This window comes from Ursus americanus, chromosome 3 (genome assembly GCF_024610735.1).
Source record: "Ursus americanus isolate L20-20 chromosome 3, mUrsAme1.1.p, whole genome shotgun sequence".
Taxonomy (NCBI): domain Eukaryota; kingdom Metazoa; phylum Chordata; class Mammalia; order Carnivora; family Ursidae; genus Ursus; species Ursus americanus.
In genome coordinates, this window is record NC_142129.1 from 55717518 (window position 1) to 56294233 (window position 576716).

Below are 576716 nucleotides of genomic sequence, written 5' to 3' on the forward strand. Positions count from 1 at the left end.
GTGACATATGTCACTTTCAGATGGAAGCTTTGAGAGCTCTTGCATCTGCCACCATTGCTTTTCTCTTTTGTTATGAGAGCAGCACTCGATTCCCGGGTTAAGGGCTGTCCTGGAATGAAGGAGATGGGGAGCTCAACTGAAATGTATCTGCAGCCGACATTAACGTGAGCAAGAACTGAACCTCTGTGGTTGTGGACCACAAAGACTGGGGTCATTTTTTGCTTTGTTTTTAACCAAGCATAACTCAGCTGATTATACACAGGGTCTCGGAAATACCGTCTGTTTTATAAAGTTTTGGTTTCAAGTTTGATCTGTCACATTTCATGGGAATATTCCTTAACCTCTAAGAAATTCAGTTTTCTCATCAGCAAGAGAGGAATAAAAAATATATATACTTTTTACTGTTGCAATGAGAATATTATAATTGAAAATACATTGTAAACTCAAAAAATGTAAAAATGTAAAGAGCAGCTTCTCTAGACGGGAAACAGTTTTTAGCGTGAGGCAGATCTCAGACCCACAGTCCACCTCTGCTCCTGACTCACTTTGATCTTGCACTATGTTGCTTCAATCCTCTGAGCCAGTTTCCGAACATGTAAAAAGTGGGCGTGAAAACTAACTATGCAAGTTTGTTGGGTAGTTACTGTTAGAAAAGTGTCAATCTCAGTGCTTAGCATATGGCAGGAACTCAGTTTACAGCAGCTGCTCTCATTGTAAGAACGTGGGTTGTTCTACTCTGTTGTATATTCATAGTGTAAAATCAACAACCGTGTTCAACATTTTCAGCGTTTACACATTTCAAGTGTGTGGCAGCTGTTGCTTACCTGGCTGTTTTTCTCTCCTCACTTCTGATCTCCTTTAGGAAAGGACCAATTCATCCTCCCATACTTGGCCCTAGCACCTAAAACGTGTTAAATAACCATTAGTTGGATTTTAAAAGATTCGAAGTTTAATAGTGGCTGTTCTAAAACAATAAAGGCTAAGAATTTGGGGCCTTATTTTTTTATGTTGTATTTCTCAAGGTATGGTCTGAGACCCTCGTGTCAAAAGTTTGAGGGATGGAGTGAGGTGGGGGTGGGTGGGGCAAACTGCTTGTGACAATGCAGGTTCCACATTGTGGAATCAGAACGCTGGGGGGCTTGATGCTTCGGGAATCTGGATTTTTAATAGGAACTCCAGTTGACTTCTGTAAATATTGGATGTTTGACAGTTGCTGTTCCAAATGATAGAAAGCTCATAGGACAATGACCCACCCCAGGTGTGAAAACCAGCTGGAGAGCTTGCCCAAATGCAGATTCAGTGATCTCCAATTGGACTTGAAGATTCACTGGGTCTGTGGTGGAGGCCAAGAATCTGAATTTTTAAGAAACATCCTTCCCTGTGGCCCTCCTTCCCCTACCCCAGGTAAACTGATGCAAGTGTCTAAACATCAAGCTTCAAGAAAGGAAACTTCTCTTTTAGAACGGTTGTGTTTTCCCTTTATAGTTTGGCTCACTTCTCCTTTCTTGTTGATTCTATATCTTTGCATTTAACTAGCAAGTGTTTGGGAAACATTTAGAATGCTCTGTGGCTGAACTTGACCTCAACTGGGTTGTGATAGTTGGGGAAACATAAATACCACAAGTTCTCCCGTGGTTTGTGGTTTTGGGGGAAGGGTCTTCCAAGCGCTTGAAGTTGACTCCACAACTGCCCTGCCTTGCTCCTAACAAGGCTCAGATGTAGTTAAGCTTTTATTTCTCTTGCCTCCGGAGAGATATCTAGAAAGAAGCTGCTACAGCCAATGTCAAAGAAATTACTGCCTGTGTTCTTTTCTAGGATTTTTATGGTGTTAGGTCTCACCTTTAGGTCTTTCATCCATCTTGAGTTTATTTTTGTGTCTGGTGAAAGAAAGTGGTCTAGTTTCATTCCTCTGCATTTCGCTGTGCAGTCCCAACTCCATTTGTTGCAGAGACTGCCTTTTTCACATTACATAATCTTGCCTCCTTTGTTGCAGATTAATGGACCATGAATTGTGGGTTTATTTCTGGGTTTCCTATTCTGTTTTCTTGATCTACAGGTCTATTTTTATGCTACTACCATACTGTTTTGATTACTATGGCTTTGTAATATAACTCGGAAGTCTGGAATTGTGATACTTCAGTTTTGTTTTTTGTTTTCAAGATTGCTTTGGCTATTTGGGGTCTTTTGTGGTTCCATACAAATTTTAGGATTGTCTGTTCTAGTTCTGTGAAAAATGCATTTGGTATTTTGATAAGGATTGCATTAAATGTGTAGGTTGCTTTGGGTAATGTAGACATTTTAACTATTTGTTCTTCCAATCCATGAGCATTCCATTTCTTGACATTGTCTTGATTTTCTTTCATCCATGTTTCATAGTTTTCAGACACGGGTCTCTCATGTCTTTGGTTAGGTTGATTCCTAGGTATCCTACAATTTTTGGTGCAAATGTAAATAGAATTTTTTCTTATTTCTCTTCCTGCTGCTTCATTATTACTGTATAGGAATGCAACAGGTTTCTGTATGTTCATTTTGTATCCTGCAACTTTACTGAATTTATCACTTCTAGCAGTTTTTGATGGAGTCTTTAGGGTATACTATGTATAGTATGCCATTTGCAAACAGTGAAAATTTTACTTCTTACCAATTTGGATGTTGTTTATTTCTTTTTGTTGTCTAATTGCTGTGGCTAGGATTCCAGTACTATGTTGAGTAGAAGTGGTGAGAATGGACATCCTTGTCCTGTTCCTGACCCTAGGGGAAAAGCTCTCAGTTTTTCATTATTGAGTATTATGTTAGCTATGGGTTTTTCATATAAGGCCTTTATTATGTTGAGGTATGTTCCCTCTAGACCTACTTTGTTGAGAGTTTTTATCATGAATGGATGTTGTACTTTGTCAGATGCTTTTTCTGCATCTATTGAAATGATCATATGGTTCTTATCTTTTCTTATTGATGTGATATATCATGTTGATTGATTTGTGAATATTGAACTACCTCTGTATCCCAGGAATAAATCCCACTTGATTGTGCTGAATTTTATTTATATATATATATGTATATACGTGTATATATATGTATATACATATATATATATATAATTTTTTTTTTTTGGCATATTGTTGGATTTGGTTTGGTTTGCTAGTATTTTGTTGAGGATTTTTGCATGTGTGTTCGTAAAAGATATTGGCCTGTGGGTTTTTTTTTTTTTTTTTTTGTGGTGACTTATCTGGTTTTGGTATCAGGGTGACACTGACCTCCTAGAACACATTTGGAATTTTTCGTTCCTCTTCTATTTTTTGAAATAGTTTGAGAAGAATTGGTATTAACTCTTCATTAAGTGTTTGGTAGAATTCACCTGTGAAGCTGTCTGGTCCTGGACTTTTGTTTATTGGGAGTTTTTGATTACTAATTCAATTTCATTGCTAGTAACTGTTTTTTTCAAATTTTCTATTTCTTCCTGCTCCAGTTTTGGTAGTTTATGTTTTTAGGAATTTTTTCATTTCTTAAGATAAGTTGTCCAATTTGTTGGCATACAATTTTTCATAATATTCTCTTAAAATTGTTTGTATTTCTGTGATGTTAGTTGTTATTTCTCCTCTTTTATTTGTGATTTTGTTTATTTGAGTTCTCTCTCTCTCCCTCTCTCCTTGGTGTGTCTGGCTAGAGGCTTACCAATTTTGTTGCCTTTTTACAAAGAACCAGTCCCTGGTTTCATTGGTCTGTTTTATTGCGTGGGTTTTTTTTGTTTTGCTTTGTTTTTGTTTTGTTTCGTTTTTTGGTTCTATATCATTTATTTCTGCTCTAATCTTCATAATTTCCTTTCTTCTGCTGGTTTGGGGTTTTGTTTTTTCTTTTTCTAGGTCTTTTAGGTGTAAGATTAGGTTGTTTGAGATTATTCTCGCTTCTTGAGGTAGGCCTGTATTGCTATAAACTTCCCTTTTAGAACTGCTTTTGCTGCATCCCAAAGGTTTTGGAATGTTGTTTTCATTTTTGTTTGTTTCCATGTAATTTTTGATTTCTTTGATTTCTGGTTGACTCATTCATTGTTTAGTAGCATGTTATTTAATCTCCATGTATCTGTGGTCTTTCCAGATTTTTTGTCGTGGTTGATTTCTTTTCTTTCTTTCTTTTTTTTTTTTTTTTAAAGATTTTATTTATTTATTTGACACTGAGACAGCCAGTGAGAGAAACAGCCAGTGAGAGAGAGACAAGCAGGGGGAGTGGGACAGGAAGACGCAGGCTCCCAGCAGAGGAGCCTGATGTGGGGCTCGGTCCCAGAACTCCGGGATCACACCCTGAGCCGAAGGCAGACGCTTAACGACTGAGCCACCCAGGCGCCCCTCGTGGTTGATTTCTAATTTCATAGCGTAGTGGTCAGAAAAGATGCATGGTATGATTTCAGTCTTTTTGACTTTATTGAGACTTGTTTTGTGGGCTAATATGTGATCTGTTCTGGAGAATATTGCACGCACTCAAAAAGAATGTGTATTCTCCTGTTTTAGGATAGAATGTTCTGAATATATTTGTTAAATCCGTCTGGTCCAGTGGTCATGCAAAGCCACTGTTTCCTTGTTGATCTTCTGTGTGGATGCTGTCCGTTGATACAATGGAGCATTAAAGTCCCCTACTATTATTGTATTACTATTGATTATTTCCTTTATATTAATTACTATTTTATGTATTTGGATGCTCTCATTTTGGGTGCATAAATATTTACAATTGCTATATCTTCTTGCTGGATTTTCCTCTTTATGATTATGTAGTGTCCTTCTTTGTCTCTGGTTATAGTATTTGTTTTAAAGCCTAGTTTGTCCAGTATGAGTATTGCTACCCCAGCTTTGTTTTGACATCCATTTGCATGATAAATGTTTCTCCACTCCCTCACTTTCAGTCTGCAGGTGGCTAGATCTAAATTGAGTCTCTTGTAGGCAGCATATAGATGGGTCTTGTTTTTTGTTTTTTTAAATCCACTGTATCACCCTCTGTCTTTTGATTGGAGCATTTAGTCCACTTACATTTCAAAGTAATTATTGATAGAAATGTATTTGTTGACATTTTGTTACTTGTTTTGTGGTTGTTTTTAGAGATTCTCAGGTTTTTCTTTATTTTTTATTTTTATTTTTTTTTATTTTTAATGATTTTTTATTATATTATGTTAGTCACCATATAGTACATCCCCGGTTTCCGATGTAAGGCTCGATGATTCATTAGTTGTGTATAACACCCAGTGCACCATGCAATACGTGCCCTCCTTACTACCCATCACCAGTCTATCCCATTCCCCCACCACCCTCCCCTCTGAGGCCCTCAGTTTGTTTCTCATAGTCCATAGTCTCTCATGTTTCATTCCCCCTTCTGATTACCCCCCCTTTTTTTTATCCCTTTCTTCCCCTACTGATCATCCTAGTTCTTATGTTCCATAGATGAGAGAAATCATATGATAGTTGTCTTTCTCTGCTTGACTTATTTCACTTAGCATTATCTCCTCCAGTGCCGTCCATGTTGCAGCAAATGTTGAGAACTCGTTCTTTCTGATAGCTGAGTAATATTCCATTGTATATATGGACCACAACTTCTTAATCCAGTCATCTGCTGAAGGGCATCTCGGCTCCTTCCACGATTTAGCTATTGTGGACATTGCTGCTATGAACATTGGGGTGCATATGGCCCTTCTCTTTACTACGTCTGTATCTTTGGGGTAAACACCCAGTAGTGCAATGGCTGGATCATAGGGTAGCTCAATTTTGAACTTTTTAAGGGACCTCCACACGGTTTTCCAGAGTGGCTGTACCAACTTGCATTCCCACCAACAATGTAGGAGGGATCCCCTTTCTCCACAACCTCTCCAACAATTGTTGTTTCTTACCTTGTCTATTTTTGCCATTCTAACTGGCGTAAGGTGGTATCTCAGTGTGGTTTTGATTTGAATTTCCTTGATGGCTAATGATTTTGAACATTTTTTCATGTGTCTGTTAGCCATTTGTATGTCTTCATTGGAAAAGTGTCTGTTCATATCTTCTGCCCATTTTTTGATTTGTTTATTTGTTTCTCGTGTATTAGTTTGAGAAGTTCTTTGTAGATCTTGGATACCAGTCTTTTATCTGTAGTGTCATTTGCAAATATATTCTCCCATTCCGTGGGCTGCCTCTTAGTTTTTCTGACTGTTTCCTTGGCTGTGCAGAAACTTTTAATCTTGATGAAGTCCCATAAATTCATTTTATCTTTTGTTTCTCTTGCCTTTGGGGATGTATCATGAAAAAGGTTGCTTTGGCCGATGTCGTAGAGATTGTTGCCTATGTTCTCCTCTAGAATTTTGATGGATTCCTGTCTCACATCGAGGTCTTTCATCCATTTGGAGTTTATTTTTGTGTATGGTGTGAGATAGTGGTCAAGTTTCATTCTTTTGCATGTAGCTGTCCAATTTTCCCAGCACCATTTATTGAAGAGACTGTCTTTTTCCCACTGGATGTTTTTTCCTGCTTTATCAAATATTAGTTGCCCAAAGAGCCGAGGGTCCATTTCCGGGTTCTCTATTCTGTTCCATTGGTCTATGTGTCTGTTTTTGTGCCAGTACCATGCTGTCTTTGTGATCACAGCTTTGTAGTACAGCTCGAAATCCGGCATTGTGATGCCCCCAGCTTTGTTTTTCCTTTTCAACAGTTCCTTGGAGATTCGGGGCCTTTTCTGTTTCCATACAAATTTAAGGACTATTTGTTGCAGTTCTTTGAAAAATGTCCTCGGTATTTTGATCGGGATAGCATTGAAAGTGTAGATTGCTCTGGGTAGCATGGACATTTTAACTATGTTAATTCTTCCGATCCATGAGCATGGAATATCTTTCCATCTTTTTATGTCTTCCTCAATGTCTTTCAAGAGTGATTTATAGTTTCTAGAATATAGGTCCTTTACGTCTCTGGTTAAGTTAATTCCAAGGTAACGTATGGTTTTTGGTGCTATTGTAAATGGGATGGATTCCCTAATTTCTCTTTCTTCGGTCTCGTTATTCGTGTATAGAAATGCAACTGATTTCTGAGCATTGATTTTGTATCCCGCCACGTTACTGAATTGCTCTATAACTTCTAATAGTTTGGGAGTGGCTTCTTTTGGGTTTTCCATATAGAGTATCATGTCATCTGCGAAGAGAGACATTTTGACTTCTTCTTTGCCGATTTGAATACCTTTGATCCCTTTTTGTCGTCTGATTGCTGTAGCAAGGACTTCTAGTACTATGTTGAATAATAGTGGCGAGAGTGGGCATCCTTGTCAAGTTCCTGATCTTAAGGGAAAGGCTTCCAGCTTTTCCCCTGAGAATAATATTTGCAGTAGGCTTTTCATAGATGGCTTTTATGAGATTGAGAAATGTACCCTCTATTCCTACACTCTGAAGGGTTTTAATCAGGAAAGGATACTGTATTTTATCAAATGCTTTTTCGGCATCAATTGAGAGGATCATATGGTTCCTGAGTCTTTTCTTGTTGATATGATGTATCACGCTGATTGATTTGTGAATATTGAACCACGCTTGCATCCCAGGTATGAATCCCACTTGATCATGATGGATAATCCTTTTAATGTACTGTTGGATTCTATTAGCAAGTATCTTGTTGAGGATTTTGGCGTCCATATTCATTAGGGAAATCGGTCTGTAATTCTCCTTTTTGAGGGGGTCTTTGTCTGGTTTGGGGATCAAGGTAATATTGGCCTCATAGAATGAGTTTGGTAGCTTTCCTTCTGTTTCTATTTTTTGAAATAGCTTTAGGAGAATAGGTATTATTTCTTCTTTGAATGTTTGGTAGAATTCCCCAGGAAAACCGTCCAGGCCTGGAATTTTGTTATTTGGAAGGTTGTTTATCACTGACTCAATTTCTTCATAATTAATTGGCCTGTTTAAGAAATCAATTTCTTCCTGTTTCAATCTTGGTAGTTTATAGGTTTCCAGGAAGGATTCCATCTCTTCCAGATTGCTTAGTTTATTGGCATATAGCTGTTGATAAAAATTTCTAATAATCCTTCCAATTTCAATGGTGTTTGTCGTGACCTCTCCTTTTTCATTCATTATTTTAATAATCTGGGTCCTTTCTCTTTTCTTTTGGATAAGTGTTGCCAGTGGTCTGTCAATTTTATTGATTCTCTCAAAGAACCAGCTTCTAGTCCTGTTGATCTGCTCCACTGTACTTCTGGTTTCTGCTTGATTGATTTCAGCTCTAATTTTGGTCAACTGCTTCCTCGTGCGTGGATTAGGGCTGTCCCTCTGTTGCTGTTCCAGCTTCTTGAGGTGAGAATATAAAAACTGCATTTTAGATTTTTCTGTTCTTTTGAGTGAGGCTTGGATGGCTATGTATTTCCCCCTTAGGACTGCCTTTGCAGTATCCCATAGGTTTTGGACTGTTGTATTTTCATTCTCATTGGTCTCCATAAATTGTTTAATTTGATTTTTGATTTCCTGGTTTATCGAGTCATTCCTGAGCAGGATGGTTCTTAGTCTCCAAGTGTCTGAGTTTCTTCCAAATTTTTCCTTGTGGTTGAGTTCCAATTTCAGAGCGTTGTGGTCTGAGAATATGCAGGGGATAATTTCAATCTTTTGGTATCGGTTGAGACCTGTTTTGTGTCCCAGAACATGGTCTATTCTTGAGAATGTTCCATGGGCATTAGAATAGAATGAGTATTCTTTGGTTCTGGGGTGTAGTGTTCTATATATATCCATGAGGTCTAACTCGTCGAGTATGGCATTCAAAGCCTTTGATTCTTTGCTTAGTTTTTGCCAGGGTGTTCTGTCTATTTCTGATAGTGGAGTGTTGAGGTCCCCTACTATTAATGTATTTTTATCTATATGTCTCTTTATTCTGGTTAAGAGTTGGCTTGTGTATCTTGCTGCTCCCCTGTTGGGGGAATATATATTTATAATTGTCATATCCACTTGTTGAATACTTCCCTTAAGAATAATATAGTGCCCTTCTGCGTCTCTAACTATAGTCTCTAGTTTAAAATCCAATTTATCTGATATGAGAATTGCTACCCCAGCTTTCTTTTGAGGTCCATTTGCGTGAAAGATGGTACTCCATCCCCTTACTCTCAGTCTGAATGCATCTTTGGGTTCGAAATGAGTCTCTTGTAGACAGCAAATGGATGGGTCATTTCTTTTTATCCAATCTGCAACCCTGTGGCGATTTATGAGAGTGTTCAAACCATTCACATTGGCACTAAGAACTGAGAGATATGATTTTAATGATGCCATGTTGCCAGTAAAGTCTTTGTATTGGTTGTGACTTTCTGTTCTGTATCACTCTTGGGACCTTTTTACCTTTATAGAACCCCCCTTAATATCTCCTGTAGGGCTGGTTTCATGGTTACGAAATTGGTTAATGACTGGCAATTCTGAAATGTCTTTATTTCTCCATCCATTCTGAATGACAGCCTTGCTGGATAAAGGATCCTTGGCTGCATGTTTTTCTCTGAAAGAGCTTTAAAAATGCTCCCCCAACCCTTTCTCTCATTCCAGGTCTGTGTAGACAGGTCTGACGTAATTCTGATGCCTTTGCCTTGGTACGTGAGAAATTTCTTTGCCCTGGCCGCTTTCAATACTGTATCCTTGGATCTAATATTTGCAAAATGCACTATGACGTGACGTGGCGTAGGTTTGTCGTGGTTGAGCTTGGGAGGGGTCCTCTCTGCCTCTTGGATACGAATGTTTGTTTCCCTTGCTAGATTAGGGAAGTTTTGAGCTACAATTTGTTCAAATATCTCTTCTAGACCTCTGTTTTTCTCCACCCCCTCGGGGATGCCGATGATTCTAACATTGGATCGTTTCATTGAGTCAGTAATCTCCCGTAACCTACATTCGTGGGCGTGGATTTTTTTAAGACCAGCTTCTATTTTCGTTTTTTCCTCTATTAACCCATCTTCCAATTCACTAACCTGTTCCTCTGCTTTGGTGACCCTGGCCGTCAGAGCCTCTAGTTTTGCCTGCATTTGGCTCATAGAATTTTTAATTTCTGTCAGATTCGCTCTCATTTCTGTCCTTAGGGATTCTATATTCTCAGTAACCTTTTCGTTAATACTTTTTTCAATTCTACTCATTTTGACCATCGTTACTCTGAATTCCATTTCTGATAATTTGGTTACATCCATATCCATTATTTCTGTGGCAGAGGCCACAGACTCACTGTCTTTTCTTTGCTGGGGGGGGGGAGGCTTCTCCTTCTTGTCATTCTGATGAGAGGTTGCGGGGTTGTCCAGAGCCCAAATTATTGACTGGGTCCCAGGCCATGCCCCTTGTTTTATAGGGATCTTAGGGATGTGGGCTTCTTCTTTAAAGATTTTATTTATTTATTTATCTGAGAGAGAGACAGACAGTCAGCAAGAACGGGAACAGAAGCAGGGGAGTGGGAGAGGAAGAAGCAGGCTCCCAGCGGAGGAGCCCGATGAGGGACTCCTTTCCGGAACTCCGGGATCACGCCCTAAGCCGGAGACAGGCGCTCAATGACTGCGCCACCCAGGCGCCCTGGGTTGTGGGCTTCTTGATTTTTCAGCCTGCCTTCTGTGTTCTGGGGGAGGGGCCTGCTGCGCAGATACTCAGGCAACCCTTTTTGGGTAGAGTCTCCGTGTCCCCTGCGAGGGGGGATGGGGATGGGCACTCCCTGAGCCGGTATTTCCAGGCTTTTGTTCTCTGGCGGCTTTCCCTGGCGGTTTGCTGTGCCTCTCCTGAGAGTCAGAGCAGCAGTGGCCGAATTTCAGCCTCTGTCACAGAACAGAGGGATTGTGGCCCATTCTCCACTGATGTTCTGGCCACTTTAACTCTGTTACTGTTGGTGCTGCTCAACCCTGCAGCGTCCCGGGATGTGCGCCCCACACCCGGCGTCCCTGCCCTCACTTCCAGGGCCGGCACATCTCTGTCCTTTGTGTTTCTAATGCCGCCAGCCGCCCCGCGCGCTCCCGGATCTCCCGGTCTCAGTCTATGCCCGGTGAGCACACCGAGATTCCGGAGTTTTGGGAGAAGCCTGGTGGCGCTCGCACCCGGTTCAGGGTCTCAGTCTGCTGTTTCGCGGGTGCCGACCGCGAGTCTGCCCGCTCCCCCGTGCAGGTGGCCTGCCAGCCGACAGCCGCCCCGCGCGCTCCGGGAGCTCCCGGTCTCAGTCTGGATCCCGTGAGCACACCGGGATTCCGGTGTTCTGCGAGATGCCTCGTGGCTCGTGCTCCCAGCTCACCGGTCTCAGTCCGCTCTGCCGCGGGTGCCGTCAGTGAGTCCGCCCGCTCCCCCGTGCAGGTGGCTGCCGCTTCCCGGTGCCCAAACGTGGCGGCTCCCTCCCCCTTCCGTTTATCTTCCTCTATATGTGCGCAGTTTCACGGCTCCCTGCTTCGTACCTCAATACTCAGCGCTGGAGATGTTCATTTGTAGAGATCCAGATGTATCTTCCTGTGTCTCAGGCTGATTCCATGGTTGTTTAGGCTGGTCTGGTACCTATCCAGCTCGACTCAGGGGACCGGCTGAAAAAGGGATTCCCTACTCCTCCGCCATCTTAACTCCCACCAAGATTCTCAGTTTTTAACAGGTGTTGTAGAGTTCTCTTATTCTTGCATGGATAAAGGAAAATAACCTATTGAACTAAAATAATATTGCAAATCAATATGTTTTGTTCTTTTGCTCTTTAAGTTTTTGTTCTTTGGGTTTTTATTTTTGGTTTTTGATGAACGGTGATTACAAAGTGCTCTTAAAGGTCTAAGTAACTCTTCCCTCTCTGTGGAATTTTTTTTTTTTTTTGAGGACTCCCTGTAGAGTTAAATCTCATATGCCCCCAGGGTTAACATGGTTTAACTCATCAGTTTCTACTAAGGGAGACCACATTCACATTTGATGTGGATATATAACATTTTCCACATGTGACCGCAAAACAACCCAAATCCTCCATCGCAGGAGACATGATTATGAGTTTAAATAAACCCTGAGCAAACAGCAGGTGCTGAGGGTAAATAAAACTATGACTGGTAGGTTCTCCTTACCCTTGAGGCTTCCACTGAATAATTAATATAATTTTGGAAACTACTTAAAGATACTCTCTGGGGATTATATTGATAGAGCAATGAGATGTAGTATGCATCTTGGTTTTCCTTGTCAAAGTGAATCCACTTTGTGTGCTGTTTCTTGCAAAGTCAGAGTAACATACTATCTTGTGTCTTTTCAAGGGTGTGTGGCTATGTGTGTATATGGTGTTCACTGATCCTAGTGTTTTCAGACTTTTATCGTGAGTACAGTCAAAAGAATTGTGGCTGACTCTATGTTCTGTGTACTGCTTTTTAGACTGGAGTGATTGAAATTGCTAGGATACCAAGTAGATTTACAGTTGGAGTTGCTGAATGGCACAAAAATAATCATCTTCAAAGGGAAAATAAAAAAGAGAAATACTCTCAACTCTCAGAAGCCTCTAGGATTTAGCAGAGATGTCTTCCAAGGGGGTTATTTTCTTCTGTATGAAAAAAGAAGCTGGAGTGGGGGTCTGGGGTGTTAGGGAGGAGAAAGTGCTTTGTGTTAATGTTTCCCTTTTATTCTCAGTGTATGTGTGTGCTTTCTTATCCATATTACTTGCTGTTATCGAACCCACTTTATATTTACTTGATTATTTGTCTATTGTCTGTCATTCCCAATAAAACATAAAATTCGTGTGCTTTGTTCTCTTCTGTACACCTAGCACCTAGCACTATTATTGTCATAATAGTTAACAATAGCTAACATTTATTGACTGGGCCTGACAATGTTCTAAAGCATTTGAAGCATTATATTACTTCTCACAATAGCCCTTGGAAATAAGTAATATTTCAATCCTCATTTTATAAATGAGGAAACTGAAGTTTAGAAAAATTAAGCAAATTTCCCAAAACTCACACTGTTAGTAAGTGGGAGGCCATTATTCAGACCGAGCTGACTGGCTTCAGCATTTGCACCTACCACCTACCAAGGAAGGTTGACTACCTTCTTTCCTGCTATGCTCCCTGCCCCCAACACATAGTAGGCTCTCAATAAATGTTTTTTGAATAGATGAATGTTCAGTCTAAAGTGTGAAGTTCCTGTCCCCTTTAGGGGTGGCAGCCATCAAAGAATGAGAAAAGGCTGAGGCAAATTACTGGGAGTGATTTCTTCTCAAGCAATTAGGTATGATTTGTTGTTCTTAAAGATAACATGGAGGCTCTTCCCATCCCTCATGCCTGTGCTTCCCCTTTCATCTTGTGTTTACTCTTCCCTCAGTGATGCATGGGGTTGCTGGGGCTGCTCCGGATTCACAGAGATCTGCTCTGGGAGAAGCCTCTCAGGGCAGATCTGCCCACACATCCAGGTAACTCATTCCTCTGATGTTCCTCTGAGTTGGCGGCATTGACAGTGCTAGTTTGTCACCAGATCATTGTCCTGGATCTCATCACAGGGCTGCACAAGTTGTTTAGCCCAAGAAATGTTTGGACTCCATTGACTCATGCTGTATTCATTTGATGTCCTTCATAAATAACTCTCTCTGGGGACAAGCCTTCAACTTTTGTCAAACAACATACTTTGAGATGTGTGAGTGTGTGTGTGTGTGTGTGTGTGTGTGTTTAATTACTGTGGCTGGACCCAGAAAGCATTTGCATCAGCCCTAAAAACAGTCCAGTATACAACATTAATTTCCTTTGTTCTCTGTTACTACCACACAGCTGTTAAATTGTAAGAGAGCTGAGTGTCAGTAAAGAACATTACTTCAAGGTGTGTGTGTGTATGCATGTGTGTATGTGTGCAGGCTTGTGCACCTAAGAGGGGAAAAAAGGTGGGTGGAGGTATAGCTACATGGCATCCAGGTTTCAAGTGTCAACACACAAAGTTGTTGCTTCAGTTGGGACTGTTAAGCTTTGCAGCCTATTAACACACATAATGGGGGATCGTTGTACTTTGCATACTTGCGGGTAGCATACAGAACTCCTACTTGGACACAGAGGTTGCCTTCTGTTACCAGGGATACTGGTTTTAGTATCAAGGTGTGATATATGCTCATAAGAGCTGAACAAAGAAATTTAATTTGTGTTTATTAATCAAGTTTCTGATAAATATAAAGGATGCTTCAGGTCTTTTCTATACTTTCACACACGAGAAGTATGTAATAATATAAAACTCATTTGGCAGCCAAATACTCTTATTTCTTATCACATATTCTCATATATGCGTTTGTGAGCTTTTATTTTGCTTAATACATCTAATAAGGAAATGCCATTCACACTTTTAGTTTATATCAGTGTTTTTGTTTTTTAAGCCATCTTTATCCTTTTAATCTGAAGTTCTGGTGCAGTGATAAAAGCCCCTTGGTGAGGTAGTTATAGCAGGCGTGCTTTATCTCACCATAGACTCTATAGATTTTGGCACTATAAAATCTTGAAATATCCTGAAAACTGTTATATGAAGGGTAATTATAAAGAGTAATGTATCTGATTTGAATCCATATTAACTATTTTTACATGCTTAAAGAGGGTTATAATGACCATTGTCATAAACTCCTTCTAGATTATTACTGAGAGCAATGTAGTTCATTACTCATTTGCTGCAAAACAAAAAAAGTATCTCTTCCCTCTTGGACTCTGCATTTTTTTGAAGGAAATAGCCAATAGACAATAGACATAATAAATAAGTAAAATATGCCCTAAATTAGGTGATGAGTGCTATGGATAGAACCAGGTAGTAAGAGGAAAAAGAAATTAGGAATGGGGGTGAAAGATATATGGCAATTTATAGTATGATGGTCAGGGTAGGCTTCCGCTAAGAAGGTGACATTTGATCAAACGTTTGAAGGAGGCAAAGGAATTAGTTGTGTGGATATCTGGGGGAAGAGCATTTCAGGGAAAGGCAATAGCCAATGCAAAGGCCAGTGTGTGAGTACACGGGGCATGTGTGAGGAACAGCTAACAAGCCTATGGGGCTGGGGTGCAAGTGAGTGAGTAATAGGACTTTAGGTCAGAACAGAAGGGAGTTGTAGAATCTTTTAGGTTATGTAAGGGATTTGACTTTGACTCTAAAAGAAAATGGAGCCATTGCAGGATTTCAAGCTGGGGAATAACTCGATAAGCCTCGTTTAAAGGATAAGTCTGAGTGTACTCTGGACAGTCAAGAGTAGAAGTAACGACACCAATTATGAGGCTATTATAGTGATTTAGGTGTCTTAGTTATACTGTGTAACAAGTTACCCCCAACCTGGGTAGCTTAAAACAACAAACATTTTTTTTTTTTAAAAGCTTTTATTTATTTATTCGACAGAGATAGAGACAGCCAGTGAGAGAGGGAACACAAGCAGGGGAAGTGGGAGAGGAAGAAGCAGGCTCATAGCAGAGGAGCCTGATGTGGGGCTCGATCCCATAACACCGGGATCACTCCCTGAGCCGAAGGCAGACGCTTAACCACTGTGCCACCCAGGCGCCCCAACAACAAACATTTTTTATCTCACATTTTCTGTTTGTCAGAATTTGGCTAAGTTGGGTCTTCTGGCTTAGGGTCTCTCATAAGAATGCAATCAGGGTATCAGTTCAAGGCTTGATTAGGAGAGGATTCATTTCCAAGTTCACTCACAGGGAGATCAGTTTCTTGTGGGTTGTTGGAATCTTTGATTCCTTACTAGATATTGGTCAGAGAACACCCTCTGTTTCTTGGCTATATGATCCTTTCCCAGAGAGGAAACAAGTTAGAAGAATGAGAGAGAGAGAGAGAGAGAGAGAAAGAAATTGAAGTCACAGTGTTTTAAGGCCTAGTTTCTAAAGTGATACCCCTTAGTTTTATAACATTTGTTAGAAATAAGTCATTAAGTCCAGCACACAGGAAGAGATTGTACAAAGGTGTGAATATCAGGAGGTGGAGATTATAACCAGACATTTCAAAAGCTACCTAACAAATTAGGCAAGAGATGATGCTAGAATAGTAGCAATGGAGGTGGTGAGAAGTGATGGCAAAATACATAGAAAATCTTGGAGTTCTAATCCATGATCTATTCTGTGACTTTAGGCACCTTGTATAATACCTCTAGGTTTCATTTTTCTACTTTTAATCAAAAGTCTGCTCACTTACCACTATACCAGTAGCTAAAACTTAAAGAGTTTAAGTAACTAGCTGAAGTCTACATAGCTAATATATGATAGATCCTGTATTTAAGCCCTGGCAATCTGTCTCTATAGCCTTAATCTGAAAAGGACTCCAGAAAGGACAAACTATCTGAAACTATTCAAAAAATACAACATGCTATAAAGACATAAACCATTGGTCACCAATGTGGGCACAATAATAGAAATAGCTTAGTTTTAAGGAATGTTCATTGCAAAAGTTAATGCTGATGTCAGTTTTCCTAGGCAGAGAATTTGAGCAGTCCTGGGCAAAGGATGGAGCCCTTCTGTCTTTCCATGTGTCTTGCATGTGTTTCTGTGGGGTCGGAAGCAGAAACTAATTCCTGCTGTAGCCTGTTTCTACACAGTATGACAACACTTAGATGCAACCCGGGGTAAAGCCACATGGATTTTGAGCTAGAGCTCGGTAACTGGGGTTAGTGGAGAAGAGTGCTTGGGAACAGATGAAGGGTTTGACCCAATGTGGGATTGCTTCTGCTTTTAACCAAGAAGGCATGTGACCCTGGCAAGGCAGAATGGCCTTACAGGACTCTGCAATGGCATGTTTTTTGATTCAAAGTGAAATCTACTAGGGGATAAGAAACTCAGCTTAGAAGTTTAGGGACTGGGCTAGGCTGACTAGTTGTAGTGTGAATAGAGGCAGGTGAGTATGCAAGATTACACTAATAAAACAGAATGAGGCCAAAACCTTGATGATACTTGGCTAATGAAGCCAGTGACAGACATTCTAATATTAATATAGAAATTCCAGTTTTCTCATATGTAGTTCTGCATTGTAGCTTTATTTCCCTCCTCTTATTTTACACCATCGTATCTTTACATTTTAAAGGAATTTCTTAGTATCATATAGTTGAGTATTGCTTTTTTATCTAGCCTGACAGTCTCTGACTTTTAGTGTTTAGATCATTTAATGTAAATGGCAATATGACTGGTTTTAAACTTACCATTTTGTTATTTGCTTTTTTAAAAATTTTTTATCTGTAACATCAGTTCTTTTCCCTTTTTCTGCCTTCTTTCGGATTAATTGAGCATGTTTTAGAATTTAACTTTTTCTGTACTATTATCTTGTTACATATACCACTTTTATATTTTTAAAAATTATTCTGGGCCTTGTAATACACATTTTTGACTTAGCACAGTTGAATTTCAAATAATATTATATCTCCTCACATATAATGTATGACTCTTTTAATAGTATACTATTACTTCCCTTTCCCATCCTCGATGCTACTGTTGTGATAAACTATTTCTACATGTGTTAAAGACTCTAAAATACATTGTTTATTGTTTTTGCTTTAAATAGTCAATTATCTTTTAAAGAAGTTGACAAATGAGAAACGAGAGCTTTTTATTTATCCATATATTTACTATTTCTGCCACTCTTTGTTCCTTTGTGTGGATCCCAGTTTCTGTCTGGTGTCATTTTCCTTCTGCCCAAAAAACATTCTTTTAATGTTTTTTACACTGTAGGTTAGGTGTTGATTCTCTCAGCTTTTGTTTTTCAAGAAAAGCCTTTATATTGCCTTAATTTTTAAAGGAGATTTCACGGGGTATAGAATTCTAGGTTAACATTTGTTTACTCTTTTAAAAAATTTTTGGTAAAAATATGTGTTATAAAATTTACTGTCCTAGCTGTTTTTAAGCTTATAGTTCAATAATACTAACTATATGTACATTTTGCAAAACAGATCTCCAAAACTTTCTCATCTTGCGAATCTTAAACTCTATACCCACTTTCCCACTTTCCTCCTCCCCAAGACCCAAGCCCATTTTGCTTTCCATTTGTACGATTTTGGCTACTTTATATATCTTATATAAGTTGGATCATAAAGTATTTGTCCTTTTGTGGCTGGCTTATTTCACTTAGCATGAAGTCTTCAAGGTTTGTCCATGTTGTACCATATTGCAGAATTTGCTTCCTTCTTAAGGCAGCATAGTATCCTCCTGTATGTGGATACCACCTTTGGTTTATTCATTTGTTTTTCCATGGACATTTGAGTTACTTCCATCTCGTGGTTATTATAAATAATGTTGCTGTGAACATAGTTGTGCAAATGAAAATTGCTCTTTGAGACCCTGATTTCAGTTCTTTTGGATATATACCCAGAAATAGGATTGCTGGATCATATGGTAGTTCTTTTTATTTTTTGAAGGACTGTCATATTGTATTTCATAGTGATTGTATCATTTTAGAATCTTTTCAACAGTGCACAAGGGGTCCAACTTTCCCACATACCACCAACACTTGTTATTTTCTTTTTTGTTTTTAATCGCAGCTATCCTAATGGGTTTGAGGTAATATCTCATTGTGATTTGGGTTTGCATTTCTCTGACAAGTGGTGATTTTGAGCCTCTTCTCATATGCTTGTTGGCTATTTATAGTCATCTTTGAAGAAATGTCTATTCAAGACTTTTCTTATTTTTTAATTGAGTTATTTGATTTTTATTGTTGTTAAGCTGCACTTCTTTATGTATTATGGATATTAACCCCTTATCAGATATGCAATTTGCATTTATTTTCTTCCATTTTGTAGGTTACCTCTTCACTCTGTTGGTTCTGTCCTTTGAGGAGCAAAAGTTTTTAAGTTTGATGTAGTCCTGTTTGTCTATCTTTGCTTTTGTTTCTTGTGGACATTTGCTTATTCTTTTAATACTCTAAGATGCTCCTTTATTATCTTCTAGCTTGATAGTTTCTGATGAAAAGTCTGTGGTATTCTTATATTTGTTCTTTGTATTTAATGTGTCTTTTCCCCTCAGGCTATTTTAAAAGATTTTTCTCTTTATTTTATTTATTTTTATTTTTTAAAGATTTTATTTATTTATTTGACAGCCAGCGAGAGAGGGAACACAAGCAGGGGGAGTGGGAGAGAAAGAAGCAGGCTCCCAGTGGAGCAGGGAGCCTGATGCAGGGCTCGATCCCAGGACCCTGGGATCACGCCCTGAGCCAAAGGCAGATGCTTAATGACTGAGCCACCCAGACGCCCCAGATTTTTTTCTTTATTAATGGTTTTAAGAAATTTGATTATGATAGGGTGCCCGGGTGGCTCAGTTGGGTAAACATCCAACTCTTGGTTTTGGCTCTGATCATGCTCTCACGGTTGTGAAGCCCACTTCGGGCTCTGTGCTCAGTGAAGAGTCTGCTTCAGATTCTTTATCCTTCTCCCACTGCCCCTCCTCGCTTACACACATTCTCTCTCTTCATAAAATGAGTAAATAAAATCTTAAAAAAAAAGTAATTTGATCATGTTGTCCTTTAGTGTGATTTTCTTTATATTTTTCCTTCATGGGGTTTGTCAAACCTCTTAAATTTGTGAGTTTATAGCCTTTTATCAATTTTGGTATATTTTCAACCATTATTTCTTCAAATATTCTTTGCATTCACCTTCCTTTTTCTTCAGGAATCCCAATTACCTTTATATTAAAGCTCTTGATATTGTCCCGTAGATCACTGAGAAATTCATTTTTTTTCCAGAATTTTTCTCCATGCTTTTTTTAAATTTATACTGCTATTTTCAAATCACTGATCTTTTCTTAAGCAGTGTTTAAACTATTGTTTATTCCATCTAATAAAATTTTTATTTCAGATATTTTTCATCTGTTTCTACTAATTTTTTTCATGGCTATTGTTCATATTTTCCTGCTTTTTCATGTCTAGAAATTTTTGTTTGGATCACATTGTAGACCAGGCTTATCTTTTTGAGTCTTTTTAAAAAAGTTTTTTTTAAAAAAGATTTTATTTATTTATTTGACAGAGACATTGGTTGTGAGCACAAGCAGGCAGAGCTGCAAGCAGATGGAGAGGAAGAACCAGACTCCCCACTGAGCAGGGAGCTTGATGTGGGGCTCGATCCCAGGACCCCAGCATTATGACCAGAGCCAAACGCAGATGCTTAACTGACTGAGCCACCCAGGCGCCCCTTTTAAAAGTTTTTAAAAGCAGATCTGGAGTATTCTTTTATTATTTATTTGTTTGTTTTTTTGACAGAGAGAGAGAAAGGGATGACAAGCAGGCAGAGCAGCAGGCAGAGGGAGAGGAAGAAGAGAGCCCAATGCGGGGTTCTATCTCAGGACCCTGGGATCATGACCTGAGTTAAGGCAGATGCTTAACTTACTGAGCCACCTAGGTGCCCCTAGAGTAGTCTTTTTACCAGAACTAATTTAAATGCACTTCTGAGGTGTGGCCTGTCAGTGGTCTCTATTTCATGTACCCACGTAGTCCATGAGATCTCTTATTCTCTTCTGGTGGGAAGTTAAACTGTTCCTGGACCCATGTGAACTTCAGAAAGTGTTTAACTTATAACTTCTCAGTACATTTTCTTTCCTTAGATGTTATTTTTTGTCCTGCCTTATGGTATGTAAGTACATATTGTTACTCCATCATAGATTCTATTCAGATTTCTAGAACTGTTTCCTCTGTAGCTCCCCTTTTTGTAGGCATTCCATGTGTATTATAGCCGTCATGGCCTCTTGAACTCTGATCTCTGTCACCTCCACTCGGTGAAATTGAGTTTGTGTTTTTCCTCCCTGCTCAGTACTTTACAAATTTCCTTTAGGCAATTGTCTGGACAAACATAGGACTCACTTCGTTTATTTTTTTTCTCTCTGAAATCACAGTTCTCTGTTGCTTGTTGTTCAGTGTCTGAAAATAGTTATCCCTTGTATTTTGTTCTGCTCTCTAGTTGTTTACAGCAGAAGGATAATTCCAGACCCTATTACTTCCTTATAATCAGAAGCAGTTTTCCCCCCAACTCTATTAAAAACTCTCCTCTTATAGACCTTGTGAACTTCAATTATAGGGACCTGGCAATGGAAGCTACTTAATAAAGGATATATAAAAGGGTTGAATCAATCAGTGAAGCCAAGAATTAGATTGAGCCACATAAAATTGATAATATTTGGACCATTTTTAACCTATATGACTTATGTGGTTTAACTTTATACATTTCTAATTGGATTAGCCAAGGAGAGCAGACTCAAGACTCAAGCAGAGGCAATTACATTTTCACTGTGAGATCTCAGCCAAGAATGAAATCTTTATGTTTTAAATGATGTTTGGGACTGTGCATCTGGAAATCTTAGGACACTTGTATTGACTTCACTCTTCAAACAGAGCATTGTAGGTCTATCTCTTTGAGCTTTGGGTTTTTAGGATCAGCTGTGTTTTTTTGTTTTGCTTGTTTTGTTTTAAAGGGAAGACTCTTTCTCTGATTGGTTCTATAGTTTATTCAAGGAGTATATCCTTCTTCCTCATAGGTTCAATTGAGTTCTGTCCCAAGACAAGGTGTTTATTAGAAGAGACTTCAGTCTTATTCTCTGCAGCAGAATCAAGCACAATGACCCAGTCTTTTTGGGGGTGAGGCTTTTTTAGTAGGAATGTAGTTGAACTCTTTGTGAGGAAAATGTCCTCACTGAGGACATGTGAATGCTGTTAGTTGTTGAATTTGTGGTTGTGACTGCCAGACTGGATAGAGGATTTGGGGAACTATGAGAGGGGTGACAAGACTATATTGTTGTTTCACTGTTAAATGCTCAAAATGGTGAGTTAGGCTTGGTAATTACCTCCGCAGAAGAAGACTAAAGAAAACCAAAGGTATTTTATTTATAGATAATTACCTGTTGTGGTTTTAGTTTTACTTTTTCATAATTTTGTATAATAGAGAACACTTCACATGTATTTATAGAAAAGGTGTTTTATGGGTGACTAGATTGCAGTGAATTTTATTTAGCATTACAGGATGCTTATGAGGATGATTTTGTGAGTTTTCTTCAAAAGGTATGATTGAGATGACACATGGCCAGTGGGTTTGTCTTCTTTATTTCTCACAGTGCCAATCACCCCTAAATGTTGACATTAGTGTTTACCATGTAAGGTTGGATAGAGGATTATTATGGGTTGGATTTTGGCCCTCAAATTTATATTGGATTTCTAACCCCCAGAACTGCAACATGTGTTCTTATTTGGAGATAACTTCTTTCCAGAGGGAATCGAGTTAAAGCGAAGTCATTAAGGTGGGCCCTAGTCCAATATGACTGGTGTCCTGATCAAAAGGGGAAATTTGGACAAAGAGATATACATAGAGGGGAGATAATATGAAGAGACATAAGGAGAAGAGGGCCATTTACAGAGCAAGGAAACGCCCTGGAAGAGATCCTTCTGTCATAGTGCTCAGAAAGAACCAACCCTGCCAATGCCTTGATCTCAGATTTCTAGCCTTCAGAACTGTGAGGCAATAAATTTCTGCTGTTTAAGCCACCCTATGTTTGGTGCTTTCTTATGGCAGCCCTAGAAACTAATTTAAGAGTCTGTGCAGAACTCTGTACATATTATAAACTGTGGGTAGGAGGAAGAAGCATGCAATGAGCAGTGGGCCACCATGAAACTTTTTGGACACTGGTAGATGGTTAGATTGGGTGGATTATCAGTTCTTGTTATTGTCCAGTTTCTGGATGGATACAAAAGCCACCTAGACTGAGCAAATAGGGCAAGGCAGCTGGCCTCACCACAGGTTTACTAAGATCTTATTATTTTGTGTTCATCTGATTGTGAGGGATTTAGAAGAAGAAGTAACTAAGACTTGAATTTTCTGTGTGAATTGTGAGGGGTTTTGATGGCTTCAAAAGAGATTATTTGGAGTGCATAGATGGTTTGAAAGAAGAACACATAAATACTCTGAATTTTGCCATTGGCATTTAAGAAACTTAATATCATACTGCGGCAGCATGATTTTATATTCCACTGCTTTGAGGCATTATGAAATGTATGGAACATGTGTAAATCTTATTTTAGTTAAATATTTATGACTTCTAATACTTTACCCTATTTCTCTCTCTGCCTCTTTGTCTCTCTCTGAATTATGTGGGTGACAGTGTGGGCTTTTTGGTGCCTGACTCATCCTTTTACCTCCTTGCTCTTTTTTTAAATAATGAAAAATTTCGCTGCAGTTCAAGTGGTAACTGTCCCAAAGTACAAAACAAAGAAGGAGATCCAAATATTACCTCCCAAACACTGAGATTTTTTTTTTTAAGAGTGGAAGGAAAAAGTCCCAAGACACTCAAGTGAGCAAGTGAGTGAGGCAGCTTGGAGGGGCCCCAGGCTTGTCAGCAAGTTGTTACAATTGATGCCCTTCCCCTTATTCTGACCGTGGTATAATTTAAAACTCAGTTGGTTAGCACTTCTTGACTTGATTACAGCAGTTCCCAGGCTGTGAGGAGTTAAGCCAACATGGTTTCATTAATTTGCCTTCTTCCTGAAGATTTTAGGCTTGCTGTTTCAAAGAAAGCTAGATACCACAGCGGGCCAACTATTTGGTGAGAAGTTTCTCCTCTGGGAGAAAGCCATTTGCTCAGATTCCAGCCTTTCAAATGTCAAATGTTACTCATCCCCTCTTGGGCTCTTGCAAGCATGTGTAGTCCTTCTTTTTATTTTAATTTGAGAATGTTTGCTTCTACTAGTAGCTCAGGGAACTTTAACTTGCTGTTTGAAATCTAACCCTGGTACACAAAAAGTATGACTAATTCTACTTACTGGAATTTCAATGTTTTCATCAAGGCCACAATTTCCATTTCCAATTTTATATAATAAGGGCAAAATACCAACTGGCAAACACACTCTTTCTTTTTTTCGTTGATGTACATCAAAATATCTACTGTGTTACAATAAAAAGGGAAATTGCATAATGGTGATTTTTGCAATTGAAAAAAAACTGTCAAAGTGTATTTAAAGAGAGGATGGCTCATGATTTCAGTATTCAGTTAAGATATTTACTCGATGAAGCACTTAAAGTTAACCTTTCAGCTCTCTGTGTGTGTGTGTGTGTGTGTGTATGTGTATGTATTTTGGTCTTCTGTACAGCAAAAGTGTAAGGTTATCTCTCAGCGAGAGGAATGGTATATATCCCAGAGTCATGGCCAATGGAAAGATTTTAGAACAACATACAAATACTCATGCCATACCAATGACTTAGTTAAGCAATCGTTATAATGGCCAATGTAAAGATGAAAGAATATCAGCTAACCAAAACCAAATTTTTGTCTTTTTCCACAGCAGTCTTTTATCACTTCCTTATGTTGTTAATGCTCCAAATATGGATTTTTGGAATGCTGTTGGGAAGAGCTCATATCCGGAAGCTCTAGTGGAATGGGGATGAGACTTACTCACCAGATAGCTCTTTTAAGGCAAGATCTGACTAGCTTAAAGGAAATACAGATAATAATTTGGAATGGCCTAAGAGTTTACCAAAATCTTTTGCTCAAAAGAATCACCTGGAAATTTAAGAAAATATACATTCCCAGAGTTCCTTGTTCAGTGGGTTGATATGTACCTACATTTTTTTTTTAAATAGGTTCCACACTTAAAGGAAATACAGATAATAATTTGGAATGGCCTAAGAGTTTACCAAAATCTTTTGCTCAAAAGAATCACCTGGAAATTTAAGAAAATATACATTCCCAGAGTTCCTTGTTCAGTGGGTTGATATGTACCTACATTTTTTTTAAAATAGGTTCCACACCCAGCATGTGGGGCTTGAACTCACAAACCTGAGATCAAGACATGAGCTGAGGTCAGGAGCCACCCAGGTGCCCCAATATGTATCTACATTTGTTTCCGGATTATTCTAGGCACAGTCATGATAGGGAACCTCTGGCCCCAATTGCCAGTTTGTGTACATTTGGCAGCCCAGAAATTATGCTGAATTATTGGATCACCTATGTAAGGTTTGCTGGATTTGGCTTGTAAAGGCGAAGCTTTTTGTTTTTGTTTTTTTTTTTTGTTTAATCTATAGATCAACCCTGAATCTCCTGTTGTTTTTATGGCTTCTTTGATTCCTTGTGGAGGAGATCAGCTGGGATCTCCTTTGGAAAAGCAATGTCCTGAATGTGGATGGCTATCAGAAACACCTGTGGAGCTACTTGAAACCATGTTTTCTCCAGACCTTCTGAATCTTGATCTTAGGTAGAGGTCCAGACCTCCATTTTTATGTAGGTCATATAGTCAATTTTTAAAAGCAGTTAATTTTGAGAATCTGAGTTATACTAACAGGGAGAAGTGCTGATTGCCTGGTTTTGGGTACTAATTGAAGCTGAATTGCCTAAACAGAAATAATATTAATCAAATTAATATCAAATTAAATATTAAAAAGACTATTTCCCTATTTTATGATTAGCTTCTGCATGATGAGTAGATACTTGTAATGGTCCTATGTGCTAGTGAGAAGGGCAGGAGAGATCTTTAACATCTAAAGTATAGAAAAGCTTTCAGATACAGCTTGGGGAGAATCTTGAAGTATGGGTAGATTTTGAATAGGTAGTAGAGTAGGGTGCAGAGAATTCTGGGTAAGCTGAATGAATGAAGTGACTAGGATAGGGAATGGAATTCCATACTCGAGGGCAGTGTTAATCAAACAAAGCCTGTATGATGAAAAATAGGGGAATATAAAATCACACAGAATGGATTGGGATCTGGGAAGTAGCTTGAAGTTGCAAAAACTTAGAAACCACTGCAACATTTTTGTGTGTGCATAGGAGTAAGGTGCTAACATTTTATTTTGTTCAGAAGTTGGGAAGGTAGGGCTGTGGCATAATACAAAGTGAGAAGATGGAGCTTGATGTAGGGTGGTGGCTAGGGAATAGGAGGACTGATTTGTTAAACATGTATAGAGGTAGCCAAAAGAAAGGTATTTTAGTTATTTTTTTTGCAGATTATTTGGACATTTTCTGTTTAAAGAAAGGCCATATCATGCGGAAGAAGGCATAAAATAACTATTTCCACAATTGCAAGATAACTTTGATCAAATTGTCTCGTCGTTTAACTAGTCAGTAAAAACATCCAGATGTAGCATTAATGAGATTTTTGATTATGTCCGTGGGCAAAACTTTTTCAACTTAGTGTTACAGTCACACTAGTTTATTGTTTGTATAGCAAGCAGACAACAATTCAGATATTTGAGTATTGTGAATGAGCAGGTAAGAAAAACAAGAGTAATTGACTATAAAGCTCTTTAAAAAAAATTTGAGAGAGAGAGAGAGAGAATGTGAATGGGGGAGGGGCTGAGGGAGAGGGAGAGAGAGAATCTCAATCAGATTCCCTGCTGAGCATGGAGTTTGATGTAGGGCTCATTCTCATGACTCTGAGATCATGATCTGAGCAGAAATAAGAGTCAGACGTTCAACTGACTGATCCACCCACGTGCCCCAACTGTAAATCTCTTTGACTAGTCTTTTTTCCCCATTATGCATAATGTTTGCAAATTTTTAATGATTCTATACATACAGAGTAGTATTTGACACAGATTCAAAAGGCAAAGATCCTGGCTTCCTCCCACCATGCTCCTACTTACCTTTAAAGAGCCATTTCAAAAATTACCTCATGGGTAAATCTTTCTTTCCTTAGATGCTCCTCCATTTGCCTTCCCTCCAATTCAGTGGCTTCAGTTGCTCCTCACCCCTGTTCTCTCACTCCCAGAGTCCTGATGCTGAAGGACTCAGTCAGCATAGGCCTTTGGCTCAAGGCAGCAGATGGCCTATGTAAAAATCAGAGGACTCTGTCTGCTACTAGAGTGAGGTAAGGGAGACTCAGACGAGCTGGGTTGGAACCCTGGAATCTGGAGATCTTGGAGCAGAATGGAGAAGCAACTAGAGTCAGTAAAGTCTTGGAAAAATTTGCTTTCAGATGCAGACTTATCAGGTCCCAAGTTTACACAGTGACTGAAAAGTATGAAAGTAGCTACTTCACATGAATAGTCTTCCTGTGCATTTCCAGAAACATTTGTGAGCAGGCATTGGAAATATAGCACAATATGGACACAAAATCTTTGCTCGTATGGAGACTTGCCTCAAAACAAGCTCAATTTATGAAAAAAGGAATTTAGAATATATACTAATCCATTACATTTTTGACCCTATGCCAATATGTGGGAATAACTTGAATCTTGCTAGAAGCAAAACCTTCAGACTTTATTAGATTCAATACTGTTTCTTCATGTTCTTAAATATGAAAATGAAATTGAAAGGTAGACATATCTGAACATCACAGATACAAAGTGCCAGCTTTTAAAGTTTGAATAAAGGACTATGGGATGGGATTTTCTTATGGCTCAGGGGCTTTTTCTCAGAATAATTGTCCAATTTCACTTGTAATTTTTAAAATTCTCTTTGGAAATCCCAAGAGTACAATGTTATTAAGTTCAGAAATTTCTTATTTTAAATCTCTCTCCAGTCAGTTTAAATCTCACTGCAATCATTTTAATCAAAATGTCAAAGAATGGCCTCAATTATTACTATGAACAAAACAGGGAGAAATAATTTCAAACATAATTTCAAATACAGTAAGACCAATTTGAATTTTCTTTAATGAACAGTGAAAGCTTCTATCTGGTAAGACTCTTTTGACTGAGTGGCAGCTGGAGATTGGACTTTACACTAAAACTAAGGTTGATTGAATCTAATATTATTAATATGTCTTAGTGGTGGCAGTTAAGTAGAATTATAATTTGTCCATGTAATAATGCCTTTCATCTTCCTGAGTCAGCTATGAACTCCTACAATTCCCCTTCATTCAGGTATCTACTCCTCTGTGGGGAAGATATGGTAGGAGACTCCATCATAACAGCGTGCTCTTTAAAGCTTAGGTTACTTGGTCCGGGAAACATTCATTTCCTCTTGACTTATGCATCATCGTCTTGCCTTGAAAATAAATCCACTGAACACGTCAGTGGTTTGCTGGAAGATTCATTAGCACGGTGGTCCTTCTCCTCTATACCTTGGCCACACCCGAAACTGGAATTCAAGGTTAGGAGAAAGATGCTCTTCACTCGCCTTTGAGGATGTCTGACGTGAACTTATAGCAGCTTTCCCTTAAATATAAAGAATAATCAAGCTAAATTAATATTTTGATATTTTTGAAAGAAAATGAAGTTTCAGTTTTGAGAAGTTGAAAATTTTGCTCTGAGAAACTTCCCGAAGCATAAGCGCATCTAGGAGGAATGTCATACGTTTCATCCTTCTCTTTCTAGAAGGATGTTTTAAAGCTGGATAACACTGAATTAGAATGTTAACTCACAGTTCAGGTTTAGTTTCATAGTGCAACATCTGGTATTTATTATGGGTTCACCTGAGGTTTATTTTATTATTTTTCACAGTACAGTTCCCAGTTTGAAAGATCATTTAAGACATTGACTTTTGACACTGTTAAAGTTCCTTTCTCCCTGGGCAGTGCTGCTGATATCAGATATTTGGCCCTTTTTTTCCCTTCCAGTGCCAAAAACTCCCAGCAGATGTCATTGTAAGTCAGATTTGTTTAGCAAGACTTTTAAAAAAGAGCAAGTAGAATTGTTGCATGTAGCAGTGATGTGTGTACTGGATTCAGTTCATTCTAGTCTCACCGGGGTGGGGTTCTTATTAAAATGTAGAGACTCTTGGGATCCTTGTGTGCCTTCCCATAATGCGGGAGAATTGTTTTCCTTTGGTGTACTTTAGAGAGCAAAGAACCACAGCCTTGCACCCAAGCCTTTCCTGGGCTACCCAGCTTAGCACAAGGCTTGGCTGTGCTCTCTCTGGTACGGTAGTAGGGCATCGGGGCAGGAGAGGGTGGCTGAGGCACATAGATAGTAAGTAATCAAGGGGGTTGGGATTTAAAACAAAGCAGCCTCACTGATCCTAGACCCCCACTGGGAAAATACAAATGGTTAGTATAAAAGAAAGAACGCGCCGATTCTTATTGAGAAAAAAAAAGGCCAGAGTCAGGTGAACTGACTGACTTATTTAATGAATATCAAATGCAGGTGGAAAAGTTTTCACACGGGAGGCCCAGCCATGGTGACTTATCTGTTATAAATGTAAATGAATGTCAGTCTAAATTCTCATTAGTTTCCACCTCAGACATGTAGTAATAATCTTTTTCCAGCTTTCTTGAGGTATAATTGGCAAAATGGTATGTATTTAAAGTGTACAACATAATGATTTAATAGGCACATACATTGTGGAATGATTATCATAATTCAGTTAACATATCTATGACTTTACATAGTTACTTTTTTGTTGTTATTTATAGTGAGAATGCTTATTTACTCTCAGCAAATTGTGAGTAAACAATACAGTATTATTAACTATAGTCCCCGTGCTATACATTAAACCGCAGAACTTACTCATCCTTTTTTTTTTTTTTTCTTAAAGATTTTATTTATCTGACAGAGTGAGAGAGCACAAGTAGGGGGAACAGTAGAGAGAGAGGGAGAAGCAGGCTCCCTACCGAGTGGGGAACCCAATGCAGGGCTCAATCCCAGGACCCTGGGATCATGACCTGCGCCGAAGGCAGATGCTTAACCATCTGAGCCACCCAGGTGCCCCCAGAACTTACTCATCTTATAACTGAAAGTTTGTACCCATTGGTCAACATCTCTATTCTTCCTACCCCCAGCTCCTGGCATACTATTCTACTCTTTGTTTCTGTGAGTTCAGTGTTTTTAGATGTAAGTGACATACATATATACATGTAAGTGCTACCATACAGAATCTGTCTTTCCCTCTCTGGCTTCTGGCTTATGTCACTTACCTTAATGCCTCGGAAGTTCACCCATGTTGCTGCAAATAGCAGGATTTCCATCTTTTTTATGGCTAAATAATATTCTACTATGTGTGTATATATATGTACACTACACTACATTTTATCATTTATCCATCTACAGACAGGTTGTTTCCATGTCTTGACTATTATAAATAATGCTGCAATGAATGTAGGAATGCAGATCTCTCTTCAAGAGTGTACAAGGGTTCCACTCTCTCCACATCCTCACCAGCATCTATTATCTCTTGTGGTTTTGATAATAGCCATCCTAACAAGTATGAGGTGATATCTTATTAATATAAGGTTTGATTTGCATTTCCCTAATAATTAATGATGTCGAGCTTCTTTTCATGTACTTGCCATTTGTATGTCCTTGGGAAGATGTGTATTCAGATCCTTTGCCTTTTACTTTGGTTGTTTTTTGCTTTTGAGTTGTATAGGTTCCTGATATATTTTGATATTAATCCCTATCAGTAGATGATTTACAAATATATTTTTCCATTCCATAGATTTTCTTTTCTAGGAGTTTTTACATTTGCTTTAGGTTGTCTAGTTTATTGGCCTATAATTGTTCATAGGACTCTCTTAATGATGTTTTGTGTTTTCATGTTATCATTTGTAATGTCTCTTCTTTCATTTCTTATTTTTTATTTGAGTCTTTTCTCCTTTTTCTTTAGCCTAGTGAAGTGTTTGTTAATTTTGGGTTTTTTTCCCCCCAAAAAAGCAGCTCTTAGATTTGTTGATTTTTTTTCTGTTGTTTTTCTGGTCTTTTTTTTTTTTTTTTTTTTAATTAAGATTTATTTATTTATTTTAGAGAGAGGGAGAGAGAGAGAGTGGGTGGAGGGGCAGAGGGAGAGGGAGAATCTCCATCAGACTCCCCACTGAGCATGGAGCCTGATGCAGGGCTCAATCTCACCACCCTAAGATCATGACCTGCGCTGAAGTCAAGAGTTGGAGGCTTAACCGACTGAGCCACCCAGGTGCCTCTCTGGTCTTTAACTTATTTCCGTTCTGATCTTTGTTTTTCCTTCTTTCTGCAAATATTGAACTTAGTTTTTTCTTCTTTTTCTAGTTCATTGAAGTTTAAGGATAAGTTGTTTATCTGAGATCTTTCTTTTTTCTTAATGTAAATGTTTATTACTACAGACTTTTTTCAGAAATGCTTTTGCTACATTCTACAAGTTTTGGTATGTTACGTTTTTATTTTCATTGGTTTCAAGACTTTTTTTATGTTTCTTTTGATTTCTCCTTTGACTCATTGGTTGTTCCGGTGTGTGTTGATTCATTTCAACGTATTTGTGAATTTTCCAGCTTTCCTTCTATTATTGATATTTAGTTTCATACCATTGTGGTAAGAAAAGGTACTTGATGTGATTTCAACCTTCAATTTGTTAAGACTTGTTTTGTGATCTAATATAGAACTATCCTAGAGAATGTTCCGTGTACACTTAAGAAGAACATATATTCTGGGGCTGTTGGATGGAATGTTTTATATATGTCTGGTCTTCTGATTTAAAATACAATATGCTATTTATGGAATTTTCTGGACTTGGGGAGGGACAGTCCAATTTTTTAAGCTGTATTACAGAATTTAATTTAGCTTCCCAAATTGTTGAAAATACTAAAAATAGGTACATGCATATTTCTAACCTTACATATTAGTAAAATTATGAAAATTAGTGATGATAGTGATGACAAAAGAATCTTTTCTTGATTTGCTTCCATCACATTTAATTCTAGAGTTGTTCATGTTTAAAACAGTTGTAAGGTGGGAAGGAACTTTCAAAGGATAATATTGCTTTTGAGGTTTTGAGGTGACAGTGGTGGAGATGGCAATGGATACAAAGAAAAGAAGATGGAAGGAGGAAGAGAAAGGGGAGGAAAGCAGTTAGCTTGCTTAGAAGTTGAAATAGCATTTCTTAGAATGTAGTTCATTGCACTTAGGGTTCTTTCGGACTCTCCTGGGAGTGTCATTTGCTCATTTGAATTACTAGTTAAATAGAATAATAATAAGTACAGATGATTGAAAGTTTAGATCTGTGCAAACCCTTCCTAGTCATTTTTTAAAATAAATTTTTGAAAAGATTTATTTATTTTTTAGAGAAAGAGAGTGAGAGCCTGTGCTTGTCGGGGGAAGAGCAGAGGGAGAGAATCTTCAAGCTGGACTCCTCATCGAGCACAGAGCCCAGCTTGGCACAGTGGTGGTGGTGGGGGGTCCATCCTAAAACTGTGAGATCGTGACCTGAGCCAAAATGAAGAGTCAGATACACAACTCACTGAGTCATGCAGGTCCCCCTCCTTTGTAGCCATTTTTAATTAAAACTCTCCCCCCTCCCAAGCATTTGGTCTTATAAAGGAAAATGGTGTAGTCAGCTTAAGAATGATAATTTGAAGGGATACTCATCAGAGTAAGTATATCTTGTGATAAACAGAGCAAGTGGAAAACCAAATTCCAATTGCATTCATTGTCCATCAGAGAAATTTAATTATAGTGGGTATATGTAATTCATATTTCAAAGAAGGCAACATTTTCTAAGAGGATAAGAATAATTACTTCCATGTAACTTAAAGACTTTTTCCATTGCTGAGTTTAAGCATCTGGGGAGAATTCCCTGAGCAACTTTAGGCACATTTGAAAATGGGATTGATCTTTGAGCTTTATGGCCACATGCCAAGATTCTGACTGCTGCCTTTCTCTGTCAGTGGGATACTGCTTTGGGGTGAGATCTTACATAATCTTGGTGGAGAGCCCCTCATTTTCTGCTTCTGGGTGAGTTGCTGGAGCTGGATTGTTGGTGTTCCTGGACTTTGTTCTAACCTCAAACATAATGACCCTAGACAGTCTGGGGTGGGGGAAAACGAGTGCTAGCTTCTAAAAACTCTTTTGTAAGTCAGTCAGCTCGACGTACTGGAAAGGGTGCTGAGCTGGGTGTTAGGGGAATTTGGTTCTCGACCTAGTTCTGCCTCATTGGATGATCTTGGCTCCCACACTTCAATTTAAGGCCTCTTTCTTCTAGGCTTAGGAATGTGGACAGAATTTTTAAAAATTCTGTGGAGAAAAATTAAACCTTAGTTGTATTGTCTTCCTCAGGAATTCCTTCCAGGATTTTTGAAGCTTGTTTTTGGAGAAAAAAAAGTCAAACTGAGTGACATCTAAAATCTAGTTTATGTGTTATATTTTAGATACTCTGATTCTAATAGGTACACTGGTAATCCACTTTGTTGATGAAGAAAATGGGGCAAAGCTGGACTTAATTTCTAGACCATGGTCAGAACTTGAGGTGATAACAAAGCCCCAAGTAGTCTAAGTTTTGGTTCTGTTTTTTTTAAATCTCTTCCTAAAGGATTCCCCATTTAGATTGGATGGATTTTTTGCCATGTGATTTTAACGTGTCTGAAAAAATGGGACTCTGATAAATGAAGTGTGGCTCCAGATACAAAGCTGTGGTTGTCCAGGCTACTCTGCTTCTCCAAGAAGCCTCACAGAGATTTTCTTTTTAACTTAAAATACTGTTGTTCCAAGAAAGGAAGAGTAAATTCTCAGGGCAAAATGTAATGAGGGTCAAGATGAATCTACCTATGTTTCTTTTTTTTTTTACCTGAAGGATTACAGGCACTTTGGTACCACCTTCCACCAATACAACTCCTTTTACCTCCAGTTAAAAAAGGGGGTAAACAGAAGGGGGAATGAACCACGAGAGACTATGGACTCTGGGAAATAAACTGAGGGCTTCAGGGCGGGGGGAATGGGATAGACTGGTGATGGGTAGTAAGGAGGGCACGTATTGCATGGTGCACTGGGTGTTATACGCAAGTAATGAATCATCGAACTTTACGTCAGAAACCAGGGATGTACTGTATGGTGACTAACATAATATAATAAAAAATATTATTAAAAAAAAAGGGGAAAAATCTGACTTCTGCAGCAGCAGACACAATAATAGCCATGATAGCCTCTAATGCACCTAGACCGCCATAGGTACCAACTCACCAAGCTCACAAAGCTCAGCAGCCCGCATACCTTGTCTTTAGCTCTCACAGGCTCCCCATGAGGAGGTCTTATTATCCATGCTTTACAGATGGGGAAACTGAAGCTTGAGAGATTAACTACCTTGTTCAAAATCTTCTAGGGTTACCAATCGTTTTATGTTTTGAAGTTTTTTTTTAAGATTTATTTATTTACTTAGGGAGAGAGAGAGGGCATGAGCTGGAGGGATAGAGAGAGAGAGAAAGAGAATCCCAAGCAGATTCTACATCGAGCAGGGAACCCAACACGGGGCTTGATCTCATGACCCCGAGATCATGGGATCATGATCCAAGCTGAAGCCAAGAGTAAGATGCTCAACCAACTGTGCCACCCAGGTGCCCCTGTTTTTGAAGTTTTAAGTGTACACTTTACCAAACATTCTTTTTATTATTTTTTTTTCATCGTGATAAGTGTATTCTTTAATCCTCATCGCCGGTTTTACCCATTTCTCCCACCAACCTCCCCTCTGGTAACCATCAGTTTGTTCCCTATAGTCAATAGTCTTATTTCTTGGTTTGCCTCTCACTCTCTTTCCTTTGCTTGTTTTATTAAATTCCACATGAGTGAGATCATACAGTATTTGTTTTTCTCTGATTGTCTTATTTCCCTTAACATAATACTCTGTGGATGTATCTGTGTTGTTGCAAATGGCAAGATTTCATTCTTTTTATGGCTGAATAATGTTCCATTGTATCTATATATGTATATATATGTATATATACACACACATACCACATCTTCTCTATCTTTTCCACCTATAGATGGATACTTGGGCTGCTTCCGTGATTTGGTTATTGTAAATAATGCTGCAGTAAACATGGGGGTACATGTATCTCTTTGAATTAGTGTTTTTTGTATTCTTTGGGTAAATATCCAGTACTGTGATTGCTGGATCATAGAGTAGTTCTATTTTTAACTTTTTGAGGACCCTCCATTCCGTTTTCCACAGGGGCTGCACCAGTTTGCATTCCCACCAACAATGCAGGAGAGTTCCTTTTTCGTTACATCCTCATCAAGACTTGTTGTTTCTTGTGTTTTTTTTTTTTTTAAGATTTTATTTATTTATTTGACAGAGATAGAGACAGCCAGCGAGAGAGGGAACACAAGCAGGGGGAGTGGGAGAGGAAGAAGCAGGCTCACAGTGGAGGAGCCTGATGTGGGGCTTGATCCCATAACACCGGGATCACGCCCTGAGCCAAAGGAAGACGCTTAACCACTGTGCCACCCAGGCGCCCCTGTTTCTTGTGTTTTTGATATTAGCCAGGGGTGAGGTAGTATCTTGTTGTGGTTATGATTTGCATTTCCCTGATGATGAGCGATATAGAGCATCTTTTCATGTGTTTGTTGGCCTTCTGTATGTCATCTTTAGAAAAATGTCTGTTCATTTCTTCTGTCCTTTTTTAAATCGAACTATTTGGTTTTTGGGCCATTCTATTAAATTCTATTCCTCTTGCCTATAAATTCCCTTTCCCTTATTTCAGTTGAGTATTTGCCGTTGAATGGCTCTAGCTAGGAAGTAAGATCGGGTACTTTCACTTCCTGGTTTTCATGGAACTTACACAGATGAAGACATTTGAGAAATAGTATATCAAATAATTCCTCAAAATATACAATTTAATGTGATCCAGTACATGGTTTTAAGTATCAGAAGGGTCATTTTGTCATATGAACTAGATTTTAAAAGTTTACCCAACTCTAAGAAAATCCTATATGGGAGACTCTATATTTACTCAAAAAATGATGAAGTGGTTATTAATTATTTCACTTTACAAAAACATCTGCTTAAAAAAGATTAATAATGGGGCCTTTTAAATGTGATGCTCCTCTAACACATTCATTGCTATTGGGTTTAGAATGGAGTTAGAATCTTAGAATTATGGGGGAGAATGGAATGAATGCCTGACTTTCATGTTTAAAAAAACAGGGTTGGCAGATGTTGATAGTGGGAACTAGGAGTAGATGGGAACTCCTTGTATTTTCCACTCAATATTGCTGTGAACCTGAAACTTCTCATATACAGTTTATTAATTTTAAAAAAATGAGGGGTTTGTTAGGATTTCAGCTCTGTGACTTAATATTTGTGTGATCTTGAGTTAGTTAGTGTATCTCTCTGAGTCTTTGGTGTTTATTCTGTAAAATGAAGATAATAACAGATTCCATACCAATATTGAGAAGATTAACTGAACATATTTATATCTATATACCTGTATCTATATCTAATTTCCTGACTCATTTTGAGTACTCAGAAAGATTACTGGTTCCTTAACCTTAAATTCCCTTGTATCACATGTGAGATACATGGCGAATTTAAGGCAGAACAAGACTGAATCCAAATATTCTACCACCTGTTTAGTGCATTTTCACAGTCTCACACACTTACCAGAAACCCAGCTTTGCGTGCAGTAGGAGATGCCTGTCTGTGCGTGTGAGAACTTGTGTGACCTACGTCATGGGGGATGCTCACCGAGGTGGTTGACAGAAAAACCTATTCGGCGGGTTTTATTTATTAAGATCAACCATGGTAAATTGTACTAGGCACATTTTTCAGGCCCTGTTCAGTTTTCCTGTAATCATTTTCAACAGCCTTAAGCTGTAAGGAGGCCTTGTAAGCAGTGCGATAAGGAACAATAGAGTCTTCTCCATCAGAGAGCCTAACCGTGCTCTGCAGTCTGGGAGCAGACTTGAAGCCTAGTGTTTCTGACAGGTGAAAAGCTGTGCCCTTTAGTCATGGATGAGCCACTTCCAGAAAACGATAATTCACTCTATCTTTTGGATGCTTTAATTGCTTAACTGCCAGATGGTTTCTTCTAGTCCCTTCTAACTTTATTATTTTGATTCTCTAAATCGCAAGCACATCTATTCTACAAAGCAGAGGTTTTAGCCTCTTGGCATCAAGAACTGCTTTAAGAATCTGATAAAAACCACGGACCTGTTCTTCAGAAGATACACACACACATATATACATAACCACCTTTGCAAAATGTTTGAACTGAATGTCAGGGAGCTAACCTCTGCTGTAAAAATCCTCAGACATCAAAAATACTTACACACATGAAGGAAGCAAAACTAATATTGGAAAATAAAATAAATATCAAGCAGTTGCTTCTCTTTCTTTAAAAACTGAATCCCTAAAATGAGCCACCTTCAAGAAAAATATTGAAACCAAAGGGTGATTTCTTACTGCAACTGAACAGGATTAGGTTTGGCTGCCCATAGATATGGTCAAGAGTGATGAAGGGTCCGTTAGAATTGTTTCAGCAAAAATGAATAAACAAACCACCCAAAAAACAAAAAACACCTCACCTAATTCTAATGGAACAAAGGCTGCCAATATTTAAAATATTTATTTAAATAATAATTCTTAAGAAAGTATAATTTTCCCTTTCCTTACATCACAAGAGGCTTATTGAGGCATTATTGAGGCTTTAAGAAACATATCTAGAAAAAACTGTACACACTGTAGCAAAAAGATAGAGTGCTTCAGGATGAAAATTTCCAGGTGGGAAACATGGGATCAGGTAGACTATTTGATGCATTTGACCACCTGAAAGATACTTTTGAGGGGACGTTTGAGAGTGAGGGAAGAATTAGATATAGTTACATAGAAAACGAAGCAAAACAAATTTTTCGTGTTTCTTTCTGGAAAAATAAAAGTGGAACGTGAAGGAAATAATTACAGCTCACCACTTGGGTTAGCAGTGAACAGTTTAAACCATCATGGTAATTTAAACAGAAACAAGGGGGCAGGTAAGGACACTAATTGTTATCTTTCATAATGAGAATTGAATAGATTATACTTAAAATTGATGAATCAAGAAATACCAGCAGACATGCAATTTTTAGAAATGTGAAGACAAATACATGGAAAAATACAAGGCATTAAAAGTGCTTAGTTTTTGCATTGAGGTTAGAGAGTCAGAAGTGTAAGGCAGTGGGTAGCCATTTTTAAATATGACTTTTTAAAAGTCATATAATGGATCTTTAAAAATTAAGTTGTATAATGGACCTTTTAAAAAATAAAGTTTTACACAAAAACCCATGTTTCTGGATCTTCGTGAGTGATTTCAAGATCTGGAAATACTGGACTCCAATTCAATCCTGTTCAGGACCTGAGAATTGGCTGCCCCTTGAGGATGGACTTGTGTTCTCGATTTCCCTTCCTCCGCCATTCCCCTTCCCTCCAGTGGCCTTCCGTGTACTTTTGTGTTTCTCAGTCCTCTCTTTGATGAATGTTTTAGTGTTACTGTCTGTTAAGAACACTTACTTAAGGGGCACCTGGGTGGCTCAGTAGGTTAAGTGTCTGACTCTTGGTTTCATGTGATGATCTCAGGGTTGTGAGATGGAACCCTGTTGTGGGCTCTACACCCAGCAGGGAGTCTGCTGAAGATTCTCTCCCTCTCCCTTGCCCTTCTCCCCATGCACTCACTCTCTCTCTCAAATAAGTAAATAAATCTTTTAAAAAAATACAAAAACAAAACAAACAAAAAGAACACTTACCAGAGATTCAATAGTTTCATTAGCTTTTACTTCAATTTCTATTTCTCTTAATTCCATTATAATTTTTAAAATTATATATTTTTAAATCATACCTATAGTGTGATCCTAATCAGATAGCATTGTTTCTATCTCTAAAGCTGCCCAGAGGTGACTGGAATTGTGTTCCCTGAAGATTAACATGGGCTAATCTGGGAAGAGGATAGAGGATAGACTTATTGCTTTCTTTCTCTGTGATTTTCTATGTTGCTTGACTTTTACTTTAAGGAAAAAGTCCGATATTTTTATACAAAACAAAGTCATTACTTAGAAATAATCTCATACATTCACCAACTCATTTTGAAGTTCTATTTGTAAGAAAAATTGTATATCTTTTTCCTCTTTACCACACCACACAATTTGTTGCTAGGACTAGTTCCTTACCAAGCTAAACTTTTATGTTTTATCTAACTATATTTGCAAGTATGTAAGCTTTCTGAGGTCAGATATTTTGTGTGTGTGGGTCTGTGTTTGTTCATAGCTATATCCCCAGTGCCTAAAGCAGTGCCAGGTACATGATAGGCCCTTAGGAAACATCTTTTGAAAGACTAAATGGATGAAGAACTGGGAGAACATTTTATAAGAAGTCATTTGGCAAAAAGTGTTTATAAGAAGTACACAAATGATACTAGGTATTCATCATGCCCTTTTGAAGGAGCTCAAAATATCTGATAATTATATTTTCTCTAAGAACAGTTTCAGAAGGCAGATGTCAGGGAGTAGAGATATTGGTTACATAATTCTCCTTGATTGTTGCTCGCGTCCAGTGCTGCTGACCAGTGTGAAATGGGCGTGGCGCACATTGCCTTTTCAAAGGAGCAGTATGGGGAAACAATGACTCGTATTGTAGTGACAAATGGAAATGACAACCCAGACAAAAAATGTCTAAGCTTTTAGTGACCCTGAGAGCTACAAAGGGTGTCAGGGGAGTCACCATGGGCCCACTGTATCTTGTATCTGAGCTGCTTGGGCTGATTGATAAGAGTAGTTCCCAAAACCGTGACTCTGACTTTGGCAGGATCCCTGCTTCTTTTTTCTTCCTCCCCTTCTTCTTCTCCTCCTCCTCATCGTTGTCTTCCTCCTTCAACTGAATTATAGTTGATATACAGTATTATTTTCAGGTGTACAATATAGTGATTTGACAATTATATACATTATGAAATGCTCACTGTGGTAAGTCACCACACAAAGTTATTACAGTATTATTGACTACATTCCCTTTGCTGTACTTTTCATCCCAGTAATTTATTTATTTTATAGCTAGAAGTTCCCTGCTTCCTTTTATTTCTTAGGCTCTATGGACTCAGTCAACTTCCCTTTTCTCTGTAAGCCATGCCTGGCTATGGAGTAAGATTAACCCTGCTTCCTCCCTGACCCATGGCATTTTCCTTGTCTCTTTGCTCTTATGGAATTTTGGATGCCAGCCAATGTGCTAGTTGAGTGTGCATTCCAGATTAGGCAGATGTGGATTTGAACCCTTTGCCAATTTATAGGTTTGGACAAGGCACTCAGTGTCTCTAGAGCCTCTGTTTCTTCTTCTCTAATAGTATCTACCTACAGTATTATCATGAGTGACCAAGTAAAAATATCCATGCAAAGCACTTAGCAGTGTCTAGCAAACAGGAAGCACACAAGGGTTAGCCAGTGCGGTTGATACTGTCACAAGTATTTGCTTATATATTTGTCTCCTTTAGTAATGAACTTTCCCAGGACAGAGACTGTGTCTTGGTCATCTATGGAATTCCATTTGCCTAGAAACATAACTTGAGTGTAGGAGTTGCCCAATAACCCTTTGACTAATAAATAACCATGTACAGATTTGTGTAGATAATATATTCATATGTATTTGCATATATGAATATATATAACACATATAGATAATATAGAATGAGATAAAATGGTCTTTTGAAGCTCTGATTTGCTTATGAACATGGATAGCATTATTAGAATACTTATGTATAGCACTCTTAAAATCCTGATTTTAATTATATTGGAGAATATCCCCCTCACCATAGATGGCACTTTTCTAAGTTTAATTACTCTTCGTCTCAAGATATTTGGATCTTCAGGACAAGACCCAGTCCCCAAGAAAAGAGATTGCATTTCCATGCACCAGAAATGTCACTTTTCTGGGCCAGTTTTGAATTAAGCTGAAAAGAGAGGATGTGGGACAACTGGCGGCAGGGATATGCTGCTGGTCACTCCTTATTGGAGTCTCTCTTCTATGATGTACAACTCTTCCCTAGGGTCAGATTTTTTTTTTTTTATAGTAGGAAACTTGATGGGTGATAACACTGACACAAAATGGAAACTCAAGAAGGTAGGGTAGAGGAACCAATTTGGGGGGGAACAAAATTAGCTATTGAAATTGTGAGTCTTAGCTGATACTGTATTCAAGTGGATGTGTCCAGAAGAGAGGGGAGACAATAATGTTATAGAGGTAAAGAGGTAGCCGACACCACCAAATGCCATGAGAGATCACAGAGGCTGAGGACGGAGAAAAGGCTGTTTGCAGTAATTTAGAGTTGTTTGGAGCCATCTCTTTCTGGATATCTCTTCATCTCTGGTGTGCATGTCATGCTGTATAGTTGGCAAAGAACATCACACAGTCTAGTTAAGATAGAGCTGGTTTTGGTTCCACAAATAAAACTGGGGAGTTAAGAATATTTTATCGGGGAGATCCGATCTCTGTCTCTGTATCCAGTACAATGTCCACTGAACCTCATTCCAGTGGCTCACCACCCTCTTTTCACAACTAACTCTTGCCACAGAAGTCAGCTCCCAGGTATGTAACTGATGGCCTCGTTTTCACTCATGTGCAGAAATCATAGTCAGTTATTTGAGTGTTAAGAACTGGGACCATTGGAGCAGACCACATGTCAAAGAGAAAAGGAATAGGAAAAAGCGGTGTAAAATTTCAGCTAGAAAATCAAGAGCGGATTTTGTGAAAATGGCAAGCTGGCCTGGAGAGAAGGCAGCAGTGGAGGAAGAGAGATGGAAGGTGCTGGAGGAAGCAACAGGAAATAAAATGCAAGAAGAAAAATGGAAGGAATGATATGGAGAGATTGGGGGCTTAGTGTGGAATTCGATATCCTCTTCCTCTGAGCCTTGAGGGAAGGATGAAATGGCACAAGTAGAGTCAAAGCCATTTTGTATGATCGGGACATGAGAGATGATGATGTGATTGCTATATAATTCCATATCAATAAGATTACCATTTATTAAGTTATTACTGTGTGCCTCACATTATGTTCACTTTAATACTCGTCACAATCTTTTTTTTTTTTTTTTAAAGATTTATTTATTTGACACGAGAGAGAGAGAGAGCGTGCACAAGCAGGGGGAGGGGCAGAGGGAGAGGAAGAAGCAGGCTCCTCACTGAGCAAGGAGACCGATGCAGGGCTTGATCCTAGAACCCTGGGATCGTGATCTAAGTCGGAGGCAGATGCTTAACTGACAGAGCCACCCAGGGCCCCTCTCTTGACAATCTTTGTGGTAGGTATTATCACCATTTAACAGGGAAGAAAACTGAGGCTTAGACAATGTAAGTAACTTGCTCAAGGTAAGTGGACAGCCCGAGCCCATGTCTCTGTCTGACGTCCCAACATGCCTTTTTGCCAGTTATGAAAATCTTTGAAGATCTGATGAGAGCATAAAGTTCTTTCCTCTGATAAAAAAAAAAAAAAAAGCACAAAGGCACACATGCATCACATTTTAATGCAATTGCAGGAATTTCATGACCCGCTGAAACCCATCTATGGACCCCTGTGGATGTGTTGACACCACAGTATGATCAGTGAGCCAATTTTCAACAAAATAACCTTTAAATATGTGTTAGCTTTCCAAGTCATCGCAATGTGTTGCTATTCGAATGACATTTCTGTGGCTCCAAACATTTCTGGAGCTACAGCTTCACAGTGTCCTCAGAACCCATTTCCTGGCCACAAAAGAAAATCAGTCTCAGTTACTTTTGTTTTCTTCAAACAGTATTTTTGGTCTTGCCTTGTTCATTATCTTTGGTTTCAAATGACTTTTGGCTATTTTCAAAATTGCAAGCCATTCTCAAAGGATTCCATTCCCTTAAGGAAATCCAAAAAATATGCAACAGGCTCAGAAAGGAACCCTAAAGGGGCATTTTAGAAGGGATTCTATCTGAGGTCAAACCTTGAGATAAACTGTTCTCAAATGCAACCATATGATACCAACACATGCTGTCTGTGGTTATCACTTTAATGACAGTGTTCATAGTTCAGTATATAAGGTAAGATATGCCTTTTAAAAATATCACTTTGAAAATATACTAAATTTGATTATTATAAGTTAGCTAGTAAAATTTATTGCTTCATTTTTTTTATCATTGAAAATAGAATTTTCTCACTTGCATAGGTACAATTTAGTGTCACTTTGCAAATTGAATCCTTTAATGAATCTGTTAGAAATAGTGCATGTCTTCACTTGGCTTATTTGTTTCTATAATCTGGTTAATATTCAATGCTTCTGAGACGTTACTAAATAACTATAAAGTAATGGTTTTTAAAAATGTCATTTCTTGTGGCAGTTTTGTGACATCCTCTTTTCTTTCAAAACCTGTCTGAAATGTATCTATTTTAAAAATTAATTTTGTTTTGGGAATATGATGTTACTGCTTGGATCATTGGAGATAGTTCTAGAACTGTTTGTTTAAACTCACTTTGGATGTTTTAAGTTATCAATTGGATTAACTAGAAAATTGCTTCTTTCTGACCACATATCCGTGTGGTGCTTAAAAAGCGAGAGACGCTTATATTGCACATCAATATATAGGAGGGTTTGATTAAAATGTCTACAGTCTTGTCTTGTGGTCCATCCCACTTACATGGTGGCTGGCTTTGCTGATGTGTGTTTATACCAACCTGATGAGCTCCCCTTCTGGAATGGCCCTGAGGGCTGCAGAGATGAGTAGATTTCTCATGTTGTTGGAGGCAAGCACTTTAAAGCATTTTTTTTTTTTTACTGCCCCCACACACCCATTAACAAGTTCTTGTGGGCAACACAGGTCCATCAGTAACTAATTGTTGGGTTATTGATAATATTGACTGTGGTTCACATGGGTGGTTTCAAGTCCAGGTGCTTGTTCTAGTGCTATCACTTTCCTTTTCATGGAGAGAGTCATACTAGTATACTGTGGTACTGTGGTTGACAACCATTGACTTAAGAGATAGACAGATGATGTCTTTCATATTTCCTCAGTATATTTAGTGTTGATTCTTATCACTCAGGGTATGATCCAGGAACCAGCAACATCTGTGTGACCTAGAAGTTTGTTGGAGATGCGCAATGTCAGACCCCATCTCAGACATACTGAATCAGTATTTGCATTTTACTCAGATCACTAGGTGATTTGTTTTTATGCCAGAGTTTGAATAGCACTGATTTAGATGGTTCTATATAAAGTCTTATACATAAAAGTTGCAGAAAATGTTGAAGTGCTGTATTTTGGGTGATGGATATTGGCAAAAAAAAAAAAAAACACAACACAAGCAGACTGAATAAACACAACATTTCCCTCTTTGGCAAGCATTGGGTATAAATATGTAAAATGGCTAAAGTCTGATATTGGGCTCATTCATTTTAGGCTTTGGAATTGGTTATTTTCTCATTTCCATTACCTTTTATGTTGAGTTTGGGCTCACTTCTGGCTCACGTGGTGAAACTGACTAAGGCTCATTATCCAAATCAACATTTTTAATTTGCTTCTCCTAGGAACAAGATTTGGTGGTTTCATCTTATATGAAACCACAGTCTTATGAAGTAATCTAATTTTCACCCCAAATCAGTAGCAGATTAAGGATGTGACCAACTGACAAAAAATATATGGTAAACTCAAGATGCAACTGTAGGTCTGTTAAAACCAAAATGCTGTGCCCAAGTAACATCCCGTAAGAGACTGCAGAACCCTGTAGTTGTTGCTGGAGTTGTAGATAGCACTCTGTTATGTCCTGAGCCATTATTTGGTAGAATGTTGAAGTGAAACCCCCTTCTCTTTTACTCTGCTGGTAGGAGTATAAATTTCTACAAGTCTTTTAGAAGACACTTTTGGTAAACATGCATCAAAAAGCCTTCAAAAATGCATATTCTGTGATCTGGCAATTCCTGTACTAGAATTTACTTAAAAATAATCTTATGTATGGATTAGGGGCGCCTGGGTAGCGCAGTCGTTAAAGCGTCTGCCTTCGGCTCAGGGCGTGATCCCGGCGTTCTTGGATCGAGCCCCACATCAGGCTCCTCTGCTATGAGCCTGCTTCTTCCTCTCCCACTCCCCCTGCTTGTGTTCCCTCTCTCGCTGGCTGTCTCTCTCTCTGTATCAAATAAATAAATAAAATCTTAAAAAAAAAAAATCTTATGTATGGATTAGTAAGTGCCGTGGTATGTTGATTCTATGAAAACCTGGCTACAGTATCTATAGGAAGCAAAAAAACCCTTCTGCTTGCTCTGCCATTGGCAGAGCTCCTTCTGCTCTCTGTAACCCCGACTCCCAAGGCTTCCTCAAAGTAATTGAAGGTCTTTTAGTAAGTCATTTCATCCTACTTGGGGCTCAGTTTCCTCATTTGGACAAGAAGTTTGGGGTAAAGGCAGTGTTTCTCGGGACGCCTGGGTGGTGCAGTTGGTTAAGCATCTGCCTTCGGCTCAGGTCATGATCTCAGGGTCCTGGGATCGAGTGTCGCCGCTTCGGGCTCCTTGCTCAGCAGGGAGCCTGCTTCTTCATCTGCCTGCCGCTCCCCCTTGCTTGTGTGCTCTCTCTCTGATAAATATATAAATAAAATATTTTTTTAAAAAGGCAGTGTTTCTTGGAAAAGTATCTATATAGAAAATCTGAGCATCATTTTGCCTGTTTGAATGAAATACAGGTTCCTGGGCCTTAATCATCATAACACCCCATGAAGGAAGGGTTATTTTATTTTTAGTGAGGAGGAAACTGAGGCTCAGACTTTCATTTTACACTTGGAAAGAGGTTCAGCTGGGATTTGAGTCCACTTCTGATTTAATTCATTGCTTGTTCTACCACCCTAGGGGCTAAGGAAACAAGCAAATGGGTAGGTGCTGACTCTGCCTTTGTGAGCTCACATCCTAACAGGGAAGATTTTGAACACTATTGTCATGAACCCCACATTGTTCCTTAAAATGGCTTTTTTTTTGGTAAAAATACTTTTATAAATCTCTAATTTACTACCGTGGGAATAGATCTAGTTTTAGCTTTTTTTTTTTTTTTACTTCCTTTTTTTGAGTTTTAGAAAAAGAGATTCTACTCTCTAAATACTTAATGTTCAATAGCCAATTAAAATGATACATCTCACTTTTAAGTTACAGACCTCTCTCTACTAGGAGTGTGTATTTCTCTGCTTAGAAAGATGGTGCTGCTATGAACTAGAACAAGCCTGACTCTCATTCTGTGGGTCATGTCTGCTCTTATCAGATGTGCAAGTCTTGGCTTTATTCCAGGAGAGCTGTGGTTTCATGTCTACTAGTTTCATGTCTCGTGGTTGCCTTCAACTGTGCTATTTCTACCTCCATTATACTTCCTGAATATCTTTTTGACTGTTAGGAAAGAATACATCTCCTTTAAAGCATTTATTAAAAAATACATCTATTGAGCACCTTTTATGTGTCTCCCTGGCACTGGGCAAAGCCGTGGGGCCACGCAGTGAACAAAGCACCCAAGGACTGGTGTCCTCATGGATTCAGATCACTTTTTCAGCAGTCTGCTTTAAAACTCTTTCCTCCTCATTTTGTTAAGCTTTACTCTAAAGTTTAGTTGTTTAAGAAAAGGATCAATTCAAGTGAAGTTTTGTAATATAATCTAACTCATTGGAAGTGTAATAGTGTGCAACATTCTTCACAATTTAAAGCATTACTTCCAAAGAGGTTCACAATTTAAAACATTACTTCCAAAGAGGAAGACATACAATATATCAACTCCCTATGCTAAAACTGTGAATTAACTTTTTTTTTTTGTAATTAGAGTCAAAGAATCTAGTTGCTTTGAAAATTCTGCCATGCTATTTAATGCTCTTTCATTATATTTGATCTTCAGTTTTATGGGCTGCTTTGGTTAGTGATGGTAGTAGCAGAGAATTATTGTAGTTTTCAAGAGGATGAAAGGAAATACGGAAATGATTAAATGAAAGTTAGCTTTTCCATGCACAGGAGGTAGGAATAGTGAAGAAGCAGCAATACATTCTTAAAGTGATTAAGTAATTTACTAGGGCATTTTGAAGCCTCATTAAAAATTAACAAATTGATCTTAATGCATTGCATCTCATGTTTTTGGCAGGTTGCCCAGTGCCTTGAGGCTTTGGTTAGTGGGCCCAGAGGATAATCTCTACCAAATGGCAATAACCTAACATTTGAAAAAACGTCTCTCCTTTCTGTTGATTATACCAAGGCAAAGACAGAAAAAGGTGGGCTCATAGAGTGATTTTCACAAAATTTTAATTTTAATTTTTTGAATGCACAAAGAAATCGGCCAAGTATTGTTACTGTGTCTAGGATTTATTGGCTCACACTGAGACTGTAAATGCTTTTGCTGAACACCAGTAATATATACATACATTTAAGTAAATTAGAATAGAATCAAAGGTCTAGATCTCTTTGAACTGCTTAAATTCACCATAATGGCATGGAAGTAGCAAGACAGGTAAGGTGGCCTGACCATGTTGTGGCCCAATAACAGGTTTAGGTCAGGGCTCTGGCTTTGTCCCATTCATTCCTGCTCAGGAGCTCAGCATCCTTTGGGTATTGGTTGTACTCATATCAGCAAATCAAGGAGCTTGTTGTGAATATCCGTCCCCTGATGAGTAGTTTCATCTGCGTAGGATACCAAGCTTCTCTTTTTTTGCATGCGTCATTACTTTATCTGAAAATCTATGATACCAAGAGTCATTGAGTTAGAAAAGTCCCTAAAATATTCTAATTCCAATCCATACATTTTAAATTTGTTTTTTTATCCCCATTTTAGGCTATGTGGCTTGCCTAAAGACCTTGAACTAGAGCATGGGAGAGAGTTACACCATGTCCACTCCATTTGCTCAGTAGTCCATCTCTCCTAAACCTCTATCAAATTCTATAACCTTATTCACTTATTCAACACGTATATGCATACACACACACACACACACACTCTCTCTCTCTCTCTCTCACTCTCTCTCTCTCAATGCATCCTCTATTTCTAGTTATTCATTTATAAGTGGAGGGATAATTTAGTGATACTTATTTTATCTTATTTTTTTTTATCATGATAGGTATACTCTTTAATCTCCATCACCTATTTAATCTGCCCCCCTCCCACGGCTCCCCTCTGGTTACCATCAGTTTGTTCTCTAGAGTTAAGGTCTGTGCCTTGGTTTGCCTCTCTCTCTTTTTTCTCTTTGCTCATTTGTTTTGTTTCTTAAATTCCACATATGAATGAGATCATTGTCTTTCTCTGAGTGATTTATTTTGCTTAGCATTATACTCTCTAGCTCCATCCATCTTGTTGCAAGTGGCAAGAGTTTGTTCTTTTTTTATGGTTGAATAATATTCCATTGTTTATATATATATATACCACATCTTCTTTATGCATTCATCCATTGATGGGCCCCTGGGCTGCTTCCATAGTCTGGCTATTGTAAATAATACTGCAATAAACATAAGAGTATATGTATCCCTTTGGATTAGTATTTTTTTAATTTTTATTTATTTTTATTTTTTTAACTTTTTTTGTAATAATTTTTTATTATGTTAGTCACCATACAGTGTATCCATAGTTTTTGATGTAATGTTCCATGATTCATTATTTGCGTATAACACCTAGTGCACCATGGAATACTTGCCCTCAATACCCCTCACCGGCCTATCCCAATCCCTCACCCCTCTCCCCTCTGAAGCCCTCAGTTTGTTTCCCAGAGTCCACAATCTCTCATGGTTCATTCCCCCTTCTGTTTACCCCCCCTTCATTCTTCCCTTCCTTCTCCTACCGATCTTCCTGTTTCTTATGTTCCATAAATGAGTGAAACCATATGATAATTGTGTTTCTCTGCTTGACTTATTTCACTTAGCATAATCTCCTCCAGTTATTAAAACATATTTTATTTTATTATTTTTTAAAGATTTTATTTGTTTGAGAGAGAGAAAGAGCATGAGCAAGAGGAAGGGCAGAGGGAGAGGGACAAGCAAACTCCCTGCTCAGCAGGGAGCCCAATGCAGGGCTCAATCCTAGAACCCTGAGATCATGACCTGAGCAGAATTAGATGCTTAATTGACTAAGCCACTCAGGCACTCCAGTTGTTGTTGTTGTCATTGTTTGTATTTTTTTTTGAGTAAATATCCAGTAGTGCAATTACTGGGTCATAGAGTAGTTCTATTTTTAATTTTTTGAGGAACCTCCATACTGTTTCCACAGTGGCTACATCAGTTTGCATTTCTACAACAGTGTAAGGGGGTTCCCTTTTCTCCACAGCCTCACCAATACTTGTTGTTTCTAGTGTTGTTGGTTTTAGCCATTCTGACAGGTGTGAAGTGATATCTCATTGTGGTTTTGATTCGCATTTCCATAGTGATGTTCAGCATCTTTTCATGTTTTTGTTGGCCGTCTGAATGTCTTCTTTGGAAAAATGCCTGTTCATGTCTTCTGCCCATTTTTTAATTGGAGTATTTGTTTTTTGGGTATTGAGTTGTATCAGTTCTTTGTATATTTTGGATACTAACCTTTTGTCAGATTTGTCATTTGCAATAACTTCTCCCACTCAAAAGTTGCCTTTTAATTTTGTTGATTTTTTCCTTTGCTGTGCAGAAACATCTGATTTTGATGTAGTCCCAATAGTTTATTTTTGCTTTATTTCCCTTGCCTCAGGAGACATCTAGAAAAAAGTTGCTATGGCCGATATCAAAGAAGTTACTGCCTATCTTCTCTTCTAGGATTTTTATGGTTTCAGGTCTCACACTTAGGTCTTTCATCCATTTTTAGTTTATTTTTGTGTCTGGTGAAAGAAAGTGGTCCATTTTCATTCTTTAGCATGTAGCTGTCCAGTTTTCCCAACACCGTTTGTTGAAGAGACTGTCTTTTTCCCATTGGATATTTCTTTTTTTTTTTTTTTAAAGATTTTATTTATTTATTTGAGAGAGAGAGAGCCAGCCAGCGAGAGAGGGAACACAAGCAGGGGGAGTGGGAGAGGAAGAAGCACGCTCCCAGCAGAGGAGCCTGACGTGGGGCTCGATCCCAGAGCGCCAGGATCATGCCCTGAGCCGAAGGCAGACGCTTAACAACTGCGCCATCCAGGCACCCCCCCATTGGATATTTCTATTATTCATTTTTATGTGGATGGATAATTTGGCGATACTTTTAAAGCAACCTTCTGGATATGTCTTTGAAGCATTAAAAAAAAAAATTCTCCAGAATTCCTAGTCAACGCATCCATACCTCATATATTAGCAGTACTTTTTGTAGTGGCTTGCACTTTTGAGTATTTTGAAAGCTACCATTTTAGTTTTCATAGCAGTGTTACACAACTGTCTTTTTCCTTTCATATTTCATGGATTTACATAAAATCTAATTGATTGTACTTAATTAAAATAACAAGTGTGATTAGAATTTGCAGTTTTGAGAACATAAGCAAGTGACAACACAATAGTTAGGGGGAGAAGTGTGCCTGGGTAGCAGAGGTGAGGGTAGTAGCAGTTAAGTGCTCAGTTATCCACGGCATCAGCACGTGTCAGTTAATCTGGTGATATGATTTAGAAGAGATTCAGAAAGAGAGTTGTAATAGCTGACATTTATGGAGGGTTTGTTCTAGGCCAAGCCCTGAGTCAATTGCTTAACATACAGTCTCTCATGTCATCTTTACAGCAACTATGAAGGTTAGGTATTATTATCCCCATTAATACAAAGGGGAAAAATACGTCTTCTAAGTACCTTGTCCAAAGTCACAATGCTAACAAGTAGCAGAGCAAGAAAAAACCTAGCCCTGTCTCCAAAAACCTTCTTTTTAACTATCATTCTGTATTATAGTAATGCATTTTGACTAACAACTCAAGGAAATCCATGCCTACAGAAGGAATGAATGCCGATAGCACAAATGAAGTCTGTACTGCAGTGAAGAACTGTCGTTTTCCCTAGTTGGTATCAGTTTGTTACTATTCTGTTTATAGGAATTCAGGAGTGGAATGTTGTTGAGGGAGCCTGGAAGAACACAGGCAAGGCCTCGGGGGTTCTGCATAAATGAGGGCAAATAAACAAAATCTCTCCTCCTGTTCCAAGTTATTTATTAGAAAGTTTACAATTTCAGTAGTGAGTGATGTCAGATTTAATATATCTTCGGGACTTACATGAATTCTGTCAGCTTGCCAGTTTCTAAGCTGGAACATGGAGACTTCATAGCAGGCATTTGTTTTCTTGTGGTTCTTTGTCCTGTTGCTCCACCCTGTTCCGTTTAAGGCTTTCAGTTTTGATGAAAGCTTTGATCTTTGATTAGAGAGAATAATTAGGATAATTAGGGAATGTGTGTGGTTTTTATTGGTGATTTAGACGATGATATGTATACGGCTAAACTGTTGGATTAACCTGATTTCCTAGTACATATTTTTTTCACTTTTCCTACCTTCCGGAATTAAAGGGTACTTTAAAATTAAGTTTAAGATGGAAAATTGACCTTGACTTTATGACGTAAGTCTCAGAGTAAGCCAACCGTTTGTTTTGGGAGGCTTCTAGAGCTGGCTCGCTTGATCCTCATTCTGTTTAATGAAGTCAAGAGAATCCTGGCTTAACAGATTTTTGGAATCTCCTTTACCAAAATGGGATGCTCCTGCCTTAAAATATTTTGGCACTCCATTCTATTGAGCACCTGTATCATCAGCATACTTATTTTACACTTTTTGCATATTTTCATGCACGAAGGAATCACTTCTCTCCTTCTTGCCCTGAGTGGTCACACAGATCACCTAGTTTATCCAGAACAGCCTCTCCCTCCCATAGTGCTGTGCTGGTAAAGGCTTAACAACAGGCTCTCAGTGGGAAAAACAACACAACACAACACAAAACAAACAAAAGAACCAATGCCCTGACACTGATTAGTAGCATTTGGTGATTTCCGTGGTGTAAATATTCTCCTCATGGCCTATGAGAAGGTACCACCCTGACACCACAGAATGTGGGGTTGGAAAGATGTGTAGAGTCAACTCTTAATGGCTGATCTGAGCCAGCTTCGCCCCTTCTGTCCTTGAATGAAAGAGTACAGTGGTGTGGGCTCCCTTCTGACAGTCTTGGCCAGTGCGAGGGCAATGAAAAGCTCCCTCTTGTAGTACTTCCGTGCTGAGTTTTCCAGTTATTGCTTTATCAACTCTTTTACTTACTGGGTCAAATGCACTTGTAAGTGAATTTCGTTTTAAGGCTAGTTTGTGCATGAATGTGTGTGCTTATATACGTACATAAGCCTATGACATAATATTTGTATTTATAGATGTAAATTGATATTTTTTTCTCTTTTCTCAGTCTCTCATTTTTGGTGCTGGCCTTCCTTGTTTTCCTAGTGTTTTCAAGGGTCTCTAGCCTTGTCTGTCCAACTTGTTCTCTTCAGCCTCCTGAGTAATGTACTCAGTCATAGAATCAGCTGAAGCATGAGTTAATCAGTTTCACCTCTCTTTCCCACTCTGTCCTCACAGATTTCCCTAGTGCATACTGTTCCTGTGGTCAGCACATGCTGCAGGGTCTGTGATCTTTTGCAAAACGGGCAAAACTATGCTAATGTGATAACCAGCCCACAGTTTTATGCAAGGCCTTCCAACTATTTGAACACGATTCCAAGTGCAATAAGGTGATTCAAATAGTCTTTTAATGACATAATGAAATGCAATCGACTGTCTGATGCAATATCTTCTGCTTTTCCTGTCATGTTCTGAAGCTCCCTATATTAAGTTGTGTACCATCAGCAGGATGAAATATAGAAGAATACTACCACCCGCTGGTCTTTCCTTCTCAGGACAAGATTTCCAAGCTTAAGGTAGGTTTGCTCCTCTGGATAAGCCTTTAGTCCTTTTACATTTGGTATAGAGAAATGACCACACCAGTCAAAACCATGCGGGCGGCTCACACTGTGATAATCCCTTCTGCCTCAAACATAAAACCTAGTAAGAGAGGAGACTAAAAAACAAACGAGAAAAGACATAACTGGCTCAAAAACAAAATAAATATTTTGGGGGCCTCAAAATGTTCCAGAAATGCCTGAGGGTGAGCAAAGCTGATGCTGCTGTCTTTGAAGTCCTTCTTAAATGTCCCCTTCTCAAAAGGCCTTTTCTGGACACTGAGCTAAAGCAATTTCTCTTTGCTCCCACCGGGCAAGCACCATTCTTCTCCCCTGCTTCTTTTTCATCCTTGGCACTTGCCTTCTAACCTACTAGATATTTTACTAACTTATCATATTGTCAGCTTCAGGAGGGCAGGGATCTTGTCTCTCATATTTGTGAGTAGATGAACGATAACACATGCAATGCATTTAGCAAAGTACTAGCCTGTAGTAAATGTTCCATAAATATTATCGTTGTTATCATTATTATTACCATTATTATTAACAGACAAGTCTTGGTGCTGGCATGGTCTGTTGTTTCCTACCTCACTTCTGTCTCTCTCTCCCACCCCTCTGCTGCCTTTGCCTATATATTTACTAGTCTTTTTCCCTCTAATGTTCTTTCTTTTTTCCCCTCTGTCCACTGTTGGATCCAGTGCCTTGTGCCTGTGGAGAACAGCAGAGGCCACTGCAGACCCCCCAGTTTCTCAGTATGGGCTGCATGCAGGTATCGGGTGGCCAGTAGGAGAAGGGGGTGGTGGGGGAACGAGGGAGCTCATGGCATGGATAGAGGAGTAAGGCCCCTTCTTATCCCTCCCCCATCTCAACTTCACTGCCATGCCCGCCGGGTTTGATGTAGTGAAAATTGTTGAGGACTTTCATTAAGCAGGAACTCTTTCAGCAATATGCACCCCTGTGTTAAAGGGTATTGGCTGCCCCCCAGTTGTGGGGAACCATTGCATGATAGAGCTGGCTGAGCCTTGGAATGTGCTCTGGTCTGTTTGCATCGCTGCAGCCTTGTGGGACTAAAGCAGGCTCTGGGGCTGGACAGGCTACTCTATTTAACCAGCTCTGTGACTTTCTGAAAGTCACTTCAACTTACTGAGCCTCAAGTTCTTCAATTAGAAAATAGGAATTATGCTTGCTTTGCAGGGTTGTTACGACATTGGGAATTTGGTCACTTAAAACAAGTTTTTATTAAGCCTCTACTATGTGCCAGACCTGTGTTGGATGATGGAAATCCAAAAGTGAGCAAAAGAAATACTCTCTTTGCCCTCATGGAACTTCTAAACCAGCTGGGAAAGCAGATATTAAATAGTGGCTGGCACAGAGTAGGGCCTCAGAAAATGGTAGCTACCTTATGACTCATTTAAAAATGAGGGCATTGCAGTACTGAGAGGTTAAGTGACATGTTCCAAATAGAACAGTTACTAGCAGAGTCAGAACTTTATGTTAAAGCTTATCATGTAAAGTCAAGTATCTGTTACAGAGGCTGGTGGTGGTGCTCAGGACCTTTGTGATGCGATTGGACCTTTTAATTCATTCAGAGGTAGCATTTCCTGACTAAGGTAGATGGGTCCTTCCAATGTTGCCACATATTCCTGGGTCAGACTTACTTAGGTCAACTGGCAGAATTTAAAAGCCAAACATAGCTCATTTTTGTGAAATTTGTTACGCTTTTATGGGTTCTTGGAAAATCTGCACAAAGATGAGTAACATAAATCAAAGGCTTATGTTTAAATGGGCATCGATCTGCATTGACCACAGAACTGGTACTGAGGAGAAGGTCCATTATGTAACTCAGTGACTCTCATTAAAGGACCCAGAGGAGAAATTCGAGAATTAGAGCCAACAGCAGTTTTGCTTCCTCTTTTCTTATAATGAGAACCATGTCAATCATCATGTTTGTCTTTTTGCACAGCCTGCCAAAAGTCTTAGACTCAAATTCATGTCCAGTCACAGGGAATACATAAACCCTTGAAGTTGGCAAATATCTTCCTTCTCATCTCCTTGGTTCTGATACATCTTTCATTTCTATTCTCTTTGTTTTTTGTCTCTAATTCCTTTAACCTGACCTAATATACCAAAATAATGTGTTTAAAAACTACTTTCATTTGTAGGACAGAGATTGCCAGTAAGGGAAAAAATAGAAGCATTATGGGAGATAGGGGGGAAAAACATGAATGAGGGTGATTTTTGGACAACTGTTTTGTCATAAACCCTTCTACCAGGTATTGATAGACTTTCTCTTTGCTGCTGATGGAGTGAAGTTCAAGGACCTGTGATCTTTTGGTTGACCTTGATCTGATCTCAAAATGAATGCCTTCCAATCCTTTGCTTTTGTCTTTGTGTACATTTGCCAGCCTATCAGATAATGCACAGCAGTTAAAAACTTTTCAGTCCCAATTTACCGTTTATGGAGCTTTGCAATGTCAGTTTAGTCTTGGCTTCCAGTATGCTTGCTGGAGTTAGGATTTTGTTCTCAGTGACCAGAGATACCTTTCCCTCTATTTTCTTTACCTTTGTGTCCTAAGTTCATGCCAGTTTTCTGCAGCACAGCTTATTTTCTGCAGAATTGGCTCTTCCCTGCTGTTCTTGTTGCTATTGAGAGGGGAACAAATAAAATATTTGGACTGAACTCTCAAATAAGAATAGGTTTCTATCAAGTAGAGCTATAAAAACAGCCTAAAACTACCCAGATGCCCCCACCTCTCCAGCTTGGGGACAAAGTGAGGTCACAATGAGAGTCACACAGCAGCCAATTTCTGGCCCAGCCCAATTTGGGATGTTGCTGTAAGCCAGGGCTCTTCTAGTTGCAGGGGTTGCTGGCTTCCCCACGATCTGTTCACCAAAACCCACAGATGATCTGCCCTCTCTTTTTGCCTCGGGGGTCCTACTGTTCTCACTGCTGCTTCCTTTTCTGTATTTCTCCAGTGATTCTCTCCTGACTGTAATGCTTGGGAGCTCTTTTGAGGACAGTTTTCCTGGTGCTCTGTCCATCTGGTCACAGGACTGGTGCTGTGATTGTAGTCACTCCTCTGCTCCTGTCCCATGGTCTCCAGGCGCCCCCTGACCAGTGTTACACCCTGTGGCCAGGCATGAAGCAGTTACTTTTATCGTCAATTGACTGCAGGCCCTCTAGCATGACTGTCCTTTCACTTGACCTTCTCATAGATTAATGAGGCGAGTGTGGTGACTGTTACATGCCCAAATCTGTTCTACCGCTCTTCCATATAATATGGCCGCTTAGTTAGAGACTACTTACTCCTTATCTGCAGCTAGGTAGCTAAGGCCATGGAACTAAGCTCTCACTCATGGAATGTAAGAGTTCAAATATTTGGTTACTTACTTAAAAGGAAAGCATTTGCCTTGAATATTAGCCTTCCTCCTTTCCTCTAGGGAATGTCATCCACACTGATGAGGACAGAACTCCAGTGCAATACTACTCAAAGTATGTTCTACAGACACCTGGAGATTCCTGAGGCCCTTTCGGGGGGTCTGGGAAGTAAAAACTGTTTTCATAATATTAGGGTGTTATCTGCCTCTCTTACTGTTTTGCATTTGTGTTGATGCTGGAAATGTACTGGTGTGTGAAACTACTGGTACCCTAGCATGAATCAAGGTACTGATGCCCAGATGTACCAAGAATCATCACATTTTTCACAGACTTGCAGTTGCAACAAAACAAAAAATGGCAGTTTCAGTTAAGAATGTCCTTGAGGAAGCATTACAAATAAACACTTTAATCGTCCCTGTCGAGTATGTCTTTTTAATATTCTGTGTAATGAAATAGGAAGTATGCATAAATACTTATGCATATAAGAATATGTGATTGAGTTTCAGGTTGAACTGAACACCATTTTTACTTAAAGAATGATTGACAAGCTTTGTCTATCTAGACATTTGGCATCCATTTCCTTGAAAATCATCTTGTCACTTCAAGGAAAAAAAACGAACAGTATTTATTACCAATTACAGAGTCTGAGTTTTCAAGCAAAGATTTGAATTTGGGAACATAGGTATCTGCTACCATGAACTTAACAAAGTCTCAATTTTTAAAACCTTTTTTGATGAGATCAATGGTGATGTCAGTGAACATGATTTTCTTTTTTTTTTAAAGATTTTATTTATTTATTCGACAGAGATAGAGACAGCCAGCGAGAGAGGGAACACAAGCAGGGGGAGCGGGAGAGGAAGAAGCAGGCTCATAGCGGAAGAGCCTGATGTGGGGCTCGATCCCAGATCGCCGGGATCACGCCCTGAGCTGAAGGCCGACGCTTAACCGCTGTGCCACCCAGGCGCCCCAGTGAACATGATTTTCTAATATTGCATAATAAAATGTCAACATTTGGAAGTTCTGCATAACTCATGAACCAATAATTTCTAAAGGCCCAATGCATGATGTTACAAAATCATGCATGGGTAAAACCCCCACTGGATATGTTAAACAAGAAATCTTGCTTGTTTGTTTGCTAAATTTGGTAAATGTATTCAGTTATATAATCACCACAACACCAGTGGATTTTGATGTAACAGAGAATGAAAAGTTTATGGATGTTTCAGATGTTGTGTTGCAACTTTTAAGAAACTACTATTTGAGTTTTGGTTTAGTATCAAAGAACAATATTCACAATGGTCTGAAAAGGCTATTAAAATACTCCTCCCTTTCTTGGCTGTATAGTTGTGTGAGGCTAAACTCTCTTCACATACTGGAACTAAAACAACCTCCTGAACTAGACTGAATGTAGAGCATCATCTCATCATCATCTATCTTTTCTTATTAAGCTGGTCATTGAAAAGACTTTCAAGCATATCAAACAATGCTGCTCTTTTTACTATTTTTTGAAGATATTTTATTTTTTTATACCGTAAGTCAGTTATATTAGCATATAGTTTATCATGGCTTTTTAAAAGAAATTAATAAGGGATGCCTGGGTGGCTCAGTTGTTAAGCGTCTGCCTTTGCCTCAGGGCGTGATCCCGGCGATCTGGGATCCAGCCCCACATCAGGCTCCCCCGCTGGGAGCCTACTTCTTCCTCTCCCACTCCCCCTGCTTGTGTTCCCTCTCTCACTGGCTGTCTCTCTCTCTGTCAAATAAATAAATAAAATCTTTAAAAAAAAAAGGAATTAATAAACACATATTTTAATAATTTTTAGTTCTAATTTAAAATACAGTAGTTATTATTAGATATTACTCATATAAACAAATTTCTTTGGCGTCTTCAGTAATTTTCAGTGTAAAAGGATTCTGAAACTAAAACATTTGAGAACCCCTGAGCTACATGATGTACTGAACCTGAAACATTGAGTGAGCTTTTAGGACATGGCTATCTCCTTCCCGACTGGTATAAGAAAGAATAACCTATCTCTGTTCTGTTTAAGCCACCTGATATTGGGGACGCTTTGCTATGGCACCTTGGCTTATATCTTAAAGATGTATTGACCTGGATAGTGATCTAATGGATACAATTAGAATCATATTTCCCTTTCAGTTGCCAATGAGTGTCCCCAAATTGAGCTTGCGTATCTTGCCTCTTTCCCAGAAATACCCTGTATAGTTGAGCAATGACTTTCTTCCTTAACTTTTTACACAGAATTAGTCTTGGAACAATTGTTGGTTTGAACATATCAAGCCAATTGTCATTCTTTTGAAGGGACCTCAGGATTCTGAAATGGTGGGATTTTTTTAACAAGTAAATGGCCTATGACCATATTCTGGGATCTCTTTTACATAAGGTTTTAATCTGGATTTGTCTTTGTTCTGTTAATGTCAGTGTGTTTGGTCTAGTTGTTATGGTAATCATATTTTTCTGAGACAACAATGAAGGCATGTGGTTTAACAAGTACAGGGTATCATTCAGGACAATGGAAGAATACTTGAATTTGAAATTTTCTGGGAAAATTCATCATTGCTGGTCATCATGTTTATAAGAAAAGTCCCTAGAACATGGGAATCATATTTCACTATTTTTTCTTTACTAAACTGTGCACAGTGGATAAAATGGGTTTGCTAAGATGCTCTTTAATGATAGCATTGCTGTCCTATTGCATAAACCCAGGTGTAAATAAATTGCCACAAATCCCGAAATCTCAAGAGAGAAGAGATCATTTCCTAGTTTCCCTTTTTGATGAATCATATTAGTTTTTTTTAATGTTATCATTTCTTTGTTCAAAATATCATGAACGACTACTCATTTTCTCCAAGATAAATCTACATTCCAATCTGGGCTTTAAGACTTTTCATAATTTGGCCTCATTCTATCCAGCTACTGGAACTCTTAGCAGGCCAAACCCTCATAGGAAGAAAGAAGGGGGATATGTAGATTCCTTGGCCTGGTATTATCACCACTCTCTTGAAAATACCCTTTACTCTCTGTCCCCAGTCATACACATATGCAACATAAAAAGCCTGATTAAACTCAACTCTGGCTACTCTGAACCTGATCTAATACCTGAGCATTGTTGGATAAAATCAAGCAACTATGATGACGTTCTTCCTTTCAAATTGTAACCATTGATCTCAAATGGGCACCCAGCACAGGCTGTCAGTCCTACCTACTTCTCTCACACCTCCACTCTCCCACTGATTGAGGTGACATTGTTTCTCTTCTAACTTCCTCAGCTGATGACCTTGCTTCACGATTGATTTTAAAAAGAAGAGATAAAACTGACGTATATCTACTCACACATATTTTACCGTCCCCCCTTTTAAAAATGATGGGAGAATTGTCCTCAATTTCTGTTTAAGGACAGTATTCCCCACTCCTAGTCCCATTGTTTGTACTTGTATACCATCCCTGTGAAATAGGAGAGCACATGTCTGTGCTCTCCAGGAGACAATATTTATCACACACACTCCTGTTCACTGTGCCACAGACATATTGACTTTTTTTTTTTTCTGTCTTTTGACATTTCTGTCTCTGGTTTCTTATACATTTTTTTTTTTCTATTAGGGACAGTGTTCTTTTAGATTTCAGCCCTGATATTATTGGTCATCTCAGACAAGCCCTTCTTGACCATAGTACCTGAAATAGGCTTCTGTATTAGTTTGCTAGGACTGCCATAATGAAGAGCCACAGAGTGAGTAGCTTAAACAACAGAAATTTATTTTCTCACAGTCCTGGCAGCTAGAAGTCTGAGATCAAGGTGTTGGCAGGGTTGGTTTCTCCTGAGGCCTCCCTCTTTGGCTCATAGATGGTTGTCTTCTCCCTTTGGCTTCACATGGTCTTCTCTCTGTTTTCCTCTTCATATAAAGATATCAGTCATATTGGGTTAGGGCACACCCTAGTGACCTCATTTTAACTACCTCTTTAAATATCCTATCTCCAAATACGATCACATTCTGTCGTAATAGGGGCTAAGACTTCGATATATAAATTCTTGGGGGACGCAATTCAACTCATAACAGCTTCCTCTGATAACTCTCTATCCCATTGTGCCATTTTTTTCATAGCATTTATTACTATCTGAATTTATATCATTCTTCCATTTGTTTATCTATCTTACCACTAGAATATAAGCTCTCTGAATGGAGAGCCTTCATCCATCAATCTCCTCATGCCTAGAGCAGTGTCTAGCACAAAATAGAAACTCAGTGAGTGTTCATGGAATAACAAAACAAGAAGAGAAGGAAGAACTATAGATGCTTTGTTTCAACCTAGTGAGGTTTTTGTGCTCACTTTTGCACTATTGTGTTTAGTTCTCCAATTGTAATGCTTCTATTTACACATCCTTCCATGCTTATACCAGGTCATCCCTCTTTTTGGAAATCTTTCCCAATTCTATAGGATAAACCTATTTCTCCAGTGTCTGGATCTTGTACAGCAGTAATTGCCTTAATTAATTATTTTGGCACATCACATCATTGAAAATTATGTTTAGTTGTTCTTTAACTAACCAACATTTTCCTTGGTGTTTCCCGTGTTCATTTGTGTGCTCCCTCTCTCCAAAGAGGTAGTGATGTGCCCAAGGATGTCAGCCATCTTTTTTGATCTGCTTCTGGGTATACTCCTGAGTCCCAAGTTAATAATGAGGCTGAATTAAATAGGTTTAGATGCAATTTCCATTCCTTATTTAGGAACAGAACAGCTACCTTCAGGCAAAAGACCAGGCATGGCATCAGCAATTCTATGTGGTGTGCTTTCTGAGCCTTTAAGAAAAATCCTCTGCCGTGTGTACACATTCCTATCTCATTCTCCCTTCTGCATTTGCTCACAGATGTCTAAAGGCAGCTATCTGAGAAAGTGTTAGGCTGAAAAATAAAGCAAGGTATTTTTTAAATTGCTTTATTGAGGTATGATTGACATACAAAAAGCTGTAGATATTTAACACGACTTGTTATGTTTGGAGATAGGTACTGTACACCCTGTGAAACCGTCCTCATTGTCAAAAAGAAAGTGTTTTAAAGGCAAACTTCTTTGAGGGGAGGTAGGTAGTGACTTTTATTTCCTGATTGATTTTTTCCTAGAAAACAGTCTTAATGGAGGGTAGGAAGGAAATGGATGCTTGGGGTGGGAAAAAGGTAGTGAAAAAGGAAGTTGAGAACCTGATTTTTTTTTTTTAAAGATTTTATTTATTTATTTGACGAAGAGAGAGACAGTGAGAGAGGGAACACAAGCAGGGGGAGTGGGAGAGGAAGAAGCAGGCTTCCAGCAGAGCAGGGAGCCCGATGTGGGGCTTGATCCCAGGACTCTGGGATCACGCCCTGAGCCAAAGGCAGACACTTAACAACTGAGCCACCCAGGCGCCCCTAGGACCTGATTTACACCTAAGCCAGAGTCAGCCCTGGTATGGACTAGCAGACTGAAGAGTAGAAGATATTTCCATGATTTAGAATCAGGTGTGGTTAAGCCTCTGCTCTAGGGAAACATGGCTCAAATATTCACTCTGTTAATATGAATTATATGACCTTGGAAAACATGACTTAACTTCTCTGGGTTCCAGAATCCCCATCTGGTAAATGGGATACTTCTAGGCTTATTGTGAAGATAAAAGTATTGTTTGATAAATTTTAATTGCCATTGTAGGCAATTCTTAGTTTAAACCATCCTCACTGTAAGTAAGAATAAACCTGTTTTCTTAGTAGTAGCATAGGAGGTGAAGGATAGGGCTGATTTATACGTAAAGGATTGATAATCCTTCCCTCTAGGTTTTGTTGTTAATGGCAGTGATCCTTTAACTTTTGGAACGGAGGAGTTATATTTTATTTTCCAGAAGGTTTGAAGTTACCAGGATGTAAATGTGAGGTGAGGCACGGATAATGAAAAATCTCTGAGCAAGTTGGAGTGAGCATGGGGGTGATAGTTCTGATGCTGTCTCTGAGAGTGATATTGCCCCTAAAGAGATACTAGAAAGAACTGGTTTCTTCACCACTGGGAATTCCGTTAAACTATGGAGAAGAGGCTAACCCTAAGAGAAAATAGGTCTAGGATTATTCCTATTTTAGAATAAACTAAAACCCAGTAAACTGACTTGAATGAATGTCCCTCAGATGAACTCCAAGCTAAGTGCTCTTTTGATGACTTTATGCTGCCTTTCCCACACACATCAGAAATTAATTGAATGGCAAAAGTGCTGAAACCCAAAGAATATTCTAGAAACCCATGTGGAATCTCTCAGAGGTAGATTTGACCTCTAATGTAGGGTGGGGGTGACCTTGTAAATAGTTTAGAAACACAATGTTTATATTACATCAAGATTTTCATAGGCCCCACCTACTTTGAGGCCAGTTTTATGCTCTGAAGACAACACTACTTCCTGCCAGCTACCCAAACAGCCTTGAAGTGATGGGCATAGTGACTCATGGTCATGTAACATTCCTTTTAGACACATCTTGGCATATTTATTATTACATTACTGCGTGAACACCCACAGAACCTCGGGGGGTGAAACAGGATTAATGTTTAAGAATTTAGTCCTACCCATTTCTGTTTTATTCAAATCAAACTTTTGAAATGATCACTGTTGGGAATTCGTTTTCACTTCAAATAGGGATAAGGTAAAGATGCGTGAACATGCTAGTCCTAGTCTGTGGAGTCAAGCCGTATTCCGGAAATGTTTTACTTGGAAACCATGCCTAAGTCACAGTAAGGAAATCATCTGGCATGAATCACACGACCCAGCTTGCAAGTGTGAAACTGGAAGGAGTTGGCATTACACAGTAGGACACAAAATAGGTAACCAGGAGGTATCCTATAACATGCTCATTAGCTATTCAAGGTGGAAAAATGACTTGCTTACAGCTGAAGCTGGTAATTTGGGTCAATAAAGCGGTTAGATTCACATATCTTGGCCATAAATCTCATGCCATAAATCATGGCCAGTGATCAGACTCTTCTGCATGATTTCCTTAACTGGACTATAAATAGTATAGTGTTTGTCTCCCCCAATAAACATGTAATCCTCAAGTACTTATAATATCTACAGTGTACATTGGATTAAGGGATACATATTTTGTATTTTATGTCAACCACAGGACTTAAAAGTAGTAGTCCACAGTGAGAGTTCATTACATATGCATTGATTAATTTCATGGAGTTTGCTAATATGCTGAAAATGTTTTCGTGGCCCCCAAAATATTGATTTTCTTAGTTTGCAGAGTAATAGAGTCATTTACTTGTTCATTCATTTGATAAATATTTAGAGTACCTAAACCAAGCACTGCTCTAACCCTTACTTAGCTGAGTGATCTTTGGCAGTTACCTAATCTTTTTGCCTCAGTTCCCTCATATGTAAAATTGAGAAAATAATAGCACTTACCTCTTTAGTTCTAAGTGCTTAGAACACTGTCTCAAACATTATAAACACTAATATTTACTATTTTTGGTTGAGGAGACACAGTGATTATATTGCTGCATACCAAAATATCCTAAAATTTAGAGGCTTAAAACAACACATGTTTATTATCTCACCGTTTCCATGGGGCAGGAATCTGAGCATGGCTTAGATGGGTATTCTACTTCACAGGTTGCAATCGAGGCATTTCCTGGGGTGCAGTCATCTCAAGACTCAACTGTGAAAAAATTCACTTCCAAGCCATGTTGGTAGGACTTTTTTCCTCAACAGTTGTTTGTCAGTGGTTGCCCCCAGTTCCTTGCCATTTGGGTCTTTCCAACATGGCAGCTTGCTTCATCAAAGCATGTAAATTGAGAAGCCAGTATGTTAGAATTGACTAAGAAGACACAAGTCATAATCTTTACAACCTAATTATGGAAGTGATATTCCATCACTTTGTCCGTATTTATTGATTAAAAGCGAGTCATTAGTCCAGCCCACACTTAAGGGGATAGTATTACACAAAAGTGTGAGTACCAGGGGTTACGGATCATCAGAGGCCATGTTAGAAGCTGCCTGCCATGATGGTGAATAATAAAAGCCTGAAGATTACATGTTTATTGGGGGAGACAAACACTAAAATAATTCTTGAATAAAATAGCATTTAAAAATTGTGACTATGAATTGGAAATACAATGTTTGATGACAAATTACAATATTGGTACCTGATTTGAGTTGGCATATTTCATATGAAGACATCTCAGGAAATAATTTTTAGTTTTAGACTTGAAAGATGAGTGGAGTTAGCCAGTGGTGGAGCAGGGAGATAGATGAGCCCTCCCAGAGGAGCAAACAGATGAAGTGTAGGTTCTGGAGTAGGTGAGCACCTGCAGGTGACCTCTCCATGTGGCTTGGCATTCTCATAGCATGGTGACTAGTTTCTGAGATAGAGTGCTCCAAGAGAAAAAAGAAGCAGCAGAAGAGGCCAGGTGAAGGTGTCAGGCATCTGTTCCACTGTGTTAAATTGATAGAAGCAGATTATAGGCCCAGATCAGAGTCAAGTGGAAGAGTAATAAACTCTCCCTTCTGAGTGTGGAGGAGCAGCATGCTCGCATTAGAACCGACAGATTGGGGCCATCCTTGGAAAAGAACAATCACAATTGGTGATTTTTAGCCAGAGTAATTTGAGTTAAAAATTGGATCAGTAAAAAGAGAGTGTGTAGATACCTCTTTACGAAACTTGGGTAGGGCAGGGAGATGAGACTTAGATGGGTAACTGGAAGAAGATGGGGTGTAGAGAGGACTTTAAAGTGATGTTTGCATGTTTTTGGGCCTGACCCTATAGAGAAGAGTTGAAGATCATGATAGAGATGGACTTGTGGATGAAAAAGATTTCTGAGAGCTGGGAGGGGAAGGAATTCAGAACACAGATTTGGGGAATTAGGCCTTGGCAGGAGAACTTTTTTCCGTTGTAACAGAAAGAAAAGAGGAGCCGGTATGATTGGATGCAACTAGTTGTTGAAGGCTGACTTTTCCATTAGTGTTGGAGATCTCATGTATTGGAGACTCAGCAACACACAGAATGCAGAGAAGTGTGTGGGCAAAGTGGGAGAACCCTGGGCACTGCAACAGGGTCAGGAAGCAAGGAAGAGGAGAATAATCCCAGATGCATATGCAGCTGAGCCCCACTCAAGAAAGGATATTCAGTTTAATTTGTATGTTGCTACCTCAACAGATTGTTGTATCACAGGGTTTATTCTCATCTTATCTCCTGAACAGGAAATAGCACAAGGGAAGCTTTCTTCAGTTGCATGATCTATGTTCTATTGGGCTTCCTTCTGAAGGAAGGCTGGTAAGACAGGAAAAATCCCTTTAAGAACCCCTTTAAGAAACACCTGGGTGGTTCAGTTGGTTAAGTGTTTGCCTTTGGCTCAGGTCATGATCCCGGGGTCCTGGGATCGAGTCCTGCATTGGGTCCCTGCTTAATGGGGAACCTACTTCTCCCTCTGCCTGCCACTCCCCCTGCTTGTGTGCTCACTCTCTGTCTCTCTCTGGTGAATAAATAAGTAAAACCTCTTTTTAAAAAAATAAGCAGAAGGATGCTTGTGCTTGTTTCTTCATTATTTATGCCTTTTGCCGTTGTGGAATATCTTAATTGGCTTCCAGATCAACACTGTGTCCTCAGCCTTGATGGAAGGCTTATACAAGAAATGCATCTATGAAGAAATGCTGTATAGCGTTTACTGACCATTATGATGCCCATGAGTTCTTATAGAAGGCACTGCATAATTTACTTGTTCTGAATTTTGCTGTTGAAAGTTTTCATCTTTTGAAGAAAATGACTTAACTTAATTTGTTGGATAATTAAAATGCTAAAGCAAACACTTTTTTTTTTTTTTTGCATTGGATGTCAGGATCTCAGTACAAAATTTTGTACTACATCACAGTATATATAGATGGTCATGGCATAGAGTTTAAGGCATAAATTCTGAAGTTATACTTCTCTAAGTCATAGTTTTCTCATCTCTAAAATGAGGGATGGGAGCCTAACTTACAGGATTATTTTGAGGATTAAATGAATTAATACATGTGGAATACACTAATGCTTGTCAAATGATTATTAGCTCTTTTGGTGTTAATTGTGTCCTTTAGTTTACAGTGGCCTATTTGCAAATGTAAAACTTCCTAGTTTTCTGGGCTCACATTTATATAGTAAGCCAACACTTGTCTAACATAGCCACCTTTTCTTTCCATTTCTTTCTTCCAAAACATTTTCCACAATATCTTTTTTTTCAGATCTCCCTATCTGCTTCTACAGAAACTAGAGTAGATGGTTTCTAAGGAATCTTCCAGTTCTTCAGTCATATACAGTTTATGATTCTTCTCATGGAGGTGGGGATAAAGGGGAATAATATATATTCAAAGCAATATACAATCAATATGAATGGTTCCAACTTAATGTAGATGGATTATTTACTTTTGAATTGGAAAGTGGATATTAATTTACTACTTGTGATATTCTTCTTACTGTAAAGTTTCTCCCTACTTGGTATGAATGGATGGGCTGAGCAAACAAAGGGTTTACCAGCTCATATCAACTCATAAAAGGCAGGGTAAGAAAGCTTCAAAATTCTTGGCATGTAGGGATATAGAATCTACAAATATAAACAAAGATATTATTATTTACCATTAGCATGAGAACAAAAATCCAAGGGGATACATATCATTTGAGGCACCCAATAAATCATTGTCACTTAAAACACTGTATTGTGAGAAAATCATTTGATTGTTCAAGCAAAGCTTATGACCATTTTTTTTTAGAATGTTGTAGAGAAAACTGACACATTAAGTAGAGGATTGGAATAGAGAAACTTGAATGTCCTTCCAACTCTTACTATTCATGCTTTTATGATCTTGTCTTCAGAACACCGAGTCTGGAATCACTCACAGTACGGTGTCCTCATTTGAGATTAGGTGAATCATTTCATCGTGGGACTGGGTGTCAGGCCCAGCCCCAAACATGGGCAGTCAGACATCTCCCTCTGTATCCTATCCGAAGTTAATCCCTCTGAGTCCAACTGTAACTGTTACTTTAAAATTTGGCTCTAAATATGCATTCTTTCAGATCATAGTATGATTCTTTTCTTCTATATATGTAGCTTTATCAGAAAAAGGGTTATCAAATCCTGGCTAAAGGTTGAGTAGGTTAGGTGTACTTCTGCATGAAATCAGGGATTTTTTTTTTTTTTTCCATTTTGTATCTAGCTTGGCACAAAAGAGAGTTATAGCAGAGGGATTTTTTTTTATCTCAAGTATCAGGAATTAACTGGCTGCCACCCAAGGCTTTGAATCAGGCTGGGGTCTCCTTACCAGATTTGATGCTTCATTTGTACTGTTATGATTATGTGGGTATATGCTCAAAGTTAAAGGCATGAGTATGAATGGGGTAGGGTTACCTAGAGTCTAAGGAATGGGTGTTAGGAGCAGCTCTTTATACCCTGAATCTGCCAGAATAAAACTCAGTTATTTGGAAAGGGCTAGGATACTGTAAATTACCAACACTCCACTCCCATTCTGATCCTGTATTGAAATGGCCAGACACACAGAGATCCTGATCCCATTGCACAGGAATAAGACACCCAATGTAGGTGTGCCCAATATCCTGGGAGACATTACCCGAATACTAGAATAGTAGATAATCATTGCCAAGGATTGCTTTTGGTGTATAGCATTGGTAACCAAAATGTGTCAGGGGCTTTCTCTTTTAGTCTTTGACAATATCAAACTTACTGGGAAAAATGGGCAAAAGTGTATGAATTTGGGGTTTCTTCTAATACTCCTTTTACTGGGCCATCATTTTGTTTCTGTAAGTGTAAACAGTGTATTGTCCTGTAATTGTTTAAACTGTAGACTGGAAGCATTTCAAGGGCAAGGATGAGGGTTCCTTAAGTCCTTTTGTGTCTTAGTGCCCTTCTCCAACACTAGGTGCAAAGTAACCTCTTGAGACGCATTATTTGATTGATTAAGTATAGGATTTGGTCCCAACCATTAATAAATGATTAAGGACAATAATCTAGGTGATATGAATAAACTTTATCTAACACTTCATGAAGAGTGAACAGTCTCTATTCAGAGAACTACAAAATGGGGTGGAAGGCAAGACGCTTTTAAAGGATAAAGAGTAAAGAACAAAGAAGAGAAAAACAGAAAATATCTGGTTGTCTGGGGCCATGTAGTCAACCTTGTTTGGGTTGAGAAGGAACCGAAAAATCAGTGTAGAGCCCAGAGTTGGTTTGGCGTTTGGGGATTGGTTGACTGGATATTCTGCATTTCTGGTCAAGCAGAGCATTTAGAGAGACACAAAAGTTATCTAAGTTTTGCTTTGCTGATGTGGCCTCCCAGGCAAGAGTGGCTTATTTTGGGTCCAGAAAGGCATTTTAACCCAATTGATGCATTAAAAATTGGAATTTTGGGTTCTATTTCTTTATATTATTCTAGGTGCTTTAAAAATTGAAAAGTGTGGAATTGGGCTGCACACTTTTCCCCCAGTAAAGGGTTAGTGTGTCAAAATGAGGAGGAGGATGGGAGAGGGCAAGGATAAGAGAAGGGGCCCAGGATTGAAGTGGGGACTTTCTTTCCAGGGCCTAGCACATTGCCTGCCTGCTATATTGTGGCCTCTTGGTAGGGGTTTGTAGATGAATGAATGAATGTATAAAAGCTGAATTAATCTGGACAGACAAGTTGGGTTAGCTCCAAACCTTTCCTCTCTTTCTTGGGAAAGCTGAATTAAATCCAGCTGTTCTTTAGATTGCCAGGCCACTTTTGAGCAAGTTCCTTTCTATTTCTTCCATTTCTATTTATTTTCCCCTTGGGTGCTAAAGAAATAAATGCTTCACCAATTTATTTATTCTTTATAAGGGTTGGCTCTTTGTACTTGACATTTTTTTAATTGTTCACATTCTGCACATTTCCTTGTTTTTCCTATTGCTGTTCCATTCCCAGTAACATCTTCTGATGAGACTCTAGTGATGAAAGTGCAAAGGGATTTCCTATCTGAGCCTTATTTGTCATTTCCACGTGTCTCTGCTACACATTTTCCCTAATAGCAATTTCCTTATCGAAGGCTGACCACACTGCTGACTCTATAGATGTGACTTTGAAGTTTCAAATGACTCGAGGTGTAGTATCTCCTGAAGAACAAAATTTTTCAGAAACGCAGATGTGCAATTTAGCTCTTTCTCAGAAATACTATGAGGCTTTTAGAAAATGTTCATATCAGCCAGATTCACTGATCTAATGTGACACCTGACCAGCTGGGTGAGAACATATTTCAAATTTATACAACACAAGCAGCAACAACGTGAGCAGCCTCCTGGCACCACGAGGTCCTGCAGGACATGATTATAGGAACTAATACGGAGGAACTCAGAGTGGGAGCAGCCCCAGGCAATACAACCTTTGGTCAGCGTAACTTAAAAAGAAAATCCATGAGCATGAGTCAATTTGAAGAAAAAGACAAAAAAACACCCCATTGTAGTTTACTCTACAATGCTATTTTATCATATCTTCTAGGTCTTGTTCACATACTACTATTTTAAAAATACTAATGATTATAAGATGCATGCAACTTTATATTCCATTCTTTGTTTTTCCCCCAAGTTTATTTAAATTCCAGTTAATTAACGCAGTGTAATATTAGTTTCAGGAGTAGAATTTAGTGATTGATCACTTACATACAACACCCAGTGTCATCACAAGTGCACTGCTTAATCCCCATCACCTATTTAACCCATCTCCCACCCACCGCCCCTCCAGTAACCCTCAGTTTGTTCCCTACAGATAAGAGTCTGTTTCTTGGTTTGCCTCTTTTTTCCCCCTATGTTCATTTGTTTCTTAAATTCCACATATGAGTGAAATTATATGGTATTTGTCTTTCTCTGACTGACTTATTTTGCTTAGCATAATACTCTCTAGTTCTATGCACATCATTGCAAATGGCAGGATTTCATTCTTTTTTTATGGCCGAGTGATGTTCCATTATATATATATGTATATATATACACACATATATGTGTATATATACACACCACATCTTCTCTGTCTATTCATCAGTCAGTGGACATTTGGGTGCAGTCCATAGTTTGGCTATTGTTGATAATGCTTGCTTTAAACATTGAGGTGCGTGTACTCCTCCAAATCTGTATTTTTGTATCCTTTAGGTAAATACCTAATACTGTAATTGCTGTATTGTAGGGTATTCTTTTCTTGACCTTTATACCATTACATTTTCTTTGTTGTTATGTCATAGTTTACCTTGTTTTTGTCCTCATTTATCATATCTTCACTTTTCTTCTTAAAAATACCAGCTAATATCATTATTACTACTGCCTAACTTCTGAATCACTGTGCAATACAATGGACAAAACCCATCAAAGCACAGCCATGGTCAGACTTCTGCTATTGGTCCTTCTCTTCCTTGTCCTTTTCCTGCTCTTCCCTTTCCTCCCCCCTCCCCCAAAAAACTTGCATTTTACTCTCTCCCTCTTTCTTTACAGAATTGGATTGATTTAATAAGCCACACTCCTCATTTTATAAGAAAATATCATAGTTCATCTAGGCATGGCCCTATTTTATGACCTTTCCTTACCTTGTCCTGACACTTGGGTCCCTTTCACAAGATATCCTTACATTCAGGGAGTTATTTTGGGTATTCCTTGACCAGTGAGATATTTCAATGTTCTTCAGGCGGGTCTTTTCTCCTTTTTTTTTTTTTTTTTTGGAAAGAGAAAATTTCCTCATATTTTCCGCTTCCATTGGATTGTGCTGGTTTTCGTGATTAATACAGTAGAACAGTGGTTCTGAAATTGTAGTGTGCTTGCTGTCATCTGAAGGGCTTGTTAAAACAGATTGCTGGGCAACACCCTCAGAATCTCTCATTTGGTAGGTCTTGGGTGGGCCCCAACCACCAGCATTTCTAGGTCATATTGGTAGTGATGATCGACTCCTCTTTGAGAACTGCTTCATTAGAGAATTTCTAACTTTTTATCAAGGCATAGGTGAAAGAGAATTGGAGATAATTTAAGGAAAAGTGATTTGTCTAGGGTAAAAAACCACAAGGATTTGCTCAGTATATATACTGTTCTTTTTTTTAAGATTTTATTTATTTATTTGACAGAGATAGAGACAGCCAGCGAGAGAGGGAACACAAGCAGGGGGAGTGGGAGAGGAAGAAGCAGGCTCATAGCGGAGGAGCCTGATGTGGGGCTCGATCCCACAGCGCCGGGATCACGCCCTGAGCCGAAGGCAGCTGCTTAACCGCTGTGCCACCCAGGTGCCCCTGCTCAGTATATATACTGTTCTAAAGCTGGAAGTCACCACCTTTATCAGAAACCATTCAGCCATATTCCATCAATCCAGGGAGAAGGTATGTGGTTTCATTGTTTATTAGCCATGAAGTCAGGTTTTTCCTTTCATTTGAGTTATAAGTAAAACTGTACCATAATCCTATAAGAGAGTCCAAAAACTAAATTGCATAATGTCTAGAATTTTACTATTTCCGTGTTAATGAAAGTGATGTGGAGAGCCAAATGGTAGGAAAAGACTGTACAGCCAATGGCCTCATAGCTAGATGTGTGTTAATTGCAGGTCAGTTATCTGTGGGCTCCACTGTAGCATTTAGTTTAATCCTGGGGCCCTTCAAACTGGGGCAATCAAAAAATAAAACTTTTTAGATGTGGCATGCAAAAAGTCAGCTGATTTGGGCTGCCAGTGAAAAACAGAGGGAGGAGCAGTATCACTGTAAGATGCAGTTTGGGGAAAGTTAAAGAGATCTTCACTTACCTCTCTTCTACTTTTTGTAGTTCTTTCTTGCTACAGATATTTATTGCAAAGATGAAAAAGTGCACCTAAAGTTAGCCCAGGGCCAGGTACATAGCAGATGTTCAATAAGTATTTGCTACATAAGTGAAAAAACGAACAAAAAAGAGGTAGATGTGAAGCTCTGTGGGACTGGAGAGTGGGGTGATGACATAGCTGCTGAGTGTCTTTGTCAACGCCCAAGGGGTCCTCGGGCAGTGACATCCTGCCTCGGATATCACTGCAGGCATGGTATCGCCCAACCCAGGCACGGGCAGTGATAGATCTGAGTGTACAGTGCAAATCTGCCTGAGAGCATGACATGGTAAGCCGTTAACAATCATTAACAACTCGGTGGGAATTTGAGTTCCCCACCAAATGTGATAGGGTCAGAGCATTTTATGGAAAAAGGGAGATTTGGGTCCTGATGCACTTCCTGGGCAGGCTGTTACCCATAGACCCCTAGCGTTCAGGATCCTGGAGGAAAGATGGGATGCTCAGAGACGGTGTCCTGGATGGGGCAGGAGCAATAAAATTTGCCCACTTCTTGGGGATCAGCCCTGCTGTTAGGATTCTTCATGCAGGAGTCCTCAAATCACCTAGAGGGCTTTTGTTAAAACACAGAGCACCGGCCTCCATCCTCAGGGATTTTGATTCAGTACATGTGGATCGAATCCCTGAATTTGTTTTTCTAACAAGTTCCTAGGTGATGTTGATGCTTCCAGTCTGGGGACCACAGTTTGAGACCCATGACTTTTAGTCATTTCTGAGCGAAATGCAAACTTTTCAGTTAACATTTTATCTTGAGTGATGAGGGTAAAAAGATAAGTTGCTGCAATATTATATTTTAAAGAATGGTTTTAATTGATTCAGATTTACTAAAAATGTCCTAAAGACCTCCTGTTCCTTCTTGCAAGGCATATAATTAAATTTTAAAAATTATAATCGGTCCAAATAACAAATTAAAAACTCAAGTTTTTGATTAAGAAAGAAGATTAACATTTGTTATATAGTTGGGGGAGCGGAGAATCTGTGGCTGTATATTTTGGAGCTTTATCATCTTTTGGGTTTAGTACATAATGATTTTCTCACTCCATTGAATTTCATTAGAAAAGGAAAACGAGTCTCCCTAATTATAGCTAAAAATATAATGTGGTCAGTCCCTTTGTGTGTGTGCGTGTGCATGTGCGTGTGTGCATGTATGCACACAGAATCACAGAGGCAAAGGAGACCTGTTGTAATATTTGAATAGCGCAGATGCTTTAGATAAGTGTGAGTCAAAGTAAATATTTAAAATTTCCATCTTAGCTTGGGAAATCCAGCACACAATAACCAGAAGTTTTCTGTAATAGTAAGCATCTTATCGTTCACATCCCTTTTATGTTTTAGCAACAGTTGCTTTCATGTACGTCGACCCTGATTTTAATCTAAGTAGAATTAGTCTTATATTTATTTTCCTTTTGATAAACAGCTATGAGGAGAGGATGCTTTATGTGAGTTTTATGACAGTGACAATAACAGTAGTCATAATTTATGTTATCTATATTCAGGATATAGTTTCATACAAAACGATTGTTTTTTCTGAGTACTATAAATAAATCAAATGCTGCTATCAGCTCACTGATGTTATAAAGTCACTTTGAAGTACTCACAGAGCAAATATTATTATTTCTATGTTACATATCAGATCGAGGGATCCTGGACAACAAAACTCGTTCCCTATATTCACACAGGCTGGGTTAATATAAGAGCAATAATTAAATCCAAGAAAAGGTGATCCAATAATTTCAGCCAGTTTCACGACCAAAACATGTTGACTACATGGGCGATTAATATGTAGAAGTAGGTAAGAAACAGACTAAGAAGCCAAATCAAGTGAACAATATTGTAAGCAAAAAGATCAGTTCAAGCCAAATTAATTGAGCTTTGTTGTAGAGAAAGAAAAAATCAACTTAGGGTACTATAAAGTCATCCTGAGTCTCTTTCTCGTGTACTCTTCACTACATAAATATTTAGATATGTTAAGGGCTATGGGATTTTTAGGATCATATTTACTTTTATAAAAGGGAATTGTGGAATAACTTAATTGGGGAAATTTCCCTAATGGCATATGTTTTAATACAGAATACAGCCACTCAGTCAGCTGCTTCTGTTGTGGAAAGAACATAAGAGAGTTGAACTTACTGTAGATTTTTAAAGACTAAATAACACCATTATCATGGTAAAAATAAACGTCCAGGTTTTTAAATTTGTATGTTTTATGTATTTTATTTTTATTTTCAGAAATGAAGCAAAATCTAAGGTAGAAAACCAACTCAATGCTAACTTATTTGAAACAGACTAGGAATTTTAGAGAAGTTTAATGAAGAGGAAAGAAAGCATGAAGGTCGTGGGTGGGGGGCGTGGAGTGAGCTATCCACCTGGCTTTAGAAGAAGGTACTTTTTGGATCAGTGCTGAGGAGGGAAAAACATTTCTGCATTTGTCCCCCAGAATAGGCACACACCTAAAAACCTGCACAGTCTCTTGTGCCTGTGGATGATTGTAAAATTGGTGAGGTCACTGTTATTATTGTCATTGTTGCCGTTCCTGTGGTTGTTACTGTTCTTTATCTGCCTAGCAAGCTCTCTCGCTGTCTTGTCTCTAGCTACCAGAGTTTGTGAGCCAGCTGTGGTCACTTAAACTACCCCAGCCCCGGGCTTAACACCAGTCTCAGTGGAACGGGTGATACAAGGGAAGCCCAAGAGCATCCTGCCCTGTTGCTCATGGGCATGTGAAGCTAGGGCTGCTACCAGCCACACCTTCTGCCAACACAGAACGCCATTTTCCAGAAAAAGAGAGTGAAGCCAGCATACGAGGAGAAGTAGTAATGAGCAGATAGGAGAGATGAATGGAGAGAGAATCCAGGAGACAGAGTTGTTGGCGTGTTGTTTTCCTTCAGTCTTGAGCCTAACCCAGTAAACATCAACAACTTCCTTTTTTGCTTAAGTTAGTTTGAGTTGGGTCTCTGTCACTTAAATGAAAACAGGTCCTAACTCAGGTGTCCTTCCTAACTCCTACCTCTAACCTGTCATTATAGCTGCCAAAGTGGTACTGGAAAATATGTTTTAAATGTTAGTTTCTGAATATTTTTTCTTTTCACAAAAATTTCTATGGCGCTCTTTCTTCCCATATTGAGTCTATATTTCTTTGGCTTAATTTTGAAGTCAAAAAGAATATTATTGGTGAGCTTCCAGACTTTCCAAACACTGAATGATCTAAGGCATAACCTAGGAATAACTAAACATTGAATGCCCTAATCCATTTTGAAGGCTGTAATGAGTTAATCTTTGAAAGTGACAGAATTCTTAATGTTGTCTAGTAGGAAGTGATTACCATCATTCATGACATCTGGGCTGAATCTAAATTTAAATTTTGGACTCAGATGAGCTCAACTTACAGGACTCTTGGCGGGGGGGGATGGGGACTTTCAGAAAAACTGAAAGTTTTTCTACTTTAAGCTGTTGCAGACCAGAAAATGGATTAATTTCATAAATGACAGAGTTTACTGTCTTTACATTTCCCAGGTGGTTCAGGTAGCTCTTTTGGAGAATTTTGCTATCCCCTGGACTTTTTTAGAGCAATAATGCAGACCGGAATACAGTTTCCAAATCTTCATCTGGTTTTCAGGGGCTTGGTTGGTGAGCACTCATGGAAATGCCTTCTTTAAAGAATAGAGATAGACCAGTCCAGAATGTGTTGGACTATCATGATTTATTGCTTAAGTATCTGGGAGTTGGTAGAGTGCTTTCTGCTAAGCAGATTTTTCTTCTTTTTTTTCTTTTTGAACCAATGAGTTTTATTTGAATATATTCAAATTCATATGTTTTTCATTAATTTGCAATTAACTCATATCAAGATGTTATTTATCAGACCCTCTGAATATTTTTTTTTTAATATGCTCAAAAGATCCTTTCTGACCTTAAAAGACATTAGGCATATTATCAAAGGCAGGGATGCACAGGTGAAGACATGGATTTGGCTCAAAATGAGAGTGGAAGATCACAGTTGGCACTGAATGAAGAGCCACTAAAGTTTAACTGAAGAAGTAGTTAACTAGAAATCAAAGCCTGGGATCCAATTTAGTTATTTGCGAGATGATGAGCTTTCCTTGCCTTGATTTTCTTTTCTATATAATGGGAATCACAAGGAGTTGTTCGGAATATAAGAGAATATAAAATTATAAAAACCTCTTGAAAGATGGGACACAGTTCAGTAACAGTAAACACTATGATTCTTGTAGTCCACCAAAACTTTCTTCTTCAGTGGTGACAGGAGCCTTACCCGAGGTTGAGATGATTGCTGCCTCTGCCATATACTCCCCAAATTACAAGCTAACATGGGTCATGTTTCCCACTTCCAAGTGCCTTTATTTTATATTGCCATTGATGCACATTTTGTGGTTCAATTGGATAAGCACAAGATTTTGAGTCAGAATTGCATATGGCGCCTGGGTGGCTGGATGGCTCAGTCATTAAGCGTCTGCCTTCGGCTCAGGTCATGATCCCAGGGTTCTGGGATCGAGCCCCACATTGGGCTCCCTGCTTTGCGGGAAGCCTGCTTCTCCCTCTCCCACTCCCCCTGCCTGTGTTCCCTCTCTTGCTGTTTCTCTCTCTGTCAAATAAATAAATAAAATCTTAAAAAAAAAAAGAAAGAATTGCATATGTTTGAGACCTACAGTTGAAGGCAGGCAAGTCAGTTACCCTGTTCATCCAGTGCTTGTATCCCTCCTTGGAGGAACATGGGGGCAGATAGGGGGTGATATGAACATGTGGGGAATTTGCTAATGAAGCATAATTATTACCTGTTGGAATCAGAAAAATGGGAATCAGAAAAATTCTTTCAGAGCCATATGTTCATAATAAAATCTAACAAATGCATTGAGATAATTTTATTATTAGAGTAGTAATCATTTATCCTAATTCGGTTTTAGCCGTATCACTCTGTTGACAAAAAGCATCCTTTTTCTTATTAAACTAGGAAGAATCTCATGATGTCTTTTTACCCAGAAGAATCTTGAGAGTGGAGGAAGAAGGTGTGTGTGGCTGCAGGGGAGGCTATGCCTGGGTTACACCCCACTGTTTTCACTTGGGGTCCTACATGAGCCTCTAATTTTCCTGGCCTTCCTCTCCTTGTTCCCAATGAGCCTATAGGCTGCCTCCAGAATTTTCCTTCTAAATTACAAGTTTGATTATTTAATTCTACAGAGCGTAAATTTTCATGACTCTACCTTGACTATTCAATTAAATAGAAATTATCAAATTGACATTCTGAATTCTCAAAAATATATTTAAACTTTTTTAGACATTTGATAAGATGCTTCAGTTTTTTTATGCTCTGTCAAATTAGATTACTTGTTCTTCCCCACATATTGTCAGCTTCCTTTCTTTTGAAAGCCATTTTACTCAAATTCTTCCTGTTGAATATCTTTATATTATGTAAGTCTTATCTCAAAAAGCCACTGCCTTCATGCAGTCTTCCATGTTCTCCTGACAGCTCTCAGTGTAAATGAGGAAGACATGGGCTCTGGTGTGATGTAGTATGAGCCTTTCAAAGACATGTCTGGGACCCATCATCTTTGTTACTGATAACCTCAGCATCGATCATTTAGTAGGCCTACAATGAATATTTCTTGAACTGAAAATTGAGCTTGAATGCTCTCTTCAACTTTTCTTTACTCACATCATTATTGCTATTCCCTAGGATCGACCTCAGTCCTCCACAAATTCTTCATTAAGCTCAGCCAAGAGCTTTCTTCCTGGAAGTTGAAGTTTGACTTCAGACTCTTATGTTCTGCCTTTTGTTCCTCTTGCCTATTTTCTCATATGTTCATTCTGCTCCTCAGACTGCATTTTAAATTTCCTAAAAACACTTAGGTTGAATTTGAAGCACTGGAGAGTACCCTCTTACAACAGGTGCTCAATTACTGGTTATTGATTGACTCATCCCAATGGTAGGAAAAATGTCCTAAAAGGAAGAGACCAATTTTGTCATCTGCTGTGGCTGGATCTCCCAGAAAGTATAGATGCTGTAGACCATTGGTAAAGAAGTGCTAATGACCTGAAGACCAGAATCTAGGCTTGATTAATTTATAACAAATCATTATTGAGCAAATTCTGTTTCTCGTTTTTGGAAAGATTCAGGATTCATTTAGACTACTTAATTTAAACCAGTTAAAATTGTCTGGACTAATTTGCCAGAGATTAGTAAGTGAAACAATGGAAAGTTCTCAGCTTTATCAAGAGGCAAGGGTTGTCCTGTTGGATTAATTTTTCCTTGGTGGATGGTGCCTACAATTGTAGCTGCCACCAGTTGAATGGTGATGGCTGGTAGTTAGAATGGGAGGTGCATATCAGTATCCCTGGGGACTTAACATGTTATAATACACATTCCTGAGCCCTACCCACCCTTGAAGTTTCTAATTCATATGGTTTCAATTGGGAAACAAACATGAGTTTGTGTGGAAAAGTTCCCTGCTGATTTTGATGTACATCTTCAGTTAAAAGTCATTGATTTGGAGTGTTGGTGCACAAGAATAGGTTTTCTTCAGGTAAGGATAACTGGAACCAAAAACAGAAAGCAAGAAGCACTTGACTTTGCTATTTCTACATATTTATTTATGAAGAAATGGAGTATATTGATGAGCTTCTTTTGCTTTCTGGTAATACCTAACTTAGAGTCAGAGAAATGCACATTCCTAAGTATAGAACATAGGATATACTTTAAAAGTAATAACTGATAAAAATTCTGAGTATTTAACTTTTTCTTTTATCCTAAATGAAGTTCTTTAGTATTTATTGTTATTGGAGACTTTTATGGCTTCAAGATGCCTTTCCAGCTATTCCTAACTTATATTCAAAGGAGAGGTGTGATTTTTCTTCTGGAAGGCTCCCTGTTGCTCTGCAACCCTTAATTATTCTTGCTGTGGCCTGCTGCATAGTTCTTAAGCCCTTGGATTCATTCTCTTTCTCTCCCCACACCTCCAGCTCTGAATTGCCTTCTAAAAAGAAAAGTGGTAGTTTTGGACCTAGTCTTGTTACTAATTCCCTCATTCAGGACCCCATTCAGTTTATTTTACTGTCTTCTTTAAATGGGCTACACATTTCTAAATCTGAACGCTTAAGAATCATCAAACAAAGCTGTTTTTAAACAAGATTATATAGATGATATATGGCTGTTATTAGTATGAACTGTGCTTAAAAATTTCTCAGGAAACCACAAGCATTCATCTGGAGGGAGGTACAGCACTGAGTATTCTCCACATCTGTGCCATATGGATGCTTCTCTGTGAAATAGTCTTTCACTCAAGTCCTTTTGATATTTATGCTCACTTAAATGGGGGGCTTTTGAGTAGAGTTTTATTCTACGAGTGTTTTTATCAAGACTGACGTTCCATGAACATTGAGTAGGTTATGTGTCAGCCGTGGTGGATGGATGTCATTCAGATATTTTACGTGAGAAAATTGAGGATGGGCACCTCTATACGTTGCAGGAGATCAGAGATCAGCATCACTGCTGGGTGAGCATTTCCTCTCTCGCTCAGCTAAGTCAGCATCCCTTTGGCTCACTAGTCCATGGCCCTGTGGCTTATACCACATTGTAAAGGAGCCAGATTCAGGGCATCTGTCCATAGTTCCTTCATTCGCTGTGAAGAGTGCTTCGGTGGCACATCAGTGCTGTTGCAACAGCTACTAAATAACACCAACTGCTGTGTCATTTGGTGAACATGCCCAGTTACTTGCACAGAAATGCACTGCCTCTGGAAACATGGGCACGGGCTTGCAAATCCAACAGGTGTAGTTGGGACTCAAAACTCAGTTGAGAAGTTCATATGACTTTTTTTTTTTTTTTTTTTTTTTTCCGATTCTGCCTTCAGCTTTGTTGATTGGAAGACTTTTGACTTCAACATCTTGGGTGGATTCTATACATTTCTGGTCAATTCTGATTACTGTAACTCAGCCCACTTTTCAGTTTTCACATCTAATCCAAACTACACACTTTTTTTTCTTTTGTTTCATCTCTCAGGCCAGAGGACCCCCAGTGTCCTAGAATAGGAGGAGGGAGGGGGGAAGGGACCCTATTTTAGATTTCTCCTACTTGGTTGATGATGTTTCTGTACTGGCCTGTGGTGCCTCTGTGGAGCAGCATCTCATGGGCAGCCTTCTGTGGGGCACAAGCGTGTGGTCTCCCCACTACCTTACTCTCTGATGTTGGAATCCCATCCTTTCCAGCCCCCAACCCCCCCACACCACCAGCAGTCTAGCCCCAGTCTCCTGCTGCCACAATTCAGCCTTAAGCCAGCACTTGGTAAACAGCTTTCTTGGAAGCTCCACGAGAGACAGCTGGAGCACAGCTAATATCTGCATGGTCCGTTTGGCGCTGAGGAAATCAAGTATCTTTTTTACTTCAACAGTGTCCTCCTTCCACCATAATGCCATTCTCATTTTTTTTTTCCTTGCTCAAATAGGTGGAGGCTAAGCTTACCTACAAACAGCCATCCCTTTTTGTAGGACAGTCCTCTTGAAGTTGTTCCTAACACCTTCTTAATCTTCAGAGAAGAAAAGCACCCACCACTTGGAAGAGGGGCATTCCTTCTCACTATGTATTCAAGGCCAATGTCTCCACCTCCTCCTTTGTTTCTTTCTTTCTTTTTTTTTTTAAGATTTTATTTATTCATTTGACAGAGACAGGCAGCGAGAGAGGGAACACCAGCAGGGGGAGTGGGAGAGGAAGAAGCAGGCTCCCAGCAGAGCAGGGAGCCCGACTTGGGGCCCGATCCCAGGACCCTGGGATCATGACCTGAGCCGAGGGCAGACGCTTCATGACTGAACCACCCAGGCGCCCCCGTCCTTTGTTTCTTGTGTAACGGTCATTCCAACCTTGCCTGCAATTAGAACCATATGGGAAACTTTAAAAAAGCCAATTGCCTAGGGTGGTGCCTCAGCCCAATAAATAATTCTCTCTATGGGAGGCATCCAGGCATCAGATTTGGAAGCTTCCAGGTGATTCTATTGTGTAGTCAAGGTTGAGAACCACAGTGCACAGACTAGAAGTCGGGGTGAGCAGGAGTGTGCTCAGCCTGGTTTTGCCACCTCTTCATAAGACCTGGCAAGAGTTGCAGGTATTGCAGGGGTCTGGAGGTGTTGATGTTCTTTTTAGAATGTGGATACTTCTCTCCTGTTTCCAGTTGTGGAGCCTAGCAAACCACTCTGGAAAAAATGCCCTTCAGCTTCTTATTGAGCGGGATGAAATGGCATCCTTGAGTATGGAAGGTGAAATGGAAAAGGGCCTTGCTCCTTTCGTCAGCTGTGGCCCCTATAAGGGAGGGGACTGTTAACATGAAAGACATCAAGCATTTGTGCTGTGAGTTATATGGACGGGTGCAGGCAGCTTGCTTTCTACTCCTTCATTTCCAGGACAAATAAAATCAGACATTGCATGTGGCTATTTTTGCTCTCCGTCTCTTTTTGCTTGTTTAAGGCATGCACAAGGCTGAAGCTTTTTTGTTGTGGCTTAACTAGGCATGGTTTGCTTGTACTGAGAGGCAGAGTGAGTGTGGCTGAGGAGAGGGAAAATTCCATCTGTGAAAATGAGGAACATGATCAACTCTAAAATTTGTGGTGCAAATGAGGCATTTTGATACAGAGATAGCAAAAACCTCAATGACTGGGACTGGAAAAACCTGGCTTGGCTGTGTAGGAACAGAAATTTTAAAGTGGGAGTAAAATGGGATCGAGAGTCAGGAATCGTGTGGTCTGGCCTTGACCCTACCACTGTGGTTAGTAACCTAACATGTAGAGTCTACCTGAGCCAGCCTGGAAACTGATTTTGGCTTTGCCACCGAAAAGGAGAAGTCTCTGAACTTCTTTGTGCCTCAGTTTCCTCATCTGTAAAATGGGGATCACAATGGCACCTACATCAAGATTGTTATGAGGATTAAATGAATGGATATTCTGAAATATTCTATGTAAGCAGTTGTTAAGTAAAAAATAATAATTACATTTGAGCAACTCATTGGATCTTTCCATTTCCTTATCTCTAAAATGCAAAGCTGACTGTCTCGGAGTTCTTCCACTACAATCCAATGATCCCACACAGGTTTGGTGCTTTTAAAAATGCAATTGCAGTGGATTAAATGTTTGCGTCCCCTCAAAAATTCATGTGTTGAAATTCTACACCCCAGTGATGGTATCAGGAGGCGGGGCCTTTGGGAGGTAATTAGGTCATGAAGGTAGAACCTCATGAATGCAGTTAGTGCCCGCTGGGAATGAGACCCCAGAGATCTCTTTGGTCCTCTTGCTGCCATGTGAGGACAGAGTGAGAAGTCAGCCCTCCACAGCCTGGAAGAGGACAGCACCAGAGGATCCTGGCCCAATCTCAAACTCCATCCTCCAGAACTGTGAGAAATAAATTTCTGAGTAAGACAATAATTATCACTCAAAATGGCTTTGAAACTAAATAGGGCAAAAGCCTCACCAATTGGATTAATAATAATTTACCAGAACTTCAATTTATTTAAAAAGTATTATGATAATTATTACATAACAATGATTTGCTATTCAGGGAGATTGGTTTTTGAGACAGAAACAGTTTATTATAATGGGTATACCATGAAATGATAGAATTGGGGTGCTGATGAGGACAAGTTCCCAGGGTGTCCTCCACAGTCTGACCATCAACCCAGGACATCTGGCCTCATGTGTTTGTTCCCACTGTTCTTCCTGCCTGGAATGCCCTTTGTCTCCAACAGCACTGAAGAGAGACGGCTGTCCTTCTCTGATGAGCTCCCATGCCTGCTTTGCCACAGTTTCCCTGATTTCTTTAGTTGGAAATGACAGCTACCCTTGCTGAATTCCTAGTGTAACACGTATTGACCTCTCTTGTGGAGATTTGCAGATTGTGGAGCTGCATGGTACGTGTGTGGTTACTACGTCATAACAGATGGACTCTAAGTGAAAGAATTTGGGAAGAACAATTTGTATTCTTTCAACTTACTTTTTACCTTAAACGTTAAGTAACAGTGACTTTTTTCTTGGTAATGAAGATTCTCCTTTTCTACTGATTGTGGTGTTCCTGCTTTATAAATAGGTACTGCAGACTATTCAAAATTATTTGATTACAGGTTCTGTAGTAAACAGGTTTTACAAATAGTTCAACTACTTTCAAGTACCTTGTATAATATACCTAGCAACATATAATACTCATGTAGTATATGTATATTATGTTTTAATGATATCAGGTAGAGTATGATTTTTATGTAACTTTTCCCCTCTCATTTTCCTTACAAATTAGAAAACATATTTGCACTTGGGGCAGGAAGTTGTAGCAAATTTCTTATGTTTACAAAAAAACATTCTGTCTTAAAAAAAAAAATTTGACCACTTTGGTTTTGTTATTTGATCCAATTTTTCTAGTATGCCAAAGTAATGTCAGTTGAATCATGCACAAAGTAATTTTTGTCTTATTAGTCATAGACACCAAGATGAAACTCTTTTTTTAATCAATAGAGTTCTGTAGCAAGGGAGAGTGAATGTAGACAGCAAAAAAATTTTGGAGATTCTGAAGAAAGCACAGACCTTTTTTTCTGCTGCTGAGTTACTTAGAAATCTATGGGAAAGCATGGGGAAAATTCTATAACATTGATTCTCCAAATAGTTCCACTCTTAGGTGTGAAGATTCAGTTTTTGGCTGTGAAGAATCATTTATCTGTCCAGGAACAATAAATAGTTTTTTTTTTTTTCTCTGTAATTCATTGTTGCAAAGATGACTTTAGGACCTTGAGCTCAATAGCTTGGCAAGCCCTTTGGATTCTGTTACATTTTCCAGAATGCCTATGTGTAGAGAGCAAGAGGGAGCATAAGAGTGAGTGGGGTAGGGTGGGGGGGAACAGGGACAGAGAGAGTCCTAAGCAGATTCCTTCCTGAGCTTGGAGCCCTATCTGGGGCTCAATCTCATGACCCTGAGCTCATGACCTGAGCCGAAACCATGAGTCTGATGTTTAACCAACGGTGCCACCCAGGTGTCCCTTAACTTGCCTTGCTAAAAGAAAAATTTATCTACACATATGGCAAATATTTAAACACTAAAAAATAGGATACACAATAAAATGTAAGTCTGTTTTCCTCGTAGGTTGTCCTTTACCCCTATTCTCTTAGTCCCTGTTTGTACCTTCTCCCATCCCAGCAGACAACTGCTGTTACTGAAGCCTCAGGACTCAATGTAAATCAGAGGTTTTCCGACTACCTGACTTAAAGTGCTCCCCCAAGTCACTGTCTTTAGAACGCATTATTTTATTTTTATTATAATAGTTTTCACTACCTGACATTTTCTTGAGTATTTGTTTATAATCTGCTTGTCTCCCACTCCTCCTCTAAAATGTGAATTCCATGAGAGAAAGGACTTTCTCTGCTTAGTGCTGCATGTTTTTCTCTTAGAAGTTCACAGGGATCATGGATGCCAGGGAAACTTCTCTTTCTTAAAGAGAGACCATTCCCATGATTTCTGCAGGTCAGAGAAAAATCATAAGCCTGGAGAAAATTGCAGAGGGCTATTTGGGACCTTGTTCCTGACAAGACAATAAGATAAATACAGGATACTACCCCCTCAGTGATTTCCTCATAGTAGACACTCAGTAAATATCCACATGCTTCCTTAATAAAGGAATAAAAAATTACTAATGGCACACACACACACACACACAAGAAATGTGCCTAAAAAAAAAAAGTGTGCCTTTTCAGTGTTTGCTGAACATTAAAATCCTTTCTGTAAACTTTATTAAGGTGTAATTGATGTACAATTATAATCAGCAGCACAAGGGTATGATTTGATGAGTTTTGACCAAAGTATATAGTTACTTAACTACCACCATGATGGTGATACACATTTCCATCACACTGAAAACTCTCCATGCCCCTTGGCTGTCGGACCTCATGGTGACCACTCCTCTGCTTTTCCTCACTACAGTACCTTGTGTGAATTCACCTTAGGTGGAATTACATAGTATGTATTCTGTTCTGTCTGTTTTCCTGTCGCTTAGCATATATGCTCTTAAAATTCCTCCACGTTGGTACATGTATCAGTTCGCTCTATTTTATTGTTGACTAAGATAACATTTCATGGATATACCACATTTTGGTAGCTATTTGGGTTGTTTCTAAGGTCAAGAATCGTGAATGGTTACCCCTACCCACCAAGCTAACCAGTTGCTGCCACAGTTTCCTGGATCCTTTATTTACAATAAAGACATGAATTTCCTGGGCCACCAAGTGAGGATAATGTATTTCTCATGGCAACAGCACAGTCAGAATCTTAACATTTGTGCCTGTTTCCTGGCCACTATTTGCAGAGGTTGCCATGTAGAGGACTAGGTGATGGTTGCTTTATAGAAGAGAAATTCTGAGCTTAGGGAACTCAAGTCTTTTTTTTTTTTTTTTTTTTTTTTTTATGGGCAGTAAGCCTGTCTTTTGATCCAGAGGCAGACGTTATCTTTTTTTTTTTTTAAAGATTTACTTATTTTATTTATTTATTTGATAGAGAGCCAGCACAAAGAGGGGGAGCAGCAGGCAGAGGGAGAGGGAGAAGCAGACTCCCTGCTGAGTAGGGAGCCGGACTTGGGGCTCGATCCCAGGACCCCAGGATCACGACCTGAACAGAAGGCAGATGCTTAACCAACTGAGCCACCCAGGCTCCCCAAGACATTATCTTTTTTTTATTGTATAGCAAAATATACCCATCCTTTACTTAGAGGGGGAAACTCTATCTTCCAAGGCTGTTTGTTCTATATGAGTCTATATGTGTTCTCTATGTTTGTTCAGCACAGAGATCGTTGGAAACAAAAGCAGTCACTGCCTCTATTTGCAAGAACACAGGAGGTTCGAGGGGGAATTTAGTGCTCATCATCCTGGTTTTGTCTACGATGAATAAAGCTGCCGTGGACTTTAGCATACACATTTTGTGTGGACATATGTTTGTATTTATCTTGGTGAGATAGCTGGGAGTGGAATTGAGTCGAGTGGTCAGGATGTGTTTGACTTTATAAGAAAATGCCAGGTTATTTTCCAAAGTATCATTTTGCATTGCTAACAGCAGTGTTTGTGATTTCCATTTGCCCCACATCCTCACCAGCGCTTGCTATTTAAAACTTTTAGCTCTTCTAGCTCTTTAACCTCTTTTAGCTCTGGGTTGCGGTTTTACACTGTGAATTTTAACATATATTTTTCCAGTGACTAATGTTGTTGAATATTTTTCACATGCTTTTTTCCCCCATCTATATGTCTTTTGGGTGAAGTGTCTATTCAATTATTTTGTTAAAATTGTGAATTGTTGGTCTTATTATTGACTTTTGAGAACTCTTTATATGGTCTGGACATACTTTCTTCATTGAATATTATTGGGAGATAATTCTCTTTAGAATTCTCATGTTTCTGCAGATTTTATGAGCAGAGACACTGACGCCTATTATTCCAGACTCTGTTTTTAAAGGTTGTTGTAAAGCAAAAAAACCTTGGACAGTTGAGATAGTGTCTTCCTTTGGGGAAGGGAAAATTTGTTTGCTAAGGTAACAAAGAGTATCTCCCAGGTTTGCTTGCTGCTGTTGAAAAAAAAAAAAGGGCTTTTCTAAGCTTGGAATGACTGAGGTGTGATGCAGACCCTCTCCAGGTGCAGCATGCCCTGGGACCCAGCTGCATGTCACTCCTGTAAGTTTTGCTGTGCAGGAGTCTTAGGTCTTCTGCTAGAGTCCGTGAAACCATGGCAGGCTAATGTGTCGGTTTGCTAGTATAAAATCTCAGACCCTTCATAGCTCTTGACAGATACAGGTTTTCCCAAACATTTTTCTCTCCATCTATGGCTTGCACTTACATTTTCTTAACAGTGGCTTTTAAATATTTAAATTTTGATGAAATAGAATTTCTTCTTCTTTTTTTTTTCTATTATAGTTCTTGCTGCTTGTGCCCTGTAAGAATAAATCTTTGTCTAACTCAAGGACAGAAAGAACTTTTTCCTCTGTTTTCTTCTAGAAGTTTTATAACTTTAGGCTTTACATGTAGGCCTGTGAGTTACTTTAAGTTAATTTTTATGTATGTTGTGAGGTTTATTATTATTTTTGCATAGGGATTTTCGGTTGTTTGAGAACCATTTGTTGAAAAGATTATCCCCTTTTTATTGAATCCCTGACATCTTTATAAAAAAACGAATTGGCCAAATATGACCTGCCTGTATTTATGTATTTTCTCTTCTGTTCCATTCATCTGTATGTATATATTTAAGTCATACTATCTTGATTATTGAAGCTTTATAATAAAGTCTTGAAATCAGATAGTGTAAATTCTACAGCTTTGATCTTTTTGAAAAATATATGTTCTAGATCATTTGCATTTCTATACAAATTTGAGAATCTGCTTCATAGTTTCTACAAAAAAAAGGTTTCTGTGGTTTTTGTTGGGATTGTGTTGAATCTTTAGATCTACTTGAGAAGAAATGACATGTTCACAATACTGAATCTTTTGCTTTATTAACACAATAATTTCTTAATTTCTTTAGGTCTTTAATTTCTCTCAGCAATGTTTTATATTTGCCACTTACATATCTTATAAATATTTAAGGTTTCCCTTAAATATTTAATAATTTCTGGGCTATGGTAAGTGGTAACACTTTGTTTTAAATTTTAATTCCCAATTGTTTATTGCTAGCATAGAGAAATAAAATGGATTTTTATAGGTTGACCCTATATCTTGCAATCTTGGTAAACTCACTGATTTTAATAACATTTCTTTATGAGTAGATCCCACAGGTTTTTCTACATAGACTATCATATTTTCTGGAACTAAAAAGAAATATAATTTCCCCCAACCCATATACATTTGATTTATTTTTTTTTGCCTTATTGTACTGGATAGGACCTCCACAACAGTGTTGAATGGGAATAGTGAGAGTGGACATCCTTGTCTTGCTCCTGAACTTAGGAGGAATGCACTCAGTCTGTCAGTATTTAGTGTGATATTAGCAAAATAAGTTTTTCATAGATGCTCTTTCTTAGTTTCAAGAAGTTTTCTTTTCTTAGTTTGCTGAGAGTTTTTAGAATGCAGGGTTGTTAAATTTAGTCAAGGCCCTTTTTTGTATTTATTGAATTAATTTAATGTCTTTCTTTTTGTAGGCTCTAGAATTAATGAATTGCATTGATTTTTGAGTGTTAAAGCAGACTTTTGTTTCTGAAGTAAAACCAAAATATATAATGTTTTATTCTTTTTATATATAGTTGGATTAAATTTGCTAAAATTTTGTTAAAGAATTTTGTGTCTTTGTTCATGAGCTATATTGGTCTTTACTTTTTTTAATGGGATGCCATTATCTGGTTTTGGTATTAGGGTAACTGATGCCCTCATAGAATTAATGGTGATGTGCTTACAATGCCCCTTCCCCCACTTAACTTTTTTCCAGAAGAATTTGTGTATACATGGCATTTTTTTCTTTCTTAAGTGTTTGATAGAATCTACAAGTGAAACTACCTGGGTCTGGACTTTTCTTTTACAAGAAGTTTTGAAACTATAAATTCATTTTCCATTGTATAGGACTTCGGTAGATCATATTTTTCACAGAATTTAACCATTTCATTAAAGTTGTCAAAATTATTGACATAAAGTTGTTTATAATTTTTCCTTGTTACCCTTTTAATGTCTCAGGGTTATACTCCCACTCATACTGATTTGGTAGTTTGTGTTTCTTTTTTTTTTTTTTTTAAGATTTTATTTATTTATTCGACAGAGATAGAGACAGCCAGCGAGAGAGGGAACACAAGCAGGGGGAGTGGGAGAGGAAGAAGCAGGCTCATAGCAGAGGAGCCTGATGTGGGGCTCGATCCCATAACGCCGGGATAACGCCCTGAGCCAAAGGCAGACGCTTAACCGCTGTGCCACCCAGGCGCCCCTGTAGTTTGTGTTTCTATCTGTCTGTCTCTCTCTTCCTTCCTCCCTACCTTCTTCACCCCTTCCTCTGTCTCTCTATATTATTCCTGTGTTCCTCATTCTTTTTTTTTTTTTTTTAAGATTTATTCACTTATTTGAGAGAGAGAGAATGCAGGGGGTGGGACAGAGGGAGAGAGAGAGAATCTCAAGCAGACTCCCCACTGAGCATGGATGGATCCTGACGCAGGGCTTGATATCACTCAAGACTCTGAGATCATGACCTGAGTCGAAATCAAGAGTTGGAAGCTTAACAGACTCTTAGGTGACCGACCTGGAAAGAAACATTTTAATAGCACTGTTATGTGCAATACTTTAGAATTTTTTGGCATTTTCCCCAACATCTTATGAGGTATTGGTAATTTCCTTAACATTTTATGTGTAAACAGGAAGAATTATTATTATGTAAATTTAGTATCTAGGGCATTAAGAATTTAGGTAATTTTCCAAGTCTATGCAAGTAATCAGGAATTAGAAGATAGCTTTTGGGTTTTCCAGGTAAATTCATTCTCTCAATCCTGATCTCTGATGAGTCACATGGGTGAAAATTTGTGTTTGAGAGATCTTTACTCTCTTGTGTTATTTCTGTGGGTATCTCATTTTGGTTAATTTGAAACTAAGGTTACTTACAACTCCTTAATTTGGGCACAAATTATTTAAATGGTCAGTTTACTATTCCTTAAAAAAAAAAAAAAGTAAGTGCATTGGGCTAGTCATGGGAATTAAAGTATGTTAAGAGTTACCTCCTGTGCAGTCAAAAACCTTATTGTTCACATTATTAATCACTTTCCCAAACATTCAAAACTATGTTTTAAAGAGAAGGGAATTACTCAGAGAAGTTGAGTATATCTATGTCTATGTCTATGTCTATATCTATACATAGAGATCTCTCTCTCTCTCTCTCTCTCTCTCTCTCTCTATATATATATATATATATATATATATATATATAAACACACATATATATAAGAGAGATGGAGAGACAAGCTGTTTATATGGCAGTAAGGCTTGTAATGGTCTGAGGTAATAGAGTTTGTTTGTAATGCCAGGAGTCTGGAAGGAAAATGAGGGCAACAGTGAAATGGGGTTTGAAATGTCTTTCCTAATGATTGATTTGTTATGAAAAACTATTTTTCACTCACAGATGAAATGTTACTATCTTATGAATTTTATAGGGAGAAGATACTATGCTTCATAATATTTCATATATGGAAATTATGGTTTTCTTCTATGTAATTTTTCACATATAATAAGAAGTCTGCAGTAGTGTTTGCTGGCATTGATTCAACTCTTTGGTGATTCCATCAAAGATCCAGGATCTTTTTATCTTTCAGCTCCATTGTTCTTACTTTTTGTCCTTAGGATTGCTGCCTTATGGTCACAAGATGGCTTCTGAAGCTTCAGTCAACTAAGGATATCTTACTTAAATCAGGAAGCTGAAGGAAAGGATGATGCCTCAGTGTCTGTTCCCTTTTAACAGGTACACAAAAATGTCAGAAGTCTACTGGCAGACTTCCCTCTACATTTTGTGGCCAGATTAGATCATCTGACTATTCCTAGTTGCAAGGGAGGCTGGGAAATGAAGGAACAAAATTGACTCAGTCTAATCATAATCTATCACCTGAGTCTGGGCACATTTCGACCCTAGGAAATAAAGTGTAGGAGCTAAATATTGGGTAGCAACTAACAGTGTCTGTCACGTAGGGTCATACTTTTATCCTTTATTACTATGATTTAAGGAGTGCTCTTCTATAAAATACAGCAGTGTATTTATTCACTAAGAAAGAGTTACCCTGGGGGCACCTGGGTGGCTCAGTTGGTTAAGCATCTGCCTTTGGCTCAGGTCATGATCTTGGGGTCCTGGGATCGAGCCCCACATCAGACTTTCTGCTCAGTGGGGAGTCTGCTTCTACTTCTCCCCCTCTCTGCTCTCTCTCTCTCTTGCAAAGAAAGAATTGCCCTGTACTCTAAAATTCTTTACAAATGACAAAATGCCTCTGTGAAATATCTGTATTTATTGGCTTTCTGTTTCTTCTACATTCACGGAGGAAAATCTCACTAATTTGTCAAAGATTTGATTACAGATCCAGAATAGAAAGGAAATAAAACCTACCCCTCAAAATATAGAAATACAGATTTTCATAAAACTTTCATGAAAGCAAAAAATACTCTGAAATTTAAGCTGTACAGTAGCACAGGAAATATTGGTGCTTTCACTTGCTTGATTTTAGAATCTTTGACAGTGAGCAGATACCAAGGGTTGGGGTCAGTCTGTGTTTCATCATTTAATCATCAGGATACTGAAGTAAGTCTTTGGAAATAAATTTAACAGATATATAGTAAACATCCACTTTGTTTCAGGAACTGCGGTAGCACAATGGAGATAAAAGATGCAAATTAAATTCTTTCTTCAACCTTACAACAAAATGACATGAGTTTCTTAGTAATACAGGGTACAGAGTATTCAAAGTCTAACCAGTAAGTAGGAATTTTTTGTTACCAAGACTACCAACTTTGATATGAAGCTACAAGTATAGGGCTAGTCAGTCAGTTTTAAACAAAATAGGTAAAATTAACAAACATCACATCAAAAACACTGTTTTTCTATATTTGGGAATATAGAGATAGAACAAATACTAGGTGATAGTATTTTCCTGCTTTCAAGCCAATACTTCGGGTATTGTAAAGCCATATTTAAGTTACATAGGCAAAAGAAATAATGTTGTTATATTTAAGCAATATGTTCACATGCAAGTTATATTCTCTGTTCATTGTAGAGGCATATGATTGAAGAAAAATAAAGTGTCTAGGCTCATAGACATTTATTTTGAAAATATGATCTGAGCCCCATGCTAAAGCACATGCCTGAAAGCTCTTCTTCTCTCCATTTTAGAGATGTGGAAACTAAGTCTCAAGTGTCAGTCACTTGCCTGACTACTTACAGGTGATAGTCATGATGGCAGTTATGACAGCCCTAAGGGGTGGGGGATAAACTTTCTAAATTCATTTTGTACAATTAGAATAGTAGGGCTCAACCCTAGCTCACAATGAGTCACCTAGGAAGATTTAAAAAAATATTAGAGCCCGGCCCCCACCCTATACCAATTAATCCAAATGCCTAGTGTTGGATCCCAGGCATCAGTGTTGTTTAAAAACGAAACGAAACGAAACGAAACGAAACGAAACAAAACAAAACAAAACAAAACAAAACAAAACAAAACAAAACCTCTTCAGGTGATTCTTTTGTGCAGCTAAAGTAGAGAACCACGGATTGTGCTATGGAGTTTAAGATCGGAGTCGTTGAGCTGTTGAATCAGGGTGATCCATAGCCAGCTGGTTCTCAAACATTTCGCTCATGTGGTATTTCCTGACCTGAATGTGAATATAGACAAGTTCCTGGGTCTGATTTGAAGTATTCTTGTCATGAAGCATTACCTTTTCTAGCCATTCTTTTTTCTATTTTCAAATGACTCACGCTGAACCGTATACTTATTTCATGTTGCAACATAGTCCTTCACATGGTTGTCCCAATGCCCCATTTATCTTTGTGGTCTTGGGCACAGCTTGGAAACTGAGAACAATGCAAGTCATTTAGACATTGAAAACATGATTTCTGGTAATGCTTCAGGAAGTATTTTAAAGTTAATTTTCATGTCCACAGTGCCCTGGACTCCTTTGTGAAATAGATTAAAAACTGGTTATTGGCAAGGAGAAAGGAAAACTAGGTGGAAGGGACTTGGGCTAACACTGAGCTCTGTGTAATTAGTTTTGATTTAAATGCTGGAAATGACAATTGTGTCACTTATGGCTTTTCTAATTCTGAATCTTTGCTGGAATATTTATTTTAACACTATCTGGGTAAAGACTTGTAGGGGAGTTTAACTCATTCTTTTTAAACGAACCAAGAGTCTAGTTTTCTTTCTTCCTTCCCCTTTTTTCCTCCCTCCTTCCCTCCCTCCCTCTCTCTCTCTCTCTCTCTCTCTCCCTTCTTCTCTTCTTTTCTTTTCTTTTCTTTTCTTTTCTTTTCTTTTCTTTTCTTTTCTTTTCTTTTCTTTTCCTTTTTTCTTTCTCTTTTTCTCCCCTCCCTGCTCTCTCTCTCTTACACACACACACACACACACACACACACACACTCTCTCTCTCTCTCTCTTCCTTTTAGATAAAATGGGGAAAAAGGCAGAGAGTAATTCTGTTAGATATAGTCTGACTTAGGATAAATTGTCCAAATATTATGGTCATTTCCAGGGTGTCTTTACTCAAATCTTAGGTAGACTGCTTTTCATGATCTTCAATTCATCACCCCTGGTCGTCACTAGTTTGAGATTTTGTGTGCGTATATGTGTTGTTAAAATTGCACACCACACTCCCCTCCCCTGCCAAGAGCAATGTTGTTTAGCTAAAATGACTTATTTGAATACCAAACATACTTTTTACCAGGCATGGGACTTTGGACAAACTTCTTAATTCCTCTGAGACTGAGTTCATTCATCTCTAAAGTGAAGGTAATGTTATCTGTAGCTTACCATGGCTGCAGGAATGAAAATGAGACAATTTATGTAAAGCAGCTAGTACCAAGTTTGGGGCATGGTATTTCCTTAATAAATGTAATTTATTCTCTCTTCATTCCCCTTCCCTCTATCAAAATATATTTTCAGGAAGAACCTGATGCCATTCATTTATACATAAATGAGAATATTTTTCATTTCCTACAGTATTGTATAGAGTCATTTTTTTCATTTCCTGGAGTATTTTATAGAAGTAGACTTATAATTAATAAATAAATAAATAGATAGATAGATAGTTACCATGCTTACTATGTACTTTACTATAAGAGTTTTTAGTGAAATGACTTACCCTCTATATAGAAATTTAATACCAGTGAGTGGGGAAAGGTTACTTGTGTGTGCGGCTGGTTGGAGAAGTCATTCCATGTAGGCAGCTTTCTACTGCATATACAAGCAAGATGTACCCCAAGTCCCATTCAGTGATGTGTTTGTGCAGGCAGCAGTTAATGACCATCACAGGATGACCTATCATCAGAGTTCTTTCTCAGCTAACTCAGGGTAAGATTAATAATGAAAATCAGGATCTATATGATGCAGGCTCTGGGAAAGAAATTAGGCTGCACTTCTATGAAGATTGTTAAAAAGAAGTAAGGATAATCAGAAAAATGGAACATAACAATCTTCAGCCATTGGGCGCCCTGATAGATGTACAACAACACAGGCTGGAGGATGTGGGAAAATGTGTGCAAAGGAGCCTGAAGCTGTCATTGAAATATTTCTCGAAGACATTCCTGCTGGGGTACTTGTCAGAAGGGCCCGAAGTCTATTGTTCTGGAGACATGAAACCCTTTATTCAAGGACCTGTCGAGAGAATGCAGACAAGGCTTTAGATTCTGCACTCTTCTCTTGAGGGCATACCTTATTTACAAAAGGAGATTTAGATTACAGGATCCCATAAAACTTGGCATAGAGAAATCAAAAACAAATATTTATCCTACAAGGATGGGTTAGCAGTGTTAAGGTAGTGAGACTTACCTTGCACAACCTAAAAGAAGTTTATTGAGTTGTTAATGGAATGATGTTATCTGTGATTAACAAATGTTAAACGGCTGTCAGATTTCTGGTAAATATTTAACAACACTTGTGAATCAGACAACAGAAATGGAATAAATTCTTCCCCCCTTCCCTTCCCCACCCTCTACCCCCCCCCCCAGCCCAAAGCCACATTTTTCTTTTGGCTCAAAGTCAGTTATAATAAGATGTTATTCATAATAAGATTTTTGCCCCATGGAATTGGTTTCTTTGTTACTGTGTATCCTCCCAAGTTTTCGGGTCAGCACAATGAGAAAAGTGACACAACCTCAAAGGACCCTCAGGTAAGTTTGCTCCATTTTGTTGATTCCTATAAAGAAATATAATATCTAGTTTTTACTGAGAATACCCTAAATAATGCTTTAATCCTGATTTGGACTATGGAAAACTAGAAGTCTTTTTGTTTCTTCCTTTTTCTCTCTCTGTAATATGTGTGTGTGTGTTCGTGTGTGTGTGTATGTGTGTATATATATATACATATGTGTGTGTATATATATATATATATATATATATATGTATGTCTATGTGTGTTTGTATACATTTTCAAAAAATATTTGCAACTTTATTGAGCTTCCTGAACACCTAGACAAAGCTTCCCTAAACACATGACTGTGTTGTACTGAAACTTCTCTTGGTGTCAATTCTACCTGATTGGTTTCAGCTCTTTAATAGCCTACAGGTGGTGATAGTTGATGTCACAGAGGTCCAGAATACTGGCACATGACTTCAAACAAGAGATCAAAGCAGATTTCCAGAGAAGTTCCAAGTGTGTTCTGTAACTGCTGGCAAAAATTATCACACATTCATGATTCATTAACTGTATCTACACCACATAAAACAGAGTAGAGATTTCGTACTTGCCTAGTCATTAATTTGTTACCCACCTACATTGACAGAACACATTAATTAGATTAATTGGTTAATTGACAGATGTCTACTTTGCTTTTTGTTTTATAGATGGTCCTAGTATGTAGATGCCAAAAGTGTTGTTCTATCCATGTGCACAATTCTTAGGGTGACTTTTGGCTTGTCTAAACATTGCCTGGGAATTGTTTATCATGGATGATTTAGTACTCCTGAAGCATGTATACTATTAATTTCTGCTTAAGAATCTCCAACAAAGCAAACATTTACACAAAGAGGGTGATTCCTTTCTAGCTGCAGGGATAGACCAAGCCAGCGATACCAAAATAGATATGACTGTGTCTGGGTCCCCAAGACTTTAATCACTTTAAATGACTGTGCAAGTTGTATCAGGAGGAAGGAAGATGTGATGTCCCCCTGTGGTTATGCAATATATCTTGCTTTTTATTTACATGGCTACAATAAAGGGGCTGTACTGTGGCTTTTCCCCTAAGTCCATTTATCAGCTCTTAGTAGAAAGCCATATTTGGTGTATTTAAAAACATTGAGGATAGGGCAAGGCAAAGGAAGAGGAAGGATGTTTGGACAAAAGAAAGTTTCCCACAGGAATTACCAAGAATTCATTCCAGAGAGGAAGTCTTTCTCATTTGCTTCTTGCTCATGGAAATCTTTTTACCTGCATTGCCAAGTTCTTGATACTGATATCTGGGAGGTATTAAGCAATACTGAAAATTTATTCATCAGCTGTGATTCATCTTAATTATGAAAGAGGAGAGAAATCAAAGTTATTTCCCTCTCTTGAAGGTTCAGGATGTGTAATGCTTAATGGCCTGTTCCCTACTTAGAGCAAACACATTCATCAAATATGATATACTAATTGATAAATCACACACTAGAGCCAAACATATTCTGAGAAATTAAGACTCCCTCTTGACACTCTAACCTGGCTCTGAATTTGAGCCAGATAAACATCAGTTTTTATTTAAATGCCACATTGGGAAAGTAAGTAGATATATACAGGCAATAAGTGATCTCTTCATCTCTCACAGATATCACTGGATTTAGGGCAAGAAGCCTTGTGCATTTGGGGCCCCACTGTAAAATCAATGCCCTTCTGTAGGGCTCTTGACTCAGTGAGTTTGAATTTGATGGTGGGGGTATGTTCTAATGGCTCTGGCTGTTGCAAGGAAACAACAGAGAGGCATGGATTCTGCCTTCCAGAGGCAGCTCCTGGTCCAGTGTGAGGAGCGCCCTTGCTGCATGGAATTAAACCTACACCCTAACACCTCAGAGACCACTACACTTGAACTGTTAGAACCAAACCTTAAGAGCCAGGATGAATATAATACACATGATCTGCAGCCATGTTATTTATTTTGGTAACTATGAATCAGCAGTGATAGAAATGCTCTTTTTTTTTTTAACCTCTTTGAGATCTGAAGAAAGACCTAACAGCTGACTCATGTTCAAACAAGTTACCTAACGAAGACAATATATTGTGTGGTTTTCTATAGGAAAAACAAAACATCTGGTACTTTTCAATTAATAAACTAAATTTAAAAGCAGAGTTTTCTTTTTTTAAAATTTAAATTCAATTAGCCAACATACAGTACATCATTAGTTTCAGATGTAGTGTTCAGTAATTCATCAGTTGCGTACAACACCCAGTGCTCATCACATCATGTGCACTCCTTACTGGCCATCCCCCCACACACCTCCCTTTCTGTAACCCTCAGTTTATTCCCCAGAGTTAAGAGTCTCTCATGGCTTGTCTTCCCCTGATTTCTTCCCATTCAGTTTTCTTTCCCATCCCTTTTGATCCTCTGCCCTGTTTCTTATATTCCACATATGAGTGAAACCATATGATAATTGTCTTTCTCTGATTGACTTATTTCACTTAGCATAACACCTTCCAGTTCCATTCATGTCAGTGTAAATGGTTAAGTATTCGTCCTTCCTGATGGCTGAGTAACTGTCCATTGTATATATATATATATATACCACATCTTTATCCATTCATCTGTCGAGGGACATCTTGGCTACTTCCACAGTTTGGCTATTGTGGAAACTGCTAGAAGTAGAGTTTTCTTTCTCTCCAAATCCTTAAAGTTGGGAGGATATTGTATTAATCTCATTTCTTTGTGGGAATATAAGATTTTAACTATCTTTATAGAGAGCTTTTTGATATATTTATAGAAGTTTTCTAAACAGAGATATTTCCAACTCTTGTAAATATAAAAGCCACACTCAGTTGTCTCGTATGTCTTTAGAGTTGCCTGTCCCTTGCTTACCACCTCATTTTTCCTACAGGGTCTGGCTGACATTTGTGTGCTGAAACCCATGAAAACCAGACCCTGGTTAAGAGGAGCTAGACCATGTGAGCAGTTACCATGTGATAGTAGACCATGCTTGCCAGGAATGGGAAGCAAAAATTTAGGGATTGTGGCAATACATTTGATGAAGCCAATTAAATCTGGAAATCAATGAATAATGTATCTATTGAGTAATTCAGTTTTTTTTAGCATGAGCATCTACTATGTGCCAAGCACAGTTCTATACTATCTCTTAGTGCCCTTGACCTCATAAACTATAATATACCCCGAGTCTTTCCTTTATCACCTATATCGACAATAGCATAGTCTAATGAAGTAGGAGGACTTTAAGGCAAGAATTCCAAGTTTATATTTGAGCACTGGTCCTCTCTTTTGTGACCCTTTGCTATTCATGTTACTTGATTCTCAGAGTCCTGATTTATAACATAAGAATAGAAATCTCATATTTAAAATAGTTGGCAAGCTCAGTAACTTTTCCTGGATTTCTCATTTGTATATGAGGAAAGAAAGGGAATGGCAGTAGTAAAAAAGAGGTAAAAAAAAAATGGAGGTAAGTCTGGAAATACTATTTATGAGGGGAAATGAAAGACTGATTATGACGAGTGCAGCTTTGAACCGAGGTGAGATGTTTCACCTGGGAAAGGACTCCGAAAGCAGGCTGCTAAATGAGCCAGTTGTAGCCCAGCACTGGGGTCCAGACTTTCCTGCCAGTGTGTGTGGTCTGATTGATAATAAAGGGGCCATTCTGATTCTGTTTGCTGGAACAATCTGTTACAGGACAGAGCTCATCCTTTGTGTATCTGAAACAGTAGGCCTATACTCTTGGCGAGAGGACAGGTAGTTGGTACAGAACATTGCCCTATGCCGAGTTGGGAGTTTAATATCTAGGGTCTGTGGGACCTGAATCATAGTTGGGAAGTATGCTGCAAAGTGCTCTTGGGCATGGCCTTTCCTTTCTGCCAAGGCCGCACGAGTGCATATAAAACCGAGAGAAATAGAAGGCACTAGGTAGGCAGGTTCTTGGAAGGGGAAGAGATCACTTGTTAAATACTTTTTGTTTTTCCAATTTTTATCTCTCATCATATGACATAATGCTTCTTAATTTGTTTTGAAAAGTGGACATACTCTACTTAGCTGGAACAGAGTTAGCGCTGATCTGGCAGGAGTCCAGCCAAGGATGAACAATAGCAGTGTGTCAAGTCAGGGCACTGTTGGCTAAAGCAGAGTGAGTGTGGAAGTCTCTGGGATCTACGGAGGTGGGTAGGGCACAGAATCTCTAATGTCAGAGTGCCTGCTTCATAAATGGAGTTAAATAATGATCCCAGCACAGAATCTGTTTATATTCTACTGCTTTGTTATGGCCTTTAGGGATGGATGCCGACAGGCAGCCTGCAGCCAGAAAGTTAAATATCTACAGGTGCAATTTAACCTGGCTCACCAAAACACTAAAGTTGCTTCAGTTGGCAGGCCAGGGAGGAGTGGAGACTATGGGGAAGGAGATGGTCTGGATGAAGAGAAGAAATGCATGAAGTGTGTAATCCATGCAGAGGAAATTGAAAATTGATTATTTTCAGATGGTTCATGAAATGTTGATTAATTCCAACAGTGATAGTAGCCAGTTACAAGAATGATGTCCTTCAGCACATGCTAAAAACTAGTTCCCATGCACTGTGCTAAAAACTAGTTGAACTAGTTTCAGCTGGAGGGGTGGGCTTAGAATAGTGGATTATCTGGGAGAACAGCAGGGAAGGGAGAGTACACAGGCAAAGATAGAGTTAGGTGGGTAGACCAGTGGATGAAGAATAAGGAAATTCTTTTCTTACTGTTTCTAATCTTAGTGAAATAGGAAACCAGGTCATCAACCGATGGTGAGAGGGGGAAGTGTTATGGGAAGTATGACCAGGAAGTGAGTGGCAGAGAGAACAAGATCACTGGAGGTGAGGTGGTCAAGGAACTGCAAAGCCGTGGTAACAGAAAGATTTCTACAGGGATATGAATATCACAAGAACTGTGAAAAGACCGGTGATGGAGAGAGAGACAGTGAGACAGGAGCTAAACTCGTTAAGAAATGAGGGGCAGTCTGAAGGATCTCTGCAGATGATTGCAACAAGGAGAAATACTGGGTGCTATAATCCCAGGCATGACTTAGATTGCTGAAAGCTTTTTCCTAAGATGGAAAGAACAATGATTTGGAGGCAACAGTAAAAGCAGGGACTACAACTACTGTACTTCCTGATCGGGTGGCACAAGGGTTTGGAGAAAACAGCAAGAGGGTGAGAAGGCTGTAGGGGAAGCAGTGACCTCAAGGAATTCCAGATTTCAGATGCAGCAAGAAGGTGCAGGGAACATTACCGTAGGAAGTTGAGGATACGTGGGGATTTTGCTGATGACAGATTGGGAGTGTCCGAGAACAGAGAAGAACAAGGAAGATGAGTATGAGCAAGGAAGAAGTGGGTCAAATTAGGGGAAAAACAAAGCCATATGGAAATGACAATCTGGATGATGTGGGATGACCTGGGATTTAATTTCATTTGTAATTTTTAAAATTTAAGTATAGTTGACACACAATGTTACATTAGTTTCATGTGTACAGCATAGTAGTTCCACATCTCTATACCTTATGCTCTGCTCACCGCAAGTGTAGCCACCATCTGTTACTGTACAACACTATTACAGTAGCATTGACTATATTCCCTCCGCTGTGCCCTTTATTCCGGTGACTTATTCATTCGTACCTGGAAGCCTGTATCTCCCACTCTCCTTCACCCATTTTGCCCATCCCCCCTCCCCTCTTGCAACCATCAGTTTGTTCTCTGTATTTATATGACTTGGGCATTTTAGAAGAATAAAAATAGAAGAATAAGAATATTCTTATGAACATACTTTTGGGGGGAATCTAAAGGCTATAAAATTTAGCTTCATCATCATCATCATCAGACTGGTTCAGTTCTTAGCACTTTAGATACATCCTGTATTAGATTTGTTCTGTTAGTGTAGGGTCTATCTTCTGGAACATGTTCATTAATATGGATTTGCTAGGCTTGAAATAATCTCAGAGGCCTTTTAGTTCATTCCTCTGTGTGTGTGTGTGTGTGTGTGTGTGTGTGTGTGTATGCATGTTTGGTCAGTTAGATGGAGTCATACATACACTAACAACTGACATTCCTTCTTTTTAGTACATTATTTTATGAGCTATGACAAATGTATGTAGTACCAAATTAAGATTTAGAACAGTTCTAAGAGCTCCCAAATTTACTTCTGCTTATAGTCATTCTTGTTGTGTATGTTAGTAGTTTGTACCTTTTTCTTTTTGAGTGTTATTCCACTATATGGATTTAACACAGTTTATTTGTGAATTTACCAGGGGAACAACATTTGGGGTATTTTCTTTATTTTTGGTGATTATGAATAAAGCCACTATAAATATTTGTGTATACATTTTTGTGGGAACATGAATTTTTATTTTTCTTGGGTAAAAAATGAAAAAGATTGTTGGATCATGTGGTAAATGTATGTTTAACTCAAAAGAAACTGCAAAACCAGTTTGCAAAGTGGCTGTATCGTTTTGCATTCCTTCCAGCAATGCATGAGAGCTTCTATTGTTTCTCATTCTTGTCAGTGTGGATATTGTCAGTTTTGTGGGTTTTTTAATTTTTGTGTTTTATTCAATCAAATGGGGGTATAGTGTTATCACATTGTTTTAATTTGTACTTTCCTAATGAGTAGTGATGTGGAGCATATTTTCATGTGCTTATTTGCCATTTATTTGTATATCTTCTTTGTTCAAATATTTGCCTACTTTTTAAAATTGCTTTTGTATTGTTACCGAGTTTTGAGAATTCTTTACATATTCTAGATACAGGTTCTTTACCTAAGTTGTCTGTCAAAAATATTTTATCAAGTTGTATTTTCATTTTCTTAACAGTGTATTTTGAAGAACACAAGTTTATATTTTAGATAAATTTCTGTTTACCAATTTCTTTTTTAATGGTTTGACTTTTGGTTTTGTATGTGGCAGATCACTGCCTAACCCACCTCACAAATACTTTTTGCTGTTTTCTTCTAGGTATTTTACTGTTTACAGTTTTACATTGAATTCTATAATCCATTTTAAGTTAATTTTTGTGTGTAGTGGAAGATAAGGGTCAGGAATTACTATTTTTTAATATACTGACATCCGATTTTTCTAGCACCATCTGTTGAAAAGACAAATCTTTCTCATGTGAATTCTTTTTGCACCTTTAGCGAAAAATTAATTGGCCATATTTGTGTAGGCAAAATTCTGGACTCTATTTTATTCCTTTGATATAATTAATACCACACTTTTTTGATAGTACTGCATTATAGAAAGTCCTGAAATCAGGCAGTGTGAGCACTCCAACAGTATTTGGTCTTCCATTACATGAATATGGTATATATCTCCATTTATTTAGGTCTTACTTCATTTCCTTCATCAGATCTTGTAATTTTTAGCATATAGGTGTTGATCATCTTTTGTTATATTTAGACACCATAATTTTATGCTTTTTGGAGCTATTCTAAATATACTTCAGAAAATATTTTCTATAATAATTTAATTTCCAGTTGTTTATTGTAAATATATGAAGATGAAATTGAATTTACTTATTGGCCTGGATCTATGACACTCTACTAGAGTTTTCGTAGACTCTTACAGGATTTTCTTTGTTGTCTGCAAATAGTAGCTTTATTTATTTTTTTTCTTTTCCAATTCTTACACCTTTCATTCATTTATTTTTCCTTATTTCACTAACTACAACTTCCAGTATGGTGTTAAATAGAAGTGGTGAGAGTAGTTACCTTTGACTTTTTCATGAACTTAGGGGGAAAACATTCAGTCTTTCTATATTAAGTATCATTTATCTGTACTCTTCTCATGAGTGTACTTTGTCAGACTGAGGAAATTCTCTTTTATTCCTAGATGTCTCAGAATTTTCATGATTAATGGATTAATTTTATAAAATTATTTTTCTGCAACAATTGAGATAGTTGTATGGTTTTCTTCTTAAGTCTGTTCACATAATGAATCACACTGATTGATTTTCTAATGTTGAACCAGCTTTGTGTTCCTAGAACCACCACACTTGGTCATGATATATTATCATAGTTTGTATATAGTGCTGGACTTTATTTGCTAAGATTTTGTTGAGGATTTTTACATCTACGTTGATGATAGATATTGGTTCGTAGTTTTTGACTCATTTCAATTTCTTCATCTGCTTTTGGTATCAAGATAATGCTGGGCTCATAACATGAGTTAGAAAGTGTGCCCTTCTTCCCTAGTGTTTGGGAGATTTGGGGTATAATTCATATTATTTCTTCCTTAAGTATTTGGCAGAACTGATTGCCAGTCAGTTCATCTGGTCCTAGAGTTTTTCTTGCTGGAAACTTTTAACTACAAATTTAATTTCTGTAAGAGACGTGTAATTATTTAGATTGTCTGTTCTTGAGTAAATGTTGGCAGTTGGTCTTTCAAGGAATTTGTCCCTTCCTTTTGAGTTGTTGGATTACTGATATTTATATCTCCTCCCTACCTTGCTATCACTTTCTCCCCCCCCCCCTTTTTTTGGTCAATCTGCTTAGAGGTTTATTAATTTTATTCATCTTTTTAAAAACCCAGTCTCATTGATTCTTTCTGTTATTTTCCTTTTGATATTTAATTGATTTTTTCTCTTCTCATTTTGATAATTTTCTTCTACTTGCTTTGGGTTTAATTTGTCCTCTTTCTAGTTTTTTTTTAAGGATTTTATTTATTTATTTGAGACAGAGAGATACAGAGAGCATGAGCAGGGGGAGAGGCAAAGGGAGAGGAGAAGCAGACTCCCTGCTGAGCCAGGAGCCTGACTTGGGGATCCATCCCAGGACCCTGGGATCATGACCTGAGCCAAAGGCAGACATTTAACCATCTGAGCCAGCCAGGTTCCCCTCTTTCTGGTTTCTTAAAGTAAAAGCTAGATAACTTATTTGAGCCCTTTTTTCTTTTCTAATATAAATATTTAATGCTGTAAATTCTCTTATGATGTTCTCTTTGGCCCATGAGTTATTTATAATATTTATGTCTATTTAATTTCCAAATGTGTGGGAGAATTTTCAATATCTTTTCATTACTGATTTCTAGATTATTTTAGTATCATAGAACAGACTCTATATGATTTTAATTATTATTAATTGGTTGAGATTTGTTTCATGAGCCCAAATGTGGTCTATTTTGTTTAATGTTATTTGTGAACTTGGAAAGAATGGATATTGTGCTGTTGTTGGATGCTTTGTTTTATAAATACTAATTACTTCAGGCTGGTTGCTAGTTCTGTTCAGGTCCCATATTCTCACTGATTTTTCTTGCTCTGCATTTTATCAATGACAGAGACAGAGGAACATTTAAATTTCCAGCTCTAATTGTGGATTTGTCCATTCCTGCTCTTAGGTCTATCAGTTTTTGCACTTGCATTTGGAATCTTTGTTGTTAGGCACGTATACTTGTAGGATTGTAATGTCACTCTTTAACCCTAGAAATCCATTTTGTCTGACAGTCACTATGTCTTTCTTTTGGTTTGTGTCTGTATGGTGTGTCTTTTCCATACTTTTGTTTTTAACCTATTTGAGTCTTTAAATTTAAACTGGTTTTATTGTAATCAGCATGTATTTACATCTTGCTTTTTTTCTCCTTTAATCTAAGAATCTGATTTTTATTTAGCTTGTTTTGACTGTTTTCCTTTAGTATAATTATTGGTGTGGCTGGATTAAAATCTACCACCTTGCTTGTTGTTTCCTTTTTCATTTTTTCTTTGTTCCCTTTTTCTTCTTTTTCTGTATGTTTTTTGATTATTATTATTTTTTTTATTTTTTATTTTTTTTAGAAAGAGAGAGAGTGTGTGCACCTGCACACAAGCAGGGCGGGGAGGGGGGTGTTGCACAGAGGGGCAGAGGAAGAAGGAGAGAGAGAATCTCAATGCCCAGTGTGGAGCCTGAAGCAGGGCTCAGTATCATGACCCTGAGTATTTTAAAAATTTCCATTTTACTTATCTCCATTATTGAATTACTATTTTTACTACTATTTAAAAATGTTTTTATCTCATGCCATAGCATTGGCAATATACATCTCTAATTAACTGCAGTCTATAGTCATATAATGTTATACCTCTTAATGTATAGGTTTGAGAACCTTACCAACAACAGTATACTTTGACTTCCATCCTCCCAGTCTTTGAGTTATTGTTGCCAAAGATTTTTACTTTTATATATTTTATAAACATACAATAAATCTGTACTATTTTTTGCTTTACACAGTCAACTTTCTTTTATGGCATTAAAGATAAGAAAAATCTTTTGTATTTACTTTCATTTTAACCATTTCGCAGAGATCTTTAGTTCTTGATATAAATCTAAATTTCTGTCTTACAGTCTTTCTACCTGGAGAACTTCTTTTTACATTTGATAATGTTTTGTGTACTGGTAATTAATTTGCTCATCTTCATCTGAAAAATTCTTTAATTTGGCTTCATTTTTGAAGGATATTTTCATTGTGTATAAAATTCTTATTTGCAATTTTTTTCTTTCAACCAATCTTCTTGTTCTCATCTTTCAGATGAGAAATCTGTTGGCAGTTTTACCTTTGTTCCTCTATATGTAATGTGGCCTTTCATTCTTGTTATATGATTTTCTTTTTCTTTTGGGTTTTTAACACCTGGTGTATATGGCCGGGTTTTTTTTTGTTTTTTTTTTTTTGTTTTTAATTGTATTTATTCTGCTTGGAAACCTCTGAGATTCTGGGATCTGCACATTGGATATCCTTCGTTATTTTTGGAAAATTCTAGTGAGATAACTAGTACTATGCTTGGAAATGGGCTTATCAGTGTTCTGCTAGGCTGTTATGGTAGGGTGGTAGGTCAACCTACTCAGAAGTGAGCTTGGTTTGAGTTTGGTTGTTGCTATGGGTTCATTGACTGTATCCCTGGCTACAAATTCCTCTTGCATTACCTTGTGTTTAGGGTGGGGTCCCATTTGCCCGTGAGTTGTTCTTAATGTTACTGTTCCATCCTTAGCAGTAGACCTTCTCTGTGTACCTAGATTTCAGAGAAAGTTTCTCTTCATTCTTGACACTCCCACAGTGGTAGACTGCTATTGATGTTTATTTGGTTCTTGCTACCCTTGGCAAGAAAGGTGTTCTTTGTTTTAATAGTGGAGAATCACAAAGTCATGGAGAAGAATAACTGAGATGGTATAAATTCTCCTTACATCTGCAATTTCCAGGGGTTCCGTATCTTCATATGGCCCACTCTTGGATTTTAGGAATTTATTAAAAATTTTAACTGGATATTTCTTACCCACTTGTATGGCAGTCCTGGCGTTCTTCTATTCTTACTAGTAAGCCCATGCTTTTATTTCCTCTCTCCTTAAATATATCCATCTCTTCTTAGGCTTTAGACTAGCTGGATACCATATAAACCTACTTGTCTAGGCTCAAGAAAAAAATCAAGATTTATAGTTTATCCAGCTTCTTCTAGTTGATGGAATAGAAGTGACACTCTCCACATTTCTACATCTGAGGCAGAAGCCAAAGGTCAGTATAAGCTTTTAAGTAAAAGATTTTTTTAGCATTTTTCACTTGCATTCATACTAGAAGGGATATTGAAATATTTTGATCTTGATTATTTTGATATTTATACTGATAAAAAAATACAGTTTAGCTTATGAAATTCTGAGCCCAGCCTGTACAGTTTCAAAAACTGTACATTCTACAAAAGGTGATTACACATGAAAGAACCACATCCTTGGACAATGACTTGTCTCCATAGCCACTGGGGTAATCTGCCCCTATTTACTGCCAAATTATGGGCATAATGAGTCACAGGCGCATTTCTAAATATATCAACAGCCCTGCAAAGTGTTTTAGGGGCACATCCATCAATTATGGTCATGAGAAAGGTCATAATAGTACAGGCTTTCATCATAATTCAGCTTTCCCTACCCAGTTTGCCTTGGGTGTGTTGAAATACTGTGATTGTTCAGTTAGAAGCAGTGTTCATTTTTGAGGCGGACTTACTGGAAATGAGCAAAATATCTGAGAGAGGCCATCCCATTTAAAGGCCTACTTCCTCATTCAAAAGCTTTTTGTGTAATAAAAGTTTCTCAAAAACTCTTCTGTGAGATTCACCAACCTCATTCCTTCTGAGCCACTGATTAGAATCCACAACTTCAACTGAAGAAAAGATTAGCTGTATAGTTGGATGCCAGCCATTTTCACTGAATTCCCCTCTTATATATTCCTGTTAATAACAAAAGCATTGTTAATAACACTGCTGTGTTCCTTCTTCCCACCATGGTGGGTATTTCTGTATCTTTGACATCATTGGGCAATCCATAAAGTCCATTGACATTTTAATGTGATTACAAAATAGGATGGAACCTTATAGAAAGCTACCCAAAAGATTAACCTTGGAACAATTATCCAGGCAATTTCCCATAGCCTATATAAATAAACTCAGATAACAGGAATCAGGAAATCAGAAAACATTTCACAATTAAAAATTAAAAGATCTTCTAGAGCCAGTACTCTTAACTCAGCATTTTTTCATTTTATTGTCTTCTGGGTAAACTGTAATGTAAAGCAGTTCATGCTTTGCTTTGCTGACTTTTAGTCCAAACTCATATGGATTTGTCAAACCTCAAGAAATTATTCATCAGAATGGTTAATTTCAATAACCTGTTTCCATGTTTTGCTCAAGTTATGGCCTATCAGTTTCCCCCTGAAGATGGAGGGTAATATTTTCCATGGACTGTTTAGATAGAGAAAGAATTCCAAAAAGAAGTCAGTCTGATTATCATTTGCAATGCATACATTTTCCCTTCCAATTAACTTGGAGTTCTTTTCTTTCTCTCTCTCTCTCTCTTTTACAGTACTTGATCACATATTGTTATTCATTCTCAATATATTTACACTAACGATGAGTGGTGAAGTTCTTAAACCACTAAGTTTGTGATCACCCACAACTCTGTAAAGTTCTGGAACCACATCAGAAGTCTTTTGACACAAAAGTAGAACCTATTTATTTTGGAAGAAAAGCAACATCAGTGAAGACCAAACCATTTGGACATATTTTTGTTTGCACTAGAACTAAATTAATCAAACCAGAAAAAAATTGCCTAGCAACATCTGACATTAAAAAGATTCCATAATAAAAACTAAACCACATGGAGGATAAGATAGAAGACAGCCCACGCCTCCTCTAGATAAGTGTCACAGTCTGTAAGTGGAGCTGATTTAACCTTAAAAAGAGAAGATAGAAAAGAAATTAGAATTAGATACCGAAGAGCTATGTTAATGTAAGTTAACATATCTTGAGTGCTTCCTAGATTTCATATCCTGCGCTAGGAGCATTAGATACATCTCATTTAATTCTCACAAAACCGATTGTCTTCATTTACAAGGAAGCAAACCAATTTAGTTAAAGACTAATCAACTCTAAAGACTGACATCTATCTGTTTAGATTCTTGCTACGTTGTCATCACTTATAAAGGAAACTAGCCAGAAAGTAGTGTTTTTTTGGTAATACATATAACGGATTAAAGTAGAAAGAGAGAGTTAACTAGAATGTTCAACTTTTCAAACTTTCTAATTGAGTTCTTTCTATTGAAACAGACACATTGGCAGTGCGCCATATTTAGGCAGACTCCCACAGAGGTAGCACTGATGCGCAAAGCTGGCTATTCTCACTTAGTAGGGAGGGTGGTTTTTAGAGTGAGAACAAAGAAGTGATATTTAGTGCCGGGATTGGAGAATCTTGCCAACAATAAACTTTAAATCTTGTAAATAACAGAATTAGGGTTACTTATTTATTTTTATTTATTTATTTGTACTGAAAAAAGCAGAGAGAGAGATCAACGTCAAGTTGTAGCAGAGGAAGGAAGATAGCAGCTAAAAATAAATGAAGGGATAAGATGCAACATTCTACTGGGGCAGGGGATAGGGAACATATATGGACTAACATGAAGGCAGTGTGAGTAGTAGATAGAAACTCAGCAGTGGTCAATACTTGGTGGCATAGATGACCTGCTTTCTGGGACATCCGGCCTATAGGACATTGATTTCTCTTCCATTTTATGTGAGCCATGGGGAAAGTAGGCACAAGTGAAAAATGGGAATTTTGTGAGAATTGTGCAGTGCTGGATAATCTTCATACTCAGTATTTGTCACTTATTGTTAATGAATCCTTTGTTATTTTGCTTCAAGAATGATGTGACAAGCTGTATGGTATTGTCCATATGGTAACATTCCTGAGAATGCTAGTAGAATATGCAAGAGAAGGAAGTAATAACCTGTTTAGGACTTTATGAATCTTTGACTATGATTGGCTTTAAACATGTGGTCTACCATCTTGTGGTTTGATATTTACATGGCTTTCTCGGTTAGTTACACTTTTGGTTAGTGGGTGCATGTGTGTGTGTGCGCGTGTAGTTGTTTTTTTTTTTTTCCATGTTCCATGATCTAAGCCCCCAGCACCCTATACATTTTTACCTTGCTAGTCTCAAGGAATTATAAGGCTCTGAACAAGTTAAGAAGTAGCAATAGCTCTACAAAGTTACAGCCTTCCTGGTATACTTGGTTCTTCTCTACCACCCCCAACTTCTCTTCTAACAGGTTACCGTATTTTCCATAGAGTAAAACTAGGCTTCCTTTCAAACTCTTTATCCAATGTACATGGAGCTGTCAAGAAGGTCATTTTATCCAGGCAAGGAAGCAAAGTCAGAAGGAGATAGGAGTGGGATCTTAGAAATGCTTAATGAGTTTAATTCTGCTCTTCAAACTTGGCAGGAGAAATATTTTGTCTCTCTTGGCAAATGGGGAGAACATTCTCTGTTCATCTTCATACTGAATTCATCAAGAATGAACAGTCTAATGAATTGGCTCCCCTGAGAAACACTTGGCCTCACTTCTAACAGTATTATGAAAAAAATCTATTCTTTCTACTAAGTCTCCTCAGCTTTGCTCTTTCTTCATCCTGCTTTGTACTTTCTCTCCTCTGAAAATATACCCAAAGACATATCCCTCATAGGTAAAGCATTTCACACTGGGTCAGTGGACCTAGGGACACAGTTCTCCCCTTCCTATATCACTCAGAGTTATCTAGAAGTAACCCTGTCAAGCTTCCTAGATGGTTTGTTTGGAACTAGCCTCAAGGAGTCTGTAATTCTCAAATTCACCCTAAGAATATTACAGAGCAATCTTCAAGGTTTATCAAATTTGTCTTCTAAGAGAAATCTAGTAGTTATGATAGTCTTCTAGCATGTTTTCTAAAAATTACACAGGATTTAAAATACACATATTAATTATCCTCATGGGTAAAAAATATTTTTATTTTTTTTGCATAAGTAAAAATTGTTTCCTGCAATCAGAGATCCTGAGAAAGTTTGCCTTTAAAAAGGAAAAACGACAACATTTGGAAAACGTTCAGCCATGTTGTCTAAATCCTGGGGTTTTTTTTTTCTCCCACTTTATTTGTTTATGTTATTTTGTGATAATAACACCTAACATTAGATCTACACTTAGCAACATTTAAAGCATACAATGCAGTATTGCTAACTATAGGCACTGTGCTGTACAGTAGGTCCCTAGAACTTATTCATCTTGTATAACTGAAACTTTATACCTTTAACTAATACTTCCTATTTGTCTTTCCCTCCAGGCTCTGGCAAACTTTCTTATTCAGACCCGCCTCTTTCACCTCTGGTAGTAAGTGGCCTTACTACCAAATAAAGATTTCTCTGGAACTGTTTGTGTGGGGGTGTCTGTGCACACATGTGTGCATATAAATGAGAAAACTGAAGCCTGGGAAATGTGAGGAAATGGACTGGTGCCTGTGATCTTCACACCCAAATGTTTCATAAGTGACTATGGCTTCTTTTCTTTACACATTCTTCACACACAAGCACTCATGGAGAGTAAATTTGTTCAGTACAGCATCATCATAGGAATGTTGGGTTTCTGTTTACTTATTGCAAATTGACTTAGGGGCTAATTCTACCTGGAATCCTAAATTTTCAAACAACATTGAGCAGGTAGGTTGATGGCTTGGTTTGGTGAGGAGGACATACCCAACAAGGAAGACCGATTCTCCTTGTCTCTAGACCTTCCTTAATCCCCACAGCTGAATGCTCCTTTGGAAAATGTTTCAGTAATTACATTGCAGTCCTTAATCATTGACAGTCCTTTGTTTTGGAAACAGACACACTGTCATGTTGATAATAAAGGCTTTTATAGTGATGCTTATAAAGGCTACTCATTTTATTCCTTATTATAAAAAGGAATAAAAGTTCAACTCCAAAAATTTAGATAACACTAAAGAATGGAAAAAGAGACAGACTATAATCTCACCATCCAGAAATAATTTTTATTAATACTTTGGAGACTATCCTTCCAGTCCTTTAAAAAAAAAATTCTCTCTTTTTTCCTTTCTGAGTGTGTGTGTGTATATGCGTGTGTGTGTATGTATGTGTGTGTGTAAAGAGAAATATTTGTCATACTCCTTTGTAGCCTCCTTCTTTCATCTTTAGCTCATTATGGACATTTTCCCATGGCCATAAATATTGTTCTATAACAGTGATTCCCAACCAGGCAGTTTTTACCCCCTGAGGACATTTGGTAACATCTGAAAACAATTTTTGCTTCTGGCATCTACTGGGTAGAAGCTGGGGATGCTGCTGAATGTACTACAGTGCACAGTACAGCCCCCATGACAAAGAATTATGCAGTCCAAAATGTCAATAATTCTGAGATTTAGAAACCCTTCTTTATAATATTATTTAAAGTAGCTACCTATTCTATCCTAAGAATTATCTCTTGCTCCATTTTTGGAAATTTAGACTGTTTCCATATATTTTTTTTTTGCTGTTATAAACAATCTTGAATATTTTTGGTCACACATTTGTGTATACTTCTGTTTAGATTGACTAGGAAAAACTCTTAGACATGAAAATTGGATCAAAGGAAATGTACCTTTTTGCACCTTTAACCACTGTTTTCAATTTTTTTGTGGAAAGGTGATTTCAATTATTATTCCCAACAGTATGGTATCCCTATTTTTATGCCTCTTTCGTTAGTAAAGTCCACTGTCTTAGAATGTATTTTAGTGTATTTGAAGGGACTTTCTAGCTTTCGCTCCATTCTTACAAAATCCATCAGAGCAGGACAGGAAAAGTCAAGTAGCATCTCTAAGGCCCTGGCTTCACTCCGTCCACTCACAGGGAGATCTGGGGAACAAAGAAGGTATACATAGAGGTTTGTAACAATCGCATTAATTTCTGATCCACCTTTTGACTCAGAGGATTGAGTGTCTACACCTTGCTATGTATGGTCAGTGGGCAGGAAGCGAAAATGGTTTGACCAGAATTTACATACAAGCATTTATCAGACCAAAATCTAAATCAGCAGATTAAAATGGAATGACATTTATGAAGTGCTTGGCATAGAGCTTGAAACATAAGAGCTCAATACATTTTGGCTCTTATTACTATTTAAGGCTTAGAACAATAAAGTCGTCTAACTTACAGAATTTTCTGTTAGGGCCTACAGCAAGTCCATACTAGACTTCATTATTTCCTTAGTCATTATTGATTATTTCCTTGGTCATCGATTATCTTTTGAAGCATGACATCTCTCTTAATTGGAGACTCCATTGCTAAGCTCAGATTCAAATCACTGATAGGTGCATCTGAGCTTGAGAAAAATGTTGATCATAAAACAAAATTTCTAGCTTTTGAAAGAACATTCTCCTATGACAGCACAACATATATTTACAAAAAGACCAAGTGAATATAGGTACGTTTCTCTACTATAAATTAGTCTTCTAAATATGATTTCTTTAAAATATTAATTTGCATTGTAGTCTTATTGTTTTCCTTTATGTTTATCTTCATTAGGAACCAGGCATAGGTATATCATACCAATTTTGAGTGAAAATCTATTTTGGTATTAAACATTTTTACATAAAGTATTCATAGTATTTTTAAAAGTGTCTCTTGATCTGTACTCAGATGAATGTAAAATGCCTTTTAGTTGCCTAGAGGGCAATATGGTTCCAATTTCCACTAAATTCAAAACCTCTTCAGAGAATGGTTCTTGCCTTTTCATCTCTATACCCAGTGCCCAGAATTGTGCCTAAAGTATCATAGGTATCAGTTGTTATTTGCATCTCTGATAAAGTATATTAACATTGGAATTTTGAACTCCACTGAATTCTCTATCCATTGCCTAAATGCAGAGTGTGTAGAAACTCTGCTTGGTGCGAGATAAGCACCGTGCAATTGTCAACCTCTGTGGGATGATGGCAGGTATACTTGGCCTGTTGTTGCTTGTATGAAAGAAATGCATTCATGTTTTGCCGTCAAGCACCGTATTGGCCATAGCTTCTGTAGACACACTTTGTCAGGTTCTTTTCTATTCCAGTGTGCTTACAGTTTTCAAAATCATGGATGCCACTAAATTTCATCTAATGGTTTTTCTTCACCTATTGGAATGATGAAATGATTTCTTTCCTATAATCTGTTAATGTATTGTATCATCACCTTTCTTATATTATGCTAACCTTCTATTTCAATCTAATTGGTCATGATATTCAGACTTTTATATTCATTGCTAGATTTGGTTTGCTAGTATTTTATTTAGGTGTCTATGGGCATAGTATCTATGTTCAAGAGTGAATTTGGCTTCCAATTTTCCTTTCACTTAGAGACCTTCTCTTATTTTGATCTCAAATTTTTATAAGTTTCACAGATTAGTTGGGTAGTATTCTTTGTTTTCCTGTTTTCTGGATTCATATATAGGGATCTTAAAATGATTGGTAGACCTTGCCTGTCACATCATTTAGTCTTGGTGTTTTCCTTGTGAGGTAACTGTAAACTACTGATCACTTAGTTTTAATTTTAGTGTTTTAGTATTTTTATTATTTCTCCTTGAATTGAGTGTGTTGAATTTTTTAAAAAAGTGTGTTCATTTTATCTAAGTTTTGAAATTTTGTGATATAATGTTGTTGAGGATATCCTCTTAAACCTTTTAATCTCTGTCATTATGCCCCCCTAATTTCCCTTTGTTTTCTTGATAAATTTTATCAGTGTTTTTCCATTTATCAGTCATTTATTTAAAAAATTTCTAGATATTTGATTTTTGTGTATTTTTCTATTTAATTTTTATTAATATCTGTCCTCATTAGTTTCTTTTTATTACTTTTTTGGGGGTTTGTTATGCTATACTGTTGCTTAGTTTATTAATTTTCAAAATTTATGTTATAAAATTTCTTAAGGCAGTCACTGTCTAAGTACTGCTTTAGCTATGTTCTACAAGATTTGATATGTGCTACTACTATATTTTATCTTTTAGCTCTAAGTATTTTTAATTTCATGATTTTTTAATTTATTGGTAGTATGCATTTAATTTCCAAATATATGTTGGTTTTCTAATTATTTTTCAATTATTGTGTATAAGTCAGGTTATGTGGTCTGCATGATATAAATCTTTGAATTTTTTTGAGGCTGGCGTTCTAGCAACTTTTATAAATTTATCTTTATACATGAAACATTTATTAGGTATAATGGATTTTGTGTGTCATTGGATTAAAATAAGTAAACATGCTGTTCAAATCTTCTATAGCTTGATATTTTTGTCTGTCTAATCTAATAATTACTGAGGACATTTAAAAAATCTCCCACTGTGTTGATAGATTTATTAAATACAATTTTGTAGTTCTATAGATCCTTGATTGTATTTTATCTATATTATTGCATAAAAATCTAGAAGTCTTGCATCTACCTAGTGATTTAAATTTTTTCTTATTATATCATCACTTGATCTGTTTCTGGTAATGTTTTATACTTAAAATCTGTCCTATCTTTCATTACTTTAGCTAATCCACCTTTCTTTTGTCTTATGTTTGGCTGATATATATACCATTTGCAATTAATATCTGCTCTATCTCCAGGCACAACTGATCTGTGTTTTCCCTCTACAAATTTACCTTATAGACATTTTATATAAATGCAGTCATATACTGTGCAGTTTTTTACATCTGGTTTCTTTAACTCAGCAAAGTTTTTTTGACATTTATCCATTTTGTAACTAGTTTGCTTCTTTTCATTGCTGAATATTATTCTGTTTCTGGCTGTATTTAAGATCTTTTCTTTGCTTCAATGTACTATGACAGTATTATTTATCCTGCTTGGGGTTCACTGGGATTTGTAAATCTAAAATTCTCTAACTTCTGCAGAATTCTTAGTCATCATTTTTTTGAATACTAACTTCCACCCTATTCTCTCTTTTTTTGTATTACTGGAACTCTGATATATTGATATTAGGCCTTCTTATTTTATTCCTCACATCCTTTAACTTCTCACCGTATTTTCTATCCCATTCTATTTTCTGGACAATTTCTTTAGATTTTTCTATGAATTCAATTGTGTTCTCATCATCCATTTTTACTTTTTGTTAAACCTATACATTGAGTTTTTATATCCAGATATATGTTTTTTTTCCCACTGGTAGAAATGTTATATTTCTTTGTCAGAACTGCCTTGCTATTTTCTTATTTATACATAATTTTCATTTTATTATTTGTACATTATTTCTATACACTTACTTTATATTTGGTGTCAGATAATTCCAATGTCTGAAATTTTTGCATGACTAAATCTGCTATCTGTTGTTTCTAATAACTCTCTCTCATGCTGCCCCATTTCCTCATATGCATGGTGATTTTTTATTTTGAAGTCATGATCCTTGATTTAACGAATTCTTTGAGGTCTGACTGTAAATGTGTTGATTCAGAGCACGTTTACTTTTGTTTGTTCTTGGCAAGTTTAGCTATAATTTACTGAAGTTGTAGAGGCAGGTAATGGTACAGGGAAATGATATTACCCCTATCAGACATGGATTTGTTGTGACTTCCTTCTTTATTCTGTTGTTTTCACGTTATGTAAATATAGTCTAGGAAAGCTAACATTGTATCCAAAAGTTTGCCTTAAATGAACTTTGTTAACTTTTTCATTTCTTATTTAATGTTTTTAGTTGCCAGAAAGAAGAAATTTAACATTTTAAGCCAATTGAGGGGGTTTGAGGCCAAGTATGTACTGGTGAATGCCTTAAATAGCCAATGTTGTACATCTTTAACTAAAGGCCAAAACTTGATGATGAGCTAATGAAGCAGACACTTGTCTCTCTACTTTATAGGGTATGGCTAATGACTGCCGTGTCCTCTTTATATCATGCATGTTGTAATGAATGATGTCATCAGAAAATCATCTCTTTCTGCAAGGAGAGGTATTAGCCCTTGGATGTTGCTCAACCCACAAGCTAATTAAATCCTTATCTTCTGTGTCTTTTCTTCTCTTTCCAAAATTATATAAACCATTTAAATATAGTATATAAACATTTTATAGGCTTTATTATTAGGGACATCGTATGATCAAGTGGCTTCTTCTGCCCACTGGTCCATATATAACAAAAGCAGTATTTTATTCATGGATTGTAAATTGTATTTTATAGTAAAAAGAAGCAGAAGGACAGCATTAAATCTAAGTCAGATTCACATTTCCTATTAATTGCTTACACAAGACATGTTTTTAGTACTTTTCCAGTACATTTCATGCTTTCTTCTAGAGGAAAACATTTCTGTGTTTAAGGTGCTATCAATATCTGTGGATTAGGGACTACTAAAATTAGTACTTTGAAAGCCAATCTGTCACGTATTATAGTTGTGATTTTAAAACAACTAACACAAGTGATTTTCTCCCACTAGAATCTTTCTTCCAAATAATCTAAAACTTTTTTATGACCATGGGATTTTTCTTTCTGGGGAGGAAAAAAAAAAAAAAAAGAAAAAGGAAAAGTCTGGCCCATTGTAGGTGTTGAATAAACTTTTGTAGTGTGACTTAAATAAGTGTCCCATTTTTGATCAGGAAATTCATGTTACATATTTTACCCAATGCCATAAATTTTGGAGGCATAATTCCAAATTCTGTGGTCTCAGGAAAAATATTTTGTAATGCAAATAGTTATTCTTTGCAATACTTGTAGTATTAAGTGGTGGGGTTGAAGTTTGGGGGACCCTGTTATGACATCCCAAACTAGTACTGAGGCCCTATGTAGAAATTGGGTGTAGTTCTAGTCCAAATTATTTTCCCCCAGACCAAGAGAATATGTCCATTTAAATATGTGTTTAAATTTATTCATGTACGTGATATAAAAAGGAATAAATATTTCAGATTCTTAAAGTTGTCCATTTTGTATCATTTTTGAACGGATGATCCTTACAGCAGCATAAATGTTCCTTTAAGCATGGCAAATCTTACTCTACATACCAGGATACCTCGTAAAAAGGGATTTATTTCTCTTTTTATCCAGTTAGCAATATATTTGCCATCTTTTTGGTGGGGTGGGGCAAGGCAGGATACAGGGTGTTTGTCACTGGCAATTTCAACTCCTAGAAATGAAAGCCCAGAGGCCAAACCATCTTGGGTTGGAGACAGTCACCAAGATTGACACTTGATTTACACAAATGTAGTCAGGCATCCACCACCAACCCCAGATTTTAAATAAAACTGAAGCAGTCTTCTGTCCGAATGCAGATACTGGGTCCTGGTATGTTATGGTTTTCAGTTTAGCAATATGAGTGGAGGTAGTTTAACTATGACTTAAAGGGAGAATAAATGGGTTTTCTGAAAAGAGAAGATTATGTTAGATTGTCATGGACAGAGGATTATTTAAAATGGATGAAGCAATACTTTGAAGAATATACTGAGCCACCTGTGATAGGCCATGTTCCTCCATTTAATCTTCTAGTTTTGCAGTTGTATCTTTCATAATGGTCAATCTATTAAATTATTTTTAAAAATCTTTTCTTTTTCATAGAAGCATCTTCACTCCCTGTCCCACCCCCTCACCCCATATCCCCTGTGTCTGGTTTCCAGGATCCTCTCTGTCTCTTTGAGGATATTTTATATGCTTACTTTCAAATTTTGTGTTTGTTTTATTCTGCTTTCATAAATGTTATAATTTTTCTTGTAATGATTGTGCTTCTAAGATGCCACATTGCTCTTCTTTTTGAGTTCATATTTCCCAGAGCACATTAGCTACCTAATGTGTGAGGGGACCCCCTTGATGAATTTACCTGGTGGGGTGGTAGTGGTTGTTATTTTTCTCTAGGAGAGCTTTTAGGAAAGCCCTTGGGATGTGGAGGAGGACAAAGTGGGAGGATGGGAGGAGGAAATGCTTAGGGGTGGAGAGATTTGCTTATTCATGTTGTTAAACTTGACTTTGCAAGCCAGCTAAAGCTGTGCCCTAATCACACTCCATGACCTCCCCAGGAGGTAATGGACTGGCTCCTGCTTTCTTGACTCATGGTGGTGTTGGGTAGGGCAATAATCTGCCTGGAGAAATGGAGGAGAGAGAAAAACGCACGCAGAAATCCTCTGCCCTCTGTACTGTGTCCTTGGGTCTCAAGGGTTGTCTAAATTCTAATGGAAGAAGCTGGGAAGATGGAAGATTACAAGAAATAGGAGAGTGGCTGCTGCTAGATGACTCAGTGGTGTGGCGAGAGCTCTGGTGCAGCAAGGAACAAGGAAGTGCGTATTCGTGCAACACACACCACTACTTCCTGGTTTTTGTTATCAGTAAATTGGTTCTTGAAAGGACTCCCTCCCCTATTTCTCTTTTTCACTACCCTTACCCTCCTGTATAATCCATCCTGCCTGGAATGAAAAAAACAATTCCAGAAAAAAACAATTCCTTAGACCCTTACCTTCATTGTCCCATGGTCCACAGGGTGTTATGTAATTACCAGTAGATCTTTTGTGTTTCATCATCTGTGTTCCTGTCTGATGAGTAATCCATTTTATTTTTGAGGCAGCTGATGTGGCATTTGTATCAACAGGCAGTTATAAAAACCAAGCATCTGTAAATCCTTCTGATAAATATTTGTGAAGTTTCAAAATCCTCAGATCTGATCAGTGTAAGTCAGTCTGCAAGACTGTCTCCTAGAAAAGCCATCTGGAGACACAGTAGCACTTTCTGGCCATGGGAACTTCCCCATGGGGGTGAGGGGTAGGGAACTCAAAAGAATCTTCAGCAAAGATAAATTAGCCTTCCAAGAAGGCAGACAGTTTCAGACACAGATAGTAGACTTGATGGAGATGAGACAGTACAAGCCTCACTTTTGGGAGTGGGAGAGTTGGGGGATCAAAAGTCTTAAGTCCAGCCAAACAAGAGTCCTAAAGAGAAGTCCCTGAGGTTTGCTCTCCTGTTCTCATAGAACAGAGGCAGAACTCTATACAAAGTATTATTATGAGGAAGAAAAATTTAAATGAAGGTTATATAAATTTAAAACTATAAATATGCAAAATATATCTTAAAATAGCTCTAACTTTTGGGATATTTTCCTGAATTTTAAACATGGACAAAAATATCCCCCTTTTTTTATTCAAGCTCTCCCTAAAACTAGCTTATTACCTACAAAGGAAATATAGTAGAAAGTAAAATTCCAGCTGTATCAACTAAATGGTCAGGACTCAGTAACATAAGATTAGAAAATAGCTTTATTTTTCTCCTACCATTTTTGAAAACTTCTCTGTCAGATATTCCTTCCTCATGCCTAGATGATATTTTCTGGTCACTTTCAGTTTCATTTTTCAGGTATTAAAAGAGCACTCTGATCTAAACCGAACTTTTCATATCCACTTTCGGACTTTTCCTTTTCCCTTTGGCCTGACCACAAAGTTGGGAAGGGGTGTGTTGACTCTTCTCTCTTTTTTGCTTCATATCTTCCTGACTTGCCATTCTTTGCCTCTGGATCCTTCAGGGTTGGATGGGACAGAGGAGTAAGACCTGTGGGGCAAAAAAAAAAAAAAAAAGAAAAACAAAAAGAGTCTTCTTTATTTAGCTGGTGCTGCTGGGAGACCTTATTCAGGTGTCATGTGCTCTCTGGAATGGCAGGCTCCTAATGCTGGCTCTTTCTTTAATAGGGCACCATTGTGGTGTTTTTATCATTAGCACCCTGCCCCTCCCCCATCTCTGACACTGCGCCGTCTCTTGCTCTGAGAGATGTTCTCTCTGGCTAACCCACTTCATCTTGTTCTCTTGCCTGATCTGGTGCCCAACATTCCACAGCTTTACTTGTAATGCAGTCACTCAGATGTGGCAAGTGACAGGTTGTCTTGGGTAAAGCTCCTCAAGGTTATTCAATCCAGTCACCTCCTATAAGATTCGAACTCTGGTAATCCAGCCCCCCTCCTCCAAAAACTTTATCACCCTTTCCATTAGTAATATCTTGAAACAGGAGCACAAGTTTCCATAGCCTAGCAAGTAGGAGGGTAGCAGGGGTGTGTGTATGAGAACTCAGCAGTCTCCCCTATCCAGTCAAATCCCATAAAAGGTACAATTTATGTGAGTGGAACAAAGCATACACAAACAAATTGGAGACATTTACATTGTTTTAGTACAGTATTAAGCCCAAAGTGTAACGTTCAGTTTTCGTTGAACAAATATGGATGGGATGGGAGTGTGGGAAATCAAGATGACTAAACATTTGATGAAGATTAGCTTTGGAGACAAATGGATGCACTTAAGACTCAACTGAAACTACAGTAAGGTCTGCCTTCTATACACGACTACAGTGAAGACTACTGATGGTCAGTTTGAATCTATACAGGCAGGCGTTCCTGGTTAGGTCAATGCAAGTGTTGCAGTTATGAGAGTTGAGAATGTTTTTCTCTGAAAGTGCCTGTAGATGTCACTAAAGCAAATGATTCTTTTATCCTTGATTTGATAGTGGGGTGGAAAAAAGCACAAAAAGAGTAAAAAACGCTATTTTGTAAAGACCATCTATGCTGCTACATTAATGGCATCGTAAACATAGCAAAACAATACCACTACAGTGCACAGTAAGTTTGCAGATTTTCCTTCCATTTTACAGCTGTGATTGATCTTCAACAATGAAAGTATACTTAGCAATACTCTTTAGTTTATAGCAGGGAAGGAAAATTCCCTCCTTCATTCTCTGTTTCCCCCACAGATACCTCTTTCAGGGCTAGAGGCACATCTTTTCTCCTTTACCATTAGAGACAGTGTCCTCAAGCTAAGCATATTGATGCCTTGTGAAGGAAAAAAAAAATCACACAGGCATTGACTCTGAAAGAACAAAGGTGGACAAAACATTTTAAAATGTGCTCGGGGCAGCATTCAATTCTAAAAGCATTATTTATTTATTTTTCCTGCACTGGTTTTAGAGACAACTATAAATTTAAGTCATGTAGAAATTTTGATCCCTGTCCTTTTAGCCAAGGAAACTCAGTGCAAAATGATGAATTAGGAACTCCATCTTTGAATAGCCAGGGAGTGTATTCAATAACATGATTTAATAACATTACCCAGGAAGCATGTGGCACCTCTATTTTCATACAGTGGAGAGTATGCTTTCAGCTGGGACCATATTCTGTATGTCATTCTTCTCATCAAGAGGCTACAAATTTCATCACAGGATGGCCAAGGATGAGACCTACTGAAAGAAGAATGCTCAAAGAAGAGGAACTGACAGAGCTTCAAGGCCATGTTAATAGGGTGTGAACAGCCTTTCTTATGTTAGCAAGAATTTTGTAGGCCTCTCTGGAAAAAGAATCCTCTTTAGAAAATCATGGCACTTTAAAATGAAATCCAAGCAAGTCTAAAAGTAGACATGGAGAATAAGTCCTCTGAAAATAAGTCATGTGTTAATGAAAATAGCTCAGGGCGGGAGAGGCATAAAACACTGAAAGTTATCAGTAGGATCTAGAAGACAAAAAGTCCAGACAGAACAGAGACTACTCTTGTTATTCTAGAATAAGTATTATTACCCATTCCATGTGGGGAAGAATTGAACATTGAAAATTGTATATTTCTTATATGTTGTGATAAGCATACACAAATGGTAAAACGTGATATATATTTCCAAGTAATATATTCAGATTCTAATTCTAAATAAGGATTTAAGCATTTTTGTCCTCAGGAAGTCCTATGCTGAAGAACTTTTTCTGGTATTGTTACTTATAGATATTTGAAGAGAATGGACCCTACTGGCAGAGCCTCATCATGATTCTCGTGTCCAGATGGGAGAAAAACCAAGTATAAACATTATTATTTGCAAAATTCTGTCTTAATGAGATTAATGCTCATAATTATTTTCTCTTTCGTAATATTACTACAAAAAATCATTCCATTTATTCAATATAGTGAAATTTTAAAAATATGTGTTAGAGGTTTCTCCAAAAGTTAAACAAAGAATTATCACATGGCCCAACAGTCTACTGCTAGGTATATATCCAAGAAAATATATATCCACATAAAAAGTTACACATGGATGTTTATAGCAGCATTATTCATAATAATCAAGAAGTAGAAACAACCCAAATGTCCATCAGTTGATGAACAGATAAAATGTGGCATACCCATACAATGAAATAATATTTGGCAATATAAAGGAATATAGTACTCATACCTGCTATAATATGGATGAACCTTGAAAACATTATAGTAAGTGAAATAAACCATTCAAAAAAGACAAATACTGAATGATTGCATTTAGATGAAATGTTCATAGTAGGCAGGTCTATAGAGATAGAAAGTAGATAGTAGTTGCCAGGGGTGGGGGTGGGGAGGAGTATGTGGGTATCGAGGAAGTGACTGCTTGTAGGAATGGGGGCTACTTTTGAGGGTAATGAAAATGTTTTGGAGTTAGTGATGACTGCACAACCATGCAAATATACTTAAAAAATCCCTGAATTGTACTCTTCGGCAGGGTAAATTTTATGGTATGTGAATTATATCTCCATTTAAGATAGAGAAAGAGAGAGTGATGGATTGTTTGCTGGGCATCATGAAGTCAGTTTGAGGTTCCTTAATTAATGCTCCCAGGAAGGGAAAGTTTCTCATTTGCTCAATTCATGAGTAAAATGGTAATTGATAAGATTCTACCTTTCTCCTTTTTTCTAAGCAGGGGTAGGAAAAAAATTTCTGGAAGACATGTAATATGTTTGGGGAGAAAGAGAGATGTAGTCTTTAATTAGTCACTCTGAAGAGGACCATTTTTCCCAGTACAGGCTAATCCGTGAATACAAATGAGTCACTGCCCAAAGTAGAAAAGAGTTATATTAAATTTGGGGGATGGAAGGAATCCCAAAATAGACAGTGGACTCATACTAAACAATGACACATCTCCAAGGTTTTGTATGTAAATGCATAAAAATTATATGGGAAACCAATGGAATAATTGTTTCTGTTTTTGTTCCTTCTGGGCAGAATACAAAATACCCCCAAATGTCTTGATAAATCACTCTTAAAAACTACAGGTATTTTAAGGACAATAATACTTTAGTGAAAATCAAGTTAAAATGGTTGGTGCAGTAAACTCTCCCTTCCAAACAATATGAAGAAATTAATTCAGGTCAAGATAGTCCTCTTCATTACATCTTATACTCCCGTAGCTTTAGGTAAAAATGTGTTTCTGAAAATCCAATGGATTTTTGTAAGTAGCAAAGCCCAAAATATGTTCCTAACTATAACACGTGATGTTCAATCTAGACTGATATTCTGAAGTATTTTTTTATAGACCCAAGACTTCCTTTGCTATTGTTCCTCAGGCTCTGGATGGAGTCACAGGATTTGGCTTTTAGGCATCAGGAGTCACTGAATTAGTAACTATACCTGTGATGATACTTATTTTCATGTTTCTTTCACTTAGTATTTTTTAAAAGCACACATAAAAGGTGCTTAAGCATTTTTTCCCTTCAGGAACAAAATAATAAATTCAATAACATAATTTTTACATAGTTGGTTGTGCCAAAACTCATTTAAAAATATAAACTGAGTTATCATCCCTCCTGTTTCCCAAGGACTTAAAGAAGCTGCAAGTTATTTCACTGTGCTAATATAAAAAGATAAAACAGAAGTCATACAATAAATAAAGGTACAAAAATAAATACATAAATGCATATATATGCAAAGATGAAATAGAAATTTAGTATTTCTTTATTAAATTTTTAATCCAATAATGAATGATTTTGATAGGTGTTTACCAGACATGCAAGATTTTTTTTCCATTTTTGTTTAACACTGAACAATACTTCTGGTGTAAGGTGGTAGATTTAGCACAAGCATGTCTATTCCCTTCCCTCTTGAAATCCCAATATATGATAGCAAATAAATCAACTCATAAAATGGAAAGAGTGGGAGAAGAAAAATTATTGAAAAGGATTCCAGTAAATTTCTAGAAGACTCAGGGAAGATAAAACTGTCGACAAATTTTTTAAAGGAAATCATTGCAGCCCAGAATCCACAGGAGGGAATGCCATACCAAAGAGAAGGCTGAACTATATAGCACAGCTACAGAGATGATCCTGGCTCAGGAGTGGTAAAAACATAAATGAGAAGGAAAGCCAAATTGCGAGATTAATTGAAAGACTGACCACTGAATGAAGAGTAGAATTGCAACATTCCTTCCTCCCTGACCTTTCTCATCCCAAGATGGGTGGAGCTCAGACATTTCTAATCAGTCTAATATATAACTTGAAGGCAAAAACAGAGACAAAACAGTAACAACAAAGCAACCCTAAAGCCATTTCTCTAAAGAAATCAAATGAATTGCAAGTCTAAAATTACATCTTCCAGTATAAAATTCTCCTCATTCTGGCATGAAAATTTCAGAGGATATTGCATCTAGAAGTAAGGAAACCATAAAACAAGGAACAATGGAAAACAAAAATGAGTTCTGTTTTTTGAAGATATGACTGCAAAAATTAAATAGTTACGATGAAATTAAGAAAATCAGAAAAAGAGAAGAAATATTTTAAAAATGGTAAGAATGAGAAAAAAGAAAATGAAGGATCAATGCAGGAAGCCTGACGTTGACCCAGTAGGATTTCTGAGGGGAGAGAAGGGAATGGAGAAAAACAGAGGAGAGGGTTAGCAATGAAAAAAAAATGAAAGAGAACTTTCCAGTACTTAAACACAAGAATTCTTTATAAATATCCAATGAATTTCCAGGATGATACAAAAAAAAAAAAAAAAATCCATACTCGAATTTTCAGAACACAAGGAATTAAAAAAAACTTAGAAGTTGGGATGCAGGGACATGTCATGTTTATGATTCATGAAAATGAATCACATTGACGTCAGACATCTCAGCAACACTTGGTCCTAGATGCAGTGAAACAATGCCTCTGGAGTTCTGAGGAAAAATTCAAGGCTTAGTCACAATGGCAATTGAGTGTGATAGTAAAATAGAGCTATTTTCAGACTTTCAGAAACTTCTAAGGAGGTTACTTTTGAACTTCGCTAAATTTATAAACTTTTATGAAATTCTCTGTGGAGGTTACTTGAAGATTTGCTCCAGCAAAGCAAAGGTGAAAACTAAGCAAAGGAAAGACACCAGGTGGGGGTGGACTGAAGAATTAACGAGGAATAACTTGAAAACAAATCCTAGTACATCAATTATATGGACAATCTAAAAAGCTATTGGTCCCAGTTGCAGTCAGGCAGTCATGACAAAGACTGGCAGTTCTGTTATCATAGTAAATGCCTAGGGTGAGGGGAAAGATACAGAAAGAACTAAGGACAACAGCAAGGAACAAGGCTGCAGAGTTGTAGGAGATAAGTTAAATTCATTCAGATTGTGTAAGTTTTTTAAGAGTAAATGCAGGCTAAATATAAGAAAAATTGACAGGTAAAAACAATGTGTTAATAAGGATTAGATTTGAAAGCATGTGACAGCAAAAATCCAAAATTAACAGTGGCTTAAAAAGAGGTTTTGTTTTCTCCTACAAACCAAGTCCAGTAGTCAGAGTCCGAATTTCCACGAATTCATCAGAGCCCCAGGCTCCATACAGCCTTTCTCTCTGCTGTATTGAGGATATGACCCTTGCCAGTACCTTGTCCATTCCACCAGGCAGGAAGGATAGAGATAGTGATGAAGTGTATCGTGCTTCCTTGGTGGAGATTGCTCACACCTTTTCCATGTATCTCATTGACTAAAACTTGGTCACATGACTATACCTAAGGGCAATTGGTGGGGGGTATACCTGCTAATATTTGGGGAAGTTGGGGGAGGCTATTTTTGAAGGAAGAATGGAGAACAGATAATTGGGGACCATAAAGAGCCTTTTCCACAGACCCCAAGGAAAAATCCTTATAGGTCTTAATGGCCATAGTTTATTACCCACTTCATTTCCTTAAAAACTTCTATTGTATTTGGACAAAAATTCTAATTTGAAGGTAGACACATACCCCGATGTTTATAGCAGCATTATCTATAATAGCCAAATTATGGAAAAAGCCCAATGTCCATCAACGGATGAATGGATAAAGTGTGTGTGTGTGTGTACGCACATACGTATATGCACATATATATACACACACATGTATATGGTGTATATGTACAATGAAATATTACTCAGCCATAAACAAGAATGAAATCTTGCCATTTGCAATGACATGGATGGACCTAGAGAGTATAATGCTAAATGAAATAAATAAGTCAGAGAAAGACAAATACCATATGATTTCCCTCAAATGCGGAATTTAAGAAACAAAACAAATGATCATAGGGGAAAAAAAGAAAGAGGCAAACCAAGAAACAGACTCTTAAGTATAGAGAACAAACTGATGATTACTGGAGGGGAGGTGGGTAGGGATGAGTTAATGGGAGATGGGCCTTAAGGAGGGCACTTGCTGTGCACCGAGTATTGCGTGTAAGTGTTGAATCACTAAATTCTATACCTGAAACAAATACTACACTGTATGTGAATTGGAATTTAAATAAAATTTTTAAAAAGGACAAGAAAAAAATTAAAAAATAAAAGTTCATTGTATTTGGGGAGATGTGGAATGCAAAGATCTTTAGAAAATGAATAGATTTGCTAAGTCAGGGCATTGGACTTTTTAGAAAGGTCCATGAATTGAGTATTAAATATTTTCATTAGATTAAATAATATCTTACACATTTAGGTATTACTACTTTTCAGGTGAACACATTTCTAACTCTTAAAATAGGATTTCACTTAACTGAATTCATTGTTGTTTACTGTCATCTAATTCATCAGAGGATACTTGTGCAATTACTGTTATCATGGTTGTAGGGGGGTGGATTGTAGTTTAAGGGCATGAAAATTTCTGATTTTAGAAAAATCAGTCTTATCCTAAAAAAGGCTGGGAGCGATTCTTACTAGATTTTATTGTAAAAATGTATTTGTGTGTTATTCATTTTTGGTTTTGTTTCATAAGCTCTACCTTATTTTTGCAATAATTCTTTCACTTCTAACTTTTATTGACATGTTGCAATGTTACTATTTTACATTTTTTTGTGATTTTTTATATTGTTTTTAGAACAAGGTGGGTATAAACACAAAATATGATAATAGCTTCCCCTCTCTCCATAGCCAGGTTCTGGCTACTGAAGTCAGAGACTTTCATATCTAGGAATTGCAAAAGACTTCTCATCAGGTGTAAAATTGCAAAAGGCTTCTCCAAGGGTGTAAATGAGGTGAGTTCCAAGTTGGATTGGCAGTGGACTTTGGACGTTTAATTGTAATTTGAATCCGTATTCAATTTTGCTCTCTTCTTTGAAATGGCTTGAAACTTGTCAGAGTTTCCAGCTGTTTTCTGGTTTCTGGTGTCCCGGAATTAAGGTTTCCTTCAGAGTCTCTCTTGGTGCTCACTGTCCCCAGAATTTTGCAGCGCCTTAGGTCCTTCACTCCCTACTGACGATGTCTTTTGAGTATTTCATTTCCCTTCCTCATGTCTTCCCTTTTGTTTTCTGGATATTTAACATCCAGAAACATTGTGAATCCTGCTTGGTACTTTTTAAATGGTACTCTTTGCTTTGTCTCCCTTTTCTTTTCCTATGATAGGTGTGAGATACTAAGTTTTTTCCCCTGCCTGGCAGGGATGGTCAGTTCTCTTTTGTAAACTGGTCCTTTTGCATTTATTTTTAGCCTGCTCTGGGGGCTATTAAATCCAGACTTCCTCTCAATTAATCCTGTGTTACTATGGATTATCTCATCATCATAACCAAACTTAACTGCCAAATATACAATCTTCATCTTGGCCTGGGTCAATCCTCCTGAACTTTATGAGCTGCACTGAGACCTTTGAAGTACTAGTTCCTCTCCCCACTGATGGCTGCTGGCAGAGATCCAGGCTGCCAAAGAGCTGTGGCATCATAAACAGTGCAGATTACCTTGCCAAAGACTACACATTGACCTTGTTTGGCTCCCAGAGTGGGGTGGTAAGCCTAGTCAAGTTGAGTTTGAGATGGTGAAAGATTCAACTATTATCAAATAAAGATAATCTTAGCAGAGGATGGCAAGAAATTTTCAAAGGGGGGCTCCTGGGTGGCTCAAGGGGCACCTGGGTGGCTCAGTCGTTAAGCATCTGCCTTCGGCTTAGGGCGTGATCACGGCATTCTGGGATCAAGCCCCACATCAGGGTCCTCGGCTGGAAGCCTGCTTCTTCCTCTCCCGCTCCCCCTGCTTGTGATCCCTCTCTCTCTGGCTGTCTCTCTCTTTGTCGAATGAATAAATAAGATCTTTAAAAAAAAAAAAAAGAAATTTTCGAAGGGAGAAGTGGTTGTCATTCTGTATAAACTGCAGATTTCCTTTTGGCTTGAAGAATTTGACATTTGTAGTGATTTACCAGAATGTGTGTTGATGGACACAAGCTGGATATAACCTGAGCTAACTGTGTAGTCGTTCCCATCACCTTCATAGATAATACAGGATGCATGGAAGACACAACAATAAGAGGAGGGATCATATGGAAAGAGACATTTAACGTGGTATTAAACATCTATAATTTACTTTATATAGGGGGGGGGCAGGTTTTCTTAGGTTAAGTGATAAGCCAGGTGCTTATCAACAGTGCAAAAGTCCGAAGAAAGCCTGCTGATCAGGAAGTCCACACTCCATCAGGGGCATACAAGTGTTTCTGTTTTTTTTATGCCTCAGTTAACAAGCAATATGGGAATTGACATAATAATTGTCAGAAATTAGCTTTTATTGGTGAAATCAGCAGCTTATTAGTTAGGATAATTAAACTGCTTAGTGAAATTAAAAGTCTTCAGGAAAAATGATTTAGTTAAAACATTCTAGGGACACTCTGCACACTTACATGAATGTAGAATAAGAAATCAGCAAGGCCTCTACTCTTTACCCGTAAAAGGATGCCCTAATGCTTGATCCCCAAATGGTCCTGTGGCCAAACATTTTTTAAAGATAATTTCAGATTGTGTGCACTTGACTACTAGGGTACTGGGTCCTGCTTCTGGGAGGATGTTTAATAATTCTAAGTATGAAAAAAGTGTTGTATGAGACTTGCTTTCATTGTAACCTGGTAGATAACTTTGCTAAATGGTTAACTTCCAAACTGACTTCAGTAAATGTAAGAAAATATTTAGTATAGGCTATTCTTATCATTTAAAATGTCTACTATTTTGAAAAGTAAAAAATGTTATTTTCTTAAATTTTTTTACTATGATTTTTAGTAGGGGAGAACATTATTTTTAAGTGTTAGCCATGTGTATTTCTGGTTTTGCCAATGCCAAGTTCATGTTCTTTGTTGATTTATCTTGCAAATATTTTATCTAGTTGTTTATTACTATTAAGGTTTATGGGCTTTTTTTTTTTTGATTGGCAGAATTTGGAGCATTTTAGATCTTTAAATCTAGTAAACTGGTCCTTTGTTTTTGAGCTTTGGCTTTTTTTCATCTCACAATTGGAGAATTTGCTTACATAAGTTTTATTATTTTTTTATGATGTAATTTATTACCAGTTTTTTTCTTTCTTTTTTTTTTTTTTTTGCATTTGACTTTCATTGTGCTAAAATTGTTTTAGAACCATTTATCAAATAAATCTTTCCTTTTTTTCATTTTAAATGCCTTATTTATTACACATTTAATTCTTGCATATTTGATAATACCATGCTCTTCACATTATTAAAACTTTATTTTATAATGTTTTAATATTTGGTAGGGTTAAAGTCCCTTCACTTGTTGCTCTTCTTTTTTTCAAAAATTTCGTGACCCTTTCATCATTCATTCTCTTTTATATTGAATCTAAAAATATTTTTTCTAGTTCCAAAAGAAGCTCCTCTTGAAATTTTGAAATAATTGCTTCATATGTATAAATTAATTTTAAAAGGACTAACATTTTAGTAATTATTTTCTCATCCATGAACATGGGCTATTTCACTATACATTCAAGTTTTTGTTTATATGAATAAGCCAGAGAGATGTCCATGTGTTTAAAGGCTATTTGCACATATTCTATTGTTATTTTCTGTTACTGTGGTTTTTCCATCTTATTTTCTAATGGTCTCCTGCTAATTTGCCAAGGAGTGATTGCTTTTCCTATTTTATCTTGTATCTATCTGATTTACTGAACTTTCTTATGAAATCTAGTAACTTTTCAATTGATTATCTTGGATTTCCTGGGTAGAATATTACCTCTCTTTTCCATACTGGAAACTTAAACTTCTTCCACATATTCTGTTAATATCTGAAATACCCAGGGAAATTCTAAATGTTATTGGAAATTGTGAGCATCCTTTGTCTATTCTTGATTTTAATGTATTAGGACCCCTAATAGAGATTCTCTATGAAGAAAATGGCTGTCGATTTTAAGTAGGTTGGTATTTTGTCACATAAATAAAATGTTTTTCATCCCAGTTTTTAAAAAAAGATTGAAAAACAAGAATGGGGCTGACTTCTACCAAAATGATTTTTAACAACTGTGTTGAGATAATCAAACATTCTGTGTGTTTGTTTTGGGTCTTTTGATAGGATATGTCACAAGAAACCATTCCTAGTTATCAAACTCCAGTTATTCAGAGGGATGTTTGCAAAGTTAAAACTCAATGAATCCCAGAATACATAATTTATTAAACCTCTTGCATAGAAATCATAATATCATATATTTTTAAAAGTGAATTTTACCTAAATGGATCTTTTCACTTTTATTAAACAGCTCCTCAATCATATTATAAACCTGGAAAACAGTTTTTATTCTTTTTTAATATTAAGACTGAGCTTTCCCCTTTCATTTATTTATTTATTGCCTCAGGCTCAGAAATTGATATTTAATTTGGAAAGATTTTTCTCTTTTCAATTATATTTGGAAATTTTACTGTTTTACAAAATGACTTGCTAATGTTTTTCTTTCACATCGCTATTCCTTCTCATACTGGTTTCAGGAAATTATCTGTGGCCAGGGCTGTTTTGTTATTTTTGTTAACATGTGACTCACGTCCTTCTATCTTCCTTCCTTCATTTAGTTTTAAACAAGCTTAAAAGGAAAGATCAAGGGATTAAGTTTATGCAGCAATGATAACAATTAAAAAAATAAATGTATAAACTTTGTTAATAAAAGAATTATTTAACTAGTGGTTTTGTTTTTTGTACAAATGTATTACATGTAACCAAGGTATTTTGTAAGCAGTTAGGGACTTAAAGATTGTAATCTTTTAAAATTGAAATTTGTGGGTTGAGGTTGTTAATACCACCTTTCCAGGGGCAGCCCAAATTAGTCACATTTTTCTTGGGGATCAGCTTTTGTGTCCCTTGGTGGGCATTCTGTACACATTCAGTATAAGTAAATGAGAGGCAATATATGTTTTAGAAAGTCTCTTCACCAGACAGTATACCTGGGATAATGCAAAGACTCCATATATTTCTATAGAATACAAAATACAACTCTTTAATATAGACATTTGTACCATTATACATGGACCAAATTATCTAGAAGACATTCATTCCATAGGTAAACTGTATATATTAGTAGCTGGCATTGAACATGATATTGATTAAATTCATTATAACTCTGGGGCTATGAAGTATTTAGGAAACTGAACAGTTACTTAAAAATGGGAAGTTAAGCATATCATGAGGAAAAGAAATTCAACATTGTTATTTATTTTTTACTAGATTAAAGTTTATAGGTTGAAAATAAGAATAATAACAACTTCAGAGATGCTGTGTCATCCAACGGAAAGAGTAAGAGAAGAAGACAATTATCTGCCACTTATTTACATAGTTGGACAAGTTAACTTCACTCAACTTCAGTTTTCTCATAGATAAATTAGAGATAATAACCATCTCATAAATTTTATTTATTTCAGGAGTATGTGTGTGTGTTTTTCTAGTCCTTTGGTGTTCAGAGAAGTTCAGACCAGTTGTATAGGCATTATGTGGAACTGGGTTAGAAATACAAAATCTCAGTCCCATCTAGACTTACTTAACCAGAATCTGCATTTTAACAAGGCCTCCCAGAAAGCTCCTTTATATATTAAGTATAAAAACACTGCCCAGTCTAGCATAGACCATGCATGGGGTTGTACTCCACTAGACATTCTAATTACTAAATTGAATTTTTGTTTGTGTTAAAGTGACCATAGGACTGTTTATTATCTAAGAGTGAGCCCATGAGTTCTCATCTGGTGTTAGAAGAGACCACCAGTACCAAATAAAGTTTAGAGGATAATTGTGGGAATAAAAACAAATTTCTATTTCAATTAAATCATGAATTATGCTAGTTCAATATACCAGCTATACACATACCTACAAGTTCTACCTTCTAAATCAAGATTTAACCCATATGTCAAACTTCATGTCATACTGAATACTCCCTGACATTGCCTTAACTATCAGGATGTGTTTTGTAGCATATTGTATAGTAAATCTTTATTATGTTCTTGTGAATTCTTGATTTTTCAAAATTTCTGAATGAATGTTATCCTCCTAAGATTAAATAATCATTTCTTCTTAGTAACTTTCCCACCTCTAGTAAAACCTTCTAACACTCTTTTCCTGGCAAAGGGTGTGGTTGGCTAACTGTTTGTTAAAAGAATGGAATTAAATTTTATTTTCCATGACTTTTTTTTTTGGTTATTAAAGCAAAAATGATTAAAAAGTCACATAAAAAGGAAAAATATAAATTGGTTACAAAAAAAGCAGTATTTGGCCCTTAACATAGGGCACATTACAGGGAAAAAATAAGACTATTTTAAAAGTCTCTGTTTGTGTTCTTCTAAAATGTCATGTTTGCAATGGACATGGCTACTGAAAATATAATTTAGGAATTAATACTTTTTAGGTTTATAAATTTTAACATTTCATTTGAATATCTAGCTTCATCCTGTCCTCTAAATAAACAAGGAAGTTTTAGGTCCATAATGGTGGAAAATAAGGTGTATAGTAAAAAGACATTTTATGCTATGTCCCATATTTATTTAACAATATTTAGTATTAGAGATTTAATATTCTTTTTTTTTAAAGATTTTATTTATTTATTTGACAGAGAGAGAGACAGCCAGCTAGAGAGAGAGGGAACACAAGCAGGGAGAGTGGGAGAGGAAGAAGCAGGCTCCCAGCAGAGGAGCCCGATGCGGGGCTCGATCCCATAACGCCAGGATCACGCCCTGAGCTGAAGGCAGATGCTTAACGACTGAGCCACCCAGGCGCCCCTAGAGATTTAATATTCTTTTACTAAATTTTATTTTTTGTAAATATTATGATAGAAAATGTTAGAGTTTCTTAAAGGTATGACAAGTTAATTTGCCTTCACCACAGTACTGAGAGTAGTGCTCTGTGCCTAGCCTTCCATAGTGGGTGCTCTACATAGTAGGTGCTCTCTTACCTTTCCTGTAAATATGACAAAATAAATTCTATATATTATATATAATTTATAATAGATATAATATCTGTATTTCTCTATATATCTATATCTCCCAATATCAACGTAATGCCTGTCCCCAGAATTCTTACAGAACTAGAAAGGTTACTTCAATCATCTGTGAATAGGAGGTTAGATCCCAAGAACTTTGTTCAAGGAAATTTGTACCATGGTTCAGGGAAAAAGGCAGACAATGACTGTATTGAAGGGAGAGGAGGAAAGAATTTGATACTTCTTCAGAGAAGGAAAAAGGGGACGAGAGACCGTATACAGTGAAGAGCAGAGTGAACCAAGAAATTGAAGAGAATCGAGATTACATAAAGTGAAAAGTCATTGCAATCCCTGGTGGAGATATAATCAAAGGGAATTTTAATGCAGATGACACTTATTATTTAATTTCAAGTTGATTTTTGTGGCTGGAACATAAATTTTGTGGGTGGAACGTCTGCTCTCTGTTTCAGAAATCATTTAGCAGCTATTATGCCTTTGAATACTTACTGTGTTGGATTATTTACTTTTGTAGAAATCAAAGATGTACTTCAAGTTCGGGTTGGGACCAAAGAGAAATATTAAGTGTAAAAGCAGAATTCTAAATCTATAAAATGAAATCTTCATCTTCTCTCCCCATGGCTTATTAAATTCTTTGAGAATCTGGGGAGGATTTTTTATTTCCAAAATACAAGTACTTATTTGGAGTGAAGTGGTAGGTCAAATTAATGGGGCGGTGTGCAGCAGACATTTGGGTTACAGAAAAATCTCCTATTATTTCCTATGTTTATTTTTTGGTTTTTGTTTTGACAATTCTTCCCTTTGAAGAAGACATCTAGCAGACTTGTAAATCCTCTGCATACATCACAGCAACCTTTTTCTTAACCGTTCTTGAGGTCAAAGCATTAGGAATTAGGAAACAGTTTTCTTGGGAAAAGCTTAGCCCACATATCTTAAGTCATTAATTAGAATGAGAAAATCTTTGAGTTGCAAATTAATGGCAATAAATAACTATAAATCAGGGGTGCCTGGGTGGCACAGCGGTTAGGCGTCTGCCTTCGGCTCAGGGCGTGCTCTGGCGTTCTGGGATCGAGCCCCACATCAGGCTCCTCCGCTATAAGCCTGCTTCTTCCTCTCCCACTCCCCCTGCTTGTGTTCCCTCTCTCGCTGGCTGTCTCTATCTCTGTCGAATAAATAAATAAAATCTTTAAAAAAAATAAATAACTATAAATCAGCTGTCCATGTTAGCAACATGACACCGTGCCTACATCTGGATCTGTAGTGTGCATCAGTATCTTCACACATACGAAAATTAGGACTCAATGAGCTGGAAAACTCTAGTGCTCCTATGCAAGTCCAACAAAGTTAAGTTGCTCTAAAATATTAAAATAAATTATGCACCAATGAAGGAAAAAAGAATATTTTTTTTTCTTGTAGTTTAAGTACTTTTATTTTAAGCCTCAGTATTTTAAGGCTAAAAAATGAACTTCCTAGATTAAGTTTGCTTCTTTTCTACCTTCCTCAAAACTTTCTTTTTTCTTTTACATGTATCTTTATTTTCACTTTGACATAGTCAATGTCATTCAGTAGAGGTCAGAAGAAATAAGTTAACTGAAAATAAGGTATGGATAATTTAATTTCTCAGGTGCTTAGTGACTATACTTATGAAAGAATAATAATTTGAGTCCTTATTTAGTAAAGAAATCTCAACTTACAAAATTATAAAAAATGTTAAAATCTCTCTACATGGAAAAAGATAAGAGTCTGCAAAAGAGAAGTAGAGCAGTAAATTGGTTTACCTTAAATTTGGGGTGCAATTACCTTTGAACTATTTTAATTTGTTTTTCAGGAAATCAGACTTAAATCAAGGAAACCACAGGTGTTATATAAGGAAGTTTTAAGTAGGTCAAAAATTAACTCGTGCTGTACATTAATTTATTCCTTATTCTGTTTTGTTGCATTTTTACAGTATTAAAAGTGGAATCAACATTTTTCTTTTGAACAAGAGTTAAATTTTAATCTTTAGTTTTTGACTCTGGAATTTTTAAATAAAAAGATCAGGTAAATTCCCTATGTTATTTTTAGAGTCTGTTAGTTTTAAAAAATATTTTAATACTCCCTTTTCAGTAATTGATTTAATAAGTGAAATGAAAATCAGTAAGGATGTAGAAAAATTGATTGGCATGAACAGCCAACTAGATTTAATTACCATTTAGAGAGCATTCCATCAGACAGCAGCAGAGTATATGTACTTTTCATGTGCCCATGCATCATTTACCAAGATGTACTATACATTGGATTATAAAATATGTCCTGACATATATATAAAATAATTGGAAAATATATGCAAGAGTTGAAATCATGCAGTTTGTTCTCTCATTACAGCAATTCAGTTGAAACAAAAGGCCAAAGATAAACAAATATATTCAAATATTTGGAAATTAAACAATATTTTTCATAAAAAACACAAGACCAATGGAAAAAAATCACTAGTAGATTTAGAAAGTTCTTGAAATGAAATGAAACAAAAAACAACATATTGAAGTGTGGAATATAGCTAAAGCAGTGATTAGAAGAAAATTTATAGTTTTAAATGCTTATTAGAATTAGAAGGAATTGTAAATTACATTCTCTACCCCCCCCCCCCCCACCATGGTCTATAAAAGGAAGAGCTACTTAAACTCCAAGTAAGTAAAAGAGGGAAATAATAAAGAGCAAAATCAGTTAATTTGAAATCAGGAAAACAAGAGAGAAAATAATGAAACAAAGCATATTCTTACCTCTAGTAAGTTGGATAAAGAAAAAAAAGTACATAAACTACTAATATTAGAAATTTTAAAAAGAATCACTGCGGAGCTTACAGATATACAAAAGAACAATGAGAGCAAGTCAGCACTGTCTTTATGCAATAACCAAAGACATATAAGAAAAAAAAAAAACCCAAAACAATAGGCCGATATTCCTTATGAACATAAATGCAAAAACTCTTAAAGAAACCAGCAATATATAGGTGGTATAATACTTTTTGACCATGTAGGATTTATCTCAGAAATTCAAGATTGGTTTCACATTTGAAAATCAATCAAAGCAGTTCACATAATGAATAAAGATGAAAAAAACCCATAACACCCATCTCAATAGATGCAGAGAAGGTGCTTGATAAAATATAACACCTATTTGTTATAAAAAACGCACAACAAATTCGCAATTAAAGGAAAACTCATCTACCTGATAGAAGCATCTGCGGAAAACCTGTAGTTAACATCACTTGCTTAACCTTCATGATAACAAAAAAAGCAAACATGCCACTTAAAATTTTTTCTGAAGGTCTTATGCAGTGTAATAAGGCAAAACTAAAAAAACAAAACCTCATATTGAAAAAAAAGGTAAAACTTTTTATTTGTAAATATCACCAACTATGTAGAAAATCTAATACAATATACGAAAATGCTAATACCAGTAAACGAGTTTAGCTATCTATAAACCACAGTGGCAACTTAGCAGAACTGTGATTTCAAAATAGAAACACCAGAATTGAGTTTATTTGGATGTTGGTTATCCGAATGCTACTTGTCCTTCAATTTTGAGTACCTATTTTTGACTATACCATATCCCATGTGCACACCACAACTGAATTAATTTCATCCCTGTATAAAAGCTAAACAACCTGACTTATGTCCGTATGTAGATTGTTTTCTGACAAAAATATTTGGTACATGAGATGATAAATACATTTTGGATTTATGAAATTTAGTCCATGTAATACTTCTAATCCCAGACGTGGTTGTTAATTTATATTTATATTTTGAGGGAGAATGCAAAGGAGATATTATTCATTTAGGTAGAATTATTTTCTGATAGTGAAAACTATCGTTTTCTTGCTTTTTGAAATGTAGCCCAAGCATTATCTTATACCTAAGAATCAACATATTGGTATTATTTTTCACTGAGTGGATTTGTACTTCCTCTTTTGGCCAATATCCCATCTTGAAGTTAATAATACATTTCAAACATACAATTTGGGGAGCATAGCATGGTATTAACATAACCAACAGAAAAATGTCTTAATTGCTTGGTTGCATTGATATTTGTTTATTTCCATCATAACTCAAATCTGACATTTTCAAAGAGACTAAACTCCAAACATCTGTGGACATTCCCTACATCTATTTCTGAAAATAATCACTGTGCATCTTTAGTTTACAACTATTGGCATAGAATCTGATTCTTCCAGTATTTATATATTGTAATTCTGCCAAGCTGCCTCAGAGTACATGAATCGTCAGTATTTGAAGGGATAAAGAACTAAAGGAGAGAGTTAATGGTTAGAAATTTGTAGAAAGTTAAAAGCTTTCTTGTTGGAATGAGATGAAGGATTTTAGAACCTAGCAACAAAAAATGAGTCAGGTTGGTGCTATGTCATTTAATTGTTCCTATTCTGTTGTAGAATATGTACCCATAAAATTTGAATTCCGCTTCAAGGTGAAGAATGGAGAGTATGGTGGCAGTTTATAAATATTCAAAGGATATACATGTCATGAAAAGGCAGTCTTTAATGGAAAACATGAAAAAAAAATTGCAGATCTTGGAGCAGAGCCATCATTTAAGGTAAATGAAAATGTAGCTCAAGTATTTAGAAAAAAAGTTGTTTCATGAATAATCATGTCTTAATCATGTTGACTTGAAATGCAGCAACAATGTATGAAGGTGTATGGTGTTTTCCCTTGTGCACACCCCACGTCTCTTCTTACTCTTTAAATTTTAAAAAGCTCTGGCCCATTTAGAGGTGTAACAGCAAAATGAAAGACATCTGAGCCTCACAAAGCTACACTGTAACAGATTAATTGGGCACCTAGTCACAAAATATTCCCTATGAATAGAAAAGGTTGGAAATATAGTTCTAGCACTGTTATCAATACGACACTGGGGTGTTTATGGAAGGGGAGAGTGGCATCTTAAAAAGCTCCATAACTAGATAAAGCTCCCTGTTATTTCTCCTCTGAGATGGCTTATCTCAAAAAAGCATGGAGCAAGCAAATGAGCCGCCAAAATAAAAATACTGCAAGATCTTACATGTGTCTCCCTAGAGGATGTTTTGTCTTCCCACAACTATGTCATGTTGGAAATCATCGTAACAACCAATGGTAGTTCCAGGCTCCATTAGCTATTCTAGTCAGATTAAAGAGGAAGCCCCTGTCATTCATTGTCACTTCAGCCATATCTGGATTTTGTAGCTGTATTCAACTACTTTCTTGAACTACTACTCTTTAACCACTTTCCTGAACTTGAAGTTAAAACACACTTGATATGCAAAAAACATTCTGTACATTAATTTAGAAGAATGTCTATGTCCTTAAAATTATTAACTATGAAGGGGTAGGTCTTTTTTTAAACATCATCCTCTATAATTTCTTTCTTATGAAATCATCTGGTTTGTAGTGTGTTTCAGATACCATGAAATGGTAATTGTGCTAGTACATGGAGCCTAGAGAATTTAGAGTTAATATTTTAAACAATTTAATATTTTGGTGACAAATAATTGCGAGTCACCTCATATTTCGGAATCACAAATCTGTCTTATCATTAAAAACATACAAAGCAATTTTGTACCTGGAGGGTAAAGACACAGTCTTTCCAAAATAGGGACACACAAACTACTGCCGGCAAGTCCAATCTGGTCTGCCAGGTTGGTAATAAAATTCTCCTGGCACACAGCCATGCCCATTCATCTAGGTACTGTCTACGGCTGCTTTCATGCTACAATGGTGAAGTTGAGTAGTTGCAACAGAGACAGTGTTGTCTGCAAAGCCTAAAATATTATGTGCCCTTTTACGGAGAAAAATTTTGCCAACTGCTGCTCCAAAATAACATTAGAGTATTAGTTCTTTAAGTTATGAGCTAAAGAGGAAAGTGAACTAAAAGCCATCTTTAAAATTTGCTGTCTGGATTCCATTCTGCCTGATCCCTTCTTCTGTTGGTTTTAAAATGCAAATTTTGCAGCTGCATGAAGAGTTGGATCTTACATTAAGCTCTCATAACTTACTCCACATTCAAATTCTGTTCTCGTAATCAAGGCTAAAGGTGGTTAAGTGAAAGCTGAAAGCAGTCTTACGAGGCTCTTGGCAGAGTTCTCATGGTTAAGAGTATAGTAACAGGGGCATTGAACCTAAAACCTGCTGGATCCTAACGTAAAACATGGATGAGAGGGCAGAAATCTCTCTCAAGTCTCAAGGGAATCCACCAAACATCCAAAGTTTGTGGAGAGTCCCTTGATCTATCACAGCCATCCCAACCCTTAAAACCTACGTATTCTAGTTAGGTTCACAAGCTTGGAGGTGGCTTTAGTGAAGTTCAGACTGAGTGAGAAATAGTCACTTTAACTATGGCCTGAGAAACCTATCAATGGTGACAGTAAGCAAAGACAAGTTCACTATTAAGCCTTCTGTGACCATTTTTCCTGATTAAAAATGTAAATGAGGTTTCTATTAGTTATCATTCAAATTGTTATAACTCTAAGTCTCACTGGTTAGATGTTTTTCTAGTTAATTCACAATAACACCTAGGAAAATGGCCCATAATAGAACAACCCTCTAAAACCCCAGTCATTTGTGTAGTTTTAGGAAATGTCGTTAATAATTCCACTCTGATTTTTTGAAAGAAGTCATGTTTAAGTTAGTGCCTAGTATACACAGAATTTATAAGATTTTTGAATTGTTATCAGACATCAAAATAATCTTCATACACTTTATAAGAGGAGTATCATGGTGAGGACCCACAGAGACCAAAAAATAGGAACCAAAGTAGAAAATTCAGTTTCAAAATGAGTGGGAGCTTAGTTAATAACTTGCAACACTTTCTGCAAGACATTTTGTAGCAAAATACATGGCCCAACTACAGCAAGCTCATAGGACTCTATGTGATGCAGGTTTTTTATTTGTATGACTCATGATTTTATTTTATCCTTTCAATGTTTTTTATTAAAAAAAAATTCTGTGTATACTTTTTGCTTTTGTATTTCATACACTCTCGTAAGCTGCCTGTAATTTTGGATGAAGGGCAAGAAATAAATTCTTAAATGAAGTGAAAATCATTTTAAAAATAGCTATCCCAATTGGCCAGGTTTTTTACTCACAAAGCCAAAAAAGTAAAGAAACTCAAAACTAAGATATAAAAGAATTAATTTTGTATTGGCAAATGGTTTTAGATAGGTTAATAAGATAGGCCTTTGCATCACAAATTTCTGTATGGTATAGACAATGGAAAATGCCATGTGAAAATATTCAGCACTCCTCATTATACCCAACATGTAATAGATGCCTTACATATATGATCTTAATGAATTGGTCCAAGAACACGACTATTTTTCCAAGTTTGCAAGTGGAGAAATTGAGGCTTGCAGCAGTTAAGTAATATCATAAAAAGTTGAGGAGTAGGGTCCACTTTCCAAAGTTTTTGGAGAGGTTGTAGCTCTAGATTGGTAGCTATGGCTTAAATTACTCCACATTCATTCCAGCATTCAGATCTGGTTCTCTGAAAATCATGGTAAGGTATACCTGACAAATTCCTAGTGGGAGCATCTCTTGGTTCCTAAACCAACAGCTTTATTATGAACATTATAATTATTTTACTTAAAAGTTTTGCATATAAATTTATAAGTGAGACAGAGCTGCAGTTTTTGTTAATTTCTAATAGGTTTAGTATTAAAATGATGTCTTTATCAAATGATTTGGGAATATTTCATTTTTTATGGTCTGTAGTGATATAAACCTATATAGACATTGAATTGTCTGTTTTTATTATTTTAATTTTTAAATTTAAAAAAATTATTTGAGAGAGAGGAGAGCAACTGTGAGGAAGTCAGAGGCAGCGGCAAAGGGGGAGGGAGAAGGAGGGTAGAGAATCTCAAGCAGACTCTTTTCTGAGCCTGACTCAGGGCTCGATCTCATGACCCTGAGATCATGATCTGAGCTGGATCCAAGAGCTGGACGCTCAACAGACTGAGCCACCCAGGTGCCCCATGTTTGTTTTTATTTTTTGAAGTATGGGTGAAACTAAATCATAAAACCAACTGATCCGGGTATGGTTTTAATAAAGGAACTTTAACAAGTATTATGACATCTTCTTCGGTAATGGTATATTCATACTTTCTACTCTTGGGTTCAATTTTGTAATTTATATTTTTAGGGAGCTATATTGAAAATAATACAGTATGACTAAATAACTTTCATTCCCATAATTTTCATATCAGGAAACCTCTCAATGTCATTCACTGCATTAAGCAATTTAAAGAATAAAAATCCAAATGTCATGGAGTAAATGATTCTGAAAGTAGCTGTCAGTTTTACCTCATGTTCTCCATATGTTCGATGGTAATAAAAATCCCAATTTTAGTTGAATATGTGGTCTCCCAGAATAAAGAATGTATTTCTGACTTCCGATTTCTGGTTCCACATGTAAGGAACTGACAGTTGCTACCGCATCCTGACAACAACAGGCTGAAAAATGACTGTACTTGAATCCATAAGAGACAGGAGGCCGCAGGGCACCCCGCGGCCCCAGAGATTGGAGAGACAGGTGAGTAAGGGTGCTGCCACTTACCTGAGCAGACTCACAAGCAGAACCAGCTGCAGCAACCAGTGCTGAGCTGTAGTAGAAGAATTGCTAGAGGTCCAGTGAGGACAAATGTGAGAGTTAAAAACCTCTGGTGAACTGAGTTATAGCTACCCCCTTCCCCCAATATTGTGCGATTTACTTCCAGGAGCCTCACCAGGTACCCAGAGTAAATATTGGAGAAAAATTCCCTTATGCTTTTGGCAGGGGGAAGAGAATAGGAACCACTTTGAAACTGGCCAGAGCATTCTGTTCTTTTTTATTTTTAAAAAATATTTGAGAGTAAGCATGAGAGTGGGCGTGTGCACATGTGCATGTGCGCAAGGCCGGGTGGTGGGGGATGGAGGGGCAGGGGCAGAGTGGGAGAATCCTTCAAGCAGAATCCCCACTGAGCAGGGATTATGAGCTCAAGACCTGAAACCAAGGGTCAGATGCCCAATCGATTGAGCCACCCAAGTGGCACAAGAGCACTCCGTTCCTAAAAGAGCTGCCCTCAAGGAAACTAGTTCTCCAGAGCCTAACTAGCCTGGGGGGAGGGAAATATCTAACTCCAGCCCACTGTGGCCATCCTGCCCCACCTAAGCAGGAGAAAAAAAAACAAGTGAAGTTCACAGTCAGAGGCACAGTCTCCGTAGAAGAGACCTACTCACAGGATGGTAGAACACTTCCCCCCAACCCCCCCCCCCCAACCCCGATTTCTGAAAGCCTATTTACAGGAGTTCCTTTTACTCAGTACATCATTTCTGGCTATCATGAGAAAATTACAAGGCATTCCCAAAGGCAAACAAACAAAAACAAAAACCACCTGCAATTTGAAAAGAGCAAGCATCAAAACCAGATATGGCAGGTAGGTATGTTGAAATCATCAGGCTAGCAATTTAAAATAATTATGATTAATATGCTAAGCATTCTATTGGACAGGTAGACAGCATGTAAGAACAGATGGACTATGTAAGCAGAGAGATGGAAACTGTAAGGAAAAAAGAAATTCTAGAGATAAAAAAACACTAATCAAAATGAAGAATGCCTTTAATGGGCTTATTAGTAGACTAGACACAGCTGAGGAAAGAATCCCCGTGCTTGAAGTTATGTTAATAGGAAAGCAAAAAGAAGAAAGACAAAAAACAGAACAGAATAGGTGAGAACGGTGGGACAATTACAAAAGGTGTAACACAATGGGAATACCAGAAGAGAAGAAAGAGAAAAAAGAGCAGAAGAAATATGTGAAATAATGACTAAGATTTTCCCTAAATGAATGCCAGGGACCAAACCGCAGATCCAGGAAGCTCAGAGAACATCAAGCAGGATAAATGCCAAAAACTACACCTAGGTGTATCATTGCAACCTAGAGAAAATCAAAGAGAAAGAAAAATCCCGAAAGAAGCTAGGGAGAAAAAAAAATACCTTATTTATGGAAGAACAAAGATAATAATATCCAATTTCTTCTCAGAAATAAGAGAGTGCAAACAAGAGAGCAAAGTGAAATATTTAAAGTGTTGAGAGAGGAAAACAAAACAAAACACTACCAGCCTAGAATAATGATTAATAATTGTGAAATTATCATTCATAAGTGAAGGAGAAATGGAGACTTTCTCAGACACAAAAATTGAGGGAATTTGTTGCCTGTAGACCTACCTTGCAAGAAGTGCTAAAAGCTTTTTAGAGAAAGAATAATAGAAGTCAGAAACTCCTATTTACATAAGGGATGAGCATTGAAGAAGAAATACATGGAGGTAAAAGAAAACCTTTTATTTTTAATCTAACAGATAAGTTTGTTCAAAATAATATCAATGTATTTGTGTATGCTTATGTAGATATCTTTTGTGTGTATATATATTTATATGCTTCAGTAGTCCTATATGTAAGTGAAATGAATGATAGCGATGATTCAAGGAATAGACAGGAAGAATTAGGAGTATTTTCTTATCATAAGGACTCACAGTACCTTCAAATTGGCATGGTGCTTTTTGAAAGTAGACTTGGCTTAGTTGTAAATGTGTATCAGAAACTTCAGGGCCACTACCAAAACAAGTAAAAAAAGAAAAATAATTGTTTTACTAAGAAAGGAGAGAAAATGGAATCCTCTAAAATACTCATTTAAAACCACAACAGGCAGAAAAAATAGAGTGGAAGACTGTATTTTCCAGCCTCCTAGCATTTAGGGCATGACCATAGACTAAGTTCTGGTCAGTGTAATGCAAGCAAAAGTAGTGTGTGCATCTTTGGACAAGACCTATCAAAAGAAGGGAACTTGCCCTTTACTTTTGAATCTTCATCTTCCTGCTGTCTGGAATTAAAACATGGTGGTTGAGCCCGAGGCAACCCGGCACCACATGTCGAGGTGGCAAAATAATAGGATAGAAGGAGAGAAGTTCCAGTGACTGTGGGTTTGTCATTACCAGTCCTTGGCTTCCCAGGTTTATCAAACACAGGAAAATCAACTTTCTGTTTTAAGTCACTGCTCCTTTTGGTTATCTGCTCCTCAGAGATGAATTTGACCCTTTATAATACAATGCAGAAAGAGAACTATAGTAAACAGAAAGGGACTATAGTTCAGCAACTGTTAAAAAGAATACTCAAAATAGAGAAAGAATAAAAATAATTTGAGTGACATAAAGATCATATGCCAGAAACCAAAAGCTAACATCTTTCTATACGGTGAAATTTTAAAATATATTTTAATTAAAGTCAGAGACTAGTTTGACAGCGATTACCATTGTACTGATGGCCCTAATGAAGGTAATAAAACAAGAAAATGTAAAAAAAAAAAAAAAGTTTTCTTTATGGGAGCCATAAAAATGTGGAAATGAAATGGAAAACATTTCATTCACAATAGCAATGAAAACTATAAAAATACTTAGCAGTAAATGGAACTAGAAAGATTCAGAGCCAATTGTATAGAATTTTATTAAAGTTCAGAAAAAAATTCATCTTAGTGGAAGACATACTTATTCTTGGATGGGCTTACTGATAACATAAAAATATCAGTGTTATGTAAGTATATAAATATAATATAATTCTTATTAGAATCCCAGCAGAGTTTTCTGTAATGGATTGCATAAAGTGATTTTTAAAAATTATGTGGAAAAATTAATACCCAAGAATTGCTAATAATATTTTGGAAAAAGAAAAAACATTATTAATGAGAGGGGAGTTGCCTTACTACAGATTAGAATACAGAATAGAACCACCTATGAAATCATTGTGCTTTTGGCATACACACAGAAAAATAGATCAGAATAATATAGAAAATTAAGAAGTGATCCCCATTACATGTAAAAAAGTATATTTTAACTCTGAGAGAAATATATAGTTTATTTATAAGTTGGACTACACACTGACTATCCTCCTGAAATAAAATAAAGTAGGGCTCTAAATTTCCATCTGTGTCATACTATGAGGGACTTGAGCTCACTTCTGTGAATAGTCCAGCCCATATTTTCAAGCTCTATCATTCCCCACAAACATCTAACCCTTGGCTACCTCTTGGGTTAAGGGGTACATGCTCCTACAATCTTGTCTGCCCTCAGATGACCTCAGGGAAGTGGCCCTCACAGAGCCCATTTGGGCAGGAATTCTGGGATCCCGGTATCGGCAGCACAGTCCAGATTGGTGGTGGTGGGGGCACAGGGACATAGAGGGGGCATGGCCCTTTGGCCCTTCAGACTGCTCCATCAGAAAGCACATGCCAGGAAGGCCCAGATCAGTGTTTCCTAAAGAGCATGGACTAGGGCAGGGTACCCCTTGTCTTACATCTTAGCTCAGTGGCATCACCATATTATTTTTCCTTCTGCCACCACAACTGCAATACCCTCCCATCAGCCAGGATGTAGGAGGAAATTTAACTGGGAGCAGGACTGCAGCCAGCCTAAAATGGAAGTATATCATGATCAAGAAATAAATGGCTGCTGTTTATATTTTGGGGTCATTTGTTACAGCAGCATAACCTAGCCTTTCCTGGGGTGTAGGTATGTCTATGTGTGTGTGCACATGTGTGTATATATGTTTATGAGCATATATGTAAACATATAAGTTTTAAACAAGTTTGTTAACATGGGTTGCTAGTCAGGAATGTGTATAGAAGTGTATAGAGAATAGAAGGAAATGGGAAAGGGTAAGACAAGCCAAAACATAAAAGAAAGAAATAGTAAGAAAACAGACAACATGTTTTAAAAACATTCAAGATATAATATCACTTATCATTTATCTAAAATGCTGTATGTCCATGGGTATTTGTGTATAAGGAGACACATGAAAAGATGGCCACTAAGTGTTAATGGTGATTATTTCAGGGTGGTGGGAAATCAAATGAGTTTTCACTTTCTTGCTTAGAACTTTATGTCATTTGAGTATTCTGAATGATCCTGTTATGAAGTAGCAAGAGAAAAACAAGAAAGACAGTCTGCTTATAGAGGGAAACCAGGATAAAGGCTGGAGAATGTGAGCCAGTTTCTTCCTTTGACTGGAACTGCCTGACCTCCTTCTGGTCCCAACTCCTGTGACCATCTTTCTCCTGGCAAACTGTGGTTTTCCCCCAGAATTTACCCAGAATCCAACAGTTTAATAGACCAGAAATCATGAAGTTTTCTCGGTTTCCTTAAATGGATTGGCTAATTTGTGAGGGAGGAAGACCAAATTTGGTAATTTGGTTTTTCATGTGTGCTGTCCACAGGGGCATATTATCCTGATGCTGAGGGGATATTTTTGGCTTGTAGGCTGGTTGGGTTCCTTAGCATAAAGGGTTCACGATGGTAGTCAAACTCTCTTTTCAGACTGATTTCACAGTCAAAAGATTTATGTTGGGTGGGAATTCAGGAATTAATTGTGGAGATCTGGAAGAGATGTTGTAAAACTCTTAAGAGGGAAAAATATCTCAACATTTCTTGCTCAGGGCCCAGATCGACCTCCCAGATCCATCCTTTTAGCCAGTATTTCTGCTTGCCATTTATAAAAGTTGGGTAATATTTAAAAGAAAACAAGAATTATATCTTAAAGTAGATGATAAAAATAACCAAGATAACATAATCAAATGAAACAGTAAGATAAAGTGGCATAAAATAAGCACTTTATATAAAGTGGCAAAAACAAAGGGAATTAATAAAATATGGCGAAAGTTAGAGATGAGACAATAAAGACTCGAAACAAAAAGATGAAAGAAAATAAAAGAGTTAAAAAGAAAATAATTTACCACAGGAGCAAACTAAACTCTTACTATAGAATATATAAATAAGCTTAGAAAATACAGTAAGAAGGGTTAGAATGATACATGAGGACAGAACCCACGGATTAATGGGGACCCTTTGGGCTAAGGCTGCTTCATACAGTCCCGACCTGCTCCATTCTTCTTTTTAGGCTGGAAGTGTGTTGGTGGGATTTCTGTGCTTTGAGACCCCCACATGGATAATTTCGGGAGAGCAGAGAGCCCTGAGTTTTTGGTCATGAAGCTCCCCTCTTGTATTCTCCCTATCATGACCCCAGTCTGCACTTCCAGTCAGGTAAAGGTAAGCCTGATAGCTCCTCAAACATATGACTGATGCAATCTTTATTTTAACAGATACTCAAATATTTGCTAGTTTCTTTGTACTCAGTACTAGTTTCTTTGGGCAAAGGGAAAGAATACAATGAAACTTCAATTTAGCAAAAAGCCCCTAAAGTTTACAATTAGACCTTACTCCCATTTTCAAAAGAGAAATCACTCTACATATTAGTTCCTCCCAGTTTGTACAGTAGGTTTAAATTACTTCTGTGCCATTACTAGTTCATATTACTAAGTTATGCTGTTTATTTCACATACATGAAGTTCTTAAAAATCTGATTTCTCTCACAGTATCTACTGTGTGTAATCCACGTGGCATAGACTGGTTTGGGTCTCAAAAATCTATGACTAATTTTAAGGCTTGAAGTCAGCAGTTGTTTTTTTTTTTTTTAAAGATTTTATTTATTTATTTGACAGAGATAGAGACAGCCAGCGAGAGAGGGAACACAAGCAGGGGGAGTGGGAGAGGAAGAAGCAGGCTTATAGCGGAGGAGCCTGATGTGGGGCTCGATCCCACAACGCCGGGATCACGCCCTGAGCCGAAGGCAGATGCTTAACCGCTGTGCCACCCAGGCGCCCCGAAGTCAGCAGTTTTGATTTAGCTCTTTTAGCAAAAAACATCCCAAACTTTTCTTACATGGAATTGATGTTTCTGAGATATGAGCAATGGTCAAGCTTTTTCTTGCTTGGAATAGCTTGAGATCATTTTATTTGATTAACCTGCAATGATTATTTCACAAGCAAAATGATTGGAAATGAACAAATGTCCTTGAATAAAATTTCACCTTGACTTGATTCCCATTTGATGAAATCTGTTTTAGTAAGCTTACATGCTGCATATAAGCAGTGCCACATGCATGCATTTCCTATAAACAGGCAACAGATGCTAAACATCATACTGAAAATGACATACAAGAACAAATGTGGTTTAGAAAGATCTTGAAATTTGGGCAAATTTGATAAAGGCTGTTGTTCAGTAAAGGAAGGTCAGCAATGTGGCTATTTGGAGAATTATGCATTGACTGCAGTCTCTGATTCATTTATTTATGAATTAATGACCTTTTTTAAGGTAAGGTTTCAGCAATATAACCTATAATACCTCTCCAGAAGTAGTCATTTATTCAAGAACAACAGACCTTTTAAGAACTAGCTACAGTTAATATTTTAGTTCACCATTTCAAACCTTGAATGAACTTGTCTCAAAATAGTCCTAACTGATTTAAACAGGTTTTGAGGTCTTTGCTCTTTTTTAAATTTTTTAAAAGATTTATTTATTTATTTCACTAAGAGAGAGAGTGCACACACATGTGCAAGCACAGAGAGGAGGGGGAAAGAGGAGAGGGAAAGAGAAACCCGAGCAGACTCCCCGCTGAATGTGGAGCCCCACAAAGGGCTTGATCTCAAGATCCTGAGATCAGACTCGAGCTGAAACCAAGAGTCTGACACTTAACAGACTGCGCCACCTCGGCACCCCTTGAGGTCTGTTTAAGGCAAGCCTGTGTATTAGTGAACCTTTGGGAAGCGGAGGAAACAACAGGCATGGTTTCATACAATCTTTGGTTTCCTGACTTGACTCTTGGTCCCCAGATTCTGATCATCTCTTGCATTTCATATCTTTCTACACTGCACAGACCTGTGACAACACTACCTGGCAGAGTCTGGAGCTGCCCTGAAAGCTGCAGAACTCAACATATAGTGAAGGGTCACCCATGCTGCCAGGGATGTTGGCACTCTTCTATGTCACTACTCACTTTGCTGAGCCAGGTTAACATGAATCTCAGATGTTTCTGAATCACCACAGGCATTGTTGATTCCTAAGTGCTTTGGGGAATGGTATTGTTAAAATTTATTTTTAATTCCCTTTCATCACAAGTTCTTGACACCATCATAGTCATGGTGGTAGACTGACCATGATGGTCCAGGTTACTCTTTTATAGGACATCGTCGATCTCAGACAAAACAGCATACTTCCTACAAGAAGCATTTAGCTGTACAGCATACCCAAAATTGTTGTTTAAACCCTGGGCTCCTCATCATGTCTTCATTTCAGTGAAAGTACTTGGAAGAGTTTGCATAATTATTTGCGAAGTTTTCTATACCCTGGAACAGAACAGGCCCTTTCCCTGGAATTCTAGATGTTACGGGTGTCATCTATAACTTCCCTGCTTTTCTCAATGAACCTGGATTGTGTCCAGGGCTTAGAAAAGTTTCATACAATCTCTGGTTTCCTGACTTGACTCTTGGTCCCCAGATTCTGATCATCTCTTGCATTTCATATCTCTCTACAAAATGATGGTTAATATTGACCTCCTCCGCCTTTTTAAAATCATCCCTATACTTCCATGCCTGTGTACCATTCTTGCAAACAGTGCATTTCTTATTTAACAAGCAGGCATGGACAAGGCTAAGATCGTGAGAAAATTGTTGAAAACGGTTCAGTCCAACATAAATTAATTCAGTGCAGTTCTAAATTTAACAAACCGGATTCAAAATGATTCAAATTAGATTAGAGTAGTGAAAACTTACCTTTTAACCAAATATCACACTTCAAATTGGAGATCCAATTCCTCTTCATCTGGTTTCAGTTCTGGTCGGTAGCCTGTTGAATATGTAATAGGAATAAATCAGAAGAGCAATGTTTTCTTCTTTTGGCACCTTAAAGACTTTGTAGTTGTGAAAGAATTATTTACTCAAAAATTTATCATATTTGTATCATCAATTTTGAGCCTAAGATAGTAATCTTATTTCAAGAAACACCAGATGAAGTAACTTGATCAAATAGGAAGAGGAGATCTGAAATCTTAGACAAATGTAGATTAGAAAATACATACCTCTTCTAACATTATTTCTTTGAATTTCTCAATTTAAAGGTAAGATCAGCCATGTCTGAGAATATGAAGACAAAAAGCAGCATAGCTTTAAAATCCAATATTATTAAGGGAAATGGGAAAAGAAAAGAGAATGTGGAAACTATGCAAACTATTTTCATGTGAAATGTAGTTCTTAAACTTCCAAGCTTTGACCTACACTTCTCAAAATATCTAATCAACAACAAAAATACATATTTTTAGGTATCAAGTTGTTCCAAAGTCTAAAAAGAAAAGAGTCTTTTTCTATTAAAAGGATAAAGTATGGTGCAAAAGTCATTTTCCTTTCAAGCAATGGTTGTATCCAGGTTTTGTTTTTTTTTTAAACCTACCTAAACATCTTCTCATGCACCATGTTTTTTCAATCAGTTTTTGGCAACCTATCTTAAATTGAGAATTGAAACTGTTCCATTGAAGGCTCCCAGAAAAGAGAAAATGAAAAATTAAGTGCTGATTTCAGGCTTATTGAAGTCTCTGCCTAAATCTGCTTTTGAGAATTAATAGTGCCAAAGTTATTTCATTTGTGGCTTATTTACCATTTGGCCAAAATGAAAGACTAGAAATCATTATCTTATCACATCTTTGCCTCCAGGGCCAGTAATTTCCCTTCAGTGAGTGCCTCCTAAGGCAATAATTTTTTACAGAAAAGTGATGTTTATATTAGAAAGTGGATAGTCTCTTGGTCTCTGTTGAAGATGTCTCTTCACACTTAATGGATGGATGACACTTAAATTTTGTGCTGTCTTTTGTGAAAAGCTTAGTAATTTTGGTACTTCTTGTATACCATGCAAAAAACGATCAAGTTATTGTGTAACGCATTACCATTAATGTATGGCCTAAGTAGTGAAAATAATTGGTATCACCATATGAATCTAAGTGATTTGAGGGCACATGCCTTAGGAAGGGGGAGAAAACTATATATTATTGAATTGGAACATTAAGAGATGGAAAAGATCTTTGAGGTCATTCAGTCCAAACTTATTTTAGTTAGAGTCAACAAAATTAAAATCTAGATAGTTTTGGGTTGTGCTCCAAATCCCACAGATTGTTTAAAGCAAGAATCAAGCCCAGCTTTCAGAGTCCTGTTCTGGAAATGAATAAAATAAATGTCCTCAGTGTACTTTCAAGCAAAAAGGAATCTCTAAAGTTGTTCACTTGCCCACAAGCACTGTCAGTCAAGCTATATATTGTGAATATCATGATTCAGTTAGAAAAAAAAAAAAAACCTGTTTTCATTTGAAGTTGGGCCACAAATACTCAAACATGCGGTTGGCAAAAAGCTAAATTTCCATCAAAGAATTGTGTTTTGTTTAGCTGATTTTTCCCATCTGATCCAATGGCCAAGCCAGCAAATTCTGAACTTAATTTAAGGGCAGTATTGAATAGCTCTAGATGGTAGTGATAACAATTACTACATATGATTTGTGAAGCTTATTACAGTTCTTTGTGTTAAGTTTCATTCTTGGGATATGGCTAAGGCAATAGTTCTCTTCATCTTGGGTGAACATTGTAATCACCTAGGGGCTTTGAAAATGCAAATGTCTGCGTCCCAATCACAGAAATTTTTATCTCATTGGTTGGGGATACAAGACAGGCATCAGATTTTATTTTGAAAACTCTCTGGGTGATTCTAATGTAGAGCTAAGGACCACTGGGTAAGAGAATGTGGTGAATGACATTGCAGCTGGTTGGAGGCCCTTGGACATCTCAGCTTTTGCTCCAGTCCTCTTTAGAATCTCTGCTTCTTTATACGAGACTGATGAATCACTGATCTCTACTTCTGAAACTAAAAAAACAAACAAATGAACAAAAAAGAATGGATGTCCAGGGGCACCTGTCTGGCTCAGTTGGAGGAATGTGAGACGCTTGATCTCAGGGTCATGAATTTGAACCCCAAGTTGGGTATAGAAATTACATACATACATACATAAATTTTTAAAAAAGGAAAAAAAAAGAATCTCTGCTTCTGCTTTTGTGTCTCAAGGCTAATGTGGTCAGCTACTGTGTTAGAGATCTCGTAAGTAGGGAATGATTCCATTTCTTCTTTTGACCCTTAAGGATTCTGTTCCTGAGGAGTTTCTACTCAGATTCTAGTATTCTCCTGTCCTAACATAGCCAAGATGTGGGGGAAGTTAAGTGCAAACCAAGGGCACTGCTATGTTGGGTCAGAGTTCCTTATGTTCTGCTGCCTGGCCATTAACAGGGACATACATCGATATTTTGCAAGTACTCAAAGGCAGCAAAGCAGGGCTGTGACACATCCTTTTAAAATTGCTTTTAGGTGTGCATAGGTGGCTGAGCCTCTGGCTCTTGGTTTCTGCTCAGGTCACGATTTCATGGGTCATGGGATTGAGCTCTACACTCAGCGGGGAGTCGGCTTGAAGAGCTATCCCTCTGCCCCTCTCCCCGCTTGTGCACTCTCTCTCTCTCTCAAATTAAAAAAAAGATGTTTCAGTTGAGCACAGTTCGATATTGTCTTACATATTGTTATTTTGCATGATTAAGGTAATTAATTTCATGAGTGACAAAAAGAAAAACAGATAATATGACAATGTGAAAGTACCTCCCTCTTCCCAAAATTACTTAAGGGGCTTATTAAATTTTTCCCTATTCTGAAGCTAACTCTAGACTAATATTTCTGTTCCACTTGCAAAGTATACCTCTCCAGACTACTCTAATTTTATACTAGCTGATCTCCATATTAACTGTTGTGAATAAATAATAACCCTAACTTTAAAGCTCTCTGGATAAAGTTACCCATGTGAGATGGGGCTCAGTTGTATGTCAAAAGCTACCCCTGTGACTTTCAAGTTGGAGTTGTACTGAAATCATGTTGTGGTTGTTTGTGGGTTTTTTTTGACTCATAACATTTTATGTTAATGTCACTTCTCTACAGTTTGGCTGTCCCCAAACCTCTGGGGCTGTCTCATTTTTGGTTTCCAACAGTATATATCACATGAACTGGTTTTCAGTTTGCATATCTCAAACATATTTTCCAAATTTGGGATAAAACTAACATTGTTTGTTGTTGTATTGAGGTCATGGCAATGAAATTGTTATTTTTATATTATTATATTTATATTGATGATAAGGTAATTAATCAGTCTCACAGGTTCTAACAAACCCAGTGACCTTTTTCTAAAACTATTTTGTAATCTTTTGCTTGTCTGAAATGAAATTCGTGGAACATACAAATCTGTTTATACATATAAACTAATACAGATTACCATGATATAAAGAAACATGAAGAAGTATAAGAAAAGTGTCTTACAGCAAAACATATATATGCCAATATGTAAATGCACAGCCACTATTTCACTAAAATATAAACACAGCCTTGTGCATTTTCCAAAGGCTCCAGATAACTAGCCTGTGACATGTCCTTCTTACTATAATGCCCAATCCTGACTCCCCAAAATTCTCCATCTTCTGGTTCTCAAACTGTCTTACTTTCCACCACTGTGTTCGGTTTTTCTGTTTGCACAGAAGCAATGGATTTGTTGTCCTGCTGCTTCTTCCAACGCTGATAGATAGGCTGGATTGCTTGGCACGGAGTTTCAGTCTTCTAGAGAAAGAGCCACTAAAGAAATTTATGTTCTTAGCTTTCCCCGGTCTGGCTGAATATGAAGCTGGGAATCTCAGTTTCTATGTGAAGGTTCCCATTTCTTTTGCTAGGCTTCTGATTTGACGGCTCTGGCTGTAGAAGTTCTAGGCGGCGCGGTTTGTTAAAATTTTAACAGTCTGCCTTCTCTGACAGAGAACACACTGATCTGTTATAGATTGAAAGAGAATACATTTGAGACCCATGTGAATTACTGTTTTTCCAAACTATTTACTCATTATATATTTAAAGGTCACCAGTACACATCAGTGTTTCAACTTTCTGGGAATTTATTCACTGCTGGTAACTTAAATGAGGCCGCCCTGCTTTTCATTACTGGCTGGTATTTTTAAGTCTGTGAGTTCTGAACTTCTAACGTAGCAGCAGAACAGAATAGCTTGGTTTCAACATTCTGAATTGTGGCAAGGAGGTTTCATATTCCCAAGATGACCATAGGAACCGGATGTGATGTCATCCCCTTTAGTCACCAACATTCTTCTCAACAACAGCTTCATGTTTTTGCCACATTGGGCAAGATCTGAGGGGTCTGAGTTGCAGTTAAAACATTGCCAAGTTTCTGTTTGAGCAGGATAAAATGATCTCTTACGATAATTTATTTTTATTCTCTCTTTAGAAACACTGTTATTTGATGGAGGAGTAAACAGTTTTTAATAGTTTTCTCCACATGGTGGGATCATGTGTGGTTTCCATTTGTTTGATTAGGCTTTGCCAGATTTTAAAACTTGTCACTATAAACAAGATTCTTTTTATAATTAAAAAGAAACCTGCCACATACTATCACAATTATAATCAATATTGTTATTTTTTTTTTCAAATGAATGTTTTATCATTGTTCTGGGCAAGGGTCTTGAAGGAAATTTGCCAAGATTCTTGTGCTTCTTACACTTTAATATACATAGAAATCACCTGATATGTTGTTATTAAAATGTAGATTCTGGGGGCCCCTGGGTGGCATAGTTGGTTGAGCGTCTGACTCTTGGTTTCAGCTCAGGTGGTGATCTCAAGGATGTGAGATCCAGCCCTGAGTTGGGCAACAGGCTCAGTGTGGAGTCTGCTTGAGTTTCCCTCTCCCTCTGCCCCTCCCGCTTGAGCTCTCTTGCTCTCTCTCAGTGTCTCTAATAAATAAATAAATCTTTTTTTAAAAAAATGTAGATTCTGGTTCAGGAAGTCTGAAATCGTGCATTGACCTTAGAAAGTCGTTGGTGATGCTCCTGCTGATGCTGCTGGTCTGATAACCACACTTTGAATAGCAAGTTCTGACCAGAGGTCAGCTCACAGGCAAACCACCTGGAGGGCTCGTTAAAAGTGCTGATTGTCCCTGGTCCCAACCCCACCCTGCTGTTTCTGATTCAACAGGTCTGGGGTTGGGCCCGAAGATTTGCATTTCTAAGCAGGTGAAGTGGATGCTGCCTCAGGACTTTAGTGAAGGCAACTCTGGGGCCCTGTTATTCCCAATCTGGTTTCTAGACCACAGAAGCATCAGCATCACCCGGGAGCTTGTTAGAAATGCAGAATCTCAGGCCCCACTCCAGACCTACTAAATGAAAACCCGTATTTTAACAAGATCCACAGGTGATTCACACATTAAAATTCGAGAAGCACTACCTAGACAGTCTAGGTAAATCAGCCACTCTCAACTTCAGCTACCTGTTATAACCAACTGTGGAACTTTTTAAAAATCCTGATGCCTAGGCTGTACCTCAGAACAATTCCACCAGAATCTCTGTCACTGGGACCAAGACATCATTAGTTTCTTTCTTTCTTTCTTTCTTTTTTTTTTTAGATTTTATTTGTATATTTGACAGAGACAGCCAGCGAGAGAGGGAACACAAGCAGGGGGAGTGGGAGAGGAAGAAGCAGGCTCACAGTGGAGGAGCCTGATGCGGGGCTCAATCCCATAACGCTGGGATCACGCCCTGAGCCGAAGGCAGACGCTTAATGACTGAGCCACCCAGGAGCCCCACATCATTAGTTTCTAAAACTCCCCAGGGGATTGCAATGTGTGGTCAAATTTGAGAACCACATCGTAGATGACACTGGAGAATGAAAGGTAGACATCAAATAAATGAAGAATTGCAGGCGTTCCTTTTCCCTGTTGCTACCCTGTTAGTGCGGCATCAGCCATCGGCGAACGGGAAACTGTTTGGGTCAGGGCATTAAGTTGCTTTGCTATACTGGATTTATGGGATCTACATACACATTTTGGCTCTGTTGCCCCCCCTCGCTTGGCTCTAGCTTTCTCATATGCAAACAGAAGCTAACTGATCTTGTGTTCTGCCCTCTCTGGGCTGAGACCTTAGAAATGCAGCCCCCTGGCATTTAGGTTGCTGTCTTCCTACTTTCATTCAAAAGTGTTATATTCTGTTCTCTAGTTAGATTTTAATGGGAACAGAAAGAGCTCCTGCATGGATAAAATATACCAACATGCAGATTAAGCTACCTTAGAGAGATAAAGATCACATAATTTAGGAGACACAAGAGGTGATTTATGTGATAGATTAAGTAGATAGAATAAAACACTATCCTCGACCATATGTAGGTCATTTTCCCTAAAATCATAGAGTGGTCTTGTGTGGACATGTGATCTGCAACACTTGCTATTTTAAGTCTCTTAATATTCTCGGCCTTTAAACCTTTTCTAGGCCAGCCAAAGGTTTGTGGTTGATTATTGATTTTGGAAGAAATTCATGCATTACTCACCTATGGAGACGTGTTAGATTTGTTATTTCCAAGGGTAATAAAATATGCTTTTAATTCTGGATAATGTTTCTTAATTTTATGTTCCAGGAAAGGGTGAACTCCATTTCTATGTACATACCATGGGAATTTCTGTATGCATAAGGGCCATGATGTAGTTTGTTCTGAAAAGAGAAGAATAGTTTATGAAGAGAATGAAATTTATTCTAAATTCCTCCTCAGAAATGAGGAATATTTTTGAGAGTTTTCCTCCTTTCTATCTTTGTCAACTTTTAAATTTATTTAAATCTTTTTGATTCAACTTCTGTCACCTCACAGGCTAAAAATTCCCACAAATTTACTGCCTATTATCGGCTATCTAGTCCTTTCACTTTTCCTACATTTCCTTGCCCTAATGAGGCACGAGTTGTTGATCTTCTCTCCTCCCTGTCTTCCTGATTGCAGTCCACAGGGGAGGCCTCTCCCAACACCTCCCATAACTCCTTCATTGTGTGATTGTCCCTGTCAGGATGCTCTCTGTCCTGTGCTAGCTTTCCTGAGGGCAGCAGCATAACTACACACAGACTACATTTTGATTGAGGCCAGTGCCCAGGATTCTGTTGGCTTTTGTATAGAGTTTTGTTTTCTTGGGGTTTATTCTTTTTTTTTTTTTTTTTAAAGATTTTATTTATTTATAGGACAGAGAGACAGCCAGCAAGAGAGGGAACACAGCAGGGGGAGTGGGAGAGGAAGAAGCAGGCTCACAGCAGAGGAGCCCGATGTGGGACTCGATTCCGGTAGGCCGGGATCACGCCCTGAGCCAAAGGCAGACGCCTTAACGACTGCGCTACCCAGGCGCCCCTCTTGGGGTTTATTCTGTTGTACATTTTGGATATGTCAGGAACAAATTGATTCCTCCGGGGTCCCCTTCCCTGCTGTAGCTGAGAGTCCAGTGTCATCACCCTGTGAGGACAAGAGGGATTATTCTTCCCTAACTCTATTGCCTAGATCAAATTAACCAAATAATTACCAAATGGTACTTTCCCTGTGGCTGATGGGACACAGTCATAGTTTGCAAGGAGGGGAATGGAGGTGAGTGGTTGTGTAAGAGAAGGACGTACACATACACAATACCATTTCATCAACACCTATAGGTATTCTGTTGTACAGCAGATCTCTAGAACATATTCATCTAGCATAACTGAAGCTTTATACCCATTGAACAAAAATTCCCTATTTTCCCCAACCTCCAACCCCTGGAAACCACTATTGTACTTTCTGCTTCTGTGAGTGACTATTTTATGTTCTTCATATAAGTAGAATCATGCAGTATTTATTCTTCTGCAACTGGTTTATTTCATTTAGTGTGATGTCCTCCAGGTACATCCACATCGCAAATGGTAGAATTTCCTTCTTTTTAAAGGCTGAATAATATTCCATTTTGTATATATACCATGTTTTTAATACCCATTCATCAATTGGTGGACACTTGGTTTGTTTTCGTATCTTGATTATTGTGAATCATGCTGCATGAACATGGGAGTGAAGATACATATTCAAGATCCTGAAGTGGGATTCCTGGATTATATAGTAGTTCTACTTTTCATCTTTGGAGGGAGCTCCATACTATTTTCCGTAGTTACTTCAAGGTAGTTCTCACGTTAAGGCTTCTTACCACAAACAAACAAACCACAAAAAAAAAAAACCACAAAAAACAAACAAAAAAAGGGACACAAGGAAACTTCGGGAGGTATTGGAGAGATTTATTACCTTGGTGGTGATGGTATCATGGGTGTTTGTATATGTCTAAGTTATACATATCAAGTATGTGCAGTTCTTTGTATGTCAGTTATATCTCAATAAAGCTATTTAAAAAGATGCATATATATAAAACTGACTCTGATGCATGGCTTTGTGGCTAAGGATGAGGGAAGAGATACAATGAATCTCAAAGGGAAAGAGTCAAGAGGTTGAGGGAGACTGGGTGCATGAGTATTGCCATCACATTTCAGTGACTCTGGAACCCCTGCTGGGGAAACCCTGCCAGTATTAAAAGCTGAGAGCATGGAGCCAGCTGGTAAGTACCTGGTTAAATACTCTTACCTCATATTACCTAAGACCTCTCTCTGCCAGGTATTAAAACATAGATCCAAGATCCAACTTAAAACATCATAAAACATTACAGGGACACCATTTTAATCAGATTGAAAACAAAATCTCCACCATAAACATTATGGAGAAACTTATTGAATAAAACAGTAAACCATGGCTCTCTTACTACATGGAAGACTCAAAAATAAAGGTCTTAGGCAATACTCCTTGCCTTCTCCATAAATGTTAGTAAATGTGTAACAATCATGTTTGGAGGTGGGGGTGAGGGGGTTGATTTGTAGCATTTGTCATTTCTAATAACGACTCCTATCATGACTGATTTGAAGCTGTTGGGTAGGGATGTTCAAAACAGACTCTTGCAAGTTGGTCTGAGTTGACGCAGGCCCAGCACACCACCGTATAGCAGCTACCAAAACGTGTGATTTTTTTTGGGCTTCCAGATCTCATTTTCCTTTCACTTTCAAATATTACAGAGACTTACTACTCACAGGGCATCTCAAAGATATATTTTCCCTGGCAGATGTTATCTTCAAAATTTACTGCTGTACTGCTGTTTATTTCAGGAGGGTTTTAGAATCATCTCAGGAATCTCCAGTAAGTGTATTTTCCCATCTGGCCAGTGTTCCCAGAATTCCTGCAAAACTCTGAGGGTAAAATAGAGGGGAAAAAAAAAAAAGCAGTGCAGTTGGCTTCTAATAGTATATTCAGGAGTCAAGGTGCAAAGCCTAAACTGTAAGTCACAGTACTAAGAATGTTTAGGGCTGATTTAAAAATCATCTCAAGCCATGTATCTCAAAAAATTTGTTTCTTTTTGCTAAATCCATGTTTGTCCATAGCTATGAAAACTGAACAAAAATGTAATGGCCTCTAGAAATGTTATGTCTTCCCCACCCCCAGTTGAAACCACAAAATCTGTGAATATTGACCTGAGTCAAGTTTTTGCCCATTTTTGCAATTTATAATTTCATTGTAAGAATTTTTTGTTTTTATAAAATCTGTAATATCCAATATGCCTTCTTTTAAAAAGATTTTTCATTTATTTATTTGAGAGAGAGAGTGAGAGAGAGCATGAGCAGGGTGAAGGGCAAAAGGAGAAGCAGACTCCCTGCTGAGCAGAGAGCCTGATATGGGGCTCAATCCCAGGACCATGACATGAGCTGAAGGCAGATGCTTAACTGACTGAGCCACCCAGGCACCCCTCAATATGCCTTCTTAAATATATATGCCCTGCTCCCTCCAGCCGTAAGATCCAAAATGTTTGGGAAGGAATGGAGAGCAATTTGACAGATCTCTACTCATGTCTCTACTGCTCATTGAGAAAATGACCTAAAGACTGAGCACACTGCCAGCAGTCATCTACTATAATAGCTGGTAGGGGCAGCCCTTTCCTAATTGTAGCAACAAATAGAATACCACCCTCTGGTAAACTAGACTTCATATTAACAATTGATGTGTACCTTCAATGATTTGAAATTGAAGGAAATTGAAGAGGACACAAAGAAAAGATATTTTATGCTCATGGATTAGAAGAACAAATATTGTTAAAATGTCTATACTACCCAAAGCAATCTACACATTCAGTGCAATCCCTATCAAAATACCAATAGCATTTTTCACAGACCTAGAACAAACAATCCTAAAATTTGTATGGAGCCACAAAAGATCCTGAATAGCCAAAGCAACCTTGCAAAAAGAAAAAGCTGGAGGCCTCACAATTCTGGACTTCAAGTTACATTACAAAGCTGTAGTAATAAAAACAATATGGTACTGGCACAAAATTAAATGCATAGATCAAGAGAACAGAATAGAAAACCCAGAAATGAACCCACAATTAAATGGTCAACTAGTCTTTGAAAAAACAGGAAAGAATATCCAATGGGAAAAAGAATGTCTCCTCAAGAAATGGTGTTGGGAAAACTGGACAGCAACATGCAAAAGAATGAAACTGGACCACTTTCTTACACCATACACAAAGATAAATTCAGAATGGATTAAAGATCTAAATGTGAGACCTGAAACCATAAAAATCCTAGAAAAGAACATAGGCAGTAACTTCTTTGACATCAGTCATAGCAACTTCTTTCTAGATATGCCTCCTGAGGCAAGGGAAACAAAAATGAGCTATTGGGACTACACAAAGTAAAGAACTTCTGCACAGTGAAGGAAAAAATCAACAAAACTAAAAGGCAACCTATGGAATGGGAGAAGATATTTGCAAATGACATATCTGATAAAGAGTTAGTGTTAAAATATATAAAGAACTTACAATACTTAAAACCCAGAAAACCAAATAATCCAATTGAAAAATGGGCAGAAGTCACGAATAGACATTTTTCCAAAGAAAACATACAAATGGCCAACAGACACATGAAAAGATATGCAACATCACTTATCATCAGGGAAATACAAACAAAACTACAATGGGATACATCTGCCCGAAGGGCTAAAATCAACAACACAAGAAACAGCGGGTTGACGAGGATGTGGAGAAAAAGGAATGCTCTTGCACTGTTGGGAATGCTAACTGGTGCGGCCTCTGTGGAAAATAGTATGGAGGTTCCTCAAAAAGTTAAAAATAGAACTCCCCTAGGATCCAGCAATCACACTACTAGGTATTTACCCAAAGCATATAAACATACTAATTTGAAGGGATACATGCACCCTGATATTTATAGCAGCTATCTATAATAGCCAAATTATGGAAACAGCTCAAGTGCCCATCAATTAATGAATGGATAAAAAAGATGTGATACATATATGTGTACACATACACATATATATATGGAATATTACTCATAAAAAGAATGAAACTTGCTATTTGCAACAACATGGATGGAACTAGAGTGTATTACGCTAAGTGAAATCAGTCAGAGGAAGAGAAATACCATATGATTTCACTCATGTGGAATTTAAGAAACAAAACAAAAGAGCAAAGGAGAAAAAAAGGGAGAGAAAAAGAAACAGACTCTTTAACTATAGAGAAAAAACTGATGGTTATCAGAGGGGGGTGGGGGGCTGGGTGAAGTAGGTGGTGGGGATTAAGGAGTGTGCTTGCAGTGATGAGCACCTGGTGACGCATGGAGGTGTTGAATCACTATATTGTACACCTGAAAATGATATTACACTGTATGTTAACTGGATTTTAAATTAAAACTTTAAAAAGATAAAAAAATATATTTAATTTAAAAAAGTGATATGTACCTTTATAATATTTTATCCTTCTGAAAGACAAAATCCCTTGAAAACTAGTTCAATAATATGGAAAGTAAAGCATTCAACTTAAAAAAAATCTTATGTTCTAATACAATGTTTATGGCTAGGTAAGTCTCTGTCAGTAGCCCATACAAATACAATTGCAAGAAAATTAAATACATTTGATACTCTCTGAAATATATTAATTGTGGATTAGACTAACATTAACATTGCATTGATTTCTCTGACCCCACAATAAATATCCATGCTTACCTGAGCAGGATAGTGTGGAAGTCCTAGGTTGTCTATAAAATATTACATAACAAAATTCAAATCTGCTCAGTGTTAATTTAATGGTGGTGTTTGGATATCTCTAGATTCTTGGTGGATACCAGCTAAATGAAGTGAAAGAGACACAATTACCTAAATACACTAATTTTAAATATATATGTATATATTTAATAAATATCTATATTTCAGAAAAACAAGCAGTGTATGCATGCTACTTCACATAAGACCTAGATTTTGCCATTATTTCATGTATCGGCATTTGAACATGTGAAATGGGAAGTGCTCTCGTTTTTACTAAAGAAAATACAGGGTGGGTGAACTCTCATAAGGCTGTGGTTAATACTTGTCTAGATGCTAGTTTTCCATTACACTGCAGTTGTTTTGTTAGTTAAAACATTCTTGTTACTGAGGAGAAAAATTATTAACTGGTGAGCAATATATTGTATGTTGTTTTCTAACGAATTCTGGTTAGTCTTGCCCTTAACAGAGATGCCTTCTCTATCAGCATAAGGATGGTAAAGTTTCAGTGCAATATTTTGGAGGCAAATTTATGCCTGCAGGGTTGGCAATTTTCTTACTGAAACAAACATTCCTGCAATTCTTTTGACAACTCAGTTTCCAGTGATTTGTAAGTCACATTACATCTCTGCCCCTATGTATGTAAACTGGTGTCCTTCCTTCAGAGTTGTATAAACTGGAGTTTCAGTTCTAGCTCTGTCGCTTTCTTACTGGTGACTTTGGGCAAATTATATTCTATTTCTGAATGCTATTTTTTGAATCTGGAAAAGGGACCTAACAGTGTCCACCTTGTAGGCTTGTTATGAGGATTATATGTAAAAATGTACATAGAACATTTAACTCAGCCCTGCCAGCCCTGGGAATCTTTTGACAGCTTATAGCCTGTCATCAGAGATGCTATGACCTGAGGAGGACAAGAAGCAGAGTGCATTAATTCTTTCATGATCAGAAAAGAATAACTATTGCCTCTAGGCATGACAACATGTTGTATGTAGGACAGTGACTTTTTAAAAATTTGGTTCCAGCAAACTTGTTTTGTAGATACATCCATGTCCAGTGAGCAAACAAGCTGTATTTGCAAAGTGATCATCTAGTCCAACCTCATTTATGCAGGTGGAAACTGAAACTTAGAGAACTAGAAAATTTACATTTGAGGTTTCACACATTGAAACCAAATACAGAATCACTTGCCTTTTATGTTGACGGTGCTGAATAACTCATTTCTTGTTAGGGCTTGCTTGATCACAACCCAAAAACATTGTGAAGACAGTGCAAACCATCCAATCTGGAGACAAACGGAATACGTTTCTAAAGATGAAATGTCTTCCAACCTACTTAATATTTGATTGGAAGCTGGAAGCATAGGAGAAGTAGTGCATGATTTAACCACTTTGTTTCAAAGGTCATGTGTGGTGGTAGATTAATTAGTATGAACTTTATGAAGGTAGGAACGGTGTCTAAATGTTTTGAACCCTGGCCAATAGGAAGCAACTCAGAAATTTGTATCGTGAAACACCTAGAATACGATAGGTTCCCGATTACTGTTTGAAGCACTTAGCATTAACTGAGTAAATGTTTGTGAAATTAAATTTGGAGCTTGTAGTCATGCCAGGCCACTCAGCACAATGGTAGTGATTTTTGCAACATCTCTGATCATAAATTCTCTAACATGGAAGCAAAGAATGGAAACAATGAACAGGATAAGGAAAAATTGATCTCACCTCTGCCTTATTCCATAAAGTACAATTTACATACAAATATAGAAAACAGAAATAACACAAGCAAAGGAATGACATTTGAAATGTAATTTTAAAAAGTGCATTTTTATTGTGTTTGGGTTCAGGTTTCACTCTTGGCAAAATGAAAGTTCTTGTTTGAAAGATAAAAGCCTTATTTTTCAAATGACTTCAACTGTAGTGAGTCTCTACAGAGCAATTAGTGACAAATAACAGTTTAATGAATTAATATAAGTGAATATGAAATATATGAACCTGAGTCTTCTGAATTCCCATTTGATTCAAAATGAATAGAAAAAGATACTTTCATAATTTTTTTTTTTTATTTCTCTGTGGACTCAAACAGTTTTGTAAGTAGCCTGCTCTGTGAAGGATCAAAAATGTGTCTACATTTGCATATCCTTGGTCAAACATTCATTCATTGCTTCTACACACATTCACTGGGAGCCTACAGTGTGCCAAGGCAGCAACCAATTGTTTTCTAGGAACTGACACAAGTTCCTTTGAAGGGCACTGAAGGGCTGAAATCCAAATTAAGAAAACGTTCTCTTAATTCTTTGTATCTCCTCATCTCTATACTCCATGTGGACACGATTGGCTATTGTATGCCAAGATGCTAGAGTGATAAGTTAGCTCACGTAGGCATCATGGTGCAAGCAAGACAATGATGTAGTTTGCCTTCCATCAGCTATTTGGGTAACTCTTTGGTATATTTGCTGCATTTGCAATTACATATGGTTTGTTTTTCTTCCTCGTTTTGGTTGTAGTCTTAAGGCCTGTAAGGTTAAATAATCATATTTTGTTGGTTTCATGCATTATTTGCAATTACAGTAGATCATAAATCTGTGTTGGCTTTCTGTGACGCTTAACTTCTCAGGTGGAAGAGATCACATAAACTCTAATGAACACTTGCAGAAGATTGAGTACCGATATACACATTAGCAGAACTAGAGGTCGCTGTTGCTATGAGTCATTCTAAGAATCACAGATACTTTTTATGTTTTCTAAGTGTGCTGAAAAACCTCAAGTGTTAGAAGAGTTGAAACATGGCTCTTTTAGAAATAGGAAAGCTAGATTGATATTCCCCAGCTCCTAATACAAGAATATAGCCTGGCGGTACTCTATAATCACAAAGCCCTAGAAATGATTAAGTCAAATCCTTCAAAGGAACACCTGTAGGAATACTGTCTTAAGAAAGTAAACAATGTTTTATAACATAAAGAATGAGGGTAAGTCGTTACATACTCCTGAGAAGTTGGCTCAAACCTCAAAATGATAGACTCTATCATTTCGACTTTGGGAATCATTATATAGCACATACATAGACTTGTAGCTAATTTATGCTAGATATTCTATAAGCTTATGTAAGCTAAATTTGCAGGTGAAATTTAGTAGATAGCTAGTGTGGTAGGTAGAAGGTGAGAAACCTGGATTGAGAAGGATAATAAGCTGGAGCAAAACACAAAAAAATTTTTTCCCAAAATTATTGGACCACAATCCACAGTAAGTATTACGTTTTATCTCATGACCCAGTATTACACATACAGACACGCCTATTTATATGTATAGCTGAAACAAGTAATGATACTTAACACTTGCTATGTAAGACATGCTTTCTATGTAATGGATTCTTTTCAGTTTTTTCTATTGTGTTGTATATTACCTTTGAAAATGTCATATCCATTACAGGGATTTCAGGAAAGGATAGTGGTTGTAAATTGCAGTTTGATAAACACTAAAATTGAAGGTCAGATCAATCCCAGAAGCTGGTAGCGGGGGCAGGGCTAAAGAAGTGTTGGGGGAAGGGGCACGGGAATGGGGCTACTGAGGCAAGTATTAAGGAGGTATTTACTCTAACATATTGATCCTTTTGTTTGCGTGAACTGTAAGTGCCGCCTAAAATTTTGCACTTCCGCACGTCACTGCATGTCCTAGTCCCAGCCCTGAGGGCCAAAAGAGCTTCGTTAAGGAGATACAAACATGCTGATCAAAGAAACTATCAGAACTAGAAAAGTAAATGAGACCAGGAAAAAAAAATGAAGAAAGGAAAATGGGGCAAAGATTTTAGGACAAATGGTAGGTCAGATCACCCAAGAGGCTACAATTTGGAGAATATCCCAGAGGGCAGATTCAAGTTAGGTCCAAACAAAGAGCGAAGCTACAGAATCAAGAAGTTTAACCTGGAGAGTCTGGATCTTGCTACTGTCAGTAATCTACTGGCTGGGAAGAAGCACTTCTGGTTTGGGTGAGAATTATGTGTATAGTGCAAAACTCTAGTAACAGTTTAACACATAGGAGGTTTGTTTTCATCATGTAGCATCAAGTCTCGAGGTGGACAGTCTAAGACTGGTGGAGCTGCTTTAAAGACCCCATCAAAGACCCAAGCTTCCTATTCCCTCATCCTTAGCCCAGACCTTCATGTTCATGAAAACAAGCAGTCCACCTCTGCTCACAAACCTCCACCTCCAGGCTCACAAACACATTCCAGTTAGTAGAAAGTGTATTCAGACGAGGAGAGGAAAAAAGAGGAGGAAAATGCAGAGGCTGGAAAAGGAAGAAAGGGAAACAGTACTTTCCTAGAAATCCTCAACTGAATTCATCTTGAGTCTTACGGACCAGAACTGTGTTGTCACACAGCCTAACTGCAAGAGTGAGGAAAGCTGCTCTTTACCTGGGTACATTTGCTGCCCCCCTGCCAAGTGATGAGATTCTGCTAGCAAGCAAGAACTGGGGGCATCGTGGCCCCTGGGTGGCTCAGTTGGTTAAGCTTCTGACTTTGGCTCAGGTCATGATCTCAGGGTCCTGGGATCAAGCCCAGGGTCAGGTTCCCCGCTCAACAGGGAGTCTGCTTCTCCTTCTCCCTCTGCTCCCCCCCCCCCCCCCGCTTGTGCTCTCTTTCTCTCTCAAATAAATAAAATCTTTTTAAAAAAAGGCAAGAAGGGAGGAATGGATAGGTATCGTCTGCCACATAGAAGAGGGGCTAATCCCAGAATGACCAACCCATGCAGAATAGATAATTGAGAGCACCTGCTAATGGAAGACGTACATGTTTTCCTTCCTATTTTACAGCTGAAGATACTGAGTCTCAGAGGGCAAGCAAAGGGCAGGACTAAGAATGAAGCTCCAGTCTGTTTGACTCTAAAGTCAGATTTTTTCCCATGGCTTCATGATGCTCTCCAAGGGTAAGTCAGCATATGTCACTTTTCCTCTCCTCCACGTTTTTATTTACAGCTGCATCTGGCCAAATGTTTTCTTTCTTTTATAGAATAAGAGTTGGAAACATCCGTGAGTTGATGGCTTTCAGAGAAGTGGGCGAAAGATTGGGGAAAGTAAAACTCTTCAGGTTAATTATCCCAGAATTTAAATTCTAGAGGAAAGGCAAGAAGGAATAACACAGATTTGCCTTTTCTCTGAAGGTTAAAAAAAAAAAAATCAGAGGATCTGGCTCAGAATATTTGGGGACATTCAGTGCCAACTCCTGGGTGGCAGCATTTCTCAGCACATGGGCCACAGACCATGTAGATCAGAATCACCTTGTCTCTTCTAAAAATTTCAGATTCTAGATACAATTCCTGCCATAGGAGATCAGAGTCTTTGGGGATGGGGCCTGGGAATGTGAATTTAATAATTTCCCAGGTTAATTATCATGCACAATATAGTTTGGGATCCATTGCTATTAAGTATCAATAATGGCATTTATTGAGCACCTACTTCAGTAAACACTGCATCAGACACAGATATATATTGTTTATTCTGAACACTTTTACAAAATCCACCCTTTTATTCTCATTTTACTACTGAAGGATTTAGGTTCGGGGAGGTTAAGTATCTTTTCAAACTCAATTGGCCCTTAAGCAGTACACCTGGGATTCCTTCCTGGCTTTCGTTCCAGCCATGTTTTTCCTGGGCGCCAGACTCAGTAAAGATAGCGGGAATATTCTAGGTTGTTTGCCCATCCTACTAGATAACCCACGTAAGTGGTTTTCGGGATCCATAAGGAAAGTGAGTGTGTAGTTGAGGAAAAAGACACACGAATACTACGGTGGTGTGAATAAAGAGAATCACAGATGGAAACCGCCCTCTCAGACCAATATTCTAACTTTGGGGTTACATTAGGGTTTCTCAGCCTTCGCACTAGGCATCTGGGGCCTGATAATTTCTTGTTGTGGGGGCTGTACTGTGCATTGTACGATATTTAGCAGCACCCCTGGGCTCTACCAGTAGATGCCAATAGACCCCCTTCCCCCAGTTTCCCAAGGCTTCTTCTTTTCATTGGAGGGCTAACATTAGGGAAGGGAGAAGAGCAGGAAAATAGCAGCTATGCCAGAATCTGCCCTCGAATCAGGGCTGGCACAGAGCAAGAGTGAGTAGTAGAAGCACCAGAGGAGAACCTCACTTGGCTTGAGATTGTCCGCTCTTTTCTGGGAGTCACTTTTTTTTTTTTTTAAACATAATCATTTCGTCTGAGTTGGTAAAGCGGTAAATAATTAAGCTAATTTATTTGTCACTGTGGTTCAAAGAAGCCTCCAGAAACCGTGGTCCCATAATCCTAAAGCCAGGCACAAAGGCAAAGCCTCATCAGTGTAATGTGCCGGATGAGGGGCTGGGGTAGGACTGATGTGAATTATTCATCCTCGACATCTGGAAGGTCCATTTGCCTTCTACAATTTGATTATATTTTGAATTAGTGTACACTTTGTTGTCAAATGTTTCTAAGGCCATGATTAACTATTTAAACACTCTGCAAATTACTTAAATCTTCAGCTAACAAGTGTATCGGTTTGGGGTGGACAGTGGCTACAGATGGACATATTCTTTCTGCCCAAACCAAGCTTCCCTTTTTTGTCTTTTTTCCATTTATTTCTTTTCTTTTAGTTATTTTTAAACTCCTTTGATCATCTGCTTCCTGCTGTCTTTATTCTTGTTTGTTTGTTTTTCTTTCCCCATTGAAGTTCACTGTTCCTCACTCAGGATGCTATACTGTTCTAGGGGTTCCTATCCATTGGTTTGTGAAGCCCCAGGCCAGTCATGGAAGGTCTTCTCTGGGGTCCTCGAAACCCATGAAATCACGTGCCGCATTTGTGAGGATAGACCTGCTTTTGTCTTCACGGTGGGTCCTTAGACCTCCTCAGATTCCCAAAGGGTCTTGACCTAAAAATGGTAAGGGTCATGGAGAAGCCTCTGCTCCAAGCTTTCAGCCTAGAAGGGGAAGGGTTCATGGAGGGAAGGGCCTGCAACTTGGTAGGCTCTGTGCTCTGTTTCCTCATTTAATCCACACAGCCTCTAGATGAGATGAGTGCTGTTATTTTCCTAAATAGTTGAAGATGTGGAGACTTGGAAAGACTGGATAATTACCAACATGACCCAGCTTTCAAAGTGGCTCATGGGTCAGAATTCAAGTGGCTGTCTTCCAGACTGACTCAAAAGCCTCTTTCCAGGGCTTGAGTAAGATTAGGCAATCGAGAATCAGGCTCTGGTAGAGAAGAGGAAAGAAATGGAGAGAGGACACATACCCTTTGCCATCCCTGAACGATGTGAAAAGCAGGATACAGGTGGGCCGTATCAGTTTCCTAGAAAGAAAAATGGTCAGAACAAAAATACTCCCCAGTACATTAATATAATATTTTTTATAGTCTGCACTATAAATATCTTCTGTACTTGTGAATGCTATGCTAACAAAAAGTGCTGTGCCTAACACAAAAGGCTGATTTCAATAGATATTACAAGAAAGGATTCATAACTCAGTTTCACTAATTTGTAGAAAACTCAGGTTTTTTTAACTTAGTTTTTAACATTCTTAAATTTATTACAAAATGTATTAAGCAAGCTCTTAAAAATATTTAATACCAACTAACTGTCCAGTACAAGGTAGAGAGAGGCAGGTTTTTAAACAGTGAGCCTTAAAATTGTCATTTCAGTGAATGATCTCACAGTTCACAAGTGGTGCAAATGGACATTAATGCCATCACTGGAGAGGAAGAAAGAGAAAGTAGGAGTCTGTGCTCTCCTGCCGCGTCTGTCTTACCTGCTTAGTCCAGAGCATGTCCTCTGCCTGCAGGAAGGAGTGAGCAATTCAAGAGGCTGTAAAAGTTTGGGAGAGGCCCATTAGACATCTCTGATAGAGGGCAGTAGCCTGGTTACCTGCTGAAGGCTCTTGAGATCTCACCTGAGACACTGAGTAGTAACCTTAGGCAAGTTAACTCGGTTGCTTCTTGGCCCCTTTCCTCAGCAAGAAACTGGATTGATAATAGCTCCTACTTTTGAAATTGTGTGAATTAAGTTATAACTCATTTAAGGCACATCATACAGTGCTCCATTAACTTTAGCTATGATTGTTAGTAGCCCTACTGGTGATGGTGTGTTTGGAATCTGCAAGTTTTCCTTTTCCTGACAGCAGTGTGCATCAGTGTTGGCTTCGTTATAACTTATTGCCAATTACAGTTCTGTTAAAGGCAGAACCAGTTTTCTTTTGCAAAGAACTGATTGGGGAAATGCATTTACTATATAGATATAGATATGGATATATCTATATCCATATCTATATGTATATCATAAATATTATATTATAAATATAATATATTACATGTAATATAAATAATAGAATTAAATCATAATATATAATATAAAATAATATAATGAATATATTATAAATATTATAATATATAATATAAAATCAAACAGGTGAAACTGGAGACACTAGATTCCTTATAAGTTTCATTCATGGTAGGAGACAAACAGTTGAAAGAATCTAGTGTAGTTCAGGCATTTTTTCTTACTGTTACAAATATCTGGATGTACTAAAAATTGGTAAACTAGAGGTAATTCCATGGAGGGTAGCTGCTGGTTCTACAACTAGACATTAGGGTGGGAATTGTGTAAAACATAGACATTTGGAATTTTAGCACCACGAGGCAGCACAGTGAGACGGAAGTTACTCCTCTAGGAACCAGTAAACTGACTTCTCTTTTGAAAAGAACAGTGGTATGACTAGATTCTTCCCTTTGTAAAAGGAGTAAATCACAAGAAATCTGTAAGTACTCCCCATTCTAGGATTCTATGATTTTGGTGTTCTAATTTAGGTAATTAGTGACGAGGATATTAATTCTCTAAAAGAAGCATTGAATACATTAAAATTGGCCTGCAGATAGAAATGGAAGCTCTCATGTTGAATAACACCATCAGAATTATTGATCCATAATTGGCACAGTTGTCTACCATCACTTTTTTTTTTTTTCCTACCATCAGTCTTGCTGGGACTAATAATTTATAAATACCAACATCAGTTTTTGGTGAGAGACAGAAGAGCTGACAAGTACAGAGACCATACTTTCACACTAGGCTGCCAATAGAAACTTCCAACTTACCCATTTGTCCACCGTTCTCTGAAGGTAAACCCTGTAAGCTGGTACAGTATTCTATTTAGAGAAGTATTCAGATAACAACAGCTTGATTTGATAAAGATATTGACTTTTCATTGCCTGTGCAATGTTTCATCTGAAAGAATTTAAAATGATTCTTTCATAAGACAAAACAAATCTATCCAGAGATTTAGCCAAATCTATAAAGTTTTGTACCCAACATTTTTAAAGATTGTAATGTAGTTCGCATACCAGAAAGTCACCCTCTTAAGTGTACAATGTAGTGGTGTATATAACATTTTAAAACGAAGTAGTTTAAATTGGGTCTGGTACACAATAGCCACTTCATAAATATTTGTTCCCTTTACCTGTTCCTACATCACTACATTTTGAACTTGAAACAAATGAAATGAAGACACAAGACACATTTGGGGGTGTTTCTGTTCTGCCTTGCCCCCTGCCTTGGCGTGCTGGTGCTCGCAAGAACAGATTGTGTCCATTTCTCCCCAGCTCTGTGTTTACTGAAGTCACCTTGGTGGTTTGAAATGGTCACGGAAGCAATTATACTGTGGAAACTGACCAGTTCTACAGATCAGTTACGTTGTGCTGTTTAGAGCTGATTGTTAAACATTTACCAGCGCACGCTGCTAATGTCTCTGAATGTCTTCAACACTAAATGTTACCATTATTCAGGGACACATTAAGTGCCTCATCTGTTTGCCATGGCCTAGAAAGTTAACTAAGTTCTCATCAATTAAAAACAGAGAATCTCAATTGGATACATACTACATTCTTAACTAGCAAGTTAATTTCTGCGTGACTCTGGGGGTGGGTAAAAAACATAAAATTTACTATCTTAACCATTTATAAATGTACAATTTAGTAGCGTTACATGTAACTTGCTTTTTTGTCTTCTATACTGGTGTGGTGGAGCTTGGGTGTGATTATAAAATGTCTAAATGGTTCATGATTTCATCTGTAAGGAGGCGGTTAAATTCTATTTTGATCAGGCTTATGCTTTCATGATTAGTTCTTGATTGATTTATATCTGGCTGGTCTTTCAGAATCCCTTACAACTATTTTCATATCAGGCTAACTCTTGGTCACTGGGGATCCAATCCTGGAACATTGCCGTTATGTGATTCAGCTTTAATGGTCCCTGCAGTCTCTCTGACTCTCAAATCCAAATCTCAGATTTCTAGAATAGGGCTGGGATTCACCAAGCTTGGGTCCAAAAGACAGTCACATGGTTCCTGACTCCATGGCAATCATTTTGAATGATGTGCTGGTGGAGGCAGAGTTCATTAACTGCTCCTTCATGCAGAGAGTTTCTGGACAGTTAAAGAATCCAGTCTAGTACTGTGTGCTTTATATATCAGGTTATGATAAATGATGGCTTTCAATAAAATATTTAATCAAGATAGTTAGTATTTTAGCTAAGAATGTCTAGAATATTAAAATACAGTGTAGATAAAATTAGCATAAAATTTCTATAATCTTTAGAAGACAGAAAGAAGGGGGTTAATTAACATAATTCATTTGAGACTACATCTGGCCAAAATTTTAGTTGTATAATTATAAAACTAATTCCTTGGATTTAAACAAGGACTGTTCTTTTTGACAGTTGCTGGTATAAGTTAAGCATTAACACATGTACTCTCATACTGTTCAAATGAGAAGAGGGTTTCAGGTTTTTTTTAAAAGTCAGCCTCACCCAAGTTTATTCTATTTTAGTTTTTAAGTAATCTCTACACCCAACATGGGGCTAAAACTCATAACCCCAAGATCAAGAGTCACATGCTCTAACTAACTGAGCCAGCCAGGCACCCCTATCAGATACTTTCTAACCCCACTAAAAGGGAACAAACTGTGATAGAAACAGTTGAGGTGAGTAGTTCCTAGGCATGCAACAATTTACAGTGAAGTCTGTAGTCTCAAGACCTGTACAGGAGTTTCCCCAAAGGCAATTATGGTATAGGGGACAAAGAATATAATTTGACACCAAGATTTGGACTATGAATCACTCATACCATTTTTACACCACTCAGTAGCTCTGTGATCTTGGGCATGTCCCTGAGCCTTCATTTCCTGTCCAAAAAACAGAGAGAATAATATCTGTTTGATAGAGTTGTATTTTTTTTTAAAGATTTTATTTATTTATTTGACAGAGAGACAGCCAGCGAGAGAGGGAACATAGGCAGGGGGAGTGGGAGAGGAAAAGGCAGACTTCCAGCAGAGGAACCTGATGTGGGGCTCGATCCCAGAATGCCGGGATCACGCCCTGAGCCGAAGGCTGATGCTTAACGACTGTGCCACCCAGGCGCCCCGATAGAGTTGTATTGAAAATTAAGTTATATAATGTGTATGAATATCCTTGTAAACTATAATGTTTTCAAAAAGGTAAAGCATTAATACTTGTACTCAGTTTTTACTTAAAGCATATCTTTTTATGTATAACCAAACATTTATACATACCTAATGTTTACTTATTACTTCATCAATCAATTTTGGTACCCACTGTCTGGCAGATACTGTCCCAGACCTTTGGGGTATGAAGATCCATCTAAAATGACCCCTGCCCTCAAGTAGCCAAACCCAAAGCTACTTTTTATTTAATCTAAGTAATTACCTCAGTGCTCATATTATAAAAGCATGCCTAAAAAGCACTAACCCCAAATCCACAAGCACAGGATCTTCAGATTCAGTGGGCTACAGATTAGGCCAGTCCTTCTGGTGAAGGATATAACAAATAGCTACCTTGGGGGATGGCCTTTCCTGGAAGAATATTCCTGGAGGAGGAGGGTTCTTTGCAACATTGAGTTTGGGTAGACATATCTTCACTCCTAATGAGATATCTTCTGTATAATACATGTAAATTTTAGCTCATCAGAAACCATGTTCTTCTAAAACGTAGATTTATTTGTATGACTACAAATACCATGCACTGAAGTGGACACTGTGGTACGCTGTGATACACCACCAGAACTCCCCTAGAGGGTTGAAAGACTTCTATCTCCAATTGCTTGGAGTGCCATGAAGTGTCACTCACTGGGTGGCTTAAACAATGGAAATTTGTTCTCTTGTAGTTTTAGAGGCTGGAAGTCCAAAATCAAGGTGTTGGGAGGGTCATGGTCCCTCCAAAGCCTCTAGAGAAGGATCCATTCTTGCCTCTTGCAGCTCTGGGAGCCCTAGGCATTCTTTGGGTTGTGGCAGTGTAATTATAATCTGTTTCTGTTTTCACATGGTCATCTCCCCTCTGTGTCTCCGTTTCTATATTTGTGACCTATTTTCCTCCTCTTATAAAGACACCAGTCATATTGTACTGGAGCCCACCCAAATTTAGCATGTTCTCATCTGAACTTCATTACATTTACAAAGACTCTATTTCCAAATAAGATCTCATTCACAGGCACCAGGGGTTAGGACTTAAGTATATCTTTGAGGGGATACAGCAGTCTATAACACCTGATTATTTCTTTATATTATTCTTATTAATAGGATGTTATACTTTTGGCACATGGTTCAGGAAAGTTCAGTTTTGTGTCATCATATTCTCCTGATTGAATATACAGTCAAGAAGAAAGCAGAAAGCAGTGGGCTTATTCTTGGATTATAAAACAGCTCAGAAAATGATAACCTTTATTAAACTCACTGAACTGTAGAGTACAAACAGAATATGTTTTCTCTTCTAAGGACCAAGAATATATCTTGAGCCCTCTGCAATATTGCATCTCAGAATAAACAAAAATAAGTGGACCTACAACAAACTAAAAGCCTTCTGCACAGCATAGGAAAACATCAGCTCAATGAAAAGGCAACATATGAAATGGGAAAAAATATTTGCAAATACATACTGAATAGGGAGTGAATATCCAAAACATACAAGGAACTCATATATTTCGATAGCAAAAGAAACAGCCCCCCCCACCACAATTTAAAAAATGGGCAAAGGACCTAAATAGACATTTTGCCAAAGAATATATTGAGATAGCTGATAGGTACAAGAAAATGTGCTGAATATCACTTATCATCAGAGAAATGCAAATCAAAACCATAGCGAGCTATCCTCTCATACCTGTTAGGATGGCTAGTCTGAAAAACACAAGAGAGAACAAACACTGGGGAGGGTGTGAAGAAAAGAGAACCCTGTGCACTGTTGGAGGGAATGTAAGCCACCATGGAAAACAGTATGGAAGTTCCGTGGGAAATTAAAAATAGAACTATCATATGATACAAAAATCCCACTTTTGGGTGTATATCCAGAGGAAATGAAGTCATTACCTTGAAGATATAGCTGTATTTCCATATTCATAAAAGCATTATGGGCAATACTCAACATACGGAAACAGGCTAAGTGCTGATAAATGAATGGATTGAGAGAATGTGGTATATCTATACAATGGAATATCGTTCAGCCTAAAAAAGAAGGAAATCCTGTCATTTGCAATAACGTGAATGAACCTGGAGGGCATTATGTTAAGTGAAATAAGCCAGACAGAGAAAACAAATACTCATGGTGTCACTTACATATGGAATCCTAAAAAACAAAACAAAACAAAAGAAAAGAAAAGAAAAGAAAAAAAAGTTGAACTCAGAGAATAGAAAAGTGTGCCAGGACTAGGAGGTGGGGGAAAGAGAAAGAGATTGGTAAAAGGCTATAAACTTTTAGTTGTAGGATGAGTAAGGTCTGAAGATTTAATGTGTAACATGCTGTCTATAGTTGATAACACTGTATTGTATAATTGAAATTTGCTCAGAGAGTAGAACTTAAATGTTCTCACAAAAAAAAAGGGGGGGGGATGTAAATGTCCTTATTGTTATACATGTTACGAGGCACATTCTAGAGCTATTTCATAGTGTGGTCTTTTGAACTATGGCATACAAAAATAAGTGTCAACACCAGTGGGCTACTGCCACAAGTGGCATTTGGTATGGTGGAGGATGAATTAAAAAGCTACCACAGAACCAGCCCTAGCAGAAGCTCCCCTTCTTAGGGTTATAGGAGCCTCTTGCATCTCTGCTCTCATCTCAGACAATGTGCCACTGTGTCTCTGGGAGCTCTGCCTGGTGAGAGCAAAGGCTGTGACATCTGGCTTCCAGTGCTTCGATGTGATCTTTCTTCTCCTTTTTTTCTCTTTGCCTTTTTCCCCACAAAAAGCAGCAATGAAGATGTCCATTGAGGGGGGAAAATGACATAAATCATCACAAATGGAAATAAATAAGTTAATGGGCAAGAGAAGCTGATCTGGAAACCAAGGGATACTATTGTATGTAAAGTGGAATCTTATCCTCATGAAAAGTAAAATTTTGTGTTTTTGCTGTATGTTGTTTTGTTTTATATTTGTTCGGATTTTTTAGGGCCTATGATAATGCTCCCTGTATTTGATGAAAGCAAAATTTACTTTATAAAAACTAAGTGAGGTATAAAAGAACTTCTAAATCTGGAGTCCCCTAAAGTAGATATAATGAAAGGTACTGAACCTTCCTTGAAATAGGGAGCCAAATAGAAATTATTGTTATTATATGATTATTTTGTCATGGCAAATAGTGGTCATTAATAGTGACAGAAAAGACAAGAACTTGACCTTTAATTGTGCCAGATGGTTGTAAAACTTAGAACATCTTCTCATATGTCAAAAGAATATCTGTATTCTAGACTAGGAGATTATGATGTGAATTGACAACTTTGGACTATAATTTAGTGTAAAATTTTTTTAAAAATCAAGAAAAGATCCATTTTCAACAGAAATAACTGGCTCATGGTGCATGAATATATAATTTGAACCCCATTTTAATACAAGTGTAAACGAATGAAAAACATATGGATTACATCCTCTCCAAATAGCCAACTCAAAAAAAAAAAAAAAAGAATATGTACTTGACAAAATGATTGAGTATATTTCAAGTTACAAATACACATACCCACACATTCTAGTTGGTTTAACCATTCCAAATGGATTTCATGCTTCTATTTGCGGAGTTTGTTTTCTGTCTTTTATATACTATAAAACTTGTCTTTATTTTAGAAGCACTACAAACATCATTTCATGATAGTTAAATGAATTCAAATGTCTCCTTGCATTCCATTTTTTCAATGCTATGTTAAACCTAAAAGGAATGGAAATAGCCTACTGAAGATGTAAAGGGTTTTGGAGTGTTTTAACCAACACAACTCCTTATGCCTATTCTCCTTCAAAGTCTACTTGCCTTAGGTAAATGTATTTATGGTGTTTTTTTTTTTTTTTTTTTTTTTTTTTTTTTTTTTTTTTTGCCTGGTAATTCCAATTCCAGCTTCAGATACTTTTCTCATGTTTCATCTGTTCTGAGAACAATTTTTTTTCTTCGTCCTTCTTAGGTCTTCCAGTTGAAAGCATTCTCTACTCAAACACTTCCTAAAATATTACTTCCTCAAGTAGAGTTTTTGAAAGCTATATAGGAAAGCAGATTTACTGTTGCAAGGTTACTTTCTTTATAGGGGATGGCAGGGGTATCTCAGGGAGATTGCCTAACTAAAGCTGATTAGGAGATTTCTGATTGATTTAAGACTCCCTTTCTGGGAGGGTTGAAACTTTAATTAAGCCTCAGTTTCACAGTAAGTGTCTTAGCATAAGTGACTCTATTTTGGGACTGTTGTCTTGTTTTTAACACTTGTTTAGTTACTTTTAACAAAGAAATGAGGTTAATAATTATTTCAATGTGATTAATATATTTCTGTTCTCTATATCATTGCCTATGTGTTATTTATGCTATATTAGATAAGCTAATAATACTTCTTATATTTAAATTTAGTAAGAACTATGAATATAATTTCTAACAAAAATAGTCATTGTTTATCTCATATAAAAATTATCCTTAGTGATCAGATAAATATTTTTCTTTTTATTCATTATCACATAACTTGTAAACTCAAAACCATAAGGAGTCATAGTTTTGACTGAAAGTCAGATGTGTTTTCACCTTGGACAGCAAATAGGAATTTGCTTCAGGACAATCAGAAAATGGAGTTAGTTGCCCAAAGAGTACCCACTGGAAGGAGGGAGTGAGGGAGTCAGGGCACAGGTGAGAAAGAAAGGTGGGTTAAAACAGAATCACAGGAGGAGAGGGGCCCTGCCTCCTGTAGGGTGAATGACGTGCTCCTAAATAGTGAGACAACTGTAGAGCAATACCCAGTACCTCAGTGTCTGGGCTGTATGTCCTTGATTAGGAGGAAGTCTCGGCTTTCTTCTGGACCCCTCTCCCCAGGGTCTGGCGTGTGTGCATGGGAGGGGTGTGGGCAAAGAGGTTAGTCTAGTTCCTTAGCACTGGTCTACGCTGCACTCAGCATGCCTCTGCCTGTGGTCCTCATTGCTCTCAGCACTACAGCTGGCCTCCTCTCTCTGGGTCAGCCTCACCTTTCTCTGCACCCTCCCCAGTCTGCTGCTATTGATTCCTCAGATCCATTGACTCTCCAGGGCTTCTCTCCATCTGTGGAGAATGGAGAGAAACTCCATTCCCTTCACATGACCAGTTTTTTCCAAGAGGAAATCTCACAGTAGGGCTGAAGGCCCTCCACTTCATAGACTTCTCCTAGCCAAGGTAAATAAGAACTCTAGTCAGGGAAGGAAGGAAAAATTATTATGGCATGGTGGTGGTGGTAGGTGATTTCCATCGTACCTAAAACTACTGCTTTAACTGATTGACAAGTCTACTCAGAAAGACTTTATCTTTCCATCTTTACAGTCAGATGTTTTTTGTTTCATTCTGATTTTCATTTTTCTTTTTCTTGGGGCTCTTTGTTGTTTCTCTTCTGTGTACCCTGTCAGCTAGACAGGCCCAGAGATCTCAGACTTGTTAACAATGACCATCACAACCACAAAGAGAGCGAAATTAGTGTGACTTAAGAATTGGGGCAACAGTATATTATCTCCCCTGAAGTAGTTACATTTAAAATAAGGCAATTATTTTAACAATTGATTAAGTTATTAATGGGTTATTAATTAAAAGTAATAATTGATTCCATTAATGTTTTAGTGCTAGATGTTAACTAAACTTGTGGTAATCATTTCTTATACATAAATCATTATATTGTACACCTGAAACTAATACAATGTTACATGTCAGTTATAGCTCAATAAAACTGGAAAAAATAACACAATTATTTATACCTTCAAAGGCATTTATTCTTTAAAATACTCAAAATACAGTTAACAGTAAGGTGAACATATTAGATATAGTTTCTGTGAACGACTCCCAAATATTTTGCCCTTGGAGAGGGACACAACGTACATTTAAAATTGAAGAAAAAACTGTAGTAGTTATTTCAAAGATGTTCTTAAGTAATATTTGTCAAATAGTCATGCTCTCAAAGGAGACCTAAAAAGAGTTTTTGACTCTATTTCTCCTACCATAGTTTTTTCTCTTATTGCTTATTAAAGGTCTATAGAGGGAAGCTGGTTAAATGAGAGAAATATCAATGTTTATTTGGTAATCATGGGCATGTTTCTGATATGTTTTTAAAGGTATTTGTTTAAAAGATGTGTTGGAACTATTTAATCAATTTGAAGAAGGTAGTTTTGAGCAAAGAACTGTGATTATGTATTCTTACTCCAAAGATAGTGATTTACTGATATTGAATGTAAAATTTCCAATCAGTAGTCACAGATTGCTATGATTCTTTTTTCTATACAAGTAAATTACATCTGAAAGTAATTACTTAATCCTCACTATAATAAGCCATGTTGATGACAAAATCTCATCCATCCATTTATTCATTACTAGACTACTTCTTAAGTGCCCACTATATGTAAGGTACTGAGGATATAATGGGGGAGAATTTGTCCTTGACTGCCAGAGACAGCCTGATAAAAAAGAGATATTTCATAGTGTGGGGTGTGTGCCCTATGGGGGTAAACACAAGATATTATGAAATCATACAGAGTAGCCTAATGCCATCTGGATGGAAGGTGGTCTAGGGTAGGGAAGGCCCACTGGAGGGGATGCTCTCCAGCACATGAATGAGAGTGAATAAGGCTATAACTAAGGAATGGGTAAAAGGTCAGGGTGTTCCTGCCAGAGAAAACAGTGTAGAGGAGGAAGTGGTGGAGTTCACTGGGAGATCTGCATTTTTTATTGTCTAGAGCTAACTGTGTTTGTTGGGAGTCTGGACAAAGAGAGTTCTGAAGAGGGGCGAGGTAATGGTAAGAGGTGAGACCGAATTGTAAATAGAGGCTTAATCCTGAAAAGTCTTATGAATATATGCTAAGAAATTTGAATTTCTGAGTATAGTGGTATGGAATCAACACAGAGTGTCAAGCTCAGAAGAGACAAAATAATAGTTGTTTAGAAAAATGACTCTAGGGGTGCCTGGTTGGCACAGCGGTTAAGCGTCTGCCTTTGGCTCAGGGCGTGATCCCGACATTATGGGATCGAGCCCCACATCAGGCTCCTCTGCTATGAGCCTGCTTCTTCCTCTCCCACTCCCCCTGCTTGTGTTCCCGCTCTCACTGGCTGTCTCTATCTCTGTCAAATAAATAAATAAATAAATAATCTTAAAAAAAAAGAAAGAAAAATGACTCTAATTGTAATAAAGACAGTGAAGATTCTGCCCCCCAAGTGCCAGTACCAGCTACCATAAGGTATGTAAAATGTGAAGTAAAATCCATTCAACCGAGACTAGATTTCCCTTAGATTACATTGTTCAATATTTAGACTATAGGTCAGTTTTTCTTAACATAGGTAACAAATCAGTTTTTCAAAGAACCACAATAATTTGGATTGTCCATTAACGAAACTGAAGTTCATCTCTCACTGCTTCCCACTGCCTAGGAAAATGGATCCGTTTTGGACAGTTAAACTATTGGATAGATAGGTTTTTATTAAATATTTAAGCACTTTTTTGTTTTGTATTGTTTTTCTCCTTTTGGCTATGGGTAATTTAGTTTTTATAAATTAACAGTCAATTTGTCTTCCTTTAAAATTAATACGTTAAGAAATATTTGGTGAGATACTGTGAAAAAGGCCCATTAGTTTCTAGAAGACACAATGTCTGACACACTCTCATCCCACAAGTCACTTTATAATTGGAGAACTAGGACATATGCAGAAGAAAAATCCAGAATAATACAGAATAATTTGTGACATATTAAATAAGTGGAACTGACATGAGGGTGATGAGGGAAGGCAGGGAATACTTTGGTCATGATGTAAGAGAAAATGGATTATCTTTCATTCAGTGAGTATTTTTTAAGAACTTTTTCTAATCATGGCACTCAGCTAGACAATATGCCTGTTTTAATGGAGTTTACTTTCTTTGAGGGAGATGGACATAGTAAAAATAATTTCAGATAATAACAGGTTTCATTAAGATAAGAAAAGCTAGACTGAGGGATCTAGGTACTAATTAATCAGGGAGGTCTCTCTGAGGAGGAAGCATTTAAGCTCTGACTGAATATCCAAAAGGAGCCAGCCATAATCTGTGGAGAAAGAATTTCAAGCTGGTGTCCCTGCTAGCACCAGCTAGTCTGAGTTAAGTGTAGGGTGTTCAGTTCAGAACGAAGGTAGTGTGGCTGGAGAGAAGGCAAGGAGCAAGGAGAGTAGGATAGAAAATAAGATTGGATGTGTCTAGAGAATGAAGGATGATGGATCTCAAGAAGATTTTTAATTTGTTATAAATGACATGGAAAGCCATTTCAGGATTTTATTCAGGGGAGTGAAAGAATATGTTTATCTATTAAGAAGACAATTTGGCTGGTGAAAGGAGAAAGGGGAAAAATCAGCTGTGAGTACAACGAGGTCAAAGAAGTGACTATTGGTCTTGCAATGTGAAAATCACTATGACCTTGGCAAGAGCCATTTCCCTGGAGAAGCAACAAATGAACTTCCACAGTCTTTGGTCAAAGAGAAAATTCAAGAGGAGGAAGTAGGATCTGAGAAATACATTTTTTGTGTCAGTAAGTGCTTTAGAATATGGTCTGTTAAAATAGTATCACCTTCCACTTAGAAACTTGGCAGCATATGTAGCATACTTCCAAAACAACGTGTTTTAAAGCAATATGTTTTTAAAGTTGAAATTTTAGAGATGATCTAGCCGAACCCTTTCATTTTATAGATGGCTTAAATGAGGTCTGGGGAATTTAACTAGTTGCAGACACAGAACCAGATGCCTGACTAGGAGTTTGCTGGGCTGTTTGTTTGTTTGTTCTAGTATCCCATACCGCCACTAATAAAAACCAGCATTTATTGAGGGCTTACTAGGTGTCAGGTACTATTCCAAGAACTTTACATATATTCATTAATTTAATCCTCATACTAAGTTTATGAAGAAAGTTCTATTAAAATCCTCATTTTACAGCTGAGAAAACTAAGGCACAGAATACTCAAGTATCTTGTCCAAAGTCATACATCTCTAACTTCTTTGGAGCCAAAGTTCAAAATGGAGGTACTCGGATTCAGGAGGCCCTGTTCTTAACTATGCTGTTCTATTTATTATTCCATTTAGTTCCAAGACTTAAGACTCTATTTAAAATGAATATTTGCATAATTAACCATGTTACATTTTTGAGGTCTCATTACATATCTAATTTCATTTAACCTCAGTACATCCTACCAATTACTCTTTGTAGAAAATGCTATTTATGTTTGAAGTTCTGCTTGAGTTTTCTTAATTTTTATTCTTTTTGACACATATGATGGTAAAAATACAGTTGGTCCTCGACTTATAATTTTTCAACTTTGTGATGTTGTGGAAGTGATACGCATTCAGCAGAAATCATACATTTGATTTGGAATTTCCCGGGCTAGTGATCGGCTGTATGATCCTATGTCGTGATGCCGGGCAGCCCCAGCTCCCAGTCAGTCAGTGATCACAAGGGTGAACAAAGGTACACTTACAGCCATTCTGTTTTTCACTTTCATTGTAGTATTCAATAAATTTCATGACATATTCAACACTTTATTGTAACATAGGCTTTATGTGGGATGATTTTGCCTAATCGTAGTCTGAGTGTTCTAAGCACATTTAAGGTATGCTCAGCTAAGCTATGATGTTTGGTAGGTTATGTGTATTAAATGAATTTTTGACTTAAGATATTTTCAATTTATGATGGGTTTATCAGGATGTAACCCCATCATAAATGAAGGCGGACCTGTAAATAACTACCATATTGGCATAAAATCATTGCTCACTGAAACAAGCTTTCTATGAAATTGATTTGCCTCTAACTGACCAAGGGAAGAGACCTATTTGAGAAGATAATAATGTAAGAAATCATTACTCATCTGTGCTTGCCTGTCTCTGAACTTTACCTCGATCATATTACTTATTAAATTGCCCTTTCCAACATTTTAATTATAAAAGAAATAAGATCTTCTTTAGGGGGGAACTTTAGAGCATCTACCATATGGTTCTAGGCAATAAGGACTCAACATTTTTCCTAGAAATATAAATAAATGGGATTTTCTCCCTTTTTTTAACCTCTTAAATAAGAACAGTGAAATTTCAGGAAACAATATTAGTTTTCTCATATCCCTTGCTTTTTTAAGATCTGAACTTAAAGATTCAACTGAATTTTTATTGAAATTCACCATGCTCCCCTCCCAGCTGTGGTCTCAAAATACCATTTCTGCATTTATTTTAGCCCATGGAATAACTGCTCAGAGAAACCACAGAGACTCAAAATGCCCCAAATCCTTCCTGCTTTGGAGTTTTCCATCTTCACATCAAAGCGTTTCATGCCCGTCAGCAACTTTTTAATGCATTTGCTCCTCGTATGCAGAACTTCCATTTAAAGACTCTCCTTGGCTGACTTCTCTGATGAAGTTGTCTGCTTGCCAGGAGAGCAACATTAATATAGAAGTTACAGAGGGGCCTTCAGGTCCTCTTTGATGATGACCTGATGTTTTAGAAAATGTCCAACCTCAGGTGTGGAGAAGCCACTGGTCTTTGCACCGGGCCAAAGGAACTGGTTTTTAGCATGTGCAAGCTGTGAAGATAACAGAGACAAATATAAACTGCTAAAGTGAGAAGATATTTTAAGAAGAGAATTAAAGACACACTCGAAGAAATTACTGGAATCTATCAAAATAATGTCATATCATTAATACTGGATTTGAGAGTAGTTTTGTTTTAGTTGAAGCTTGCATACATGCAGTGGGGTTGAAAACACTTGGAAATTTTTTTTTTTTCCTTACCATGTTTTTTTTAAAAAGCCTGAGTTTATTTGAATAGTCTCGATTGCCTTCCTTTAATGAGAGGCAGAACAATACATGTAACAATAGATTTGGAAAAGAAGGACTGAAATTCCCAAGGGTGATGATCTTCTGGAAAAAGTTAATATTCATGAGTTACAGGAAAGTGATGGGAGCCAACACATCACTTTTCTTTGCTCCAAGTGTTCAACTTTGCCTACAGTCAAACCAGACCTTATAATAAAGTCATTATTACTTTTAAAAGAGGGGGAGGGGAGAAAACATGCTATTGAGCCTTTATAATCTCAACAAGAGCAAAAGTAGGGTTTATATTTGTATACCTTAAGCTCGTGCTAAGTCTTCATGTAGAACTTCCATCAGTTTTTGAAAGCAGCATTTTTCTCTCGTCAAATCATAGTATTGCTGTACTAAAAGTGGGATTGAATGAAATTTGGCCCAAGTATCCTTCTTTCATTTTTGTATTTGTCCTAAATCAATATGCCAAGGTTCAGATTCAGCATTTGGTTGCTAATGAGTGAACTTGCTGATTTATTCATTGAATGTTCACTCTTTGCCAAATTGTAATTTTAACTATACAGAATGTAGAAATAATTTCCTGCTTTTGTCAGAAATTTCTATTCTAAGAGGGCTAGATTAAGCAGATCTCAGTCAGCCTTTTGTCCATCTTCATGTTTCCTTCCTTAGGAGAGAGTTACAGTTTCTAAAATGATGGGCACTTTTGGGGAGGAGAATTTTAAGGAGGAGAGAATGAAGAAGTGATTAGAAGGGAGAGCAGGGCTTGGCTTGGCAGTGTGGCAATTCAGAACGTAGTAAGAGAGAATCCCTCTCAATTTTACATACAGTTCTTCCAGGAATAGAATATAGCCTTGAATTTTTCTATCTTGTTCTGACATAGCGAAGAAAAAAATTGCATATTTACAGGACCACTTTTACAACACTTAATGTTCTTATAGAGGTACTTTTAAAAAATTTGTTTAATGGCCTTATAAGTCTAAAAAGTCTAAGAAGCTCCAGTCTACAAATAAAAGCTTGAAATTATGAGTGAGTCTCATTAACCGGTGAGAAAGAGACGAAGTATATAAGATGTCAGATGAGAGTGACCCCACACTAATTGCTGATTAGTTAAATAGCATATATTTTCAGCAATTAGTGAAGAGAGCAATAGAAAACATACATATTTAATTAGTCATATGGTTTGTTTCACTAGAATGGACACTGCATGTCTCTTCCACTGTGTCAGCCTTTTAGGGCTTCACAACTTATTTCTTTATGCACACATATATTTCCTTCATTTTGATTATTCAGAAAAGTGAGAAGAATTAGGATAACATACAAATCATTTTAGCTACTTTGCTAGAAAAGCAATTAAAATATAGCAGAGGTATTTCCATTCTTATAAGTAATAGGAAATCTGGAAACTCTGTTGGTTCCAAGTGTGTAAAGTTCACTGCTTTAATTCCTTTACATGTTAGAGGTAATTTGTTAGAAACAGATGATTTCAAGAGTGGTGGCAAGTTAAAATTTAGTAGTTAATGTTCTGTAGAGTTGGCTTTCAGTTTAATCCAAACTCTACGGAATCTTGGGCATAAGGCCTATCATTTTCCCATGCCCCACAGAGGAAGCCATGGCCACAACTATTTAATGCAAGTTCCCTCTTGAAGCCTTGTAATTAGGAACTGATTTTTCTATTCATGAAATATTAGTCCTGTCTACACCAAAAGACTACCTAGACATGTAAAGAAGAGAAGTTGCAGTTCTTTTTAAACCTAGCTATCTGCCTCTGCTAGCTAAATGTCAGCCAGGCACCCCTTCCCTCTGGCAGGGTTCCTGGTAGGTCTCTGGTGGGCAAATCCACCACAGATCAGCTTTGTCTGGAGTATGAAGCAGAGATGGTCTATTGGTATAGTTAGGTGGTCCTTCTTTTCAATTATTTTATCCCTGTTCTTCAAATTTTCTCCTCTAGAAAAATTACTAATCACAAGTCCTTACATTTTTAGGAGGATACTGTGAAATGATGTTTCTCGGGCAAGAAAACCTGAATATCACAACTCAGATTTCATTAGTAACTTTTATGTAGCAAAATCATTGACACCTTCTCTATTAAAACAATATTGTTCAGTCAGGCATTTTTTTCAGGATGAAAGTGAAATCTGTTTGGAGATGAAAGTGAAGTCCTGTATTCAAAATAACAATGAGGCTCATGAGCGTTTGACCAAGAACTCACTGTTGACACTAGGACAGTTTATTTGAATTGCTCTGTCTTTGATTAACCTAAGAACTCATAGTGCCTTTTTTTTTTTTTAGCTTCTTCAATAACGGTAATTAATCACAGAATTTTGGCATTAATCTTTCTACCAAGGCCATGAATACTCTTTGAATGAATGACGATTATTTCTTTGTTAAGTTTCTCTGCCCCAAGGCTATCAAAATTTCATAGTCAAGTTTCTCTGCATTCTTCAAAGCTTTCTCTTTCAACTTTTGGCTAAAAACAACATGACAGAACAAGATTCATTATCTGGGTCTATGAGTTAATCTGCATTCAAATGCCTGGTGATTATAGCACTTAAACCTGTTAATCAAAGCACTTGGCTTTTAGAGAGAGTATCTTTGAAAGTTGTGCTTACAAGAAGAGTTGAAAAGACTGACTTGATCTGAGCACTTAGACCAGGCAGCCATCCAACTACGTAGACTGCTGGGCTAGGGTTAGCCCCCAACAGAGCAGCCGAGTTTATGAAATGGGCGAAACGAGCCAAAAGATCAAAAATAGTATTTGTTGTTTATTTTATTGTTCTGGGTTGGTGTTTCTAGGTTACTGTAGGATAAAAGGGGTTTTTAATCTCTTTCTGCACTGATACCTAGAACTTGTTTCCCAGCTAACACGGCAGAATTTATCTGGTGAAGATTCAGCATTTTTCATTAGGCTCTTAGTTAAATACCTCTGTGTAAACTGGGTCTCTAGCCAGCCCTTCTCTGCCCCCCTGTTTCATCCTCTTGAAATGGAAACTAGCCAAAACTCCTCTCTCCTGATATTAATCTCTTTGTATTTGTCTGGTAACTAATCATCACAATTATTGCTCTTTCCACTCTTCTGTTCTCTAGCTTCTTTAACCCCTCCTCAATTCCTTTCTCCCTCCTTCGTCATCTCTCCTATCTACCTGCCCTGCTCCCGTAGTTCTATTCTCTTTAAAAGGCCTGATCACTTTCCATGCCTATTTCTGTCTTTGTCAGTTGGCACAGGACTCCCTGCTTCCCCAAAGGCTTCTCAATATAGAGAAGTACATGATAGAAAAGAAAGGGAAATACAATCAAGCACTTTAGGGACTGGAGAAAGTTCAAAAGAAAGTTGTAAAGCCTATGGGAAAGCTTTAGAGGAAATAAGGTAGTTTTACTGAGATAGTGCCAATGGGAACTAAAGATTATTATCCAGTACATTGCTGAATTACAATGTCATGCAAGCAAAAACAGCAGACTAGTCCCTAAAATGATGATATGTGGGAAATTACACAGTCTAATTGTCATAAGTTCTATGTTGTCATGGTGAAACATGTTTTGGTTAATAGGAAGACAAGAGGTAAAACCAGATCCAAATTTAAAATGACTCAGTCATACATGAGGATGAATGGATGGAAGCTCAAGCAGAATAATCCTCTATAGGACTTGGTGTTCATTGTGTTTTAACATCACTAATTTGGACAATTGCCTCAGTGCCTAATTAATATGATTTTGCAAGGGTTTCTAGGTCCATGTTGCTCACCTGACCATGTGGATTATTCTCATTCATTATTTTTGTTGTTCATTCTGTTATATGCCAGGTGCTGGGGACCTAAAGATGGTCTGAAAATTAAGTGAATATCTCCCTGTACCAGCCCCTGTATCAGATGTTTTATATTTGTTAATGTAATTAATCTCCACAACTACCTTGAGAAGTTAGTTATATTACCCCTGTTTTACAAAGGATAAAACTGAGGTTCCTGGTGGTAAACAACAAGGTCACATACTAATAAATGCTAAAACCTGAACTTCAATTCAAGTGTGTCTGACTCCACTGATAAGACATTTCACCAACTGTATGTGTGTGTGTATGTGTGTGTGTGTATTTTTTACCATTACCAAATATATATATTTACCATTCTCAGTCCATTATTGAAAACCATGGTGTCCTGCCAAGACATTTGGGGTTTTCAACATCAATTCCAGGAAGTCTCTGGAAAAGAAGGGAGTTGTAATGTTTCAAATGATGTCACAGGATCAACAGATTGAGGAATCTTTATTCATTTACCTTAAACTGACCCTTTTGAATGTGATGGCATGGCTAATCAGGGTCATCTTTCCGGGGCCAAGGTAGAGAACAGTGAACCTTACTTTACTTATTAGCTATTTAAGGATCTGTCTCCTTCATTTATCTACTTTAACACCTGTGGGGAACCTACTGTGACAGGCAATGGGGATATAAAATAAATAAGAAATGTTCTCAGACCTCAGGGTCTTTTTAGTCTCAGGGAAGGAATAAACATGCAAATAAGTGCAAATAAATTTCATTAAATTTAAGAAACAATTGTTTTTTTAAGTGCATTATTATTTTATCCATTACCAAGGAAAAAAAGATGTTAGATAAACTCTCATTCCATTGTAAGATTCAAATGTGCGTAGAGATCTTCCTTTACTTATGATGGGGTTATATTCCAATAAACTCATTGTAAGTTGAAAATACCATAAGTTGAAAATGCATTTAATACATTACCACACAGCTCGGCTTAGCCTAGTCTACCTTAAATGTGCTCAAAACATTTACATTAGCCTACAGTTGAGCAAAAACATCACAACACAAAGCCTATGTTATAATAAAGTGTTGAAACTTCATATTTTATTGAATACTATACTGAAAGTGGAAAATACTATACCATACAGGATGGCTGTATGGGCACAGAATGGTTCTAAGTGTATTGATTGTTTAGCCCTATGGTAGTGTGGCTGAATGGAAGCTTCAGCTCACCATGGCTGCCTAGCATCACAAGAGGGGATCATGCCACCTACTGCTAGCCTGGAAAAAAAAAAAATCAGACTTCAAAATTTGAAGTATAGTTTCTGGTGAATGCATATCACGTTTGTACCGTTGTAATGTTGAAAAATCATAAACTGAACTATTATAAATCAAGGACCATCTACATTAGAATCAATTAAAGAGTAAGTGCCATACTAGGTGTAAAAGCATTTACAGTGATGATATTAGGGCGGGGATAAGAATTCGCGAAAAAGGAGTCAGAAAACCCTTTCCAAAGTAACCTATGAATGGAATGCGTAAAGGTGAGTAGAAGTGTTGCAGACAAAAGATGTGCAGGATATTCCATGAGAGAGGTAGAATGAATGAAAAAGTATGGCTATCTAGCTTGGACTGTCAAGCATGTCCTGGGGCGTTAAGTAGACAGGGTGGCTGGAGCCCTGCTTGGGGGCTGGGAAAGGGGGCACTGAGGCAGTGTGGTGGTTGGCAGTGCAGCTCCCGAGGTACAGACCGTGCTAAGGGGTTTTGTAAGCTGTGCTAAGGAGTGGGCCTATTGCCAGATAGGAAGCCACTGAAGAAATTCAAGCAGGAAGTCAAGTCTATCTTGACATTTTTTTCTTTCTTCCAGCCCTTCTGACAAGTGGCTTCATAGATAGCCACTTTTATAACAAATCATTGCTGTTTCAAACTTCTGTTCTTTCCCAGGTTTACAGCACATCACCATCATTTTGGGAACCCAATTTGCTGTTTTAAGCTTTGTTGTTATTGACCTTCTTTTGATTTATGTTATATGACCTATTTTCTCTATTAGACTGAGTTCTTTGAGTGTAGTGGTGGAATCTTAATGTCTTAATTCTTTTTTTTTTTTTTGGATTCAAAGCTAGTTTTATTGATTTTTTTTTAATAATGATTTTTTATTTTATTATGTTAGTCACCATACAGTACATCCCCGGTTTTCGATGTAAGGCTCGATGATTCATTAGTTGTGTATAACATCCAGTGCACCATGCAATACGTGCCCTCCTTACTACCCATCACCGGCCTATCCCATTCCCCCACCTCCCTCCCCTCTGAGGCCCTCAGTTTGTTTCTCATAGTCCAAAGTCTCTCATATTTCATTCCCCCTTCTGATTACCCCCCCTTTCTTTATCCCTTTCTTCCCCTACTGATCATCCTAGTTCTTATGTTTCATAGATGAGAGAAATCATATGATAGTTGTCTTTCTCTGCTTGACTTATTTCACTTAGCATTATCTTCTCCAGTGCCGTCCATGTTGTAGCAAATGTTGAGAACTCGTTCTTTCTGATAGCTGAGTAATATTCCGTTGTATATATGGACCACAACTTCTTAATCCAGTCATCTGTTGAAGGGCATCTCGGCTCCTTCCACGATTTAGCTATTGTGGACAATGCTGCTATGAACATTGGGGTGCATATGGCCCTTCTCTTTACTACGTCTGTATCTTTGGGGTAAACACCCAGTAGTGCAATGGCTGGATCATAGGGTAGCTCAATTTTTAACTTTTTAAGGGACCTCCACACTGTTTTCCAGAGTGGCTATACCTACTTGCATTCCCACCAACAATGTAGGAGGGATCCCCTTTCTCCACATCCTCTCCAACCATCGTTGTCTCTTGCCTCGTCTATTTTTGCCATTCTAACTGGCGTAAGGTGGTATCTCAGTGTGGTTTTGATTTGAATTTCCTTGATGGCTAATGATTTTGAACATTTTTTCATGTGTCTGTTAGCCATTTGTATGTCTTCATTGGAAAAGTGTTCATATCTTCTGCCCATTTTTTGATTTGTTTATTTGTTTCTCGTGTATTGAGTTTGAGAAGTTCTTTGTAGATCTTGGATACCAGTCCTTTATCTGTAGTGTCATTTGCAAATATATTCTCCCATTCCGTGGGCTGCCTCTTAGTTTTTCTGACTGTTTCCTTGACTGTGCAGAAACTTTTAATCTTGATGAAGTCCCATAAATTCATTTTATCTTTTGTTTCTCTTGCCTTTGGGGATGTATCATGAAAAAGGTTGCTTTGGCCGATGTCGTAGAGGTTGTTGCCTATGTTCTCCTCTAGAATTTTGATGGATTCCTGTCTCACATCGAAGTCTTTCATCCATTTGGAGTTTATTTTTGTGTATGGTGTGAGATAGTGGTCAAGTTTCATTCTTTTGCATGTAGCTGTCCAATTTTCCCAGCACCATTTATTGAAGAGACTATCTTTTTCCCACCGGATGTTTTTTCCTGCTTTATCAAAGATTAGTTGCCCAACGAGCTGAGGGTCCATTTCTGGGCTCTCTATTCTGTTCCATTGGTCTATGTGTCTGTTTTTGTGCCAGTACCATGCTGTCTTTGTGATCACAGCTTTGTAGTACAGCTTGAAATCCGGCATTGTGATGCCCCCAGCTTTGTTTTTCCTTTTCAACAGTTCCTTGGAGATTCGGGGCCTTTTCTGTTTCCATACAAATTTAAGGACTATTTGTTGCAGTTCTTTGAAAAATGTCCTTGGTATTTTGGTCGGGATAGCATTGGAAGTGTAGATTTCTCTGGGTAGCATGGACATTTTAACTATGTTAATTCTTCCGATCCATGAGCATGGAATATCTTTCCATCTTTTTATGTCTTCCTCAATGTCTTTCAAGAGTGATTTATAGTTTCTAGAATATAGGTCCTTTACATCTCTGGTTAAGTTAATTCCAAGGTAACGTATGGTTTTTGGTGCTATTGTAAATGGGATGGATTCCCTAATTTCTCTTTCTTCGGTCTCGTTATTCGTGTATAGAAATGCAACTGATTTCTGAGCATTGATTTTGTATCCCGCCACGTTACTGAATTGCTCTATAACTTCTAATAGTTTGGGAGTGGCTTCTTTTGGGTTTTCCATATAGAGTATCATGTCATCTGCGAAGAGAGACATTTTGACTTCTTCTTTGCCGATTTGAATACCTTTGATCCCTTTTTGTCGTCTGATTGCTGTTGCAAGGACTTCTAGTACTATGTTGAATAATAGTGGCGAGAGTGGGCATCCTTGTCAAGTTCCTGATCTTAAGGGAAAGGCTTCCAGCTTTTCCCCATTGAGAATAATATTTGCAGTAGGCTTTTCATAGATGGCTTTTATGAGATTGAGAAATGTACCCTCTATTCCTACACTCTGAAGGGTTTTAATCAGGAAAGGATGCTGTATTTTGTCAAATGCTTTTTCGGCATCAATTGAGAGGATCATATGGTTCCTGAGTCTTTTCTTGTTGATATGATGTATCACGCTGATTGATTTGCGAATATTGAACCACGCTTGCATCCCAGGTATGAATCCCACTTGATCATGTTGGATAATCCTTTTAATGTACTGTTGGATTCTATTAGCAAGTATCTTGTTGAGGATTTTGGCGTCCATATTCATTAGGGAAATCGGTCTGTAATTCTCCTTTTTGAGGGGGTCTTTTTGTCTGGTTTGGGGATCAAGGTAATATTGGCCTCATAGAATGAGTTTGGTAGCTTTCCTTCTGTTTCTATTTTTTGAAATAGAAAGGTATTATTGAATAGGTATTATTTCTTCTTTGAATGTTTGGTAGAATTCCCCAGGAAAACCGTCCGGGCCTGGAGTTTTGTTATTTGGAAGGTTGTTTATCACTGACTCAATTTCTTCATAATTAATTGGCCTGTTTAAGAAATCAATTTCTTCCTGTTTCAATCTTGGTAGTTTATAGGTTTCCAGGAAGGATTCCATCTCTTCCAGATTGCTTAGTTTATTGGCATATAGCTGTTGATAAAAATTTCTAATAATCCTTCCAATTTCAATGGTGTTTGTCGTGACCTCTCCTTTTTCATTCATAATTTTAATAATCTGGGTCCTTTCTCTTTTCTTTTGGATAAGTGTTGCCAGTGGTCTGTCAATTTTATTGATTCTCTCCAAGAACCAGCTTCTAGTCCTGTTGATCTGCTCTACTGTACTTCTGGTTTCTGCTTGATTGATTTCAGCTCTAATTTTGGTCAACTGCTTCCTCGTGCGTGGATTAGGCCTGTCCCTCTGTTGCTGTTCCAGCTTCTTGAGGTGAGAATATAAAAACTGCATTTTAGATTTTTCTGTTCTTTTGAGTGAGGCTTGGATGGCTATGTATTTCCCCCTTAGGACTGCCTTTGCAGTATCCCATAGGTTTTGGACTGTTGTATTTTCATTCTCATTGGTCTCCATAAATTGTTTAATTTGATTTTTGATTTCCTGGTTTATCGAATCATTCCTGAGCAGGATGGTTCTTAGTCTCCAAGTGTTTGAGTTTCTTCCAAATTTTTCCTTGTGGTTGAGTTCCAATTTCAGAGCGTTGTGGTCTGAGAATATGCAGGGGATAATTTCAGTCTTTTGGTATAGGTTGAGACCTGTTTTGTGTCCCAGAACATGGTCTATTCTTGAGAATATTCCATGGGCATTAGAATAAAATGAGTATTCTTTGGTTCTGGGGTGTAGTGTTCTATATATATATATATCTATGAGGTCCAACTCGTCGAGTATGGCATTCAAAGCCTTTGATTCTTTGCTTAGTTTTTGCCAGGGTGTTCTGTCTATTTCTGATAGTGGAGTGTTGAGGTCCCCTACTATTAATGTATTTTTATTTATATGTCTCTTTATTCTGGTTAAGAGTTGGCTTGTGTATCTTGCTGCTCCCCTGTTGGAGGCATATATATTTATAATTGTCACATCCACTTGTTGAATACTTCCTTTAAGAATAATATAGTGCCCTTCTGCGTCTCTAACTATAGTCTGTAGTTTAAAATCCAATTTATCTGATATGAGAATTGCTACCCCAGCTTTCTTTTGAGGTCCATTTGCATGAAAGATGGTACTCCATCCCCTTACTCTCAGTCTGAATGCATCTTTGGGTTCGAAATGAGTCTCTTGTAGACAGCAAATGGATGGGTCATGTCTTTTTATCCAATCTGCAACCCTGTGGCACTTATGGGAGCATTTAGGCCATTTACATTGAGAGTGATTATTGAGAGAGATGATTTTAATGATGCCATGTTGCCTGTAAAGTCGTTGTTTCTATTGATTGTAACTTTCTGTTCTGTATCACTCTTGGGGCCTTTTTACTTTTATAGACCCCCCCCCTTAATATCTCCTGTAGGGCTGGTTTCGTGGTTATGAAATTGGTCAGTGACTGGCGATTCTGGAAGGTCTTTATCTCTCCATCAATTCTGAATGACAGCCTTGCTGGATAAAAGATCCTTGGCTGCATGTTTTTCTCTGAAAGAGCTTTAAAAATGCTCCCCCAACCCTTTCTCTCATTCCAGGTCTGTGTAGACAGGTCTGACGTAATTCTGATGCCTTTGCCTTGGTACGTGAGAAATTTCTTTGCCCTGGCCACTTTCAATACTCTATCCTTGGATCTAATATTTGCGAATTGCTCTATGATGTGACGTGGCGTAGGTTTGTCGTGGTTGAGCTTGGGAGGGGTCCTCTCTGACTCTTGGACACGAATGTTTGTTTCCCTCGCTAGATTAGGGAAGTTTGCAGCTACAATTTGTTCAAATATCTCTTCTAGACCTCTGTTTTTCTCCATCCCCTCGGGGATGCCGATGATTCTAACATTGGATCGTTTCATTGAGTCAGTAATCTCCCGTAACCTACATTCATGGGTGTGGATTTTTTTAAGACCATCTTCTATTTTCATTTTTTCCTTTATTAACCCATCCTCCAATTCACTAACCCCTTCCTCTGCTTCGGTGACCCTGGCCATCAGAGCCTCTAGTTTTGCCTGCATTTGGCTCATAGAATTTTTAATTTCTGTCAGATTCGCTCTCATATCTGTCCTTAGGGATTCTATATTCTCAGTAACCTTTTCGTTAATACTTTTTTCAATTCTGGTCATCATTTTGACCATCATTACTCTGAATTCCATTTCTGATAATTTGGTTACATCCATATCCATTATTTCTGTGGCAGAGGCCACAGACTCACTGTCTTTTCTTTGCTGGGGGGGGCTTCTCCTTCTTGTCATTCTGATGAGGAGAGGTTGCAGGGTTGTCCAGAGCCCAAATTATTGACTGGGTCCCCGGCTGTGCCCCTTGTTTTATAGGGATCTTAGGGATGTGGGCTTCTTGTTTAAAGATTTTATTTATTTATTTATCTGAGAGAGAGAGACAGACAGTCAGCAAGAACGGGAACAGAAGCAGCGGAGTGGGAGAGGAAGAAGCAGGCTCCCAGCGGAGGAGCGCGATGAGGGACTCCTTTCCGGAACGCCGGGATCACGCCCTAAGCCGGAGACAGGCGCTCAATGACTGCGCCACCCAGGCGCCCCGGTTGTGAGCTTCTTGATTTTTCAGCCTGCCTTCTGTGTTCTGGGGGAGGGGCCTGCCGCGCCGATACTCAGGCAACCCTGTTTTTTTAGAGTCTCCGTGTCCCCCATGAGGGGGGATGGGGATGGGCACGCTGTGAGCCGGTATTTCCAGGCTTTTGTTCTCTGGTGGCTTTCCCTGGTGGTCTGCTATGCCTCTTCTGAGGGTCAGAGCTGCAGAGGCTGCATTGTCACAGAACAGAGGGATTGCGGCCGGTTCTCCACTGATGTTCTGGCCACTTTAACTCTGTTACTGTTGGTGCTGCTCAACCCTGCAGCGTCCCGGGATGTGCGCCCCAACCCGGCGTCCCTGCCCTCACTTCCAGGGCCGACGCGTCTCTGTCCTTTGTGTTTCTAACGCCGCCAGCCGCCAGCCACCCGGCGCGCTCCCGGGTCTCCCGGTCTCAGTCTATGCCCGGTGAGCACACCGAGATTCAGGAGTTTTGGGAGAAGCCTGGTGGCGCTCGCACCCGGTTCAGGGTCTCTGTCTGCTGTTCCGCGGGTGCTGACCGCGAGTCTGCCCGCTCCCCCGTGCAGGTGGCCTGCCAGCCGACAGCCGCCCCGCACGCGCTCTGGGAGCTCCCGGTCTCAGTCTGGATCCCGTGAGCACACCGGGATTCCGGTGTTCCAAGACAAGCCTGGTGGCGCGCGTTCACGGCTCACCAGTCTCAGTCCGCTCTCTCGCGGGTGCCGTCCATGAGTCTGCCCGCTCCCCCGTGGAGGTGGCTGCCGCTTCCCGGCACCCAAACGCGGCGGCTCCCTCCCCCTTCCGTTTATCTTCCGATATCTGTGCACAGTTTCATGGCTCCCCGCTTCGTACCTCAATACTCAGCGCTGGAGATGTTCATTTGTAGAGATCCAGATGTATCCTCCTGCGTCTCAGGCTGATTCCGTGGTTATTTAGGCTGGTCTGGTACCTATCCAGCTCGACTCAGGGGACCGGCTGAAAAAGGGGTCCCCTACTCCTCCGCCATCTTAACCTTAATGTCTTAATTCTATATTAGGGTCTGTTTTGAGCTCAGTCTCGTGGAGATGACATAACAAATAACAGGACAAAATTCTGCTTTATGTATATATACTCTGACCTGCCTCTGAGTAGCAACAGGGAGACTAATGTGCCCCTATGTATGCTCCTCAGTGTGATAGCCAGCCTCCAAGGTGGCCCCCAGTGTCCCCTCACTCCTGGTATTCACACCCTTGTATGGTCTCCCCCAACATTGTACCAGGATTATAGTCTGTGTGGCTAACAGAACACAGAAAATGTGCCATGGCCTTCTAAGTTTAGGTTAAGACTGTGATTACGCCCTGTAGCGCGCGCTCTCTCTCTTTCTCTCTCTCTCTCTCTCTCTTTTTTTTTTTTTTTTTTTTGATCACTTGCTCTGGGCAGAAGGCAGCTGCCATGTCATGAGAACCATGAGAACACTTGTGCAGCGCATGGAGGGGGTACCTGTGGCAAGGAACAAAGATGGCTAGACAACAGCCTGGGATGCGAGTGATCCCGGAAGTGGATCTCCCGGTCCCAGGTGACTGCAGACCTGGCCGACAGCTTCACTGCAACCTCAAGAGAAACTTTGAGTCAGAACCACCCACCTAAACCATCCAGTTTGGATCCTTTTGATCACTTGCTGGATCCTTAACACATAGTAAGATCCTGATGATCTCCTCTGGGATGTGGATTATTATTTTAAGCTTCTAAATTTAGGGATAATTTGTTACATAGCAATATATAATTAATATACTTAGTAAATGGCATTCAAATTTTATCTAAGTGGAAGTCTTGGAAGAAAAGAGAGTAGAGTACTCAGGTTTAGAAAATAAGGAACTTGCAATCAGATTTCTAATAATAGATGTGTACACTGTAATTCTTTTTTTTTTTTAATTAACATGTAGTGTATTATTTGTTTCAAGGGAACAGGTCTTACCATTCATCAGTCTTATATAATATCCAGTGCTCATTACAACACATACATTGTAATTCTGCCTTAGCTTGATTTTAAGGTATATTTGTGTCGCAGTTCAGACTTTGCTGTTCAGTGACTTGTTGCCTTAAAAGTACAATGATGTATATAGTCCCCTAGGAACCTGAAGAAAAGAAGACTCAACTGGTGAAAAGAGAGCTAAGATTCTCCCTCTAAGAAGTGAGTTTGGTCACCAGCTCTGTCACTTACTATTTGGTTACCAAATGGGGAATTTATTTAATCTCCTTTAAATTGTGATTTCCATACCAGTCAAAGAAATATAATAATTCCTACTCTGTATATCTTGAGGATTAAATGAATTAGTGTATGTAAAAGAACTTGGTAAACTGCAAGACACCATCCGAGTAAAGGTTTTGTGCAAACTGTAGTGCTGACAGTACTGGCTCAACAGGCCCACTGTACTTGCGTCAGCAGAAGGACGGCCATTTGGCAATGCTGAGATTCTCTCCTGAGGAGACATTTGGCCTGCTAGCAAATTGGGTGCCAGGCAAGTGCAGGCCAATCACAGACTTCCTGGTCTACCCTAGCTCCTTCCAGGCTTCTCTGTCTCTAGTACTCTATAGCAAATGTGACTTGAGAGGAAGCCACCCTGAGAGTTAAGAACAGCATATGCTCTGCTTGGGGTGAACTTGGTGCCATCACTTACAAAGCTAGGAAAATTGGGGGCTTTACACTTGAGGCAACATAAGAAAAATGTGTGTGTGTGTTTGTGTGTGTGTGTGTGTGTGTGTGTGTGTGTGTATATCACAAAGAGAATTCCAAATGTATTACTGAGACTGATTTTTAAGACTAAATTATAAAAACGATGGGCAAATAAATTCATGTTTATATTAAGCTTCTAAATAAATACATTAAATTATCCATGGAATAGACCCCAGCTTGTTTAATCATAATATTTTAATAATGAACATTTTCTACCTTCAATTTTGAGTGTACATTTTTTGTAAATCATAAAAATTTACAATACACTTTTTTCCCGGCTGTATTGAGGTATAATTGACATATAACATTATATAAGTTTAAGGTATACAATATGATATATGTATATATTTCAAAATTATTACCACAATAAGGTTAGTTAACATCTGTCACCTCACACAGTTATAGTTTTTTTTTTTTTTTGTGATGAGGATGTTTAAGATTTACTCTCTTAACAACTTTCAAATATACCATACAGTATTGTTAACTGTGGTCCACATGGTGTACATTACATCCCCACAACTTACTCATAACTGGAAGTTCATACCTTTTGACCACCTTCATCCATTTCCCCACTCTGTAACCCCCCCATATGACAACCACCAATTTGTTCTGTTTCTGTGAGGTTTGTTTTTTTTTTGAGATTCCACATAAAAGTGGGATCATACAGTATTTGTTTTTCTCAGTCTGAATTATTTCACTTAACGTTCTTAGGTTTCATCCATGTTGTCACAAATGGCAGAATTTCCTTCTTTTTTATGTTTGAATAATATTCTGTGCATGTAACATTTTCTTTATCCATTCATCCATTGATGAACACTTCAATTGTTTCCATGTCTTGACTATTATAAATAATGCTGCAATGAACATGAGGGTACTTGAGATAATGATTTTATTTCCTTCAGATATATACCCAAAAGTGGAATTGCCGGATCATATGGCAGTTTTAATTTTTTAAGGGCCCTCCCTACTGTTTTTCATAGCGGCTGTACTCGTTTACTTTCCCACAAACAGTGTATAAGGTATCCTTTTTTTCCCGCATCCTCACTGGTGTTTGTTATCTCTTGTCTTTTTGTTAATAGCCATTTTAACATGTGTGAAGTTGTATCTCATTATGGTTTTGATTTACATTTACCTGGTGATGTTGAATATCTTTTCATGTACCTGTTGTCCATTTGAATATATTATTTGGGAAAATGTCTATTTGGGTCCTTTGCCCATTTTTAAAAATTAGATTATTCTTTGCTGTTGAGTTCTGTGCACTCTGTATATAATTTGGACACTAACTTTTTATCAGATATGTGGTCTGCAAATACTTTCTCCAATTCTTTAGGTTGCCTCTTCATTTTAATGATCATTTCTGTCTGCTGTGTGGAAGCTTTATATTTTGATGTAGTCCCACTTATTTATTTTTGCTTTTGTTGCTTGTGTGTTAGGTGTCCTATCTAAAAAATCATTGTCGAGACCAATGTCAAGAAGCTTTTTTCCTATATTTCTTGTTGGGAGTTTTATGGTCTTAGGATTTACATTTAGGCCTTTAATCCATTTTGAGGTAATTTTTATGAGTGGAATAAAATGGGGTTCTAGTTTCATTATTTTGCATGTGAATATCAATTTTCCTAGCACCATTTATTGAGACTATCTTTCCTCCAATGAGTATTCTTGGTTCCGTTGTCAGATACTGGTAGGTGCATGGGTTTATTTCTGGGCTCTTGATTCTGTCCCCTTGATCTGTGTGTGTTTTTATGCCAGTACCATACTATTTTGATTACTATAGCTTTGTAGGATAGCTTGAAATCACGAAGTGTGATGCTTCCAGTTTGGTGTTCTTGCTTAGGATTGCTTTACCTATTCACGGGCTTTTGTGGTTCCAAGCGAAGTTTGGGATTTTTTCCCTCTGTAAAAAATGCCATTTGAATGTTGATAGGGATTGCACTGGCTCTATAATTGGCTTTGGGTAGTATGGATGTGTTAATAATATTAATTCTTTACAATATACTTTTTGTAAATATTCAACGTTAAATATAAATTCTTGATAAAATTCTTTCTTTGTAACCAAATAACAGCTTGCTTTTATTTATCAATGGCATTAGAATTTTTCTAGAGGCCTGGAATTTTAAATTACGATAAATCTGACAAAATCACCTTTCCATTTCCCAAAAGGAATGGATTTTAAGTATTCTGTTTCTTTCCAAAGGCTGTACAAGACAGGGGATTGTGTGACTTCTTTAGCAGATCCTGTTGGTGCCTCACTCTTCTTCCCTCAGTGCCCATGTAGTTAGCTTCTTACTACAAACCTTTGTGCCTCTCTGCCTGTGAGCTTTCTCTGGCTGGAAGACCAAGCTCAGCTCATACGTGGGGGCGGGGTGGGGGGGAGTGTAGAAGATCTGGGTAGTGAACATCCCTGGAAGCAGCCCTTAACAAACCAGTGATGGGAGTTGGTAGAGAAGTACTCCAGCTTCCTCCTGTCTCATGTGGGACAACTCTGAGGTGTGTTTTACCCAGAGGGATGGAGCTCTAGTTGCCTATAAGTAGTAATCTATTCGTTAATATATCCTCTACTGCCTTCCTTCCTTCCCCCCCTCCTACCATGGCTGCTTAAGTTCACTTCTGAAACTGTGGACTCAAATCATTGTCTCAGGGTCTGATTTTGGGGGGAATCCAACCTAAAAACTCCCTCAATTAAGTTGTTTTTTAGGTTGTTTTAAAAAGATTTTTAAAGGATTTATTAGAGAACACAAGCAGGGGAAATAGCAGGAGAGGGAAAAGCAGGCTCCCCACCGAGCAAAGAGCCTGAAGCGGGACTCGACCACGGGACCCTGGGATCATGACCTGAGCCAAAGGCAGACACTTAACCAACTGAGCCACCCAGGCGCCCCTCAGTTAAGTTTTCTAAAAATATTTCCAGCCATCTCTAAATTACACATTAGCGTGTTCCTTCACCAGTGAGACTCACATAGGAAAATGTGCCTGGATGCCATTTCAGAAAACTTCTTCAAGAGTTATCCAAGCCAGAACAGTTGATCAGAATCACTTTTTTTTTTTTTTTTGCAGATATCCGTTGGCTGTATAATAAAACAGACAACTTATTCTAAAGAGAGGTTTTCAAATTAAATGAAATAGGCTTATTACAAGAATTTCTACATCTTGTTACATAATAAAAGGAATAACTTTTGGGGGGCACCTTTCATGAGTTAGTGTGCAATGCCTTTCCAATTCTCCTGATTCTGATGAATTATCAGTTGCTTCCCAGACACAGTTGGGGAAATCATGGGAGAGAAGGAGATGTGGTGGTGGGTAATGTATTTGTTCATTTCTGATGCCATTTAGTCTACTGGTAACTTGACCACATTTCCCCCTAGCTGGGAGCTAGTGGTGAAAAGCAGTAGCAGGTTTGTTTGCTGGCAAAGAAATGGTCTTCTTTGCTACCCTCCTCATTTAGATCAAACAATCTAACAATAACAGAATGGAGTCAAGGATGGAGATGAGCTTTCATTTTAGAAATTTGTATCATATTAATTTTTGATAATCAAAAGTAATTTATTTTTCATTGATCATTAATTTGTCGCTTACTTTTTCCATATATATTTTTTCATTTGTCTTAGATCAAATTCCCCAGAACACAGACTCGGAGACAGAGGTCTGCATGGGGTATATTCTGGGAACAAGACCACCAGGGAGTGCAGGGCCACAGAGGCTGAACTGCAGGGGAGAAGCTTAAGAAAGGCCTCAGTATTGTAGGGAGCTCTGGAGCTGATGGCCCTTCAGTGATATCTTGAATTGAGGCCAAGGGGACAGCTCTTCCAGCCTGTATCCACCAGTTGCTGAATGTTGATGCACCTGTGGGGGGGGTGTATAGCCTTAGTGGCTCCCTCCAGCCCAGGGAAATTCCCAGAGGGGGCTGGCTCTGAGCCAGACCACAAGTAGCTTGGGAAGTGCGAGCCTCTGCCTCTAGTTGGGGGACTGGATGAGACATGGCAGCATCCACCACCATCACCAGTGAGTGTGCGTGCTGGTCAGAGTGTGAGAGCTGCTGTGAAAGAGAACACAGTATTTTGTTACACAGATATGCAGAGTTGTAGTAGACAAAGTAGTTTGATTATCAAGTTTCAAATCACCAGAATACAACAATTATATGTAAAGCCAAAGCTATGTGAATTATAATTTAATTTTTTTCCGATGACTCAGATGGAGGAAGAAATAATACAAAATGTATACAGCTTGAACAACATTTCTTAGCAAGGAGAAGCATAGCGGTGTGCATTAATGATTTCCTGACTGACAGATAATAGATGACTGCTTTGTCTTACAGGAGCACTTAAACATTCTACTAATATCACTGCACTGGCCTCTGTGTCATTTTTTGTTTTTTGGTTGCTGTTGTTTCTCTCACTAATCCGAGACTGGTTATTGGTGCCTCTGGGAGGCAGACATTTAGATGGTGGCTCTCTCATGGGGTTCCTGAGAGAAAGTCCTCCTGGATGAGTTCTTGGGTAAATAGGTGGGTCTCCAAAGGAACCCTGCCCTCTGGGTAGGCAGGGTCATCCATTCTGCTTCACTTTTGGCCCAAAGCTCTCTCAGTTCCTGTGATACATCTCACGTGATCTTGCTACTGGTTTCTCTTACCCTTGAGTCAGCCCTTTTGGGTGGGATATGAACAAAAGCACTCCCCGCTGTGTGCATTCTCCCTATGATGTTCTCAGGAAACTCACAAACCTTCTTATGTATCAGAAGAGGGAATGCAGAACATTCCACTCTTGCCTTCCCCACCTGGATGTCCATTTTTTCTCATTCTCTAGTACACATAGATCACCAAGTCTGCTGCAAGGACAGTTCTGGCACAAAGGGAAATTCTCACACTGCGTGTGAATTATTACCTAGCAATTAATCCTTAGCACTTAATACAGGATCTAAGGAATGGAATAAATATTGGTCGAATGAACAAAGATTTACTTGTCTGACAACTCTTCACAAGAACATTTTTGTTAACTCTTTAAAAAGATTTTTATCAAGTCAGACCCAAAGTCTCCCATTGCATCTCGTACCATTTTCATTGGGGAACAACATCTGCTTCCCAACCCCTTTATAAGGCATACTATATACAATAAGATTGCAATGAAGTCACCCACAGCCCTCTCTTCTTTTTGGCCAATCAACATTATTTCCATGATCCCTTCCCCTTAGGTTTGGGTTTCCAACCCTTTAATCATCTCTGCTCTCTTCTAGATCCAAATGTCCCACTTATTTTTAAACTTGTGGAGACCTAAATGGAAATCTACCCTAATGATGCTGTAAAAGTCTGGCAAATTTTAGGGGAAACCAACATCTGTTTGGTCCTTCCTCATTATCTTCTTGCTGCCTTTTCATTAAGGGATTCTTAGGAAAGACTGTAAAGTTTATTTTTAAAATTAATTTAACAATTTCTTTTATTTGTATACACTGTGCAAGAATGGATTCACAACTGGTGGATTTTTAAACTCACAAACATAAGCCTTTATGCAATATATTTAAATATCCTGCATATACATTCATAATCTAAATGCAGAATACTAGTCTTTTTAACTTTAAAAAAATTTTTAAAAAATTTTTAATTTAAATTCAATTTACTTATCATATAGTATATTATTAGTTTCGGAGATAGAATTTAATGATTCATCAGTTGCATGCAACACCCAGCGCTCATTACATAAGTTCTCTCCTTAATGCCTATCACACAATTACCCCATCCCCCCACCACCTCCCCTCCAGCAACCCTCAGTTTGTTTCCTATAGTTCAGAGTCTCTTATGGTTTGCCTCTCTCTGTGTTTTTATCTTATTTTATTTTTCCTTCCCTTCCCCTAAAGTTTTCATTTTTGTGTATTAACAGTGACATTGTTTTGGATAAATTATTTTTCAACTTAAAGATATTTTTGTTGTTTTTACTTGGACCTTTACCATGGTCTTGGTATAGACCCACTGAATAAGAATGAAAATAACTAGTATCACGTAGCATTAACTGTGTGCCAAGCAGGTGTTTTGGATGTATTAACATATTTAATCTTCATAACAAACCAATGAGCCAGGTACTATCATCTTCCATCCCCATTTTTTAGGTGAAGAATTTGAGGATAGACAGACTGAAGACTTGGCCAACATAGTACAGCAATTGAGGTCCAGAGCTGGGGTTTGAACACAGGAAGCCTAGCCCTACAGTTTATGCTCCTAAGACACACTGCCATATATTTATGAATATAGGGATGGACTGGCACTTTTGTAGAAAGTTTCTTTTTATCAGTGGTCTTTAATTAACAGAAGCAGAAATTTTATTTGTGTTTAAAGATGATTTCTCTTATACTTGAGTTCTGATGCCGGTTTGACTAAAGAAATGACTCCTCGTAGTATCTTTACTGGTACATTCTTATTGCTCCCCTACATTAAGGACAGTTTCATTTACTTTTTGCTTTGAGAATGTAAATCCTGTGGTTGCTAAATATTGATAAATCTAACTTCCTGTAGGTTAAATATTGAGCTCATCTTGCCATTAAGAATCACAAATATAACCTCCAGGAGCCCTATAAATTTGCCCCCAACAGCTGTGTTGTATATCTTGGGTTACCCACAAATATAGAAGAGGGCTTGATCTTCTTATCCCAAGTATAATTCATTTCAGAGTCTGTTTTCCAGAACAGATGGTTCTATTGTTACCATTAAGGTCTTCCTGTGGGGCTTTCGGAAACTGTGCTGCCTTTTTAGAGAACATTTGAGATCTTTCCAGGAGAACTGTCTGAACTATTAAATTGGTGGTGGTGTGTTGAGACCAGTAAACTTGTTCCAGCTCTGACTATTTGGGTTGTCCTTTATGTGTTACATTTAAACGTTGAGGAAAATAATTACTTGCTGAAGAAAAATAATCACATCCCAACTTATTTTATTCGGATTAATAAATTGAGTATAATATTCAAACCTGCTTAAAAAAAATACCAATCCCACAGTGCTATACCTATTTAAGACGGAAGTTTATCAGAGAATACCCATGGGCCTGTTCCCAAACATGCCTTTGTTCTTACTTTGTACATTGGACAGGAAAACACTATTTACAATCATACTTAGGCTTTTTAAAGAAATTTTAAAGTTCTTTAGCCACTCCCTAATGTTATGAAATATTCCCTAAACCAATGATTTCTCTTTTAAAAATATGATATTCATGCAATTTTGTGGTAAGATCTGCATATATTAGGAAATACTTAAGCAACACATAGATGTATTTCCTAGTGTACCATGATTTTTAAAGGAGTCAGAGCAAAATATTAGCAATTTTTATCTCCCAGGAAATGGAATGGGGGCTATTGAGGATGGAAATGAAGACTTTGACTTTTCATTTTATTCACTTCTTCCAATGTCTGGATTTCTTTTTAAACTCTGTGCATGTATTTTTTTTTTTTACAAGTGATTATCTGAGCAGTGAGCTTATTGTTTTTATATATTTTCCTATCTCAAAAAGAAATATTATTTAAAAATGCAAAGCTCCCTCATGAAAGTTCCATCACTCAATTTATTTATTTATTATTTATTTATTTTAAAGATTTATTTATTTATTTGAGAGCACGAGCGGGAGGGGCAAAAAAAGAGGGAGAGAGAGAGAATCCCAAACACACTCCACCCTGAGCACAGAGCCTGACACAGGGCTTGATCCCAGAACCCTGAGATCATGACCTGAGTGGAAACCAAGAGTCAGATGCTTAACCGACTGAGCACCCAGGTGCCCCTTCATCACTCATTGTATTTAGATACTTGGTTAGTTTGACTTGGAAAAGAAAAGGTGCCTATCTTTATTATTTTAGAATTTTAGCACTGAAAGGATCCAGGCTTATTGCTTTATGATAAGAACTGAATTTAAATAAAATTGAATGATTTTTTCCAAGTTAATACCACTAGTGAGTGGCAAAACTGGAAGTAGAATTCAGATCTCCTAACTTTATCCAGTACTTTTCCCATCTTCCTTAAGTATTAATTATTTATATTTTCAAAATAGTGTTATAATTTGCAACTGTAAAAATTTACAAATATATTCCATCAGTTTAATTGTACCTTAAAGCTAAGCTTTAGAAGAGGTAAAAATAAATGTAAGGGATAAATACCGTGATTCATAGGTCAAATGCATTGCAACCATGTTAGGTAAAGTATTATGTGCTAGAAAACACACTCAGTTTAAATACAAAATAGTGCTTACTTGGAGGAACACTCATTTTTGAGGGATGCAGGATTCTAGACAAAAATAATGATCTCGTCTAATGATTTATATGCTACCATTCTTCTGTTAGGATTGCAAAGAGACCTAATTAGACCTCATGAAAACTCCTTAATTCTAAGTATCTTCCTATTTAAAAAAAAAAAAAGTTGATAGGGTAGAGACACAATTATTCCTCTAAAAGCCTGGCATACTAGCTGTTTTATTCAAAGACTTTGTAGTCATGAAAAGAAAAAAAAAAAAAAAAAGAAACACGCTAGGTAATTCTAGGCTACAAGGAAGTAAAAAGAATGAAAACTGATCAGCATTGATGCTCAAACCTAATTCAAAGGCAGACCTTATTAAAAATACACCATGGTAAAGGAGACTGTGAAATCAATGCATACTCCTACTGGAATCATAGTCTGATTATTTCCTTTTGCTATTTATAAAAGGGCTTAGCTCAGCTCTCGGAATCAGTAAATAGAGATGTAGGATGCTTGGCGTATCCTTTTTCTCTAGTTGTGGAAACATATGTGCTCTGCTCCTTGAACAGCTGACCTCTACCAAGTGAGGCAGTGTCTCAGAGGAATACTTGCTTTCCATATAGAAGCAGTGGCATAGCACCGAGACAGCACTCAGGAAGTATTTGCTGAATAAAGTAATCAGTACCTGGTACTGCTTTCCCCTCTCCACTCAAAATCCGTAAGGAAGCTTTGAAAAGTCTTGAGAAAATTTATTTTTTGCTTCTTTCCATTCTACTATTTTGAACTGGAAATACATAAAGAAAAATGGAACCTGGATAACTACAGGCCAAATTCCTGGAGGAAAACGATAGGGCAAAAGAAATTACTCCCCATTTGTTGCTTCCCAGATGTTGAATTTTTCTGATAAAATGAATTCTCATTATTTTACCATTACCTCCTTCCTGGAGAAGGTTGTCATTGCTAGTAACTCTCATTTGTATTTTTTTCCCACTTAATATACTCCAGCAGGATGATCAATTGTATATTATTTTTATTTTCATTTTACTTTTTCCTAAGTGGAAACCAAGGCTTTGAAAAATTAAGTCACTGGCCATGCAAAGAAGTCACTGTGTCAAGGTTGGGGCTGGTATAATGGGTTTAAAGAAGAACTTGGATAAGGAGAGGTAGGTGCTGAATCAGTGGAATGTGAGAAGTTATTGGCACTGAGGGAAGAGACAAGCCCAAGAGAAAGAAGGCTGAGTCACCAGGAAGTGGAATTAGCACAAAAGGTCAACTTTCTCTCAGAGCTAAAGGAAAACTCACAAGTCATATCCCTGACATAATAAAAACAAAGCTTAAACACTTTGGTAAAAACATGACATGCCCAGAGTGCAACTTCTCTAGACAAGGTTTGAGTAGGATTTTGAGTAAGATTTAAATATGGAAAAAATATCTTTAAAACTGGGTACCTTTTGGGTCCCAGTTTATTGGGAAAGTTAAGGATTAATTCTAGATCCCTTTGTCTCATCTGGGTACCACTAAGGGTAAAGAGAAAAATATTTTAGGAGTTTTCATTTCAGAATAAGCAAATAAGAAAAAAAGACAATGAGAAAGAACTGTGTGAAAATAATGCAAAATTAGTTTTAGTTGCAAAGTATCATTGCTACCATTTAAACTAAGAAATAGGTCTTCTAGTATTGAAACCACAGGCTCAATTCATTACAACTCAGGGTTGGGACTGGGATATTAAAGACACCAGACAAAAAGAAGAGCTAAATATGAAAATCTTCAGGAGGATGTGGGGAAACCATTAAACTTCATTGGTTCAAGCAGTCCATTAAAACATTTTCCAGCCCACTTATTGAGGCTATGGAAAAACTGGGAACTCCTATTTCTCACTCTAGGATGTGGAAAGTTTAAATTGCAAGAAGATGAGAAGGAAGGAAATGACAAAAGGAAGGAAAACCATGATTTAGTTATGGCTAATCTAAATTATTGGTATTTTTCAATTTAAGAACCTGCAGAGAAGATCAAACAAAAGGATGGGGAGGATATAAAACTGCAATTAATTTATATACCAAAAGAAGAGGAAAAGAGAGGGCTTTCTTAAATAACATTCATAATAATGAAGAGAAACCCTAGTAGTGTGGACTGTGCTTCATTTATTTATTCATTATTACAGTTGGAACGTGTTGAGCAGGCTCTTCACGTAATGCATGTGCCCATGAGAGAGCTCAAAGTGTCACTTAACCATTCTGAACCTGCCAGTATCAACTGAAGTGGAAACTATCTCTGAGCATTGGGATTACTACTATTTATTGTTTCCCCTGTTCTAGGCACTGTGTAAGACCATTTATATTATATTTCATTGAATGCCTCTAACTGCACTGTGAAGCCAGCATACTAACAGATACAGTAGGTAAGAAAATTGAGGTTGAGAGAGGGCAACTCATCTAAGTTCCCAGGGCTAGTAAATAGAGGAGCCAAGGTTTTAACCTAAATCTAAGTTTCTCTGATGCAGAGCTTGTGGTTTCTACTATGCCATATTTTCTGTCACCTCCATCTTGCCCAAGAAGGTTTTTGTAGTTGGATGAGAGAACATTTTCTAAAGACATAGAAACCAAAGGCAGTTCTCTTAGCGGAGGAGGGCTAAATAAGAGAATTTAAGATGTCAACATGGAAAACAGAGAGTATATAATATGAGCACCAGGCCTGGTGCTTGGTGATCATAGATATTCAATGTATGATGATGATATTGCTGGAAGACAAGGAGGAGAGAGAAGGCAGGTTTAGGGTGAATGGATAAACAATTGGCCATGTAGAAAGATGTCTCTTATCCCCCCCCCTTTTTTAAAAGATTTTATTTATTTGACAGAGATAGAGCACAAGCAGGGGGACGTGCAGGCAGAGGGAGAAGCAGACTCCCCGCTGAAGAAGGAGCCTGAAGCAGGGCTTGATCCCAGGACGCTGGGATCATGACCTGAGCCAAAGGCAGATACTTAACTGACTGAACCACCCAGGTGCCCCTCTTTCTTTTCCTTTGAATGAAGTTTATAGGGGTGTGTGTAGAGTCATAATTTCAAAGGAATGAAGACAAGTATATATAACTAAGGTCATGCCAGAGATAGGGTTCCTATAGGTATGGAAAAGGAACATCAACATCTCAGGGTGGGAGGCACGATCTCCCAGACTCCCCAAATAGAGTGCATCCTTATCCCTTTAGTAATGATGCAACAAGGGCAAGGCATTTTAAAGATTTGAGATTTTAAAGGTTTAGGGTAGGTATATTCTTTATAATTGCTTGTTTTGACATTTATTTTTTTTTATTTTTAAATTTTATTTTGTTATATTAGTCACCATACAGTACATCCCCAGTTTTTGATGCAATGTTCCATGATTCATTGTTTGCATATAACACCCAGTGCACCATGCAATATGTGCCCTCCTTACTACCTATCACTGGCCTATACCAATCTCCCACTCCCCTCCCCTCTGAAGCCCTCAGTTTGTTTCCCAGAGTCCATAGTCTCATGGTTCATTCCCCCTTCTGTTTACCCCCCCCCGCCTTTCTTCTTCCCTTTATTCTCCTACCCATCTTCCTACTTCTTATGTTCCATAAATGAGTGAAACCATATGATAATTGTCTTTCTCTGCTTGACTTATTTTGCTTAGCATTATCTCCTCCAGTCCCATCCATGTTGCTGCAAATGTTGTGTAATCATTCTTTCTGATGGCTGAGTAATATTCCATTGTATATATGGACCACATCTTAATCCAGTCATCTGTTGAAGGGCATCCCGGCTCCTTCCACAATTTTGCTATTGTGGACAATGCTGCTAGGAACATTGGGGTTCATATGGCCCTTCTCTTCACTACATCTGTATCTTTGGGGTAAATACCCAGTAATGCAATTGCTGGATCATAGGGTAGCTCAATTTTGAACTTTTTAAGGGACCTCCACACTATTTTCCAAAGTGGCTGTACCAGCTTGCATTCCCACCAACAGTGAAAGAGGGATCCCCTTTCTCCACATCCTCTCCAACATTTGTTGTTTCCTGCCTTGTCAATTTTTGCCATTCTAACTGGCATAAGGTGGTATCTCAGTGTGGTTTGGATTTGAATTTCCCTGATGGCTAATGATTTTGAACATTTTTTCATGTGTCTGTTAGCCATTTGTATGTCTTATTTGTCTCACGTGTATTGAGTTTGAGAAGTTCTTTGTAGATCTTGGATCCTAGTCTTTTATCTGTACTGTCATTTGCAAATATCTTCTCCCATTCCGTGGGCTGCCTCTTGTAAACCTGCCTGTGTGTTAAGGTGTTTGCCAGGAAGAAGGTGATCGTCTGGTTTCTTATCTTCTCTCAAGCATATATAGATCATAGGAGGCTTTTCAACATTATGAATTTTTAGCATCATCTTGCAATAAGTTTTTCTTTTTTTTTTTCTTTCATGGCACACCAAAGGATTTCAGGGCACTCTCAATGCCCTTACACATATTTTGAGAGAAAAAGATAGACATTTGAATTTAGGGAAAACTTTAAATATTTAGAGATAATAGATTTTGATCACACAAGTTCTTGAGTGAACAACTTCTATATAAATAGTGTAGCTATAGAAAGAGGCCATCAAGCACAAAAGCCTAGGTAATATGAAATAGAAAACCAAATAAAGTTTTTTTAATATCACATTTCTTAAGGTAGCTTAACATGTTTTAACTATGCCTAAGCCTGTCTTATCAAAGCTACAACTAGAAAATTAGCTAAATTTCTTCAGTCTACATTTCAAATGTTTCAATGCAAACATTTCTGGTGTGCAACTTTCTTGTCTCTTTCCCTGATACACTGGTAGAAAATTGTATTTTTCAAAATATGTGTAAGTATTTCATGATTCCTTATTAAATAACAAACTAAGGCATCATTTTCACCTTTCCACAAGTAAAAAATAAATAACCATGAGCCTAAATTTGCTGACTATGGAACAGTATAAAAAAGAGGAAACCAAGTCATCATCCAAAGACAATAATTCTGTATATTTCCTACAGAGCTGTTTGTGTGTTTTGGGGAATGGAGTAGGGTGTTAAGCTTCAACCAGACTTTTTCTTAGGCTGCCAAGATCATGACATATACTGTTCTTGTCATTTCCTGGGACTATTGCCTTTAAGAGAAACATGGTCTAGAGAACTCACAGCAGTGCTCTACAATCTGTCTGCATTTCCCCAGAATGGAAAATATTCTTTCTACCCTACAAAGTAAGAACCCCTTTCTAGAAAACAAATAACAAATTTTTTATGTTATAAATAATACATACATTGACTTCAGACTGTCCAAATTTAATCTGCATGATTTTTGCCTACTCATAATTCATAGATTACTCCTTGTTGACCTAGCAACAACCTCTCACTTCCTATTTTGGGCCTGGTTCCCAGATTCCTGGTCTCATTTTTCTTTCTAAGATGCACCATGATATTATTTTCATATTTAAATCTAAAGATACCAGGAAGGTAGACAGAGGCTAATTATACCCTTTTCTGAAATAAGTTCCCATGTACCCCTAATTTTTTAATAAGTTTTATTTATTTAAGTAATCTCTACACCCAATGTGGGGCTTGAACTCATGACCCCAACATCAAGAGTTGCATGCTCTTCCAGCTGAGCCAGCCAAGTGCTGCCCTTGTATCCCTCTTTTTAAAGAATCCTTTAACTCCGACATTTAGCTGCACAGCCTTACTTTCAACAGTTATTTAGGCAGGTGTTAGTTTTCCTGGTTTCTTGCTCAACCTTATTTCTTATTTCCATAGCTCTTTTCTTGGATTTATGTTTCATTTGCTGGAGTATGTTCATAGGTATTTGTGTGTGTGGGTGTGTACTTCTGAAAAATTGAGATTGGCTAGTTTTTGTATAATACCAATTAACAATGCCTCAGAACAGATGTTTTATGAAGTACACTTCAAAAAACAATGTATAAGTTTACTAAATTTATTTTGACTGAAAGTATTGAGATTTCTTAAACCAGATTTGATTTCATCATTAAGAGTAAAGTTTTTGTGACCAAAGAATCCCCAGAAATATTGGTTCAAATGGGCCCCACACAACAGATGATTAGGAATATACATTTACCTTACTAGAGGACATTTCAGTCATACATTGTCCCCCTATCTTTTCACATTGCTGAGTTGTAGACAAGTAATAGAAATAGGAAATTAAACATGTTTCACCTGAGGTTTTAAAGACAAATAAAAGAAAAACTTCCAGGATAAGCTGTAGGTTTGGTAGTATCTCCTGTACTCCATTCCCCCTTCCCTCCATAATGGGTAAATTAAATCATAGTTATGTATATAGGACAAGACTATGACACATCCTCTTCTTGTGAATCAATATGACCACTTTTACGATTTTGTATTAACAAAATTACTTTTGTTACCAATTTATGAAAAATAGAAAATAATATTTGGGTGAGAGCAAATGTAAGGAGTGAGACCAGAACTCTAAGCCAGAAAAGCAACACTATTCTGTAGTAAGACTTCCTAAATAAGTACTTTCCATTTACAACTACAAATTTATACTCGCCCCCACTCAACCCCGACTAAGTTATTGTATTCAAAATTCATTGGCAGAGATTTCAATCTGTAGTATGAGGGTGTTTGAAGAAACCATAAAGACAATGAACCCTGTTCTGGAAATATGGAGTCAAATTTAAAAGACAAATCTCTTAGTGGACATTGATTACATTCGATTTTGCTGGAAATGGAAAATGAGCCTTCCCTTCATATCCCAGAGTAGCCTTGCCACACTTGCTGGAATTCCTGCTTGAAACTTGAAACTCAATTTGGTTTCAGTCTCCGCAATGAACACATATGGATACATAAATGGCTTCTAAGCCTTTTGATGTTCACCAAGCGGAAGGAGTGGGGAGCTGTTTCCTGGAAGAGTATGGGGCACCAGGGAGCATTAAGGAAAGAAACAATGGCAGAGGAAATGTCAGTCTTTTGCACTCATAATGTTTCTGTGAACAATACATTTCATGAGTTTTGGGGCCTTGAATGGACTTGTTACAGGTTCCAGTCCTGTTCCCACCACTGTCTTGGGGACCATACATAATAACTCTATGCTTTAGTTTTATACTTGAAAAAACAACCAACATTGTACCCACTTCCCCTAGTCACCTAATGGGGATACTGGATTGTTTTGATTAGAGACAATGTGAAAAGCGTTTTGGAACATTTGTAGTCAGAAGATCTATTAAAAGGTATGATTGTCTCAAGTCTTATTCTTTCCACCGTCCAGTTCCCCCCATTAATTATCTCCTTCTTAAGGATAGAAAATACTGGAGAAAGATAAAGAGCGTAACAACCCTCCATATCTATACCCACCAGAAATAACCTGTGTTTAATTTTCATCATGTATCCTAAGTCATATAAATATGTATATATATTTTGTTAAAGTACGAATTGAAATTTCGTAAATTATAACAAATGGTATTGAGTTTTAACTAAGCACAGTTACACAAATAGAAGTCTGTTGTGGATTTTATTTCCCACAAAACTTTGTTTTTGTTAAACAACTCCCCAAATGTTCATTTTTTCTATCTTAAGGCACAGTGATACTTCACAAGTTTTTAAATGGATTTTGTACGATTCAAACATTTCACATGTATTATCAAGCATATACCATCCAAACCCTTGGATTGTTTCAAAGTTACAGAAAGAGAAATCACAATAATCTGGAGAATGCCTTACTCAGAAATTCATACATGAACAGTTCAACTGACAGGCCCCAGTCAGAATCTAATCTGCTTTTAAGCTTATTACCTTAGGACTTTCAATGCTGACTATGGTTGAATGTAACTAATAGACTAGCAATTATCTGCGACCTGTAATTTCCAAAGAACTGTCTTAGAAACAGAAAGTATGAGCCGTGGTCCCTATACCCAAAAAGGAATCACTCCTCATCTTGTCATAGTTTTAGAGGTCCCTAAGCAGAATTATTCCATACCCCACCTCCATTTTGACACTCAGTTAATTAAACCATCCAGGAATGAGAGTTATTTAAATTTCAGGTGTTCTCAGATCTGGCTCAGTTCTTTCCATTTCCCTCATGGCTGTATTTAGAGCTGTACATCATTTCTAATCCCCCCTGCTTTTTTTTTTCTTTTTATTACTAATAATTACCAAAGTGTTTATTAGTTGAGCAGTAGGCTCTTGGTAATACTCTGTATTAGCATGTGCTTCGCACTCCAAAAAATATTATCTTAAATATTTAACCTTTACATCTAGCTCTTGAGATTGGTATTTCTGGTTAGTAGCTATTTGCCCTCAAAATCCCATCCCTCCCTTTTTTCTGGGCACATAGCCTCCCTGTTTGAGATTACATTTTGGAGCATTCCATGCTTTTACCCTCACATCCAGTTGCTGAGAACTTAGTCACATGACCAATGGACTGTGAGGGGAAGAGCCAAACCTCTGCATATCAGACTTTCTTAAAGAAAATTGTTCATCCCGGACTTCCTCTTTCCCCCTCCATTAGGCTGCCTGGATTTACTGAGACCCAGCTTTGTCCTTGTGAACGTGGACCATGTCTTAGGAATGATCCAGCACCACGATGGAAGGTATATATGCTCCTCAATGGCTTAGAGGAACAACACTGCCCACCCAGCTTCCAAGGCCCACCTTAAAACATTTACATGAGAAGCAGAGAAACAAACCTCTAATTTAAGCCATTGTCTTTTTAAAAGCATTATATTTTGTGATCTCTTTCTTTCAGCAGCTTCGCCCTTACCTCAGCAAATGCAGAATTACTGGCTTCATTTTACCGATCAAGGAGGTGAAATTCATGGAGGTAAGTCACTCATGTCAGGATTTTCCACTCTCCCTTCTTACTCAGCAGAGCGTATTTCCACTGACAACAATGAGTCCCTCTAGAATGGGGACAGAAAAGAACCAACTGGGCCCAGGACCAGATCCAAGTCGAAACTCTCTTTAATCTCTCCATTTCTGGATCTCAAATGAGCACCCTTCTGTTTAACAGTTCTCCTCAAGAGGTCTGTTTTCTCCGAACAGCCTGTCCTCATTGTGAGAAGTTCCAAAAAGGGCTTGCAGGGTTGCAGGTTATGTGGCGTCACCCCAGCTCATCTCAACACCTCTGACAAAGGGCCGCAGAAGAAAGGATTCTTTCCGCGTGAGTTCTCATCAGTCTTTGCCTCTTAAGCAGTATGGTATTCCTTACAAAAGAAATCCATCATCTTGTTCTACAAATAAATATAATTATTACCAAATTTGTGTTCTGCTGACCTAATAAAGCAGCCATAAAAAGATAATCTTCATGAAATAAATGAGTAGGCCTCCTCAAAAACCTTGAGAGTAAATCAAGACAAATGGGAAGCCAGCTGGAGGAAATCAAATGGGCAAAGCAGGTCCATTGGCCTGTGCTTGGGAAACTCAGCGGGAGGCATTACACATTTACACAAAAGCAAGATCTGTGACCTCTGTCAGACTTTGAACTGAGCTAAATGCATGACTTATTTAAGAAGACCTGGTAGCTGAGAACTGGTTGAACTAAGAGTGTCAAGAGCAGTTCTGAAGAAGTTTTCTTATACTTTGCCTGTTTTCATGGGCCCTGAGGATTGCCAAACAGCCAGTGGCAGATGGTATGATTTTCATCTAGGTATGATTTTAAGTTATGTCAGGGATGGCATGACTGACTATTTCCCAAAAGTAGCTAGAAGAAGAAATTCTTGTAAAAACTGCCTGTGTTGTGTTGGGTAGCTATAAGACAGGCAAAAGATGAGCAGACCTTTGACAGGCTATTCCATATTAGGACAAGAACAGTCCTAGGCCAAACAGCCCTGAATGACTACAATACATATCTGTGGACACTCAGTTACAGGGTAAAAGCTCAAAAAGTGAACCGCAGCACCACCTGGAATGCGCACTTTAGGCAACATAATCTTGTATCCAGCAACACTATAGCCTATTCCAGAAAAGGCTGCCTTGCTGTTGTGAAGACAGATTTAGATATCACAGTTGATTCCATTTTGTCAGGGTTCATTAAGCCAAAAATAATTGTCTCCTTCGTTTTGGTCTTCTAAGAATGCTTCTGAAGTTGTAGTCCAAGCATGCAAGCACACACACACACACACACACACACACACACACACTCAGAGTAAATAGTGCCAGGAGTCTGATTTCCAGTAATGTCTGGCTAATATCCCCGGAGTCAGCCTCTCCTGATTTGTCACACAAAAAGATAAAAACTAACGAAAGCCACCAAAAACTTGAATTTTTAGAATCTGGGAGCTCTTATATCCAATTGCAAGATGGATAGAATTGGATTGAAAAATGCAGTTGAAAACCACTGCTGCCAGGACTTTGCAACACAGCAAGCTGCCCAGCCTGAAAAAAGCAGAGAAATCTCCACACCACTTGTCCTTTGGCTCAAAAACACCAGGGCTATACCAGTGAAAAAACTGAACAGCTGTCCCTCTCCTGCATGGGTGTACTGCCTGATAGAAGTAGTCAGAGAGCCTTCCGTGACTCACGAATACTCACTACCATGAATACAGCTCTTCTTATACAAATTAGAGACTGATGGTCCCAGAAAACAAGTTGAGAGAAGCAAGGTTTGCCAAATTTAGCAAATACCATCAGAGGGTGACCAGTTAAATTTGAAGTTTGCATAAACTACAAACAATATTCTAATATAACAGTGTCCCAAATAGGAAGTGGGGACTACAAATAATTTTTTTAGTCTAAGTACATACCAAATACTTGTGGGACAGACTTATGCTTAAAAATTATTTGTTGTTTATCTGAAATTGAACTTAACTGGGCATCTTGTACTTCATCTGGCAATTGAAGAAAGGGAGGGAGGAGTAAATAGCATTATCACATTGTGTATTGATCCCAGAGATAAAAGTGATGTAGGTTGAGGTAAAGACTCAAGAAACCCTTGTAACAATTCTAACTGGATGCTATAAACTTACATTCATTAAATCTGTTTGGGATATTAGCACCCAGGAAGGATAGTATGCCAGATCAGCCCAAGACAGACAGAACCACTATGACAAAGACTGCTTCTTAGAAACTGAAGGATTGGGCTAGAAGGAACATATATTGACCTGCCTTCTAGCTAGTTTATAGCTAGCTTCCCACAGACACTGAATGTCATGCTGGGAAATCCATATGCCTATCAGTTGACATTGAGTCTAACCACAGTTTGTTTCATTAAGAGTAAAGAAAGGAAAATAAAAGAAGGGAACATAGATTTCAGTACATGGGAAAGTAGCTACTATCCCAAGAACTTAAGAAAAGTATTTTTTATACTGCTTGACATAATCAGTAGTAGCAAAAAAATATGAAGTACAGGAAACAAGGGCCAGAAATCAAAAGGCAGCAATGAGAAGCTATGTATGTCAGATAAGGAAACTTTAGGATCTTAGAATTAAATATCATAGGAGTATTTGAATTTTCATTGGAGTCAGTGAAGGAATAAAAAATGTATAATGTTGAATCAGAGTTTAAATATGAGATGCTTTCTCAGAACTTATCAGAAAAAATCGAAGAATGAAGAGATGAAAAAAATGAGATGACAGCTAGAAAGGATCAAATTTCGAGAACAAACAAGCAATCTAAATTAATTAAAGAGAAAAAAATGCTTGCATCAGATTTGCCTTCTGCAACTCTAAATGCCAGAAGACAGAATGAAGAAGTATCTATAAAATTTTAGTAAATATTGGTCCACTGAAGACCACATTTACCTTAATTATCCTTCTTGTGTAAAATAAAAAAGATATTCTCACATATGAAAGATGCAGAAAATGTATCCATGTATACATTTCTTGAAAATAAATTTCATGGAGAAATTCAACATGTGTTCAAGAAAGTAATCAAATTAAGAATTCATATCTAAGCATGTCCTGGAGAAAGTGTCTTGATGCTTTCCATAATCATCCATCATCCCAAGAACACTGGTGGTGAAGCAGTGTGGTTCTCAAATGCATGAGGATTACGGAGTTGGGGGATGGGGGAGATACTTTACCACCGGCGATTAAGTCCCATTATAGATTAATTAAATCAGAAATTCAGAGCAGAAGGTATAGAAGAAGGCACTGAAAGTTTTAAAAGCTCCATATTTGATTTTCATATGTAGCCAGGGTTAAGACCCATCCCTTATTTATTTTTTTAAAGATTTTATTTATTTGAGAGCGTTTGTGCATTCACAAGAGAGAGAGACCATGAGTGGTGGAGGGGAAGAGTAGAGGGAGCAGGAGAAGCAGGCTGCTGGCTGAGCAGGACCCCTACCTGGGACTTGATCCCAGGACCTGGGATCATGACCTGACCTGAAGGTGGGTGCTTAACCAACTGAGCCACCCAGGCTCCCAGAGACCCATAGATTGAAGCTCAATCTATGTGGACTAAGTTTATTCATTTTACAAACTGCTGTGATCATAGTTGTGCAAGTAATAATAATAACACCCATCCCATGGATTTGTCATTAGCATAAAATTACAAAATGTAAGTGCCATTCACCACAGGAGGCTTATACAATTTCTAGCAACAGCCATGTTCTCATTGTCTTTTCTGGAAATGGAGTGTGCATGTGGTGTTTTGTTTTTCATGTTATCAAAAACAAGTGTCTTGTTGTCCTTTCTCCCACCAATCATTAAATTTGATATAGTTCCAAACACATTTCAGTTCTACAGGGAACCAATCTTGAAAGGACCTCTGAAATTTGGCCACTCTCATATCTTTTAAAGTAGATCTATTCTGCTGCTCTCCTCACTGAGTCCTTGGCGAAACCCACTTGACCCTAACACAACACAGCCCTGTTCCCTCCTGCCTCTGTATCTTTGCTCCTTGCTCCCTGGTTCACACACCTGCCATCCCCTCAAGGCCTAACTCATCTCTCATCTTCCCTGTTTTTTCCTGACAGCTCTAGCTCTCAGCGACTTTCCCTAGCACTTATGTCAACTTCGTCCTGTTCCCCAATACCTACCTTATAAAATGGAGTTCTCTATTATTTATTACTTTGCATGTATTTGCCCTAGGTAAACTTTAATTTCCTGTGCATGGTGTAGGAAGAGAGAGTGATGTGGAAAGAATACTTAACAATGCACAAAAAAGTTCATGATAAGGTATTGAAATGAACAAAGGAACAGGATGCTAAAATTAATATGTAGTATTGATTCAATAATGGAAAATTGCATAAGGCAAAGACTGGAAAAATAAACTAAGGAGCTGGCAGTGGTTATCTCTTAGTGGTTGGATTATGAGGCACTTTATGTTTTCTTCATTCTTTTCTCTATTTCCCATGAGCAATATTTATTCTATAATAAGTCACAACACATTTTCTAAAGAAAAAGAACTGTGATACAAAATGGCATATGCAACAGAATCAAACTTTCCAGAAAACATGTATCATAAAAATACAAGAGAAAAAGAATAACAAAAAATGTTAATATTTATACAAAAGAAGATATATGAGTGGTAAGTAGGCACATGAAAAATTTGCTGTGTCATTCTTTATGAAGAAAATGCAAATTAAAGCCACAATGAAATATCAGAACATGACTAAATTAAAATGTCTGACGAAACCTAATAATGGCCAAATGTGCATATATATATATTTCCACGTTGTCAGCAAAGCCTATAATAGAAGAAAATTGGCAATAAGCTATCTAACCCTACGGAAATTATCAGAAAATTATTGTATCACTTCAAAACAGGACATTTTACCGCCAACAGCAGTTATGTTTTGAGAGAATTTTAAATAATAAGTTAAAATCTTATAATATAGTATTGAGAAAATATGCCAAATGTCAACAACGGTTAATTTGTGGGTGTGCTAGCAGACAGCTAATTTTTTCTTCATGCTTTTCTAAATAGTATCCTATATTACTTATATTAGAAGAAAAATAAAAATTTTAATATAATAGCTTGTTTCTAGAATACAGGGACAATTATTTCAGCAAAAGAATTCATTCTTTATGAATCACTGACCCTTTTTGTTGTTTTGTGAATAACTTGGGTTTCTGGGGCAATAGCTTTTGTTGATCTATTTTGTATTTTTGGTTTAATTATTGGTCCATTTAATAGTCTGTATAGTAGTGGTACTCAAAATGTGATGCACATCTGTGGCCGTTCCTGGCTTCAAAAGTATTTTCGTAATACTAAGACATTATTTGCTTTTTATGTTGTGTTGACATTTGCACTGATGGTATAAAAACAGTAGTGGGTAAAACTCTTGGTGCCTTAGTAGGAATCGAGGAGGTGACCCCAAACTGTACCAGTTGTCTCTGTTTTTCTTTGCTACCACATACTCACTGTAAAAAAGAAAAAAAAAAAAAAGACAAAAATATTTACTTTAGAATGTCCTTGAGGAAGCAGTAAAAATGACTTTACTAAATACCAGTCCTTGAGTGCATGTGTTTTTAATGTTCTCTATGACACAATAGGAAATAAACCTAAAGCATACCAAGTATGATGAGTGCCTTAAGGACAAGCACTTGTGCTATTGATTGAATTCTAAGCTGCACTGTTACTTTTGTCATGCAACACCATTTTTACTTTGAAGAATGACTGACAAAGGGCTATGGTTATTCAGAGCTGTATATTGGACAGACATTCCCTTGAAAATGATCAAAGTGAGCCTGTTACTTCAAGGAAAACAACTGGTAGTATTTTAGTCAGTGATAAAATCTGAGCTTTCCAATGGAAGAATTTTGGGAAACTGGTATCCATCACTGTAAGCTTAACAGCTTCCCAATACTTAAAGACTTTTCTGATATAATCAATATCATATTATTGACTGTGATTTTTCTATGTTACATGATGAAATGGGTCAACATTTAGAAAAGCAACATAACTCACCTAGCCAATATTTTCTAAATGACCATTACATGATGTTACAAAGGTATGCATGGGCAAAAGATCCATTCAAAGTGCAAGAGAGACCAATGGCCTTTGATCTAATAAAGTAGAAAGAGTTTACTGACAGTTTCATATTCCATACTGCAATTAACTTTTAAGAAGCTATTATTAAAATACTCCCCTTTTCAGCCATATTTGAATATAAAGTGGGATTTTCTTTAAAAATTTCAACAAAAATAACATATCACAACAGATTAAGTGCAGAAGCAGATAATTCAGTAAAGTTATTCACAATAAATCCCAGAGTTGGTTTATAAAGCTGTGAGTTTAGAAGCCCCTCAGGTACTGTTTCAGATGAATGAGAACAGCTATCAATTTTCTGGTACCTATATTCAACAGAACAAAAGAAACTGCCTTTTCTTACAAAATTATCTTAATGAGGCATTTTCTCTGTTTGCTTACCTATCAGAGGGAAAAAAATCATTTGTAAATATTTATTTTTTTGAAAATCATCCTAACCTCCACACCAAAAGTACATTATTCCGTGTATCAGTTAAGATTGTGTTTAGCAGTATAAATCCAAAATTACAGTGAAAGAGATCAATTTTCCTTACATAAAAAGAAGTTCAGAGAGGTCCTCCAAGGCTGGTGCCATGGTTCCACAATGTGGTCAGTGTTCTGGGCTTGTTACAGCTTTCTGCTTTGCCAACCTTAGCATAAGATTTTAATCTTCAAGCTTGCAGGATGGCTACTCTACCATCCATGCTCCAGGCAGGAAGAAGGAGGCAAGGGCACAGAGAACACTAGCAGCAATGAGTTTTGCATCTCATTGGCCAGAACGGTGTCACGTGACCACTCAGAGCTGAAAGAGAGGCTGGGAAATTGAGTTTTAACTCTTACTGTCCTGTGGCAGTGACAGGCAGGGGAGAAATGGATTTGAAAAACACGTTGGGTCAGTCAGTCCAAGTGTCTGGCTTTTGGAGTAATAATTGACATCCTTCAGGAAAAATCGAGGTAGGCATATACCTCCTCCTGGGTGAAGTAAATAGCAGTAGCACTGATAGAGTGGCCAAAGGTGATAGGAACTGCAAAGTATACTCTGCTGAAAAGTAGACAGTAAATGCAGAACTTGTATTCTTAAAAACAAGAAAGAAGAAAAAGAGCCCTCTAATTTTCCTTGCAGGAAAAAAAGATCATTTTAGGGTCAATAATCCAGTTACAGAGTAGCAAATTTAGCATCTGCCAACCTTCTTCATTATGTGGCCCACAACTGTAAGAAAGGTAAAAGAGAGAAACACCAGATGATGTTCGTGAGCCCATCCTTACTAGGAACAGTTGTCTGAAGATGCTATCACAGATTCACAGTCAGGAAGCCTCCATCCCTTCCACATTCACTCTTTATTAAGCACAACTGTGTGTCTGGCTCTTTACAGTTGGGATAAAGCAATGAGTAAGCTATCATCTCGGGGAGCTCAACATTTCAGTGAAATTTGCTCTGAAGTTTTGCCCATTACTTTATCTACAGGATGTTGATGGACCAATTTATGTAAAACTCTATAGAAAATAGTTCGGACATCAAGATTTCTGCCTATATTTTATATACTTCTCAAGCTATAAAATACACTTTGCCCTACAATTAAGGCACTGAGTACATAATAAATGACTTAGTGACTCTTACTGGATAAGAGCCTGGAGATAATTTTCTTAAAGCCAAATTCTTAACAGATTGTGTTAAGTAGGAGGTAGAGAGGAAGGCAATATAACTTTGCTTAGAACAGGTTAATTATTATTCCTGCACCAGGAAGGAGATTGAGGAGCAAACATTAGATTGGAAGTTTCTTTTTGCTGAAAGAATTGACTAAAATTTATTTGTTTATATTTAGCCAAGTCATAATTTATTTAATCATTTCTATATCCTTGTTTCCAATTTCTCCTATTGTCAATGATATTGTAAAAAAAAATCTTTGTGTGCTCTTCTGTGGTATATTATCTGGTATTCTTATTCATTTTATTTTTTATTGAAGTACAGTTGACACACAATGTTTACCTTAGTTTCATGTGTACAACATAGTGCTTCGACAAGTCTATATACATTATGCTATGTTCACCACAAGTGTAGCTACCATCTGAGAAGTGACAAAATTTTATCTTCTTTCAAAGATCGGAATATATAGATAAAACATAATATTTGAGGGTCAAATTGTGTGTGTGTGTATATATATATAGTGCTTTATCATCTGATAAATTTTTATAAGTCTGGTTTTCACATTTTTTTTTTCTTTAAGCCAAAATTTATTTGGAGTGGCTATTAAACTCCTTGATGAGTTCTTCTGGCTTGGAGTCCGCTGTTAGTCCCAAATGAAACCAAATACCTACTCAGATCTTTTTAACAGTTTACCAAGATTAAATACTCCCAAACCATTACATTTTTGTGGGTCTGACATTCTAAATTCTGCTTTTAACCCTAGCAGATCTTTAATCTGGGGAGGAAGGGAGAAAGAAATTTCCGGGTTTATGTGACGATTAGGGGAAGTCAGAACAATAGATGTGCTTTAGCCATGCTTCTTTTAAACATCCAGCCTTCCCAACCCAAAGAGGCTCTCCAAGTAGTCGATTATGGTTCTTTATAACCTTGGGCCCAATGGTTTAGCATTCGGTGCTTTAAATAATTTATAGTAGTGGAATATCGCTGCATATTTGAATTTCTTTGTTATGAAAATTATGTGTTTGTTTTTGGAAAAGGGGCAGATCAATTGAATATTTTATCGGAGAACCTTTATGAATATCAATTCTCTGCTTCGTTTTAAGTCTCGGCTGATAGGATTTCTGGGATGCCTGAACTATAGATAGAACTGAACCCTATAGATACTATGTTTTTTTCTTATCCGTACATATCTATGGCAAAGTTGAATTTATAAATTAGGCATGGTGAGAGAGTAACAATAATGATAAAATAAAATAATATAACAATATACTGTAAAAAAAGTTATGTGAATGTGGTCTCTGTATCTCAAAGTTCCTGATTATCCTGCACTAACCCTTCTCCTTGTGATGCTGTGGGATGATAAAATGCCTATATGATGAGGTACATTGAGGTAAATGATGTGGGCATTGTGCCTTAGCGTTAAGCGAGGGTGTGTCATCAGAACTCATCTGCTTCCAGACCACAGTTGACTGTGGGTAACTGAAACCTCAAAAGTGAAACCAATGATTAGGGGGACTATCGTATAAGGCAAAAGACAAGGGGAGAAAAGCATAGTCCTGAAGTACAGAAGATGTGACCTTTGTCTGAATTCTGCCATCAAACATTAATCTCCCTTTGTTTTTTCATATAAAAAGTTAGGATATTGAAATAAAAGTTCTATAAGATTTCATTTATTTCTAAAATTCCATAAATCTCCTCAGTATTATAGAGTATTTTCTATTTATTGTTCATTTATCTTTAAATCTTTATAGGACATCTAGCATACCAATGTTGTCATGACATCATGGACTTCCTTACAGTTTACAAACTTACATATCACATATACTATTAGATTATTATTTATTATCTCTCTAGGCATATCTTCTGGGCAGATGTAATTATAAGGAGTAGAGCAGATTGTTTCATGAGAAATGCTTCCTTTGGACAAAGAGGAAGATTTGTACTTCTAAAATCTCTTCTGGTATTTTTTGTGCCTATTAAATCTAAAAGCACACTTAATATTATTAAAATTGTTCAGCTATTCATGAAATTAAAAGGAAGTTCCACCCTGAAGATTAGAAAGAGAATGTATAAATTTTGCACAAATCATACCAATGACACCGCCTGTTTCATTAGCTTCATATCAAAATACAAATTTATCCAGGACCTCCTTGAGGCAACATCTGCTGCTTGTTTACTTTGCTATTACCAGTTCTTTCAGGTTTCCTAAAACCTCCTTGTAGAGATAAACTTGATTTCATAGAACTCTAATTTCCAACACTGTAAAACAAGGCTTCCTTTGTTGAGTTCAGAGTCTACAGTACTTAGATTATGGAAGTGTGTTTTTAATGAAAAACTTCATAGGAGGTATTTGGATCGCTATTAATTTCAGAATATACCAGTGGGGACTCTTAGCATTTCCTCCTTCGTTGGTACTCGGCAAAGTTATTGTGATGGTTTTATTACTTCTATCATGCTTTATTATTTTTCTCCTGACTGTTCCTGAGTTTCAGACTAACATGTTTCTCACTCCCAACCCTCTCAGGTGATTAGACTTCGTAACTGCTCTCTGGGGCATCTTTATTTTAACAACTCTTGCAAGAAACACACACACACACAAACTCATCCACCAATACGAACATACAGGTGTCATTCCCTCACTTTCACAGTCTTTTCCATTTGTTAATATTACTCTATTACTTCCATTTATTTATTTGGTAAACATTTATTGAGCACCTTTTATATATGGGGCCCTCTTAAATATTGTGGACGTAAAGGTAAATATTACATGCTTTTCCTTTAAGCAGAGTGCAGTCTAGTGGCTATGACAGACAAGTATTACAATGAGTCATGATTAGGTGCTAGAAGTGAGGTAAGTGCAAAGTGCAGATTTAAATCAACATTGGAAAGGTAGCTAGGAAAACACTTCTTAAATTGAAAATAAGAGTGAAGGCAGGGGGCTTTCACTACCACATTGTAGAGCTGGGACCAGGGATTCTCTTTATCCTCAAGGGAAGTCAGTTTAGTCTCCCACAGTGTGTGCACCCCATACACAAGTGACTATTAGAGCTTCCTAGCTGTGCCACACAGCTCATTCATTCTCATTCCTCAGATTCAGACCATTTATTCTCATTCCTCAGATAAAAATTCTACCTTCACTTTGGGACGCCTGACATCCGGTTACCACCTTTCAGCATCCTCCTCGATGCTGTTCATCAAGACCCTTGTCACCCCTCCACATTTATCAGGGACCTTAGCACTCTGATCATTTGATTTCTTGCTTCCATTTTCCCAGCCAATTTCAAGGTCAATGCAGACAACTTGTACTAACAATTTTTTTTTTTTTTTTGCCTCTCCGTTTTCTTTCTTTCTATCCTTCCGAGCCTTTCTTGTCTTCTCTTGACTTGTGTCTGCCTAAACCGCAAAGGCTTATTAATTCATTCCCTTGAGCCCAAGTGTGTCTCTTGCAGCACCTGCCAAGGAAAACACACAGCTTAACTTTCTCTTTCTCAGCCTCACAGAAATCACTCTCAACTTCTACCGGCCAGGCTCCTCGATGCCTTAACTTGCTATTTTATTTATTAGTTTCAAAGGATGGCTGACTTTCAAATTCATAAGGAAACAGTGACCTTCAGACCAGCACTGTTTTGACTTCTTGACCTCCTTCAGCCACCATCTTTATGTACCATAAACCATTCCCTTCCATTTGAGTGGGAAGAGAGACACCCACCGCTGGAGAAAGTTATTCTCTCTGCCTTCAGCTAGTTCTCATTTCCGCCTATATCCTCAGTCACCTTCATCAATCACCTTTTCTCTCCCTACCAGGCTCTCATTTTCAGTATATTAACATAGTCAAGTTTCTCTCAACTGAAAAACCAAACCCCATTCTGATTGTGGTTCCCCCTTCTCCTTTCACACCTAAATATCCACAAAAAAAGCGGCATGTGCTCTTAGCTTCCACTTCCTCACCTATGCTTTATCAGTTTTTTTATAAGATATTTTATATTATACATATAAATGATATGTAAAGGTAAGATGTAAATAAGATGTAAATGATAATTAAAATGTATCTACAATTCAGCTTAGGAAGTACAATATTACCGATGCCTTTAAAATAAGCTTGTATTACCATTCTTAATCCAACCCCAGCCCCCTGTAAAGGAATCATGATTTTTTGCTGCTTTTCATTTGTTTATAATTTATAGATACCTCAATAATATATGGTTTCATTTTATATGTTTTGATTTTATATAAAATCTATAATACTGTTAATATTTTTCTATGACTTGCTTTGTTTGTTTTTATTCCACATTAGTTTTGTGCAATTTATCTATTATGATAAACAGAGCAGCCGTGGTTCATAATGTGTTCTATCATGGGAATTTACTATAAATATCTGTTGTTGCTATTATTAGATTGAACCACATGAAATTATAGTTTTTATAGTTTAGAAAAATTTGATGTTTAGTATTTACTGTGGTTTATTCTATACAAAAAATTCTGCTGCAAACATTCTTGAACATGTCTTCCTATGCCATGTCTGAGTTTTTCTAGGCCAAGATCAAAGTGGAATTCATAGTTCCAACAGCAGAAGCTTCTCTGTATTTACTACATAATGTCAAATTATTTTTCAGATTTATTGTTCCAGTTAGTATTACCACCATCAGTGTTTAAATGGTCCCACTGTTTCACGTCCTTAACGTCACATGGTATAACAGGAAAAAAATTGCAAATCTGTTAGATATAAAATTACAGTTCATTGTTTTAAAAAAGTTTTTATTAAGACTTTACTTTTTAAAAAAGATTTTGTTTGAGGGAGAGAGAGAGAGAGAGAGAGAGTGAGAGCATGAGCAGGGGGGAGGGGCGGAGAGAGAGGAAGAAGCAGATTGCCTGCTGAGCAGGGAGCCCAGGACCCTGGGATCATGACCTGACCTAAAGGCAGACATTTAACCGGTTGAGCCACCCAACCTCCCAGGACTTTACTTTTTCAGAGCAGTTTTAGGTTTGCAGTGAAACCAAGAGGAAGGTGCAGAGATTTCTCGTACACTCCCTATCTCCACACTTGCATACCCTCCCCCATTATTAATAACCCCCACCAGAGTGATACATTTGTTATAACTGATGAACATACATTGACACATCATAGTCACCCAAAGTCTATAGTTTACATTTTGGTTCACTCTTGGTGTTGTACATTCTGTGGTCCGGGCAAATGCATAATGACATGTATCTGTCATTACGGTGTCATTCAGAGTGTTTTCATTGCCCTGAAAACCCAGTCTTCTCTGCCTATTTGCCCCTTCTTTTTCCTAGCTCCTGGCAACTGCCAATCTTTTCACTGTCTCCATAGTTTTGCCTTTTCTAGAATGTCACATAGTTGGGACCATACAGTATGTAGCCTTTTCAGATTGGCCTTTTTCCTTTAGTAATATGCATTTAAGTCTCCATTTTTTTTTCGTGGCTCGATAGATCATTTCTTTTTAGTGCTAATATTCCATTGTCTGGATGTACCTCACTTTATCCATTCACCCACTGAAGGACATTTTGGTTGCTTTCAAGTTTAGGCAATTATGAATAAAGCCACTATGAACACCTGCCTGCAGGTTTTTTTGTGGAAATAAGTTTTCACCTTATTTGGATAAATACAAAGGAGTGTGGTTGCTTGGAATGTACAGTAGGAGGTTGTTTAATTTTTTAAGAAACTGCTGCAATGTCTTCCAAAGTGGCTACAGTGGCTACACTATGTTGCATTCCAGGGAGCCATGAATGAGCCATCCTTGCCAGCACTTGGTGTAGACACTGTTCCAGATTTTGTCTGTTCTCATAGGTGTGTATTGGTATCTCACTGTTTTACTTTGCATGTCCTTGATAGCATATGACGTGAGGCATCTTTTCATATGCTTATTTGACATCTGTATGTCTTCTTTGGTGAGAAGTCTGTTAAAACCTTTGGCCCATTTTAAATAGGGTTGTTTATTTTCTTATTGTTGAGTGATTAAGTCCCAGTGTTTTAGTGTCTTACGTCTCTGGACTGTGAACTTCGCAACATGTCTGGTGTTTTTCTCCCTCACTTAGATGGGACAAGATGACTACAGCAGACTGGAGTTGGAATTTCCCTTCCCCCCACCGAGGTCCTCTGGCTTCTGATAATATCCCAGCAGGTCAGGCTCTGGTTAACTAGTTTCTCCTGAGGTAGGCCTTGTTAAGCAGAACACAGATGAACTGGTTTATTTTAAAATGGTTCCTTTTCTCCTCCCCCTGCCAGAGCACGATTTTTCTCTGATATTTATTGTGGGAACCTGGTCGAGCTCTGAGAAGTCAGTCTTACAGTATTTTGTCTCCCGACCCCTTCACTGGGTTCCTGTAGGATTTTTACCTCAGAGGTGTCCACACTGAGTCTAGCAACTCGTCAGTTACAACTCAGGCTTTATTACCCTGTCCCTGGTGCCCACGGTCGTTTCCACTAGTGAATCACTACTCAGGTAAGCAGCTACACCCTTTATTTTTCTGCCCCTCCAATCTTGGGCGCAACGGTTTCCCCTGTCCTCCCCTCTTTTATGGATCCAAGAAAAATTGTTGATTTTCCATTCTTTTCAGCTTTTTAATTGTTTTTGGGACTGAGTGGCATTGTCCAAGCTGCTTATGGGCAGAACTGGCTTTACTTACTCTGTTTTTTTGTTTTCCTGATTAGTAATGAGGTTGTATACTTTTCATACTTGAATTGGCTGTTTGTGTATTTATGTTCCCATTTTTCTACTTAAGAATTGTTTAATAAGGATTATCTATAAACTTTGGATGCTAATTGTTTTCAGTGGTACAGATTGCAAATGTATCTTTCCAATTGTGGCATATTTTTCCTCCTTGATTTTTAGGGTGTCTTTTGATAAACACCATAGCATTCTCGATGTTAATGGAATCCAACTGACCAATCCTTTTCTTTAGCTTTTGTTGTTGTGGTTTTTTTTTTGTTTGTTTCATTTTGTTTTTGGGGGGGGGGGGGTGTTTTTTTTTTTTTGGTGTGGTTTTTTTGTTTGTTTTTGTTTCTGAGTAACTGTTTTGTTTTATTATTTTTCTTATCTTCAATTAACCAACATATAGTACATCATTAGTTTTTGATGTAGGTTACATGATTCATTAGTTGCATATAACACTCAGTGCTTTTGTTGTTATTAAAGAAATCCTTTCCTACTCCACAATCAGGAAACTATGTTTCTGTGTTGCTAGGTAAACATTTTTAAGTTTGGACTTCAACAATTTTTAAATCCACTTAGAACTGATTTTTGAGCAATATAGTGAGTAGGAATCCATTTCCATTTTCAAAAACCATGGATACCAATTTTCAGGGCACTACCTATTGAGTAGTTCATCTTTTGCTCACACATCTCAATGCTGTATTTGCCCTCTATCAAGTTTGCTTATAAGCTTGTTTAATTCAGGGCCTGCTCTTCACTTCTACTGGTCTGTTTGTCTATTTCTGCACCAAAGAAGCCACGATATCTGTTAGGGCAAGTCTCTACACTTCATTTGTATCTTCTTGACTCTAACCCCTCTACTTAAATTGTCAAATCAGCCTTTTAAATTCCAAGGAAAATCCAGTTTAGAATTTGGAAGAAATTTCATGGACTCTGTATGTCAATTTTGGGAGAACTGACATATTTAAAACACTGAATCTTGTTATTTATGAATGTGTATCTTTCTCAATTTAGGTATTTTAAAATATATTTCATTTCTCTTATAAGAGAGTTGACCATCTTTTGTTAAGGTAATTTCTAATTACCTCTGTTTGGTTCTACAAATTATGTTTTCTGTTTCACTTGTGTGTATTGGTTTTGTATAGTCCCTGAAATAAGTTCTTTTATTAATTTGAATAGTTTGTTGCTTTCTCTTAGGTTTTTATTGAAGATAATCATGTCTTCTGCAAATGAGATTTTTTTCTATTTTTTATTCTTACATATTTTATTTCATTTTCATATTTTCATGTGCTTTCTGGATCCTCCATTCAATGGTGAGAATGTATGGCAGTAGTGGGCATCTTTCTTTTATTCCTCTCTTTAAAGAGCATGATTTTACCATTTTACTAACGAGTATGATGTTTCCTATGGGAAGTTTATAGATACTCTTTGCCAGTTAGGAAAGTTTCCTTCAACTCCAAGTTTGCTGAGAATTTCTAATATGAGTGAACATTGTGTCTATGTTACTTGGAAAAAGGTGAGATGATTTTATGAGTTTTTATCGTTTTGTTGTTTATAGTAATAATTTTAAAAATGTTAACTAGACTCTTATTTTTTGGATAAAGCTAACTTATTAAGTTGTATTTGTGTGTTTTTAATATATTGCTGGATTTGGTTTGTCAATATGTTATGGGATTCTTGCATCTGTGTTTATAATAGAGACTGAAACTACGATTTTTCTTTTGAAACTTTCCTTATTGGATTTTGGAATCAAGATTATTATCTCATAAAACAAGTAAAAAGTGTGTCACTATTTTTTATTTTCCGGAAGAATTTATGTGATATGGGAATTATCTGCTCCTTGCCTATCTATGGAATTTGTTGTCACACTGTGGACATGGGTGTTTTTTTGTGAGAGGACAACAGTTTATTTTTTTTTTCAATGATTATAAGATTACACAGGTCTTCCAGTTCTTTCATAAGTCCATTTGTGTAAAAGACAATTTTCTAGAAATGTGCCGATTTCATCTAAGTTATCACATTTAGTATTGTTTAGAAGATTTTACTATCGTTCTAGCTTTTGTTTCTTCTGAAGCTTTGCTAATATTTGTATCTTTCCCCTTTTTTCTTGATCAGTTTTGTCTGAGATATCTGTCTTTGTTTTTTCAAGATGAGGTTTGTTTTTGTTGATTTCCTTATTGTGTCTTTATTTTCTACTTTATTAATTTCTGTTTCTACCTTTATCACCTCCTACCTTCTGGGTTTATTTTGTCAATATTCTTCTAAATTGAGATGGCTGCTTGATTTTCTAATACAAAAGCCTTATCACATAAGGCTATAAATTTCTCTCTATAAACTATTTTTTCTATATCCTACATGTTCTGATAGAAAATTTTATAATCATGAAAAATTATATTTCTTTTGATTTGTGTTTAGAAGTGTTTTCAAATTTCTGAAGTCTTTTCATAATCCTTTTATTAATGACTTCAAACTTAATTTTATTGGTTGCATAATGATTCATAGCAAATCTTTCATATTTGTTAAAACTAATTTCATAACTATTTCATGGTTTCTATAGTCAGTATCATGAGTGCTTGCAAATAATATTGTCTCTAATTCTGTATTTTATTCTACATAATACAATTAGTTTAAGTCTGTTATTTGTATTCTCAAAGTCTTTTATATCTTAGTGATTTTGGGGGGGTGTATCTGTTTGATCTACTGATTGCTAAGCATTATGTCTAAAAATCACCCACTATAATTTGTCAATCTCTCTCTTTAATTTTTACTGTAAACATTTTGAGTTGTAAAACTTGGTGCATAGGATTTCTTCATCATTAGATAGTGACCCTCTAACTGAAATAACCTTTTTTATCTTAAGGTTTATTTTATCTGCTATTTTTCGTTTACCCTTTCTTTGAAAAATGTATGTGTATATTTTAGATTTATTTCTACGTATTTTGTGGTTTGTGTTTATGCTTAATACAGTTTAGAATTAATCTGTACCTTTCTGTACTTCATACAAGGACTTTAGCATGTCTAACTGTGATCGTGCTCTTTCTGACTTACTTGCTGTTTTAGTTCTACCTTGGTTATTTTTCTCCTAAACTCTAGCTGAAAACAGCCAAAGGTGTGTTGTGCCCTTGGGTAATTCTCTTTCCTTGAGTGCAGGCAGAGCTTGTGACTTGCTTCTAACCAATATAATATTGCAAGAGTAGTAGGATGCCGCTCCCTTGGTTACATTATATGGCAAAGGTGATGGGATGACATACCCCAACTATTGTTTTATACAGACTGGAGAGAGACTCCTTAATAACTTGAAGAAGTTAGCTGCCATATTGTGAAAGGGCCTCTGAAATGGTGTGGCCTCCAGTTAACAGCCAGTAAAAGCTTTGGGTCCTCAGTTGTAGGGCCTCAAGGAAATTAATTCTGCTAATAATGTAAATGAGCTCAAAATGAGTCTTTTCTGTGGTTCCGCCATGTGAGAACATAGCCTATTTGTGCCTTGATTGCAGCCCTGTGAGACCCCAGGTCAGATAACCCAACTAAGCTGTGCCAAGACTCGTGGTCCTTTGAAACTTGGGAATAATAACTATTTGTTGTTTTAAGCCACTAAATTTGTGGTACTTTGTTACACAGCAATAGAAAACGACTATGCTCTAAATTTATACTTTATTTTTATTTTATAATGTTAATATTTTTTTAGATTCACTCACATTTACCACTTTATTTGTTCACCTTCTTGAACTCAGTTTTTCTGGAATCATTTTTTCTTACTCTTGAAGTATGTAGTATGTATTTTAGAATCTCTTAATTTTGTTTTCTTGAAGTGACGTTATACAATTCTAGGTACATGGCTATAAATTTTTTAATAACTTTTGACATGATATTACAGTTTATGTTATATATTCATATATATATACACACACTGTAAATGTACAGTTGGAATATCTGAACTCTTTCTAGGTCTGATTTGTTTAATGTTTTTGATGGCATTTACTCCTTCATTGTTTCCTTTTTTATTTTATACTTTTAAAATCTACACAATTTATATCAGGAAATTCTTTGAGGCTTGATCCGATGGTTGATTGATCTAGAGAGAATGATTTGCTTCTGACAGGCACTTGGGGAAACTTCAAGCTTGGGGTTGCGCTCGAGTCTTTCAGACTATGCAGGCAGTGAGATGTGGGACCCTGGCCTATATGAGGATTAGCTCTGGCTTATTAATTATTAGAGGACATTTTGTTTTATTTCTTTATTCAAGGCATATTTTATTTTGTTTGCTTTTTCTTTTTTCTAATTGACACTTTGACTGAAGATTCAGTTCTTTATAGGTCTCACAACTGGAATCCAACTCTCCCACCAGTGCAGACCTGACCTGAGTTTGTCAAGGTCAAAACCTAAGCTCTAGGTTACTGGCATTAACAGATGATTTCATTGCTTACAAGTTTTTGAATTGGTTTTTCCCACAACCCCTGGCCTCTGATGACTGATAGTTTCTCTTACTCTCTCCAACTCAAACATTTAGGTGCTTTGCAGCAGGATCGTTTTTCAGGATATTTACTCTGCCAATATTGTTGGAAAAGGAAGTCTCTGTCTAGTCTTCACCTTCCTGTAACCAAGGTTTGCCCTTAGCATTTTATAGAATCTACCCTTGCTCAGGTCACTGGTGACATCATAATTCCTAAATGGTAAATTCCCATCAGGTATTTTCTCACTTTGTAGCCTTTGACACTACTGTCCACTTTCTCCATTAATCACTTTTCTTCCTTATATTATCAGAAGCCTCTTTCTTATTACATAGGCATGCACACAGATGCACATACATACACACACTAACTCAGAATTTTCCATTATCAGCTTGTAGGATGTTCTTTTCCACACTGCCTGCTTTCCGAATAAGGTCTACTAAGAAATATTACCAAACCAAGGAAATTTTCCCAGTTCTCTTTCTGTCTAGTGGGGTGTTGGACATACATCTCAACACCTCTATTTCTTCTTATTTTTTAAAGAAGTTAATTGTCTCTCAAGACTGCTCTGTCATTATTCTAAAAATGCACAAGCCTGTCTTAAAGTCTTATTACTTGCTGATTTTATTGCACTTTTGCTTCACAGTTGATTCATTTGCTTCAAATTACTAGTGAGTAAAGCTAGCTGCCATTTTTTTAATGGCAACTTTCCAATTCTATAGAAGCCATAAAAGTCAATTTGAATAAAACTGCTATTGGAATAACTGGGGTAGAAGGTTCTAGAGTTAGAAGCCACTTCACCACTAGAAGAGCAAGTTGAGGTCTCCTTTTTAGCCACATCACTGAGGCAGGATGCAGGCTCATCAGTGACTCTTTAGCAATGACTAGTAAAAAAAAAAAAATTGGCTTCATGCCAATCTGAACATCCCTATGAGGCCTGCCTCTCCATATTTTGTAGTAAAGTTCCCTTTTAATTAGAATTTTATAAATAATGATACTTGGTTGGAAATGTTACCTTTCTTTCCACAAACTCAGGGAATGTCCGTGAACATCAAAACAAATACCAAGATCTGGACTTACTGCCTTAGCTATTGGCAAGAAACTGGAATGGCGTCTATGCTGAGGAAAACTCCCTCTGCACCAGAAGCAGATATATACCCAGTTTCTCCTTCCTCTCCAGTTCCTCATATCCAAGCTCCTTGACGGGTTCCTGTCCTTTAAATATTACTCTTCTTCCGGTAGATGTTTAGTCATGATCTCTTCTCATGCCACCTGATCACCTTATGAGGAGATCTTGGCATTAATCATCAGATTTGCCCTGGTGCACTCCCATAGGTGTATTGTTAACTTCAATACCCATCTGAGTTTAAGGTACAATTTCAAATTGTTCTTGGTTATCTCCTTTATTTATCTTTTTTAAAGATTTTATTTATTTGACAGAGATAGAGACAGCCAGCGAGAGAGGGAACTCAAGCAGGGGGAGTGGGAGAGGAAGAAGCAGGCTCATAGTGGAGGAGCCTGATGTGGGGCTCGATCCCAGATTGCCGGGATCACGCCCTGAGCTGAAGGCAGACGCTTAACCGCTGTGCCACCCAGGCGCCCCTGGTTATCTCTTTTAAAGGCACCTAACTTTCAACATGACTGAAAGTGAACTCTCTCCCTACCTGTCGGCTGCCCACTCTCATTGCACCAGTAGTTAGTAAAATCTCTTAGTAGCTTACTTCTTTAAAACTGCTCCATAACATTAAGGAAAGCCTAAAAATGGCCAAGACAGAACTAATCCTGCTTTATCATTAGTTGTACTTTTCCCCACAACTTCAGTATTTTCTGACATAAGAGATGTTCCATTCTTCACCTCAGAGTAAAGAAGTTAAAAATGTTTGTGATTTCTAAATTCTTCTTTACCCTGAGGCTTTACTCTCAACTCTGGGTTTAGAGCAAAGGTCCTCAAAATGGATGTTGCTAAATGCCTCATTTTAATGAAACATTAATGTACATATAAAAAGAAATCATCTCATGAGAATTGCTTAATTTGAAAAAAATCTAATGATAAATATGACAGTCATTATTAAATCTATAAGTAATGCAGGCAATAGGCAGGAAGAAAAATGACCCCAAAATATTGGCTTCCCAGAACCTAGAAACCAACATCTCTCTTACTTCCTGTTTGAGGTAAAAGAAAGCAAAGGGACGTCAGTCCTTAGGTTGCCATGGTCAAAAGATAAATGAGTTGTTGTTATTTTTAAATCAATAAAGAACTTTCCATTGCTACTTTGGCAACTCTGTGACCAACCACTTCCCCTCGTCAGTCTAGTCAACGGTTCTCCTATCTTCTGAGAAAAATAGGTAAAGAATGTTTCCAGGAGCCTCTGCTGCTGAGGTTGCCCACATTCAGGTAAAAGCATGGGAAATAACTGAACCACCAAAAATCTATGCCTGAGAGACAGAAGTAGAAAAAATTTACACAGATTAAAAAAGAGAAGTTGAGGTGTCATGGGGGTGGGGAAACTCCAGAAACTTCCTCGTGGTAAAATGAAATAAAATACAAGTATGTGCCACTGTATTGGCAAAAGCCAAGACCGGTCTTTTTATAGCCACCTCAGAGAATATCTTCATTGCCAAGTGTTTAGATATTTTCAACTTCAGCACCTGGGGCAACAGGAAGGGTGTGTGCAACCCTGTTAGCAGCACCCTTTGGAAGGAAGCTGGATGTGCATTTGAAGACAGCTTATCATTTCCCTTTCTTGCAGATAGGCAGAATTTAGTGACCTTCTATGTAGTTTTTTTGAATACCGTATGCGAGCAAAATAACAAAAAGATGAGATTTCTTTCATATCTATGTTTTGTTTAAGGTCTGACTTAGGAGAAAATGACCCCAGAAGTCAATGTGTTTCGGGGGCGGGGGGTGGGAATCATTGTAGTCTCACTGTTAATTCCACCTGCTGAGATGGATTTTGACTTTGGCATCCAGGTTACTGGGTCTTACTTCTATGTCTAAAGTTGTATTGTGTAGATGTTGAATAATAGGGGTGTGTGTGTGTGTGAGAGAGAGACAGAGACAGAGACGGAGACATTTTTCACGATGTTTCCATAAATTAATCAACTTTACAGTTGCGCTCTGTAGGTGTTGAACTGGGTTCCCCTTTGATTGCTGTGGGATACTGAGATAGGCTGTAAGGAAGAAGCAAAAAGTTCTAGAATTTGATCTGACCTACTACAAGTATTACATTCTCAAGAATAATTTATAATATTTGCCACGTTAGTTATTAGTATACTAATATTTCTTATTGGGTGATTATAATGTATATGGAGTTGTGCTTCATGTTAGGTGTGAGATAGTTTGCTTAATCCCTGTAAGAACTCTGAGGCCACTTCTATTTTTATCCCCATTTCAAGGTTGAAGACACTGAGACACAGAGATTAAACAATTTGCCCAGTCATTCAGCAAATAAGTGGTTAAGCCATGATTTGAATAGAAGCTGCCTGACCCCAAACCCTGAGATTTTAACCCTGCCTTGAAGGATCTGTTTGATTCGGAGACTATTTTGAATGTAGAGTTTAAAAACATGTGCTTAGGTTATAAAAGCACAGTAATGGACAATATATCCTAAAGTCCTGTCTTTTAATTGACTGGACTAGTTTTCCTTTGGGCAAGTTGTATTTATTGTCCTTTAGGGGGAAAATGATACTTTGATTCTGTCATAGAGCTTCCTCCTAAAGACATGTGTCCAGAAAGGGATTTGAAGTTGAAAAATGTTTCCTTTTTCCTTAAGGCTATTCCTCATACACTTCTAATTACATGGGGGAGATTTTATGTTGAGATTCACTTATTTCCTTCACTTCCCAACTAAAAAAGATTTCGGAGACAACCAAAACAGGATCTGACACGAGAACAGGCTCTCTGTCATTCATCATCTTTGAGAATGATGTGTCATGAAATGTGACTGTTACCCTCAAGATACAGTGACGTGGGCCAAAGAGACACCGGGGAGGTTTAGTTCTAGCTTCTTAATCCATAGTTTCAAAACTTAGCTTTTGTAGATCTGCAAGTGAACTTTGAGAACAGTATCATGGTTTTTGAGGTGGCTAAGAAGTGAGTGAATCTGTGGAAGAAAAGGGGGCTTTTTCTTGGATACTGAAATATCAGTGACTGTCTTCATACGCGAATGTGCATGCGCACACATGTTCCAGCTTCTGACTCTCTGTGATCTATATCACATATACACAAATACTTATAAAAGATTTAATTTTTTGTGTTTATGTCACTATTCGTTTTAACATTCAAAAGCCTTAAGTAGCACTATAGATGACTCCCAAGTTACCGACTTCTAACATCTCTGGCAATCAAAGAATGTGGAAATCTGGAAATCCCCCCATTGGAAGCCACAACATAGCTAAAAACTGTGCTTTGAACAACTACCTCTCAGAAAATAGTCCCCCACATGTTATTGACAGGGATTATCTAACAACAAGTAATGAGAAGTTTAATCAGGCAACATTACTATTTCTCAAGAAAGCAAGAATGGCAAATGTTGCCCCAAGGAACAAGCCAAGATAGAAGACCATAAAATTCACCTCCATGCAGGGTGCAGTTCTTTATGGGAAGTATACTGAGAGGAAATGCGTAATTGCACCTAAAATTGGCCATCTAAGTGTATGACACACAAGTACAAATAATGCATGAAAGCCAGCCTGCCCTCGTTATGAGAAAATTAGAGTTCTTTGTAAAGGGAGAAATTCCTGGAAACTACCCCCTAAAATTCTTTTGTCTAGCTTTCCTCTCTTTTAAGCACTTTTTGACGTGATTATTTGGCATTTAAAATGTCTCAACACAAAAATATTCTAAGGACTTGTGAAGTATTTCCACATCCTGATTGCAGAAAGTACATGTCACATCCACGTTTACATATATACACGCACTTGTACACATCTTCCCACTTTGACCCCGTCCCCCGCCTCCACTATGTACACTCAAGAGCCAGAATGATTTCTTAAATAGAATTTGAATCTTGCCTATTCCTTGCCCTCCTTGCTTTCCAGTTTTACTCAGGATCAAAGACCAATCCTTCTCTATGCCTTTTGAGGTCTGGTGTGATCTGGTTCTATTCATCTCTTTAGCTCACCCAACACTTTGCCTGTGATCTTTTACCACTCTGGTTTCCTTGCTGTTTCTCCTGTAGGCCATGTGTCTTACTGCCTCTGCGCTTTTTGTTGGCCTGAAATCTTTTTTTGTGGCTGACTTTGCATTTTTCCTAGTTACTTCTTCAGAAAGGTCATGTCTACTTCAATTTGAAGTGAGTCACTGCTGTTCTGTCGTGATACCCTGTTCTCTTTACAATGCTTAAGTATGTATTTCTGTACTTCTGCTGAAAATCAATTAAAAGAAGGCAGGACCAATATCTGCTTTATTTTCCGTTGTATGTTTAGAACCCGTCATTGCATTGGGTACCAGTATATATATATATATATATATATATGTGTGTGTGTGTGTGTATACAGTAATTAGTTTTTTTCAAATGAAAATGGCTCCTGGCTTCCAGCTCTCCTCTATTTCACCTCTGATCACCTCCAGATACCTCACAAGAATCTTTGAAGTTATAGTGAGTTTTACAGTGAAGTGAGGCAACACCAGAGGTCTTACTTGCTGCTGTCCCTGTAAGACCAGAAAACAACGAGTTAAGGTAATGTCACTAGAAATGTGATTCTTCGGGAAGAATTCCAGCTCTAAACTTTGGTCAGTATCCTCATTATGATTATCTGATATGTGGTTGGCAGGATCAGCCCAGATCTTAAAACTCTTGTTTTCTTTACCATGATGACCATTTTGACCGTAACTGACATCTACATTGGCTCCCCAGTTCATTCTGGTAATGCATAGGTAGAAAAGAAAATCAGTCTATTTGGAGGTTTGTATTGTACGACGAAGGAGCAGGTTGGCCAAATTCCTCATTTTTTGCTAGTTATTTTGGTGTCCTAGTGATCCTGCCTTTAGCTTTAGATACTCTGCAAAACAGTCCTTAAAATGTCACATTTCAAAAGGGTCATGGTTATGGCTGCTACTTATTAAGGCACAGAAAAGAATATCTGTCCCTTAGTAGGCTCTGAAGAATGGTAGAGAATGTTTGTATCATTTCATTGAAAAATGTGAGATCACTTTACATGTTTCAGTTGCCATATTAATTAACAAACAAATAACAATCCTTGCTACCTTGCGAACATTTTTGAGTGAGCCTTTCGAAAACCAAACAACAGCTCTTGATACCCTGCAGATCCGTTCTCTGAATGGCTTCTCTTTCCATACCACCATCTTATAGTTCTTCCTCAGTATGTAGCTTGTGTATTGCCAGCTCTCCCACCATGACTAGTTCCATAATCCTTTATTATTCTCTCATGGTAAGCCTACTTCTCTAACTAATGGTGCAAGTATTAAAAAAAAAAAAAAAAAACCCTAGTAGAACCTTATGCAGAATTTTCAGGCAGAATTTGGAGCACAACATAGCTTGTTAAGCTACATTTGTTGACAGAAAGTTTTCACTGTTTTTAGATAATTGAGAAAAATTCCCAAATGGTTGTTGAAATACATGTATGAGTGTGTATTTCAATTTTTAAAATTCAGACACATAGGTTTATTAAACTTGTAGCTGGGCAAACAAAACAAAAAGCAAGGTACTGTTTGAAATATACTACATTTTTTAAAACAAGCAAAAAAACCAACAAAACCATAGTTATTGTGTTGGATCCGTAAGCAACACATTTTAGATTATTATAAAACTTGTGTACTAATAGGTAAATTATACTTAGGAAAAAATTTATTTAAGTTGAAAAACATGTCTCAGTTTTGGCTTGGCACAATAATTTTCAAATGTTAGTGATTGCCTTTTTTTTCTTTTTTCCTATCCAAGGGCATAGAAACATGCACTGGTTCTTTGAATTTATATAAAAGTAGAAAGAAAAATAGTTTATTAGCATTGGATGCTTTTGTGCTTGTATAACAAAAAAATCTGGCTGAAATGCTTTGGCAAGTATGCAGTGCATCATATAGTGTAATAACTTATGGTGTTTGGAAGAAAAATAAAAGCTGCTAAGATATTGTGGTTTTGAACTTGGCAAAAGAGTTGTAGAATGAAATTGGCCTATGTACTTTCACAAGAACTTTTACAACGGATAACAGACTTTCTAAGTGCTGTATGTAATGAGGTGATAAGCAACTTACTGCACTGAATCCTACAAAAACCTTTTGAGGATCCATATATTAAGAGAGTCTTAGAGGGAGATTATTTTATAGAGAAGGGTCCCTGAAAACATGAGTAAATGAACCTCTTAATGTAGTTTAGGAAAGTCATACTTTAAGTTATAGTCAACAGAGATTGCAATATAGCAATATTTTAATTACTTCAACATTGATAAATATTTAGTGAATACCTCCTGTGTGCTGGTGTCTACAGAGGATACAAATGTTAGTAAAAAAGATGGATCCTGCTTTTGTAGAATTCATGTCCACATGGCCTCCCATGCAGGCAGATGACCATAACAATTCTATAGGCAAAATAAATATTAGAAGTAAAATATTTCTGTTTCAGGCAGTGATCAGGAAAAGGTTTTGTCAGTGTCACTCTCTAATCTGCAGGGAAGAGCTAATTATTCCCATTCTCACAGCAAATCACAAATTAGTCAATAAAACCACCTTCTCCAAAGACGGAAGAATAATATGACAATGAGTATGGGACAGAAAATGAATTCCTCAAACATGTTTATTTAAGATACTATAAGAATGAGTGGAGCATTCACCATTCTGTGGGAGGATGGAAGATTTTAGATCTTTTGTGTGCTTTCTTCCATCTCCAATCACAAACGTGGTCTTTATGGGAGTGTCCAGTGTTCTGAAGCAGCAGCTATAATAGGACATTTTGGAAATGGGGGTACCTCTTACTCTTGGTATTAGAATAAAAGGATGGGAGCTGTTGGTAAAGTACAAATGTCCCAGCTCTGTGTGGAGAGCACAAGTGAGTTCAAGATTTGTTACTAATCCCTATCTGGAAATCAGGAGACTATTTTTTTTTGGAGTGAATCCCATGACCATAACCCTCAGAAATAATGCAAAGATGGTGTCAATGCCACTAGCAGCTCATAAACGATTTTAGGATTAGGCATCCCAGCTGTTTCTCCTTAGGTGCTTTATGAAAGAGCTTTTGAAGTTAACCTTGAAAGTCACAAAAGATTTCAAAAATAGGAAGAACATTCTAGAAGGAGGAAATCAGATATAGGTATGCAGAAGAGTGGGGCAGGTTGGGGATAGGAGTCTTAGAACTGGTGGGGGGAAGTGTTTCAAGAGATAATGATGGAAAGAGAGGTAAGGGTCATATTGAAAGCTAAGATAAGGAAGTTGTGACAGGGGCGCCTGGGTGGCTCAGTCATTAAGTGTCTGCCTTTGGCTCAGGGCGTGATCCCAGTGGGATGGAGCCCCACATCGGGCTCCTCCTCTAGGAGCCTGCTTCTTCCTCTCCCACTCCCCCTGCTTGTGTTCCCTCTCTCACTGGCTGTCTGTCTCTTTGTCAAATGAATAAAATCTTTATTAAAAAAAAAAAAAAGGAAGTTGTGACAAATCTCTCAGGAGTTAGCCTGTCTCCAACATTTCTACTTGAACACGTGACCAAAATACTTTTCCTGTGTCCTAGAGGAAAATACCCTTTTCCCCTGGTGAACTTCTGTCCCTTCTGTCCCTGAGTAGTCAGATCTCTGTGTATTTCATCTTTTCACTCCTGTATGGAATCTTATGTCTATCTGATAGCTTACCCAGGTAGTCTCCTTTTCTGGGTATTAAAATGCCTTATCCCATGTATTATCAAAATTCAAAGCTGTCATCCAGTTTATAATTTGTCTTCACCGGGTAGGGAATTTTTTTTCAGTTTTTAATATACACTTATTTTCATCCAGGGTTATTTTTATTTCAGGGTCATTGAGTTATAATGTACATAAAATAAATTTTACTGTGTTTAAATATACAGTTCATTGATTTTTTAACAACCACCATTATCAAGTTATAGAACATTTCCCCGGAACAAAGAGCTTTTTCCTGCTCCTTCGTGGTCTCTACCCTCTCCCAGTCACTTTCAACTCTGATCAGATTTCTGTCTTAATAGCTTGCATTGTCTACAATGTTCTATAAATGAAATCATAGAGTATGTATTTTTTTTGGCTGGGTTTTTTCCTCTAGCATAATGCTTTGGATATGAATCCAAGTTATTACATATACCAGTACAGGCTTCTCATTGCTGAGTAGTATGCTACTGTATAACGTACCTCAGCTTGTTAATCCATTTACTAGTTGATGAACATTTGAGTCGTTTCTAGTTTTGGCTACTATGAAATGAAGCTGCTATGAACATTCACCTTTAGGTGTTTTTGTAGAAATATGTTTTCAATTCTCTTGTTTTAATACCTAGGAGTGGAATTGCTGGGTCATAAAAGTATATATTTAACTTGTGTAAGAAAATGCCAAAATATTTTTCAAAGTAGCTTTACCACTTTGTATTCCTATCAGCAATGTGTGAGAATTTTCAATTTTAGAAATTTTAGTATATTTGAAGTGGTGTTAGAAGTTACTTTTTCTTATTATGTCTTTTCCTAGTTTTGGTAAAAAGGAAACACTGGTCTTATAAAATAATTTGAGGAAGGATTCCTCCTTTTCTATTTTCTGGGAGAATTTATCTTCTTCCTTAACTGTTTGGTAGAATTCCCCGGTGAGGTCAAATATGCCTGGCTTCTTTTTTTCCCCCCTCCAGGAAAGTTTTTTTTGTTTTTTTTATTTATTTATTTATTTTTGGTTTTATTGAAATATGACTGACAGCACTGTGTAAGTTTAAGGTGTAGAGCATAACGATTTGACTTATATGCACTACAAGATGATTTCCACTGTAAGTTAATATCCATCATCTCCTACAGATAATTCTTGTGACGAGAACTTTGAGGATCTTTTCTCTTAGCAACTTGCAAATATACCATACATCAGTGTTAACTCTAGCCTGCATGTTGTATATTATATCTCTAGTGCTTACTTGTCTTATTACTGGAAATTTGTACCTTTTGGCCACCTTCCTCCAAATCTCCCACAGGCTGGAAATCTTTGCAATGGGAAAAGGGAAGTAGTTGGCTGTTCCTGTCTCTTAAAACACCTCTTTCTAGCTGCATATGCTGGTGACCAAAGGAGGGCAGGGAGAAGAAGAGGAAAGTGAAGGGAAGTCTTATTTGATCAGTACAGTTAATAGGTTACTGATACTCTCTACTTACAGCAGATACAAAAACTGACTTTTCCATGGGAGACCTTAGAGTTCCTTGAACCCCGTACCCCTCAACTCCCAGGATTGATGCTGCCTTTACCTGGAGTTCTATGGGCTTATGTACTCCCTCAGTTTCTGTAATGAACATTTGTTGTGTTTGTAGTCAGAAGCCCTCTTTCTTTCCAAGAGAGCTTGCAGCCAGCTCCCTATCTAGCCTGTAGAAAACATGTATCTTTTATTAATTATTGGTTGAAGGGAAGCCCTTTCTCTCTTTGCCTTCTCAAAATACTGCCAGATTTTTGCTCTGGACTATTTTTAGACTGGTCCCAAGCCCCACACTCTAAGAGAAACATGACAAATTCTCTAAGTGGTTCTTCGAAAGTTCACTCGATTTGAGATGAATGGGAAGGATGCCTTTCCTCTCCCTCATGGGAGAAATAACACGTTTACTACTTGCTTCGAAGTTATTAATCACTGCCTTCTTCATTCAAGGATTTTTTCTATGTATCTGGTTATAGATTGTCAGTTGTGCAATTTAGTATGTGCGGTCATGCCTCTCCATTTAAGATCTTGGGTTTCTTGGCATCTAATGCATTTTAGGTATCTCTGCTGAATTTTGACAACAGAGAAGGTCTAATTGAACTGTCCCATACATGAACAGGAGATTGAGTGTTTATGAATCCTGTTTCTATGGATCACACTTATAAGTTGCTTATATGGAACAATGATAGGGTATTCCTTAAAACCGTGTATAATCATCAGTGAAGACCTGTTAATGTGAGTTGCAGCTGTTAATATTTAACATACTAAAACAGGTATTTTTACAACACAAATATACAAGCACATGTTCCATTAGGCATCAGAGGAATGATGTTATCACATGTCATGTAGCCTCTAGAAAACTCCATTGTGCATTTATGAGAAAACAAATAAAAAAGGTAAATAGCATCTTGGTATGATGAAAATAGTTTGACATCATGAACCTGCTGAAAAGGATCTCAGGGACTTCCGAGGGCCCCTTAATCATACTTACACATTGCTTGTGTCTGGTAAAGAGGGGCTGGGATTTAGAAAGGAAGCATCGTGTTTAGGCATCCCAAGTGAAGAATTCTGATAATGGTTATGAGAAGAACGGGTAATGGGGATAGGACAGCCCACATACAGTGCTTTGAAAATGCTACATCATTGGAATAAAGGTGTATTTTTCTTCATTCATTAAATAAATGTTTATTAGCCAAGCACTAGAAAACAATAATAGATAAGACTGAGCCCTTGCTCGCATGGAATGTGTTTTCTGCTTTATAGAGGCAGATGATACAGTAAACAAAGATGCAGGTTAATTTGAAAATCAGGAGACCTTTGAAAGAAAAAGTAATTTGGTTAAAACATGAACATAAATCTCTAGGATAGAATGTAAGCTTCAGAAGATGGCAGCTAAAGATTGATTTTTCAGAAATCAAATGATTACGGTATCATTGCAGGATACATAATAAAAAAAACTCGTGCATCTATGGGAGCAGAAAACAATAGGCCCCACTATGCTTCTCAAAGGTCTTCCAGCCCTAAGTCAACTCAACTTGGAAGTCAGAGCAAGATTTTAGGGGAAACAAGACGGAGAAATAATTTGTGTCATTTTAAATCTTATATTTCTTTGGAAACAAATGTCTTAAAAATACAGAAAGCAAGTGCACACAGGGAGAATGAGTCATACTTTGTACTAGGAGACTGAATTTTGGTACCTGTATTTCAGATGAAAAGTTTTGCCCACAAATTGCAGATAGAATTTTTCTGCCATCAAAGAGCACTTTCTTTGTGAAAGACTTCTGATTGGAAATCATTCAACAAATGTCATAACTAACTAGATCTTTCACCCATTGTCTTTCTAAGTCCATAGTCTTTGTATGGGTGTTATAGGTATGCATTTGGGAATGTGTTTTATGTGGGAGCATTGTCATAATTATTTACACCATTCTTCATTATTAAAAATAGTCGGCTCTGTCTAGGTATCTAATATAAAATTCTGATTTAATTTTATCTAATATGAAATCCTAATATAAAATTCTAACTTTACTGAGTTACAAGAAATCTATTTTCTCCTCCATTCTTAAGAGTATATGTGTCATTTCAATTTCAGACTTAAAATATTTTAGGGTTTTTGTTTTTGTTTTTGATGAGGAATGGGGTTTTCCTTCATTCGCTTACCCAGAATTATTAATCCATTGTTGACAAAATATTTTGCCTTGCATGTCTTTTTAAAATAAAAGAATGTGGGTAAAACATTTGGAAAACTGGCAGGAATAATTAAGGGCTAAAATTAATTATCAGAAGCTTTTTTTGTATATGTGATGTGATATTTGTATAAAATAACTTCTTAGCAAAGATTTTAGAACTTACATGCAAGGAAGTATTCTACCTTCAAAATAATCACTATAAAATGATGTTATCATATCTTGAAGTATTTAAATATGATCTATTGCTTTATAGTCACACCTAATAAAAATGTGCCATATTAGTAAAAATTGCATATATTCCACAAATGTTTATAATGCTCACAACATTTGAACTAGGCAAATAGCTGGTTTTAAAATTCTTCTGTACTCCAAATAGAGTATTATTAAACTTTACCCTAAATGTTATTTAAAATACCGAAGTTGATGTTTCGGTATTAGTCATGTGGCTTTAATTTGGTCAAAGTTTGTCCTGGTTTGGCATGAGTGTTGAAGCCATCGTGATTGAACTGTGCTATAACGTAAACAGTTACTTGCTACAGCATGAGATAATAAAAGGAAATTCAAAGAATGACAACAAAACTCCTGCCCATTGCATCATTTTTTTTCTTAAATACAAAAATTTTTTTAAGGTCTTTTATTTCATATTTTGAAAGAAAAGAAATGTTGCATTTTCTCTTAAGGCAAAGCCAAAGCTATGACAATCAATAGGACCCTGCACCAGCACCGACTCTCCGTATTGGTGACTTTATTTGTTTCATCAAATCACAGCCAATGGCATAAAACAGAAGTCCCGGGCCAAGAATAATAAGCTTCTAAGTTATGCCCAGATTCTATAAGTCTTGTAATCCCCCACAATGTACGTGTATGACTAACAGCTCCTGGTGTTAACTGGTTAAATATTTAGAGAAAACACATTTTTCTCAAATGATGATCCTTTTCTCAATTATACTATCAAATTGATATATTGATTAGAGGTAGAATAAGAAATATTAAAACAACCGTATATATTTTTAAAAAATCAGAAATATTTAATAACTGAAGAAACAAGGACTCATAGATTTAAAAGGTATAGAAGAAATCACAATAGAAAAAACAAAAGTTTAAAATTTTATAAACTTTAAAAAAAACTTGTCTATTTCTGGAAATAATGGAAATAGATTACTAAACTATCAAACACAGACATAGTGTATAGTAATTCCAAAAGGCATATTATATTTTGTTATGGAGCTGTTCATTCAAGCTGTGTACCCTTGATAATATTTACCCATGAAATTAACCAATAAAAGTTAAAAAAAAATTCAGTGACTGTTTTAGAAAGCACAGTTATCTGCAGCTTGCCTTTTTCAAATCCCCACTTATGAGTCGTTTGTCCTTAGGCAAAGTGACATAACTTCTCTGGGCCATTTTCTTCATCGGTAAAATGGGAGAAAAATGCTGACTACCTCATGGTTCTTGTGAAGACCTTTAATACATGAATAAACTTAAAGCAGTATTTGGCTCATAGCAAGCACTTAACAAATATTAGCTATTAGTACACTTAAAATATATAAAAGTTTATATTTAGCAAGCTCATGATAAAAATTTCTGGAAAAACTGAAAGTAAACATCAAACAATATAAATAGATGTCTTTTAGTTGGCAGAACAATAAGTAATCTTTGACTTTATATTTCTAACATTGTATAACAATTTTGTGTTTTTTAAAAGAGGGGAAACTGTTGAAATACTTAAGAAAGAAGGGCATGCTATCTGCCCTCCTGAAGTTAGGAATTCAGCAGAAGACTGTGCTGAATAGGAGAAGCTATCATTTAGGGCAGAAGAAGTTAATACTAGGACAAGGAGTAGGGAACTGAATGAGCAAGGATGGAGGAGATACCTAACAGGGAAGGTAGCCTTTGGCTAAGGCCTGGCTGAAGTAGGTTTAAGTACATGCAAAGATCTACACTTTTCAGAGTGAGAAAACAATGAAAGCAAAGACAGGAACGTGAAAGGAACAGTTCCTGACAAGTCGCTCAGATTGGTTGAAACATAAGATTCTTGAAGGGACAAAGTTGAAAAAGCTCTCTGGAATCCACAGTGCACTGAAGGTCTGAATGACAAGCTCTAAGTCGGTACTACTTTTGAAGGCACTTGAGTCTGTTTCGTTTTCTTTGTCTAGAGAAGGATAGATGAGATTTTAATTCTGGTTGAAATAACGTCTTCTACCTAAGGATACCAAACAATAAAACAAACCGTAGTACTGCCCCCCCTTTGATAATTCACAATGAAGAAGCTTCTCCATGAACTTGCTTACATGAGCAGCCAACAGCCTCTGGGGTCTGCCTGCATCCGACTTCCCCAACCCTGTCTGTGCGTACCCCCATGTGGTAGTTTCTTGTCCATCTCTTGAGCAAATCCTCCTTCCCACATTTCCAACTTTGGTCTAGAAACCCCTTTGTCCTTCCACTTGTCTTTTTGACTGTAATGCTGATTTCTATACCCAGTTCATGTTGTGGTTGCACCTCGGCCAGAGTGGTCCTCCGTATCTCTCTATGCTTGCTCTCTTTAAGACCTAGAAATCCTGCCTGTTGTAGATGGCCTTGAGATCACTCAATATTCTTGGTAGGAAATTGTTTTTAGCAGTTAACACCATGTTTGGGTTCAAGATTACATTGTGATGCTTCTTGGTGTCCTGCATGTAAAGTCTTGTACACTGAGTCAGTGCTCAGCTTATTCTTTTAAGTGCTCTTTTTTTTTCCCCCCCAAGTCAGTGAATTACTAAACAACACTGGAGACATGAGGAGAATTCACTTAATCTATGTCATTCTTCTTCTGCTCAGGTCTGTCAGGAAATAGACTTAATTTTCTCATTAAACACTTGTAATTTTCAGATGATATTAGCGTTCCTGTAATTCTTACTGAAGAGTTTCAGCTATTTAGCAATAATTTCCAAACACCATCACCAAACACATTTGGCTTCTAGACTCAGATGAGCTTTTCTTGTATAATTTCTAGATGTAAACAAAAATGAGATGTGTATTTAGAACATTACTGGGCTTAAATGTGTTGACTAATATTTGCAGATTAAAGCAGCCCATTTGGAGACAATTAAATTCACCCTCAGTTTTTCAACTAATAAAGAAAGATGTATAAAACCAGCAAGAGGACAGTTGATAGTGGGAAGATACTCGGTTAAATGCGTGTCATAATGAATGCCCCAGAACAATCGTGAGGCTTACTGCTGATCCCTGCCCCTCAGTGCTGGCTTCATACAAACATACACATGAAATATTTGTAATTGGAACTCCATTTTTACATTAAAAATAGCACCAGCAAGGATTTTTAAAAGACAGTACTCAGAGATTGGCAAGGGTATAGTAAATGAGCACTTTCCCACATCATTAGCGGGAATGTTGATTGGTTGTGTATTTCTGTAGCATAATTTATTAAATATTGCCAGATGCTTTAGAACAACCATACCCTTTAATATAGCTATCCTACTTCTAGGAATTTTTCCTAAGGAAATAATCCCAGATGTGCGCACCAGTGTAGCTATCAAGATGCTTATTACTGCATGATGAACAGAGTGAAAAATTGAACAAAACCAAAATGTCCTACAACTTCAGAATGATTAAAAATAACTTATGACCTGTATATACCTAGAAACACACAGCTACTGGATATAACCATCACATAATAATCTGGGAAAATACTTTCTGACATGCAAATGTGTTCATGGTATGGTGAGTCCCAATGAACACACCAACAAATTCTTCCTGAAAAACAAAAATGTGCCTGACACTGGTTATAGGCTCCAAAGGTAACAGCTGATATAAATGTGTCGAGAAATATACCACAACCACAAATTTGGGATTACTGTTAAGGACGATAGAGAAGGTAAAGCAGGGTGATGTGGTAGTGACTGGAAGGCTGAGGATGGGCCACTTTGTTTATACCAGTGAGGGGGGAGGCCTTGCTCCAGAGGTGACTTGGAATTGAAACCTGAATGAGGCAGGCTCGTGTCGAGCTGGGGAAGAACATTCTAAGCAGAAGAAACAGCAGTGCAAAGGCCTTAGGACACAATGAGCTTCTTAATGCCTAGAAATAAGTGTATCAGAAGGTTAACTAATAATATTTCTTTCCCATCAGTGGGACTACATATTTGTTTTTATTTTATTGTATTTACTTACCTGTAATACTATTTATCTATAATTGACATGGATTAATTTTTAATAAGAAATAAAAGGTAGCATAATAAAATACTTTCATCTATATTAGGTGGCAGTTTTCCAACATGATTGCTTATAGTAACAAAGGTAAGGTCTTAATCTAAAAAACAAAGAGGACATGCTTTGTCAACCGTATGATTAAAACAGCCAATTTTATAGATCATTCTTATCTTGGCCTGCTGTTTTCTTTGGGAAGTAATTCATTTAACTTGGGTAAGATACTCTATGGAAGCATAATGACAATTTAAATTTGCACGTTTACTGAAGAAAATAATCTAGACACTAATGATGGCCCTGCACAAATTGGGGCAAATTTATTTTGGTTTGAAGTTAGGATAAAAAGCATCACACTTACCTAGTGTTCAAATCGAATAGAGGTGGGGCAACAATCCTTCACACATGACTTCTAATAACACGGATCCACATTTAGATGCAGACATGCTACACATGGTCTTACATATAGCACCAGTTGCCAGGAAGGAAAAAGAAGACATCTGCTTTCTATTGATTGTGCAGGGGAGCAACTCACTGAATCATCACATTTCTTCCTAGTGAAATAAGCACTTTGGTCTTTGGTCCATTTTCTGATAAGAGGTTAATAAATAATCCAAGGGAAGATAGACATTTGAAATCACACTATATAGTTATTCTCAGATTCTTTTTATTTAAATCAGTTTGACTTAATCTCCAAACACTGGTTGTTTGCTATGGCAGCAGAGAGAAATGTGATTAGAACCACACAGCTGGTTAATTTACTAAAGATGGAGGAGGTCTATGGAAAAAGAAGCTATTTCTTTGCAAATAAAGTCAACAATTGCAAACTTTCTTTGGCAAAAGAAGGAAGAGGCTTTGACCTCTACAGGGCTAAATTTTTATGAGCAGTTGTACCCCCAAATTAAAATGAAGTGTGTGTGGGATTTGGATAAAGTACACCTTTGGGGATATGGAAGAAGGCGAGATGGATGTTTTGGATGAAGACCAGGGGGGAAAATCACTTTCTGCAAATTTTCCTTTAGTTTGGCTCTGCCTATGGGATTTTTAGGATTTATCCGATCCTCTGAAGTTATATCAGACTTTACCTTTTAATGAAAAGCAGGATAGACTTAGAGTCATAAGGGGCTCACTTGGAAGGAACTTTAATTAAAATTGAAGGGTTGTAAGAACATTTATATTAAACATGTCAGTCCACTCAGTTTTCTTGCAGATGCATCTGCTCTTAAAAAAAAAAAAAAAGCTTTTTGACTTCTCTGTACATATTATGAGTCTATGGTTTAAAGCAGTGTATTAAACAGACCTGTATGCTTTTTCTGTAGACCAATGGACTCACAAAGTCTTGGTAGGACAGTAATAAAGAAAACTGTTAGCTTGGATTACATGTAAATCGAGTTAAACTACATTAGACTAACATTTTGAGTAATAGAAGAGACAAAGTATTTAGTATGACTTTGAAGGACCAAAAAAGGTCATTGCTGTTAATACATTATAAATGGCAAAAGTTTGCCCTTCAGAGGGTGTGATAAAAATATGGTGTTCTTCAAATCGTGGAAATTTCATGAATATCCTAGTATCACTAAACAAATCGCTGATTTGGATCAGCAATTGGATTGCTGATTTTTACAAAGGTTGCCAGGGAAAAGTCAGAATTTAAAACCAACTTTATTTGTCCAAAAAACTTGAAAGAATTAATCAAAATAGTTGGAAAATATGAATAAAATAAAGTAGTAAATGGAATAAATTAAACATCAAATATGAGTCCATTATTGCAGATTCGGCCCTGGACGTGAAATGACAGATGAATTGGTGGTTATTGTGTGTATCTAGTAAAATGTACAATCTTATGAGTGATTTTTAAATTTTTTATTTCCCAACTGAAAGCCTTCTATCAGTGACTTCGCTCAGCAGAGCAGGTCTGGACAATGGTAGCCCGCATGGAAGGACTGACCGCATTCATGATTATTAGTCTTTTGATAGTGTAGCTGTACCAAAATGTATAGACAATATTCTTTTAAGTAAATTAGTAAATAGAGTATGTCTGTAAGCCGGCTCATTCTCTAACTCTCAAGAGTAGAAAAGCCACCTCCAGGATAACCTGAAGTTGTGAGTTACATATTTTTGCGGCAGTTACAAAGTTCTCTCTCTTTTCAGGTTTGTTTTAAAATTGAAGTATTTTAAACACACATGCCAAATTGGATTTTCCTTTAAAGAATCTGAATATAATGAGATGGTCTACCCATTGCAAAGTTGTTCAGGCCTGCCTTGGAAGATGGAATGATGATATTTTTTTCCATTTTGTTTTTTTTTAATTGGAAAATGATTGATATGGCATTAGTCTCCAGTGTTCAACACTGATTCAATATTTGTATATGTTGTAGGATGATCACAGTAAGTCTAGTTAATATCCAATACCAGGCATAGTTATAATTTTTTTCTTGTAATGGGAACTTTTAAGAACATGTTTAAAGACACAGAACCTCTAACTCAAACAAGATAGAATATTTATTTTTAAAGTTGATAAAGTCCGAATACATGATTTTAAGCTACAAGTTGTAAACATATTTTTGGAAACTTTCAATAAAAGAAATGAGAAACTACACACTCCTTTTTTTGAACTATCTTAATTTGTCCTCTTTAGATTTATTAGAAACAAAAGGAAAATGTAGATAAAATTATTAAAATATAAACAAAAGCAGTGAAAGGTATTAATAAAATCGAGACAAACTATTCTGATATCTAGAAGAATATTGTAACAAAAATTTTCATAGATAAATTTCAATATGTCTCTGAATTCTCAAAGGCAGTGAATGACTGAAGCTGCATTTGGGCTGTGGCGAGCCCTCCCATGCCTTGGACACTCACATGCAATCCATGCCTTGTGAATTCAGAACCGCATTAAGAGCCATGGCTTCAGTGTCAAACAGTGGACCAACTATTAGTAAAGTGTAGCTTGTTCTCTATTCATTAAAAATAAATAAATAAATAAACTTTAATCTGAGCTCTGGTATTCTCCCTGGACCCCATTGGATCCTTCGGTGTATTTTCTGGGAGGGAAGAGCAGCACTTGACTAATGCTCTTAAGGTGTTTCCGTGACTTAAAATTCTAAGATCTAAGATCAGGTCATTACTCTTCAGTCTGTGACTGATGCATTAGGCTCTGATCCAAATAATGTTAATTATTCATCTGGTTGATATTGCTTCTGTGGATAATGATCAACTCCGCCTTAATATGAATACTTAACCATTAATAGTAATCCTTTTGTCTCTGGGAATGAAAACTAAAATGCTTGGCTATTTTGTACATAATCTGCCTAAACCCTTCACATTTCCTGCCATGTTTAAGGTGTTTGGGAGTATATATACTAATTTGTAATTAATAGACATTATTAATAGAAATACATTACCCATGGAATATTAACATATCGAAAGCAGCATTGGAAGTGTTTTAGGAGAAATCTTAGGATTTATCATAAAACCTCTAAACTAAGAGATATATGATTCAAAAATAGCAAAACACAGTTAGACAAGCTGCCCAGTGGCTCTCAGAACCCTAGAGTCTTCAGTGTCACCACATGGTTGGAGCTAAGGAACTGGCCCTCACCCAGTTGAACTTTGCATTTGGACTTAATATGATTAAATATGGCTACATAATGGTTAATAATGTTAAATATGCTTAATTATATTTCCACTCATTTCCTTTTCGGTTTGTCATGTGAATCATTGAGACAGGAAGTGGTAGATGTAGATAGGGATAGAGAGTCTATGTGCTAATGTTTGGTAGAGAGGATATGAGAGTGCTTCAGTATTTGGTACCCTTGGGTAACTTTCTTTCAAATTACCTTTTTAAACTTGACAGTTGGTATTCCATGGTCCTATAGGTGCCTATTCTTGGCCCAAATTTCATGATATTTTAAACCTAAAACATTATACATTTCTATAGCTATAACTCAATTAGCTTAATGGCCCTTAGATACAATCCTTAGCTTTAAATACTTTTCATTTAAGTATAATTTTCATTGTGAGTTCACTTGAACTCACAGTCCGGTCACCAAGACCATTTCTCCCACCTCCCATAGATTTCCTGTTCTATGAGAGTCATAGAAAGTCTCAGGTGACGTGTTGTTACATGTAACACTTGACTGCAAAAGAATTAGAACTTTAATTGTTAATATTTGGCAGTTTTCATTGCTCAATGTTACATCTACCTGCTAGCTGAAGGAGATCCATTATTTTATGAAGTTAATCCCCTAAGTGGAGAATTATTTATTTTATAATTTGAGGCACAATGATCACAAAATTTAAAGAGAGCCATGACGAGAAGCAATGTGCTCTACCAAGGCTGTCTTGTTACAATATTTTTTTACTTTGGCAAAAAATCTAAAATATCCCCAGGAATATTAAAAAACAGCAAATATCAGCTTAAACACCTTTTGAACTATATGGCAAATAGAAAAAAACAATATAAAAACTAAAGTTGGATCAATTCTGGAAATGGCAACCAAATGAAAGGAATTGCCACGTCCTTGCAAGAGCACTTCTATGAGGGGAAAAGAAGGAAATAATCTTCCATGGGAAAGCCCAGGCACATCCACACACACGTAGACATCTATACACACAAATGCATGATAACCCACTCATGTTCCTCCACATGGGTGTATATTTACATGCTTCTGAATGTTCTCGTTGCCAAATTTACTATATATTTTGTATGGGACTATTTGTTTAGCTATTTCTCTATGTCGACAATTCATATAAGACTCTTCATTCCATCTAAAACATACAGACCGAAGCTCTAGAACACAGACCACTCACAGTTAATAGGCCTCATGCACTTTTGTTTCTATCGGTTGAGTTGTGTCTTGACTGAGATTGATTTTATTTGTCCTAAACCTGTAATTACAAATAGTACAAATGAAATCAACACAATAAGGAAGACATTTACTGGGCATATGAAAATTCGGTTAAAACTTTTAAAATGCTTGGGTGCCTGGGTGGCTCAGTTGGTTAAGGGTCTGCCTTCGGCTCAGGTCATGGTCCTGGGGTCCTGGGATTGAGCGGTGTGGGTGGCAAGCTCCTTGCTCAGTGGGGAGTCTGCTTCTCCCTCTTCCTCTGGCCCCCTGCTTGTGCCCTCTCTCTCGCCCATATGCACTCTCTTTCTCTCAAATAAATCTTAAAAAAAAAAAAACCTTATAAAATGCTTTGAGAAAGGGAGTCATTAAAAAAATACTTTTGGTGGCACCTGGGTGGCTCAGCTGTTTAGGCATCGGACTCTCGATTTCGACTCTGGTTATGGTCTTGTGGTTGTGGGATTGAGCTCCATGTGGGGCTCTGTGTTCAGGGCAGATTCTGCTGTCCCCCTCTCTCTGCTCCTCCCCCTACTCACACTCTATCTCTCTCAAATAAAATCTTTTAAACAAATAATTAAAATACTTTTGAATGAGGGTAGGCAAGAGAGTTGTTAATGATCAGGAGGAAAACAGTAACATTCCTAGAGAGATTCTGCAGTCTTTCTTTGCAGTTGTCTCTAAGTTCTCATTCCATTAAAAAATGGGTCTGGGGTGCCTGGCTGGCTGAGTCGACAAAGTGCCCAACTCTTGGTTTCCGCTCAGGTCGCAAGCTTAGGGTTCTGAGATCAAGCCCCGCCTTGGGCTCCATGCTCAGCAAGGAGTCTGCTTAAGACTCTCTAGGCCCCTCCCACCTCCCTGCTTTCTCTCTCTCTGTCTCTCAAATAAATTTTAAAAAGTATGGGTCTCGTAGCTAATTGATGATATAATAGATACAAGAAAGACAGTGTCAAGTGCCATCTTTTTGAGAAGGTAAATTTCTGTGTCTAAAGACAAGGGCTTGGCTCCATATCAAAAGATCAATTAAAAGATGCACACTTATAGGTTTCACATTTTTAAAAAAGCCCAAGATATATATACATCATGTTTTCATGACATTCTGCACAACACTGCATTTTTCAGTTAGGCAATTAACCTATTAGTCTGGCTCTCATCAGAAAAGTGCTTCTAATGTAATTAACTTAAGCTGGTTTCACTGCACAAGGCACTTGAGTCAACTTACAGAAACAGATGTTGTAAAAGTATCTAAAATGTTATATGTGTCAAATGTACATAGATGTTAGGTAAAAGTATAAAGTCAAAGCTCATATTTCACGGAAGGGAAAAATGAGACAGTAGTAAAGCCAGTTTTATTTAGTTCTGAGATACGGGTCACATTAGTTTTCTAACTGCTAACGCAAAGAGAGAAATTGACTGCAAGATTCACAGTATCCAAATTAAAGTAAAAGAAGAATGGAAACAGACTAGTTGCTCAGGCAAAGCAGAGCTTTTTCTGATATTAAGAAAAATCTGATGAACAGCATGTCAATCTGGTATGGTTGTTTGGATACTGCAATGTAGCTGAAATAAAATACGTGTATAAAGGGCTTGAAAAACCTGAAAGAACTTTATACATGGCATTATTTCAGTGTAAATTTCCAAGATAACTTTATATTAATAGCAGATCATCCTGGAGCCCTTAAGCATTACCAGGAATAGTTGAGGGCTTATGTGGATTTTCTCCTTCTTACAGCAGTCACAGAGGGTAGATGGTATCAGCAGTGCTGTTTTAAAGAAAAACATCGGAGCCCCAGAGGCCAAGGTTGTAGGACTAGCAAGCAGAAGAGCAGCCCCAGGATGCCAGATTCCCTCCCAGCATAAGGCTGAAATTGACTTTATCGAGTATTTTTAGTCCACACCCCTGAGCCTAGTCCTTGAACAGCTTCCCTGAGCGCTTTTGCTTCCAATTATAACCAAACCTGACAGTGTATTAGAATCACCTGAATGGTTTTTTAAAAAAATACTTTTTTGGCTTCTCCCCCAGAGATCCTGATTTCAGTTTGTCTGGGGAGGGACTTGGCAACAATTATGTTTTAAAATCACTCTAGGTTGAGGACCTCTGGAGGTGAAGCAGGCACTTCTTTATTCTTAGTGATAAATGACACTTTGCCAAATAAGCGTCCTTATCCTCATCTTCTAGGTTGTCGTTGCAGGATGTGACATAATCTTCCCCTCTTCGGTCCCCTTCCCCTGACACCAAAGTACAGATGAGTGTGTGAGCTGAAACCAGTGAAGTTTCAGTTTTAGGTCTTCCTTTTGGGTAGGCATTGCTAATATCTAGGAATGACTATCTTAGAGCCACCTTTCACCTGGCTTGCAGCCACTGGAGAGGACTCATGGGGAGGGGAAGGGGAAAGGTGCTTGCTACAAAGCCTTAATCACAGCCTTTCTCTCTCTTCCCCACCCCACATCTCAGTCCTTCCTTAGATACCCAGGGGTTTGGGCTGATTGCAGAACGACCTGTTCTGCTGTTTAGCCTGCCCCAATTTTTGGCAGTTCTCATTAGAATTGATAAGCTTGTAACACCTCACTTTTCTAGCTTTATGGCATTAGTCACAGTTCCTGGGTAATGCAAAAAGTTTCCTTCACCATCCTGTTACGTTAATTTTTAGCCAACGTTATGGACTTTTCTGGTTGTCTACTGCAATGTAACCTAATTAAAGATTCAAAATTAAAAATAAGATAAAAGATGGCTAGTCCTTTTACCAAGCATGTTTTGTTTATTGGGGCAAATTTACTTCATGAGTCTTAAATTTGAGCTATCCTAGAACATTTCAAAAGTGAATCAACTTCAAAAACTGTTAGTTGCTTCCAAATGTTGGGAATACATTTATTGCATAAAGAAGTCAAGGAAGGGGGGAAATGATAAAAAATAAATAAGATAAAAAATTGGAAAATGGAAATAATTTTAATATACATATATATTTTTGAGCACCAAGAACTCTTAAATAGGTTTGGCATTATTAACCTCAATGCTTTTCCTTATATTCTGCAGAGGTGTCCAAATATATTACAGAAATTAAGATAAATTATGTAGAAGTGCCTGAGTCAGTATCTGGCACATGGCAGGTGTACAAGAAATATTAGCTGAATGTGAATAGAGGCGGTGGCAGCCGTGGGGCCGCAGATGGTCCGCAGCGGGAGGCGATGAATGTCATCCCCAGCGTAGAGCTCGGAGAGACAGGCTTTCCCTCTTTGTCCAGTAGAGGAGAAGGGGGAAAAGGGCCCCTCTCCTCGGCCCTGTGCCAGGGCCTCAAGCTATTAATATTAGCTACCATAAATAACTTGGGTTGACACTGACATGCTTCTAGGCCATCACGTTTTAATAATGTTAGAGAACCTATGAACATGAAATGAGTTTCTAAGTACTTAATACGTGTTTTACCTCAGAGGTCTTTTAACAGTGAGATAACAAATCTAATAACAAGTGGTTACTTTCGTAAATCGTTGTTGAGCATTTGCCAAAAGGCAAATACCTGATAAATTGCCCTCGCTCTGCCGTGCGCTCTCTTTCTCTCTCCCTTTTGTCAATAGAGTATTAGTAAAAACATTTTTCACTAATACTTCAGTGAGAAAGCCTCTCTCAAAATCACATGGAGCGTATTGTAAGCTGACCTATCACTGAAAGTAAATACAAAATGCTCTGGAATTTAGCTAGCTAGATGGCTAAGCAGCTCGGAGTACAGGGTGGGGAATTTATCTTGAAGTGATGTTTGTGCATGTGTACTTTACACCCTATTGAAGACGGTTCGCAACCCAGCTGGATGGTCTCTGCTGTGGGGACATGTTGGTGCCTCCCCAAGCGCTCGTCTCACATTTTCTAAGCTTGTACTGATGACAGTGGAGAAAAGTATTGATTTCTTCCCCACCCCACCACAGCAGCAAAACTCAGATAAGGAATCAGATTTTACTTAAGTTTATGCCACTAAAAAATGGAGTACCTTGAATTCACCATTTGACTGGAAAGAATTGTGCCTCATCGAAGTAACGGTCTTTCTAACCTAAAGTCAGAGTATGACCCCAAAATACAGAAAAGCTCCAAGACTCTTTCAGATCTAAAATTATTTAACTCTATGGTCTAAGTTAGTTATCTTTTCCATCATGGAATTACTATTTTTTAAGGCAGTGGTTTTCAACTGGGGCGTGATTTTGCCTCCTAGGGGACATTTATCAGTATCTGGAGACATTTATGGTGGTCACAACTGGTGGTATGGTGCCGTAGGCATCTAGCGGGTTGCTGTGGACTGGATATGAGTGTCCCATCAAGATTCATATGTTCACATACCTCATTCATTCACATTGATTGGTGGTGTTTGGAGATAGGTCCTTTGGGAGGTAATCAGGTCGTGAAACCTCTATAATGGTATAAATGTCCTTATAGGAAGAGAAACAGAGCTAGCTCTTACTCCCTTTCTGCCAATGTGAGGATACAATGAGAAGACATTAGTCTCTAAACCAGGAAGAGGGCCTTCACCAAAAACTCAACCATGCTAGCACCTTCGTCATGGTCTTCCACACTCCAGAACTGTGAGAAATAAATGTGTAGTGTTTAAGCCATCCAATCTATAATATTAAATACCTTACCTAAGACATGACTAGAGTTCAGAGATGTTGCCAGACATCCTAGAATGCATAGGACACCTCCCCACAGCAAATGACACATCCCAGAAAGTCAACAGTGTGGAGGTTGAGAAACGCATGTGTGAGTGCAGGTAGGAGAGAACGCTGTGGCTCAGAGAAGAGAACTTGTTACGAGAGAAAGCTAGCACTTGTATTTCCTGGGAGCATTTTGCCAGTTGCCTCGTTGCAGTTTTGCAATGTTGATTTTGACTCAAGAGGAAGCAAAGCATGCTCAGGCTGAGTGGGAGATGCAGATGTGAACTGTCTTAATTACGAGAAGGTTCCTCTGCCAAGTACACACAGGAGTCTAATTCATGCATTGACACAAGCAGAAGATCCTCTTAGTTTTTCTTTTTTTCTGAAAGCACTCACAAGAAATTTCATTCCCCTTAACCATAGCCAAAGAATTCTCTGATGGGAACTCTTAAGCATGTCAGAAAAGGCTAATTCTCGATGGAAAGTATGGCATACCTTTCTCCTAGAGGCTCCAGTCCACACACACCAGGCCAGGGTGTTGCCTGTAAATACTTGATATTCAAAAGTGTAGGCCAACAACTTGGGCGCCACCTGGGAGCTTGTTATAAATGCAAAATCTCAGGCCCAGCCCGGACCTACTGAATCAGAATCTGCATTGTGACAAGGTCTAGGAGTGGGGAGCTAGTGAGATGCACAGTAAAGATCCAGAAGCAGTACAAGGCCATCTTCATTCTCTGCTAATGAAGCCCTAGTTTTTGAGACTGTGAGTAAAATGGATTTGACTCTTATTAAAATATGTGGGCATTTGTTTATCACTGGTTATACTGTATTATGCCAGTTGGTTTACCTTTTAAGCTTTAGTGCTCTCATTTGAAAGAAAAAAGAAAGAGGATGAGAAGACCTGTAAGTTCTTTTCCACTTCCGACGTTGTAGGGAACATGTTTTCTCCAGTATAAACATAATTTATAACTGAGTTGTCCTGGTGAATATAAGCTTGAGAAAAAGAGAGTTTCTAGCCATAAATGCAGACCCATGTTAATTAATAGTCACTGAATTCTTAGGCAAAATATTCCACCTCCAACCTTGAAACTGAGCCTACTGAAGTCCAGGGTGTGCCTCTGGGTTGGCACTCAGGCCTACTCTTTATAGATTCTTTGCCTCCTTGGTTGCATGAACACCGTGGATAAATTAACCCATTACCATGTACCACCCTTGTCTCTACAAGCAGGGTCTGGGGGGACTCTTCTGTAATGCCTACTTGCTCCTTGTTCCCCCACTTGCATCCCAAAGCAGAAGTGGCCCGGCTCCCTTTGTCCAGCCAGTATCATTTGAAAACAGAAATGCTGGGTCCAGGTGTAGGAAGATCTCTCAGCACAACTTACAAAGATGAAAAGTTTCTGCAATTCAGCTTCTTTCAAGAGCTACCCCTGAAGGGTAATTTGGGGAGATGGTATTTTGCTTTTTTGTGTGCACGGTTCAGGCAAGATCACAGCCATCAGCCAGATGGTGGACATACCACATCTCTATTCCTGTAAAGTACTGGGGGGACCCTCAAAGTTAGTTTTTTTCTGGAAAAGAGGAATTAATTAAAGCAGAAAAAATTATTTTTACTATAAATGAGTTCATACAAAAAATAGAAGTTTATTGTGCAGGTAGCCAGGTACAAGCTGCTCTGTGATCTGAAGATGGAAATAATGTCACATTTCTTCACTTCCCAAATCAAATGAGAACTGGGCCCAGCTTGCCAAGTCAAGTCTTATTTCCTGTTCCCAGATCATTGAAGAACTCAGGAGGCTTGTGTCTTGCTTCTGGGGCAGGTGGCGAGGTGGGAGACGTGGGCTGGCATCCAGGCTACTGGCTACTGCAGCCCTGCAGCTGGTCCTCATGTCGGGTTCTGCTCAGAACGTTCTGGCTGGCCTGGCGGCCCAGATGCATTCAGCTTCCTGCTTGGCCCAGTCGGGCTCTGGCAGATTGCTTAGTCCCCTCTTACTCTCCCATAAGGAAGATGTTGGACCTTAGAAAACACTAGCCCTTCCAGCCTCCAAGAAGGAGAAAGTTAATCTTTCGTTCCTTGCTAATGTTGTGCAGTAGCCACCTTGTCATGCCCCTCCGTGAGCAGGGCACATGCAGAAAAGACAAATGGAAGTTAAATTCCCAGTAGGGCCATCTGCTCTCTTAGAATGTTAATTTCAGACTACTCTCCCACATGCAAGCAGAGAAACAGCTGTTGTTCTGAGTCAACCAGGGAATTTAAAAAATATACATGCATCTATGGGGGAGCAAATCTGTATTTTTAAAAAAGTTTTGTGGGTGTTTCAGGTGCTCAGCTTGGCTTGGAAATCCCTGCAGGAGAAAGAAAGCGTGAATTGGGAAATCCAACTGTCCCAACTATTCGACTCTGTCACTTACTATCCCTATAAACTCAGGCAAATACCTGTATGTCTCTGAGGCTGTTTTTGTTTTGTTTTTTTAAATATGTACCATGCATGTGGGAAAAAAATCATATATTCCAATCTGTCTTCTATCATAATGGTAAAAATTATAGAGGATAGTAATTAATGCTTGGTGCATTTTTAAGCAGTGCAGTAGGATTTGCATTGCTACAATCTTTGAGAGCAGTTGGCAGTTACCTTTCCATATTTTAAATTCACGTATCTTCTGATGCTGTTATTTCAAAACTAAGAATTTATCAAACAGTATTATCTCCAAAAGCGTACAGAGATGTACACATAAAGATGATTATTTCCACATTGTCAGTAAAATAGTAAAAATTACAAACCTAAATTCCCAGTAATAGGGGACAGATTGGATAATTTGTGGCATATGCATACAATAAATCACTACCCAAATTCCTAGAAAGGAAAAATTGAATTATATGTACAGTCATGCAGTTGACAATGCGTTAAGTGAAAAAGCTTCACACATACGCACACATGCAATACATGGAGATGATTGCTTGTGAATACAAAGAATTCTGTCTTCGAAGAGTGGTTAGGGGAGATGATACTTTTACTTTGTGTTTTATGCATTCCTTTACCCTGAACTTCTTGCAATAGGAGGTACAACTTTTACAAACATGATTAATGTTCATCCTTTTACATTGGATATATACTTTGTAAGCTAAAGCAAATAATGAAGATGAACAATTTTGATTATATTACCAATCCCACTGTTTTGTAATCAACATATTATCATGGTGCATAATTTAGGGCATCACGGCCTCTCTTCTTGGTCTCTGTATGAATAATTGTCTCCCTTTGAACTCTCTCTGACAGGTGATCTATTCTAGCCAGGATTGACAGAGCAAAGAGCTCTTTAATTTCATGGGGGCAGTTGGAAAAGAGACAGATACAGGATTTAGGTTGGACCTCTCAGACAATTCTACCATTTAATTCCATCTCCTGGACCATTTCCAGCACTGCACCCTTCTGAAATGCTCCTCCTTCTATTAGTTGTTTTAAGGGCAATTGTCTGCCCATCCCTCTAACTCCCAGGTGGCATTTGGCTATATCTGGAGAAATTTTGTTGTCCTATTTGGAGGTGGGGCTGTTATTAGCACCTATTAGGGAGAGGACAGTGCTGCTTCTAAGCATCTCATAGTACACAGACCAGCTGTCCCCACAAGGAAGAAATATCTGTCCCCAAATGTCAATAATGCCACAAGTGAGAAAACTTGCTCCACATCAAGACAAAAGGGGCATTCCTTTTAAGCTGTTGGGGAAACTCTGTGCTAACCTCACAAAGTCAGCTTCTACCACCAATAATAATCTTTTTTTGTTCAGGTTTATTGAGATATACCAATAAAATTATAAGATATTTCAAGTATACAATGTTAGGATTTGATATCTGTACAGATTTTGAAAGGATTGCCTCCATTGAGTTAATTAACACATCCATGATCTCACACATTTACCCCAACCCCCCTTTTTTTGACTAGAACATGTAAAGTCTACTTTCTTAGCAAATTTCAACTATAGAATACACTATAATCAGCTCTAGTCAGCATGTCATACATTAGATCGTCCGACCTTATTTATCTTATAGCTGAGAGTTTAGACCCTTTTATCAATCTCTCCCTGTTTCTCATAGACTCCAGCCCTTGACAACCACTTTTCTACTCTTTTGTTTTCAAGTTTGATTTTTCTTTTTTTAATTAAACATATTGCAGTATTTGTCTCTCTCTGTCTGGCTTTTTTTCCCCTCAGCATAATGTTCTTCAGGTCATCCATGTTGCAAATGACAGGACTTCCTTCTTTTTTTAAGGTTGAATAGTACTCCATTGTATTTATGACATATTTTCTTGATCCATTCATCCTTCAACAAACAGGTTTCCATAGTTAGCTGTAGTGATCCCTTCTGCAATGAACAAGGAAGTACAGATATCTCTTGAAGATAATGGTTTCATATCTTTAGGATATATACCCAGAAAGTGGGATTTTTGGATCATATGGTATTTCTAGTTATTGTTTCTTGAGGAGCTCCATAATATTTTCCATCCTGGCTATACCAGCTTCCATTCCCACAGTATGTAAGTGTTCCCTTTTCTCTACATTCTTGCCTGCATTCATAATCAGTTGTCTTTTTGATAATAACCATCTTAACAGGTGCACGGTGATGTCTCATTATGCTTTTGATTTGCATTTCCCTGAAGATTAGTGATGTTGAACATCTTTACATGAATCTATTGGCCAGCTGTATGTATTCTTTGGAAAAATGTCTATTCAGGTCCTTTTCCATTTTTTAATTGGGTTGTTTTTTTGCTATTGAGTTTCATGAATTCCTCGTGTGTTTTGGATATTAACTCCTTACTAGGTATGGGGTTTGCAAATATTTTCTCCCATTCTGTAGATTGCCTTATGCATTTTGTTGATTGTTTCCTTTGCTGAGAAGCTTTTTAGTGTAATATAGTCCCACTTGTGAATTTTTGCTTTTGTTGCCTTTGCTTTTTTTCTTTCTTTTTTGAACTATTTTATTTAAATTCAATTAGTTAACATACAGTGTATCATTAGTTTTAGATGTGGAGTTCAGTAATTCATCATTTGCATATAGCACCCAGTGCTCATTACGTCACATGCCCTCCTTAATTTCCATCACCCAGTTACCACACACCCCCCCCACCCACTTCCCTTCCGGCAATCTTCAGTTTGTTTCCTGTAGTTAAGAGTCTCTTATGGTTTATCTCCCTCTCTGATTTAGTCTTATTTTATTTTCCCTGCCTTCCCCTATGATCCTCTGTTTTGATTCTTAAATTCCACATATGAGTGAAACCATATGATAATTATCTTTCTCTTATTGACTTATTTCACTCAGCATAGTACCCTCCAGTTCCATCCACACTGATGTAAATGGTAAGATTTCTATCCTATTTAGTGGCTGATTAATATTCCATTGTATATATATACCACATCTTCTTTATCCATTCATCTGTTGATGGACTTCTGGGTTCCTGTTGCCTTTGCTTTTGGTGTCAAATCCAAAAAAAATCATTGTTACGACCAAAGTTGGGGAGCTTACTCCCTATGTTTTCTTCTAGGAGTTTTAAGGTTTCATGTCTTTTTCATCTCTAATCCACTTTTAGTTGATTTTTATGTATGGTGTAAGATACAGGTTGAGTTTCATTCATTTGCATGTGGATATACAGTTTCCCAGCACTATTTATTAAAGACACTATCCTTTCCCCATTGAGTATTCTTAGAACCGTCATCACATACTAGTTGACCATTTATGCAAGGGTTTATTTCTGGGCTCTCTATTTTGGTCCATTGAACTATTGAATCTGTTGTTTTTTTACCAGTGCCATACTGTTTTGATGACTATAGCTTTGTGATGTAGTTTGAAATCAGGGAGCATGATGCCTCCAGTTTCGTTTTTCTTTCTTGAGGTTCCTTGGTTCTTCAAAATCTCCTGTGATTCCATACGTATTTTAGGATTTTTTTTCTATTTCTGTGAAAAATGCCATTTGAATTTTGATGGGGATTGCATTGAATCTGTAGATTATATTGGGTGGTATGGATATTTAAAAATGTTAATTCTTTTAACCCATGAAGATGTATCTTTACATTTATTTATGTCATGTTTAATTTCTTTTGTTAATATCTTATAGTTTTCATTGTTCAGATCTTTCACCTCCTTGGTTAAAATTATTCCTAAGTATTTCAATTTTTGATGCAATTATAAATGTTATTGTTTTCTTAATTTCTTTTTTTGATAGTTAGTATATAGAAATGCAACTGATTTTTGTATCCTGCAACTTTACTGAATTCATTTATTCTAACAATTTTGGGGTGGAATCGTTAGGGTTTTCTATATGTAATATCTTGTCATCTTCAAATTTTACTTCAGATTTTCTAAATTGGATGGGTTTTACTTATTTTTCTTGCCTGACTGCTCTGGCTAGGACTTCCAGTGCTACATTGAATAAAAGTACCAAGAGTAGGTATCCTTGCCTTGTTCCTGATCTTATAGGAAAAGTTTTAGCTTTTCACTGTTGAGTGTAATGTTGGTTGTGGGCTTGTCATATATGGCCTTCATTATATTGAGATATGTTCTGTTTATACCCAGAGTGTTGAATGATTTTACCATGAAAGGATGTTGCATTTTTCTGCATCTATTGAAATGATCATATGATTTTTATCCTTCATTTTGTTAATGTGGTGTTTCACACTGATTGATTTATGAATATTAAACAGTCTTTGCATCCCTGGAATAAATGCCACTTGATCATGGTGTATGATCCTTTTAATGTATTGTTGAATTCAGTTTGCCAATATTTTATTGAGGATTTTTTGCTTATATGTTTGTCAGGGATTTTGGCTTGTAATGTTCTTAGAGTGTCCCTATCTGGCTTGAGAATCAGGGTATTACTATCCTCATAAAATGAGTTTGGAAGTTTTTCTCTCTTCTTAATTTTTTCCGAAGAGTTTGAGAAGATTTGTTAGTAATTTTTCTTTGCATGTTTGTAGAATTCACCAGTGAAGCCATCTGGTCCTGGATTTTTATTTGTTGGAAAGTTTTTAATTACGGAGTCAATCCCTTTAATAATAATTGGTCTATTCAGATTTTCTATTTCTTTATGAGTTAGTCTTGGTAGGCTATATATTTCTAGGAATTTATTCTAATTTGTTGGCATATAATTGTTCATAGTAGTCTCTTAAGAGTTGTTTTTATTTCTGTAGTATCAGTTGCAGTGTCTCTTCTTTCGTTTCTAATTGTATTTACTTGAATCTTCTCTCTCTCTCTTTTTCTTGAGTCTGGCTAAAGATTTGTCTATTTTGTTTATCTTTTCAAAACCCAGCTCTCAGTTTTATTGATCTTTTCTATTGTCTTTTTAGTCTCTATTTGCACTCTGATCGTTGTTATTTCTTTCCCTCTGTAACTTTGGGCTTAGTTTGTTCTTCCTTTTCTAGTTCCTTGAGCTGTAAAGTTAGGTTGTTTATTTGAAATCTTTGTTTTGTAGTGTAGATTTTTATTGCTATGAGCTTTCTTAGAATTGTTTTTGTTGCATTGCATAAATTTGGTATGCAGTGTCTCCAGTTTAATTTGTCTCAAGATATTTTTTATTGCATTTTGGTTTCTTTGACCCACTGGGTTTCAGGAGTCTATTACTTAATTTCTACATATTTGAAAATTTTTGAGTTTTCTTCTTTAATTTTTTAAGGTTCTATTTATTTGAGAGATAGAGTGAACAGGGGGAAGGGCAAAGGGGAAGGGAGAGGGAGAGGGAAAGAGTCTCCAGGAAACTCTGTGCTGAGTGTGGAGTCTGATGCATGACTCAATGCCACGACCCTAAGATCATGACTTGAGCCAAAACCAAGAGTCAGATGCTCAACCGACTGAGCTACCCAGGCATCCCTTCACTTTTCTTTTAATTGATTTCTAGTTTCTTAACATTGTGATTAGAAAAAAATGCTTGGTATATTTCAATCTCCTTAAATTTATTAAGACTTGTTTTATGGCCTCATGTAAGATCTATCATAGAAAATGTTCTATGTACATTTGACAAGAATGTGTTCTCCTTTTGAATGGAATTTTCTATAAATATCTGTGAGATCTAACTGCTCTAATGTGTAGTTTGAGTTCATTTCTTTCTTTTTTTCTTTTCTTTTTTTTTTTTTTTTGATTTATTTATCTATTTTAGAGAGAAAGGGAGAGTGAGCCAGGGCAGGAGGAGAGGGAGAGAGAGAATCAGGAGAGAATCCTCAAGCAGACTCCCCACTGAGCATGGAGCCTGATGTGGGGCTTGATCCCAGGACCCTGAGATCATGACCTGAACCAAAATCAAGGGTCAGATGCTTAACTGACTGAGCCACCCAGGTGCCCCAATCTTTATTTTCTATCTGGATGATCTATCCATTGTTGAAAGTCAGATGTTGAAGTCCCCCACTATTATTGTATTACTTATTTCTCCCTTCAGATCTGTTAATATTTGCTTTATATATTTAGGTTTTCCTATGTTGAGTGCATAAATCTTTAATAATGGTATATCCTTCAGATGAATGGACCACTTGTATAATGATCTTTTTTGTCTCTTGTTGCAATCTTTGGCTTAAAGTCTGTTTTGTCTGATGTTAAGTGTAGCTACCTCTGCTTTCTTTTGGCTTCTATTTGCATGGGTTATCTTTTTTCTCCCTTTAGTTTCAGCTTATGTGTGTCCTTAAAGCTAAAGTGTGTCTCTTGCAGACAGCATATAGTTGGGTCTTATTCTTATATCCATTCTTCTACTCTGTGTCTTGTGATTGGAGAATTTTAATTCATTTCTATTTAATTATTGATATGGACGGTCTTACTATTGGCATTTTGGTAACTGTTTTCTGGTTGTTTCATAGATCATTCATTCCTTTCTTCCTCTCTTGCTTGCTTCCTTTCTCATCTGATGATTTTTTTATAGTGGTAGACTTAGCTTCCTTTATCTTTTGCATATTTACTCAAGTTTTTGCTTTGTGGTTATCATAAGGCTTACATGAAACATCTTATCTTTATAGTAGCCTATTTTAAGTTGATAACAACTTAACTGAGTGTATACAGAGGCTCTGAATTTTAACTCTCTCTGTGCACATTGTATGTTTTGATGTCATAATTTATACATTTTTAACATGTCTCCATTAACAAATGATTATAATTATAGTTATTTTTAATACTTTTTAATCTTTATATGAGAGTTATAAGTGACTTACCCAACACCTTTATAACATTATTCTGAATTTAATTATATATTTACATTTCTCAGAATTTTATACAATCATTTGTTTTCCTCTTACTAACTGGCATTCTTTTTTATTATAATAAATATATATATATATATTTTTTTTTAGCTGGAAATATATTTATTTTGCATAGAGGACAGTTGTTCACATGCAGCAATCAGGGCATTGCATTTTTTTTTAATGTTTTTTATTATATTCTGTTAGTCACCATACAGTACATCCCTGGTTTTTGATGTAAAGTTCCATGATTCATTAGTTGCGTATAACACCCAGTGCACCATGCAATACGTGCCCTCCTTACTACCCATCACCAGCCTATCCCATTCCCCCACCCCCTCTCCCCTCTGAAGCCCTCAGTTTGTTTCTCAGAGTCCATAGTCTCTCATGCTTCATTCCCCCTTCTGATTACCCCCCCCTTTCTTTATCCCTCTCTTCCCCTACCGATCTTCCTAGTTCTTATGTTCCATAGATGAGAGAAACCATATGATAATTATCTTTCTCTGCTTGACTTATTTCACTTAGCATTATCTCCTCTAGTGCTGTCCATGTTGCAGCAAATGTTGAGAAATCGTTCTTTTTGATAGCTGAGTAATATTCCATTGTATATATGGACCACAACTTCTTAATCCAGTCATCTGCTGAAGGGCGTCTCAGCTCCTTCCACGATTTAGCTATTGTGGACAATGCTGCTATGAACATTGGGGTGCATAGGGCCCTTCTCTTCACTACGTCTGTATCTTTGGGGTAAATACCCAGTAGTGCAATGGCTGGGTCATAGGGTAGCTCAATTTTTAACTTTTTAAGGGACCTCCACACTGTTTTCCAGAGTGGCTGTACCAACTTGCATTCCACCAACAATGTAGGAGGGATCCCCTTTCTCCACATCCTCTCCAACAATTGTTGTTTCTTGCCTTGTCAATTTTTGCCATTCTAACTGGCGTAAGGTGGTATCTTAGTGTGGTTTTGATTTGAATTTCCCTTATGGCTAATGATTTTGAACGTTTTTTCATGTGTCTGTTAGCCATTTGTAGGTCTTCATTGGAAAAGTGTCTGCTCATATCTTCTGCCCATTTTATGATTTGTTTGTTTCTTGTGTATTGAGTTTGAGAAGTTCTTTGTAGATCTTGGAAACCAGTCTTTTATCTGTAGTGTCATTTGCAAATATCTTCTCCCATTCCGTGGGCTGCCTCTTAGTTTTTTTTTGACTGTTTCCTTGGCTGTGCAGAAGCTTTTTATCTTGATGAAGTCCCATAAGTTCATTTTATCTTTTGTTTCTCTTGCCTTTGGAGATGTGTCATGAAAAAGGTTGCTGTGGCCAATGTCATAGAGGTTGTTGCCTATGTTCTCCTCTAGAATTTTGATGGATTCCTGTCTCACATCGAGGTCTTTCATCCATTTGGAGTTTATCTTTGTGTATGGGGTGAGAGAGTGGTCAAGTTTCATTCTTTTGCATGTAGCTGTCCAATTTTCCCAGCACCATTTATTGAAGAGACTCTCTTTTTTCCGCTGGATGTTTTTTTCCTGCTTTATCAAAGATTAGTTGCCCAACGAGCTGAGGGTCTATTTCTGGGTTCTCTATTCTGTTCCATTGGTCTATGTGTCTCTTTTTGTGCCAGTACCATGCTGTCTTTGTGATCACAGCTTTGTAGTACAACTTGAAATCTGGCATTGTGATGCCCCCAGCTTTGTTTTTCCTTTTCAACAATTCCTTGGTGATTCGTGGACTTTTCTGGTTCCACACAAATTTAAGGGCTGTTTGTTCCAGTTCTTTGAGAAATATCATTGGTATTTTGATCGGGATAGCATTGAAAGTGAAGATTGCTCTGGGTAGCGTGGACATTTTAACTATGTTAATTCTTCCGATCCATGAGCATGGAATATTTTTCCATCTTTTTGTGTCTTCTTCAATGTCTTTCAAGATTGATTTGTAGTTTCTAGAATAGAGAACCTTTACGTCTCTGGTTAAGTTAATTCCAAGATAACGTATGATTTTTGGTGCTATTGTAAATGGGATGGATTCCCTAATTTCTCATTCTTCAGTTTCATTGTTCGTGTATAGAAATGCAACTGATTTCTGAGCATTGATTTTGTATCCCGCCACATTACTGAATTGCTGTATAACTTCTAGTTTTTTGGGAGTGGATTCTTTTGGGTTTTCCATATAGAGTATCATGTCATCTGCGAAGAGAGACAGTTTGACTTCTTCTTTGCCGATTTGGATACTTTTTATCCCTTTTTGTTGTCTGATTGCTGTTGCAAGGACTTCTAGTACTATGTTGAATAATATTGGCGAGAGTGGACATCCTTGTCCTGTTCCTGATCTTAAGGGAAAGGCTTCCAGCTTTTCCCCATTGAGAATGATATTTGCTGTAGGCTTTTCATAGATGGTTTTTATGAGATTGAGGAATATATCTTCTATCCCTACACTCTGAAGGGTTTTAATCAGGAAAGGATGCTGTTTTTGTCAAATGCTTTTTCTGCATCTATTGGGAGGATATGATTTTTGGCTTTTTTCTTGTTGATATAATCTATCACACTGATAGATTTGCAAATGTTGAACCACACTTGCATCCCAGGGATGAATCCCACTTGGTCATGATGGATAATCCTTTTAATGTACTGTTGGATCCTATTAGCTAGGATCTTGTTGAGAATTTTGGTGTCCATATTCATTAGGGAAATCGGTCTGTAATTCTCCTTTTTGATGGGGTCTTTGCCTGGTTTGGGGATCAAGGTAATATTGGCCTCATAAAATGAGTTTGGTAGCTTTCCTTCTGTTTCTATTTTTTGAAATAGCTTTAGGAGAATAGGTATTATGTCTTCTTTGAATGTTTGGTAGAATTCCCCGGGGAATCCATCAGGCTCTGGCGTTCTGTTTTTTGGAAGTTTTTTAATCACTGTTTCAATCTCTTCATAATTGGTCTGTTTAAAAAATCAATTTCTTCCTGTTTCAGTCTTGGTAGTTTATAGGTTTCCAGGAAGGCCTCCATCTCTTCCAGATTGCTTAATTTATTGGCATACAGCTGTTGATAAAAGTTTCTAATGATCCTTCCTATTTCATTGGCGTTGGTTGTGACGTCTCCCTTTGTATTCATAATTTTATTAATTTGGGTTCTTTCTCTATTCTTTTGGATAAGTCTTGCCAGTGGTTTGTCTATTTATTCTCTCAAAGAACCAGCTTCTAGTTCTGTTAATCTGCTCCACTGTGCTCCTGGTTTCTAATACATTGATGTCTGCTCTAATCTTGATCAACTGCTTCCTCGTGTGTGGATTAGGCCTGTTCTTCTGTTACTGTTCTAGCTTCTTGAGGTGAGAATATAAAAACTGCATTTTAGATTTTTCTATTCTTTTGAGTGAGGTTTGGATGGCTATGTGTTTTCCCCTTAGGACTGCCTTTGCAGTGTCCCATAGGTTTTGGACTGTTGTGTTTTCATTCTCGTTGGTCTCCGTAAATTGTTTAAATTGATTTTTGATTTCCTGGTTTATCAAATCATTCTTGAGCGGGATGGTTCTTAGTCTCCAAGTGTTTGAGTTTCTTCCAAATTTTTCCTTGTGGTTGAGTTCCAATTTCAAAGCATTGTGGGTGAGAATATACAGGGAATAATTTCAGTCTTTTGGTATCGGTTGCGACCTGTTTTGTGACCCAGAGCATGGTCTATTCTTGAGAATATTCCATGGGCATTAGAATAGAATGAGTATTCTTTTGTTCTGGGGTGTAGTGTTCTATATATATCTATGAGGTCCAACTCGTCTAGTGTGGCATTCAAAGCTCTTGTTTCTTTGTCAATTTTCTGCTTAGGTGCTCTGTCTATTGCTGATAGTGGAGTGTTGAGGTCCTCTACTATTAACACATTTTTATCTATATGTCTCTTTATTCTGGTTAAGAGTTGGTGTGTATCTTGCTGCCCCCCTGTTGGGGGCATATATATTTATAATTGTCATATCCACTTGTTGTATACATCCTTTAAGAATAATATAGTGCCCTTCTGTATCTCTAACTATAGTCTTTAGTTTAAAATCTAATCTGTCTGATATGAGAATTGCTACCCCAGCTTTCTTTTGAGGTCCATTGGCATGAAAGATGGTATTCCACCCCTTTACTTTCAGTCTGAATGTATCTTTAGGTTCAAAATGAGTCTCTTGTAGACAGCAAATGGATGGGTCATGTCTTTTTATCCAATCTGCAACCCTGTGGCACTTATGGGAGCATTTAGGCCATTTACATTGAGAGTGATTATTGAGAGAGATGATTTTAATGATGCCATGTTGCCTGTAAAGTCGTTGTTTCTATTGATTGTAACTTTCTGTTCTGTATCACTCTTGGGGCCTTTTTACTTTTATAGACCCCCCCCCTTAATATCTCCTGTAGGGCTGGTTTCGTGGTTATGAAATTGGTCAGTGACTGGCGATTCTGGAAGGTCTTTATCTCTCCATCAATTCTGAATGACAGCCTTGCTGGATAAAAGATCCTTGGCTGCATGTTTTTCTCTGAAAGAGCTTTAAAAATGCTCCCCCCCCCCCACAAACCCTTTCTCTCATTCCAGGTCTGTGTAGACAGGTCTGACATAATTCTGATAGCTTTGCCTTGGTATGTGAGAAATTTCTTCACCCTGGCCACTTTCAATACTGTATCCTTGGATCTAATATTTGCGAATTGCACCATGACGTGACGTGGCATAGGTTTGTCATGGTTGAGCTTGGGAGGGGTCCTCTCTGCCTCTTGGACACGAATGCTTGTTTCCTTTGCTAGATTAGGGAAGTTTTCAGCTACAATTTGTTCAAATATCTCTTCTAGACCTCTGTTTTTCTCCACCCCCTCGGGGATGCCAATGATTCTGACATTGGAACGTTTCATTGAGTCAGTAATCTCCCGTAACACATTCTTGAGATTGGATTTTTTTGAGCCAAGTTTCTGTTTTAGCTTTCTCTTCTACTAACCCATCCTCCAATTCTCCGATTCGTTCTTCTGCCTCATTCACCCTGGCCATCAGAGCATCTAGTTTTGACTGGATTTGATTCATAGCATTTTTAATTTCTGCCAGATTCGCTCTCATTTCTGCCCTTAGAGATTCTATATTCTCGTTAATATTTTCATTAATATTTTTTCAAGTCTACCCATCATCTTGACCATTGTTACTCTGAACTCCATTTCTGATAATTTGGTTATATCCATATCCATTAGTTCTGTGGCAGAGGCCACAGACTCATTGTCTTTTCTTTGCTGGGGGTAATTTCTCCTTCTCATCATTCTGATGAGGAGAGGTTGCGGGGTTGCCCAGAGCCCAAATTATTGACCAGGACCCAGGCAGTGTGCACTTGTTTTATAGGGACCTTAGGGATGTGGGCTTCTTGATTTTTTAGCCTGCCTTCTGGGGGAGAGGCCTGCTGCACCGGTACTCAGGCAACCCTGTTTGGGTAGAGTCTCCCTGTCCCCTGCAAGGGGGGATGGGGATGGGCACACTGTGAGCCGATATTTCCAGGCTTTTGTTCTCTGGCGGCTTTCCCTGGCGGTTTGCTGTGCCTCTTCTGAGAGTCAGAGCAGCAGTGGCCGAATCCCAGCCTCTCTCAGAACAGAGGGATCGCACGCAGTCTGCTCTCCACTGGGCTCTTCTGGTCACTTTAACTCTGTTTCTGTTGGTGCTGCTCAACCCTGCAACGTCCCCGGGATGTGCGCCCCACAGCCAGCATCCCAGCCCTCACTTCCAGGGCTAGCACGTCTCTGTCCTTTGTGTTTCTAACACCGCCAGTGACCCCCATGTGCTCCAGAGCTCCATTTCAGTGTGGTTTGTGCACTCTGGAGCTCCGATTTTCAGACTGGTCACGAGCATTCCCGGCTCACGGTCTCAGTCTGCTGTCTTGGTCTCAGTCTGCTCTCTCACGGGTGCTGGTCCCCGAGTCCGCCCACTCCCCCGTGCAGGTGGCTACTGCTTCCCAGCGCCCGAACACGGTGGCTCCCTCCCCCTTCCATTTATCTTCTGATATCTGTGCACGGATTCACGGCTCCCCGCTTCATACCTCAATACTCAGTGCTGGAGATGTTCATTTGTAGAGATCCAGATGTATCTTCCTGCATCTCAGGCTGATTCCGTGGGTGTTCAGGATGGTCTGGTACATATCCAGCTCGACTCAGGGGACCAGCTGAAAAAGGGGACCCCTACTCCTCCTCCATTAACTCCTCCCTCCTAACTGGCATCCTTTTGCTTCAGTTTGAAGAGCCCTCTTCAACCTTTCTTGTAAGGCCAGTCTAGTGGAGACGAATACCTTCAGATTTCGTTTGTTTGGGCAACTATTTGTCTTTCTCTTCTGAAGGACAGCTTTGCAAGGTAGAGTATTCATGTTGGCATTTCTTTTCCTTTCAGCATTTGAATAAATCTTGTCACTCCCTTCTGGCCTTCAAAGTTTCTGCTGAAAAATCTGCTGGTAGTCTTATGAGGGTTCCCTTGTATGTAAAAAGTTGCCTTTTTACTGCTGCTTTTAAGATTATTTCCTTGTCTTTAACTTTTGACAATTTAATTATGTGTCCTGGTGTATGTCTCTTTAGATTCTTATTATTTGGAATTCTGTGGGATTCCTGGATCTGTATGTCTGTTTCTTTCCTTAGATTAGGAGAGTTTTTAGTCACTACTTCTTTGAGTGAGCTTTTTGCCTCTTTCTCTCTCCCTTCTCCTTGTAGAACCTCTGTCATGTGAATTTGATCCACTGGATTGTGTCCTGTAAGTGCTGTCAGCTATCTTCACTGTTTCTTATTGATTTTTCTTTTTGCTACTGTGGTTGAATTCCACTGCTCTGTCTTCAAGTTTACTGAGGCTTTCTTTAATTTGATCTAGTCCATTTTTGAACCCCTCTTTTGAAATTTTCAGTTCGTTTATTCTTCAGTTTTATGGTTTCTGTTTGGTAATTTTTAGTGTTTTCTGTTTCTTTTTTGAAATCCTTTCATGTATTGCTCTCCTGACCTTGGTGAACATCTTTATGACTGTTATCTTGAACTCTCTATCAAGTAAATTACTTATATCTGTTCCATTAAAAAATCTGTTTCTGGAGATGGACCTTCTCCTTTTGTTTGAAACATACTTTTGTTTATTTTGCTTGACTCCTTTTTGGTTTCTGTGCATTAGATAAAACAGCCACCTTCCAGGTCTTGACAGAGTGGTCTCAAGGAGATGAACCTCATCTATCAGCTTGGCTTGAGCTCCCGGTTTTCTTTAAAACTTTGTGATTGTCCAAGCTGGGTTTTTTTTTGTTTGTTTGTTTGTTTTTGTTTTTTTTGTTCTTAGTGAATCCCAGTAGTTGAAGGCATGCCAAGACCCATGAATGTCCAAAAGGAAAGGATTGCCTTCAATGCCCAGATGTAGATTAAATGGAAGCTGGAACCTCAGGCAGCAGATGACAATGTATGCAGTTAAGTCCCTTTCAGGGAAAAACCTGGAGATGGAGGTCTTATCCTGCTGTCTCTGTTCTGGGCTCAGGTGTATCACCACAGGAAAGTGATCCCGACTGCGACAATCTTATTGGACTTGTAAATGGGAGCCTCATTAGCTTCTAGAGCAGGTGTTCTAGGGATTCACTCCTTAGGCAGAAGATGGGGTATAGCCATGTGTACAAGCTCCTCCAGGGAGATACTGGTGACTTGGAGCAGGCTACAGGTAGTGGGAGGGGTGTCTGTCAGTTTCCCTGGTCTTTAGGGATGATTGCAGCCAGTCCCTATATGTGTGCTAAGTTAGAAGCCTGATTCTTGGGCAGCAGCTTTTGAAGTTTGCAGATGGACCCTTTTAGAGAAAGACTAGGAGATGGGCAATCTTGCCTCCTCTCTCTACACTTAATCCTAGGGGGATAGCCTACAGAAATTCCTTGCACACTGTTAACAACTGCTCCTTTGTTTGCTATTGTCTTATGAACACAATCATTGTTGACTTCTAGATGTTTTGGGAGCCTGCCCCTCATTTGGGAGTCTTAAAAGTTGAGTACTAAATGTTGGCTCCAAACCCTGTGCTTCTCAGGGAGAAGCTGGGGATTGGAAGTTCCCTCCCAAATGTGTGGTGCTGTGTCAGGGGTGGGGTTTATGGTAAGAGTGTATCTCAGCCTTTCCTACCCATTTTGATGGTATTTTCTCATTTGCCTGATGTGTAGCAGTTGCTTATTCATTTCTAGATTTCTTTTGTAGGTAATTGCTCCCTAACTGTAGATTCGATGTGTCTGTGGGACGAGGGGAATTCAGGATCCTCCTGCCAGTGACTGACCTCCCCATTCATAACTATCTTGATGGTTTATGTCAAACTTTTAGACACTCATGGGTTTTTAACTAAAGCAATTAAGGAAGATGAAAGAATTTGAATCCTCTAATGTGTACACTGGCACCATTATAAGACCAGGAAAAAAATTAGCTGTCATGAACATCATTAACATTTTATTCCAGATGGAACTGTGAATGTTAAATGATCTCCCAGCATCAGTTAGATCTGGTGCCATAGCATGTAGTAATCACGGTCAGAACCAGAATTATTTTTCTTTCTTCTTTTACTTTCTTTTTAAAAGCAGTCATTCCAACAAGTAAAAATTAATTTTATAAGGTTAAGAACACATAAAATAGTATAGCATGAAAAGAAAAATAAATGCAAAATAACAGCAATAAAAATATAAATCAGAGTAGGAGGTTAATGCAAGTTAGGGAGAGGTAAAAATGTAACATAAATGTGCAGGCTATAAAGGCATAAATCATTGCTCTAGTTGTTCCCTGTTTGCTTTTAAGTTTCCTGGTGTTCAAAATAAAAAGAGAGTCAATTACAGTTTGATGAGGAGAAAACATGCTGTTTTCCTAGTTCTAACACTAAAGAAAGCATATGGATCCTTTCTAAGGGACTTAAATACACCCCCTACAGTAAATGCCATAATACATTTCTTAAAGCTGCTTTTCCTAGCACCCCTCAACAAAAACTAAGATCAAAAACACCAAAAGAAAACTCAGTGAAACTCTGTCAGCAGATGGCCAAAATAATAGGGCTAAACTACAAAGAGTTTTTCTGATGGTCAGTCTTGACCAAAAGAAAAATTTAGAACATGTTTATATGTGATATAGATAAGAGACCAAACAGTGATTACTTCTGGTGTGAAAGTAACATTAAACTCTTCCACGTAATGAAAAGCTGGACTGGGCAATCTGTATGCTTAGGCAGAAAAATGGCAAGAAAGTTTAATGTAAATGAGCACATCACAGGTATTCTAATCTTACCTATACAATAAGGACTCTGAACCATAGGCTCAATCCAAGAGAAGAACCTGGGAAATTTTACCATAGCCCAGATTTTTCTCAAAGTATTTTCCTCGGAATAACTAGCATCATGTGATAAGCTCTCAAGATGGTTCCAGTGTCAAGTAAGTTCGGGAAATATTACACACCAGTTCCATCTCTTGGAGAATTACGATGTGCTGTAACACATTAGAGCTCTGTAATCGAGGAATCTGATTAACTTTTCTTTGCCTAATGTTTCCCAATCTTACTTGGTCATCAAATCCACATGCTAACATTTTGTGTGACTAATATTTTATAAAACACACATTGAAAACCATTTCATAGTTGCAGAAGACATTGACTCAGTGTGCTATTAAGATTAAAATAGCTTTAAAAATGTCATTGTGAAGAATGTTCTAGGAAATGAAACAATAGATGTTAACTCAAAGCTCTTGCACACCCGCAGCCAGAATAGGATTCTGGTAAATCTCTTTCAAACAAGTATAAGATGGAAGTATGGCTTCCTCAAAACACTAAAAGGCTAGTGAAAAATTGTATATTGAGTATCTAGAACATGGAAGAAAACCAGAAGTCAAAGTCCCTTTTTATACTATTAAATTTGTTTGATAAGTTAATTTTTAAATGAATGTTTAAATGCTATCATTTGTGAATTCAAGGAAAACATGGGAGTCTATTATCTAAATGTTCTCATACTTTTTTTTATCCTGAAATGTTCTCATAACATTTTCAGTGTCCAGTTTGCAGTTAAGGACTTTGATGAATATACAGATATAAGAATAAATTTTGTAAATGGCCTTTGTGCAGAGGCACACAGTAATTTTCCAGGAAGGATTAAATTCCGTCAAGAGTGAAGACCCACCTTGAACACCCTAGCTGATAGGAATGTCCAGTGGGTAACATTATAGTTCGTATCTCATTTGAATAAAGGTGAGAAACCTTCTGAATCATGGGCCAGTTAAACGGTCAAATAATTCTTAAATCTGGTGTTACTTGCTAGACAAATGAGGGGCACTTGAGGTAGACCAAGCATTAATTATCGCCCATTCTAGCCTCAGTTCCCCCAACTGGAGGAATAATTCCTCAATAGTAATTCCTTAATAGGTTCCAAAGTAGTAGTCCTGCCTTGCCATCTGAGAATTAACCCAGTTTAGCACCTGACCTTCAAGGGAACTTGTAGCTGCTTGGATCATACAGTCAAACCAGTAATTCAGCTCTTGTTGTATCCTATCAGAGGCCACCCTGAAATATTTTTTTTTAAAGGTTGAACTTGGAAAAAAAATAAAAGTTGGAAGTTGGGGAAGAGAGATGTCTTGAGCAGAGTCTTTGATGCCACCAGTTAGTAGCTGTGTGGCTACTTTTGGATTCTTTCTTTTCTATAAAAGCTTACCTTATCCTGTAGTACTCAGACTCAATTCTGAAAATGGATGTGAAATTGCTATGCAAATAAAGCATTGAACAAATGTAGGCTGCACTGTGTTCGGGAAAAAAAAAAAAGCTTTACTGACAGTTTTAGGTGGCTTACTCTCTTTTTAAAACATTCTATTTCTTGAACACATGCTTCTTGCCACTTACTCTCTTAATGATCTTTTTTAGACCGTACTACTTGATAACTTCAGGTATAGGTAAAAAAAATTTTCACACATAAGCACTTTAGATACATAGCTGTAAAAAGCATGCTCAAATAATATTGTTAATTTTAAATGTAGAACAAATACTTATGGACATCTATCGGACACTACTTGTGTAATGTCTAACTTAGTGAAGTAAAGCCATTTTTTTTTTCCTAGGAATTAGGCCAATTTTCAGGGTTATTTGGAAAGATCAGACACATTTATCAGAACCCTTCTTCAGAAACACATGCGGGGCCGTAAGCAATGTATTTTCTGGCTTCTGACATGAGCGAAACATCTGGAAAAGCCAAAGCTGTAATGAAACTGTGAGTTGGCTGTGTTCTTGCACATTTCTTTGCAATGCCAAGGCAAGGCTGGAGCCCATCAGGCACCACTATCATCCTCATAAAGTGGAGGTCCTTTTGTAGGCCCAGATGTATCTGGGGGTGGAGAGGAAGGATGGGGAACACTGCCAGATCTTCCCAATCTCCCCACCTCCATCCCTTAAAAGGCCCAGGAAAGATACGGAGAACAGCTTTCCTATTTTTCTCTGAATATGATTATAATGGAGGAGTAAATATTTTCTTTCCAATGCCTCCCTTGCCTTCTGAAAATTGATAACCACTGTATTAGTTTTCTGTTGGCTTAAAATAGCACAAACGTATTGTCTTGCAGTACGGGAGGTCAGAAGTCCTAAAATCAAGGTGTCAGTAGAGCTGCCTTCCATCTGAAGGCACTAGGGGAGAATTGGTTTCCTTGCCTTCTCTAGCTTTTAGAAGCTGCCTGCATTCCTTGGCCTGTGGACCTCCATCTTCAAAGCACGCAGCAGAGTTTCTTCAAATTCTCTGTCTCTCCTCATTCACCTCTGCTTCTGTCATCACATCTCTTTCTCTGACACTGACATTCCTGCCTTCCTCTTATAGGGACTCATATTATACTGGGTACACCAAGATAATCAAGGATGGCCTTCCTATTCCCAGGTCCTGACCTCAATAACATCTGGGAAGACACTTAGGCCATGTAGTCTGGGGATTCGAATATGAACATCTTTGGTGGGGTATGGGGGGTGGGGGGCGTTATTCTGTCTGCCAGAATCATCTTGGTTATTTTGATTGCTTTTTAAAATACTTTCATCATGTATGAATTGGGACAATTATATTTGCCTCATGGGACATACGGAGTCAATGAGATAACCAGGATTAGGCAATAGAGCAAAGCTCTTGAACTATGGTTGTTAGAAAATTTTCCTCTTTGAAAGTACTCTTAATTCAAAAGTGCCTAGCCTGGATTCTGGATCCGCTATTGCCTAAGCAGGCAGCCTTGCCTCTTTCTGTCGGTTTCCTCATCTCTCTGTGTAACTAGAGTTTTCTCATCAGCCTGTGAAGATGGGCCATAATGACTCAAGTTTCAGTATGACCCCACCTACAAAAGAAAAGACTTATGACCTCCCCACAGTCCCACCCACTGATTTATAGGCATATGAAGGCAATGTTTCTCATGTCTCCACACAGCCGCCCCCAAGTCTTCCCCCTGTGCCCTCTTTTGGTTTACTCTGGTTCAGCTAAGAAAGCAGATAATCTGTAGGATAGAGAACAATAGAATATGTAAGACAACTATGATTGGGAATATTAGAGGGGCCAAACCCCAGCAATTTCATGGACATTGCAAGTAACTTTACAATAGCAGTGTCAAAGAGAATGATCGTGAAGAAAATGTTGTAGCCGCTGGAGAGGCAGACGGACCGAAGCCCTTATTCATAGTCATCATCACTTGATCTTCAGGCACTACTTCTGCACCGAGCCAGTCAATCTGCTGTAAATGCTCCTACATTTTATTGCCCAACATTTTATCTTGCCTTATCCCCTGATTCTCTCCATAGCAGAAAGGCCAAGTGGGTGACAGCCACTGTCCACATTCTTCAAATATGTGAAACAAATCTGTTAATGGTCCTGGGCATGAGGGAGTTGACCGTTAGCCTTTTTTCTCTATCTGGACTGTAAGGCAGTGATGTGGAAAAGTGGGCTGGTTTTGCTGAAACGAAGTATCCCAGAATAGTCTGTTCTAAGGTCTAGGTTGGAGACTGGGGCATGGAGTAGGTGATCTCTGCTTGACTCTTGTGCTTAATGGTGACAATTTTTTCTCCATTGATATTTTTTCTTATTTCTCAATAGCTTCAAAAGAGAGGTGCTATTTATTTTTTACTAAATACTTTAAGTATGTCCACCAAAATCTGTTTGTTCTTTTTCCGTAGACACAGAATTGTAGCTGGACAGACAGCTGCAACCAGGTGTTACCACATGACCGAGTTCATGGGTATAGAATGTGGGCAGAAGTGATGGGTGTAATTTCTGACTTATTTTCTCAAAGATCCTTGGCCTGGACACATTCCTTCCTTCCCTTTTTACTGGTTGGAAAAGGCGACGGCTAGAGCACACTGAGGATGGAAGGCTTGCCCCATCCATCTGGGTGGCTTTGTGGAGCAAAGCCTACTTACTTATATTAGACAAACGTCTATTTTTTACACAAGGCATTTTTGGTCTCTTCATTATACGAGTTTGGCCTTTACCATAGCTCATATAGATTTCAATAATAATAATAAGATTAATAATAAAAGTAAGAGCTAACAATTCTTTAACCCTTACTATCACATGCCAGTGAGTATGCTGAGCACTTTACATGTATTATCTCATTAGTTCTCCTAAGGATCCTATAAGGTAAAGTCATTGTATTATCTTCTTTTTACAGAGAAGGGGAGTAAAGACACAGAAAATTTAAATAAGCTCCTCATATCACACATTTAGCAGGAGAGCAGAGTTCAAACCTAATGTGCCCTGGCATATTGTCTTGGGACAGGGACTTGGGACAGAGTGTTAAAGACAGGGTTTCAGAACATTTTCCAAGGAGCTTTAGAATACTGTCTTTTGAGGATAGAGGATATTTCTGGTTTTCCATGTTATCCATCTCAAAGGACAGCTGTCTCTGCAGTTAAGAATGGGGAGGCAGTCAAGCAAGGAAGGCGGTATCCTTGAAAGAGCAAGCAGGACCAGACATAAGTGATGGAGACAAGTTTCTGTGGGTCTCCTGTGTTTCTGCACATCTTGAAGAAAGCCCTGACTGCTTTTGTTCTGAATGGTCTTTTCAAGATGTTTGCATAGTGACCAGCCTTAGAAGGTGCAGGTAGTGTCTCCCTTCAGAGCAAAGGGTGAGGTGTGTGTAGCACCATTGAAAAAGATTTGGATTTCCTCCATTTGGGGTTCCTTTCCTGTAAGTGCCTGTGAAGAGGTTTGCTGGCCTTGTGGGGAACCAGCAGACAGTAGAGCTGCTATTGTCCTTAGTAGTGTACTGTGCGTGGGCTCTGACGCTGGTGTCCTAGGTCTTTCTGCCAGCATTGATGACACTGTGGCTGGCTTACTTGTTTAGCTTGAATGTAGGGTCAAATCTCAGACCACTCAAAGTTCTTGACAATAATGTAAAACTTCCTTCTTCTAAGTGCAGTGACTCAGTATTCAAAGACAGCTAGTGTGATTTTTTACATGTCGGGAGATGCAATAAGAAGGAAGGGAAGTGGCTTCAAAGGCAGCAGAAATTAATACCCATGAAAAAAGATACTTAGAATTGATGGTAAATTCTAATTACTTTAACTAATTCTACAACACAGATTTCAGTCTCAGTTCTAAATGTTTATGCCAAAGTCCCCAAATTACACTTTAATACCCTAGAATGTCAATAAATAGGTAGTTTAAAACATTTTCAAGATACAGCATCATGGGAAAATGGAGTTGAGAATAAATTTATAGATATTCTTCAAGCATTGGGATATCCAGCATTACCTGAAACTGTATTCTGAATAAAAGAAAACAAAAAATTTCATATATCAAAGTTAAAAAAGGTATTTGAGTATTTTGATTTTCCTAAATGGAAATAAAGCCAACTTCTTGTGTAGGGGAAGGATTACTGGACCAGAACTCAAGATACGTGAGGTCATTTTATCACCAACTATAAAACTTGTACAGGATAGTCTCTGGGCCTTTGTTCTTTTCAAACATAAAACAGGCGCCATGAAGTACACCATCTCAAAGGTCATATCCAACGTAGAAGGTATGGAATCACAGAGTCTCAGAAGGAATTTTAGTAGTGATAGTTTATATGACATCAGAATTTTGAATTATTTTCTCAGCATAAATTTGAAATGATCATTTCTAGAGACAGGAAGATCATTAGATTTCATACCCCTCTATTTCATCTCCAGGCACCCATCCATCCATCTTTCTTTTCCTTCTTTCTTTTTCCTTTTTCCTTTCTTTTTCCCTCCCTCCTTTCTTCTGACAAGGAAAGTGGGGGTGGGAGGTGCAGAGGGAGAGGGAGAGAAGAGAACCTTAAGCAGGCTCCATGCCCAGTGGGGAGCCCAATGTGGGGTTTGATCTCACGACCTTGAGATGATAACCTGAGCCAAAATCGAGAGTCAGATACTTAACCAGCTGAGCCACCCACGTGCCCCCAAGCATCTTTCAATAATAGTCTTCTTTACATCAAGACAAAAATCTATTAACTTGTAACTTTTATCATTGATCCTCAATTAACTTTTGTACCATAAATGACAAAAATATGTTTTCCCCCATGTTAGTATGTTAGTTATTTGAAGTGGGCAGTCATATCACAGACCATTCTTTTGTTTTCCAGTATCTTAATCCCTGAGTCCTATTAATTTTTCTGTATGTGAATTTGTGTTCCCTCACAGTTCTAGTTGGTCTTGAAATGTGAGCTGTTTCATGCAGGACTCTATACATCAGAGACCATAAATGGAAGTCTGTCTTTTCCCCCTCCTGAAAAATTTCACTGGAGGTAGAGAGCACAGTGTCAGAAACTGATCATTAGGGGCTGTGGATCCTGTCCAAAATGGTAGTGGTGGGGTTGGAGGTGGGGAAGGAAGCCAAAACTGGTTTTGCCTAGGGTGGAGTTTTCAAAGTTTAAACCTAAAAGCACAGGAAAGCTACTTGGGCAGACTTAAATTCTATCCAAGCAAGTGTTGGTATGCCAAAGATCACATGTTAGGAGAGAAGGGCGGTTCACCTAATGCGGGGATTTTGCTTCTCAGGTGAGAGTCAGAGGGCCAGTCAGGATCCCAAAGACCATGTAGCCTAGGGCAGCCTCCATACTCTAATAATTCCATCATAAGACTATGCTGTTGCTTTTCACATTTTAATGTACATACAAATCATCAGAGATACTTGTTAACAATAAGATTCTCAGGACTTTTGATTGAGTGAGCATGGTGTGTCTTCAGAAATATAATTTTTATAACACTCCCCATATGATACAGATACAGGATGGCCCATGAACACCCAGCAAAATACACTATTTCTGGTTCTTTTGAAATCAGAGACACCAAGTCCTAAGGACCTGGAGGGACACAGATGGGTCCTACCAGGAGGGAGTCATATAGAAACTATTCAGCTGGATGCTTTAGCTTCAACCTAGAACTGCTCACTATAGCTCTGGTTACCTAAATGTTTATTGAGTGAATGATTTCTTGCTCCCCCTCTCTAATCACTCCGAAATCCTTGCTTGTTAAAAACATGTTTTTAATTAAAAACTTCTCTCAATCCCTATAACTCCTATACACCCCTTTCCTATCTCACGTAGATTATTCTCCCCTACTCTGCCTTTTCTTGCTGTGGGTCAGCACATCATTCTAGCTGAGTTCCTAATTATGATTTTAGTTGAAAGTGTCTAAGATCCTTTAAGTACAGAAACAAAAGGGTCCAATGTCCAGTGGAACTGACTACTCTGGCAGTGGCGAGGGAGAGAGGTGAGGATTTGGGTTTAGGCTCCTAGAAGCAGAGAGTTGGATGTGGACACAAATATGATGGGAAAATCATCAGACGTAAGAGGGAAAATGGTTCATTCAGTTTTGTGCAAAGACAATTTAAGGTGCTGGTAGGATAGTTAGAAACTATACTATATGTTGTACAAAATATACCATGGAAAATCTGGGGCAGGAACTCAGAAGGGAGATCTAAACTACACATTGAGTCATACACAGTGATGAGTAGGTGAGATTATAAAGATAGAAAGGTGTAGAGAAAAGAGGAAAAGGACAGACTTAACCTTATAAAAGTGTCTATCTGGAGAGTTACAGAAAGTGGGAGAGCAGGAGCAAGAGTAAGCAGAAGTCAGGAAAGTCAAGTACAAACTTACAGAACCCAAGGAAAGAAAGGATTGAGGAAGATAAGCTTTATCACTTCAGAGCACATTTGTACCCATAAAATTGGAAATAGTGAAATTCAGAGCATGAAGATTTAATAAGAGGTCCGTAATGAAGTAAGGCAAGCAAGTCTTAGCCAGCTGCTCTATTCCCATGTAAAGTAATGAAAACAAAACAAAAGAATCAAACAGTAGTTTGATTTCTTTCTTTTAGGAGAGAATGGATTATGCTTGTATGCTGGAGAAACCGGTGCACTGAAGATGCGAGAAAATGGAATAAGGGAAATCTGAGAGGACGGTTGAAAGAAATGTAAAAGTCAGAGTAGAAGAGTATCTTCTACAAAGACTGAAGAGTATCTTCAGTCAACTAAGAGCTAATGCCATTGTAGCGAGAGACATGATGAGGATGTTATTGAGTGGGGGTGGGCTTAACTGAGTCAGAAGTCTTTTTATCTTTTATATAAAAGAGGTCCAGAGGCACCTGGGTGGGTCAGTTGGTTAAGGGTCTATCTTTTGATTTCTGCTCAGGTCATGATCTCATGGTTGTGAGATCAAGCCCCTTGTCCACACTCAGCTTGGAGCCTGCTTAAGATTCTCTCTCTCCTGCTCCTTCTCTTCCTCATCCCCCCCCACCACCACCCCCGGCAAGAATATGTGCTTTCTCAAAAGAAAAAAAAAAAAAGGGAAGGGAAGAAAGGAAGAGAGAGAGAGGGAGGGAGAAAGAAGGAAGGAAGGAGGGAAGGAGTCCAGAGGTAGGCAGACAAGGGGTGGTTTGGTGGCTCCAACTCATGAGGAACCCTGGTTCATCCTAGTTTTGCTTTACCTTTCCAGTTTCCAGCTCCTGTTTTCCCAGTTCGAGAGAGCTGCTAGCTCTGTCTTCATCACATGCCATGCACTGGCTAGCAGAGGAAAGGAAAAAGGCAAAGGAGGCTCCCTGCTGCTGCATTAGGGCTCTTTCAGCAGCCTTTCTGGAAGTATCACACACATGTTGCTTTCCTCTATTTGGCCAAAACTCACATTAGCTAACCTATCCATGAAGGAGGCTGGAAAGCGTAGTGGCTTCCCTCAGTGTGACCACAGGAAAGTCAGGCTTCTCTGCCTAAGAAGGCAGGGGAAGTACTGAGTGTAGGTAATTGTCAGTCTGTGCCATAGGTATGGTAGAAGTTTGTGGTGAGGACAATTAGTTCAAGTTTTGTCACTTTTTCCAGCTTAGTAGGAAAAGAAGGTGTTTTGGCCGGGGCTCTGGATTGGAGTGGCCATGACCAATAAGGAAGTGAGCCATTCCAGGATACAAGCAGCAGCATTGCTGAAATCCTGCTAGTGAGGTCCAGGCTGGTGGACTGAAAAAGCATAATATAATATGCCCTCTGGGGTCTGGACATCACTAGAGAGGGGAGGGCTAGTTAAATAAAGAAAACAGGATTGGGAGAGGAGAGAAGACAGAGCGATTAAAAAAGGGAAATTTCAAGATCACAGAGGGAAGGCATTTACAAATGCTCCAAGTCTGACTCGTGGCTGTACTCGCCTGGAATGGACAAGTGGACTGTTATAGTTGATGTGTGGGAGTTCCAGAAATAAGGCTAGAAGGATCATTGATAAGGATGATGTCAGGAGGTAAAAGTGGAAAGGAACCCTGGAGACTAAAAACCAAGATACTCATCATCTCATCAGTAAACAGAATGAGAAGGATCGTATCATGGGCAGGATTTACCTCCGACTGAGAGGAGCTGGTTGAGCTCTCACAGGGAAAGAAGAATGGCAGGTATTTATTGAGTACTTACCATGTGGCAATCAATAAACTATGTGGTTTTCTTTTTTTAAATAGGAAAATGATTTTTAAATCAAGCATTTTGGAATAATTTGATTCACGTTGGAGATGCAAAAATCTGGGATTCCTTTATTCCCTTCATTCAGGTTCCTCTAACACTAATGTCTGCCGCAGCCACGGGACATTGGTGAAACTGGAAGTTAGCTCAGTCGTGCGCCACTGTTCAACTTTACTGGGATTTCTGCTGTTGTTGCCTTTTGTGCAGTTGAAGCCGTCTCTGCTTTTCTTGACCTTTACATTTTAAAGAATACTCCAAGGAGTGGAAAGTCTCTCAGCTTGCATTTTGTCTGATATTCTCTCACAATTAGACTGGGATTTGTGTTTCTGAAGATACCATAGAGCGGAGGCGTGCCTGTCATAGCATCATTTAGGGAGAACAGGCTACTATGACTTACCATTGGTGACGTCAACCTCCATCACTAGTGGAAAGCAGTGCTTGCCAGATTTCTAGAATATAAGCTCATTATTTTCCCCACTTTTTCTACTCTGTTCTTGGGGAGCAAGTTGCTGAGTTTAGCCCCTACTCAGGAGGAGGCGGTATTAAACACCATTGATTGGAAAGTATAGTATCTACAAATATTTGGGCTTCTTCGTGAGGAAGAAGGAATGACTTCAAATGACCTCTTGCTCATTTATGTATTTAATCACTTATATATATGAGGATGGACTCATGGATGTTTATTCTTTGGGTTTTAATCCAGTGCTAGTCTTTATTTTGTTGCTCAAGTTGTTCCACTTTTGGCCATTGGGAGCTAAGCATTTTTACATAAATTATTTATTGAATCCTCCAACAATCCAGTGAGGCAGATGTTACCGTTACACTTATTCTGTAGGAAGTCTGACTCAGAGTAACAAACCTTCCCAGCGATTCGTATCGTACATGTGGAAAGCCAGGAATGACTCCAGGGTCTGCGTGCTTAGCTTTGCTATGTTTTCAGAGGGAGAGGATGTTCCAGAAATGTTAATCGGTAATGGGGTGTCTTTTTATCTCACCCCCCTTTTTAGAGGTGAGATAACAGATTTTGAAGCAATTCATAAAGGCAGGGGTTGCAGAATGGATGTGCTTCCAAAGGTACAGTATATAGAGAAAAAAAATCACAAATGGTAAGAACTAAGGCTGTTGCCAGATGGAAAGCGGGAGGAGTAGAGAACAAAGGAAAGAGAAGGAGTGATAGATAGGAGGTTGCGGGAGAATTAATATCATGGAAACGAAGGGAGGAAAAAAGTTCATTGAGGGTTCAGTTTGGCTCCTGGGCCACAGCAAATCAGCTTATAGCAGGAGGGAATTAAGTGAACTTCCACAAAGCAGTGTAATAGAAGGGTGGAAAATAAAACCAAACTTCAGGAGATCGAAAGTTGTTTTAGAGAAAGGAGGTACATAATTTAATAAGAAAAGGTGGCAGGGTCAAGTGAGGTTTTTCCAGGACAGAGGGAGAACCTGCACCCAGAGGAGTTTATAGAGAGGGGGGGCCAAGACCTGCCGGGGAGGTGTAGATGCTATGTGCACAAGACTTGGAACGGAAGGGCGTTCATCTTGGAGTGGGGGGAACCTCTCCTCGCATCGTGGAGGTGAGCCTCAGAGCCTCAGGTCAAGGACAGTGGTACGGCTGAGCTGAAGGTGCGGACACCCGGAGGATGTGTTAGGGTTTTCGATGATTTCAATTGTGTTAGTAAAACTGCCAGCAAGGTCCTCTGCAGACACTGGGGGAAAAATTAGTGAGGTATTTACCCAGTCCTGTGGGTAGCTAACACTGCTGGGTCAGTGTCTGGTAGGCTCGGTGAAAGGGGGCAAGTTGAAGTCATTCCTGCTAACAGAAGCCATTTGAGTGAAAGCAAAGATCAGAGATAAGTCAAATGGTTAAACTCAGTATTTTATGTAACTCTTAGGTAAAAGAGTCGGTCTTTCTAAAATGTTCAGAATTAAGTATGGATACTAACTTGTTAGGTTTATGTATTGAGATGTTGACAAAAATTCCTAATAATTTTATAAAGGCTGAACATAAGACAAAAAAAGTTGGCAGAATGAAAACTTCATTTTTCTCAGGATTTTTTCTTCAAATACTAACTGAAGAATTCTTGGTGAATGTTTTAATAGTCAGGAATTTAATGCCAAAGGCTTATCATATCATTTGTATCTGTTGGAGGATATAGGCTTGAGCCATAGTTATCTAAGCACAAAATATGATGAGTTGTTTAAAAAATTTGTCAAATATTCTTAAAACATTAAGATGGAATTTTAAAATTTGAGATATTAACACCACTATATCTCTAACAAACAAAAAGAACACTCTATTTCAGAAGCACTTTAATCTATGAAGTTACTTGAGTGTTTTTATAAAAAAATATAAATTCAGGTAAAGGCTAACATATCCAGGGGAAGAACTTTATGTTTATAAATTATTGTTTAGTGTATTCTTAAATACTGTAGATTGTCTTCATACTTCTACTACTATACTAAACATGCTTATTTCCTCTATATGAACCAGAAAGAATTTACATTAAAACATATTATTTATATTTAGTGATTATTTTATTACCATATATTGTATACAATTTTGTTTGATAAGGATGTTATAAATCATATTTTAAACAAAAACGTATGCATGGCATAGGTAAGCAGTAACATTTTGAAGAAAAGAGAAAAGCCATGAAAACATGTACCTAAAATTTGGTAATACTGAGAAACACTAGTTGGTGTGCAGTAATGATTGACAGCTTCCTAATACACCGGAGCACCGGTAAATCTTCAGACGCTGTAAGAACAACCTGGTATAGGAAGAATTCAAAGTAGACACATCCATATCCTTGGAAGTGCACGTCAAGTCAAAACGAATCCCTCGTTAGGGCGGGTACACACAGCGCATCCTTTGTTTGGCACTTAGCAATATAGACAAATGTGTATTTGGTTTAATGTGATTTTATTATTCTTAGATACATTTTAGTTATTTTATATAGATAAAAATATACACTATTGCTTTAAAATTTTGTATATATAAGTGCATAACTGTCATCCTAGTCACAATTTAAAATCAGCCTATTTTTCTGCTAAATAATTCACCCAATAACATGTGGAAAAGACTAACAAAAATGGTTACATGAAGACTTTTAATGAAAGGCTTAAATGTAAAAAATGGAATATTAATGCAGACCCTGCTGTAAATCTTCAGTGATATCTCATGCTGAAAACAGATAAGTTTTTTTCAACATTTAAATTGATTCTACAGATTGAAAATTTTTACTGAAAATGCATATAACTGACATATTTTGTCTGAAGCCACTTTTACGAGAAAAAAAAAGTGAAAAATATTTTAATACATCTCAGTTTGAGATTCCATCATGTTTTTATATAATACATGCAATCTGTGTCTGCCCTTCAGATGTCACATTTAAATAAAAGGCTATTTTTAAAAAATCACCTGAGGACGGTAAAGTTAGTAGGGTGATTAATTTGCCTTACTGATAATAAACAATGTTTGAAGTTAAGAGAAAGAACTTCATGGTTCTCTTAATACCAAAGTAAAAGCAGTTGGATTCATTGTATGATTTCTTAAAAAGACACACTGATAAAATATGTTAAGACCCAAATTAGGTGCATATATAGGGTACAGACTTTTTAAACGAAAGATTGAAAATAATTTTGTTCATTGTAAACCATAAATGCACCATTCATTTCACTCATAACAATACTTTGCATCAAACATTGCTTAACACTCCTCAAATATGAGAAAACAAATGGTTTCCACTGTACTAAAGTCAACATACTATACCTTAAAGCTCATTCTAGATCTAAAGTAAAGAATTTATACACATTGAAATGGGTGATTAATTAAAGAGCTAGAAATAAAGCTACTTCTCCTCACTGCAAGTTAATGGACATGGTTGCTTTCAAGCAGGTTTCTCCACATTGCAACATTCAGTGATCATGGAGATTTTAGTAAAGGTAAATGGTAGTATGTGTCTTCTGAAAACACTGTTGATGTGTTAGTGCTGCGGTCTTAATGTTTATATGATAATCATTCAAAAAATAATTCGGAAACACATTTTACTTTCAAAAATTTTTCAACATAAGGCACAGAGCAACATTTAGAGTCTAGAAGCAACTAGATTATATAATAAATATTTTTTCAATCATTATTTGCCCTTTTCCTGAAGAAAGTGGGTGAGTAGTGCAGTTAAAACATGCTTGGAATAATAAAAATGACTGAATTTAAGAAATACAAATAATATTTGTGCACAGAATGTTATTAAAAAACGGTATATTTTCTATCAAATATACATCCTACAGTGTTATAGGTACAAAAAATTGTGAGGCACTTACAGGAACAATGAAGGAGGAAAGCACTGAGATTATCTTTTATAAAAGCACCAAACCGCTTACTTTAATATCTGAGATAAAAGCCGAAGCTATAAATGAGTTTAATATTGATAATCTGGAAGTTGAAAACTCAAAAGTATTTCATTTTTTTCCCTCACAAATCTTGGTTTAGAAGTGTCCTAAAGTTCCCCTAATTAACTTTTGTATATTCTCCAGTACTCAGAATCCCGTGAAATAGGGACGGAACCTCACTCTCTGCGGCAGCACACTTTGTATAATTTTTTTAACGCTTAAAAACACTGAAGTTTGGTTTGGAAAAACAGTGCGAACACCACACATCAATGCCTCCGTGTAAACTTGCAGATGACCAACACTGACAGTTTGATGATTCTGTAATCTTCTGCAAACTCATCCAAAAACCAAGGTGCTTAAAATGGGCTTACAGGAATCCACTGGATGTCAAATCCGGGAACGGTCTGGCTTCTGGTGGGTGATGAAGGGGCTGAAGATGTGTGGCAGTCTGAGTGTTATTTATATTTAATTCAGCTGGATAGGTTTCATTTAAAACGCCTCCATTCTGAAACTGTGAACAAAAATAGCAATTGTGATTAGACTAGATCTTTCAAGTATCTTAAGCCAATAAAATGCATTTTTAAAATATCTGCCTTGTATATTGTTAAACTGCAAATTCTTTACCATTGCTACATTTTAAATCATTCAGTGAAGATCAACTGGGCATATACTATGTGTTGCATTTATAACCTTTGGTTTCTCCATTAGATGGTACAGATGTGTGATACATGGGTCTCATCTCCGATTTTGCACTCCTTACGTTAGAAGAGTATTTGATGAACAAATTGCCTTTTGTTTGGATAGGAACTGATGGATCCCAGAGTACCAGCTCTGAATCAGAGTTATATTTATCTGTCATGAATAGGTTTGCTTCGACCAGATTTCATCTCCGTCAAGTTCTGGGTACTGATGAATTGACTGCATTCAAAATTAATACACCGGACTGCAGACCTAGGACTTTTCCCTAAGAGGTCAGTTCTTATAGAGATGTCTTAATATTCCTAGAATATTACAGAGATGGGTAGGATTTCCTAAACCAATTTTTTGTTACATGCTTTTAATAATCTGTAATTAGGACCGTTATAACAGTACTTAAGTTACCAAATAAAATGCTTGCTCTCATCCTCTTACAATAAAATTAGTCTAATTAGTCTGCAATGCTACTGAAAAAAAAAAGGCAGATACACAGCTCTGTAGGACTTTAGTATATAGTGAAAGTTGTGGAAACTTTCAAATAGGTTGAAATCATACCTTCAGTTGCTTCAAATAAAGCCTACGTAACGTTAGAGTTAATGTTAACTAACATTAGACTTAAAAGATCCTCCAAAACACACATTAAATATAGAGTAAGAGTCACATAATCTAGGTCTTCAATGAACAGCAGCCATGTGCAGTCTTCAAACGAAGTCGGTATTATTCAGAGAATGCTGGGCTTTGAATACATGACTCTTATCAGTCCTAACACCATGCGTGTCAGCAATTCTCTTTAAATATATTGTCAAAAGAAGTGCTATCCAATAGAAATATAAAAGACTTCCCTGGGGGGAATATATAGGTCTACAGACTTCCGATTACCTTACTATTCATAAAGAAGGAATACGGAGTAGAGGGAGAAAATGAAGAACTTGTGGTAATGCATTTTTAAACTATAATCGATTAACTGAATTTTAAACTAAATGATTAACCTGTCAACAGTTTAGTTACCCATCTCTGCCACATCAATGTTGTGAGGTAGACGGTAACTGAAAACTAAATTCTGAGACAACTGAAGGGTGTTGGGAATGAGGATGTACTCAGGAGAAGCTGCCACTGCTGTTTCCCACTACAAAGCTCATCTACAGACAAACCAAATGTATGAGAAATGTCATAAAAAACGATTACAAATATGAATCTTTTTTGCTAATCTAGAACTTTAAGACACAGCAAATAGAGACCAATGAACTTAATTTGGATCAGGATTTTCTTCAAAAGCCTACTTGATTATACTTTAAAGTGAACTAAATATTTTCTAAGGGGAAAGCCTGAATGTAAACATACATTCCCAGGGAGCCACAGAGAACAGCTATCATCGTTAACTTTTTTTTTTTTTTTAAGTGATTAAATCTAAAAGTAAAGTGTGGTTGCTGGTGAAAAGATTTTGATGACACATTTATAAAACAAAAATACAGGGGTGTCTGGGTGGCTCAGTATAGTATGTGACTCTTGATCTTGGGGTTGAGTTCAAGTTGGGTATAGAGCTTGCTTAAAAAAAAATAGGTAAAAATTTAAAAAATAGAAAGAAAATACAGTGTCAGCTTGCACCACATGAGAGAAAACCAATGAGCTAGGCTTCTTAAAAAAATGCCAGAAGAAAACATTCCACCTCAATGGATAAACTGAGGAAACTAGGACTGAATTCAGGCTCACCAAGGACAAAGGCATTTGAAGAAAGCACAACTACACTGACTATAACCCATATAAAAAAACTGAGCTTTGAATTTTTTTTTGAGAGAGAGAGACGATGTGAGTGTAGGCAAGTGGGGGGGGGAGAGGGAGAGAAAGAGTCTTAAGCAGGCTCCACACCCAGCATGGGGCCCAACGTCAGACTCGATCTCATGTCCCTAAGACCATGACCTGAGCCACAGTCAAGAGCTGGAGTCACCCAGGTGCCCCTAAAGAAATTACTTTTAAAAATGAAAATATATTTTGAACTCTAGATTTTTAAAGGACCATATAATTCAAAAGGAGAGAGAGAAACCCAAGGATCTATTCTAAACAATAAACTTTTCACTAATTTCACCTGGTAACTTACGGACATATTCATGTTGCCTCAGCCCTTGACTTGTTTCTCCTTTACAACTCAGGTAGGTAAAAAAAAAGATCTATCAGTATTAGTAACATACTAATACTAGAAAAGCACTGGCTTATAAAAAAGGAGTCACAGACCTAGAAAGTTTATAACTTGTGTACCTATAATGTGAGAAGAACCACTGAAAGGGTTTATTCAGGGTCTGATAAAACGCTTGCTTACCTGGTTTAGAAATGCCTGTGGAGCCGGCACGGTGGGACTGTAGGGCCCGGGAGCCACGTGGCTGGGCTGAGGCTCCGGCTGGCACTGGTACATGGACACGGCCCCAGCATAACACGACTGAGGACTCACTATGGTTGACTCTGGATTTAGTCCATGTGTTTGGTTTTCAGGAACTTGTAAACATGTGACAAAATCTTCTAAGTTCGTAGCAGGGTATGGGGATGGTTCAAAATTCCCTACGGGAAAGTCTAACTGTGTCCCCTTGGAATGTTGTGGTAACACAGACTGATTGCAGGGAACAAAGTTCTGAGTGTACGGCACTGTCTCGATCTCAGCTTTGTAGGGAAACTCTTGACTGGTCCCAGGTAAGTCGGGAAAGACATTATACTGTGGTATTTCTTGCTGAGGGCAACTAAAAGGCACAGACGGGTTAGAGTTCCAATTGGCAAACATGCCATTAACCTGCATATGCTTCATTTTCTGACACAGCTGCTGCTGCTGCTCGAACCGCAGGTGCTCCTGTACCATGCAGCTCGAGGTCAGAGCCGCGGGCTGCTGCTGCTGCTGGTAATCGGGACACCCGAAGGTAGGCTTACTTAAAGAATCTTGGACATACGTCAGGATTTCGTCCGTTAGGTCAATATCTCTGAAGTCATCCTCAACCGAAAAGTCCGTTCTGAAAAATTCCTCATTCTGTTGCATGTGTTTGATATCTTCAAAATCAATGCCTAGCTGTTTCATAATGCTGTACAGTTCACTATTTCTATTGTCTGGAAAGAGCCCTGATTGACCTCCGGAGAGTGGTGGGTTCATTTCCTGAGAATGACCTATTTCCTCGTGTTTCAGGATACTATCACTTCCCATTGGTGTGATATTGTCTTGCCAATTACTGCATTCATTCACAGATTCACTAAAAAGATTTCTTTCAAACGGTGTACTACTTGAGGCGGGATAGAGATAAATAGACTCATCCTGTTGCATGATGACAGCCAGGAGGGAACTGGGATTGAAAGAATCCTTATTTAGAGTTGATTTGGTAGCAGGATCTCTTCCACTTGCACCATTTTTAGTCCTTATTGGTAAGGGATCCATCATGGGAGGAAAAGGGCTGGTTATCTCATATAACACAGCTTCTCCAGTAGTAAACATAAAAGGCAACTTCGTATTTCGCTTTCGTAAATGTTCTGTTCCTTCTTCATCTCTAAAATTGGGTACCAAAAAAGTTGTAACTGAGTTTGATAGCAGGGAGCATGAACGTAATTTTGACTTATATTTTTCTAATGACAAGTGCTATACAAATTGAGATGATTTAGAATTTGCCCCAAAACTTAGTAGAATCATTATTTCCACACTTAGTTTACATCCCTGACATCCTGCAGAAAAAAATAAATTGTGACTAGAATAAAGATCCAAATATAAACATAAGCTGTTAAGAATTTAGGAATTAACCATCCTGGCCAGGGTGCTGCCTGTGCAGAGCAACCTAGGATTCTGTGCCCAGCACCGCAGCAGTCACTCAGCAAAAGGTGCCAGAGCCACGTAACTTACACAGGAGATGTTCCTACAGGTTATTCCTTCACAATTGGGAGAGGTAGCTGTTTTACCTAATTAGAAAGTCAAAAATTGAGAAGACAGAAGAATACACTCCAAACAAAAGAGTAGGGCAAAACCAGAACCAAACTAAACAAACAGTCCACCTGATTAAGACTTGGGAGAAGAATTTCAACAGAGAGAGAGAAAAAGAGTTGAACACTATAACTGAAATGAAAAATACACTAGAGATCAGCCACAGATTAGAAGATGCAGAAGAACAGATCAGTGATCTGGGAGACAGGGAACTGGAAAGCACCCAAGTTGAACGGCAAGAGAGAAAAAGAGGTAAGTGATGAGACTTCTGTGACCACATCAAGCACAAAAAAGTTCACAGTATAGGGATCCCAGTAGGAGAAGACAGAGAGGGAAAGGAGCAGAAAACATACATGAAGAAATAGCTGAAAAATTCCCTAAACTGGGGAAGGAAAGAGAGTGTCAAACACGATGAACCCAATTAAAAGCAGCAAGAGTAGCAGCAGCTACTTGTAACAAACGGAACCCCGTAAAGACGGTCAGCTGCTTTCTCAGCACAAACTTTGCAGGCCAGAAGGGAGCATCCTGAGATACTCAAAATGCTGGAAGGAAAAAAACCAACCACCAAGAATACTTAACAAGGTTATCACTCAGAATTGAAGGAGAGAGTAAGAGTTTCCCAAACAAAAGTTAAAGAGAATTCATCATTACTAAGCGAGCCTTATAAAAAGTGTTACAGGGAGTGCCTTAAGCAAAAAAGAACAGAGCATAACCAGAAGAAAATTATGAAAGGAAAAAATTTTACTGACAAACCTACAGTAGAGGTTGTTAAAAAGGTAGTAGAATTATCTAGAAAATTAGGGAATCACAAAAGATGTATCAAGTACATAAAAGATGGAAGGGGTACTAAAAACAGTGCTTATACAACGTGTTCAAACTTAAGCAACCACCAATGTAATATAGACTGCTCTGCACTTAGGATATGTCGTTACGTAGGAACCTGAAGGTCGCCACAAACTAAAAATGTGTACTAGATACACCTGGATTCCTTGTGTGTGTGTAACACTAAAGAAAGAGATCAATCACAAGGGAAGAGAGCAAGAAAACAAGGAACAGGGAATAACTACAAAAACAATCAGAAAAGAGTGAACAAATGGCAATAAGTACATCCCCATTTCAACACCACAAGTGTTGAAGATGTGGAGAAAAGGGAACCTTGCGCACTGTTGATGGGACTGCAAATTAGTGCAGCCACTGTGGAAACCAGTATGGAGGTTCCTCAAAAAATTAAAAACAGAAATACCAGGCAACTCAGTAATTCCACTGCTGGGTATTTACCCAAAGAAAACGAAAACACTAATTCGAAAAGATATATGCACCCTTCTGTTTATTTCTAATACCCAAATCATGGAAGCAACACAGTGTGCATCAACAGGTGAAAGGATAAGATATGGGATATTGCTCTGCCATATAAAAGAATGAAATCTTGCCATCTGTAAAAACATGGATGGACCTAGAGAGTATTATGCTAAGTGAAATAAGTGAGAGAAAGATAAATATACGATTTTACTTGTGTGGAGTCCAGAAAACAAAATAACAAATACAAACAAACACATACAGTCTCAAATACAGAGAATAAACTGGTGGTTGCCAGAGGAAAGGCGGTAGGAGGCTGGGTGAAGTAGATGAATGGGATTAAATCATGGGGATGAAAAGTACAACATAGGGAATACAGTCAATAATACTGTAATAACTTTTTATATGCTGACAGTGAGCATTGCACAATGTATATCACTGTTGAATCACTATGTTGTACGCCTGAAACTAACGTTAATTAAAAATTTTTAGAAATCTGAGTAGGAAGAGTCATATCTAAATAAAAAATCTAGACTCTGTAAAGGAAAATAGTGCCATAACAAATCTTGCATGGCAAAAGAATTCATAGATCAAGTTAAGGCATGGGGAAAATATCAGATTTATAATTTCTTATATATACTACATATAGTGTAAGTATAAATATATGCACTTTCATATTTATATTAAGTAAACAGCTCCAATGAGGACCAAGGGAGAGCCAAACAACACAGTAGAAAACAGGCAAATGATATGAACTGAAAATTCACAGAAGGAAAATGCCCTAGAAAGATATAAAAAGATGTCCTGCCTCATTAATGAGAAAATGCAACAAATAACCTCTTAATAACTAACAGAACAAGCACACATGAAACTCAAATAAAAATATGAACAGCACACACTAGACCACGGATACATGAACACCATATATGCAATACAACATATATTCTTAACGAGAGCACATGGGATATTTTGCTAACATTGACCATATGTTAGATCCTAAATAAGCTACCACAAATTTCAAAGAACTGAAATCACTCAGAATGTTTTCTAACTTCAGTGGAATTGGCCTAAAATTCAGTAACAAAAAGATTAGAAAATCCCCAACGTATAAAGTACATACCACTATATTTCTAAACAAATCATGAATAGAAAAAACAAGACCTATCAAAACATTAGGAATGTAGTTGAAGTTGTCCTTAAAGGGAAATTAAAGAAAAGGTTGGAAAAATAGCAAATTATACCCAAAGAGAGTAGAAGGAAGGAAATAATAAGCAGACATAAATGAAGTAGAAAAAAACCTACAAGAGGAAAAATCAGCAAAAGTTGGATCCTTGAGAACACTAAAAATTAATGGCCGCCTAGCAATATTAAGAGAGAAGGCACGAATTTCTAGTATCAGGAAATGTTTGTTAATCACTATAGATCTTACAAAGTAAAAAGAAAATAGAGCACAAAAGAGAAAAATCATCATATCAATGAATCCAGAGGAAGTATTTGACCAAATTCAATACCCATTCATGATGATAATATTTAGTAAACTAGAAAGGGAAGCTTTTAAATTTATATATACATACATATATATATATATATATATATATATTATGTATATTATACACAAACATTATACTCGACAGTAAAATATTAAAGGGTTTCCCTCTTAGGCTTGGAAGAAGACAAAAATGAAACCTGATATCATTTCTTTTACATTTTACTGAGGGCCTAACCAGTACAATAAAGGAATTTTAAGAAATAATAAAGATTAAAAAATTTCATACATGGTATGTATTAGAAAACTTTGAATAATCCAAATTATGAGAAAAAGATTTTAGCAAGGTCACCGAATACAAGCCACTATTAAAAAAAATCAACATGTAGAATACTATCACAAAAGATCAAATATCTAGAAGTAAAATTAAGAAAAATATATAAGACTCGGGTAAGAAAAATACAACTTATTGCTGAAACAAAGACACAGGTACGTACTCATGTACGCATATACATACACATATTCACCATGTTCACGGGTTGGAAGAATATTATAAAGATGTTAATTCTCCCAAAATAAGCTATAGTTTCAATGTAATTCCATTCAAAATCCCAACAGATACTCTGGTGGAAACTGACAACGGATTTCTAAAATATGTGTGGAAATATAAAGGGTAAAGAACAGAGAGGACAATCTTGAAGGAGAACAACAAAAAACCCTCAACAAACGTGATCCATTCAGAGATCAAGATTTACTATAAAGATAGAGCGATGAAGACAACATGCTCTTGGTGTGAAAATAGACAACTAGACTCACGGAACCCAGAAAGAGAACCACAGACAGAATCCCCTAATTAAAATGCTGTGCAGCGGGGAAAAGATGGCTTTTTCAATGTTACTGGTCACCTGGATACACACAAAAAGGAAAATATCCATGGTGATCCTTACCTCAAGGCACATACAAACATCAGCTCTCTAGAGCAGGGAAAATATTTGCAATACGGTATTTGACAAAACACTCATATACAGAATATATATAAGAATATATAAAAACCACTGCTTGCTTAGAAAGCATATACTAAACATAGCATTCTTTTATATTTATTTTATTTTACAGATGGCACTGGCTTTTCATCGTTCCTTCACATACCAGAGTAAAACCCTGGAGTTTTCATTGTTGATTCTCTTTCTGTAATTCTATCTATTTAGTTGTTCAATAAAGTTTGTCAATTCTATCTTCTCAATGTCCTTCACTATGCCTTCTTTCTATACAGGCTATCTTTTCAATTTTTACTTCCAGAGAAAATTCTCATAGAACTTATCTGGAAGTTTTCACGTAAGAGGATTTATAAACCAAAGTGTTATGAAAAATAAAATGAAGACATGAAACATTTTGTCTGCGTACTTACGTTAGAGGCCTCTGAGTTGCAATGATATAATCCGGTCTTCCATTTTTATACACTAAGCGAGCATTAGACTGAACCCAGGCCCATCGGTTGTCTTTGGTAAGAAGTCTGAATACTATCATGCCACTCTCTCCAGTCTTAATCACTAGAATCAGATATAGAAGTTATCAAACCCAAAATCAACATATTAAAGAAAATCGGAAATGAAGCCCCTCTAACATATTTTTGGATGTATTTCGTTTATCACTGCAGAGGATAGATGTCTTGACAACTTTTAAACACAGTATATTAAAATGCATGGAAACAGTTCTTCAGAGTTGTTTTTTTCTATTTCAGACTAAATTTGTTATATTTAGTAGGTTAGAGGGAAGATTAGGTCAGAAAATTCTGGTAATACATGAAACTATAGAGAGAGTATCCAGTGTGGGGAAAACAAAAGGATAAAATTATTTTCATTTTAAAAAGGGAACATTTCTGTCATTTATGCTTTAAAATTGTGTAATTAAGTATTAATCTATAAATCTATTAACAGATTTATAAATTAGTGATACCATTAAATATGCTATTGAAATTGAGTGAAACACTGGGCAAAATGGTCATTTTCATAGTAATTAAACTGTATTCTTGTGTGGCAGCTGGAGAGCACTTAATGAATAAAGTGTGTAATTCAGGTTAATCATAATGGTATGACAGTGAGTGTAAGTTTATTCAAATAGTTGCCTTAAATACATTTTGTAATATCCTGAAATATGTACTAGAATGTATGCCATTTTTCAGGCATATTTAAAGGGAATACAACTTACTCCGGATATGGTACTCAGCACAGTAAAGCATATCAGCGGCATGAATGAACTGATATCCCGATCCTCTCATGCACAACTCCGCTTCACTATAGCCTAAAACAAGTTTTCCTCTGTTAAAAAAAAAAGGTAAACTAAGAAACTGGTTATATGCTATTTTTTCTGCACTATGTTTTCCTTGACATTCAGAATTTTACATTAGCAGGTAGAAACAATTAACCACATTCATGTAACTGCTTCCTTGTGTTTATGGCTATTAATTTCAGTTTTTAGATGATTTTCTTCTCCTGAATAGAGAACATGAAAATTAGCATGGTTAAAGAGGGATCTAAGAGAATAGATGACATAGATAAAACAAAATCTTTAATAAAAATGTAGAATGCTTATACTCCAAGTTTGAGGGGCAAAGTTTTTCAAACCTGTCTGAAATCCCCTATTAGAAGAAAAACAGTGATACGTTTTGATATGATATGAATGCTAATATCACAGTCTACTTCATAATTTTCTGGAAGTTACTACACTTTGAGGGCTAAAAATCAAAGTTTGTATGTTTTAAGAATGTAAAACAAACCAACAATAAATGTCATCAGGATACTGAATATTACTAATATAAGCAAATCACCTTTATGATACAGAAATTGGGACAACTATTGTAAAAAATTATTATCAAATCTGTGAGCCGAATGAAACTATTTTAAAAGGCTGTAGTGAAAGAGTATGAAGAAGTAACAGCTCACATCGTAATAAACATTATAAGCTACACTCTGTTTTACATGCTAAGAGATTTACTGCAACAACATGTACATTTAATGAAATACAACTGCAAATGCTTTACTTACTTGGCATCACAAGCAGTGGGTGTAAAGTCTAGTTTGTGTTTGGTTCTAAAGATGAAGTTTTTGGTTCGGATCTCGAGGATGGACGGTGGCTGAAGTGGAGTCGCTATTGTAAACAAAGCCAGCTGAGGTGGAAGTATTGATCCATCTTTCCCTTTCTTGTTCTGTCCATGAAGATACTTCAACCTCCCTTGGAAATTCATTGCCTTAAAAAAACAAAACTGGTTCATTAAAATTAACACTTTAAAACTGTTCATTTCAAAAGGCCTAATCGTGGCCATTTCCGCTATTCGTGGTAATTCCATAAAAGTTCCTGAGGCTGACTAATCCTACTCTCACACCTTTCTCCGCAGGAGGCCCATGACAGCTATCCCCAAAGGCAGGACGAACACTATCTTATAAAGGGCTGACCAGGGAACTGTCGCAACAAAATTACCTGCGTCATTTTCTGAGCTCAGGACAGCCCTGTCATTCACGCCTAGCAAGCATAGCTCCCCCCCCTTGGCATTCGGTACATATTTCCTCAATGAATGAACAGTGATAAAGTCATGAAGCACACATTAATTTTCAAATTCAGATAAGCTGTAGTCCATAGCTCACTATTTCATAACTCACGGTAATCTGTTATATAGAGATAAAAGGCAATTTAATTAAAATGCTACAATGAATAATGGAATCATGTAGAGAACTCTATTAACAGTAAGGGGCGCTTTTAGAAGACAGAGGAAACAAAGATAATTTAAATGTGAACATGATCGATTTAGTTGCTTAAAAGGGTATTACCGAGGCTGAGGGATGATTCCAACCTCAGTACATGATAGCAACACAAAGAAGTCAAGACCCAGTGATACCAATTCCATCTCAGAAATACATGTTCACTCATCAACAGTACTAGGAAGACCATCTCAAAGCACAATTCTACCTCTGAGTCAGCAAAATTATCTTTAGAAATAAACACATCGACAAAAAGCACTGTCTGCTAATGTTTAAGATTTTATCATCTATTTGAAATTCCTGGTAATTCACAAAAGTAATACGCATCATGCTTTATGTTCTCTTCTCCTGTACCCAGCGGAGTGCACTACCTTAAAGACAAAGACCACTACCACTGCGAGGAGCCTGCTAAAGCCGCTCCCAGACGACCCTGTTCAGGTGTTCAGGCCGCACAACGGCAGCTCATACCACGAGAAGATTCTGCAATCGCGAATATACAACCCCTTCTCTAGATGGCAGTGACTGTAGCTATGTAGAAAGGGCCATGATAATTTTTCTGTCTGGCAAGGATGAAATCCAAAGAGGATACGCATTCTGCTGCTACGTAGGACTACAAAGTTCTCTGTGTTAAACATTAAAAAGTCCTCAAAATAGGCAAAATACAAGGTTCTATGTTATTTCACTCAGTCTTTGTCATTACATCCTAAAAGACTGAGATTTTGACTGATGGAAGATATTAGAAATCCAAAAAAAAGTAATCTTTATTTTCCATCGTGAAATTATTTTATAAAGGAGTTTTAAAAACCAAACTCAAATCTAACCAAAGAAAATGGTTTTAGGTTTCTTTTTTGCTTTCTGACAATAACAATTGCCAGTAATCATACAATCTTGCGCCTTACCAGAAAACCAGATGAATTATCCAGCAGACACCTGAGTCGGCACACGAAGCTCCTTTCCATAAGGGAAGAGTTTTCTGGAGGAAGCTGGTCTGGGGTATAACAGCCTACTGCCTGTGGCAGGCCATTAGCTTCTACAGAGATAATAGCAACATAAATTTATATGTCATTTTGCTGTATAATGAAGTGTTTGGATAGCTGAAATTTGTGTTAATTTCCAAACTGGGTTCTATTCTGAATACAAAAAAAGAATAGCCATTTTCAGAAGAGTAGCTAATGAAAAGAAACTAAAATATATGGAATATCACTTTTACTACATAGGATTTTACCTATTCAGTTTTGTTTTTGTTTATTGTCAACAATATCCATATTTTCTAATGCCTTTTATCTTAACACTTTCACAGACTTCTAAAAGCATTGCCCTGAGAAAGGTTTTTGTATACTTGCATATTCCAGTTTGTTTTATTTGGTCCATTTTTCAGACAGAACAATTTATACATACTTGAGTATCACCCTTAAACATTTCTTCCAATCTGTCGCAATAGTATAAGTGATTTTTATAAAACATATTGCTGAGAGGGGCGCCTGGATGATTCAGTCCCGTTAAGCACCCGGCTCTGGATTTCAGCTCAGGTTGTGGTCTCAGGGTGTGAGATCATGCTCTGTGTCTGACTCCCCAGCAGGGAGTCCGCTTCTCTCTCTCTCTTTCCGCCCCCACCGCCCCTTTCCCCACTGGCACACTCTCTCTAAACAAATAAATAAATCTTTTAAAATCACCAGGCTATTTTTTGCATTCTTACCATCAATTCTTTGTCCAGAGTCTGTACACTGTGAAGGGTTTAATGTCCAGTGTAGCTGACGCTGAAATTCACCTCGGTCTTCAGTATGAATGAGTTCATATACGCTCTGATGTATGACATCAGACTGAAGAAAAAAGATACAAGGAAACTTTTTTAAAGTACTGATTTAAAAAACGTGGCTTACTAAATTAATTTCAGAATGTAGCTCGATTACTGGGTGCTTGTCAGTGGTGATGAGTGTACATGAGATGGTCGCAAAGCTCTCCGGGGAGAGGGGAGCACTGAAACTGGTCAGCCAAAAGTTATCTGCCATCACTTCCTTACCTGAATGCTTTTCGGTCAAGCAGGTCACCTCCTCATTCCTTAATTGGAAAACATTAACTTCTGCTCATGTTTTATCCATTTATGGATCTTTTATTTTTTTTAATTTAAATTCAATTAGCTACCATATAGTACACATCATTACTTTCGGATGTAGAGTTCAATAATTCATCAGATGCATACAACACCCAGTGTTCATCACACCATGTGCCCTCCTAAACGTCACCATCCAGTTACCCCATCCCCTCACCCATCTCCCCTCCAGCAACCTTGTTTCCTAGAGGTGAGAGTTTCTTATGGTTTGTCTCCCTCTGTGATGACTTCCCAATTTTTCCTCCCTTCCCCTATGATCCTCTGTACTGTTTCTTATTTTCCACATATGAGTGACACCATATGATAAACTTTCTTTGATTGACTTATTTCGCTTAGCATGATACCCTCCAGTTCCATTCATGTCGATGTAAATCGTAAGTATTCATCCTTTTTGATGGCTGAGTAATATTCCAGCGTGTGTGTGTGTGTGTGTGTGTGTGTGTGTGTGTACACACACCACATCTTTATCCGTTCCTCTGTCGATGGGCATCTGGGCTCTTTCCACAGTTTGGCTACTGTGGACATTGCAGCTATGAACACTGGGGTGCAAGTGCCCCTTCAGATCACTGCATTTGTATCTCTGGGGTAAATACCTAGTAGTGCAATTGCTGGGTTGTAGGGTGGCTCTATTTTCAACTTTTTAAAAATCCTATTTCTTTCACAGAAACTTGTCTGAAAACCCAGTCATCTTAGACTTCCCTAAAGCTTAAAAGTATTATGTATTTTTTTCACTGTCCTCTAATGATTTTCTTTATATTAAATTTTTACTTCTGGTAGACTCCGGAAGAGTAAGGGATTAAGCCTTGATCAGCTTAGAATCCCTCCTCCACCTCTTGCCTCTCAGCAAGTCAGGTTTTGTGGCAGGGCCAGGTTCCACTATCTACTTAGTTTAGCTCTCTAGACTTAAACCTCCCTGTGAACTTAATCTAGCATTAAACCATCTCGATGCCATCCATTACCCAAATGCCAGAGTTTTCATCTAAAACACAGACTGCAGTATACACATTCCCTTAACAAAAACTCTTCAAGGTTTCTACTGTGTATATGACATAGTTTAAACTTGAGGCTATAAAACACTGTAGACACTGCATTCACACCAGCAGCCTTGACAACGCCTGTGAGCTTGTTAGAAATGCAAATTCATAGGCCCCACTCTGACCTACTGAATCAGAATATCTGGGAAGTGAGGCCCAAAGACTTTAGAATTTTACAAGTGAGTCTTAGACACATTAGAATTTAAAAAATACTGATACGTAAGAATAGCTAGCATTCAAGCGTACTTATAAAACTGTTCTCAAATTAGATGTTCTTGTCCTTCAAATATGACAAATAACTTACCACTCCATTTATGCACCATTTATTCAATAACACTAAACAAACCAAACGTGCTCTTAAAGTATTTCTAGTCTACTGTTTAGAGGACTTGTCTCTTTTCTTTCCTGTGTTCCCTGCCCAACTGTCCAGTCTGAATCTTAGGCTTTCTTTAGGTTAGCGTAAATACCATTTCCTTCAGGAAAGCTTCCATAATCAGCTGGAGTCAGAGTTAAAGGTAAGAGCCATGCTATTTGCGCCCGTACCTTTACGTATCACCTCATTCATTTCACAGTTGCCGTATGCCCTCCGGTGTCTGTAACCAACGTGATGGCAAATACTCTCTCGTCTGCCCCTCCCATCCAAAGCCTATCTGCCCCCAACCTGAATGTTTCTTATGTGTAAGAAACACAATATCCGTGAATCTCATGAACATTTAAAAAAACTAATGTAGTAAATTATTAATAATATAAAAATTATTAGCTACAAATATATAATTTTATTCTATAGCATATTTTAATTGACATTTTATATCTATAAATTATCAGTTATGTCCCTAAAACATATGATACATAAAAGGAAGAGATAATTTTCTAAAAAAAAATTTTATTTTTACGTGGCTTAGAAAAATATACTTACTTGCTGAAACCCTAGGTAATCTTGTATGGTAGAAGAGGCATAGAAGACCAAAGCGTCTGTGGTGACAACCAGCACGAAGCCATTCAGAGCCTACATGGAAAAAAATTATAGAATTAGTAATGTGACTAAATAACAATATTGCCACTCATAAATACTGACTTCAGTTATGGCTATTACCTTAATTGCTGAAAAATCTTCTCTTTAAAATGGTTACAATGATTACATCTCATAAACACAGACATACCATCTACTGTGCAATGAGAGGAATCTATTCACACCTCTCGATGTAGATAAGGAAAAGCTTACAGCTAAACTTAATGCTCAATCACCGTAACTTCAATAAAAAACTGGTTTCTTCTTCCCCATGCTTTGGGTTTTCAGAGACAGCTACAGTACCTTGGAGAGTCCCCCCAGGACGAGTGGTGGTGGCACCCGCCAGGAACTTAAATGTATAATAAATAACACCTCCACAATTCAATAGCCTCCAATTTCAGTTGGCAGTAAGTTACACCCATTTTTGTATTTTTTCCTTCCGAAAACAACTTCTTTGTAGACGAGACAGTGTGATGCTTACTCAAACAGGCAAATGAATTTAGTACTTTCTAATAAGCTCACTATGCCAGGAACACCAAGATAATTTAAGGTACAATATCACACACTTTTAGACAAATGTTAATTGTCAGAAATTAACCAAAAGGCCTTTAAAAAGAACATATGCATACCAATTTTATGTATATCTCAAAAGATCTTAAATACTATATGGAACAAGGTTATTACTTATATTGAATGACTGGTAAATGAACAGAAAGAATATGGTAATTACATGCTAATGAAAGAGATTATCATTCTTTAGTCTTCGTCACAAAGATCTGTCCTACTTATCTGCAAATTATGACGAGGTTCACTTACTATTTGCTATAAGAGAAACACTGCAATTGATGGTGTTTATAGTCTCAACTGCTGTTAACTCACAAACGAAGCTGCGGATTCTACTGGGCACAGTGGTAAACAGCACTGGGCAGAACAGGAGTAAATAAATGAAAATGACTGAAATAAATAATGGATAATGCAAAGATACAAAAAGTCTTTTTATTTTCCTTTTTGATCTTTCTTTATATAATAGTAATAAATTTAAGCTAAGCTTGAAAGTAATTAAGTTTTTCTTAATAAAACACTCTTACACTTTCTTTATGTTCCTCCTTTGTTAAAACTAAAGGAAACGATTTGCCATTAAAAGTTTCATGGCAAGTGGTTATACTGTATCTCCAGAAACCTTCTCTAAGCCTTAGGGATACTCGGTTGATAATCACATGTTGAGAGTATGCACTTAGATGCCATTATGGCCACTGGATGTAATGAAATACGCCATTTTCATATGTCCACAGTATTTCTGATCATCTGTTCCAGAAGAGATCCAGCCAACCATGGTCCTAGCAAATCATGTAATATGTGATGCTTCCTATTGGAAACTAATCTACAAGTGATATCTTATAGAATTCATAACAGATACATTTATTTTAAATACCTAAATGTGCCCAATTTTCAGATAATTAAAAAACGATACTAGTCTTGCATTAGTATTATTTTTATTCTCTGTCCTTGACATAGAATATGTTTACAATTTGCCTGAATATTCTAGGAGGGGAAAAAAAATCACTGGCCCATAATTTAAACTGCTTTACCAAATGTTAAGTATTCCATATCTGTTTATTTTCACTTGAAATAAAGGACTTCCTTTTTACTTTACTCCATAACCCAAAGTGTGTGTTTAATCACATAAAGCAGGAATTATAAAAATGCTTTCCTATGACCTGAATAAGGAGTCTACGTTTCAAGCTATTATATACATAAAATCCTCAGCCACAGATAGGAAGAGGACTCATGCTTGAATATATTTAATTTGTTTAACCTATTGCGGGCAAAAGTTAATTTTCACAATTACAAAAATAATTTTAAAAATGTTATAAATTGTTGGGTTACACATAAGCATTTTCAGAATGAATTAATGGAGTTACTGTAAGTTGAGCCTACTTTCTGTCATGATGGCAAATTAAGTTTTTCACTCCATTCACTGGGTGGAACTGAAAATGATCACATTACTAATAATAGCACATATCACAGCACACACCTTCATTCTATTTTTCAACAAAATAAATGCCTGAGAATTTTAGTTAAGAATCAAGTATCATATTAGTTCCAAGAAATAGAGCAAAAAAAATTTTTTAATATATTTTTAAAAATTAAAAAAATTAAAATATTCTGAGTTCTAAAGCAAAATTTAGGGCTTCTAGTTGTTGAGAAAATCTTTAGCATGTTGCTAAGACACACCCCATAGCTACGAGACAATAGTTACAAAACACATTGAAAAATTAAATTCAGGTTAAGAACACTTTTGAACAAGTAAGTAAATACAATTAACTGGTTTAATAAAGCTATATTCCTGAAAAAGCATATATAAATTCAATGTCTTAAATGAGAACCTTTAAAATAATCTAGGAGTTCTTGCTAGTTAAAGAAATACAACAGGGAAATTGCTAAGAAGACTTCTAATCTACTTGATACACTTTTTCATATACTAGCATGACACCACTACTGTGGTTCAGATGAAAGTGACATGAAACGCTGGGTGAGTGCTAAGTAAACTCGAGTAACTAGAAGACTGATTCATTAACCTTTCTACCATGTCCTTATTATGAGAACTCTATGTACTAAAATTTACCTGTAGTAAGAATTCTCCTTCTTGCAGATGCAGGCCTTCTCTGAATTTCGTTCTACAGTTTTCCTGGACTTCATTTCTGTCAGCTGGGGAGGACTGTAATGCAACTATGGAAAAAAGGGAAAAGCAATGATAAATTAAGTAGTTTCTCAGTGATTTCAAAGGGCTACCTTGGAAAATCTCCATATACCTCGCGAAGACACAATCTGCAATACTGGTACCATAACGACTAAGTAAATAATCCTTTGTCAATGAGTGGTTTCCAAATCGGTGGACAGATTGCTAAAAATAATTACAAATAATTAATATATTCAAAATAATAAAATAATTAATTAAAAACCATTTGTGATGAGGTCAGTATGATTTCTGGCCTGTAGCTGACGGGTTTGGAAGAACCGCCTGGGGCCGCCACCCCCCCCCCCCCCCCCCCCCCCGCGCCCATTTTCTCGTGAGAACAAGAGCTTCTCATCTATCTGTATATCAACAGCGAACGCGCCGTGGTGAGGAGGAAGAATCCGCCAGCAGCCTTATCAAGAAATAGATTTCCATTGAGTTTAGAATCCTCCTGTCTAGGTTTAGAGTAAAAAGCAATTTGTATTGTTACTAGAATCTTGTTAAATTTATAAATCAACTCATGGAGAAGTTTTTCTCCCAAAGTGCTAGTACCACTTATTTTTTTTTAGGTGGATTTTGTTTTTGTTTTATTTTTATTTACTTATTTATTTAACATATAAGGTATTACCACGTTTCAGAGGTTCAGGTCTGTGATTCGTCAGTCTTACATAATATCCAGTGCTCATTACATCACGTGCCTTCCTCAATGTCCATCACCCAGTTACCACACCCCCCTAACGCCCTCTCCTCCAGCAACCCTCAGTTTGTTTCCTATGATTAAGAGAGTCTCTTATGGTTTGTCTCTAGTTTCATCTTGTTTTATTTTTTCCTATCTTCCCCTATGATCCTCTGTTTTGTTTCTTAAATTTCACATATCAATTAGATCATATGATAATTCTTTCCTTGATTGACTTAATTCGCTTAGCATAATACCCTCCGGTTCCATTCACGTCACTGCAAATGGCAAGATTTCATTTTTTTTTTTTTTGAAGGCTGCAACTCATGGACAACTAACATTTATGATTTTGAATCATTCTATCCAAGAACACATGTTTCCTTCTGTTCAAATCTATATTTTTTGTCCCACTAAGAGTATTTTGAAGTTGTTCGCAAAACAGATTTGCACATTAATTTTTATGTTCATTCCTACATATTCCATCTTCTAAAGTGGCTTCTCCTTCATTATTATCCTCTAACTGCTTGTGGATCCTGTATATAACGGGAAGTCTGATGCCATGGCGGGATGCTTGCTTTTGGAAGTAGCGGGTTGCAATGCTTTCTCTCCTCCCCTCCCTTCTGTCTTCTTCATCGCACGTATGTGTGTGTGTGTGTGTGTGTGTGTGTGTGTGTGTGTGTGTGTGTTAGTCCAGGAGGCAACACAACTGAAGAGTACTAGCAGCTACTGTGTACTTACTTAGAATTTTCCCAAGCACTCTCAAATATCATTTCATTTAATATTGATAAGTGACAGAATTAAGTTCAAATTTTAGTTCTGCCACGTACTGAATATGTAGGCTCTCTGAAAACAAACGACAAAAAACCATCTTGCCAGGTTACTGTGAAGAATAATGGAATATACGTGAAGCTCCTGGCATACAGCAGCTCAGCAGGTCAATAAATGGCAACTTTAATTATTAGCCATGTTTCCTATAGACTATCTTCTTATAAAGTATAACCTTTTCCATACAATTACAATATATTTCGAGTTTTCTTATCTATTTTTAACCTTCACTATTTAAATAAGAGAAACCATTAAAGGAAACAGACTTTGACATTCTTTTTAACACTTATTTCATTAGATTTTTATTGTGCCAAAGATAATCTGGCTCAGTGAAAAACGAGATTTTCTAATAACCAGATTTCTCTCAGTTTAAGCAAAGCCTCACATATAACACGTTCGTGCCGAAGTCTAATTTCTGGTAAATCCGTGCATGTGTCACACGGCGATCTTATGCCAAGTTCTTGCCTTCGCAGAACCTGAAACACAGGGCTCTTAAAGAAGAGGCCGAAAGTTTGGCCTCTGAATGTGACAATTTCAAAATGCCAGAGAATATATTTCCCTTAGGCCAAAAAAATAGTTTGAGGTACATAAATTGATCTAACAGTTAATCAAGACCAAAGGAAATGCTTCATATTTCTCATTGAAAAGGAGAAGAGAAAAAGGCCTTTTCCCCCTTCCTATTCTTCTGCTGCTTGCTTTCTAATGGACAAAGTTCACTGAATGCATTAAAACTTCACAATGTCGGGGTTAACTACACTCTATTACTTTTCCAAAAGCTCCAAGATGAGGCACAAATGAAGAGTTACAGCAAATACCAATAAGATTTACCATTAAAAAGAAAACAACAAAACCAAAAACCTTCACATTGCAAAAAGAAGCAAAGTAATTGTAAAAATGGATAGATGTTACTAGTATCAAATTTTAAAATATCTAAATTATCTTATTAGGAATCTTTTAAAAATAATTTTTTTTTTTTAAAGAATTTATTTATTTATTCGACAGAGATAGAGACAGCCAGCGAGAGAGGGAACACAAGCAGGGGGAGTGGGAGAGGAAGAAGCAGGCTCACAGCAGAGGAGCCCGATGTGGGGCTCGATCCCATAACGCCGGGATCACGCCCTGAGCCGAAGGCAGACGCCCAACCGCTGTGCCACCCAGGCGCCCCTAAAAATAATTTTTAATTAATAGAATTGATGTCAGTTCCAACTAAAATTCTGGACCACTGAGACCATTCATCTCAGAGTAGTTTACGATTTGTTTCTGGCCTTGTTATTGGGGATGTTGGCCAACCTAATTCGACATCAGACAGACTCTGCCTTTAGTTGGGAATATAAGTTAGGAAATAAAGAACTAGAAAAGAAAGTCAGAATCATTAAGTAGCACAATGGGATTTAATTAAAGTATTACAGGAACTTGAAAGAAAAAATAAAGAGAAAAACTCTTTAAAAACAACAATGCTTACAATTCTAAATGTTGGGAGGTTAAATCTTCAATATGTGTAAGTAGGAAAAGTGACAAGTGAATATTAAGGAAGGATCACTCAAGAGTTCTTCCAAAAATATTTCTGTTGCTCTTAAGTTTAAGGTTAATAATTAGTAAAGGATTTAAGCAAAAACCACGCAAAGATGAGTCCAGGAAAAATGAATTCCCTTCGCATTCTCATCTTAAAAATACACTAATGTGACTGTTTAGAAATCTTATTTTATGTTGGGGCCTCTTGACCCAAACTACGCAATTTTTGCTCCTCCACGAATTTTTCCTCTATTTCTTAACCTCCTACCACCTCTACCCTCTTAAAAGTGCCAAAACACCTTAATACTAGTCACTTTCATGTATACATTTCTTGCCTTGAATAGAAAGCAGCAGACTAAGATGACGTGGGGTACTGTCACCTGTGTCCTTCTTACCATCTGAGTGGCCTTAAATATTTCCTTAGTAATAATATGTGATACTGAGCACACACTGTATGCCAAGTTTCCATATATTAGATCTTATTGATCTTTATTATAATATCCTACGAGACTGGTATTATTTTGTCCTTTCAGTGAAGCTGAGACTTAGGTTAAGAAACTGTCTCCAGGTCAGAGGGTTTGAAGTAGTGGAGCCTAGATCCACGCCAGGTAGCCTGACCCCACACGTCCATGCTATTATTAACCACCTGCTGCACTTCTCCCCTATGCCGACCACCTTTGACCTGCAGTGTCTTCATCTCTATGTGAGGACAATGATACCGCTAGAGACAAATTCTTGTTAGGGCTGAGCTAAGATGTAGAGGACCTAATGCCTGGCAGCCACGATTCATAGCCCAGGACAGAGGTAATGGGCTGTATGTTGAGTTGATATACCCTCAAACCTTTATGAAAAGCCGATACCAAAAATGAGTATTTATTAGGACTCCTATGATGCCTGTACAGTACTTCAAACTGTAAGTTGTTACAAAATTTATACACATAATCAGATGAACAGGACACTTTAAACACCACATCACCGGAATTAAATTCATGACATTTTATAGAAACAAAATGTAATATCTGAAAGTAAGTCGCAGCCAATTCTGCTACTTGAGAAGCATTTGCTGTAATAAACAGACATTTGCTAAAATCCTCCCCATCTGCAAGAACACTACACCTTCCAAAATATAAAGATCTGACCTTAAACTGTCTGTGGAATATTAAGATAATAAAGCATTGGAATATTTCAACTATTTCCTCATGAGAGATCACTGAAGCAATTATACCAGAATTTCATCTAACTGACGAAGGAATCTAGAATGTAAATATTATCAGAGCATATTATCAAATAGTCATTTTACCAACTGATTCAAGTCTTAATCCCACAAGTATTTAACCATATCCGTTTCCTATATGACACTTTCCTTCCTTATACATCTAAGCTTGGATTTCCACTTTTCCCTACAAGCCAAATATTTCCTCTTTGAAAAACATGCTCTGAATTGTTCAACAGAGAAATTCATGAGGGAGAAATACTGGCATGTGGTAAACTATATTTTGTATGTTACTATAGTTTTCAATTAAACAGAAAGATGACATGGTGAATATCTTGCCAGGAAAAAGCCTAAGACTTTTAAATCTCTTTGTGTTGATATAAATTTAATTTATTTTATAATAATATTTATCATCTCCTTTATTACTTCTGGCAGAAAAAGTTAAATTCCATTCCCACAGTGATATAAGCATAAAAGAAAGCAAAGCTATCACTATAAAATTCAACCACATAAACTTCTATAATTTAGAAAGAGTTAAGTAATGCAGTATTTCTCAAATATAAGGAAAATATTCCTAGCTTAGTCCAGAACGAATTAGTATTTACAAATAAATTCCAAATAATATATTAAGTGTGCCTAATGAGAGCTTCTTCTACATACTTTGGGGTAAGAGAGAGAGATTTCATTTCAACACAGAGCTTTTATTTGTTTGTAAGTGACGTGTTCTTTTGAGGGGAAGAAGGAAGAAACTGAAATTAAAGAAAACGATACTATATTCTAAGTTCCTAGGACACAAAGATTAGGTCTACACAGTTCACACAATAGTTTCTGATAATATTGACAGATTTTTTTTTCTACCTAGAAATTTCTAATCACCAAGGCAGAATCAAAGTAAATTCAGTTTTTAAAAACACAAATGTTCGTTTATATCTTTATGAATGAATGTAGGTTGCATAACTGGTAGTTTAGGGTCTTTTTAGCAAATCTAAAAAACCTTATTTTAAAGCTGAGTAAGTCCTTAAAATTAGACCTATTCCTGCTCTCAATTAAGTGGAAACCAACTTCCAAAGATGTTTCACATTTTTCCAGTTTTACATTTCATTATAGACAGTTCTACCGTAACTGCATTAGGTCACGAAATTACCAGAACCAACAAGAGCAGACAGTTTACCTTTTCGGCGGTGAACGAGCTGCCTTCACAGTTTTCCACATGTACAAGAGTGAATTCAAACTGCATTCTGTAGCGGACTTTAATCAAGTAAAGCAGTGATTCTGAAAATTTCACAGATGTTAGAATCGCCAGGAAGGCTATGGCTATTAAAACGCATCACTGCACTTGACTCTCTAAAATTTCGGATTTAGGAGGTCTGGACGGGCCCTTGTAGTTGCATTGCTAGCAAGTTCCAGGTGATGCTGAGGACCCGGTGCCACATTTTAAGAACCAGTGGCTTTGGAAATTCATGAGTTTGGAAATAATTTACAAATGTTCCAGATCTCACTGCCTTATTATTTTCTAAAATTATCATTCCTCTGGCTAAATAATGCTCTTATTAATATGAATGTCTTCAGGAAATAACTCAATGCCAATTGCATGAAGATAAAACAGAAGCACATAATTTAGGACTGAAACAAAAAATTAAAATTCTGTATGTATAAAAATACAGCAAGTAGCACACTGCCCAGAGTTTCTTTCCTCACCAAAGCAAGCCATGTCACCTTTCCCTGAACAAACTGTCTAGATTTGAGTGTGTGCCACTTCTGAAAAAAGAAACAATATGGGGAAGTAAATTACATATTATGCTAAAAGGCTAAAAAGTTTATTAGCAAATTTCCATCTCTAAATTCAAAATACAAAATTAATTCAAGAGACTACCAGATGATATGAATACCAGGTCTGAAAGACCTCTATGCATATTCCATGATGACCACAAAATCACCCATTAAAACAAGTAAAATACCAGTATTCCGCAAGAAATCATTATAATTTATATAACAATTTTAATTATAAAATTGACTTCACACATCTCATTTTTTAGGATGAATCCACCACAAACTTAAAGCGGGGGGCACGCAGCATTCTTATGGTCCATGCTGAGAGGATGAAGCCCTGGGCGACGGCGAGGTTAAAGGTCATATCTAAGGCCACAGGATTAGCCTCTATGTCTCCTGCCTGCCAGTGCTTTTGTTACGAGACAATCATAAAAGGCACCCCACATCATATGAGAAAACTGAAGGCTAGAAGAAACCAGAATAATTCAATACAATTTTACGCTAAATTGATTCAATGTGACTGCTTGTTTCCCGTCTCAACCTCCCACTGCAAACACCTGAATGATGGTCTGGCTTCTATGGACAGTCGAGGACCATACTACTACTCCTGCAGTATTCTGATTTTTTTATATGGACTTTCATTTTAGTTTATACTTTCATGCGCAATTTTCTTTTGACCCTCTAATTTAAGAACTTGAAACACCAGATGAAGGCATCTTTACGCAAACTATCACCTCAGCGCAGTTTTATATTCCACACACACAGGATTTGCTTTCCTCCACTTCTGCTCATCCTTAAAACGTCTCATCTCTGGTATTTTTCCTCCTATTCTATATGCTCTCCTCGGAATATTTTATTCACCTTCATGATTTAGAATATTATTCCCACGATATTAAAAGTATCTCAAAATCTAAATCTCCAGCTATGAACAAATAAATAAATTTGAGTTACTGATTAAAAACGGTTGATCAAAAAGTAGCTGTAAGAGCATGATTTGAAAATAAGACATAAACATGATTACTAAATAAAATCATTAGTGGTAACATAACCACATTTCATTACAGGATTTAAAGTGATCAATTTTCTACTCTGTGTGCATACGGTTTCTAAAGCACTATGACAGGAAGATGAGGGAGACTGCCACTAGCCAGATCGGAAAGCCACACCGAAAATCAAACAAATTGGGGCGCTTGGGTGGCACAGCGGTTAAGCGTCTGCCTTCGGCTCAGGGTGTGATCCCGGCGTTATGGGATCGAGCCCCACATCAGGCTCCTCCACTATGAGCCTGCTTCTTCCTCTCCCACTCCCCCTGCTTGTGTTCCCTCTCTGCCTGGCTGTCTCTATCTCTGTCGAATAAATAAATAAAATCTTTAAAAAAAAAAAAAAAAAGAAAATCAAACAAATTAACTACGGGGGGGGGGGGGAAATGCTAAAAGTTGGCTGGCTTTAATATTACCCCAATGGTAATCCTCCTCTTAAAAAAAGAAAGCTAAAGCCATCGATTTATGATCAAGCAGTGAAGGATCACAGAGATATACGTAACCCTAGGTAATGATCGAAGAGAAAATCCATTAAAAAGCCGTAAATTTTAAGAAGGAAAAAAGCAAAACATAATATAAAGGATATAATGAACAAAGATTCATTCAGTCTGAATCTTTGATATATACTTGTCATTGTGTTTTTTGAAAATACTTGTCAAAGCAAATGAATACTCAGTGAAGAAAGTATCCTATATAAAATATCATAAAATATTAAATCTATTCATAGAATCGGGGGTTCCCGGGTGGCTCAGTCAGTTTAGCATTTGACTCTTATTTTCGGGTCAGGTCATGATCTCAGGGTTGTGAAATCAAGCCCCGTGTCCAGCTCTGTGCTGAGTGCAGAGATTCTCTCTCCCTCTCTCTCTGCCCCTCTGCCCCCCACCCCTGCTCGTGCTCTCTAAAAATAAATTTTAAAAAATTCATAGACTCTAATGAATAAGTTAGAATATCTGAAGAAAAGAAAAATTAAGCTCCTTATCCAAAGAGATATTATTAAATGTAAGAGCCAGGATTTAAATACCACTTCAACTGGACTCGGTAAGAATATTCTACTATTCTTTGTATTCATCCACGTTTCAATTTGCATAGATTTAAAAGAATCTTTAAATTTTATAGCTTTAGTTATGGAAGCTATCATGAATGTTACAGTTTCATGTTTTAGAATGTGAATTCTGGAAAAAAATACAGTTCAATTACAATAAAGTAGATGATACCGTAGATAAAAGAAACTCAATACTATATGATGATTTCAAATGTGCTCCTCTTTTGGGCAAACAAATCTACTACAGACATATCTAGAATTAAGAAATCCCATTTGCTATAATTCCGTGACACAGAAACTTCGGTAAACTACTTGGTATATAGTAACTTAAAAATTAGAGCAATGCAGATGAAATTAGCATACAAATCCCATGGATGAAAAGCACACATATAAACCCATTAAACTTATAAGACTTCAACCCTCAAAAGGGCTTTTTATTTAATTCATTTCTCTGCTTGTTCAACCTCATTCTTCTCATATATGTTTCTTAAGATAGTGTTCTGGGTTACGTGGACACCAAAACGGGATTGAAATCCAGAGAAACACACAAGCTGAAGATGAATAAACACAATGGCTCTCTTTTGAAAACCTAATGAACTGGAAATGAACTGTTAAATAACTACAAAGGAAGACCAAGAAAAAGCACAGATAATTTTTTAATTTAAGATAAAGTCAACAAAGATCCATGGTAAACAATGAGGTTGAATAAATGTTAGATCATCACATCATGTAAATTAACTATTGTCATCATCCCCTCGTGGGGCATTTTTAGACTTCGTGAATCTAGAACATTCTAAAACGTAAATATTACTACACTTTATAAAATGGTGATTATTTTAAGAATGTGTAATGATTCAGGAATCGGATTTTCCCCTATGTTACTTAGTTCTTAAACTAACCAGAAACTGTTCCCTATGACAGCTGCATAATCCAGGAGTTGGGCATTAGAAACTCTGATCCCCAAACTCACTTTTGTCAGGCTTCCTGAAACCGAGACGAAACCATCTCTTTCTAGTTTCTCAGTTTTCCTTTCCACAGATTAAATTTATAGATCTCAATTATAAAGATGTCCCAAAGAATAACCCATGCCTTAGATATAATGGAGGAAGTAAAAGACCTCACAGTTAATAATTATATTTTAGTGGTGTAATATGTACTACGAATATTTTATTGAAATAACAAATACTACATGCCACTGATCCCTACTACTACCTCACTGAAAGAAAACTTTTCTGCCTTTTCTACCTCATTAGATACTTGTGTCTCAGCAGAGAGATGAATTAGTCATTCCCTTGTTTTTAATTTTGGGGGATGTTGTCCAAAAGTAAAATAATTTAAACACAACACTTACATAATGGTGCGTATTTCAAAAAGTGGTAATGAAATCTAACTCAATTTTTTTTATATGCTGCAATTACTCTTACTAAGAATAAAACATCACCATACTGATTCCAATTGGTCAACAGCCCAATGTCCGCTGTTTGACCTGGGACTGAGAGACATAATACAGGAGGAAACAAGCCTTTCCCTTCATATCAACCAATTTCAAAGGCTGGGCTGTAACCACCCAAATCCTAGTCTCCCTGAAAAAACTATTATTGATCATAGTCATTTAGTTATGTAAACTTATTAGATATTTTCCCTCCCAGAAGTAACATGGTATTTGAGTTTAATACTCATTTTGTGCAGAAAAAAAAAAAAAAAAACAACTATTCTGTAACTCTAGTGTTCCACTTTTCTTTTTAATTAACAAAGTAAGGTTTAATCTCAACATTCTAGAATTTGGTGAAGAAGTCTGAACATAATGTTAACGATTTTCGGCTTTCAGTCTGTTCTTCCAGGATCTGCGTCCACACTTGTGACTTGTCAGATCAGAGCTCTATTTGGTCATTTAACCGTCCTCAGGTCTGGACTGATTTAATCCGTCTTGAGAGGCAAAAATGGCACTTTACCATGTTTAATCGCCCACATCAGAAAACATCAATTTTGGATTTGGGGTATTTATTTTCTAAAAACACTAAAGACTACAGAGAAACTTCAAAGATACATAATTTCGAGAAGTCTTCAGGGGAAAAGAGAAGGTAACACAGAAGAGCAATGTTACTGAGGAAACTGAATAGAACTTAAACAGCTTTTACTATTTCAGTTAGTCTCTCATTATTAATATATTGCGGTTAATCCTCAAAACATGTCCACATGTGTCCATTGTGCAGAAACTAATACTAAAGTTTCACCCTCTGGAATTTTTAATCTATCAAATTTACAAAGGGAGTGAATTTTAAAAAAATACTGAGTTCTATTTGCACATTCCATCTACGCTGACAAAAATTTTTAAAAGTACCAAGACTGCCAGACTGCTGGGAGGTACAAAAGGAGCATCCAACAAAGAAGAAAACAGCCAGTGAACCACGAATAAGATAATATCCGTAGAGAGAAGGCAAAGGAGCAGAGACAGCTAACGATGCAAAGGGAGGCACTGATGTGACAACGGAACAGTTGATACTAATTTGTCCTAAAAAGGTGTATGTAGCTTTCACATTTGCATCTTTAAATACTTGTACACGCTTAACTGGATGAGCCAGCCAATCAGAGGGCACGTACAAAAACGTACTGCTGTAATTCCATAAAATATTTCTCACATCCGTTTATTTATAGGCAGAAAATAAGATAAGTGATGGAACCAATAACTATAATTGGCTACTATCTGGAAAAAGAAAAATAACACTGTAAAGTAAGTCCTAGAACTGTATTTTTGAATACATCATCTAGAATTTCAACATGAATTTGACATTGTCTTTCAAATGTAACTTCGTGAAGCTGAGGTAAGAAATATTTACTGAATGCCTACAGTGGGTCAGACATTGTACTAAGTGCTTAAAATACGGCAGTACACATAACACGCCCAAGGAGTTCCCATGTAGTGAAACAGGCACAGCACTTTTAAGTGCACCAGGAAAACGAAAGCATTTTAATATAAAAATGAAAAATTTTATAATTAGTTCATCTGCAGCATAAACAGGGTATGAAGTGAAAAATAATTCCCTGACAATTCTCTTTATTGTCTAGCAGATACACAGTTCGAGAATTTTCAAGGATTAAACATCCAAAGATTTTCTCAATTATTTCTTCAGTTCAAACCAAAACTAATATCTAACAAAACTTCAAATCTTCTTACTTCCCTTGAAAATGCTACCTAAGTATTCCCTTAACAATACTGGATAGGCACATTTTTAAAGGATCTCACATACTGTATTTGCCACAGTTGCTGAGACACTATTAGAGCTGTTAGCAGAAATCTTTTTCTCCCTCTTTCTTTTTTGTGAATTCAGCACCTGCACTGTTTAGAATAAAGTGTAATCTTGAATTATAAAATTCGTTATAAAATAATTTTAATCAAATAGTGAAGAAACTGCTTCTAACTTTACCATAACTGAAAAAAATAACTAAATCTTGTTCAAGTACTTCGAAATTATATTTCAGAATGTTTTGATTCCGTAGAAATGGATAAATATTAGTGTACTTAAATCTTAAGTGCTGCTTTTCAGACAGTCACGGCAGTAGAGCCACGGCTCCGGAGTTTGAGAAGATCCACCCAACCTGGATTATTTAAACTCGCAATAAATAGATGTATTTTCTTGGAAAAATATCTATTGTTACAGTAAAACTGGAGCTTCCTTTCTAGCAGGATTGTATGATTACTCGTTTATATTGTTCTTTCCGCAGGAATTCGCACGGCCCTGCTCGCATCCTGTTATTCACTTAGAGTTCCCCGCGCTTCGCTGTACTGTTGCCCTAACAGCCGGAGAGTGGTTTCTACTGCACATAAAACCCTCGTCGGTCAGCGTACTCCGAGTCTCCTCATGTGCAGTAGTTCATAGGTGTTCAGGCCTTCGGAATTGCCTTGAAAATTTTATTGTCTTTGTCCTTTCAAAATACTGCATGGCCTTCCCAGATCACTGGATGTCTGGAGAAGACTATGGGATCTTTTCAAGGATTATTTCCCTCACCTTCCATCTAACTCTGTTCCTGTACTGAACAACCTAAGAAGCTACTAGGGTACGGCACTCCCCTGAAACCTAAGCAAACACATTTATGGTCTTCCGAAAATTTCGTACATTTGAATTTGTCTTTCTGAAGGCAAAGAAAACAATTTTTAAGTAATTCAGGCATAATCAAAGCCAAGTTAAATCACTGCCTCACACTCACCTAGGATGCATATGAAAAATAGAGATTCCTTGGTTCTCCACAGAAACTACACAGAATCAGCGTAAGAGTTACATGCCCTAGAATGTGCTAATTTTAATAGGCCTTCCACGTTATTCTCATACACAATGAAGTTAAAAATCAGTAATGCAAAGGACCTAGAATTAAAGGTAATATAATTGATGAAGGAATGACACAAATAGGGTAATAAGATCCATCTGTTAAATATACTGTACCGGAATAAAAAATAAATTCATTAATGAAGAGTTAAGGAAATAATTTTCAACACGTAAGAACTCCATAATGAGCCCGACTAAGCTATAGCATTCTCTAGAAGGTAGGCTTAAAATCTCCTCTACTTGAGGCACTGAACAGGACAGACATGTTTAATCATGAAAAAACATATACACAAATATAAATTTATACATTAAATATGCACATATTATCTTAATTAGCATACATACACACACTGTCTAGAAAGCAGTAATTATGTCAACATTTAAACGGCAGCTGGCTACTGGCTACGCTGCTTCATCCTGATCCATTACTTCTAAACAGAGCACAAAAAATATATTTTTTTTTTCTCTTTTTAACATTTATAGTTTGATTTCCCATTATAGAAGAGCAGGAAATGAAAAAAGCAAAATGACTAACATCAATTCATCTCTACCAGAGTCAAGGAATAACATGTCTCTGGCTTCTAGACTGTAAACTCTCTAAGGGCAGAGACCTCATCTTACAAGTCACAGGAACCCCCCCCCCACACACACACACACACAAAGGTCAAGCAGTGAGCACTGCATGTGAACAAATGCTGAGGATTAGGACAGCATTCCACAAGGCGGGAGTGGCCTCAAGGTTACAGTCCACGACAGGGGCTCCCAAACTGCCACATGCACCAACCCCACCACCCTACCAGCGCTTGATTCTGCAGGTCTAGGTGGGGCCCGAGATCCGGCATTTCTAACAAGTTCCCAGCTGCCACTACTGCCGCTTGTTTGGGGACTACACTTTGAGAACCACAGATCAGGGAAAACTCTTCAGGACTGCGCTATATAAATGATTCCTAGAAAAGAGAAGTAACTGAGATATGGTTAGGAAAAACAACATAGGGCTTCTAGAAACCGGGGTTCCGGTTCCAGCTCTATCACAAAATGACTATTTAGTTGATAAACACACACACACACACACCACTGAATACCACATAACCCATCTCCAAGATGAAGGATCCAGTGTAGATGAAAACTGAAAACTCAAAGACTTGATAGATCAGAAAAAATTTCAGTGTCACTATGAACCCCGAACCATATAACCTTCCCTGAAATGATCACCCTCGTATCAATGTATGTTACCCGAATCACAACTGTTAAACACCACAGCTTTTATGCAAGATAAAGAACATACAGAGCAAGCACACAAAGAAACAAAATGCCCAAGAAAACCATTTAACTATAAACCTAAAAGGAAATAACTGTTTCGCAATAACCTAAAAATAAATTATAAATTCAAGTATCTGTAAATGTGTCCGGGACAGCAGTATCAGCATTGTCTGAGAGCTTGTTAGAAATGCAAATTTCTGGCTACCTCCTAAACCAACTGAATAAGAACCTTCATCTTGACAAGATCCCTATTTGTAAGCACCTTAAAGTTCGAGAAGCACTGGCACAAGCCACTGAGGTTTCATCATTAATTCTTTACTGCTGTTTGTAAAATAACATGATAATTTAAAAGACCGAACATTTCCTGGAAAAAAAAAAAAATCTACTTCTGACATAGAAACAGATAAAAGGAGAAACTGGGGAATTATTTTACACGAGAACATACATTGAAACATTATCTTCAAACAAAAACTTCTATTTAAAATACTTTATTACTATGAAATAACATACGATTAAAAGGTGACATCACCTAGCTCAAATCTCTAACTTCAGAGCTGAGTAAAAGGAGGTGCAGGGATGCTAAGTGGTTTGGTTAAAATCCAGTAGTTTGTCACGGCACAATGGAGAGTGAAATCCAATTCCACGGACTCCTACAATAAACTACTCTTTCTGGTGGGAAAAAAAACAACTTAAGCACATTTTCCTGGACTAAATCACACAGTTAATATAAAATAGAAGTATAATTTTTAAAGAATAAGATATCTACACAAAACATATTGAAGAAAATTAGCAAAAATATATCATAGTATATGTGTTTTATTCCATAAAAAAAAGAGAAACTTTCAAAAATTGGAAGAAGTAGAACTGAAAACTGACACTTCATATGGACGTAACGTTCAAACGTACGATTTTCAAAGGACGACGCCACATGTCATTTGAGTGGCAGCATCTTTTTGATGTATGAATCTGGAACACTTATTTTTAGAAATACCAAAAGTTTGGCTTTGTTACTTAAATTTTACTATACATTAGTTAGCAAAACTTCTTCTTACCATCAAAGAAGCTCTTGGCTCTTAGGTAACTGACACTGAGCCTAAGAACTGAAAGTTTGTCCAGCTTATTAATAACATCTTGTGGAAAAGGCAGCAGACTAGCCAAACGGTCCAACTCTGTATTAAGTCGGTCTCTATGTCGCTTGGAAGGATTTGACTTGATTCCTTCAGCTGGGATCGGCTTGACACTGAAAAACAAACAAAATACCACAAAATACTTTAAAATACATAAAGCAAAAATTTCTACTGCATTATAGCTCCTCAAATATTTCTCAGATAAAACAAACACCTAAAATCTACTTCAAGTTAACATAAATCCCTTCAAAATGCTTCTTTCATATCTTAATTAAGAAAAACAAGGGAGTGGGTAAAATTCTTCATAATGTTGTATTAAAAGCTTATGGGCCCATCTTAAGAAAATGCTGAGTACATCTTATGTACCTCATACCTCCTTGACTTCATAGACTTGTAGTATCATGATTCCCAATAACAAATCCTAGTGGGTTTTTCTTCAACCCCAGACATTTTTAGGGAAAGAAAGAAAAAAAGAAATCTGCAATAAATTAGGTGAAAATTATGCTTCCTTTGCTATCTTCTACAAGAAGCATCTTGGAATCATTTATGATGTAGACAGGTAAGAGCTACCCTAAATAAAAAGCTTATCTTTATCACCCCCAGCTTCCTCTATTTAACACTTTCATCCTGTCAGCGACAGGTATTCAAAGCCCTACTGGTACCTCCAGTTGGTTGTCCAGGCATCTAATTGGGCCCTCCGATATTAAAAAAATTGACTTGGGTTATTTATACTTGTTGATTGACAAACATCAGAGGTTAACTGTGATCACCAGTAAATTTTGCTTTTAGGACTGGTCCATAATTCTACTTATTAGCTTTCACAGTTAATGTCTCAATTGGAAAATCCAATGAAACCCCAACATTTAGCATGATTTTCATACGAAAGAAAAGATATTTATGGTTAGGGGTAGAACTTGGGTTTAGAAATGAGAAACTGGATAACTTCACACAAAGGCCTTGGCCAGGATTTCACAGCAGAAATCCATTATTTAAAGTGAATTCACAGATCATCAGACACCCATACTGAAATATAGAGAAGACATTATAAAGTAGATCATGCCTGCACCTTTCCATTTGCCAGAAAAATTCAAACTTATGCAGAGTGTTCTTAGAACAAAGACTTTTTCCCCCAGTTTTACTGAGAAGGCAAAGACATTTTCAACAATTCAAATTATAGTATCTTAAAAGTAGAAACTGGCTTGAGTACAGTGCTATTAATTTGATTTAATCGAAATATTTCTAGATACTTTCTTTTCAATGTTATATGTGGAGAACTAATACTTCATATAAAAAATTAACAAGTCTATATAAAATTTAAATGTTTTTATATTGTCCCTAACAAGTAATTTCTAGAACTTGTCTACTTCTATTTTTACTACAGTTCATGTTATTTCTACAAAAATAAGAGTTAATAAATTGGTAAAACATATGGCATATATACAAAATAAATCAGGTACTTTCTCCAGACTGTATAATTGCATACTTAACAGAAATTGGTGACTGTTTCTCTAGCTCTTTTCCCCTAATCATGCTGCATTTATAATCAAATTCAAGTTATCTTAAACTTCTTCAATTAATCAAATGAATTTCAAATTTTACCTGTAATGCATGCCTTCCTCATTCAATAATTCTCCACTGATTAATCACTTGTTAATACAAATATTTACTTGCACGTATCATGTCCTGAGCAGTCTAGGGAAACATTCTTCTCCTACATATTCAAGAAGTGTTATAAGAGCTAAATACGTGAGCAAAGGTTTCTTCTGAAGAAAGACTTTTATAGACAAGGTGGTATCTGAGATGGGCCTTTAAAGACGAAGGGGATTTCAGGAGGAGGCGGTAAATCTCCTGTGTGGAGCCTGAAGCCCAGAGAGCAAGAGAGAGGAGAAGGGGGAAGCAGGTTAGGCCACATTCTTGTGACAGTGACCGCCTACCATGGGCCAATCACAGAAGATGAGCAGTGAACAATACAGACTAAAGTTCCTGTTCTCATGCAGCTTACATTTCAGTGGCAAGACACAAAAATAGATAAATGAATGAATAAACATAAGACTTTGGGGGCTGGTAAGTATTCAGAAGAAAAATAAGGCAAGATAAGGTGCTAAGGAGTGGCCATCATGCTGGTTTTGACAGCCAGGAAGGGTCTCCGATGTATGTTGCCCCGCAGACAGAAATACGACCAAAGAGCGAGCCATGCGGGTATCTGATGAAAAGTGCTTAAGATCGAGGAAACAGTCCATTTCCCCACAGAAACGGTATAAAGTTAGACTTCGGGACCTGGGAGTCATCCTAGCTTGCCGCTGGGACTTACAGGACCGTCTTGTGTTCTACTAAGCCGACTCTGGCTAGGGAGAGGACGAAAGGCATAGCTTCTCACTGAAGCTAGCGCTCCTCTCTGAACTACAAATCCGTGTCACTCCTCTGATTCAAACCTCTCGGTGGCTCTGCTCCGTCCGCGTTCCTTAGCCTAGCAAGCCAAACGCTTCTGGATCTCTCATGGCCTCCTCACTGTTCCTCTGGCCTCATTCCTCCAACCAAACGCTTCCCCGTCCATTATGGTCCAGAGGGAAGAAATTACTTTGTTACCAATATACACTCTGGTGCTTTCATACATGTCACTCTCCAGAATCCTCCTGTTCTGCGGCATCAGCTGCAAAGCCCCGCTCATTAGACCACTTGTGTGAAGTCCTCCCTGCCCTACTCACGCGACTCCTCCTGTACTACCCCTGTACCTTACGCATCGTATGCAAATGTCTTCCACACCATTCCATTAAGTGTGTGCAGAAAGCATTTCCAATAAGTTGAAACTGAAATCTTGCACTCTTGGAAGCTTTCCAGCAATGATTATAAAACACCGGGGAGAAGACAGTAACACAAACATTGGGGCAAGACAAACTGACAGGACCCAGAGAAGTAAAAATCACGGTAGGAAAAAGAGTCCTCAAGATACTCCTCGGTATTGCTGCTGCCTATCTTGTGCTGGCTGCCAGCAGTACTCAGCCCTGAGCGAGATCAAACCATTTCTTTGCACAATGTCACACTGCCCACAGCTCTCATGTGTTACCATGCACATCATGGAAGATTTAGCATGAGATCAAATTTCGTAAGTTACATAACCGGTATTACATACACTTGTTTGTTGCTCTTATTACTATGTAACTTGGATCATTTTTGTATCTCTGTTGCTCAGCATAGTACTTGACATAGAGTGGACTTTCAATTAATGTTTGCTGAAGTTTTTCTGGAAGTGTCCAGGAAAAAAGTTATCAGAGCCTGACCAAAGTCAGTAATGGTACGCATAGTAAGGCCTGGCACGAGATGTTTCAACACAGCACCTTGTGCCTGTCACAAAGTTTGTTATATACCAAGACTCAAATGTTTGCTGATGGGACAGGAAGGATGGAAGAGGAAAACACTGAGGGAGGGAGAGGTTGCTAAGGGCTGAAAGTTGTAGCTTGAGGTAACAACTCTATTTCCTAATGGATGGTACACCGAACAAAGAGAAAGACACTTGAGGACAGACCTGGATGATACCAAATTTAGGTATAAGGCTGAGGAAGAGTCAGAGGCAAAGACAACAGAGGAGGAATTATAAGAAGACAGGAAAAGAACCAGGGCAGAATATTTTAAAGGTTACAGAACAAAATCAAATGCACAGAAAAAATTAAGTAAGGTCAGAGCTGAGAAGTATCCACTCGGCATGGCATTTCAAATCCGCTGTGGTTAAAGCTGCAGGAACAGACATGACATGCTTTTTCACTGATTTTGTAAAAAATATTCAGAACTATTTTGTGAAAATATTTCACCTTATCTATACATTTTCAAGATGCACATAATAAAGAGAGTACACTTACATCAATGACACTCGACCTGGGTTATCCTAGTACTTTTACTTTTCTACTGCCTTTAAATCTATGCCAAAATATACTGCCAACCATCTATTTAAATGAAAAGCCACAGTTGAAATATAAACAAACATCCCTGGAAGACTAGATTTGGGAGATCTGAAGTGAAGATAGCTCTTGGAATAGAGAGACCACTGATGTTGAGGAAGCAAAGGAGCAATTTATTATTTTGTTTTAACCTTACCTCAGAAACCCTGTCCCAACCTGCAAATCAAAATTGTTGTGAAATCAAGACTCCAGCTGCCTGCCTGCCGTGCTGCTGTTTTGGAAGCCCTGCCTGCTACACGTGCTGCTGTTCCCTAGCCCGACAGCATGTCCAATGGCAGTCTGGGCGCTATCTTTAAAGCCTTTTCTTATCCCAGTGTAGAATGTCTTACAGGCGTCACTTGTGCCCAGTGTTGACAGCAAAATTAAAATTTTAACCCAGTTTAGTCATAAAAATTACCTTAACTATAAATGTTTGTTTTTATAGGACATTTACCATAAAACCTCAAATGACATGCAAAGATACAGTTTCAGTAATCCTATGAGATTAAAGCAACATTTTCTAACAGAGATTGTCTGTTGCAGTACTGAGTCTGCTCTAGCAGCGTTTTCCTCTCAGTGATTTCATCTACTGCCGAACGTTTCATTCCACTTACTAAAAAATTATCTTTACTTCCAGTGCTTGTACCTGAATGTTCTCCCATTCATATTTCCCAGAACCTAGGCACCCCCTTCTCTCCATGTGATATGGTACTACTCTTCACTCAAGCCAACAGCTACGACATTGAAATATTCTTCCATAAATCTCTGACTATACTCAAGCTATTCATTCATCATTTCCACCCCATGGCTTCAGTTTGTACTTACTTCTCTCTGAATGTAAATGTTGAATGTGTAAAGTCACAAATTATATGATTAATATGGTGTTGGAGAGGTGATCTGTAACACAAATGAAGTCAGATTTCATTGGCAGGCTGAATACAGGTGAATATTTTACTTCCCTAGATGAGGCGGAAAACATCTATAAACACTTGGAAGAATTCTAGCTGGAAGCTACTTTTAATGAGTCAGGATTCTTCAATCACTCTCTTGCTGTCACTCTATAGCTGTGATAAGTACTGTCTTCTCCCTCTTTTTGCTCTACTAAGGGAGAGGCAATAAGGCACAAATAGTTTATAGTCTCTAGGACTTGAAAGGTGAAAACCAGAACATGAAACATGCCTTAGAAATCATGATTACTTCCAAAATCCTGTAAAAAGTCATTAAAAATATTCCCCTTTACCCTTATCTCTCTTTTTTTTTAAAGATTTTATTTATGTGACAGAGAGACAGCCAGCGAGAGAGAGAGAACACAAGCAGGGGGAGTGGGAGAGGAAGAAGCAGGCTCCCAGCAGAGGAGCCCGATGTGGGGCTCAATCCCGAAACACCAGGATCACGTCCTGAGCCGAAGGCAGACGCTTAAACGACTGCGCTACCCAGGCGCCCCTACCCTTATCTCTTCTTATATTACTTTTTTTTTTGAAGTATTTCCCTTGGAACCTACATAAAATGTATCTATCATGCCAAAATCACTAAAATGAAAAGTTTAAGTGGCGGTCAATTGTTAAGTTAGTAAATAATGCTCAAATACCTGTGTGCATGATACCAGGAAGCTCTTGTTGCTCCGAGGACAAATAAAAGACTGACCTAACCTTCAAGAACTTAACGTTTTTTGTTTTTTTTTTTACCAGGTGGAGGTGCACTAGAACAAGGCAAAATCAAACACAACGTATCATACAATAATCCAGTTGCCATAAAAGTGATGCCCAAGAGTCGAGGAAAGTAGGAGCAGGGAGAATAACAGGGGCAGGTTTCATGAAGATGTGACATGTAAATCAGACCTGAAAAGACAGGTAAGTCACTTCTGGTTTCATGACCGCAGAGCACATAACTCTCTACAAAGACCCTTCTCTTCAAGGAAGTCATGCCAGACAAGGAAAACAAGAGACAGTAACAGTCTGTCTCCAATAAACCGAAGAGAGAGCTAACGCCAGGTAATAATAAGATGAAAAATAGAAACAAAATCGATGATAACATAGAACAGGAGGAAGCAAAATGTAATCATAGCATATCACTTAGCTCAGCAGTAAACAACACTTACAGTTAAAAAATAATGAAACACCAAAAGTGTATTTAATCTAAAACAGTGATAAATATCGGGAGGGTGAAAAAAGGTGAGGGTAAAGGAGAGATGAAAGAACACTAATAACTATCATAATAAAACATCAACAGATAATACCTAATATGCTAAAAAGAAGAAAGCATTATACACATATTATTGACTTTCTTAACTGTGCATGTGTTATTTAATAGGAATACTTTCCCCAAAAAAATTCAATCAAAAAAAGGGGGAAAAAGCCAACAAAAAATTGAAACATATAAGACAAAGCAAAAAAATATGTAAAGGATACCTCAAGCAGAAAAATCTGCAGATACACTGTTACTACCACTAGGACTACAACATACGCATACATAGACTCAGAATCCCAACATTTATGTTCAATTACCTACCCCTCTTTGTTTTTGCCTATGAAATTAGCAATTCACATTATAAAGCAAAAATGCAAGGACGCAGGCACTCTCACGTACTACCAATAGGAATAAATTCTCTGTAGAGGAATTTGACACTATGTTTCAGAGCATAATATCTGGCTTCACCTTGAAAGTATACATACATACCTTTGAACTTCCAAATTCCACATACAGGAATTTTTCCTAAGGAAACAACTTAGATTTGCATAGAAAGTCATGTATCTCAAGGGTATTCCCTGAAATACTAGATAAAGTATTAAAAGGTTGGAAATAGCAGAATTTACCCCCAAAAGAAAAACAGTTAAATAAATCATGGAATATTCACATTATGGAATATTATGCAGCCATTGAAAACAGTATTTTAAAGGAATGGAAGGAGATAGTACATCAAGAAGATTGTAGGAAAAGACTAAGAGGAAAGAGCATGAATGCAAATGTGGAGTTAAACACAAGTCTGGGAAATGGTAAATCACTTATTTCAGAACACTCATCACTTAAGGAGAAACAGTGGACATTCAGGAAATCCCTAATATACAGGTGCGCCATATATATCACTGAACTTACTCACCTGAACAATATTGTGAGCCATCAGACCTGAAATCTGATATTCAAACTCAGGTTTTTCATTTACTACCTGACAGTGCTAAATCTGAACCTCAGATCTCCAGCTACAAAACAAGCAATAATACCTTTCATACTCCCATTACACAAATAAAATAAAATGAGGCATATAAAACACTGTGCCCACAAATATCACCGTAAGTACTAACAAACAGTAGCTTTTTGAGAATTAAACCACTGTGCAAAAAAATCCATTTTAAAAGAAGCATGGAAGTAGAAAGGTACTATGGTTAGAGATTTGCATGGTATTTACTTCTAAGTAATTGTCCTAATTATATACAATGCTAAGCACGTACTATGTAAGTTTGTCTGTCAGCGGAGTAGCACATTTTCCTAACCATAACTGAGAACATAATCATATGCTGCCTCTTACAGAACTGATTGTTCTGCGATAATGTAAGCTAAAATTATTTAAAGAATAGACTTCATGTTTCTGTTTCATTTATATCATTAACAACCTTTACAGTTTATAAAAAGCTTTTGTTCTGTTAATTTTAGTTGTGAAACTGACAGCGTAGGTGTTGACTATCCTGATTTATTGGTTAATCACTTGCTCAGATCTACAAAAGCAAGGAAACTAGACCTCATCCTTTAGTTTAGACCAATACTCTTTCAATTTATTTCTCACTTTATCCTCTTTTTGCTATTTATTTTTCATAAATGCTAACTGAACACTTACTCATTTCATAGTCCCAATATGTAAGAGTCTCTACAGTCACTATGTACAAAGTTAAACTATCTGAAAGAAAAATGATGGTGAAGCAATAATTATGTAATTCAAAAGACTTGTCCTTTTATTTTTAAAAGTTATTTAGAATGGTATCATAGTACATTTATATAAAACACTTTCAGTAAAACAATACATAATTTTATTCTAAGTATTACATAATGAAGTTCACTGGACTTAAATAGGACAGCAATTTAGCTAATATAGCAAGAAAGACCACTCTTTTATATTACATAACACTATTAGTATGTCAATAAAGGAAACAGGATCATGTAAAACTGAGAAGTTATTACCAGTTCTGACATTGCACGATGGCTAGTCTGACCACCACTACTGTGATTATCATTTTTAAGTGTACATATTATTTACTCAACACTTATTATTTACCAACAATCAGTAATAACTTTCTAGAAATACAGTAAATTGAAGTACCACTAAAACTTTCTCTGTAGTAAAAAAAATTTTTAAAGCTATAAAAATATATACAAAGTTATTATCATTAGGGAAAAAAAGATTCTGTTTAATTCAATAGTGTGCTTTTCACCTATCTTCATGAGACAAATTAAGCATATTAACTAAGCAAAGAAAGCAAATGAAAATACTTTCATCTCCAAAGAAATCAAACAGGAACAAAATTTAAGTAAAAAAAAAAAAAAAAGTCTTCAAAGCAGGGTTATTACATATAGAGCAACACTTTAAGGAAAGTTACAAAAGAATCCATTGCTAAGGGTATCTTTTGAAAATTCCTTTAGGAACATGGGTCTGGCGCAAGGTTGGTTCGGATACTTTAATTTCCTAACTTAATTACTCCAAAAAGAAAGGAAACATTTACTGAGCATCTACTATGTACAAGATACTTTCAGTGGCATTAAATTTAACACATTTAAGTTGTATTTCCTACAATGAGATAATTTTTAATGTCAGACTTGCCACTAGGGGGAGTTTATACTGTTTAATAAATTCAATTGAAGATGGACTGGAAGAGCTTCAGGTTAAAGTTATCACCTACTTGACTCCAAAATTTTATGGAACTGTATATTAAAATGACTGTCTTAGTAACAGTTCTATAATTACGATAGAACATTTTTTTTCTTTAAATAAAATGACCCTCACTTAAGGGATTAAAATTAAATAGATCTCAATAGCATGTTCAGCTCAGACTGGATGTATTTTTCTGACAATGCTGGCATATTTTAGACCTCATTGGTTAAAAACTAGTAACTAAAAATTCATATTAAAATTAATGCTAGGTTTAATGGCCACATTCCTAAAATGAACTATGATTAACTGCATTATGAAGTAAACCATTTTTCATTCAGGAAAAAATTTATAATCAATTTCACGTGATTCTGTAAATGCCAGTACCAGGCTTTTCTTAGGGAGCAATGTAGTGACATTTTAAGGTATTCATATGACTAGAAGCAATGCATGGTGCTCAACAAAGATCTGATAAACACCTATACTAACTAAAAGAAATGAAGGTGACTGTGGAAAATGCTTTATACTGTATTATGAAAGATTATTAAATACAAATATGTTAAAAAGTTTTAGGAAGAATATTAAAATGCTAAGATAAAATAATGAAAGGCACAGCTTATATAAATAAAAAATGTAATACATTTAAAGGGAAGATCTTTAATAAAATGTTAATTAAAGCCAAAGTTGTTAAACTTTATAATGAATACAATACTAAGGCTTCTGATTTTTTTTAAAAAAGTCATCTAGATCTTTTGTTACAACAATGACTAAAACCTTAAAATTCATCAGCGAGATGTTCAAGTTTTCTAACCATACCCATAAAACCCCTGATATCTCTTTTTCATATTATGCTAAGTGTACTACTGTATTAATAAATACACAGAACAGGCATTTGGGATACCTCTCAATTTTAAATAACCATCAAGGACAAGGTTAAGTTAGGCAAAGACATTTTTATACAAGAAACCACTCCACAAAACGCATGCCACAGAATTGCCAAGACAGAAAACTGCTGACTAGGCAGTATTCCTAATGTCAGCTACACTGCAGGATAGGACTTCCAAATTTTAATCAGTGTATTTATAGGTTAATATCCTCTGTTAATGCCAACTCTAAATCTGAAGAACTACCATAACTGAAATTCTAAAAGGAAATTAAAACTCCAGAATAATGAAACATAATGAAAATAATGAAAAATCCAGTTACTGGTTCCAAACCCAAACTTTAAACTGTTATTTTTCCGATCTGGATTAATGACCTAAACTGAGTTTTAAGCAAAATGTACACTTCTTATTTGTGCTGAGTAAATGTCTGTGTTCTTAAAATGGTTTATGAAAATCTGAAAAATGTTACTCAAAAATCATTAGTAATAAACACATGAATACGGCCAACTCACAGCAATCTGTGTCAAGCACAGATTTTTTTTTCTGAACCATTGTTTTAAAGTATTTACCATCTTACAGAAATATCTCACCAAAACAAACAAAATATCTAAGTTTCTAATCACTCTATTAGAATTGACAAAACTTTGAAGTAGGGGGAAAAGGTAATTAAGGAAAGATGCTAAGGATCCAAACGTCTGTTTCAATAATTCCAGCTCCAAATCTTTCAACTCACAGACCCTAAAACCACCTCAAAAGCGTAAGAAAGTTCCCCAAAAGGGTGGCTGAACATACAAATCCCCCATTGTATCCTGTCCACTACATTCACTCATCCCCGCTACCACCTCTATGTATTTTATCGATATGATCACGCTGAGCGCTACAAAATTACTGCCAAATAAGTAAACAGGAGCGCAGCAGAAAGCCGGCTGCAGGGACCAAAAAATATCTTCACAGGAACTCAGAGCCTTTCTTGCAGACCGCACGTGTTCAGCTCTTTAAAACATCTGGCCCTACCAAGGAATGAGAATAATAACCGTCCTTTAACCTAACCCATGAGGATATTAAAAGTGGAAGGGGATTTCAAGGCGGTTTTATGTTAACTAATCACCAGTCCCACAGGGCAGGCTAGACCTGTCAACAAATTAAGACCACAGAAAAGAGAACACAGGTGCAGAAGGATGGGGGTGTGAGACGGTGCGTGTGCGCCGGGGACGGGGCGCGGGGGGGGGGGGGCGGCTACAATTTTTTAAATGCAATAACTAAAAATGAAAAAATCCAAGGCCTGGGTCTCTTCACTGGCCTCCAAATCCCGATTCCACAGACCGTGTCGGGAATGAACCTAATCTCTGGACAGCGAGGATTTGGGGGCGGGGTAGGGCCACCTCCCGCACCCGCGCAGGGGACGCGCTCCGGACACTCACGTTTTCTGCACCGGCTTCCGCCGCTTGCGACTGGCGTAGGTGATGTGGGCGCTGCTACTGTTCATGGTGCCCAGCCGGCGGCGGCTCCTCCCCGGGAGCGGGCTCAGACTGCCCGGTGCCCGGGACCCGGCAGCGACCAGGAGGACTGCAGCGGCCGGCGACGGCTTCCACGAAGTCACGCCCGCTCCACCTGCGTCCTTCCCGGGCGGTGGCAAAGACGCCGCGCGCCCCGAGCTGGGGCTCCAGCAGCCCCGCGCGTCCGGGTGCGCTGCCCAGGCCTGGAGCTAAGGTGCGAGGGGCGGAGACCAGTGAGCGAAGCGGCGCAGGTGCCGTCTATACCCGCGAAGGCGGCGCAGCGCTGTCCGCAGGTGAGGCGGCCCGAGTGGAGGAGGAGCCTGGGCCGCCTGTTTGGAATCCTGGCCTGGGTCGCGCGCTGTGGCGCCGCGCCCCGTGACCGTCGCCGTGGCCCCTTGGGTAAGGGAGGCGCCGCCGCGCTGCTCCTGGGGCTTCCCCTATCCCGGGTGCTTCCCGCCTGCAGAACTCGGACTCCGGCCGCACTCCGGTGCCACCAGCTTCCGCTCGGCTACGCGGCTGCCTCTGGTCTGAGACAGTGGTCCTGGTCACGTTCTCGGGACCGAGCGTCGAACGGACTCTCCCTGTGAAGCCTCTCGCCGCGGCACACACCGGCTGAATAGCAGAAGCGCCCCTGACCCCTCTCCGGCTCCGCCCAGTATACCGTAGCCCCGCCCAGTCCTACTTGGTCCCGCCCCTCCATTCCATTCCCTTGAGGGCCCCACCCTCCCTGCGCGTGATGACGGAAGACGTAACGACGCGCCCCCCCCTTCCAGTAGCCATCTTCTTGAGGTCAAGGGGAGGATTCTGTGGAAACATTTCCAGTCCAGAAAAGAGGTGTGACAACAGATTACGTAGTAGCCAAACTCTTTGTAGCTAGAGTAGCTCAAGGACAGACATGCCAAATAGTGAGCTTAACTTCACCTATGTAAGAGTGACTCAGCTAACTTTTGGCTAAGAATTACAGAGAGCTGGCAGATAAACAATGGGACTCTAAATATTTTCCTAGAGGGGAAGACTTCATTCTGGAGGCCGCATATGAGTTGAACCTGAAGGCTAAGAGTTTCCTTGGCCTTTTTTTTTTTCTCCATACTAGACAATATAATATCTTTTCTCCAGCCACAATAACTTCGTTACTCTATAGTCAGATTTCAGTGGGATGGAAAGGAAGCATGGAGGAAAGAAATCACGGAGCATTTGGAGATAATAATTGGTCTGGTATGATTGCAGAGAGGAGCTGGAAGTGAAGTTCAGGAATTCTAGAATCAAATCACAAAGTCTTGATGAAGGGTCTAGATTTTATCCTGTAGTCAATGGAAGCCCTTTAAAGATATTCAGCAGGAAAGTGACAGGGTGCTGTTTCGGAAAAGTCACTCTGGGAGGAAAGTGCAAACTGGATTACAGGAGAGCAAGCCTGGATGCAGGGGGAGTAATACAAGAGTTGTTCAAATAGTCCAGGTGAAAGTCCAGGGAAGTGGCAGTAGGACAGAGAGAAGAAAGAGCAAATAGATGATGATAGAAAGGGTTAAGGAAATAGAAGACATCGATCTCAAATGTCTCTAAGATTTCTGATTCTTTCTATGCTGATAACCAGGATAGTGAATACAGACAGACAAATATGTTTGCTTGTCAGGAACAGAAGGGCATCCAGACTAAGATGTCTAGATGTTATCTCTCACCATATCCGTTCCTACAGTTTGATATGTCTTCAAGCCATTTCCATCTGGTGAATTTGTAACCTCAAATTCAGTGCATCAATAAACTGAACTTATTGTTTAGCTGAAACTGCTTTATCGTTGGCTTTACCATTCTCCAGATCACCTATGAAACATCTTCAACTCCCCTTCCACTTCTAATTATTACAGCAAATGCGATTACATTTTATTCTTTGCAATATCCCTAACTCATCTCCCTCCATCTTACTCTTCAATAATTACAGAGATAGAGAGCCCAACTCAAATGGCATACTATTTGGGATTCTTAAACTGATATTATCCTCTCCATACATTAATTCATCAAGAGATATTTTGAGGGTAACACCTATGTGTCAGGAATTGTGCTAGTACTGGGGAAATAATGGTGAACAAAAATAGAAATGTACCACGGTGTCAAGGAATATTGTAATATTGTAATCTGTTAGGTAAATTTGACGTGGTCATTAAAGCAAAGATAGGCTTTCTCAAAAAATGGTAATTGAGTTGAGGTCTGAAGGAGAGACAGGATTACCTAGGAGAAAAGAGGGGAAGAGCATTCCAAGCCAGTAAAACATCCCTTTAGTGGGAAGGAGCTTGGCAGGTATGAGGTACTGAAACAAGCTCAGGACATCAATGGTGAAATTTGTGTTTAAAAAATACCATCATATCTATAGGGTGTAGAACAGATTAAAGAAGGAGGAGCAGAATGGAGTGGATGGAAGTAATACTCCTTAGGAAACCATTTGCTACAGACTACCCCGGAGACGACAATTATTGATACTAGGGTGGAAATGATGGTGGAGCTGAAGAAAATTGAAAAGATTCCATAGATATTTGGAAGATCTTGGAGGATAGAGTGGACATATGACAGTGAGGGAAGAGGATGTGTCAAAAAATCAATAACAGTTTTCTGGACTATGTATCTGGCTATGTGATGTGGCATGTATTTTGGGGAAATTATTAATTTAGCGTGGATCTCTTAGGTTTGAGGTACCTTTGAGATATCTAAGGGAAGATGTCAGATAGGATATAGAATATACAAGTTTGTAACTCAAGTCATATAAGCTGGAGATATAACTTTAGAAGTCATTTGCATTTAGTTGACAGAGCATGGGGGTTTTAGGATACAAATACATTCTAGGAAAGAAGGATTAGGCCACAAAGAATTTCAATATAGCTAAATAGAAGTTGATGGACCTAAAAAAAACAATTGAAAAAGAATCACTAGAATGGTAACAGGAAAATAAACAGATCATCATGTCATGGAGAACAAATGTCAGGAGTGGTTCACAGTACTGAATGCTGTTGATAGGTTCACATAAGATGAGAACTGAAAATGTCTGTTGGCTTCTCAACATGGAGTCATTGGAGACGTTAGTGAACATTATGTCAGCAGTGAACGTTATATTGGTGGATGCAGAATTGGATTCGCGATGAAGAAATGGCATAAGCAAACACAGACAATTCTTTTTTTTTTTTCCTTTTTTTTAAAGTTTGGCTGTGAGTGGGGGAGACCTAGGCTGGTAGGTAGGAGGGGACTAAAGGGTTAAATTGGTGTGTGTGTGTGTGTGTGTGTGTGTGTGTGTGTGTGTGTGTGTGTTAATGGGTGATACACAAGCAGTTGAGAGAGAGAGGAGCGAGATTGAGATTGTGTAAGAAAGACAAGGAGCAGTGAAGGAACAATAGATATTAAAAATAGTAAAGGCAGGAAGGAATGAGTGCCACAGCAGAACAGGGGAATTAGGAGTATACAGTAGATTAGGTAATAGCAGAAATAGCTCCTCTAGTGCTTTACTCTTCATACTGGCCCACAGCTTATTAGGGAGTTATAAGAAAGGCAGCCTGTCTGGCTGTCCTTACTGAGTCGGAATCTGAATTTAACAAGATATTTCAGGTAATTCAAGTGTACATAAAGTTTGAGCAGCACTACTCCACAGAAACTGGGGGAAAGGAAGACAGAGAGTGAGATGTAGTAGGCTGGTAATTTTTGATCAGGAAGACTAAGGAGATGTGATAAGGTGGGTATTCTAGCAGGATCTACAAAGAAACCAGGTGTGTTTTGTGGTTGATGGGTTTTGTTTTAATTTCACAAGTCTAGGAAGTAAAAGTAATCTGGAAAATGGCAACAGGGAACTAGCGGACATGGACCCTATATCCTGGATGTATGATGAGTGAAAATAATTAGGCACCATTTGGGAGATGATAACCTCAGGGACAGTTAGCTTTCAGTTTAAGGCAAAGGAGGGAACAAGTTCCCAAAGACGAGAGTGCATGCAGGGGACTTCGCTGTCTCTATCTTACCTTCTCTTCTATTTCTTTATCTCTGTATTCCTGTCCATCACCATTCTACCTAAAATGTATAATGTGTAAACAAATAATTTCCGCCTGATATAAGAACTTCAGGGGTAAAAAATGCATATTGAAATTTAATATATTTATTGTGTAGCTTAAAACTCCTTTTAGAAAAGAGATATATGAAATGTACTAAATCCCATGAACCAATATTAATTAAGTGTTTTTATAAAATATCTACCCTTTTTAAAGTTGTTAGTTGCTTGGTATAATCATTCTCTATCTTATTTTGTCCTACTTCCATACCCTAATTTTCTGCGTGACTTCAGGACTATTTTCATTATCCAGAAATCCTATGATGTTGTCCTATATTACAGTCTTAGTTTAGTAACTGATCTTTGTATGATAGATCATAAATTTTCAGAATTTATTTCACTTAAGTAACACCATTCACTTTCTTGAAAATTTTTGCTTAGTATGTCAAAGAAATCCATCTTTGTAGTATAATTCCATTAAAAAAAAAGAGGTGCCATTTTCTAGAAACTATCACTTTCTACTTCTAACATGACCACTGTTGAACATGATTCTTAAAGTGTGGTTTGTGGCCATCAGTCAGATTTTAAAATTTTCTATGAGCAATTTTTATGTAATAACATGATTTCTTTCTTATAACAAATAATTTGCCTATAAGAGTTTATGGATATTTTACTGCCTTATCTAAAGCAACGTTAGCCTTTTATTTAGTTTATGTGAGATTACTCTCTGAGGTGTCAGATGCAGCTAGAGCTCTATGGGTTCCTTTTTTCCTGCTAAGTATTGTGAGAAAAAGAACTAAGTTTTAGGAATGCTATTATAAATTGCAGCTGTTTTAGAATAAAGGAAAATAACTAAAGTGAACGTGAACCCTATTCTGTCACAGTACATGTATTCATTCATTTCATTTCAGCAACAAAATGACATCAGTTGGACACCATGCAAACGACTAGTTACATGTAGTTCAGAACTTCAACATGAAATTGTACTTCTTCCTGTCATTGACATAGTATCTTTGTGATGCTGGGTTTTGTACATTGTAATTATAAAACACAAGGACCTCGAGAAAATGACTCTGGAATAGGAAATGAGGGTAGTGGTTTCCAATCCAATTCCAAGGTTTGAGAATCTGTAAAGTGCCCAACAGATGTGCACATCTCATTAAGAATGAAATAAATATTTTAAAAAATATAGGTGCATTATTTTTTAAATAGCTACTAAGTGGTTAGGACAGACACACATAACAAGTTTGGACCTAACTACTTAATAAATGGGATTGTAAGGCATTTTTTTTTTACCCTATGATATTGTGAAAAAATTACTGACACAACATGAGCTGGGAAAGTCTGGGAATCTGTAACATAGCTAAACCCATCATTTAACAGAGGACAAACCTCAGGCCCAGAGAGATAAAGTTATGGCCTGCTTATCATAGCCTAGAATGCAAGTTTTATGACTTCTGTTCCAATAAAAAATATTTAATTTATCAAATGTGAACTGGTTTGATTCATTTCTTAAAAATAATCAGTTTATGCATCACTTGTTTTGACTCTAACGCTAAAGAGCAGACGTAAATATCTAATGGCTATTTCTAAATGCTTAATACCTGCTTTCCTTGCTTGGATATGCCACAACAATGTCATAGGCAGAAACCAAAAACAGAAAGCAATTAACAAGTGTTGAAAATTTTTTGAAATACATTTTGGGCCAATGCTAATCTTGACACTAACAAGAAAACTACAATAAAATGTAGGAATAATTTGTTATGAGTCAAAATTATTTTTCTTTACTTAGGGATGTTTTATCATAAGAAACATTAAGAGTTTTAGCACATGCAAGAACATTCTTAAAACATTGACATATATTCCATTTATTTATTTTTAACATGCATTCCATTTAGATTTTGACTTTTGCTTGTTGGAACTTAATAAATGGGAAATTTGATTACAGGATAGGTTATGAAGAAGTTTTATGTTTCACATGCTAAGATTCATGTCTGATTTATGAAACATTTATTAAATAATGCAAATATATAAATATTTTTTGTTTAAAGCCATTTAACTTTATAGATAAATATATTTAGGATTTCTATAATGATACATATTTTATGCATTTTAAATGATCATATAGCAGAAATTAAAATGAAGATCAATCATTTATATTAAAGAGAGATTTTAAAAATTATATTAAACATGCTAAGGAAAACTTAAGAAAATGTAAATTATTGTGCCATTCTGATCTAAAATCTGTAATTTAGACCTGCTGAACTTTAAAGACTGGCACATTCTTATGCATATTAAAAATAAAAAACAGTGTTTTCTTTCTTGAAAATGTTCAACTTGGATTTACTCATCTGTAGACAGTGGTTCTCAACTTTTGTTGCACATTGTAATTAATCATCTGGAAGCTTTAAAAAATACTAATGTCTAGGGTTTCTTTACCAAGATTTTGATTTCATGATGTAGGTTGTGGCCTAGGCATCAAGATTTTTAGGGATAATAGTTGTATTGTGGTTATGTAGGAGAAGATCCTTATTCTCAGGAAATGCATGCTATAACATTTAAGTGTGAAATATCCTGGTGTCTATAACTTATCCAAGAATGGTCTAGAAAAAAAAAATTACACACACACACATACACACACACACACACACAGATATGCATATTTATACTTTCACATATACAACCGTGACGGGTATATAGGTATTTGTTGTATTATTCTTTCAACTTTTCCATATATTGAAGATTTTCACAATGAAAGAAAAAGTAAGAAAAAAAACAAATAACCTTTTACCCTCAAGTTTAGAATTCAGAAACAAAATAATTATTTGAAGACTAATAACTGTTTCAGTGAAAGATGAAGCCAGGACTGATATATTAATCACCCAGCTCTTGCTAAGATAAAGCTTTAGATCTTGCTCTAACCCTTGATATTCCAGGAAACAGATGGAAGATAAGTGAAAAAAAAACCTCACATGCAATTTCTGCACTTCAGTGTGAGAACAAACATAGAAGCCTAAAATCACCATTTTGTAGCATCTGAGGGCTGAGGAATATATGTTATTAGTTGTGCATTTCAAGAATTTAGCTGGTTTGTGCTAACTACAAATCATTCATTTGACTGTATTCGTTAGTCAGTTATACATACTAAAATGCTAAGAGTTTCATTTCTATTCTAATCCTAGTTTATTCTAAATTTCTAATACCTTACAAATACTTTTTTACTTGTTCTTATGCTATAAATTTGAAATTTTTTCTTTATCCATTTTCTTGCATATACTCCCTGAATTATATAAGACTTTATAATGCCTCAATAGTCAGGATTTATATCTGTAAGGCTTACATGTTAATATAATAGGTTTTTAACAAATCTTTGGGGGAAAATGTTAACTTGTACACCAAGCTAAATCTTTTCACATTAATGCTAGCAGAACAAGTATGATAAGCAAGGGTCTTAGGACCCTTTTTAGTCAAACCCTGTACCAAGCACAGTAAAAATCTGCCATTACCTGAATGTAAGTTGATAATGATAAAGGAGATCTGGTTACATAATTAATCAAGGGGATGTAGCTAAGGGTGGAGTGTCCTGTATAACCCCAGGTTCTCCACCCTTCCCTCCTAAGGCAGGGTGGAAGAATTTCCCTTGTAAAACTTTAAACTTCAGTTGAGTTTCTTTCCTGCCTGAACATAGATCGACTTCCCATATGCCTTTACAGAGGCAAGGAATCCTGATAGAAACGGATTGGAAGGATTCAGTTCATTCCCAATTTTGAACAAATCTCTTAAATTCTTTCAGTCCCTGCTTTGGGTTGAATCCTTTCTGATTATCTAAAAGAATCACATAAAGCAAAGGTGTTTCTAAAAAAGAGCACGGATATCAAATAATTATTTTGGAATTCATTAGTATTTAAAGAAATGCCAACTAGATTATTTTATAATGTAAACAATCCTTATCTTCATAAACCAGGATTTTCAAGTATTTAATTTATTGGATATTGTGTTTTTCCATATGACTTAAACTAAGATTTCATGAGCACTCAGATTTCTGCCAACTTTTCACACGATTCTTTGAAGCAAATCACCACCACCACCACCATCACCAAAAAAGTAAAGTCAACACATACCTATATTAGTAAAAACAGTAATCTGAATCCTGCTAAAGTGCCTTCACTGTACACAGAAAGTAGATGCAAGATATAAAATGCAAACTTTGACTTTTTAGTTATTGTTGAATATGTCAGAGTTACACGTTAAATTCGCAAGAACTGAATTTTTTATGTAGTAACATGAATTTAACACCTTCTTTTCATTTTAACATAGTATTGTTAGGTCTAAACAGACATATATATAGTAATTTATGTTCTTTTAATGTATAGGTAAGGAATTTCTGTACTTAGATCATTAAATGTGCAAATAAAAATACATTCCCAGAGTTCCTTTAAAAAGCATTTGGAATGAAAGTTATGATTTAATTGATAATGAGATATTACTGATGCATTATAAATTTTCCATCTATCCAAATATTTTATTTACATGTTCTCTATTTTTAATTTTAATATTGAAGTACAAACTTAGGAAGATTTCTTTAAGAGGATTTTCATTCTTCTGTTTTTATGTATGATTAAAATTCAAGAAGATTTGACATCCCAAATCTTTTCTTTTTAAATGGTTTTCTTATGTGGTTAGCAGAAAACACAAATTAAAATAAAGGTAGGCACAAATATTGCCATACTGGCTAGTCTTATCCCGCAGAAAGAAAGCCACTAATGTAGTCTCTAATAATGTCCTTTCCCCCATTTTAATAAGAAGGTTTGTGTTGTTCTGACATTAAATGGATTAAGGGCAAGCCTGCTGAGAAAAATACTCAAAGGTATTAAACCCTTGCAGTGTTGGTTTAACTGTAAGTACTGTAAAATAAGATTAAGTCTGAGTTTGGAAGAAGAACGAGATTTGACATAAGACTAAAAGGTAACAATATTCACAGATGCCTGAATTAATGCTTCAGTGAAAAATATAATTAGCACCAGATTTGAAAATATGTCTCCTTTGGCAAATGTCTTCAGAGAGTAATCAGTGCTGTAGACTGATGTAGTGGAAAGAGCACTGGGCAAGTCGCCAAAATCTTTGCATTCAAGTTTGTTGCTCTAACACTCGCTAGTTCTGTGACCTTGGATGAGAAATTTCTAAAGTCTTTGAATCGCAGTATTGTGGGTGTGGCCAACTGGCAACTATCCTCCACTTTTTAGTGTGCATTTCTCAACTTCGGAGTCCCCAGATTCCCGTGCAATTGAAGTTGCAAATGCAAATTAGGTTCAGCCAATTAGACGCACTTGTTGAGATTTGGAAGGCAGAAGTCAAGTGAAGGTCATCTTCCCGCTGCTTGCTTTGTTTTCTGCCAGTAAGCGAGATGGTGAAGGCACGATTTTTGTATGATAGGTTCCAGCATCCAAGTTCTTATTTTGTGGGATTCGAGAGGCTGTTGTGGTGGCCGCGGTGGTGGTCTCTGATTCCTTACTGGTTGTTTCTGAACTCAATAAATTCTGAGGTGACATCTGGATTCTTCACCTTTCTGACTAAAGAAGGAATAGTAGTTCCCCTAATAGGTCAATTCTGCAGTGTTCTGGAAACTTCCTGGATGCCCAGCCTACAGTCTCTATATCTAGCCTTTCCAATTATTTTGTAAGCTTTTAATTCCCTCCATTAAATTTCCGTCTACTTAACGTTCCTGGGCCTTATAGTGTTTCCTGCACTGAACCCTAGTTGATACGCACGTAAGCAAATTTCATTCATACCATGTGCGTGGTTGAGAAGACCAAACTGTACCACCGAAGTATATTCAATACCATTTCCTCTTTTTTGAAAGATGGGTAGACATGATATGACCAACAGCTGTTAAAATTATCTCATGGTATTTTCCTGTCATTAATTTTACTCAGATAATATTGGTCTAAACACATTTAGTGAAGTGTTGGTCCTGTTTGGCAAATAACACAGAAAAAAGCAATTGCATATTTAATAGATAGCTAGATATTATAAATCTCTAGTTCCTAAGAATGTCCCTGAGTTTGAATGATGCCTTTCTAATAACTGAAATCAATACTTTTCACTTCAATTTTGTATTTTCCTGTTAATGTTATATTTTTCTGATGGTAATAATTAGAAGCACTTAGGCTAATTCCATAAGTGGAAATGTACTGAGAGACATAACTCCAAGTCTGTGAAGATTTTGAGATTTGAAAAAATTTTGCTCTGTGTTCTCATATTTTCTCAAGGAATAAAGTAATAATAATTAGTTCCTAATTTTACCCTTAATTAGCTCCTAAGTTTTAGATTTATCTAAGAAATCCCCATTTTATCTTAAATACTACCGTGAACTTTGTTCTGAAAATAGTTTGTTCTGAATACATACTCCATTTCCCTTCTCAATAACCTGTAATTTCTTCTTTTCCATCAAATCAATTTTAAATAGCCATCCTAAGAAACCTCACTAACTTTACTTTCTTATCTAATTGTACGTTCCAATTCCCTAACATATGCCCTCCACTTCAATCAGACCAATTTTCTTATGATTTCCTGAATATGACAAATTTATACTTCTCTCTTCAGCAGCATGTTTAGCTGGAAAACCTACTCTCCACTAACACAAACTGAATCCATTAATTTCATAAATTACTGGCTCGTGCCATGTGTTCTTCACATTAACTTATATTTTTCTTATTTATGATTTTTGTTGTTAATAAGCCATATTTCCCGCGTAATTGAAGAATGTGCTGGCGAAATGTTAAGTGCTTAATCAGTATGTATTAACTGAGCTGAATTTATATACTTAATATAACATAGCCTGGATGTTATTTTTTAAGATTTTATTTATTTATTTTAGAGAGAGCGAGCAGAAGAGGGGCAGAGGGAGAGAGAATTTGAAGCAGACTCTGCGCTTAGTGTGGATCCTGACACGGGGCTAGATCCCACGACTGTGAGATCATGACCTGAGCTGAAACCAAGAGTCCGATGGTTAACCGACAGAGCCACCCAGGCACCCCTACCCTGGACATTTTGTTGACGTTAAATATCCTAAAAATTACATTTTTTTTTTTATCTTGGTTTAGTCACTCACAAGTTTTCTCTGCTACAGTGTCTCTTATTTTCAGATGTCAGTAACAAGTTTGGTACATTACTTGTAATTCAAGATGATCTATGAGCTAGTTTATATGCTTAAGCCAGATGATTTCATTAATTGTACAGTATAATATTCATTCAATAGTTATAAAGGATGCATTCATTCAACAAATATTCAAGTATCTGCAATGCGCTGAGCAATGGGGATAGCATAAAGAATAAGACACGGTCCTTGCCTTGCTTTCAGAAAATGTCCTGGGCATGCAGGGTGAGCAGAGTGAACAGAAAGTCACCACGGAGTGTGATGAGTTTGAAGATTATGGTAAGTACGATGTAGTCTGAAAGCCCGTAAAAAGATGACATCTAACCTCGGGCATCTGAAATGACAAGCTAAGCCCTGCAGAGTAGCCATTACCCCAGCACGCAGGGCTTGAGGCAGACAGGGGAAACCCGGGCCAAGGTCTAAAGGCCGAGAAAGAAAGAAATTCTTGCTTGGCATGTGAAGTTTGAAGATATAGGAAAAATTACTTAATGAAATTTTTCTGCTGGTATATTTAGTTCTGATTCAGATTTCATAGGATTCTAGCTCATTTCTTAAAACTTAATAAAATTACCTCAAACCAAAGGAACATGCTGAGAATACTTCATTTTTAAAATAATGTTTCATAAGAATTATTATTCTTACATGTTTGCAAGGGAAAATTCTTTCCCTTCTGTTTCAGGTCACATTTCTAAGGAGCTTTTACAGAGGGAGTGTTCTCAGGAGAAGGGAATGTGGCAAGAAGGATAGGGTAGGAGAAGCAGCTAAGTAGGCACGTGAAACACCTGGAGCCCAGCGTTAGCTTGGTCCTGTGGGCAATTCTGGGGCATGAATTGCATCCAGAGTTGGTCCTACCTTGAGGCAAGAGGTCTGGCTTGTGTTAAGAAAGAGAGAAGGAAGGATAACCCCCTGGATGCAGAATGCAGTGACTTCCATAGAGCAGAGGGAAATGTTAAGGGAAAAGGGGAAACGGTCAGCCTCTCAGCCAACACTCAGAGCGTCTGGGGGATGGGTGCGGCTGGGGGCAGCAGCTGGGGAATTTGGGTGGGGAACTAACAGGACCCTCTAAACCATAGTTATTCCATTTTGAATTCCCACCAAAAAAAAAAAGAAGAAAGAAAGAAAACACTTATTCCAACGTCTACTATAGTTTCATGAATCATGAAACTTAATTGGCTTTGTTGAGTTTTAGAAAAGTAAGTCATTTAGAGAATAAAGAAGCTACGTACTATACATTTAGCCTATGACACATCTATACGACATGATGCATTCAATCTTAGTGAGATTACAGTCATTTCTTCTAAGTTTTATTATATCCTAGAAAACTGCATAGACATTAACCATTAGTTTGGAAAATAACAGTCACACTGTGATGCTGTTTTATCATTTTGTTTTGTTTTGTTTTGTTTTGTTTTAGGCAAAGCCTCGGTTTCTTTCTTTTAGTTTTTCATCCCATGATTTTTCTTTATTTTTCTTAGTTCTTCTATTTTTCTTTTTTCTTTCATTCCTCTCACTTCTCTCTTTCCTCTCTCTCTCTCCTTCCTATTACCACCTTCTTTTTCTCTCTCCCTTCCTTCTCCCCTTCCTTTTTTTTCCTTTCTTTTCCCAATGCTGTGAACTGCCTGTCACAGGATAACCGAAGCTCAACTTGAAACTCCAAAGAAACAAATTGTTTCAGGAAATTGTATGTGCTTGTTTTTGTTTGTTTGTTTTTTGTTTTTCATTTTTAATTCACTTAAAACGGTGAATCATTTCATGACTGAGTTCGTCTCTGAATTTTAATGTTTGGCATTCACTTCCAAAGTATGGCCCAATAAATTGAATATCACTTATTCTGTTTCTTTGCCATTAAACTTTGGTGAATTTAGAGAATGTTCTTTGAAATGACATTCTTGAGAGAGAAGTTCTTTAGAGACCCCACAACCTAGGGAGCAAGAATTCCCTAAACCGCTGTACTTAGCTAGGTTATTTATCTATTTTTGCATGAAGTCAACTGGTCATCAAAACAAAATGAATATTGCATTATTTTTAGGTCAAGGACACATTAAACATTTAGTGCAGTATGCACAACTTGCAAGAAGATAGAACCATAAACAATTAGTTGCATACACTTCTTATGACGTAAGGTGACTTCCGCAATGTGCTACTGGTTAAAATTAAATGCTCACCACTACATATTACACCCAAGTAAAGATTATAGGCTGACATAATTTAATTCTAAGAATTTAAAAATTTTTGCCTCCAAATGGTGGTTCTGTTGATGGTTATATAAAACTCTGACATAATTGTGATTGGATTGGATTTTTAAAAATATCTATTGTATAGAAATTTAGGTAACACCAAAATATTAATTACAATGGCTATTCAGTAATTGGTTTACTCAGTTGTTGGATGGGGTGCTGTGTCCATCCTGAGGCCAATGACTTGTCCTTGTTATTGGGGTGATACTTATGAGAAGCACAAACAGCTTGGTGCATTCACTTTAGCACAAACTGCACTAGTCCGGAGAATGTGGCAAAGTGATCCATTGTCTTCCTTTTTTTTTTTTTTTTAAGATTTTATTTATGTATTTGACAGAGAGAGAGAGACAGCCAGCAAGAGAACACAAGCAGGGGGAGTGGGAGAGGAAGAAGCAGGCTCCCAGTGGAGCAGGGAGCCCACTGGACCCTGGGATCACCCCCTGGGTCAGAGGCAGACACTTAACGACTGAGCCACCCAGGTGCCCCCATTGTCTTCCTTTTGATATATAAACTGTAAGAAGTATTTTGATAAAGTTTTAACACACTTGCATTTACTTTCCCTATAGTTTACATAAATTGCATATTATTTATGTAAATTTTCAATTCCCAAAAAGGAATAACATCTATCTTTTCCATTCAGTCCTTTTTAAAAAAAAAAATGAAAATTAGTATTATCAAATATAGGCCCTGTGCATTTTATACACTTTCTTTTACTTAATCTTACAACAACCCTAAGAAACAGGGTGCTTTAAAAAAAAAAAAAAGAAAATTCACATACCATAAAATTTGCCATTTTAAAAGTGTACAACTGACTGTTTTTCAGTGTATTCGTGAGGTTATGAAACCATTGATATTATCTAATTCCAGGACATTTTCATCACCCCCCCCCCAAAAAAAACCCTGTCACTCTCTATTCCCCTCCTGCCAGCTCTTAGAAAATCACTAATCTACTTTCTGTCTCTAGGGCTTTGTCTATTCTGGACATTTCATATAAACGAAATAATACAATATATGGTCTTTTGGATTAGCTACTTTCACTTCCCAAAATGTTTTCAAGGTTCACCCACGTGGCAATATGTATCCCTATTTCTTTCTTTTTTATGGCTGAATGACATATTACCATGCTGACAGATCACATTTTGTCTATCCATTCATCAGCTGATGGACAATTGGATTGTTTCCCCTTTCTGGCTATTTCGAATAATGCTGCGGTGAACATTCACGTCCAGGTTTTTGCGTGGACATATGTTTTCATTTCCCTTGGGTATACATCTAGAAGTGCAATTGCTGGGACATATGGTGACTTTGCACTCAACTTTTTGAGGAACTGCCAAACTGTTTCCCAAGTGACTGCAACATGTTACGTTGTCATCAGCAAGGTCTGAGGCTTCCACGGTCTCTATAGCCACATCACACCTGTTCTTCTTCTTCAGGACAGCCATCTCAGTAACCACTTGATTATGGTTTTGATGTTTATTTCTCTAATAACTAACGATGTCGTACATCTTTTCAGGTGTTTATTGGACATTTGTATATCTTTTTCGGAGAAATACCTTTTCAAATCCTTTGCCCATTTTTAATTAAGTTGTTTTATTGTGTTGTAAGAGTTATTTATATATTGTGACTTCCAGACTCTTATCAGGTACATGAGTTGCAAATATTCTATTCTGTTCTAGGGCTTATCTTTTTTCTCTTGAGAGTGACTTCTGATGCACAAAGTTTTTAATTTTGGTGAAGTCCAATTAGTCTATTTTTTCTTTTTGCTGCTTTTTGATGGCACATCTAAGAAATCATAACCAGATCCAAGGTCAGAAAGATTTGCCTGTACATTTTCTTTTGCGAGTTTTATAGTGTTAGCTTTTGCATTTGAAATTTGATCCACTTTAATTTTTGTACATAATGTTAGTTATTACATCTGAAATTTCATCCACTTTGAGTTAGTTTTTGTACATAATGTGAAGCAACTTCATTCTTTTGCATCTGGATATCCAGGCAACCCAGCACTTCTGCTGAAAAGACTAGGGGGCGCCTGGGTGGCTCAGTCAGTTAAGCAGTCAATTCTTGATTTCAGCTCAGGCTATGATCTCAGGGTCCTGAGACTGAGCCCCGTGGCAGGCTCCACGTTGGAGGGATTCTCTCTCCCTCTCCGCCCCCTCCCCTGCCCCTCCTCTCTCTCTCTCGCTCTCTCTCCAAATAAAGAAAGACTGTTCTTTCTCCTATTGAATTGTGTGAGCACCTTCCCTCCAATATTAATCATTATCTTTTTCTTTTTCTTTTATTTATTTTTTTTTAAAGATTTTATTTATTATTCGACAGAGATAGAGACAGCCAGCGAGAGAGGGAACACAAGCAGGGGGAGTGGGAGAGGAAGAAGCAGGCTCATAGCAGAGGAGCCTGATGTGGGGCTCGATCCCATAACACCAGGATCACGCCCTGAGCCAAAGGCAGATGCTCAACCGCTGTGCCACCCAGGCACCCCTAATCTTTTTCTTTTTAAACAGACGTTCATAGGCTTTTTTATATCTCTTCCAAGTCTTCTCTTATTTTTTTTAGAAAGTAGGGGAGAGGTAGAGGGAGTGGAAGAGAGAGAATCTTAAGCAGACTCCATACCCAGCGCAGAGCCTGACATGGGGCTCCATCTCATGACCCTGAGATCACAACCCAAGCTGAAATCAAGAGCCTGTAACTTAACTGAGTCATCCAGGAGCCCTTTCTCTTCTATTTTCTTTTGGCATTTTTGAAATCTCATCTCTTGTGCAAAATGATTCTTATACCAAGTAACCAAGTTAGAAAATATCACCTTATTCATATCTTCTTTTAACAATTTTTCCGTCAGATTTGTGTCAGCTTGTCAAAAGTTAAAGACAAACTTCAAAAAGATATGTAATATAAATTTTAAAAATTTATATTCTGGATATATCCATAATATTTAAAATCATTTAAATTTTAATGTGTACAGGGAAAATGCCATATCAAAGGTATGTCCTGTTGAGGTTTCCTCTCTAATAGAGATACTCAGCCTCAAAGGCAGATAAAGACTGGAGACCTTTCATTATGCAAACGTGTTTTGAATACCTGCCATTACACTGATTAAATATAATTCATGATTGAAAACCTGCCATTATCACTGATACGAGAAAAACTAAAAAAGCTTGTCTTCTCTAGGACTTGTCTAGGAATGGAGAAAGATAGTAAACTCATGATAACACATTCAAGCCTTATGGTAGGAGCATAGTGTTATGGAACAGGGAGCAGCTAATTTTGCCTCAGGGAGTTACTTAGGTGACTCGAATTGAATAGATCTTGAGAATAAACTCTTCTAAGAAGAGGAAAAGGCAAATGATTTCCAGCCTACTGGATGATATATACAAGGCAAAAAAGTATGAGAGGGGAACATGAGGTATTGAGAAAAGGATCCATAGTTTTGTATGACCAGATGCTAGACTGTATATGGGAAATATGCTGGCGACTGAGGACTGAGAGGTAGACTGAGGCTAGATTATAAACTGGGTTCAACAGTATGGACTTGATCCTCTAGACCTTTGGAAATCACGTGAGCTTTTAAGTAGGAGAGAATCCAGTGCTTCTCAGAGTTTATAGGCTATTGTAGTGACCTGCTTCCAACTCTAAGCTGCTAGTACATGGTACGAGAGACAGTATAACACAGTAGTCAAAACATGTGGACCCCAGAGACATACAGGCCAAATCAAATTGAGTCTTCTCAACTGTACAGTTATGCCATTTTAAGTGGCTTACATAATCTCACTGCAACTCTGTTTCCTTTTCTGTAAACCTCACAAATTTGTTGTGAGAATTAAATAATACAGGTAAAATATTTAGCCCAGCTCCTGGAACATATTACATGCTCAGTAAATGAGAGTTACATAAAAATGTCTCTGAAGGCTGTCTTGTCTTTCCAATGCCAATGCAGTTAGTAGGCCGTCAATCAGAAGTTTAGAATGACATAATGAGTTGAAGGGTTTAGTCCCATAACATTTGGAAATGCAAGTCTGGAGCGTAAGAGTGAGTTTGGGCGTGGTTGTTATTGACTAGAAATCAGGATATCACCCAAACATAAAGGGAATGAAGCTCTGCCAGTTTTAGAGCTTCAAAAGAGAGAGCAAAAAATAAAGAGAGAATATTTTCATAGTTTAGAAGCATGCCACCTTTGCACAATTAAGCAAACTCTGCTCTTTTCCAAGGAGAACATGCACATACATAGAATGCTTTGTATGGAGTTTTAGGGGTTCGTGGACACCATAAACTCATTCCAAGAAGCCCTGATTTAAGAATAAGGAAAATCATAAAGAATAAAAATATAAGACTTGAAAAAAGATAAAGCACAAAATCCCTAATAGAATATATATAAACTTAGATTGTATCTCTGGTGACTACTTAAGAACCGAGGATCTTTGCTGGTGATATGGACCAGGAAATCAAGACCAATAACTGCTCGGCATTAGGATCCGATCCTTATTTATCCACATAACCAAGTTCAAACCAAATATCTGGCAATCTTAAATTGGGCAAGGAAAAGCCTCTTGTAGTGTGACAACTTTATGGTTAAACATTTTATGGATATCTTCCAAGTACATTAGTCAAATACTGAGAGTAGACATCAGGCAAAGTATACTGTATCCACACTGTTTTTCACATTCATGTTTCTCATCACCACCAAAATGGCAAGCCCGTAGAATGTGCAGAGAATGATGTTTTTTAATTCTCAAGTCCATGGGAAAATAGTATTTGGACATAGTGGTATAGATAGATACAGTAGTAGAAAAATCTTCCTAAAATGTGTATGCTTGTTTCTTTCTAATTTAAACATATTTTTCCATGTTTTGTAGTCTCAATCTCTTTATCTCTTAAAAGTAAATAAAGGTCAAAAAGCCCTTAGAATTGGAGAGGGTTAAGATGGTGGAGGAGTAGGGGACCCCTTTTTCAGCCGGTCCCCTGAGTCGAGCTGGATAGGTACCAGACCAGCCTGAACATCCATGGAATCAGCCTGAGACGCAGGAAGATACATCTGGATCTCTACAAATGAACATCTCCAGCACTGAGTATTGAGGTACCAAGCGGGGAGCCGTGAAACCGCGCACAGATATCAGAAGATAAACGGAAGGGGGAGGGAGCTGCCGCATTTGGGCGCCGGGAAGCAGTAGCCACCTGCACGGGGGAGCGGGCGGACTCCTGGACGGTACCTGCGAGAGAGCAGACTGAGACCGTGAGCTGGGTAACACGCGACAAGACTGAAACGGAGCTCCGGAGCTCAGTGTGCTCACTAGCACCAGACTGAGACCGGGAGCTCCGGGAGCGCGCGAGGCAGCTGGCGGCGTTAGAAACACAAAGGACAGAGACGCGCCGGTGCTGCAAGTGAGGGCTGGGACGCCGGGTGTGGGGCGCACATCCCGGGACGCTGCAGGGTTGAGCAGCACCAACAGTAACGGAGTTAAAGTGGCCAGAACATCAGTGGAGAACGGGCCGCAATCCCTCTGTTCTGTGACAGAGGCTGAGATTCGGCTGCTGCTGCTCTGACTCTCAGAAGAGGCACAGCAAACCGCCAGGGAAAGCCGCCAGAGAACAAAAGCCTGGAAACACCGGCTCACAGCGTGCCCATCCCCATCCCCCCTCGCAGGGGACACGGAGACTCTACCCAAACAGGGTTGCCTGAGTATCTGCGCGGCAGGCCCCTCCCCCAGAACACAGAAGGCAGGCTGAGAAATCAAGAAGCCCACAACCCGGGGCACCTGGGTGGCGCAGTCATTGAGCGCCTGTCTCCGGCTTAGGGCGTGATCCCGGCGTTCCGGAAAGGAGTCCCTCATCAGGCTCCTCCGCTGGGAGCCTGCTTCTCCCTCTCCCACTCCCCTGCTTCTGTTCCATCTCTCGCTGGTTGTCTCTCTGCCACATAAATAAATAAAATCTTTAAAGAAGAAGCCCACATCCCTAAGATCCCTATAAAACAAGGGCGCACGGCCTGGGTCCCAGTCAATAATTTGGGCTCTGGAGAACCCCGCAACCTCTCTTCATCAGAATGACGAGAAGGAGAAGTCCCCCCCAGCAAAGAAAAGACAATGAGTCTGTGGCCTCTGCCACAGAAATAATGGATATCGATGTAACCAAATTATCAGAAATGGAATTTAGAGTAACAATGGTCAAGATGATGTGTAGACTTAAAAAAAGTATTAACGAAAATGTTAATGAGAATATAGAATCTCTAAGGGCGGAAATGAGAGCGAGTCTGGCAGAAATTAAAAATTCTATGAGCCAAATGCAGTCAAAACTAGAGGCTCTGACGGTGAGGGTCACTGAGGCAGAGGAACGTATTAGCGAATTGGAGGATGGGTTAGTAGAAGAAAAAAATGAAAATAAAAGATGGACTTAAAAAAATCCAGGCCCACGAATGTAGGTTACGGGAGATTACTGACTCAATGAAACGATCCAATGTCAGAATCATCGGCATCCCCGAGGGGGTGGAGAAAAACAAAGGACTAGAAGAGATATTTGAACAAATAGTAGCTGAAAACGTCCCTAATGTAGCGAGCGAAACAAACATTCGTGTCCAAGAGGCGGAGAGGACCCCTCCCAAGCTCAACCACGACAAACCTACGCCACGTCACGTCATAGGGCAATTCGCAAATATTAGATCCAAGGATACAGTATTGAAAGCACCCAGGGCAAAGAAATTTCTCATGTACCAAGGCAAAGGTATCAGATTTACGTCAGACTTGTCTACACAGACCTGGAATGAGAGAAAGGGTTGGGGGGGCATTTTTAAAGCTCTTTCAGAGAAAAACATGCAGCCAAGGATCCTTTATCCAGCAAGGCTGTCATTCGGAATTGATGGAGAAATAAAAACCTTCCAGAATCGCCAACATTAACCAATTTGGTAACCACGAAACCAGCCCTACAGGAGATATTAAGGGGGGTTCTATAAAGGTAAAAAGGCCCCAAGAGTGATAAAGAACAGAAAATCACAATCCATAGAAACAAAGACTTTACTGGCAACATGGCATCATTAAAATCATATCTTTCAATATTTAGTCTCAACGTAAATGGCCCAAATGCTCCCATAAAACACCACAGGGTTGCAGATTGGATAAAAAGACATGACCCATCCATTTGCTGTCTACAAGAGACTCATTTTGAACCGAAAGATACATTCAGACTGACAGTAAAGGGATGGAGTACCATCTTTCACGCAAATGGACCCCAAAAGAAAGCTGGGGTAGCATTCTCATATCAGATAGATTGGATTTTAAACTACAGACTATAGTTAGAGACACAGAAGGGCACTATATTATTCTTAAAGGATGTATCCAACAAGTGGATATGACAATTATAAATATATATGCCCCCAACAGGGGAGCAGCAAGATACACAAGCCAACTCTTAACCAGAATAAAGAGACATATAGATAAAAATACATTAATAGTAGGGGACCTCAACACCCCACTATCAGAAATAGACAGAACACCCTGGCAAAAACTAAGCAAAGAATCAAAGGCTTTGAATGCCATACTCGACGAGTTGGACCTCATAGATATATGTAGAATACTACATCCCAGAACCAAAGAATACTCATTCTATTCTAATGCCCACGGAACATTCTCAAGAATAGACCATGTTCTGGGACACAAAACAGATCTCAACCGATACCAAAAGACTGAAATTATCCCCTGCATATTCTCAGACCACAACGCTCTGAAATTGGAACTCAACCACAAGGAAAAATTTGGAAGAAACTCAAACACTTGGAAACTAAGAACAATCCTGCTCAAGAATGATTGGGTAAACCAGGAAGTCAGAAATCAATTTAAACAATTTATGGAGACCAATGAGAATGAAAACACAACGGTCCAAAACCTATGGGATACTGCAAAGGCAGTCCTAAGGGGGAAATACATAGCCATCCAAGCCTCAATCAAAAGAATAGAAAACTCTAAAATGCAGTTTTTATATTCTCACCTCAAGAAGCTGGAACACCAACAGAGGGACAGGCCTAATCCACTCACGAGGAAGCAGTTGACCAAAATTAGAGCTGAAATCAATGAATCAGAAACCAGAAGTACAGTAGAGCAAATCAACAGGACTAGAAGCCGGTTCTTTGAGAGAATCAATAAAATTGACAGACCACTGGCAAGACTTATCCAAAAGAAAAGAGAAAGGACCCAAATCAATAAAATTATGAATGAAAAAGTAGAGGTCACGACTAACACCAAGGAAACTGGAAGGATTATTAGAAAATCTTATCAACAGCTATATGCCAATAAATTAAGCAATTTGGAAGAGATTGAGGCCTTCCTGGAAGCCTATAAACTACCAAGACTGAAAAAGGAAGAAATTGGTTTCTTAAACAGGCCAATTAATTATGAAGAGATTGAGTCAGTAATAAACAACCTTTCAAATAACCTAAACTCCAGGCCCGGACGGTTTTCCTGGGGAATTCTACCAAACATTCAAAGAAGAAATAATACCTATTCTCCTAAAGCTATTTCAAAAAATAGAAACAGAAGGAAAGCTACCAAACTCATTCTATGAGGCCAATATTACCTTGATCCCCAAACCAGGCAAAGACCCATCAAAAAGGAGAATTACAGACCGATTTCCCTAATGAATATGGACGCCAAAATCCTCAACAAGATCCTGGCTGATAGAATCCAACAGTACATTAAAAGGATTATCCATCATGACCAAGTGGGATTCATACCTGGAATGCAAGCATGGTTCAACATTCACAAATCAATCAGTGTGATATATCATATCAAAGAGAAAAGAGTCAAGAACCATATGATCCTCTCAATTGATGCAGAAAAAGCATTTGACAAAATACAGCATCCTTTCCTGATTAAAACCCTTCAGAGTGTAGGGATAGAAGGTACATTCCTCAATCTCATAAAAGCCATCTATGAAAAGCCTACAGCAAATATTCTCAATGGGGAAAAGCTAGAAGCCTTTCCCTTAAGATCAGGAACACGACAAGGATGCCCACTCTCCCCAGTATTATTCAACATAGTACTAGAAGTCCTTGCAACAGCAATCAGACAACAAAAAGGGATAAAAGGTATTCAAATCGGCAAGGAAGAAGTCAAAATGTCTCTCTTCGCAGATGACATGATACTCTATATGGAAAAACCCAAAAGAAGCCACTCCCAAACAATTAGAAGTTATAGAGCACTTCAGTAATGTGGCGGGATACAAAATCAATGCTCAGAAATCAGTTGCATTTCTATACACAAATAATGAGACTGAAGAAAGAGAAATTAGGGAATCCATCCCATTTACAATAGCACCAAAAACCATAAGTTACCTTGGAATTAAGTTAACCAGAGACGTAAAGGACCTATATTCTAGAAACTATAAATCACTCTTGAAAGACATTGAGGAAGACATAAAGAGATGGAAAAATATTCCATGCTCATGGATCGGAAGAATTAACATAGTTAAAATGTCCATGCTACCCAGAGCAATCTACACTTTCAATGCTATCCCGATCAAAATACCGAGGACATTTTTCAAAGAACTGGAATAAATAGTCCTTAAATTTGTATGGAACCAGAAAAGGCCCCGAATCGCCAAGGAACTGTTGAAAAGGAAAAACAAAGCTGGGGGCATCACAATGCCGGATTTCGAGCTGTACTACAAAGCTGTGATCACAAAGACAGCATGGTACTGGCACAAAAACAGACACACAGACCAATGGAACAGAATAGAGAACCCAGAAATGGACCCTCGGCTCTTTGGGCAACTAATCTTTGATAAAGCAAGAAAAAACATCCGGTGGAAAAAAGACAGTCTCTTCAATAAATGGTGCTGGGAAAATTGGACAGCTACATGCAAAAGAATGAAATTTGACCAATCTCTCACACCGTACACAAAAATAAACTCCAAATGGATGAAAGACCTCGATGTGAGACAGGAATCCATCAAAATTCTAGAGGAGAACATAGGCAGCAACCTCTTTGACATCGGCCAAAGCAACCTTTTCATGACACATCTCCAAAGGCAAGAGAAACAAAAGATAAAATAAACTTATGGGCTTCATCAAGATAAAAAGCTTCTGCACAGCCAAGGAAACAGTCAAAAAAACTAAGAGGCAGCCCACAGAATGGGAGAATATATTTGCAAATGACGCTACAGATAAAAGACTGGTTTCCAAGATCTACAAAGAACTTCTCAAACTCAATACACGAGAAACAAATAAACAAATCAAAAATGGGCAGAAGATATGAACAGACACTTTTCCAATGAAGACATACAAATGACTAATAGACACATGAAAAAACATTCAAAATCATTAGCCATCAGGGAAATTCAAATCAAAACCACACTGAGATACCACCTTATGCCAGTTAGAATGGCAAAAATTGACAAGGCAAGAAGCAACAATTGTTGGAGAGGATGTGGAGAAAGGGGATCCCTCCTACATTGTTGGTGGGAATGCAAGTTGGTACAGCCACTCTGGAAAACAGTGTGGAGGTCCCTTCAAAAGTTAAAAATTGAGCTACTCTATGACCCAGCCATTGCACTACTGGGTATTTACCCCAAAGATACAGACGTAGTGAAGAGAAGGGCCATATGCACCCCAGTGTTCATAGCAGCATTGTCCACAATAGCTAAATCATGGAAGGAACCGAGATGCCCTTCAACAGATGACTGGATTAAGAAGTTGTGGTCCATGTATACAATGGAATATTACTCAGCTATCAGAAAGAACGAATTCTTAACATTTGCTGCAACGTGGACGGCACTGGAGGAGATAATGCTAAGTGAAATAAGTCAAGCAGAGAAAGACAACTATCATATGATTTCTCTCATCTATGGAACATAAGAACTAGGAAGATCGGTAGTGGAAGAAAGGGATAAAGAAAGGGGGGGTAATCAGAAGGGGGAATGAAGCATGAGAGACTATGGACTATGAGAAACAAACTAAGGGCTTCAGAGGGGAGGGGGTTGGGGGAATGGGATAGACCGGTGATGGGTAGTAAGGAGGGCATGTATTGCATGGTGCACTGGGTGTTATACGCAACTAATGAATCATCGAACTTTATATCGGAAACCGGGGATGTACTCTATGGTGACTAACATAATATAATAAAAAATCATTTAAAAAAATGCCCTTAGAATTATACTTCTAACTAGGTCCTATTAAATCATTTTAAAAAATGCCCTTAGAATTATACTTCTAACTAGGTCCTATTGATGAAGTGCCTTTATTCTTATTGATTAACAGGATTCTCCTCATCTCTTAGAACGAGAATGCTTTAGTACTTAACAAGTTTAATCCATTGTGGGAATTATTCATCTTATTTTAACTGGTAGTAATCATAAGGATTAATCATGAGACTGATTTTGTTCTATGCTGTATAAACAACTAAAACTAATTACTCTATTCTTGTGTGTTTCAATAATTATGCAATCATTTATTAAAAAACCTACTGTGCCCTAGGAAATATGTTGGGTACTAAGAAAACAAAGATAAATATGAGACTTTTCCTTTCTTCAAAAGCTCACTCTTAATCTCTTTGAAGAGTCAACATACACATAATTATAACTCACTGAGGAGAATGAATTTAGCCACCTTGGAGTTGGGGGTGGGTGGGATCATGCCATGGAAATCACGAAGAAAAGATGACACTGAGAAAAAAATTTCACAGATGAAATATGAAATTACCTGAAAGATATGAAAGGGGAAAAGAATTCCAGGTAAAGAGAACAGCGTGTCCAAAGGCAGGGTGCCATAAGTAAGCATAGTGCATTTCTTGAATTACAAGGAGTTCAGTGATGTTATGATGCAAAAAGTGGGAGAGAGGATAAATGGGCTGTCAAATATCCTGCATCTTATGAAAAAATTTCCATGAGTTTGTAAGCAGGTGTTTGAAAGCCAGAATTGATTACTCATTTTCTGAAACTGTATCTTGATCACGTGAAAGTTTGCTGTGATTAATTTGTGATATTTATCTTGAGCTTATGGTCTAGAAGGGGCAGTCTTAAAAAAAAAAATCTTAAACAAACTGAGGGCTTTAGAGGGGAGGGGGCTGGGGGATTGGGACAGGCCAGTGATGGGCAGTAAGGAGGGCATGTATTGCATGGTGCACTGGGTGTTATACGCAACTAATGAATCATGGAATTTACATCAAAAACTAGAGATGGTGACTAACATAACATAATAAAAATTATTATAATAAAAAAATGAAAATAAAAATAAATAAATAAAATAAATAAGAAAAAATTTAAAAAATTAAAAAAAAACTTATTCTGGGGAAATCATTGGCAAATGAAACTGGAAAAATTGGCTGGGAGCAGAGCATGAAGAGCCTTATAAACTGTGGCAAAGGTTTTTTGTGCCTAAGAGGTCCATGGATTTTCTTTTAATAAGGCTGTTTTTTAGAGCAGTTTTAGTTCACAGGTCTGTAGATTTTTCATTGAGTAATTATTAATGAATATGATGTTGTACAAACTTTATTTGGAAAAATAACTGGTAGCAATTTGGAAATGAACAGGAAGAAAATAGGACCAGTAAGGAAGTTATTATAACACAAAAATGAAGGTCTGACCTAAAGGCCTGAGAAAGAAAAGAACAGGATGGATTTGATGAGTATTTCATAGGTAAATAGTATTTGATACTTGATGTGGAGGGGTAAGTTTTCTAGGATAACTTTCATGTCCCCTTTTAGTCATCGGGCAGATGGTGATGCCATCGGTGAGATAGGGAATTAAAGGGTGTGTGGTGGGAGGCAGACGGATTTGGTGTTGGACATCCTGAGTAAAAATTGCAGGCTGGACATAAAAATAGAGATATCTGACAGGCAATTGGAAAATGTTTCTGAAGGCTAAGGAAAGAGGAACATGGCAGACACACATACTTGGGTCATTAGACTATAGCTACCAGATTTTGCAGAAGAGACGCACTAAAGAAGCCAACTGGTCATCTAGCAAAGGTTTAAAGAGTGGCTTTACTTTGCATTCACCATTGCGGATCACTGTTTGATTTTTAACTATGAAAAACCAGAAAATTTGTTATGACTTCACAGTTGTTTAGACCCCCAGGAATGAATAATTTATATAAATGAAATAATTGCATCCTGTCTTCAAGGAACATTTTTCCCCATTAAAGTTTCCATTATAAGCAAACAATTTTTTATGAAAAAAATTACTTTTTTAATGTTCGAAAAGACTTATTTACAAGTTGAGCCTATTATTTCAATTCATAGCACATAGAAAAAGCTAAATACTTTGGAGATGTAAATTTGGCTGGATGATTCACCCACAGTATTTTCAGAGAGGATGCTTTCTGTGTAGATTGTACCCCAGTTGGGAATGGCTGGTCAAATCCTAGCTCAGGGAGTGAATGAACACCATAACAGAACCCAGACCCTTGGAGGAGTCCTAGGGCTGTTATTTGGAGTTGGCTTTGTCTTTGGAGCCCAACAAAGCATTTGATGTTCTGGGACACAGAGGGGCCCGGTAAGGTTTTGGCCCTGTCCTAGTTGAGGCCAGGGTCACAGTGCAGGCTCTTAGTGGTACACGTGGTTTTGGCAAGGTGGCCACAAATTCAACACGGGAAAGTTATGGGGTTTGTGTATGTGTGTGTGGTGGGAAGGAGGCATCAATTCACACTACAGTATGTTCGGGAGCGATGCTTTCTGATGCCAGTCCTCAATTCCCTTTCTGGGTGGGGCTTGGTCACACTGAATAGGAAAATTCAGTGACAGTCCCTCAGAGTCCCAAGAATCAACCCCTTCATCCTCCCACCCCAACCAAAAACACCATGCATGTCATTGTACTCTGCAAAATGAACAGGAGGATGGAGGGAAGGGAATCCCGAAGATCCCAGGACTGCACACTGTGCCTTGGCAGAGATCACTGGGCTGTGTGTGAGCAGACAACACAGCCTGAGGGAGCCTGGGCAGGGGCTGCTGTCAAGTCCTGGGTTTTCCATGGTAAAGTGGATGAACAGTGCACTAGAGGGACAGATTTGGGTAAACATACAGCTTCCTCTTCCTGCAGGAGACCCTCAGGGTGGCCTGAGGCTGGGCCCCTGGTGCTCTCTCACTTCCTTGAGGGCCCATGTCAGGCTTTGGCTCACGTGGGTTCATACTAACCCATACAGCAGCTCCAGCAGCTCTGAGATATTTAGAAGTAAATATCCTTTCCAGGAGGGGTTACCTTCCACATGCATGAACACTGTAAACGTGGTCTGGGGAAGCTGGGCAGCTTCTGGGCTTGCCCCAAGTATTAAAATTTTTCTTTCGTATTTTTGGCAATACTTGCATACTTTAGTCATTCATATACACTTGGACTGTCTGGCAGTTGCAAACTCAGCTTTATGGGGTAGAGATGCCGGCTCTACCAAACCTGGAATCGGGATGGTAAGCAAATAGTTTTTTAAAAATTGGCATGAGCACTACATTCTAGGAAGGTTCTTACAAAGTAAAACAACAACAAAAATAAGAACCTGTGGTTCTCAGAACATTTTTAGACAAAGTGTAAGATAAAATGGAGCTGCTCTGGCTGATTTAAGGCTGACTGCCCAAGGTGACTAACAAGTGGTCTTCTGTAAACATTTGGGTTTTACTAGAACCTATTTTGGAAACAGTGGCCTATATGGAGGTGCGCCATTCCCACCCTACTGCCAAGAACATCTTTCTCATTACTGAAGTGTTCAGGTCTTCACACTGCAGTATTTCCTCTTCCAGGGGTGCACCTTTCTTCCCCTCCTCTCTCTCTCTCTCTTTCCCCACCCCACCACTACTCGATTCTGGAAATATGGCACAAAGCAGCAAATTTTTATCTCAGTGCCCCTCTCTGACCAAATACTTTCTCTAGATTGATTTTTTCCCCTTGGGTAGTACTATCACCAGATATATTACAGTGATGTCTTACTCTTCCTGCTTTTCACTTGGAAGAAATTCTGTCTCTTATTGAGTGAGTTCTGCAGATTTCCCTCATCTTTTTTTTTTTTTTGAGTGAGGATTCAGAAACTTTTTTTCTTTTCATCTATTGTTCCCATGAAGAAGGGGAACCATCTGAGCAACAATCCTGACTTTCTGCTCTCTTTTTTGAAAAAAAAAAAAAAGTATTTAAATTCAATTAATTAACATTTAGTGTGTTATTAGTTTCAGAGGTAGAGTTCAGTGACTCATAAGTCTTATATAACACCCAGTGTTCATTACATCCGTGCCCTCTTTAATGTCCATCACCCAAATACCCCCTCCTCCCACCCACTCGCTCCAGCAGCCCTCAATTTATTTCCTATGATTAAGAGTCTCTTACTTTGTCTCCTTCTCTGATTTCGTTTTGTTGTTTTTCCCTCCCTTCCCCTGTGCTCTTCTGTTTTCTTTCTTAAATTCCACATATGAGTGAAATCATATGATATGCTCTGCCTCTTTCTCTGAGTGAAAGATGGAAAATGAGTTACATGACAACATAGCATCTATTGACCCATGTTTCTCAAAGAGGCCAAGTACTAGGAAACGTCACCCTTTTTTCCTTATTCTCTGCCCTGGACCAATGAGAGGAAGCATTTCTGGGACAGTCTGTTCTATATACCCAAACTTGAGCATCCTGGGGTGTCCCAAAACCAAACTAGGGAAGAAGGTTGGCGGGAATTGAGTTGGCAAGCTGTTTTGCTGCAGATGTAAAGCCATGTTCTCCAATTGGTTTATCAAGCACATAACTGACATTTGGATATTTGTCTGTCTCCGGCATCTTCATTCTCAATTAGTTCTGAACATAGGAAGGAAAGAATCCCCTAAAAGTCCAACAACTTTTTCATACTTTGAGACTTCTCAAATATCACTTCCCCAGTGTGAGGACCTCCCTCGGTAAACCGGCCAAATCTTTTCTCTCTTCCTGTTCAACTACTAAAGCACGTATTTTGAATCACTCCCCTAGCACTCATCATAAACTACCTTATTCATACATGCATCTTATCCCCTAAGTAGAAATGCATCCCATGCTTCCTCTTATGCCTCTAGAAGGGTACGTGAGTAATTAGTAAGATGGCTATGTCAAGAGAGGCTAAAGAACAGTGTGCGGAGAGAGACGTATTTTCAGTATGCCTTTTGAAGATTCTGGAGTTTGTATCACACATTATCTTTCCAAAAATAAATACAGTAAGAGAATAAACCCTCAAACTAATAAAAAATAATATAAAATAAAACCGTATTACAATTAATTTCCTAAGTCTTACAGATATTGTCTGATCACTAGAAACCACACCCCTATATCCGATCAGTCCAACCCCATTTGGAATGGTGTTATGGAACCACACGTTAATTGGTATGCCTTGGACTTTTACTGGGAAGCAATTTTAGAAATAAACATATGCTGTATATTCCTCCGTATTTTTCTGAAGAACTGGTATTTTTTTCAATAGTCCATAGCTTGAAAATTACTCCCAGAACTCTAAACCAAAAAAAAATCTCCTTTTGAACAATATGATTCTTCAAGTTATAGGAGTCATTTATCACATTAAAATAAAAAAAAAAGTTATACAGACTGTAGTCAATCTAAAACCCATGCCTTAGCCCAATATGGAAAACAGAGGAACATGGAGCTCTGATTGACTCACAGTTAAAAGGCCCAGGTCCTGACTACTTGTCTTTAACCTTCCTCAGGGAGTACTAATCTGATAGTCATTGTCGCAAACAATGAAAGTGAAGTAATCATCATGTTTCTTTTTTTTCCCCTTGTGAAGTGGGAAGCTCAGAACTGAGGTATGTATCTTTTCATACACATTTCCTGGTAGGAGATCTCTTAATACACCATTTCTCCTCTCTCCTTTGTTTTCTGTAATTATTTTAAGTTAGTTTATCTGTGCTTAGAGTGAAACTACCTCACATTCAGTTGGTCGACTATATATACATTAACCTGGTTATTTATTGTCTCGACTTGAGGGAAATAGACTGAATTAGTGTCTCCAGCAGTTAGAGCCTTTCTCATCCTCTAGAGCAGGTTTCCATAAAGCACATGCTGGGAGGTAACCAGGTCAGGATTTAGGGCAAACAGGCCCCTATACATCTCCAATATTCTCAGTTGGACTCTGAGATCCAAGATGAAAATAGAATAATGATGCAGTATATAGTTAAAACACAAAATCGTTTGTGAATTCTGTATTTGTGGAACAAAAATGAATTGGTAATTGTGTGTCTTTTAAAAAAAATACACTTTGAGGAAAACATTCGCCCACACCACTTACTATACTCAAAACCAACGGATGACTCCTATAAACTGAAGCCCATAAAGCTGACAGCAGATATACCTATTTAAGACTATGGATCGTGACTCCTAGACAGCTGGAGAATGATTTAGCACAACAGTTGCTAACTACAGTAGCTGCCTTTTCCATATCTACATTATACCAATCGGCAGGAACTGGTTTCACAGTGGAGCATGAGCTCAGGAAATCGGCAAAGTCATGTCCCAAAGCTACGTTTGTTAAGGGCTTCTAAGTGATACTAGAGAAAATAAATGCCGACCTGAAAATTCATCTGTATGACAACCAACTCTGGAACTTTCCACTTCTCTATAATAAATTGACGATATGTACTGATTTGAAGCGAGCAAAAAAATAGAATATAAAAAAAAATTTCTCCAGCCTTACTGAAAATTCAACAATTTTTTTCTTGAGAACCTAACATTTGCTAGATACCATATAAGACAGTCGAGGTTTACAGGATAAACAGGATGTTTAGATAAAAAGTAGACCTTCCATTGGAAGAATAAGGGGAAAAAAGGAAAAAAAAAAGAATGCCAGAATTCAGGCACTATTTTAGCATTTTTCTTCGTCCTCTCCCTACTATGACGCTGTGGCTCTGAGCACATACCTAGGGGTCAGACCTGTGGTCCTTCTCGCAATTCCAACTCTCCTCAGCTGAAGTTACTGTTACTTAAGCACTCATTAAAGCACAGATGCTAAATTCTAACCTTTTTTACCCATTTTAGGAAGTAGAATCAGAAGGTCACGTACTTAACCAGACTTAAAAGCAGTTTTCCCTTGTAACCAGTTCAGGTCTGCTTGAGGAACCATTCCTTACTCCCTGGCTTCTGGCTGTGGGACACAGGAAACCCTGAAGCCCTGTTAGCAATCAAAATTCAAGAGCTAAAATTCAAGAAACTTAGGCGCCCAAATTAGATTTATCATGATCCTTGATTCATTACTGCTTCCATCACCAATCCCTGCAATTTAGCTGATAGAAAACAAGCTTAGTCATTCCTCTGGCAGAGCAATGGTGTCACGGAAACAGGGGATGGTCCCCATGGGTCCTCACACTGCCTTCTACATATGTGAATTTGGACTAGTGTAACCAACTGTCCCTTTTTGCCTGGGACTATCCCATTAGCACTAAAAGTCCTGTGTCAAATGAAACTAAGTCCTTGGCAAACCAGGAAAGCTAGGGACTCTAAATGCTACCCTAAATGGCCTTAAATAATTCTATTTTTCTTTAAACTGAGCCAAAGCCTGTAGCTAACATGTAATCACAGTATTATTGGGTTCTCAGTATGTGCCACATTCTAACCATTTGAGGAAGATACTACTATTAACTCCACTTTACTAATGAAGAAATGAAGCATTGAGGATTTAAGGTACGGGTCCAGGTCTCCCAACTATGATAGATTCCTGTACTCACATCTTCAAGCACTTCTAGGGCCTAGAGACAAATTAAATAACACATCAGTATATTCCTTAGTGTGCCTCATTTTTTCACTGGTCAAACAAACGTGTGTGCTGTGGATTGCACTGGTAGATTGAAATAGAACGTGCATTTCTAAGGCTAACAGTATTTAGCATAGGTCACATTCTAAAGAAATTGAGCATATTTACATTTTCATTATTCGTATACTATTGCCCATTTTTAAATTGTAATAAATAGTGTTTTTGCCAGCTATCTCACAGAGCAGGGAAGCAGAAGGTTATTGGAAATACACTATTCTGGGTTTTAACATTAACCCTTGCTTATTTTAGGCTCCAGAGCTCTAGAAGGAAGCATCATTTCCACGATATTGGGACTAGTTTGTTCTGATTTCATAGCCTGTCTTGCTTGCCTTTGCTCAAAGACCACTACCTTTTATCTTTAAATGTATTTATGCACCTACTGAGACATCTTGCCGTCCTGTACTTCTTCAAGGGATGATCTGTTTGTCACCCATCTGTCTGAGGAGGAGACCGTAAGCTCCCTCAGGGAAAGGGTCCTATTTGTTGTGCTCAGTATGTTATGATCAGTGTTTGGCACACAGTCTGCTTCAAGCTGGGCACCCAACGGATATGTTTTGAATGAAAGGTCTGAGAAGGTGACTAAATGGACAAACCTATAGAAACTTGGAGTCAGAAATGAAAAATATGGCTGCCGAGAATTGAGGGGGGGAGAAAAAGAATTTTAAGCTGTCGAAATAAAAGTGAACATGGTAAAATAGTGTTGTAACATAGAATTAAGGTTATTTTATTATGGCAGTTAACATTTATTGGGTGCTTACTAGGTGCCAAACACCGTACTGAGTACTTTTTAAAAAATTTAATCCTCATAACAAGTCTGTGAAGCAGCTGTTATTATTGGCCGCAATTTGACCTATGAGGAAATGAGCCTCTGAGAGCTTACGTAGCTTTATTTTGATTTCACTGCCAACAGGTAGTGGAACTGAGGTGCTAATATTAATACCACACGCTTCCACGGAACCCTGTAGCCCCTTATCATGATACTTCTCAAATTTCTTCGTAACTGCCTATTTAGTATCTGTCTTCCCCACTCTATGAAGACAGAATCTGGTCTACCAAACTCACCATTTTACTCTCAGAACCAAAGTACCAGACGCCCAGTAGTAGTGGCTCAACAATATTTGTCAAATGAATGAAACCGTAGTTGAAGAATCAACGAACTTAGCAAACCGTAGGACTTCAAAATTATAGAGAAAAATCATAGATTTTTCACCTACTAACAGTCGTCAAGGGTTACCATATAGATGCCTATTCCCTGAGACGGTTACCCTCCCTTGGCTTTTAAAAAAGATTGCGTCTGGAAAAGCTACAGAATGATACATACGGCACACGCTGTCCTTGCTAAGTAGAGCCCCCAAGTCTATGCTGTTGGAAGCTGTGTGGCATGAAGGGAAGTAACTGGCAAAATCTCGAAATGATAAAACTAGAGATTAGGAATGATTCGTTCTTACAAGTGAGGATGACCTTGGCATCAGGACATTATTAAATAAACTATCATTGTGGGGGGATGTTTTTCTCCACCTTCTCTATTCCCCAACCCAAATAAGAACAAAGGATAGGCTGATTTCTGTTGTACTGATCCTACCCTTTTTGTAATAGAGAAGTTAACTGCATGGTGTTCAAATTAGAGAGAAGCCAGGTTAAAGGTAGGGGAAGACTAGCAGCTCTACCCAGTGGAACTGCTTAACATAGGAACACTTGATACACGTAATTCGGTGAAAAATGACACTGAGGGTTTTTTTGTAGACAACTTAAAAGTCGGTTTGCCTGGAAGAAGATCAACCAGGGGTGATGGTGGGGAGGTGGATGGATGGATTCAGGTGATGACAGCAGGCAAAGAAATGAAAGCAGTCCCTAATAAAACACAATAAGTAATCAGGGCAACCTCATAATTCTTCAAATGTGTTTTTAAAGTGGGAGCAAAAATAACTATTTTTGAAGTGCAAAAGCTTAGACTTTTTTAGTTTTATTTTTTTAAATGGTGTATTGGAAAGGGCTACAATGTAGTTAGGGGAATGATGAGTTTGGTTTTAGACCTGTTAAATTAGGAGATGGCACGATCTAAGAGAAGAACAGCTGGCATCGTGAGATCAGAATGCTCATTAGAGACCAAGATTTGGGGGTCATCACGTGGACATGATCGTGAGGCCATCCACTAGGTAAACTGGTCTCAAGAAGAGAGCGAGAAAACCAGTGAGCCTCAGGAATACCCAGAGGAAAGGGACCTAAGGATGAAGTGTAATTAGAGGGGTGGTCAGGGGTGGTCAGGCAGCTTGTTGTTTTAGGATTACGGGATTCAAGTGATGAAAGAGTTTTAAAGAAGGGCAATAGTCAAACTCGTTTACTATGACAAAGGAATCAAGAAGGAGAAGATGAAGAAAGGACATCTGAATTAGTCTAGAAGCAAAGTTCCTGAAACCCAGGATATTTACAGGTTTATGGAAAGTCACCAAAAAAACAAAAGAAGGGGTGAGAAGGAAAGGGAGATGGTACGTACGCACATACATTACTCCTGTAAGAGCTTCGGGTATAAAAGGAAGGAAAGAAGTATAATGGTGGGAAATGTTAGGGGCATTAGGTTAACAAAATAAAAGGGCACTGATATAATAAAGACAAATCTAATCTTCCTGAATTCTAAGCTACTCCCTCAAAGTAAATTAGTAGCCTTGAAAGGCTCATTAATTCTGGGAGGGCACCAGGGGTTGTTCCTGCGCTGGACTGCGGGGCCTGACAAAGCCGAGAGATTATTACTCATAGCTTTTGGAGAAGCACTTCCTGTCACAATGGAGACACTCCCCAGGAAATAAAGATATCATTATAAGACACAGCAGCAGCAGTATCTGCTTTTCTAAAAGGAAGATAAATTTGCAGATAACTGTCAAACCCTTCAGCAAACAATGTACCACAATCAGATTTTAACCCCCTGGACAACTCCTGTATCATCTTATCTCCGTTTCTTCACCTGTGATAGAAGGAGTTTGGATTTGACAATTAAAAAAAAAAAAACAAAAACCTTTTAGCTTTCAAATTCTATGTTCTTTGATTCTTTTCCTTCTCAGGCACCATTACCTGTAAAGAGAAAAAGGGTATCCATAATACAAAATGCCAAGGCATAATGAAGGACGAACACGGGGAGCTTCTCTCTTCTTTTTCTCTTCTTCCTTATCTCTTCAATCTTATCAAAGGTTACCCCGTTTGACTTAAAAAAATGCCTATTGAAAACTTCATACATTAGGGATCTTATAAATGCTAAAAGGTATGAACATTTCTATAAACTGGTCATCGGCTTTTTATACATTTTACCTATCATGTGGCTCCTATGGTTCTTTTTTTAAGATTTTATTAATTTGAGAGCGAGCGAGCCAGAGGGAGCATGAACAGGGGGGAGGGGCAGAGGGAGAAGGAGAAGCAGACTCCCTGCTGAGCAGGGAGCCTGACTCAGGGTTCAATCCCAGGACCCTGAGATCATGACCTGAGCTGAAGGTAGACGCTTAACTGACTGAGCTACCCAGGCACCCATAGGATTCTTGTAAATAGTATTACTATCAGCCATAATATCAGAAAAATTTTAATAATAAAACTTGCCATTGTGATGTTCATTTCGCTGACATAATTAAATTTTGAAAACCAAGTGTGTATTATTAAAATAGATTTTTCTCCTCCGTAGGCTTCTGACTTCCAGATTTACTTGGAAGAGTGGGAGAATTCTATTGTCCCCCATCCGTATATTGCACATGCTTTTAAGGATGCGTGTCATAAATGTTTGAGCCTCGAGTAGGCAGGGTTTCAACTCAAAACACCTTTGTTGAAAGCCTATCACTGCGAGATTTTGGAGATATCAAAATGAAGTTGGGGTAGTTATCTACAGTATCTAACAGGAAAGAACGGCCATATTTATAACTTTCATCCAGATACCAACTTACAACTGAAAATGTGCTTTCACCGTCATTCTCACGTGACCCTGACAGCTGCCCTGGAAGGTAAGGGTCCATCTTCGTTTCCCATCTTACAGATGATGACATCGAGGAAAAGAAAGGCAAAGGGACTCGCCCCACGCCAACGACATTAGCGAGTGATGGACTGAAATCTGAATCTTCCCTTTCAAAACACCAAGCCCTTTCTACTATCTATGGAAGCCGTTGGGTACAAGAAATGTTTGGACAGGTAGACTAGATGTACTGGGGGGAAGCAGCAGGGGAGCATTACTGCAGGAGATAATCCCTGAACCTAGGTAGGAACCACTCATTGGAGGAATTTACATCTCAATCCTAAGAAGTTAGGTATTGTTATTTATGTACTGGGAGCTAATTGAAGGCTTTTGAGCAGGGGCGAGACAAGGTCAGATCTGTGTTTAGGAAAAGAGCCTGATGGCCACAGGTAGGCTGCTGAGGGGCATGAGAGCATGGAAACCAGGGGGGCGGCTCTTCCTACTTGATCGAGGAGGGGGACACGGAGGGCCGTGACCAGCTCGGAGGCAGTGGTACTGAAAAAGAGGGTAAGGGTTTTACACACGGTTTCTGTAACAGGACCCATACCTAACTTTGGATTTAGGGATGTTCTCAGGCCTAGGTTCAGGCTGCATGTCATAGTACCCATTTTCCAGTCTCTAAAAAAATATTTAATCTTTCAAAACATTTATTGTACAAGGTAGGGGATTTATAGCTCACTTTCCGTTACTAGCATCTACACAGTGACTTCAAGTGATTCCCGTGGTCAGCAAGCTTTCATGAGAGCGCATTCCTCATGTTTTTCTTCCTGACAATCTTCCTGAGCACCCCCTATACCAGGTCAGGGTATGAAACCAGCCTTTTGGTTTTTCTTTCATTTCAGTCTCATCACAGTTTATGGGTTCCTTCAAAGCAAAATTGATATTTGAGAATCCACACCCATTTGATGTCCTCTATCCATATCCGCACGACATTCCACACAATCCATTCCATGGCGCTTGGTGCCTTAGTCGGTTAAGTGTCCAACTCTTGATTTCCTCTCAGGTCATGATCTCAAGATCATGAGATTGAACCCTCCATTTGGCTCTGGGCTGGGAGTGGATCCTGCCTGAGATTCTCTCTCTCCCTCTGCCCTTCCCCACAGCCCCACCCCACCCCTGCTCACATGCATGTTCTGTCTCTAAACAAACAAATATTCCATTCCAGAAATTGTAATAAGGATGCACACTGCACTAGGCATAGTAACCCTCTTGGGTCTCCAACACTATAACCAATGTCTACACCTTACTACATTGTGAGCCACAAAATACATTTAGATTTTCCTTAAATACCTGAATTAGAGCTGCTTAAATCTCCACTGGCTGAATGTAGGAAATTAGCACCCCCCCAACCCTGATACTCCAGTCCCAAGTATTCCTCCAACTCCTAAGAATACATTTACATGTATTAAAAAACAGAGCCTTCATCTCTCTCACCCTGACCTTTCTCCCAGTGAAACTGTACTTCACTGGTCACAGCTACCATCACTCTGGTCTTGGACTGTGCTCCCCTTTTGGCTTTCTGTGAAGAAGGCCAGACTGGTCCTCTTCTGATTCTCTACACCTGACACTAGTCTGTAATGTTGAACAAAAGGGATCAGAGATGATAGAGAAAAAAATGTATACTTTATAATCATAGCTTCTAAACATAGCCTCACTCAGATATGCATCAGGTCTTGACTCCTCTACAGAGACAGCTCACCCTGCTTCCGGAAGGCCTCAGATGAGTTTCACTAATGACTGGGACAAATCCCAACTGGCAGATGTTGAGAATAGGAACAGGGACAAAGAGTATGAATTTATCTTTCAAGGAGTTTGGCTTTCACCCTTTGACTTGTAGTGTATCCAAGGGTCTCCTATTTTTCTGTTGTGTGCCAAAGCATGCCTCACCCTGACAGTTTTCTCAGTACCTTCAGGAAACTTTGTCAGTGGAAGCCCAGACAGAGACCAATAACTAAGCAAAAGTCTGTCAAACTGAAAGGAAATTGAGGGGGAGTTTTCTCCTTTCTTGGCTCCAGAGAAAGTGGCCCAAGAGAGTTGTGTCATTATCATGAACTTCTCTTGTTTCGTTTTGTTTCTTTGTGTGTGTGTGTGTGTGTGTGTGTGTGTGTGTGTGTGTGTGTGAGGGGTGTGGGGAGTGTTGGTGTACTAGTTTTCTACCACTGCTGCATCAAATTACCACAAGCTCAATAGCTTAAACAGTACAACCATATGATCTTCCAGTTCTGTAAGTTAAAAGGGCAACATAGGTTTCACTGGCAAAAAATCAAGGCATCAACAGGGCTGCATTCACTGCTGGAGCTCCTGGAGGCTGCTCACATTGTTTGGTTCATGGCCCCTTCCACCATCATTAAAGCCAGCAATGGCAGGTCCAACTCTAGAAGTATGATCTTTCTGGCACTTCTTTCATCATTTCTCTCTTTCTGACTTATAGCTGGGAAAGGTTCTCTGCTAAGGACTAGAAGGAGATTGGACCCACCCAAATAATCCAAAATAAGCTCCCCATTTTAAAAACAGCTGAGAAGGGAGCTTAATTCCATCTTCAAACTTAATTCCCTTCTGCTTTGTAACATATATTCATAACTTCTAGAAATTAGAACTAGGACATCTTTAGGAGGTCATTGTTCTGTCTACTATGGTTGGTTAAAGACAAGGAGCTAAGAAATCAGGAAGACATAGGCATTAAAAAAAAAAAAACTGGATCAAAAATAAAACCCCACAAAAAAACCAAAAAGGCAATAGGTTCTTGAGACCATTAATCCAAAGGAAAGTTGAGAGAATGTTAAAGAGGAGAGCGTAAAATGTCTCTCCCAAATGAGAACATGTTTATTTTTCAGTATTTTATTTAAGTACAGTTCAGGAAAAAATACTGTGCCTTCACTGTCCACAGTTTCTGGTGCTTTTGTGTGTTTCCTGGGGCAGTCCAGATGAGCTTGTTCCTGTCTCAATACCTTGGCTGCTCAAGAGATGCCCTGGTGGGAGAGTAAAGGTTGGCCTTAGCAAATTGTGGGCCAAGTTATCAGCATGGCTTACTCTTCCCTGGGGCAGAGTTCTACCTAGCATTATGCATGGTGGAACATTTTCCAAAGTCACCAAAACCATTCAGGTTGAAGATTTTTCTACTCCCTGTTGCTTCATGGATGTGAAAAATAGAACAGAAGCTATGGGATTTGTCCGTAGTAGACTAATGCCATGGGCACAAGTGGCTGCTCTCTGGGGGCAGGTACTCCAAAGCATAATGGCAGTTATGGCTGAGTACCTAAGTAATGGAATCCCTCTAGTGGAGCACTGAGTTGTGAGAGGTGTGGGCCTTGGCACAGTGACTGGTCCTGGGTCCTCTGCTCTGCCTGTTACCTTGGGTGCTGCTTGCCACTCACTCAGGTTTTTCATAAGGGGGATTCCAATGCATCATGTTTGGCAGCCCTAACCTCAGAATGACCCAGCAGATGATGCTGTGTGAATGCAGGTGAATCAGGACTGAACCAGGCCCTAGCACCCAAGAAGGATCCTGGAGATCCTTCATCAGGTAGTGGCTTGGTTGTAAGGAGGGCTACTGTTTCTGGAAAAGAACAGGGCAAATAAATCAGGGAGGAAGTTATATACCACCAGTACAGAAATATTAATAATTTAATGACTGATATGGGCGCATCATTGAAGAGTAGCCTTGATTTGGGTTCAGCCAAAGCACTGAGTTTCAATTCTCAAAACCCAAAGGGTACTCTCATATTCTTCCCTAGGCAAATAGGACTTTCTCATCATATTTATCCTTCTAAAGGATGCCGCCCTTGGTAATTCTTTTTTTTTTTTTTAAGATTTTATTTATTTATGTGACAGAGATAGAGACAGCCAGCGAGAGAGGGAACACAAGCAGGGGGAGTGGGAGAGGAAGAAACAGGTTCATAGTGGAGGAGCCTGATGTGGGGCTCGATCCCATAATGCCGGGATCACGCCCTGAGCCGAAGGCAGATGCTTAACCGCTGTGCCATCCAGGCGCCCCATGCCCTTGGTAATTCTAAAAGGATATTCTGTTTTTATACCAGGAAGAATTACCCTTTTTCTCAAAAAAGAAAAAAAATACACAAATAATGTTTGGTCGGCTATAGCTTCACTATACATCCTTCTATATTACGCTTATCAAAACATTTCCTAGGAGGTTTACAGGATTCACAATATATTTACCAGTTGATTCCAACATTTTAAAACCTTTTCAAGATTGGGGACCAAAGAAATAGTGTGTGATAAAATTAACATCCAGTTTTCCAAACTTCCATTTTAATTGCTACGACCATCACGAGCAGATTTATTCATGCTACAGTGATTGATATTCCCGAAGATACTCTCCCAAGTAGTATCTTGCAATTAAACTTGATTCTCCTATAAAACAAAAAATCTGTTAACAGTAACATTTATATGATCATTTATATCTATGGTCATATCTGCTAGTTGGTAAAATAGGAGAACACTGTGAAAATCAGTGAAGAATTTCTAGAAGCTATTAAGAAATCCTTAGGGAAGACACTAAGACAAAAAGAGCTGGGTACTAGCATTAGAAGTGTGTATTTTGCAATGGCTTTCCTGTAACTCAGGATTCATTCATTTAATACATTTTTACCGAAGCTACTAAGGCAGGCTGGAAATACAAATAGGACAGGAAGAGATTATTCTACAGATAGGTTTCCTGATGAACAGTTGTTGATACAAGTGATAATAAATGGAAATGGCGGGAATGGAAAGATTTCGCAGAGGAAATGACTAGTCAAGATTCTGTGGGTTTAAAAATATAATATTTGTATTTACACAGAATCATTTTACACCTACATCCTCTTTGTAACGATACATAATCTTATGCCAACGCTGCTGTATCAATCGTTAAGAGTGAAATGTCTAGACTGGACTGATATTCTCAGGGTTCTTGGCAGAATGACTCACTTGGGTATGAAACCACAGACACACAAAACAATCACACTCTAAAGTCCAAGGTGATAGTCTGGCATTTCTCGACATTTACAATGTTAGAAGTGAGTAACCACAGAATGGCAAGTTGCTATACATGGTAATCTGACAAAATACTCAAGGAAGGTGCACAGAGATGAAAATGAGTTTATGTCTGTCCCCTTCTAGTCCTTTCCCACTGATATGACTGGTACTTGTGGTCAAAATAGTGTCTACCACTTTTTCAATGATTAAATCACACCCCTGAATTTTTGGTTCACTTCCTCTGAAGCTTGCAGCGTATAACCTCAAATTTAATTTTTTTTGGTCAAAAATGCATCTGTAGGTCAAGTGTTTAAAAACAACTAGACTAGAACTACCAACTCTGCTAAAAGTTCAGAAAAATGAAACCTACATTACTGTGCACATTCATGGAGTCTGTCTCACACCAGAAAACTCAACAGAATCAAACACCATCAGGAAAATAAAAGGAATCTTTTTGAAGTTTGCAGATAACACCAAGTAGTGCTGTTTGAAGAGGGAAGGTAGATAAGAGTGAGGGTGTATTTGGTTCAGAACTTACACAAACTCAATTAGGTTTCATCTTTAAGATGCAGAAATTAATATGAACAAATTAATAGGTAAATGTAAACATTGTGGCTTTAGAACATTAGGAAACTAGGAAATGAAACAATAGTTACAAAGAAAGAAAAAATATACATAAACATGGAAAAAATACTTTTTAAAAAGGGCATTTTAGAGCTTTGAAAATATTCTGTGATATTATAATGATAATATAGGTCATTATACACTTGCCAAACCCTTCCAACACTAAGACTGAATCCTAACGCAAACTATGGACTTTGAGAGCCGTGATATGTCTCAGTGTAGGTTGATTCTTGGTAGAAAATGCACCACTCTGGTGAGTGATGTAGATAATGGGGGAGATTATGCATGTGTGGGAGGAGGGAGTATTTGGAAAATTTCTGGATCTCCCTTTCAGTTTTTATGTAAAGCTAAAACTGTTTAAAAAACTGCTTTAAAAATAATGTCTTATTTTTTAAAAAGAAAAGGACATTAGAAGTTCAAAAATGAAATAAACTTCAGTTTTCTCTTCTGGAAAATTTCATAGAGCACAGAAGTATCATCTAAGTATTTTCCTGTTAGAGAAAGAATAGTGTCAAAAGAAAGTAAAGATAACAAATACAGTATTTTGAGAAATGTAATATGCTCATGTCTTTGCATTTCCCTGTGAATAGTTGTTTTCTTAGACAGACTTGGGAACTTGGGGGAGATTATGAGAGCTGCCTCAGAGAGGATTTTCTAAATTCCTTCATTTCTCCCTTTAAAGTTTCTAGAAATTTCATTTCTCCCTTTAAATTTTTTAGAAGCTGGCCTAGCCAGATGGATCATACAGTTTTGAAATAAAAAGGTTCTAGCCAGAAAGTAAGAGGAAGAAAGAAAATCTTACCCTTGTGGTCCCAAGGGTTGATGGGAAGAGAAAAAGAGGAGAAGGCAGAGGAAGGCAGAGACACCCATGGCTAGATGTCCCCTTCCAGGTTCAAGTCCTAATGGGAAAACTGCATGACATGAGAGGAGATGCCCCCAAAGTCTCTCATTAATCTGGGCCGGATGTAGCAGGTGAACTTGGTGGTGGAGAGACAACGTGAATCTGGCTTCCTCTTACATCAGCTTCTTCTGTCACAGATAGGATCTCCAGTGCCTGTGTTCCCTGGGCAGGACATGTGCAAGTAAAGTGAGAGTTAGGCTGGGGGCTGTGCCAGGGAGCTCAGAAGTCAAGGCTCAGTAGCTGAGTAATCAAGCGCCTGTGAAGATCACAGTGGGGCTGAGTCAGCAGGAAGATGACTGTGCCTTGACCCAGTCCAGGGTGTTCAGACTTGAGTTTCACTAGCTCACGCTTCCATGGCAGATGCCTGAACACTCCTCAGATGCTCTGGGAGCCCTTCCATTGCCCCTTGGCTGAGGCAGCAAACCAAACCAGCCACCACGCATCAGAGGCCAGAGAGGTTCCAGAGGGGACCCCTTGCCACAGCCCCTACAATGGTCAAATAAACCACACACTCCCAAATGGCAGAAACCCTGGGAGTAAAAGCTCAGAAGAAAGCCTGATCTGTGATACTGTTCATCTTACCGGAGATTCATATCATAGTGGATAGAGTTTTGGGATGAGACTAAATTGTTTCTTTTTCTTGTAATTCTTCCTACCTTGTGGGTGCATGTGATGAAGACAATCTGATTGTTACCGAGAAAAAAGGAGGCTATGACTTCTTTTCAAATCTGAGGATGTGAGTAAACTTACAACTCCATTACAACCACCTTGTGATTCCTTATTTCTTCAGAGGTTTCTAATCTTTTCCTGGAGGCCTAGACTACCTATTTTTCAAATAAGAATCTTCTTCCTTGGCTCCCATGACATTAACCTTCTTTGTCTTTTCCTGTGCCATCCAGGATGCCTTGTTCCACCTGTCCTTATCTGCCGATCTTTAAACTCAGCCACATCTCAAGGCTCATGTTTCAGTGCCACATATTGATTCATTCTGTTTGATGTTTTGTGTCATGGGAAATAGTTTCATATATAGCATGGAAGAAAGTATTTTAGAAATAATTGTGCTCTGACCAATTTCTTCTCTTGTCGGTAATTTTGTATTGGAGAATTGTTTCACCATTGTCTTTAAACGAGTCCATGTGTATATGGTTGATCTATACCGACCATCTCTCAGTCTTTCAACATCAGGAGTGTCATCAACAGGATATTGTGCAATGCTTTATATATCCTAGGTATTGATTAGAACGCTAAACTGCTTTGGTTATGATGAGTAGACCAAGGCGACATGTAAGAGAAGTCAAGAAGCATTTTTGTTTTAAAGTAAAAAGAAACAAAACAAATGGCTAGCAACTAATTTCAAAGTAAAGCAACAAACTCATGCTTCTTAAAGAGAAGGTGCCAACAAATACGTGTCTCCACTCAAGCTGCATATGACCTCGTGAAGTAACCAGGTCCAATTTTGAGTTTCTATGTCCACTTTCTTTCTTTCAAATGGATGAAACATTTGAGAAAAAATCACAATGAAACAACGGCTTGCAAAATCCAGTGAGCAAGAAAATCAATTTTAATTAATTCAACTCCAAGTGTTTCAACATAACCAGCATTGCTCGGGCATTTACTATATGACTGACAAATTCAAAGAGGAAGAAAGCATGATCCTGGCCTCAAAGAACTTTAAGTTTAGCAGGAGGAACTAGGCAGAACTTAAGGCTATAGAGAGGTGCAAAAAAGGGGAAACTTATTTTTACCCAAAGGGGAAGGTTTCTATAAGAAAAAGGCCAATGAGTTGGACTCTGCAGATGGGCAGACCTTGGGAAATATTCTGAGCAGAGAGAATCATATGTGCAAAGGCATTTCCACAAAGCTTGTTTCCTGCCTCTTTGCTTTCATGAATAATGATTAAGAATATTAAAGTAGGGGCGCCTGGGTGGCGCAGTCGTTAAGCGTCTGCCTTTGGCTCAGGGCGTGATCCCAGCGTTCAGGGATAGAGTCCCACATCAGGCTCCTCCGCTGGGAGCCTGCTTCTTTCTCTCCCACTCCCCCTGCTTGTGTTCCCTCTCTCTCTGGCTGTCTCTGTCAAATAAATAAATAAAATCTTTAAAAAAAAGAATATTAAAGTAATCCTTTTAATTGTAATATAAATGTATCAACACAGTCTACCAACACATGTGTATTTATAGTAAAATACAATCCCAGTACAAAGTTAAAGAAAGTTTCCATTGTTATAGCATTTTTAAAAATTTTTTAAAAGATTTTATTTATTAATTTGACATAGAGAGACAGCCAGTGAGAGAGGGAACACAAGCAGGGGGAGTGGGAGAGGAAGAAGCAGGCTCCTAGCAGAGAAGCCTGACTTGGGGCTTGATCCCAGATCGCCGGGATCACGCCCTGAGCCAAAGGCAGACGCTTAACAACTGCACCACCCAGGAGCCCCCGTTATAGCATTTTTTTAAAAAAGATTTTATTTATTTATTTGACAGAGAGATGGAGAGAGAGCACAAGTAGGCAGAGCAGCAGGCAGAGGCAGAGGGAGAAGCAGGCTCGCCACTGAGCAGGAAGCCTGACGTGGGGCTCAATCCCAGGACTCTGGGATCATGACCTGAGCCGAAGGCAGCCGCTTAACCGACTGAGCCACCCAGGCACCCCTATAGCATTTTCCTTTAATGAGGTAAAATTAACATATAATTGACCACTCTGGAATGTACCGTTTAACGGCACACAGTGCATTCACAGTGCTTGCAATCATCAGCTCTGTTTCTCATTTCAAAGCCATTATAGGAAAGATTAAAACTATCTGAATGATTGAATACTTACATAGTTTAAACTCGTTATCATTCCATCTCTCCTAACAATTGGTCCAAGCTAAAGAAAGTTCCGATTTTGTAGGAAATTAAATTAGCATTTTTATCTAAATTAAATCTGTATTTTTAGAACTCCATACATTCAAATCATTTCACACAATTCAACAATTCAATTTTCAGTTTGTTTTTTTTAAAGATGTTATTTATTATTTATTTACTTACTTACTTATTATTTGAGAGAGAGCATATGCACCTGGGCACATGCATGAGCGGGGGAGGGGCAGAAGGAGAGAATCTTCAAGCAGACTCCCCACTGGGGGCTGAACCCCATGCAGTGCTCATGACCTGAGCCGAAGGCAGACACTTAACTGACTGAGCCATCCAGGAGCCCCAATTCTCAGTTTTTAATACTGTTTTTTAGGTATTATGTCCATACAGCTTAGGTTATAAGGTGCATATTATTTACGGCATATACATATAAAAGAGTACCATTCAACCTTAAAAGGGAAGGACTTCAGACACATGCTATAAAATGGATGAACCTTGAGGATATTACACTAAGTGAAATAAGCCAGTCACAAAAGGACGAATATGTCTGATTTCACGTATGTGAGGTACTTAGAGTAGTCAGATTCATAGAGAAAGAAAGTAGAAGGGTGGTTGCCAGGGTCTGGGAGGAGGAAAGGAGGGGAGTTTTTGTTTCATGGGTACAGAGTTTCAGTTTGGGAAGATAAAAAAGTTCTAGCGATGCATGATAGTGATGGTTATACAATAACATAAATGTACTTACTGTGACTGAATTGTACATACAAAAATTGTTGAAACGGCCAATTCTATATTATGTCTATTTTACCACAATACAGAGAATAAAAGTAAAAAAAAGCCTATCTAGATGATCAGAGATAAGTTACCCCACTAAGAAGCACTGATAAACAAACATTCCTACCGCCATGGGAAAAGACTCGGGTAAAAGTCCTTATTGTGCTACAGACATACCATCTTCATGGTTATATTCATAGCTCCAGGTCATTCCAAGTGTAGAAAAATAGTAAGGAGGGCACGTATTGCATGGTGCGCTGGGTGTTACACGCAACTAATGCATCATCGAACTTTACATCAAAAACCAGGGATGTACTGTGTGGTGACTAACATAATATAATAAAAATATTATTATAACAAAATTCATAAAGTCATATAGTTTGCCAAAACTATGTTGTTAAAAATCACGATTTTCCTGCTATTTATATTCTATTGCCATTAAAGATCTAATTTATGATCAAAAAAAAAGAAAAAGAAAAATCCATGAAATTTATTTAATCATCAGGAACACGTTATCTTTGTGATGAGGCTGGCTCACAGGGAGAAAGCCAGCTTCTCCTCGGAGAGTTAAGCCATCCATTTCTTGGGACCTCCTGTCTTAAAACTGTCCTCATGATCAGAGCATCCTAACCGGCTTCATCTCTCTTTGCCAGAAAAAAAAAAAAAAAAAAATGAATGACTGTAACAAAATCTCCTGAAAACAAAAGAACCTTTCTTGCAGCATCCTCTAACCACGGAAAATTATTCTGAATGTGCACCACTCCGGAGGAAGAGAACTAAACTCTTTCTGCTTTTAAGAACAAAAGCCACAACAAATGCTTAAGTATCGGACACATCCATATGTTATCTTCCTGACTCCTGTTCCTGTTAGATTATGGTTATTGGAATACAAATAGTCTAAAGAGCCTTATTGTAAATTTGGGCATTGGCAATGTAGCTGGGCATCTGGAGAAATACCTAATTTAGAAGACATCTATCATATAAAATAGTCTTTTAAACATTATGTTTAAATTACAGTTATTCAAAGGAAAAATTATTTTTGTCATTGATTTTTATTTACAACATGAATATTATCAAATAGTGTGCCATCTTATAGGTAACTGCACAAATTACGTGCGTCAGGAATATTTTTTTTAAATAGGTGTCTACTTTAAATTAACTTTAGGGTTTTTTTTTTTTTTTTTTGAGTTTTTGGGAAAGACGGTGTGTTGAGCCTAAGCCCAGTTGAAAACTGTCTCAAATAAAATTATAAGATTAGATGAAAGTATTTTTTTGTTGGTGATGGCGGTGGTAAAAAATTGGGCAATAAATAATGCCTTGTGTCAGGACAAGCTCAGCTGTTCATAAATTTTGCTTTGTGGAGTTTCTGCCTGTTCTTGGTTTCCCAGGGCTGCCGCACCTGGCTGTTTTCCGCACTGAAGAAGATGGGAAGGAAGTATTTCCAAGCTGTCCCTTACCCCACCTTTGCCTTCCAAATTAGGCCTCTGTCAGAATGTTCCCTTTTTCAGTAAGGTCAAACCGCTTTCTTTGGTAGGGACTGTAGATCGGTCTTTTATGCCTTCCCTTGGTCTGACTCCTCCCGCGTTATCTACAGAAGCTTTCTTAAGAGAACACGGACTTGTTTCCCTGGACACAAGGTGTTACTGTTTGCTCACAAGGTAAAAACCTGCAATATCATTGCTCCCTTAGCTCTGACTCTGACTCTAAGGGAATAAGCTTAGGGCTCTCTGTTCTTTGAAGGGAAAAAAACAATCCTCCACCTGCATTTTAGCACTTGTGAGTATGGCATTTCTTTCTCTACCCCGTAAGGCTAACTGAAAGACTGCCTCCTACGACTCACTGCCCAGTCACACCGTGCTGCCAAAATCTACCGGCCCACCTCACCCATGATCTCTTAATTTCTAAAACAAATGAAGACTTTGGGATGCTTATCTTACCTGATGTCTCAGCATCATCTGATGATACTAGGGGCAAATCATTCCTCCCTGAACTCTTTACTCCTTTGGCTTTATTTATTTATTTATTTATTTGTTTGTTTATTTATTTATTTTTGGACACCATGTCTTGTTTTTGTCTTCTATTTTCCCTTCTGTTCATGGACTTGTCTTCTATACATCCCATAAATGTTGGTGTACCCAAGGTTGCTTTCCTCACGTCTTTACCCGTACACATAGTGGGTTTTCTCTCCCCATTTATGTAGCTTCTTGGATCAGCAATATGCTTTTCACACAAATCTGCATTTTTAGCTTGGGTTTCTCCCCAATACCACCATATCCTCAGGCTCAAGTCCTTCCTGAGGATCTCTAATTAAAGTCCCCAAAGCTCCTCACACTCAAGCTTTTCAAATCTGATCTACCCTTTTCTTTTCTCACATCTTCTTTCCCACCTTACACTCAAAGTCAGGAGTTAGCAGTTACTGCAAATGAGCTAAAGATGAGAAAGTCAACAGAAGGTACTTCTACATAAAAGAATATGATTTTTTTGGTCACGAGAATGCATTGTTTCTATAACAAACTAAACATGTCCTCGATAAACTCATATTTCTCAGCTCTCAATTTCATATCCAGATAAAATAAGACCTTAAAATTTTCATTTGATATCCTGCCTGCAAGTTCCAGATTAGGGTAATTGATTTATATGTTTTTCTAAGCAGTAAGCATTTTGCATTTCAATGAGGCTATGATAGGAAATAATTCAATAAATATGGTCTATGCATGAGTTTTCCTATCTGTGTGTTGACGATAAACTGAAGTCATGTCAGGCACTGACACATGCACATTGGTAGAAAGTTTAGATATAAATCAGTTTCAGGCAAATGTTTTTATGCCTGAATTTTAAGTAGCAGAACTTTATGTCTGGAAAGTATTTTAAGAGAAACAGCACCAAATACAATCAGGCGAAATGGTGAATGTTGACTATTTACACTCGCAGTGCTGAATAGGTCAGGACTATTTTATGTTTTATATGCCTCTTTCTTCACACGTTAGGCAAATGCTTACCAGAATGTGATGTTTTGACCTGTGAGAAGCATTACTTAATTCTGTAAGGTCTCAAATATAAGCTTAAAACTATAAGTTGACCCTTGGCCTGTGTGAATTGTTTGGAAACTTCATCCTAAATGTCTTCTTACAGAGCCTGAGCTGGCGCTGGAAAGGGAAGGTCAGATTAATAAACAATTCAAGTCAGACTGGCGCATTAATGTTAAGGTCTCTCATCATTACATTTCCATTTTCTTTTGCATTTGTGTTTTGGAAGCTGTCTTTAGCCTCTGAACGTAATATGGTCTGGGTGTGAACAGTGGATATGTTCAGCAAGGAATGTTGAAAAAATTCTCACCAAACAAGTGTAGCAGTTTTATTCAGAATTAGCTAAAGGGCAGAGCACTGTAAAAGAGAAAATGAACCACTCATGTGCTGTCACCAACAATGAGGAAAATGGCTCCAGGCAATAGCCGAATAGTCCTTTTGAACTTGAGAAGCTCAGGGATTTGGCAGTGAGGAGGATCTCGTTTGTCCTGCTAGTTCTAAAGAACTATTTATTCTCAAGTAATTCCAGTAAGAAAGGCACAGAGAAAAAATTAATCAATCTCATCTTTTTCCTGAATTTCTCTTATTTTTATATTTTATATCACATCCAAAATATGACATTGTTTTTTAAATAGATCTTGTTTTGTGCTCTTCCTATTTAAAATAGATGATCTCTGTAACCTAATACTGCAAATAAGGCAATACATGCCTTGAAGTTAAAGTCGTTTTGAAAAATGACATATCTGTTGTCATAAGAAACTAAGGAAAGAAAATTTAACACGGTCGCAACATTCTTATTTTTATCTTTGCTTTCCTACCGGCAACGTATGGGTTATCCCACATCCTCACCAGCATTTAATATTATCAGTAATTTTTATTTTAGCCATTTTCTCTGTGTCCAGTAACTCACTATGGTTTTAATTTGCATTTCCTCAATAGTTAATGATGTTGAGCATTTTTTTCCTATGTTTCTTTGCCTTTCAAATATTCTCTCTGCCGAAATGTCTGGTAGTTTGGTTTTTTTTTTTTGTTTTTTTTTTTTTTCCACCGTGTTGTAATAGGGTTGTTTTCTTACTGTGGTATTTTGAGAGTTCCTTTTTTATTCTGGGGTGAGTCCTTGTCAAATATGTGATCTTCAAATATTTTCTCTCTGTTGGGAGCTTGTCCTTTCATTCTCTTAGATAACTGATTTGTGACAAAGATTCAAAGGCAATGTAGTAAAGACCATCTTCTCAACAAATAGTCCTGGAATAAATGGACATCCCTATGTAAAAATGAATTTCGATTCCTATCTCACCCCATACACAAAACTTAACTCAAAAGACATCACAGACCTAACTGCTAAATTCACATTATAAATATCTTGGAGACAACAGTGAGGAAAATGTGCGTGATCTCACATCAGGCAAAGATTTCTGAGATGAGACCCTAAAAGCATACTCCCTAAAAGAAAACTGACAAACGGGATATGATCAAAATTCTACAAGTCTGCTCTTCTAAAGACAAGCACCATTTAAAAGAACAAAAATACAAGAAGCTGAGAAGAGAAGGAATCCGCCAAGAAGTCTACCAGCAAATGTCTAATGCAACAGGAAAACTCAGAGCAGTGTCCTGGAGAGGAAGTAGAGAGATGGTGTTAAGACAGAAGGCGCCATCCACTGGGCCAAATCTGCTAAGGGAGAGTGACTGTTTTAGTTTAAATCGAGGAGTAAACAGGGGCAAGGAGTAAACAGCTCTACAAGCTCTGGTCAGTTTCTGTCCCAGTCATGACCCAGCCATTCCACCAAGACAGGAGCCACAGTAGCATCACTGGTGCGTTGTCTGGTGAGATGGACTCATGTTGATGCACTCAGCTTTGTGTCTGGTGCACAAGGGGTTGAGTTCAGGCTGATGGGCACTTGAACTTCAGTCGTTATTATGTGTCTGCATTCATTCATCCACTCCTTTGGTAGTTATTGAGGGCCCTCTCTGTGCTCAACATTGAGCACACACTGATGATGGTATACACTAGTGATTTAAAAACAGGCCCAGCACCTGAATGACAGAGTTTATAGAATGGAGGGGATGACAAGCATGAACCAAATAGTCACACTGGGTGAAACGATGATGCTTCTTTCCACTACACAATAACAATGACAAGTTCATTATAATCCTACTACTATGAGGTATTATTAATCGTAGCATTATGAGGCCTATGTTTGGAATAATTATTTGGCCATCAGTGGCTAAAGGTCCACCTCATACTATAAATGTGACCTGGGTATGGATAGGTCCCAGGGTTTTTAACTCATCTTTCTGTTTCTGACAGATTTCTTTATCCCTTATCCCTCCCCAGACTGGAGTTGCCATCTGCCTGAATTCCATTCTCATACCTAAATATCTCCCCTCTTTTTAATTGAGTCCTTTTAGAAATGAATAAGTCACATACAAATTTAAGGACTAGAAAAACACTAATCACGATTAACTGGGATGAATCTGAAACGTATGTAGAATACAAATATTCACAGGTTTTGCCCCTTGGGAAATTGATAATTAAAAAAATATTGGCAACAGAGGTTGTCGTTTCATTCTCTTGGGAATGAAATGCCCCTTGGGAAATTGATGCCCCTTGGGAAATTGATAATTAAAAAAATATTGGCAACAGAGGTGGGAAATAAAGATAAAGGAAATAAAGATACATGCCCCTTGGGAAATTGATAATTAAAAAAATATTGGCAACAGAGGTGGGAAATAAAGATACAGTCGAAAAAATAACTTATATTCTATTTCTGCAAGTATATCTTCATAGAGGTATATTTTTATTACAGAAATTGCATTTTTTTACTGTGAGAATTTTTTTTTTCCAATGAAAGAGAATATAACATCGAAGTTAAGAACACAGATTCTGGAACTAAATGCTTAGGCTTCTAGTTTGTCTGCCTACCAATTGTGTTGACGTGAGCAAAATAACCTCTTTAGGCCTCAGTTTTCTTATCTATATAGAATATGTAATATTTGTGCTTATTTTAAAAGTTACTATGAAGATTATATGAGTTAATACATATAGAACATTCGAAGAGTTGCTAGCAGATAGTCAGTTCATAAAGAGAGAATTAGAGAGAAAGACCCAGAGAGACAGAAAGAAACCTGAGGCTCTGGGGTGACAAGGAGGTTCGAAGCCTGGTTTTACTACTTACTCTTTGTATGACCTTGGGTAGTTAATTAACCTCTTCATGCCTATTAGCAAAAACAGGACTCATAATAATAGCATTCATTCCTCATAAAGTTGCCATGAAAGACTGCATACAAAGGAATTAGCACATGCAATTAAAACTAGCTTTTCTTTTAGGATCGATGGTGATGTATTTCCACAAACGTAGATGGAATCATGTAAATGGAACACAAATTATTTATTATCTATTCCAAAATAAAATAAGAAAACTAAGATAAAAAGGGAGGGGGAAGAAAAATATAAACGAAATTTGCCTGGATTCTAGCCACTCCGAGAGAGTTTGGTCACTCAGAGAATTTCTCACAGATAGTAACTTAAAATCCAAAAGGAACATAGAACAAAAAAGTTAACTGAATGCTTTTAAAGTTATGGGAATGAATGGCTTGTCATTATTAATTGGTGGTCTATTCCGTGATTTACTCGCTGTGAAGACAGATTTATCAATGAAAGAAAGCTAACTACGTCACCACTTTCGATGGAGTGTCTGTAAGTAATAACTGCATATGAACAGGCTGTCCAGACAGTTGTTCAGGGAACTCTAGAGGAATAAGAATGGAGATAGAAAAAAATATGATTTTTTGATGCTCTGGGGTGAGTTTGTAAGAGAAATGTCGATAACGAAGAAACCAGGGCAGCCTACATAGGAGCTGGCAGGCAGCCCTAGGAAAAGCTCAAAGACTGGGGCCATTGTGCATTTCCAGGACTGGGTTAAGAGTAGCTACAGGCACCATCAGTAACAACCGCAACAACAATCAAAAGACAATCTACATGCACAAAGAGCATGGGAAGAGCTGCTGTGACCACATGCATCTTTCCTGCGACACCTGCTGCGTAGACGATATTCACCAACAGCGCCGCCTTTTTGACCGACACAGCACTATCGAGAGACTTAACATTTTTAACCAAAGTAATTGAACTACTTTCCCTATGTAAACCCAATTTCATTATGCCAAGGAAAGAAATATAGGCTTTTTTACATTTTATTTCCCATGGTGGGTTTTGGTTTTTGTTTGTTTTGCTATCTGCTATAAAACTAACAAATGGAGGGAAGATCAGATGGGCTAACATTTCATTTTAATTATAAAGTCATTTTTGAAAAATACAACCTCTGTTAGTAAATTGACAATAGGAAAATATGAGGAAGTATTTAAATTAAGGAAGTGAAGACTTTTTAATTCACACTTAGAAGTTTCCTGAGATACCACAGCAACCTCTCTCCTCAAAATAAGGTTAATTTTACCATGATAAGAGGATGTGATTGTGCTTAAGATAATTTGCTTTCACACTGAAAATCCCCCTGAAGATAAGAAGATCAAGTACTCTGACTTGGACCAAGTGACGACGAAAACTGTATTTCCGAAAACTGTATTTGGGTTTTGATCTTCAGTCATTGCCTTGACTGTAATTTAAGTGAGCAAATGTTTTATGTAAGTGGAAATATAAAACCTCTTTAACTTAATATTCCATAATATTTACTAACTAAGAATCAAAGACAGAAGTTTCTGCTTTTCTCATAAAAGAATAACAGTAGTTACAAATATAGAACTCTTAGGAAAAATTCTTGCACATCTCTTTCCTTAGAATTCTTAGTATTTCATTGTCAGGGCTTTATTATTTGCCAGATGGTGGCTATTACTTCTTATCTAGAATTTACTTTTTAAATGAAGTTATTTATTTATTTATTTATTTATTTATTTATTTTTAGTTTGTAATGACCATTAACATTTACAAATTAAACCTGCTTCATTTTTACAAGCCAGCACACAACCACACAGTCAGGGTTAAGTAGAGAGCTGAGTAATTTTCCAGTTAAAATCAGTGCATGGCGTCACAATCTACTTCTACCACCAGGGATCCAGAACATTCTTTATAGGCATGGTGAGTTCTTTGCGAAGCATTCTCTTTCTCTTTCTTTACTTAGGGGCAATGTCACATCAATAACTCCATTGTCACATTTACTTTATCAATTCCTCTGTAGTGCACAAGGATCAGTGCATTCTAAGTGGGAAAAAACCAGACCAATGTAGCTTTACAGCTAAGGTTAAAGTCAGTGTCCAAGTAAAATAATGAAGGTTTCTGGACTCTCACAAACTTCAGAACTTCCGCAGCTTGCCAACTTCAGTTAAATTTTAATTGAAGTGTAAATATTATTTATCGTAAAATGAAAAGGAGAATTAATCCCAATTGTTTAAAGCAGGTAGAAAGTATTCTACGTAATGTTTTGTTAGATATATATCAATGGGGAACAAATACTGTTCTGCCTGATAACTTCGGATACTCCATGCCTTTTACTTCCTAATGGTATTATGCAGTGGTCTAACAGGTAGTTCTTAAAACGTGGTGGTGAAAAGGTCACGGTGCTAACAAGATTAGATTCACAGCCAATCATCTTCAAAAATGTGTATGAAGAGTAAGGGAAACAGAAAGTCTGTGCACTGCAAAAAAAAAAAAAAAAAAAAACAGTTTCTAGCTCTCTCAAACCCTGTGAGCTAAAAGGTGATAATCAAAGCATCAAAAAATAAAATGTCTGCAAAACTGGGTTTTGTGTGAAACACCTTAGTTACATTAGCAGAATCCTGTGTTAAGGTGATACAAGAGAGGATATGAGTGTGCACAATGGTTTTGTTAGAAACAGCATAACCTACCAGAGATATGAATCCCACGGTTGAATTTCACACCATCTAACCAAGTCTTCCTTTCCCAGGCACTGAGAAATATTTCCTAGCAGTCCAACAGACTTCCTTACCAATTTAGGGCTTTGTGTTCATTCAGGGCAATGGGAGGGAACCATTAACCTAAAAAAAAAAAAAAAAAAAAATCAATGAAATGGATGGTACTGGACTTTAAGCGTACTTAGAAATAGCCTTTTTCTAAAGCCTAGAAATGAAAATAATAGTAATAATGTGATCTTGCTTAGTGCCACCCTTTGAATTCAATTCCAGTCTCAAGTGGCCCTTGTTCTTCTCTTTCTCAAAAGAGTGTTAAGTCTTTTTGGAACAACAGAGACCATTAAATGTATAATATTTGTTTTAGGTAGCAAGTTAAGGGTTCATATTCATAAATATTGTGTATTATTCAATCTCTAGTGATTGCGTGATTGCTCTAGTCTGCAGGGCTTTTGTATTTTCAGGGAATAAATATCCTATCTCTCCTGAGTATGAGAGGAATGAAAAGGTTTCCTAATCTGCAGCATATTAAATAAGTGAAGAAAATGAAAGTTATAATAGCAGAGACTGAAAAAAGTATGTTTAGAATTGATTCAAAATAAGAGCATAACATATCATAATTTGTGATACATAGACAAAGCTGTACTCAGAGGAAAATTTGTCATCTTCAGTGTGTTTATTTAAAAATTAGATTTAAAATAAAAGAACTAAGCAATCAATCCAACAATCTAAACCAAGAACAAAAATAAATCCAAGAAAGGAATCAAGTAAGGTAAATAGAGCAATTAATAAATAAAGCAAATTAAAATAACTGATGAATTGATATGATTCAAAAATCAAAAAAATAATTCAGTAAAAGGTCATAAGAAATGGATAAACCTTTGAAAATTACAATTAAGAAAAATAAGGCACAGATTTAAAAAATACGACTATACAGGATTACATCTATACAAGATTTAAAAATTACTAAAATTGGCAAAAGAAGACCTGGAAAACTTAAGAAGACAAAAAAGTAGTATTACATTACATTGAAATGGTAACGAAATAATGACTTGCCCCCTACTAGTCCTCATCAACAGCTCCAGACCCAGGCTATTTTATGAGCAAGTATTAAAAAATCTTCTCAAAACAGGAAGTTTCTATTTTAAAAAGACAGACTGTAGATTCAAAATAATAAAATGGTAACACATTAAATCCAACAATGTACTGTAAAAAAAAAAAAATAGCATGACCAAGTAGAGCTTTATCTTGGGAATGCAAAAATGGCTTCACATTATAAATCTTTCAACGGAATGCACTATATTAATGCATTAAAGGAGGAAAAACCATTTGATTGTCTTACTTGATTTTGAAAAAGCATTCTAAATGAATTCAAGATGCTTATAACAATTTTTAAAGCTTTTGGTAAAATAAAAAATATATCAAGTAATTTCCTCAACTTTATAAAAGGATCTACCAAAGTCCTGCATCAAGCATTACTCTCAATGATAAACTATTAGAAGCAGGCCCATATGGACAAGAAGAAGAAGTGTTCAGCCTTCAACTTGAGGTCCCAGCCAATGTAATAAAACAAGGAAAACAACTCAAATATTGGAAAGGAAGTTATAAAACTGTGACAGTATACAGATAATATCAACATTTGTATGAAAACCTCAAAGGGGTAAATAAGGGACTTTAATCAAGATGGCCAAATACAAACTCATCATATAATAACCTGTAGCTTTTATTCATATTCATAAGCCAATTAGAAAATAAAAGAGAACAAGAGGTCTGTTTATGATAGTAATAATCACATCAAATACTTATGAATAATCCTAATAAGACTTCACTGGAAGCTATAAAAGAAAACCTAAATAAATGGGGAGAAAATTCTTTGTTCATAAATGAGAAGGTTTAATATTTTAATGATGTCTGTTCTCTCCAAAATAATCTATTAGTTTAGCACAATGCTAGCAAAAAAAAAAAAAAATAGGTTTTTTGTGGAAATTTAAAACCTGTTCTAAAATCCACAAAGAAGAGTGAATATTTAAAAATAAATACTCATAGTAAGTACTCATTTGGGCAGCACATACACTAAAATTATAATGATACAGTGAGGGTGAGCATGACCTCTGTGCAAAAATAACCAACATAAATCTATAAAAGAAAATGAATGGATGGCCTTGCCTACTACATATGGAACAGAATTCTAGTAATAAAAGCATTATATTAGTGGGACAGGAATTTGTAAGTAGATTAGTGGGATAGGAGTCTAACAAATAGATAAAAGCATATGCTAATTTTAGAATGATTAAAGTGGCATTTTAGATAAATGGGGTAAGAGGTACTTTTTTAAAAAAGATTTATTTATTTTAGAGAGTGAAAGAAAGAAAAAGAGAGAGAGAGAGACACCATGCCTCCATGTGAGGAGAGAGGGGCAGAGGGAGAGAATCTTCAAGCGGACTCCCCACTGAGGGCGGAGCCCCACATGGGGCTTGATCTCATGACCCATGAGACCATGACCTGAGCCCAAACCAAGAGCTGATAGCTTAACTGACTGAGCCACCCAGGCACCCCAGGGGTACATTTTTTAATACAAGTTCTTGGGAGAATTATTTACTCGTTTAGAAAGATACAGTTAGCTCATATCTCATATTCATAAAGATAAATTTCCAATGATTATAATCTAAGCATAATATTATAAGAGTATTACACTACATATTTTTTTAATGTTGGGATCTGGAATGTTTTCTTAAATAAAAAATTTCTAACAACAAAGAACTGGAAGTAAACTCATTATCTATGTGTAGAGGGACTCCTAATCTGTGGAATGGAATGAAAAGCAGTTTAAAGGAGAGAGTCACTGATAAAGGGGAAAAAATCAGGTTTTGGTGTCATGGTAGTTACATGATGGTAAAATTTTTATAAAAAAGAAAAGAACAAAACAACGCTATACATTTTCTCTATAATTATCAATTCTTGCAAAAGCATGAAACAAAGTCTAAAGTACCCATATTAACCTGATGGCCATGGTTGGCTGCGGAGAGCGGGACTAAATTTAGGATTATTGTTACAGGTACATTAGCCTCGTAGATAATACTTAAATTTTAAATAAGGATGTATTAAAATGGATAAATTATAGGTAGATAGTAAGTAAAAAAAAAAAAAACCCACCATTGTGGGGAAAGGCTAATCCATCAATTTTATAATTTCTACAAAGGAAATGACAAATATGAAGATCAAATGTTATTAGAAATAGAACAGCTGTCTGATTTGACAACTATGGCAAAGAATGAGTTTGTTTTACCAATTTAGCTGAAATCTCACAGACTCAGGCAGTTTTAATTTATTCTATGTTTTAGTAAAATACAATGTTTTCAAAATATTTCAAAGGATAAATTATTTCATCTCAAATTACTTAAATAGGCGTAATTTATAGTGCAAATCAAAATATTTAAACCACGCTGTTTCTGTGTTATTATGAGACGCAAACTTTGTATCCAAATGTTCTTCTTTGTAGCTTAAATGCATACTGTAACCCAGGGTCCATATTATTTTAAGTGTATTTAGTGCCCAAATAAGTTCTAGGAATTTCTCTGCTCAAAATTAGCCAATGTTGACCATGCAGGATTCAAAAGCAGTATTAACCCAAGGTCACTGAAATGGCCCTAAGAAAACAATTTTCCTAAAAGTAAACACATAGACCAATTTTGTGCCTATTTTTAGAACTACATGCTCTTTTTTCTTTTTTTTCACTGTTGCTGATCATTTCGTGCATGTTCTAGCTCTACCAGGAATCCTATTTTGATCTCCTCATGCCCAAAAAAAAGATAGAAAAATAAGGAAATAAAGAAAAAAAAGATAAGGAAAAATAGAAAGGAAAATGAAAAGTAGCTGTGACTCAGAGCTTAAATTTTATTAAAGTTAATGCTGGTAAAGATTTTTTGGAAGATAACTAATACTGCTGGGTTAGTGAGAAGGGTCTTCCTACACATTGCTATTGGGAGAGCAAATGAATAGTGTGGGTCAAGAACCTTGACAGATACTCAAATAACCGCTCAAAGTGGATCTATGTCTAGGGATTTATCCTTAAAAAAAATAGCAGCTGGAAGAAGATTAATACCCTATGATATTCATTATACCACCATTTATAACATCATAGGCAAACTAAAATTCTAGCAACAGGGCTAAGCAATAGGGTACTTCTGGTTAAACAAACTGTTCGATAATAAATTATTACCGACTCAATAAGATGTTTCTGAAGATGAATTCATGACATGGGAAGATGCTTATGTTTAGTGAAAAAGACAAGATACAGGATTCTATTTATAATAATGGATGTGCACACATACGTGTATATAAATACTTGCATCTCTCTGCCTACTACCTACTTACCTACCAACCTCTATTTGAAAGGAAAGATATAATTGTCGAGTGACTCCTGAGATAAAACAGTACACTTTCACTTTCCCTGCCCTATGTCAATGCTGCAGTCTAATTTGCAGCATTCTCTGACAGTGGGTACTGCAAAGGTGAAAAATCTCTTTATTGTGTAAAGTGAAAAATAAGAGAACAATTAACAATAGTCCAATCGTTTCTCCTCTAGTGTCCCATCCCTGGTTCCCAGTGGCAGAGCCTTTAAATCAGCATCTTCTTCTTCGAGTGCGTGTGCTTGGGCGCCTCCTGCACAAAGACCTGACTGCTGCTGCACTCTGAGTTTCCATTTCTCTGCTTAGTCTTAAGGTCCAAGTGGAGAAGGTGTGTGTACTCAGAGCCCCTACAGCACAACCTGACACTGTCTGACAGGAGGTGGTACTGAAGTGTGAAACGAGTGTCACCTTGAAAAGCAGATTGTAACCACTCCGCTCCTCAGTCTGAAAGGTGGAGAGAGAGAAGGAAGAAAATATGTCCACAGTTAAGAAGAAACTGGGTCTCAAATAATGTGAATGACAAAGATATTTGCTGCTGTGCTCTTGTCATCGACTGGGGCTCAGCGGGGACTATGTCAGGGCCCGAAGGCTCAACACCAATGTCATTGCCACCACCACCTCCACCCACTCCAGCTTCTGCTTATGAGAATGAGGCTAATTTCTCAATGGTCTCTCTCTTTCAAGGCTTCTACTTCCAAAATGGGGGTGGGGGGCGGTATCTTTTTTTGGCTCAATTGATTAGGGAGGTAAGATTTGGCAATATTTGAAATCAAAGCATTTCTCTGTCCCTACTGTTCTGACCACTATAACATTTCTTTGTGATCAATTCTAACTTTTAAACTAAAATATGCTTATTACCATGTGAACCGTGAATATCAGCATGACCTCTGCTTCTGCTTCTCTTTTTTTCTATGTGGAGCCAGCTACCTATTTTATTTAACCTCATTTCACAAAGGTTAAATAACCACAAACAGAACTTGAAAAAAAATCTGCTTTCATAATAGACCAACATATGAGTAATATTTACTTTTATGTTTTTGAATTATGGGTAAATTTTATTTAAAATTAAGTTTCCAAAGTTTTTTTATAATGAGTATTACTTGTATACTAAAAGAGAAAGAGATATGCATCGTGGGTCATGTCTGACCTTTGTCTAAGCTATTCTAAGTACATTTCAACCAAATCGAATTTACTGATGGGAAAAACATACATATGTAAGATGAACAAAAATGTATACTGTTAGTAATTTACCCCTCTATGGTTGATATTTCTATACTCTGTTTTTCACAATATAATGTCACCAAATTTTGTGCCTTCTGGTCTATCAGGTTTTGGCTCAAACTTTCCGAAATTACCCGAACACCCTCCCTCCATCTTCCTACTAATCCAGTAGATATCACCTTGTACATTTCTTCCATAACTCCTACCATCAAATCTGTAATTATTTTATTGTTTACTTGTTTGTTTTCTGTCTCCTTACCCCTGTAGGGTAGCTTCCTGAGAAGCCCACAGGCTGTGTGTCCTTTTTCTAGCATACCGCCTCATATCAGACAGTACTCAACTGATAGTTACAAAGATTAAATAAATTATATAGCATTTTTATAGTTTGGCTTATTTTATTTTATAACCAGATATCAGAATAGCTCCCAAGATGATGATGAGGTAATTCATACTCCAGTAATATCAAAAAACTATCAATTTTGCTTTTATTTCACACGTGAACCATCACTTTTCCTGACAACGAATAAAAAAAATAAGTTTTGGATCACGCTGTTTTCACATAATTTTCAATTTCCGCCTGCAACACTCTTTCCAGCTCCAGCTGGAATGGAACTAAAAGTCCTGAAATATTATGAGAAAAGCTATTCCTGCACAATGTCCAATCTGATTTTGCAAACGAAGTATGTTTGGAAAAGTTGTGGAGAATATGAAAGAGATTTTAGATGCTCATGCCACAAACATCTTGGGCCTAGTCTCAAAAATTGACCCCAAAAAGTCACTTAGTATTTCTGCCTTTCCTACTGCACAAAATCGATAGCACGTGCTCTATTTCAAAATAAATGATCAAAGTAGCGACAAAACAAACATTACATACAATGCTTGCTATGTGCCAGGCACTGCTGTGAATGCTTCGCGTATATTATTAGCTCCTGTAATCTTCTGCACGCCTGTATCAGATAGGGATCGTTATCGTTCTTAGTTCACTGATGTGGAAACTGAGGCACAGAATAAGCCCATTAGGTGGCAAGAAGCCTCCACAGCAGTCCCTCTGAGTTTCCTTCATCAAGTGCCATGCTTCACCACGTGCAGCAGTTTTCCCCATCCACAGTGACCGTCAGCTGGCCCAGGGTCACACAGCTCAGAGGAGCCGGGAATGAAACTGAGCCTGGCATCAGGGCTTTGCTCCCTGCTCTGTCATGATGCTTCTCTAGAGCCCTGTAATGGCGGACACGTACTGGAGCTCAGTCTGCCATCATCTACGCTCAGGAACCCGCGGCATAGATGGCAAGGAGGTCGGAGTGGGGTTTAGAAGCCTTGAGATGAAATTCCGAGCGCTGTTCCCGGACCTGTTACTCACGTAGCTCTAGTTCGCTCGGCTCTGCGGTGGAGATGCACGCCCTCCGCTGTCGTGTTTTTGTGAGCAGCACCTGATTAAGTGGGAGGCGTGTGCTGCCTCGTTCTGGAAGCCTTAAAGGACGATTATCATACTCTGTGAATTGTGGCTGCCTGTTTACAGACCTCTTTATTCCCTCTCTAAATAATGAAGCTCATGAAATTATTTAAGCAAATAGGGACATCAGATACGCAGGGTGGCTGATTGGGGGGGGGGGGGAACCGGAGACCCTTCCTATGTCTTTTACACTTCAAGGTTTGACTCTTTCAAGTGTGCTCAGGAACCAACCCCGAGCAGGCCCTGTAGAGAGTAGCAGGAGGAAAGGGTATGGTCATTGTTCTCACAAGTCATGGACAGCAAAGGAGGTAAGACCAAAACCAAAGCAGATCATGATACATGCTGTGAGAGGGGGAAAAAAAGTTCAGTGAACTCAGAGGAAGAAGCAGTACTTTTGAGTGGGGAGATTAGAAGACTTCCAATATATGAATATTAGCAGAAAAGAGGAGCAACATATATAAAAAATATTAAATTCTGAGTCAATTTTCGCCTTTCATCAAACATCTACTCTTTTCAAGGCACCGCGCTGAGTGCGGAACCAAGGAGAGGAAGACAGAGCTTAGAGGCTGGGGAGGTGGTCTGAGTTCTCTCTGCCAGAAGGACACCCGTAACTAATAACTGTAATCCACGGAGGTGAAGTGAAAAAGGAAGCAGGTATAATGTCGTATGTGAATCCTGATGAGGAAGCATTTGATTCTGCCTGTGGGAGACGGAGTCCAGGGAGCGCTACAAGAAGGGATGGTTGAGCAGTCTCAAAGGAAGTTTAAGGAGGTAGTTTCCAAGGAGATAGGAAGAGAAGGGAAAGATAGTCCAAGCAAATGACATGACCATTGATTTTGGATGTTTCTCTGGTTGTGTTTTTAGAGAAACACAAAACTGGGGACATGGTGGGGTGGAGGGGTAAACTCCCAGTTCTCCTGTTTTCTTTCAGAACATAGCTGCTCTCTCCTTTTGCTTAAAAAAAAAAATTTTTTTTAACTACCTGGCTTGACACCAGGATCTTCTATTTGAGCACTGATCACATCGGCAGTTAAACTGGCTTAGTTTCACACGTCAGTCTCTGCTCCCCACCCCTAGAGAATGTCCCAGAAGGTTGGGAATGGAATAGGGGGGAAAGGATGCTTTTAAGCAGAGGAGGAGTAGGTTCAAAGTGGTTGATGGGGGTAAGAGAGGAAAACAATGAATTAAATTTTAAGGAGTTTGTATTAAAAAACATTTCAAAACACATAGTACATAGAATAACTCTTCTTATTGCCTTCTGTATTATTTTGAAACAAATTTGAAACACATCCTTTCATCCTTAAGTATTTTAACGTGTATCTCTAAGGGCAAAAGGACTCATTATAACAAACAAACAAAAAAACCCAAAGTAATTAACACACCTACAAAATTTAACAATATGAACAAACCTTGGAACATTTTTTGAGACTGGGGAGCTTATAAAACATAAAGTTTTGATGCACTGAGGAGATATCAGAGCTAGAGATGAAGAATGTTAGTGTCATCAACACGTGAGAGATAGCGAGGTTTAGGAAACAGGAGGCAAATAAGAGATGAATGCATGAGGGACAACATTTGGATAAAGGCCATAGACATAAGGAATTTGAAGAACATGAAATCTGGAAGAGCTGGAGGAATCAAGAAGTCTCTCCACTTGTGGATACAATGAGACAGGCTAGTCCTGGAAAGAGGCTAGAACAGAAGCACGTGGTGACAATGGTGGTGGTAATTCACCTGAGGGAAGTGGTGTGAGAGATTCAGTGGAGCCTGACTGGTACAAATGCTCACCTCCCAGGAAGGTAGGGAAATGAGATCATCTAGAGAGGGGGAGACTACAATTCAAGACTTCTAGCATTTAAATTTCATTCGTTGTTTCAACAAATGTTGGTTGGACATGTAGACCATGCTAGGAACTAGGGATACAAAGATACGACCTCAGACTTCCACTCACAAGTAGATTTAGGTCTAATGGGGGAGGCAGACAAGCAAAATACCACAATAATTATAAATCATTCAATGAACATTTATTGAACATCTTCTATGGGTCAGTACACCACATAAGCTGCAAATACAATGATAAAGGAGCCATGGTCCTCAAGAAACCACCGAATCATCAATGAGTTTTGACTGGATGCTGACATGAGAAAAAGCATTTTTAGGGGAGGTTATTTTTCTTTCTGCACGAAGAATCAAGTAAAGGACAATCTGAGTCAAGAAGACAAAGTGTTAAACTGAAATAAGGTCATAGCAACAAAAATGGAGATGACGGGATCATATAAGAGATGTATCAGTGGGGGGAAATGGAAGGAGAAACTGAGTAACTGATGTCCTGAAGTCTCAGTTTGTGTATATGTGTGTGTGTGTGTGTGTGTGTGTGCACGCACACACACACATTTCAGGTGTGAGCCAAGTCAGTTCTCTTTTCAAATGTCTGCAGATTTTCTTTATGACTAATATTGAGCTGTATAGAGATCACCTTTCTTTGATACAAAGAAAAATTTAGTTTTCTTGCCGCAGTGTCCTGAAACATCTTTCTGGGGACATCGCTTTTCTTTGTAGAGGAGACCTTCCCCCACTGCTGATGCCTTGATGTGCCTGTCTGTTCCCCTCTGATGTGAGTGTTGTCTTAATAAAAAAAGAAGTGTTCTTTTGAATATCAGTATTAAGGTCCACTTGGAACATTCAGAACGTTTCTTAAATGATTGACCAAAGTAAACTCTTATGCTCTCTGCATGTTCACTTGGAGTCAGCAAATATCACATAGTTAAAAACAATCGGTAAATTATTTCCAAGGATTGGAAACAGAAATCCTCAGATGATTCACTGATGATTCAGATTTCTGTGTATCGCTTCTACCCTACTTGTTGCCAAGGGAACTTGGGGCCTACTTCCTACCACACCACGGCTATAAAAAGTACCAGCAAAAGCCACAGGGGAGAAACTTCTCTACTCTTCTATTAAAAATGTCTAACAGACTAAATGTCAGTTACACAAAGGAGATTTGCATTTTATCTAGGGAGGTCATATTCATGAGGCAATGAGATGCCACGTTTTTTAATTTATCAACCGCTTTTGTTCTTCTGCTTTCCTCATGCGGGGTACTTTCTATAAAGAACTAAAGATGCCAAGAGAAATCGTATTTTTTCCCCATAAAATCCAGGCTGGATGTGCTTTGGTAATAATAACTATGGTCTGTGAAATCTGTGTCAACCAGGGTTAGGACCCACAGTCGGACAACCACCCTGACTCTTCTCTGGGTAATGAGGGCAAGAGAAGGACTGGGACAGGGAGAAGGAGATAGGGTGCCTACCACCTACAGGTGCTGTACACCTTGTAGCCACGATACGTTGATTTTTCTCTGACAATCACTGTTATCAAGCAACGTAAAAATATCCTTACAGTCAAATATTTATAAGAGAAAACCAGTGATGGGTGGGTACATTCTACTGCAACTATCACCCAAATTTTCCCCTTTAATGTGTACTTTGAGTTCAATTCTCATCTGGAAATAGGGCATGAAGGCTGCCTTTATGCAGTTGTTAGGAAGACACAGGAGACATAAGTCAACAGCACAAACAAGCACGCTCTGTGTTTACAGAGGGCAGGGTCTGCTCTCCATTTAGGAAGGGCTGGTGGGACGAGACAATTTAAAGCATCCCAGGAATAATTCTTTCATTTGCCTTGGATGCTTACTAAAAAATTTGCAAAGAAAGGAGATTTCCTCTTTTCAGATCGACCCATTTTTTCTCTACACTTTCATAAGGCCGGAGAGGCTCCCAGCTATTCTTAAGTGAGCCGCCCCTAAGGGGTGTACGACACGTAAGTGCGTTTGTTCTTTTTTTTTATGTTTAAATTTGTATAGTATTAGAGCTCTTCTGCTCCTTGAAGGGGCAGTGTGATTGAATATGAACCTGTAAATTTAAATTTGTTAAATGAGTGTTAAGTATTACTTGTAATAAACTGATATTTTGAAAATGCAAACTTGATCATACCATATTTTCTCTCCTTAAGATCTATCCTAAGTTTCCTATTTCGTAGCGAATGAAATTGAAGCTCCTTTTCATGAGATGCAGAACCCTTCATGGTCTCATCTGACCACCCTTGGTACTTGGATAACACAGAGCTATTTGTAGCTCCCAAATCCCATTACTGCCCCGCACCTCTGTGGCTTGGCACATGGACCTTTCTAAACCTGGCACGTCTTCCCTCTCTTCATATGTGATTAATTCCTATTTGAATAAGTAGCACAATTCAAGTATCAGTTGCTCTGCTGAGTCTTTCCTGATTCAACTGCTATCAAATGCAATTCTTACGTAGACCTCTGGCTTTGTCCGTATTTGCGATATGGTCCTTATAATACTAGATGTAAATATTTGTTCGTGTGTACATGTACATTTTCTTCTGTTACACTGCACAATTCTTGGAAGCCAGATCCCTATTATTATTTTTTTGATCTTTGCGTTTCCAGTACGTTGCACAGTGCCCAGTATACATTAAGTTGTAACTTTTGTTGAAATCCTCTTCCATTTGGCAAACCTTATGATTATTGTTAGAGGAAAATTTATTTTAAATAAATGCATCATTAGAAAATATGAGTGATACTTTAAATGAACTTTGCATATCGGTGCCTTAGAATGCCTTGTAGAGGAGATCTGAGTCCAAAACTCCCTGTTGGATAAACAAGGAAAAGGTCAAAGTATCTAAGTCAGGTGGATGTAAATTAGAGAGATATTTGTTCAACAAAGAACAATAACAATGAGGCCCTCTCCCTCTCTGATGTTGGGACTAGCTGGTGGAAAACTTAAGATTTAATTTTTCTGATTGCTCCAGGGACTCTGAATGGAACGAACATTAACATCTATCTTCATGATTTTATCTGATTATCTGATTCAAACGGAAGCTTTGCAACGGGCAAATGCATACACTCCGCATGCATACACTCATTTTTCCCTACTCCTCAGTGGCATCTTCCCCCAGAAGATCACCCAGCAATAGTAGGTAACCCAAGGGAATAAGTGCTTTTCTATCCCCACAAGTGGCACCAGAACGGATTGAGCAATAACCCTAACAGCAGCAGAGGAATGAAGCTGACCATAATAACACCGCAAGAGCTCAGAAAACCAAACTGTCATTGGAAACAAAGCACAAAAGTAGGCCAGAACCTATAAGCTCAACCCATACAGGGCAACTGTCTTCTGAAACAGAAGATATAAATAGGATCAAGAGTTTCCTAACATCATAACCCAGAAGTCCAGGATATGATAGAAAATCACTCATCATACTAAGAACCAGGAAAACCATAATCTGAACGAGAAAAGACACTCAACTGATGCCAGTATTAAGATAAATTAGATGGTGGGATGTCTGATAAGGATTTTAAAGTGGCTTCAAAAATCAATTATACAAATCGTCTTGAAATAAATGAAAAAAATAGAAAATCTTGGCAAAGAAATAGAAGTTATGACAACCTATGAAATAGGAAAAATACATACGCACGATATATGTGATAAGGGGTTAAAATCCAAAATATATAAAGAACTCATAAACTCAACAGAAAAAAAAAATCTCAAAAACCATCCAATTAAAAAATTGGCCAAGGACCTGAATAGACATTTTTCTAAAGAAGATACAGGAAGGGCCAACAGGTACATTAAAAGGTACTCAACATCACTCAACATCAGTGTAATGCAAATCAAAACCACAATGAAATATCACCTCACAGAATGGCTATTATTAAAAAGACGAGATAGCAAACGCTGGCAAGGATGTGGAGAAAAGAGAACTCCCACTGTTGGTGGGAATGTAAAATGGTGCCGCCATTGTGGAAAACAGTGTGGAGTTTCCTCAAAAAATTAAAAGAATCGAACTAGCATATGATTCAGCAGTCCCACTTCTGGGTATATATCCAAAGGAAATGAGAACGCTGCTGAAAAGTCATCTGGACCCCGTGTTCATAGCAGCAGCATCTTAAGGCAAGGAAAGAATCTAATGAAAAGATAAAGGAATAAAGAAGTTGTGATATATTATATATAACTTTATTATATATAATTGCATTATATATATCAATGTTAATATATCAATATAACATGTATTATATATGAAAAGAGACAAATTTTTTAAAAAAGAAAGGAAAACAAAGGAATAGAAGTTATAGAAAAGACCCCAGTGAGCTCACATAGTAACATTTCCAGACCAACTTCCATGATTCTGGTTGTATTTCAGTTCATCATCAATATTACACACGGCACTAACAGTTGTGAACTGGCACAGCCCCGGGACACACAAGGATATGCAGTGGCTCTTAAATGTCCTCAGCTCTCATCAGTATTTTACCCACCTCCCACTTTCCCAATTTGACTCAGTACAGTAAACTCTTAAGGAAAGGTCAGATTATAGTATTCTGAGAAATAAAAATAACATTTATCCATGCCCCGTTCTGGGATTACCCAACCCAACCTGACTTGTTATTATCAAAATTCACATCCACAATACTGGGAAACAAGCCACCTTTTTGTAAGAATTTCCCAGTTTAACTATCTCTAAATCTACATCTAGTTTTAAGATAGATGGTCTTACAGAGGTCAACTACTCTGAAGGGAAACTGAAGGCACAGCTGATGATCCAAACTGCCTTTCAAGTTCGGAAACACTGCCTTGAGTGGATCTGCTCTAATCTCCCAGCTCAGCTTGCACTAGGTGAAGTGAATTTGATTCTCAGAACATTTTAAATTCACATTTTTTGCTCATCAAGCAGTCAAAACTGACAGGCTGATGCCCAAGAATGTTAGCAAGATCTCTAAGCACTGGCAAAGGCATCTTGCCCAGAAAGATCCTTGTGGGGAAAAAAAAAGAAAAATTCAGCTAAATCTGGTTACAACTGACTGAAGCAAAATGCAGAGATACTACTGCCTGCATGTCGGTAAGTCATGTCAAGAAAGGTCAACCAGAAGGCTGAAGCAGCTGGAGCTCAAACGGAGTGGTGGGTGAGGGACCTCAAATAATGGCCTTAAGTGTTGCTGCTGTCTCCAGCTCATTTGTGGTCTGGCTTGAAGGGCCAAAGGCCACAAGACAACTGAAAGGACAACACAACAAGTAATTGTTCCAACAAGATTTTCAATGATAGCTTTGGTGGTGGAAAGCTGAAATGTTTCTCTGTGGACAACAGTTTTAACTATGCTATGTCATGTCATGTCACTGGAAGAGCTACTGCTATTGAACTTCCAGTTTGCTATGAAATAACGTGTTACGAGATAAGATTCAAACTCAAATGGGCCAAAGGTCAGACTTGTTCCATTTGCCCAAAGGAAAGATCATAACGAAAGTTGCTAGAGAGGTTTTAGGATGTCAAATGTAATTATATTTCAGTCAATTCAATGTTTTTGAGCACATTCTTCATACAAAGGTAAATGTAAAGTGCTTCATATTTGTATTTTCCATGAAACTATTTTATTGGTATAAGTTTTAGCTTCGAATTTAAAAGGGAAGCACAATTCTCAAAAATCAAAATATTTCTCTTATGAATCACTTTTTTGTTCATGGATGTCTATGCCCAGTCATAAAATAGCCATTTATTCCAATCTTCTATTTCCATGTTCCATCTCTTGTTAGAAGTATTTTGAAATATGACCAAAGAATAATAATCCTTAATCAAGTATAAATATGATTGGCCATATCATCAAGGATAAACATAAATTAGTTCATATTATAATTAAATGATTTTGAAGTAGAAACATAAATTCAAAGATAAATGAATAAATTGGGAAAAATAATATGGCATATAGCTATCAAAATTTTTCACACATTATGAGAATGTTAAAATGTCCAACTATAAATATTGTTTTCTTTTATTCCAAGATCAACTAGTTTAAAAACATTTAATATCTGGAACAGACAAGTTAAAATACCATTTCATGATATTGCTCAGACCAAAGACTTAAGCAAACATCCAGTATTTGAAGTAAAAGGATACTTGCCTTATTTTACACATGATATTTTTGAGTAAGATGTTTCTTTTTCTTGGAACAGTATATGCTTTAAGTGGTCAGAGACTATGTGAATTTATGTTCCTGATCAAGCTCTTTAAAGTATTTGTTTCAGTTGGAACTCTTTACATTTAAGCTACTTTGTTTGATTAAGTTCAATGGTTTCCTTGCATTGAAACCTCTTATTTGTTCTTTCTCCATAAAAGGACTAGTCTTTGATAAAGTTTTGTCTCTTATCCTGGCCTATAATCATAAGTGTTTACTGGGAAAGATAAAGTCTCTGACGTTTTCATGCAGGGATGGCTTTTAAAGAGTGCAAATTGTACTCTGCCTAGTACCTCACACAGCGTCAATAAAAGGTAGAACAATTTACTTTGATGGTTTCATTTACAACCCTTCTGCCTTCCCTTTATTCTGTCATGTTTTCACTGGTTTCATTACTCCGCTCTGCAGCTGAGGAGTGCTAATAACCAAATGGGCTCGCATTTCGGGGGATTTTCCAGCTTCCGAGGACACTTACATTTGAGCATACTTTTAAAATGAGTCCCAAGGAGATTCATTTCTAATATCTGAAGGCAGCTGTTTGTGAAATTTGAATCTCAAATACTACAAATTTCAACTTTTTAATTTTATCTCGGTAAGTACGTCTTACGAATGGTAAACATTCAAGAAAAAATGTTGACTGCATAAATGTATCGTGTAGCCCTCAATACACAAGAATACTGAAGTTTTAAAAATTATTTTTCATCATACACCATTCTTTACAAATCTACTTGTGGACATTATCTTCCTCTTGGGCGGTTAGTACTCTCTTTAGTGAAAGGACAGTAAGCCTGCTGATGTTGAAGAACTGAGTTCAGATCCTGATCCTACCTCTGCTGGCTGTGTGATATCAGACACGTTACTTAGCATCTCTGAACCTTTTTTTTTTTAAGAATTAAATACAAAATACATAAAGTAACAAATTGAACATAGTACGTGTTCAATAATAACAGAGGAATTGCCCAAAGGAAACAAGTAGGGGTAGTTTAGGGTTTACCTGCCTTGCTTGTTTCTATCAGCTCTTTACTCTCGGGGCACTATAGTGATGCTATCCCTTGGACAATAAATACACGGCTTTGGAGGATGCTCTTTTCTCACAGAAAGAGAAAAGGAAGAATCCAAAAGCTCCTCTGCCAGCCTCTTCCCTGCAGCGGGACTCCAGGCTGCCTGTCAGCTTCCTACAAAGCCACCCTGCCCTCTAATCGCCTGGGTTTCTCAGTGTTGACCTTAGTTCATGGATCCGCTCTTGCTCTCCCTCCCTTACATAGAGTCTACAGCGCTGAGTTGGGGAGGAAGGCGGCATCATCCGTAGTTTGCCTCTCTTGTTAGAAATGGCAAATCTCAAAATCTGCACGGGGTAACTTGATCTAGGAGCCTGTGTGAGTCTATACAGGAGTCCTATGTGAAAGGTGCTAGGAAGAGTTTTGAATTATACGTCGTGTCTCACATGGCGTGATCATTGATTTTTCTATCAAAGTAAAACACGTATTGATTTTCAGGATGTTCAATGAGAATTAGAAAATGTTTCGAATAATCACTCAACATTCCTGGAAAACAAAACATCCATTCAATTGCCGGATACAACTCTCTTCCTGCAGTGGGAGAGGAAAGAGCTTCAGATGCAGATATGCGCGCGCACACACGCACATTACATAATGTAGTTATGTTTTAAACACCATGTGGCAACACTTTCTGTGAACCAGCTCGCTAGAGATTACTTTGACCTGGAGGTGGGGGGAAAGCAGCAGTCAGGGTTAGGGTAATATCGGAGGAATCAAGGAATAGCTTCTGGGTGGTGGACTGTGTGCTGTCAGTAGAATGGATGCGCATCGCGGACCACTCCCACTGTCTTGGTGCACGAACAGGGTAACGTAAAGCACCTCACCCTCATACCGAGGGGATCTGCCAGCAGGATGAAAAAAAGCACTGCCTGCATCTTAATTATTTTATCTTCTCTATTTCTTAGTATAATCACTTTCCTCGTTTTCTCTATTACATGTTCACATAGGAGTTCAGCCTTTCTTTTTGGAGAAAGAATAGAGCTGGTGAAAATGACTAGAGCCCGAGAGGTAAATTTCCTTCTTACTTTTACCAGTATGAAACAGGCATTCCAGGAGCACAAAAGACTTTGCTCAAAGTAGAAACAGAGAAGAGAGACAAGACTTGGAAAATGACTGTTCTCTGTCATGTCTACTATCTATTTGGTCTGATGCGCGTCCTTCAGTACTGTAGGACATAAGGAGAGACTGCAAAGCTGCAAAGCCGCAAAGCCTCGAGTGGATGACAAGTTGGCAGAGTTACTAGGAAAACAGCCTTGATGACATCTGGATCTCTTTCAAACACACTACCGCATGTCAGGCGGACAAAACTTTCTACTTTCATTTAAAACCATTATATTTTACAAGGATCGAATATAATGAAAAAGAATGAACACCAATAAGAGCTCACATTGAAAATACTCATAAAAATTTTTACAGAAACACTGCATGGCGTCTATATTGTCACAGTCCAAATACTGAGGGTGGATTTAATACAATTCAGTAGTAATACTAATAAGCCATAAAATAACTGCGCCGAAGTATTCCCATTTGTCTTCACAGCTCATATTCTGATAGCAGCAGTTTCTGAAGAAAGGCATTCAGCAAAGAAATCCACAGATTTGCAAAGCTCCTGAGCCCAAAGGAATTACTGGAATAAATAAGTATACGAATGATGCTTTGTTAATCAAGTCTAAATGACAAAGCTTAACACATGATGAGCACTGGGTATTATATGCAACTGATGAATTACTGAACTCTACGTCTGAAACTAAGGATGTGCTGTATGTTGGCAAATTGAATTTAAATTAAAAAATGCTTAATGCATGTATACACAGAATCATTTTTACAATACTGTAACCCTGCTGCGCATACCACTTTGAAGTCTTTTTCCCATAAGACATTTTAAGTAATCTTCCTTTTAAATCGTGAATTTTAAAAATACAAACCACGGATGCACTGAATTTTAAGCCCTTATTAATTGGACACTTGTTTTTTAAAATTTCATGGCTGTCTGTAATGTTTTGATCAATTTTTAATAAATGAATATTTGGGCATATGTTTCAGGATTCCTATTGAGTAAATTCCTGGCAATGGAAATGCTGGATCAAAGGGTGTAGGCTTTTGAGACATTTTGCCAAAATCTCTTCCAAAATGGTCGTGTCAACAAACACTCTCATCAGCAGTGCATAACTCTACACTTATAAAGTGTTCCCTACAAATACCTCAGTGCTCTGTATTATCATCTAGATAATCTCATATTGTATCTTTGTAGAAAGAAAGTCTTTGGCCACTGATCAAAATACTTCTATGATGACATCTACAGAGGTAAAAATTCCAAAGAACCAAAGAACCTCAAAAACACCTGCACAAGAGGAGCCAATTCATATTAACCATCCAACTCTGGATAAAGATTAAAAGCTAGTTGCTTTGTAAAGTTGTTTTCAAATTTGATTACCTAAGACATGAAGATGTAATGAGTCACCCCATCAGATTAACATACGTAATAGATTGAATGTTGGGCAAGAGTGAGAATTCAGAGGGAAGAAAAATGATCCCTGGGGTAAAGATATAAGAACAGTCTTGGCAAAACTTTATGTCTAGATGTGACAGATTAATTACAAGGCCTGTTTAAAACCTTAAGTGCAGATTCATTCTGACTGTATAGTCAAAAATCATAGGAAATCAATTGCTCTCAAATGATTTGGTTTTGGATATTGGATATTGGTTGTTGACTCTTTTCTGGTAGAAGAATCTAGTAATTTTCAATCTTTGGTATAATGGAAAGAGCACAGGAAGATAAGTCAGAAAATGTTTAGTATCCTAGCTTCAGTATACATACTAAATGACTTGGGGGAGCGGGCACACTTTAATAACAACAGCTAAATTTCATTTAGCACTCTTTCTATTTCAGGCCTGTGCTAGCATATGTATGCATTCTAATCTAATCTTATAATATCTGTAGATCATATTCTGTATCCCCACCCCCTTTTTGTAGATGTTAACACTGACACTAAGAGTTCATAGGCCTTGTCCAGTAGGACTGACTCATTGAGTGACAGAGACCCAGTGCCTGTTTGCCTCCAGAATCCAAGGGCTTAACTATTGTTTAAGTTGCTCATTTAAAAAAGGGGGCATTTAGGGAGTTAGACTACATGTTTTCTAAATCCCCCTCTAAGTCTAAAATTTTCTTTTCTTTTGCTTCCTATCCTTTCTTTCTCTTTCTTTCTTTCTTTCCTTCTTTCTTTCTTTCAGAAAAAAACTATTCCTCTGTTCACAGAATCAATAAGGTCTGAAGATGTCACTTAAACCTTCCAGTTATATTCATAATACTAAAAAATTAACAGCATTACAAGTCATATCAAGTATACAATTCAATGGTTTTTAGAATATTCACAGAGTAGTGCAGTCATCACCACAATCCATTTAGAACATTTTATCACCCCAAGAAACCCATTTCCCCTCCAGTCCCTATTTGAAACCTAGCCCTAGGCAACCATGACCTATTTTCTGTCTCTATGAATTTGCCTATTTTGGAAATTTCATATAAATGGAATCATACAATATACGGCCTCCTGTGACTACCTTTTTTTCACTTAGCATAATACATACTCTTTCCCTTTTATGCTAAATAATATTTCATTGTAGGGCTATACCACATTGTGCTTATCCATTCCTCAGTTAATGGATAATTAAGTTGTTTAAATTTCTTGGCTTTTATGGATATTGCTGCTAAAACCATTAGTGTACATGTTTCATGTGAGCCTAGGTTTTTATTTCTCTTGCGTACATATCCATGAGAAATGCTGGGTCACGTGATAACTCTATGTTCAACATCTCGAGGACCTGCCCCGAGTATTTTCTAAAGCAGCTGCACTATTTTACACTCACACCAATAGTTGGAGAGTTCCATTTTCTTCACGTCTTCCCACCATTCATCATTGTCTTTTTGATTATAGCCACCCTAGTGGGTATAAAGTGGCATCTCATTGCAGTTTCGGTTTGCATGTCCCTTATAGCTAATAATGCTGAACATCTTTTCATATGCCTATCTGCCATTTGCACATCTTTTTTGACAAAAATCTCTATTCAATTCCTTTGCCCATTTCTTGAATTGTCTTTATTATTGAATAGAACGCTCTCTTCATATATTCCAGAGACAAGTCTCTTAAAGGGTAAAAATTTTCTTCATTCTCTGGGTTGTCCTTTCACTTTCTTGGTAGTGTCCTTTGAAAGACAAAAAAGCTTTTAATTATGATGTCTAATTTACATATTTTTTTCTTTTTTTCTCATGCTTTTGGTGTCATATCCTACTATTTGTTGCCTAATCCAAAGTCAAGAAGATTTACCACTTCATTTTCTTTTCCGAGTTTTATAGTTTAAGGTCTTACATGTAGGTGTTTGGTCCAGTTTGAGTAATTTTGCACAGGGTGTTCGGTAGAGTCCAACTCAGTCTTTGCTGTGTGTGTATATATAGTTGTTTTAGCATCAACTTTTTGAAAAAAAAATTCTTTCCTCACTGAATGATCTTAGCATCCTTGTTGTCTACCTTGTTTTTGATCTCTAATTTTTCATGTTCACTTATTCACTTTGTTTCCCTGCGCACTTACAATCTAATTGTAAGGTCCTTGAGTTGAAGGACCATGTGTTATGCATGCCCCACCCTCAATATCTGGCAAAGTACTGAATCTGTAGTAGGCACGTAATAAACACTTCACTGATTGGTTGGTTGATAAAAGGAATTGAAGATATCATAGGGGTAAAGGAAATAAGCCAGGTGGTTGTAAAGATAAAAGTTGTAAGCTTCATGTTTCATTAATGTGTCTCAACTAATATTTGGAAATGTTTAAATAGTTAGCTAATATTTGGAAAATAATGCAGATTAATAGCCTATTAAGAGTCATTTCTAAGGGCACCTGGGTGGCTCAGTCGGTCAAGCATCTGCCATCGGCTCAGGTCACGATCCCAGGGTCCTGAGATTGAGCCCCGCTTCGGGCTCCCTGCCCAGCGGGGAGTCTGCTTCTCCCTCTCCCTCTACCTGCTGCTCCCCCTGCTTGTGCTCGCTCTCATTCTGTGTCAAATAAATAAATAAAATCTTTAAAAAAAGTAAAGTCATTTCTAAATCATTATATTCAAATACATTACTATGTTGGTAATACTTGCTGTTGTGGGAATTCCTTTATAAACATTTAATCTCCAAAATCCATTCAAGACGTGGAGTCAACTTCTTTCATATATATATTCTTATTTAAGCATCCTATATACAATTAATTACATTCTTATCCTATCCTTTCTTGTGTGCCCACTAATTACATAGCCAATAGCATATTTTTTACTAATTATTCAATATATTAAGACAAACCACCTATAGACATCAGTCCGAATTAAAAGAAACTAATTGTAAAACATTGTGTCTCTTTATTCATTGCAAACACATTTCTTCTAGATACTAAGTTCATGTTGTAAGCTTCAGAGAATTTGAGAAGTAGAAAAAGAAAAAGCACATTTCTGCCTGACTTACAAACATGAAACATAAAAGAAAAAGTTCTGGTTTTCCTCCATTAAATGAATATTAAGTTAATCTAATCTAAGACTCATTTTTTAGTTAAGGTTTATAAGCAAGTCTCTAAAAATGCAAATTGTATAATAGACTCTTGGATTTTTCCTGTCCTTTTCCTTCATCTTATTAATCTTGCAAGAAATATTGTATATGTCTTTCAGAACATCAAATTTAGTGGAGATGTTTCTGAGTAAAGAAAACAAAGCTCCTCATAAGTGTTTAACAAACTTATGAAAAAAATTTGGAAAGAAGTTTGAGAAATTAAGGCTCTTCTTTCATATTTGAACCGATGACTATCAAATTAGAAACAATGGCTTTCATTTTTATGTAACATTTTTTTTTAATTTCAAAGTATGCAAAAGTGCAATTCTGTAAAATCATGTATAGAAATATAAATACAGGAAAATACAGGAAAGTAACATGTGTATATAGAAAAGACCTGAAGCCCTAATCAGCCTGTTTAGGCAATTCCCCTTGTTATATATACATTCAAATACATATGCATTTTAATTCTTCTAGATTTAAAGAGACCAAATGAGGAAATTTTGATGAAATACTTGACCTACATCAGGAAATACAAATAAAGTCAATGATCTAAATATTTGCTAGGAAACTCTGCTTAAGAGTTAGATTTGCATGTATCTCATATTTCTTTGGTTATTAATTTCATTACCCTTTCAACTAGCTTAACCATATCGAGTACAGCATAGCAAGTGGCTGATGAAGATCTGGTCCATGGTAAATGAATCTTTCAGACAGCAAACATTACAGTGGGATTTAGGAAAGATTAAACTCTTTGTACCTTGCTAGAGCAATAATTAAAATGAATGGAATCTGTTTATATAAACAGCTGTCATTTCTTCTTCAACAAGGAATTTTGCCATTTACCAGTATCAGAAAAGCTCATCTCCTAAGAGAAAACTGTGTTTTTCCACTCATCTAGTGGTGTTCTTTTTTTTTCTTTTTTCTTTTTTTTTCCCAGGAAGGACTCCTAAAAGAGCAATCCGAAGGCATGTGTACTTTGAGGAAGTTTGGCATCACAATGCACTCTAGCCACTGCCCAAACTCATGGAAATTTCAAGAAAAGCTAGTTCAATACTTTTTCTAATTTTTGTGTCTTTTAGTATCTAACTAAGGTTAGGATTCTTATTTATTATCTTCCTCTAGCATCTCTACACCAATCCTCAGATTTCAGAAGGCTAGTAAACATGCTCCATCAAATCTTCGAAAGGCAAACCGCGATTTTCATCTAAAGAACTAAAAAGGTGTAACTTTAAAAAGTAAAAGGATCTTCTGTTTATTGCTGGTTAAAGCAGTGGACTTCTATTCAATTTAAATGGTCATCAGTAGAAACTAGTTGTCTGAGAAGCTGGACATGCCAAAGTTATAAAAGCTTTTATTTTAGATGTTTTGATGACTATAAGCTGTAGGATAGAGAGTCTAACTGTTATGAGAGAGGGAAGAATATTGAGTCACATGTGAAATATAGATTACTGAGGGATGAGGAAAAGTGTACAAGTTATTACAGATCCCTAAACCATGTTCCTATACTATGTTTATTTCATCTTCAAACACTGGGTAGTAGAGTAAACCTGAGGCTCTGATAAACGTTATGGTTTGCTTGAGAACCAAGACTAGTTAATTGAAAAGTCATGATAGTGCCCAAGTCCCCAGCTTCCATGTTTTTCCTCTTATTTTTCCAAGAGTGTTATGAAAACGTATGAACATAGATGTCAGAGAAAATCACACAACTGGCCCTTAAACATGTGAAAAGGTACTTGATTTCAATTTAACAAAAGAAGTTCACAAAGATACCATCTCTCAACTCTCAGACTGGCAAAACCAAAAGTAGAACAACAAACTCTGTTGGCGAGACTATAGGGAAAAAGGTACTCCCGTATATTGTTGGTAGGATGAAAATATGGTACAATCCTGTGGAAGAGAATCTGGCAAATTTAATCAAAGTACAGATGTGCAGATACATTTACACTTTGAACCAATCCCACTTTTTGGAATCTAACTTACAAACACACCCATACATGTCTGAAATGACATACGAACAAAGTTTTTCGTTTGGGTATTATTTGTATAACAATAGTTAGAACTAAGTCAAGTATTAACAATATGGAGTTGTCTGAATTGTAATATATCCATACAATGCAGTCATATGCAACAATAAAAAGTAATGAGGACTATATATGCACTGATAAGGAGAGATCTTTGGGATATATTCCTTAATGAAACGCAAGGTGCACAATAGTATATATGGCATAATATCTTTTATATATGAAATGGAGAAATATATATGTTACAAAAAGAACATTGGAAAGATGAGCAAAAAGCTAATAAAAATAGTTAATTACAGAGATCAGGGAGGGGTAAATTAAAAAGAAAGGCCAGGAGAGGCATCTAGGCATACATTTTTGGGTATACTTTTGACTTTCATACTATGTAAATGAATACATAGACCTTTCTGTTTTAAGGATATAAAAATGAAAAAAGAATCCTTAAAACTAGAAACAAACTTAAGTAATTACATATAACTATATAGACGGGTAACATAATCACAAAAAAAAAAGGTTTTTTCCAAGTAACTTTAGAACATAGATCTTTAAATGTACATCTTCAGGGATGTACTCCATAGGAGAACCACAGAGACATTTTAAACTTCCTTTAGTAGTTTTATTGTTAGTGTTTCGGTAAGTACTTTATTTATAAACCGTTCAAAAGCTCTATCATTAAAGTCCCACCAAGGCACGGAAGTCATTTTTTTAAAAGAGAATATAAATTAGAGAATCAAGTGCAACAGGTAATGGAAGAGCTGGGAGGCCACGGAGAGGAAGCGACAAGGCCACCCAGATTTCAGACCCATCAGGAAGCTGCTCCAACTTTAGACTAGACAGACAAAAAAGAAAAATTGGAGTTCTAGAGTCCAGAGGACCAGGTCACCTATTGGCAGCTATAAATGACGTGTGCCTGTCCTGGTGACCTGGAACCTACGAAGCAGTCACATTCAGAGACATCTCCCAAGACAGGGAGAAAAGGGTAGAGATACTCTGGCTTCACCCTTCTCCCTATTACCACCCCACCCAAACCTCCCACCAGTGACTACTACTGACTGGCATGGAAACCTACAAAGGCCATGGAGTGTGGAAAGAGTACAAAGCAGATCTGGAGGCAAACAGGCTAAGGACCAGCTAATAAATATCATCAATTTTATTAGAAATCAAGATTTTCAGCATTAGGGAAAAATAAGTTTAATTATGAAATCAGAGAAGTTACATAAAATTGATGAATTGTTAGTAATTGATTCAAAACCTGAATATAAAACCCATGATTTAAAAAAAATTTTTTTTTGCTTCATCCATTGAAATGGCCTTAATATAATTTCACTTCAATACTTATGAACTCATTTAGACAGATATTTTGGTTTTCATAGTGTTCCTCAGTAAAATGAAGCAGAGCTCCCTGGAGAACTGGCTCATTCTTAATCTGACACAAAAGGTATAAACTAAACATGGGATATTTTGAGCTCAAGATATGGAGAAAAGGAACCTTTGTGTACTGTGGGTCGAAACGTAAAAGGGTACAGACACTATGGAAAATGGTATAGAAGTTCCTCAAAATTTTAAAAATAGAATACCATACGATCCAGCAACCCCAAGATATGGAAACAACCTAAATATCCAAAGACTAATGAACGGATAAAGAAAATGTGGAGATATATATAAACACACACACACACACACACACACACACACACACACACACGCATTATTTAGCCATAGAAAGAAAGAAAATCCTCCATTTGGGACAACTTAGATGGTCCTTCAGGATATTATGCTAAGTGAAATAAGTCAGAGAAATACAAATACTGTCTAATCTCACATTTATATGGAATCTGAAAAACTGAACTCATAGAAATGAAGAATATAATGGTGGTTGCCAGGGACCGAGGAATAGGATAAACAGGAAGATGTTAGTCAAAGATTATAAACTCAATTGTAGGGGCACCTGGGTGATGCAGTCAGTTAAGTGTCTGACTCTTGATTTCAGCTCAGATCACCAACCCAGATCTGTGAGACTGAGCCCTGTGTCAGGCTCCACGCTCAGCACATAGTTTCCTTGAGACTGTCTCTCCCTCTCCCTTTGCTGCTCCCACCCCTCTCTCCCTCAAATAAATAAACGGATCTTAAAAAACAAAACAAAACAAAAAACTTTCAATTGTAAGATGAATAAGTTCTGGGGCTATAATGCACAGCATGGCAACTATAGGTAACAACATGAATTGCACGCTTAAAATTTGCTGAGAGTACAGATCTTAAGCGTTCTCTTTCTCTCTCTCTCTCTCTCTCTCTCTCTCTCTCTCTCTCACACACACACACACACACACACACACACACACAGTAATGATGGAGGTGGTGGATATGCTAAATAACCTAGCTGGGGTAATCATTTTAAAATATATTCATTTATCAAATCATCATGCTGTGTACCTTAAACTTACACAATGGTATTTGTCAATTATATCTCAATAAAACTGGAAACACATCAAGTTAAGTGTTTTGAAACTAAGATAATTTTCACAATTTAGTGGTCATTTTAAAAGCAGAGAAAAGCTTGAAAGGGCTCCCGTTAGTAATGTTTCACTATATTGGACATCAAAAAGAATAACTTTTCTGGTTGACTTAAAATTAATTTTATAGGGACACCTGGGTGGCTCAGTGGGTTAAGCATTTGCCTTTGGCTCAGGTCATGATCCCAGGGTCCTGGGATCTAGGCCCGCATCAGGCTCCCTGCTCACCGGGGAGCCTGCATCTTCCTCTGCCTGCCTCCCTCTTTCTAACAAATAAATAAAATCCTTAAGAAAATAAAATTATATTAATTTTATAAAAAAATCTTCAATGCACAATTACACTAAGGTAAGAGGAAGGCCAGCAAAATGTATTTGTCCTCTGAGTTAGGTATTGAACCAAATCTTAGGAGATAAGCTTTGTCTCCTACTGTAACGTGACCCAACACAGCACCAGGCTCAATGCATTCCAGCCCGAATGGTGAATTTAAATCTCATCAACCTTCTGACTGAATTTCCAATTAATAAAAAAATTAAGGTTAGATTTAAAACATGCTAAGAAGCAGGTAGGAGAAAAATGCAGAGATCTGTTATCTTCAAGGAATGACATGAAAACACTCTATATTGTCTTAAACTAACTGAGGCTTATGGGACATTATAACCATTACAATGCATAGTTTTAGATTGGATCTTGATTTTGGACAAAACGGGAAAATTGGAGATATTTGATTATGGCTGGATAAACAATGAAATAAAGAAATTATTAATTTTTCTAGGTATAAAAATAGTTATGGTGGCTATGTAGGAAAATATTTTTAAGAACTGAATGCTGAAATTATTAGGAGTAGATTGTAATACCTAGAATTCTTTAAAAATACTTCTGTATAAAAAAATTATTTTCTTAAAGAGAGATTTAGCATGATCCTTCCTGATCTGACTCCAGCTTACTTTTCTAATTTCATCCAGTCATATGGTGAAATAATAAGTATCACCTGTATCTTCACTACCATTTTAAAAATACCTCTTTCATCTTTCAGGATAAGTCAACTTATTTTACCATATGAGAAAGTTTTGTTTCAGATCAAGAATATTTTTAACCTGAAGTCCTTGAATGGACCTCAGGGTGCTTGAGAATTGGTGTGTGTGTGTGTGTGTGTGTGTGTGTGTGTGTGTGTGTATGTGTGCACACGCGTGCGTGCTCATGGGAACATGTATTTATCCTGGATGAGTTTTATGGCTTTCATCAGGTGGTCAGAGGGACATGTGACCCAAAAGGTATGGGGAGTGTTAAGAGGTTTGTCAGTTTTATTTGTATAACTTGCTGCTCTGTATCCGTTAAAAGAACAATGCGTAGCTACTCTGAGGGTCTTTAAAATAACTGAATCAAGTTAAAATATTATATGTGAAAAAAAAAATATTATATGTGAAGCTTATGGTTTTCCTCATTGAACTTTTGGCCTCTTTACAGATGATGTTTCCATTTATATTTTTCCATTGCATGCCGAGGATTAAGTCATTCCTGAGGGTTATTCTTTCATATACATTCACATATGTTATAAACTATGTCTAGTTTTCAGACAATGGGGGGATGACAGTTGATTAAAGGGTCTTGTCTTTGAGGCTTTAGAAAAGAAGGATCATTTAATCCTAAATCATTAGCTGGATCATGTATCTGGCATTAAAGCCTGAATGTTTACTTGGTTTGAGATTAAAATAAACTTCCAGGGACATGCTAAAGGCTAGGCCACCAGAGGCAATTCCTACAGGGATAGGACTAGTGTTATGGAGAGAAGGAAAGACATACGTGCAAGGCTGGTCCCATGGCATGCAGCCTGAACAGCTGCCTGGGGCTCCATACTGAAAAGGGCCTGGTACTTTGTTTGATGCTTGGCTGTCACTGCCTTGAAATTCTTAGCCATTTGACCCAAGTTCCACGTTTTTCATTTTGCTCTAGGCTACATGTTATGCAGCCAATCCTGTGTGTGGCCCTGGGCTTATCTGTGGAGCTGACTGTAGCTCTGTTCAACCTGTTTCTTGCTCAGCTACTGCTACCCCCAGTTTCCTTCCTGCAGATAAGGGCTGAGGTTGGGCTGCTCCAGTTACTACAACAGTACGAAAGCCATGAGCAAGCATGTACTAGGATTGGGGAATGTGAGGTAGGGTAGGCAGAAAGAGCTCAGTTGAGCTAGAAAGAGTTCATCTCAACAGTAAGTCATTAATGTCACGGTGACTTTATTCAATTTATACAATTTTCACTGACAATTCAGTGAATTTGTTTGATAATCCCCATTCTTCTGTGGCCTCGGACATCCATGTGTTAGAAGAGGGCACCTCATCTGCTGATAGAAATGGTCTCAGGATTCCTCCATGCCCCCAAACTAAAAATGGTACTGAATGGTGCTCAACCTGGCAATTCTGGTACTTTCTCTCCAAACATTGAAAAGCATTGTTTTTCTAAATACCCCTGAAGACCAACAGTGGCAACATTTTGACAAGTCAACATTTAAAGATTTGTCTGTATACCAACAACGTCATGGGGGGTTTGGCTTGGTTTGGGCTTGGGTTTTTTTGCCACGAATTTGCCGTTTACCAGAACTGCTTGGAGAATTGCGCTGTGCGCAGCCTGCTCAATGAAGCTCAGCGGCACCCAAAGGCTATGTGTGGTCACTGACCTCTTATCTGATTCTAGCGTCATTGCGATCAATGCTACTGAGTTTTCAGCAGGGGAAGAGCTCATGATAAATGGGGCAGACATTTTTATTTTTTTTTCCCCAAGGTGGACAAGCAGTAGCAACAACAATATTAATAATAATAATGATAAATGGTAATTGGTAAATGGTAATTGTATACGGTAATAATAATTATTATAATGGTTAATTACCATCCATGAGGCACTGTGCTAAATGTTCGATGTGCTCCATTTCATTCAATGCCCCAGCAACCTGAGAAGGAGAATAACTAAATGATCCACTATTAAAGGGGTAAAGTGAGATTTAGCAAAATGAAGTGATGTGCTCAAGGTTACGTACCTAGTAAATGATGGAGCAGAAATTACAACTTAGGCCAAAGGAACAAAGAGACCGTGTTCTGAAGCACTGCAGTGCTTCACCAGAGGAGCCATTTGAGATCCAAAGAATAGAGAGGTTCTGAGGGGGGGGGGCATAATTGGTTGATGACCATTAAGGAGGCCAGAGGCAACAGAAGGATTAATAGGAATAGTTTAAGAGGGATGCCCGGGTGTCTCAGTTGGTTAAGTGTCTGCCTTTAGCTCAATTCATGATTCCGGGGTCTCGGGATCAAGTCCTGCATCGGGCTCCCTGCTCAGCGGGAGCCTGCTTCTCCCTCTGCCTGCCTCTCCCCCTGCTTGTGCTCTGTCTCTGACAAATAAATAAAATCTTGAAAAAAAAGAAAAGAAAATCACACAAACAACATCTCCTACATAAATAATAAAAAAGTATTAAAATACTATACAATAAAAAAAGTCTAATCATTATTCAAATGGAACCCGAAATTCTCTAATACAGGATTCTCTTTTTAAGATTTTGCTTTATCCAGACAGTAAGTATGAGAGTAAATTTTAAGAAAACTCCCTGGGAGGAAATTCCGATTTGAGGATGTTGCTGTGACTGCGTGGCTGGTGAATGTGGAGAAGGATGCAGCCATACTTTCGCAGCTCTCATTTTCCTAATTACCTGCCAGCTCTATAGGTGAAGACATCTGGGAAACCAGATGCCAAAGACAGAACCAGTTTTGTTTCTTTTTATTTCCAAAAGTCCTTTAAAACGAATGATCCAAAATATCACGTGAGGAAGGGTTTGTAGGTAGGTATCAGCAGAATGAGAAAGTTCCATCCCTTCTCATCCTAGGAAGACACATGTAAGTCTCAAACAGCAGAGAACTCCTGAAAAGCCACCATGTAATATCAAAAAGGAAAATGATGTCAGTGGAACCTCATTTCCCCAAAGAAAATATTAATAAGGGTTTAGTTATTAACCAAGTCTAAAAAAATATGGCAAATGATATCTCCATAGTATGTATTTTTTAATTGTTATGTGTATTATGGGCAGAATATAGTAATCGGTTGGATATATCTTAGGTATGTTTATGATTCATTAGTGATTAGAGATTTGTGACAGATTTCTTGAGACTTCTTTTTGCACAAACTTAGAATCATTTTATGATTTTTGAGAAACTGATCTAGGGACATTGTCTTACTGCCTGTTTAAAAAAAAAAATCTGGGGCGTCTGGGTGGCACAGCGGTTAAGCGGCTGCCTTCGGCTCAGGGCGTGATCCCGGCGTTCCAGGATCGAGCCCCACGTCAGGCTCCTCTGCTGGGATCCTGCTTCTTCCTCTCCCACTCCCCCTGCTTGTGTTCCCTCTCTCGCTGGCTGTCTCTATCTCTGTCAAATAAATAAATAAAATCTTAAAAAAAATAAAAAATAAAAAATAAAATAAAAAAAAAATCTTTCCCAAAGATAGGCTTTAGGGATACAGTTCTTAATTTCCAAAGTCTGAGTGTGACTGTGATCTTCATTCACCTGACATCTTGGTTTACATGCTGGCTTCCGTAAGTATAACTGACTATGGATATAAATAGAACTGCTTTGTATAGACAACTGTATGCATTATGCCATGTTCATATTACAAATTTTGATACTGAACTACTTTTGGATTTTGTTAGCATGTAAATAGCATTAGATTCAAATTTCCTAACTTTCTAACTTTAGGACCACTTGCAACATGGGTCTGATTAGATCATATAACTGCAATAGTCTTCATACTCCAAATTTGATGGAACCCGGGGTGCACACTGATTCTTCTGGGAGGGCCATAAAATTTTAAAAGAAGGAAAGGTATGGGTTGGAGTCCCAAGATGCAAGTCTCCAAAGGCAGCTGCACCCTCTAATGTAGAGGATAAACAACTTAGCCATGCTAACCTGGTCATCCTTTCTGAAACTTAATTCCGTATTATCCATGGCTTGTCCCTGGTTACAGCCCTTTGTTTCATGATTGTATATTTTCTCTTGATCCCCAGTAATCCCCTCAGCTTAGGAGCACATCTCTGCCCAGTCACTCAAGCCTCGAACCCTTTCCTTTGCCTTACTTACCACACACCAGTCAAGCGGTGGGTCCTGTACAGAGACACCTTCTAAACATTTCTCTATCAGCCCTTTCATTAACAGCCACAACTAACCCTCCCTGTTTCTAAGCTTTATATTATTTCTTGCCTGAACTATCTCAAACTCCCTCCTAACTCTTTCTCTACTTCCTTCTCACCATGAACTTTCTTTTTTTTTTTTTAAGATTTTATTTATTTATTCGACAGAGATAGAGACAGCCAGCGAGAGAGGGAACACAAGCAGGGGGAGTGGGAGAGGAAGAAGCAGGCTCATAGCAGAGGAGCCTGATGTGGGGCTCGATCCCGCAACGCCGGGATCACGCCCTGAGCCGAAGGCAGACGCTTAACCGCTGTGCCACCCAGGCGCCCCCACCATGAACTTTCTAAAGTGTAATTTTTATCATGTCTTTTTAATAATTCCCCTTTGCTTTCACATTCCTTAGTAAGTAATCTAGTAACTCCTATGAACATGTATCATATCAAACAGCCATAAGAAATGTATGCGCTCAACGTCATGTTTACAGTTTCCTTGGCCTGCAGATTTCCTCCCACAGCATGCTGGGAAATGAAATATCTGCTCTTCACACATTCGTGCTCCTCAGGCTTAGCTCAGACATTCTCCTCTGTGATGTCTGTCCCTGAATGAGGTACTCCTTTATCTCTGCTTCCAGATTGTCTTTCTTTATTGCTCTGTTTTTGCTTGTTTTCTTATCTATGTAGACTTCTAGAAGTAAAGAAACCGGAAGTTCCTATACTGTGTCTTGTTCACTATATTGTATACCCAGTACCTAACATAATACCTGGGGCATAAAAAAAGCCCAATACATATCTGCAGAATAAAGATACATATTTATGACTTCAGCTATGGGTCCCTACTTCTAATTTTCAAGTTCCATGGAAAGGAGAAGTTATGACAGAAGTGGAGGGAAAGGGAAAGAATCCATTGTGCTGTAGGCGCTCCTAGGTACTGTCTGTGTATTTTCTCTAGTCCTCACACTATCCTGAGAGGTAGGTATTAGGATTCAGACAATTTCAGAGACATTGAGTTACCCGCACCAGGTCGGCTGAGAGTCAAATTCTGAATTTTATGCCTCAGAAGCCTACCTCCTTTCCGTTACACTGTGCTTCCTTAACAATTTTTTCTCCCAATGGACAGAAAAATATATTGAGGATTGAGGCTGAAACTATTCCAAAACAGCATTTTCTCCTTAAGAGATGTGCAATAAAGCTTCTTTGCCAGATTGTTGAAATGATGGTTGCATGAGAGACCCAGAGAAGCATGGGAAATGATGTAATCAAGTTGACATTTGTAGACTGAATTAGATTAGATCAGTCAGTGAGTGCCTTTGAAATGCTGTTTTATAATTTTTAATGACTTATTTTGCATAAATAGCAGGTAAGAGATGGTTACAGATCTTTTTCTAGTTTGTTAGACATGAGTGTAACTTGCATTTTTCATCAATGGCCAGTTTTTCCCTTGTTACGGATTGTGTAGCATTCATACAAGAACTCAGTCACTTCCAAGAAAGCTCGGTATTTGCATACACCCTTAAGAACATGGATCATTGGGATAGACCAGTGATGGGTAGTAAGGAGGGCACGTATTGCATGGAGCACTGCGTATTATACGCAAACAATGAAGCATGGAACACTACATCAAAAACTAATGATGTACTGTATGGTGACTAACATAATGAAAAAATTTTTTTAAAAAAGAACATGGATCAAGTTGAATAAAGTGTGGAACTTTATCTTACCTTTTACGATTGTATTTTTGTATTCCAATAAGTAGCTAAAAGAGCAGAATAATTCATTATTGCATCAGACCAGTGATTGATTCAGACCAGAATTCTGATGCCAAAAGAAATCCCATTCAATGGGCCTTGGTAGATGGAGGGAGGGAAGCTGCTGCCTGTCTTGAAAAATATCTTAATCATTACCTGTACATCAGAGCTACTCAGGCTCTTGCCATTAGTAAAATTCCCAAATCCTTTAAAATATAACACGCACTATTCAATTTTCTGTGTTATTCACAAAAAGATGGACACGGAAAAACACCAGTAGGAAAAAATGGAATTATGTAATTGCATCATTTAAAATAAACATTTTTATGATTTGTGTTCTTTCAGGTTGTTTCTTTCCGTGTGTTTTTTCAAAATATGTCTTTTCTAAAGATCCCATAATGCCTTTTCTAGGTCAATTCTAATGTGTCAATGTACCATGGTTATTATTGTAGCATTCAATATTCTCCTACAGCCCTATTTTAAAGGTCGTATAGTATTTTATCATATGATAATACTATTTTTTACTTAACCAGTTCAGAATTATTGAGAATTTAGATTTTTCCCATTATTTTGTACTTTTCGATGCTAAAAAAATTTCCCTTGTAATACATCCTTGTATTGACAAGGCAGACCCTCAATATTTTCTTGACATTAAGTCTAGAACTTTGTGCACTGCTTATTTTTTCTGGCTTACTTCAATTCTTGTGCTCAGTTTCCCAAGTATACCCTATCAGAGTTAATTGTACATTATTTGATGTATATGTGTGTGGGCATGTGTGAATTTAACAGAGTATCTTTTTTCTTAGCATTTTAGAGATCTCGTCCCTGAAAGAGTTATGACATAGCGATTTTAGCCACATGTACCTTTGCTTTGATGGTTTGAAGTTTTAAGGCAGTGTAATTGGAACAATGCCTGGACACAGTAGATACTCAATAAATATTTAGTGATGTATTACTTAGATAAAAAGAAAGTGGCAACTAACTATAAAACAAACTCAGGGACGTCATGGTTCTCATAGGTCCATTCATGAATTCTTCTGTTGACACATATTTTATGAGAATCTACACTCTGTCACCAATTCTTTGATTAAAATTAAGCAGTATAGTGCCCAGGGGCAAATCAGCTGGTATAGTATGATGTCATACTTCCTATAATGGGAGTGTAAAAGATGCCATAAGGGAACTTTGCCATCAGGAAACCACAAATTAGAACAATAATAAGATACCACTACATATTCAAGAGAAAGTTTAAGATAACAAAAGGATAGACAATAATACCAAATGTTGGAGAGGAGGGCTGGCAAAGAGAACTCTCCTACACAGTTGGTGGGAGTACAAATTGGTACAAACATTTGAACACTTGTTTGCCAATATCTACTAAACCTCAACAGTGACATACCCTTTGAACAAGCAGTTCTGAAAACACACTAATAGAAATTCATATATATATGTATGTATATATATATATGTATGTATATATATATATGTATGTATATATATGTATGTATATATATATGTATGTATATATATGTATGTATATATATGTATGTATATATATATATGTGTGTGTGTATATATATATATATATGTATGTATATATATGCAAAGACCTGCACAAGAATGTTCTCATGAGCTGTATTCATGACAGCTTAAAGTTGAAAACAACATTAATGTCCACCAACAGCACAATGGAAACATAAATTGTATATATTTCACAATGGAAGATCAGATGACAATACAGATGCTATATGCTATGAACAGCTCTTAAAAAATAGGGTTGTCATATAAAACACAATTAAATGCCATTTATATAAATATTGTTCAATATAAAGTACAACAAAACGCACCCAGTTAAATATTGCATAGGACATAGCTATACTAAAAAAATCATTTATCAGAAATTCAAATTTAACTGTGAGGCCTATATTTTTCTTTCCTAACTCTGGCAACTCTACCTACAAAAAACACTCAGTTAAAGAAACAAGACACAAAAGAGTATGTGCCAAATAATCACCCTTACACAAAATCCCAAACCAGGTGAAAACAGTTTCATGGTGCTAAGAGCCAATTTAGTGGTAATTTTTGGAAAGAGGTAATGATTGGGCAGGAGCGCTAGGGTGATCTGGGAAAGAGTCACGCTCTCTCTCTTCATTCGGGTGAGGGTTACTTGTATGTACTTTGTTAAAAATCACACTGCACATTTGGATTTATTTTGTTTTACTTTTTGGAATATGTATTCTACTAAATTAGTTTATTTTTAAATGTTGTGATCATATGTGTATGCCACAAAATACTACTCTGGAGAAAAGTTGACAGTGAATTAGAAAGAAGCCAGGCTGCTGCTGAGAGACCAATGTACTAGGATAAGGGTTTGAAATGGGGCCATGGTTCTAATTATGGAGAAAAAAGAACACAGTGTGCATATATTTAGATGGTAACACTGGCAAAACTTAATTAATAGAATATTTAGGAATAATTAAATAGTCTAGGAATACTACCAGATACTTTGCATAGAATATTAGGTGAGTAGTAGTCAGGTCACCATTTATGGTTGAAAAGTTTGGCTCTGCACAACCATAAACAGCTACTCCATTCAAATCTCAGGGATCATAGATTTGTATATGTATTAAGAAAAATAACTTGGCAAACAGTAGTGAAGTCTCTTATTTTAATAAAATAAAAATGTATATATATATACTTTCATCTCTCAGAAAGAGATGAAAGTAAAGTAGGTGTGGCATACTCTTGTAATTCCCACGAATGTTTTATTTGGGCTAGTGATAGGTAGCCCTAATAAGGTTCTCAACACCCAGAAAGAGGAGAGGAGAGGAGAGGAGAGGAGAGGAGAGGAGAGGAGAGGAGAGGAGAGGAGAGGAGAGGAGAGGAGAGGAGAGGAGGGAAGGGAAGGGAAGGGAAGGGAAGGGAAGGGAAGGGAAGGGAAGGGAAGGGAAGGGAAGGGAAGAGAAGAGAAGAGAAGAGAAGAGAAGAGAAGAGAAGAGAAGAGAAGAGAAGAGAAGAGAAGAGAAGAGAAGAGAAGAGAAGAAGTCAGTGGGGAGGAAAAAAGAACAATGAGCTCAATTTTCAGCCATTATACCTGAAGGTCATGGAATATTCTAGTAGAAATATGAAGCAGAAAGCTGAACATGTGGGCTTGAGTTGCAGAAGCCCTGTCTGGGGTAGCAATAAAAATGTGGAAGTCATCAGTGTGTAGGAAAGAGTTAATGGATACTGAGTAAAGATCACCCAGCAAGAGGTGGGAGCAAGAAGCAAGGATGGTCAAGAGCAAAATGCTGAACAACCATGTCATTTACAAATGACAAAAAGTATGGAAACAGCTAGAGATGTGCAGCCAGAGAGGTACAGGATAAAAACTAGGAAGGAATGGTGAAGGAAAATGGTAGAGCACGGACTGGAAATTGCTCTCAGGCCTTGGCGAGCAGGAAGACCTTGATAAAGGGCACGTTAGGGACATGATGCAGAGCCAACTGAGCAGGTTGAAAATAGACTAGCAGTTGAGAAAATATCAATTTCTTTCTCCAGAAATTTGGTTATGATTCAAAAGAAAAAAAAACTGATGGTTGGAAGACTCAGAACAAACAGAGTGGTGTTTTTTGGTTTTGTTTTATTTTAAGATGGAGGAAACCAAAGCATGCTTATGTACTGAGGAGAACCTAGTCATTGAAAATCTAGAAAAGAGACTCCGAGACTTGGATCCAGATCTTGGAATAACATGGGAATATCTTAGACCCAAAACGTAAATGAAAAAAATTGGCTGATTATGAAATGGAACACTTCATATTCTGAGACTGGAGCTAAGATACATGCGTTTAATAACATGTGTGGTATGAAAGAGGAAAATCAAGAGAATTCATTACTAAAGCTTCTATTTTGTCCATCAAATCATATGGAAGGTCATGTGCTAAAAGTGAGAGCAGGAAAACAAAATGGTGTGTTTAAAAATAGTGATACAAGTTCAGAGCAGCTATGGAGGGGAGCAGGAGACTATTCTGGTCAGGCAAAAAAAAAACAAAAAAACAAAACAAAACCAGAATTGCTGAGAGCCATTGCCAAGTATCTAAGCTTGGAGGTCACCCACTTTGTTAACGCCAACTCCATAGTGGTGTAGTTTCCAGAAAGGCCTCACAGCTCAGAAGATGAGATAGAGAACTGAGATTCTCAGTGTGGGATTGATTTTGTGGAGGACACAGCATTTCAGAGAGTTGAGGATTGAGATATTGTGGAAATGAGGCCCCTGAGTGCAGCCAGTGAGAACCTTTGGGCTTGTAGGAAGGGGGGTTGTGGACAAGGACTGGAGATCAAGATGAGTACAGACGGAGGAAGTGTCGTGGGAGTAGACCGTGTGAGAGCACAGGAAACAAAGGATGCTGTGGTCAGATTGTCAGTTCTCATAGTCGTCGATTTTGGAGATGGAGCTCTTCAGCAAGTGACCCCGAGAGTTACGGCTGAGGTGAAAGAAATGCTACATACAGCAGATCAACAAAGGATGAGGTTCCAGGCAGGAAACATCCTCGGGAACGGTTAGGCCTCCCCAAAATAATGACTGCTGCTCTGGTGGGAGCAAAGGTTATGATCCGGGTGTCAGAATGCTTGATAAATGCTCAGAATGAGGGGGAGGTCAGTGGGGCCCGGTGAAGAATCCGATTCACAGTAAGTGAGCTGGTAGAGTAGTGTATCAAAGGGCGTGGGTGGGGCAAAAATATTGCAAGAGCAGAGTCTGGAATCAGAGCCGTGGAGCTAGGAGAAGGTGGATCTTAGAGCCTTTTTGAAGAGCAGCCTCATCTCAAGAGAGCTACAAAGGACTACCCTCAGGGAAGGATCAGACTTCAGCATGGGCAATTAGCTGGGTGGAGCACTCTGCAGAGAGGGAGGCAGCACAGAAAGTTTCTTTCCAATGGAATAAGGGCTTCAAGCGTCATGGAGCGGAGGGGTGTTGGCAACGGGAACAACGTAGAATAATGTGGCAGAGCAGCAAAGAAGCTACACTGCAGGAGACGTCTTCATGCAAATATCTGACAGCTGTTGATCCTTTTATGCAACTGAGTTCTAGCGTCATGGTAGGGGTAGAGAGGGATGGTCAGTAGTAAAGCAGGGCCCCAGCACCCCTGATGGCCAACTGTTGTTGGGAGGCCATATCAGCAGGATCACAAATGAAAGTAGCGTATTCATAGCAGTTTGGGATTTTCTCTAGTGCCTTCTATCTTCTCCATCTCCAGCCATGAAAAATTAGAATTGATATTTAAAGGGATTATTCTAAACCAGTGATCAGAGAAAGATTCAGTAATATTCTTCTAACCACAAACAATAATCGATCATGGCTTGTTTCTTACGTTGTACTCGTTAAGCTAAGCAAGTGAACAACCAATTTTTAAATCAGTACTTTTTAAGATTTTATTTATTTATTCGAGAGAGTGAACACAAGCGGGGGCAGGGGGGAGCAGAGGGAGAGGGAGAAGCAGACTCCCGATGAGCGGGGAATCTGATGTGGGACTCAATCCCAGGACCCCAAGGGCTGAGAACATGACCTGAGCTGAAAGGCAGACACTTAACTGACTGAGCCACCCAGGTGCCCCTAAATCAGCTTCAAAAGCAAGGCTCAAAATAAAATATTTGGGATACCCAGAAAACTCAGTTATTAAAAAAACCATTTTATTTAAGAAAGTTCAAATATGGATGATATTTCTTAGGGGTAAACTAAAAATAGGTGAAAGAATAAAAGCCTGAATTGACTCTTTTTTTTTTTTTGGTATGCCAATGAAGCGAATCACCTCTATTACAATGGCTACTGAACAGTTACGACAGAAAGAGTCTGTGGAGACGCCACCAGGAAGGGCTGCTGAATATTTACACGAGAATATGGGAAGCAGAGATTGGAAGATAGAGTTCCCTGCCAGCGTAGAAGACTAGGGTAATTTCTTATACCTACTCTCACACTCTTAAGAGAGAGCACTTTGAAATTCTTCCAACTTCATGGTAAAATGTCGGCCATAAACGTGCTTAACATGAAATTGGAATTTCAAGTGGACCTTCACTAATGGAGTTATGCCTTGTCCTTGTACATGCACATACTTACACATTCTCAGATTGAAGAACTATTTCTTCAATCATCCCTGATTAATATCAACTAAACCATATGCTACACAATTGGGAAACTTGTTTCGGAGAAGAGTTGTAAAAAGGCCAACCTTAGAGCTGCAAATTAACATTGACACGCGTAGCCATTGAGTCCAAGACGGAATTTAACAACTTGGTGTAAGTTCATTCAAGGTCAACAAAACGTTTGTCTTTCATTCTGAAGAAAAGTATTTCCACTGGAGCATATCCCCAAATCTGGCTTGCCAAACTTTGTATCTATAACCCACGCAATAAAAAAAATCCTAAAATATTAGCGTGAGAAGAAAATTTGAAAAAATCAACTTTCCTTCCTCTCTTTCTTTCTCTCCCTCCCTTCCTGCCTCCCCACCTCTCTGTCTCTCTCTCCCTCCCTCCATCAAGAAAGTGAAGGCTAGAAAAGTTCCAAAGGTTGCTAAGGCATGACTTGAGTTAGCATTGACTTGATATAAGGGAAAATTTTAACATAGAGGTACATATTACTTTGGCGCGAATCAACATTAAACTCATTATTTGTAGTACAGGATAAACACAAGAAAACTTCAGGCTTGAAATGCCATATATTTGTGCCACAAATTGTAAATTGGGATGCCCTAAAATTAGAGTATTCTGGTTAACTTTTTGCCCAGAAATACCCTTTGCTTGAACTCTTCATGGTGAAAAAATTTTCTTCGAGAAGATAGGGTACTTTCTGGCCTTTAAAAAAAGACTATGTTGTATCTGAACAAATCATTTCCTTATTTTTGAAGCTAGAAACTTCTTAATTTTTGTGCTGTGCCATGTCCTTTTAATGTTCTTCTTTGTCTTGTTTAATACGCCTTCTCATCCCTGGAACTCACTGTGCAGACAATGCCCTGGGATCCCCTCTGGAGACGTAACTTTACCGCCCGAGCCCACGCTCCGCCAGTGGTTCCCAAGCTAGCTTGAGATAAATTGGAGAGATAAATTGGAGATAAATTGGAACTTAATGAGAAGTAAATATCCGGGCATGGGAATACAGGTGTAAAAAACATGCCCAGGCACATTTTGTGCAGTCAAATCTTACACCAGCCATTTAGAACAAAGCTTTAGAGCAATCTCTCCCTCTTTACTTCAATGCAAATGCAGCATTTGCATTGGGTGGCTTTTTAGTTTGTTTTATTTGTTCATTTTCAAAGTATCAAGCGGAAAGAAACTCAATAAAACTAACCAGTGCTAAGGTTCTAATAGTAGTTAAATCCTCCAATATTTACCCCTTCCAGGATACTTTGCAGTCTCATAGTTAATCTGTAAAAGGCCAAATTCGAATTCTAAGAAATAAGTCTCTTCAATAGACTTTGAGGAACCAAAGCAGCCAGAAGGGCTGATAGACAGAGAAAGGAGGAATTATAACCCACAGTGTGTCTTTCAGGCCAGCTCTGATTGTGGTGCTTCTCGGAGTGATCGCTCCGAATGGTAGTTAAGACCTACCAACAGCTTGACATAGTAATTTATCCCATCCTCAACACAGAAGATATTTAAGTTCACTTTTAAGGATACATAAAATATATGTTAAAATATATAATTTAGAAATGAGGAAGAAAAAGGGCATAAACTGGAGCCAAGCATGAGAATGAAACCAAAGGAAAAAATAAAAATAAAAAAAGGCAAGTGCTATGAGTTCTTACTATCACTCATTCATTCATTCACTCCCTCATTCAGAGATGGTACCTGCCTATCATCGGTCTGGCAATCAGCTAAATGGCTGTGAGGTGACATAGCTGTTTACTATTCTGGGGTCTGGGGTCTATTCTGATGACTGATGCCTAGGCGTTCTGTTAATTTAATATTTTGAATATTACTCCCCGCTGCTGGGAATATAACAGAGAGAAAACGAACATGGATCCTGCCCTCATGGGCTTCTAGCCTTTCGGACAGACAGATGTGTATACAAGCCGCTACAACAGAGCATGGCAAAATCTAATATAATGTATTAGACAAAAAATAAACAACAATCAAACTATAGCAAAGGCAACAGAACAACAGCACGAGTCGGAGAGAGGCAGAGACCACCACCTCGTGAAGGGCTCTATGACATTTACAAGAAGTTTGGACTTGACTCACTGGATCGCAAGCAGAAGAAAAAAGTACGTAGAGTAGCATGTTACAGAGATCACTGTGGCCCAAGCACTGAACATCTCCTGCTGCCCCCACATGGTCAGATCCCACTAGTTAAGATCTTGCCTGGGACTCTTTGTACAGTGAGGCTAATTATGAAAAGCAGTGGTTAACATTTTACCCCTGGAGCTAGAATGCCTGGGCTCTACTCCTGACTTAGAATGAAGAGCTGTCTTACTGTGGGCAAGAAATTTTAACTTCCCTTTTTTTCAATTTCCTTGTCTGTAAAGTGGGGGTGAGTCCCTACCCTGTAGGTGGTTGTGAGGAATAAAAGAGACTAGAAGTAAATAATCTAAGAAAAATACTTAGAACCTTGTCTGGCACATACGAATACTCACTGGGTGCTTTACATACAACTTTTTTCAACTTTATGACAGCACTGTAAGGGACAGATCATTGTCGCCATTGGAGCCCATTCACAATCTCTCATTTCACAATACCGATTTTTAGATTTGGTTAACATTTTGCGATTCCTCTCTATCCCTCCCTGTTCTCATTGCATTTGGCAATCAACAATAATTTTGCATTATGGATTCCCTTCTTTTTTTTTTAATATCATCAGCATGAATATGAAAGTTTCAGTTACTAACATGTGGTTTATGTTAACTTCCTAGACGAGTCTCAATAGGTCATCCCCAAGTGATGGGGCCTCTCCCTATAGGTAGATAAAAATGAAGTGACGTTAGCACTTTCTGTGTCTCTAAAGCAACAGAAAGAAAGTGGGCTCCGTAGAGGCCGCCGTGGAGTATTTCAGGCCCCCAAAGTAGCAGGGAGTGCCGGCCGCAGCGATCCCCCAGCGCCGTGGCCTTCTCTGACCTGAGCTTTTATGCAACTTCTGCAGAAGGGAAGGAAAACATGACCTGGTTGAGCTAAGACCTGCCAAACTCGGAGGGACATTGAAATAAATATTTCAGCAGACAAAATATGGAGGCTTTTTGTCTGTGCAACTTAGAAAACATTTATGGGAAAGGGACGAGCAGAGAGCCCCTATTTTCCTGTATTTGTCCGAGATGAAAACAGAACTGTGTGCAGGTGTCGGACTCCGATGGAGGCCTCAGTGGAGCCAGTGTGCTTTCCGTCACTGTGGTTGGACATAAAGAATTTGGCAAGACATTTTATTAGGAATTTTAGGAAACAAAAAACCATAATTTTCATGACCCGTGTTTTTTTCCCTTGTAAGACAAGCAGCACGCACCTGGCCTCACAGGAGATGCTGCCTTCGAGGAGCCCAGACAAGCTGGCGACCCCACAGTCTGCTGTTACCCAGGGATGAAATAATAGCACCTCAAAAAATCTCTCCAAACGTCACCTCTAATAAAAAAAAACAAGAGCCTTTGCAATTTGTTTTGTTTTCTGTGGTTTCAAGTCTACTGTGCCCTGAAGGTTCTCACCTCTCTGATTAGCACTTTTGGTTTGAAGCTTCTCTGGTCTTTTTTTTTTTTTTTTCTGTTGTACCTTTGTCTTAGATATTATTTCCTTTCTCTTTCTTTCTTATTTTTCGTGTAGAGTCGGGGGGAGGCAGGCTGGGGAGGGACAACTTAACTCAGAACCAAAGGTGAGTCTCATTTCTATTCTACTGTCCAGGCCAGGGTCAGAGAATTGTAGTCCAGCTGAACACTGGCACCGGAGTCAGGAGAGAACAAAATCTGAACTTGATTTTGGGAGCCAAGTCATCAGCCTTGAACCGTGTCTGAAGCCCCTGGAAGCCTAGTCTTGGTTCCTGTTGCAGTAACTGTGGAGACCAGTTCAACTTTGGCATCCTCGTCTCCCCAATCCATAGTAAATATTTTTCCTGCAGTGATTGTTTGCCTAACTTTTTCGCACTGTATCAAGGAGCTGTCCACTTCCCTGAGGAGATTATTCAGACAGCAAACCCCAGCTATTCAGGGAATTCAGGCCCATGTTCTCTACATTACCCAGCACACCCTGACGCTATCAGACAGGAGACAGTGTTCCGTTTAAATCTGTGGGTGCCGGAGACAGGTAGATGGGCATTCTGTTTCAGCTCCTCCACTGAGACCTTGGACAAGTTACTTCAAAAATAATTACTTGACTTTGGGGCACCTGGGTGGCACAGCAGTTAAGCATCTGCCTTCGGCTCAGGGCGTGATCCCGGTGTTATGGGATCGAGCCCCACATCGGGCTCCTCCGCTATGAGCCTGCTTCTTCCTCTCCCACTCCCCCTGCTTGTGTTCCCTCTCTCGCTGGCTGTCTCTATCTCTGTCGAATAAATAAATAAAATCTTTAAAAAAATAATAATTACTTTTTATAAAACTTACATATTTAGTGAGGTATAATATACATATAACGCATATAAACCTTGATGAAATATCATAGAGGGAACAGTGCTGTATCACCAACACCCAGATCAAAAAAGACATAGCCAGCCCCCTCCTGCAGATGTCCATGGGCCATTCTTTCCAAGGGCACTGCTCTGAAAGGTAACCAACACCAAACCCTATAGATTCTTTGACCCTGTCCTTAGCCTTCCTAAGCCTGTTTCTTCTTATGTAAAATGGGGAAAAATATGAGGGTCAGTTTCAAACAATGCAAAGATTAAAGGAAATAATCAATGTAAAGCATTGTGCACAGGACTGGATATTTAATAACCTCTTAGATACTCACTCCTACAATTTATATTGATATTTCCCCGCGTATTCAGCTCAGTTCATCATCTGCCTGTCTGATGCACGGAGCGAGCTCCATCTTTTTCCAAGAACTGAAAGCTATTTTTTCCCCACAACCTTCTAGGCTTTGGATTTGGCCAAGGGAAGTAGGTTAGTGACAGCCCATAGAGAAGAGGGAAAGAAAATGAACACAAACACGTATGTGAACAAACTGGAGGGTCCATCTTGCAAAACATTGGAAATTATCAAAATAAATTTGATTGTCAGAACAAAGAAGAGGAATGGAATGGGAACAAAGGAGGTTTTTTTCTCATAGGAGGTGAGGGGAGAGGGTCAGACACTAGGTTTCCAAAACCAGAGACATTCAATTTGAGTTGAGCAGTCATGGAAACCATAGCCATGCAGAGTCCTCACACTGCTGGGCATTGGTGCGGCCATCACACAGTGACTTTGGGAGGTCCATGATATACCAGTTTGTTGTTAAGAGCAAAGTAAATCTTCCATTTAGAGCTCGGTTCCATCCTTCCTTGAAGATAATATCAATTTAGAGGTACGTGAGCATCTAATAGGCTCTGCCGTGACCTCTGGCCTTGCAAAAATTTCTCCATCTTATCTCTCAAATTTCTGGATATAGCCTTGCCTCTCATTTTAGTTTACCGACCTCTTTCCTCCTCCTCAATTTTGTATCATTCACAGTCCCATGGACTGGAAGGAGAAGTTTTCTGATCTAAAAGCAGTTTGTTGTGCAAAGATCCTGAGACCCAGACCTTCATAAAGACATCTAACAATGAACTAAGGGCATCTTTTCAACTTTTGCACAAAGATCAGTTGTTCCTTTTGGGAACCCAGGGCTAGTTTGGAGAAAAACCATCAACTGTAGACTCTTCTCCCCCCGACCCTCAATTCTGGCCCAAGTTAAGAAATTAGCTTGGTTAAAAGCTGAGGAGCATTACAATGAACAGAAAGCATAAGACCCTGAAATCAACAAGCTCTTGGTAAAAGAGCATTTCCTCAATGTCCCTTCTGTTGGACACTGAATTGCAGCCCAGAGAAGTCTGCCAAGATGGCTGACTGAGGAGTCTAACATACCTGGGTTTGCAATCTGCTTGTGTACCGACTAGCTATGTGGACTTGAGCAAGGCTTACAACTTTCCCAAGTCTTCCCCTCCTCTTTTATAAAATAGAGTTCCTAATACTCATACGTACTATCATTGCGAAACTTAACCTAAGTGTTCCCCCGGAGCATCACGCTCAGCATCTAGCACAGATTGGGTAATAAATACAACCATTCTCTTTAATAATCACCATCTTAACAAATTCGCTTTGCATTTTCTGACTTGATTGTATTGTTGAACTAATAACATTGACAACGGCAAGTATTTATTGAGCCTTCGCAGTGTGCCAGACACTGTTCGAAGGCTTATCTTATGATCCTAACAATTACTCTTTAAGTTTGGTATTGTTGTTTTCTCCAGCTTTACAGAGGAGAAAACAGATTATGTAACTTGCACAAAGTCCTACAGGAATAAGGGGCGGAATGAGCTTTGAACTCAAAAAGCTTGACGCCAGAGCCCATGATCTTAACCATGTATCCACCCACCAAGTTGCTCTGCCACTTACTCTGTTTACAGATTCAATTTTAGAGCTTGTCCAGTACATCTGTAACTGTTTTTTAATAAAGCATATTCATATGTTTTTGCAAAGTGCTTGGGTTCAAGGTTTTGAGTCTGGCACATTTGCCAAACACGTGTCAATTGGATGTTAGGAGGAGGGTACTAAAACTTCATGCTCAGTTTTTTTGAATTACAAATAGTAACTGACATGTTCAACTGTCTACCCAATTCCATTCTTTCATGAGATAAGCAGAGTTTTGCAACAAGTTCAGTTTTAAGGATTGTCCTCCATAATAGCCATGTTATAGGATCAAATCCACAGTATTTGAGAAAATGATTAATTTTATGGTGATCTGGACAAATTGCAATTCTAGCTCACAATTCTCACATTTCAATATTCAAAACAATGCTGAGAGTTTTCAAATGAGGGTGGGAGCCTGGAGAGAGACAATGTCCTCATACAACATATATTTGCTATTAGATATTCATATATCAGACCTGTTACTAACAATAAAGCAGTTCTTACTATGGGGCAGATGTTCTATGGTTGATAGAAATGACTCCATTTTGTCTTCCACTCACTTATCACATAGTCTCTTCTCTCTTAATTGCCCTATATCTGAGATCAGCAATATTTTTTTTCCTAAATGATACAATTCTCCGTATGAATTCCCGCATCTTTGGATTATCCCATCACATCTGGAACTACTCAACAGCATCTCTTCCTTAATCCTCACCTCTGTTGACTACTATGACTTTCAACTTCCAATTTAGTTTCTACTTGTTGAAAGACTGACGGGTGCCAGATACTCTGTGTGCTCTGGGAAACAAAGAATAAGGAGGTTTGACTCCTTCCCTCAAGATTTACACAATCTAAGCACGCTGTATATATAAAAGTGTGCTCTACAGTGAAATCACAGAAGTATGCGTAAAGTCAAAATACAGCTCAGAGATGGGGATAGGTAACTCTATGGAGAGAAATTGCAGTGCTGGTTTCACAAAAGAGTTGGCCTTGGAGCTGCTCATTAATGGATGCATAGTACGTTGCCATAAGTGCCAAATGAAGAAGAACATTCTAGACAGAAGGAACAGCATGAAACCATTTGTAAAGGCATGAAATAGTGGACTATATTGAGGGAAATACAAGTAGTTTCTTATTTGGGGGGGGGGATAAAGCAATATGCAGGGAGTTCCAGAAGCTCAGGCTACAGAGGTACTTACAACTCAGATTAAGAATGAACTTTAGATGCCCATGAAAAATCATCGAATTACTCACCCATTTGGTCATGCATACATTCATTCCCACAAAAAGTATTCTTGAACATTTATTATGTGTCAGTCTCTGTGAGAGATCCTATGGAGATAATACCAAGCAAGACGCTGTACAATCTAATGGGGGTGACACTCTATTAAATATGAAACGATAATAATGTGATGGAGCAGGAACCGCAGCCGAGTCAAGGTACACTTCTGAGAGTAATGGCGTTCAGTATGAGGGGGGTGAATGGGAGTCGGACAAGTGAAGTCCCTGGGAGACGGGGTGGGAAAGAATAGTGCAGAGGAAATCGCCCCTTCGAAGGCAGAGAAGCAACACAGAACTCGTCTCATCTGAGTAACAGAATTTCATTATGACTGGAATCAGGGTGTAAGCGTGGGGGCCTAAAGGTAGGTGGCAAGGGCTGGAGGCTGCCTACAATGAAAGTCTAGTAACAAAGTTTAGGAGTTTACACTTTATTTTGAGGGCAAAGGGGAGCCCTTAAATGGCTTGAGGTAGGGCATTTTAGAAAGATTACTCTTGTAGCATCACAGAGAATGTATTAGAAAGGAACAAAACTAAGGGCTGCTAGATGAGTTAGAAAGCTAATTAATACTGGTGGTGGGAGTAGCAGTAGTAATAGTAATAATAATAAACAATAAAAATCTTCACTGGCATTTAATATAGGCTTATTATAAGCCAGACACCATGCCAAGGGCTTTGCATTTAACACATTTAATCCTTAAAACAGACCTATGCGGTAGGTACTGCCCCTTTTCACAGATGAGAAAACTGAGACACGGTCATATGTTCAAGGTCATATAACAATGTGTGATAAAACCAGAACTAAAATCCAAGCAATCCAATTTTAACACAGTCTCTATTATTCTGTGTAAAGGTGATATTGGCAGAAACTAGATTGGGACAATAGAATTGAGAAAATCAAATAGAATTGAGAATTCTGGGGGTAGAACCAATAGGATTAAACAAAGCAGTAAGAAATAGAGGGGAAACTTATTTAAATATTCTTTAAATACTGTGTTTGTACTAAAACTCTCCAGATCAAATGGCTCCCTATTGCTCAAAATATCCAATGCAAACTTACGCTGGCATTTAAATCCTCTGCTAAATAAAGCTCTCCCTCATCATTCATTAACTAAATCAACAAATATTTAATGACCCTCTCTATACTGAGTTCCATGCAAAGTCATGGGAGTTACAAAACATACACAGTTCTTGCCTCATAGATCTCAGAGATCACGTGCATAAGGTCAAGCTGTGTGTTTACTACATTAGTATTAAATTTTCAAGGGCGAGGACTGGAGTGTCTATTTTCTGAATCTAACACACATGCTCCAGTTCTTTCTTTAGGTTTAATTTTAATAATTTTTAAATTTTTAAATAAATTTTTATTTATTTTAAAAATATGCTGATTTTAAACAAGTATTTAAATCACATAATCAAGTTTCAGCAACTTAAAATAATTTATTTTATTTATTTTTTTAAAAGATTTTATTTATTTATTTTATTCTAGGGAGAGGAAGAGAGCGGGAGTGAGGAGAGGAGAAAAGAGAGAGGGACAAGCAGACTCCGTGCCGAGCACAGAGCCCAATGCAGGGCTCAATCTCATGACTGTGAGATCATGACCTGAGCTGAAATCCAGAGTGGGAAGCTTAACCGATTGAACCATCCAAGCACCCCTAAAACTTTATTTTAAAATATATATTCAGGGATGCCTGGGTGGCTCAGTCAGTTAAGCGTCTGCCTTCAGCTCAGGTCATGATTCCAGGGTGCTGGGACTGAGCCCCACATGGAGCTCCCCGCTTAGCGCGGAGCCTGGGTCTCCTTCTCCCTCTGCCATTCCCCCTGCTTGTGCTCTCTGGTTCTGTCAAATAGATAAATAAAATCTTTAACTATATATATATTAAAGACTGTTGATGTTGTATATCCAAAAATGAAGAAAGAAAACCTTGTATATAACATATTTATCTTTGTTAATGGCCCAATAATGCAGTACAATTCAAGATTTAAAATCTCTTCTATATTATGTCTCACCATTTTCATTATCTATCAACTCTTAATTGGACTGAATTTAAATTAACTCTTGGTTAACTCTTGGGGATGGTTGCCTAATCAGCTAGAGAAGTGGACAAGATGCTGACAATCACCAAGGGATAAATTTTGCAACCAGATTGGCCTACTGACCAAAAAACACTAATTCAATCATAACCTTTAAAATATAATCAATGAGAAGAGTAATTTGTTTAATTTTTAGAGATTTAAAATAATGATGACCCTGGTCACATTTATTGGTTAAAATGTTATAGTCTCTTAAGGAACTAGAGAATTTGAACACGTATTAACATTCTGTACTTGGAAATAATAAAGTTCTTTTTACTAAACAATAAAAACTCTAAAAGCTGGAATACTCGTGTTTCTAAGGGACAGTGAGGAGAAGAGACTTCAAAGTCAGGAGAAGAGACTTAATTTCAAATTTGACAAAGACTCACTGAAGGAAAACAGTATATTCTGACTGTCCTGTGTTTGCCCTTTACATCCCTTGGCGAAGATGAAGAGTACCATTTGCGACACTATTTTGTCCTGCAGTGTTCGCATAAGTACTGGTTACCTTCACAGTCAGGGCTTCCTGGCATCAGTTGGAAGTTCAGCAGTTTGTCAATAACTAACTCTTCATTAAAACACATTTTCCCAAAAAGAATAAATCTCCCGTAAAAAAAAAAAAAAAAGCTAGCATTTTTCTTGCTGGCAAAGTTTAGTGAAACTTAATATAGGTATAGAACTAGAAAGAAGAGATGTGCATACAGTAGTTCTCAATATTCCATTCTATTCTTTGCCTATTCTTTCTTGTTGTAAATGTTAAAAATTAGAGCTTAAGTAATTTTTTCTCACCAAATTTTTAAATATAGCTTCAGATAGAAATCGGCCGGACTATAAATAAAAGAAGTTTTGGCTAAGCATTTTAATTTGTAGCCTAGCGCCTGTGTTAACAAACGTTAGGTTTTCTTGATAACCGATCAGTACTAACTTAGCTAAACACAAATGAAACCCCAATATAATGTCCTTCCTCATTCTATGACTCAAGTTATTTTACTGGAAGAACCTAATTGTTGATTTTCATGTTTGAAAATTTTTTAAGTATATAAATACGCTATCCAAGTTGCAAACCTTAGGGTTTTGTTTATCAGACATTCAATTACATGAAGCAATTGATGTGATTATCTTCCAAGTTTTGATTCATTGTAATTTTGACTTGTAATCAAGAATCTTTGAGTTTATTTAACTTTGGGAGATTGTTGTGAAGATGTGAAAATCCCCAGTGTTGCTTCATACTGAGGTCAATTAATACTCTTGTATTCAGAAGATTCTCCAGTCCACAATCGTACTTCTTAGAGGAATATGCAAGCTATTTAGGATGATAATTTATTTTCTGACAAATAATTATTGACCAATTCCTTTAGTATCATGAATTACTTTTGTTTACTAACTGTTTAAAAATACCCATCTCCCCTCCTATGGGTTTCTCACAGCCTATGGGTTTTGCTATACAGCAATTCTCTTTCCTTATCCTTTGGCTCTGTGTCTAGATCTCCACTGAGACAAATGTTTACAACTTGTGCAGTGTTTGGCTCAGTTTCTCTCTCCCTCTTCACATAATTGCAGGCAGGGTGCTCCTAATCAGACCTCATGATTTATTTAGTAAGAGCCAATTAGCCAACTTTTATTTGGTGACAATGTGAGCATACTGTGTAATAAGGGAGAGATCCTTTTTCTCTGGTCACAAAACATGGTTAAAGCCAATGACTTAGAGCTAAACTGAAAACACATTAAACATATATAAACATGTTGGGTCCAAACTACAAAATGATACGGTTCTATCATGACTTGACTTTTCTACCATCTTTGTTGAAGACTTATGACTTACTGACTCAGGGCCAACAATAGCATGTGTATATAATAGAAATTCAACTGTCAACTATTTAACAAACCCATTGGCTTACATTTTTCCTGAATAAAACAAGGTGTCAAATTTCCCTAATGATGGCAGTGTGGACCTGGACAGGGAGGCCCCCGAATCTGATGAAAATTGGAAGCTAGACAAAGAAGAGACTAGGTAGAAGGATGTATGGAACCACAGCATTCAGAAAACAGATCCAAGACAGGAAACTTCTTGTGAGCATGTCTGAGTCTAGAATATGAAGTTATTCGTGGTTGGCACATGAGATAAAGTCTAGATGAGCAGACACTGGTGTCAGAGAGACAAAACAGCAGTTTGCAGGAGCGAGTACAGAGCTGTGGAAGTCTGGCTAGGTGCAGGGCTAAGAACCAGACAATGACAAAAGCTGGGCCAAGGAAGGGACCCAGGCCTGGGGATTCGAGGGTCAATACAACCACAGTGGGACGCACAAAAAGAATGCTGGAAAGCTGCATATGAGAAATACTGAATATACCCCCCATATATCCCCTAGTCCCCCAAAACCAGGTCACGCTGAGACAGAACAAGCAGGCAAGGCCTGAACAGACACATGAGGGCTCAGGAGGAATGACTCCTGGATTTAGAGGATGAGGACATAAAGACCCAGGCAGGCCACATACGGCGATAACCTTGAATACCATGTCTGAGAAATGGAGCCTTTATTTTTATAGATCCTACCTTCCTTTAAAAGTATAACTCCTTTAAAAAAGATATCAATCTTGTCAGATTTTCCTGCTTCAAGCAGAAAGGTATTGGTAGCCTTTTCTATTTTTTCCCCACCTAGTTAGAAGGCCAGCAAAACCAGTTCACGGTGAAGCTGTGAAGTCTAGAAAGTTTGTCTTCTTGCTCTCCCATTTATGCAGTGATTTATCCCCTCTAGTAGTTACTTAAAATTCCCTTGTTCCAGGGTGCCTGGGTAGTGCAGTCGTTAAAGCGTCTGCCTTCAGCTCAGGGCGTGATCCTGGCATACTGGGACTGAGCCCCACATCGGGCTCCTCCGCTGTGAGCCTGCTTCTTCCTCTCCCACTCCCCCTGCTGTGTTCCCTCTCTCGCTGTCACATAAATAAATAAAATCTTAAAAAAAAAAAAAAATTCCCCTGTTCCTGCATTTACTCCTAAAATGGGATGAGATGTAAAAGCCTGCTATTTTTATTTTTGGGTGCACAGTGGATTGCAATGTGACCTTTAGCCTTAACATTATCTCCAAAGCAGCTTCATTTTAAATAGGCCATTTGTTCCTAATTCCTCAAAGATATGAGTTTTACTCTTAAGAAGGGGAAGTGGGAAGAGCAGTGTTGAATCCATAGAGGTTGAAGGTGGGTGGAGGTGGGGGAGCTGTCAGCGGCAGTAAAAGGGTACATTAACTAATTCCAGGAGCCTTGCCCTCCATGCGGATCTGACCGTTGTCTTTTAAAGAAGCTTGGAAATTATGTAAGAGAGGGTTAGAAGATATGCTTTCTCAAAGCCAGCCCACGAGTGACCAGGGCGACTATATAAGGTGCTAGATGCCTATTTCCTGAAAACTGAGGCATGGGGAGGGCCATGGAAGTTGCGTTTGGTTTCTTTGTTTTTTTTTAAACCAAAGTACTAAAGAACTCCAAAAAATATGATAATGCTGAAATTATCTTATCTGTATTCAGGAAGCATGAATGTCACCCCAAGAATCTAGTCCAGAGGACATTGCTGCTCCGTTGTAAGTGGTGTATTCTTTTTATAAGTAAGTGGTCAGTTCCTGCAACATTAGACAATTATAGTTAAAGTGAGTAATCTAATTTATTGGTCATGGCAGAGATTCAGCACTTTGAAAATTATAGTCATTTTTAACTTTCTCATTGTTTATTGTTATGCATCTGACAATGAGATTTAATTTTTACATATTTAGGCCTTTTTCTTATGTATCGGTACCCTAAACGTAGTCATTTCCGATGCTATTTGGAATTCCGAATCGCAATTCTTTTCTGTGCACAATGGAAATAAACAATCCATTTTAGGTCTTTCCTTGTTCCTTTCCTAAATAAAGTCTTTCCACTTACAGAGGCCCATGCTCTCCTTGTGAGATCAGGTTTAATTTCTACTAGTTTACTTTCTCATTTTAAGCCATGCCTGAAAGTGGTACAAAGGAAGTGTTCAGTGTCTGACAGCTGTGTTACTCTAGAAAGTGAAGAAGATTTAATTTGTTGCTTTACATTTACTTTTACACACACACACACGCGCGCGCGCACACACACACACGTTCCTTATTAGGTAGTTCGAGGCTATGACATTCTTAAACTAAAAAGTAATTTCAAAATAAACATCAATTTATTTTTCAGAGTATTTGAAAACAAGCTGCCACCATGAAACTTCCAAATGTTCCCTCTTTGAGTCCATATCCTCATGAAAGTATTTCCCAAACCACTGAATCCCCATCTCCACAAGGACAACATGGTGTTTCTGATACAAGCTCTAGGGCCGTAAAAGAGAAACTCAGTTCTGAACTATCTTTAGGGGACCAGTCAAGTACAGGTGTCAATTACTTCTGTCTATCAAAACAGCTGACTGATTTTATATTGTTAGAAATCTTTATCACTTACATAAAGAAGTTTCAGATCTCCTTTTTTCTTGTTGTTGTCTTTGCTGTTTTTATTCCCAAATTAATTGTCGAGTACACATTAGAACTTTTGTGAAATACAGGACATTGTATTTCTTAACTGGCTTTAGGCTAACTTTTAAATAGAATCTAGGAAGTGTAAATCTTTGCAATTTTAATGTTTCGTATGAAAATTGACCTCTCAGTTCACCTTTAAAAATTCATTAGTGTTGGCTTTTTATTCTATCTTCAGTGGCTCTTATTTTAATAAAGAATTATATGAAATCAACAAGCAGCATATTCTTTTTTTTTTTTTAGTATAGGGATTTCCTCTTTAACACATTTTTATTAACTTACATTGATTCTGTCACAAAGACTTTTATTGAACAAAACTGCTAGCACTCACAGATCCAATTTCTTTCTGAGTGTGACATGCATATCCATACCATTTGACCCGCTTTCTTATTCTCAAGCATTATTTTTTGTTCAGCTTTACTTCAATTATTGTATTTTACCACTTGCTAACTGAGGTTGTCATAGTGAAGGAACAGTTTAAATGCCACGTTTAAACTGACAAAGTTGGCAAGCCCAGAAAGAAATGATAGTGCTAAGAGCAAACACGTGTCTGCTCTGGGTGAGCTTTTCTCTTCAGAGATAAAAAAAAGAAAAAAAAAAAAGATAGCGACCCCAAGTTGCCAGAGTTTGACACAGTGGGCCAAGATCTGTCAGGAGAGAACGAAATAAATTTATAGGAGTCAGAAAGTGAACTTTGGACATATGACACACACTTCTGTTTTGACATGAATTGTTCGCTTGAAAGGCCTGCTCGGAGCCCCTTCAGATTGGATCTGGAACTCCTTTTAGGTAGGAAACTCTTCCAACTGATCGGACCATGAGCAATTAGGTTAACACACCGAATCATTCATCTTTGGTGAACGGCTTACGTTCAGCTAGTTTGTCACATGTATTATGTTTGTGATTTACTGAGCATTTTTAAAAGACCTTTGTAGCTTTTAAGAGGCAGCAAGTCATCTCTCAAAAGAGTTACACTTCGCGTGCACTGTTGGAAGCTCCAGCCCAGCCTGCAGCTGTATCGCTTTTCCCACCAGCAAAAACGAATGGCTCCTCTCTCCCCAAAGCCTCCTTTCCCGGGCTTCTCAACGTCTACAGTCCTTCCCGCCCACAGAACATATACGGGAGATGCGTATTTCTGAGACATGGGGAAGCATTTCTTCAGGCTGTTAAATATTGTAAATATGGTTCCTACTCCTTGGTATCATGTATCCTGAAACAGAATAGCAAATACATAATTTCAGAGATACAAAAAGGAACCACTATGGGGCACCTGGGTGACAGAGTTGGTTGGGCATGTGAGTCTTGATCTGGGCTAGAGTCGTGATCCTGGGGATCCAGCCCTGTGCCGGGCTCTACGATCAGCACGGATGGAGTCTGCTTGTGAACCTCTCTCCCTCTGCCCACCTCCCCACCCCATGCTCTGTCTCTGTCTCTCTCAATCTCTTAAATAAATAAATAAATAAATAAATAAATAAATAAATAAATAAATAAATGAGTTGCTATCAAAGGCGTACACGATAATAAGTAATGTTCATGTAGCATTCCATGTGATTTTATATTTGAGTTATTTTTGCCTACATTTTTTTTCTTCAGTGGAAGCCAGTCAAAGAATCACCAAAGTTAACTTTTGAAAATCTCACAGGAATGCCCTTATTCACTTTCCTCATTCCGAAGATGTTCTATCTCTGAAACCCCGTCTAGCACAAAGGGCTTTTGGAGTTTGCCATGAGTGACCTCTCAGTTCACCTTTAAAAATGATTCCCATTTCAGTTAATTAAGTCTTCCGGTGGCTCACTCTGTCTACTTGAAACACAGATGTTTCATCTTCATTTTCCCTCCCTGTCACAAAAATTTTTCACCTCTGAATGTATTCGTTTTCTTTTCATTCACGTTCATACTCTTGGAAAAGACACAAAGAAAAACGAGAGTGGTATAAATCAGGAACACATCAAGGTAGACAGAAAAGATATGAATGCACCAAGAAGTTAAAGATAAAATAATAATAAAGGAATGCCAATAAATGGTGCAGACAAAAACCACCTTGAGGAGGGAGACAAGGAGGCAATTCATCTAACAAATAAACGAATGACTCGGGATCTTGGAGAGTCAGCTGGTGGGATGAGCAAACTAAGAAGTGTGAGCACACAGGAAGAGGAAAGATGCGAGGGCGAGATCTTCTAAGGCAGGTAGAGGCAAAGCTTATGCAGATGCATTTTAATTCTATTGCACTACTGTAGCAGCCACTGGAGATCTAAAATTAAAGATGTGACTGACGCCATCATGGAACTGATGGTCTAGTGGACAGGTCTGCTGGGTGACATGTCCTGAAATCAGATTTCCAAAAGAAAGTTTTATCTGGGCCCCTCGTTCATCTATCGAACAAATATTTCCTAAATGTCTACTTCGCGTCTGATATTCACAGAAGCACTAACGTGAAGAAAAAGACCGTGTGCTCTTCTTCGGGGACTTATATTCTGATGGGGTTGGGGAAGACAGTTAACCTGTCATTGAATAGTTTGTCATGTTGGACAAATTCTGCAGTGAAACTAAAGCAGGATAAAGGTGCGAGGAGGGTGGGGAAGCTATCTTGCATGGGAAAGTTAAAAAAAAAAAAAAAGGCTCACTGATGAGATGCTCCAGCCAGTCCCCGAACAAAGTGAAGGAAAAGCCATGTGGCTCGCTGAGGGAAGGGCATCCTTGTCAGAAGGAAGAGCAGCAAAATCTAAGTTAGGAATGCGTTTTTTTCAGGAACAGCAAGGAGGCAGCCTATTTACAGAAGAGCAAAGTAGTGGGGATGGCTCCGAGAGAAGGGGTGGGAGGGGGATCAAGCCACCAAATCCTATTAGGTAGCACAGCATGGGGCAGCCAGATGGCCTAGGGTGAAATCCTGCCGCTGCTGTTTACCAGCTGGGTGGGCATCTTGGACCAGTTCCTTAAATGCTCTGAACCTCTGTTCCCTTACCTATATGAAGTGGGAGTAACTAAGAACTTTCTCATGGTTACTATGAAAATTAAATAATACGTTTTGCTCCACAACACTTAGAATTGCTCCTACTGAGAGTAAATACTGAATAAAAATATTTGTTATTATTGCTTTAACTAATTGGTCACGAATTTCTGTCATTGTCCCCGTTTATATGCCCCTGTCATCTCCCAGGCTGGGTTATGTAAAACAGCTTTCTCCCCAGTTCAGTTCATTTTCCACCAAGTCATCAGATCTCTTTTGCTTAAACACTGCTATCATCATCATGTCATTGGTGGTTTCTTATAAATTTGGTGCAAACATACAGTTTCAAAAGCATCGCTCCTGACTTTGCAGCTGGGACCATCTGTTCCAGTCTGACTGGTCTGTCTGTTCACTCACCCTCCAATGGGTCTCTGAGTTTGGGTAAGACTTCAGAGCCCAGGTTTTGATCAGCCCATTCGAAACTGCCCTTTCCTACACCTACTTAGACCTACCAACATTTCTAGGCCTGTTCTTTTCTCAAGAGAACCATGCAAAAACTACTCATTTCCTCCTCTACTTTTAAAACAACATCCTACTGTTGGATAGTCTGTCGTTTTCATGTTATTTTAATTAATGCTATTACAGTAAGTGTGGATTTGATCATGGGTGGGTTTTTCTTTTCTAAAGAAAGCTTTCAGTCCGAAAAGAAAATTTCTTACAGGGGCAGAGGGGAAAATAAGATCAGCAGTCCTGGTCAATAAAAATATTTAGTCCTATCATATTTTATAGATACCCCCCAAATTTCTACGCTCATTCATTCTTACTATGCGCAATGTGAAAACAAATAATAAACTGTCAAATAGGATTTAGTGAGTTCTTACAGCATGTCCCAGGAAGGGGTCATGTTGTAATATGGAACATACTGTCTTTAATAAAAAGAAAAAACAAATATGTAACGTTGACTCCACAGCTTTTTTTTTAATAGTTTTGTCATTTTGATATTATTCTAATGTAGTTTTTATTTTGGCATCTCTGCAATCTTTAAAGGAAAACTTTTTACAAAGAAATCTGGAAAATTAAAACAAAATTAAAACAAATGTCAAATTTTTGCCTCACCAAATTCAGTTTGCAGAGTTTAACATCTTGTGCTATTTATGGTGTGTTTCTCTCTCTCTCTCCCTCTCTCTCTCTCTCTCTCTCTCTCACACACACACACACACACAACTTTCAAAATAACCTTATTTCTAATATTCTAATTTGAAAACTGTTCTTTAAGCATGTGAGAGAGAGAGAGAGAGTGTGTGTGTGTGTGTGTGTGTGTGTGTGTGTGTGTGTGTGAATGTTTGTGTTAACTTCACATTAACTTGCTTATAAGCTCTCAGGGCAGCACCTGATTGGCCAGGCTTACATGGGAACACCGGCCAAGGAGGGATAGTCTGGTAAAAACCAAAGCAAAACAGCTCTTGTGGACACATGCAGTTGGAGGGAGGGAAGAGAAATTTCCGAAGAAAGATGATGATATTTGGGAAGAAAATAAAGGTGCTAGGCAGACAGTGTATGACAATGTAAGTGCATTTCTGTCAAACCCCATTGCTTTTACTTATCTACCAGAACAAGAAGAAAAGACATAAAAATGTGGCATGAAGATTCTTAATAACATGACCTGTCCTACAATAAAAGCTGGCTACAATCTTAATTTTTTTCCAACTAGTTTATGGGGAGATTTTATCCTTAGTAAAATATAAGATAGAAAGAAAATAGGATTAACCCCAAAATAAGCTTTTCTGAAAAAAAGTATTTTCTTAAATATTTGCTTATTTAACTGTAAAAAATAACTCATGGACACAGAAAAACTTTCTGACAATATAAAAGAATAATAAATACAATAAAAACTATTTTATTTCCCCATTCCGGGTTTCAGTTTCTCTTTCAGGAAGAAACAGTTTAACAGTTTCTTATGCACCCTTCTAGAAGTGTTTCATGGATATATTGCATAGAAAATCACATAAGTGACTTTGTGTGAACGTGAACACATATATCTGTCTGTTTGTATGTATGTATGTAGGTGTGTGTATGGATGCATACTCCTATTTTTACTCAAGTGGTAGCAGAGCACCCATAATCCTATATAATTTTACTACTACATAGATCATTATTAATTTTACCAGCCCTACATTGGCTAGATACCTATGTCACTTTTTCTATTACAACAGTATTGCAATGAATATTCACGCCCTTGCAAATACATTTGTATGATAAATTCCTAGAAGTAGAACTGCTGACTCAAAACTATTTTTCGTAGCTCTATTATCAAATTATCCCATCTGAAGTTCGTCACCACTTATATTCCTACTAGCCAAGTGTAAGAATGCTAATTTCCATACAAACCCCTTGACCGTACTATCAATTTTTCTTTATCTTTGGCAACCAGTGGAGTACATTTTATAACTTTATGGCTCTATTTATTCACCTTCACAATCACCATGGTCAAGGGCTATCCTGTCAGGAGAGCAGTACTTACCTCAGCAGCATAGACACCTTCCCCCCTCAGGCATTCTAACTTGCCTCCCATCTGTAAAGTGAAACATTTGCCGTACTCTCCTAAGTGTCATCCTCGCTTACAAGGAACAGTGAAAACGAACTCGGCTTAAACCTTGGACGATGGCATGGATCAATAGATTATGTTAATACCACTTAACCCCCTAATCAAACCAGGACATTGTTCTTTAAGTGAACCTTCTGCTCTTTAGAATTAATTCGTCCTCCTGGCTGGGGCACAAAACTCAGAATGGCAAGACTGTAATATGATCATATTAAAAAAACCTGACAGTGAGCCTCGTCCATTAGACATTACTTAGGAATAAAATTTGATTTCAAACGGCAAACTGTGCTATTACATACCTCGTAATTTCAAAGAGAATCTGTCATCATACAAAGACAAATTTATTTCCACAAAAACAAAACAAAACAAAAAAACCCAAAACATCTGGTACTTTTTTATACAAGCCTCAGGCCAGCTCTGCGCAGTGAATGAAAAATGTGCTATAGATAGAGTGTTATTTCATGTTGCTTTTCATTTAATCAGCCAGTGTGGCATGTTCGCATTAAATTAAGCATCTCAAAAAATCTGCTTTCTTCAAGGCGAGGGTGAAGTTTAAGGGTTTTTAAAATATATATATATCTATTTCTCCATTTAATCAAGAGTGATGAAATCCATTTAGGTTATGTGAGTCCTCAGGGGAATAGATTATTTGTTAGGATAATTTATGTTGGGGTGGCGGATTTAACCCTTGACTTGGATTTTCCTTCTGTGATGGTTTGTGCGAAGTGACTCAATCTATTTTCCAGGACAACCTTTCTACCTTGACAGCTATCAATATGGACCCAGATAAGGCTCTAACAGTTTTTGTCATCTAATGCATACTTTTAAAAAATCAAATAACATATGGAGACCATTTAGAGAAATATGTTAATTTAGAAGAGTATCTTTTACAGCTCAAGGCACAGGCCAAGAGCCAGCATTTTCTCCCCCTCTACCCACCAAAGTTCTGCAAGTCCCCAGCAGGGTGGAAAAGCTTTAAGCATGTATCCTACATTTCTAGCTCACTCGTCACTGGTGGATGGACGTATAGCATACCGCTGACATCTGAAATAGGAGACATCGCTTATCAACAGTGAAATGTGTCCTCTTTCTAAAATTGCAAATTGAGGACGTGCAGCCACTTTATTAGCCGTTTAAGGTCAGTGAGCCTCAGGGACGAGACACTCCAAGAGAATGAAGGAGACAAAAGGATGGTAGTCAGTGCTTGGCCGTGTAGTGTCAATTTCAAAGTGCAAAGTTCACACCGGTACGTTAAGCTTCATTCGGGCAATACCGTGAAAGCATCCTGATAGTATAATACAATCCTGTGCATGCTATCATTTCACATAATTTCTTTTCTGGGTGACGTGCCTCAACAGAAAGTCACCTAGGCACTGAGTAAACACATCAACTGAATTTAGAAATTATTAGAAATAACAACAGTGAACTTCACTGGAAAGTAGAACGGGCGCTTCTAGTTTCCGGGAAAAGAGCAATCATGATTTCTTGGTATGGAGGTGTGAGATTAGACCCTAGCTGTTCAAATAAATTTCCTTTAGAAGACTCTGAATGCTCCCAATCACCCCATCTCTAGTCCTGTGAAGATTTTCTGCATCCTGTCCTTTTCCCTTTGGAATGTATGTTTGCTGTTCAGGGGCTTATATGTTACCACGTGTACATGCTGCTTTCACAGTCATCTAAAGCTTTTCCTACTTGTTTGACAGTCCCATGGCTCCTTGTGTTCCTGCTACTGAGCTGTGGGAACCCACGAGTCATCAATCTGTCTGATTTGCCCCTTCTCACCAGGAGGCCATAGCCGCAGCTCCAAGGTGATCAGAGATACTCTCTGCTTGAGTCTGACGTGGGCCAGACTGGAGTAGCTTCCTTTTTCAATTGTCCTTATGAGTAAGGCAGTGGTTGGGAAACCTTCTCTGTTGCTTTCCCCATTGTTACAGGATAGAAAGAGAACCTTAAGACAACCAACTTGCCACGCCCAAGAGTGGGCCACTTCCCTCGCAAGTCCTGGCTTCCTCTCTGATCTGGAGCTGAGAGTACCCTCCTCTTCAAACTTCCGGGACCTAACCGATGTGCTCTTCCCTCCTCTGCTTCCATCACCGGAGTACAAACACGGTTCCTGCTCCAAATGCGGGTAACAACATCAACCCCTTCAGCGTTTCAGGGAGACCTCAAATCTCCTATTTCTTTTCTATGATTCTTCCAGGTATAAATGCAATTCTTCTTCCTTTTTTTTTTTTCCATTCTGACCTTATGAAGTTACCCTAGGGTGTGCCTGCCTGCATTTCCACTTACTTTATTTTCCTGCTTTGATTTCTCCAATTTTATAGCACAGAACGTGTTTGGGAAACTTTATACGAAGGACCCTAAGACCTCATTTTTCCAATGCTTAGGGCACGAGCAGATGCCTGTTTTGCATTTTTTTTTTTTAAGATTTTATTTATTTGTTTGAGAGAGAGAGAGAGACACAGCCAGCAAGAGAGGGAACACAAGCAGGGGGAGTGGGAGAGGAAGAAGCAGGCTCCCAGCAGAGCAGGGAGCCCGATGCGGGGCCCTGTTTTGCATTCTAAGTTTACATTACAGTTTAGTTCGTCAGAGCATAAGCCCCAAAATAACCTGAGTCAAAAAAGCAACCCAAGTATCTCAAACTCAACTGCAAAATAGAATTCACCCCCAGCTAAGAGCCAACCAACTTAATAAGAAATCATGGAGCCACTTGGTATTATACCTTGATAACAATTCAGAACTAAATTTATAGATATACATGCAACTTCTGGCTCAAATTATAAGGTATTAGTATTCTATACAGTCTTTTTCCCCACTTTTAACTGTACAAAACTTTAGTTTCTTTGAAGGGATTAGAAAAAATTTTTGTGCTTAAAAACGACAGTATCCCTTATAATAATATCTAGGGTTGGACCAAGATGTAAGGGAAAGCTGACAGCTTCCTTCCTATATGCTATGAGCTAACAAGTCTGAAAGACCCGCCTAACCAAAGAGAAACAAAACAAAACAAAACCTTTTCCTGGGACTTCCACACAGGGCTTGAAACAGTTCTCTGTCTAAAGCACCAGCCAAAGCCCAAGCCAAACCCTGGTGTTCATCGCAGTTCAGTTCTAGGTAACCAACATTTGTAAAGCAATTATTACTTGCCGAGCACTGCACTAAGGAGAAAGGAGCCTCAGGAGCAAATAGACCAGCTGGAGAAAAACATCAGAACAATTAACAGTATTTTTAATTTCTTACAACGTACAAAGAGCAATATTGGGATCGTCACAGTGTTACGGGGCCTCTCAAGGTTGGTGGGGAGGGGAACAAAGGTCTCATGACAGAGATGATGCTTCAGCGGACTATGAAGAGTCGGCAGAATTTCTGCTGGGAAAGGAAGAAGGAAGAGCATTTAATGAAGAAAGTACAGCCATAACCAAACAGAGAGGCATGGAAGATAGGACGTGTTCTGGTTAAAGAAGAAGAAAAGAAGGAGGAGAAGACGAAGAAAAGAAGAAGAAGAAGAAGAGGAGGAGGAAGAGGAGGAAGAAAAGAGGAAAAGGAAAAGAAAAAAAATTTAAGTATCCATGTCCATGAAAAAATCTGAAAAAATTGGACCTTTGGATGCATGGAGAAGTGAAGCTAAAAATACAGCTGGAAAAGTAAGCTGTGACGAGCACACAAAGGGCCTTAGACTCCATGCCAAGGACTTTGGGCTTTTTCTCAGGGGTAATAAGGAAAGCCTGAGAGGTATGGAGCAATGAAGTGACATCATAAGGCCTGTATTTCAGAAAGTTATTCAAAGCATAGAAAACAAAGAAGCAGAAAAAAGACTAGAGCTTAGAGGCAGGAGGATATTTAACAGCTAACCCTGCTTTGTAGGGAGGGGCACTGTAAGCTTTTGGAGGGCACAATAAGCAATTAGAGTTGAGAATATGGGACACAGATTAAAGTTTTGAAGAAGGAAAAGTCAGCTTAAAAAGACCTCAGGTGGAGGGTGGAGCCTCAGAGGTGCCCTGGTAAACTGGAAGCATCCAGCCAGTTGACTAGAAGACACCTTGCACAGAGCAAAGGTCATGTGGAGGTCAGTAGAGTTGAAATTCATCTTCATGATGAGACTAACTATGTCAACTGGATAAACTGTGAACATTAACTCTGTGTAGTGATCAGAGAACTATTATGGCAGCCCGAACGTGAGAAGCCAAGATCAAGCAGCAAAGGAAACCACAGTGAAGCGAGCTTGGAATCTCACGCTGTTTCCCTCAAGGCATTTGCTGATTCTTAAATTATAATATCTCCACATGTAACAGACAAGTAAGGGCTTACAGAGGGGACCCCTCAGAAAAGCTGGGGGAAGAAGCTAAGAAAGGACCAGTGAAATAGTCTGCTTTTGAGGTCATGTAGTCTTCTGAATAGAAAAATCAGAAATAGAATAATCAGAAATAATCATTTCCTCTTCAAAACAATAGAATAAATGATCCTTTATAAAGTAAAACAACTTTCAAGCAAAACCAAATCATTAGGCCCTGAACAAATTGCGTACATGAATTAGGACTGTCAGAAGAATTCTGAGCTACCCTGTAATCCCCCATGGAGCTCTCCCCCTTTTAGGATTCCTCACTGTTAATAATGTGAAATACCTGGAAAGGAGCACCCTTCGAAGTTGAAGCCAGTATCACTGATCTCTCAGAAATGTGTCTGCTCCACCGACAGCTTTTCAACTCCACGGAAACCCCCGGTAAAGCAAACATTTTGCCTGGCTGAAAGATTTTTTCAAGTACTGATAATTGATCTCTTCACATTTACAGGGGTACTTTTTATAGCAGATCCGTTATCTTCTGTGCGTGTTAATGCGGGTTCAGATATAGTTCAGGCAAATCGAGTTAGGTAAACAAGTTACAAAATAATTTAATTTCCTCCTGTCATCTCCATGATGAAACTTAGCAAAACGAGACTAGCCCAAGGTTGAAAAGAATCAACCAATCAAATTGAGTTAGAAAAGTCTTTCTACATATATTCAAAATCAGCTATGGAATAAGTTCTGAAACCTAATGTATGATAAAAGCGTGCATAGTGAATTAAAGCCTATATATATTTGGTTATTTATATTTGTCTTGCCACTACAAGGATTTAAGTTTCAACAACCAAACAGGGCAATGTAACACAGTATAGAAATAGGTGTAAAAGAAAACAAGAATCAAGATTAGGGGTGTAAAATAGAGCCAGAAATAAGATAACAGAATGATTCAATACACAGCCCTCTACATTAATAAAATAAATAAGCCACACATTTACTCTTAGCTTTTGTGTAGGCCATTAGAAAAGGAAAAACTGATCCACTGCAGAATTCAGTGTTCCCAGTGGAGAATCAAGTTGTTAAGGATAAAACACAATATATTCTGATACAAAGACTAGAAAGGCATGTTTTCCTCGCTGTCTTCATCAGGGGGACACCATGTGATATAATAAGTAACAGTTATCATCTGTGTAATATAGAAAATGGAGAACTTTGCAGCCCTCATCACAGGCTAATACGTCAAATACACAACTAGGTTTTACTTTTTTGGGGTGAACTGACCAGTTATTCTGACATGATGCAAAATGGGAGTGTGTAGTGGAAAAACACTGCTAATGGGATGAGGCTCAGCCACTGATTCTGTTACCTTGGAAAGTCGCTTAAACGTTCTGTGTTACAGTTTCCCAGGCTGTAAAATCACAGGACTGATTTCTAAGGTTCTTTCCAGCTCATGATTTCTATGTTTCTAAGAAAGAAACCATGTGACTTACTGCAAACTAGGGAGCCGGTAAGAAGAGTAAAACGCCTTTCACTCTCTCTGTCTGCAAAGTCATTGTGAAACAAATTGAGAAAAACTGTTCTCTCGAGAATAAAACAGAAACTGTCCCCACGTCTTGCTTGGTAAAACATGATGATATTTGAGACCCTTCTTTACAAAAATTATAAATAATTTATAAGTAGGTGTAGCCACATCATTAGTAACGATGCACACAGATCTTACTGGCATCAAACACAAGTACCCAGCAACCCTCGAGACAGACTGAACTGGAGCTCACTGAGGTTTGGGAAGGAAGTGGAAATAAAATCTCCATGAAAGTGCAACTATTTTATGAGCATTAATAGAGGATATTGCTATTTATGAGCGAATTCATTATTCTAGGCATGGTGTAAAATATCAATAAACACATGGGCTGGAAGCTTCGAAGACTCTTTTAGTATTATTTCTTTCACTTGCCACTGACAGGATTTTTTATTAAAAGATTTTATTTATTTATTTGACAGAGAGAGAGAGAGATAGCAAGACAGAGCACAAGCAGGGAGGAGGAGGAGGAGAAACAGGCTCCCCTCCAGGAATAGGGAGCCCAACTTGGGGCTCCATCTCAGGACCCCGGGATCAGGACCTGAGGTGAAGGCAGATTCTTTTTTTTTTATAATAATTTTTTATTATGTTATGTTAGTCACCATACAGTACATCACAAGTTTTTGATGTAAAGTTCCATGATTCATTACTTGCATATAACACCCAGTGCTCCATGCAATATCGGCCTATCCCGATACCCCACTCCCCTCGCTCTGAAGCCCTCACTTTGTTTCCCAGAGTCCATAGTCTCTCGTGGTTCATTCCCCCTTCTGTTTACCCCCCCTTCATTCTTCCCTTTCTTCTCCTACCGATCTTCCTACTTATGTTCCATAAATGAGTGAAACCATATGATAATTGTCTTTCTCTGCTTGACTTATTTCGCTTAGCATTATCTTCTCCAGTCCCATCCATGTTGCTGCAAATGTTGTGAAATTGTTCTTTTTGATGGCTGAGTAATATTCCATTGTATATATGGACCACATCTTCTTAATCCAGTCATCTGTTGAACGGCATCTCTGCTCCTTCCACGATTTAGCTATTGTGGACAATGCCGCTATGAACATTGGGGTGCATGTGGCCCTTCTCTTCACTATGTCTGTATCTTTGGGGTAAATACCCAGTAGTGCAATGGCTGGGTCATAGGGTAGCTCAATTTTTAAGGGCCCTCCACACTGTTTTCTAAAGTGGCTGTACCAACTTGCATTCACACCAACAATATAAGAGGGATCCCCTTTCTCCACACCCTCTCCAACATTTGTTTTCTGCCTTGTCAATTTTTGCTATTCTAACTGGTGTAAGGTGGTATCTCAAGGTGGTTTTGATTTGAATTTCCCTGATGGCTAATGATTTTGAACATTTTTTTCATGTGTCTGTTAGCCATTTGTATGTCTTCATTGGAAAAGTGTCTGTTCATATCTTCTGCCCATTTTTTGATTTGATTATTTGATTCACGTGTATTGAGTTTGAGAACTTCTTTGTAGATCTTGCAGACTAATCTTTTATCTGCAGTGTCATTTGCAAATATCTTCTCCCATTCTGTGGGCTGCCTCTTAGTTTTTTTGACTGTTTCCTTGGCTGTGCAGAAGATTTTATCTTCATGAAGTCCCACAAGTTCATTTTTTCTTTTGTTTCTCTTGCCTTTGGAGATGTGTCATGAAAAAAGTTGCTGTGGCCAATGTCAAAAAGGTTGCAGCCTATGTTCTCCTCTAGGATTTTGATGGATTCCTGTCTCACATCGAGGTCTTTCATCCATTTGCAGTTTATCTTTGCGTATGGTGTGAGAGAGTGGTCAAGTTTCATTCTTTTGCATGTAGCTGTCCAATTTTCCCAGCACCATTTATTGAAGAGACTGTCTTTTTTCCACTGGACATTTTTTCCTGCTTTGTCAAAGATTAGTTGCCCAAAGAGCCAAGGGTCCATTTCTGGGTTCTCTATTCTGTCCCATTGGTCCATGTGTCTGTTTTTGTGCCAGTACCATGCTGTCTTTGTGATCACAGCTTTGTAGTATAGCTTGAAATCTGGCAACGTGATGCCCCCAACTTTGTTTTTCCTTTTCAACAATTCCATGGCCATTCAGGGCCTTTTCAGGTTCCACAAAAATTTAAGGGCTGTTTGTTCCAGTTCTTTGAAAAATGAGAATTACAGACTGATATTCCTGATGAATATGGACGCCAAGATTCTCAACAAGATCCTAGCTAATAGGATCCAACAGTACATTAAAAGGATTATCCATCATGACCAAGTGGGATTCATCCCTGAGATGCAAGGGTGGTTCAACATTCACAAATCAATCAGTGTGATAGATCATATCAATGAGAAAAGAGTCAAGAACCATATGATCCTCTCAATTGATGCAGAAAAAGCATTCGACAAAATACAGCATCCTTTCCTGATTAAAACCCTTCAGAGTGTAGGGATAGAAGGTACATTCCTCAATTTCATAAAAACCATCTATGAAAAGCCTACAGCGAATATCATTCTCAATGGGGAAAAGCTGGAAGCCTTTCCCTTAAGATCAGGAACAGGACAAGGATGTCCACTCTCGCCAATATTATTCAACATAGTACTAGAAGTCCTTGCAACAGCAATCAGACAACAAAAAGGGATAAAAAGTATCCAAATCGGCAAAGAAGAAGTCAAACTGTCTCTCTTCGCAGATGACATGATACTCTATATGGAAAACCCAAAAGAATCCACTCCCAAAAAACTAGAAGTTATACAGCAATTCAGTAATGTGGCGGGATACAAAATCAATGCTCAGAAATCAGTTGCATTTCTTTTTTTTTTTTTAATTTTTTTTTTTTTTATTTGACAGATATAGAGACATCCAGCGAGAGAGGGAACACAAGCAGGGGGAGTTGGAGAGGAAGAAGCAGGCCCATAGCAGAGGAGCCTGATGTGGGGCTCAATCCCAGAACTCTGGGATCACGCCCTGAGCCGAAGGCAGACGCTTAACCGCTGTGCCACCCAGGCGTCCCTATCAGTTGCATTTCTATACATGAACAATGAGACTGAAGAAAGAGAAATTAGAGAATCCATTCCATTTACAATAGCACCAAAAATCATATGTTATCTTGGAATTAACTTAACCAGAGACGTAAAGGATCTATATTCTAGAAACTACAAAACACTCTTGAAAGACATTGAAGAAGACACAAGAAGATGGAAAAATATTCCATGCTCATGGATCAGAAGAATTAACATAGTTAACATGTCTATGCTACCCAGAGCAATCTACACTTTCAATGCCATCCCGATCAAAATACCAATGACATTTTTCAAAGAACTGGAACAAACAGCCCTTAAATTTGTGTGGAAACTGAAGGCAGATTCTTAACCAACTGAGCCACCTAGGCATTCCTGATAGGATATTTTTTTAAAGTATTATTCAGATTCTTCATTTAACATGACGTAGTACTTTTGAACCTTTGGTAAATAGCAAATACATCTCAAAAATCAAAGTTGGTACCAAAGAATTCAAAAATTTTGTTTGCATTTTTTACTGAAAAAGATAAAAGAATAAAATGAAACCCCTTTTGATTTAAGTACCATTTGTCTGAGTCCTTTGGATTTTTAATCCCATATACTACACTGCAATTACACTGTCATTGTTTGAGAAACCATTACTGCTTTGTCAGGCTAAATATTTGAAATAGCAGAAGCCTTTTACTTTGCCTATAAAAATTGTATCTTGCCTTACCTCAAATATAAAAACAGGGAAATCTGGAATTTTTCATAGCTAGTATCTTATAATAAATGTAGTTCATGGGTAAAGATTCTGGAAAGAAACAAACTGGGCTATGGGCACCCAATAGGAGGCCCTCTGGGTCCAACAGATTGTGGCAAAAATCACATTGAAGACATTCCAAGCATAACGGACACTTCTCCTAGGCCTAATTCTTTCATACTTTCCCTACAGCTCAATGTACTTGCCCTTTAGTTCTTGAAATTTGATGAGGTAGAGAAACATTCAGACACAAGTGAAATTAAAATCCTCTGTTTATCTATATGATAAATTTATTCTAGTTCAGTGCTGTTCAGTATTCAGCCAGTTGGCCCAGCTCTAAATCTCCCCTTTTTTGTGTTCTCGACTTTTACCTCAGGATGAATGCCTTTGTCTTTCTGGACATCAGTCTTCCTTGACTTTGGCCTTCTGATTGGCTTTCTAGCTCTTCCCAAATTCCTTTGTTTGGACAAAGTTTTTCCCTAATCCTGTATCTGTGGACCCTGTACTCTAAGAGTAAAAAACACGATAATTATGAATTTTTATATGTATCCTGCTCATAGTCACCCTCCAAAAAGAAAAATGCTAAAGTTCAAAGTTGTCCAATAGTTTGGCTAATTGAAATGAAAATAGGAATTTGGACGAGAAGAAAAAAATAATTAAAATAGAGATTGAAGATATGCTTTCATGAAACAAGGAATGTTTCTATTATTAGAAAACATTCACATACCTGAGGCATCATGGTGTACGTGGTACCAACATGGACTCTCGGTGACTATTCATGCTCTACTACCTACTCTCAGGGAGATACCAGCTGAAGTTAGCTAACTTCTCTGAGTCTCAGTTCTCTCAGTTACAGAATATAAAATAAAAGTTCACCCTTTTTCATAGAATTGATGAAATACATAAACAAAATCATTGTTAAATCCCACCACCTGGCTACATAAATATTATTGTACCTCAACTAAGACATATCCGTTTTTCCTAAGAAAGCTAAACTCTCTCCCTTCACACTTGCCCTTCACATTTTCTCCTGCTCTTGCACACCATCCTTTAAGATGAGATCATCTCTCCATTGCAGCACAGCATCTTGTTGACATAATATTGGGAAAGTGAGCTTTCATTTTCTTCTGGACTAAAACTGCAGCAAATAATTTCTATCAGGTGGTATGGTGTTAACTCTTCATTTGGGGGGCAATTATTCAGGGTTTGTATAAATAAAGGAGGGAGGAAGAAACTTCATGTGGATTGCTTATAGAGTAGGACTACATACATTTGCCCATTCTTGAAATGCACTGCCTAGTTTCAAGAGAGCAGTCGGGCACCTAGTCAAGAAACAATCTCCGTTCTAAGATATGCTTAGTGTAGGACTCCACCAGGCAAATCTGAATCCAACATGAACTCCATGACTTGCCAGAACTTAGGAAAATCACTTAGCTTTCTTGAGTATCTGTTTCCTCATATGCAAATGATGAAAATATTCTCATAAGGCTTTTCTGGAGATTTAAAGTAAAGCAACTGGTACACACTAGGCATTTGATAAATGCAAGCTCCCTTTCCACAATATGAAAATCATAAAAGTAAACTCTAAAAGAACAAAGATCTTCCACCAGATAGAAACCATAGCTTAAACCTAACTTCTTTCTGTTTTGATTATTATCTATTTTGTACAAATCAGTAAGACATGCAGTTTTATGATCCTGTTTCTCTGAATTTTGTTGGGACTCGCTTCATGACCTAGTATTTTCTGATATTTTTGTCTGTTTGATCTGCCAGGCACTGGGAGAAGTTTATGATCTCCATCTGATGATGGCTTGTCCATTTCTTTTAGTATTTCTGTTAACTTTTGCTTTATATATTCAGAAACTTTGTTACTAGGTTTATATGAATTTAGAATAATTACAGTCTCCTGGTAAAATTAAGCCTATTATCATTTCATTGTGATTTGCTTTATCCTGTTTTTTGAGAGACTGTTTTTTTCTCCCCCAATGTCATTATAATAGCAAGATAGTCTCCTTTATATTTGGCACGTCATCTGCTGTGTTTTACTTACCACGTTTTTGTGCCATTAGACATTAGGTACAATAAATATGATATAGCTAGATTTTTAAAATCCAGGATGATTCCACTCAAATGTGGAATTCAAAAAACAAATAAAAAGCAGAATCGGACCTATAAATACAAAGAACTGATGGTTGCACAAAAGATAGGGGATGGGAAGAGGCAAAATAAGTGAAGATGAGTGGGAGGTATAGGCTTCCAGTTGAGGAATGAATAAGTGATGGAAATCAAAAGGAATAGACAATGCTATTGTAATAGTGTTGTATAGTGACAGACGGTATCTACACTTGTGGGGAGCACAGCATCATACACAGAGATATTGAGTCACTAAGATGTACACCTGAAACTAACTTAACACTATATGTCAACTATGTTCCAAAAAATTTTTTTAAATAAAATAAAATCCAGTATATTTCTTTATTGAATTTAGTCCATTTACTTCTACTATAATTATTAGTATGTTTATATTTAATTCTACTATCCTATTCCACGCATTTTATTTCCCACTTTTCTTCTGATTATTTTTGCTACTTTTTGATTTCTGTTGCATTGTTTGGAAATTATCTACTCATTGTCTGGGGGTATTAGTGGTTACACTATCTTTTTTTATTTTATTTTATTTAAAGATTTTATTTATTTATTTGACAGATATAGAGACAGCCAGCGAGAGAGGGAACACAAGCAGGGGGAGTGGGAGAGGAAGAAGCAGGCTCATAGCAGAGGAGCCTGATGTGGGGCTCGATCCCATAACGCCGGGATCACGCCCTGAGCCGAAGGCAGACGCTTAACCGCTGTGCCACCCAGGCGCCCCCTACACTATCTTTTTTTAAACAGCAGTTTTATTGAGATAAATTTACATACCATAAAAATCACCCACTTAAAGTCTAAAACTCAATGTCATTTAGTATAGTTGGTTGTGCAACAGTCTAAATTTAGCACATTTATATCACCTAAAAAGAAGCCCTGAACTCATAAGAAGTCACATCCTATCCCTCGTATCCCCTAACCCTAGGAAAACACTGAACTATGTTGTTTCTTTAGATTTGCTTATTGACATTTCATATAAATAGACTCACACACTATGTGATCTCTTGTGACTAGGGTCTTTAACTTAGCATAATGTTTTAAATCAGCATAAAGAACAAAGTTCAAGCATATTGTACCATGTATCATTTCTTCATTGATTTTTATGTTCAAATAATATTCTGTTGTATGGTTATAACAGTTTATTCATCAGTTGACAGACATTTAGATTATTTCCACTTTTTGGCTATTATGAATAATGCTGCTGTAAACATTTACATACAATTTTTTGTGCGGACTTAGGTCTTTATTTTTCTTGAGTATAAACCTACAAGTATAATTGCTGGGTTATACAGAAACACTGTTTCTAACATTTTGAGGAACTGAAAAGTTGTTTTCCAAACTATATTATTTTACCATCTTACAACAACATATGAAAGGTCTAATTTCTCCACATTCCTGCCAACACTAATCATTGGTTTTATGATTATGGCAATCCAAGTGGGCCGGAGTGGCATCTTGTAGTAATCTTGACTTGCACTTCCCTAGTGGTTAAGGATGGTGAACAACTTTTCATGTGCTCATTAGCTATGTGTACATTTTTGTTACAGAAAGGTCTATTCAGATTCTTTGCCAGCTTTTGGTTGGATAGTCTTTTTTATTGTTGAGTGGTAAAAGGTCATATATTTTTAAATACAAGTTCTTTATCAGTATTTGATAAGCAAGTATTTTCATACATTCGGTTCATTGTCTTTTTGCTATCTTAATGCTGTTCTTTGAAGCACAAAAGTCTTTATTTTGATGATGTACAATTCATTTTTTATTGTCTCTTGTGCATTTGTTGACAAAGTTAAGAAACCATTGCCTAACCCCAAACCATGAAGATTTACTTTTTTGTTTTCTCCTAAGAACCTTACTTTCAGGTCTTACATTTAGACCTATGATTCATTTTGAGTCATCTTTGCTTATGGCGTGAATTAGGGGTCTAACTTCATTCTTTACATGTGGATACCCCATTGTTTCCACATCATTTGGTGAAAGAGTCTTATTTACCCACTGACTTGTTGGAAAAAAAAATCAACTGCAAACATGTTTATTTCTAGACTCTTAATTCTATTCCATTCATCTGTAGGGCTGTCTTTATATCAGTAACGTGCTATCTTGATTACTATAGCTTTACAATAAGGTTTGAAATTGGGAGGCATGGGTCTTCCAACTTTATTCTATTTTAAGATTGTTTGAACTACTCAAAATTCCTTGTTTTCTATATGAAGTTTAGAATGATTTTGTTAATTTCTCAAAAACAACAACAAAAAAGCCAGCTGGATGGGGATTATGTTCTATCTATAGATCCATTTGGAGACTACAGTAGGTAAGTGATTCCTAAAAAATATGTCCACAGTCTAATCTAATCAATAAGACCTTACTTGCAGAGATAATCTTTGCAGATGTAATTAAGGATCTTGAGATAAGATCACCCTAGATCATCCAAGTGGGCCCTTAATACAATTACAAGGATTCTTAAAAGACTCAGAAAAGAGAAAACAGCTATTCAGAAGGGAAGGATATATGAAAATGGGGACAGACACTGAAGTTACACAGCCACACGCCAAGGATGGTCTGGAAGTATACCAGAGGCTGGGAAAGGCAAGGAAGGACTGTCCTTTACAGACTTCAAAGGGGTACTACCCTGTCAATACTTTGATTTTGGACAGCTGGCCCCTAAATTCCAAGAAAATAAATTTCTCTAGTTTTAAGGATGAAGTTTTTGGTAATTTATTTTGTCAGCAATTGAAAACTAAGCCAAAGAGTATCACCACCTTAACAGCATTTTCTCCCTATTCATAACTTTGGACTGCGTCCTCATTTATCTTCTTTACGTTGAACAACGTTTTACAGTAGTTTTCACTTTACAAGTCTTGCATTTCCTTTGTTAAACTTAATTACAGGTATATTCTTTCGGATGTTACTGTAAATTCAGTTGTTTTAATTTTCAAATTGTTTATTGTAAATATAAGTACAATTTATTTTTGTATATTGATCTTATATCCTACAAACTTGATGAACTTGTTTATTGGTTCTTAGAGTTGTTTTCAATTCTTAAGATTGTTTATATAAAAGATCATGTCATCTGTTTATAAAGATACATTTTTCCTTTTCCTACCTAGAGGCCTTTTATTACTCTTTTTGCCTTGGATAGAATATCCTGTACAGTGTTGAGGAGAAGAGAGTGGACATCCTTGTCTTTTCCTTATCCTAGAAGGACAGTTTTCCATCTTTCACCATTAAGTGTGTTAGCTCTGGGATTTTTATAGATGCCTTTTCTAAGTTTAAGGAAGTTCTGTTCTTTCAGTTTGTTGTGTACTTGTATCATGAAAGAGTGAAGAGTGCATATCTCAAACACTTTTTCTGCATCTATTGACATAATCATGTAATTTTTGATCAATATTCTATTGATAAGGTCAATTTTTAACTTATTTTTGAGTGTTAAGCCAAATATGAATTACTGGAATAAATTCCACTTGGCCTTGATATAGGCTGCTTTTGTGTATATATTGCTGGATTCCATTTGGCAGCATTTTGTTGAGGATTTCAAATCTCTAGAGGAAACATTGATCTGTTGTTTCCTCTCCTAATATCTTGTTTGGTTTTAGTATTAGGTTAATATTGGCCTTGGAGACCAAGTTTGAAAATATGTCTTCCTCTCCTAGTTTATAGAAAAGTTTATGGGTCCTTTGTATTAATTCTATTTCAAAGTTTGGTAGACTTGACCTGTAAAGCCATTTAAGTCTAGGCTTTTGTGTATAATTTTGTGTATAATTTTTAAATTTTTAAATCATAAATTCAATCTTTTTACCTATTTTAAGTGTATACACATATTCTACTTTTTTGAGCCAGTCTGTAGTTTGTATCTTTCTGTGAATTTGTACATTTCATCTGTTATCTCATTTGTTAGTGTACAACTGTTCATAGTATTCCCTTTTCATATATATGTAAATTTATATATAAATAATATATAAATATATATTATATATAAATATATATTATATATTTTATATATAGACTATATAATAAATATATAATATATATTATATATTTATATTTTATATATAATATATGCTATATATTATATATATTTTTATATATATTATATATTTATATATTATATATATTTATATATTTATATATTTATATATTTATTTATATTTATTTATATATTTATATATATAAATTTACATATATATATTTTTTGTAAGGTAATAATGATAGGCCCTCTTTTCTTCCTGACATTAGTAATCTCATTATTCTTTTTTTCTGCATTAGGCTAAGTAATGATTTACTAATTTTTTTGATCTTTTTGAAGAAACAACTTCTGGTTTCATTGATTTTATATTTTCCATTTTATTTTTAATCTGGTCTTTATTTTTTCTTTATTTCTGTTTGCTGTAGGTATAGTTTGCTCTCCCCACCCCCCAAGGTTCTAATGTGGAAAATTATTTGATATCATTTCTTCATTTTAAAGAAAGGCATTTATAAACTCTCCTCTAAGCACTTTAACCATACATATGGCCTAGAAAAATTTCCAAGCACTTTAAATGGTTATTTTTCATAATTTTAACCAATTATAATTGTTTCACTGGGGAGTGGGACCACAGAGCTCCTCACAGCACTATTCCTTAAGTGCTTCCAGGATTATTTTTATAGCACTAATTATTAGCCAGGAACTAAGGTTATTTTTAAGTTACTAAGATGAATGCTAATAAGTGTAAAAGAAAGAATACTGCAAATTACATACTACTAGGATTTCATCTTGACTAACCTAGTTTTGCCTAAAAGAGCATGAACTAGTTTACTAGAATTATGCTTCCCAACTTCGAGACCCTTATTCAAATCACTTTTACGGCTAAAGCCTGAATATGGCACTTTGGGTTTAACCATGTGAATGGCTTCACAGAGTAAAAGCTGAAGTGAGTACTTCCCTATTTATGTATTTTTATCTCCAACTATATGTTATCTAAGTATCTCTAAAAACAGATGTTATTGCTGGAAATACTGTCTTCACCATATAATTCAATCTGTATTAGGCTGCAGGTGGAAAAAAATGAAATTAAAGAATAACTACTTGCTTTATTTCACTTCCTTCTTGTGTGTGTCAATTTCAGGACAGAAGAGACCCTAGTCAGAGGCTTGAGAAGATATAAAGAAAGGTGGGACAGAATAAGATTAAAAAAGTGGCTAACTATTGAAGTAAGGTTCAAAAGGAAGTAATTTAGGATGGAATCATGGCCTCGGTCAATAAAAGCATTAACCTTAAGAAGAACTCGGAGAAGATTTCCACATGGGGATAAGCCAATTTTGAATGTTCTTGAACTAATAAATCAGTAAATTCAATAATCTGTGAGAAGTGAGTTGAAAAGCTAATTTAGAGGCTGAGCAAATAGGACATTTCAATAGGTGGTGAAATGCTGGAGGCCACTTGAGATGAATAAAAAAATGCAAAACAGCAGTGAAGAGTTGGCTACGTTTAAAACAGCAGGAATCTGACATTTCTGTGCTTTATTTCTGTAGTGACATCATCCAGTATTACATGGCAAACCAGAAGTAAGAGGTGGCAAAGAAGTTAAGGACTGGAGATTCTTCTGAGTGGTAGGTTAGAGTTAAACACAGAAGTGACCCTGGATTGACTAGCTGTGGATGACAGAGCAACAAAGAATCAAAGGGAGAGGATGCAGGGTGAGTTCACAGAGGTACCGAATGCTAGAGATTAGGACCAGGGTTAGGAGCACAAGGACTAGAAGTGAGAGAGCCAATACTGGCAAGCTTGGGACCAATGACAGATAGAGAACTTGGAAGAGTTAATCACGATTCAAAAGCTGTTTTTCTCTGAGGATGGTCAGATGTTGAGTCAAGGTGATGGTAAACGGAGTTGGTGGTTTTGTACACCCATTCAGATTCCCTCAATGCCCTATTTTTAAAGAATCTACATTTCTTTGTAGGCCACTGGTCACTTCGCTGGTGTTCTTGTCTACTTCTCGGAGGAGGCTTGAGTCACATTTACAAATACTAGGCCTAAGTTTTCCTCATGTCCCACATGCTCAACTCATCTTTGCCAAGTCATCTCTGATTCAATAAAATGCCACACTAGCGGCTTCCTGCACAGCCAGACAAGGCAACATAAAAGTGAAGGAAAGTCAACTCTATGTGGAAACCCTGACCAATGGGAAGTGAGAGTCTAAAGGTGCCAGGCAGATAGATTTCCCTTTCTCTGTCTCTTTGGTTGATATTAAAATTACGGTCATTCGTTATAATCCTTGCAAAAATTCCTGCGTGTCAGAAGAATGTACCTACTGAGTATGCTTCTGTGTCTTTCTGCAGCTGCTTGAGGAGGGAGGCCAGGGCAATAGCCCTGTGTTTCACAGCTCTGCAGCTCTCCTTCCCCTACTGTCATTTTCCCACTATATCATTGCCCTAAGCTGGCACTTCATCAGTCAAAAGTATTATGATCCTTGCCTTAGGCTCTGCTTTCTGTAGAACCCAGGTTAAGACAAGAAATTTTGATGGGACACTTATCATCATAAATATGAATAGGGTCAAAACATAGGAGCATTCTATTAATCACATAGAAATTCTATTAATCAATTTTGGGGTAAGGTAGAAGAAATGGAACTAGAAGAATGTGATTTATAGATGGCCACCGAGCGTTTGCAACTCTCAAGACAAACAAGGTGACACTGAAATATGTTATTGAGAGTTTAGAAGAAAGGCTGAAAAAGTAGTGATCTCAGAGACAGAGTGCAATCCTAGTTTGAAGACATTTATAGTAATTACAGTATTATGGGACAAGGAAAATTACCCAAAAGAATATACATGCATATAAACACACAATCACATGTAGACATGGTTTCAAGGACATTTCTGATGAACAAGTTGATTGTGTTTTTTATTGAATAAATTAAAATTGATATTCTTTTTCTGTTTTTTTTTTTTTTTTTTTTAGAGAGAGCACATGAGTGGATGAGTAGGGGCAGGAAATGCAGAGAGGGACTATCTTAAGCAGGCTCCATGCTCAACGCAGAGCCCAATGCCGGGCTTGCTGTCACAACCCTGAGGTCATGACCTGAGCCGAAATCAAGAATTGGACACTCAACCGAGCCACACTAGCGCCCCGAAATCTTTTCTTATTTTCAATTATTAACTTGCATCCCTACAAGAGTCTTGATCTCCTTTACCTCTGTTTATCCCACAGCACTTTCTAACTTTAACATACAGAATTTACTTATTTTGTGTACTGTTTTCTTTGTTTTCCTCTCAGAGTTTAAACGTTCTATAGGGCAGCGTTCAGGGGATGTTTTGTTTGCCTGCTTATCGTAAGTACTTTAGAAGAGCACCTGTCTCATGACAGGTCTAAGTGGGTGTTTGATGAATAAAGATGAAGGAGGGGTGCCTGGGTGTCTCAGTCAGTTGAGCCATTGGGTAGTGTCTAATTCTAGGCCCCAGTCCTATAACTAAAGCTAAGAAAACAGCACCCCCCACGAGGAAAAAATATGCTGGTCTGGAGGGGGAATACAGGGATAACATTTAAACAAAAAGTTTAAAATCCTATTTAAAGGCTGAATTTATTTGAGTAGGAACTGATCTTTGAAATTTAAATGTTTGCTTTGCCAGGAATTTTCTAACTTCAGTTGAGGGGTTTTTTTTTTGGTCACTTACTGGTTTGGAAATATTTTAACCTTTATATTCTAGACAAGAATATACAAGACAAATTGACAATTTCAAGAGCAAGAGGATTCTTTAAGTTACTTCTTCTGAATGAATCATGTATACTATTTTATGGGGATGTACCAAAATACTGGGTATGGGCCTAATCAAAATATCAGTGTCTTAAGAAGAAAGAGAGTAGTCATTGGATGTTAAAAACCTGAGTGGCGAGTTTTAATTTCTACTGATACTTGTGCATGAAATAACAAAATTACACTGATTTTTAAGGGAGGAATACTTTTTAAAGAGTTGCTAGCATTTGAGGACACATTCACATCATAGATTTTATGAGTCTGTTTTCTGGCATTCATTTCATCATTAATTCATTTTTTCTAAATAAATTTTTAAGATTTTATTTATTTGTGAGAGAGAGAGAGAGAGAGAGAGAGAAAGAAAGTGAGCGAGCACAAGCAGGGGGAGTGGCAGAGGGAGAGAGCAGCTCCCCGCTGAGCAGGGAGCCTGGTGTGGGACTCAATCCCAGCACCCAGAGATCATGACCTGAGCTGAAGGCAGATGCTTAACTGACTGAGCCACCCAGGCGCCCCTCATTTTTTCTAAATTTATTAAAAATGCGCTAAACCTAGGATATCCAAAGAGAATCTTCATTCTTTGGCCTAATGGAAATGCGTACAGTGCTTCCTTGTGCCTCAGTGCTCTGCAAGTTTCCAGCGAAAATAATCCCTTCCAATTTTACTTTCAGCCTCCTATCTCCTAGTACTTGGAAGTCAACTCAGACTGAGAACAAGACAAGGATACAAAATTGAGATACTATCATTGGGCTAATTTATTTGCCTGACGTACCCTTCTTTTGGAAGGCAATCCCCCTGGGGCACCTGGACGAAGCAAGTAAATTGATGGCCAGCAAGCTGTCTTACCAGGGCACCCCGCACGTGCAGGTGAGGTGGCACCGGTACAGCTAATGGTCTAATGGGGACTCCCTTTTAAGGTTAAAGGGTGTTCACGTTGGGAAGTATTTTTTTCTTCCTTGCCAAGGAGTGACTGGGATTTTCCCTTGGAGGGAATGGGAAAATGTCCTTTACAGGGATGGAAGGACATCCAAGGGCTTGAATGGGTGTTTGGGTGAATTACCTGATAAACTGAAAATGGATTATGGAAATGTAGCTTTAAACCTCTTTCTGTCCAGGGAATTTTGAAATTGGTTTAGAATTGACCTTGAAATCATGCAGCTTGGTTCAAAACTACAATTCACAAGTATTATCAGTTATTCACCTTTTTTAAAAAAATATCATTTGGATGTACAGCAGTATTATGTAAGAGTTACAAGGAAGTTGCATACAAGAAGTGTGGCTGATGGGTAATGGGAAAAATCTCCCCCTTCATTATTGTTAGGAATTTCTTCCAGCTTTCTTATGCCCCATTAACATGTTGCTGTTATCATTTTGCAATAACCACTTCGGGATAAAAAAGAAGACATGTAGCTTAATCTTTGTGCAATTACACTTTAAGAGTAATTTGGGTGTTGAAAGAGTTAGTGGAATAAAAATCTGAGACCCAAACACCTTTTTTTTTTCCATTAAAACAAACTTTCTCATATACACCAGTTTGATCACATAATGCCAAATATTACAGAGCATACGTAAAAATTTGAGCTGGCCACGGGATGCAAATGAGGTACAGAATTAATCAGAATGTACCGTAGCGATGGCAACAGTTTATTTTTGTAGAAACAAAAATCCGAGTGTTACTCATTTCTCTTCCTCAGAATTCACTCACAGGGTTTGCCCGGATCTTAAGAGTTCTGCTACCAGCTTCAACCCTGGGAAATAGTCCTGCTTTGTCTCTGCCTCCTCCCCAAACCCACTGTGGAAAGGTTGGAGGAGAGCCTCAGCTGAGAAGCTGTGAAGCATTAAAATTGCTTTCAAAATCACTATCTTTCCTGCAAAGACAGAATGCTTGATAAATTCAAGATAATCATAATTCACAAAGAAATATCAAAACACCATTTTCACAGCAGCTTCTTGCAGTGGGTTTTTTGTGTCCAAATTGTAATTTACATTTGTGTCCAAGCCCGGAAACTGAGATACTAAGACCATTAGACTATCTCATGAAACCAGAATGAGACTAGTTTTATAACTCAGACTTGTCTTGGCTACTAATGGATCTTGGTAGATGATGAGGCTTTATAAAGTGGAAGTAACATTTAATTTGATCTTTCGATGTGATATTAACTGTATCAATTATGTTAAAATAATTCTGCTAAAATTTTCCATTTATATCTGGTATGCTTTTTTCCCCCATCTGTATTTCCCTAAAAATGAGATACTAAGTTAAACATGTTTCCTCTTTTTTCTTTTTTTTATATAGACATTTCTATACTTCACAGTCAAATTAGATTTCAGCAGAACAATGACAAGGGGGGGGGGTAAGTATAACAAAAACAAGGGAAAGTAAACTTTTCTTTCCTTAGCTCTATTCCCCTAGTCTTGCCTTCCAACACCTTTCTACAATCCACCCCCACCAAACAAGACGTTTCAGGAAAAGCTTAGAGGCATGTAAATTCGAAATGAGGAGTCCATCCTTTGAAGCAGCCATCCTCAAAGGGGCACGAGCATTCCCAGGGAGTTGGGGAGAGCATTGGTTCTTGGGGAAGGGTGAGTAAAATCTTAGATGCTAAAATGGCTTCTGGCTCTCCAAACAACATATATATTATGTATCTGGAGATAAAGATGCATACAGTGTGGCTTAGGTATTAAAATTTCATAGGGGGTTGCAATGAGGAAGGAAAAAAAAACTTCATAGGGGAAATGATGGTAATAATAAAAACAGTTGGGAAACGCTGCTATTCTCTTCTAAAATGACTTACTCCTGTAGTAACAATGCAACGGGACTGTTTCAACTCCAAACCTAAACCACAAGGAAATCTTTCAGCTTTCTCTCAGTTTTCCAAGTACTGTTTCTATGTCACTGTTGTCATATCAGTTACCAAGATTTGATGATTTGCTGTACCTGCAAGACTGTTTTTAGTAGTACTTTTCTCTTTGATGTCATTAGGAAAGACTATCTTATCTCTGTCTGATTGCTCAACGTCCTGTTGACTCAACCACCTCCTTCTTTATCATTAATAACACATCATTCTTTTGTCCTAAAGCTTTTATAAAGCAGAATGATGTTATTACATCAAATTAGCATGGCCTTAGAAGTATTTATATACCGATAATTCCCAAATGTCTTTCTTTCATTCAGACCTCTGTCTCAAACTCTAAACAGTAAGTCAGCAAACTATGACCCTCAGGCCACATTGGGCCACAGCCTGTGTTTGCAAATGAAGTTTTACCGAATCACAGCCATGCCTCACCCCACCTTTTTTTTTTTTTTTTTTTAAAGATTTTACTTATTTATTCAACAGAGATAGAGACAGCCAGCGAGAGAGGGAACACAAGCAGGGGGAGTGGGAGACGAAGAAGCAGGCTCATAGCAGAGGAGCCTGATGTGGGGCTCGATCCCATAACGCCGGGATCACGCCCTGAGCCGAAGGCAGACGCTTAAGGACTGTGCCACCCAGGCTCCCCAACCCCACCTTTTTTTTCCGCCATATCGTCTGTAGCCCTCAATGGCGGAGTAGTTGGGGCAGAGAACATTTGGCCCACAAAGTCTAATAAAATATTGACTACCTGGCCCTTTACAAAAGGCCCTTTACAAAACAAAACAAAAACCTTCTCTAGATGCATAGACCTTTCTCCTTTATCTCCATTTAGATGCCCGTACAACCTGCCAAACTGAAAAGGTTTAAAACCAAACTCTGTGCTTTTCTCTAAAATCTGTTCCAAATCCCAGTTGATGGCAACTTCATCTTTCCAGTTATAAAGCCAAAAGTTCTAGAGTTACTTCTTCACTTCTTGGTTTCTCTCACACCCTGCTTCCAGTTAGACCATCCCGAGGCTCCATTTTCAAGTTGTACTCAGAAAGGAGGCTCTTCTCCAGCACCTCCTCTAATGCTTTGGCCTGAAGCAGTGCCACGTTTTACCTGAGCTACTGCCGTCGGGGGGGGGGGGGGGGTCTGTCAGCTTCTGTGTATGGCCTTTACAATCTTTTTGTCTCTTTTCAGCCCACAGCTGGAGTAACATGATGAAATGGAAGTCACTCTATGGCCTTTCTCTTCTCTATCATGGCTCCTACTGTTCCTCAAAGTAACAGCCAAACTGCCAGTAATGGCCCACAAGGTCCTAAGACAGCTAACTGTTCTGTTACCACGTGACCCTGTCCCTCACCACTGTCCCCATTGCTCACTCTAATCCAGCCACCTTAGCCTCCTTGCTATTTCTCAAAACACTACTCCTGCTTCAGGCCTTTGCACTGGCTGTACTTTCCACCGTAATTTTCACCCCTATGATAACCACATGGCTCATTTCTTCACTTTTTGAAATCCTTTCTTATTTTCTTTTTTTAAAGATTTTATTTATTGATTTATTTGAGAGGGAAAGAGAGAGCGCACACAGGTGAGCACGAACAGGAGGAGGAGCAGAGGGAGAAGCAGACTCTCTGATGAGCAGGGAGTCCATGTGGGGGGAGGGGCAGAGGGAGAGAGAGAATCTCAAGCAGACTCCCCAGTGATCATGGAGCCCTATATGGGCCTCAATCCCATGACCCATTAGATCATGACCTGAGCTGAAATCAAGAGTCAGTTAACCAACTGAGCCACCCAGGTGCCCCTCAATTTTATGTTTATATTCTTTTTGCTTATCTTCAAAATTTCAATAAATCCCAAGTACACTTCTAAACAAATCCAATGAATATATTTAGATTCTATTATTAAATATTAATCTCACACACACACACACAAATGGTTTAGTGTATACCTAAATGATAAACATAGTGTAAATGCAGTTATCTCACACATACACACACACACACACACACACAAAATCATTGGTACTTGTTCATTTTCCAGATAGACTCTTGCACATTATAATTAAACACATAGTCAAAGAATGTAGTGTCAATATTTTATCTGGAAGGAAACAATAGCTCAATCTGAAATAATTTTGAATCTAAAATTACTCTTCAATGGAATTGATGACCACTGAATGTTATTAAAATGGTATAAGATGACTAATTCTACAAGCTGCCTAATTTCGTAAGGAAAGCCCTGTAGTGTAGTTCCTAGTTTGCTATTTCAATATTATAGAAGGTAAATTTGACAGTGCCAGTCAATGTGAAATTTAAGTCTAAGTTAAAAATCAATTACGCATTTCTGTATATTGGAGTTAGGAAGATTTCTAAAATGCCATATGGTTATGATTGAAGTTAGTAGTTCTACTTTCCATGACATGAGAATGACTCAGGGGTTCTCAGACGATAGCTACTTTGTCTGCTAGTGGCTTGTTAAATAGCTGTTTACCATACGGGATGAAATGTATGCCATGATACATTGTGGTTGGAAGAACCTCTGTTCTGTGAGAGAAGTCAAATCTCTTCTGCAGCAGAGTACGGTCATTTTTATAACCCTAGCCAAAGTCAAATGAAATAAACAGGATCTACTTCAAGCCACCTGAGAGTCATGTTAATATGCTGCCGTGAAAAAAAAAGTAGTAATGGGACTTTGCCAATAAATCAAATGGGCTGGATTCCTATCTGAATTTTCTAACTTAAAACACTGTACCATACGTAGTGTTTTGGAAGCTGAAACATCAGTTAGTCAGACTCATATGGGATAAATTTATCTTCCAAGTGACAAAGCTCAAGAGTCAGAGCTCATGAACCAAACATATTAAAAATAATACTATAATCATATGATAATATGGATTTCTAGTTAAAATAATGTTCTTTATTACTGGTCTTCTGTTCTTTCTCCACAAAGAATTACTTCAGTAGTTATTAAACTGAAGGAATTCTCACTGCTATAAAAATGTTCCATGATTAATTATAATTAATAATTTTGATTTTGTTTTTAATTATGGTAATTTTAAATAATTATGTTCTAATAAATGTCCTAGAAAATAGTTGTTTTCCAGAATTTAACACCTTGTTCACGCAGACATATCATCAGACTTTTTTCTATTAAGTAGAAGAATATTTATAAATACTGTTCATACAGTTTATTCACAACTCCACTTCTTTAGAGCAAATCAAGTTTGCTGTGCAGGACCAGTATTTTCTTTGAGGCTCTCTTCTGTGCTTTATGTTATGCTTTGCTGAATTTCCTAAGCATAAGGAGGAGAATCTGGTACCAGAAAAGTGTATCACCCCAGGGACACTCAAATAGTTCTTCTATCAGGAATGTCTTCGTCTGAAATACCGCCCTGCTGTTGACCATTACTGTGTAGAAAACTCTAGCGCAAGTGTTTCTGGGAAGAGGAGGTAAAGACCCCACAAGAGAGACTAATAAGCTTTAGCTTTTGGCTTACCAATGTTCCTAGCTGTGGTAGAAAGTCAAAAAGAATTCCTAAAACAGTGTTTTATTATCTTTAAAAATCTTTATTAGGACATTGTTGCTATTATTTTTCCTGATACTGCTTGAACCACTGTCCGGTCAACCTTCATCAAAAGCCACCCAGGTTCCTCTTTATTCATTCATTCATTCATTCATTCACTCATTCATCCCACTAACATTGACCCTGCTTTGACAGATGAAGGAGTTAATATGTCTGGCCTGGAAGAACTCACCTCACCTCCCTGTTTTCCATAATCTCTCTTGGCAGCCCCACCCTGCTTTGAAGAAAGCGGAGAAGTAGTGAGGACACTACTCTAGTAGTCCCTCTATTTAGTCTCAACTTGCTAGATCCAACCACAAACCACGTATAAGAAGGCAGTGCTCGGTTTTACAGTCACCTTCAGAAAGCAATTCTGAGAATGAGCGGTGTAGAGCTTAAGAAATATCCATTGTTTTTGATGCTTTGGTTAATTGAGTCTTGAACTGAAACTGAGTCATCTATAAAAATTCAGGGTTTGCAGCCAGGGTGCCACATCTGTCTCATCTGTACCCTATAAGCCATTTCTTCTGCCACACTTGAAATCAGGTTCTCCCCTGCCGTGTAGACACTCAGACTTGAATATGCGTAGCACCACCTGGGGGAACTTGTTAAGGTTCCTGAGCCCCCGCCACTTAAACAAACTGAATCATAGTCTCAGGGGTTGGGCCCAGTCATTGGCTTTTTAGTTCTCTCTACACACTATTCTCATGCACACTCATGAGTGAAATCCAGACCTATAGGGACAACCACAATGACCTCTTAATTCCCAATTGCATTTTTATTATTTCATCTAATTTGCCTTAAATATCTTTGTTAAAATAATGGTCTTGAAAAACTTTGACAGCGTCTTATCGTCTAGTGAATTAAATAAAATTTTGTTGGACTTTTAGGGATTTCCAAAAATGTAAGCTTTCTTCAATTCCTAACTTATTATTCAATCTTAACCTCCCAAAAATCTATGCAGGATTGTTTCATGTTTCCTAAATATTTGCCTATTTTCCACCTTTAGCATTGCCCATTCTGTTCCCAATGATTAAATTCTTATCAGTGCTTTCAAGTCCATCCCAAATGCTCCCTCCTGCTTAAAGCTTGTTTTCCTAGTTAGACACAGTCTTTCTCTTTTTGAATTCCTCAAATCCCTGTATTTATGTTAGGATAGTGATCCCTCGCCTTATATTAAGATTTACATTAAAATAATGTAAATTATTAGTTACATCTGTACCTATCTTTTTCTCCCTCTAGATTGTAAAATGTTCAAGGTAAAAAACGGTCTTAGCACAGTTGATACTCAGCATTCGTTCACCTTGAATGGAAACAATTCATGCTTTTTTAGTCCTTGATCTTAGCAGAAATCATCTATGTTTTTCTGAAATTAAGGATTAAACGTGTATCAACTGTTCTATATCTCTGGTGGATCTACCTTGAGTGTAAGTTTTGCTTTGCAATTTATTTATTTTTTTTAATCCCATCACCTCTTCATCAGTTGCCATTTGGGGATGTTTGCATTCCTGCTATTTTCTGATCAACTTAAATATTGGTAGGTAAACTCTAGCACAGATTTCTCACTACCTTTTTTTTCTTATATATATATGATGCTATGAATCTTGCTATAAAAAACGATGTGTAAAAGGAGGGGGTGATAAGGAAATGAGAGTGGTAAAAAGAAAAAAAATGCTGATAAATCCTTAGATACTTGCCGATAGCATGTTTCTTAATACAGGTTGAAAACCTATGTTCTTTTTTAAAGTATGTAATTAGCTTTCTTTTCCCCTAGTGAATCGTAATTTAAAAATATCTTTTGTATAAACGTTGACTGAAAGTACTTTGTAAGTGGCTTTTTGATGTGGAGGAAAATAAATATAGGTGACAGAATGAATAGGTGGCCCCATTTGGAGGAGAACCAGAAATTTCACACAATAAAGGAAGAAGACATGTACTGGAAGAGAAGTGAAAAGGCCTAAGATGTAAATTGCTTAGAGGAACGGAGCAGGGCAAATGTTAATAGATGAAAATTTTTGTTCTGCATTGTACAATGAAATATTAGTCATAAGACTCTCTCCAAAACTGTGCTTTCGAGTCCTACATACTCTGCATTTTTCCTACCATCCTAGCAAACCTAAAATATTAATCATCAGATTCATTTTGAAGAACTGAAATCTTCAAGGAAAGTTTAAAAAAAAAGAGAGAGATCTAAAAACAAGAAATTGAAAAAAATGTAAAAAGTGTACACTTAACTATATAAACATACTTTCAGATAAAATTAAGCTTCAAAGTATACTTTTAAAAACCTATTTATTAACATTTCTTTACACCAAGGGTGGAGAGCCGGGGAGTTTGGGAAATAAGGTCCCTTGTGGCCATTGGTAAAAGGTGTTTGGTTTTAATAAATGGAGAGAAGGAATATAATAATTTCTCTCTTACTCATGAAAAGGTTTCCAAGTCATGCATTATATTCTGGCAGTCAGTCTCTGCAGAAGATACAATGGATGTGAAGCAGAGGATAGACTTGTGCAAAAGTGTATGCACTGTTCATCGTGTAAACACCGCAGAGGCGTGTTAGTTTTCTCTCACTTCCGTAAAAAATTACCAGAAAAGTACTGCTTTAAACTAGTACACATTTATTATCTTATGGATCTACAGATGAGTTCTATAGATGCAAAGTCCAGGACGGGTCTCACTTGAGTAAAATCAAGATGTAATGATGATACCAACCGCTGGCCAGGAGCTCCAGAGCAACAGGAACTTTCGCTCACTGTTCATGGGAATATAAAATGGCCCAGCTACTTTCAAGATGGCTTGGTGGTTTCTTACAAAGCTCAGTTTTGTCTTACTACGCAACCCACTTATATAGAATAATGCTCTTTAGGGATTGACCTTACTTCCCCCCTCCCTGTAAGTTGTACCCATGTACTGCTTTTACTTTTCTTTTTTAAACAGCTTTGAGGCATAATTGATTTTTTTAAAAAAAACTGCACATATTAAATATGTATAATCTGACGAGTTTGGACAGAGGCAAATGTCCATGATGCCATTACCACAATCAGGTAAGAGACCTATTTAACACCTCCCAGAGTTTTCTTGTGTCCCTTTGTGTTTTTCTTTTTTTCCACGTGCGTGGTAACATTTAACAGATATTTACCCTCTTACCAAACTGTGAAAGGCACAATGTTGTATTGTTAACTACAGGCACTATGTTGTACAACATACGCCCAGAATTTGCAGACAATAAAGGAAGAAGACATATATTGGAAGAGATGTGAAAAGGCCTAAGATGTAAATTGTACTTATTCTAGCATAACTGAAACTTTATAACCACTGAATAACAACTTACCATTTCCCCCACCCCCAGTCCCTGGCAAACACTATTGCATTATCTGTTTCTGTGATTTTGACTACTCTGGGTACCTCATAACAGCTGAATCACAAAGCATTTGTCCTTCTCTGACTGGCTTACTTCATTTAGCACAATGTTCCTCAGGTTCATTCATGCTGTCACAGATGGTAGGATTTCTGTATTTTTAAAGGCTGAAGAATACTCCATTATATTTATATGCCATACTTTCTTTGCCATTCATCTGTCATGGCTACTGGTTATTTCCATATCTTGGCTACTGTTAATAGTACCTCAAGGAACAAAGGAGTGAAGATATCTCTTCGAGATTCTGATTTCAATTCCACTGAGCAAATACTCAGAAATGAAATTGCTGAACATGTAGTATTTCTATTTTTAATGTTTTGAGGGTCTCTGTACTTTTTCCATAGCTGCTGTACCATTTTATGTGCCCACCAACAGTGCACAAAGATACCACTTCCTCCACAGCCTTAACGTTTGTTATCATTCGTTCTTTAGGTAATAATCCTAATTTTACCTAAAGGTAAAAATCCTTTAGATATAGTCCTAACAGATGTGAGGGATAACTCATTATAGTTTTGATTTGAATTTCCCTTGTAGTTAATGATGTTGGACATTTTTTCATATACCTGTTGACCTTTCACCTATTGGAGAACATCTTGATTGCTTCCTGTTTGGGGCAATTATCAATAAAGCTGCCATAATGATTCACATACAGGTGTTTGTGTGTACCTAAGTTTTCGAGTAAGTTAGGTAAATGACTGTTAAAGTCCTTTGCCCCCTTTTTTAAAATTAGGGTTTTTTTGGTACTATTGAGCTTTAAGAGTCCCTTACATATTTTAGAAACTAACCCCTTATAAGATAGATGGTTTGTAAATATTTCCTCCCACTCCACATACTTCCTGTTCATTCCGTTAACATGAATCTTTGTCAAACTGCTTCCAAAACTTTAAGAAGAGAAAAACTCACAAATTCATTTTATGAGATCAGCATCACCCTGATACCAAAGCCAGAGAAAGACACTACAAGAAAAAAAAAATTACAGGCCAGTATGTCTGTTGAAAACAGATACAAAAATTCTCACCAAAATACTAGCAAACCAAATTCAAGAGCACGTTGGAAGGATCATACACCATGACCAAGCGGGATTCATCCCTGGGATACAAAGATATTTCAATATATGCAAATCAAGGTGATACACCACATAATAGAATGAAAGATAAAAATAACATGATCAGGTCAATAAATATAGAAAAAAACATTTGACAAGTTCAACATCCTTTCATGGTGAAAACACTCAACCAACAATGAGTAGAAAGAACATTACTCAACATAATATGGGCCGTACACAGCAAGCCCACAGCTAACATCATACTCAATGGTGCAAAGTTGAAATCTTTTCCTCAAATATCAAGAACAAGACATTGTGTCCGTTCTCACCACATCTATCCAACATACTACTGGAAAGCCTAGCCAGAGCAATTAGGAAAGAATAAGTATCCAAATCAGAAAGAATCAGGTAAAATTATCTGTTGGCAGATAAGACCGTCCTACAAGTGGAATACCGCAAGGCTCTATCAAAAACCGTTAGAGCTCATTAACAAATTCAGTGACGTTACAGGATATAAAAATCAACATACAAAAACCAGTTGTATTTTATAAATTAACAACAAACCATTTGAAAAGGAAATAAAGGAAACAATTCCATTTACGACAGGATCAAAAAGAATGTAATACTTAAGATTAAACTTAACCAAGAAGGTGAAAGACTTGTATGCTAAAATCTACAAAACATTGATGACAGAAATAAAAATAGACAAACATAAATGGAAAGACCTCCTGTGTTCATAGAATGGAAGAGTTAATATTGTTAAAATGTCCATATTGTCCAAAGTGATCCACAGATTTAATACTATCCCCATCAAAATCCTATTGGTATTTTTTATAGAAATAGAAAAAAAAAATTTTAATTTGTATGAAATCTTTAAAGCCCAGAAATAGTCAAACCTATCTTGAAAAGTACAAGCACTTAATTTAAAAATATTCAGTACATTATATATACAGTACAGTCACAGTAATTAAAACAGTATGGCACAGGCAGAAAGACAGACATACAGATCAATGAACTAGAACCAGAGCCCACAAATAACCCCCCACATGTGGAGTCAACTCATCTTTGACAAGGATGCCAAGGACACAGAATGGGGAAGGACAGTCTCTTCAACAAATGGTACTGGGAAAATTGGCTATCCACACACCAAAAGAAAGAAATGAAATGAAATTAGGCCCCACCTTATACCATACACCAAAGTCAATTCAAAATGGATTAAAGATTTCCACATAAGGCCTGAAAATGTAGAACTCCTAGAACAACACATAAGAGAAAAACTTCTTTGACACTGGTTTTGGCAATGATCTTTTTGTACATAGAACACTAAAAGTGCAGTCAACAGAAGACAAAATAGACAAGTGTAAGTACAAAGTAAAGAATTTCTTGTAGCAAAGGAAACAGCCACTGGCGTGAAAAAGTCATCTACAGAACAGGAGAAAATATTTGAAAACCATCTATCTGAAAAAGAGTTAATTTCCAAAATATGCAAGAAGCTTCTATAACTCAATACAAAAAAAAAAATCTGATAAAAAATGGGCAAGGACTCAAAAACTTAGTTGAACACTTATGGCCAAACACTTGCACATGAATCATCATAGCAGCCTTATTACTAATTGCCAAAAAAGGGAAGCAACCAAAATGCCCTTCACTAGGTGAATGGAGGGGAATAAAAGGTTGTACATCCATTCAATACTACTTAGTGATAAAAGGTAATGAGCTATCACACTATGCAGAAACATGAATCTGAAATGCATTTTGATAAATGAAAAAAGCAGTTTGCAAAAGCTACAAGCTGCATCATTTAATTTAAAAGACATTTTAGAAAAGGTAAAACTATAAATATAATGAGCGCATTACTAGAGGTTAGGAGGATGTTAAATTGGTGCAGCCCAGAAGTTTTTAGTATGATTAAACCATTCTGCATAAAGATGTAATGGTGGATAAATGGCACTATGCATTTATGAAAACTTACAGAACTTTACAGCACAACGAACCTTCGCATAGGCAGATCTAAAAGAATCCTCTAAGAAGTCACAGGATCTCAAGACCAAACAGAATGCGACAAAGAATCCAACGGTATTACAAATGTCGGAGACAACCTCACTGAAGACGATGGCGGAAAAGATGCCAGCCTAAGTAATTTGGGAAATGAGATCTCTAGAGTTAAAAGGAACTGTACATAAGCACTGTATTCTAGTTAATAAAGTTTCTCCTGGGAATAGGTGTTAATGATTCTGAAACCACTGCACATGTATACTGGAATTCAACAATTAAGTAAACCGAAATGGATGATGGGAACAAGTTTTCTCACGGTGGGAGTAGGAGGTTACATACAAGCAAAGGGAAGAGACTAAAATGAGCCACGTGGTAATGGATTAGTGTTGGAAACCTCCATGTGAACTCATTTTCAGCTCAGTATCAATAAATATTGTCACATATAAAAATACTTACAGGTATGTGTATGTATACAAGTTAGCGTTTACATAGCTATTTCCTTACTGTGCCACCTGAGGGAGCCTAAAAGCAATGGCTCCGGGGTAGCAATGGGTTCACCTGACCCTCAGATCTTGGTTCTCATACATTCACCATTAAAAAAAACAAGAGCTTCTTGGGGCGGGGGCGGGGGGGGGGGGACAACTGATTCTAGGACTGGGGCAGGAAAAATACAAGAGGAATCTGGAGAGGTCTTGAATTGCCAGGAAGTAAGGTAACACTCAAAACAAAAACAAAGAAAAGACCAAAACCACAGTAATGTGAATAGATCAGGACACAGGAACAAACTTAAGGAACTCCCGGTGGCTGAAGCGAGACCCGTTATCAACACAATAAAGTAGTGTTGCATTATAAACCGAAGTATAGGAGTCATGAGTCCATACTGCTATAAATAATTTACTCAAAAAGTGGAGAACAGACAATCTGTACAGAATTCCACATAACTTATGCAGCTGTATTCCATATTCAAGGAGGTAGAACCCAACCCCCCACTCCTTATGTAAGGAGTGGCACATCATAGGTTTCTTCCAAAGACTAGAGGATGGAAAAAAGAAAAAGAAGAAATTTTACAGTGGAGAAAACTGACCAACACAGTCTCAGCCAGGTGATCAAGGGATTCTCCCGCCTCAGACTGCGCCAGAACATTCCAGAAGGAGCAGAGATTATGGAAGAGACAAATGTACGATTTCTGTTGTTGCTTCCCTACGTAGCCATGCTCAGATCCAGACTCCACTTCCCTAACTCAGCTCACCCAAGGCTTCTCAGGAAAGCTTCAGATGAGTTTCACTAGTGATGGAGTAAATCCAACTGAGAGAAAATGAGAGTAAGAACAGAGCCAGAGTGTGAATTTTTCTTTCTCCAAGTTTGGCTTTGACCCTGTGATTGGCAGAGTCTCAGCCTCATGTTTTGTTTTGTGCTGAAGCATGCCTCCCCCCGACGGTGTCCTCAGAAGCTTCAAAAGAACGTCAGTGAAAACCCAGATCAGAAATCAGCAACTAAGCAAATGTCTCTCAAAATGAAAGGGAATCAAGGGGGAGAATTTGCTCCTTTCTTAGCTCCGGAGAATGTGGCCCCAGAGAGTTACATTATCAAGTTTCATAAACTTACTCGCTTTGTTTGGGGAAATGGGATAGTTGCTTTATTGATTTTCTTTTGCTGTTGTAAAAATTAACAGAGATGGGGTGGCTTACAACAATGTGAATTTATTCTCTTATAGTATTGGAGGTCGGAAGTCCAAAATCAGTTTCAATAGGCTACAAGGTGTTGGCAGCCCTGAGTTCTGTTGTAGGGGTTCCATGGCAGAATGCATTTCCTTCTCTAGCCTCTAGAGGCTATCTGCATTTCTGGCTCAAGGCTGCCCTTCTCCATCAAAACCAGAAACAATGTGCTGAGTCTTTCTCACATTGCCCTCTGATTCTCTGCAGCTGGGGAAAGCTCTGCGCCTTCGAGAACTCGTGTGATTAGATTGGGCCCACCTGGACAATGCAGAATAGCCTCACCATTAAGATTCTTTTTTTAAAATATTTTTTTATTATGTTAACTTCAATCACCTGTGCAAAATCCCTTTGCCATATACAAGTAACATTCCTCAGTTCTAAGAACAAGAGCACAGATATTTTGTCACACAGATATTTTGACACATTCTGTCACACCTGGGAATTGTGGATTCCTATGCATTGCTAGTTATTCACTGGTTATTAGCTCCCACAGACATCTCAAATGTATGATCTCCAAAACTAAATTAACCTTCCACCGAATTTATTTCTTCCTTGACTGGGGATAGATCCATCAACAACTTAAGCTTGAGGCTGAAAACCATTTTTCCTGCGATCCTTCATCAGATTGTTAAATCTGCTCATTTTAATTCCCGTATATTTCTTCAATCTTACCCTGCCCTGCACCTCTCCTACCATTAACTACACTTGTGCACTTCTCATTTATCTGAAAAGAAAGTACTTCTTGATTGATGGGGTCTGGTCTTTTGCTAGGGGGTGGAGCTACTGATGTGAATAAGGTACCCATGTTGTCTGCTTTAATGGAATTTACAGACAAGCATGGAAAACACACATTAAACAAATAAACACGTATAATAAATGTCCTGAAAGAGGACATTCTTATTCCTTCTGATCAAGTACCCCTGGTGAAGTTTTCAAAAACTGAGGTTCAAAATTGGTGAATTTTCTAGAAGGGAGCTATCAAGCTAACACCAAGAATCTGTGTGTCATCCTTGTGCAGGGGCCATGCTAATCTTCTCCGTATTGTCCCAATTTTAATATACGTGCTGCCAAAGTGAGCACAAGCTAACTAACTTATATGCAGTCAAAAGTAAGTACCTTTATGTATATGTCACTTTTCCCTGATTCTGTAGTATGAATATGGAAAAGAAGACTACCAAATTATATCTTACATATGGCAACTTATTTTTAATCAAGCTAGAATGGCTTTTTGAACTCATCTTAATAAACTCTTGTCCAAATGGAGTTAACTTTAAGACTAGATATAATGAATCCCACCCTAGATCTAACCCCACACTAGATACAATGAATCCGAATGCCTGAGGTTAGGCCTGGTGAGATGCGTTTTAAACAAGTAGCCTGTGAGTTGTTGTACCCGTTAACGTTAGGAAATTATTGAACCAATTTCAACTCACCCATACTCTGTTCCGCTTCCAGCTTCTGTAGTCTGTCCACATTCTTCAGCTTGAAACCTCTTTTTACCTTCAAAGCCAGGAATAACGGGTAGAATCCTCAACCCACAACCCTCTGACTCTCCGTCTGTGGACACATCTCTGACCGGAGCTGGGAAGTTTCTCTGCTTTGAGAGAAAGACGCAAGTGATTAGATTGGTTCCACCTGGATCATCCAGGTGTCTCTCCTTGTTTCAGGATCCTTCAAATTCATTCCACCTCTGTAAAGTCCCGTAAACCATGTAAAGCAGCGGAATCACAAATTCCAGGGCTTCAGAGGTGGGCATCTTCGAAAGGAGGGGGAAATCACCCTTCCCACCACAGCATACACTGTGTCCTAAGAGTCCCCTTTTTTTATTGAAGTATAGTTTACATAGAATGTTACATCCGTTTCAGGTGTACAACATAGTGATTCAACAACTCTAGACGTTATGCTGAGAGTCCTTTCTAAGCTGCTACACTTTAAGCACTGTATTGATATTAGCACATTCGTTTTACTCAAGTGGAAACAAGAATGGAGAGAAAACTTTCAAGAGCCATACTAATGAGACTTTTTACTACTCAACTTTTGATCCAAAATGGAGTCTTAAATTCAAAGGGAGAACCTGTGTCTTCCAATATTCTACATAGGTCTCTGTTTGACTTCTAATACTAAATACATTTAACTTGATATTAAAGTTAAATAAATGGCCAATAGCTTAATGGTTGTTCTAGGAGCTCCATAAGGCTATAGGAACTTAGGGTATTATTTTAGTGAGTCATTGAATTAGGACTCTCCAGAGAAATAGAACCAATAGGACATGTGGAATATAGAAAGAGGTTTATTATGAGGGACTGGCTCACACAGTTGGGGAGGTTGAGTAGTCCCACGACATGCTGTCAGCAAGCTGGGGGCCCAGGACAGTGAATGGTGTAGTTCCCATCCAAACCCAAAGCCTGAGAACCAGACGAGCCAGTGTAAACCCCAATCCAAGTTGAAGGCCCAAGACATTGGAGCACTAAAGTCTGAGGACAGGAGAAAATGGATGTCCCATCTTAAGCAGGGGCAAATTCACCCTTCCAACACCTTTTGTTCTCTTCAGGCCCCTCAGGGACCGCATGATGCCTACACACATCGGAGCAGGTGGACCTTCTTTATTCGGTCTACCAATGCAAATGCTAATCTATTCCAGACACACATAGGTGCACCCAGAAGTAGTATTTTACCAGCTATCTCAGCACACCTTAGCTCAGTCAAGAGGACACAAAAAAGTAACCACAGTTACCCAATGTCTGTAGTGTGTTTGAGTGTCATATAGAGATAACAGTTTGGGTTAGAGACCAGACCTTTAATCTGGGTTATCATCTTTTTACATAGATCATGTTAGCATCAACAAAATCAAACGTGAAGACTTTGACACATAGCCTACGATTCTTATTTTAACATAGTCTCCTAAAGTAAATTGCCATCAGCTTTTAAAGCTTGAGGCTTATATAAGTTTATGATATATATTTTTGTAGTTTTGTGGCACGCTTAGGAACTCACTAAGGAGTTATGGACTGAAGCATAGGAGATGTTGACCTTGAGGCATTGACATTTTTTGTGAGCGGATGGTTTGTAGTATAGATTACGAGTAAAAGAAATAAAAGGCAAATGAATTAAGATCTGCTTAATTTTCGACTGACCTCAGTTCTTTTCAGCAAGAAGTAACTCCTGACACTTGGCAAAGGAAGATGCCATAATCCAAACTATATAAATGGCAATGCAACAAGGTAAAAGCTCCCCAAACCACAGCATACTCCGTGTTTGTGTAACTTACAGCCCTCCACTGAGAAAACCCCACCATGACATACTGTTTTCATCACACGTATTTACGCAGAGATAAACAAATCCAATACAGATGTGCGTTTGTGGAAAGATGGTCATACATTTCATTTGAACTTCTCCGCCTGCTGGTAAGATGAAAGAAGTCTTGGCTGGTTGGTTCCGGCTGGAGGTTCTGTGAAGCAAGCACAAAGGAGCGTGTGCTACACTTACTATAACCCTTGAGCGCCAAAGCGAATTTAATTTGTATCAGGAAGGATTAAAACAAAGATATTTTTCTGAATGATGAGGTGCTCTGAAATACAGGATCATGTTCCAAAAATGATTGTGCTGAGCCCGTAATCGGATGTTTTACTACATAAAGATCTCCATAAAAGATTGGGTTAAGGAAGTCTACCGTCATGCCAATCCCATTGTTGTAAATCTCTCTAAATCTACTCCATGTCATGGAAAGCACATTTGAAAGGAGGACATGTTACCTGTGTCTATTAAACAAGATACCAGCAACGTTCGCCCACATACATTTCTTGATTAAAGCTCAGATGTCTTTCCCAGAGCTGACTGTATCATCAGAGAATGCTTTTAGTGGCTTCTCACATAGTTCATAAAGGAATCCTGAATGTTATGCTTGCTGTGATAACACAGTAGCGACACAGGGTGTCCAGCATCAGGCACAATTTAACAAGGAGACCGGGCTCATGCTCCCCAAACGCTTCTGTTCGCACAATTCATTAGTGGCTTTGTCATTCAAGCCCCTCAGCCGGCATCCTTTTCTCCCTGGTGTTTCTGATTCCTGGAGGAGCACTAGAAGCAGACAAAAACGTCTTCCTGTTCTCTCTCCCTCACCCCAACCCCTCACGTGACCCACAGCCACAACAAGTGTAAGGCAGCTTATCAGAAAGAAAACAAATTCAGATCTCAAAAGATGAAATCGATTGGGCAGAGCTGGACAGCAGTTAGAGACGGAAAGACAAAGATCACAGTAAACTCGGCCACTACAAATCTTCGACAGAATGCAGATGCCTGTGAAATTGGCATCTCCGCTCCTGACTCTTAGCGTGTTCCAGACGTACTCGCCCGGCTGCCCTGAAACATCTGCGGTCCTGTAGCAGCCATTGTCCACAAACTGAAGTAGCTATTTTTCCTCTCATTAATTTTTTTCTGTCTGTTTTTGTCACTTTCGCCATCATTCTTCCCGGCTAGACACCTTGAAACCATCTTTTACTTTAAGGCAAAATACGTAATGGACTCTCCACTTCTTTTAGCTGTTGTTCAAAGTTTCATAGTTTAGGCACATTCCAGAAGCTTAATGACTTCTTGATGGAGCTTAACACAGTGAACCAAACTGGGAAAGACTCCTATTTTTGAAATCAATCACTAAAAACTTTAAACTTTTAAAGTTTTTTAAAGGACTTCAACTACCTCCATTTTGACCTCAGTCCGTACTTTCTAATTAAGTTTTTCTTTCTAGCTTATCTCTTAACGCAGGCAAAAGACCATGAGGGCAAAGCATCCCCTGATGGGAACTGAAACTAGCCCCTTAAGCATAAGGAGTGCCCTAACCTGGCAAGACCCCAAGTGACTGACCCCAAGACAATGATCAATTTGACCTTCACTGCCCACCTGCACGTACCCACTGACCTTTGTCACACATTTTCCTTATACAAACCTGGAAGTATTTTTGGCACTTTGGAGACAGTCTTTGAGAAGTTAGTGCATTGTCTTCCTGGTGTTGGCCTCAGTAAAATAAATTCCTTTCCGGTTTCACCACCACTGGTTTTTTTGCCTTTGGATTTTGTTAGTGGTGGGTGGCCAAACCTTGTCTGTTTGGGACCCCCGGAGACAGGTGTTCTCGCGCTCCTGTGCCTCGGCTACAGTGGTTGGGAATGACAACAAAAATCAATACCAAGTTTGGACGCCTGGGTGGCAGTCTGTGAAGTGTCTGCCTTCGGCTCAGGTCATGATCCCAGGGTCCTGGGATGGAGTCCCATTCTCCCTCTGCTTCTCTGTCTCTCTCATGAATAAATAAAGTCTTCAAAAACAATCAATACCAATTTTATTGAAGGTGCTTTATGACATCAGTATTCTTCCACATGTAACTATTATTTAAATGAAACATCTCCAACAGTTTTTTTAATGATCTACATTCCTCTGAAGATCTAACAGAAATCTTTATAATATATTTGCAATAATAAAGCTGTCTTAAGATACCTATCTATATTCTTTACTCATATAAATCCTTTTTTTTTATGATGTTAACCCCTCTAAGGGATGTATTGCTGGCCAAGAAAATAGCAGGAAGACAACAACTGAATCATCCCTTTCTACCCACCATCCTCACAGCTCTGACATCTTCCCTCTTCTCTGAGATTTGCAACTGGGGCGCATTCCAATGGGGGGGGGGTGACAGCAAGGGCAGTGAAAGATCATCCAGGCAGAACAAAGGAGATAGATATTTCTTGAGTACACTGCAAAGGAGCAGTGGGCAGGGCAGCAAGGGAGAAGCTGTCTGCCATGAAGTGGTGGTGAGGGGCTATGGGGATAGGGTGGAGCAGGGAATGGGGACGTATGGAATTTTCCCTTTTTTGGTAATGGCGCCTGGTGGTAAGTAGTCCATTGGTTAGTTAGGGCCTATGGCCATTTTGAGGTAGGTCACCTAAGGAGCCTGTTTGTATTCAGCTCACGGATCACTGTGGGCCCTTTTGCCTTCCTCAAATTTCTATTGCTCAAGCCTGTTGCCTGAAAGTGGCCTCTACAGCACTCACTAACATGACTTGGTTTTCATTCAAACAAGGGTAAAGATGTTACTGCACTGCCCTTGAGAATGAAGCAAGTGAAAATGGCCTAAACTTTTACATAACAATGTGAAAAACGGTGTGGCTTAAGTATACTTGAAGGCGAAGAGATGGACAGATTGCTCTCTCAACAATCCTTTGGTTCCATTGATTGAATAGAATTATGGACGTTATCAGAGGTGTTTAATAGCAAATTATGAGACCTATCACAGAAAATCAAAGGCCTTAATTCCCCAAGGATAAATTCAATAATTCAGTTTGCTTCTGTCAGATGGGCATAATCCCCCCACTTTGGGGAAGACTAGCACAGCCCACCATATAGATAAATATGGATTACCTTGGGCTGGGGGTGGGGGAGAGAGTTTAAGCCTATGGTGAAGCAAACGGCTGAGCATGAAGGGAAACATCTCTTTTATTCCAAGAGCAACAAACCAAGAAAAGAGAAAAAGTTGAAAATAGAGAGTGCCTTAACAGATTTGTAATTTCATATCTGGTTTTGTCTATTTTCTATGCTATGTCCTTAATCCAATGATCTCTTCTAGCAATGAAATGATCTCTTCTAGTAATGAAAATGCTGTATCCAAAACCACAACACAACAAATATCACCCTTCACATTTTCCAAGACACACTAATTCTGATTCTTTCTAGACAATTTAGATTTACTCTGTGGGAAAGAAAGGACATTTCTTTAATTCTCTACTTAGGCAGAAAGGCATACTCATGTAAAATGGTTCCTTGGTATTCCATAGAAGACAGTCAGAACGTTTCCTGGAATGTATGCCTTATTCAGCCTTATACACTACAAAAAATCAACAGGTAAAGAGCCGCATAAAATTTTATCAGGGTGAGAAATTCTAGGATGTTAGGAAACAGGATGTCACTGCCTGACTGCAACCATATCCAAACCCAGACATATCTCATAATCCCAGGGAGACCCAACCATCGTTGTCACCAGATAGTGCATTGATGCCAGGACTGCAACTATAACATGTGCATGGAAAGATCTACCATACAAGCAGCCACTACCATATACTGCTCTAATACTGAAACTGGAAAAAAAAGAAAAAGGGGAAGCCTAGAAGTATTCAAATGGGCATCAGTGGGACAAGAACAGCTTAGTTCAATTCCATCCAAGCTTCAGCTCCTTTGGCTCTGGTATTTTGGCTCGTATATTTCCTTGAAACTAGACTGACCTTCCCACACTTGACCATGAACTATGACTGAACTTCCACTCAAATTTCTTTTCTTCCTCTGTTTTGACGCATGGTTTAAATCCTGGTGCCCAAGAAATGATTCCTCCCTTCCTCTTTGATATCACCAACTTCTGCTTGTGTTTAGTGCTCCATGAAATACTACTTACTATCTGGTCAGATCTGGAGTCTGTTGAGTAAGTTGAGATGAAGCAATATATGAGGCAATCAAGGGAGCAAACAAATCATGAAATACCGAAAGACTACCATTTGCTTAGAACCCTGTTAGATCTGGTGATGCTGCTGTGATTGATTCCTATACTCAGGGAGCTAGGAATCTAGCCTGGAAGCCTAAACTATAGAACATAAGAGTAAAGCACATAAGAGTAAAGCAAGACAGTCTAATCATGAGCCGAACGGTGCATGCAGAGCTGCCACGCTGTTAAGGTTCAGGGCGAGAATCAGTGGAGTCTAAAATTATCAGAAGAGGCATAGCACAAGAGATCAGCCTAAATTAGATAATGAGGAGAAGAGAGGATTTGATAGGTAAAAAGAATAAATGTTCCAAGCAACATGAATATGATGAATCAAGGCAAAGACGTGGAGATGAGAACGGTGAGTCCTCAAAGTGCTAGGGTTATATGTGTCTGTCACCCGTGGCCAAAGCAGAGGGAACCTACAAAATGGTTACAAGTGAGCTTGAATAAGGGCACCTGGCTGGCTCAGTCAGTTAAGCATCCACCTCTTGATTTCAACTCAGGTCATGATCTCAGGGTCATGAGATGGGGCTCTGAACCGTGTGTGGAGCCTGCTCGGGATTCTCTCTCTCCCTCTGCCCCTCCCTGCCCATCACTGGCGTTCATGTGCTCTCTCTCTCTAAACAAACAAGCAAAAAACCAAGTGAGCTTGAATATATAAGGAGAGGCCTGACTCTTGATAAAATTTTGGAGATAACAGATGGTTATTTTAGGCTAATGAACAGCTGTATTAGGCGAACAGAAACCTGTGTAACAGATAAACCCTTTCATCTTGGCAGTTTAACATAATAAACATTTCTTACTTATATGAAGTCCAACCAGGTGTTTGTGCTTGGAGACAAACTTGTGTTTGGCTTGATTAAAGAAATGATGTCATAGCTCATATATAACTTTCTGCCAACACGTATCTCTTATAAACTCACTCAGCAAACACCTTTTAAGCATCTGCTGTATACCAGGCACTATGCTCGACTGACACTGGAAATACTGACTGAAGCAAAAGGCATGGTCTCTGCCCTCGAGAGCCCTCAGCTGCCGAGGAAACCAGACAACAAGAAAACAAATGAGTATTACATTGTCTGCTGTGGAGCCCAAAGGAAGGAAGTATTTCACAGATTGTGGAAGCAGAAGCTCAAATTAGAGCCTTGTAGTGAGAGTTACTTGACCGTCCAATGGGAACGGTTTGCTCTTGTAAGTGCTTGAAATAAACATTGTAAATCCCCTGAGTTCAGTGGGAAAACACCTGATTTTTATCTCTTGATTCTTATCAGCTACCACGATACCTGCCATGCCACTGGTCTCCAAATGTGGGTGTTTATTTTTCTGTGTCTTCTTGTGGCATTATAAGCATATCCTATCATTGATGGCCACTCCCGAACAGAATGTGGTCAGTTTTACACAGGTATATACAACTGGGGACAGGACACAAGGCTCTTATTCTGACTCTCCCAGTGAAGAGATGTGTTTGTCTTGGAGACTTATCAGGGCTTTAGTTTTCTCCTTGTACAAAAATTTATGAAGTCCCTTCCAGCACCAGCTTGAAATACATACTTCTGATACTGTGATCAAAATTTTATTTCTTCTCGGAACATGTCTCTACAATGTAGTGTATTTGATACTGTCACGCTATTTACATAGTTATATACATAGAAACAGTAGAGGGCACTGGTTTCGGGTGTGAGATTTGAAGTCAGTCTGACTCAGGTCAGATCCTGCAAAAATACTCTTTTTAGCTGTGTAGGCAAAGTAGCAAACCTCTTTGTGTCTTAGTTTCTGGGAAGTGGACATAATAGGACTTACGTTACTTGGTTGATGCGAAGATTAAATTTGCAGAGGGACCTAAACTTTCTTTGTTCACAGACCCCTAAGCTAAGTGTCTCCATAATTCCTTTCCCCGTGTCCCTATGAAATGAAATACTAAATAGTTCTATTTCTTAAACATCTATTTCCAAACAACCAGTAAGCGTTTGTGTCTTAACAACTTACAGTAATAGCCACTGGAAAATATGGAACACATAATTTTTTTAAAAAATAGTACTGCAAAGATAAAACATTATTGTAAGGAACAGATGTAATCTAAGGTTGAATCTGAAACAGCTTGAGCCAGAAGCTACCACAGTGTCCAACAGATTTCGAGCACCACATTTTCTCTCTTAAACATCTGAAATTCCTCAGAGCCTCTGTGAGTTTGCTACAATGATCCACGGGAAGACAGTTGGGAATCACAGAGCTAATTCATATAAAGCAAGTAGAACAGTGCCTGCCACATACCAGCATTCAATAAATGTTAGCTCCTTGTCGATTTTATCTCTGATTCAAACAACAACCTACAGAGCTAAGTTTCAATTTTATTACCACTATCTTGAGATGAAGAGAACTGAGCTTCTAGAAGGTCAAGTATTTCACCCACTGACATTAGGAAGTGGAGAAAATAGAATTTTCATTCGGGTTTCCCTGGATCCAAAGCCTATCTAAACTCTTTCCGATATGTCATACTGCTTTCTTTCAGTTCAGGATCTAGCTACACTGACGCGTTCTAAACTTTAGGTTTGTATCCATGTAGGCCCCACAGTGGTTAAGACAGACATTTCCCACATAGCTGAAGGGCAGCTGCTGTGTTATACCCTATCAGGAGATTTACATTTGCGTGTTAAATTATGTAACATTTCACACAGACAAGCACAAAATATATAACTGCTACCAAAATTTCACAGGTGTGAACATTTTCCCATATTTGTTTCAAAATTCTTAAAGAAATGAAACAAAGTTATGCTCTAACTTACCAGCCTCTACCTATCCCTTCTTTACTCCTCCCTCCTCAGAAAGACCCACTATTCTGAAGCTGGTATCACCACTATGCACATTTTGGTTCTTTCGCTATATCCATATGTGCATGGTGTCCACCAACCGTGCACACTCTGGGGGGCTGAGATCTGTTCTTTCCGACGTTGCATCCCCAGGGCCTAGAGCAGAGCCTAGCACCTGGCAGGCACTCTGCAGATTTTCTGAATGATTAAACTATAGAGCTGTTGTTCCTATTTTTAAATGCATATCAATATTATCACATGATGTATTCTCTTGTAATTTGTTGTTTTCCGACATTACGTTTCTGAGATCAATCATATTAATGTGTGTAAGATCTAGTTCGTTCATCTTAAGGGCTATATAGTATTCCCTTTTGTGAACAAACAGCATATTATCCAAATGTTCCCCTAAGGACATTTAGATTTTACTGTTTTACAAGATACTTCATTAAATATTGTTGTACAAATTATAGTAATACTGAGATATTTTCCCATATTCACCAGATTGATGAAATTTACTATAATGATAAATCTAAGTATTGGTGGTAACCCTTATACATTGCTAGTGGGAGCTTGGCAAAATAATTAAATTCAAGATACACAGATCCCCATGATCTAGCAAGACTACTTCTGGGTCTAGGTTGACAAGGCCCGGAGTACAAGAATGTTCAAGCTCAATATTTTTAACAATACATGTTATTTTCTACTTTCTCTTGTTTTTTTTGTTATATATTAATGCATAACAAATTTACCCCAAAACTTAGTGGCTGAAAAGAGTCATTTTATTACAATCACGAATTTTGTAGGTGGAATTCCATTAGAAAGGAATGGTGGGACATCTGTATCTGCTCCATGATGAGGCTTCAGCTGGAAGGACTTTTGAAGCCTGGAGGTGGAAATCATCTGAAAACATCTTTATTCACATGCCTGGGAGTTGATGCTGGCTATTGTCAGGAACCTCAGCTAGAGCTCCTTAGACAATCTGCCTGTAGCATTTCATTTGGCCTGGGTCCCCCACAGCATGGTGGCCTCAAACATCTTCTATGGAGGCTCAGAGTCCCACCGCAGATTGTCCAGGGAGGACCAGGTGGAAAGCGTACCATTTTTTATGACCTACTCTCAGAAGCCACATGGCATTCCTTTTACCAGAGTCACTAACCCGCCCAGATTAAAGCTCTTGCACTGTAGACATAGGCCCTGCAGACTGAAACAGAAGAACAAGAGACCTCATCTCTAAATGAGGGAAGTATCAAAGAACATGAAGGATAACTAACACTGCTGTAGCCATTTTGGGGGGAAAATAACATTTGCTACATCTCTCTGGCCTTCTTCACTCTCCCTCTCTTTTCTCCATCTTCATTATGTTCTCTGAAATTATTAGGCATTTGGGCCTCTGTAAAAATCTGTGTGTCATGTCTAACTTCTAACTCACGCTATCTTTTATTATTATTATTTCCATGTATAACGTAGTATTTTTATCAGCCTTTGCCACCACATACTATTATGTCAAATTTCATTCCCTCAATGGTTTTGTTCTTGAATGATAAACAAGTGAAACAAGCATTTACTTGCAGTATTCCTGCAGGCCTTGACCTGTTGTGCCAGACATGATTATCCCTCCTGCTTTAGCCTTCTTCCCTCTGCAGTAGGTTCTGCTCTTGTTAGAAAAAGCTAGATAAAAATAATACTTGTTCCATTATTATTTTGCTGTTCTTTGGTAGAAAATATATCTCATGACTTATGTTTTATACTTCTCCTATTTGTAGTAAGTGCATGCTTGACTTCCTGGTTGCCCTGCATGTTCTGGACAATCTTAGAATTTTCTTTTGTGTTCTATTTTAGATTTTACATATCAGCACACTGCCTCCTGAAATAAATCGCCAGACTCTCAACCTAAAAAATTACATTAGCCTCTTTAAACATCAGCTCAGAAAACCCTTGTTCTAAAATAAATTTACTTTTCTTTTGGGGTTGCCCCATGGGTTGTGGTATAGTCAAATGCCCGAGATAACCTTAGGGATTTTCCAACCTCATGAGTGGGTTAGACACTCAGAAATTAAAATTTTTAATTATGTGTGGCACTCCATATCTTTTTTTCTTTTTCTTTTTTTCTAGATCATCTAGGATGTTTCAGGGCTTTTTTTGACACTTAATTTTTAGAAATGACTTTTGGCCTAATTAATGGAATATCTCTTTTCTCTTTCCTCTTACCTTGTCAAGTCCCTGAATCTACTGTACGGAATTTGGTCATATTTTTCATCTCAGTGATCATAGTTTATGTTTTTTTAAAAATGTAGCCACTGTAAAGATTCTGTGAAAATAATACGTAAACAGTAAAGAAGAAAGGCGATGGAAAAAGAAGGAAGTCAAGGGCAAAAGTGTTGAAATCAAAGATTGAGTGAATTATTTAGCTCTTTCAAGTGGGCAAGAAGAGTTGCTCTTTCTTCTCTCCCAACATTCTATTCCAGCTACAGCAACTCATCAGTGTTCCCCAAGGCGCTCTGCCCCTCATGCCTATCCCTGCACGTTCAGGTTATGATGGCTAGAATGACCTTCCCTTTTCTTCTGATGAAATCTTACTCTCAGCTCAAATGTTATTTTCTCTGTATCAAATCCTGGTTTCCGTTTCAAGCACATCGTTATTTTCATGTCCTACTAAATAGCTATTTCTGTGTCTATCTCTCCCACAGAGTTCCTCAGGGCTGGACCCATGTTTACTCATTTCTGTAACTCTAGTACCAGACAAATGTTTGCTCAATTCATGTATAATAAATGACTACCTGTATGACCTTGAATAAGTGACTTAGCCTGTGTGTGCTTTCTGCATTCTGAAATGGAAATAATAATTGTATCTAATTTAACAGACGGTTGTGAGGATTAAATTAAATAATCCATGTAGAAAACAATGCCTGACACATAATTCATGTTCAGTCAATATTAGGCTATTTTTGCTTTACGTATTTTTTTAAATATTGCATTAATTATCAATATCCTGTAATTATAAATGGTCATGAAAATGAATGTTGCAGGGCACCTGGGTGGCTCAGTCTGTTAAGCATCTGACTTTTTTTTTTTTTTAAGATTTTATTTATTTGTTTGACAGAGATAGAGACAGCCAGTGAGAGAGGGAACACAAGCAGGGGGAGTGGGAGAGGAAGAAACAGGCTCATAGCGGAGGAGCCTGATGTGGGGCTTGATCCCGTAACGCCAGGATCACGCCCTAAGCCAAAGGCAGACGCTTTAACCGCTGTGCCACCCAGGCGCCCCAAGCATCTGACTCTTGATTTCAGCTCAGATCACAAACTCAATTCGTGGGGTCCTGGACTGAGGGTCCCGGGTTGCTGGGCTCCACACTGAGCACAGAGTCTACTGGTCCTTCTCCCTCTGCTCCTCACCACTTGCACGCTCCCACTTGTTCTCTAAAATAAATAAATAAAATATAAAAAAAAAATGAGAAACTATTTATTTCATTTTTTAAGTTTTTTTTTCTCTTTTATCTGCCAGATGGCCTAAATGCCAATGTTAAACTAAGAGACGTGTTTACCACTACAATGAAATATCTTTCTATAGAAAGACTGTATAGAGGCTGTTCTCTCTCTGTTACAAAACGCCAATTTTAAATATGACATCATAAAGTGCCTAGAGGGAAAAAATACTCAGAAGAACTGCTAATACTCCTGGTCATCAGTGTACACTCTGGGATCTCACACATCTTTCTTGGTAGCTTTTTTATCAGCTGCCCTTTATCATGCAAATCATCAGATATAGTTCATGGTTTAAATTTTTCACATTAAAAAATCAGAACAGATTAATTCACCTATAGTAACTGTTTTTACTGCCGACAACTTTCATGAATAAATAAAGCTTATGAGACGCAGGCCACGACCTGTTGGTGCTGATTCTAAGAGCAGAGCACGCTTTGATGAGAACATTTCTTAAAAATAACAAAGGAATTAGAGATTCTAAAAAGCAGGATTCCAGCTTTGTTTTCTAAATTGTTAAAAAGTGGAAGAGGGGAGCATGATCCATGAACATTAAACAAATGCAGATTTTAGCCATTGGATTTGAAAGAAGTGAATTCCACTAAGTATTTTCTAACTAATAGATGTGTTCAGATAAATACTAAATGCCACATTACCCATACGATGCATTCCGAATGTTCTATGTTAAAATATTCAGCTATTTTGCCAGTAATAATATCTCACAAACAAAGTCTTATATTGTGATGTGAATATGTCTGATTCCATCTTTCTTTTTTTATTTCAGTACAGTTCACCAAATACATAGTGTAAATAAAAGTATTTTTGAGGCTTATTTATTTGGGGGGATTCCAGTAAGGAAACTTATTTTACCATTTATTTGTATAATTCTTAGTAACAGTTATCAGACTTTCCCAAAATGGACATGTTGATTGAAAACATACCTCTGGCCAACTTCATCCAAAAAAAAAAAAAAAATAGAAGAAGAAGCATACAGAATTCGAATGGCTGAATGGTTTGGCTTTCTAGCATCATGCAACTGATCTGATTACTGACTTCTTAAATTATATGGACCAAACATTTTGTAACTCAGATCTTTCACTTATTTTAACAACTCTGGCCGATAAACCATCTGTAAACTACTTATACCCAGTATTTTCTTTTGACCAAACCCTTCTACAAAAACACAAAGATTTCTTAGTAACAGACCAGATGATACAGCAAAGACAAAGGGGACAGGAAAAGGAAAAAGAGAGTTGAAAAACAAATTATTAGTGTGAAGTTTTCCAACTTACAGTCTTCACCCAAATCTGCTTCATTATGGAGACCACATTTTTTAGTCGAACGGGAATAGCAGGGAAATGAAAGAGGTTGTTTTTATCAGTGAGGACGGGCTAAGTTTACTCTGTACTAACAAACAACACCCAGATCTCAGTGGCTTAACTCAAGAAAAGGCTATTGCTTATTTTTCTCAATTATGCAACATGCCGTGTGTGTCTGTTGATGCACACTGCTTGTTGTAGGAGGTAATAGAGAGGACGTGACTGCTGCTTGATCCTTGACTGGACTCGGACAATGAGAGCCTCCTCATCTTTTCCCCTGTCCTTGGAATGAACACTCTGCCTACTGTTCCCACAGTGGGAACTGTTCCAAGGACTGAAGTGAGAGTAAGGTGCTGTTGAGACCATCTGGATGGTATATGTGACCAAACCCTGTTAAAGTCTTCACATAAACTTTCAAAATTCTGGTGGGTGGGTACAGAGATCTACTCCTCTTGTGGCTGCCCAAGTTAACCCTACATGTGTGTTCCCTCGTTTCTTCAACTGCTACCTACCAGTCTGGAGTGGTCTGCCTCTATTTCCAGTCTCTCTCTGCCCTCCACGTACAGGTTCCAGTTTGGGAACCAAGACTGCTTCCACCGCTGGTACCAACCATCTGCCCACCAAGCCCCCTCTGTACTTGCTGCAGTAGGAAGATGAGAACACAAGAGGATCTCACATGATTAGATGCTTTGGCCCAGAAATGACACAGGCAACCGAATGCCTCATCCTATAAGTCATTCCACTCACAGCTCATGGGGCTGTTTTTCATTTGCCTAGAAGGACAGGAGATCCACACATGGCTGAAAACACTAGAAATATGCTTATCATGGGATTCTGAACAGAACCTAACACAATGGTTTCCCCATAATTGTCACTGCATACCAAGGTAATTTTAATTTCGACTAAGCAAATAACTTAGTCTTAATTTGGGTCTTGCATAAGTAGCTGGGGTATGGCTGTGCCACTATTGGAATTCAGATATGTCTGGGAAGCCCGACACTTTGGTGGCACAGGCCTACCACGAGCTCATCTGCAAGAGCAATGGAGAGATTAGCAAGGGGAGGACTCTCCCCAAGGGAGCAGAGAGTTGAGAATATCGAAAGTGTTCCAATGACATCATGAGTGATTGAAGAAGAGGAAAGTTCAAGTAGTGTTTGGCTGAATCATGCTTTTACTGAGAGCAAATGAAAGAGCTGGGCTATTAAAGATTCTTAAAGATGTGCAATTTGCTCCGCTCTGGGTAGCCATTTAGCAAATACAATGGAACCCAATGCAAGGGATCTTTCACAAGCTTTGACCCTGGACAGAAATGGGCAGGAAGAGAGCTGCAGAATCGACAGGAGCTGACACTGCCTGGCAGTCAGGGTGATGCCTGGTAGAGTGGCCACAGCGCCAGGCGGCAGTGCCAGTGACCAGGAGACACAGCAGTGCCTAGAGGAAGATCACTCTGAAAGTGGCGGTACCGAGCAAAAGCGGGACATTGGCCCGGCATCTGGGGGCAGTGAAACAACCACATGATAAGGAATGAGGCCAAAGCAGAAGAGTGGGGAAAATGCATACTTATTGCAGGGTAACGGAGCAGAGTTTTTGGTAGTGCCTCACTCAGAAGCACTTCACAGGCAAGAGCCATCCCCCAGAGGCTGGGCATATTAGCTGCCCAAGGTTCGTAGCTGGCTCTTATAAAGAGAGCTGCCTCCAGCCAAATGGGAGTTCTCTTGCCCAGGAGATGACACCCTTCTTGAAGACAAACTGCTGTCAACACTGATGAACCCGGGTATTTAAAGGTTGGACTGCTTGCCTCGAAGTGGCACCAGCTCTGGAGCTGCTCACACCCCAGACCTCCATGCAGAGGAAGGTCCAAAGCTACATTCTAACCGAGGCTGCCTATCCTTGCTTAGCTCCATCTCTTCCATTTTCCCATTCTCTCCTTTTTTCCTCCATGAAGCTGAAGCCCCACCACAGTCTCTGCATCTAGAGAAATCACCATAAATAATGAGGAAATGTGAGCAGAATAAAGACACTAGATTTCCCCCAAAGACGTAGCCTTTGCACTGAGATCTGCAGAGTGAAGAAAGGCTTCCTCTTGTCCAAACTTTTGCTCTCATTATTGGCTCAGCTGAGAAAGCTTACCTCCTCTTCAATGACAGCAAGTCTTATCCATCCTGTTAGACCCCTGAAGGCCAAAAGTTTCATGGAATTTTTCCAGATCACTCTCACCCACAGTGATATTCTCTGAAGTTTAATGCTGCTTACTGATTGTGTTATTAATTCAGCAACTGACCCGTCAATATTGTGACCTTTCAGCATCTCTTCCAATAAATTTGTTCTTCTAAAAAATATTAAGCACCTACCATGCCAGACACTGGGTGACGAAAACAATTAAGACATGGTGCTACTTCCCATGATCTGTCTTTAATAAGAAATACAGATATGCAAACCTATTACAATATATTTTTTTGAGACAGACAGAGAGAGAGAGGGAGAGAGAGAGCAGTGGGGATGGGCAGAGAGAGAGGAAGAGGGAGAATCTTAAGCAGGCTCCACACTCAGCATGGAGCCCAATGTGGGACTCAGTCTCATGACCTGAGTTCATGACCTGAGCTGAAATCGAGAATCAGACACTTTATTACAATATTTTGAAGTACATGTATAATACATTGTGAGAATTGGGGATATTTTCACAAAGGCAATATTGTAACTGTGTTTTGAAAGATGATTAGAAGTTAAAGAGGGATAAAGCATTTCAGGTAAAGATACACTCAAGAAGTTGAGATTGAGTCATTGGTTACGTACTTCATGGGTTATAAGCAAGAAGAGGAGAAATAAGTGCAGAATGGAAAGTAAAATCCTAACTGGAAACAACTTCTTATGCCCTGCTGAGACATTCAAGTTTTACCCTGTAGGCAAAAAGAACCAGCAGGTGTTAGTAACCCGAGGATGACGCTTGCACATATTATATTATCATCCATATTCCACAAGCCTTACCTGCTATAGCTTCAAAATCAGGCAACCTTTCCTTCAAAAACCTATAAACTATCTTAGACATAAAAAATGTACAGAGTGTAACAGAATGATGACCTCTGCATGCCCCTCCCAGCTTAAAAAAAAAATTTCAACAGTTTCCATTACTCTCCCTCTCCTCAGATATAAATTCTCTCCTGAATCTAGTGTTTATCAATCCATCCTTTATTTCCCCCATATTTTTACTGCATATAATGTATACAAATATAATCACCTGGAAATAGTCTTCTTACTTTGCCTTCCTTACTATCACATCTGCGATACTGATCCTTCAAATGTATCCACTTTCATTGATATATAGGGTTTTACTGTGTTGATAAAATGTACTTTATTTTCCTCCTATTAATATACATTTCGTTTATTTCCAGTTAAACCATTATAAATGCTGCCATTAGGAACATCCTCATACATGTTTCTTTGCATATATCTGGGAGAGGGGCATAGAAATGAAATTGCCAGGTCATTCAGTATGCATGTTTACAACTTTACTCAATATTGTCAATTGCCACCTGAAGTGTGACAATTTTTAGCCCTGCCATCAGTACCTCAGTATCCTTACTGCCCCTCATTCTTTCCAATACTTGGTGTTATCACACTCAGTGTCATTAGTATCTTACTGTGAAACTAGTATTTCATTGTGGAACTCGTTTTCATTTTCCTGACTGTGAGATTTTCTCTCCATTGCCATTTTTCTATTGGATTTTTTTTTCCTGATTTCTTGTCAGGTATATGTGCTACAAATACCTGTTTCAGTCTGAGGTTTATTTTTATATTTTATTTATTGTGCTTTTTTTGAGACCCAGGTATTTTCATTTTAGTATGGTCAGATATGAAGGCAGTTTTATATTTGTGCTTTTTTATTTGCTTGCTTACAAGATCCTTCCAAATTCAAGTTCATAAAAACACTTATATTTTTACCTATATACTCAAAGTATTATTTTTCTCATTTAGATTTTAAAATTTTAAATTTATTTATATCATGGGAAGTATGGACCATATTTTCTATGTGGGGTTCATGTAGATCACTAAATAATGGGTCTCTCTGCTCTTTTGGAACCAATTGAGAAATAGAAACAAAAGTCAGATAAATGGAACCCAGAATATCATCGTTACTACTAGGGAAAAAAAAAAGCTGATAAGAGATGATCGTTTTAGATCTGAAGCCAGATGGGCTTGCTAAGAATTTACTCCTAAATTGGATATAGTTATTGCTATGTTCCGATGTTTGTGTCCCTCCAAAATTCATGTGTTGAAATTATAACCCCTTAACATGATGGTATTAGGAGGTGGAGCCTTTGGAAGTTGATTAGGTCATGAGGGTGAGCCTTCCTAAATGGGATCAGTGCCCTTATGAAAAGCTCCCTTCCACCAGGTGAGCACACAGCGAGAGCACAGCTGTCTATGAACCAGGAAGCAGGTTCTCACCAGATGCCAAACCTGCAGGTGCCTTGATCTCGGACTTTCCAGACTCCAGAATTATGAGAAATAGATTTCTGTTGTTTATAAGCCACTGACACAGGTGCAACCCTACTGGCTTCCTACTTCTGCAGCAGATCCACGTGAATGAGAGCAGGTAAGAATGTATCGTCGCCATAAAGACCAAGATCCAAAGAGAGCAGTGAAGGAGCTGCTCAGCAAAGCATGCCCAACAACCTCTCTTGAACTCGCCAACCAAAATTATCCCTACTCATTTCAAGATAGGGAGTCAGTAAGGAGTGAAAGAAGACAGAGGAGTTATTTTAACTGAAGGTCCTCAGGTGGAAAGATAAGAAATGAAGGATAGAGTCTTTTCCCCTTAGTAGTTAAATAACAATGTACACATAAATCCTAAAACCATGTAAACATGGAAAGGAGAGGTAGCCATGAGAGGCCATGGTGAGATTGAAAAAAACAGAGATAGGCCTTTTCAAGTTAGAAATAGTGAACTCACTTTTGAATATCTAGTTTCCAAGTCTACTGTGGCCTGGTTTATCTTGTTTTTGGATGACTACGTTTGCCTAATGTACCCTTCCCATAACTTGCTCTTCTCTCCACTTCCTGGAGTGAATTCATATTTCTTGCGATTATATAGTCCATAACTAGATCACAACAGATAGAGAGAAAGAGAGAGGAAGGAAACAGAGTACAAATAAACTTACATCCATGAAATACAATTACCAGACCTTTTCAGAAGATTCTAGATTATAGTTATCTTATATCCATTATTTTGTTGTAATGTCATTACACGTAGTAAATTTCATGTTTAATGACTCCTGTACTTTTCCCAACTTTACTTGACGTTTCAGTCAATTGTATCATATTTTAAAAATGTAAATGAAATATTTTAATGTAAAAAATAATATAAGCAGAAAAAAGCAGATAGATATGTATATATGTAAATTAAATGGAAAAGACGAGTATAATAATAAAATCCTCCAGATTTTATTTTATTTTTTTTAATTTCTACAGAAGTGTAAGTTTGGATTCACTTTTGGGGACAAATTATGCCTTTAATTAAAGAAAACCATTTAAATGGGACTTTTGGTTATGCAAAGGTAAAAGACAAACTTTAGTGTGGAGTAACCCTCCTTATGAAAATGGGGGGAAAACGGATAAGGTAAAATTTTCCAACCAAAATGTATTCTTGGAGAAAAATCTCTTTAAAGCTACATTTTGTGGACAGAGTGATTTGCACTAGTACTAGATGTCTGGAAAAGCTGGGGAAAATCCTTCTACCCAAAGTGTGACAACACAATTTATATTCTACATATGATAATACATAGAATATGAGACGGTAGTGCCCAGAACACCATCATTCTAGGCATCACCTCTATGAGCAGGTCTGCTACAACAATAATCAGGATAAGTGGATACTGTAATATTTTACTTCTCAGAAGAGTTAAAATGTCAAAAACCACAAAAGAGCCAAGATGTCAAAAAAAAATTCAATCTATTTTAAAAGGTGGATAAAACACTTGACCCAGTGTCTCTCAAGCTCATGAATAAATTGCTACATAAAAGTGTTAATTGATAAAAAGATAATATATCACCAACAACCAGATTTATTCTAGGAATGCAGGGGTGTCTTAACATTGAAAAATCAATTAGTACTGATACACGTCAGCAGAAATAAAGAAGAAAAATTGCATGGTCATCTTGATATATGCAAAGAAAATATTTCAAATAGTTCAACATCCATTCACAATAAAAACTCTAACCAAACTGGGTAAAGAATGGAACTTTCTCAATTGGATGAAGTACTTATGAAATTTTTATAACAAAATTCCCACTTCATGGTGAAATGCTGAAAAATTTCCTCTGAGATCAGTGATAAATCTGTTCTTATTACTTATCCGCTATTGCCACATTTACTCACTACTGTGCTAGGAGTTACCAAATAAGGTATTAAAAATAAAAGCCAAAAAAATAAAAAGTCAGATATAAAACTGTCATTATTTTCAGGTGACTTGGTAGTACACACCGAAAATGGCAAAACAAAACCAAACAAAAGCAATCTACACTCAAACCATTTGAATTTAAAAGTAAACTGAATAAGATCTCTAGATACAAGCTCAATGTACAGAATCAACTTCATTTGATCTTCCAAAATGAAAACTAGAACATAAAAATTAAAAAAAATTATAACACCTAAGAAACAACTTCACCAGGAATAAATCTCAAAAACAATATGAAAGTACAAAGCATAACCGAGAGACATCAGAGTGAATGTAAACAGATGCAGGGATATTCCATGGTCAGGAATTGTAAACCTCATTATTGTATGAATATAAATTCTCTCCAAATTGATCCATAAATACAATACAAAGTTCAGTAGTTTTTTGATATAAGTTGAAAAATTTATTCTAAAATTCTCATCAAAATGAAAAAAGCTACAAATAGCCAAAACAAACTGGAAGAAGAACAAAGCTGGAAAAATTACACTAACAGATTGCTAGACAATAAAAAGTTGTGGTAATAAAATACTGTAGTTTTGGAACAAAGACAAATAGACCAGTGGATCAAAACTGAAAATCTGGAAATAGATATATAGATATTCAGAGACCGATCTATCTATCTATCTCCAGATTTTCTATCTATAAATACCATCTATCTCTATCTCTATCAATAGATAGAGATAGAGATATATCTATATTGATAGATAGAGTCATCTGAATGACAAAATGACATTGTAGAGCAGGAGGGAAAAGAGTTTTCCAGAAAAAGAGGACTTTTCAATATGGGTGCTGGGTCAACCAGACATCCACATGAAAAAAGTTTTTGATCTCAATCTCACCCCATACCCAACAATCAAACTCACTTGGACTGTACATCTACATGTGAAATATAAAACATCAAAGTTTTCATAAGAAAATGAAAATATCTTCATGACCAAAGGTAGGCAAGAAACTTAAATAAGATTCTAAAAAGGCTAAAGAAAAGGGGAAAAATGATAAAAATTGGACCATGCTAAAACAAACAATTTCTACTCTTCAAAAGAAAAAAAAATCTTTAAAAGATTAAAAGGGTAAACTATATAGCACATATAAAAATAAATTTTTTTACTAAGAATGTATATAAAGAAAATATAAGTAACTTCTACAAACCAGTAAGAAAAGTATAAACACCACAATAGAAAGGCAAGCAAAAGAAAACGTCACAAGAGAAACTTAGAATGGCGTCTAACCATAGAAGAAGGAGCTTTAATAGTCACCATATAAATACGTGTTAAAACTGAAAAGAGATATACTGCACACTCACCAATATAATAAATCTTAAAAATAAATTCGGTAATGCTAAATGTTGGAGAGGAAAGTAATCAAATGGTGCTCTTGGCAGAAATTACTAGAGCGACTGAAGACACATATGTAAATACTCTGCAATACCATTCTTAGACATGCACCCAACAGAAGGGCACACAGGTGTTTACCAGAAGACAATGACAGTGTTCAAGGCTGCACTATTTGTCATAGCTCCCAACTGGGAATATCAAATGCCTATAACAGTAGAATAGAAGAATAAACTATGACATATTGACACAACAGATTACTGCACAGTGATGAGAATAAAAGGATAACTAAAGCCACAACACAGATGGTTCTCGCAGGCACACTTGAAGCGCAAGAATCAGACATGAAACAATCCTTGCTGCATGAGTCCACTTATATCAAGTTTAAAAAAAAAAAAAACAGGATAGTGGTTATTCCTGAAAGCTAATGGTTGGAAGGGAGAAAGAAGGAATCTTCTGGGTGCAAATCATGGTTTGTTTCCTCACCTGGGTGCAGGTTCCATGTAGAAATCACCATTTTGTGAAGAAAAAAAAAAACCGTACCTGTGATTTGTGTGTTTTCCTATATGCATTTTACACTCCAATAAAAAGTTAACTTCAAAGTTTTTCCAAAGATGCATATTTGAGCAATTCTAAATACTGATACTCACAATGATTCAGAGTTAAATATTTCTTTTGGAAAATCTTTTGGAAATGTCCTCACTTTCAATGAGGAACAGAAACTTCCTGCTGTAAGCATTCTTTTTGGCCAAGTATTCCACAACGAATATGAAATGCCAGTCCACATGTGAATTCAATATAACCGAGTGACGATGGACTCCAGGCACTGGGAAGTTTCAGAATATTATTTTTTATCTGAAGGTCTCAATGTTGACTTTTGCTTAACCATTTCCTAAACGGAAATTTGTAAGTGCACACGTATTCCTGGAGCACACTCCACCCTCTGACTTACAGGGACCAGATTCCTTGGAGAGAGATCATCCTTTACTATCCCAGCAGTTCTGAGAGTCTTACGTTCCTGCCTGGCTCTCCCTATGGATGGTTTTTCAGTGCTTACTAATATAATTCCTTATAGTCTTAAAATTGATGTAAAGATGCCTTGTTCCTTTCTTTATTTTATTAGTATATTTGTTATCTGGAGCTATATGTGAGAAGCTTGAAAGTCCAATTTGTTGTTTTTAAATCTAAGTTAATTGAAAATGGTATAAGGAGCTATTTACTCAATATTCTCTTAAAGGGAGCCATCAAAGTTCTTGTTAGTTACACGTCAATTTAAAAATTGACTAAATCTTTTGATGGACAGAAAATAAGACATCAAGGCAAGTAGTTACGGTTGGAGCACCTCACTAGTCTAGGGGAAGTCTCACCTGACTCTATTCCAAGCATAGTAGGTAAGCTTAGCTAACTCAGAATGAGCAAGAATGTTCTGTAGAAAGATGAAATTTTCTTTTTGCATGTCATCACTTGGCTTCGAGTTGAATTCAGACTGGGTTTTTCAGCATCTTGTAACATCCTTACAAAATAGATAAATCCCAAGATAGCATTTAAAAAAAATGTTTCAACATTCTACATATTTTATAAAAAGACTCCAACATTGCAATAGCTCTTCTACAGATTTTGGGTATAACTGGTTAGTAAAAGGCACTGAGAGTTTGGGGTTTTTTTGTGGTGGTTATGGGATTCCTTAACCTTAAATCTTATGTGAGTAAATCGGAAATTATGCAATATTTCCTTGGTCTTTTGTGATTTGAAATCTGTTTTTAAAGATCCACCTGCTAAAACTATTTCTGAGGCACTCTAATGCAAAGTAGAAAATCATAAATTATCTCTTTTTATCTGTGTATTTTAGCGAATCATAAAGGCAATTATTTTCTTCTTATAACACTTAAGCACTAGCATATGAAATATATCATTAACTTTAAAGGAACTATGTACAAAGGTAACTGATTTAGCCTGTATTCATGCAAAATATTTCTACGGTTCCATAAAGAAACTTCTCCTGGGAAGGACTACTCAGTCCAAGCAGTGAGTATATTACTAAGGATAGTCATTCAACCCCCGATCATGTCCCCTGTACAGAAATAAAAGTGAGTAAACTACAGTCTGTTCCCTTGGGGGGAGACAGATGTGCAAATAATTAAGTATAGTACATTAACACGAGGCTGTGGGTGTGCAGATATAAAGTGCAGTGAGAAATATAAACCTCTGGGACAGCAGGAAATCTCACAGTGTCACTCCAAGTGATTGAAATCTGAGGGAGTTTTACCTAGGACTTGAGATCCCCCCCCCCCCAATTCTCCTTGGGGCGTTTCCCAGAACAATGAAGTGCACTCCTACCTCTGGGCTGGTCCCCAGAACAACTTGATTATTGAAACCTCCCGCTTCTACCTGTATTTGCAGCAGACATTCCAGGAGACCTCAAAGCAGATTAATTGACAGGTATTATGCGCCTGAGTTATCACCTCAATTCACTCTTACGGGAAATTACCGTGTGACTTAAAGGGGTTTACAGAGCCAGAAATAGAGGAGGTTTTTTTTTCTTATATTAAAATTCAGGGCAATGGAGTACATTAAATTGCGTCTTTCTTTCACAACTTTTGTCTAGCACAACATTCAAGAAACCCTTTGATCTAATTCAAAAGTGAATGGTACATTGAGATACAATGTTCCCACTAGCTGGTAGCTCTCAAGGCTTTCATCTCGGAGTAACCATAGAGGAACCGAGGTCAATTTAGCTGAGGACATTCTATGAATGCATTCACGATCTATTTCCCTATTAGAATTAAGAGTTAGTTCTTATATTTAGAAGGGCACAAAAGCTAAAGAAACACACATATTTGTAAATGTATAAATATATAACTCCCATTCAGTGACCACTTTTTGATATACAAAATGCTGAGACAGAATGCCTCATTTTATCTTACCTACATAATAAGAATTCTTCTGCTTTACAGTTGGAAAATGAGGTGCAGAGAGGTTCCATAATTTACCTTACTCACAACGATAGTAAATAGCAGATCTTGGATTTGAGTTGAGTCCTCTTTGGCTATAAGAACAACCACTATGGACTCTGAAAAACAAACTGAGGGCTTCAGAGCGGAGGATGTGGGTAATGGGATAGGCTGGTGATGGGTAGTAAGGAGGGCACGTATTGCGTGGTGCACTGGGTGTTATACGCAACTAATGAATCATCGAACTTTACGTCAAAAACCAGGAATGTACTGTATGGTGACTAACATAATATAATAAAAATATTATTATGAAAAAAAAAGAACCACATGCTCTTTCCTAAGTAGAGATATATCGTAGAGTCTGAGACAGAGTTTCTCTTACTGAGACCAATAGATGAGTAGCGTCAGAATTACCTGGGCTGCCTGTAAGAATACAGAGTCCTGAATTCCACTCCAGACCAACCGCAATTTAACCAACTGCTCAACTAATTCTTACCCAAAGTTAAAATTTGCAACTGCTGCCTCAACTAAATATATTTCTTTCATAGTTACTCAAAACATTTAAATTTAGTTCACTGCATTTGTTGAGATGACTGGCCCCTTGGCCTACCTCTCTTCTTTTCCAGAGCAGTGAATACAAATGTAATTTAAAGATTCCCAAATGGCAAACTGTTTAATAATCATTATTCACAGGACAACTCTTGGATACACAAGCAAAATTCTAGTAGAAGCTTTCCTTCAAAATATTTTAAGTTATTATTTACTAAAACTAGAATAGGTGGTCTAAAGAACACAGATAATCGTCCTGGATATTTGCCAGTTATTTTTTTTTTTTTGAACAAAGTGGACTTTAATTGCCAAAGATGGCATCAGGTTAAGCCTAAACATACCTCACATGCCTATTTGGGCTCTCACCTACTATTACCTAGATTTCAAACAAATCCGTGTGTGTGAATATCCCTTTCTGGGGAATGTGGCTCCTTGAAGCCCTGGAACAGTACCTATTTTCCCAGAAATGTGGGACAAGGAGGCTTCTATTAATAGTATTCTGAAATAAGTTGGGGTAGGTCTACCCCAGCAGTGTTGCTTTTACCACATGTCGAATTTTGATTGGAAGGAAACAAATTCAGGAGGAGCAAACCGGACCCATGAATTTTTAAAAAAACAACAAATAATTGAGGAAGCCCACTCATTCATAAACTATTACTGAGCGATTATCATGTGCCTGGCACAGTGTTAAATACTAGGTCTAATATTACTAACTCCGTGAAGCCCTCAAATAGTTCAGATAGTGCACTGGGGCCCTAAAGAAATATGTTTCACCATCCTTTTGTCAGAAAGTTTATGAGAAGATTAATAACACAAAATTTATACATATGAAATCATTATAAAATAATTGTGTTCAGCTTAAACATACTGAATAGAATAGTTGAAAGAGAGAAACTTAATATGTTTCAAATGTTGGGTACATCAGTGATTGAATGTTTTACACACATTATTTTTATTTTCATACAAATAGTGTGAGCTGAATATTACAACTCACACTTTTTAATGAAATCATATCAGGTAATAATAAGTAGTGATTTATATATATATAATCATTACAATCAATACTCAGTAGTTGCAGCTATAGCATTCTTCCAAATATCCAGCCAAGTAAGATGTGGAGTTGGATTTTAAATCCAGTTTGTTATTTCCCAAATATACCTACGTTCTTTCTGCTGAACCACAATCTGTCTCTTCCTCCCAGACAAGAAGGGAGAGGAGACGAACGTGGCTTGAAGTACTCAGTAATCTTCATAGAAGCAGGAAGGAATACCACTGAATATCAAATTGGACTTTGAACTCTGGAGCTCTCATGAACAGTAAATATCCTCTCCCTCCAAAATAACTAAATAAATTGGTAGGTAGGTAGGTAGGTAGGCAGGTAGGTAGGTAGATGGATAGATAGATAGAGCCATCCCAGGGCCAGAATAGTGTGGATCTTCGTACCATTCTTGTGAAGGAAACCCTGCAGCGCGTGCTGACTGAGCTACTTCCTGGAAGGAAGGATTACTTAAGATTCCCGCGGTCTGGGTGCAGTGAGATAAAAGGAGACAACCACAGGCTTAGGGACACTTCAAAGCACTGCTTCCAGCCATGTAGGGCAGCTGGAACTTCTGGAAAACAATAGCAAGAGATGAAGCAGCTTGGCATGCAGATTGAGCAATCGGGTAAGGACTTTGGCAAGGACACTAACGAGTTCTGCAAGAAGTGACTACAGCTGAAACTTCGAGAAAAGGAGTCTCACGGGCACCGGTGGAAAGGCGTGTTCACCATTCCTACTTTGATCTGTGGGGTCACCCGAGAACTTCCCACAAAACAGTTAGTACCCCTCTGCCCTCTATTCTCGTAAGAGGCATAGGAATGTGTGACCAAGTCACAGAATTTGGGAAATGATAACCATTGCCCATGTACAGAAAACTTATAAAACCATGGTATGCACACGGCTTGCTTAGCACGTGAGAAAACTGAGACGCGGAGAAAGTAAACGTGTTGTGTGGCTTCACAGGCTACTTCGTGAGCACGTGGCTTATAATTCCAGTCTCTGTTCTACTCACCTCCAGGGCTCTCGACGCTATTCATCTGTTACTCTCCTGGCCAGAGCACTCGATGTTCTGGTTTAAGAAAGAAAAGACATGAGATGGTTAAAGCTAGGTCCAGAAAATGATCAGATTTCTAATTTTCAGAAACATAGAACAAAGTTACCCTGAACCCTAAAATTGCCTTGAATCGAATGGAAGTCTCTATGACTTTGCAGAATACCCCACAGGCCGTCTTCCCAGATGATCAGAGGTCCATAGGGGTTGGTCCATATCCTTCCCATGTAATGACCAGTGCAATAAATAATTCTAATATTGCCATATTTAAAGGCTTAGAAATTATTTTAATTGAATTCGTCTTGAAAAGAAGATGAAAACTAAATATTTTTCTATATATTTTGTTACTTCTTCCGTTCTTTATATGTTACTCTTTCAGGGAGGCTTTCCTTGGAACCCACTTCAAAACTGCAAACCCACATGCCACACTACCCGCCCCTCAGGCACCTGCGGGTCTATGTTTCTTTTTTGTCTCCAAGGCAATTAACACAGCCTTACAAATGATCACTTGCTCTTTGTTAACCGTTCCCTCAATTAGAATGGAAACTTTATGAGGGTACAAATTGCTCTGTACCCCCAATAGCTGAGAACCCAGTATATTAAAGAACTTAGCAATATTTGTTGAATGAATATAAAAATACAAAAAAAAATAAGTTTAAAAAGGTCCAGTGAGACAATGCCTGAAGTTAAAAATAAACACAGTGTATCTTTAAAAAATTACACATGAAATTTCCTGGCCTCCTACAGACTGAACATTTGGAATCTAAATAAATTTTATATAAATGTCTTGAGCTTTTGCTTTCCTTCAGTATATTTATTACCATGTGAGGGACAGGATTTGATAGCAAAAAGAAAAAAAAAGGTAATAGCTAATGACTAATCTAAAAGGGCAATTTGATCTGGATTTTTAAGCAAGTAACTTTTATAATAGTAAGGAAATGAAACAAATTCAAACAAATTCATCACTTGTGTTTACTTAAAATTTGAGTTTTATTTCATGTTTTTTCTTCATGGATGTATGAGAGATTCTGCTTTTCCTAGATGACATTATCAAACTTTCTAGAAGTCATCAGATCTTCTATCAGTTTCTTTGACAAGATTTATTGTTCTTCTTTCAGACATAAGAGAGAATACTGAACAACCTAGAACAACCTTGATATAGTTGGTCTGCGTGACTCTGTTTAGAAATCGCATTTTAAAACAAGGACAATAACAGTGATGTGAAACACTATGGAAAGAAACCGGGGTGCATTCTGCGCTCTTGTGGTCAACAGGATCCAGGTCCCATGGCATGTTTCTCAGTTTACCCCAGCCCCCATCCAGAAATTCTGGGCCACCTTTGTTACCCAGCTCTGTGGTCTCAAAAAACTCATTTTCAAAACATCTCAGCTACAAAATACAGCTAAACAAAATATCCTCTGTGAATCCAGCCAGACTCAGAATCATTGAATGTACGTGAATTACAACACAGGTCTGGGACCCCAGAACATTCTAATGTCAACAGGTGGAGTTGGTGGGCTGGGGTGGGGAGGGGCGGGGTACTCCTATTATGTCTTGCCCGGACCTTCATTTCTTTGACAACTGGTTGAGACCAAACATGCTCCTCAGGGCTGGTGTTGCTTTATCCATACGGTGGGTTTGGGGGCTTTCAGCTGAAGGCAATGTAGAGCTACGGCAGGCAGAATTCTTAGTATTTTCTATTAAGGCATTAAGGAGGGCAGGCGATGTGATGAGCACTGGGTGTTATATGCAACTAATGTTTCATTGAACATTCTATCAAAAACTAACGATGTTGGGTAATTGAATTTAAATTAAAAAAGAAATATATATAATTTAAAGATTCCCTGCCAATCAGATTCATTCTAAGAGCAAAATCTAGCTAATATAAGTTATCCTTAATATTGGTCCTGGAAATAAAAATGCAATTCCCCTAATTTTAATAATTTAGGGAGTTAGCTGCAAAGGTAGCTGGGGAGAACTCTATCCTCATCAGAAATCTGAACTGAAGAAATGGACTCACTGCACAATTGTTTCATCAAGCTTATTGTAAGCATCACTCTTTTCAGAAGCCATTCTAAATGGAAAAGAATCATGTGTAAAAAAGTCCTCATAAAATGGCTAAATGCAAAACCTGTGCTACTAGGAAAATATTGATGAGCCGTATACATTTTAATAGGCATTCGGATAAGCCCAGTCGTTATATATAAATCATTGAATAAACATACAAATAGAGAATTAATCTATAATTTTAGTCCCTCCCCCAAATCAAACTTTCTATTTAAATTTTCTTTTACTAAAGTGGGGGTTTGATCGAAGAAGAGTCTTATTGACAATGGAGTGGCTGTCACCTATAGTAACATCAGGGGAAAGAGTCTATCTCTGCCTGTTTGCTTCGTCCTGGAGAACCATTCAAAGTCAGGGATGGCAGTGGTTGTCACCAAAATAGCCCCTTTTGTGGACCAAGTTCACTTCTCATTCTGGGTCTGTGGACTTCAGTGGCAACATGAGCTCTTACTGGTGAACTTGGTGGGTACCAGGGTGGCAAGACCACCAGTGTGACAAGGCTGAACAGAGGACATGTGATGGTGTGTGCCTAACAGCGATGCCTTTATTAGCACTACCATACCTCAGTCAGAAAAAGGGGGGGGGCCTTTTGGTCAGAATATGATTTTCCTGTATATTTTCCTCACTGTAATAGTGACCAGGGCTTCTCCTTGGAATAACTGAGCATTCTTTGGAGTTACACATGGGTAGAAAGACATTGTCAAAAAAAGGTAATCTATAGACCTTATATTATTGATTTTAATATAAAGAATATAATCTAGAGTCTCCTGAATGACTTAGCTATACAATCATATCATCATTTAAAAAAAAAGTTTTATATCTTCTTTACCAGTATTTATGCCAGGTTTTATATTTTCTTTGCCTATTGTATTAGCCAGGTTCTCGTATGACACTCAAATAAGAGAGAGATTGACAATCCCTGTCTAGTTTCTGATTTTATTTAAGTAGTTTAGGTGAATCATCATATAAATGATATTAATCATTAGTATTTGTGAATTTTTGTTTACAGTTTTATATGTGACAAATACAAGATCAGGTTTATACACACATGTTCAATGGACATAAGAAAAATGTGTATTCTCTATTTGAAGTGCATAAGCTCTGCCAAGCCTATGGATTGTACTAGTAAATTTCATGATGGCCTTCCTGACTGTTTACCTATTAGAAATACCCTCTTATGAAGAATTATTAGAAGAATTTAATATGATGCCTTTATATGAAATAAAATATATAGGTCAATAGATAATTTAAAATGAAGCATAATGAACAAGAACAATACTTCGTATTTTTAGAATTTTACTGAAATAACGTAAAACAAGATGAAAATAAAGTGAAAGCCACGCTATGTTTGTGAATGGAAAATTTAATGTTATTCAAGATTTCATTTTCTCCAAACTAATGTATCAATTTAATGTTATTTCAATTAGATTTGCAGCAGGTTTTCTTTTTTCAATTGAGATCTATTTGGGAAAAACAATTCAGACATTGATCTTTGGTGTATTACTTCTCAATTGTGAATGGCAGATGAAACTTTTAAAGTGCTTTCAAAATTCACTTTATAAATAATACACTCAGAGGCCTTTGAGAGAGATTACAGACATACGTGTTCAGCACAAACTGAAAAAGGAAAAAAAACAAAATAAAAGTAGTGTTGTATACTATAGACAGGTATTGAACTGTATCCAGAATAACCCCTCAGCTAATGCTGGGACTTTGTATTTGGGCCAAACATCTGCACTTTAAATCCCTTATGTGATTAATTTTTCTCCGGGTAACTCCTTAATCTCTTAGGTAAATATATCTCAGTGACGCTTGTCCCAGTCATCGGCCATGTCTGAATCCTGAACTAAACACAGTTTAGCCTTAAAGACGGTCACCAGGTACAGTGACTTACGATAAATCATCTATAATCCTTTTCAATGGTGAGTTAAAGCTGGCCTTTGATGATCAACAGCAGTCAGGACTGGTTATTAATAGGCTTCTCCTCCATCCTTTCCAAGTCTAATAAAAGGCCCATTGTTGTGCTCAGGAAAATTCAGCACTGCGTAAGGTCTCAGTAAATCACATTTTAGGGATGACAGGGAAAAAAAAGGAAAGAAGTACATTTTGAATAATTGAAAGTTAAAACACAGAAGAGACAAAACAAACACCTTGCAAACGACATTCTGGAATGTTTCAGGAGTCTGGAAAAGGAGAAACAGTGAATCTAAAATAATGTCTGATAAGTAGTTTAGACACATATAAAAAAAATAGTTACAAAGTTTTTTCTTTCCATGAAAGGTCAGATCCCATTTCAAAACAGACATACTACTTGGGTAAAATTATAAAGGTCATCAGAAAGTAAAAATGAGCTTAAAGCTCTATGGAGAACGTTGTCTTAATTTACCCAAAATGTGCATTTTTAAAAATTTGCACATAATTTGCTTATGAGAGATAAATAAAGAAGACAATGAGAGTAGACAGCTGACTTGGCGTTTAGTCAGCAAGTTATTCCTCAGAGTTTTGAGAGAAATCGGTGTTTAATATCCCCAGTCTGTGGACACAGACTGATTTTATAGACTATCCCTCCTGGAGTGAGGGGCGGGGCGGGGGGCGGTGAGTAAAGAAGAGTGGCCAGGGTTCTCATGGTCTGCACTCCCAAGCAGCCCATCTCACTCTCCTTTGGTGCATGGAAAATCATGGAAAGAGAAAAGTAAGGAAATCTATTTCTTAGCACTCTTGAGTTCTCCCATGTAAGGCAGAGGCAGAGGAAAGACGTGATAAAGCACACTTCCATGTGCTCAACGGTCCAGAGAACTGAAAGCCTGCTTGCCTTCCTGGCATCCAGAAGCTTCATGCAAATTGCAAGGCTTGGTCTCATAGTCCGTAGTCAGTGCAGACCAAAGAGACGCTCTGATAAGACTTGTAACAAGAACACGCAGCTACTGCTTTTCACTCAAATTAAAGAAAATATTGGGGATGGTGTTTAGAAAGATAATTATTTCTTTTTCGCGTTTAGATGTGTTTGCATCAATAATTCCTCCAAATACTGTCTCTCTGTCTCTTCTTTGTATCTGTTATGAGGCAACTGGGTAATTGAAATGTCAACTAGCATTTTTCCAGCGTAGTGCTTTCTTAGAGTACATTACCCCCTCACTTACACTCAGAAGCTGGGCAGAAAGCCACTGCTGCCCAGAGCACCGCATCGCCACGGCTCAGGGAATGGGCAGGCGTGTGGCCCCCAGCTTGGAGTCGCACAGCACAGCCACCACTGCTAGCCACTCTCAGAAGAGTGCTTTATCTGTTAGTGAATTTCACCTCGAAATTCCTATTTCTGGCTTCTCTTGAAAAAAAATCTGAACACTCTGCAACACTAAGCCTGCATCCATTTGGCCTCATAAGAATGTTCATTTGCAAAATGAAACCCTGACAGATCTAATGCAATCTACGTCACACCAGCTGACGTCATCGGTTCTACCACGGGGAAATCTCTCTTTGAGTGAATATGAAGTCATTTGTTCAGCAGCAAGTGTGTATTGAATGAATATGCCGCACTGCCTGTGACTTATGTGGGAGACATTCGGGGTGCTTCCTCTTTGATTGAGAAGGTGAAACAATTGTACGGCGCACTTGTAAAAGGCAGAAAACAAAAACCTTGCCTGAACTGCCACAGTGATTATAGTACAAACCACATCGGTTACTTAGCTCTTAATATGAACTGTCTCATGCCTTCTGGTCCTCTTTCCTGTATATTTATCTTGTCTCCCCAATGAAACAGCATCTTATCAAAGGTCAAGATGCTTGTCTTTCATGTCTTTATGATTGCCCACGGTGTTTTGTACACAGTAATAATGCCATAAATGCACACTCATTCATATAAAATGTTATCTGAAGCAGAAATTTCCCAATATCCTTCAACAGTAATGATGTTGCAACGTCTAAGACCATCTTCCTCTCCCCTCTCTTCCTTTATAGGAATAATGCTAGGCTGAATTACACAAAGTGATGCCAACTAATTTTTCTAGTTGTGTTTTCTATTGGCCACTCTCCCTCAAATCACAAGCAAGGCTCCTTTGAAGCAGGCCCTGCCAGAGACACGATAACCATCAGGCTGTCATGCTGATAAGTGTGTAGCCCTGGAACCCAGCACTGGTTACTGGCACTTACATGTTCACACCAGACGCTGCCAAACCACATGGACTCCAGTCCAAGAAGCTTCCTCTCCATATGGGGCAGGCTGGCAGGCTGCTCACGCAAGGGGATGAACCGAGAACCCTGAAGGCAAGTAACAAACTGCCTCTTCTTGGCATAGACCGTAGGCCAAGATGGGTCCAAGCTGATTCCACAACACAGATAATGATCTAAAGTGAATGCACCAGACTCTTCTCTTATAAAAGCAGCCATCAATAACACATCAAGGTAGACTAAGTTGAAATGGAAATTTGAATGCTGGTTCCATGGATTTGGGTAATATGTGACCGTGATGCCGTAACTATGCTCAATGAGGTGGGCAAGCGTGCATCAGAAATCTGGCCCTTTTCCCGATACTTGAGTTATTTTTGCTTCATCTTGGTCCAGTACAGTATGCGGCATATTCTCACGTGCTCAATATCTGTTGTTGGAAGAACGATTATGTCATTACAGTTAACAAGACTTAAATGGAATCCAAATCCTCATACTAGAAAAAAAGAATCATCGGCTTTAGAAAAGGCAAATGGTTGCTGGTGAATAAAATTAGAACTATACTCACACGTAATTGAGAACAAGATGACTATATTTGACATTCTCCCTGACTGCGTACATCTATCGTGTTATTAAGTTTCTCATGGGATGTTAGCAATGGTGTTTTAATACGGTTCATCACATCAGATTACCACATGAAGTGATAATCAGTTCAGTGGGTTAGAAATTAATAGACTAAAGGAGGAAATGTCTGTGTGGACCTGGTTCTCATCATTCCTTTTTCCTTGCATGACCCTCCAGTGGAAATCCTTTTTTGATTCTATAAGGTGACTCATGGATAGAAAAGAAATAGGAAGAGAGGGCCACATCTCACATGCAGTTGCGTCCACCGAGTTATAGGGATTGCAAATCAGCATTAATGAATAGTAGGGATACAATTTTTTAATTTCCTACAAAACTGATTCTTGATCTCAGCCCAAATTCTCCCTCTTTATAGGAAACTTCCTCCACCATCTGTTCTAAATTCTCCTCCTCTACTCACTCTAGACTTGCTCTTGGTTTACCCTACTTTATTATCTTCATATCACTTAGATTTTGAAGTAACTCTCTGTATTTTTTTTGTTTACTTGCTTATTGTCTGCCATTCCAAGTCAGTTCCAAGTCAGCAAGAATATTTCTGGCCTATTCACCACATAGTAGGTGCTCTATAAATACCTGTTAAAAAATTGATGAACAAATGAACATTTAATGTTTTCAAATTGTCAAAGCTACCACATTACAATTTAAAAACATGTTTGTTTGTTTTTTAATTTCTAGCACGTATGCCTGAGTATCTTTGAACATCAGCCCATCCCCGATTCCATCTCTGAACACTGTTCCATCTCTTAGCCTCACTCTGTCCCAAGCCAGCGATGGTGGGGGAGGTGGGGCCATGGAAGGTTAAGGGTAGCGTAAGTCTCAAGAAAAGGATAGAGTTGTCTTACACAATTTTTTTTCTATTTGGTAACAAAAAAAGCAGAAGTTTGATGTTTTGTTTAGTAGACCACAGAAAACTAATGACTTCAGCTAAAATAATAGACTTCTTGGGAGAAGCAGAAGTTTTTGTGTGTTTCTTCCAGGAATGCCCTTTTTGCAGTAGGCTGATTCAGCTGGGAGAGGAGCACTTTTAAGCTTTCCACCTTCCTCCTCTTTCCTTCAAGGAAAGACAGATGCAATGGCTCTAACTCATAGATAATGTGAAGGATGGAAACCCTGTAAAGATAACAAAGATGAGACACCAGAGTATGGCCCACTGATGGCCTCATGGGGCCATCAGACCAGCCCTAGATAGCTACCTCTGCAATTTTTATTTATTTTTTTTGAGAGAGAGAGAAAAAGAAATTGGTTCTACCATCATTATTTAGGGTTTTTTTTCCCCAATCCTAGTCAACCAAATCTATCCTTATCAATACACCATTAAAAGGACTACAACTAAAAAATCAAAATTCTCAATTGATTCCAAACTGCCATGTTAACATTGCTCCTTCCAAATACCATACACTTTTTTACAAAGCTCTTAACATGCTTCCCTCATTTGTCATTTTAATCCTTAAAATATACTTCTTAAATCACTTGAGGTAGGTAAGAGATGAGAAAATAAGACAACAGAGGTTAAGTCACTCATCCAAGGTTTCCAGCTAGTAAGTTAGAGCACATCATCTGAATTTCAGCCAAGGGCTAAAGTAGAGTCTGCTGCCAATTGCTGAAATTTGTGTCAAAGTTTCAGGAATATCTGCATGTTTTTTAATGAGATTCATCATCTCGTTATAAATTTCCTCTTTGAGAATGAAGTACGTAAAGCTTTAAATGTGTATAAGGAAGGTGACATCAAAGTAGCCATTATTATCAAAATTTTAAAAATATTTTATGAATTCTGAAAAATCTTCCACAGTGAAAATATATACAAAATAGACAGTACAGCCAAAGAGCTATTCTTTTTCTATTTTAGTGATGGGTAGTAGATGAAAGTATTTGATTCAACAATATGGGCCAAATAACTCAAATGGTAGATATGGGAATATAAACTTAGACAAGGTCAGGGTTCTAAGTGGATTCTGCCACTACTTGGTACTATGACCAGATTTGGGTACCCAACAGCAGCTATGCAGGCATGTGAAGATTTATTGAAAAGCTATCAAATAGATTGCCTCACAACTGACCCAATGGTTAGGGCAACCCAATTACATAATATTTATCCATTTGAATCACCTAACAAATCAAGTTGCATTAATATATATTAATACTATGAAATACATTTATTAAATAATTTTTTATATGTAAAGCAGTTTGCCAGGGGAAGTTGCAGCTATTACGTGAAAAGAACCTCTCTTTATGGGATTTTGTGAAGTTCACTACTGCGTGGATCATACAATCAGAATACTGCATTAAGGGGACGATTTTTTTAAAACCTGGTTAGAGCTAGTATTTGAAGATGAATGTGTGCCCCTATGCTTTAGGTCTCTCACAGAAAAGAAATTCTACTTTTCTGACTAACTTGTAGTGATTTTTGAGCATCTTGGCCAGTAACTTCATTTTATGACTATGAATTTTGAGGTGGGGTCATAATTTTTTCTGGAGAGAAGATAAATAGTAGACAGAGATGATGGTCAATATCACACCAACACCAATACTTTGCAGCAAAGACGACTTTCATGTTCAGAAATAAGAGATCCTCGGGGCACCTGAGTGGCTCAGTTCTTAAGCATCTGCCTTCCACTCAGGGCGTGATCCCAGCGTTCTGGGATCGAGCCCCACATTAGGCTCCTCTGCTGGGAGCCTGCCTCTTCCTCTCCCACTCCCCCTGCTTGTGTTCCCTCTCTCGCTGGCTGTCTCTCTCTCTGTCAAATAAATAAATAAAATCTTTAAAAAAAAAAAAGAAAGAAAGAAAGAAGAGATCCTTTTTTTATAACCTTTAGACTACCATTATATTAAGATTTTAGCCCATGTTAGGAACATCAACCTACTTAAGAAAAGGAGCATTCTTTAGAGCCCACCTAGTCTGATCAGTAGTGAGACTATAAATTTAAAATGATTTTTTGGATACAGCTCTTTCAAGTTATTTCCAGACTGAAACATGCTGCCTGAGTTTAGATAAACTTTGGATGTACTCTGGGAAAATTAATTTCCTGACTGTCCTAAGATCTGGCTTTTTCCAACCTATAGTCCCTGTGCCTGAGATCTATATATATTTTTTTAATGACATGTTGAATATTTCTGGCCTACCTGGATTCTGTCCTACATCAATATGCTAATTCTTTGTGTGATTTTGTTTCATTTGGCTTTTTGGAAAGTCATGTTAGGGCATAACTAAAAAAACTAACTTCTTTTTGCCTATAATATGTATTTTGAAAATCTAGACATTCAAGTAATATTTACCTAATGGATTTCAAGATATAAGATTGGGGGTGCCTGGATGGCTCAGTTGGTTAAATGTCTGACTTCAGCTCAGGTCATGATCTCAGGGTCCTGGGATCAGGTCCAGCTCCATGGTGGGCTCCCTGCTTAGCAGGGAGTCTGTTTCTCAGCCTGTCCCTTTGCCCCTCCCCCTGCTCGTGCTCTCTCTCTCTCTAACAAATAAATAAAATCTTTAAAAAGAAAGGAAAAAGAAAAATAGAAGATTAGCTCTTGTATTTTGAAAGAACTGCCAAAGATTGCCAGCTAAGCCTCAATTTATCCTGGTCTCATTCCCACCTACTACTCACTCGTTGTTTAGATTTAATATTTTTCCATGTTTGTTTTCAGTGTTTCCTTATTGTTCAGTTTGTTTGTTTGTTTGTTTGTTTGTTTTTGAGAGAGAGAGAGAGAGCACGCAAATGAGCAGGGAGAGCCGCAAGGGCAGAGGGGGGAGCCTGACCTGGGGCTCAATCCCAGGACCCTGAGCCACCCTTGTACCCCAATATTTTTCCATGTTTGTATCACATTCTCAAAGATGGTTAATGTTTAAAATAGTAGGTAGAAATTGTATTTAAATGATTAAATTTGTTTCCAGTGGAAAAAAGAAACTGGAGTTTTGGTAAAAAAAAAATTCATCATTTACCATCTTCATCCTTAAGGTACATTTTTTTTACACTATCAGTTTTGCAGAAACTACTATATCAGTTAAGCCATGTAGGCTTGCAAGTAAGAGAAAATCCAATCTTCAGTAGCACCAACAGTAAAGTAATTTAGTATCTCACAAGACGGGAAGTCCAGAAGGAATTCCACAGACGGTCTACTGAGCAAACCAATCCATCATTAAGGATCTGCCATCATTTCAGTCTGCCACGCTCAGCTCTTGGCCTTTCTGTCGGCATAGCAGCGACATAGAATAGCAGTCCAAAGGTCTAAAAAGTGAAAGCCCTTCCCTTGGGTCTTTTTTCCCCAGGAAAATCTCCCAGGCATTCCAGCAGACTACATTCCAGCAAATCCTCATCACCTCACACATCCATAACAATTCACGATGAAGATGATAGAAGTACCGTGTTTTACCCGGATGAATCAAGACTCATGGCTCATGCCTTGCTGCTTCCAAGTAGCCTAGTCTTTGAAGCCCAAGATCACCTAACACTTGAAATGACCAATTATCTAGAAAAATCAGGGATAATGACCTTTGGATAGGTGACCAATCATCTCCAGACATCATTGTTTCAGATATGGAGTGATTTACCCCTCCGTAGCCCCACTTCTTTAAGTTATTCTTTATCTTTCTCTAATAAACATGCTAGGGATCAGTAAAAATCTGCTATTTGCAAAATGACTGCCTTTACGATAATAATCTCTTAAATATAAGACTTAAGAAGTTCATTAGATGTATTATCTGGAAGTGTTTGGAATTTCTTATATTAAACAATAAACTGAGGCATATGAAACATTTTAAGAGTTTATGTGAGCAAAAACCTATTTGAAACAGGCAACAGCAAACCAGAAGCAGTCCGCAGACAGGAGCTCAGGCAACATTTATACAGAAGAGGTGGAAGCAAAGCAAGGAAATTATTTGATTGACTACAGCTTAAGCAGTTGTATTATTTGGGAAAGTCTCATTGGCTGTTTTTAATTCGTTGTCCTCACCTTTTAATCTCTTATCCTTGAGGCAAACAGGCTTAGGTTTGGGTTTGCTTATGTGGGCTGCTAAGGCATGAAAGCCACCTTAGTCTAATGGCCTTCTAGTTTAATTAATTTTACACTTATATGTCAGGTTACTCAGTAAAGAATACAGTTAAAATGCAATAAAGAATTCAAGTATGATTCCTTAATTCAGATCGATGAAATATTTCTTCTGATGAAGGCTTTAAACCTTAAAATAGTCACATTGCTCTGAAACATATTGTGTTACCATTAGCTACATGGAATTCAATTCAAAGAAAAACTATGACAGAAATTATTGTACAAACATCAGGAGAGCCTATGAAAGGTGTTCTAGTATTATTAGTAACTTCCTCTTAAAGACATAATGACATGCCACGTTCAGAATATTTCATGCACAGACACAGGCAGATTTCCGTCCTTAAGAGGTCTTTAAAAACTGTCTGATTTTTATTAGAAAAATAAGAATAGAACTTACTCAACAAAGTTGCTATGAAGTCAAATAAAATTGTATTTCTCTTGATAGATAGGTATGTGGGTGAATTTATGCACGTGTATACAAACATATATATATATACACAATATATATAAATATACGTGTGTGTATACATTTATATATACACACATGTGCACATATATACACACATGTACATATAAATATAGACATATAGAAAGATATGCATTCATATATATACACACACACTCATACTCTGTTTATTCCCAAATATACACTCATTGCAACTTAGAAAATGTAAGTTTAATTAGACTGTACACTCAAAAATTATATACCACCTTTTTTTTTTAAGTAGGCTCCCCTACTTAAAAATTAAATTTGCTTTCAGTGAAAAAAGGAAACTGAAGCTTTGGTAGAAAAATACTCATCATTTACCATCTTCATCGTTAAGGTACATTTTTTTACACTATCCGTTTTGCAGAAACTGCATAGAATTCAATGTGGAGCTTAACACAGAGACCACTGCCGGGCTTGAACTCACGACCCTTAAATTAAGACCTGAGCTGAGATCAAGGGTCAGATGCTTAACTGACTCAGCCACCCCGTTGCCCAAAGACTATACTTTTATATCTGATTATGATGATACGGATGATGATTACTCTGTGAGGATTTTGAAAAGACAGAGCATGCATAATATCTAGTATGTTAACCACATTTAAAAATTATCCCTTGATTTGAGACTTTGAGCACTTTGCTTTTTTGCTGCCTCTGATTTGGCCTGGTTTGGGGAGAAGGAAGTTATCCCTTAGTTAACTCTTACAAGTAAAATTTATCATTTGAATCCTACAACCTAAGGAGAAAAACATTTGGGTGCCTGAGGTACGCTGATTTGCCTCAGAGTGAAAGTAAACATATATCTTTGAGGACCTTAAAACAGGAAAGAAGTTCTGTTTGTTTTAGAGTTTAAAAACAGTTATTTTTACCTTGTTTGCCATACAGAATTTCTTCTAGCATCACTAATTAAGCAACATTTTCAGTAGTCCTTATGCTTTAAGAATTACAAAAGGAAGAATGGCGATAAATTAAAAAGTCATCCCATGTAACTTTTAGTAAGCATGCTTTTAAGCTTTAATTTTAGATTCTGTCCTAAATTTTAGAGATATGAAGGGAGGTTATGGGATAGTGGAAAACATTTGAACTCTGGGGAGTTTGAGGGGAAAAACAAACAAACCAATTTCTGCTTATATATTGAATCCCTAACAAAGAAGTAGGTGTGTTTTATAAGGTGTTTGTTTTTTTTTTTTGCAAGTTTTTTTGGAAACCAGATTTCATTTTTCTATAAGAAGTTGCTGTAAATTACTGTAAATTCTTAGGTTAGCCCAATAGACCATAGAAGTAATGCCACTGTGAAGCTGACCACCACGTGTTCAATTTTTGGTGTGGCAAGATTTATACAGAACTTTAACACTTGTTGGGAATTCTCGCAGCATGGCGAACTGATACTTTGATCTATTCTAGCAGCGGATAAAAGACCAGAAATTGGCCTGCTTGTTAAAGTTCGTTGCTCCTTGGACGGTGGTGGGCAGTACAATGTCTGCTCCTGAAGTGGGTAATAAATGTCATTGCTAGGTGTGCGACCAGAGCACCATCCAATGTGGGTGCCCAGTTGCAGTATGGGCCACTCCTGTGGTAGAGATCCAGCAATTTGCAATTAGCCATTGATTAAGTCATTCAACATTTTCTGAATGTCAATTGCAGAGTAAACACAATGCCAGGCTCTGGGAAAACATTGGTGACCAAAAGCAGACATGGTCTTTTCTGTCTTGTAGGCATAAGCAAACAATCAAATAATCGCATATAAGTATAAAATTGCAGCTGGGATAAATGGCAAGAGAGATAGTCCTTTGAATAACAGAAGAGGAATTTTAATCTGATAAACTACGAAATTCCCTGAGACATGGCTTCTCTTACAGGGTATATCAGAGGTCATCAGTCCATGAGTGGAGCAGACTAAGCCAGTAGAAAGGCCTGGAAGAAGGCCAGTGGGGCAAGCTGTGAGTGAGAGAGCAATGGTTGTGAGATGACGCCGGGGATGTAGGCGGCAAATGTGAGGGAGCCTTTACGGCATATGTTTACCAAAGGACCTGCTGTGATCTTTAGCCTGAGAGCATTTGTGCACTTGTGTGTATGTGTACCTATCAGTCTGAACACACAGTGCAGAAACGAATGGAAGGAGACGAGAGTTTGGAAGTTCTTGGGGTAACAAAGGTGAAGGAGATGGTGGTTTGGTCCAGAGAAGTGTCTCTTGAGTGTGAGTGAGCATCACAATCATGCGGAGGGCTTATTAAAATACAGATCGCTGGGCCCTCACCCCAGAGATTATGACCCGTCACATCTGGAACGGGACACGAAGGCTTGCATTTCTAACTTGTTGATGCTGAAGCTGCCGCTCTGAGGATCACGCTCGGAAAACCATGTAAATCTTGACTTCCACCACTGGTCTAGGGTGGATTTTTCAATGCAGAAGCAAGTCTCATGAGTGAAATGATGAAAACTTCCCAGGATACTTAATTTGTATTTGAAATTCTGAGCAATAATGAAATCTAATCTAACCTAACATTTCATGATTTTTGACTCAACACTGATCTTGTGATGAGTTTTCTTACAGTAAGATTAAAGTGATTAACTGTGCCTTCTCAGTCTAGTCAATATTTCAACATGGAAAAAATATTTTACTAGGGTTAATTTGGAAATTTACCCAACTAACCATAAAATATATTTTTAACAATTAACATATTTGGGGTGCCACAGAAAGTACGTTCTCTGACCACAGTGGCATCAAATTAGAAATCAACAATAGAAAAATAAACAAACAAAAAAAATCCCTAAGCACTTGGTAACTGAACAACATATTTTAAATAATTCATTGGTTGAAGAGGAAAAAAAAATGATTTACCTGAATGAAAATGAAAATATATCAAAATTTGGGAGACATAGTTAAAGCAGGAGTCAGAGGAAAATTATAGCACTAAATTTATAGTCCTTAGATAAGAAAAGAGGAAATGTTACAGATTAATAATTCAAGTTCGCATTTCAAGAATCTAGAAGAAGAAAAACAAATATAACCTAAAGCAAGTATAAGGAAGAAAATAGTAAAGATAAGAGCAGAAAACAATGCAATTGAAACTGAAAAACAATGGAGAAAATCAATGAAACAAAGAACTGCTTCTTTAAAAGATCAATAAAATTGATTAACCTTCAGAAAGACTGTAAAGCTGAAAACAGATAAATCAAATGGCCAATATCAGAGTAAGACAGAGCTTGTGGATATCAAAAGGATAAATGAATACTACAAGTAAGATTGCATAACTAAATTTGACAACATAGCTAGATTTGACAACTCATGTTTCCTCAAAAACATAAAACTATCACAATTCATCCAATATGAGATAGATAATGTGAATAGGCCTATAATAATTAAGTGAACTGAATTCATAATTTAAAAGCTCTCAAAAAAAATTAATCTTTAGACCAGTTTCTCTGTAGAATTCTACCAAACTTTCAAAGAAAAATTAACATTAATTATATACAATCTCTTACAGAAAACAGAAAGGGAAAGAACACTTCAGAATTCATTTTTATGAAGCTAGCATTACCCTAATACTAAGGACAAAGATAGTACCAAACACAACAAAACAAAACCCTCAGGCCAATGCCCTCATGAATATAGATGCAAAACCTTTAATGAATATGAGCAAATAGAATTCAGAAATGTATAAAACAAATTATACACCATGACCAAGTGAGTTTTAAGCCTGGTTTAATATCTGAAAACCAATTATTATAATCTTTTTAGCAAGCTAAAAAGAAAAATTACATGATCATATCAATCTATGAAGAAAAAGAATTTAAAAAAATCAACACCTACCCATGATAAAATACAAACTTCTCAAAAAAAATAAGAATTAAGGGAAACTTCCTCAAATGATAAATAACACATACCAAAAAACCTGCAGCTAAAATGGTACTTAAGGGTGAAAGACTGAAGGCTTTATCTATAAGATTAGGAAAATGACAAGAATATCTGCTCTCATCACTCTTATGTAACATAGTGCTGAAATTTCTAGCATTGCGATAAGGCAAGAAAAGGAAATAAAATCATACAGCTTGGAAAGAAAGGGCTAAAACGGTACCACATGCAAATGACATAATTATCTACACAGACAATCCCAACGAATATGCAAAGAAAAACAAAAAAAAAAAAACAAAAAAACAAAACAAAAAAAAACAAGCAAACAAACAAGAACCTCCTAGAACTCAAAAGTAAGTTCAGCAAGGTCACAAAGTCACAAGGTCACAAAATATAAAGTAAACATAGAAAAAAATCAATTGCATTTCTATATACTTGCAATGAACACAGGGAAGCAGAAATTTACAATATAACATCATTTATAATCACTTGAGAAAATAAAATAGTTCAATGTTATTTTATCAAAATATGTACAAAACTTCCATGTTGTAAACGACCACAAACTGCTAATGAAAGAAACCAAAGAAACTTACTCAAATAGACCCAATGACTTACCCAACTTAATATTACCCAACAACTTACTCAAATACATTAACTTTTATGACAAAAGTGCAAAAGCAATTGAATGAAGGAAGGACAACTTTTCCAAAAAATAGTGTTGGAGCTACCCAGCATCCATGAGACTGGAAGATAAATGAACTTTGAACTAAAACCTTACACTTTATGTAGAAAATAACTTAAAAGGGGTCACAGACTTAAATGTAAAACTGAAAAATTATGAAAATTTTTGAAAAAACACAGGCAATTTTTGGGCTAGGGAGTTTTTAAACTTGAAAGCAAATGCATGATCCAGAAAAGAAAAAAATGAACTTCATCAACATTAAAAACTTTTGTTTTGCATAAGATCCTGTTAAGAAGATGAAAAGATCGGGTAGAGGCTGAGGGATAATATTTGCAAACCTTATGTCGACAGAAAGACTAGTATCTAGCATATGTAAAGAACTCTCAAAATGTAACAACAAAAAAAACCCCAAAATCCAATTAAAATTTTGACAAAAGAAATGGATACTTCACCGAAGGGAATGTAGAGATGGCAAGAAATCACATTAAAAAGTGATCAACATCATTAACCATCAAGGAATTGTAAATTAAAACCACAGTGAGATATAACTATATACCAGCAGAATGAATAAAATTAAAAAAAAAAAGTACTGATAACATTAAATCCTGGTGAGGATAGAGAGAAACTGGAACACTCATATATTTTTGGTGGGAATGTAAAATAGTACAGACATTCTGGAAAACAATTTCACAGTTTCTTAAAAAAAATAAACATGCAACTACCATATGACACAGCAACTACACTTCTGGGCACTTATCCCAGAGAAGTGAAGACATGTTCGCATAGAAACCTGCACACAAATGTCCAGAGTAGCATTATTTGTAATAACCCCAAGCTGGGAACAACCCAGATATCTTTTGATGGGTGAATGATTAAACAAACTGTGTGGAATACTACTCATCAGTAACAGGAATAAACTATGAATACATGCAACAACTTGGATAAAACTGCAGAGGATTATGAGTGAACAAAATTTTTAAAGTTACATGCTCTATGATTCCATTTATAAAACATTATTGAAATGACAAAATTATAGAAGCAGGAAGTAGATTGGTGAAATAAAGAACAGTGATTTTGAATGGAAAAGGAGAGAGAGAGAGAGAAGAAAGAAAGAAAGAAAGAAAGAAAGAAAGAAAGAAAGAAAGAAAAGAAAAGAAAAGAAAAGGAAAAAGAAAAGAAAAGGAAGAAAGGAAGGAAGGAAGGAAAGAAGGAAGGGAGGGAGGGAAGAAGGAAGGGGAAGAAAGAAAGAGAAAGAGAGGGGGGAGGGAGGGGAGAGAGAGGGAAAGAAAGAAAGAAAGAAAGAAAGAAAGAAAGAAAGAAAGAAAGAAAGAGAGGAAAGAAAGATAGGAAAGAAAGAAAGAGGGAAGGAGGGAGGAAGGATGGAAGGGAACAAGAAAGAAACCTTGAATAAAGTGGTTCACAAGATGATTGGCTAGGGATTAGAGGAGGGAGAACAGTCGGAACATCACCGCAAAAGAATGGACAAGAGATTAAGTCTGAATCTGGGAGCAAAACTGGGACAGCAGTCTATACCCATTCAAGTGAAGTTTCAAAGAAAGAAATAACAGGACTTGAAGACAAGTGGATTCAGAAATCTGTTTTTCCTTTTTATTTTGTTTAAGATTTTATTTATTTATTTGAGAGAGAGAGAGTGAGAGAGAGAAAGAGAGAGCACAAGGAGGGAGGGGCAGAGGCAGAGGGAGAAGCAGAGGGAGAAGCAGATCCTATGGCCAAGGATCCCCCATCACAGGGCTCCATCCCAGGACCCTGGGATCATGACCTGAGCTGGAGGCAGACACAACTGACTGAGCTACTCGGACACACATTTCCTTAGTAATAACAAAAATTCTGGTTGACTTTTTTTGCCTTTATATCTAATAACCTTATCTAAATCAAAAAAGAAGGGAAAATTATTTTGCCCAAAAATCGGTAACAGTCACCATTGTTTAAATCCTATTTTTATCTGAAATCCTCATGAAAGCATCCAATGTAGCCTAAGAGTGTAGCACTGGATTTCTAATCCTGACTTTGCCACCTGACAACTGTTGGACAGATCAAGAAATTTATCTTCATGAAAAACACACTGAGGGGCACCTGGGTGGGTCAGTCCTTAAGCGTCTGACTTCGGCTCAGGGCGTGATCCCGGCGTTCTGGGATCGAGCCCCACATCGGGCTCCTCCGCTGGGAGCCTGCTTCTTCCTCTCCCACTCCCCCTGCTTGTGTTCTCTCTCTCACTAGCTGTCTCTATCTCTGTCAAATGAATAAATAAAATCTTTAAAAAAACCACACACACACTGAATCGGTGTCGTCACTTCAAATTTTCTACAAATATGAAAAAAATTAATGTCATTTTTCTTCTCTTGGCACTGATGGAAAGCTTAATCATGAAAAAGCATACAGCCTTCTCAGCACTCAACAATATCCTTGGTGAATGAATGACTGTGTGAACAGATTCTCTTTTCCTTTTTTAAAGTTCTTTCCATCTGGTTTCCAAGCAAGTGTCAGAAATGTTCTAGTAAGAACTGGACCTAAAAGATACATGCTTGAAACAGAGTCACAAAAAGAGCTGTTAAACGTAAACGTGACTTGGAATACATGTTTTTCAGTGACAAAACTATATTATAAGTGAGCACCGGTGCGAATCTAACTTGGTCGTCAGGTACTCGGATAGCCTGAACAGATCTCGCCAAACATTGTTGTTGGGGCATCCCAACCACAGGTGTTCTCCTTTAAACCACATCCTGAAAATCTCTGAAATGTAAGGTAGAATTCACAATGCTCACATCTTTCAAACCCATTTGATACAAAGAATGCTACATAGTTATCTGAAGTTCAAAAAGACATCAAGCTTTAATGCTTATAATCACTGCGTAACCAGTGCAATAGTTATGAAAATTAATTTCCTATTCTCTAGAATTATTCATGGGTAGTAAACATAGGTAGATCTTTGGAATCTAAATGCCTTTAATTAGAATATACAGTTGTGTTGGTCTTTAAAAAAGTTAATAAGGAGTACATTCTAAGTATTCATCATTGCAAGATGAAAAAACATCTTCTTTTAGAAATATCTGTTATTCTTGGAAATGAACAATGGTTTATAGTAAGAAGGTGTGGCAAATAATTATAAGTCTAAAATTCAACTGTGACCGCTCCCATGTCTGTTTTCCTTTTCCCTCAAGGCAGTAGCATTTCATACAAAACTTAAAATGCCACACATTAGAGTCAAGGAATACATTTTTGTGTATATGGTAGAAATGTTAACGTAATTTAGAAATTGAATCCTTTCGAGCTCTGAAAAATATGCCCCAAAGAACTGAGTTGCCTATTTCCATGAACCAGCAGGATGCATCACTGCTCACAAGAACATCATCAATAGAAGTCAGTCATTCAAACTGAATGAGAGATGACAAGTATGCTATTTGTTTCCACCAGTAAATTCTGTTTTTACTTCTTAACAAATTGTTCAATCGAACTATATTAAAACCTTTTTAGAAAAGGAAACTTCTTAACATGAAAAAAACGGCCAGTAAATAGTCTTTGAGTACATTTGAATAAGTTACTATCCAAATCAAGCTGTCACTTGCTTAGTATAATTGGAAGAAAATATTTCATTATTGGGTCCAGAAGAGTAAATTATACCAAAGTCCCACATATTGGCACTGGGTTGCCCTTAGAATGCTGTAACTTCCTGCTTTCAATGAAAACTTTAAAAAATCATACTCAAGTTATTTGGACACCCACATAACTATTAAAACAAAACAAAAAATGAAAACAAAAACAAACCTTAATCAAGGGGATGAATAGAAATTTCTGTTCAGTTCTAGGCTGCACAATTTACAAGAAAATTGGAGAATATGAAGCAGATTTAGACCACAGCCATAAGAATGATTAAAAGGCTGAAAAATGGGATCTAATAATAAGGATAAAAGAAACATTTAGACAAAGGGGGACAAGTTAAGGCTTAATGAACTTCAAATTCCCCGATCGCTGAGCAGCTGTTTCCTATTGCCCTCTATGCAAGTCGTGGGTCACCCTGGGGTGGCTAGGAACAAGAGCAGCTCTCTGCAGTTTCATAAAAGAAGGCAATAAAATCACTTAAAAATGATAGACCTTTTAAATAGGGATATGACAAGTGCTATGAAATAACCAAATGTTATTGTGAGATTCTTATCACTAATTATCCAAAATTTTTCTTCCAAGAGGTTGTCTCTGTGGAATATTGGACTTTTTAATCCTTCTAGAACCCCCACACGGACAGATGCCTAATTCATGGAATGTTTGAGACTTCTTTGTTTTCTTACTTAATTGACATACAACAGATTCACATTCAATGAAAACTCACTGGACCACAATGTTTGTGATTTCCATAGCTGGCCATAGGTCTAATATCATTTGTTCCTATTCCCAGGAGACTACACTTTTTATCTTAGTAAATATAGAAATTCTGTTTTCTATGGTTTATAATCTTCATTTTTCTTCCAGTTTCTGAAGACACACATACTGTCTTACCTGAAGTGTTCTCATAGATAAGACTTAAAGGCATGTTCAATTATTAAATCAAATCACTTTATAGATTTACTTAGAGTATGTAAAAATACCTCTCTTGCATCCAAATTCTGGTATTGAATCCCACCTTTTATGAACTACCTGGCACAGTAATTCTTTAATTGACAATTTTCTGAAATTTCACAACATATGTAAATATTAAATTCATTACCACCTTTTGCAAATTGATGTTCAGCATCTCTTGTATTTGAAAACTTGGTTTGCCCAGAACTCCAGAGAATGAGGTTCAGGCCACAGCTTAACTACAAATCTAAAAGCCACATTTTATAAAAGACACACACACATTCCAAATTGTTTGCCAAATTTCACTGCTGCTAGCTTCCCACAATATTCTAAAAAAATATCAGACAAACAGGCGTCAGTATGATTAATTCTGATGATTACTTAATTTTTTTCCTATACACAGTGACCTCTAGAAGCTCTAAGTTCAGTTGAATACGCATAGAGTCACTTCAGTTAACTAAAGTGTTTGTAAATAAATGATATCTTTTCTCCATTAACATGTCTCCATCTTGACCTACAAGAGTGGATTGTATGGGTTGTCTCAGATGACTAATTTGTCTTTTTTTTTTTTTAACCCACTGCAAGAGAACAAAAAGGACAGAGAATAACAGAAATATTTTTTAAAATGCACATAATAAGACACTACTGAGAAAAGTGAATTTCTGCTGAATTTAAGTTGTTTTCTGTGAGTTTTTATCTGTTTTTTGTTATAAAGTCCCATAAATAATGACAACAAATAACATAGGAACTTCGAAATTTTCAAATAAAAAGATACTTTCATGTGTATTATCTTGTTTTACTTTCATAAAAATCCTATCGCCTAGACATTATTGTTCTCATATTACAAAGGGAGAAACTGAGACTTGGGGACGTAAAGTTAATCGCTTACGTCTGACAGACAGGAAGTGGTTCAACAGACATCCACCTCCGGATCCTGGCCTCTGGTCACCATGATCAAGAATGTGCTCGTAGATGCATGTGACACAAATCTACACACAGAGACAGGCTGAGATCACTGTTTAAACGTGACAGAGATTTCTTCAAATTCCAGTTTGCGTCAAGGTCACTTCTCTGGTTGCGCTGGTGATAGGCTGTTTGCGCAGTTTGTTTTGTGTAAAGGGATATAGTCCTTGTATATTTAATTAGAAAGCTGATAAATTGTATCAGCTATCAGAAAAGTATCCTTGTTGGGGCACCTCGGTGGCCCAGTCAGCTAAGTAAATGACTCTTGATTTTGTCTCAGTTCACAGTCTCAGGGTTATGAGCTGAGACCCTCGTCAGGTTCCATGTTCAGAGTCTGCTTCAGATTTTCTCTCTCTCTCTCCCTCTGTGCCCGGCTACCATTTCCCCGCTCAAGCGCACACGCCTGCTCTCTCTCTTTCTCTCTCTCAAAAAAAGTATCCTTGCTATCTATCATTTCTTTAAAAGGTGAGATACCTGTGCAGGAACAGAGTTCATTATGAATCATGTCAGTAAAAAGTCACTTTTTCTACGTCATCTCTAAAACAAAAAAGGAAATATGCATTTAGTTTATGCACTATTTAAAACTTCTTAAATAATTCACTTTCTAAATTTCATAATGTGAAATTTATTCAGAGCTTACTTTTAGCTATCATATAATGATATGAATTCCTTATGGAAATGTATGTTTGATTCTGTATTGGAAAGATAACATTAGCTGTTTTAACGAGCTCCACACTTTCAGGGGCAGCCGCAGAAATTTCTCGCTCAGTTGGACACCTGTGTGACCTGCTTGTTCTGGCAGGTCGCTTTCCTTCACATGATAATTCAAAGACTCAGGAGACTTTAAAAAAAAAAAAAAAAAAGGAGAAGAAGAAGAAGAAAAGAAAAAGAAAAAGAGAAAGACTCAGGCAACTTCTGTCTTATGACTCTTCTATCTCTTGGGCCTCATTTTCCTCTGTCTGAGTTGGCAGAAGGGGAAGAGAGCTCAGAGAAAACACTTGGACCAGGCTTCGGTTCATGTTCCACTAGCAAGACCTACTCCCACATTCAATGTAAATTGTCAAGGGAGCTATAATGCCTCGCTCGGCAGCAACCTCCCAAATCCTACCCAATACTCTGGCAGGGCAGTCTTAAATTTTGGTGGCTAGCTGCTGTCTCTAGGTAACCATAAAAGGACATAAAATCTACATGCCTTTGTCCTATTACACATAATTAATAATTTTATATCATTGTATGTTGCATATCTGTAGTCAAGAGGCTAGGTACACACGTTTACTTGGTATGTGAATGCAGTCTGAATTGCACTGTTTACCCTGTGCGCAAAAATGAGAAAATTACTTGTACTCCCTCAGAATTCATTTCATTTCTGTCAAATATTATGGAGTTGAACATTTATTAAACCACCCCTGACCTGTGTAGAAAGAATTTTATAAAACAAAGAAAGATTAACTATATTACAATACAATTCTGGATGTTTGTTCATTTCAAACTATTTTATATATTTGTTCATATCAAACTATTTTATATAGATGCATGTGATGCATATATTTACATATTCATATACATACAAATATATATATATACATATGTACTTTTTCCACATATGATCTTGAAATAATAATAAAATGGTGCTCTTTCATGAAATAGGAATAATAAGGCATATGACAAGGAGTTCATAGCAACTAACAGGATGTATGAAATGTCATGGATTAATATTATTAATTTCATTAATATGAAAATGTATGTGAATCTCTTTTAAACTTTAAAACCCCTTATGAATATTCAGTTTTTATTTTCATCTTTATAACTGTTATGATAGAGGATCCTAGAATTCATGTTACATGTTTTATTACATAATTGGAACCCCAGTCTCTAAGGTAGTTTACACAAATGTTCACACTAGGAATTTGAGTCTTTATACAAAATATGATGAATTTTATTTATTTTTTAAAGATTTTATTTATTTACTTGAGAGAGAAAGTAAGCAAGAGCGAGCTAGCACAAGCGGGGGGTTAGAGGCAGTGGGAAGGGGAGAAGCAGACTCTCCCACTGAGCAGGGAGCCTGACACGGGTCTTGATCCCAGGACTCCAGGATCATGACCTGAGCCAAGGGCGGACGCTTAACTGACTGAGCCACCCAGGAGCCCCAAGATGATGAACTTTCTACAAAAATCTCTAGCTTCTGAAAGAAGACCCCTATTAGGTTGTTTTTACTGCAGACATGCTCTATGGAGTAGAAATGTCAAGTATAAATTTCTGGAAACTGAGGAGAGCAGGAAAGAATGGAAATGTTAAGCAGAGAAGCTCCACCTATTTTCTGCCTGTGGCTAAGTAGCACAGAGGAGAAATAAAAGGCAAGAGGAAGTAGGTTTGCAGTTTTGCTACTAAATCTAGAACATACATTTATGAAATGTGTGCTTATATGTGCTTAAGTATATTTTTCAGACTTGTAATCCATAACATGCTATTTCTCATTTTTGAAATCAGGTTTATGATCTTGACTTCATTTTAGCAAAACTTTTTACAATTTTACTGCAGTATCTCTCATACTCAAATCATTTCAAGTATTCAAATAGCTTATTGTTTGGGGGATAAGCATCAGGAAAGGCAAAACTCCTAAGACAGCTAGCTATTAGCTTAGCCACCCCACACGGACTGAGAAAAGGAACCAACAGGTTTATTTGAGTAAGTGGTTTATGTTACGTTGGCTGAGACCACCCAGACGAAGCATTTGTCTGACAACCCACGTGGTGTGCATGTGTATGCGAGCCCTCAAAGAGGTACGCTCAGCATCAAATACAATGTGTGGCTGGAGACAGGTACTGTGTTTTCTTGGTTTTGTCTTTTTAACAGTAATGTGCTATGAATTTTTAATTCACTCAGATACAAATGGAATTCAATAACCCTACAGTACAAATTTATTTTTAACTGGTCACTGAAAAGGAAGTGGAAATATATTCAAATTCTTTCTACTCCTTAAGATCGTAGTTTAAACATCTGCCAGTAAATAACTTGTTTTGCATAGGAAATTATACTATATAATCCAGAGACCTAGAAGAATAACTGTGACTCCAGAAATTGAAAGATGCATTCCAGATTGACAGTTGGAATCCATCAAATCAATGCTTTCCTTCAAACCTGATGCCTTGTCTACCACATGCAACTACTGACAATCCAAAAATGAAAATGAGAACAATTGGTCTTAACAACCTGATCAAGTACTACACTGCCCGAACTCGGGACCCCCATAATTTATGAGAGGTATCATTCTACAATGCATAAAGATGAGAATTTCTGGTTTTCATGTTTTTGAAAAAAAATGAAGTTTGTTGGTTGGTTTTCTTCTTCTTCACCAGAAGATACTATGATACAGTGGAAAGTCTTGAACTTGGATTCAGAAGTCATGAATGTTTCATCTCTGACATTTACTCTCCATATCCTCAGACTAGTTACTCCATCACACTAAAGCCTGAACTGACTCATGGAAATAGTATTCATTCCTCATGGGGTTGTTGTAAAGATAAAACACAACCATGTTTGTGATATTTCATTCCTAGTAGGTATTATGCTGTGTCTTGGGGCATCCCAACTTGCATCTAAGAGGACATTAGACTGATTCGGGCATGTTTAGGGAACTGGCAGGGTGGACTCTCCAGAAGCCTTTTTGCAATAGGACTGGGCAACTCCCAGAGGGTAATTGTTTTGATGGAAAAGGTTACCCAGAGTGAAGAGTAAAGCCTTGGTTACCAGTGATGAAAGGAGAGTCTGAGTCATATGATGCCTCTTGCTTGGATTTATCTATTGCACCAGCCCTGCTGCTCTCATCTGGGACACATAAAAGAAAAAAAATTAAAGGAGCATTTTTACCAGCGTCCTAGTCAAGACAGTGAAAGAGAAATAGTGCTTGACGGCCGCCAAGAAGTTTTTTTTCCATTTTAAGCAGAAACCTGAGCTGCTTTACTACTTCAAGGGCTCTAGCCTCCCAGCTTCCCTGGGGGGCTGGAGGGGTGTGGCGGACACTGAGGCAATCCAAAAGTGCTGGGCCAGGGTTGAGAAGCAGACCTGCGTATCAGCGTGCGTTGGGCAATCCGGGAAAGGGGAAGTTCCCTGGGAAACCAGAGGGACTATAAGCAGAGGCCTGAGGTCTTCTATCAGCAAGCAGGGGCAAGGACAAGCCCATTCCATTGATGTGATTGAGTCCGTTATTACGTGCTGATGTGGCATGGGGAGAAACTCTGAATATAAAACCATATTATCTGGCGTACGATTAGTCAATTTTTAATTTTTTTTAAATTCATGTTCTGGATTCTCAAAGACCAAAAACTTCTGTGAAATAGGATGTGAAAATTTTCAAACAATATTGCCACACAGTTTTTCTTTTTTTCTCAAAAATAAAAAAGGATGTGAGACATCCTCCCCAAACACATGTTGGACATATCATAAGCACTTCTTTTGAAAAGCGGAAATACCTATTTGTTTCATTAACTAAATCTGATACGAGGTCCCAGATGCTAAGTGATTATGATTTTAATTACAAACAAATGAAACCAATGAACAAAATTTTAAAAAATTGTCCAAAGACTTTTGAAGCAAATTTTAAAAATAAGTTCTTTCACGTTTGCTTCCTCGTTCTGTCTTCTCTTCTGACGTGGTGTGCCATAAGGGAGAGATCAAGAACACTTGGAATCTGACAATTCCTGATCCTTCCACTTAACTGGTTGCACCCCTTAGCAAACTGTTTACCTTCATAAAATAAAATGTCGCGAGACAAAATGAGATAGGCAGGGTGTGTCACCCAGCCCAGCGCCTGGCACTTTTGGCGGGCAATGTGAATTCTTTTCCACCTTCTCAATTCCCTGGCCCCCTTTTCTTGCACACATACATTTCCATTCCAAGTATCCACAGGCAGGATAACAAAATAATTAAGAAAGCATTGCGTGGGTATGTATTCTGTTTCTGCACGCTTTGCCAGCTTTCAAGACCTGTTTCCTCATCTACAACATGGGGATTACAGCACCTTCCAGATAGGCTTTTATGGGAATTAAGTGGCTAAGTCATGTGAAGTACTTTCAGGAGTGACCTCGAGAATATATGCCCCATGAGAATTTACTGGTCACGCCTGTATCCCCAGGACACAGAACAGCACCTGGAATAGAGTGGATGCAGAATAACTATGTGGCAAATGAACAAATGCAGTATTAACATGCTTGCTTCCCTTTAAACTATCCCTTTTATAAACTGTGGGACCTGGGTGGGTATCTGCAGGGATTAGAGGCTTCATTCTAAATGTAAAGAAGGAAACTTCGCCAAGACTTCCCCTCCCCTAAACTGTATTTGCCGTGACCGACGATCAAGTCCCTCCACAGCGACAATACCTGGCCCGTGGGGTACAGGACGCAGATTCGGGTTAGATGCGTGAACGCGGATCGATGCTCCGGCAGGCTTGTGGGCCGCCTCCCGTCCAGGCGCAGAGAGACGCCTAACGCGCGGGGGAGCAGCGACAGCTTGTGCGTCCCGCGCGCACTGCGCAAACGCTGCGCAGCGGGGACAGTCCACTTCCCACAGCCCTTGTGAATAAAGGTTTTTATTATAGTAAGTTCTCATTTACGGAGTCTCAATATTTCCTGTCTCCTTAACGGTAACACTATAAATTCCAGAGCTAGATTAAGCGCTCCGAGAGGATGGTATGCCTTGATGACTCCTTCGGTGGTCGTCAGCGTGCTAGCTGCGAGCTTACCGTGGTAACGGGGGTTATGCATTAGGCGATCCCGTCTCAGGGGGTTAAACTGCTTTCAAAGCAAAGTATAAATTCAACAAGGTACTGTTATGCAACTCCTCACCCTGTCCCATGAAAATCTGTGAGACCCTGTATTATCACAGCTATAGTATTTTTTCCGTATACTTTCAAGGGCAAACCCTTAGTACCTCACTTCAAGCAAACAAAACTATATTCCAACAGTCCTCAGAAATCCTCACCACGCTATGGTTTGAGAAAACTAATACGATGAAGGTGAACTATGAGGACATGCTCTGTATTAACAAAGCCAAACCGAAGGAAACCCACCCGTTTCTGCCTCCTGTGTGCTGCTTTGCTTTCTACCTCTGTCTGTGGTGAGGCAGCAAAAAGTTTAGGAAGAAAATCACTGGCAGCGCCAATCAGATGTTTGCTGAATGAAAAAAGCCAGCTCCACAGCCAGGAGGATGGCAAGCCCAACATTGTATAGCTGTTAGGAGTTGCGCATTTCACGTTCCTCTCCCCTAAGCTGACCAGGGGAAGACACTCACTTGAGAAAACACCTTCCTGTTTGAGAACATTCATTGTTAGAAAAGTGAATTAGCTGTATCCATTGCTTAGATCCCCTCCACACTACAAAATGCCTAATGAAGACTTCACGGAACAATCCCATCATTTCCTCCTTGAGCCTGAGTAAAGGAGATTTTATAGTTCCTCATTTTAGCAATCAAAGAAGTCTATTATGATACAAGCTTGAGTCATGGTCTCTATTCCTGTAATAAATGTGTCCAAAAGTCAGTAGATGTTTAAGAAGACCAAATGCAGCAAACTATTTTACTTACAATAATTGTGTGTGCGCATGTGTGTCAAAATGCTAGAATCTAAATATTTTTGGTACTCTCCAAGATTGCAAACAAAATCACCTTTAATATGAGAACCAGTGATACTGTAGGACTCACAACCTAAAAAAAATAGCCTAAAACCTTTTGACATACCTCCTCCAAATAATATTCAAACTATGAACTTAAACTTTCAAATGATTTTTTTTGAAGAAAAACAGTCCAGTTTGTAAATGCTTAAGCTTGCATGAACAGGAGCATTCTTCTCCAAAACTGAGAGCTTTAGGACTTATCTTCTGATCCTGGTTTGTCACACTCCACCAAAGGGTCTGCTGAGAGTGTCACTGCTGACATTCGTACACCCCCACCCCCACCCCCACACAAGGCAGGTAGGAAATAACCCAGGAATAACGGATGAGGTACAGGTTTGAATGTAATAAACTATAACAAATGTTTACATCACTTTCATTTGAAAGATTATATAAAGGTTGAAATAACACTAAGGATAAATCATCCAAGCTTTTTTTTTCGAGTCATCAGTCCAGGTGCAGTGAGTGTGCTACGGACGTCCGACGGCACCACAGCTCAGCCCTGCCTTGTGGACTGAGAGCTAAAGCAGTGTAACTGACGCACGGTGAGAATCTCACCAAAGCTCCGGACGGCCTCACTTACAAATGCAGAAACACAGACCCACAAATTTTCCATTCAATTCCCTTGGTCTGGACTACAGTTTAAGAACCCCTGAACAAGTACCTTTTGCCTTGAGTGGCCTTATGGAGAACCATCATCTGGGCTAGTAATCTCCACTGTATTGACATGAGAGCCAAGTATTCTTATGTTCCTAAGGTGATATCAGTGAATAAACTTGGCAGGCTTGATAAAAATACGTGCATCAAATCTGCATATGTACACACACACTTAGTAAAATGTAGTGACAGACAACATACATTTTACCTCTAATTGTGTGAGGTTTTTTACAAATTTTCCATAGTTCAAAATTGCATATTCCTTCTAAAGATATATATATATTTTCTTTCCAAATGAAATTATATAATTTTAAAATATCAAGTTTACTTCTTAATGACTCAACACTTTATCTGAGAAACCATTGGTCCACGGATATACTATTATTTACTATGATTAAAAAAAACTTATTTCCATAATAATGTAGAACTCAAGAACGGAAGCAAAATATTGACCATTTTTTAAAAATTTGTAGTAATAGTACTATGAAATATCATTGATGTAGTATAGACTTTTTAAAGAATACAAATAGTTCCTAACTTAAAAAAGAACTGCAATGTATTAAAAAAAAAGAAACAAAATGCTAACACAAGTGTACGGTCACACATACCCAGTTCTAGGTCACCTGCTCCGTGGCTAGCACTAATGCATCTGAGCTGTGTGCAGAACTCCACCGACGTGCCAGAGAGGCTCAAGTTTCAGAGCCAAAATGTTAACTGGCTAAGTACTGCTTAGGGCAGACAGGGTGTGAGGGCACTCGTGGGTGAACAAGTCAGGGCATTATAATATGACATTTAATTAGAAAATACGAGGCATATGTATATTTGAAATAGTCTCAACTATATTTCTGTACAAAAATCACGATCATCAGGATGCCAGGTATTCAACCAACACTTGACAACTTTCTACGATTCCCAAGATGCGGGTTACTTATAATACCACCTTGCCCAATGGCAGACTCTGTAATGGGGCTGACTCTTGTAAAAAAAAATTCCAATCCCAATGTTCGGCTCATGCACGGAATGGCTCAGCTCATACCTCTGTCTTACCTTAGCAGCCATTCCCCACCCCCACCCCCAGTTCCTAGAGAACTCTCTGGGGCCCTTCGTAAAATTTCTAGGTATACTCAGACATGTCTATCGTTCTTTAATATTTCCCAAAATGTCTATCATGGAATTTAAGTCCTATAAGATTCCCTGCTAAAGAAGGCACGAAAGGAGCAATTTCTCCTTGGATAAATAATTTTAGGAAACATAGCATAAGATGTTCCCTCATATGTCAAAGTTGATAAGACAAATTGGCAAATTAAAGATCTGTTACTTTGGGTCTTCACAAAATTGCTTTCTTACCTAAAATTTTACTTGGTTATTAACCAAAAACCTATTATCATCCTGGGGACTAACATTTTGCAATACTCTGGAAAATCCTTCACCATACCCTAGAGTTCATCCCCACATTCTTTTGCTCCTGCTCCTAGACCCCCATGAGCCAGAGTGGAAGCTCAATTTCCCTTATCCTCCCTCCTATCTTGAGTGTTTGCTTATCCTTTCCTTCCTTTCTCCAGAGTCAATATCAGATATAACCTGACCATGGACTTTCTCTTGGAAACGTTCCTTATGGATGACTGCCTTACTCAGAAGTTTAGAAATATAAGTATTTGATTCCCAGAACTGAGGGCTTCAGAGGGGAGGGGGTGGGGGAATGGGATAGGCTGGTGATGGGTAGTAAGGAGGGCACGTATTGCATGGTGCACTGGGTGTTATACGCAACTAATGAATCATCGAACTTTGCATCAGAAACCAGGGATGTACTGTATGGTGACTAACATAATATAATAAAAAAAACATTTTAAAAAAAAGAAATATAAGTAATTGAAAGTATTGTATTAATGAAATATATTCTGCTTCACTGTTTTCCTGTTTATAATAGGTTATAACAAAATACATAGCGCATTTGAATGTAATTTAACTGCAAATGGAATCAATATTGGTAGTTCTTCTTAATTTTCCTTTGATCTAAATTTGTAAGAATAGAAATTAGTAAGCAATTTTAACATTATACACTTTTACCATGGGTTCTCATGATTTACATGGACTCTTCAGCCCATCAGAGAACAAAATCATTCATCCTCTCATGAGCTCTTTAATAGTTATCAGAATTTACCTGAAAAATAACAATTTTTATCTTATATCTAATTGCTTGGGCTCTGGACTTCAGTCCCTTGCTGTGAGTCAGTTCTACCATTTACTCTGTGACTTTTGCAAAGTTAAGCTTTTTTCCTCTTGGTTTTCTAAAGTGAAAAATGGTGATAATACAAATACACATGCCCATAGGGCTACTGAGTGGATTAAAGGAGATAATAAATGCAAAGAGTTTGGGATATTACCCAGAGTATCGCAAATGTTTAATAAACATTGGCTGTTGTTATTATGGCGAAAGTGCTAGAAATCGCATAAAATCCCACACTTCAATGTCCACCTGCAAATCGTTTTTTCTCTGCCTTACTAGAACCTAAATGTCAGAGGCAACAAGAAATTGACTCAGAAATAAAGAAAACAGATAATTAGGCAGAGATAACACATTCACAGAAGTCATTTGAGTTGGCCATGATACCAGATTTCAAAAAATGCAAATACACACATATTGAGAGCAGAGCATTATGAGTTGCTATGAAAACCTGAGTAAAATACCTACAATCTCAATATTAATAAGCATACTTCTACAAATAACAGAGGGAAAAATCACTAGGGAATTTTACTCTCCCATACTTCCTTACTTGATATAATGCCACCTTCTCACTTAGGACTCTGTGTACAACCCACCTCCCAGCATAACTTATCCCCTAATGATTTAGTTTCTTCATTGTACTCATCACATTCACTATACGCCAGATGTTCCCCCAAAATGTCTATCTTGAAACCCTACCCCTGATACGATGGTATTAGGAGGTAAGGCCTTTGAGACGTAATCAAGATCAGATGGGGTCATGAGGGTAGATCCCTTATAAATAGGATTAGTGCCCTTATAAGTGTCAGGAGAGAGCTGGTTTCCTCTCTGCCCTAGGACGTACGAAGGAGGTAGAAGAAGTTGGCAGTCTGCCACCTGAAAGAGGGCTCCCACCAGAATCCAACCATGCTGGCACCTTGCATTTGAACTTCCAGCTTCCAGAACTGTGAGAAATAAACTTCTCTTGTTTATAATCTACCCACTCTATGGTATTTTTGTTACAGCAGCTTGTACTAAGACAACCTTACACATTTTAAGTTACTAATTCATTGTGTTTAATGTCTGGCTTCCCCCACCTGAATGTTAGCTTCAGAGCATTGAGATTTTAAGTATTTTTTCAAAGCTATATCACCAGCACTTAGAACAATTCTTAGTGCCTAGGAGGCCCTCAGGAGTATCTGATGAATGAAGGAACAAGTCCAGAAGTGGGACAGATACAGTCTTGATTAAGTCAGTAGCTAAAGAATATTATCAAAACTCAGGCCTCTTCTCTGTCTCCAGTCTGCCATCCTCAGTAGTGACTTACTCCTGAAGTAAAAATGTCTTTCCCTTGGTTTTCTAATATCAAAAATGGTAATAATACTTTCACAGAATACCATCTACCCCCTCAGTGGATTAAGGAGATAATAAGTGGCCCCTTTTAAGAGCAGGAAAACATTCACAGGAGGCTGTCAAGAGATATCTCCTCATACCTCACTGCATGAACTTGATGACTTAAACTAATGAGTTAAGGAAATATAATTACTTCAAATATTTCTTTAAATATTAGAGAAACCAGAATTTCTCTCTATCACGGAGAAAAAGATCCTGTTCCCCAAGGCGTAAATATGTGAACCAATGTGGTGTTCCACTGGCAAAGACGAAATTTTGAAAGGGTAGACAGCAAGTGAGCAAATAACTGTGTTTGCCACATGGTCAGATCTCTGCCTCCACGCACTACTGGAGTGAACTATCTTAAGGCAAAAGCTTTTAAAACAATTTCTAATAATACTGTCTTTAAAGATAAATAAAAAGAATGGGAAAGCAGACCCACATTCAAATAGAGTGAACGGGATGACTTCACGTGTGAGCTGATTTAGGGAACATCGTTCAGCAACTAAAAGCAAACAAGGTGAGTTTTTATTTGCATCCTACTCTCTGGATGCTAACTCTGCTTTTGGAAAGAGTTTAAGTGGCAATGACCTAAATAAAGCCATTTGTGAACTAAATCTATTCCAAGAATGTCCACTTAAATTTCAAAATGTGTGTGATATGTTCATGTTACAAAGATGAGTAGCCTTTTTACTTAATGTAAACTGTCCATTTTCGTTGGCTCTTCAAGTGTTCAAGTGGCCAAGATAAAAAATTTTTTAAATTAGTATTTTTATGGATGCGAGAAGTGATGTGTTGAAATATTTTATTGGTTTAGACTCGGTTTGGTAATCTTCTAACTTTTTTTTTTTAAGTTGGATAGCAGATGTGAAAAGCGTGAGGTTTATAAAAATGTCTTCTAAAAAAATAAAACAGCACAATGAAATACTTGCTTGAATATACAAGTAAGAAATTGAATTTGGATTTTCAATGGCTGAATCTTAAAGAAACCATTCATGTTAAATAATGCCCTTTAACTGTGAAACTTTCAGTACCTAGTGATGATTATTTACTTTCTTAACCTTCATCTGTTAATTGATTTTTATGTGTTTTACCTTACTATTGACATCTACAAAAGAAGAAAAGTAGTTGCCACAAAAATGATAAAATGAAATCAGGCTATTTTGCCAGAACTTAATATTTCTGATTCAATCCCATATTGGCTGGAATGAAAGTGATGAACGACTATGAATTTGACATTTTAACTTGCATAGGTAATTGAAAATTATGTCCAAGTTCTCTCTTAAGGAAATATTGAATGCTCTCTCAGTCAGGTGTGACCTTTATATGCACCTGACCAGAGTCTAAAAGTGAAATACACTGCGTGGAAACACATACTCTAAGCTTTTATTTGGAACACTTCAATATTAACTACTTTGGTGTATTTAATTGCCATTACAAAGTGGTCTTCCTTGAAGACTCTGTTTACACGTACCTTAACACTGTTGCACACTGCCTCTTGAACGCCCTGTCTCTTGTCTATTTGCCTTTTTCCATGGCACCTATCACCTATGCACTATATAATTTACTAATTTATTCTATTTACTAGAAGTTAAAGCTGCAGTTTGATAGGTGATTTATCTTTGGTAGAAAGCTAGAGAGATATCACAAATTTACCAAACAAAATAATTAAGTGGTAGAGATAAAGAATACCTCCAACATATTAAATTGGCCAGTTTTTTGCAACACAAAGCCAGTAACATTTATGTTTTATCGGCACTGTGATTTATGTAATGGGCTCTGCAAACATATCAGATAGTAACAAATTTCTACACAGTACACTATGTGTCCTGAGGATTTCTTGCTTGAAACATAGAGTACTTCTATTCATTGACCTACACACTGAGGAAATAAAGAAGATAAAGGCTCATAAATTATCAAAATATGTAGAAGGCCAAGATTTGAGGGCTTTCTCGGGCAAGGAGAATGTGATAGCCATGTTTTCACAGATGTGCTGCTGACATCAGCCCTAACACAGAGGACTCCAGCCTCCAGTCAAATCAAAAGCTATCTCTGTGTGGGAAGCTGACCAACACCTCTCCAAAAAGAGCAGTCCTCTCTTGTGGCTAGAATAACAATCCCTAATTCTAGACAGGTTTACGTTTGACCTAATAAATGAAAGATAAAAATCCTAAGCATTCTACCCATGATACAGGATGAATTGCCTTACTACACAGGGGACGTCACAGTCAAAAGCGTGTGTAGAGATAACATGAAGTCCTATTTCTCGCAAAGAAAAGTTACTGCAGCAAGGAATGTACAAATCATCAGAATCTTAGAGAAGAATCTACTGACCTCTGGCTGAGAGCTCAAAGAAAAGTCAAAAATGTGTCACTCTGGCACTTCTAAGTAAAATATATTGAGAGCGTTGAATGCAGGGACAGCCTCGACGCGGCAAGGCAAGGACTTCACTGGTAGTGTCAGGACCGGAGTGTCTGATCCGACAGAATCTGAAAGCACATAATGCATTCACACTTGCCCTTTTGGCTATGCACTTTTACAAAGATAATAGAATCACCTAGTTCTTGCTTGGTTTTAGTCATTCTATTTAAGAAACCATCTAATTTGTATCCATTTCTTCAAGTACTTATTATGTACAAAGAGATAATTTTATCTGATTTATATTACCCATTCCTACAGCAAAACATCTAAAGGTTGTAACATGTTTTCCTGGATATTAGTTTCTAACTTCACAGAGAAACTCTCCATAACAAAGAAGAAGAAAACAGAAAGAGGAAGTAATTTAAATCAGCTCCATGTTCTGTATGGTATTTAGATGTATCTTACTTAAAAAACAAACAAACAAACAAACAAACAAACAAACAAACCCCCCCCCCAAAAAAAACACTTTAATTTTGTCTCTAGGTAACTTCCTTTCAGTCTTGAACACAAAAGGTTCTGGAGAGCCAACCATCAAGTAAGTTTACCATGACTTGGTCAAACTACATTCAGTCATTGAAAAGGAAATAGAATGGTCCCATGACAATCAGATGGATAAGAATTATTTGGTTGTTTTTTTCCCCCCCGCTCACCACATAGAGCTTATAGAACTTTGGTGCTCAACATCATGGATTCATGCCAATATTTGAAATGTAAGCATGCAACCTCAACTTCAGAAAGTACTGTTCCTTATAAGTGTCCCTGGCAACAGTAAATAAAATGGAAGCAAGTCCAACATATATATTATGATGTAAAACAAACAAAAATGATACCATTTGTGGACGAGTTGTGAAATAATCTCCATATAAAGTGACAATGACAATAGTCTTTGAAATGACTACTGCAACAACAGAAGGCACTAAGATCTCAGTCTTGATCCATATTAGAATGTCACTGGAGATATTCTAGAATATTCTAGATGACTACTCAGCAGGTATTTTAAGAACTGATTCAAACATATTTAATGGCTGGGTATCAGGAATAAATAAGCTTCGAAGTTTCTACCTCCTGAGAGATTATCATTTCATGACCATTGAATTTACCAATAATCTCTAATGATTACCACCTACATTTGAATATACTATTTTCTTCCAAACAAATTTGTAAAACAAAACAGCAAAATCGAGGCAACTAAGTATCTCAGGTCCTAGTCTGGGCAAAATAAGCATGTGTATCTTTATCCCTTTGATGACTGTTTCAGTTCCGTCAAGCCAGCTTCTGTTTCTGAATTTCCTCTGTGATGTTTTGGTCACAGAGTCAGTTGGTGACTCATCTCCTCATTCTTCTTGAAAAAGCAAAAGTGGTTTGTTGCGTATCACAAACTTTTTTTCTCTATTTTTTGTACGCCTTTTTATTTTAAACATACTAAGCTTTCCTTTAATTAAAAAAAAAAAATTAACCTGCTCAAGAATACCGGGTCTCTTGTTTTCCAAAAGCTCTCCCCTATAACCTGTGGACTTTTTTTTTTTTTTTTTTGGACATGATTTACTGAAGAGATTCTGAGCCTTTTTTGTGGGGTCCTTTTATAATGTATTTGAAAGACTCATGGAATATTAGAACTAGAAATAGAATTCAGCCCAAATACCATGCACATGAAGAACTTATCTAGAGAACTTAAGTGGCTCTGTTAAGCCAATATCTAGCAAAGGAGGAAGTAGAACTCAGGCTTCTTTATCCCCAGTACACAATCCTTGCCGGTCACACTATTGCAATAATACAACACGAGTTGAACTTTTCCAGAAATGAGTACTTGAGGGGTGCTTGGGTGGCTCAGTCTTCAGTGTCTGCCTTTGGCTCAGGTCAAGATTCCAGGATCCTAGGACCTAGCTTGGAGTCAGGCTACCTGCTTGGTGGGGAGTCTGCTTCTCCCTCTCCCTTTGACCCTCCCCACGCTCCTGCTCTCTCTCTCTCAAATAAATAAATAAATAAAATCTTAAAAAAGTACTTAAATAATATATTCCCTAAATCTATAATCTATAATTTTGTATTAAATACCAAACATAGAGTTCTTATTATTGTAAACAAAAAAATTGGATATCTTGTATGTGTAAATCATCGCAATAGGGCTTCAGAGCTGGATGGAAGATGATCTATAATAAAATACTATTTGAGCTGCTATAAGATAGGCACCTAATACTTCAAAATAACCATGAAGCAATGTCATAATGCAATGCCCAATTCATGCCTTTAATGACTCTTAATATTTGAAAGAGAAAGAAAACTTACAGAGTAGGGTGATCAGAATGAATTCCATGGACAAATAGGTCTTGAAATAGGTATAGGATTTTTAAATTTTTTTCTTATTGCTCAATAGAAACATAAAAATGCACAAGTGAAAAAACTGTAAAACAATTTCTCATGTAACTGTCATCCTACCCGTGTCAGAATTAACCTCTGCTTATTCCTTCACCCCTTAGAGGAAACTTCTTTATTAAATATGATGGTAATCGGATTCTTGCTTTGTTTTATACTTTTGTTATTTAAGTGTGACTCTCTAAACATTATAGCTTAGTTTTGCCTATTTGCCTATTTTTGAATTTCACAAAGTTGGAAACTGGCAGTATGCCTTCTTCTAAATCGGACTTCTTCTGCTCCACACTGTGGTTTTAATACTCACCCGTGAGATCCATGGAACGTCCTCATTTACTTTCAGTGCTGGATTATATTGTATGATTATTTATTAATCCATTCTTTCTTTGATGTGCTTTTGAGTGGTTTCCAGATTTCTGGCTCTTATGAACAATGCTACTTTGAACATTTTTGTGTTTGAATCCTGGCCCGTATAATCACACTTAAGTATTTAATTGCGGGGTCATCATTTATGTGCATATTTAACCTTACAAGATAATGCCAATTTTTTTTTTTACCAAGTAGCTCTAATAATGTTCTTTCTTACCTGCTGGGTAAGTTTTTCTATGGTTCTACCTCTTTTTTGATGTTCAGTATTTCCAGATTCTCTAATTCTAAACAATCTGGTGACTATGTAATGGTTTCTCATTGTGGTTTTCGTTTGTATTTCCCTGACTGCTAATAAAATACTTTTTCATATATTTATAGGTCATTTGGATTCTTTCCTTTCTGAAATGGCTGTTCGAGCATTTTGTCTGTATTTGCTTGAGTTACCTCTCATTTTTTTCTTATTTATTTGTAGTTCTTTATGTTGAGTGAATTTTTCATATATTTATAGGTCATTTGGATTCTTTCCTTTCTGAAATGGCTGTTCGAGCATTTTGTCTGTATTTGCTTGAGTTACCTCTCATTTTTTTCTTATTTATTTGTAGTTCTTTATGTTGAGTGAATATAAACGCTTTTTGGATATATGTATTGCAGATATGTTTTCAGAATCTATGGACTGCGTTTTCACTCCCTTAACATAGTCTTTTGATAATGAGCCAGTCTTAATTTTAATGTAGTCTCATTTATGAATCATTTCCATCCTGGCTAGAGTGTTTTGGAAACATGGAATTTTTCTAGCCAGCAATGAGGGCATTCCAGTTTGGATAAATGGCACAGACACAGTCATGGTACCAGGAAAGCTCAAGTTATGCTTCCATAGAGAAGTAGTAGAAGAAAAATCTGGGACAGGTTGTAAAGTCAAGTTAAAATGTCTGAACCCTATTCCTCAATTCTTTGCCTATCGGAGTGCTGTGGAAAAGTTCTGAGCTGGGAAGATCCATGATCAAAGGGACGCTTTCAAGCGATAAACCCTAGAGTACTAGAGTCATAATTGGAAGGAAGAGACATCTGGGACAGGGAAACCAGCCCATACGGTTAGAAAAAGGCAGAAGACGCAGAGGCTGCTGGGATGGAACTATTAAGGCTTAATTATTATGTAAGACAAAGCAACTGGAACTTAAAATGTTTTGAGTTATTTAAACTTGACAGCAAAATTATTTGATCTATAACTCTGAGGGCTAGAGACGCGTTCTACTACCTTGACGATATTTAGTCTAGGTAGACATCAGGAGGAAAGAAAGAAAAACATGAGCAAACACACAAAGGCATAAACAAATGAAATCACTTAGGAGTAAAAAAGACAGATGGCATTAAGACCAAGAGGAAATCAGATTAGATAGCTACAGTGAGGCTAAATATGGAGGGAATCCAAGGTTTTAATAAGATAGATAAAGTTATGCTCTGGTATAAGAGATCCTAAAATTCCAGTGGCTTTAACATAACAAAAGTTTCTTTATGGCTCATATCAAATGTGCTGCAGGTGCTGGAGAGGGCCCTGGGCGAGCTTCTATGCAGTGACTCCGCGGTCTGGTCTGCTTGGATCTTGCAGCCCCACCATCCTAACGAGAGGACTCTCAGTAACTCTCTCACCAGAGGAAGAGAGTACCGGAGGGTCTCGGCCTGACAAATAAATGCTATGTATCAAAAGTGACACAACCAATCGGTCTTGCTAACTAGAAGAGGACACATAGTATCATCCTCTCTTGTGCACAAAGAGAAGAATCGTGGGTGAAAGCTAGAGAATTTAGAGTTCACGTGACAGACCAAAGGGAGCCATGCAGAACTTAGTGAGAAGAGGAGGAAATCCTGTGCAGCCACCATTCCACCCAGGGCCTGTTAAATGCCTCGGACACTCTTTACACCTCCTCTTATTTAACCCTCCTCATAATCCTATTGATGTAGGAAAAGACGTTAGGGTTTGAAGCCAATGGCCAAGAAGAATTCTTGAGATGTCTTTGGTGCAAAAAGGTGGTTTTATTATCATACCCGTGGGCAGAAAGAGCTGCACTGGGGTCATGAGGAGTGGCCCATTATATACTTTCAAGCTGGGAGGGTGTTAAGGAGAGCGTAAGTCTCTCAGGTATTTTAGAAACAAGGTTTCCAGGATCCTGAGGGGGCTGGCTATTGTTAGGAAAGGTCATTATTACTGCTCAGTAAAAACTCAGTCATGAGACCCTTCAGATGTATATCAGTGGGTCATATGCTTGGAAGATGATTGCCAACCTGTATCTTGGAGGGGTAGAGATAAAGGAAGTTTCCAAAGGAATTTTTATATGTTAAAGTAGACTTACAGGATCCAGGAGGGTCAGGCTCAGATTGCCTTTTACCCTTAGCGAAGTGTCAATATTGAGGCAGCTGAGTTCCTAGAGGAGGTCACTCTGCCTGTGTCAAGGACTTGTCCATGGGCTGTAGATAGTAAGGAAATCTAATAATTTTTCTTCTGCCTTTGTTTCCCACATCACCATGACTGAAACATTAGGTCTTAACAAATAAAGGAGCTCTAAGGATCAGAAAAGCTGGGGAATATACCCGAGAGATCCCGTGGCTAATAAAGGGAAGAACAAGGATTTCACCTGTCTTTCCAATTCTAAGTCTGTGTTCTTTCCATAATAGTATCCAAAAACATAAAGATTAATTGGTAGGAGCATCAGGAAGGATAAAAGATATTTCAGGGAAGGCTGTGGAAGTTCTCTGCATGTGACGTGATAAAGCTTTAGTAAAAGCTTTAGTAAAAGCTTTATGAAGAGGGGACAAAGAATGCTCACATAGATGACTATTTAAGGAAAATAATTTTTTAAGAAAGATTTAGTATCTAAATCAATAGGGAAGGAAATAGCAATGAAGAAAAAGTAAAAACATAAAGATTATTTCCACTTTCTAACCAATCTTCTTGGTACAGCAATGACACCCTATAAGAAAGAAATAGAGGCTGGAAAAAAATACATGTTCGTAGAAAAAAATCATAAATTTGGTTTCAGATATTTGAGGAAAATGAAACATCTGAGTACAAATATCTAAGGATATGAATCTGCATTGTTGGAGACAGATAGTGAAGATGTTAATTTGAGCTTTTCTTTATAACAGTATCTATATAAATAAATTACCTTTTTAACAGACCAGGAGATGATCTATAAAAATCACTATAATTACATGCATATTAAGTAGTTTCTAATTTTGCCAAAATATCCCTTATATATAAAAATACTTTTTTCTTAAGATCTTGAAATGAATCCCATCAATTCTCAACTGAAAAGCTTCTATGGCTCCCATTGTCTACAGAATAAAATCCAAACTTTTTAATATGGCGTTTAGCTTCCTACAATGGAGTCATCCTGTGTTGCCGTTGCTCACACACTGCCTTCTAAGCACCTGAGCTGCTCACTCTGCCTTCCTCTCAGGCTGACTGTGCCATGCAGTAGATGAATGGGTAACCTGAGGCTCTTTATTTTTCCCATAATAATAAAATACTAATTTGGTTATAATACTAGTTATTTAAGTATTTTGATTTTACCTTAATGGTTATAAACTATAAGCTATAAATTATAAATAGCATATAAGTATTTACTATCAGACAAATCCAAATTTACTTTATGTGAATACACAGCTTTTAGATAATGGTAACTCATTCAAACTGAACATTTGTACTATATATATGAACTGGCCTCACCCTCCCCTCCCCCTAGCTCAAGGGCAAAGACAGTCAATTACTTTATTATCAGAACTTTTAATCAGAAGTTTTAGTCAACTGGAAGATCTTCTGTGATGTGGGAAATCTATGGACTATCTTACTGCAAGACCACATATTTCTTCCATCAATGCTTATTCTAAAAACCAATTTTTCTATTTCTTATAGGCATCTGTAAGAACAACCCTTTGGAATTGGCATGCACAGTGATAAGAGTTTTACACATTTACTTCTTTGCTGTTGAGTGATAGAGTTTCCTCTTTGTCCAAGAACACAATTGGTTCTATAATTGACAGCCAAGTTGAAAGATAAGTGAACAGTTCTCTCTTTTTTGTTCATTTTTCTAGGATGTTAATCACTCAGTACTAATGAGTGATCTGTTGAAATTGGTCATCTTCAGGTGATAATCTTTGCTCCTGGGTTTTTTTTTTTTTTTCCTAAGGCAAGTAAACTTGCTAAGCCTCCATCCTTCCAGCTTGAATATTCACATAGCCACAACCCTTGGATGTTTGACAGAACTTTTAAACTCCACTTAATAGATATTTTGAATTTCTGATGTTTCCTCTGAGACCTGCCCCATCTTGCCTAAAACTTGACATCTCCATCCTACAGTTGCTTGGGCCAAAAACCTTACTATTGCCCGGACTCTTGCTTTTTGTCATAGTTCCACACCCAGTCTGTCAGGAGCTCCTGAGGCCGTTACCTTCAAAATAGACCCAAAATTTGACCATTTTAGATCTGGGCCATTTTTTTTTTCCGGCTCCTAAATGGTCTTCCTTCCATCCTGCCTCTCTCACAGTCTGCTCTAAACCTAACAGGCAAAACGACCCTTGCCACCCTATAAAACGTAAGTGAGATATTATATCTCACTCCTACAGTAGCTCTCCATTTTACTCCAAGCCAAGCCCAAGGACTGAAGCTACACAGCTGGCCTCTGGTTTCCTCTCTCACCGCTGTCTCCCACTTTCTTTCCCTTCAGTCACTCTGCTCTGGCCACATGCTCCTCCTGGCTATCTGCTGAACATTCCAGGCACAGTTTCCCTCAGGACCCTTATATTAACTACTCCCTCTGCCTGGAATGTTCTTCCTCTAAATAAACACATGACTTACAAGGGTTATGTAAGTATATGCAAGTACAAATGTTTCATTAACTATGAGGTACCAAATAAATAGAAGATTTTTTATTATGTTCATAATAAATATCTGTTGGCACTCTTCCTAATTTCTTTAGAATGAATTTGATCTAACTGTGCGTTGGAATCTAACTACAATAGCACATGTAATATATAGCTTCAGTTCTAGCACTGGGGAAAGCACAGTCTCTGAGACACTAATCTTCTAGGTATGTGCTACTACTCTCAGTAAGATAATCGCCATTTGTTTAGCTGTCAGTATAAATCAGGCCCTGGATTTAAGATGCATTGTCTGATTTAATCCTCACCTCAACTCCGTGAGATAGGAAATATTGTTTCCCAATTTAACATCTGAGGAAACAGAGCCCCGAAAGATTAAGTATCATACTTAAACCCATGGTCCGTAAATGTGCTGGTACTCACATCCAGGACTGACGCCGAAGACTTGCATAGTCCTCCTTATCGCTCACATGGGAACTGAAGGAGCATTACTGTGAATTTGTACACATTTATCTGATTTATAATGCTCTTAAAAGTACTTGAACTATTTTGGATGCCAAAGCAGTTTAAAGATGGGACAAAATGATTTCAGGCTAAAAATGCAATGGCTACCCTGTTTCCATTTAGCAGTCAAGCAAACATGGAAAATTCCTGATACATAGTACAACATCTAAAAACAAAGTGCCAAGGTATATTAAAAGTGCAATAGTGTAAAAGAAGGAAACATCAAACATGTTTGAGAGGATCAGAAAGAGTTCATTCAAGGGTAAGAAATTCTAGAATGTTATAAAAAACCAAAACATAAAAGGGCTAGGTACTTCTCTTTTATTGTAAGAAAGGAGCTCCGATGAGCTTGGGCCATGCGATGGCAAATCCAAGCATACGGACCAGCTAAGGGCAGATCCACGCTGGTATGTTTCTAGTTACCAAGCAAACAAATGGCCACACTGCAGTCCAGCAGAAGAGCTTTCCCCCATCCTTTCCCTTTGCCTGGCATGTGAAGAGACAAGGAGTAGCGTTAGAGCCAAATGGGAATTACAAATGTGTAGCAATGCCATCTGTGCTTTTCTATTTCTGGTCAAGAGGAGGCATGTGCTGATTGAGAAGATACCAATAGATACAGCTGTAAATAGTTGCCCTAATTAGTGTGTGTTAGGACCAAAGAATAGAAATTGTCATCTGGCTCAAGTGCTGAGACCCTTTCAGATGAGGAAATGAATTACAAGTCTATTACCTCTTGCTGGGAAACACTGTTGACCACTACCCAATAACAAACATATCTATTCCCCTTGTTTGAAGGCTTTTAGGAGTCATTAACTGAAAACATTTCTGTAATTGATACACATCTGCAGACCATAAGGTAGCTGAGACATGATGGTTCTAAAGAAAGAATGATCAAGTGACAGAATGAAAGAGTATACCTTAAGAATCTGGACATTATTAATATAATGTATCTTTTGTCCTTTGGATGGCCAGGGAAAATACACTTCTCTATTCACCAAATATATGTAAGTCTTCGCTAAATTGTTTTTCATTAAAAAAAAACTCTAATGATAACAGAACATTAAAAAAAGAGTTACATCGTTGTTTTCCTCCACACAGAGAAAAAAAATTCTCATGCTTCTAGAGGAGGAAAAAAAAACAAAACCAAGAGTAGTCTCTTTGTTTTTAAGTAGTTAAGAGTTCCTACATTATTTTTTTTAAGATTTTATTTATTTGTTTGACAGAGAGAGAGACAGCCAGTGAGAGAGGAACACAAGCAGGGGAAGTGGGGGAAGCAGGCTCCCAGCGGAGCAGGGAGCCCAATGCGGGGCTCAGTCCCAGGACCCTGGGATCACGCCCTGAGCTGAAGGCAGATGCTTAACGACTGAGCCACCCAGGCGCCCCAAGAGTTCCTACATTTTGATGAGAAGATATTTAACCTCTCTTGGCCATCAGAACTGTGTTTTTTCTTTTTTTAAGTATACCAAAGTATACTTATCTCGGAATCTGGGAAGAATTGTTTTACAAAGGAAAGACGTTATCTTAGGCTAGATTCTACAGGCAGAGCTGAAATCTTCCACTTTTTTCTTTCATTTATTCAAGAAGTATTTAAGAAGAACCTACTATGCACTGGGCACTAATCTAGTCATTGGGGATAAAACAATGAACAAGACAGAGCCTCTGATCTCAAGGTGCTTACATTTTAGTGGAGGGAGGAAAACTCATAAATGAAAAAAGATTTTATGCAATGATTTGATATAATAAGAGTAAAACAAGAAAATATTGAGATTGACTAATGGGAGGAAGAATCTATGCATTATGCAGGGTGGGCCATGTTTTCTGTACTAATAAACAGCCCCTACGTCTGAATGGTATAAATAAAAAAAAAAAGAATTTCTTTTTCCTTCACAGTACACTTCTACCATGTTTCAGTGAGGGGCTCAGTTCCACGTCTTTTCTCAGGGATGTGGGACGACAGAAGCTCCATTGTTGACTGTCACCAATTACAGTGACATCGGTAAGGACTGTATGACAAATTATATTCCAGCTTCTAGAGGCTTCCACCTAGCAATGTCAGGCCATTTGCTCTTACATTTCATTGATCAAAGCAAGTCATGTGTCCATGACTCACTTGAAGGATGTAGTGAAGAGCAATTCTCCAGCATGCCTGGCAGGAGGAGAACAAGAAAATCGGTTAAAGGCAATAATGATTATCACAGTCTATTTTAATCGGTCTTATGGCAGAATGCTTCTTTGAAGTCATGGTATTTAAATGAAGATCTAAATGATGAGAAGCGAGTCATAAATAGATCAGCAAACAGTAAGTGCAAAGTTTCAGGAGGAAACACGTTTGGTGTGCTGGAGGAAAAGAGAAAAAGGATACTGAGCCTCAGGCACAGTTAATCAGCACAATTGAGAGGACTGGAAGAGAGGGGCGCCTGGGTGGCTCAGCTGGTGGAGCATCTGAGTCTTGGTTCAGCTCAGGTCATGATCTCAGGGTGGTGAGATCAAGTCCCGCATTGGGGGACATTTATTAATAAATTAGTAAATCTTAAAAAGCAACATGGAAAGAAAGGAAGACTGGAAGATTTTAAGGTTTCGATCAGAGAGGCAAGTAGCAACCACATCGTAGTAGAAGAAGATAGGTAATAATAGTAAATGTATGTTTATTTTATGTGTGATGAAAATCCAATTATAATTTGATAAACTAAAACAAAAGAGATCAAACTTAAATTTTTAATCCACAAAAGGACACACAGTTACTCTTTGAACTCTTCATTCATACTCTTTGAACTCTTCATAATTCTTTCCTACAAATTAACCAAAGTCATTGTGCTATGTAATAATAATGTACATTCTTCCCATATATGTCACTACTTAGAAACGTTCTTAAGAATATATTCCTAAAGGCATGCAGAGATTTACTGATATGCTGCTTGTCACTATCTTGCTTCATAAGATGAGACACTTTCAGTCCTTTTAAACTATGTCAATGAAATGTTTTACACTACATTATAAACCAAAATAATTATATATATTTATCTCATTTAAAGAATATTGCATTTCATGAGAATACACACCCATATCCTGTTTTGCAGTTTCAAATTGGTACAATATCCAAAAAGCAATTTGTTATCCAAAGACATAAAAATATACACAATCTTTCCATGGATTAACTATGCTTCTGAGAAATTGTTGTAAGGAAGTAATTAAGGATATATTTGAAAATTAAACTATCAGGATGTTCATTCAAATATTGCTTGTTAAAACAAAAAGGCAAAACAATCAATGTCTAACATGGTGGTATTTTTAAAAATCAATTGTATATATCCACAAGGTGATTTCATAAAGCCAGTAATCATGATGGTGAAGAGTTATACGTATTGGTGTAGAAGGATAATTACATTGTTATTCTTTAAAACTAGATCACAAAATATCCTATAAAATATATAACCTATTTTTCAAAAATATGTATTTGTGAATATACAAAAACAATTTTTTTAAAGATCATATAACAAGATATTAACAATGGTTATTTCTGGGCTGCTGAAATTTTGCATATTTTATATTCTTTTTTATTGTATATCCTATTTTTTGGCAAGTAAGCATTAATTCTATAATAAGAATCCTTATTTTTAAGAAAATAAACATCCAGCACATTAATAAAACTGCATAAAAGAGCACAATTTTGTAACAGTATTTACAGGTGTGTCTGTTATAAATTTTTCATTCTAACCACACAGGTACTACACACACACACACAGACACACACACACATCTGAATATACAAATATATTTCAAATAATTGTACTAACATTAGGAAAGATTTTTCTTTTATGTTTTTCTGTATTTTAAGTTTCTTATAATAATCATATATTACTTTTATGATAAGAATTTTTTAAACAATAGGTCTTACTTCTCTGCTACTCCCATTTTCCACCATGATTTCACTGAAAATCTTTTACATGATGAAGGATTTAATTCTCCCACAAGCTAAAACACTCTCATTTTGATTCTCTACCCTTATAGGGATTAATTTCAATACTGATGGTCTATTTATCTTTAAAAGATACTCTAGTTTTCTCTCATCATTATGCAATCACCTTTTGGCAACTATACTTACGTCTGATACCAAAATGAAATTCTCACAATTCATTGATTTGGTAAACTCTAACTAGAGCATAAAAAAGGAATAAATGTTGAAAACACATTTGTTGAACTTGAAACTATGGGTTGGCATATATTTGCTGAAAACCTATTATACGATGAGATCTGTGAGATAAACTTAGGTTCAGTTTTCCTGGAATTTATATACTCTAATTTGAAAAACAGTTACAGAAAACAAAGGATATCATTGTTATCTTAGAATACTAGTACTACCCAACATCTGTCCCGTGGGGAGAAAACTCGCTTTCTTTGTGTGAGTCTTGGCAGGAGGCAAGGAGATCAGATCGCTCTCCTTAGCCCTGACAGGCAGCTATGGCTTGGGAGTGTGGCAGAAACTCATTGGATACTTCCATCCAGGACTTCAACATTGAACATCGGATGTGTCTGTATGGGTGTGTGTGTGTGTGTGTGTGTGTGTGTGTGAGAGAGAGAGAGAGAGAGAGAGAGAGAGAGAGAGACTGAGACAGAGTGAGCAAGAGATTACGAGAGATTGCGAATTCACTAATGGAGATAGCATTCAGTATTCGGGTACAACAGTGCCCAGCCATGATATTCTAACCCAATTGGCCTATAAGATGCTGCCTATGCTTCCTGCTGTCTAGCATCATTTGCTCTTGACTTATATATCTATAAGCCTTGTTATCAAGATATGCTGATGATTCTGTGAGCTACCCAATATAGTTCTGCATATATTAGCTAGAATCTGTTTCTGTTGATTGTAATCAATAACTTTAGCTGAAAAAAACAGTATAAAATTATAGGCTCTGCAATGGTACTAGTTAACATTTATTAAAGGCTTGATATAATGTTTGGTTCTTTACTTTTACTATCACATTTAATCTTCCCAAGAAACCTATGAGATAGATATTATTTGTATTTTGTCAAGGAAAATCTGAAGTTAAGACTGATTGGTTAACTTGCCAAATGTAGCCGACAACTGATAGAAATGGAATTTTAACCTAGGAAGTTCAACTTCAGAGATCAAGCACTTGATCACTACTCAAGAGTCACCCCTCTTCTTATGTGGCTGGGGGCTTCCCCATGGGTGTCGATCTGAGAATTGGGTCAAGGAGATCTTGAGTCAAACATCAAGTAAGAATTTCATTCAGAGGAGAGAAAAATTTCTGAGGCAAGGCCCATGATATGTTTGTGGGTCATGGAGGCAGCAGGTGTCTACTAAAAAGAAGTCTAACTTGATGCATAAAACCAGAGCATGGAGAACTGTGAACACCATCATTTGAAAATGGTTGTCTTAATAGAATGATAGAAAATGTCTAAGCTGTGAAAATGGTATGAAAAAAGGCCATTTAACTAAAATATGACTGAGTTCAAAATGTGGAAAAGGTGTCATTTTTAGGTGTTACATTACCATGATTTCAGCAATTGTGAAAGAATACCAAAGGGCCTGGGCTATTGGTCTTGATTATTATCAATGACAGACTTCTGAGTTCATAACTTTACCTGTTCATCAGGCGAAGGCCAATCAAGTAATGTTTACCACAGGCGTAGAGCACAGAGATCTAATAAATCCTTGGACCTCACCTACCCAGCAACGTCTTCCCACAACCGTCATTTAAAGGTCTGGCTGGATGCCTTTAACAGGTCTTTGAGCTTTGTTCTAATTATATTACAGTTAATTGACTATTCCAGAGAATGTGTAGCTCATGGTCATTATTATCAATACTTACTGAAGTTTTCCCTCTGGACTTTCAAGCGAATACTGATGTACTCTCCCAGAACATAGAAATAAGACTAATTTTATCTTTACTTCACATCTTACACATAGCTCTACCTGGATCTCCCGTACTACTGCCTATTTTATATTCCTTTTAGAAAAGACATAATTACGGAAAACTACATGCAATTTCAAAAAAGTCTTTATCACATCGTAAGAGAGGCAGATGGCAATCTGTTCTATGTTTAATCGTGTTCAAGGGAAAGCATCCACACAAAAGTCATCAACAAATGCCTAACAGGAAAAGGTCAGGAACAGAAATGAGTAGAGCAGGCTAAGTAGGAACTATGGCGAAGTAGAGATGGCAAGCCCATCAACAAAACACAGCCATACGCAGCTTTGGCTAACTGTTGTAATGTGGGAAGGCCAGCCTACTGTTACCAAATCTTCCAATTTTTCGAAAGAAGCCAGAAATCTAGATTTTTATGTAAAATACTAGTCCTTTTGAAGGTTAGCCACTGATTAATATTTTTTTAATATTGTGAGCCAAACAAAAGATTTATGGATTCTGAAATCAGCCTGGAACTGCTAGTTTAAGACCATTAATCTACAGACATACATAAAATCAGATGAGGTATTTCCTCTCAAATCTTTCTCAAATAAAAGTCCCACTTGATCTTTTCTCTTTAAATTAGAAATCAGATGGGTGCCTGGGTGGCTCAGTCGGTTAAGCATCTGCCTTTGGCTCAGGCTGTGATCCCAGGGTCCTGGGATCAAGTCCCACATCAGGCTCCTTGCTTAGTGGGGAGTCTGCTTCTCCCTCTCCCTCTGCCCCTCCCCCTGCTTCAGCTCTGTCTCTCTCTCTCTCTCTCTCTCTGTCTCCCTCAAAGAAATAAATAAAATCTTTAAAAAAAATAAATTAGAAATCAGTCTTCACCTCCTATAATGTACTAAGGGAAACTTCACCTATTCCAGAGTCTTCTCTCAAAGTGTACTATGAGTCATAAAGATATGTGACTAAGGAAGGAACCTAAACCAGAATATCAGGGAGGCAATATAAAATATTAGAATCGCTTTAAGTTTGGTGTCAAGTAGATCCATGTTTAAACTCTAGTCTTGATCTTTAGTTTCTATGTTTTCTTTGAGTTTAAGTATTCTCATCCTCAGTTTGAGCTTTGTACCATCTGTGAAGTTTAACTATGAGAACACAAATATAAAATACCTACAACATGTGTAATTTATAGAACATCATGGAAAGCTGTTTCTTGCCTCTTATGAAAGCTGAGGAACAGATGAAAAATCTGAGTTAGAAATAGATGTAATTTGCCTTTAGCCTTCCTACAAAGTGGCAATATTGTCAGGATTATGCATACTATTAATGATTGTTTAAAAAGCTAATATTACTTGAGGACAGACTTTGATTCTGTCCTCTTGTATCAAAGGTCTAAAGGGAGGCAATCTAGGATGCTATGGGAGCTTGGTCTCATGATCTCTTCAGGCATCCAGGCTCTTTCCAGCCACCATTCTCCCACACTGGGGTATGACAATTGTCCGCAAAGTCCAAGACCACAGCATCTGGATTCCAGAGTGCAAAAGGAAGGAGGGGCAAAAGGGATACATCAGTTGTTTCTTAAGGAAGTTTCCACACAGCTGCCATAGCATAGTCAGCTTACATCTTATTGGCCAAAACCTAGACACATGACATTTTGCTGCAAGGAAGTCTGGGATATGTAGTCTTTATTCTGAGTGGCCATATGCTAAGCTGAAATTTGTCACTATGGCCAAAGGAAAGATGAATTATTGTGGGGACCAAATTGCCGTTTGTGCTTCAGAGGCCTTTTTACCTAAGAAGGGTGAGGGGGTAACTTCACATTTTTCCATTTCTATCTTACAGATTGTCCCCTGTGCAAACAAACAAACTATTGTCTACTCTGTCTTTCCGTAGTATTACCTTTCATTCTTTTGGGGGATACAAATAGAAGAGACAACTGGACTTGGGTACCCAGGTTTAAATTCTTTCCCCAATTTATTGTTCATCTTTTGTTGTTTGTGGGGTGTCTTGTTACTTCTAGCAACATATTAAGATGTATAGTTAATGGAAAAAAGCCTCAATTTTCTTTTAAAAATTTGTTTTTGAAGCAGCATTGCTAGTTGTATCCACTTTCGTGTGTTCTAAAATTCTCAAGTGGGTGGAAGAAATAGGAGAAGCCTGGAGAACTAAGCATTTCTTTCCTCACATAATTGACTGTTAATTTTCAATTACAGACCTTTAGAGTAGGAAGCAAAGCGTCTAACACAACAGAGGAATTCAACACATGCGCGATGAATGAGTGTGAAGAGGATAGAAGGGAAGGAAAGGAGGAAAAAAGAAACAGACAAAAGAGGAAACAGAAGAGAAGAAAGGAAAAAAGGCCTCTAGCAATACAATAATTTCTTCTTCTACTCCCCTAAAATCCAAGAGATCGGGAACTCTTTCTCCATCACAAAGCAGGAATTCAGTGGCTGGTTATTGCCAAGCTCTTCCCAAGATGGAATAAAAATCTACGTCCCTATACTTGCCACTTACATGCGTCCCACCCTGATCTTTCCAGAACCAGGAGTTTAATTTCGATATCAGGGTATATTCATTTTAGGCATTTCAGACTCGAACAAGGATCACTTCATCGGTATGTATCTGGTTTTTAAGTGGTGGTCATGTTTACGCATTTTACAAATAGAGACAGTAACAGGCAAAAGTTGCTGAGCAAGGCTCAGAGGACAAAAATGGGTCACAGGAAAGCTCCCCACCTCCTTGGAACTCACACAGTAGGTGAAGAGTTAGGTTACAAAAACCTAACAGTAGGTTAGTGTATGCAAACATCTAAAAAAAGAAAGTAAACAAAAATAACCTAATTCTGGTTAAGGGGCTCATAAAGTTGAAATTCTTCACTAAAACATCAGGTCAATGTTTGGATCTTAATCGCTGTTCTCCAAGCCTCTCAGGACTGCAAAATGGGGTCAGAGATTTCCATCCTGCACTCTTCGGCATGCACTCGTATGTCAGCACAGGATGTAGGGAAGTGGGTTTGGAGAAACTATTCCAGGAAGAGTCATGAATGCCATTTATACGCAGGCGTTTGTTCTAACAAAAGAAGCCAGATTGCAAAACTACGCTTTATTTACGGGCGGTACAGCTAAGAGTAAATTACACTGAAAGTGAACGCATATGGCCGTAGCCAGAGCTATTTACTGCCTTGTCATGATGAGATATTAAAACAGAGTTGCTCTTTCAACAGAGTAGCCAAGGCCAGAGTTAATTTGAAAGTAGTCATACGCTTTCCTCATATGGAGAGCCCAAATGGACCAAATAATAATAATAAACTAGGCTTTGAAATCTTTCCCAAAATGTTTCACATCTATAAAATTATTATTCTTTCTATATTCAGTAAATACTCATTTCTTTTTGTCAGCCCTCCCCACACATATGCAATTTTTATTTTAAATAAACTTTTTAGAGTAATGCACTTTCTAGACATGTAAATAAGATGGCAGGGAAAGATAACAAAGTGTGCCCGCCACTCCAGGCAAGAAAAAAACCCAAAAAACCAAAAAACAACTTCAGGACCAGTGATTTTATTTAGACAAACTTCAAGCTGTCAAAAGAAACCAAGAGAGTCTGCCAGTAAATGCAAGGTTTGCGTGGAACCAAAATGTTGGCTCCGTTCATTTCAATGTCTTAGGAAAACAGAGCTCACTACCAGGCGAGGTGGACATGTCTGACTGTGATTCCCTCATTTTTTACAAAGGAAACACAAAATCTGAATATTGAGAGAACCAACGTAACACAAATTACAGGAACCACTATTTCTGAATTTACAGAGAATCATCCGACTTTCTTCTTTCTCCCAACATGGATCTCCCTTTTTCTTATCGATCTGTACTTCTCACAAGCACATGTCTGTATGTAACATACAGACCCATAAACAGTCAGGATAATAGTTGTGTACATATAAACAGTCATGCGAGTAAAGCTTTCTCTCACCTGTACATAAACAAAGCGGAAAACGTCGTATACATAATCCTTCCTCTCTTCCTTATGGTTAGAAATAGCTTTACTTCCTGATTTTTGTTTCAAAAAAATGCCAAATGTGAGTGAATAAACCTAGAATAGGATTCTGGTCTCAAAGCACAGGTCGTAATAGAATGGCACAAAGTAGCTAATATACTCTTTCTTCCTCCAAAAATATACCTTTCCAATAAAATCCATAGGAAAAATGAGTGGCTGTTGCTGCTGTTAAAGTCATTACACAAATTATTTTTCTAGCCTAGGTGTTCACATTCCGCAAATTAATCTGCTTTGAGAAGCCCTTAGAAAACTCATATTGACTCAACCTCACAAAATTTGAGGGTTACTCTATTATCACTTGTTTTGTTTTGACTCTGCTGGGCTGATACAGAGCAAAGAGCTGACTTCCACTTTCTTCTCAATAAAATTAAAAAAAAAAATCAGTCAGACATCATGTCGTTTTGATTGGGACGAGGCTGCTACCTGTTTCTAATTGTTAAATTACCTATTTATTCTAGTTAGACAATTGTTTGTGGTTTCTCTCCATCCAGTGGCTGACCCTGGAGGGAAGGTGCTCCTTCATTGACAAACACATTTCACCTGATGAAACTTACTGTATTTTCTGTGCCAAAAACAAAAAAACAAAACAAAACAAAAAACCCATGTACTTGAAACACAGCCAGTATCTCATTCCAGGAAGAGAAAAGGATATCAAGAGTTTCCATGGCAATCAGTTGATGGAACTAAATTAGGCAGGAAACCTCTTCAGAATGCAAAATAGTCTGCAAAACAGAGTGGTTTGAAATATCCAGGAAATGTGTCACAGCAAAATGAAAGAAATGGAGATATGAATACCTCCATAATGTAAACTCTCTAACCTTAAAATAAACAATTAGAAACTAGCCTTTGTCCTACAAAAATAAACTCCCAAACAACTGTCATCTCTAATCAAACCCTTTGTTCCCGTTGGTTTTAGTTTTTTAAGTCTTATCTTTTGATCAACATCATGGAAGAATATAAATCCAATTGTTTATGTAGCTAGGAAAAACCATTTCTTTCAGGTTATTGCTGTTAAAACTTAGCGTGTGCACCCACTTTGTAATGAAATTGTACAAACGCCATATTTCTTTACCAGGGAGATCAGAAAGAACAATCAAAATTTACTTTAATGCATCAAGAAAGAAGAAATAAGTAGATTCCTTAGTTTACAGAAAGGAATTGAACTTTTAAAAATAGGACGTTTGTAGTCATTTACATTACTGATGGTTTAAAAATCACATTCTATTTCCTGGAGTGAAAAGAAATGAGTCTTAAAATTCCAGAAAATAGAGGAGCTAGAATAAACCAGGGATGCCTCACCTCTGTCTGGTCAACAACCAAAGCTTCAAGACAGTTTGCTTGGAAATATGGCAGTTACCTGTAAGAGTATTTATTTTCAGAAGGTTTTCAGACCACCCAAATGCTTTTTTTTTTCTTTTTAAGTAGAGGGTTGTTGAAACAAACATTTCTAAAGCCGGGAAAAAAAGAAAGAAAGAAAGAAAGAAAGAAAGAAAGAAAGAAAGAAAGAAAGAAAGAAAGAAAGAAAGAAAGAAAGAAAGAAAGAAAGGAAGGAAGGAAGGAAGGAAGGAAGGAAGGAAGGAAGGAAGGAAGGAAGGAAGGAAGGAAGGAAGGAAGAACACATTTCTAAAGCAGATTTACAATAAAAATTTTAAACCATTCCTAAAAGTCCATGAAACACTGGTTAAGCTAAGTCTTAGGTTCAATAGTTACTTTTAGGTAAAATCGTAGGGCCTCTTCTGGTAACAAACACATAATACAAATTTTAGGATATACATCGTAGAAGAGGAAGGTTTCATAGATTTCTACATCATATAGTCTAGCTTAATTTCAATGTGAGTTTTAAGCCATGGTCTCAATGACTAGTGTGTGTAATAAGAGCACAAAGGGGTACACTGTCACACGAGTTGCTTGATGAACCTTTGCTGGCGTCACTGTGCTAAGCTTCCCCCCAAGTTTTTGGTTCCAAAACCAGCTTTGTACAAACATGATACATCATAATAATACGGGTACACACAATTTTAGAGACAGAGAGAATACAGCCTTAAATACAGCACCAGTAAGCAGAATGTGCCACAGGAAGGGCCACCTGAGAGCGCTACCCGAAACTGGACTCTTCTGGTTCATGGCCACAAGCTTCTATCACCGCCATCCTTCCCAAGTCTCCTCCCCAATTCCATTACACTCCCCAAATCACTAATGTCACTGGTGACAAAACATTAACAAGATCTTTTTAAAGAGACTCTCTTAAAAATATACTTTAACTTGGAAGAGGTTTGGGTTTTGGGTTTGGTTTGGTTTTTTTTGTATGCAAGGTAGAAAAAAAAACCAGGTGGTCTTCTTAGTTTGGGTTAGCAGATAGAGACAAGAATCTGAGTGCAAGTGGTTTACTTGGGAAGTGCTTCCAGAAAGAACAGTGAGGGACTAGGGAAGTGAAACAAAGAGGGAAAGAAGCCAGTATGGGAATGTGAAGGAGCAGATGACCCCGGTGTGACCTGGGCTCAGTCTCACTGAGATTCTCTAAAAAGCTGTGCAGAACATTCCCCAGAACTGTCTCAGTAACAAGCAAGCTGGGATATGTAGCCACCAGTTCCCTTCCCTTATTAGCTGATGGTCACTCCTGCAGTATTAATTCCTTCCATCTCTGGCCTGCCCCTCCTGAACTCCCCGTAGTCTCTCGTCAGGGAATGCCCTCAGGCAGGACTCCAGACACTTCACTTATTCTCAACCAAAGTTGAGTGACTCAGAGGCTCGTAAGTGTTAATTACCCAATTGTTTTCTGGGGTTGGCTCGCCCTAGTGCAGTATCCAGGAAGTCTAGCAAAGCAGACCAGGTCCTGTTCAGGAGCACTTCATAAAGAGCATTGCTTTTTACCTGGTCTCTGGAGACAACCCAAGTTTGCCCAAAATAACAAGGAGACCCTCCTGACCCAAACGTCCAAGTGTGTTTGAAGAGAGTTCTTTGATGCAGAGTCACATATAATGGCAACAAAATGGCAGGAGACACAATGCAGAATGAGACTTATAATTTTTCCTGTATTGTTTTGCAGCCAAAAACTAACCTATGTAAAGCGAGGGTAGAGCACAGCTGTTAACATCTAAATCCTCCTCCACAAAGGAATCGGCGGAACTGGTTTCACTGGGGGAAGTCTCTCTCTGGTCCTTTCTGTTTTCTCTGGGTCCTTGTTTTCTAAGTCTGCTCTTGTCCGAACTGCCACATTCCACGGTGTTTATGTTCTTCCCTGCGACCGTAGCAGAATGATTGCTTCCTTGATGCAAGGCCCCTGATAATAACCTCAGAGAAATCTGTTTCCATCTGTTACTGCTGAAAAGATTGCAGGGCATTGCTCAACACTATTTCTAAAGAGATTGCTTTTCTTTGATTACGTTTTTTTTTTCAAAATACCTGCTGCCTCTTTTACCTTAAGAATGACCATTTTTTATTCACACAGCATTGCAAACTCCCAAATCTATCTTTCTGAAATACCTCAAGATGTATCCATGAGAAAAATATTTTCCTATTTTGGCTTTCGCCGGGAAAGGGGATTTCCCAACATTTTCCGTCCATGTGCTGGAGTCTTCAAACCCCGCGGTATTTCCCGCAAATTATGAAAGTATAATATATTTAATAAGGCCCTTCGAGTAGGTTGCTTGAGGTTTTACTGTTTAATAACTTCATGTCACTAATATGTAAGTCAGAATAGCATTAAAGAAAAGAGGTTCAAGAAGTGATCTTATTTATACGGGACCACCTCAAACCAGGACTTGAACTTTACCAAAACATACTATCTAAGAATAGCACATTAAAAAGACAGCATATAGTACAAGCACAAGAGGGTGTCTGAAGCCTAAGTTTGTGACTTACTAGCAATTGACTCAAGACAAGATGGTAACTTTTAACCACCTTGCCTCATCCAGTAAGTGGAGGATTGTCCCCTGTGTCCCAAGGTGTGTGGCCATTCTAAATGAGACAGCCTAGGCAGTGTCCTCCATTGCTCACAATACAGGCTCTCAGCAAATATTAACTCTTGCCCCTTCCTCCGAAGTTTCAGTTGAGAAAAATATGAATTTAGGGAGTAGGTGATAAACACCCAATTGAATAGGAATGGAAGTGAGTGTTTTTTCATGTTGTGGTAAATCACTGAAAATTTATTCTCATACTATATTCTGTCCAGAGAGTGATGTGCATTTCTCTTTCCAAATACCATACATCAGTGCATCTGTTCTTGATTCTAAGTCAATGAATCTTATATCTTGCTGCAAATAGTAATAAGTCATGTGACCAACACAAATCCTAAATTTGGATAGAGGTTTAGAAAGTATGTCAATCAGGTTTGAGATTACTAGAAGGGAGAAAAAAGAAAATTAGAAATAAATTCTGAAATAAAATGACTGACCATACACTGCCACTGAAAAATTTAGAAAAAAAGACACATTTAGCTTTGTTTTCCTATTAGCAAACTGCATCACCCCTCTCCATGTTTTCTCTATCAGATCTGCCACAGAAGGTGAGAGACACAAACATATAATATACCTGGAAAAGTAAATACTGTCCAATGGAAAACATGCCTCCGTCTTTTCTTTGGGTATTACATGTCAGGGCTTGACTGACTACTTTTGAGCATAAACAATTCAATCAACTCATCTCTATACCTCTTAGCCTGGGGGGAATTAGCTAGAAAAACATACTAATATTTTTGGGTTTTAAGAGAAAAGAACGTAGAGAACTGATGGGTAGATTTTGCAATGTCATTGTGGATGAAGGGGAGTCAAGTGAGGACAATCATTTTTTCCCCGTGTTACAGACAAATTTACCGTGCTTGGAGAGATTAGGTAACTTGACTGAAGTCACAAACTAGTAAAAGACAAAGCCAGGGTTTTTCAACAAGGTCTGTGTAGCTTAAAAAAAAAGTAGTTTGAGTGTATTGAGAACCTATCATGTACCAGTCATGATGCTCAGAAGTTTGCCTGAATTATCTAGACCCCTCTTGATAGTTCTGTATGGTATTATCATTGCCCTTTAATAATTGCAAAAGCTAAGACCCGCCCATGTTCCCCCAAATTAGTTACATTTTCTGCAGGCTTAAATTAAAATTCAAATCTGTTGGCCGCAAAATCCAACATTTTCATCCACAGTATGATACTGCTGCCTAAGAACTACCTACATTAAATTCTAAAAATATTAGCAGCATAATAAATGTTGATTAGCTCATCCCTCAATGGCTTCAATATTTCAATTGATTGTGCTGATTTTCCATCTTGAATTTATTTGGTTCCTTCCTTGTAGAAGGAGTAATACTACATAATGATAAAAATCCTGCCTTTATACCGAAATAATATGAAATAATGAAAAATAACTAGAAGCATTTAGTTTTTTACTAATGAATGGTGAATATGACATAATCCATGCAAACACGACAATCAGCAGTGAATTTTTTATAGAAATACTTAGCTTATAGAAAAGGAGTAGACTGAAAAAAACAGGCAGGGAAATAGACATACATACAATCGATACAGAATGAAAGTGAAAAAAAAATTAAATTTTAAACCTGAATTCTCATTATTCAGCTCTGTGGCCTCATACTGCCAGAACAGCTTATTTAGAAAAAAGCTTACTAAGACAAAAACATTTAAAAGAACATGCAACATAGACAAAATTTCTCACAATTTAATGATGTGCAACATTACACAGCAACATGGTTAATTTCAAAGTTATCATTCTATACTCTGGGTTATTTTAAATCCTGAACCTGGAGGATAAAAACTTGAGTTTCCTCTTCCAGAAGTAGTTTAACTATAATTCTATTGCCAACATTAAAAATATGACATATGTGTTATTAGCAGCTGCATATTTGTTTGCCACTGTATCCGAGAAATGGGATGAGGCCGATATTAAGTAGTCGAAATAGTCCATTTATCTAGGACTATTTTATTCTCAAATATACATATGGAAATATTTCCTTCTTGGAAAGCACTATATTAATATGTTTGTGTTCACAAATTTTAAAACAAACAATTTTTCCTCCACTGTGTATTTATCATTCTCTTTTCTCCAAAACTTTGGTCATTAAGTAAACTATTAAATCATTATTTTTATAAGATCATTATTCTAATATAAATTTTAAAATAAGAAGAATTGTTTATGCTATGAAATGAGCATACTTTCTGCTAATCTAAGGGGTAGCTTGATCAAATTAAAAGGTTTGCAACCCCTCATTTTGTATATATTAGGGCTCAAATTTAATTTACATAATTTTTCTGGATATTTCCCAGAAGACCAAGCTCTACCTCTGGAAGATAGAAATTGATGTTTAGCAATATATTCTAGTGTTTTTGGTTTCACGGTGGATATTAAGATGGTAGGAGAGTAAACATGTTGTCACATCTAGAGTCTGAATTGATGTCTTCTCTACTAGGAGTAAACCAGACTTGACCTAGTACACTAAGAATAAACAGCTACCCTCTTAGTAACATCTCTGTGAGTTAAGTTCCTCATATTCTCTATAGCATTTTAGAGTTTCAAAAGCATTTCCTCACATGTAACTTTTTAAAAAATATCCTCTTATCCTCAAAACAAATCAGCAAAGTAAGAATTATTATCTCTGTTTTAGAGATGAAGACATTGAAGTCCACCCAACACACACGTGTTGCCCCAACTTTCACAGTTAACAAAACAGAGTAAACTTTCACTCTTGCTCTACCCTCAGTTACCATCTTTTTTTTTTTTCTTTCTAATGATATTTGATAGGAGGGACTCCCAGCACAGGTTGGAACAGGCAAATGGACTAGTTGTAGCTTCCATTTAAGGCTAATATTCTTATTTTAGATAACAGGAAAATCATCCAGAGACCATTACTTACAGTCTGCCACTCTTTATATACTAATAATTTTAATTAAATCAATTTGATGCAAAATCTTAAAGAAAAATTCAAAGAAATTTTTATGCCCCAAAATGTATGCAATTCTACCATGTAAGATAACATCTTGATCCTAATCAGAACTCAACAAAAATAGAGTTGAAAAGCAGATTCCTACAAGGGCATCAGGACACAGAGCTAGAGAGCTATGCAAAGTATCAAATATTGTAGTCATCTTGCTGATCACTAGGCATTGACCGTATCTATCATATAAGCATAATATTTCAAATTGATTGTCTTAGTTATTCATTTATTTGAGTGGAGGGGTAGGGCGGGTGGCAGAGGGAGAAGGAGAGAGAGTCTCAAGCCGACTCTGTGCTTAGTGTGGAGCCAGTGTGGTGCTTGATCTCATGACCCTGACATCAGACCTGAGCCAAAACCAAGAGTTCCATGCTTAACAGACTACCCCACCCAGGTGCCCCCAAACTGGCTCCTGATTAAAAGATGCGGCACAGAACAAGGATAATGAATACAGGTTTTAAGCTTTGGATAGCTTATTAAACTTCTCTAAGACTCAATTTGGATGTGCTCCTCTACAGAGTTGGGACAACAGGATATGGGGGGGGGCGTTGTTTGTGAAAATTAAATGTATTTCATGTATGTATTACATGTAAAGTACTTAGTACAATCATGAACATAATAAGATCTCAGTGGATTTCAAGTGGTGGACACAGTAGCATTAGAGTGTTAAGTAGTAGAATAACAGGGACCACTATGACACCTCCTTTCTCTTGGGCCCTGATGGAGCTGGATGGTTCCACCACCTGTATTTACCTGTCCAAACCTAAGTCCATAGCTCTTTCTACAATTCTGCAACAGTGCTGGCATGCCGCGGTGCTGCTGGAGGAGCTGCAGCAATTTGGAGAAGGACGAGGCACAGACGGGTTAGCTGTGAAAGAAACGAGGGTGCAGGGGACTACCTCAAAGAGTGCAAACACCCCGAACGCCACAACTTCACATATTTATTGGCGATAAGCCATCGAAGACAATCAAGGGGAGTCTCGTGGTCTGTAGCTCATCCTAGTGAATAGTAGCACATCATGGAGCAGGTCATGGGAGTAGAGGATGTAACGTTAAGAAGTGAGGCCTATTCTTAAACATGTTTCTATGGACCCGGGGGCTATTGTCAAGAGCAATCAGGTTTCGGTTGGGGCGGCCTTCCGCCCTAAGCAGACCAGGCATTCCTAGCCGCTCCTTATCTGAGGGGGTTTCGGGGAGGGCAGCGTTCCACCCTGAGCAAGCTGGGTGTTCTCAACTGCTCGAGCTCTGATGCTTAACGCTAAAGCCCACAGGGTCACAAACATGTCTTCCTATTATATCCTTAACATAAGCTCTCAGCCAGGGCCACTGCATTGGCAGGGTCAGAAGCAACTACCTGGCAAGTGTCTTCCAAACTCTGCCACTGTCACCAGGATTCTGAGGCCCTTCAGCCAACACCTTCTCAGAAAATCGGATACATCAGGGTGGTTGAGTGGCTTTGTCAGTTAAGCACCTGACTCCTGATTTTGGCTCAGGTCATGAACTCAGGGTCATGAGATCAAGCTGGACTTGGGCTCTGGCTGGGCCTGGAGCTCACTTAAGATTCTCTCTCTTTCCCTCTGCCCTTCCTCTCTTCCTCCCTCGCATAAGTGCTCACTCTCTCTAAAAAAAAAAAAAAAAAAAAGATACAAAATAAAATTAGAGTTAATGAACTATTTACTACATCAAGAGAGTTTGATAGTATGATACAATATGATAGAAAAAATCACCTAACTTGTAAGAGTGACTCATCTCTTTGGGAAATAAATATCAACTATTCTACTCTGCAATATAATTTCCAAGTAAATTAAGTAGCACAGTGTAAAAAAATAAAACCGTAGAAAACCAGAAGAAACTATAGGTATTTGTCTGATCTTATAGTGGGAAAGGCCTTTCTAGGTATTTTACATATATATCTCTGCACAGTAGGATTATGGGTGTTTTGTAGTTTCAGAAATTTATTTATATATATAATTATATATATAATTTTATACATACGTACACACACACATAAATATATAACTTTTTAAATTTTAAAATGGTGTTCTTAAAATGCCTATAAAACCAGTTGCTAAAAAGAGAATGCGGAAGAGAAAGGAGGCTAACATAAAGCATGAAATGGGCATCAGACGGTGATGTGAACGGTGAGAAAATGAGTAATGTTAGACCAGCACATTCAAATGGGGAAGATGTTCATCTTCAACTGGTCTTCCAATAATCAAGATTCCAACCAATTAACTTGCATATCTGCAAGGCCATTTGATTGAGATTAGGCAGTTGCCCCACTGTCAGCCTCTTTCAGTTTCTGGGTTATTTCCATTGAAAATGGGAAGAAAGGGAAGTGGCTGACATAGCTGCTCTTCCCATGGCTAGTGACGTCAGTGAGGGGCCAGGGAGAAGGCAGGGGAATTTTCCTGATTTTTCCTTAGAAAGACACTTAGTGTCAGCAG

General features: G+C 37.8%; 1 protein-coding gene, 2 long non-coding RNA genes and 2 other non-coding genes across 17 annotated transcripts; 2 read left to right on the forward strand and 3 right to left on the reverse strand.

The window, feature by feature from the left end:
• Positions 1-92407: 92407 nt before the first annotated feature.
• On the reverse strand, positions 92408-215201 carry LOC123789206 (uncharacterized). Of its 13 annotated transcripts, none has more exons than XR_015723960.1 (10): positions 215117-215182; positions 188291-188367; positions 169646-169701; positions 169134-169190; positions 158872-159027; positions 156296-156456; positions 149938-149992; positions 149633-149705; positions 106403-119110; positions 92408-93798 (listed from the first exon to the last, which is right to left on the reverse strand). It is a non-coding gene; the product is annotated as an uncharacterized LOC123789206 (long non-coding RNA). The 13 variants fall into 13 exon arrangements; XR_015723956.1 differs by having other exon boundaries at positions 153424-156456; XR_015723958.1 differs by having other exon boundaries at positions 149633-149992.
• Positions 214318-301347, forward strand: LOC123789205 (uncharacterized). Its single transcript, XR_006778717.2, has 5 exons — positions 214318-214946; positions 215102-215176; positions 293561-293666; positions 296195-296291; positions 301230-301347. It is a non-coding gene; the product is annotated as an uncharacterized LOC123789205 (long non-coding RNA).
• AHR (aryl hydrocarbon receptor) lies at positions 292978-336917 on the reverse strand. Its single transcript, XM_045793097.2, has 11 exons — positions 336638-336917; positions 325471-325658; positions 310648-310751; positions 307929-308018; positions 305565-305688; positions 304768-304898; positions 303158-303360; positions 302322-302431; positions 301522-301663; positions 295706-296906; positions 292978-293206 (listed from the first exon to the last, which is right to left on the reverse strand). The coding sequence occupies exons 1-11, from the start codon at positions 336700-336702 to the stop codon at positions 293063-293065; spliced, it is 2502 nt and encodes an 833-aa protein (XP_045649053.2). The 5' UTR covers positions 336703-336917; the 3' UTR covers positions 292978-293062.
• Positions 336918-393894: 56977 nt separating this feature from the next.
• LOC148110398 (U6 spliceosomal RNA) lies at positions 393895-394002 on the forward strand. Its single transcript, XR_015724090.1, has one exon. It is a non-coding gene; the product is annotated as a U6 spliceosomal RNA (small nuclear RNA).
• Positions 394003-485971: 91969 nt separating this feature from the next.
• Positions 485972-486078, reverse strand: LOC123789720 (U6 spliceosomal RNA). Its single transcript, XR_006778885.1, has one exon. It is a non-coding gene; the product is annotated as a U6 spliceosomal RNA (small nuclear RNA).
• Between the last annotated feature and the right edge of the window lie 90638 nt (positions 486079-576716).

What these genes read in the sequence shown, in the direction of transcription:
- AHR (XM_045793097.2), bottom strand. Translation starts at nt 336,702, where the DNA reads ATGAACAGTAGCAGCGCCCACATCACCTACGCCAGTCGCAAGCGGCGG. An exon ending in CGGAAGCCGGTGCAGAAAAC is followed by an intron (nt 325,659 to 336,637) that starts GTGAGTGTCCGG and finishes TTTGTTTTTCAG; the next exon opens with TGTCAAGCCGATCCCAGCTG. An exon ending in AAGGAGAATTCTTACTACAG is followed by an intron (nt 308,019 to 310,647) that starts GTAAATTTTAGT and finishes TTTTCCATGTAG; the next exon opens with GCTCTGAATGGCTTCGTGCT.